We start from the raw sequence: 496,226 nt of genomic DNA on the forward strand, positions 1-496,226 counted from the left end.
CATTGTAGATGGAATTCCAATCAAATGGACTGCTTTTTTCTCGACGGCATTAAGCACCTTGAGTCTTGCTGGAACTGCACTCACCTAGACAAGTGGAGAGTACTCCATCATAACTCTGACCTGTGTCTTGTAGATGGTGAACAGGCTTTAAGCAGTCTGGAAGTGACTTCAGTCTCTTAGCTGCTCTATTTTTTGTGATTTGTCCAGTTCAGTTTCTGGTCAATGTTGATAATGGGGGATTCATTATTGGTAACATTATTATAGAGTCATAGAGATGTATAGCACGGAAACAGACCCTTCAGTCCGACTCATCCATGCCGACCAGATATCCTAAACTAATCTAGTCCCATTTGCCAACACTTAGTCCATATCACGCTAAACCCTTCCCACTCATACACCCATCCAGGTGCCTTTTAAATGCTGTAATTGTATCAGCCTCCACCACTCTCTCTGGCAGCTAATTCCATACACACACCACTCTCCGCATGAAAAAGTTAACCCTTAGGTGCCTTTTAAACTTTCCCCCTCTCACCCGAAACCTATGCCGTCCAGTTCTGGACTCCCCCACCCTAGGGAAAAGACTTTGTCTATGTACCCTATCCATGCCCCTCATGATTTTATGAACCTCCATAAGGTCACCCCTTAGCCTCTGACATTCCAGGGAAAACAGCCCCAGCCTATTCAGTCTCTCCCTATAGCTCAAACTCTCCAACCATGGCAACATCCTAATAAATCTTTTCTGAATCCTTTCAAGTTTCATAACATCCTTCCAATTGGAGGGAGACCAGAATTGCACACAATGTTCCAAAAGTGGCCTAACCACTGTCCTGCAACATTAGCTCCCAACTCCTATACTTGATGCTCTGACCAATAAAGCATACTAAACGCCTTCTTCACTATCCTATCTACCTGCGAGTCAACTTTCAGGGAATTATGAACCTGCACTCTAAGGTCTCTTTGTTCAGCAACACTCCACAGAACCTTACTATTAAGTGTGTAAGTCCTGCCCTGATTCGCCTTTCCAGAACGCAGCACCTCGAATGTCGAGAAACGATTGTTACATATTCTCTTGTGGGAGATGGTTTTTGCCTGAGCAATATAATGGGAATGTAATGATGATTAAGAATTACAGTAACAACTAATTTAAACTGATTAGCCAGTCCTGAAATGTGGCTTGCTTACACTTACTAAGAGCAATATACAGGATTGATCCTCTTCAGGAAAAAAGAAACACATCCAGACATTGCATCATTTGAAATAAACAAAAGCATGGAAGACAACCGTTCCCTTCTGCATTTGCAATGAAATTCCTCAAGTAATCAAGAGACTACTTGCCAACCAATCAGCACATGTTTCTCATGGAGTATAAACTATTATTCCCTTTGGAATGCGGCGTGCTTGTATCTCACCTAATGAGCAAATTATTAAAAGCTTTGATAGCAAGACTTTTTCTCAGCCATATTCAAATCTTGTTTTACCAATGAACTTCTTTGAGAAGGAGATCAAACAGGTGAATGAGGGTAAAGCAGTTAATGTGATGTATATAGATTTCAGTAAGGCAATTGATAAGATTCCCCACAGTAGGTTATTGTACAAAATACGGAGGCATGCGATTGAGGGTGATTTAGCGGTTTGGATCAGAAATTGGCTCACTGGAAGATGACAGAGGGTGGTGGTTGATGGGAAATATTCATTGTGGAGTTCAGTTACCAGTGGGGTACTGCAAGGATCTGTTTTGGGTGCACTATTGTTTGTCAATTTTATAAACGTCTTGGATGAGGGCATAGAAGGATGGGTTAATAAATTTGCGGATGACACTAACGTCGGTAGAATTGTGGATAGTGACAAAGGATGTTGTAGGTTACAGAGAGACATAGATAAGCTGCAGAGCTGGGTTGAGACATGGTAAATGGCATTTAATGTGGAAAAGTGTGAGGTGAATCACTTTGGAAGAAGTAATAGGACTGCAGAGTACTGGGTTAATGGTAAGATTCTTGGTAGTGTAGATGAACAGAGAGATCTTGGTGTCCAGGTACATAGATCCTTGAAAGTTGCCATCTAGGTTGATAGGGTTGTTAAGAAGGCATACGGTGTGTTAGCTTTTATTGGTAGAGGGATTGAGTTTTGGAACCATGAGATCATGCTGCAGCAGTACAAGACTCTGGTGTGGCCACATTTGGAGTATTGCACACAGTTCTGGTCACTGCTTTACAGGAAGGCTGTGGAAGCTTTGGAAAGGGATTAAAGGAGATTTACTAGGCTGATGTCTGGTATGGAGGGAAGGTCTTACGATGAAAGGCTGAGGGACTTGAGACTGTTTTCCTTAGAGAAAAGGTTGAGAGGTGACTTAATTGAGACATATAAAGATAATCAGAGGGTGAGATAGGTTGGACACTGAGAGCCTTTTCCCTCAGATGGCAATGGCTAGCACAAGGGGACATAGCTTGAAATTGAGGGGTGATAGATACAGGACCGATATCAGAGGTAGTTTCTTTACTCAGAGAGTAGTAGGGATGTGGAATGCACACCTGCAACAGTAGTAGACTCGCCAACTTTAAGGGCATTTAAATACGCAGATGGACGAGAATGGAATAGTGTGGGTTAGACAGGCTTCAGATTGGTTTCACAAGTCGGCGCAACATTGAGGGCCGAAGTGGACATTCGGTCCACTTACTGTGCTGAAAAAAACACTCCGGTTCAACTCCAGTTGAATAGGATGCAAAAAGTAGCAATGAAAATACACACCTGAAAATAAGGTCTCAACTCAGTGAAAATGAAACTGAAAATAATTGTTGCGTGGTGAAAAAGTAAGCATATGATAGAGAGAGCTAAGCGACACCACAATCAACTGATCAGACCTGTAATCCTTACACATTCAATGAAGAATAGTGGAGGTCAAATAAACAATTAATGGGAGGAACCTCCAAGAACATCCCACTCTTCAAAGATACTGGAGCTCAATTTTCAAGTCTGAAGCATTTCTGTAATTATCTTTATCCAAAGGTAATCAGTGCATGATCTTTTTAGTCTTTGTCCTAAGATCCACACCATCATAAATACTTGACTTCAACCAATTTGATTAATTCTATGTGACGTCAGGAAACAGCTGAGTCTATTGGACACAGGAAAGATTACAGACCCCTGTGAAATCCAGGTGATAGTTCTGTCACTGTTAATTATAATTGTAATATTGGAATTTACTCTGCAAAATTACCCAGATGTGTTCTGCTCAAATTGCACCTAAATTATGCCAATTGCTGTCCACTTACCCAATTCCAATCATCAGCAGTATCATGGAAGAAGTTATCAACACTCCCACTAAGCCCCACATAATATGAGTAATCTGCTCACTGGTACTCAGTTCAGAATCCACTGGAATTATTCGGCTCTGGTCCAGAAGTGTGATGAGAATAAGTACACCTAACATAAAGGTAACATTTGACCAAGTACAGTACTGCAAGCTTTGTTAAAATGAAGACAATGACATTTGGGGAGGAAATTCTCCAATGGCTGGTGTAAACCTGACATAGAGATATGGCTATGATCATTGGACGGGATCATCCCAGTCTTAGGGAATTGCTGCACTAACATTGCTGCACTAACATTGATTGGCTCCAAATCTGGACTGTTAACTCTACATGTTCAGGGGCAACTGGGATGGTCAACAAATCCAGGCTTTTTTTAGGGATATCTATGTTTCAGACTGAATAACAAGAGAGGAAGTAATATTCACAGAACACAAATTTCAGGCCTGTTGAAAGGCATGACCAGCTTCCTTCATTTTTCAATGGCAGTATCATTATTACGTCCCTTACATTAGTCCTCTGGGGGTCATCACTGATTAGAAATTAAATGTGACCTGTCATGTAAATGATGTTGCTACTCTAGCAAGGCTGAGGCTGAATATTCTGCTGCAACTAGCTTACCTCCTAACTCCTCAAAGCCTGGGGAGTTTACAAACACCAAGATAAATTTCCCTGGATAGGTGTTGCATTACACTACCTTGAACAATTGATTTTCACCCATCCAATGTCATAAACATCCAATCTTTTGGATAGAGCATTGTGATGTGTACTATTTACTGGATACACTGGTCTCCAAATCATGACAGACTGGACATACAACTGATGGTATATATCAGGATCCTAGGGAAGTTCGTAAAGGCAAACCTATGGGAGGACTAGCCAAGATAGAGTGATTGAAATGTACTGCATAGCAACTGACCATTTGGATCAACTTGTTCATGCCGCCGAGATATCCTAGATAAACCTAGTCCTATTTGCCAGCATTTGGCCCATATCCCTCTACACCCTACCTATTCGTATATCCATCCAGATGCCTTTTAAATGTTTAATTGTAGCAGCCTCTACCACTTCCTCTGGCAGTTCATTCTATACATTAACTACCCTTTGCACGAAAACCTTCCCACTTAGGTCCCTTTTAAATCTTTCCCCTCTCACCTTAAATCTATGCCCTCCAGTTTTTGACACCCCAACCCCGGGGAAAAGACCTTCTCTTTTTACCCTATTCATTCCCCTCATGATTTTCTAAACCTCTATAACGTCACTCAACAGCATCCGATGCTCCAAAGAAAATAGCCCCAGCCTCTCCTTATAGTGCAAACCCTGCAGTCCTGGCAACATCCTTGAAAATCTTCTCTGAACACTTTCAAATATTCACAACACCCTTCCGATATCAGGGAGATCAGAATTGCACACAGTATTTCAAAAATGGCCCAGCCAATGTCCTGTACAGCCGTAACATGACCTTCCAACTGCTATACTCAATGCACTGACCAATAAAGACAAGCATACCAAATGCCTTCTTCACTATCCTATCTACCTGTGACTCCACTTTCAAGAGACCATGAACCCTCACTCCAAGGTCTCTTTGCTCAGTAATACTCCCCAGGACTTTACCATTAAGTGTATAAGTCCTGCCCTGATTTGCCTTTCCAAAATGCAACACCTCACATCTATCTAAATTAAACTGCATCTGCCACTCCTCGGCCAAATGGCCCATCTGATCACGATCCCATTGAACTCTGAGGTAACCTTCTTCACTGTCCACTGTACCTTCAATTTTGGTGTCAGCTGCAAACTTACTAACCATACCTCCTATGTTCATATCCAAATCATTTATATAAATGATGAAAAGCAGTGGACCCAGCAGGATGGTTAAACTTTTCTTTTCACTCAATGATCTTTGGACGATGGACAATAAGATATCAGCCATGCCAGCTGTGTCCATGTACTGAGAATGAAATTAATAAAGAATTATTTTTCATTTAGGATTTAAGATTTAAATGGGGTATTCCTCTTTTTCACAAATGCTGAAAAGCAACACTCTTGTTGGGCTGCCCTCTGTGGAATATGAAATTGTTTAATTTTGTTTTTCTTTAAACCCTTGGGTTAATAAACCAAGGTATTATTCAGTAATTGAAGATAGAACAATTCAAAATCATGTCGACATTGGTTAGATGTTCTATTTTTTCTTCAGAATAAATAAGGTTCCTGAAATGTAAAGTTCAAATTTAAAAAACTTATCTCACTTAAAATATTACCCTGAATGACTCTGGGTAATGGTGATTAAAGAAATCAATACATTATATTGAACACACTGCATCAAAACTCTTTCCCATTACAACAGCTGTTACAGTTGTGTTACCTGCACAGTACAGCAGGTTGAGTCCGTGATTAAGAAAGCGAATGCAATGTTGTCACTTATCTCAAGAGGGTTGGAATATAAAAGCACCGTTGTGCTACTGAGACTTTATAAAGCTCTGGTTAGGCCCCATTTGGGGTACTGTGTCCAGTTTTGGTCCCCACACCTCAGGAAGGACATACTGGCACTGGAACGTGTCCAGCGGAGATTCACACGGATGATCCCTGGAATGGTAGGTCTAACATATGAGGAACGGCTGAGGATCCTGGGATTGTATTCATTGGAGTTTAGAAGATTAAGGGGAGACTTAATAGAGACGTACAAGATAATACATGGCTTGGAAAGGGTGGACGCTAGGAAATTGTTTCCGTTAGGTGAGGAGACTAGGACCCGTGGACATAGCCTTAGGATTAGAGGGGGTAAATTCAGAACAGAAATGTGGAGACATTTCTTCAGCCAGAGAGTGGTGAGCCTGTGGAATTCATTGCCGCAGAGTGCAGTGGAGGTCGGGACGCTAAATGTGTTCAAAGCAGAGATTGATAGATTCTTGTTGTCTCGAGGAATTAAGGGCTACGGGGAGAATGCGGGTAAGTGGAGTTGAAATGCCCATCAGCCGTGATTGAATGGCGGAGTGGACTTGATGGGCCGAATGGCCTTACTTCCACTCCTATGTCTTATGGTCTTATAGCAAGTACAACCTTATAACAAGTGGAAAACTTTTCAATTTTTCGAGTAACTGCTGGCATGTTACATGGCAACCATTTTGTTTCACAGTACCATCAAAACACTGAATGCTGATTCCAGTTTTCTAATGAAATGCCAAACAACAAATTGATTATACATAATACAATATGGGCACTGTACATGTCACAGATGCACCAGTGATGTCACCTATCTGTAAAAAGGCCAATCTGAAGGAAGAATATATGCATGCATAGTGAGGTCATCATCAGCACATGCACCACAAATGAGTAGGAGAAGTGAGGCAGAGGGTTAAACCCCAGTTGGAAAGGAACAACAATAGGATGGAGAGGATGGGAGGAAGCAATGAGCATCTGCCCTCTCCCAGCCCCTGTCACCACCCCAAGGCCACTTGGCAACAGAAGTCCTTATCTAGAGTCAGAAGTTGTATCAGGGAGCAGGGCAACTGCTGCACCTGCTCACCATCACACACCTCTGACCTCCCTCTGAACCCTTTTTTTCACATTAGACACTTCTGCAGCACTACTTCCTTCTGTCACTCCATGATGTCAGCTCATAACAAAGTATGTGGCCACTCTGCCTCAGTTGGCAGTGGTATTTGCAATAAATGTGGCCACCATACAAATGTGAATAAAAATCGCAATGCTCTGTTGAATTAACATTTTAGAGTGGTATATTTCAGCTACATTCTCTGGATTTTTAAAATAATCATATGTCAGACTGACTAATATCAAAGAGGGCACCTATTCAGATCTTAGGATGTCTCAAAATGATTTACAGCCACTGACTTATTGTCAACCGGTATGATGCAGAAAATGAAGCAAGCAATTTGCACATATCAATAGGATAAATATTGGACAATCCAACAGGCAGAACACCACAGCGAGCCTTTGAACTAGGGCTGTGGAATCCTTTAGATGCAACTGAGGAGTCAACAGGCCTCAGTTTAATAATGCACATAAAACTTAATTAATGAGGAATCTGGAAATCTATAGAAAAGGAAAATAAGAGGCCTTTGTTTGTGTTGATTTATAGGACAGCAGATAACAGAATTATTTCTGAGTCAGATTCACCCATATCTTAGGATCATTGTGTCATATAGATTATAGCTCAGAAATGTAAACTAGTCACGATGAGATCATGCTGCCAGAGTGGATCTTTGTTATAAAGGCATTGTATTAACAAAAGATTTGTAAGAAACTGGTGTTTTTAAAGGAACAGGTACGGTCTCAGATTTGGAATTAACCGAGGAAGACTGAGCTCAAAGACTGTCGTTTGAAAGATATTGGATTTTGCAGTCAATGGCAAGAAAGCAATGCTCACTTGCCCACAGTTTTTGAGGATTTCTCAGAAGAGATTCCTTTTGATCTAGCTTCTTTTTCAGCCCGTTCACACTACGGAGACGTGTCCTCTGTCAACAGGACAAAAAACAGTGAGGTTCTTCAACCAATCTGATTGAAGAATCTTTACTGAGAAATTGAACGCAAACCAAGAACGATAAAGTGGGAATCGATTTAAATGATATAAAACAGCAAAAGTGTGGGGAATGTGGGTGATATTAGGGAAGAAAAATCTCCAGTATGAAGTTTTGTCAGAGTTACAGGTCTTCCAGACTTGTAACAGTGTTTTCAAGGCTATGAAGTTTATTGATCGGTAATTATTACCTTCAACTTTTTATTTTCCCCATGTGTATACATATCCGAGTGAACTGACACACCCCTCTCGTGAGTTAATATCTTTTCCCATGGAGCAAGCCCAGGACGGTACATTTACTCCAGTCTTACATGGGTTCACTATTAAATTTCCATTTTGCATTGAATATCTCATTATCGTGGCACTTTAAGAGTTAAAATTATTTACTAAAAAATTGTGCGTTACATACAAAAATCCTGAGCACATAACTGCCAACTACCTGGCAACATGGCGCTCTCAAACCTAGGTCCGGTTACGACTGCAAAATTACCTCCCTTACCCCGGGGCCCTAAGTGCGCAGCGAGAAACTCGCATTCGCTCCAACATGGCAGCGGCAGCCGCGGTTGCTAGGGGCCAGGGCGGAACTGAATCGAGACGGCGGGCGGGTTTTTGGGAGAGGCCGCGACGCTCTGTTGCTGGCGCGGGGAGGAGGGCAGGAGTGGGGGTATGCAGCGCCCCCGCCAGGGTCGGGAGGACCGACTGGCGCCGCTGATTGTCCGCTCCGCATCATCGGCAGGGGCGAGCCAATCAACGCCGCCCTTACTGCGAGTTGCCCATTGCAGCGAAAGTGAGGCTGAGCGTTTTACCGGCATTTTGCCTGGTTCTGGTGAAGCCAAGTGAAGTGAAAGGCAGGTGGAGTGACTGCTGCTTATTGTTTCGTTTTCACCATTAGGAATTCAGTAACCGGGGGCAAGTTTACTTCTCGAGAGGCACACGGCAATGGCGGACAACGACAAACAGCGGCTGAAGAATTTCAAGAACAAAGGGCGGGATCTGGAGGTGAATTTGATTTTTTTTATTGTTCCTTTTAGTGTTTGTGGCGGTGCCGCCGCCGCAGTGACGTCTTTAGTAATTTGTGAGGGAGCCGAGCCAGGCCCTGTCTTGAGGCCTGAACTGAGCTTCCAGGCGTGAGTAAGGTAACCAGGCGGAGACGTTGGAAGTTAAAAGGGATACGTCAATGAAGAGGCTTTAAAGTTACTTCGTTCTGCAGCAGGGTTCGAGATTTCCCTGTTGACTAATAACTCACAAGCGACAATACTTGGCATTTTCATGCGTTTCATGAAAATGAACGGCTTCTGAAAGAAAAACGTGCCACTTGCCCTTTTTAAATGTTACGCAAGTTAGTGATTTGAAAGCAAACTGTCTGTTCCAAATTACGCCGCAGGTCAAACTTGAAGTTTATTTTTACATGACCAGCCCATTTTCATCTGTTAATAAGTACAATGGATCAAATCCTCCAGTAGGTTGTCTCGTTTCGCTATATAATGGTTTGTTAAACTGCTTTATGGATACTTAAAGTAAATAATGAAGCAATCATTCTAAGGAATATACATTCCCAATGAGCCAAAATTGTCCCATGAACCGTAGTGCCCGCTGTCTTGACATAATTTTCGGATCTCTCAAGTGTATTAGTACTTCCAGCTCGAGGAATGTTACTTCAGGGGAAAGTTTTGTTGAAATCTCAAGTATAATACAGAGGAATGACTACAGGGAATTGTGAAAGTTGCAACTAGCCTGTGTATGGCAGAAGTAATGCAGGTGAATCTTTTGGACTGAGAACAAGTTAAAGGCAAAATTAAATTTTACATCATTTAACTTAGTTGGGAAATACTTGACTATTGCCAACATACTCCTTGAGAAATTGTATTATTGATTATTAGGCAGTAGAGCTAAAATATATTTGTATTACAAAAGGAACCCATGACAATTGGTGTGATAAGGGCAACTGTTGTGACAGGAGTTCCCTCCCTATTTCACCTGAAGAGTTAATCATAATTATGTATATGTAATTGTTCCTGTTGTTCAGAGTAGTTTTTTCACTTCCAAAGTGATAAGCTACATCTAACTTATGTAAGAGTGAAATGAATGACACACATTGCAAGGACTGTAGCAATAATGCTTCATAAACTGGTTTAAACATGCATTACTGATAACATTGCAACAGACTGACTAATAACTTCATGCTTTTGTGTTGAATTAATGCAACTTGTGTTTAATCACATTAGGCTTGTGAATATTAATAGCTTAATTTTGCTTTGACAATTTAAAATCTGTATTCATGTTGGCCATTGCAAATTAAAACACAACCTGCTGTGGGCATAAAGAAAACCATTTATTAGAATCAGAAGTTTCACTGTCAAACATGCTGGTGGTGAACATAGAAATGGGCGGCACAGTAGTTAGCACTGCTGCCTCACAGCGTCAGAGACCCGGGTTCAATTCCCACCTCAAGCGACTGACTGCGTGGAGTTTGCACATTCTCCCTGTGTCTGTGTGGGTTTCCTCCGGCTGCTCCGGTTTCCTCCCACAGTCCAAAAATGTGCAGGTTAGGTGAATTGGCCATGCTAAATTGCCCATAGTGTTAGTTGAAGGGGTAAATGTAGGGGAATGGGTCTGGGTTGGTTGTGCTTCGGCAGGTCGGTGTGGACTTGTTGGGCTGAAGGGTCTATTTCCACACTAATCTAATCTTACACAGAACAGGCCCTTCAGCCCACGATGTTGTGCCGAGGATTATTCCTAATCAGAAATAACATAACCTAACCAACGCACCCCTCAATTCACTGCTGTCCATGTGCATGTCCAGCAGTCGCTTAAATGTCCCTAATGACACTGCTTCCAAGCAACTCTTCTGTGAATAACTTTAGTGGATTGTGTTTTTAAATTGCACAATTACTTTTGTAGTCAGTAAACTGTTGAAAAATACATTTGAACAGTAGAAAACATTAAATGATTTAGCTTCCTAGAGGAACCAAAGGCACCTTTCCAAGTAAAGGAACAAGTGTGTCGCTGATCAGTTTGTGGTCTTCTTGGTGAGTACTCAGATATTCTGCCATTTGAGCTAATGGTAACCCATGACACCAAAAAAGATTTGCTTTTATGTTTGGTTCTTAACAGGAAAAAGTCCAAATGTGTTTCACAAAATTGAAAGCAGGTTATAAGTTGGTACTTAATCCAAAAAGATGATATTAAGATAATGTGGCATGTGACCTCCAGTTTGGTCGTACAGATCGTTTCTTGAGGGGAGAGGTGGAATTGCCTCCCTCGTGGTATTGTGAGTGTACCTACAAAATATGGCCTGCAGTGGTCAAGAAGGCAGCTCACCACCACCTTCTCAAGGGCAGCTAGGGTTGGATGATGTCCCACGAATGAATTAAATGGGGAATTCCAGAGTGAAGGTCATAAACACCTGAAGACATGATAGCCATTTATGAAGTAAAGGGAGGAAGAGGTGTACAGAACCTATGGAAGAAGGCTAATTCTTTTAAGGATTATGAAGTTGAAGGTTAAAGATGGACATGGCAGAGACCATGGAGAGAAATGCATCCATTGATGAATATGATACATTTTAGGCATTGGTGGTCTAGGAACCAAAGTAACCCAGCACAAATGGGTCATTGATGGGCAGAATTTTAGTTGAGCTCAGATTTAATGAAAGATGGAGGTCTTAAATGAAAGTTAGGTAATGTTCTTTACTTTCTGAAGTTTTGAAAGTTTAAGTGGAAATTCTTGTGTATTTCAATCACAGTAAAAGCTTAACTTTTTTTACTGTCTTGAACATAATGTTTCTGTGGTATTGTATAACTTTCATTAGCAAAGAAAATGATGCTGATCCATATGAGGTGATATTTGGTCATATGACCTAAGTTTAGTTAGAAGTAAATTTTAAGGTGCGATTTAAAGGAAGGAACTGGTGTAATAAGCTGAGGGCATATAACAAGACCTTCCGGGCCTAGGGCCCAAACAAGTGAAGGTGCTAGAGCAATTAAAATTGGAGATTCTCAAGGCCAGAATTAGATGAGTGTGGATATCTTGGAAGGTTGTGGAGCTGGAAGAAATGATGTAAATAGGGTGAAGTCACCACAATTGAAAACAAGGTTTACAATTTTAATGTCCAGACATTGCAGAGGCGAAAGAAACACTACATCGGACAAACAGGCAGGAAACTTGCCACCAGGATACGTGAACACCAACTGGCCACCAAAAGACACCACCCACTATCACTAGTTTCTATACATATAGACAAAGAAGGATACCATTTTGACTGGGACAACACACACTTCCTAGGGCAGGCGAAACAAAGACACGCACAAGAATTCTTAGGGGTATGGCATTCTAACCAGAACTCCATCAATAAACACAATAATTTAGACCCTATCTACCTTCCCTTGAAAAAATGAACCAGAAATGACTTCACCCACCTCAAGAATCCAAGACCTATAAATAGAGAGGTGGTACATACCACCAGTGCTTCATCAGAGACACTCACTGTTATCTAGTATGGTGACAGAACATCTGAAAACAAACCTTCAAGCTCACTGAGCTAACTCACAAGCATTGCGTGTAGTTCAATTTTGAATTATGTCAAGTTTAGAGATGAAAATATGGAAGACAACCAGGATTGGATTGAAATATTCAAATCTAAAGCCAACCAAAGCATGAATGAGGCTTTTTCAGATGATGAGCTGGTACAGGAGTTGGGTGGTGTTATAGTTGTCTTGGGGATGACATGAATAAGAGCTTCCAATAGTTTCCATTGGAGTCAAATATAATATAATCCAACTCTAATACTAAATACTAGAGTGTATGTATATATGTTCAATTTTGCCCATTCACATGTCAACAAATTCGAATGTTTAAGATCAGAAAAATCATATTGTGATACGATGTGTCCACTGTGTATTGGAATATTTTCATCCAAAGCTGAACTACTGTAGTGAATTCTCAATCAGGGTGTTGACCTAGACTCTCTGGTTGTACTGTTGCCTCTCTTGCAAAAAGTTTGTTTGTTCTTGCATTATTCCAGAAACCTGAACTCATAATATAGACTGATTCTAGACTGCAACACTGTATGTTATATTGGGTGCGATGTTAAACCAAGTGCCCAGCCTGTCCTTAAATAAAATCTAAATGCTACAGAGGCTGAAACAAACAGAGCATGGTTTAGAAACTGAGCAGGTCTGGCAGCATCTATGGAGAGAGAAAGAGTTAACATTTCAAGTCCAGGATGACTCTTCAAAACAAGTGGTGACAGCCCAGCCTGTTTAGCTTATATTCTCTGGAGCTATGGAGGCTGAAGGGTGATCTTTTAGAGGTTTATAAAATTGAGGGGCATGGGTTGGGGAGCCTAAAACATGGATTAAGGGCAACTTTTTCACACAGGGTGGCTGTATGTATGGAATGAGCTGCCAGAGAAAGTGGTGGAGGCAGGTGCAATTATAACTTTTTAAAAGGCATCTGGATGAGTACATGAATAGGAAGGGTTTAGAGGGATATGGGCCAAATGTTTGCAAATGAGACAAGATTAATTTGTGATATCAGGTCAGTATGGACAAGTTGGACAAAAGTGTCTGTTTTGATGCTATACATCTGACTCCAGTCATACTGTACTTAAAATGTCAACTATTTCTGTCCCTGCAAATGCTACCAAACATGCTGAGTTTCTTCAGTGCTCTGTTTATCCCAGTCTGTTGGTCCTTGCGTTTCTCAGTAGTACCCAAATGAATGTCAAAAACTGAAGATATTTTATGGTATACAACTTAATCAAACACACTACTTTGATTTAAAGCATTGCTACATCTTCAATATTGGACACATTTAATGGAGACATCTACTATAATAAAACTAAATAATGACAGACCATGAAAACCTGAAATAAAAACACAGTGCTTAATACTTATCAGGTCTGACAGTGTCTATACAAACGGAAGCAAAAAGGTTTGGTGGAAAATCATTGACCTGAAACATTAACTCTCTCTTTTTGATGCTGTCAGTCCTGGTGAATAATTCCAGCATTTTCTGTTTCTATTTTGGAGTTCTAGCATCCAGTGTTTTGTTTTTCTGATTCAGGTTTATTATGTGTTGTTAATTAAGACTTTCAGATATTTTCTAATCACCCTGTTTGATGTTATTAAACACCCCTGGAGCAAGTGGGACTTGAACCCAGGCCTCCTTGTTCAGAGGTAGGGACACCACCATCATGCCCAAATAAAATAAAGCTTTTAGTTTACATGGAGGTAATGTGATCAGAACACTTTTTTTTTCCCCTTGCATCAGCCAATATCCTGAGCTATTGTACAGGTTTTCATAATGTAACACTTGGATAATCTATGCAGAAAAGTCTGATACTTTTGCAATGAAAACCAGTAATAGGTGGGCATTTTAAAAAGTCTTGGTCATGACTAAATTTCCATTGTATAAGTTTAAATTAATTTGTCAGTTTCTTAGTACATGTATTGAAATGTTTGAAGTATTGTACAAAGTTGATGAAAATGTAATGCTTTTCATGTTAAGTTAAACATGTGTACACCAATGAGGACGTTGTCTTGGATAACAGACACTTTATTCATTTCACCTGGAATAAATTAGCTGATGAACAATGATACAACCAAATTGTTGAAGTTAATGTTTGTCGGTCTTGTTTAAATATATTGCAATCCCTGGCATGTAAAGTGTCAAACTCAGAAGTGTTCTCATTCTGCTAGCTCTACCTTGAGGATTAGTTAGTGATGAGCAGTTCTTTTATTATGTAATATGCAGGTTTGAAATGACAAGTTTATATTTCAGATCCCTGTAATTGCTCAAAAGAATTGGTTCCTTTTCAGAAACGAACTTCCAAAAATAATGATATGGATTATATTAGGAAACAATCTCATTCAGGGTGATGGGCAGAGTAAAAACAGTTATTTCATGATTAACTTTGTATGTTCATGGTGACAGATTTCATGTTGGGGCATAGAATAAATTTCTGATTTGGAATACCGTGTTCACGTTTGTTAGTATTGTGTGTCTATTGTTAGGAGGAGGAGCACTTCAGTCCTCTTGAATTTCAGAGGAGCGCACCTAACTATCTCTCAATTTCACCACCCATTGTAGCCCTCGAGAAGAAACTATCAATACAATAGTTTTCTGTTGTGACCCTACCTTGAATTAGTTATATTAGGTTGCTCAAAGTTCAACGCATAGGATCCTTAAAACCAGTAGAATAGTTTCTTATCAGTCTGCACTAGATTTGACAGACATTGGGAAGACTGTTTTAAACCATTGAAAATTTACATCTCACTTGTTTCTTAACTTTGAGAATCAAAAATAAAATTGCATCATTGTTAATTAACTTGTGAATTTCAACTGGTACTGCACTTAAGAATCCTAACTTGAGAATATGCTTCGAGATTCTGTGACTTAATATCACTAAAGACTTAAGAAGCTGCAGATTTCAACTACTCAACTACTTGCCTACGCAGTAATTGCTTCCTATTTGGGATTGTTTCAATCACTTACTTTCTAATTTTCTTTTTACTTGGTCAGACGTGAGCACATGATTAGAATATTATAATTTTGGGAGTATTTTCTTTTGATTCTGAAAATTTTCTGTTGATTCACATGTTCCATTCTACATGAGTTAGTGCCATCAAATGAGTAGTGTGCTACGTTATATATATCATTTCTGATTGGGGTAGAAAGGAAGTGCTAATGCTTTAAACTAATAATTCATGTATAAATTAATTTAAAATACGTTGAGTGACACACTACATTTTATTATGAAATTGAAAAAATTTATTTACACTTACGAAGATCATGATTTTGAGCTTTGCCATGATGTTAGGATCAATAGTGAAAGTAAATACATGGAGAGATCAGTGCTATTTAGAAGGATAGATTAGCATATGCTCTGTCTTCAGAATCTTTACAGTCTACTGAGGAGCAGAATTTGAGATATGGGAATGGATAACTCCACGCCCTCAGACTACCTCTGGTGCATACATACAGATAAAATGGAGGAAATATTAGAGCATATTTGTTAGTAAATTACCCTACCTTTAGTTGTTTACGGGTGCTCACCAAAGTACAGATATAAATGTAAGGGAACAGAAATTATTTCCATTGGAGATCCCCTGCTATCAGGAAGACGTTAAGCAGCTAGTAAATAAGGCATTATTTTAGGTCAAACGAAGGCATGCTTTAGGTAATGCAGAAATATATCTGTTGAATCTCAATGCAGTTTCTGCTTTGCTTATTATCTGAATGTCGTGTATTGAGGTGTGTTAGTAATGAACATATTCCTGTTGGAAACAATCCAGGCTCATTTCAATTACCATCCTTATCATCAGTAGAGAGAATGAACTGTCATTGCTTTGGTCTGCACTTAATTCAAGGTAACATTCTGGAAACGTATCGGGTAACCTGTATTATCATCAGTATATCCCTCTGTCTCCTTTGGAGGAATGGTTCTGTTTAAATTTTGTGAACAAACTTTAAGTACATGTATTTACATGCATTGCTTCAGTTGGAAACATTTTATCAGTCCTTTTCCCTAAACTATGATATCTTGAGTTCTAATTTTCCCACTTAAGTTTGCATAATTTTGGAGGATGGTTGTGGAAAAGTTGATACTCTTAATGAAATGAAAGGAAACACTCAGCTACGATGTGGAATATGCTAAGGCCATGGAAGTGAGAGGGATTAGCGAAAGGCATATTTGGTTGAATGGGATTTGTTTGGTCAAGAGCAGGATTGTGATAGAAATACACATATAGAGAAAATAAGCCAGAAATAATTCTAAATGGTTGACAAAACATTTTCCAGTATGATACCTATTTGCCTGAGAATTTAGTTGATTGTTCCTTTTGCTATACTAATTAATAGTGACATTGTATTCCATGCTATAAAATAAATTGAGCAAAAGAAAGCAACTAGTTTACCTGTAACATTCCTGAGGAGTTGCACTGCTACTTTGTATTCATCTGTGGAATGATTATTCAGAGGAATACAGATAGGAAAGGGCGTTAATACAGACAGGCATTTGGAAAAAGTTTTGTGACTTGAAACCAATCCAGAATTATTAAATACATACATGAGGTGGTTGCGCACATTTTTGATATGGTTTTCAACAGCCTGTAAGTTTCACGTGTGAAAAGCATTGGTGAATGGTGTTACGCTGTTAAGTAAGTTGAGGGGGAGTTCTGAAGAAGGTCACTCAACTCAAGATATTAACGTTGATTTCTCTCCATTAATGCTGCCAGACCTGCTAAGCTTTTCCAACTTCTGTTTTGTTGGAGAAGTTGTTAGGGTTACACATACAATTGAATCATTCTTTTTTGGTTTTTGAAAGGAAAACTGTTGAGCATACGAGTGCTGGGGCCTGGGCAGAAGAATTATTCGTTTAAACAGCAGGGCAAGAGGACACATAATGTGGAGAAGAAAAGTATAATTTTGAATGAAAGATGAAAACATTGCTGCAATATGTGGCACCACTATGGTGGCAATTAATATTGAAATGCCAATATAGGTTCTGTTGATATCATCTTTCCTTTCAAAGAGTGCAAGTGCTGATTTAATATATAGCTATTAAGTGAACTTTTTGTTTTGCAGTTTTGCATACACTGGTTATTCCATATGATAGATATTTTTGCTTTGATAAGCTCTTAACAGCACATTTTCTGTTGAATGCATTCCTGTGACGTATTAGCATGTATAGGAATGCTAAGTAGGATTTTCACACTGAAAGTTTAAATTTTTTGCTTTGGTTTAAATTTTGTTTACAATTTTTCAGTTGGTAGCGTTGTGGAGTAGGTATCACTTTGTTTAGATGCTAAGTTTGTAAATAAATACTTCATCAAGATTTGTTGATCTCTGGCAACTGCTTCAGAATCCACATCACCTGGAGCATAATTTAATTTCAGTACAAGCTTATGTGGTCACGGTAGCCATTCTGCATATGTGAACATGGCCAGAATACATCAATTTGTCAATATTTGAACTTGAATGGCAATCGGCCTAATCCAGTTTCACAGTTTCCCATGAACCTCTGTCGTTTGTAGTTAAAAGCAAGAACTCTTGCTATCTCTCCCTTTCCAGCTACGGGATCAAACTGACAGCTATCCTGGTCTATTGTCCTTAACGCATCAAATATTGAGTAGGCCATCTGACTTCTCAAGCCTACTCTACTATTTATCTAGGTCAGTGCCATTTTTCTACACTGACCCTTGAGAGCTGTCGTATCAAGAAATCTTTTGATTAATTTCTTGGGTACATTGAAATAACTGAAACTTCTGGGATAGAATTGCTAAGACTTATCACTCTAGGTGAAAAATTCCTCCTTTGTCTCCAATCTAAAGGACTTAGCTCATATTCTGAGACCATCTCCACAGGTTCTAGAACCTTTAACCAAGGGAATCGTCCTTCCCAAATCTATTCTGTTCAGTCTTGTAAGCACCACATATATTGCATTATCACCAAAGTGGCTGAAATGGAGAATTGTTCAGATTTATTGTTAATGTCTCCTTGAGATTAAAGTTTAAATTTTATTATCATAATGCTGGAAGAATAGTTTTGAGCTTTTCGCACAAAATTTGAAGTAAGCTTTCTCTTTTCTTTTAGTCAATGAGAAGACAGCGCAATGAGGTGGTTGTAGAACTAAGAAAGGTAAGGATTTCTGTTGTAGCGGTACTGCTTTGGAAGGGAAATATAGATTCGCTTTCTAAGTACTCAGCTCTGCTGCTTAAGTAAAGAGGTCAAGATAAAAATTATACAATGTCACGTGAAAGCTTTTACGTTACAGTACTCAAGGTGCTTTGTAGAGTATTAGTTTTTCATGTTGAGGGGAAATTGTATGCACGTGAAAAGATTGGATGATTGTAGCAAAATATGTATGCAAGATTTCTGGATTACTTCAGTATTTAACATTGCAGTGCAAAAAGTGTTACTTCTCAGCTGAACACTAATATTTTTGTTCATAATTAGAATAAAAGGGATGAACATTTATTAAAACGAAGAAATGTACCTCAAGAGGATACTTGTGAAGACTCTGACCTTGATGGTGACATCAGAGTGGTAAATTCCTTTTACAGTTGCATAAATAAATACCCTATAGAACTTGGGGCTCAGATTTTGATGCTGACTTTAACTGATGAACACTGTGTGGGAAACTGGTCTCTACTTTATAACACCAGTTTTGATTGCATAATTGATTGGCAGTAGTCAATTTGTGAGAAATATTTTGTTTTTAAAAAAGTTAAATGAATTTAGCTCTTAACTTTTAAAATGTTTTGAAAACTAATATTTTGTTTTGTTCCCTTTCTGCAGCAAAATACATCATTAGAAGCCATCGTGCAGGTGACTAACTTTCATCTTCAAGTTGTACTTCTGTTGACTGCAGTGTAAATTTGAATATTTACTAACTGTAATAATTTTATCAAACAGAATGCTTCCAGTGACAACCAGGGTCTTCAGCTGAGTGCAGTGCAGGCGGCTAGGTGAGATTGTCATGCTTTGAGTTTTCTGACTTTTGATATATTTTTGAGATTCTAAGTAACTTCTTGAAATAAATGACATTCATTTTCTGTAGATTCTTTAGAGGCTGTTTGTTACAAAGAATATAATCCATGAATGAAATAAAATGGTATATGAGCATTGATGACAAGACACATATTCATTACCCATTGTACGTGCCCTTGAACCATTGGAATGATTGGACTCCCTCTATGCTCTTAGGGAGGAAATGCTGCGATTTTGAAAAATATGAAACAAACTGATTATAGCACGTGTTAGGCAGTAATTTACTGGCATGATTAATGATTGACTGACAAATAGAAAACAGTAGGAGGGAATGGGTCATTCTCAAATCGGCAGACTGTGGCTGATAGGGATACCACAAGGATCACTGCTTGGGCTTAGACTGTTTGTAACTTATATTGATGATTTGAAGTTTGGGACCACATTTGGATGATACAAAGCTAGATTGGAATGTGTTGTGAAGATGACAAAGCAGCTTCAACAAGATTTGGACATGGTTGTTGAAAAAAATAGCAGATGAAATTTAATGTCGAAAAATGGAAGGTATCCATTTTAGGAAGAGCAGATATGCAGATTCTTATTTACATGAAATGTAGATGTACAAAGAGACTGTGGTGTCCATGTTGATATGCTAAGACTAGCATGCAGTTCAACAAGCAACTGGAAATGTTAATGTAATGTTATCCTTTATTGCAAAAGGTTTTGAGTATGAGTAATGAATTAAGTATTGCTTTAATTGCATGGGAACTTAGTTTTTAACATATCTGGAGCAATGTGTGTTGTTTTGATCTCCTTGTCTCAAGAAAGACATTAGTGCCATAAAAGCAGTACAACAAGGATTCACCAGACTTGTTGCCATAATGGTAGGACTATCCTGTGAAGAGAGATTGTGAAAACTGGACCTGTAGTCTCTAGAGTTTTGAAGAATGAGAGGTGATCTCATTGAAACCTAAACAACACTGAAAGGAATAGACAGGTCGATGCAGGTAAGATATTTCCCCACTTGGGATGTCTAAAACCAGCAGCTATCACTTGGATTTGAAATGAGGAGGAAGTATTTTTCACTGAGTTGTGAAGCTTTGGAAATCTGTACCACAAGGGCTGTGGAAGTTCAGTGTGTGTGTGTGTGTGTTTATGGCAGCAGTTGATAGATTCCTGCTTATCAATGGTGTTTAGGATTATGCAGGTGGGTTGGGTAAAAGGCATTGAAGTGTTCAATCAACCACAATCTTATTGAATCGAAGGGCCGGTTCAGGCTGAATGGTCAACTCGCTCTTTTTATTTCCAAGTTAACTTGGGTGGGATATGGAGGAGAACTTGCAGATGTAGTGTTCCCATCTGCTTGCTGTTCTTGTTCTTTTGGGAGATGAAAGTTGTATGTTTAACTGATACTGTCAGTAGGACCTTTTTTGAGTGTCTGTCTTGTAAGCAGTACACATCACAGGCACAGTGCATCAGTGAATGTTTGAGATACATTCCTGATCTGGAGAATAGAATGCAAATCCTTCTAGGCTGTCAGGTAGCTTATTTGGCACGCAGTATTGAACATGTGGAAATTTCCTAATGCTAAATTCTGGGAAAATTGGGCTTGTTCTCTTCACTCATTGTCATAAATTGTGTGTTCTTTAACAATTCTACATGGCTGTAATTGCCTTGCCATTATTGGCAAAAGTGGCGTCCATTTCACCCTGATCTGAATATCCAACCATATATTCTCCATTATAAAGACCAATGAATTCCAACTCCATAAAGTTGCCTGTGTCCGTCTTGCCTCAGCTCATCTTTTGAAATTCTTGTCTGTCTTTTTGTTACTTGTGTTATGGTACAGCTTGACAAGCCACCAGTAAACTCTGGTTTAGATTATCATTGTTTATTCAAATGCTAGGAGATCTGAAGTTAGTTGATCTCTGGAAAAGCCACAAGTTCTCATCTCTTGTCTGTGCTCAGTTTTAATATGATCATCTTACAATCATAGTTTAAACAAATTTCCCGAGGGTTAGTTTGTTTATTTTACACAGTACATATATTAGGCATTATTTCACCCAGCGATCCTTATCTAACAGAATGGACAATCTAGGCTGCATCTTCGTTTCTAACACCACTCCTGGCCTGACTGTTTGCTTGCCCTAGTCTCATTCCTTATCCTTTCTAGAGTGCACTTGTCAATCTTGCTCTGCTTGTTTATTTTGCTAAAAATGCTTCTAACTAAACCTATTTAACTCTTTTTCTTTCTTAAACCTTTACATTTGTCTTTTCTAATGCTGTGTGAAATAATGTCCCACCTGGTTCCTTAAACCTCCACTCGTTCAAAATTGTGGCCAATTCTGAACTATCGATTCACTGTCAGGCCGATTGTTTTCTGCCATTTATTGATTCTAAGGCTGCATTTTTATAATTGTCATTTGTTTTCAAATCTATTCATGATCTTGATCATTCCTATCTCTCGCCACTTGCAGCTCTACAGCCTCTGCTCACTGCACTCAATCCATTTATTATCTCCTTAGTGCCCTGAACTTTTGAGGTGTGCCTTCAGCTGTCTCAACCCCAGTCTCTGGGGCTCCCTTCCTACATCTAACCATTCCACTACATCTCACCCATGTTTAAAATGCTGTTTTTAACCTCCTTCTTTAACCAGGCCTTTGGATAGCTACCTAATATCCCTTTCAAGCTCAGTTGTTACATTTTGTTTAATGTTCATGTGAAGCTGTGTGGAGTGCTTTGCAATGTTAAAGGTGATGCATACTTGCAACTAATTGAAGCAAAAACTTCTCAAGTTTTCAAGTAACATTTTGCTGTCTTTATTCCGTTCACCAGGAAGTTGTTGTCAAGTGATCGCAATCCACCAATAGATGATTTAATAAACTCTGGCATTTTACCAATTCTCGTACATTGTCTAGAACGAGATGACAAGTAAGTAGTGCATATGATATTTTTATTTAAAATAACCTGTTTTGATCTCAAATTGTTCTGAAATTTTAAATCTGTATAAAGAAAATGAGTTATTTGCTTTTGATATTTCATGATTAAATTGAAACTGTATATCCCAAAATTACCTGTGATTTTTGTAATTTGCATTAATCTGTTTTATAGTCCTTCGTTACAATTTGAAGCAGCTTGGGCTTTAACAAACATTGCCTCTGGCACTTCAGAGCAAACACAGGCTGTGGTTAAATCAAGTAAGTGCCTTTTTCTCTTGGGTTCTGAGATTTTGTTCCGTTATAAAAGTGATTCTTTAAATAATCCATCAAGAGCTTAGTTAAAGTTATGAGTGTTCCTGAAAATCTCAATTTTAAATTAAATATTTTCTTATTAAAACTAATGTAAAAGTTGTAAGTTAGTTTTGGAGGAACTTCCTCATCACTTAAAAAAAAAGTTAAAATTGAAATACTTTGCATTGCTAAATACCTATATTGTAAATTTAAATACTTTTCAAAATTAGCGAGTTTTGAGAAGATTTGTAGCTCAGTTCTGGATATAGATTTGTTCGCTGAGCTGCAAGGTTCATTTCCAGACGTTTCGTTACAAAGAGATGCACGAGAATTCCTAGAAGCATGGCATTCCAACCGGAACTATATCAACAAATACATCGAGTCCGACCCCATCTACCACCCACTGAGAAAAGGAACAGGAAGTGACTTCACCACAGGAAATGACATCACCAACCCAAAGAACCCCAAACATATAAATAGCAGGAATTTTCAGCATTGCTTCGCTTGAGGTCCACTGAAGATGTTACCTAGTAGGGCAACGAAACGTCTGGAAATGAACTGTGCAGCTCGGCGAGCAAACCTACATCCAAAACTTTTCAAAATAAAGCAACATGCTGGTCACTGCAGTCCCTTCCTGTCGGTGAACCTTCAACTTGAGGCCTCTCCATCACCCTCTCCCACCCTGTTGCTGCTGACTTTCCAACTAGCCCCACCAGTTCAGCAATTCAGTACCATCAGAACTTGTACTTTAACAACGTCAGTCCTCCAGCTTCGGATTAGATTTGGACTTATCATCTTCCTTGAATGGGAATGCAAGTTCAAATGCCAAAGCTGTCAAAATGCAGGCCGCAACAGTGCATAAGTACTGAGCTGAATATTACAATTGGTGTCCTCAACACAGTTACCCTTATCCATTCCCTAATCCAATCCCTTGCTCCTGACCTTCCAACCTGAAGCATCTCCTAGTTCCGGGCTTACCATCTTCCTGAACAACCTGCTGTCTGACTTGGCCAGTCTCTGCTTCGCTTTCCTGAATCCGCACTGAGTGAGGGAGCTCCAGCAGCATAATGATCTTGAAGCAGTGACTGTGTTGAGGACACCAATTGTAATATTGTAGTTTGATTTATTATAAAGGAAAATGTGTGTCTAACAAGAATAAAATTTCATCATTTTTTGAAATTGCATTTCTTTTCCTGTTAGATGCTGTTCCTCTTTTTTTAAGACTGCTGCACTCTCCACATCAGAATGTGTGTGAACAAGCGGTTTGGGCTTTAGGCAACATCATAGGTATGTTTGCTGTTTTGTCATTGTTTATTCTAAAACTAAAAAGATTAATTATATTTTATTTCTGCAGGTATCAGCATAGATTTTCAGCTTGCTGCTTGGGTATTAAACTGATGTGGATGGCCTTTAAATGAAAATTGGGCAATTTCTTTAATTGGAGGTGGGGGTTTACAGTACCATTTTAACAGCTGGTGGTAGATTAATCTAACCCAGAAAATGGGAATTGCATGTTATGTGGGGATGCAATAGAAAAGTTGTAATGTTTGAGGTTGAAATTTGACTTTAGGTTAGCTTTCTCATGTGCTGATAATGCCAACTTTATCTTTCTACCTGTTTCCTTCGCTACTCAACTGTCTACATATTGCTAAATTAAATACGACTTACTTGTAGCTCGTTATTGGACACTCTGAAACCATCAACTTAGACCTCTGACACAAGCAATGTGCTCCTACTAATTAATTTGATTGTCCATTCTCTCAAACTGAACAAAATTTTAAATGAATTTGTCTCTCCGTTTTAAGCATTGCTTGTAAGACTCCTGCCCTTTGGTACTTGATACCTGAAAACCTTGTAACAGCCTTTGTCAATTTCAGACTAGACCTCCTTCAGTGCCCACCTTATTGGCCTCATGTCCATTTTCTGCCCCATGAGCTATCCTTTGTCCAAAGTGCTTAGTTGTGTCCTCTCCCTTTCTCACTTACCTATTATTTTACCCTCCCCACTGGTTTATCATGTTTCATTATTAACTTTGTTTTTCACGCTTTTGTGCAAGGCCATTCACAACCTTGACTTGACCAACTCCTCCAGTCCTATAAAACGACTCCTGATCTTCTGTTCCTTTTAATCTTAGCTTTCTATTAATCTCCTACCGGATTATTGTTGCACATTGAGAACCTTTCATCTGCTTTAGGGAACTCTCCTCAGACTATTGGATCTCAACTTCTACCATGAAACCGACTTCTGCATCATTTGGCAACTATTTCTGTGAGGTGTCCTGATATTTATTTTTTGTAGGAGATTGTAAATTCAAATTATTTACTATTTTATAGGTGTCCCAAATTTTAAGATGTTTATCCACCTTAATGCATCGAAAGTGTTCTTAACAATATGTGGTATTTTAGTGTTGAATTTACTATTTTCGTTTTATTTTGCTGGCAAAGACATTAGTGTGCAGCAAGTGTCCAGATCACACTTGGTGTAAGTTATGGGTTTGACCAGAAGAATGACTGTAGTTTCTTTTACCTTGGTACTGAAGAATTTTCAATAATGCATGGGCTTACTGAAAACTAAGAGCCTATGTTTTTCAGCAGTATTTGCAAAGCAGGAAAGTACTTGCTTTGTTCTTGATTAATTTTCTATTATCAATTTTATAGTTTGGCAGATATTGGATATAAATATTTTGTTAGAAGAAATGGATGAAACAGAATACCTTGTATAACTGCTGTATTATGTTTTTAATTAGATATTTCTTTATAACATTTTACTTTGAGACATTGTGTAACTGAAGTCACAGCAAACTGTTTATCAACCAATACCTATGGGACACGGAGTGTGCGGTTGATAAAATATTCCAGTTGTTCAAGATGTCCGCATGTTAATGTAAGAATACATAGAAATGTAATATTGGGGTATGCAATCACTGTATACTTTGATTATAGTATAAATCATTAAATAATAACACAGCCTTACCTTAAATAAAGCTTAACGGCAGAGAGCCTTCTCAATCACACCCTCAACTGACTACTGAGATTGTGATAATACGCTAAACTTCCGGTATTTGATGTATATAATTTTTGCCACTTTATTGAAAGTCCTGGTTCATAATGTGCCAATTAAAACCATGTTTGCTGTATATAACCAACTAATATGTTGACAGATTGTTGTGGTAGATTCCAATTTTTTTTTTGCACTGGGAAATTTGCCTAAATATGATTCAGATGCCACCTTTGTTCATTTGCCATTCGGGTCTCCTGTTCAGAAGGTTGTATTCACAAATGTAATTTCAAGCACATTATCTGAACTGATACTTCAGTGCATTGCTTAGTGCTGTATTGTCAGATATACTGTTCTTAGATGAAATGTTAAACTAAGAGCTGGCAAAGTTGTTGCAGATCACTGCCATGTTTTAAGGAAAGGCAGACAGTTCTCCACTTGGCCAACATTTATCCCTCAACGAGAATGGTCATTTCATCCTGTGTGTTAGAGTTTGCTATGTTCTGTTGACTGCTGTTTGTTAACAAAAATAATTAAGAACAAAAAATACTGGGTTTACTGTGAAGTTCTGTGAGATGTCCTGTAGATGGGAAAGGTGTAGTCTGTCTTTTAGGTTTTAAATGATGTCACTTGCATGTGAATTGACATTTTGTGTATTGTGCTTTGTGTAATGAAACTGAATTATTTTTCTTAATTGTTTAAAATTAGGGGATGGCCCTCAATGCAGAGATTATGTAATTAGTCTGGGAGTTGTGAAGCCCCTACTTTCTTTCATTAGTCCATCTATACCTATTACCTTTCTTCGTAATGTCACATGGGTAATGGTTAATCTCTGCCGTCATAAAGACCCTCCCCCACCAATGGAAACAATTCAGGAGGTAAGTAAATTGAGGTTTGTCGATTTGTTTTGCAATTCTAAAAATAACTTACAGCTGAATTGTTGAAAACTTAAATTGACACTGACCATACTCTTTTTTTAAAAAAAATCTTTCCTAGATTCTTCCAGCGTTATGCGTGCTCATCCACCACACAGACGTTAATGTAAGTATTATGAAGTCGGCAAACATGTAGCATCTTAATAGTGGGAGTAGTTTGCTATATTTAGGAAGACAAAGTGCATTCCCTTTAGATCTCCATCAGTTCTCTAGCAGCATCTAGCTCCCGCTCTTGCGATCAAACTTCCTTTGTATCCCAACCCATGTTCATCTTTTGTGGCCATCTGCAGCTGCCTTGACATCACATTGGTACTTAAATCCTTCTACCATCTGACTTATCTCCTCGTGTTTACAGCCCTTGATAATAATATGCTTTTGTGTACTTCAGTCATCTGTCTTAATATTGAGTTAATTGATATTACTTTGTTTTGAAACAACTTTCCCATCAGTAAGTGCTTAAATAAAATTCAAATTGTTGTACAAATCAAAATTTTGAGAGATTCGTATAGTGTTTAAATAGTGCACTTATTGCTACTGGGTAACACATTGGATATATTCATGTAGTTCAAACTTTGATTTAAAATATCTTTGCATCTTGAACGATTATCTGCATTTTTTTCTCTGTTTTGTATATTGTACATACCAAATATTTAGAAGAAATCTTTTGACTAAGCAGATAATCTATTCTTTGCCGATTTATGTTCAACCAGCGGGCCACACTGTAGCATTTCTTAGTGAATTAAAGTACAAGTAAAGATTGTGAAGAAACTGAAATTTTAAAAAAAGTTATCTAGGTTCTCCGTTGATAGTAGTCAAACTTTTGCTTTTTTTTATTATAAAGATTTTTAAGGAATAATTGGATATTAAGGAAATGATTGCAAGTAATATGGATTTTGGATAGTAAGATGATGCTGAACAAACTTGATAGAGGTCTTTCACGTCATTAATAACTGTAGGAGATGGATGAAGTTTGGTGAATGTTGTTCACATGACTTCAGGAACCTTTCCAAACACCATACCTGAGATTATTGGAGAAAATGCATGGTTTTAAAACCAAAGGGAAGTGGGATTGCAAACTCATTTATAAAGGAAGAAATGGTTGGAAATCTGGAGTGATGTCCCTTTGGATTCTGTTTTAGAATCTTTCGTGATCAGTGTACATCAATGCTTTTAACATAGTAAAAGGGAGTTGGTGCCCTAATTTGTTGATAGGAATAATTTTTAGGACCAAAATAAGCTGTAAGCGAATATTAATGAGCTCTGTTAATGGGCAGCAAAGTGGCAGTTTAGGTGAATGTGTGCTATCTTTTGGCAGAAAAGATAAAGCAAATGTTTGGAGCAAGGATTAGTGCTGCAAAAGAGCAGGGGGTATTTTAAGAGACTAAATAAAAAAAACCCAAAAGAACTGTAAACACTGGAAATTAAAAGCAAAACCAGAAATTTTCGAGAAACACAGCAGATCTGGCAGCACCTGTGAGAAGAAAGCAGAATTAATGTTTTGGTCCATTGACACTTCAAACAATCTGAAGAGGGGTTACTGGACCTGAAACATTAATTTGCTTTCTTTTCACAGATGCAGCCACTCTTGCTGAGTTTTTCCAGCAGTTTATTTGTAATTCCAAGGTCTAGGATATCTACAACATTGAAAAGCATTACTGTAAGCATTCTATCTGCTCCTCAATTGCTTAAAATGAAAAGTATACACTTGCTGTATGTAGTGCACAACTTAAAAACCTGATGGTGTGACTTGTATAAAATGCTATCAAGACCAAAATTAAATGTTGAGTGCAAGTTGTGATGTTCACCCAAAAGATGGGAGCAAAACACATCGAAGACAATGCTGTTTAATTTAGCTGTGGCTTGGTGTGATAAAGGACTTGAGACGTTACTTTTTTCCTTTGGAAGAGAGTTAAGGAATAATTTTACTGAAGTGTTTAAAATGTTGAACAAATGAGGCAATTAATTGACCCAACTATAATGCTGAGATTAATTGTACATTTTACAGAAGTTTTTGAGAATTATTTATGAAATCCAATGAATACTGTACAGACCATGATGCATTTAATATGTTAGATGGATGATGTAAAGTGATTCAGGTTTTTAGGGTCTGGGTGAATGAATGTTGCTCACTTGAGCATTTAAGCATTGTTGTAAAACTAAATGGTCTATTTTGTAATTTTTATGAAAATTAATAAAAGCATTTTCATCACTAAATCAAATTTTCCAGATACAAATTTAAAGACCATAATAAATATTGGATATTTGGGGTGTACTTGAATTATTAATATTCAACTCGACAGTGTCCTATGATATGGCATGTACTATGTAAAAGTGAGGACTGCAGATGCTGAAGATCCAAGTCTAGATTAGAGTGGTGCTGGAAAAGCCGCAGGTCAGGCAACATCTGAGGAACAGGAAATCGACGTTTCGGGCAAAAGCCCTTCAGGAATGAAGGCCTTCATTTCTCTTACTTCCTGTGTCGCTTTATCATTACTCTTCTATTTCTTTATCTTTTTGGGTGGCAGATGTTGGTTTGTAAGAAGCAGGTGATTACATAGCTAGAAATTACCAAAATTTGCTATTGGATTGCTCTGTTCTCATCCCAATTGCTCATACTTGTTTTTCCCATCCATTATTCCCATTGCAATCTGTGTCCATTTGTCTCAGAATGATTTCCCTCCTATCACTTTGTTTGCATCAGGGAAGGTGATGACCTTAGATATAATTGCTAGATTATTAATCCAGAGAACCAGGTAATGTCCTCGTTCATGGTTTGAATTCTGCCACCGCAGCTGGTGGAATTTGAATTCAGTAAAAATCTGGAATTAGGAGTGTAGTAGTGAATATGAATTTATTCTCGATTGTTAGCAAACCTATCTGGTTCACGAAAGTCCTTCAGGAAGGAAACTCCCATTCTTGTCTGGTCTGGCCTACATGTGACTCCAGATCCACAACCAATGTGGTTGACTCCAACTAGGATTGGGCAATAGATACCCTCATTTTGTGAAGGAATTAAAAACAAAAATTCTCTTCAATAAACACACAACACTTGAATTGTTCTCACATTTTTCCTGCAGATACTTGCAGCACCCTTTTAACCTTTTCTAATTTATCGCCAAGTCTATCCTTCTGCCTGACACTGCTCTGATTAAGATAAGACATAGGAGTGGAAGTCAGGCCATTTGGCCCATCGAGTCCACTCTGCCATTTTCTTTGGGGGCAGTTTTCTTCATTTGTAGTCAAACGTAAGAAATATATTTTAGAAAAAAATCTATGCAGTATCAGGGAAGAAAAATGCATCCTTTGTTTTGACACCCTTCCCAAATTATGTGCTTGGCTTTATTCCCTGCTACTGTCTTCACTCTTATGATCTTTCTTGACCAGTATTAATCTTTTTTAACTCCATTTTATAAAATAAGGTAATATGGTTTCAAAATTTACTTGTTAAAATTGATTAGAGTTCAATTTTTCCATAAACATACTAATTTATAATTTGAAGATGAAATTGGAATTGAACTGTCACTAAACTATAACTGGGAACACGACTGGTGTAAACAATACTTTATAGATGGCTGCATTTTCTTTTGTAAATTGGTGAAGCATTTACCTAGTGTGCAGTGAATAAAACATTTCTTGTGCCTAAGGAATAATTTACTAGCCTCCTGTCATACTCCATTTTCCACATCCCACAGAACTTAAAAGTGAAGGATTCATAATGATTGTTTTCACAGTGCTTATACTAAATGTTTGTTGTTGTGAACTTCAGATTTTAGTGGACACTGTTTGGGCCCTGTCCTATCTAACAGATGCTGGAAATGAGCAGATTCAGATGGTTATCGATTCAGGGATCGTTCCTCATTTGGTGCCCCTACTCAGCCATCAGGAAGTTAAAGTCCAGGTAAGAATATAATTATCTGAGCTGTGAATTTTTTTCTCTCAGCATTTTATTTTAAATGAAATCTTAGATTTATATATTTGCAACGTTATTTATCAGAAGTTTAAAGATGAGCACCCAACCATGTGGAATAATAAGTCAATTTCAGTTTTTGATCATTATTTCTGTTATGCTTTGGAGAGGATGTGTGCGGTAAGTATTTGGAGTCCCACAGTTGAGTCTTGTGGTCTCATAGCCTGGAGTTTGCAGAAGATTTAGTTGCTACCTGGTCTCCCCCTCCCCTTCTCTGTTGTCACCCTCACCCTGCCTCCTCCCCTTCTTCATCGTCGCCCTCCAACTACCATCCATGTAACCCAACTCTCTAAGCAGAATTTTAACTCTGACCTCCATTTTGTCTTAAACTCAGGTATAGTACTCCAGCATCTGCAGTCCTCACTTTCTCCTATACTACAGAGCATATTAAAATCCCACCTTCTCCAGAGCTGTGTTGTAATGTCATTGAGCAAGTTGATTAGAAAATATCAATAAAACATGTTATCCAGTGTGTTTCAGACAACATTCTGAATAGAAAAGTCATTGACTGAGTTTAGTCTTGCCAAATATAATTGACATCAGTGTGACTGTCAAGATTCATGATTGTAAATCTGGGTCGCTGTTGACAATGGTGCAATGAAGCTAATTATTTACCTATAATTTTAAATGAAGATTCTATTTATCAAACATTGCAAAATGATGGACATTAGAATTAATTTAACATAATATTATTAGTTTCAGTGAATGTATGCTATTTTTGTGAATATATACGTTTGATTTAGCTTGCCCAGTAATAAGTATTTTGTAAATGCTCAGCTTTGGGCAATTTAAGAAGTTGGATAAAAGTAATTTCTATGTGCATTTGTGGTTTAACGAAATACTGATGTTTGCCCAGACTGCAGCTTTGCGAGCCGTGGGAAACATTGTAACTGGTACTGATGAGCAAACACAAGTAGTCCTGAACTGCGAAGCTCTTTCTCATTTCCCAGGATTGCTGACACATCCTAAAGAGAAGATCAATAAGGTAAGATACTTAAGGATTCTTTTCTGCTTGGCAAATCCCTTCTTCCTGTTTTGCACATCTACAGTTGCTTTGTTCCTAATGATTAAGAGTGGTAAACATTCACACTATTCCGTTGGAAATGATGAAATGGAGATTATTGGCTTTGTGTGTCTGGAAGAGTTGGGGTATTTTTAAGGTGGTTATTTGTCAATGGTAAGCAATATTTTAAAATCTGCAAAAAGTTAGAAATATTTAATGGTAACCAATATAAGAAGTAAGAATTTCCAGAGCTCAATGTCTTACAGTGGACGGAGGGGCTAGTGGGTCGGGGGAAGGTGGTGGGGCAGGGGGGGTGGGGAAGGTTGCGGGGTGTGTGTGTGTATAAGTATATATGTATGGCTGGCAATATGGATCTGATTTCATTCGTTAACATCAGTGCTGAAACTGAAGTGCATCTGATGGCAATCACAGTTAATTTTAAGGGGCCTATGTGTGATTTTGCTGATGATTAGAGCCTCACACAGTCCATTTTGCCAGCTTGGTTATGCCAGAATTCTCCAACAGGGTGGCATTTGTGTGACCCTGTCAGCTGATCCAACAAGAATTAGCATTTAAAAATATATATCCAAGTAGGATCTTGAACTTTTATAATCAACATTGCTTTGGAACATTGGTTCCGTAGCTCATACGTACTCTACAAAGATACTTTCAATAGTGAATCTGCTAATATTAGTAAATTAAGTGCCTGATTCTTACAGTCCATAAGCCTGAAAATGAGAACTCAAAGGCAAATGTTACTTGTAAATAGTCAATGCACTCGTGCTTTTTCTTGACCTCCTTTCTGTTTGTTAATTGTACAGGAGGCTGTGTGGTTCCTATCCAATATCACAGCTGGAAACCAACAGCAGGTGCAAGCAGTGATTGATGCAAACCTTGTTCCAATGATTATACACCTCTTGGATAAGGTGGGCAATTAAACTTGATTTTTTTTGCTTGTTGCAGCAAAATGTTTTAAAGTTTATTTTTGAATTTAAGTAAATATTAAATTCAACATAAAGGGAGAATGCCAGAATCTTTTCATATTTTAAATCATATTCAAAGTGGAAAATTCACAAAAGAAATGCAAAAACAAATTTCATGAGAAAAGTGCTGTGTTAAACATAGTAATCTGGACTTCTTGGAGTTTGTGTGGAAAAGAATATTCCTGGGTCCATACATGGTAAAACAGTCTCTCAAGATTCTTAAAAGTAAATCAGTTTTACTTTTTTGTGTTAAGCAAACCAAAACTGACTCAACGTTTTCTTCCTCCCTAGGGTGATTTTGGTACTCAGAAAGAAGCTGCTTGGGCAATAAGTAACCTAACCATTAGTGGCAGGAAAGAACAGGTACGCAAGAACTTGTACATTTAGGAAAAACAGCTGACATTTTCAAGCCACATCAAGTTGATTTAAACTGTTGGTAGAATAAAGTTTTTAAATTTGTAACTTTGGGTTCCAATTTGCGAATATTGTTTTGTATAAATGTTTTCTCGTTACTGTTTCATAAAAGGCAAAAACCATGTGGAACTGACAGTTACAAAATTTCTTTAGGTTGCATACCTGATCCAACAAAAAGTAGTCCCTCCATTCTGTAATCTGCTAACCGTGAAAGACTCTCAGGTTGTGCAAGTGGTATTGGACGGGTTAAGTAACATCCTCAAAATGGCAGATGATGAAGCAGAAACAATCGCTAGTCTGATTGAAGAATGTGGTGGTAAGAATGAAATTATCTTAATCCTCTATATTGCAGTACTTGTAGAGATTTTGACTCTTGACTAAACATTAAGTTCATGTTGCAGCTTTGATTAATACTTTATTTAGACTCCCCCTATGTAAAGTTTATTTTCAGTTACCCAAGTCTTTGGGATTGTGTGTGGAAAAAAACTGAGAATTTTGAGTAGGTGCACTCCTGGGTTGAAGAAGTTTGTCCATATATTTGGCCTTAGAGGCCAACTGACTTAACTGCAAAATTAATAATAATTTAGAAAAGCTTTGTACTTTTGTGTCTCTGCCCATCCTAGTTTTAATTTGAAAATAAATGAATAGTTGTTTGAGCATTGTACTGTGGTTATACTTAATTATAATGAGCATTTTATTCCTGCAATGGTGTTGTATTATTGATGGTGACTTACTCCTCAGTCTCTGACCAGCTGTGGCTATATTAACTGTCTTGGTTTTTTTTCAGGGGTTTAATCCTTCTCTAACTAAATAGTTTGTTGAATTTAGTGGTAAGGTCCTGGGGAGTGTTGCTGAGCAAAGAGAGCTTGGAGGGCAGGTTCATAGTTCTTTGAAAATGAAGTCGCAAGTAGGTAGGATAGTGAAAAAGGCATTTGGTAAGCTTGTCTTTATTGGTGACTGCATTGGGTATTAGAGTTAAGACCTATGTTGCAGCTGTATAAGATACTGGTTCAGCCACTGTTGGAATTCTGTGCGCAATTCTGGTCTTCCTGCTATAGGAAGGGTGTTGTGAGACTTGAAAGGGTTCAGAAAAAATTTATAAGAACACTACCAGAGTTGGAAGGTTTGAGCAATAGGGAAATGCTGGAGCTATTTTCCCTGGAATGTCAGAGAATGAGGCATGACCTGATAGGTTTATAAAATCATGAGGGGCATGGATGGAATAGCAGCCAAGGTCTTTTCCCCAGGTGCAGGGCGAGTCTAAAATTATAGGGCATAGGTTTAACATGAGAGCAAGATTTAAGAGATCTAAGGAACAACTTTGTCACACAGAGTGGTGTGTGCCTGCAATGAAGCTGCTTGAGCAATAAGTAACCTAACCATTAGTAGCAGGAAAGCGCAGGTACGTAAGAGCTTGTACATTTAGGAAAAACAGCTGACATTTTCAAGTTAATTTAAACTGTTGGTAGAATAAAGTTTTTTTTAATTTGTAACTTTGGGTTCCAATTTGTGAATATTGTTTTGTAGCAATGTTTTCTAATTACTGTTTTGTAAAAGGCAAAAATGATGTGGAACTGACAGTTACAAAATTTCTTTAGGTTACATACCTGATCCAACAAAAAGTAGTCCCTCCATTCTGTAATCTGCTAACCGTGAAAGACTCTCAGGTTGTGCAAGTAGTATTGGACGGGTTAAGTAACATCCTCAAAATGGTGGTGGCTGGTACAATTACACCATTTAAAAGACATCTGTATGGGTAAATGAATAGGAAGGGTTTAGAATGATATGGGCCACGTGCTGGCAAATGTTTCAATTCCCGCCTCAGGTTGACTGCCTGTGTGGAGTTTGCATGTTCTCCGTGTGTCTGCGTGGGTTTCCTCTGGGTGCTTCAGTTTCCTCCCACAGTCCAAAGATGTGCAGGTCAGGTGAATTGGCCATGCTAAATTGCCCGTAGTGTTAGGTAAGGGGTAAATGTAGGTGTATGGGTGGGTTACGCTTCGGCAGGTCGGTGTGGACTTGTTGGGCCGAAGGGCCTGTTTCCACACTGTAATGTAATCTAATTTAATCTAATTAGTTTAGGATATCTCTTCGGCTTGGTCGAGTTGGACCAAAGGGTTCGTTTCTGTGCTGATCAACTCTGATGCTATGACTATGCAGCAGCACCATGCATTGCTATCCATTAGCATTGCTCTTCACCTCTAGTCTTGTGATATGTAAATCAAGAGAGTGGTGCTGGAAGAGCACAGCAGGTCAAGCAACATCCGGGGATCAAGAAAATTGACGTTTCCGCCAAAAGCCCTTCATTAGGAATTCTGACGAAAACGTTTCTGATGAAGGGCTTTTGGCGGAAACGTTGATCTTCCTGCTTTTTGGATGCTGCCTGACCTGCTGTGCTTTTCCAGCACCACACTCTAGACTCTGATCTCCAGCATCTGTAGTCTTCACTTTCGCTTTATGATATATAAATGACAACTTTTTTGGTCTCGTTCCTGAAGCAAGTTCTAGCCAGTGTAGCTTTATTCATCCATTGTATCCTAGACATTGAGAGAGTGGGGGAGAGATTTGAGATTTGAGGTTTGAGGCCGAAGAGATCTGAGTAGTACTGATTAATGCTCACTTCGCTACCAGAATCTTCTGTTCATAAAGTACTGTGAAATTTTAATGTCCCCGAGAGGATGGGCAACTCCATCAGTTTAAATTCTTATCCCCAAAAAAAGTGAAGTATTGGAATGTTAAATGAAAATGTGCTTTTTTTTTCTCTGTATTGCGTGTTGAACTCACAGTTTGTGCCTGATTTAGTTAACTGTTGTCAAGCCTGATCCAATGACTTAGGACAGATTCTGGCATGGCAGCCACTCACTGTTGCATTTGCTGCAGATTAAGACCTTGGCTTGAGAAAATGCAGGACTGGTCCCCTTTTTTTTTTGCTGGGCCTTTTATTTTTTTTTGCCTCTTGCAATGCCTGTCCAGTAGTCAACTTCCAAAGATCTCCAGATATTGACAACTGTCTCTGTTGTCATGTGTCAATGTCTGTCATCTTTTGTAATATTATGCATAGGTGTCCCTGTGCCTCAATGGTTGGTTCAAAGCACAGGATTCTTTCAGGTATACTTTAGTCAACCATCTGAACTTGGCTGAGGCAGCACGCACATCATTGACTTACTAATGTGTGCGGTTTCTAGCCGAAGTACAGTGGGAAAAACCTGTGTGAAAGCACCCTGTGAACTATGGCTAGTAACAATTGTCAACTTGTAGTACTACATTTAATATACAAAGACAATCTTGCTTTTTGTTTTTCCTGAGTTACCTGTGATTTAATTATTTAGTCAAAATCGGTGCATTGTAAGAGATCATATAAGTGATATTTCAGGCGATACTAATGACCTCTGAATTAGAGTACAGCCTGTGATTATTCAGTGCAAGTTGCATGCCTCTGTTTATGAATACAAATTCTGAGTGTTGATCTTTACTGGGAGAGTGGATAGTTTAATTGATTCTGTTGTACAATACAAAATGCTTGACAATGTGTCAGAATTATCTGGTATAAATGTACAGCTAATATTGTCCAAATCCTCTTCAGGATTGGAAAAGATTGAACAGTTGCAACATCATGAAAACGAGGACATCTATAAATTGGCTTATGAGATCATTGACCAGTATTTCTCATCAGATGATGTAAGTATAAGGGGCACATGTACTCCACTGCCTTTTTCAAATGCAATTAGGGAAGGACAATAGACACTAGTCTAGCCACCAATCAAGGAATTTAAAATATTAAAATACAGAATATATGCTGCAGCTTGTCCACAAATCTTGCTGATGTTATTGAATGTTTTGATCATGTTTTTGGTCAGCATTTATAATGTTGAGCTTTATCATAATGTATACAGAAACACAGCATGTAAGCATTTTATAATTGAAAGCCCTATCTTCACAGACAGCAACAAAAAAAAACTTTTGAAATGTTAACCCAACAAATCATTTAAAAAGCTTTATTGACAATATCTCTCTTAAGATCCTGCATTAAGGTTATATTCCTTTAAAAAATGTCATCTGATTATGCATGCTATTTATGTGTGACACAGATGCACACAGCGATCTGCACAAGCAACTTTAAAAATACAATGTAATATTTACAGACATCTGCCAGTTCCCACAATGGGACTGCCCTATACCCAGAGTGATAACCATGCCATGCTCTGCTTTTGTTGTTACTGATAGGCAATAGCAATCCAAAAATGAGTCAACTCCCTCATTCCATGTTTGTATCAAATTACAGATTTTGTGTTTGTAAAATCTGTGAAATTCTAGGTATTTTCCTACAGTGAGATTAATTGAGAAGTCCCCCTCTCCATGCTGAAAAACCTTCAACATTGTCCTAGATTGTGCTAGGAAATATTGTTTGGATTTCAGCCCAACAGAGCTCAAGATTGCCTTTGTGCAGCTGACCCTGTCGTTTCCATTCCCTCGTGAAGTTATAGATGCATGGCAGATTTGTTTTATGTAGGGAAATGGTACATTTGATCAGAAGAAAGAGGTTTAGCAGTACAAACCAAATGATACAATATTAAGTGAGGTACAATAACATTGGGGATATGTAAATAAATCTTTGGTGACCAGACAGGTTGAGAAATCTGTTATAAAATCATATGGGACCTTTGGCTTATTAATAAAGGCAGTGCAACAGTTATGCTGATTTTCTACTGACTGGACAAAGTCAGTACGTCCAGCACTGATGGGTAAAAGATTAAAGGCAAAATGAGGGTTTTTTAAATATAGTGAATGGTTATAACTGTATTGCCAAAAATGATTGATGGACAGATTCAGTGGTAATTTGATATACTTCAAGGAAACAAAATTGTAGGATGGAGGGGTAGAGCAGGGACATGAAACTAATTGAATAGCTCTTTCAAACGGCTGGCAAAGGGGCCTTATTCTATGCTGAATCATTCACTTGCATTCTATAATAAAATGTACTCAAAATAATAGTCGATGCTTATGTTTCTGTTTTGTCACTTGGAATATGTATCTGCCATATTACATTGTTTATCATCTGCTGGGACCTCTCCATTATCTAGTGTTGTCTTCATAGTGTCAATTCCTCTTGAATCGTTTTGCAAGTGTCTCACCACTCTTAGATAATATTGTCTGGAAATGTGTAATGGAAACCCTTTTGCTGTATCAAAGACCTCTGTCCCTCCTTATTGTTTCCTCTATTTCTCATTTAATTTTACCTTAATTTTAGATAGGAGGAACATGATCTAACTATCCCAATGGCAACTTTGGTGTAGAATATTTATAGTTGAATTCTGTCATTTCAAACCTTTGCATTTTTGTGTTTGTCCCATCTTGTTTTATGATATTAACTGCTGACGTAATGTAAAAAATTGTGACTGCTAGGTTTGGCCTTGGTTGATAATTCCCTTTTTCTTTTAAGATTGATGAAGATCCTGCCTTGGTTCCAGAAGCAATTCAGGGTGGGACATTTGGGTTCAACTCATCCACCAATGTTCCAGCAGAGGGCTTCCAATTCTAGAAAGGCATAATTCCTGGAGCAAGTGAAATAATGCAGCACTAAAGGAAGGTTTGATCGATCATGCTTGGCTCATGTGGGATCCACTGCTGCATTAAATCGGAGAGCTGTTTTGCAGATTGCGTTTGGTGTCCGAGAAAAGCCCAAATGAAGTCAAGCTGGCGAGTGGGTGCGAGTGCGCGTGAGAGTGGTAAAATGTTAAAAAATTTCACAGTGAATGCAATTTCGGTTGTTTTAAAGAAAGGGGCTAAGAGTCAAAGAAAGGTCAATGTCCACGAAGTAACTAAACCAAGATCAAATTCAGTTATCTAGAATAATTAGAGGAATGAAGCAGTTAAGATAACTACAAAGCTTCATCAACCAAGAAAGAGACATCGACAAGTCAGAAGACCGAGTCAAGGCCTTGCTATGAAGCACTGTGTGAATGGACCCACTGTATGAATGTCTGGACTCAGTGCTGTTGGAGCCAGGTTCATTACTTGAAATCTTGGGCTCTGTATTCACTCATAAAAATAAACTCCTAGTCATGGAGTGATGTGTGGAAGAGAGTAGTGTATGGGCGTGATGTTGTATGTGAACGCATGCAAACTTGATTGCCTTCAAGTGGCTAATGAATAAATCCAGAAAAACACCAAAATGAGTTTGTTTTTATTAATAATTAACATACACTGGAGAATTTAACCAATTTAGCAGCAGTGCATTGTATAATTTATCTGTGGCAATTTAGGTTGAATCTTGCAGCTTATGCCATTTGCTTGTTTTACTTCCACCTTGGCCATTATAATTTTTTAATGTTTATACTACTTATGTACTTTATTTGTAGTTATGAATTGTTCCTCACTTAACAATTGCACCAGTTAAATCAGTAAGTGCTGTGAGTTGCTTTCCATATAAATCACGAATACAGGAAAGAAATTAAGAAATATGTAATGGTAGTAAGCTGCTCACATGCAAAAATTTTGCAGAGGGAGAAACAAACCTATACATGCTCTGCTGCTTATAAACATTGAAAGGTTGTCGTAATTTAAGTCCAGGGAATCTCAAACACCAACGGTGTTGTGGAGCTCATCAACTTGGATAAATAAGGTTGGCTAAGATAATCAAATCACATGCATCTATTAATTGATGGCTGCTTCTGATTTATTTTAGCTACGTTTTTAGTTAGTTCCTGTGTAGAATATAGCACCGTACCTCATGGGGTAAATGCTGTTAATAAACATATGTTTCCTATTTTCCTGTTATTTTTCCGGATTAAAAATATTTCAGTTGTGACTAATTTTGGTGTATACTTTCTGCTAAAGGGGAATGATAAAAGTATGTATAGAGGAAATAATCAAATGTGAAAGCACCCTTGATATGTTTCCTACTTTTAGGAAGGACTTTTTAAAAATTAGATACAAGTAGCCATGAACCATCTGAGCCACTTTAAAAAGAGTTTGATGTGTTTCAAGAAGCTTGCATGCAGACCATGCAAGTTCTTTTTAAAAAAGAAAAGAGCCTGGAAGATTGTTGGTTCTTTGAAGGTTTCGTACACTAAATTTGGCTGATTGATCAATTTTGTTTCGAGAAGGAAAAAATGCTTACCCTCTTGGTAAGGTGGCTCATTGTAGGAAATACTGTGCCTTCTCCCTTAGAGCACAAGTGTTGCATGAACAAGTGTTACTGTATTTAAAACCGAAGGTAATAGTCACTAAGGGGAAATGTGAAAATGATTACCTGATTCCTATTTTGTGTTTAAAAATTTTGGAATATTGTAGACTGGATTAACATGTAGTTGTGATTTCTTTTGTAAATTAGTTGGTTTTTCCCTTGAAGCATTCCTTGTCGTCATACACATGCTTTAAAAGCTAGACAAAAATTGAAACAAACATAAAATTAGCTTGCTTACACTGTTGTCCGTTAGAGTGCAGGCTAATCTGTTTTAGAGAAAAATAAACTTTGAAATTATTCTGTGTGGCCTGATGTTCCATTGTAGTATTAATGTGTTACATCAGGGGTTCTCAATTGGAGGGAGGTGGCTGTGAGAACTTTTCATGGGGTCTAATGAAAATAACCAATAGAAACTTGTTTCATGTCTCATCTCTGCACAACCCTTCTGTCCAGTAATCTAACTCTGTTTGGGTTAGATGTGGCACATCTGTTTGTTATTTTTGACACTTTGGACATTGACACTAAGTCAGGCAGTGCAGTAATTACAGGTGACATCAGACTATAGGTGGGTGAGCATTAATCTAATTCAGACATGCTGACATATGATCATCTACAACAAAACTGGCGCATTAAGGCATATTTTGAGGTTGTCACCAGCATTGAAAAATAATAGATTTCTTCAGTTAGGAGAAGTATCCAGTGAATTATAAATGATCAGTGATAACACTGGTTATTAAAGGAGAGCTTCCTCTTTACAGTCACTACTTTTTTTGACCCGTGCAAGCAATACTATGGATTAGGCAAAGTTCAAGTCACTTGCCTCAAAAATGGTGGAAAACTGTATCTACGATTCATTATAATTAAAGGCTACTATATATTGTACGTACATATCTTGGGTACTACAGTCAGAGATATACAGCATAAACAGACCTATCGGCCCAACTCGTCCACGCCGATCAGGTATCCTAAACTGATCTTGTCCCATTTGCCAGAATTGGCTCATATCCCTCTTAACCCATCTTGTTCATACCCATCCAGGTGCCTATTAAATGTTGTAGTAGTACCAGCCTCCACTTCTTGTGGCAGCTCATTCAACACCACACACTTTGTGAAAAGTTTGTCCCTTAGGTCCCTTTTAAATCTTTCCCCTCTCGTCCTAAACCTATGCCATCTAGTTGTGAGCCCCCCCCCCCAACAAAACACAAGCGCAGGGAAGAGGCCTTACCTATTTACCCTATCCATGCCCCTCATGTTTTTATAAACTTTACTAAGGTCACCCCTCAGCCTCTGACACTCCAGGGAAAACAGCCCAGCCTATTCAGCTTCTCCCTATTGCACAAACAGTTATGAGAAGGTTTAATGCATCATCTATAATGGGGGCAAGTGGGACCCCAGAGATACTGATTGAGCATATATGACAGGACAGGGTCATTTACTATACTTGGAAAAATTTAATAACGTGATTCAGCCGGCCAAGATGCATTTTTTTTAACTGTTCAAATTGTAAGTATAAAACTAATGGATACAATGTTTCTTCTTCTCGTGAATCACTTGAGGCGAGTAGGTTTCCTTTGGTGGTTTCCCTATTGCCTTTTTATTCATGTAAAATCAAAAGCTATATTTAACACTAAAGAGCCCCACCAAGCTTTTATAAGGGGTAGGCCGCCCCTTTCCATTGTGAGCAAAAGCAACCAACTCAATATTCAGAGCCAGCACTTCCAGTCTCTGCTCACAGGTTGTTCTTAGAGTAGACCTAAAATCTAATCCTTCTGGCTGAAATCAACCACTGAACCAGTAATCGCTATTCAGATGCTCACCTATCTTCTTGTTAACCTGGTACTTATACGACCTGCTGTAGTTTTCACAATTTGGAATTGGGTTAAAACGAATTCCACATTTAACTTGATGAGGACTGTATCATTAAACCACAGGCTCTTTGTTTGTCAACTACCGTTCTTTGCTTTTGTTGTATGTACCAATCAAGTAATATATTAAAAAGTTGCCAGTGTTATATTTGAAAGCTTTTGTGTTTACATAGAATGCCTACTATTTACCATAATCTTGTTATTTTCACACAACATTTTTGAGAGTTTACAAATAGGTTTTCTTAAACAAATCCTGTGTGTTTACAAAACAGAAGTGCTACTTTGTGGAAAAAATAAGAGAAAAACCTACAAGGTGGTTTCCAGGTACTACTAATAACGAAGGTAGTAAAAGACTAAGCATGATCAACTTTTTGAATAGCCAAATAGTGTGGACACCTGGGGAAGTAAAATTGTGGAAATGCAGATCTGGCATCTTTTCTGTGGAGAGAAGTTTCATGTTTCAAGTTCAGGATCATTTTGACAAGTTGTGTTCTGATAGGTTATTGACTTTGGAGAAGCCAAGAAAAAATTCACAGAGGCTGTCATACCTGCTTTATTATTTTAATCATTTCTTGTTTTGATAATATTTCGGTTATTGACTAGCTGATGATTTGAAAGATGCAGCCATATTGGAATTTTACTAGTATGTCTATAGATAAAAAAAAAAGTAAATTGAGTAATGTTTGTAACTTTTCCTTTAGGAAGTGCAATGTCATCCTATCCCATTAACACCTTTTGAAGCATTTTCTGTGGCCGAAAATAACTACATTTGGGATGGTAATGTACTGGCATTTTCAGTGGAAATTCTATTTTTAATCAAAAACAAATGCCATGGTCATGGTGAAAGAGGAGAATTCACAGTGGATAGTGGGCTAAAGAGTGCACTTAAAATTGCTAAATTATCAGGACCTGATCAGATAAATACGAAAAATACTTAGACTAGTAAGGATGGAAATTTCAGAACCAGTGACTGTAATATTCTACTCTTTACATACAGTGAAAAATCACAAATATTACTCTTGTTCAGAGTACAAGGACAATCTGGCAATTATGACTCAATTTAACTTTGATGGAAAAGCTTATAGAAATAATAACCTGGAGAAAAGTCTTTGGTTTTCCATAATTGCCAGTGATTATGCAATGTGGGTTGTTGAGAACATATGTTTCTTTAATAATAAGGCAAAGTATTGAGGATACTGACATCAGCTTAATACAGTATTAGTGGAGAGAGAAGCAGTTGTTTAAGTCCAATATGACATGTTTATAACTGAAAATAAATTGAAAAGTAATGGATTTTAAACTACTGAAAAGGGGGAAACTGCAAATGGATCAGAAAGGTGGCTCAGAGAAACATTAGATAATCAAGATTATAGAAGTGTCACAGAACAAAATGAGAAGGGAGTAGTGATAGTTTAATAGAAAAGACTTAGATTTGTCTGTAGGAATACATCCAGAGTAAGTGTTAATTGCAAAATATGGATCAACTCTGGCTAAAAGTGTACCACGAAAACAACTATGTAAAGGTGTAATATCAACATGGATGACAGTTGTAGTCTGAAGTTGTTGAATTCTAGTGTCATGTGGAAGGCTCTAAGCTGCCGAAGTAGAACATTCCTTGGATTTCCTTTGTTTCCTTGGATTGCGCTGAGGTTCACTGGAACATTGCAGCAGGTTTAAGGCAACAATGGTAACAAGATGGTGTATTGTAATTGAGCTCAGTTGATGTTAAATTGATTGTGACTGTTATTTGCACTCGGGAATATTCAGTACCTTCTGTCCAATCACTGTCACATCTCATGTTATGTACCATGTTCTGAGTTTTGCAAGCTGCCTGAGTATAGTTAGTACTCTGCCTGTTGCAAAGAGACAAAGGGGCATATTATTTGTGATCCACCAGTCGAGTTATATGGCCTGTCTAATTGGCAATGAAATTTGTGTACTGCACACACTTGCTGACCATTCCCAAGTGTGCTAAGAATTGCAATTTAAGATCACCAGTTGATCTTATGTGCGCTACACTCTGACTGGAATATTTGTTATGACACCGCCTCAGCAAGTCAAAGTAAATCAACCTCCCTGTCACTGGATTTGCAACATGTTGAAATTAAAATATCCAATGACCCTCAAAATTGATCAGTTGTTCCTAACTAGACTTTAAGAATATCAGCTATCAAACACCAAGTTTATAACTCAAACAAAAAATATAACATTAGCAGAACATGGACAAACAATAAGGTAACCTACTTAGGTCATAGATGCTAATATGAATCCTGAATTGGATTTAGAACCCCACACTCTCGCCAACAGAGACAAACGAAGTTAAGGGATAAATTGGAAGGGAAAAAAATTGTAACTTGCCAGTTCAATGATGTCACAATAGATCTTCAGAAATCCTTGGTTAATGGAGTTGTACTAAGGCAAGTAAACTGTAGGTCTTGTCTGTATTCCAATTCATGCAAACAGGTCCAGAAGCCTTCCACAACTGTTCACCTGCTTCTTTGTTCTGATAAGAAAATACCTCCCCAGTCAAAAGTTGACAGCTGCAGTGAAAACCAAAGTGAGTGAAACACAGCAGCATCAACCAGAAGTTTTTCAAAACCCCAGTCAGAACTGGTTCACTTCTTCCCCTCAAGCCAACATTCTTTGGAATTGACTGCACTGATCCATGCTTTACTGACTAATTGAATATGCAACCAGTTGCCAGTCCTGAGCCTAGAACATCTCCGTGCTGAAATCTGTAATAATAATATTAGGGTAATAATTACCATGCAGTTATCTTCCCAGGCCAGTTCCTATAATCAAATGGTGGTTTACTTGCTGTTTTATTTTTAAACAAGCTGCTGCTCAAAAGTATGATTCTGAACTCCAGCTGACAATTCCAAACCCATAATGAGAAAAATAAGCAACAGTTTTGGTCTCAATGTTACATTCAGTTCTCTCTTCCTTTCCCCGCCCTGAGCTCCTTATCAAATCTCAATAAGAATGGAGGAGCAACTGTTCCCGAGTGAATTCCTGTAGTAATGCCTCAGTGTTCAGTCAGCACTTGGTACAACAGTTTGTATTGCACCTTTGACAATTGCTTTCCTTGCATCTGTCCTGATGAGTGCAAGATCAAAGGCTTCAACAGTACATCTATTCAGTAATATTCAAACTAGAGTTCTGCATGCAATTGTGGTTGCCACATTCCTTTATTTAAAAAAATACAACAACAAAATAGGACTGCTGGACAGGTACAGTGAAGATTTACAAAAATACCACTAGAAGAGTGTACCTGTGTAAAAAAAAGATTTGACAGACTAGTTCTACATTGAATAAATGACGGCTGGTAAAATGTAGGTCCAAAGCATACATGCTGTTTTGATTTAATAGGCACAAAGAACATTTTCTCATGGGAAGAGAGAAGTACATTTGCAAATTTAAATGAAAGAAACTCTGAGTGAAAAGAGTGGCAATTGGTAGCAGAGTAATTTATGCATATAGTAGAGACACATTTAAGGAGAAACTATGAGGGGGATGGGTACAATGATAGAATTAGATGTTAAAACAAAAAACAAGAGGGGTCGTGACTGGAGTATGAACACTAAAATGGCCTGTTTGGGCCAAATGGTCTATTGGTACTCTATGATCAAATCTTTTTCAGCTGTCAAGGCAGGCTGAGAAAATGGTTCATGTCATTATTAAGGTATATGGGGTCTGGGTTTGTTAGTGGAGACATAGAGTATAAAATAAGTTGTGAACATTTAAAGAACATTGGTTGGGCTCATCTAGCATTTTGTCTGATTCTTGGCACCATACTTTAGGAAAGACGCAAAGGCTTTGGAGAAGTAGAAAAGATTTATGAGGAATGACTTTGGAGGAGGGACTTAAGGAATGTAAAACGATTATCATATCGGGGCTATTTAGAGAAAAAGAATGTTGAGATGTGATAGGGGTGTTCAAAATCATGAATGCTATGGACAGAGTAGATGAGAGAAATTTCTTGGCAGAGGGTTAATAATTAATTGGTGTTTAATTTTTGTTTTTGTTAAATACCTTAAATCGGAGATGATGTGACAAAGCTTTTCTGAGCTAGTGAGTGTTTAGGATTTGAAATATGCCTGAGTGTACTATGAAGGCATATTTGAATGTGACTTTCAAAAGAGAACTTGGTAGTTGTGCAAAGGAAAAATCCAGCACTTCAAGAAAAAGATAGCAAGTGAGATTAGCTGAGTAGTGAGCAGTACAGACTCATTGACACAATGGACTGAATTGCTGTCTTCTGTGTTCTTACATTTCTAATATTCTAATGTTAATTAATGTATATCAGAAGAAGCACTGAATATTTATGAAATCTTTGATCTTTCACGTGTGTGATTAGACTTTTGTCATACTGGTTAAGATTTTGTGAGCACAGGGCATCTAATAGGAGCTGTTCATGATTACAGTTATCCCTGCATTTTTCTACCCATAAAACCTTTGCCAATTATTGAAACTGTAAAAATGTTAACACAAAGGGACAAGGCACTACTGGGACTGGGTCAGCAGGACATAAAGTTCCTTAGCCTGTGGACCTAAATAGAGGGAAGACTGAGGAAGATGAGTTCAATACCAAATCAGGTACAAAAGATAAAATAAGGGTTGAGTTAAGAGAAAGGTTATTCTGAAAAAATCTTAAACTTTTCAAGCTAGATGTTTTTCTTAATTTTTACTGCCAGAGGTTGATTACCAGGAGCAATCACAATTAAAAGGATACACATATAGCTAATTATTAGCCTTATAGTTGGAGTAACTTCATGGCATTTAATACCTATAAGGGCCGAGGCAGAGCAAAGTTTTGTAGAATAGGACAACTTAAGGCTGTTGGCATTTAACCAAGCATTTACACCTTATTTCAAGTTTATGTACTGTTGGTAGTGTCCCTACCGTTGACCCAGGTTCAAGTCCCATCTACTCCAGATAGGGCTGTCAGCTGGTCTTGAGCATATCCAACATGGGAGAATCTAACTACCTCTCCTTGACTTTAACTAACTTTTACTGAGCCAGTTGATTTTTCTGCAAATGTTTTGTCTCCCGACTGGGTGACACCTTCAGTGCTATGGGGTCTCGAGATGAAATGCTATTGTTGTGACCTGCCCAGAATTTATACGGTTCCTGTCTGTCAAGACGGTGGTATTTCTGATTTTATGCTGTTCAAGGAGGAGGTCATCACTGCCTTCTCAAGAGCAATTACGGATGAACGAAAAAAACTAGCAAATTCCAAGAAACAATAAAATTAATTGAATTTTGCCTTGAGCTCCACTCATTTTCTTAAAATAAAAGTCGTTGCCATGAGAACCCATGTGGAATCTGGCAATGCCTGCCCTTCTGTTTTATGGTTAGTTTTTCCCAAGATTTACATCGGCTCCCTTCCTCACCTCTTTCCAGATCATTGATAATGGAGTTTGTTTTTTGCTCCCATCATGAACTGGATTTTTAAAAATCAACTTTACTGGCAAGCTGCGCCCTTGAATTATTCTCCTCCATTCCTTAACCTCTTAGTATCTATTTCAGGTGATGTGCTGTCAATAAATATTCACTAGAAGCTGACTGAACCTTACAGCTGCCTTTACATTTAATCCTTCACGATCTGCTTCCAATAAGGTCCATAATAAATTATTCCAGTTCCTCCAACACATTTGTTGTGATGATGTACCCTTGTGTATTAATATTTTTGACATCATCTGTCTTCATCTGAGGATTATCCCCATCATGGTCAGCATGGCACTGCACCATCATTATTTCTTTTCATGTATTTCTGCTCTCACACCCGCCCCTTAGTCCAAAAACCATGACAGAACACCTCCTCCTCACTGGCCTTCATATTCAATGAAACATCCCACACTACTCAATCTACCTCTAACGTGATGTTGTCAACAAATCTACCTTCCCCTGCTATTATGCACTCCAAAAAAATCCTTCTGTGGCACTAATTCACATTAGCTCAGGAGATTCATCATCTGCCCTTTTTATCTCCTTTCTCTCACCATCCAAGGCTACAAATGTTTCATCCAGGTGAAGCAGCCATTTACTTGCACACCTCTCAAACTAGTCGAGTGCATATGTTGTTCAGAATGTTGTTTCCTTTATATTGAAAAGATCAAATATAGACTGCTTTACAGAACTCCAACCTTCAGTTTGCAAATACTGCACTGAGCTCCTGTTGACCTGTCCTTTTAATAGTCTACCTCACTGCAGTGCAGACTTCTCCAATTGGCCTTCTGCAGCATTGCGATGGACCTCCATGATGGTTCAAGGAGCAGCACCTTATTCTTTAACTAGGGTAATTCAGATCTTCTGAACTCAATTTTGTTTTCAACAGTTTCAGACCATAATCTCTGCCCTATTTCTTTTTCATATGTGCTGATTTTCATTTTCTGCTATTTGATTCTGCCACTTACTTCTCTCTCCATACATTTTGATTTTTATTTTACTTGACTCTGCCACTTGAGCCTTCATGTGCCAATCTTTTTGCCACTGAACCTATCCATACACAAATGACACCAAAATTGGAGGTGTAGTGGACAATGAAGAGGTACAACAGGACCTTGATCATTTGGGCTGAGGAATGGCAAATGGAGTTTAATTTAGACAAATGTGAGGTGTGCATTTTAATAGGGCAAATCAGGGCAGGACTTATACGCTTAATAGTAAGTTCCTGGGGAGTGTAGGTTCATAGTTCCTTGGAAGTGGAGTCACAGGTAGACAGGGTAGTGAAGAAAGTGTTCTGTAAGCTTGCCTTTATTGGTCAGTGCATTCAGTATAGGAGTTGGAGGTCATGTGCAGATGTACAGGACCTGCTTGTGCCACTAATGGAATAGTACATGCAGTTTTGGTCTCCCTGGTATAGGAAGGATGTTGTGAAACATGAAAGGCTTTAGAAAAGATTTACAAGGATGTTGCCAGTATTGGAGGATTTGAGCTATAGGGAGAGGTTGAAAAGACTGGGGCTATTTTCCCTGGAGCATTGGAGGCTGAGGGATGACCATATAGAGGATTATAAAATCATGAGGGGCATGGATAGGGTTAACAGTAAAGATCATTTCCTTGGGGTAGGGGAGTCCAGAACTAGAGGGCATAGGTTTAATGTGAGAGGGGAAAGATTTAAAAGGGACCTAAGGGGCAACATTTTCATGCAGAGGGTGGTGTGTGTATGGAATGAACTGCAAGAGGAAGTGGTGGAGGCTGGTACAATTCCAAAAAGATACGTGTATTACGTGGAAGAGTTTAGCAGAATGTGGGCCGAATGCTCGCAAATGGGGCGAGATTAATTTAGGATATCTAGTCGGCATGGATGAGTTGGACTGAAGGATCTGTTTCCATGCTGTACACCTCTGACTCTAATTGTTCCAAATTCCAAAGTTCATGGACCTGAAATGTTCACCCTTTCTCTCTCTACAGTTACACTTCAGCTGCTGAATATTTCCAGTGTCTTTCTTTAAATTTCAGACTTCCAGCAAACACAAAATATCAGTTCACATTTGCTTTCCATTCAAGGGCATATCAAGAAATGATATCAAACCATCAGTTTCTTATTACATTGGAAAGCTTTTGTTCATCCTGCAGTTTTCTGATTCTAATGTTTTAAGCAATTAACCTTATGTGAGATCAAAAGCTGCACTTTGGAGGGTTTGATTGAGAGAAGACAATCAAAATTGTGACTTCTTTTGACAGGTACATCTTTATTATACCTGTCTGCTCAAGTTGAAGTTGCAGAGTTCATTAAGACTTAAAGTGGCCTAAATTCTCGAATGTAGACTTTGTTAGCCAATGAATAATGACGCATTTAATTTAAAAAGTTGTTTCTTCAATGGCATTGTCAACAAGCTGCAAAAAACACCTAGAGGTAGTCCATTCATTCCGTTCACCTTGCTCCTGATGCTGCTCATACATTTACTGTAGTTTACTGAACATCAACAAAGTCTGAAAATGGTGACGGATGTTCAGAACAACAGAGTACCTTTTATATGTTGAAGTGAGGAAAGCCAGCAAAGCTGAATTAAATGTAACGGTTAGCTTAACAGCCTTGCAAATAAAGGACAATTGTTTTGAATTCTGTCTCCATTCAATTATCAAGAAGATTTGAGAGTAGTTTATTTGTCCACAAAACCTGAGACCACTATGGATTAGGATAATTCACCTATATCCTTAAGATGAATGCAAAGGGTCAGTTGGTCTGATATGTGCAGAGCAGTAGATGTGATCTATATGGACTTCAGTAAGGCGTTCGACAAGGTTCCCCATGGGACACTGATTAGCAAGGTTAGGTCTCATGAAATCCAGGGAGAACTAGCCATTTGGATACAGAACTGGCTCAAAGGTAGAAGACAGAGGGTGGTAATGGAGGGTTGTTTTTCAGACTGGAGGCCTGTGACCAGTGGAGTGCCACAAAGATTGGTGCTGGGTCCTCTACTTTTTGTCATTTACATAAATGATTTGGATGCGAGCATAAGAGGTACAGTTAGCGAGTTTGCAGATGACACCAAAAGTGGTGGTGTAATGGATAGCGAAGAGGGTTACCTCAGATTACAATAGGATCTGGACCAGATGGGCCATTGGGCTGAGAAGTGGCAGATGGAGTTTAATTCAGATAAATGCGAGGTGCTGCATTTTGGGAAAGCAAATCTCAGCAGGACTTATACACTTAATGGTAAGGTCCTAGGGAGTGTTGCTGAACAAAGAGACCTTGGAGTGCAGATTCATAGCTCCTTGAAAGTGGAGTCACAGGTAGATAGGATAGTGAAGGTGGTGTTTGGTATGCTTTCCTTTATTGGTAAGAGTATTGAGTACAGGAGTTGGGAGGTCATGTGGCTGTACAGGACATTGGTTAGGCCACTGTTAGAATATTGGGTGCAATTCTGGTCTCCTTCCTATTGGAAAGATGTTGTGAAACTTGAGAGGGTTCAGAAAAGGTTTACAAGGATGTTGCCAGGGTTGGAGGATTTGAGCTACAGGGAGAGGCTGAACAGGCTGGGGCTGTTTTCCCTGGACCGTTAGAGACTGAGGGGTGACCTTACAGAGGTTTACAAAATTATGAGGGGCATGGAAAGGATAAATAGACACAGTCTTTTCCCTGGGGTCGGGGAGTCCAGAATTACAGGGCATAGGTTTAGGGTGAGAGGGGAAAGATATAAAAGAGACCTAAGGTGCAACATTTTCATGCAGAGGGTAGTACGTGTATGGAATGAGCTGCCAGAGGATGTGGTGGAGGCTGGTACAATTGCAACATTTAAGAGGCATTTGGATGGGTATATGAATAGGAAGGGTTTGGAGGGATATGGGCCGGGTGCTGGCAGGTGGGACTGGATTGGGTTGGGATATCTAGTTGGCATAAACAGATTGGACCGAAGGGTATGTTTCCATGCTGTACATCTCTATGACTCTATGTATTTGTTTTATGCGAGAAGTGTAGTAGGTAAGGTAGATGAACTTAGGGCTTGGATTAGTATCTGAGAGTATAATATTATTGCTATTACCGAGATTTGGTTGCGGGAAGGACAGGATTAGGAATTAAATATTCCAGGATAGAGATGCTTCAGGTAAAAGGGGTGGAGGCATTGCATTACTAGTCATAGACAATATCACAGCTGTGCTGAAGGAGGGCATGATGGAGGACTTGAGCAGGGAGGCAATATGGATAGAGCTCAGAAATAGGAGGGGTGCGGTAACAACGTTGGGGCTGTACGACAGGTCCCCTAACAGCGAGTGTGAGATAGATGTATAAATATATAGACAGACTATGGAAAGATGTAGGAGCAACTGGGTGGTGTTACTGGAATATTTTAATTTTCCAAACATTGACTGGGATTCACTTACGTCTAGATGGAGTTTGTAAGGGGCATCCAGGCGGGGTTTATAGAGCAGTATGTAAATAGTCCAACTTGGGAAGGGGCTACTGTCCTAGTGTTGGGGAATGAACCTGGTCAGGTGTTTGAAGTTTCAGTAGGGGATTACTTTGGAAATAGTGATCATAATTCTGTAAGTTTTAGAATACTCATGGATAAAGATGAGTGGTCCTAAAGGAAGAGTGCTAAATCAGGGTAGGCCAACTATAGCAAAGTTCGGCAGGAGCTGGGGAATGTGGATTAGGAGCAGCTGTTTGAGAGTAAATCCACATTTGATATGTGGGAGGCTTTTAAAGAGAGGTTGATTAGAGTGCAAGACATACGTCCTTGTGAAAATGAGGGGTAGAAATGGCAAGGTTAGGGAATCATGGATCACAGGTGAAATTGAGAGACTAGCTAAGAGGAAAAAGGAAGCATACATAAGGTCGAGGTGATGGAAAACAGACAAAGCTTTGGAAGAATATCAGGAAAGTAGGATTGATCTGAAATGATGAAGTAAGAGGGCTAAAAGGGATCATGAAATATCTTTCACAAACAGGGTTAAGGAAAATCCCAAAACCTTTTATTCATATATAAGGAGCAAGAGGGCAACTAGAAAAAGGGTTGGCCCAATCAAGGACAAAGGAGGAAAATTATGCATGGAGTCAGAGAAAATGAGATTCTTAGTGAGCACTTTGTGTCGGTATTCACTGAGGACTGGAACATGACGGATGTTGAGCTTAGGGATAGATGTTTGATTACTCTAGGTCAAGGCATAAGGAGAGAGAAAGTGTTGGATATTCTAAAAGGCATTAAGCTGGACCAGTCCCCAGGTCCGCATGAGATTTATCCCAGGTTACTCAGCATCTTTGAACACGGGTGAGGTCCCAGAGGACCGGAGAATTGTTAATATTGTCCCCTTGTTTATGAAGGATAACAGGAATAATCCAAATAAATGTAGACCAGTGAGCCTGGTGTCAGTGGTAGGGAAGCTGCTGGAGAAGATACTGAGGGATAGGATCTATTTATATTTGAAATAAATGGGCTTATCAGTGATAGGCAGAATAGTTTTGTGCAGGGAAGGTCATATCTTACCAGCTTAATAGAATTTTTTGAGGCAGTGACAAGGTTGATTGGTGAGGGAAGGGCTGTGGATGTCATTTACATGGACTCTAGTAAGGTGTTTTTTAAGGTTTCTCATGGTAGGCTGATGGGGAAAGTGAAGTTGCATGGGGTCCAGGGTGTACTAGCTAGATGGTTAGAAAATTGGCACGGTTATAGGAGACAGAGAGTAGTAGTGGAAGGGAATTTCATCAAATGGAGAACTGTGACCAGTGGTGGTCCACAGGGATCCATGTTGGGACCACTCATGTTTGTGATATACTTAAAGATGTGGAGGAAGGTATAGGTGGTCTGATTAACAAGTTTGCAGATGGTGGAGTAGCAGATAGTGAAGGGGACTGTCAGAGAATGATAGATTGGAGAGTTGGGTAGAGAAATGGCAGATGGAATTCAATCCAGGCAAATGCCAAGTGATGCATTTTGGAAGATCCAATTCTAGAGCAAACTATACAGTGAATGGAAATGGAAAAACCCTGGGGAAAATTGATGTGCAGAGAGATCTAGGTGTTCAGGTCCATTGTACCCTGAAGTTGGCAATGCAGGTCAAAGTGGTCAAGAAGGCATATGGCATGCTTATTTTCATTTGACAGGGTTTTGAGTACAAGAATTGGCAGGTCATGTTCCAGTTGTATAGGACTTTGGTTCAGCCACGTTTGGAATAATGTGTACAGTTCTGGTCACCACACTACCAGAAAGATGTGGATGCTTTGGAGAGGGTGCAGAGGAAGATCGTGGAGTCCCAAGAAACGTCTAAAAGTCAACTTACCTTTATTTTCAGCCATCCAGAGATGCCAAAGAAAGGAGGAAGAGCATCTGAGGCCGGGTCTGCAGCTCAGCCTGCAGCAGCCTCGGAGCCGATTACTCTGTAGGCCCTGGTGAACCAGTTCAGGAAGACTCGTGAGATGCTGGGGAAGCAGATTGAAGAAAAGCTGACTCCAGTTTCTCTCATGCTGCAGAAGCATGAGCAGTAGCTGGGAGACCTGGAGAAGAGAACAGATGAGGTGGAGCACAGGGTCACAGACAATAGGTGCAGGAGTAGGCCATTCTGCCCTTCGAGCCTGCATCACCATTCAATATGATCATGGCTGATCATCCTTAATCAGTATTCTGTTCCTGCCTTATCTCCATAACCCTTGATTCCACAATCCTTGAGAGCTCTATCCAACTCTTTCTTAAATGAATCCAGAGACTGGGCCTCCACTGCCCTCTGGGGCAGAGCATTCCACACAGCCACCACTCTCTGGTTGAAGAAGTTTCTCCTCATCTCTGTCCTAAATGGTCTACCCCGTATTTTTAAGCTGTGTCCTTTGGTTTGGCACTCACTCATCAGCAGAAACATGTTTCCTGCCTCCAGAGTGTCCAATCCTTTAATAACCTTATATGTCTCAATCAGATCCCCTCTCAGTCTTCTAAACCCAAGGGTATACAAGCCCAGTCGCTCCAGTCTTTCAGTATAAGGTAATCCCGCCAGTCCAGGAATTGACCTCGTGAACCTACGCTGTACTCCCTCAATAGCCAGAATGTCTTTCCTCAAATTTGGAGACCAGAACTGCACACAGTACTCCAGATATGGTCTCACGAGGGCCCTGTACAGCTGCAGAAGAACCTCTTTGCTTCTATACTCAATCCCTCTTGTTATGAAGGCCAGCATGCTATTAGCCTTCTTCACTACCTGCTTTGCCTGCATGCTTACCTGCATTGACTGGTGTACAAGAACACCCAGATCTCTCTTTACTGCCCCTTTACCTAAATTGATTCCATTTAGGTAGTAATCTGCCTTCCTGTTCTTGCCACCAAAGTAGATAACCATACATTTATCCACATTAAACTGCATCTGCCATGCATCTGACCACTCACCTAACTTGTCCAGGTCACCCTGTAATCTCCTAACATCCTCATCACATTTCATCCTGCCACCCAGCTTAGTATCATCAGCAAATTTGCTAATGTTATTACTAATACCATCTTCTATATCATTAACATATATTGTAAAAGGCTGCGGTCCCATTACTGATCCCTGCGGCACCCCACTGGTCACTGCCTGCCATTCCGAAATGGAGCTGTTTATCACTACTCTTTGTTTCCTATCAGCCAACCAACTTTCAATCCAAGTTAGTACTTTGCCCCCAATACCATGAGCCCTAAGTTTGCTCACTAACCTCCTATGTGACACCACACAGTGGTGGCAGTTGATGCCAGTTCATCCAAGGACGAGATCCAAGCCCTGAAGATGCAGGTCCATAATTTGCGTGACCAAGTGGATGCTCTTGAAAACAGAGGCAGGAGAAAAAACACTTCGGATCATTGGTCTGCCTGAGGGTAAGGAAGGTGAACAGCCTGCGGAATTTGTTGACGATTGGCTTCCAAAATTCCTTGACTTGGAGGCTGGCATGAGAGGATTAAAGGTAGAGAGGGCTCATCGGGTTGCAGCGCGGAGGTTGGGTCTGGGTCAACATCCTCATTCTCTCCTGGTGCGGTTCCATCATTCCCGGGATAAGGAGAGAGTCATGGAGGCTTCCAGAGTCCAGGGGAAGGATCCAAAAGCCTTAATCTATGAGGGCTCTAAGATCATGTTTTTTCAGGACTTTTCAGTGGTGGTGATCAAGAAACAAAAATCTTATGACGGTGTCAAGAGGAGACTGAGGGAGCTTGGGATTAAGTACTCCCTGAGATATCCGGCAGTGCTTTGGATCACCTTGGATGGATCCATGCATCTCTTTGACTCATCAGAGAAGGCAAGAGACTTTGTGGACAAACTAACCTAATTTGAACAATTTTAGTGTGTGTAATAGTGTTGTTTGGGTATGTATTTATCACTATAAAAGAAATGGAGAAAATCCGGTTGGAGCTTTATTTTTCCTTTTTTTTCCTCTATTGATAATAATTTGATTTAAACTATGTCTGGTGGTGGTTAAGATGTACATTTTCAATTTCTAAGTTAGGACAGACCAAGGGATGGGTGGGGTATTTATTTCCCCTTTTTTTTTAAATAAAGAAGAACTTTTTTTTAAATTCATATCGATATTCTATGGGGTGTTTATTCTTTTCATCTTGTGCTTGCAGTGTGGCTCTAGCTGGGAGAGTGAAGGTGGTTGAGATGGTTAGATGCCTATTTATGGGCAGTTCGGGATGGGTAGTTGCCCCCTCCTGGCAGGGGGTGAGTTCCCCTACTCAGCGCTGTTGCCACTTTATATGTTGGTCTGTCTTTTGGTTTTTGCTGTTTTTTATTTTTAATAATTTTGTTGGTTTGTTAAATCTAGTGGTTTTAGTTTATGTCGTTTTTATATTTGGTGAATCATGTGACGCTAAGGCTCAGCAGTTTGTGGTTCGGGTTCCTCCTCTCTGGAATTTAAATGTAGTTGCAGAAAATTATAGCCAATGATTTGATTAAATGGTGTACCTGGAATATTAAGGGAAATCACTCACCGATTAAGAGGAAGAAGGTACTCTTGAATCTTAGAAAGGAGAAGGTGGATATTGCTTTGTTACAGGAGACACATTTGGATGACAAGGACCATCTGAAATTACAGCAGAATGGCTTTGACCGAGTTTATTTTTCATCATTTAATACTAGAAGTAGGGGAGTGGCCATATTGGTTAGGAAAAATCTAACATTTAAATTATTGGAATGTGTTAAAGACACATAAGGGTGGTTTATCATTCTTAAGGCCTTGATAAAGAGGGAAGAATACAATGTTTTAGATGTTTATTGTCCCCCAGCTCATCCCCTTAAATTTTTGGTAGATGTTTTTTCTAAATTGATAAATCTCGAGTCCCGGCACATCATTATAGGGGGAGATTTTAACTGCCTCACGGATCCCACAGTAGACAGGTTGCCCAAAGGTCCCTCAATACCCTCTGTACAAACTAAACAGTTAGTGGGTCTGTGTGGGGAATTAGGGTTGGTGGACGTCTGGAGGCATCTCCACCCTACAGGTAGGGATTTCACGTTTTTCTCCAGTCCGCACAGATATCACACGAGGATTGATTTTTTTTCTGACCTCTGTGGTCTGGTGGCATCTTGTACGCTTGGTAATATTACCATCTGTGATCATGCTCCAGTGTACCTTATGATTAAGACTAAGGACGTTACAGCGGGTTCAAGGTACTGGCAAATGGATCCCTTTATCCTCATGGATAGTAGGTTTGTGGAGTATTTCTCTAGGGAATTTCGGGTATTCCTAGTCATTAATATAGGCTCGGTTGATAGCTCATCCGTTCTCTGGGAAACTGCTAAAGCCTATGCTAGGGGTTAGTTACTTCATATTCCACCAGTAGGAAGCGGCAGAAGGGTGAGTAGCAACGTCTCCTTGAAGCACAATTGAAGGCTGCCGAGAAGGCCTACTTTGACAGATCCTCGTTGGTCAAACTACAGAGGATTACGTCACTGCGGTCTGCATTAAATTCCGTGCTAACACAGACGGCAAAGAAGGAGCTGGCTTTTGCAAAACAAAGGTTATATGAGCATGGTGACAAGCCAGGCAAATACTTAGCATACCTTGCTAAGAGGAGTGCCCCACAACCATTACAGCGATTAGGGAGGGGTCTGGGAACCTAACATGTGATTCTAAAAAGATTAATGTGGCGTTTCAGAGATTCTACTCTAAGTTATACCAATCTGAGGATTGTGAGGAGGGGCAGGCCAAAATGGAATGCTTTTTTTAGAGATCTGAAGCTCCTGGGTGTGACTCCCGAACAACAGTCCTTTCTCAATGCCCCATTATCAGAGCAAGAAGTGCAGGAAACTGTGAGGCAGCTTCAGAGTGGAAAGGTGCCCTGTCCTGATGGACTTCCCAGTGAATTCTATAAGGAATTTACAAGTATACCGTCAGGCCCGATGCTGAATATGTTTAATGTTTCATACTGTCATGATTGTCTCCCACCATCTCTGAGAGAGGCCAATATTTCATCTATCCTTAAAAAAGGGAAGGACCTGGAAGACTGTGCTTCATACAGGCCCATCTCGCTCTTAAATGTGGACTTTAAAATCGCCTCTAAGGCTCTTGCATTAAGGCTGGAGATTGTGTTACCTTCTATTATTAAAGAAGATCAGATGGGCTTCATAAAGGGTCATAGATCCTCCAATAATGTTAAGAGGCTGCTTAACGTAACTCAAGCATGCCAACAGCAGTCAATACAGGGATTGGTGATTTCTTTAGATGCAGAGAAGGCATTTGACCAAGTTGAGTGGCCGTACCTTTTCTATACTCTAGAGTGGTTTGATTTAGGCGAAGTCTTCATAAGATGGGTGAAGATTCTCTACAGTGTACCTTCGTGGTGGTCATTACCAATGGGGTACGATCAAGCAACTTTAATATTTCTAGGGGCAGCCGGCAGGGCTGTCCCCTTTCACCATTACTTTTTACGTTGGTGATTGAACTGTTGGCAGAGGCCATTCATGGGGATCCCAATATATTAGCTCCAGAAGTGGGGTCAAAATTACATAAGATCTCATTGTATGCAGACAATGTCCTAATTTTTTTGACAAATCCGGCAGTTTCAGTGTCTTGCCTGATATAATGCATTCACACATTTGGCGCTTTTTCAGGGTATAAGATTAATTTTGCTAAATCAGAGGTTATGCCTATGGGTGGTCTTACGAAGGAGCTGGCTCTTGAGGGCGACTATAGATTCCCAGTTAGGTGGTCACAGGGAGGTTTTGGGTATTTGGGCATATTCATCACTCCAGTTCTGGACTGGCTGTTAAAAGCCAATTTTATTCAATTATTTGGAAACATTAAACAAGATCTTCAAAGATGGCAGGCACTTCCAGTCTTGTGGTTGGGTCAGATAGTGCTTATTAAGATGAATATTCTCCCTCATTTGCTATACCCTATACGGATGGTCCCCCTGATTTTCAATAAACAAACACTCAGGAGACTGAATGGCTGGTTCAGCTCCTTTATTTGGCATCGTAAGCAGCCAAACTAACTGAACTGCAGTTGCCTCACAGATTGGGGGGAGTACACCTTCCAGACTTTAAAAATTACCAACTAAGCTCACTTTTGACCTACGTGAGTGATTGGGTTTGTGGGGACCCTCTTTCAATCGAAGATATCTAGGTATCGAAGCCTCCCAGGCAAGATGTCCCCTTACCAGTTTGCTGCTTTTGGACAAGGTGAGGACAGTTAGGGAATATTGCCATAACCCAATAGTCATCAATACTGTTAAAGCATGGAGGGCAATTTGGCAGAGGGAAGGCAATATTGGCAAAACATCTTTGTTTACACCTTTAGTTTTCAACCGGGTATGATAGATTCAGGATTTAAACGTTGGGCAGCTAGGGGTGTGTCTTGCATGGGTGATTTATTTGAGGGAGACATAATGATGTCCTTCGATCAGTTAGTACGGAAGTACGAGTTATCTAATAGAGACCTCTTTCGTTTTTTTCAAGTTAGGGATTTTATTTAAAAAAGACCACAATTTTGACTGACCCCTACAAATCTGACATAGAGAGGGGGGGTGCTAAGGGCTAAGAGTACACTCTTTGTCAGTACTTTATATCATCAATTTGGGGGTGCCACCTCAGATGAGTCTGATCAACTCTGCAAGATGTGGGAAAGAGAGCTGGGTGTTGAAGTTTCCTCAGAGGATTGGGAGGATATTTGGGAGAATGCAAGGAAGATATCAATTTGCAATAGGTACCATGCTTTACAGTTGAAGATTCTCCACAGGGTCCACTTGACTCCAGACTGATTATCAAAATTTAAACTAGGGATATCTTCAGCATGTCTGAAGTGCAAGGTCACGGGCACTCTTACCCATGGTCTTTCGTCTTGCAATAGACTTCAAACATATTGGAGTGCTGTGGCAGGCGCAATGGAGCAGATTTTGGGTGTAAGGGTGGAGAAGGACCCTATTTCTTTCTTTTTGGGCCTATCCACTGTATTTCCTGCAGATGTACATAAGAAAAGACTTCTCGATATTCTCACATTCTGTGCAAGAAAGAATAGCTTGCTAGGTTGCATATCCGAAAACTTCCCAGGCCTGTTGGGTTGGCGGAAGATTGTTATGGAGCATATTCCCCTGGATTTTCTCACAAATATGGTACACCACAAAACTGAGAATTTTTACAAACATGACAATCCTTTTTGGAATACCTGGACACAGATTTATCTGCCACACTAACAAGGACTTTTATATAGCCGTAACGACTGTGTTTCATGAGTCCAATATCCAGGGAGGAGGAGCTGTGAATGTATGAGTGTTTTGTTTTGCTGGGCTGAGTTATTACTATTTATTTGTTTGTTGTTGGTTATTTATTTAGTTAGTTAAATAGCTAGTTTAGGTTTTTTAAAATTTTATATTTTTCTATATATGTTTATACATTTGTACAGGAGGGTGGGTTGGGGATTTTTTAAAATTGGGTTTATTTTTGAATTGTTTTGAATTGCATTGTTTTGTACTTTTTGTAATATTAAAAAAATCTATTTTTTCTCAATAAAAATATATTATTAAAAATTTTTTTAAAAAAGAAATGCACCAACCTTCAAGCTCCTGCATGTTAGAGAGCTGTAATCTGTATGATATTAAACTAGGAAGTGCTGGAGAACCTCACCAGGTGTGACAGTACCAGTGAAAAGAGAAACAGTTAAATTTCAAGTCCACTCTGACTCTCCTTCAATTGGCTACAAAACCCATTCTAACATTTTAAAGCTCAGGTTCCATTGGGAGATATACCTTTGATTATGATCAAAACTAAACACATGGGAAACATGAATTACCATCAGAGTGCAGCAGCAAGCACAATATTGCACAAACATAATATTTAAATATAAAATACTGCAGATGCTGGAAAACTGAAGTCAAAACAGAAAATGCTGGAAATGTTTTTTTTAATACAATGGAGGTAAGGTTTACTGCTCACATATGTCATTTCATACTTCTTGACCAACACACCTTTTGTAACCCACACTATTTTCTCTCTCATTCTAAAGGCGTACCATCACAAAATGATAAGATCTTCAGATATGGGAAAAAGTAGGCCATTTGGCTCCGACGAAGGGTCATCTAGATGCGAAACGTTAGCTTGCTCTCTCTCTAAGGATGCTGCTTGATGCACTGTGATTTCCAGCAGTTTTAAGTTTGCATTTTGGGGTTGGCACAATAGCTCAGTGGTTAGTACTGCTGCCTCAAAGCACCAGGGACCTGGTTCGATTCTAGCCTTGGGTGACTGTATGGAGTTTGCACGTTCTGTTTGTGTCTGTGTGGTTTCTTCCAGATGCTCTGGTTTTGCTCCCACAATCCAAAGATGTGTAGGTTAGGTGAACTGGCCATGCTAAACTGTCCATCGTGTTCAGGGATGTGTAGGTTAGATGTGGTAGTCTGGGGTAAATGTAGGGGAATGGCTCTGGGTGGGTTACTCTTTGGAGGGTCGGTGTGGACTTGTTGGGCCGAAGGGCCTGTTTCCACACCATAGGCATTCTAATTCATTTGGCCCATCATGTCCACTCTGCCATTCAATGGGATCATGGCTGATCCCCAGCTGTGCCTTCCTGCCTTTTCCCAACAAACCTTTGATTTCCTTAATTATTAGAAATCTGTCGATCTTAATCTTGAAAACACTTAATGACACAATTCAAGTAGGGTTTTGGAATTCTAGACTGTGGTGAAGAATTAGATTCAATTCCCTCCCAGAGGAACAAAAAATCATCCTATGACTCCTTACTCTGAGATTATGCCCTTTGGTCCTACAAGGGGAAACAACCTCTCTACATCTGGGTAAAAAGGCTTTTGCCCGAAACGTCGATTTTACTGCTCCTCAGATGCTGCCTGAACTGCTGTGCTTTTCCAGCACCAATAATCCAGAACCTCTCTACATCTACCCTATCAAGTCCCCTAAGAATCTTACATGTTTTGAAACAGTCTCCTCTCATTCTACTAAGCCCCAAGGGTGGAAGCTCAACATCACCTCATAAGGAAATCCCTCTACACCCAGCATCAGCCGCGTGAACCTTCTGTGAACTATCTCCAAGGTAAGTGTAACTTTCCTTAGATAAGGAGGCCAAAACTGTTCACAAAGATATGATCAGTGCCTTGTGTAGTTTTAGCAAAATCCCCTTACTCTTATACTTTGAAATAAAAGCCAATATTTCACGTCTTTCCTATTACCTGCTGGACTTGGACTTGTATTTTTCGTGATATTTGGGGGGGTAGGTTAGTGTCTTGCAGTAGGATTCCATCCCCATCCATCTGTGCTGCAGATAAATTTAGCTTCCATCTTCTTCTTGCCAACGTGCATAACCCCACATTTTCCCACATTTTCCCATATTACATACAATCTGCCTACTCACTCTGTCTATGTCCGTCTATAGAAACCGCGTTTCATCCGTTGTTGTTGCCATCCCACCCCGTTTCTGTGTCATCCGCAAATTTAGCGATAGTACATTTGACATCCTGCATCCAAGTCACCAACCTGTATTGTAATTTCAATGTCCTGAGTATTTGGGCAAAGGTCAGAAAATGTTATGATTTGGTTTGGAAATAAACTGACCTAACAGTTTCAGTCGCCCATTTAATAGACTCGCTGTCTATTAAAATAAAGAAAAAGGCAACACCGAATTGTCAAAAAAAAAGAACTGCGGATGCTGGAAATCTGAAACAAAAACAGAAATTTTGTAACTCTGTATGGTGTTGCACATTAAGGATCTGCTTCACTTTAAGGGGTTAAACTATTCCCGAAAGGAATGAGATCGCCATAACCTTTTTATTTAACGGGCTGTGATGTTGGGTGTGCCCGTGCAGTCCGCCCGAATTTACTGAAGACTGTTTGATGGTTTAATGCAATTTTGAAAGATTCAAATTGGAGCAGCTCCTTCAGCTATTCGCTGTTTTTTGAAGAAGGGAATTTGCAGACATGCGCGTTGTGAAGACTGAGCTGGAAGACTGTCAGGGTTAGCGAGGCTTAGAAGCTGAAACCTTGGACAGCCGTGCCTTGGTCGTGCCGCGTGTTCATTTTCGCCAGGTGAGTGGTCTCTCTATAGTCCCTTGTTTTCCTATAGAGGAAGGGCTGGCAGCAAAACAGCAGCGAGAGCCCCGAATCTAGAAAGCAGCCGTTTCACTGTTAGGCCCTTATCAAACCACATTTAGAACAGAGACCTCGCAGTTCGAATGCGCCTCCTAATTCACTGTGAATCCGGGGAGTGTGCATCATGGAGAAACAGTCACTTGTAATGACCGCTGGGGGGGGAAATGAACCGAAACAACGTGAACTCAGATAAATAACAAAGCAGACTGACTGTGGCTCCTTTTAGGTGAAATTGAGATTAAGAAATATATATACTATATATAATATATACATATATAATTTACTGAAAGTGGATCGAGTGTCTTTCCTTGTTCGTGGAATCCCAATTTGTGATCGAAACTTAGAAACCGAAAATGAATGGCCCAATTTCACGTCAAACCCATCCATTCTGAAAACAAATACTAAAAGTGGCGTGAAGGCTATTGATCTGCTGCCTGTTTCAGTGTCATTGTTTTAAAGAATAACGTATGCAACTCATGACCCCTACAGTAAATGTTGTATATAAACACTTGTGGGTACAATATTTAGCGTAAGATGTTAAAAGATCACTGTCTGCATTTGTTAGTTTTACCTCGAAATCGTTCATTCTTGCCTAAAATGAGTGAACTGTATATAACCAAGTTAGTACTTCATTGTGTTGCTCGATGTGATAGGGAGATTTGGGGTAAACAATGACATTGACGCCTGAACACTTTCCATTGTGGTATTTTTATTTATTTAATAATACATTACATAATTTATCCACTTCATCAAACCATGAATAAAATGAACAGTTGTGTGTGTAATCAGCTTAAAAAGATCAGTTATTGTAATGCCTGGTTAGGATATATGAGAGTCCATTGTGTAAAGCTGTTTTCTGTATGATTTGGAGGTGCCAGTGTTGGACTGGGGTGTACAAAGTTTAAAAAAGAATCACACAACACCAGGTTACAGTCCAGCAGGTTTATTTGGAAGCACAAGCTTTCAGAGCACTGCTCCTTCATCATGTGGTTGTGGTATTTAAGATCGCAAAACAGAATTTATGGCAAAAGTTTACATTGTGATGCAACTGAAATTATATATTGAAAAAGACCTGGATTATTTGTTAAGTCGCTCGTCCTTGGCTTCAGTTACAGAGTCATAGAGATGTACAGTACAGAAACAGACCCTTCGGTCCAACTCGTCCATGCTGACCAGATATCCCAACCTAATCTAGTCCCACCTGCCAGCACCCGGCCCATATCCCTCCAAACCCTTCCTATTCATATACCCATCCAAATGCCTCTTAAAATGTTGCAATTGTACCAGCCTCCACCACTTCCTCTGGCAGCTCATTCCATACATGTACCACCCTCTGCGTGAAAAAGTTGCCCCTTAGGTCCCTTTTATATCTTTCCCCTCTCACCCTAAACATATGCCCTGTAGTTCTGGACTCCCCGAGCCCAGAGAAAAGACTTTGTCTATTTATCCTATCCATGGCCCTCATAATTTTGTAAACCTCTATGAGGTCACCCCTCAGCTTCCGACACTCCAGGGAAAACAGCCCTAGCATATTCAACCTCTCCCTAAAGCTCAAATCCTCCAAACCTGGCAGCATCCTTGTAAATCTTTTCTGAACCTTTTCAAGTTTCACAGCATCTTTCCAATAGGATGGAAACCAGAATTGCACGCAATATTCCAAAAGTGACCTAACCAACATCCTGTACAGCCGCAACATGACCTCCCAACTCCTGTACTCAATACTCTTACCAATAAAGGAAAGCATACCAAACACCTCTTCATTATCCTATCTACGTGCGACTCTACTTTCAAGGAGCTGTGAACCTGCACTCTAAGGTCTCTTATTTTTAACAGCAACACTTCCTAGGACCTTACCATTAAGTATATAAGTCCTGCTTTCCCAAAATGCAGCACCTCATATTTATCTAAATTGAACTCCAGCTGCCACTTCTCAGCCCATTGACCCATCTGATCAAGATCTCGTTGTACTCTGAGGTAACCTTTTTCGCTGTCCACTACACCTCCAATTTTGGTGTCATCTGCAAATTTACTAACTATACCTCTTATGCTCACATCCAAATCATTCTATATAAATGATGAAAAGTAGTGGACCCAGTTTCTGGTGTTTTCTACTCCAACCAAACAATTTCTGAAGTTCTGTCCTCAAAACAATTCTTTCTTTATATCTGCCAGATACCTCAGACCATAAACTGCATTAGTCACGTGTTCTTTGGCTTTTTTTTTCCTTTTCACAGTACAGTGATCTTCACACAAAGGGAATGTTGAAATGAAAGCAAATCAATTCACTATTTTAAATAACTCCTCATAAACTAAAACAAGAAACAAAAGAAATACTGTTTTTAAAGAATTATTTTCATGTTATCAACATGGGCTTGTCACTTTTCATGAGGAAAATCATCTGGTGAATGGACATCACACAGGTCGCAGCAGATCAAAGTCACTACCACCACCTTGTTGAGGGTAATTAGGGATGCACAATAATCACTGATGTAGCAGCAATGCCCCCAGCGAGGGAAATAATAAAAAAGTCAAGGAAATATACTTAGTGACCACAAACAAAATGATGCCATGACATATTTTGATGTGAAATGGCATTGTAATGCAAAATTATCAATAGATGAAGCAAAGCTTAATACATTTACTTGAGTGACTCCATTTCTTCATGTATCAGATTTAAAACTGTCAACATTTGTAGGTTTCTCCTGTTCTTCGGTCATTGATAAAAAGCTGTTGTTTTGAGAACAGATCAAATGCATCAAACATATATATTTCTGATCAAAATTTGGATGTTTTATTTCCCTTATTTCCAAACTCTATAGCCTTACACCATGATAACTTTCCACTACTTTTCAGTGCTGTCATGTAATCTTGAAGGGGACACCTGAGTGCTTCTGCTGTTTACCCAAAATTTGGTATGTTAGAATATGAAACAGATTAGCACTTAATTATATTTGTAGTTTCATCTCCAGGCAGGCAATACTGGATAATATAAATGGTCCCTCAAGAAAAAGGAAGATATTTATTTGTCTTTATTGTTTCTATATGAAGCAGGTGTTAACTTCAATTTCTCAAACTCAGTCCCGTAAACCTATTCTTACTTGGTAAAATGAATAGCTAGATTCTAATAGTCTTGTTGAGCCACACACTTGTTAAAAATGGAGGTTGATGTTTTTTTTCTAAAATGACATGTATTGCACTTTCAAAATTAATGACTGAGAAAATGGTACTCGAATTTGTGAATCACTTACCAGTTATTGCTTTCGTCAACAATTTGCTTTTTAGCAATTGCAACTAAAACTATATTGCTGGAAATTCTCTTGGAGGTTCAGTAATTGACGGCAATGTAGACCAAACAAGTGATATATTTGATCACAAATCTGTGCTTTGTTGGTACTGTGGCTGTTGAGTCAAGGAAAGAAACATTGCCATGTTTTGTTGTGATGTGTAAAACACTAGGAGCATGACAAGAATTTGTTGCTGTGACCTCACATGCCAGATGTGCTCTCAGAACCCATGGGATGATTTGTTTTGTAATCCTGCATATGTTACAAAATATTTGTTGGGCAACAGTTTCTTTGTTATGCCTTTATTAGTTTATCCTACATATGATTTACCTGTAACAGTATAATTCCCATTAACTGCCTATTATTTATGTTTTTAACTTTCTAGATTAAAAAATAGTTGACCTGAAAAAGCTAAAATTCAGCATTTATTCCATATGTAGCGAAGGTCAGTAATTGAGAGAGATATGTTTTGTGACAGCAATTTTATGTAAGCTCATACTGATTTAGCCTATTGAACTTATTGTGACAAAGACACATTTTAAGTGATATTTAAAATCTAAATCTAAACAGGCCTTACAGTAATTAATGTCATTGTATGGTAACGTTTTTCAGAAGAATTTAGCTGATCCTATGAAAAAAAGCTTTACACACATGCATAAAATATACAGTATTGCATAACTAGAAAATCTGAAATAATCACAGAAAATGCAACAGTTTTAGAACTGATTGGTCTACACCTGATGGACATCGAGCAATGGTTTCCAAGCAATTTGGTTTGCTGAAGTACATGCACTCCTATAATGTCCCTTTCAGGAACAATTCTGCTTTGGGTACAATGAATGACTGGGATGCAAACTGTCAGAAATTACACTGGATGTTGAGAAGTTTTGTTTGTCTATCAATTTTCAGCTGAAATTTGTGTATCACCAGACCTGAAATCTGCCCTGTAATTGGGCACTGATCTAAAACAGTGAACCCTGGGGATTGGGTGATGAAGAAAAAAAAATTCAGTTACATGTAAGAGCACTTCTGGACATAAAGAGAGAAGAAAAGAAAAACAGAATGCACTTTGATTTTAAAAATATTCTTTGCTATTTAAAATGGAGACCTGGATTGTTGCTCCAGAGATTAAGTCAAACAACAGCTAGAGAATTTAAATTTGATTAATTAATAAATTTGGAATAAAATGTTGGTGTCATTAATGATGATCAGAAACTATTAGATTATGCTTTAAAAAAACTATCATGTTCACCTAAATCCTTCATGGGAGGAAATCATCTGCCCTTATCCAGCCTGTACATGATTATAAACCCACAGCTGGTGATTGACCTTTACCATGTGAAGTGGAATAGCAAGATATGCAGCTGTTATCAATCAGCTACAGACTGCACTGGGTGTGGCTACAGCAATGGCTCCTTTCAAGCAGAGAAAAGAGAAATTATATTCTGGAATGAGGAAAGGGCAGTGATATGGAATAAATATTTTGTGTTTTCACAACAGAAGACACAAGGTGTATATCAGAAATTGGGGGTAACCTCGGGATTAAAAAGAGAGAGTGGGAATTAAGATAATTAATATCAGAGAGAAATTACTTGAGATACTTGAGGAATTAAATCTGACATCCCATGGTCTTGATGGCTTACATCCTTGGATTCTAATAGACATAGTAGTAGAGGTAGTGGATAGATTAGCTGCGGCTTTTCAAAATTTCTAAGATTTGGGAATAGTCCCATCAGATTGGAAGCTGGCAACATAGCATTTTGAGCTGCACAGTGACTCAGTGGTTAGCACTGCTGCCTCACAGTGCCAGGAACCCGGGTTCAATTCCCACCTTGAGCAACTGTCTGTGTGGAGTTTGCACATTCTCCCTGTGTCTGTGTGGGTTTCCTCAGGGTGCTACGGTTTCCTCCCACAGTCCAAAGATGTGCAGGTTCGGTGAATTGGCCACGCTAAATTGCCCTTAATGTTAGGTGTATTAGTCATGGGTAAATATAGGGGGGTGGGTTTCTCTTCAGAGGGTCGATGTGGACTTGTTGGGTCGAAGAGCGTGTTTATACGCTGTAGGGAATCTAATCTAATCATTGCCTTTTAAGAAATGAAGGTGATACAAACCAGGAACTACAGGCTAGCTGGTCTCATGTCATTGGAAAATACTGAAATTTCTTGTTAAGAAAGTCTGAACAATAAGCTAAGAAAAACAAATTATGTTTTTTTACTGTCAAGATGAGAAATTTCTTATTTTGAGAGTTGTAAATCTGTGGAATTCTTTACCAAAGGGAGGTGTTCGGACTGGATCATTAAGTATATTCAAGGTTGAGACAGTCAGATTTTTAATCAGAAAAGGATTCAAGATTTGTGGAGAAAAGGCAGCAAAGTGACGTTGAGGATTATCAGATTAGCCACGATGCTATTGAATGGTGGAGCAGATTCAAGCATGCTAAATGGCCTGCTTCTATCTATGTCTTATGATTCTGCTGAAATTTATTTGTGTATTATGATGGATGTCATTTATATATATTTTTTAAGAGTTTGAAATTTAAACCAGTCGCGTAGGTTGTAGGTCTATTTTCACTAATGTGAGTGAAAATTTGTATGTATTGTGGGGGGTCATGGCAAGGGAGAGGACACGGTGAAAAATGTTAGCTTAGTTTTGAGTTTAAAATACTAAAAATTTTAAATCCGGAGATTTCAAAGCTTTTGGTCATTTGAAAGGTGACCTGGTTAGAGTCGAAAGCAACTGTAGTCTCACTTAGAAAAAAAGACATTGCTCAGAACAGTTATGGAAATAAGTTATCTCCATGAAAGAATATACTTTGTGAAAACTTTCAGACCAGGAGTGTTCAGTTAGAAATCTGCATTGCTTATTCAAAACTGAGAAAGCCTAAAATCTCAGTTATGTGAAGATTTGAGTACAGGGCTTGATAACTCATTGGACAAAAACTGAGAGAAATGCAATTAAGTCAAGCCTACAGATTGGACATAGAAGGAAAATTAATATGGATTTTGATTAACAATAAAGTGATGGTATTGGAGAGTAGGTGCTATTTTGTTTTGTGGTATGTTTTGAGATCTTTCAAACTGTAATTTATTTAGCCTGGTTTGTTTTATTTTTGTTTCCCTTCTATAATAAACCTTGGTCTTTTTTTAAAAACAAAATCTGCAGCCTGGTGTTCTTACGTTTCAGAGATTAGATTAGAACAAAACACAAACTAATATCTATTGAGCCAGATTTTGTTCAGGGATCTGATTTGTCCAGGAGTAACATGAGTTGGGATCATGACAATCTCAGCAAACATGATCATCCTCCATCATTGAACATAATTAAGGTTAGGATAGACAGATTATTTGGTCCCTCGGAATATAGGGAGCAGGTGGGAAGTGAAGGGGAAACTCAAGATCAGTCATGATCACATTGAACAGCATCAGGTCAGGCTCTGTGAGTTGTGTGATCTGCTCCTATTTCCTGTGTTCTCACTCCAAAAATTGGTGAAATCTTTGACTAGTGGTTCCATGAGTAAATGAGATTCTAACACCAAAATGTGAAAATTACCACAGAATAACTTAACTGCAAATGAAAAAGTAATTTTAAACAATTGTCATTATATTCCCTCACAAGTATGTTGTGTATATTGACCAAGTATTTTGTTGTTAATTCTTTGTTGCCATCCTTTATTGGTATCTATTCACCACCTTTTATTTTGCCTCCTGTACAATGAGTAGTAGTTAATCTTTCCTGTCATTTATTTATTGTTCCGCAGTCTGCACATCTCTGTTAGGGTTCTTTAGGCTAATTGAAGGTGCTTCTGTTGTTTTCCTGATCACAGATGCCACCGGTCTGTGGTGGATGCAGAAGCCAGTTTCCAGACATCTGCAGACTGACAGGCTCATGAAATGATCCTGGGCAAACATACAAGAGGTGAATGAAAAATAAATACTGGCTCACCAATTTTCTGGGCCACTGACTACTGCAGAGAAAAGGTAGGCCAGTACTGCCCATGTTTCTTTTTAAAATAGAAAATTACCAATTGTTAGTGCTGGTGAATGGATTCCATTTCAGGCATTTGCACTGAGTGTGAAGGTTTCCCAGATTAGGTAGAATAGAGTTCCTCTTGCTGTTCACCTTCCAACACAGACACACACACACAGTTACTCACTCTGTGGACAGAGAAAGAACTTTAATGTTTTGAGACTATTATGACTCATCTTCGGAACTGAAAGGAGTTGGAAAATTGTTTTATTTTTGCTGCAGACAGAGGGGGGTGGGGAGGAGAAGGAGGAGGAGCAAGTGTAATTGACTGTAAGGGTCTTTGAAGCCAAGAACAAAGCCCAATGGTGGTGAAGGGAAGGTAGAAAAGTAAAAAGGGTGTAAATTTAAAGTGTAAACAGAAGAAAGGTCCACACTGCTTGTGACCAAAGTCAAGAAGCAACAAATGTGTGTGTTGTGCTTCATTAGTAGGCCCATGTTGGAAATGTTTGCATGGGAGTGCTGTGGTTTATTGAAATGACAAGCACCTGGAACATCAGGGTCATTCGTAGGGATAAGGGGTTCTTCTGCAAAGCAGTCACCTAGTCTGGGCTTGGTCTCGCCAGTGTAATGGTGACCACATTGTGAACAGTGAGTGCAGTAGATTAATTTGAAAGAAAAACATGTAAAATGTTACTTCACCTAGAAAGTGTGTTTGAAGCCAGAGAGGAAAGAGGAAGTGAACGGTCAAGTACACCTGTGATTGCACAGGGGACTAGGAAGTGTTAGCAATGATACAGGAATGGATCATGGTGTTAAGGAGGGTACAGACATTGTGGAATGCTGATAGTGGAGGGCAGGGGAAGGTGTGTTTGGTGATAGCATCCTACTGGAGATGGTGGAAATGGTAGAGGATGATCCTTTGAATACAGAGACTGGTGAGTTGAAAAGTGAGTGCACAGTGAACCCTATAGTTGTTCTAGGAGGAAGGGGTGAGGATTGATCCATTTCACACACAACTGCCAGTCTGGTGAAGCTGAATTTGGTGGCTGTATTGTTTAACATTCTCTACCAACCTGTTTCTCTTGGGAAAGTAATCTTTTCGCGAAAAATAATTAGCTGGATTAAAGAGCAGAATGAGACTATTTCAAGGCACCATTTTGTATGCCCTGCTTAAGAAAAGACCTGTGGATTGGCAGCATGAACAAATTTGCTGACTCAACAAGAAAGTCAAGATGTATGCACTGACACAGCCAACTTTTGAAAAACAGTCCATGTGCAAACACTTAAAACGTATCATGGCATCACAGGGGTAGCAAGTATAGCACCTACTTTATAATTAGGTCTAAAGCTGTTTTTAATTTTTGGGATGAAAACTTGATGATAAAAGTCAGATTGCAGTCAGTATGCTTAGTTACTCTTTAAAAGATGCTTTACTTACTTTGTTCTTTTATCCTTATAGTCTTGGTCTTCGCAGAACTCTGAATCAGTCCCTTACACTTTCCTACAGTGGATGAATATAGTTATTTTGCTACTAATGTTTAATAAATGTGATGAGAGTCACATGATTACATTATTATGGGGAATGTGGATTCTACAGTGATAAAGCAGAGGCATCTCTTCTGGTGCACAGTTCCTCCTGTTACATACAGAAATGTTGAAGATTTGAGCATTGAACAAGCTCTACATCTCTGTGATGATTCTTCGTGCTCTTCATTAGGGAAGGAATAGACAGAGCCAAAGTATCGTTATTTGCTGTCTTGAATATTACTAACCAACAATCTCTGCAGATCCAATCAAATGTTTACTAGGCCTATCTGTTTGGAAGTAGATGCGTATATAATATCAGCAGGAGTTTGAAGAGGTGACAAATTAACTGCTGGACCTTGAGAAAAAACTCAAAAAATCTGAAATAGATTAGTGGAAGCCTTTACAACTCTGGCTATTGCCATCCAGTGGGTAAACAAGCAAAAGTTAGAGTGATGTCACTAACTAATAAGAATTCCACAGTTTTCCACAAAAGACAACCCATGAATCATACAGGGCTCTTCATCACATTTTTAAGTCCCTAGATGCCATTGATCCAGCCAAACCCCAGTGACTATTGTCAAATTATTCTAACACCCAAACAGTTTCCTGCTGATATCAAACTGACTACTCATCAGATGAAATGTTAAATCAAGGCCACTTGTGTTGACAGGTGGATGCAAAACATCTTATGGCACTGTTTGAACAATAATGGGTAGTACAAGAACAAACTTTAATCTATAAAACATAGCATGGAAAGTAGACAATTTACGTTGAAACAAGATAGAGTCAAAGGGACAGGTCAAGCCTGCAAACATAGACGGAGCTCCCAAAATACCCTGCTTGAATATTAAAATGTTCCCAAGAAAATAAAAAGTAACACATTTCCCCACCCTGTGGAGTTAACAGCTTCCATCATCTAAAAGTCGGTGAGTGAATAAGCAATTGTGTATTCATCACCAGAAATGTTCAACCTCCATTTTCTTCAGTTACCCAAGAAGAAAATGTTGTGTGTGAGAGTTCACATAATGGCAGCCGAGAGATGAGCACCCACACCAATTTAAAACTGCTGTTGGTGTAGAGAGAACAGGTCATGCAGCAGCAGATTGCTGGTACAAAGAAGCTGTATGCTGCAACTGTGGGTAAGAGAGGGCACATTGAACTAGTGTGTTTGAGGAAGTACAGCAAAAGTACAAAAAACGAAGAATGAGAAGAAAATCTACTGTGTACACGAATGGCATGAGAAAAGCCCAGACTCTGGACCCGAAGAGGCGCTGTTATTAAGCAGACTGGCTGTTGCTGATAGTGGTACCCGATACTGGTTTGCTACTTTTTGAATGGCAAACTTCTAAGAATGTAGGTGGATGCTGGAGTGGGGGTTTCTTTGAAATCTCAAAGTGTGTATCAGAACCAGCTAAATCATGTTGCACTGCAACCCTCAAAGATTCGACTAAGAAGATACGCAGGTGATGTGGTGCTTTTAAGGGGATATATCAATATAAAGGTTTTATTACGACTTCAATCTGAAGATTTGTCCTTGCATATTACCAAAGAAACTTTCCCAGCTTGGGAAATGTGGCTAGAGGAAAATCAAATTCAACTGGGATGAAGTAAGTCACTTGTTAGAATCTGAGACTGACTTATCACAGATTCTAAAGAAACATGCCATTGTTTTCAATGGGGATGTAGGAAACTTGGAAGAGATCTCTGTCAAATTGAAAGTTAAGGATGAGAATGAAACAAAATGTTGCAAGGCTAGATCAGTGCCTTATGTAAACAGATGAAAGGCTGAGGTAGAATTCGAGAGGCTGGTCAAGATAGGAGTCCGTAAATATGAATGATTGGGCAACTATTGTAGCAATGATGAAGAAAGACTGATAGATAAATATCTCAATGATTTTAAGGTGACTATTGATCCAATATTGCGGGGCTGAGCAGAAACCTTTGCTTTTAATTGATGACCTATTTGCTGGATTAGGTGGAGGTCAGCTTTTCAGTAAAAATGACCTGAGTCTGAGGAAGGTGACTGGTCCTGAAACATTAACTTTGATTTCTCTTCACAGATGCTGACAGACCTGCTAAGTTTTTCCAGCATCTTCTGCTTTTGTTTCTGACCTTGGTCAAGCCTATCTCCAGATGAACTGACATCTGAGTCACAGAAATACTTGACAACTGTAAACATAAAAGACTATTCAAATACAATAGACTTCCTTTTAGAATTACATCTGCACTTGCATTATTCCACTCTACCATGGGTCAGTTTTAAGTGGGTTGAAAGAAGTCCTGTATTACCGAAATAATACTTTAGTCACGGGAAGAAACAAGAAAAAACACCCTCTGTAATTTAGGTGTTACAGACATTTGAAGATTACTGCCTAAGAATGTGGATTTTTAAATCTTTCATTGAATATTTGGGCCATCGCACTGGAATTACATGTCACCTTCAAAAGTAAAGCCACAACTGGGGCACCAGCGCCTAAAAATGTAAACCAACTATGATTATTTTTGAGCTTGCTAAATTTCTATGGCAGGTTTGTCCTGAATCTTGAAATCATTCTCAAGCTGTTCCAAAATCTATAAGCCCAAAACAAGAATTGGAAATGGGAAGGTCAATGTGAAACAGCCTTTACACAAACCAAAGATGCTTTATTAAAGTCAAAAGTCTTGACCAATTTTGATCCAAAGTTACTGTTGCAACTGGCATGCAATGCATCACCCCAAGAAATGAATGCAATTGTTTCTCACATATTAACCAATAGCTTTTGCGCCAAGATCGTTTAACAATGTAGAAATGAACGATGCATAGGTAGGAAAGAAGTTCTCAGAATCAGTTTTGGCATTAGATGATTCCACCAATACCCGTAAAACCAGGAATTAACCCCATTGACAGTATGCAGACTATTAATCACAATATTTGGGTCTCATACAGGGATACTACTCTAGCAGCGAGCCATATGCAGAGATGGCCATTGTTTCTATCAGCTCACACTTATACAATTATATATCAGTAATCCAATTCACGTGGGTATACTGATGGGCTTTCTAGATTATCTTTGACAAATGAGTTGACTACAAACAGTGCTTATATAGACATTTTCTACTGCAAATGAAGAGAACACAGCAGAAATGTTGAAAGGTACATTAGAAATGATCTACAAATAACAGTTCCAAATAGGGATCTGGATATACCTGAGAACAGAACAGTAACTGGAGCATTTGAGCAAGCCAGTACCCTAGTAAAGAATACATTGTGTGAACCTTTGAACACTGAATCATCTCAGAAAAAGACAACAGATGATATTCCTAAAATACTAGAAGTTAAAGCCAGTTAGAAAAATAAACAGATGTCCGAGATGCACCAATGGCCATGCAGGAATCAAAGTCCTTTGATTCCAACATCCAAAAGACCAATGTCTTTTCCACTGACTGTATGATTGTAATGATATTTACAGTATGATTGTAAATATTGTGACTGTTTTCATTGCAGGAACCACTGATGTAAAGGGTGAGGGATGTTGTGTATTTGGTATTATGGTGGACTGTCACTTTTAAGAATCCAAACACGTGCCATCATGACGTTACCATTGGCCAATTTGGACAGGAACAGTTTAGTCTAACCTTGCTTACTACAGAGTGAATGCCTTCTTAATACAGACCCTGCTGTTGTTGAACACTTTGGCCTCCTGGTCTTTCTTGAAACATGACAGAAAACATCAGGCTTGCAGTGTTTCAAACTTCTGTCTTAAAAATCAAGTGGTTTTAGTCCTTTTAAACAACTAAGTGTGTCTACCTCTTTGCCTTATCAGAATGAATGAGTGCAATTGCAATTACAATTACATTTCAAGTATTGAGAAGTGAACATATACAGGTCATTCTGGTATAAAGCATCTTTCATTAACTCAAATTGGCTACAATGCGATTGACAAATTATGGTTTCTGTTTGGATAATGTGAACTTTCTACTCGATGGGTATCACAAATTTCTATAATGATCTTCTACAGTACGAGGCTGCAGAGGAATGCAACTGTCACATTGTATTCTTCCTTTTAGTTTAAACTTACGAAAAGCCTGCTTTCTGCCTTTTGCTGAGAGTTGCAGTGCTTAAGGAGTCAAAGCACATCTTGTAGTTTGTTGAGAGGTGGAAAAGGGGAGAATTATTAAAAGAACAGTTAAAAATAAGCATTTGGGCAATCTGAACAATTCTTTTTCAGAATTTAGTGGCTACTTGATCAAAGCGGTGTAATTTAATATGCTTGGAAGAGATCTTTATTATTTTTCAAATTGGGCATATGTATACATTTTAAATATTTTGTTCATTTCTCATCATTTCATGAAGAGGCTTGGCTTGTTTCCTTGTTTTACTGTTATATACCTCAATTAAATGCTCCTCCTCCTGTGTTCCAAACAGCATCCGCCTAACCAGTCAGGTGAGATTCTTCAAATCCTAAAATTTATTGTCTATTCTCTTTCTAGTTTGTCCTTACAAAATGCAACTATCTGGATTCAGTTCCATCTGCCACCTTGGCACACCTGGCAAGTTTTTTTTGTCTTTCTGTGAGATATTCATTGCCACTCCCTGTCGATGTTTGACTTTTCTCATCACCATTTATGACACTTTACATCCTGCTGCAGCAACAACATCCCATGTCCCTGTGTGTTCCAGACTTTTATCACATGAACAAGGGATATAATTTAAATAATGAATAACAAAGAGAATTTGGATAATAGGCTAGGGGATAGCTCAGTAGAAATAGTAAATAGTTTACGTATTTTTTCCATAATATTCAGAATTAATATTCCTGCCACATGAGGTCCAAGTCATATTTACAAAAGCAATTCCATACAGGGATGTAATTTTAAAGACCCAACATATGAATGTTTTCTGTACTCATTAATGACTATTTTTATGTTCTCCTGAGTTGTGTTCTGGCTTGCATACAACTTGACTCTTGAATAGACTCATGAATGGACACTATTCACAACCCAGGAACTGCCTGTAACAAAGAAAAAGTCTTGATTAAAGACCTACCATCCATGGTTAACTGAAGAAGTTAGGGAAAGCATCAAACCTAAGGAAAAAATCATATAAGTGTGCAAAGATGAGTGATAGGTCAGTGAGTTGTCAGAATATTAAGAGTGGCAGAAAATGATGGAAATGTTAATCCAGAGGAATCAAGAAAATTTTGGTCTTCTAGACGGAATGGGAAATTAATAGTAAGTAAAAAGGAAATAGCAGATTAAATTAGCGTAATTGCTTCTGCCTTCATTATAAGAGATACAAACACATTCTAGTAATGGCTGTGAATCAGAAGGTAGAAGGGAAAGAGGAATTTAGTGAAATTATAATCTTAATGAAAGCTTACTGAACACATTGATGGAACCTCAGGCTCACAAGTCTCTAGGTCTAAATGGCACTTCTTCCTTGAGTCTTAGTAGAGGTTGCTAATGAGGTAGTACATGTATTATTAATGTTCCAAAATTTGCTTAATTCCAGAAAAGTTCCATTGGATTGAAACATAGTTACATAACCCCTCCTATTTTAAAAGGGAATGAGGCAGAAAATAGGAACTACAGTTAGTTTGGTTGCTGTTGTGAGGATAGTGTTAGAGAATCGAGCATTAAAGAGATTATAGCTGTGCACTTAGAAAAACCTCAAAACAAACAGGAAGAGGCACTATGAACTCAACAAAGCGAAATCATGTTTAAGCAGTTTATTGGAGTTCTTTTGAGGGGATAAGTTGTGAATAAAAGAAAACCTGTAGACCTTTCAGGATTTTTGAAGACATTTAATGATAGGGCAGATAACAGAAACTCATGTTGTAATGGTTAACATATGAGCATGGTTAGAAGTTTGGCTGGTTGGCAGAAGGCAGAGTATCTGTGCTGGGACCTCAACCTTTTACAATTTTCATCAAAGACTTGGAAGTGGGAAGAGGGAAGCCAAGGTATGGTAGATAAATCTGCTGACAACACCCAAGACAGGTAAGAAAGTACATTGTGAAAAATATGCAAGGAGATGGAGGTGGATACAAAGAGGTTGAGTGAACAAAAATCTGACAGATGGGTATAATGTGGGAAAATGTGAAGTTGTTCATTTTGGCAGGAAGAATGAAGAAGCAGAACATTACTTAAATGAGGAACACTTGTGGTATTCTGGGGCACAGAAGGATTTAGGTTTCTAGAGTATGAGTCACAAAAATATTTTAGTACGCAGGTACAGCACAATCAAGAGGCCAGTGGGATGCTATTCTTTATTATGAGGGATATTGAACATAAAAGTAAGGAAATTATCCTTCAGTTGTACATGGCATTGGTGAGACCATATCTCAAATGAGTGTGTGGTTTTGGTCTCCTTATTTAAAGAAGAATGCAAATGAATTGGAGGTTGTTCAGAGGTGATTTTATAAATTGATAAGTGGAATGAGTAGGTTGTCTTCTGAGGAAAGATTACAAAGGCTGAGCTTGCTTCCAGTGAAATTTTAATAGAGTAAGGGATGACTTGAGTGAATAAATCCTGAACAATCTTAACATGGTGGACATAGAATAACTTTTCTTGCAGGTGTGCATCCAAAAATAGAGGACCCTGTTCGAAAATTTTGGGTTCACTTTTTTTGGACCGATGAAAATTTTTTTCAGAGGGTTGAGAGTATGGAGCTGTCTGCTTCAGAGGTGGTGAACGTGGGGTCTATTAACTATTTTCAAGGCAAAGGTGGCTAGATTCTTGTTAGGCATGTGATTCAGATACTATCAGGTTAGATAGGAGTGTGGAATTCAAAACACAAACAGATCAGATTGAATGTCAGAGCAAGCTTGAGGGCTGAATGGTTTGCTCCTGTTCCTATTTTGTGTGTTCATAAGTAATGCTTCCTTTTGCTGAATTAACATTCTAGTATCAATGCCAATCAAGTTACGTAAATATGCCCCAACTACCTTTTCACAAATTTCTCTTCTTGTAGTCAGTTGTTTTTTTAACCACATGGATCTATCAGCCACAGTCTGATTACTAGTCTGCTTCTTAGAATCTTGATGTCTTCCAATTTACTGATCCTACCCTGTAGTGCAAAGACGTTTGACCTGTTATACCCATGATAGATCTTGCAGCAATAGTGCTTAGCCTCACGTTTCACTTAATCCAGAATTTCCTTTCTCTCCAGTATCAGTTCAATTCCCTTTTAAAAAGATTTACAGAATTAACTTTTACATTTCTAATTCAGGTGGATTGATGTAGGTATTGAGTAAAAAAAAAATTCTAAATTGTTTGCCAGTATTTTTAACCCAAATAAGCAACATTCCTTCTAATTTTTCCAGCCGCTGTGCAAATCTCCAACGTCTGAGTGAGGTAGCATTTTCCACAAGGGGAAGCTATGCATCAGCACCTGAGATGGTATGTGTAGTGTTTCCTTGCAGCTACACAGCCATGCAACTTAGAGGAGATCTGTCTATGGCTCTGGTTATTGAATCTCCGCTATTCAAGAAAATAAAGTTTTTTTTTAATGCTGCACCTATTCTCTTCAAAGGAATATGGCTCATTTATGTCTGAACGCTCTCTCCTGGAAGGTGAGCAGTCTTTTTTTTTCACCTAGCTGTTGCTTTCCCCAAAGTACTCATGCTAGGATCACTAAAACTAGCTCTTCACCAGGTCACTATTTTTATTTTTGATATTACTTTTTGAAAAAGTAGATATAGAATAAAATTGTTACCTTTGGTCAAGGACCAGTCAACACAGATTTAAGATGAATAGCAAAAGAATCAAAAGCGATTTGAAGGATTTTAAAAAAAAGTAGTTAGTGGCTAGATTTGGAATGCACATTCTGAGGGGTTTGTAGAAGTAGATTCAATTATGTCTTTCAAAAAGATATTTAATAAATATGTTGGGGGAGAAAGAATATAGGCTCGAGAATGAGATTAATGGAATTGCTTTTGCAAAGAGCTAATGAGTCAAACTGCATCTTTGTTGTAATGTATGATTTTTAAAAATTTTCTGGTCTGTTTGCATAATTACTTGATACAGAATGATATTGTGGCCATGGTTAGCTAAATTATCTCCTACTGTAACAGATTCCATTCACCTTAGTTCATTTCCCAAAATTTAACACTGCTTCCTTCTTGTTGGACGAGACATATTAATTAAGATGTTTCCTATTGGTTTCTCCAATCTCAGCACTCCTATAACCTTCTAACCACAAATTCCATTTCCTTACTCACTTTTTGACTCAAAATACATCTGTTTAAACCATTTCCTTACTTACATCTGCAAAACTATAATTAGGGACTGATAATTGCTTTAGGAAGTTGCGGCTAAAGGATCCTATTGTATGCATGTATAAAATAAAAATGTAAAACTAATATATTCTCTCAACCAACAAGTTAGCTAAGGGAATTACATTGCTCTAATTAACAATTTTCATACAGCAGGTATTGAATCTTTTATCTATTATCAAGTTCTCCTGTATTAGTAAAAAAAATCCATAAATAACAAACTCAATAAAGTAGGAAGATGGCATCAGTGTCCAAGTGTTGGATGTGCTTGAGAAAATTTCTACAGGGAAAGGTGTTACCTAAAGTTTCTCATTGAGCTGATGAATACAAAGTAGCATCTTCGTATGCATACTTTATAACACTAAGCAAGTTCTGTGAATGAAGAATGGTTCCCATGGAGAGCATTGAAAACCCACACACTTATGGCTTTGTTGAGGCATTACAGGTGTAAATTTTCAGATCTCAAGGATTAATTAAAGGACTTGGAGTATACCTGGGGAGAAATAGAACTACTTCACTTCAGCATTCCTTGGCTTTGTCCCAAAGGGGCATACATTCTCTGAGGATGGCTTCACTACTTCTTGTTGTACTTCACTTTATCAATTTGTGTGGAAATATTTCTAGTCAGGATGCAATTTGAACATAATGTTTTGCCTACTTCAGTCACATCATTCGACCATGCCCTACCTTACACCCACCATTCTTGGTACTGTATCCAAAGTTTTCATCTCTGGACTTGATTCCTCAAATCTTTTTTTTGATGAACTCTTATCTGTTAACTTCTATTGCTGCAAATTGTCCAAAATACAGCTACCTGCACCAAGTCATTTTTCTATCACTCTCGTCATCCAACATATTTAAAATATTTGTCCTTTTTTTTAGCGTGGCCTCATCCTTTTGTCCAGGAGACCTCCTTCAAGCACTTTATCCTCTCACACGTTTTAATCCTGTTACTTGCATTGTCCTCCCCTCAACTAGCATTGGTATCAAAGCCTTGGCTTTAACTTCGGTAAATCACCTTAAAATCCTTATTCTTACGCTATCTTTCATTTCTAATGCTCCTTAAATGTTGTGCCTACTCCTTATTTTCTTTCTGTAAAAGTGTATTGATTTTTACATTGACTATATACATTCAAATTTGTGCATTTAAATTCTGAAATATTTTATTGAGGACAATTGAGATGTAGTTAAAATGCTTAATTATTTACTTGCAGACAAGAATGGATCATTTTGAGGAAGACCTGACATGTTCTGTATGCTACTCCATCTTTGAAGACCCTCGTGTATTGCCTTGTTCTCACACTTTTTGCCGAACCTGTTTGGAGAACATTGTTCATGAATCAACAAATTTTTCCATTTGGCGACATCTTCGAATCCCACTGAAATGTCCTACTTGTAGAAGTATTGTGGAACTTCCCCCCGTGGGCATAAGCTCGTTACCAATAAACTTTTCACTGATGGGAATTATTGAGAAATACCAGAAAGAAGAACACCCAAAGACTCCTACCTGTTCAGAGCACTTCAGGCAACCGTTAAACATGTTTTGTTTGTTTGACCGTAAATTGGTATGTGGTTATTGCTTGACAGTGGGCCATCATCAAGGCCATCCCATTGATGATCTCCAGCATGCTTATAATAAAGAAAAGGAAACATGTAGCAAACTTGTTGAACAACTGACTGAAAAACACTGGGCTAAAGTATCCATTTTCATTGAACAACTGGAGCACCAGAGATCACAAACGGAACAAACCATTCAACAAGATAAAGAAACCGTTATCCAATATTTTGAGAATCTGCAAAAAATTGTGGAAAGTAAAAAGCAAGCTTTTCTGGTTACTTTTGATGAGATCAATTTAAGGATTACCAGTGAGTATGTTCCATTAATTCAGAAAATGCAAGAACTGAAGGAACAACAACATGACCTTCTAACATTTAGTACATATTTAGAAGATGAAAAGGATCCTTTGGCTTTCCTTGAGAAAGTTCACCTTTACCGTCAGAGAGTAAATAATTTAATGAAAACTCAGCTTCCTTTTATTCGGCCACTGAATATACAACCACAAGCAGCACAATTTCTGACAGAGAAATGGTCAAAAGTCACAGTTGACCATATTAAAGATGCACCAGTCCTGGAAGTGAAACATTGCTTGGAAAACCACTGGAATAAAGATCTTAGTTTATGTATTAAACAAATCAAAGGATTATCTCAAAGATTGCCAGTTTTTACAATGCTATTCTTGCTAACTCTTATGTCATTGGGTTTTTTGATGAAAGATTGTTGTGTTAATTTGTTAAATACCACAGTTATTGATCTTCCACAGGTGAAACAGATGTGTGATCTAATATCAGACATTTGTGCTGGGTTTTATTCCTTAAAGGCTGTATTGGAACATTCAGTACAATCATTGGTTAATTTTTTTTGCCAGTTGATTGTTTCTTTTCCTTGCATTTATCAAATGTGTGGCTTTCAATTAAGTACTGTATTTCAGTATGCTTCAAGCAGTTTACAGAATTTAATTCCCTCAGAAAGTCATGAACAAGCTTAACTGAAATGTGATTTACTGCTCATTGTATTAATCATTCATTGACTGTTTAGAATTAATTTGCCATTTACACAATCAAGTAGTCAATGCTACGTATTTAAATATTTTCTAAATCAATGATTTTTAAGGTAGCATTATCCTCATTTGTTTTAGCTGAGGAATGATTGATGAGAGTAAATTTGACCACCTTCAACACACAATATTAATAAAGGGCACTTAAGGTTTAATATAGTTCAGATTGTGGCATAAGCATGTTAAAACCATACCCACTAAAAACCAGAATCATACTGTGCATCATTTGTGTAATTTCCATATTCCATTTAAAGTGATTACCCTAATTTCATATTGCTATTTTATGCAACCTAAACTCTCCTCCAGGTTAGATTTGCACAGCCAGATGCAGGTAGGTTTGCTGATCCTTCCAGACTGAATGAATCTCCTGCATTAAGAATATTTACTGTAATATCAGAACAAATTAGGAAAGTAGCTTTAATGTACAGGGAAATGGCACTTTGAAATGTTAGTGTGCAGGTAACTCAGTTTGAGGACATGGCATTTTTCATTGGGAAATTCACATTTTGGCTGCAGCTATACCCATCTCAGGTACAATTCTAATCAGACAGCAATCCTGCCCTCCTCTATTTTTATAATATTTTATGCAATACTAATATTCCAAAATTACACAAGAATGTTCTGGAATGGAAAGAGGATCTCCTGGGCAGTACTTCTAGGAAGCTGGATGACGTAGAGCTTTTAGGAGAAAATGAGGACTGCAGATGCTGGAGATCAGAGCTGAAAGTGTTTGCTGGAAAAGCGCAGCAGGTCAGGCAGCATCCAAGGATCAGGCGAATTGACGTTTTGGGCATGAGCCCATCTTCAGGAATGAGGAGAGTGCCAAGCAGGCTAAGATAAAAGGTAGGGAGGAGGGACTTGGGGGAGGGGCGTTGGAAATGCGATAGATGGGAGGTGGTTAAGGTGAGGGTGATAGGCCGGAGTGGGGGTGGAGAGGTCAGGAAGAAGATTGCAGGTTAGGAAGGTGGTGCTGAGTTCGAGGGTTGGGACTGAGACAAGGTAGGGGGAGGGGAAATGAGGAAACTGGAGAAATCTGAGTTCATTCCTTGTGGTTGGAGGGTTCCTAGGCAGAAGATGAGGCACTCTTCCTCCAGCTGTCATGTTGCTATGGTCTGGTGATGGAGGAGTCAAAGGACCTGCATGTCCTTGGTGGAGTGGGAGGGGGAGTTGGAGTGTTGAGCCACGGCGTGGTTGGGTTGGTTGGTCTGGGTGTCCCAGAGGTGTTCTCTGAAACGTTCCGCAAGTAGGCGGCCTGTCTCCCCAATATAGAGGAGGCCACATCGGGTGCCGTGGATGCAGTAAATGATGTGTGTGGAGGTGCAGGTGAACTTGTGGCAGATATGGAAGGATCCCTTGGGGCCTTGGAGGGAAGTTCCAAACGGACCCCACCACCAGGGATATATTTCCCTCCTCTCCCCTATCAGTGTTCCAAAAAGACCACTCCCTCCATGACTCCCTTGTCAGGTCCACACCCCCCCCCACCAACCCAACCTCCACTCCCGGCACCTTCCCCTGCAACCGCAAAAATGCAAAACTTGCGCCCACACCTCCCCCCTTACTTCCCTCCAAGGCCTCGAGGGATCCTTCCATATCCACCACAAATTTACCTGTACCTCCACACGCATCATTTACTGCATCCGCTGCACCCGATGTGGATGTGGCCTCCTCTATATGGGAGAGACAGGCCACCTACTTGCGGAACATTTCAGAGAACACCTCTGGGACACCCGGACCAACCATCCTGTGGCTTAACACTTCAACTCCCCCTCCCACTCCACCAAGGACATGCAGGTCCTTGGACTCCTTCATCGCCAGACCATAGCAACACGACGGCTAGAGGAAGAGCGCCTCATCTTCCGCCTAGGAACCCTCCAACCTCCAGGGACGAAATCGGATTTCTCCAGTTTCCTCATTTCCCCTCCCCCCACCTTGTCTCAGTCACAACCCTCGAATTCAGCACCACCTTCCTAACCTGCAATCTTCTTCCTGACCCTCACCTTAACCTCCTTCCACCTATCGCATTTCCAATGCCCCTCCCCCAAGTCCCTCCTTCTACCTTTTATCTTAGCCTGCTTGGCATACTCTCCTCATTCCTGAAGAAGGGCTCATGCCCGAAACGTCGATTCTCCTGCTTCTTGGATGCTGCCTGACCTGCTGTGCTTTTCCAGCAACACATTTTCAGCTCTGATGTAGAGCTTTGGTTAGTTTCCTTAACTTCCTCAACTTCTTGCTGCTAGTATAGAACTGCAAGATAATGAGTACCCAACCCACCAGAAAAATGCTGCATTTAGAGTCATAGAGATGTACAGCAAGGAAACAGACCCTTTAGTCCACTCGTCCATGCCAACTAGATACGCCAATCCAATCTAGTCCCACCGGCCAGCACCTGGCCCATATCCCTCCAAACCCTTCCTATTCATATACCTATCCAATGTCTTTTAAGTGGTGCAATTGTACTAGTCTCCACCACTTCCTCTGGCAGCTCATTCCATACATGTACCACCCTCTGCATGAAAACATTGTCCCTTAGGTCTCTTTTATATCTTTCCCCTCTCACCCTAAACATATGCCCTGTAGTTCTGGACTCCCCGACCCCAGGGAAAAGACCTTGTCTATTTATCCTATCTACATCCCTCATGATTTTATAAACCTCTATAACGTCAACCCCTCCACCTCTGACACTCTAGGGAAAATAGCCCTAGCCCAATCAAACTCTCCCTATAGCTCAAAATCCTCCAACCCCGACAATATCCTTGTAAACCTTTTTTAAACCCTTTCAATTTGCAAACTGCTAGGATGCATCACTGAATCATGTCATATAATCAAACATCTAGGGTTTATTTTCCCAAATATGTACGTTATTCATGAAATTTGTAAAGTAAAATCCAAACCTCTTAACTAAAAAAAATTCAGAAACTGCAAGAAAATTCAACTTACCTGCGCACAGCATGTGCCACTTTTAGATTGAGCCAGAGTTGTTAATTCTTCAAAAAATTGAAAGAAGAGTTCTGAAGGTAACTTAATTTCTGTCCACAGATGCTGCCAGACTTGCCAATTCATATTTTCCAGTATTTTATTTTTGATAATCCTACACGCAAAGTAAAATTTCAACTCTTTCAAATTTAGTCAAAGGTCCCTCCAAGCCAGTGTGGAATTCTTTGTATTGTCAACACCAAATATGGTAAGTGTACGTGTTGACATTTTTCTTCATATCTCTGAATTCTGACAATAGTTAGGAGCATCATGGTGGAACAAAGTGATTCTCTCCCTCTTAATATTTTTCATGCTATATATTCATCTGTATGGAAATATTGTACGAAAAACAAGTGTTTCACAAACAAGGAATTGGTAAAACAAGCAAATCCTGTGTCTTATTGAGGATGAAGGGAGAGAATTAACTTCAACACAATTATGTCATCTAATAATAATAATAATAATAATAATGTGTTGAGCATAAAGATCAGTTGGAAAGGAGTTTTTAAAAAATTCAACAAATGTGGATGTTATTGACAATGTCAGTTATTGCCCACAAGGTTGTTGGTAGTAACATTTGTGGGTTGAGATCATTTCAGAGGACAATGAAGAGGCAACCACATAGTTGTGGGTGGAGTCATATCAGATCAGATAAAGACTGCATGTTTCCTTCCGTAAAGGACACTATTGAACAAGGGGAGTTTTATGATACTAGCTTTGTATTCCAGATTTATTTAACAAACTAAATTTTAAGGCCCCAACTGAGAGAAGATACACATAATTGTCAAATTTGCAATGCATCACAGTGAAACTCTGTTGAAAATGCAGTTTAGCAGTTTTAGTTTCTGGCTGTGTTGTATTTTCCAAAATAAAACCAGGTTAAATGCCCCAAATTGCTGTCATTGTGTAACTAGGGTCAGATTTTGTGATAATGGGCTTTTCGATGTGAGAAAAAGTTTACAAAAAAAAAAGGATAGCAGAGTATTTGGTTTAATGTGATGGGCATCTCCTGAAATACGTTCTAGAACAATGAAATATTTTATAAATTTTTCTACATCAAAAATTTTATTACAACCAACTGTCTTGTATATAAAATCTATACTAGTTCCCACTATTTTAATGCTTAAAAAAAATTGCTGTTGGTTTCCACCTAAACAGAGAATGAAACCATTTCAGTTGTATGGATAAGTACTTCTACAATATAAGTGTAGTTTGGAACAGTGTGCTTAAAAGCAGGTCATCTTTTGCTCCACACTACCAAGGGAAAAACAGAATAAATTAGTGCTTTCCGGCATTTAATGGAGCAGATGTTTGTCTTAAAGTCAATTCTTTCCATAATCCAGCACTCAAAGAAAAATCAGTACAGGCTAGAACTACAGTAATACCAAACATGCTGAGATACAGATTAGGTACCTTTTGCAAAATTTTGTTTTACATTGAGTATAAAACAAATATTGCAATAGATTGACTACATATTTTTACAGCAATGTATTTCCAGATTCCTTTTGTACGAGTCTAAATAATTGACAAATGTTCAGTATTTCAGCATTGTAAGTTACATATCAGTTGCATGGGACATTTGTATTTTTGTCACAATAAGTAAATGTTATCAATGATACTAATCAGTTTTACTCATGCTTAAATGTAGAGCATTTTACAACACTAATAAAATTAATAGTTGGAAGTTAATAATATGAAGACAATGGTAATAGCATTTGAATGTCAGCATCCTGCAGTGCTTCATCCTTCTCCAGCTCTTCCTCCAAACAATCTCAGGTTTAGTTGTTTCCAAGACAAACTGGCTGAAGGCTTCAAATATATTCAAAAGATAGATATGATACGCATAAAGCACTCATAAAAAGGGTGTTCTTAATATTAAATTATCTGCTGCAACCACTGTTTTAGCAGCATTTAACCATTTTTTCAGTGACTGACACATTCTACTCACATCTCTTATCAGAGATGGCAGGTTAAAGATTAAGACTGGAAGCAATGCATCTTCCCTTTCTTTAACTGCCAGATATAAATCAATTGTGTTAAAGGTTAGCAGAACTACATTTTCTTCAATCAATTAACAAAATAGTCTGGGTCAAGCCATAGGTCCTTTCTCAATGAAACCATAACTTGCACCTGAAAAAGGAAAAAGTAGACCAGGAAATCAAATTCTGCAGATATGTAGAAGACATTCTCTACATTATCATAGAAAAAACAGGATATGCACAGATTGATTATACGTTTAAAAAATAGTTTGACATGACTTTCACCATTTTTACTTAGATGCTTCAGAACTACTGCTGGTCAGATTTTTGTCCAGCTGCATTATGTTTTAGATTCATTTAGATGTGCAAATGACAGGCTGGCCTATTTTCCCTTCCATAATTACCCTCAAGAAGTGGTAATGTGCTGCTTTTTGAACTGTCAGATTCCATGAGCTTTGGTATACCCAATGGTGTTAGGAAGACGGTTTTAAGATTTTGCCTCAGTGAACTTGAAAGAATGGCAATGCTGTTTCAAGTCAGGATGTAGAGTGGCAAGGAGGCAAACTTGCAGATGCTGATATCACCATTCTATTTGACAGAAATTGAGAGTTTGGAAGATGCTGAAGGAAACTTTGGTGAATTGCCACAGTATAGTTGTACATGGTATGCACTACTGCCACTAAGTCAGTAATGCAGTGTTGTGGAACAGATGAACCCTTTAAAACATATCAAGGAGATAGCATATATCCTAACATTTATCTTATTTAAAGGCAACTGTAAGGCTCTACATTCCAGCTGATTCGATTGGTTAAACTACTAGGCTTTAAACAAACACACATTTTCTTCTTGCACCAGTTAAATACAAACAAAGCAAGAATTGGCATAACTTTTAACTATCAAAACACAAAATAGTATGTTGAACTTCTACTCAACTGTTCCAATTTAGCAGCATCCCATAAACACACCTTCTGCAAGGGCAAATTCAGCAAAACAGATATCCTCCAACTGCTATCTCCACCAGTCCAGGTGAAGGAACACCAATAGAATGAATCTAGCAGCAGACAGTACGCAAGCTTTTGCGGCAGCAGCAAGCACTCTAGCAGCTTCAACTTTGACAAGTGAAAGCAAAAACGAAAAACCTCTGTGAGAGCCTGCTCCACTCACTCATTTTTTTTTGTTTTAAAATACTTCTTTTAAAAAAAACCCCAAAGCTACTTTGCCTTCCCTGAAGCAGACATCTCATCACCAGGTCTACAACTCTTCTCCAAGAGAACAGGACAAATCTCTTAAAAGCACATTTTGTCATATGAAGGAATAAATGAAGGTGGCAGATGGGTGACCTGGATGCTGTCAGGCTCAAGTGTTGTCGGAGCTAAACTAATCTAGCAAGCGAAGTGTATTCCATCACATTCCTGGTTTCTGCCTTATAGACCACAGACAGACTTGAAAGTCAGGAAGTAATTCGCCACTTCTACTTCCAATCTCAGACTTGCTCTAGTATTACATGTCAGTACCAGTTAAATTTCTGGTCAATGGTAATCATTCAAGATGTTGATAGTGGGGAAATTCAGCAATAGTAGTACCATTTATGTCAAGATATCTAGATTCTGTGATGGGAAATGATCATTACCTGGCACTTGTGTGGCACAAACCTTACTTGAAACAGATTCATCCAAGCCTAGCTGTATAAGGACAGAGTCTACTCCATCAGATTTCATCCATTTCTTTTGTGCACAGGATATATCGGAATGATTTTCTACATTACCAGGAAGATACAAGCTTTGTATCAGGGCATAGCTAATCCTAGAGCACAGGTTTTCTGTACTATCACCAAAATGTTGTCAGGGCTCACAGTCTTTACTATATCCAGTGTCTTTAAGCATTTCTTAGTGTGGTGTGGAGTGAGTCAAATTAGCTGAATGCTGCCAGTAAGACAGGATGTACCCAGGAATGACAATAGTGATGTCTGGAGAATACTTAAGATACAGTCTGACACTTACAAAATTGTAAAATAGCTCTCTGAATTTTGGTACTAGGCTCAAAATATTAAAAAGCATTTGGGGTCAACAGAACTGGATTGTCTTTTGTTGTATCTGATGCATAGATAGATGGCAGCTTTAATCTATTTTAAACTTTAAATTTGAAACAATTGAGTGACTTGCTAGATTATCTCAAAGGGTGGTTGACAGTCAATTACATTCCTGTTAGTCTGGAATATGTAGGTCAAGGATGGTGGATCTCCTCTTTGAAGGACATTCATGAAAAAAAATAGATATTTAGGAAAATGGTTCTATGGTCAAGTGAAGTCCAGATATATTCATTAAATTCAAATTCCACCAGTTAGCTACATGGTGGGGTTTTGAACCCACGCCTTCAGGGTCAGCTTGGGCCTCTGGATTATTAGTCTAGTGACATAATGCCACCATAATACATAGAGGATGAGGTTTGCTGTATAAATGGTTAGGTGAAGTGCTTTGGATGTTTTATTTCATTAAGAAGGTACTATACAAGTCCAAGGGAATTTTTAGAAGATGACTTAGTTGAAAACAATATGACATCACATATTTTGTAAGAGTCCAAATGCTATCCGATCAAATTACAGATACTTATGCTTCAATATATGCTGCATTTCCAATAATTTAGAGACACTACAAGTTGGCAGTGCTGTAAAATAGACATTGGGCATTTTAATTGGCTGATTAAAGCAGAAATTAGAATTTTCATGCAAGGTATTCAAATACGTACCCAAAGGGGAAAATCAAATAAAAATGATTAAATGTTATTGGGGATAAAATTTCAAAATAAGCTATGCCAGGCCAGCAAAAATGCATTTGTCAAGTGGTTGTGTTAACAACCCCCCCCCCAGCTTCGAGCAATATATCTCAGTGACCTCTGAACAACATTTCACAATTCAACCCAGATTCTACACACCAACCATATGAACAAATGGAATTCACTTCATGGAATCCCAGAAGCAGTTGCATTGAGCATTTAAACCCCATCTAAAAGCAAGTACCAGCCTTCAAACTCAGCCATTGAAGAACGAAATTCCCTGCCAAATCAAAACTCTATTAATTCACCACTGCCTACTTTTGGTATTCCAATCTCTTGATGAAACTGTCCAGTTTGCTGTACTATAGTTGTTCTACAGTGTGATGGTTGTGTTCTCGGTCCAACACTGCACTTTTGAAAAATCGCGCTTTAGAAACAGCGCTTAAAGTGTTGGCGATGTAATCATGTTACAGCCAACACATGTTTTAAAAGTTTGCGCTTTAGAAACCAGTCAGTTTGTCGGTTGTATTCCATTCAAATTGCCTTAATGAAACATGCGTTAAAGCAAAGTGACCTGTAGTGCCATTCCTGGTCACTTCACAGCTTATTTGGCAATATTACACCCCTATTCCAAAAGCTTTCTGAACTTAATTTAAGTAGGCAGATGACTGAAAGTTACCAAACAAGCTTAGAATAGTTATCATTTGTAGGTGAAAGTTGTCACGATATACAATCATGTTATGAAGTGCTTTTAACAGTTTTAATATAAAATGTAATCAGAATGTTAAAATACAGATTTATTCTGCACACATACAAAATATATACAGCATATCAGAATATAAAGAAAATCTATTGTACATAGGTTATGCATTAGGAGTAAAATCACAAGAATTTAGATTCTAAATTTGATGCTGATGGTGGAGGTTTTACACTAAACACAATGTTTGAATGAGTTCCATAAAGATAGTAGCATAAAAGAATGAGGACACTTAAGAGTTCTTAAAAAAAATGCTAGTCTATTTAAAAAAAAAACTGATGGTATTTCAACTCTACTCAAGCTGTATTAGTTACTTCAGAAAGTGCACGAAGACTAATAACTTTAGGGTTGGTTGCAACACTCTTTGTTGTATTGTGTGTCTTGTAGATTCCAACCAGCCTGTCAGCAATTTCGAACATATTGTTCCTCAAGGAAATAATGATGAACTGAGCATTTTTGGTCTGTTCCTAAGGAAAGAAACAACATATCATATTAAAACACCAAGATATTTATGAAAAGATCATTTAGCCAGGCATCTAACAAGCATGGAAGTCAAGATTCATCAAGTAGTTTTTTTGTTCTGCACGCAGTTTCCTATTAGGGATACACACGTTTTAACCAATTAAAGACAACTTGGATAGAAGTTCACAAAGACACTGCCAATTGCGTATAGTAGAATTGCAGAAGCACTTAACCTGTTTTTACATATGCAACCTCTTCCTAAAAAGAATTGATTTAGTCTTGCCTTTCTTGGTGGAAAACCTATTCCTGAATTAATTTACAGCTCTATAAAAGGTCTATAAATCTTTCAGGAATCACCAAGGCATGAGGATGGACAGATAATAACCTGAAATATGTAAATGAGGCAAAACATCCAATCCTATTGCAGTAAACTTAAAGATAAAAAGAACAGGTCAGTCCCCAATCAAGTGTATAACAGACAAGCTAGATTTAAAATTATTTCGACTCAACATTGTGCCAGTCAAAACCTCAGCAACCTCCTACCAAATACTGCACTTCCACTTTCCATAACTCTTAAATTGCATTTTTGACTTTTTAGTTCTTACTCATAATTAATACTTTTCACTATTATAATATGCATTTTGATACCCACTTCCACCATATACTTACATAGATATAATGAGCAACAATTGAAACATTTCTGAAATCCAGTGCTGCATCAATTTCATCCATGAAATACAAAGGAGTAGGCTTGTAATGGTGAAGTGCGAAAACCAGAGCCAGAGAACTAAGAGTCTTCTCTCCACCAGAAATATTGAAAATTTTTTTCCAGCTTTTCTTTGGCGGACGTACGCTAGAACAATAGTTTTCATTATATAGATTAAATTTTTAAATGATGAATAACATTTGTCATCAAATCCAAATTAGTTGAGCTTTAGCAAACATATTCATTTACACTCTATGCTTTGTTCCAATAAAAAACATGATTTGATATGGCTAAAATTGCTCAACGTGGTGAATATGTAGGTTGGTTTAAAACAATCCACCAACTGTTGCATCTCATGGGTGCAACATTCTTCCATCTTGGAAAAAAATGCTCGTCAGGGTGCCAGATTAAATAGGCACATTATCCCATGATTTTATTTAAAACATCATCTTGGTCAAAAGTGATGTGACAAACACCACAACTTACACTATTATTTCCTCACATTACTGGCATTTTAAATGTTAATCAACAGCTTGTTTTAAACTGAAGGAAACTGCCATGCAGCCACTTTAGCACATTCAGGTAGTATGCAGCTCTATCCTGGTCATCAGTACAGAAAGATCAGTGAGTAGAACACATGATTACTAATGGTATAATCAGCAGTTAACAGTTCATACTAGTTAGCTGAAGAACAAAATATGGATGAAGTTCTCTGTTGATTATTGCGCTTTAATTTGTTACAGCAAAACTAACATGACACCCCAGTGGGCAATTTGTTTTGGCCAGGGAAAGGTGAATGGAAGGAGGAGGAAAGTTGGTCGAAGAGAGGGGGATATTTCTTTTGAAGAATGTATCTTTTTCCTACCTGAACATAATTCCTTCAGAGAATGGATCTAGACTGTCCACCAACTCCAACTCAGCATCTCCACCAAGTGTAAGCATTTGGTAATTCTCCTTCAATTTGTTAGTGATTATATTAAAGCCAGCCATAAATTCATTAAGACGTTGCCTCCTCAGGTCTTCAAAGCCATGTCTAAACTTATCCCGTTCATTAGTAATTTCATCCAGCTCTGCCACACGGCGTAGATATAGCTCTTCCTGCAGACAGTGATCAGGTTATGTGTGACAATCTATAGGTCTCATAGAAGAATAATTCAAATCTAACCAATGAAGAAAAAGATCATTGCAATGCACTGAAATACTCAAACTTACTTTCTTCTTATACTCTTCAATAGAACCCAAGTTTGGCTTCATTTCTAGACATTTAGCCTCTAGTAGTGCAATCTGATTATTTATCACATCTGGATTTTTGATTCCCACAAGATCTTCCTCACTCAATTTTGGAAGTTTAGCTGCTGGTTTGTCAATAGGATGTAAAGAAAGTTTTGATACCTGGTATTAAAATTATATAAAGTATTAAAATACAAATAAATAAATTTTGTTTCCATTCAATTCTATACTTGCAGCAAAATCAAAAACGGTCAAAATGATTTCTGAACAGTTTTTTTTCACTTAATTGAATTCTATTTCAGTCAATTTAAAATAAACAAGCAACAGACAAGCAAAAGAATATCCTCTATCGGACATACTCAGAGTAATAACTCTTCTAGAAGTAGTTATAACTTTCTAGCAGACATTCAGGTCTGTTCGTAAGAAATTGTGTTTGAAAACAGATATTCTCCCCTCACTCATGGGTACATGTCTCTGAGTGCCGCAAAAGAAAAATTAATAGACAAAAGAATTGCAGTATCTTTGAGGGAAGGCTTGAATACATTTTCTTACCCCTGCAGAATCTCAGCAAAACATCATTTGGATTCTTACCAAATTGGACATTTTTCACAAGTGCACCTTGACAGACTTATCCCCAAAGAATATTTTAAAACTGAACCCTGATCAGACATTCCCCACCCATCATAAAAGAATGATTAAACATACGAGTAGGAATTTTAGCAACTTTCTTGAACTTACCCAAGGTGAACAGGGCAGCTGTAACACCTTGCCAGTCATCCTAGCTGAAAACACAGTTACCACAGACAATAAATGAAACCTGAAGTACCCCTAGTTTGTATGGCCCAGTTCTGCACTGAATGAACTTAGAAATGAGGGGAGTTTAACTAGTCTGAAAGAACTTCTATTTAAATTACCCATACCTCTCTCTGCCAGAATTTGATCTTTGATTGGTGCTCCGCAACATGTCCATCTATCTGTTCCAACTTCAGTCGTATATTGAGTGTTTCCTTTTGAAGCGCCTGTTGCTCTTCCTGAATTTCTCTTAGCTTTTGAAGTAAACAGTTATGTTCCTCAGTCACCGTTACTAATGATTCCTATGTAAAATAACAAAAAGTAACACTAAACATTAGACACAAAATGAATCTTTAGAAATCATATCAGTATTAAGCTTCTATGCTAATCACGCTCATCTACCTTTTAGCCAATTACTACATTCAACTTATGTTGAATTAAATGTTGCAATGAAATAACTGGAAACCTAACATTCATTACTTATAATGAAAAGCACATACACTGAACTAATACTAAGCAAAATATTAACTTTTGATCATGAAGTTACCTGACTACATGTGTAGACATGCATTTACAAAAGTTTATATTCATTAGTCAGGGCAAAACAAATAGAATTTGTGAAGTACAATGTTTCAGAGGATAAGGCCTGTGGAGCTCAAAAACTAACCAAATTAAAATACAAGATCAAATTTAAATAAACTTGTTCATTAGATGTGCGTGTCACTGACGAAGGCAACATTTATTCCTCATCCTTAACTACCCAGAAGACAATTAAGAATCCAAATTGCTATGGACCAGAGGGTCACCTGGCCAGACCAGGCAAGGATGGCAGCTTTCTTTCCCTAAGGGACATTAGTAAACTAGATTGGTTTTTACAACAATTAGTCGTGACTATACAAGACCATAACATAAATGAGTGGAATTAGGCCATTCAGTACATTGAGTATGCTCAGCCATTCAATTATAGCAATACATTTCTCCCATTCTCCTGTCTTTACCCTGCTACCTTTGATCCTCTTTCTAAGCAAGGATTTGTCTCTGTATTAAATACAGAACGATGTGACTTTCACAGCACTCTGCAGCAACAAACACCACAGATCAGCCACCCTCTAGAAATGAGATGATGAATTTCTTCAGCCAAAGGGTCATCCCTTCACCTGGAGGCTGTGCCCTTGACTGCTAGTCTCTCCTACTAGTGGAAACCTCTTTCCAACGTCCAGTCTATCCAGGTCTCCCGGTATTCTGCAAAATTCAATGAGACTCCCCCCATATCCTTCTAAACTCCATTGGAGTACAGATCCAGAGGCCTCGATTGCTCATGATATGACAAGCCTTCCATTCCCAGGATCAGTTTTTGGCAAACTTGAAACAAGTGTTAACCTTGCATTTGCCTTCCTAACTGCCAAATAATTTTGCATGTTAATCTTAAGAAAATTTTGAATTCGGACTAGTAAGACTCTTTCTGCTTCAGATTTCTGAAGCCTTTCCCCATTTAGAAAAGAGGCCATATTTCTATTTTTCCTACCCAAGAACATAACCTCAAACTTCCCCTCATTGAATTCCACATGCCACTTCTTTGCCTACACTCCTAGCCCACCCAAATTATTATGCATCCTCCTTCCCTCCCCAACATTACCAGTTCCTCAACTTACCTTTGTCCATCTGCAAACTTAGCAAAAAGATACACTCAGTTCATTTCTTAAAACTGTTAATATATAATATCATCAGTTATGGCCCCAACACTGACCTCCATAGAAATCCACTAGCTGCCATCCCTGAAAAGATTCCTTTACCCCCTTTCTCTGCCTTCTGACAGTCAGCCAATCCTCTATCCAGGCCAGTATCTTTCCCTAATTCAATTGAACTCTTACCTTATTTAGTAGTCTCCTGTGCAGCACCCTGTCAAAGACCCACTTGGGAAATCAGGCAGGGCAGGTGACTGATGTGTCAGTGGGGGAGCACTTTGGGGCCAGCAACCATAATTCTATTAGTTTTAAGATAGTGATGAAAAAGGATAGACCAGATCTAAAAGTTGATCTAAATTGGAGGATGGCTAATTTTGACGGTAGTAGGCAAGAACTTTCAAAAGCTGATTTGGGCAGATGTTTGCAGGTGAAGGGACTGCTGGAAAATGGGAAGCCTTCAAAAATGAGATAACGAGAGTCCAGAGACAGTATGTTCCTGTTAGAGTGAAAGGAGAGACTGGTGGGTGTAGGGAAAACTGAATGACTAGAGAAATTGAAGCTTTGGTTAAGAAAAAGAATGAAGCATATGTCAGGTATGGACAGGAGAGATCAAATGAATCCTTAGAAGAGTATAAAGGAGTATACTTAAGAAGGAAATCAGGAGGGCAAAAAGAGGATATGAGTAAGGGTTTGGCAAATAGGGTTAAGGAGAATCCAAAGGGATTTTATAAGTACATTATGGACAAAAAAGTAAGTAGGGAAAGAATCAGACCCCACAAAGATCAGCAAGGTAGCACATGTGTGGAGCTGCAGGAGATGGATATTTTGCATCACCATTCATTGTAGAGAAGGACATGGAAGATATAGAATGTGGGGGGGTGGTCTGTCTTGCAGGCACGACATGACAATCTAATCGCACTCTGTAAATGCTGCAGGTTCAGGAATAATCTAATCACACATTGTTTTGGGTGGCATGTGTCTATGGGAGAGTGGCAGGGGATTGTGTCTTGCATGCATGACTGACTGTTATGTACAACCCTGCAGAAAAGGGAGACAGTTCCCTTGTTCAGGGAGCATTGCTTGACACATTCTGCAAGCATTGTCGAGTATTAAGTCAGAGTCATAGAGATGTACAGCATGCCGACCAGATATCCCAACCCAATCTAGTCCCACCTGCCAGCACCCCGCCCATATCCCTCCAAACCCTTCCTATTCATATACCCATCCAAATGCCTCTTAAAATGTTGCAATTGTACCAGCCTCCACCACTTCCTCTGGCAGCTCATTCCATACACGTACCATCCTCTGTATGAAAAAGTTGCCCCTTAGGTCTCTTTTATATCTTTCGCCTCTCACCCTAAACCTATGCCCTCTAGTTCTGGACTCCCTGACCCCAGAGAAAAGACTTTGCCTATTCATCCTATCCATGCCCCTCAGTTTTGTAAAACTCCATAAGGTCACCCCTCAGCCTCTGACGCTTTAGGGAAAACAGCCCCAGTCTGTTCAGCCTCTCCCTGTAGCTCAGATCCTCCAACACTGGCAACATCTTTTCTGAACCCTTCGAAGTTTCACAACATCATTCTGATAGGAGGAAGACCAGAATTGCACACAATATTCCAACAGTGGCCTAACCAATTCCTGTACAGCCGCAACATGACTTCCCAACTCCTGTACTCAATACTCTGACCAATAAAGGAAAGCATACCAAACACCTTCTTCACTATCCTATCTACCTGCGACTCCACTTTCAAGGAGCTATGAACCCTGCACTCCAAGGTTTCTTTGTTCAGCAACACTCCCTAGGACCTTACCATTAAGTGTATAAATCCTGCTAAGATTTGCTTTCCCAAAATGCAGCACCTCGCATTTATCTGAATTAAACTCCATCTGCCACTTCTCAGCCCAATGGCCCATCTGGTCCAGATCCTGTTATAATCTGAAGTAATGTTCTTCGCTGTCCACTACACCTCCAATTTTGTGTCATCTACAAACTCACTAACTGTACCTCTTATGCTCGCATCCAAATCATTTATGGAAATGACAAAAAGTAGAGGACCCAGCACCGATCTTTGTGGCACTCCACTGGTCATAGGCTTCCAGTCTGAAAAACAACCCTGCACCACCACCCTCTGTCTTCTACCTTTGAGCCAGTTCTGTATCCAAACGGCTAGTTCTCCCTGTATTCCACAAGATCTAACCTTGCTAATCAGTCTTCCATGAGGAACCTTGTCGAACGCCTTACTGAAGTCCATATAGATCACATCTACTGCTCTGCCCTCATCAATCCTCTTTGTTACTTCATCAAAAAACTCAATCAGGTTTGTGAGACATTTCCCACGCACAAAGCCATGTTGACTATCCCGAATCAGTCCTTGCCTTTCCAAATACATGTACATCTTGTCCCTCAGGATTCCCTCCAATAACTTGCCCACCACCGAGGTCAGGCTCACTGGTCTATAGTTCCCTGGCTTGTCCTTACCACCCTTCTTAAACAGTGGCACCACGTTTGCTAACCTCCAGCCTTCCGGCACCTCACCTGTGACTATCGATGATACAAATATCTCAGCAAAAGGCCCAGAAGAAATCACTTCTCTAGCTTCCCACAGAGTTCTCGGGTACACCTGATCAGATCCTGGGGATTTATCCACCTTTAACCGTTTCAAGACATCCAGCACTTCCTCCTCTGTAATCCGGACATTTTGCAAGATGTCACCATCTATTTCCCTACAGTCTATATCTTCCATATCCTTTTCCACAGTAAATACTGATGCAAAATATTCATTTAGTAAGTGATCCTCCAAAAGCTTGTACTCACTGAAATAAATTGTGGCTGTTCACAGAAGTTGGCATACTGCAGTTACATCAAGCATGTAAGAATCTCAAGGGAACCTAACACTCTTGTTGAGATATTTGTATCATCGATAGTCACAGGTGAGGTTCCGAAGACTTGGAGGTTAGCTAACGTGGTGACACTATTTAAGGAAGGTAAGGAAAAGCCAGAGATCTACAGCCTGACATCAGTGGTGCAAGTTGGTGGAGGGAATCCTGAGGGACATAATGTACATGTATTTGGAAAGGCAAGGACTGATCAGGGATAGTCAACATGGCTTTGTGTGTGGGAAATCATGCCTCACAAACTTGATTGAGATTTTTGAAGAAGTAACAAAGAGGATTGATGAGGGCAGAGTGGTGGATGTGATCTGTATGGTCTTCAGTAACGCTTCAACAAGGTTCCTCACGGAACACTGGTTAGCAAGATTAGATTTCATGGAATACAGGGAAACCTAGCTACGTGGATAGAGAACTGGCTCGAAGATAGAAGACAGAGGGTGGTGGTGGGAGGGTTGCCTTTCAGACTGGAAGCCTGTGACCAGTAGTGTGCCACAAGGATCAGTTTTAATCATTTATATAGATGATGTGGATGTGAACATAGGAGGTATAATTAGTAAGTTTGCAGATGACACCTGTAATGGAAAATCACCCATTTACTGTGAAATTTGAAAGAGAATGCTTTTCTAAGGTCTGCAGTCAGCTTATCTCTGTTTGAATTCTGTAAACATTCAACTCGATCTTGCGATCGTCGAACTCAGCGAAAGCTGAAAAACTGTTATGTCTAAGACCAGGGAATGAGAGAATAACAACTTGAGTTCTCCCAGTCTCTGCCCTTGAGAGTGTGATAAGAAACAGTATAAGGCAAGCATCTGAACAATGCTCAGTACTCCTTACATTGAGGCATCTGGCTTAGTGTAATGGAGTGAATTCTGCAGGATTTTTAATAATGATCCTTTCTTTGCTCTTGCTAATAATTGAGTCAAGTCGATTTAATTTTCACAACAACACCAAAATTAAAAGTGTAATGGACAGCCAAGAGGTTACCTCACAATACAACGAGATCTTGATGAGATGAGCTGAGGAGTGGCAGATGGAGTTTAATTTAGATAAATATGAAGTGCTGCATTTTGGAAAAGCAAATCAAAGAAGAACTTATACATTTAATGGTAAGGTCCTTCGGAGTGTCGCTGAGCGGAGACCATGGAGTGCAGGTTCATAGCTCCTCGAATGTAGAGTCGCAGGTGGATAGGATAGTAAAGAAGGCGGCAGGTATGCTTTCCTTTATTGGTCAGAGTATTGAGTTGGGAGATCATGTTGCGGCTGTACAGGACATTGGTTAAGCCACTGTTGGAATATTGCATGCAATTCTGGTTTCGTTCCTATTGGAACGATGTTGTGAAACTTGAAAGGGTTTAGAAAAGATTTACATGAATGTTGCTGTAGTTGGAGGATTTGAGTTATAGGGAGAATAGGCTGGGACTGTTTTCCCTGGAGCGTCAGAGACTGAGGGGTGACCTTATCGAGGTTTTTCAAAATAGGATAGGATAAATAGACATAATCTTTTCCCTGGGGTGGGACAGTCCAGAACTAGAGGGCATAGGTTGAGGATGATAGGGGAAAGATATAAAAAGGGACCCAAGGAGCAATGTTTTCACGCAGTGGGTGGAATGAACTGCCAGAGGAAGTGGTGGAGTTGGTACAATTACAGCATTTAAAAGGCATCTGGATGGATATAAGGTTTAGGGGGATATGGGCTAAGTTCCGGTTAAATAGAACAAGATGAGGTTAGGATATCCGGTTGGCATGAGTTGAACCGAAGGGTTTGTTTCCATGCTGTGCATCTCTGTGACTCCATGACTTCCCTTTGAAACTGCAACGACTCTGCCCTATTTTACCATGCATTTCCAAGTGCTCTGCATCTCATTCTTAAAAATGGACTCTAAAATCTTACATCAATGACCAAGATCAGGCTAACTAACCTATAATTTTCTACTTCTGCCTCCCTCCATTCTTAAACAAGGGTGTTACATTATCCATTTTCCAGTATTTTGAGACCCCCGCCCCCGGCTCAAGTGATTCTGAAAGATCATCAGTGCCTCTACAATTTCCTTGGCCATCTCCTTCAGAACTCTGGGGCATAGTCCATCTGGTCCAGGTGATTTTATTCACCTTCTGACCTTTCAGCATCCCTAGCACCTTCTCCATCCCGATGGCCAATACACTCATCTCTCCCCCATCTCTCAAAAGTCTGGTATGTAACTGGTGTTTTCCACCGTGAGAACTGATGCAAAAGCACCTATTCAGATCCTCCACCATTTCTTTGTTCCCCATTACTACTTCTCCACTCTCATTTTCCAGTGGTCTAATGTCCACTCCTGCCTCTCTCTTATCTTTCAGATATCTTTAAAAAACTCTTGTAATCTTTTATGTTACCCTAGTTTACCCTCATTGTGTCCTATTTTTAGTTGTCCTCTGCCCCGGTTTTTAATCGCTTCCCAGTCCGCAGGCTTTACACTAATCTTCACCACATTGTATGCTTTTTCTTTTACTTTATGCTGTCCATGGCCTTCCTGGTTGGTCACACTTTCCTCATCCTTCTCTCAGTATGTTTCTTCTTTCTTAGGATGAATTTCTGCTGTGCCTTCCAAATTATCCGCAGAAACTCCTGTCATTATTCCTCCACCATGTTCCTTGCTTGGATACCCCTTCCAATCAACTCTGGCCAGCCCCTTGTTTATGTCTTTGCAGTTGCTTTTAATCAACTGTAGTGCTGTTAAATCTCCCATCACAAGCTGCTTCAAAAAAAAAAGTCAGACATTCCATAAATTCCTTGAGATTTTTCCAATTCTTCTATACATTGAAGCTCCCCATTATTGTAATAACATCTTTCTTACATGCCTTTTCTATCTATTGATTTATTTTCTATCCTAAATCCTGATTACTGCGAGAAGATCTGCACACAAGTCCCATCAGGGTCTTTTTTCCTGCGATTCCTCAACACTACCCATACAGATTCTATGCCTTCCAACCTTGTATCACTTCTTGCTATTGATTTAATTTCATTACTAACAAGGCAACCCCCACCCCTCTATTAATCTGCCTGGTCTTTTGATAGGATGTCTGTTCTTGGAAATTCAATTGCAAGCCCCGATTCCCTTTGCAGCCACATCGGTGATGCCCACAACATGATACCTGCCAATTTGAATCTGCACTATAAGCTCAATTATAGACAATAGATGCAGGAGTAGGCCATTCAGCCCTTCGAGCCTGCACCGCCATTCAATATGATCATGGCTGATCATTCCCAATCAGTATCCTGTTCCAGCCTTATCTCCATAACCCTTGACTCCACTATCTTTAAGAGCTCTATCCAATTCTTTCTTAAATGAATCCAGAGACTGGGCCTCCACTGCCCTCTGGGGCAGAGCATTCCACACAGCCACCACTCTCTGGGTGAAGTAGTTTCTCCTCATCTCTGTCCTAAATGGTCTACCCCGTATTTTTAAGTTGTGTCCTCTGGTTCGGCACTCCCCCATCAGCGGAAATATGTTTCCTCCTGCCAGAGTGTCCAATCCTTTCATAATCCTATACGTTTCAATCAGATCCCCTCTCAGTCTTCTAAACTCAAGGGTATACAAGCCCAGTCGCTTCAGTCTTTCCGTGTAAGGCAATCCTGCCATTCCAGGAATTGACCTCGTGAACCTACGCTGCACTCCCTCAATAGCCAGAATGTCTTTCCTCAAATTTGGAGACCAGAACTGTACACAGTACTCCAGGTGTGGTCTCACCAGGGCCCTGTACAGCTGCAGAAGCACCTCTTTGCTTCTATACTCAATCCCTCTTGTTATGAAGGCCAGCATGCTATTAGCCTTCTTCACGACCTGCTGTACCTGCATGCTTGCCTTCATTGACTGGTGGACAAGAACACCTAGATCTCTCTGAACAGCCCCTTTACCTAATTTGCTACCATTGAGGTAGTAATCTGCCTTCCTGTTCTTGCCACCAAAGTGGATAACCATACATTTATCCACATTAAACTGCATCTGCCATGCACCTGCCCACTCACCCAACTTGTCCAGGTCACCCTGTAATCTCCTAACATCCTCATCACATATCACCCTACCACCCAGCTTTGTATCATCAGCAAATTTGCTAATGTTATTGCTGATACCATCTTCTATATCATTTACATATATTGTAAAAAGCTGCGGTCCCAGCACGGATCCCTGCGGTACCCCACTGGTCACTGCCTGCCATTCCGAAATGGAGCCGTTAATCACTACCCTTTGTTTCCTATTAGCCAACCAATTCTCTATCCAATCTAGTACTTTGCCCCCAATACCGTGCGCCCTAATTTTACTCACTAACCTCTTGTGTGGGACTTTATCAAAAGCTTTCTGAAAGTCCAGGTACACTACATCCACTGGATCCCCCTCGTCCATCTTCCGAGTTACATCCTCAAAAAATTCAAGAAGATTAGTCAAGCATGATTTCCCCTTCATAAATCCATGCTGACTCTGTCCTATCCTGTTACTATTATCCAGATGTGCCGTAATTTCATCCTTTATAATAGACTCCAGCATCTTTCCCACCACTGAGGTCAGACTAACTGGTCTATAATATCCTGCTTTCTCCCGCCCACCCTTCTTAAAAAGTGGCACAACATTAGCCGCCCTCCAATCCTCAGGAACCGACCCCGATTCTATTGAAGTCTGGAAATTAATCACCAGCGCATCCACGATTTCCCAAGCCACCTCCTTCAGTACCCTGGGATGCAGGCCATCAGGTCCCGGAGACTTATAAACCTTCAGACCTAACAGTCTCTCCAACACCAAATCCTGGCAAATATAAATTCCCTTAAGTTCAGGTCCTTCAGCCACTGTTACCTCAGGGAGATTGCTTGTGTCTTCCCCAGTGAACACAGATCTGAAGTACCCATTTAATTCCTCTGCCATTTCTTTGTTCCCAGTAATATATTCCCCTGTTTCTGTCTTCAAGGGCCCAATTTTTGTCCTAACCATTTTTTTGCCTTGGACATACCTAAAAAAGCTTTTACTATCCTCCTTTATATTCTTGGCCAGTTTACCTTCGTACCTCATTTTTTCTCTGCGTATTTCCTTCTTACTAATCCTCTGTTGTTCTTTAAAAGCTTCCCAATCCTCAGTTTTCCCACTTATCTTCGCTAAGTTATACTTTTTCTCTTTTAACTTTATATGTTTCTTTACTTCCCTCGTCAGCCACGGCCGCCCATGTCTCCTCCTGGGATCTTTCTTCCTTTTAGGAATGAACTGATCCTGCAACTTCTGCATTATACACAGAAATATCCGCCATTGTTCCTCCACGGTCTTCCCTGTTAAGGTATTGCACCATTGAACTTTGGCCAGTTGCTCCCTCATAGCTCCATATTTCCCTTTATTCAACTGAAATATTGTCACTTCCGATTGTACCCATTCCCTCTCAAATTGCAGATTGAAGCTTATTGTATTATGGTCACTACTTCCCAATGGCTCCTTCACTTCGAGGTCACTGACCAATTCTGGCTCGTTACACAATACCAGATCCAGAATCGCCTTATCCCTGGTCGGCTCCAGCACCAGCTGCTCTAAAAATCCATCTCTGAGGCACTCCACAAAGTCTCTTTCTTGAGGCCCAATACCATCCTGATTCTCCCAGTCTACCTGCATGTTAAAATCCCCCATAACAACTGTAGTAACATCTTTGCGACAAGCCAATTTCAGCTCCTGATTTAACTTACATCCGACATCCAGACTACTGTTTGGGGGCCTGTAGATGACTCCCATGAGGGTCTTTTTACCCTTAGTGTTCCGAAGCTCTATCCACACTGACTCTACATCCCCTGACTCTAGGTCCCCCCGCGCAAGGGACTGAATATCCTCCCTTACCAACAAGGCCACCCCACCCCCTCTGCCCGTCAGTCTGTCCTTACGATAGCACGTGTAGCCTTGAATATTCATTTCCCAGGCCCTGTCCCCATGAAGCCACGTCTCAGTTATCCCCACAATATCGTATCTGCCAATTTCCAAAAGAGCCTCAAGCTCATCCACCTTGTGTCTAATGCTTCGTGCATTCATATATAGAATTTTTAATTTGTTACTGCTCTCACCCATCCCCTCAACCCTTACTTCACTCAACTTTACAGCATGATGCCTTTTCCAGTTTTCTGCCTCCTTGATACAGTTGTACACTTCACACATTTAAGTAAAACACCCTCGGTCCTGCATCGAGCACCCCCTTCTCATGTTTGTCTCCTAATCTGCTGTACCGGTGCACGGTAGCAATTAGATTAACTATTTTTATTTCAAATTTTCATTCTATTCCAACCCATGTCACTGACTATTAGCCCGAAGTTCTGAATTACTTGTTCAGTGACCTCATCACTTTGCCACCATCCTCCAATACAATATCCCATCTACACAATGAGTAAGTTCCAATGTCAATTAAACTTTGAACCCTGATAATGTAAAGCTGCTAATCTGTCATAGTTGTGTATGATCGCTGAACTGGGAAGTTGATTTACAGACATTTCATCCCCCCCCCACCCCGGTCTAGGTGACATCTTCAGTGCTTTAGAGCCTCCTTTGCAGCACTGCTGTACTGTCTCTTCTAAAATTTATTCCATTCCATTCCATTCCTGCTGCTTCTTATTGTTTGTTTGTTGTAGTAGCTAGTAGATTGGTTCTAGGTCTATGCGATTGTTGATGGGAGTCCATGGGTGAATGCTATGTTTCTAGAAATTAGAACATTGAACGGTGCAGCACAGAACAGGCTCTTTAGCCCACGATGTTGTGCCGACCATTGATCCTCACGTAAGGTAAACCTAATGTACGAATCCTCAAAGTTCTATGACAAATTCATGTCCAGCAGTCTCTTAAAATATCCACAATGACCTCGCTTCCACAACTGCTACTGGCGATGCATTCCATGCTCTCACAACTCTCTGAATAAAGCATCCCCTCTATACTTTCCACCAAACAGCTTAAAACTATGACCCCTCGTGTTAACAATTTCTGCCCTGGGAAAAAGTCTCTGGCTATCAACTCTATCTATGCCTCTCATTATCATGTACACCTCAATTAGGTCCCCTCTCTTCCTTCTTTTTTCCAATGAAAAAAGTCCGAGCTCAGTCAACCTCTCTTCGTAAGATAAGCCCTCCATTCCAGGCAGCATCCTGGTAAACCTCCTCTGAAACCTATCCAAAGCATCCATATCTTTCCCATAATAGGGCGACCAGAAGTGGACACAATATTCCAAGTGCGGTCTAACCAAAGTTTTATAGAGCTGCAACAAGATCTCAGGGTTCTTAAACTCAATCCCCTGTTAATGAAAGCCAAAACACCACATGCTTTCTTAACAACCCTGTCCACTTGGGTGGCAGTTTTAAGGGATCTATGTACCTGCACACATAGATCCCGCTGTTCCTCCACACTGCCAAGAATCTTGCCTTTAATCCTGTACTCGACTTTCAAGTTCGACCTTCCAAAATGCATCACTTCGCATTTATCCAGGTTGAACTCCATCTGCCACCTCTCAGCCCATCTCTGCATCCTGTCAATATCATGCTGCAGCCTACAACAGTCCTCTATACTGTCAACGACACCTCCAACCTTCGTTTTGTCTGCAAACTTGCTGACCCATCCTTCAATCCCCTCATCCAAGTCATTAATAAAAATTAAAAACAGGAGAGGCCCAAGAACAGAGCCCTGTGGAACACCACTCACCACTGACTTCCAGGCAGAATACTTTCCTTCCACGATCACTTACTGTCTTCTGACGACCAGCCAATTCTGTTCAGAAAGCTAAATTTCCTTGTATCCTATTCCTCCTGACCTTCTGAACGAGCCTACCTTATCAAATGCCTTGCTGAAGTCCATGTACACCACATCCACCGCTCGACTCTCATCAACCTGTCTAGTAACATCCCTCAAAAGAACTCAATAAGGTTTATGAGGCATGACCTGCCCCTCACAAAGCTGTGCTAATTGCATTTAATCAAGCCATGCTCTTCCAGATGGTCATAAATCCTATCCCTCAGAATCCTTTGTAACACCTTGCAGACGACAGGCGTGAGACTTACTGTTCTGGAAAATCCCCGGCAATTACCATTTCCTTTCTCGAAGGGAGGAATTACATTTGCTTCCCTCCAGTTCTCAGGTACGACTCCGGTGGAGAGCAAGGATGCAAAGATCTTCGCAAGTGGCGAAGCAATCACATTTCTTGGTTCCCAAAGCAGCCAAGGACAAATCTGGTCTGGCCCTGGCGACTTGTCGATCTTAATGTTTGTCAAAATTTTCAGCACATCAGCTTCCTCAATCTCTATCCCTTCCAGCATACCTACCTGCTCCTCAATGGTTTCATTCACTAAGGTCCTTTTCTTTAGCAAAGACAGAAGCAAAAAAAAAAACTCATTTAGGGCTTCCCCTACCTCCTCAGACTCTATACACCAGTTCCCTATGCTATCCCTGATCGGCCCTACTCTTTCTTTGATCATTCTCTTATTCCTCACATAAGTGTAAAATGCCTTTGAATTCTCCCTAATCCTTCCTGCCAAGCCTTTTTCGTGCCCCCTTCTAGCTCTCCTCAGACCATTTTTGAGCTCCTTCCTCGTCTGCCTGTAATCCTCGAGAACTGAGCAAGCTTGCTTCCTCTACCTTACGTAAGCTGCCTTCTTTCTTTTGACGAGAAACTCCTCCGCTCTCATCATCCAAGGTTCCTTTATCTTACCCTTCTTGCCTGTCTCAGAGGAACACATTTATGCATCACTTGCAACAACTGTTCCTTAAACAGTCTCCACATGTCTATAGTGCCCTTTCCATGGAATAATTGCTCCCAGTCCATGCTTCCCAACTCACATCGAATAGTTTCCTTTTCCCCAATTAAATATCCTCCCATTGTGCCTGCTTCTCTCCTTCTCCATAGCTGTGTAGAATGTGAGGCAGTTGTGGTCACTATCACCAAAATGCTCTCCCACCGCAAGATCTGACACTTGCCCCAGCTCATTGCTGAGCACCAAATCCAAAATGGCCTCTCCCCTGGTTGGCCTGTCAACGTACTGAGTTAGGAAACCCTCCTGAACACACCTTACAAAAACAGGTCCTTCCAAACCATCTGCTCGAAGGAGGTTCCAATCAATATTGGGAAAGTTAAAGTCACCCATTATGACAACCCTACTACATTCACACTTTTCCAAGATCTGCTGACCTATGCTATTCTCAGGCTGTCCTCTGTTTGGCTTGTCCTTTGATCATAGTGTTGTCCCAGTCGAATTTGTACTTCTTGTCTTGTCATGTGTGTCTGGCTACTAGGGATAGCTGGTTGTGGTGTTTAGTGGCTAGTTGTTGTTCATGGATGCAGATTGCAGTCCGCACTCACAAACACCCAACTAGCCATTAATCGTCACGACCAGCTGTCCTTAGTGTGCCACACACAAACACAAGTGACACATACCCACAACACAATTTTCATAACAAATAAACTTTTTGATTGTTCTAAAATTCAAATTACGCAACTTTATAGAACAAGATGTCACATATGCACACTTAAAAAGGTAAACCAAACTAATGAAATAGTTTCACTTTATAAAAATAGCTAATATAATACACGCAAAACAATTTCACTCCTGTCTAATCTTTAGAAAGATCAATATGGGATAATTTTGCTGTTGACTTTTATAGCAAATACATGTTTCTGTCTAGCTATTCTAGATACATACATCCTACTCCTACGTCCTGGTCTTTCAATATATTTCTCCAAACACCCAGGGATAGTAGGAAAAACAATTCTCGAACAGGATTCTTCAGTACCAGTACTAGCAAAACGATGCAATTTCATCAAAAAGTAAAGGATCTTTCCCTCTATGATTGACTGGGTAGCGCATTTTATTACGACTAACTGCTCATATATAAAAGGCAAATGAGATACAATCTAAAAATGTTTCTACCAAGACTTTTTTCCCCCTTAACTGAATTAAGTATGAGGAGCAGGTAAAGAAAATGGAATAAGCCATTAGATCAGCTGAAAAGATAGTAGGAAAAAAGAATTGTAGACAATTGTGGAAATAATAAAGAAAGCTTTATCAATTAAATGAAGAGCCAGAAAACCATACAGGCCAGTGGAGAACACTAAAACACAAAGTTACAAAGGGTGTGGCAGAAGGGTTGGAGGGATATGAGCCAGGTACTGGCAGGTGAGACTAGATTGGGTTGGGATATCTGGTCGGCATGGACAGGTTGGAGTGAAGGGTCTATTTCCATGCTGTACATCTCTATGACTCTAAGTACTTTGCATGTGATGAAACCAAGTAGACTAGACTAATGTATTATTTTAGATAGAATTTTTAAAAAAAGTTGAGATTTTATGGACAGCAAGGTGCTCAGTGGTTCACACTGGGGATCCAGGTTTGATTCAAACTTGTCTGTGTGCAGTCTGCATAGCTGCCATGCCTGTTTGGTTTTCTACCAGTTGCTCTGGTTTCCTCCCACAGTCCAAAGATGCGCAGGTTAGGTGGATTGACCATGACAAATTGCCCCAGACTGTCCAGGAATGAGCAGGCTAGGTGGGTTAGCAATAAGTAAATACAACATTATGGATAGGGTGGTTTGGTCTAGGTCTGGGTTGGATGTCTTTGGAGGTTCGGTGCAGGCTTGTTGGACTGAATAGCCTCTTTCCACAGGGATTGTGAAATTCTAGAGTGGCTAGGCTAGGTGCTCTCTATCAAGGATCCTCTTAGGTGGATCCGGTGCAAGACACAAACATGTTGCATGATGGAAGTTTAAATACATTGCAAATATAAAATACACATTGAAACCAAACTAAACCCCAAAAGCACTAAATTCTGACCAGATTAGCTGTTGTTAAACCAACTGCAGCCTCACTGTAAACTCCTTTTAGAATAAGCTAAAGATAATTTACGGAGTCCATTAAAAAAATCTGTATCCCAAGGCGATTTGTGCACTTTCGAGCCACATAAGTTTCTTACTAAGAAGACAACACATCAATTTTGACCTTGAAACAAGTAACTGACTCAGCATCAGCATCTTTTTTGGAAAAGATATTTTATAAAAATGCGCCTCTGATTTTATTCTTAATTGATATAACCCTAATTTTAATAATGTTTCCTCTTGTTTTGAATTCCTCAAAAGAAGAAAGTTTACTTGTACCTATCTGATCAACTTTATCATTTTATCCACCTTGATTAGAAATTCAATGTTCACATTCTCAGTCAACTTCAAATTTAAAGAACGTCTGTAAATTTGGGTTAATCAACTATATCCTTCCATCCAATTTGTTAATATATAGTAAAGAAAAATGTGCTAATCCCTCTTCCTTTATTCTCCAATGGCAACCTGTGTAATCCTCATGTTCTGGAATTTACTGCCTGAACCACACTACATCTCTTTCTTTTCCTTCAAGGGCCTCCTAAAAGAACTTTTCTGATCTAGTTTTTGGCAACACAAGTATTTTGTTATGACTAATATTCACTTTGGTCCACTGAAACATCTTGGGATAAGATTCTATATTAAAGGTATTATAAAGACTAATACCTGATAAGATTTTAACCATCCAAGCAACAACACTTGTGTGTTTCAGAAAGCAACCTTTCAGATTTAATTGAGGCCAATCAGAAAAGAACTGGCAGTGACTGGTGTGTTGACACCATCATGAAATAATAATCGTTCGTAAACTAAGATAGAGGAATTAAATTACTAGCTTTAGGAAGTTTAGTTAGGTTGAGCAGCCCATTGAACTATAGCTATTTTGTTGTACCTGAGCTTCACTGCATTCTTTCAGCACAACAGCACCCTTTTCCTCCACTTGCTTCAATTCTTCTGTTAGATCTTCAACCTCCTTTTGGTTCTCTTCAATTTCTCCTTTAGTTCGATTCACTGCTTCTTCTGCCTTTTTAAAGTTCCTAGAAAATAATGTTTGTAGTATGCTGCTTGAACACATCAACGAAAAGTCAATCACAATATAGCCGACAGAGCCCCTTCCTCATTTAAAAAAAAAGAGTGCAAATGTGAACACTGCCAATAAAAGTGCACAGGCAAACAGTAAATAAAACTTACCTTTCTGCTGTTTTAATTGCAACCCGAGCCTTTGTGATGGATGAGGCACAATCATCAATTTGTTTGTTAAGTTGGTCGAGTTTATCCTGTTGGGTTTTAAGCTTTTTACTGTTGATGTCAATAATAAGTGTGTGTAATCGTTTAACCTCTGTCTCAACTTTACCAGCCATTGCTGCAGCCTTTTCATACTCTGGAAAAATAGTGTTAGTTTCCATTTGTCAAAACATTGCAAACAAGATTCAGAGCTGTAAAGCTATTTAACTGCATGAATTACTTTTTATACAATAGACTAGGGAATTAAATTAAATTTTGAATTTCTTATAAAGTTACTCGGAATTGTTCCATTTCAAATAATTTATTTCATTAACGCTAATGTAGAATGCTTTGATAAACTAAATTCACAAAACAACAATTAATTTAAGATTTTATTTCAGATACATGATAACATTTGATAACATTGCTGAGTTATCATCAGTGTCAGTGTTAAACAAGGGGTATGCATATCCTCCAAATCATTTCCATGTATTTAGTAGATGAGGGTTAGTTGAATAGTCGATTTACCCTTGATCTTAAGGAATACCTAATTCCTTTTTATTCATAAAACTTCTGTTTTATCTGTCTGAAGTATATTCACTATTTGAATCTATAAATTATTAATGTTATCTATGAAACAACGTACATAACGAAGCTCACTGTAGAGGAGTGAGACAGGTGGGGTGGAACTAGGAGTTGGAGGGAAGGGATTGTGGACGAGGAGGACGAGGACATTACTCTAGGTCAGGTTCATAGACTTGGGTGGTCTCTCTCATACTCACAAACCCTTCCCCCACATCAACTTATTGGTTATTCTCCTCCCTTACACACATGCTCTTCTCCTTCCCTTCCTCTCATACTAGCAGTGATAGAAGACTGGCTGACTGACAGAAAACAGTTTGCACAAATGGGTCTTTTTCCAGATTGTCAAATGAGACAGGTTGGGTCCGACGTAGATCTGGGCTGGACCCTTAATGATTTACAATTCAGATAAGATCATGAGTTAAAGGAGCAGAATTCGACCAGTCAGCCCATCAAGTCTGCTTCATGATTCGATCATGGCTGGTATGTTTCTCAATGCCATTTTGCCAAAACCTTCGACCCCTTACTAATCAAGAACTGATCTGTGTTCCCCTCATCGAAGTCATTGAGTGTCTTGAAGACAACGGCATGGTGCCTAAAATTTGCAATGATTCAAAGATAGGTAAGTATATTATGAAGATGACATAACAAGGATAAAGACCAATATGGATTGATTAAGTGAGTGGACAAAAAAAACCTTACTGATGTGAAATATAACGTGAAATTGCTCATTTTGGCCAAGTGTTACTCAAACAGAGAACTGACTGCACAATTCAGACATGCAGAGATCTGAGAGGGTTCTCATTATGAGTCACAGAATAATAATATATACAACAAGTCATAAAGGCAGCTAATAGAATGTTCCCTTTTATTAAAAGAATTGAAGCCTAACATATGCCCTCTAATTCTGGACTCCCCGACTCCAGGGAAAAGACCTTGTCTATTTATCCTATCCATGCCCCTCAGTATAAGGTCACTCCTCAGCCTCTGACGCTCCAGGGAAAACAGCCCCAGCCTATTCAACCTCTCCCTATAGCTCAAATCCTCCAACCCTGGCAACATCCTTGTAAGTCTTCGTTGAACCCTTTCAAGTTTCACAACATCCTTCCGATAGGAAGGAGACTAGAATTGCATGCAATATTCCAACAGTGGCCTGACCAATGTCCTGTACAGTCGCAACATGACCTCCCAACTCCTGTACTCAATACTCTGACCAATAAAGGAAAGCATACCAAGCGCCTTCTTCACTATCCTATCTACCTGCGACTCCACCTTCAAGGAGCTATGAACCTGCACGCCAAGGTCTCTTTGTTCAGTAACATTCTAGACCTTACCATTAAGTGCATAAGTCCTGCTAAGATTTGCTTTCCCAAAATGCAGCACCTCACGTTTACCTAAATTAAACTCCACCTGCCACTTTTCAGCCCAATGGCCCATCTGATCAAGATCCTGTTGTAATCGGAGATAACCTTTTTCGCTGTCCACTACACCTCCAATTTTGGTGTCATCTGCAAACTTACTAACTATACTTCTTATGTTCACATCCAAATAATTTATATAAATGACAAAAAGTACAGGACCCAGCACCGATCCTTGTGGCATTCCACTGGTCACAGGCCTCTAGTCTGAAAAACAACCTTCCACCACCACCCTCTGTCTTCTACCTTTGAGCCAGCTCTGTATCCAAATGCCTAGTTCGCCCTGTATTCCATGAGATCTAACCTTGCTAACCAGTCTCCCATGGGGAACCTTGTTGAATGCCCCACGGAAGTCCCTAAAGATCACGTCCACCATTCTGCCCTCAATCCTCTTTGTTACTACTTCAAAAAACTCAAATCAAGTTTGAGAGACATGATTTCCCACACACAAAGCCATTTTAGTTGTCTTATGAAGCACAATAACATTGTCTCAGTTTTTTGTTTGATACACGGGAGAGAGTCATTGCTGGCTGGATGAGCACTTATGTCTCATTCCTAGTTGCTGTAAAAGCTGTAATGAGCTTCTTATTGAAGAAATGCAGTCTATTTGATGCAGGTACAGATGTGGACAGACTGTGTGGAATCAGGAAGAGTTATGCATTGCAGGATTCCTGGTGTTTGACACAGTCCTTGCATATTTATATGGCGAGCCCAGATCAGTTTCTACTCAATGATTACAGGGATTCCACAATGGTAATACCATTGAATGTAAAAAGGGGCGATGATTAGATTCTCTCTTGTTGAAGAGGATCACTGTCTGGCACTCTTTTAGCATAATTAATACTTGCTACTTTTTTAGCCCAAGCCTGGATGATGCACAGGTCTTGCTGCAGATAATGGACAGGAACAAAGAGTTGTGAAAGGTGCTGAACATTGTACAACCAGGGCACATCCCCACTTTTGACTTAATGATGGAGAGTAGGCCATTGATGAAACACTGAACATTGCTGGGCCTTGGGTACTCCTCTGATTAACATTCGCATTGGTGCCATGGGGCTCAGATGGCTGACATCTAATAACACAACCATCTCCTGTCTTGCTAGGTAGAACTCCAAGAAGCTGAGAATTTCCACCCATTGATTTGCAATGACTCTAGTTTTGGTAAGGCTCCTTGATGCTACATGCAGTCAAATGCAGCCCGGATGGCAACAACAGTCACTCTAATTTCACCTCTGCATTTCAGCTCTTTTGTTCATGTTTGAACCAAGATAGTTATGAGGTCAGGAGGTAAGTGGCTCTGGCAAAATCAAACTGATCATCAGCAAGCAGGTTATTCTTAGGATATGCTGCTTGATGGCAGTGTTGATGATTACTTCCATGACTTTATCGATGATCACGAATAGATTAGCCAGCATTCACCAGGCTGGATTTGTATTTTTTGTGTACAGAACATAATTGGTCAATTTGTTTTGTTGGATAGATGTCAGTGTTGTAGCTGTACTAGTATGGCAAGTTACACAGCATGTTCTAGAACACAAGCCTTCAGAACTGTTGCTGGAACTTTGTCAGGGCCCAGTCTTTAAAGTATCTCATGCCTTCAGCTCTTTCTTAATGTCATGTGGAGTAAATTGAATTGGCTGAAGACTGTGGCATCTGTAATGTTGCAGATGACACTGAAGCTGAAAAGAATGGGGTGTTACTTAATTGAAGTTTAAGATCTTGAATGATCTTGACAAGGTGGACACAAAGGACATTTCCTTTTGTGAGTGAGTCTGGAACGAAGAGATGCTATTTTAAAATTAGGGGTTGCACTTTTAGGACAGCTATAAGCAGAAATTCTCTGAGTACTGTGCAACTCTGTCTCAAAAAGTAGTCAAAGTGAGACAATTTAATACTTTCAAGGCAGCAGTAGATTGATCCCTTGTTGATAATTTATTGGGATTAGACGGTAATGTGAAGTTTGCAGCAAACATATTGAAAAGTGGAGTGGGCTTGACAGGCCTAATTAGTTGCGTCCACTCCAAAATTTGCTTATAGATATTATACTTAATTGATGTTAATTATGAATTGTTGATCATTATTCATCTCTTTAGAGTGGCTTTTCAAGTTTTCAAAACCCGAAATGAAAGGAAACAATATTTAGACATACAAAAAGAATGGATATGAAGGAGACTAACCTTTCTTAAAAGTTTCCAGTGTTGTCTGCAGCTCTTTCAGTTTGTTCTGATCAGGAACTGCCAATGCCACATTTGCTTCAAAGTTTTTTACTTGAATTGTCAAGTGAATTTGTTGCTCAGTGAGGCCCTAAATTAAACAGGAGCATTAAACAGAACAAAATTATTTGTAAAATTTTCCAAATGTCAATTGTTAGAAGCTGGAAATCAATAGAACTCCCTTCATATTGAGCAACAGTTTGCTTTGGATCAGAACTGTTGACTCTGAAGAGGCCAGTTCAGCTCAACCTTATAATGCTTTATGATCTCATATACAACTCTGTGCAATGTGGAGTCAGGTTGTACAGTATGGAAACAGATCCTTTGATCCAACTCGTCCATGCCAACGAGATATGCTAAAAACATTTTTAGTACCATTGCCAGCATTTGGCCAATATCCCTCTAAAACCTTTCTATGCATATACCCATCCAGATGCCTTTTTAAAATGTAGTAATTGCACCTGCCTCCACCACTTCCTCTGGTAGCTTGTTCCATACACACAACACCCTCTCCATGAAAAATCTGCCAGTTTACAATGCACCAGCTTATGTTAAATCAATTTTGTGGAATAGATGTGGTAACAAATGAACTTTATTGAATTAATTGGATTGGGGCTGTGGGATGTCCTGATGGCAAATTCCAAGTAGTAGCATCCTCTCATCAATATGCTTATAAGCTCTACTTCAGTGTTACATCTAGATCCTGGCAATTATCATGTTTTACTGCAGACAACCATTGCCCAACTCTTCCCACATCACTCCCGCCTCCCCTCAAATGTGAAGAGTGCATGGATTTCTGTGTGAAGGTAATTCAGACCACCCATTCAACTACTTCCAGCTCTTTCCTGTCTTTTACCTAGTCCAGTAAACTAAACATCCTCTAAAGACCTCCTGTACAAATAAGGAATAAAATAAGGCTACTCAGCCATTCAAGGCTGCATCACCATTCCCCAAGATCTTGACTGATCTGATTTAACTTCAACTCTACATTATCCCTGATAATCTTTCATCCCTATAATAATCACAAATCTATGCACCTCAGCATGTTTAAAGATTCAGCATCCAGTACTTTTTTTTAGGAAGTGAATTCTAAGGACTCTCAGCAATCAGAAAAAATGGTAGCTTCTTATTTTTGAAGGAAGACCCCTAATTCTAGATTCTCCCTCAAGAGGAAACATCCTTTTGACATTCACCTCTTCAAAATCTTACATGTTTCAGTTAAGATACCTCTGGCTCTTCTAAACTTCAGGTGATACAGGCCTAGCATGTTGAGCTTCTCCATACGAGGCAACCTATTTACCCCACAAACCAACAATTGTCAGCTCATCACATTCTGGTTAACTACTGACACATTTCTAATGCATTCCTCTCCAAAGTCCTTAAGCTCATTATTGCTCTCAAAATTTTCAGACAGATTACTTCAGATCTATCATGTTTCCACTTTAACATAGTAGTAAAATGGCTGTTAAACTCTCATGGGACCTTTAGTGCACCAGTTTATTATTGTCATAACTGCTTTTCATTCTTTTTGACACTGTTAATCACACCATCCTACACAAACACCTTTCCACTGTCATATAGTTGGGTACTTCACATGTCAAAGCACAATCACACTGAATGTGCCTTGGTCATATCGGAATTCATACCAGCTTTTTCAACGTATCAAATGCTTTGGAACATTTTTCCAACCAAAAAGATATTCAACAAATGCAAGTTGGCTTGGAAACCAATCTTATACAAAGACCTTGGCAACATTGTGCAACAGAATGTGAATTTGTAGAAATTATGGAACCTGCACTTAAAACACGAATTGCTGCACAAATGTGCTGTGTCAAAAGTCTAAAAAAAAATTTAATTCTAATTGCCAAAATGGAACAAGGCTTAAATGAGAAGAAGATATTCAGATTAAAAGGTAAATCACATGATTTCATCCCAATGTTTAAGATCAGCATATAATATTTCAAAGGGTACCATAGTTCACAATTATGCTAACAAAACACCAATTAGTTATATACCTGAATACTTGCTGTGTATTTTTCCAATGTATTTTTCATCTCGCGGATGTTCTGCCGTTCCTTAACTACCTTTTCTTCCAAATGACTTTTCTGTTCTTGGTATTTTTGTGCCACCGCTAAATCCTTCTGCAATTTAGCCTCCATCTTGTCCATCTATTAATAAAAAAAAACCTTCAATCTAAGAAACTCAAATACAAACATAGCAGCACAATAGCTCTTTGATGGACATCAGTTACTCTCCTCCATAGACTGACAGTAGTTCTGCTTGCAAGGTTTAATAACTGATGTAAAATGAGTAGCGTTAGAAATTTGACTCAAGTGTTTTAAATGCAACTTTGGTTCTTTTAAGAGGATCGCTACTGAACTTGGCTGATTGGCTGTAAAGACTTCAAATATCATTATGTCTTCACTTGATGGATCATTGCACTGTTGTAGAATTTCACATTGTTACGAATACAGATATTGAGACTGCAGCTGAAGACTGGAAATAACTTATTGCCCAAATTAGTATTCCCAGTTTAAAAAGGATTGCAGAAGGTCTTGTGGGGCAGTGATAACTGTCCAGGAGGCCCAGGTCTCACCTGTCTTAGGCACACAGAATGTCCAGGCAGATTGATTAAAATAACTGTCAAAGATTGCTGCAGTCATACTAGTCTGAAATAGCCTGATCTCATCTGAACTCAAAGTAAACAATTTCAGGCCTGCTTTGTGCTTGGATGGGAAACCACCTGGTAAACAAAGTGCATTACATTTTGTGGAAGTCTTGTGATAGTATCCCTATTTTAGGTCCAAAAGATTTGAGTTCAAGTCCTAACTGCTCTGGAAGTGTGTCATGACCATTTTATTTTTGCTTTGATTAAGCTACTAAAACAATTGCTACAAGGGGTCTTGAAGCCCAATGGTAACATCACTATCTCTAAGCCAGAATACCCAGGTTCAAGTCCCAAATACAATGCAGGTTGTCCAACATGTCAAAACAGATTGATTAAAAATATATTTTTTAAATTGTCTGCATCAAAGTGAGTGCGCACATGGAATAACTGTGAATGCATTTTTTGCTATTTTACTTCTTGCCACAAGATTTTACAGCCACAACAGGAGTTTAAACAATCCAGTCTCAACCATTACGTTATTTTAAAAAAAATGAATGGAAAATGTTTTCTGGCAAAGACAAGCACATATAATTCAAACATTCAGTTTGTCAAGAATCCATCGATTTATATTTTCTGAGTTAGTAAGCTATGACTGGTAACATGTCAATTTTGGAATCACTCATTCTCTACATGAACGGACTAGTTGAGGACAAAATTCAATATTTCATTGTTACCAGCAATTTAAAGAGCTTTAGTAACTGTAGGACAAAAATAGGAGAGAATAGATAGCTTATCAGAACAGAAAATGCAACTTATTGTCAAAGTTGAGCATAGCAGATACCTTCATATCCTCTCTGACACAGGTCAGGTTCCAGAGGACTGGAAATTATCCAATTTTGTTCCCTTGTTTAAGAAAAGAAACAGGGATAATCCAAGAAATTATAGGCTGGTGAGCTTGCATCCGTGGTGGGGAAGCTCTCAGAGAAGATACCAGCAAACAAGGTATCTGCACATTTGGAAGAAAATGGACTACTTAGTGACAGTCAGCTTGATTTTGTATGGGGAAGGTCATGTCTCATCGATCTGATTGAATTTTTTGAAGAGGTGACAAGGATTATTGATGAGGGAATGGCTGTGGATGTAGTGCACATGGACTTTAGTAAGACATTAGCCCCACAGGGTAGATTGGTACAAAAACTAAAATCACATGGGATTTGGGGTAGGCTGGCTAGATTGATACAAAACTGGCTTGGGTCATAGAAAACACAGGGTAGCAGTGGAAGGGTGTTTTTCAGAATGGAGACGGATGACTAATGGTGTTCCACAAGAATCAGTCTTAGGTCCTCTGTTGTTTGTAGCATATATAAATGATCTGGAGAAAAACGTGGGTGGTCCGATTAGTAAGTTTGCAGATGATACGAAGATTGGTGGAATTGCTGATAGCGCCGACGACTGTGAAAGGATACAACAGGCTATAAATAGATTGGTGACTTGTCAAAGTAGTAGCAGATGGAGTCCAAACCAGCTTAAATGTGAGGTGATGCATTTTGGAGGATCAAATTTAGGTATGAATTATACTGTAAATGGCAGAACCCTTAGGAACATTAACATACAGATGGATCTGGGCATGCAGGTCCATAGTTCCCTAAAAGTGGCAACACAGGTGATTAAAGTAGCATATAGCATGCTTGCCCTCATCGGCCAGGGCATGGAGTATAAGTGGTGGCAAGCTATGTTGCAGTTACATAAAACCCTTGTTAGACTGTATTTGAAATATTGTGTGCAGTTTTAGATTAGATTAGATTACTTAGTGTGGAAACAGGCCCTTCGGCCCAACAAGTCCACACCATCCCGCCGAAGCGCAACCCACCCATACCCCTACATTTACCCCTTACCTAACACTACGGACAATTTAGCATGGCCAATTCACCTGACCTGCACATCTTTGGACTGTGGGAGGAAACCGGAGCCCCCGGAGGAAACCCACGCAGACACAGGGAGAACGTGCAAACTCCACACAGTCAGTCGCCTGAGGCGGGAATTGAACCCAGGTCTCTGGCGCTGTGAGGCAACAGTGCTAACCACTGTGCCGCCCCACTAGCAGAAGGAGGTGGAAGCTTTGCAGAAAGTGCAGAGAAGGCTCACCAAGATGTTGCCTGGTCTCGAGGATACTGACTATGAGGAAAGATTAGATTAGATTGCAATCCCTACAGTGTGGATATAGGCTCTTTGGCCGAACAAGCCCACACCAACCCTCTGAAGAGTAACCCACCCAGACCCATTTCCCTACATTTACCCCTGACTAATGCACTTAACACTATGGGCAATTTAGCACGGCCAGTTCACCTGACCTGCACATCTTTTGGAATGTGGGAGGAAACCAGAGCACCCAGAGGACACCCATGCAGACACAGGGGGAATGCGCAAACTCCATACACAGCTGCCAGAGGCCAGGATCGAACTCACGCTCCTGGTGCTGTGAGGCAATAGTGCTAACCACTGAGTCACTGTGCCTCCCCGAATTAAAAAGACTAGGACAATTTTCCCTAGAATGACAGTAGCTGAGAAGAGACCTGACAGAGGCCTACAAAATTATGAGGCATAGATAGGGTGGATAGTCACAGGCTTTCTCCCAGGGTTGAGGGGCACAGGTTTTGTGTGAGAGTGTGAGAGTGTGAGAGTGTGAGAGTGTGAGAGTGTGAGTGTGTGAGTGTGTGAGTGTGTGAGTGTGTGAGTGTGTGAGTGTGTGAGTGTGTGAGTGTGTGAGTGTGTGAGTGTGTGAGTGTGTGAGAGTGTGAGAGTGTGAGAGAGTGAGTGAGAGAGTGAGAGAGTGAGAGAGTGAGAGAGTGAGTGAGAGAGTGAGAGAGTGAGAGAGAGACACTGACTGACGAGAGTGAGAACACACTTGAGAGATGTGTGAGGGAGAATTTTTTCACTTTTGTAAGTGACAGAGTGTGACCTAGAAGAGGTGGTAGAAGTAGGCACACTAACAAAATTTAACAGGCACCTGGATGGTTATATAAATAGGGAGGGAACACAGGGATAAGGACTGAACATAAAAGGCAGAAGGTTTGTTTTTTAGGTTAGTTAGGGCATGATGATCAGCACAGGCTTGGAGGGCCAAAGGACCTGTTCCTGTGCTGCGCTTTTTTGCTCTAGAATAGTAAAATTTACAATGGAATTGATAAACAAAGACTTACAAGTACAGGTTGTATGCTTAACAAAAGGTTTACAAGTGCAAGATATATGCTTAGCAGCAAGACTGTAGGTACTTGAACCAGCTTTGTCACCATTCTTAATCGTAAAATTACTGTAATGTACCACCTACCACATGAAGGCATAGCAATATCTAAAAACTAAATGCCTTTAGTTGGTTTTAAGACTAGTTCAGGTTTTACAAATGGCTGTTAAATGATAGTTAGATCTTCACAGTGCAATCAAAGCACACCATTTCACAACTGAACCTGCATCAATGTGCCTACTGATGAGACAAAGAGATGGCTACCACAAAGAATTTTTAATTCATTAGCCTGTGTTGCATAAAATTAGATTTTTTGAACAAACGGTACAAAGATTTGTAGTAATGCTGGTTTTCACAGTAAGGGCCTCTCTCAGAAAAAAGTTAATTTGTAAGTGACAGATGTACTCATAAGAAAAATGTACTCATGGGCTGTTGTTGACCATCACAAGGAATGCTCAAGCTCTTTGCCTCATCGGGCAATTCTGCCTTGCACTGGAGAACCTTTGGGTATTAACTTACCTCTTCTGGAGTAATTTCAACAACTAATGAAGATCCCATTCTACCCTTCATAACTCTTCCTCCACCACCAGTCATGGTACCTAAAGCAAGATGGAATTATAAGAAAACAGATCTACACTGGAATTGAATGCAATAACTTTCAAAATAACAAGCTCTCTTGTTTCTCATGCCAGACTACATCATTTTACTAATTTTTTTTTTTTTACAGCTTTATTTTAATAAAATTGCTTTAATCAGTTAGCATTGCAGGGCAAGTTGGACTGGAAGAGACATAGCCAAGTACTGATAGTATGAAGCCTTGGAGAAAAATATTAATGTTTATATAAGTCTAGCATGCATCAAACAGATTTTAACACATGCTGCATCGTTGTGAAGAATGAGTTAATTGAACATACTCAGGTAAGTTTCTGAAACTGGAGGATGCAATCTTTGAACTGGTAATGTACAAGGAAAAGGGATTAGTGATCATATAGTAGATCACAGCATGATATATCATGTTCCGAGCAAATGTGATCACTATACAATTATACATCACATTTTGTTTGTGGGTCAAAGGTTTGGGTCTGAAAATACTTAAAAGGCAATCATTTGGGCATAGAGGCAAGCGCCTGCTTCATTGAACTGGGAAAATAAGTTAAAACCACAGCAGTAAAGAATTAATTCTCAGTTAATTCTCAGCAGATATATTCCAGTAACATTTTAACTATCTGCCTTAAATAACTATTTTGATCTATGCTATGATCAAAAAATTCCAAGGTGTTCAAAGGTGCTTTCAGTCTACCCCTCCAAGGGAAGTCAATTTTATTCTTTCATGAATCTTTGTCTTTCATTGCTGGAAAGATCCTTGCTGAATGATACTTAAATATTTACCACATTTCTGAAAAAACCTTACAGTTAATTCTGGGTTGAAAAGAGCAGATGCACAAATGGTAGGGCTTATGCAGAAAGATCTGGAGAGCAAATATATAACTCACCCATTTTCTTTAAATGTCTTTATCAGGTCAAAAGATAGTAGACAAAAAAAAACTCAATTAAAAAAAAAAATCAAATTTGGGCGTTCAAACAAATTGAATGAGATGGTCACACCATGAATATAATAATGGCTTGAATAAAATATTGCATCCAATTTCTCCAGTATCTAAATCACCACACAAAACAGACAAACTCCTGGTAAATGATGATTGGTCCAATGCTCGCTTTAGCACCCACCACCTGGAATGAAACCAGATTGCCCAGAACAAAGGTCACCTCCAAAAGGACAATTAACTTTATTGTTTAAAAACCTGTTGACGTGGAATATGAAGCAGCAGCAGTGCTTCTTAGCTGCTGGCTTGTTTCTGGCCTACAACTTACATTGACCTCCATAAAATAGGTAAATATGCTGGCCAGTCATACACCATGAATTTCCAACCCCTTTATCTATGAAATTCCTTTATGGACATTCTTCACCCTCTAGAACTAGGCTACCATTCGTTCGCCTGAACTTGCTTGATTTAGCTGAGGATTTATGCAGTTGTTTTCTGGGCTAGGAATATATTTGCATCCTCTGAAAAACTGAGAAATTCAAGCTCTTTGTTTACATATTAAATCAAGCCCCCATATCTTTGTATATCCTTTACCAAAATGTTACACAAAATTATCCTAGCAATAATTCAACTCTGTGGGAAATCAAAATTGTTTGTAATGACAAGTGTAGCATATAATGCAAATTTATTCTGCCAAGATGCATTTGGGTTAAAGCTGTGCTTTCTCTAATAGGTCACAAATTCTGAACTACATAAGTAACAAATCAACAACCTGTCTGGTGTGAAAACATGCAAACTGAGTTTGTAAGTTTTTGAATGCAGCATGGAAACTTATTAAACCAATAGCAAATGTCTGTAATTGTCTTTTTAAATATGTCTCGAAATGCAGATGGCCAAACATGAACCAATCACACTAAAGGTCTTAAAAGAAAATCAGTTACAATTATGTCAAAGAATCTTGACTTTTGAAGACATTTATTTTTCCAGGTTAAAGTACTATAATTACCAGTTCATTGCTTAAATTAATAGACCATAAAAAAGGACAAAATGAAATTAAGTTTAACATGTACATCTGAAAACATAGATAACACATCATTCAAATGGTTAGGAAGAAATCATAATTAACTTTCTATACCTGATTGCTCTATTATCTGTCCTTCCATGGTGACTACTCTCCAGCGCTTGTCCTTTTGGAATGCAACACGTGTTGCCTGTTCTAGATCCTTAGCAACAAGTGTGTCCCGAAGTGCAAAGTAAAAAGCAGGACGAATAGCCTCATCGTTTATTTTGACCATATCAAAGAGACGGGGAACTTTTTCTGGAGTTTGGATCTTGCCCATGTTTCTCTCCCAAACTTTCATCTGAAGAGCATTTAAAAAGTCACCAGACTCCCAACAATGGCAAAGTTCAAATAATTGTTAAAATAATCAAAAAAGCATTATGACTGTAATTTATACTTAATTCAGCATACCTTATCTAAGCAAATAAAAGTTGCTACTCCAATATTTTGTTTCTTCAGAAATTTAACACATTCTTGAGCAGTATCAATTGTGTCCACAACAATGTTATCCAGGGCACCACAACTGGAGGAAATGGCAACATCATACTTTTCTTCAATAGCACCCAAATCACCCTAAAACAATACAAGCATTTCACACCACAAAAATCACACAAGTCATTCCCCCAAACAAGATTTGGTTCTTTTGTTTACATAAATTTGTATACACTTGAAACAAAATCTCCTTACTAGTCTTCCATAGATTCCAGCAATTTTACCAGTATTCTTCTGTTGCATGACTGCCTCCAAAACTCTACCCCAGCTGCGATTTACAGTGAGGGAACTCTTTGCTTCTTCAACTTTTTGTCGCAGTTCATAGACATTATTTCGGATTTGAACTTCAGAATGGAATATTTTTTCAAGTTCCTTTTCATCCTAGAAAGGATAGAAAGCATTGGTTAAAATTTTCAATTCAGAAAGGATCTATCCTCTAAGATCTGCAGTTTTACAGCTATTACTGCAAAAGAAAATTCCTCTTTGTGCCAAGAACTCTGGAACTTTTCAACTCACATTCTGCATGAAAAAGCGATTTAAAAAAAACCCATAGATGCTCCACACTATACTATTAAAATTGAATACTAAAATATTTAAGTACCTAAGTTCGCAGAGGACACCAAAATTGGTGGTGTAGTGGATATTGAAGCAGGTTATCCCAGAGGACAACGTAGCCTTGATCAGATGGGCTGAGAAATGGCAGATGGAGTTTAATTTAGATAAATGTGATGTTCCTCATTTTTGTTAAGGTAAAATCAGGGCAGGATTTCTACACTTAATGGTTGAGTCCTGGGCAAGTGTTGCCGAGCAGAGAGACCCTGGGATGCAAGTTCATGGTTCCTTGAAAGTGGAGTTACAGGTAGACCGCATAATGAAGACGGTGTTTGGTCAATGCATCAAGTATAGGAGTTGGGAGGTCATGTTGCAACTAGACAAGATATTAGTTACACTACCTTTAGAATACTGCATTCACTTCTGGTCTCCCTGCTATAGTAAAGATGTTGTGCAGAAAAGATTTACAAGAATGTTGCTGGGGTTGGAGGGTTTGTTCTGTCAAGAAAGACTGAATAGACTAGGGCAATTTCCCCTGGAATGTCAGAGACTGAGAGGCGACCTTACAGACGTCTGCAAAATCATGAGGGGGCGCAGATATGGCGAATAGCCACTGTGTTTTTCCGTGCGTAGGAGTGTCCAAAACTAGAGGGCTTAAGTTTAAGGTGAGAAGGGAAAGATATAAAAGGGACTGAAGGAGCAACTTTTTCCACAGAGGGTAGTGTCTGCAGGGAATAAGCTGCCCCAGGAAGTGGTGGAGGCAGGTCCAATTATATGTAAAAGGCACTTGGATGGGTACATGAATAGGAAAGGATATGGGCCAAATGCTGGCTATTGGGACCAGATTAATTTAGGATATCTGGCTGATGAATGGTCTGTTTCAGTGCTGTACAACTGTGATTCTATGAATCTATAAGTAATTGCACGCAGAACAGAGGGTCCTAGGGGTTCAGGTATATAATTCTTTGAAGTTTGTTTCCTATATAAGAGGGGTGATTAAAAAGACATTTGGAACGTTTGCCTTCATATCTTAGTCCTTCGAGTATGAGCTGGAAAGTCACGTTGACGTTGTATAAGATATTGGTGAGGCCTCTTCCGGTTCTGGTTGCCCAGTTTTAGGAAGGATATTGTTAAGCTAGAGAGGGTTAAGTAGAGATTTACCAGGATGTTGGGTATGGAAGGTTTGAGTTATAAAGAAAGGCTGGATAGGCTAGGACCTTTTTCACTGGAGCATAGGAGGTTGAGAGGTGACCTTATCGAAGTTCATAAAATATTGAAGGGTATAGATAGAGTTAATGATAATTTTATTTTCTCTAGATGAAGGATTTAAAGTCTAGGAGGCACATTTTTAAAGGTAAGAGGAGAAAGATTAAAAAAAAATGAGGGGCAATTTTTTTCTTCCCCCCACAGAGGATGATTCACGTTTCGAATGAACTTCCTGAGGAAGTGGTGGATGTGAGTACAATTACAACATTTAAAAGACATTTGGATAAATACATAAATGGGTAAGATTTGGAGGGAAATGGGCCAGGAATAGGCAAGTGGGACTAGTTTAGTTTGGGATTATATTCAGCACAGACTAGTTTCTGTGCTGCATGACTCTAACATAGGAATAAAATTGTCCATAAGTTAACACCATACCCATAAAACATACAAAGGAGGATGGTTTCACTTAATTTTGTGTTTGTCCTTATGGATTTTAAGACACTGGAACCCAAATATCTGAATCGCTGCTCAAGTATTAATAGAATACCTGTGGAAGGAGTATGCATAATTTAGGTTTTATCCATCAAAACACACAAGTGCTAAAAGCATTACTTTCCAACCATCTGGGGCCACAAAATGGAAGCAAACCAGTAATTTCTGTGTAACTACAAATACTTTATCTGCCATTTGAGAATTAAATTGCAATTATCCACAGGGGTGGGGGTGCACCTGGTTGGAGTTGGAAATCTGTTCCTCCAGTGACCAAATGAAACAAAGTAATCAGTTTCCCTAATCTGTATACTCTAGATTTACAAGTGCAAATCATTCATATGTGCACAAATTGGGTGTTTCCAGCAACTGGATTGTGCAATGAAATGAAAGAGTGCTGGAAAATTCAGCAGGACTGGAAGCATCTGTGGAGTGCACGTTAGAATGCAAGAAATAGGAGGCAGCTATTGAGCCCCTCAAGCCTACCCCATTCAAAAAAAAAAGAGGCTGAGCTGCCAGGTCTCAATTCTTTTAAGCCAGCTCCTCATAACCTTTAACTCCATGACACTGCAAAAAAAAAACCCTGCCCCCTATTTAAATACTTTCAGCATTCTACCGTTCAGAACTCCAGGGTAGTGCATTCCAGACATTTACTAGCTTCTGGAAGAAATGCCTTCATTCCTCACATATTAGCAAATTTAAAATAGTCTATTCCTGAGAAAATTCTACAACAGTGCTTTAAGAAACAACCACCATTACACCATACACAGATCTGTCTTCTTTTGGCCATCTAATTTGTCTAATCAATATACAGATTAAAATCACCCATAACAATTTTACAGCTGCCCTAAAGAGAGGCAACTCAAAGCCAAAACAACTCCCACCCATAGCTTCTTATCCTTGTGATTCCTTATTTTTACCTAAATAGATACCATATCATGATGTACTGTGCTATCACTGCACTAATATCTTCCTTCATTAACAAAGCTACCCCACCTCATTTTCATGCAGTCTTCCAGAATGTTGAATACCATTGAATAATGAGTTCCCAAACTAGGTTACCCTGCAGCCACATTTCTACAATAACTATCAAGTCACATTCGTTTGCATCTACTTCTGTCATCAACACATCTACCTTGTTATTAATGATTAATGATGTGTGTATTCAGATAGAACCCAACTTTAAGCATTGACTTTTTAGCATTACTATTTATTCTACTTCTAATTTCTAAATACATTCTTCTGCATGTATTTTTCACCTCCTCCTGTCTCACTGATTATCAGTGACATCTTCATTACCTTGCTCTCTTGTTTAAAGGAGCAAAATTAGGCCATTCTCCCTATTGAGGGCACTCTGCAATTCAATTATGGCGGATACATTTCTCGTTCCATATGAATCTCATTCCATACACACCACCCTTTGCATGAAAAAGTGTGCCCTTCAATCAGTTTTAAAACTTAAACGTATGATCTCTAGTCTTGGACTCTCCCAATCCTGGGGGAAGACCTTTGGCAACTCACCCTATCCATGCCCCTCATGACTTTATAAACCTCAATAAAAGGTCACTCCTTAACCTCTGACACTCCAGGGAAAATAGCCACAGCATATACAGCCTCTCCCTACAGCTCAAACCCTCCAATCCCAACAACATTCTGTACATCTTTTCTGCATCCTTTCAAGTTGCACAACATCTTCCCTATAGCAGGGAGACCAGAACTGAACAGAGTATTCCAGAAGTGGCCGAACCAATATCCTGTACTACCACAACATTCCTGAACTCAATGCACTGACGGATAAAGGCAAGAGTACTGATGACAATGTCCAACCAGTCACTGGACATTCGAACCAGTTTCTTCCACACCAATTTTTAAGCCACACAATTACCTATAACATATCATTCACAGTGAAGGTGGTTATCAGAAATTACAGCAGGATCTTGATCAGCTGGGGACATGGCTAAGAAATGGCAAATGGAGTTTAATATAGATAAGTGTAAAGTGTTGTATTTTGAAAAGTCAAATCAAGGTAGGAATTCCATGGTGAATGATAGGGTCTTAAGGCGTGTCGTGAAACCTTGGAATTCAGGTGCACGGTTCTCTGAAAGTCGAGTCACAAGTAAACAGACCAGTGAAGGATGCTTTTGGTACACTGGCCTTCAGTCAGCGCATTGACTACAGAAGTTAGGAAGTTATGTCACAGTTGTATAGGATGTTGGTGAGGCCACACTTGGAATACGTGTTCAATTTTGGTCATCTGATCAAGGAAGGATGTTCCTAAGCTGGAAAGAGTTCACAAGAAATTTACAAAGGTGTTGCCAGGACTCAAGGAACTGTGTTCTTGGGAGAGGTTGGACAAGCAGAACATTTTTCTTTCAAATGTAAGGGACTGAGGGATGGTCTTATAGAAGTTTATACAATCATGAGAGACATGGAAAGGGTGAATGCACTCAGTCTTTTTGGGAAATAGAGGACGAGAGGGCAACAGTTTAAGGTTAGAGGGGAAAGAATAAATGAAAATCAGAGAGGCAACTTTTTTTTAAAAACAGAGGACGGTACACACATAGAATGACCTGCCAGCAGAAGGGGTTGAGGTGAGTATATGAACATTTAAAAGGCATTTTGACAAATCCATGGATAGGAAAAGTTTTGAAGGAAATGAGGCAAGTGCAGGGAAATGGGGCTAGCATGGATAGACATTTTGGTCAGCACAGATCAGTTTGGGCCAAAGCAACTGTCTCTGTGCTGTAGGACTCTGACCACAATATTTTTGACGCTGCGCCAATTTGCTCATGACTCAGCTGCTAATTAGAAATCATTACTGTTTCAATTTAACCTCTAGCTGCTCATACACTCAGCAGAAGGAAGGGTAATGGCCTAGTGGTATCATAGGTGGATGTTTAATCCACATCCAGGTAATGTCCTGGGGACTCAGGTTAGAATTTCCACATGGCAGAAGGTGGAATTTGAATTCAATAAACATCTGGGAATAAGAGTCTAATCATGACCATGAATCCATTGTCAATGGTCAGAAAAACCCATCTGGTTGACTGTTGTCCTTACCTGGTCTGGTGTACATGTGACTCCAGACCCACAGCAATCTGGTTGACTCTTATCTGTCCACTGGGCAATTAGGAATGGGGAATGAATGCTGGCCTAGTCAGCAACATTCATACCATGAATGAATAACAAAGAAAACCTCTTGACTCTTTCTACCTGTATCATTGATACCTACATGGACTGCAACAGCTTTCCCTTCCCACTCCAAGTTCCTCGGCAGACCCAGATGAGATATTCTGAATCTGGCACCAGGCTGGCAACACAGCCTTTGGGACTTTCGATCTTGGCCACAGAGAACTAGTTTATCATTAGGAAACCAATAAAATGAAACTAAACAAAACGTTTTAAGATTGTATCTTTACTTTGATGGCTTCAAAAAAGACAGTGCAAATTTTAGGCAAAGATGAACATAATATCAACATTATCCATCTTCCATTCCTCGGACTATACTATTCACGATTACAAATACATTTCTCTTTTCTCCTCCATCTTGAATCGCTCCCTGTACCATGGTACTATTGTTAAGTTTGCTCGTCTTCCTTACAGTCCCCCACTCATCCACATTGGCATCAAGAATTTCAAACCTGTTTGACAAACTCAACGGCTGAGGCTCCTTAAGCTCTACCTCCTGGATTCCTTTGCTTTGCTCCTCATCACACTTCTGTCCCTGACCACTGACTGAATTTAAAGCAGTTAATCTAAGGGGTGTGACTGTCTCCTGAAACATTGCATCCAAGTAACTCTCCTGTCCCTGATGGGTCACTGTGTTCAAAGTTCGGATTCCAGCTCATCAACTCTAAAACAGGAGTTCCTCAAGCAAACAACACTGACTACAGATGTGGTCACTATAAATCACAGTGGGGTCCAGCAACTCCCACATCATAGCCTGGCATCTCTATTTTAATGACTTAGTTCTTAATTTGATTTTTAAAAAATTCTTACTGGTCTTTTAGTTTGTAGCCTGTAAAAGTTTTCACTATTTACCTTCAATCTGAAAGTAACGTATAATAGATTGTTAAATTAGCAGCTATTACCAAACGAACTTAGTTTACCTACAATTTCTGGGCCCCTGAACTTGGGCTTCAAATAACCAATTAAAATATCTGACAAATTATGAGCCAAAAATAAAGCAAGGAAAAAGCACCTCATCAAGGGCCCCCTCTTGTGGTACAAAGGTAATGTCCTTACTCCCGGACTGAGACCCCGGATTCAAGTCCCACTAGGTCTGCAGGTATGTAATAATATCTGAACAGATTAATTAACCTATTTTTCTAATCAAAAAAAGAACAAAAGCACCTCTTCCCCTCTGCATTGAAATCCTACACTGCCACCTATTCCCCAAACGATGTACTCATTTGGGTTGTGTCTCATTCTGGTTGGGATCTCTCCTTACTCTCAAGGCTTACTAATCCAGAAGGAAAAAGAAAATCTTTTCTTGAATCTTTTAATTTCCCTTCAATTGAAATGCCCAGTTAGAGTCCAGTATGACACTGCTTCAGAACACTGCATCTATGCAAACATTAATCCATACCATTAATAACTCAATAGAAGACATTTAATTTGCTAATACATACAATCAAAATGCAAACAAACCAACTCATCTCACCTTTTGCAGTTCTTGCTCACACTGTGGTATTTTTATTTCCATGTCTTTAATTGTTGCCTTTCTTTCTTTAAGTGTGTCAATATTAGTAGCCAGGGTTTCCTTAGCCTGGTTGAGTTGGTCTAAAGCAAATTTGTGCTGACTTAGGTAGATATCTAGTTCAGACTGAGCCACATCCATCTTTGATCTACTCTCATTTACTGCTTTACTCAACTCCATGAGTTCCTTCTCTTTTATCTATAAGATGGTCGAGAAAAAAAAAAAGAAAACACAAATATTAACAAGCAACCGACATAAGTTCACTTTTTCAAGTTTGTTTAATTTCAACATAGATTTGTTTCTAATTGAAAGATATTTGCAATCAGCCGAACATCTTGTTTTTGCACACAGGTCTGGTCTCCTCTACACTGGGGAGATAGGACACCTTCTTGTGGATTGTTTCGGAGAACATCTCTGGGACACCTGCACCCACAAACCCCACTACCCTATGGCTGAACACTTCAACTCCCCCTCCCACTCCGTCAAGGACACGCAGGTCCTGGGCCTCCTCCACTGCCAAACCATCACCACCTGATGCCTGGAAGAAGAACCCCTCATATTCCACCACAACTTAGGTCTCCAAGCCCTCCCTTTTTTGCTCTCACCGTCTCAAACGGTACCCTTCCACCAACACCCTCATCCACCTGGCTGAACTGGTCCTCACCCTCAACAACTCCTTCCAAAACAAAGGTGCATGGGACCCAGCAATGCCTGTCTGTTTGAAGGGTACATGGAACAGTCCATCTTCTGCAGTTACACGGGCACCAGCTTTCACCTGTTCCTCCACTGCATCAATTACTGTATTGGCACCACCTCACACTCCTACGAGGAGGTAGGATAGATCATCAACTTTACCAACACCTTCCACCCCAACCTCAAATTTACCAGGACCATCTTAAACATGTCCCTCCACTTCCTGGACCTCTCCATTACCACCTCTGATGACTGACTAACCACAGACATCTATTACAAGCCCACCAACCCCCACAGTTACCGAGGCTACACGTTCTCCCACCCTACCTCCTGTAAAAAAAGCCATCCCTTATTCCCAATTCCTCTGCCGCATCTGCTCCTAGGATGACCAATTCCACCTCAAAGTTTCAGATGGCCACCTCCTTTCAAGATCGCAACTTCTCTTCCCATATGGTTAACTATGTCCTCCAGCGCATCTCCTCTACTTCACACACGACTGCCCTTGAACCCTACCCCTCCCAACGCAACAAGGACAGAACCCCCTTGGTCCTCACCTTCCCTTCCACCAACCTCCGCATACATCGCATCATTCTCTGATACTTCCGCCACCTCCAAACGGACCCCAGCACCAAAAATATATTTCCCTCCCCACTCCTATCAGTGTTCTGGAGAGACCATCCCAATGCAACTTCCTAGTCAGGTCCACGCCCTCCACTAGCCCACATCCCACTCCTAGCACAGTTTCCTGCCACCGCAGGAAGTGCACAACCTGTATCCACACCACTCCCCTCACCTCCATCCAAGGTTTGAAGGGATCCTTCCACATCCATCAGAAATTTACCTGTACTTTTACCAATATCACTTACTGCATCCGTTGCACCCAATGTGGTCTCCTCTACATCAGGGAGATAGGATGCCATCTTATGGATTGTTTCAGAGAATATCACTGGGATACTCTTACCCACCAACCCTACCGCCCTGTGGCTGAATTTCAACTCCCCATCCCATTCCGGCAAGGACATGCAGGTGCTGGGCTTCCTCCACTGCCAAACCCTTACCACTCAACGCCTGGAGGAAGAACATCTCACCGTATTTGAATGCACGAAACATTCACAATGAAGGTGGACCAAATAACAAAAAACAGTGAGTGAGTGAGTAGAAAATGATTGTGATTACAAAGTATGGCCCTGAAGTGACCAAGACCGGGAACTAGCCTTCCAAAAAGTGTTCAATTTTTATGGTCAGGCGAAAAGGCAAAGGAGGTGGGGTGTTATTTGTAAAAGATAACTTCAATGCAAAAGTGAGGTAGGATACTGTCACAGAAAACGTTTATGCAGAATTAAGAAGCTAGGGAAGCATGTAGCCAAGAAGCAACCAGGAGTAGAAAACATGAATGGGAGAGGTTTGCAGGCCTTCAAATGGTAGCGCTAAGATAAGCAGGAAATTAGAGATGTATGTAGCACGGTTCTTATAATGATTATTTATGATATTGATCTAACATATACAATTGGCAAATCACAATTTTTATTTTTAAGACCTGTACATTTAGGAACCAAGAGAACAGACTAGCTTAGATTTGGTGCAATGAGTAGGAGTTAAATTAACAATCTTGCTTGAGAAGTTCTTTAGGGGGAAACTAATCTATAACATAATAAAATATTACAGCAAATGGCAGAACCCTTAAGAGTTTGATATGTAGGGGGATTGGAGTGTGCAGGTCCACAAATCACAGAAGGTAGCAGCGCAGGTAGATAAGGAGTTGAAAAGGCCTATGGCATGCTTATCTTCATGGAAGGGGCAGAGAGTATAAGACTGGTCAAGTTATGCTGCAGTTTTGGACATACAAACATGGAAAAAAAAAGGCGTAGGATTAGACCATTTGATCCTGCAACATCATTCAATATGACCATGGCTGATCATGCAATCTCAGTATTCCATTCCCACTTTCTCTTCATACATTCACTCCCTCTTGAATATGCATAATAAACTGGTCCCAACAGCTTCTACAGTTTCACAACTCAGTGAAGAAGCTCTTCCTACTCTCAGCCCTGAATGGCTTACCCGCTACTATGACCACTAGTTCTGTACATCCCCAACACCGGGAACATTCTTCCTGCATTGACGGGTCAGTGTGGCCATGATCTATATGGACTTCAGTAAGGCACTCAACAAGTGGACAGGATACTGATGAAGTCATTTAGTATGCTTTCCTTTTACTGATCAGAGCATTGAGTATAGGAGTTGAGAGGTCATGTTGCGGTCCCGGACATCGGTTGGGCCACTTCTGGAATATGCGTGCAATTCTGGTCTCCTTTCTGTCGGAAGTATGTTGTGAAACTTGAAAGGGTTCAAAAAAAAATTACAAGGATGTTGCCAGAATTGGAGGATTTGAGCTTTGGTAGAAGTTGAATAGGCTGGGGCTGTTTTCCCTGGAGTGTCGGAGGCTGAGGGATGACCTTATAAAGGTTTACAAAATCATATGGGGCACGGATAAGATAAATAGACAAGGTCTTTTCCCTGAGTTGGGGCATAGGTTTAGGGTGAGAGGGGAAAAATTTTAAAGGGACCAAAGGGGCAACCTTTTTCAGGCAGAGGGAGTTACATGTAAGGAATGAGTTGCTAGAGGAAGTAGTGGAGGCTAGTACGATTGCAACATTTAAAAGGCATCTGGATGGGTACATGAACAGGAAAGGTTTAGAGGGACTGGCAAGTGGGACTAGATTTGTTTAGGATATCTGGTTGGCATGGATGAGTTTGACCGAAGGGTCTGTTTACTTGCTGTACATCTGTGACTGTATAACTGGACAGGCTAGATGCAGGAAGAATGTTCCTGATGTTGGGGATCACAGGTCTATAGTGATCTAAGATCTAAGTTAAGGTTGCAGAGGCCAGGCCACTTAATATACTTAATCTAGGATACAGGTGTCAAAAAGATATTAGGAAGGTTTGGAAGTGTGGCACCAAGGTGGAGGATCAGCCATTCATGTTGCATGATAGGACCAGATAGACCAAAAACGTATATTTAAAATTTGCATATAAACATCCCCTATTGCAAAGATGCTAAAATTATAGCTAACCTCTTTATCTTCTTGCAAACCCTTAGTCTCCTGTTTGAGAGTGTCCATTACTTTTTTTAACTTCTCTTCTTCCTTTACTTTATTTTGTTCAAGCTGTTCTCTTTTAGCTGCGGCATCTCTGATGGTATTTTCACTATCACCCGGTATACTCTTCAACTCTTCCAACTTAAAAGAAAATTAACAACAGAAACAAAATGATACCAAAAATATTTAGTACCACAGCAGTGATTATTAATAAAAATACTTCACTTTAAAGGATCCATAAATTACAAAATGTTGGAACAATCAAAATTGAGTGACAATTTAGGCAATTACAAGATCATGTTTGAAACACAATTGCATTTGCCAGATATTACTTGTGGAAATTTCCCTGCTTTTTGACAAATTACATTTGAGTTAAAAAAAGTGTGGAAAGGTACAATGTCGCTTCAATGGGTGTAACAGTAGGAGTAATTCACTTGCATTTTCATCATTATTCAAGTAAAACAGACCATCTCCCCAACGTTCTTTATATTTTGAGGGATGGGGGGAAGCTTTATGCTTAGAAACTGATTATATTGAACCGAAAAACAGGCCTTACAATCCAACAAGTCCAGACTGATGTTTCAAGTCTTTTTTTGTTCTTTCTCATGTAACACGAATAGCACAACTATTTCCTTCTCCATTATATCCTGATCTATAAACTTACCTCAACCAGTTTCTATAGTAGAGTTCCACATTTTATCGGTCTTATCGAAATAAAGTACCTCACTATAGCATGGAAACAGGCCATTCGGCCCAACAAGTCCACACCAAAGAGTAACCCGCCCTGACCCATTTCCCGCTGACTATTGCATCACTATGGGCAATTTAGCACAGCCAATCACCTGACCTGCACATCTTTTGGATTGTGGGAGGAAACTGGAGTACCCGGAAGAAACCCACACTGACACAGGGAAAACGTGCAAACTCCACAGAGACAGACAGTCACCCGAGGCTGGAATCGAACCTGGGTTCTGGCGTTGTGAGGCAGTAGTGCTAACCACTGAGCTACCATGATTGATGAGTGTGGGTTTGCATGGTGCTGGATGAATGAATGATACGTACAGTAAAATAGTATTTTACAATAAGATTGAGGAATCTTCCCATGAGCAACTTAGTGGTACACAATAAGCTTTTCCAGATGGGCTAAAATTCTTCAGAAGTTAATCATGGTACGTGGGGGATAAAACAGGAAGACTAACAGTTTTTTAAAAATAATCCAGAGAAAGTATATTCCAATCCAGAGAAAGTATATTTCTGTAAGGGTGAAAGGAAAGGCTGGTAGGTATAGGGAATGCTGGATGACTAAAGACATTGAGGATTTGGTTAAGAAAAAGGAGGAAGCATATGTCAGGTATAGACAGGATAGATCGAGTGAATCCTTAGAAGAGTATAAAGGCAGTAGGAGTATACTTAAGAGGGAAATCAGGAGGGCAAAAAGAGGACATGAGATAGCTTTGGCAAATAGAATTAATGAGAATCCAAAGGGTTTTTACAAATAAGTTAAGGACAAAAGGGTAACTAGGGAGAGAATAAGAGCCCTCAAAGATCAGCAAGGCGGCCTTTGTGTGGAGCCACAGAAAATGGGGGAGATACGAAATGAATAATATAGGGTAAAGGTGGATAAATCTCCAACACCTGATCAGGTGCACCAGAGAACTTTGTGGAAAGCCAGAGAACTGATTGCTGGGCCTCTTGCTGATATTTTTGTATCATCGATAATCATAGGTAAGGTGCTGGAAGACTGGAGGCCGGCAAACATGGGGCCACTGTTCAAGAAGGGCAGTAAAGACAAGTCAGGGAACTATAGACCAGTGAGCCTGACCTCGGTGGTGGGCAAGTTGTTGGAGGGACACGATGTACATGTATTTGGAAAGGCAAGGACTGATTAGGGATAGTCAACGTAGCTTTGTGCGTGGGAAATAATGTCTCACAAACTTGATTGCGTTTTTTAAAGAAGTAACAAAGATGATTGATATGGGCAGACCAGTAGATGTGATCTATATGGACTTCAGTAAGGCGTTCCGACAAGGTTCCCCATGGGAGACTGATTAGCAAGGTTAGATCTCATGGAATACAGGGAGAACTAGCCATTTGGATACAGAACTGGCTCAAAGGTAGAAGACAGAGGGTGGTGGTGGAGGATTGTTTTTCAGACTGGAGGCCTGTGACCAGTGGGACTGCCACAAGGATCGATGCTGGGTCCTCTACTTTTTGTCATTTACGTAAATGATTTGGATGAGAGCATAAGAGGTACAGTTTGTAAGTTTGCAGATGACACCAAAATTGGAGGTATAGTGGACAGCAAAGAGGGTTACCTCAGATTACAACAGGATCTAGACCAGATGGGCCATTGGGCTGAGAAGTGGCAGATGGAGTTTAATTCAGATAAATGCGAGGTGCTGCGTTTTGGGAAAGCAAATCTTAGCATGACTTATACACTTAACGGTAAGGTCCTAGGGAGTATTGCTGAACAAAGAGACCTTGGAGTGCAGATTCATAGCTCCTTGAAAATGGAGTCACAGGTAGATAGGATAGTGAAGGTGGCATTTGGTATGTTTTCCTTTATTGGTCGGAGTATTGAGTACAGGAGTTGGGAGGTCATGTTGCAGATGTACAGGACATTGGTTAGGCCACTGTTGGAATATTGCGTGCAATTCTGGTATCCTTCCTATCGTAGGAATGTTGTGAAACCTGAAAGGGTTCAGAAAAGATTTACAAGGATGTTGCCAGGGTTGGAGGATTTGAGCTATAGGGAGAGGCTGAACAGGCTGGGGCTGTTTTCCTTGGAGCATCAGAGGCTGAGGGGTGACCTTATAGAGGTTTACAAAATTATGAGAGGCATGGATAGGATAAATAGACAAAGTCTTTTCCCTGGGGTCGGGGAGTCCAGAACTAGAGGGCATAGGTTTAGGGGGAAGAGGAGAAAGATACAAAAGAGACCTAAGGGGCAACGTTTTCATGCAGAGGGTGGTGCGTGTATGGAATGAGCTGCGAAAGTGGTGGATGCTGGTACAATTGCAACATTTAAGAGGCATTTGGATGGGTATATGAATAGGAAGGGTTTGGAGGGATATGGTCCGGGTGCTGGCAGGTGGGACATCTGATCGACATGCACGGGTTGGACCGAAAGGTCTGTTTCCATGCTGTACATCTCTATGACTCTATAAGGAAACTGTGCTAGTAATAACCACAAATAGATTATTAGATGATCTTTCCGTGGTCATAATACTTCAATACATTAATAGTTAAAACAACTCAAGAACTCAAAGCAAAATCATAAAGAAGTAGAGTTACTCATGCAAGATATCCAACTTCTGATGCAAATATGGCATTTTTCCATTTGGAAAAGGTTAGACAGATATGGCCAGCGTGACAGCATCATTCAACTTTAAATTACACAACTGATAAAATGTGGAGAAGACTGTTATTCACAAAACTAATACCACCCCAGTCTCAATTAGTATATTCAAATGAACTAAACTTTACCTTCTCTATATCTTTTTGTAGTTGCTTCTGCAGTTTTTTCTCTTTACTCTTTGAATGTTTGAGCTTTTCACGGACTTTGACATCTTGTAAATCAAATTGTGCAAACTCTTCCTTCTTCTCTTCAATGAACTTTGTAATTTTCCCTAGTTTTCTATAAAGAATGCATAGAAGAACTTTCAATTATTCAGTAGACAGATAATATATGAAGAAGGTAGCCTAACAGAGTGGGATTTAAGGGAGGTCGATTCACAATTGATAGGAACAATCACCCATTCGTGGATTTTAAATTTGCAGTTTAACATCTTGCAGGATTTCAAGCTGAACAAGACGGTGTCTTAAAATTTCCACGGTAATATAGAGCAATCTGTAGAAGGAACTATTTTCCTCTTCTTTATTCGGAATGAAGCCACTCAACGTAAGATTAGCTTTAAGTACATGCCAGAAATTGATTTTAGGTCTTATTTTACCTAACATGCCTCAGTAATGTAATCAAAGTAGCTTTGATTTCAAAAACAAATTTAAAATCTATAAATAATTAGCATCTATATAGTGTCCAAGATATGCAAGAAAACATAACCAGATAGTTTCTCAAGCTAGAAAATGGAGATACTAGATTAGAAAGATAAGATGAATGTTAAATATCTGTATAGCTTTAAAAGCAGCAGGGGAAGTCAGAATTCCAGATACTTGGCTTGGATTAAGTTACCAATGATAAGACAATAGGAGCAAGGAATGCACAAGAGTCCAAAGTTGGAGAAACTCAATTTGAGGGTTATAGGAAGATGTGAATAGGAGTCATGGCTCCTGGCTTTTTAGTACAAAATTTTCAATTTCTATTGACTTTTGTGCGGAGATAAATGTTTTGATTTCATTACCAAATGGACAAGACCCAATTTCAAGATTATACTCTTGTTCCAAATTCTTACTGAGATGCTAGTTCCTCTGCACCTACTGTATTAAAACTTGCTGTCACTTTAAACACTATTACATCATGTCAGAGGCCTGGAGACAATTACAGAGGTCAGAATTAGCAAGCCATCAAGCTACTCAAATAAAATAATTGAATGTTTCTATTGAGTCATCAGGGGATCAGAAGTTAACACAGGTTAGCAAACAAAAGTTTTGGGCAAATAGAATTGTGCAGAATAGTACTTTAGCATTTTGTTGAAAAGTATGGCACTGGAAAAGTATAGCAGGTCAGGCAGCATCCAAGCAGCAGGAGAATCATGAGGAATGACGAAGGGCTTGTGTCTGAGATGTCTTTTCTCCTGCTCCTCACACTTTTTGACTCTGATCTCCAGCATCTGCAGTCCACGCTTTGTCCATTAGAATTTTGGTTGAGCTAAAACTTTATATGAATGGTACAGCAATAATTGCTGGCAAATATTGAAGTAAGAGACTATGGTGGTGATAAAGAATGAAAACTGCACAAAAGGCTGCTGCAGAAGATAAAGATGCATGGTGTTACAGGCAATATATTAGCATGGATAGAAGTTTAACTAAGAGAAAGCAAAGAGTGGGGATAAATGAGTGCTTTTCTGGTTGGCAATCACTAGTGGTGTGCCTCAAGGATCAGAGTTGGGACTACAATTATTCACAATTTATGTCAAGGTTTGCAGATGACATTAAGATGAATGGTACAGCAAAGTGTGCTGAGGGACTGAGAGTCTTTGCAAAGGGACCTAGTTTAAGCAATTGGGCAAAGGTCAGGCAGATGGAGTACAGTGTTAATAAATGTGAAGTCATCTATTTTGGTATGAATAATAGTAAAAAGGACAATTTCTTGAATGGTAAAAGAAATTACAGCATGCTGCTGTGCAGAGGGGCCTGAATGTCCTCGTGCATGAATCACAGAAGGTTGGTCTCCAGGTGCAAAAGGTAATGAAGAAGGCAAATGGAATTTTGTCCTTTACTGCTGAAGGGATTGAGTTTAAAATCAGGGAAGTTATTTCACAGCTGTATAGGGTGCTGGTGAGGCCAAATCTGGAGTACTGAGTGCAGTTTTGGTGTCCTTCCTTGAGGAGGCACTAGTACTGGCACTAGAAGGGGTGCAGAGGAGGTTCACCAGGTTGTTTCCACAGTTGAGGGGGTGGCTTTAGATTAGATTACTTAGTGTGGAGACGGCCCTTCGGCCCAACAAGTCCACACCGACCCGCCAAAGCGCAACCCACCCAGACTCATTCCCTTACATTTACCCCTTTACCTAACACTATGGGCAATTTAGCGTGGCCAATTCACCTAACCTGCACATTTTTGGACTGTGGGAGGAAACCATAGCACCCGGAGGAAACCCATGCAGACATGGGGAGAATGTGCAAACTCCACACAGACAGTCGCCTGAGGCGGGAATTGAACCCAGGTCTCTGGCGCTGTGAGGCAGCAGTGCTAACCACTGTGCCACCCTTATGAGGAGAGACTGAGTAGACTCGGAATATATTCATTGGAATTTAGAAGAATGAGGGGAATCATATAGAAACGTATAAAATTATGAAGGGAATAGATAGGATAGAAGTAGAGAGGATGCTTTCACTGGTATACCCTCAAAATTAGGGGAAACAGATTTAGGATGGAATTGAGAAGGAACTTCTTCACCCAGAGGGTTGTGAATTTATCGAATTCCCTGCCCAGTGAAGTAGTTGAGGCCTCCTCAGTAAATGTTTTTAAAGCTAAATAGATAATTTTTTGAACAGCAAAAGAAATTAAGGGTTACGCTGAGTGTACAGGTAAGAGAAGCTGAGAACATAATCTTTTTGAATGGCAGAGTGGGCTCGAAGGGCCAGATGGCTGATTCCTGCTCCTAGTTCTTATGAAGAGAGCTATCAGTAGTAGAAGGGCCAAGGCAGGCCTCAGGTGGTGGTGTTTAATTGGAAGAAATAGTAGCTTATCCAAGACTAAATGTGAGGTAAGTAAACTTGATAGCTCGGGGCAGTGAATGGGAGACAGAGCTGAGAATAGTCATCATGTGGAGTCTGATATCATTCCTCTGGATGACGCTGCCGACAAGTTGAAGAGGAGGGAGAGTCCGGAGTTTATTGGATTGGGAGCATATTCTCTAGCCATGATAACATAAGAGTGGAAACAATGAGATTAGTTATAATGAGCTGATTGAGGAGGATTAGAGGAGGATTGTCAACTGCAGTCAAGACTGCATAAACCACAAAACGAGAAAACATTGTTGTCATAGCAGATAATACGTCTTTAATTCACACCATTTCAGAAGTTTGACTGGAAAGAGCCTGACATGAATGGAGGAAAAAATAAGAAGGAATTCAGAGGTTACAACGTGTTGAAGACCTTGGAGAAGCAGTGAGCAATTTAAAGTGGGCTGTGATTTTGCAAGACCAGAGGGAACAATGGACTTTTGTGGAGTTGGAAGGATTAAAAGGGGCAAAGAGAAAGGATGGTCGCTTGAAAGGTAGGTACAGGTTGAAAACAGAACCATTTAAAAATATTTGTTAGCATAGATGATAAGCAAAGATGCTTGATGGTCGATTCGTAAGTGATCACAATAGCACAAAACAGCTCTTGGATGAAAATAAACTTGTATAGGAAATAAACAGGGATAAGAAAAAGCTTGGTTTGACGGGGTGATGCAGAAGCAAGTTGGCTTAATCATCAAAGGGAAGAAGATCTGCAGAAGCTAATATAACAAACAATGGCATGTTGAAGTCAAGGCTACCACTTTCTACTACTGTTCTACAAAAATGTTAATAATTTTGATGTCTAAATTAATAAGTAAAAAAAAAAACTATAGATACCATGAGAAGTGACAATCTGAAATAAAGCTAGAATACCTAGTTGGCTTGGCAGCATCTGTGGAAAGAAAAGCAGTTGTTTAAGCTCAATGAGCCTTCTACACATACTATAAAAGTATATGCCTTACTTTTCAAGGTGTTTCAAATCATTATTTTTCATTTTTATGTCTTCCACAAGTTTGGCACTTTTGTCACGTGTATCTTGAGTATCTTCATGGATTTTTTGCTTTTGAGCTGCCAGATCAGCTATCCTTTTCTGCACATCATGACTGATGAGGGAAAGAAAAAAAAATCAAAACTTTAAAGCAGAGTCTAGCCTCAACCAAATATCCAACTTCTACACATTTTTAAGATCAGAAACAAAATTAATTGGAAAGATGAAATATTTTGGTAAGAATTTACGAAAAATTGTTTGAAAGTTCAAAAAAAGTAACATATTGAACTGGAGAATAAATGTATTCTTTAGAATTGAAAATTGAACATACATGTAATATTGCAAGACACAATTCCTGTTCTTTACAATCTCATTTTTCAAGAGCAGAAACTCAATTGCATGATTTTTTTCTCCTTCCAAAGCATCCTTTTCTTTTTCCACCATTTTAACTCTATTAAGCTAAAAGAAAAACATGTTTAACAATTCTGTACTTTACACATAGAAAGCAAACTGCCTTGTTGAATGCACGCCACTGTGTAATAAAGATTTTAAAGAAATTGTTAGTAAGTAATCGGTGGCATCAAGGAGTGAAGACAATTTTCTAAGATTACAAAAGGAGGTTGATCAATTGGGTCAAGGAGTGGCAGGTGGAGTTTAATTTAGATAAATATGAGGTGTTACATTTTGGTAAGACAAACCAGGCAGGACTGACAGTTAATGGTAGGGTCCTAGGATGTTATTGTTGAACAGAGAGAACCATGGGTACAGATATATAGTTCCTTGAAGGTGGTGTCACAGGTAGAGAGGGTGGTGAAGATGGTGTTTAGCACATTTGCTCAATTGGTCAGAGCATGGAGTGTGGACATTGGAACCTCATGTTGCAGCTGTGCAAGACACTAGTGAGGCCATTTCTGGAGTATTGCATACGATTCTGTTCACCCTTCTATAGGAAGGATATTATTAACCTGGAAAGGGTGCAAAAAAGATTCACAAGGACATTACCAAGACTGGAGGGTTTTACTTATAAGGAGGCTGGGAATTTATCCTCCTACAGTATAGAAGGCTTGACAGGTGACCTTACAGAGGTTTAATAAAATCATGAGGCATTGATAAGGTGAATAGCTATGGTCTTTTTCCTAGGGTGGGGGAGTTTAAAACTACAGGGCATGGGTTTAAAGGTAAGAGCAGAAAGATTTAAAAGGTACCTGAAAGGCAACCTTTTAACAGAGGGTAGTACGTGTCTGGAACAAACTTCCAGAGCAATTGGTTGAGGGGAGTACAATTACAACATTTAAACAGGGATAAGATTTGGACAGGTATAAGGATAGGAAAGGTTTAGAAGGGTATGGGCCAAATGCAGGCAAGTGGGACTAGTTCAGGTCAGGAAAGCTGGTTGGCAAGGACGAATATGACCAAATGATCTGTTTCTGTGCTGTATGACTATATTTGAATTGATCCAAAATAGTTAAACTAACATACTCCATAGAGGGTTAATGTTACCTGTGCTTTACAAGTATAGAAACAACATTAATCATAAACTATCATGCTAATATTCCATTTTCTAATTGTGAATGAAATATCAGGAAGTTCCCAGATATTGAAGAGTCACCCAAAATTTAAATTTCAGTATTATATCATCTTGAAAAGCACCTCATTAGCAACATTTAACATTGTAATAAGAATTAATTCTACTTTTGGGAATGTTACGTTTCATCATCTACAATTCAAACTGTTGAAGTTACCTTTTCACCTCTCTGTTCATTCAGAATCTCAACTCTGCGACAGAGAATCTGTATTGGTTCTTTCAACCGTCCTGACCCAATTAGGTCTTCTAGATATTCTAACATACCCTCACTGTGTTCATTTTGGCCTTTTGGCTTCATCATGGCAATTTGCTCCACTTCACCCTGAAGACAGAATAAACAGGTCATTACTAAACAGGTTACATATTTTGGAAATTCTAAATCAGTACAACTGAAAGAGGTATTTTGTAGATCATAATTCAGAAACTGCAAAATAATTATACTCAAAGTTCCACAGTGAACAATGTTAAAAGAGATGGTCCCAGCATAAGAACTATGGTTTTAGAAATCCAAATTAAAGTCTCAGGCTTGATGCTTAGTTGCAAATAAGCATTAAAATAAAAAGTTGACCCTCATGTAGGACAGAAATGTTACAGCACAGGAAGAGTCCATTCATCCCATTGTTTTTGCACCTGCTGAATAAACAAGTCACCCATTCTCAACCTTCTTACTAGCACCTCGTCCATTGACTTGCAGGTTACAGAGCTTCAGGCAAGGATCTAAGCTCGTTTTAAAAGGAATTTTGGGTTTCCACTTCCACCACCAAACTGAACAACAAATTACAAACATCCACGACTGATTGGTGAAAGATCTCCAGACCCATCTATTCCTTCTGCTGATCACTTTAAAATCAGTCCTGATTTGTTAACCTCTCTGCTGCCCAGTCCATCCAAGCCCATCATTAACTTTGTACATATCAATAGTTATCCCTCCACCTCCACTACTTTAAGAAAAACAACCCTAGCAATACCTAAACTTTCCTCAAAACTCAATTTTTATGCCCAGGCAATATTTTTTGTAAATCTTGTGTACTCTCTTCACAGTAATTCTGTCCTTTCTCTGATGTACTGACCAGAATTGTAGTCTGAACTTATTTGCCCACACAAATTAAAGTAGTGATAGCTGCCTTCTGCTGCACCCCCCCAAAAAAAATTCCAATAAAAACATGTTTTAATCAATTTCCCAGCCTTAAAAAGAAAAGTTTTCTTGGAAAATAAGTTCGACATTAAAACTGATCATCAGAAAACATGTGAACAAATGGCCAACTTTTGTCTATTTACCTCATTCTCAAGTGATCTGCAGTAATTTGTGCTAAGGGACTTGATATTTCTTTCAGCCAAGCTTTGCTCAAAACTCGACCCAAAAAGCAGCAACAGGCTCCAATAGTGCTAATGTTTAGCCAGAGTATTTGTTTGCGAGGCCCAAGAACCAAGTCCTGTAGTACCTCTTTCCTTGTAGGACTGGGCACATACTGCTATCACAATCACAGTCTTACTGTCTCATACCTTACCAATCACAGTCAACTTACAGGCCAATGAAGTCCCCCACTATAATTAGATTAGATTACCTACAGTGTGGAAACAGGCCCTTTGGCCCAACAAGTCCACACTGACCCTCCGAAGAGTAACCCACCCAGACCAATTTCCCGTTGACTAATGCACCTAACACTATGGGCAATTCACCTGACCTGCGCATCTTTGGACTGTGGGAGGAAACTGGAGCACCTGGAGGAACCCACACAGACACGGGGAGAATGTGCAAACTCCACACAGACAGCTGTCCGAAGCTGGAATCGAACCTGGGTGCTGTGAGGCAGCAGTGCTAACCACTGAGCCGCCCATTAATCTGTGATGTTTAGTGTCCTTCCAGATTCATTCTATTATATCCTTTCCTAGCTGGTGGCCTATACATTACAAGCAACATAACTGCATCCTTTGTATCCTTTAGTCATGCAAATGTTTTCACAATTAAAGAACTTATATCTGTGAACACTTCATTATTAATACTGCTCATTGAAATGACAACTAGAATTAGCTAAATATGCAAGAGGATCAACTTGTTGGATGAATGACTGATTACTTAAAAGGATGATTTCTTTGCAATAATAGACCATGCATACAAAAGTATTGTAGAATCCAAAATGTGCAAGCATCCAGGAAAGTATGACATGAATTATCGGAATTATTTTGAATCTGATTAAAATTAATAAATTCCTGTTGAGATTCGCTTTTAATAGTTTACCATTGACCTTCTAAAGGATACAGCATAAGTCATTTCTCCAATATCTGGGTAACACAAATGTATCATTTTAACTATGCAGTTAAGTTTTGAGGCAAATGTTTTTCATTCAATTTTTTTGGTCACCAGTTAGTTAAAAATCTTACATACAAGTCAACTTCGGTAGAATAATTGTAGCTGTTCTTGAAAATTGAATTCTCAAAAGGGTTATTTCACAAATGCTTTTTCTTAGCAAGGTCAGAAAGGAGTTAAAAAAAAGCACATACTTATTTTAGTTACCCAATTTGTATGTTCGCAACATATCCAACAGATTAAACTGATCAATTTCCATTGACAATCTCCCCAAAATGGCAATTACACTTCATAGGATACAAAGGAATGTCACAAACAAATAGGTATCTGCCCAATAAAAGGTTGAAATGAAGAAGAAAAAAATAACTAAAGCAACTTAACAAGCTTGAGTGAAGTTAAAATGAAGCCTAACTGAATCAGGTTTGACCAGTCACAAGTACACAAAACCCAGTAAAAACCTCAGGTGAAAATTTAATAGTATTCATGAAAATAAACAAAGCTAGGCATGAAGGTAGATGCCCAAACCATTGTCAGGTTCTTAAAAGAAATTTTGCTAATTCAACACAAATTCACAACTTAAAAATTTGCTTTTATTAATGGTTAAAATATGGGCCATCGCAGGCAAGGTCAGCATTTGTTGCTCATCACTGCTTACCCTTTAACTACATGGCCTACTAGGCTATTTCAGAGGACAGTTAGAATGAAGCTACATTTATGTGGGTCTGAAATCACATGAAGGTTAGAACAGGTAAAGCTAACAGATTGCTTTGCTTGAAGGGAATTAGTATTTCACATGGGATTTTAGCAAAATCAAAATTTCATGGTCACAATTACTGAGATTAGTTTTCAATTCCAGATATAAAAATAATTGAACTTAAGTTCCTACCAGCACCACGGTGCTATTACTATTCCACTGTCAGTAACTGTTTACCACCACTTCCCCCTATTGATTATATTATTTTGCATGTATTAATTCTAAAAGAGAGAGAAGTAACACGTTTGACATAAATAAGAGATATGTAAAATGTTATTGTAAATACTAAATAATGTAAGGCTCAATTTCAATTTGGCAGTATCTCTCTAATTTTGTTTGAATTCACAACTAACGCTGTACTCAGCTTCCAGCTCCATCTTGAAGGTGAAGAGGTATTATTCTCTGGATGCAAACAGGGTGCGTGGAAAATAAAATAGAACCAGGCCACTTACCAGTTGCTCCTCTTAATCAAAAGTAGCATTTCCCAGTTTTCATTAAACTGGTACAACATGGCTATACCTATGACTCAAGATTAGCTCTAAATGAATTTACTGCACTTTTATCATTTTTGTAAAAGGCAAAGTTAAAGGTGATTCTCAATTTATAACTAGGAATGACTCAACACACTCTGGGGAGATGTCAAGCTGAAGCATTCTCAGCATTGGGCAGTGTTTAAAAGCCCATTAAAACATGTCAAACAAACAACTCCACCTGCGACCACAGGAAGCTCTCAGTGAGGAGAAACAGAATGTGAGAAATCTTAGTCTTCATTTTCCTACCTAATCAATCACATTTAAGCTCTATTTCTTTTGGATAGAAGTCATTAAAATGTTCCCATTGCTCAAACCCTCTCAACCCCACAACTACAATTCATCCTAGCACTTCCTGCCATTCGCTGCAACATAATTGTTTCAGCCACCAGGACTTCCATCACTAGTTTCTCATTAAAATGCAAACCTTCAAGCTTAACAGCCGCAAAAGTAAAGGGCAGCATCATCACCTCAAAAGGTTCCCACCAAGCTATGCACCATCTTGATTAGGAACTGTATCATTACTGAGTTGAAATCTTCGGTCACCCTTCCAAATCAAACTGCGATTGCAAAATAGATGCAAACAGTTCAACAATTAAGCTCACTAACACCTTCTCAAAGGCAAAGGACATTATGCAATAAACACTAATCTAACCAGTGACATCCCATAAATAAAAAGTTAGAAAGGTTCCAAGACATGGAATCAGCATTGAACACCAGTGCCACCTCCATGTCCCCACCATTGTTTCATAGTAAATGACATGTGAGGGGGTGGAGCAGAGAAATATCAAAACACATTGTACTCATGGTACATGGTTCACAAGCCTTTACTAGTTCACTACAATAGCTTGAAATTCTCACTTTATCCTTTAATGGATGTGGATGGTTTCTTTGAAAATGTATCAAAATAAAATGCCAAAGCCATAAGCATATTCTAACTGGTTTAGAAAATATATTGTTAGTATTTTCCTTTTAACAGCAGAAAATTTTCAGCATATATTTTGCTACTTTATCACTACAGGAAAAGAAACAAAAGTATAAATAACTTTCAATTAGAAAGTTTAAGTGTGCCCTGTGTGTGTGAAAAAGCTCCCAAATCCTATTGCAACATGCAAACCTTTTACAAGGTGGGCATTCACACTTGGTTAGGTCTTCACTGAAATCAGCCATTCATTTCCACCACCAGTAGAAACAGGAATTGGATATAGCCCAAGAGATACTAAGTAGCAGAGACTAGCTTCACTTTTGAGCTGGACCATCAATGCTATTTCACAAGCAATTCATGGAAATATCAACAAGTGTTGATCTCTGTGCCCTTTATTAGAATGGCTTGTTTTAAGAACCAAAAAGTGTTTTTAAACATTCAACGGAATGCCTAACAACAAGTCTGGGTTCAAAATGGACAACCTTATGGTTCTGATCTAGCAGTGCTTTTTGAAGACAGCTTGTACAGCACAAAAAATACTTTTCAGGGGTACTTAACATTCAATCCTACCTTCATGTTCAGTTAAGAAAAAAAAATTGACACTTTGATAATGGAAAGAAAATTCACCTTTTAATACAGATTTTACTAGTAGTCACAGTCAGCACACACACTGGTTTCTATTAATTGCCATCCCTTTTGTCTTATTCTTGGAAAGTCAAAGTAACTGCAGTATACAATCAAAGTTAGTTCAGAATTGGCCAGAATTTTCTGAAATTGCACAGACTGAAGTCTATGCTGTTTTTGCAATCTAATTGAAGGGAGTAATAGCAACATACCAGTGGGAAAACCATGAACTGAAATATACCAAACTTAAAACAAACAAAAAGATTCCACTTCAACTTTAATCAGAACCAATGTAAATTGTGAATTTATCAAATTAACAGGCAAATGGTACTTCAGATACAAAAGGTAAATTTCACTTTAAATAGTTGATAGGCGATTATAAACAAGTATTCATCTCACTCCTTGCATATAGCTATACAATTCCACAACAATGTTCCTCATTCACACAGTGCAGATCAGAAGTCCCATACAACATCAACTTTAACCTTCACATTACATGGGTATGTATGATTATCATCTGCAATATACAAAAACAAATTAGGCCACTCAAACCTGCTCAGCCAATGAATAAGATCATGGTTGATCTCATCACTTCATATCCCTGCCTAACCTTGATAACTTTTCACCCACTTACTTATCAAGAATCTCCCCATCTCTGCCTTAAAAACATTCAAAGGCTCTGCTTCCACTATTTGAGGGGTCCAAACATTCATGAGAAAACTTAAAAGAGTTAAAGAAACCTATCATAAACGAGTGACCTTGATTTTTACAACAGTGATCCCAAGGTCTAGATCTCAGGATCTTGTAATTCTCAAATAATGTCTTTCACATTTCTAACCTCTTGACACTTAAGTATAGACTGTCCAATCCTCTTTCATTAGAGAAGTCACTCAACCCAGCATCTATGTACCTCCTTAAAAAGGGAGAGCAATTCTGTAAACAATACTGCAGACAGCGTGACCAACACACTTTATATATGATACACAAAACTTTCCTCTCTTTATATTCAATTCCCCATTATACGGTAGCAATCTTTAATTACATGCAGTACTTGCAATACTAACCTTTTGTAATTCATGCACTAGGATACCAAATGCCTTTGCAATTTCTCAATTAGACAATATTCTCTCCGTCCATTTTTGCAAGAATAAAAATACATTTTCCCATGATAACCCATTTGATCTTTCCCCATGCTTCTACATCCCTCTGACCTTCAGATCTCTATTCCTGAAATTTGTTTAAAAAAAAACGAACAATGCCCAGCAACCTCTGGGAAATAGCCACCTCTTTAGCATCAAGCTACTCACACAGCTTTCCAGGTTTTATATTTTTGTAGCCAGCATGCACAATATCTCCAAGAGCTCCTGTATCTTTCCTTTTGCCAATCAGAAACTGCGATTTGCTTCTTGTCCTCACATAAATGATGTTCCTCTTTGTTGTTTGCTTTTTCTTGTACCTGCATTTGTGGATAGGTCACATTCACTCACCAGCTTCTGCACTTGTAAGTAATACAGCTTCTATACTAGTTTCTTTTCCATTAATATTGCATCCAGTTTAAGAGTAGGCAGGTTATCACACAAAATCTTCCCACTGTGTAATTTCTGGGTCAAAGATTGTCACGATAGTATTCTGGTTTTGACCACAATTCTGAGAGGAATGGCTTAGATAACTAGCTGCTATATCAATTGCAACGGCAGAAAGATATGATAGCAGGTAGGCAAATATTTGCCAATATGTTACCTTTTGTAGTGAAATGAACAAAATGATTACTTGCACATTTTGACACATCACTAACTCTGTTGAAGATTTAGTAAAGTTAAAGGCATGACTCCAAAATATCAGACAGGGTCCCATTTACAAAGATTTTCACTTTCTCACTCCACTCTTCAGATCAACTTTCTGTATCTTTTTAATCATGTTATCTTCAAGGTTTACTTTTGTAAAAGCTGGTTATCCATTTCTAGTCTATCATATTCTTTGTGGAACATTTTTAATCTTTCACTGGACAAGCTTGTTGAGAGCAAGATCAGCATTTCATTCTGACTGAATTGTCCTCAACGTTCTTGTACCATTGCTCTCCCTCTGATTTAGTTAAGCACACAGTGCAGTAAGGTTTCTAAAAAGGTGCCACAGTTAAGAAACAGGAGTACAGCCCCAAGGTGGGATGATGTGTGACTTGGAAGGTAATTTCAGGTAGTGTTTCTATGCAGCTTTTACCCTTGTCATTTTAAATGGTACAGGCATTAATTTTAAAGTTGCTTTTATTGGGGGTTGTCACAGAAATTTCTGCCACACAACTGTGGCAAGGGAATTCAATATTCAAGATGGTGGACAGTATGCCAATCAAGCAGCACGTTTTGTCAATGGATGATATTGAGCTCAAGGACTGATGGAGTGTACACAATCAACCAGACAATATTCTGGTCATGCTCCTGCCTTGTGTCTTGAACTATTAACCCAGAGGCCACAGGTTTAGAAATGCTATCACAGCAATTATTAGATCACGAAAATGGTGTAACTGCTTACTATTGATCATATTGGTTAAATGGAGAGAGGGTCAAGAGGGAACATGATCAAGTAAACCATTTCACACTGACGTCTGTCTTTGCAGCATCACCCATCACATATCGATCTGAGTGTAGAAGCTGGGAAAGGTTGGAGTAGCAAATTCTTAATTTGTTTCAATGGTTAGGAAGTATGGAACAAATCAGCTTAAGTCAGGTTCCTGACATTGATCAGTTTACATATTCACAATATGTCTAAATCTGTTTGCAAGAATCTACTAAAATTCTAAAACAGGACCCAACCTGCACTCAAATCTGTTTGAAATGGAGCAGCAACATGCACTCCCTTTCCTCGATGTCCCAGTTAAAAAGGATCGGCCATATGTGCTCTCTTACCATCTATCTTGTTTGGTCAACATACAAATTGCGATTTCTGCAGCTCCACATGCCACAAGATCAGCCATATCAGCTGCCTTGTATGTTGTTCACCATGCAAATTTTGGGCTGAAATGGCACATCCAAAGAGTTTTGGAGGTAATGACTAAGTAAATAAATTTCTACTGTATTTTTCACAAACTTGGAAATGGGCAAAAGATTAATTATGTTTGGTCCTGAAAAACACCCAGCTTGGTCTTCTGTGGTAGTCTGGAGTAAGTTATCTCAAAAGTTTGAGCAATAGGTGAAGCTAGCATTTTCAGGCTGCTACTATGCAGTAGCAACACAAATGGCGCTTTCCACTAACAAGATGCTGCACTGAAGTTAAAATGATAGTCTGCTCATCATACAAATGAATAATGTGTTGTGTAAATTTTCACGTTGGCATGATGCTAGGTACGTAGGTGATATGCCCTAATGAGTACTGGATCATATCAAACATTATGTCCTTTCAGTTATTAGCAAAAAGCAAGGTACTGTCTGTACATAAACAGCACATACATGCAAAATTCAAAACAATACACATTAGATTTTAAGGTTTGCATAAAGATTCATAGCTAAGGTGTCGATTGCAGTTGTTGTGAGAATGTTTGTCGAGCTGGGAAGTTGGTTTGCAGATGTTTTGTCCCCTTTCTTAGTGACATCCTGTAGGCAGCCTACTGTGAAGCACTACTGTACTGTGTTGGCTGGAATTTATTTGATTTCATTACCGCTACTTCCGGTAGCTTGTTGCAGTGGTCTATATATCAGACAAGCTATATAGGACAAACATGCAGACAACTAGAGACCCACATTCGTAAATATCAACTAGGGACTAAACGCCACGAACAGTTGTCCATAGTAACTAGACATATACACACACACACACACACACACACACACACACACACACACACACTTGACTGGGACAACACGACAATAATAGGACAAGCCAAACAAAGGACGGTCTGAGAATTTTTAGAAGCATGGCACTCATCCACGGATTCTTCCTTCAAACACATTGACCTATATCCAATATACCGACCACTGCAACAAACAACCGGAACAGACAACCAAAGTAGCAGGAATTAAACCAAATAAATTCCAACTTGCACAGTACAGCAGCACTCCCCATGAGGCTCCACAGCACTGAGGATGTCACCTAGAGGAGACAAAAGGTCTGCAAACCAACTTCCCAGCTCAAATGAACATACCCACAACAATTAGGAGAAAGTGCAGACTGCAGATGCTGGAGATCAGAGTCAAGAGTGGGGTGCTGGAAAAGCACAGCAGGTCAAGCAGCATCCGAGGAGCAGGAGAATCAACAGCTCGGGCATAAGCCCTTCATCAGGGATGAAGGGGGGATAAAAAAAAGTATTTAACATGTTAAACGCAAATGAAATTCAGCATCTAAACGATTTTTCTGCTCTACTAATTTGAAATGATTTCCAAGAATTAGAAATGATTTCCAAAAATCAATACAACTGCATTGTAGCAAACCAATTAACCATCAAAAAGGGTAGTTTCAGTTAGGCGACTACCTTTATCCCACCTGTCTCATATATCCAAATTATTCCCTTGGTGCATTTCCAATAACCCTAGTTCCTAAATCTAGTTTGATCCTTAAAAGTTTCTGATAGAAATACAATTCTGCATTTACAACTTTTATTTGGCAATATTCCACTTCTTGTACATGCTCTAAATACAACAGAGAGGCTTACTTGGATACAATTTGTTCAATGATTCAAAATTTTGAACACTTCTACCACATCTATTCAATTCCTCTTTTTAAAAAGGAAAAATGCAAGGCAATGAATCTTTCAAGTCATTCCCTATGATTTCAGAAATCAGCATCCAAGATATTGTGCATCATTCAATAATAGAATACACCTTTTGAGATGAGCATACCAAAACTGCATAGTACACAACTGCAATCACATCAAGGTCAAACATAATTAGAAGATGCTCTTGAAATTTATGTTATACTTAATGCCATGCACCAAAGCTCATTATTATTAACTGTATGGGGCATAGTTCTGATGTCACGACCATTCACTAAAACCACCACGATCTGCCTGATTTTCTGTAAACAATGTCAAGTTTTCACAAGCTAAAATTGCTCCTCTGCCAAATGTCTAAACCTTGTGCTTTCTTGTTAAATCATATTTGCTATTTTCGCTCCACTATATTCAGATGCCACTACTCCAGATTTGGGTAGAATTGTTTTCTAAAATAATTTGTAACAACATGGGTTGCCAACAAGGTTAACCACCCATACACTATTATTAGGCATATGACAATAACCTGTTGACAATAAATTTTATTGGAAATGTGATTTGTGTAATACACTACATTGAATTAGTGTTGATTCTTTCATTAAAAAAATGTTGATAAGATCTATCACCTCTTCTCTACCTGCTAAATCTGCTTTACCCAAAGAAATCAAATAATTGGTCAAGTACAGCATTTCATTCCTAAAAGCACGTTGATAGGTTCACAACGCTCAAGATGCTGGCTTAGTTTTCTCCAACTACAAACAAGATTCCGTAATCACTTAAGGTTTGACTGGCTGGAAAAAAAAGCCTTCAAGAAAAAAAAGCGATCCCTGAAGTCTTTTGACAGGCGTTTAGTGATCCCTGCAAGTAATCCTTTTAAAACGGCTTTTGACATAAATCACATCTGCACTTGCTTTTTTCGTCTACTGTACAACTAAGTGAACCATCTCAAATGGAAGAATGAGTAGAATTAAATATTAACAAAATGGACTATGTAAGCTATTCAGATAATTTAGGGGCGACACGGTGGCTCAGTGGTTAGCACTGCGGCCTCACAGCGCCAGGGTCCCAGGTTAGATTCCAGCCTTGGGCGACTGTGTGTGGAGTTTGCACATTCTTCCTGTGTCTGCGTAGGTTTCCCCCGGGGTCCTCCGGTCACCTCCCACAGTCCAAAGATGTGCAAGCCAGGTGAATTGACCATGCTAAATTGCCCATTGTGCTAGGTGCATTAGTCAGAGGGAAATGGGTATGTTCTCGTCGGAGGGTCGGTGTGGACTGGTTGGGTCAAAAGGGCCTGTTTCCACACTGTAGGGAATCTAATCTAAAAGAAATCCCTCATTATGGAGAGATTAAGCCACGACTAAACATGAGAAACCAAAATCATAAATACATAGATATTGGCACTTACAAGATTGTTTGAAACTAAATTGTTGAGATTGGGAATTTCTCTGGTTTTACAATCCATTGGCTTTAATTGGCATTAAAGTCAGTTGAGTACAATACTGGGCAGGGTACAAATTTCAAGCTTGTGGGATCCCCACACAGCGTTAATCTAAAAAACTCAATTCTGTCATTTCCAATCAAAAAAAAAATCACAAATTATTTCCTACGAAAGTAAAAGGTGGGGGGTGGGAACAGAAAGAAAAAGGTAAACTAGCAGGATGAGAACACTAAAATAATTACAGCTTTGCTCTAACTAATATAGCACAGTTCTTTCTTTCCATGCTTAATTTCCATTCCCAATAAGAACAATTTTTTGGCACAGTTAAATCATTGTGTAATTATTTGGATATAAGCAGGTTAAAAAAAAGGCATTACCTCAAACCTGCAGGCTCATATGGCTTTGCAGCAATCTTGTAGATACTTTGTGGCCATTCAAAAGCTGGCCGGAAAGATACTACACACATGTAGTGTGCGCAAAGTTTTTTTGAAAATAAAAGGCACTTAAAATAATCTGGCTACACAAAGAAAATTTAGAGGGATTATTGCTTCCACTAGTATATTTTTCATCGAATAGGAAAACATTCTAAAATGGAAGAGCAAGAAAATGAAATGAGAACACAGTAGTTAAAACTTGAAAACACCCATAGTGCTAGGAAAATTCTAACTAGGGGTCTCAAAATTCAGAAGTGTGAAAAATTGTTTAAAATGCTACATTATTTAATTAATGTGAATTTTTTAAAAAGACAAAAAGAGAGGCTATATTCTCAATTACCAATCTTCATACATATTTTGTCGTTGTCATCTAAATCAAATTAAGAATCGGGACAGTACTTTCCTATTGAACACGACCCAGAAAACAATTTAGTGGTTCTTGTGGATGAGAACTGCTGGCACTGGTGTTTTTTAATACTTTTAACATTAATACATATGATGATAGGCTCATCCTAATCTTCACTTTTATGTCAATGTGTAATTATTAAAAAAAAGGCTTTTGATATTTTATATTTTTTTAGCAAATAGTTCGCAAGTAAACACAATTACTTAAGATAGTCTTTTGACAGTGATTTAAGCTGTTATTTTCTTCTGCAACATATACCAAAAAATTCACTAGCCAATCACTGATCCAATGGGCGATTAGACCATGTCACACTGCAGCAGCACAAGTAATATTGGCAATTATCACCACGCCAATATTTACGTGCTGCTAAAATGTAACTGGCATCTTCATTAATCTGTCCACTCATACGGCTCTTGATTAAGAGAGAAATGATAATAAACAAAACAATGAATTAAATAGGACAGTTTTCCTTCTGATTAGCCTTAAATCACTACAGCAGCAAATAATGGCTTGAGTAATGAAAGCAGCCCTGCAAACCATGATGTGCTGCTACAGCAATCTAAGAAAGCAGGAGAATCTTGGATTTATTTCTACAAGCATAGAGTTTCTTTCTCAAAAGAATATTTCAGTGAAGTTAAATATATTCATTACGATCTTGAGACATACCTGAAGAATCAAAAATCTGTTGTGATCCAGATCAATTCCATGGCTACGAAGCAACATTCCCACATCTTTAAATGTTGATTTCTTTCCATTAACATGGTATAGCGATGAATTGTCCTTGTAGGCTGTCCTTGAAACGTAGAAGTTGCTATTTGGAATAACTTCAAAATCATCACCCTCCTTTCATTAAAAGGATTTTTGAAAAGGTGTTTAATAAAGAAAAGCTACAGCAAATAGCTTATTTTACATAGTCACTCAAACAATTGTTTTCAAATGGCTTATCTCAAAAACAGAATTCTTTCTTTCAATGATATTTGTTAAAAGTTGTTTAGATTGACTTAAAAGAAACAAAGTTACACAGATTAGATCAATTCAATGATCTTGGCAATTAAAATTTGAGATGCACAAAAGGTGAGAGATTAAAACTTTTAGCTTTTTAAATTAAATTATAATACATACTCCATGTTTAAATTTCAGTATACCATAGGAAAATTGATTATAATTTAAAGTCAATAATCAGCATATACTTCAGTATTCAAAAATCATTGCAGACTTTTAATGAGCAAATGTGTATGTTGATACATAAACATCAAGCTTCCCCTCAACCTCTCCCAAAATGTAATTTCTTAATAGGGGTCTTAAAAAAAAAAGCCTGTATTACCATTTTCACTGCACTTGGTAGACAAGTGACATTTAAATATCCACATGCTGTCATATGAAAATCAAACTGTGCAGGCAGAAAATTAGATTGTTATATAAAAACCTCCTTTAAAAAAAAATTTTTTGGCAAGAACTTTTCCGCATTGTTTCAGTTTGTATTTTTTTCCAGCATGGCTTCTATTGAGTATATTTCATTAAAAAAAGTGGAACTGACTTGTTTATTTTTCATCACATCTCAGTACCCTTAAATTATATTGTAGGCATTTACTGTATGTAAATGAACACTAATAAAAGTAAGGATACATCAATATATTTTACCCACTGCATCGATACAAAACAGAAAAAGCAAAGCCAATTGGGTCTTCTGATTCAATACATTACTTACAAGCTAAAAAGCCAACACAATTACTTATTTACAATTTGTACTTCCTCACATTCAATACAAACAAAAGTAGCAGGAAGTAAAAAATACTCTAATCATAATCATTTTTAAAATTGTTTTGCCGGTCAAAATACTTGAAGTGCTTAAATAAGGTGAAATGTACTTTTTAAATAAATGATTTCACACATGCAGTATAATTACCTTATCAATGATTTTTTGAAAATGAACTTCCACAGTACAGCTCTGAATATCTTTATGCTCATCAGAATTGTGAATGAGTACAGACAATTTTTTGGAACGAATTTTTTGGGCCCGGTAGCCAAAAACAAATAGCATTGAGTCAATCACGTTTGATTTCCCACTCCCATTTGGTCCAATAATACAAGAAAACCTCTGTACAAAAGAAATAAATACAGAACAGCATAGATATTTTAAAAATATTTTTTCTGGCCATTATTAATGTTATGCACCGTATACTGAAGTTGTAGTCAGCATAAAGTGTGACGTCCAATACTCCCAGCTGTCCATTTACACCAACTCTAAACATTTTTAGCAGTTTTTTTTATTACTTCAGCCACTGCATTTTTGCAGCAGTAAAATGAGATTTATTTTAAAACAACATAAATACAGACATTAAATCTCAAATTTATGTCAATTTTATAATTAAGGGAACTGATAAAGCATTATTTCAGTTTCACATCTCCACCCAAAATGTTAAAAAAAATCTATTTTCTAATACTTTTGGCTGAGAATTTAAGTACAGCATTATATTTAAAGTGAATTTAGGTAACAGTATTTTTTTGTGAACTGTTACCTTGTGGAAAGGACCCAGGATTTGTTCTCCTGCATATGACTTAAAATTCTGGTTCACTATATGAGTTATCATGAGTCGAGGAGCTCCAGGTTCATTGGTCATTGCTGGGGGTGGAGGAGGAGATATGCCAGCTAAAATTTCTTCCAAGCTTCGATTATCTACTGGTTCAATTGGTGATTCTGAGACAACAGAGACAAAAAAATTAAACATGATCCTACCAAGGCAAAATGTTTAGCGTTGCATGTAACATCAGTTTTGTATACCTCAAATCTTTATAAGCCACTTCAGTTCATAATTTGATCTTTTTTCTTAAATGCATATTAGATATCATTTGGTGACACTGTTAATACATAAAAACATGTGCATAGGTATTCAAAAATTACCACAGCTATACAATTACAAAATTACATTCCACAAAAATTAAGACCAGAAACATTTTGTTTCCAGTCTTGTTTTAATAGATCAAAACAATTCCAGACAGATATTTATATCTTTCTTTAAATTATTCATGCTGCAGTCTTGTTGAAAAAAAAATCAATATTTACAATCATGGGCAACACATTTCAAAGAAGTGTACTACGTTTAATTTAATAAATTGAAGTCTATATTTAAAATCCAATGCTTTTGGGGAAGAATGTGCCACAGTAACATATTTTAAATTTACAATTTAAGGATGATATTGATGCTCTGTGACACATTGCCACAGATCACATTTCAGGAACTTAATTTGCATTCATGAAAAAAGTGATCAGAAAAGTACTGTACGGCAGTAATGGCTAGTAAGTAGTCAACTTGCACTAGTTTAATGCTGCTGTTGAAATTTGTACGCCTGCCAAATACTTGCTTTTAGAGTTGCTGCAGCAACAAAATGAAAAAAAAAACAAATTTTATTAAATTTCTAACGCACGTTTTTTGTGAAAAACGAAAATAATAAGATAAAAATTACTCGACTTATGAATTCACGGTTAAAATCTCTTACATCTTCAGCAGCTTCCGAACGCAGTTTTGTATTCCAGACTACAGAAACCCAACCCCTCCCCCCACAATTCACGTACTGTACAAAAACGCGCAAAGGAAAAAAGGGAACACAATGAAAAGAAAACTCAAACCCCATTGCGCTGCAGCGTAAGGGGCAAAAAAAAACTGTCAAAGAAAGAAGCAATCCATTACACGACTGGACATATTTCTTTCAGGGTAAACCCTAGTTATTACATATCTGTGCTGAAAACCGGTAAAAAAAATCTATAGGACAAACTTTCTAGGAACAAGTAATCCGTTGCAATTGTCAATGAAGTTTATGGAGTTCAAATACGATCTTGACAAGTTAAGTTAATGTTGGCTGCTTTCCTCCCACGACTGAATTGAACAACACCCGTTAACTCAAAGTAAAAACACATGAAGAGCATTTGCAAAACGATTACAAACAATTTCGGCGTATAGGCAATTGAATCGGCAACCTGTTTAGCTATACTTTACGCGGTTAAATCCAATTTCAAAACGAACTAAACGGCAGCGATGATCACAACTTCAATTTATTAAAAAGATACAAGAAATGAAATGCGCTAATTTTTAACAATAGAAGTCTTAAAAATACAAATAAAGTGAATCATACACGGACAAAAAGAACTACCTCTTGTAGTTTCATCTAAGTTTGATGCGGTTGCCTTTTGTTGGATATCCATTTCGTTGTCAAACTCATCCAGGGACTCAGATCCCCCCGGACCCAGTTTTGCGCTTTGTTTTGCTGTAGAAGACTTCGTTTTGGCAGGCATGGTTCTATCTAGATTAGGGATTATTATAACAAAAAAAAACTCAAGGCAAATTTAGGCATCCTTTCATTGCCATACAGTTCCTTTCATTCCCATAATGTCCACATCTTTAGACAAGCTTTGATATAAAAATCCAAGTTCGGCTTTTCAACACAAAAGCACCTATTTGGTAAAAAAAAACCATTAATTCCAAATTCATCGCAACCCTACCCAGATTAGGAAAAGTTACTGTACTTTACTGTAAACCAATGCCACATCATGACGTTACAAAAACTGGATCTAAAAAGTCAACCTTACAGATTACACAAAAGATAAACTCACTAGAAAGGACACATCGTTTACTCAAGATGGAACATTTTGATCAAAAGAAAAAAAAGCTATACATAACGACGTATATTTCAGGCAGTCTACGTCACTAAGCTTAAATAGGCGCATGAATAGTCTTTTAAAAAACAAAATTTAACAAGAATCGTGTCTAATATTGGTTTTATGACTTAAATGAAGTAGCTTGAATTTGCAAACTACACCAAAAATAATAAAATAATCAAAACCTCCAATGGGGGGGGGGGGGGGGAAAGAATCGGAAAAAAAAGTCACAAAATGAAAAATACTTAAAATTCCGGTTGAGGTACAAATCACAATTATTTCATGAAAGGGCCAGTTCATATTTGTAAAAAAGTTAAATTTAATACAACATATGGAACTGGGATTTTTTTTAAAAATGCAGTTAGCCACCACTTCCCTGAAACAACATGTTTACAAATTTGTCATGCATCTCATCCCGCTAAAAAAAGATTTCATTTCCACTACATCAATACCTTGGAAACCAATCCGAATCCCGATTTTCCGGCGCCGAATGATGGTGAGTTTTTTTTAAAAAATATTAGGAATATTTTGGGACCACTTTCGCACGGGGAAAATAAAAAATAAAGCAATAAATTCGACAAAAATTCAAGCGCTCACCTCGGACCCAGTCGAAAATGGCGCCGAAAACTAAACTTGACTGAAATTCGTTGAGGGACAAAGCATTGTGGGTAAGCCGGTTTGAAAAAATGGGGTTCATGCCAATTTTTAAAAAGTCAAAATAAAAAATTGATTTCGTCACACGACTGGTTATCTTGGAGGAAGGCCAATAGGGTGATGTGGATCAAGTTAAAAAGCATAAGGTATTTGTCTTTTTCGCCGCGGTTGCCGTGTTGGTTGCCAAGAAGCGGCGCGCGGCGGTCTCGCGAGGCGCCGCGAGACTCCAGTGGGTTTGGAGCCTAACTGATGTGGGAGTTGTGTCCGAGCGAGTTACTGAGGTCTGGTACTTTTTGTACGTTGTCAAGGTAAAAGTTAGCCTTTACTTGCCAACTGGTATTGTCCTTTTAAAAAGAACGTGTGCGACACGACGCTTTTATGTCCAAAAGGGTTACGTCGGGATCATACTTTAAAGATTGTGGGTTTGAGATGGAATGACATCCTGGCCCAATGCTGCTGCTGCCAGGACGAATAGTTGTTGTCGTGTCGTGTCGTATTGTGTTGTGTCAGGGGACCCATTTGGCCTGTTCGGCTCAATCCTGCCATACACCGGTGGGTACTTCAGAACTGTCAGGTAGTGTTTGTTTATGATCGCACGAAATGCCATGTTAAATGCGTGGAACTTATTTATATTTTCAACTGTCGAATGTATCAAGATGGTTTGCAAAGTTTCAACCAAAATGGGGGGTTGAACTCCCATATAGGTACAATCTGGCACCATTGATAACTTTGCCCTGTGGCTGGTTGTGTCCGGATTGTGGGATATAAACCAAGGAAATGCACCTTAGAAAGAGGGTATTCAGTTCTACCTGTCTGTTTTCTTACTGTTTGAATTTTGTAGGTATGAGGTTTTGGAAATGACTGATCTTGCCATGTTGCTTAATTTATGGACTAATATTAAATGAGAGCACCAAGATTTGTCATTGCAGCATACAGACTAATACAGACCTGATTTGTAAGATGTCAAAGAAATTTTATGATGTGCACAGGAGCAGCTTGCTAATTTAAAGTTTGATCATTCTGTCCAAATATTCCTTCAATAAATTATATTATTCCATGTCAAATTTATATCTTTGTTGTACTAAGAAAGTAGTCACATAATTATAATGCTAAGTATAAAACTTTTAATTTGTGGAAAAATGCATTAGCTTTCCAATGGTCATTCTTGACTGCTGGATAAAAAATAATTTGAAAATGTATTAATATTCAGCAATGATATGTAACTGATTACATTTTTATCAATCTGGCAGCCACCGAAAACATTGCAGTTAGTGGAATTGACCATTGCTACTGGAGTTGATTTAATCATTGTGTCTAACTCAATTTCTAAAGAATGAGGCTGAAGACATCGCTCTTGAAGGAACCAAAACATATCCTTTCAATTAATTCATCTTTGTGATTTTTGTAAGGGGCATTAAATTACAAACAAAAGAGAAAAAAATTGGAAGAATGTATAACTTCAGTTAATATTAGTAAATTTTGACTTTCATTTGAAATTTGAGATTACATACACTGTGTGTTTGTATGTGTGTTCCAGACGACTATCAATAGATTTATCATTTACATGTATGTTTTTTAAAGTTACCTTAACTAGAGACAGAATAGAACAATTTGTGTTGATTCTTTGTTTTCAATTTGATAATAAAATAAATAAAATGTCACAATTAATTCTCCATTTCAAATGTGTTATAGTCCTGTCTAAATGGTTTATAGAAGAGTGAGGCATTTTGTAGAGAACATTGCCAAGTATATATGAAGTTAAAACATGGGGATCTACTGCATAAAAGGTAATCTGATTAATGTAATTTTACTTTGTTCGTCACAAAATTAGTCATTTACTAGTCAACTTTGATATTCACTGGTCACCTTGTTAAACAGAATGTAGCTTGAACAAAACATTCATTCTGATAATTATTGTATGCGTTTTTCAGAATTAAGACACCATTAATCATTCTGTTAAAGTTGATGTCAAGCATGTTAACAGCTCCATGTTAGTTGTATCTAATTATATTTTGGATGCCCCAAATTGTTTTGAATTTTATGGTGAATTATTGCAGTTCTAAGTAAAACAAATAACTTATAGCTATCCTAAATTATTTTTAGTGATTTTCTATTTAGATCCAAGATCCTCTTACACCACACTGTAAGTTGTTTTTTAATTGTAAATCTCTGTGTCAATACTTATGTAGTAGGCTGTATATGTAAACATCTTACATTGTAATTGCACCCTACTGTCATTGTTGGAAATGTAACAATACGTGGATGAAGGAATAGATAGCTGTATATCCAAATTTGCTGACAGCATTAAGTTACGTGGCACAGCAAAATGTGAAATGGCATGGAAGGTTGCTAAGAAACATTAACAGATTTGGAAAATTATGGTATAGAGAACTGAGTCAATTGAGATCACGCAAGTTGGACTTTACATACAATACAATATCCTTCCTGCACATGCACCGGACTATTTTCAGAATAGCGAGAAGCTAAGAAATATGGATGAGTGGACAAATTTGGAAGTTCAAATACAGAAATAACTTTTAAAATCTGGGATGGATACAAATGTTAGTTACAAAGGCTAAAGAAATGTTAGCCTTTATTTCAAGAAGAAAGTTATGTTGCAGTTGTATAAAATTTTAGTTGGACCACATTTCAAGTACTGCATTCAGTTCTGGGCACACAACTCTGCATGAACATGTGACCCTGGAAGTAGTGTACCAAACATATACCACAATTGTACTGGGGCTAGTAAGGTTTAATAATGAGGATAGATTGCAGTTCAAGGTTTGCATTCCTTTTGAGTGAATAAGATTCAGGGATGATCTAACTCCGATTTTTAAATCGAAGAAATGATTTTATAGGAGAAACTATTTCCCCTGGCAGAAGTGTCCATAATAAAATAAAGTAGCATCAAAATTAGACCTAAACGTTTCAGGACTTGAAGGGAGATGGGCCATGCAAGCAAGTGGGACTAGGTTAGTTTGGGAAGCTTGGTCAGCATGGAGGAGTTGTATCAAAGGATCCAAATCCATTCTATATGACTGTATGATTCTATGACTGATCCCAGGAAGCACATGTTACACAAATTGTCATGGAAATCTAGATCTCACTCCAAAGCTTTTGAGGCCAGGTAAGCAGAAAATATCTGCCTCCAGATGGATAAATCTTTGTTAACAAAGTATATTAGACAGACAGAATGAAGGTCAGCAAGTCTATCCAGATTCAGAAGGGCATAGAGGAAACAAAAAGCTGTAATGGACAGTTGGATAGGGTACAGAGAGATTGTGTTTGTAAATTAGAATACCCATTGAAGTGGATAAGATCTTGTGTGTTCTCTATTATGATGTATGCAAACAGAAGTAGATCTATTGTATCGAATGATTTTGATTAATCTCGTATGTGTTTGCTTGCCTTAGAATAAAACTATGATGATTCAAATGATGCTGCTGTTCACCTCGTGATAATTTGGTCTGTCTTCATAGAGATTAAAGGAATATGCATGCAAAAGAAAGAAAAATTCAGTATTGTCTTTCATTGTTATATTTTTAGGTCTTGTTTGTGTGCTAATAGATTCAGCATAATGAAAGTCAATGTCCACAAGAAGTTTTTGACCAGACTGCTTACGGAACTACGGGGGCGGGGGGGTTGCATATTAATTGGTAGCCCTCCTCAATGTTTCATTTTCTGAATGCTTTTTTCCTTTCGTGTGATCTAGCTGTCACTGGCAAGGCCAATATTTGTTTCCTTTCCCTAACTGCCTTTGAGTTGAATAGCTTGATGGGTCATTTCAGGGATCAGTTAAAAGTGGATTACATTACTATGGATTTGGAGTTGCCATGTAGGCCAGACCAAGGAAGCATGGTAGATTTCCTTCCCTGATGGACATTAATAAGCTAAATTTTTTTATCACAATCAACAATAGCTTTCAATTTTGTTAATTGAATTTGAATTTCACCAGCTAGTATGGTGGGATTTAAGCCCTTGCCCCAGACCATTAGATTCTATGTCTGGATTACTGGTCCAGTGACATTATCACTGCCACTGTCTCTTTTTGTTTGTGTGAACAAAGCATTATAATTCTAGTATTTATTGTTCTAGTTATAGTTTCTATTTGCTCACACAACTGAATTACGTAAGATCTAAGGCATATAAATAGAGTTCTTTCCAACCAATCTGAGCTGGAGTTTATGTTCAATCTGAGCCCTCTTTCATCGTTCCTCGTTTAAATTTATCAGTATGACTGTCTATTCCTTCCTCCCTGATATACTGGTATAGGCTCCCCTTATATGCATCTGCACTATTCAACTAAACTATTCCTTGTTGTGCCTCACCACTCTTTTTGGAAGAAGAAGCCTCTTTCGAGTTCTGTATTGGATTTGTTAGTGACTTTTATATTATCCTCTCATATTGTCACCCTTTTTAAAAAAAGACAGATTCCGCACAGTAATCCTAACCCTAATCTGATAATCATGTTCCTTGCAATTCTGACTTGAGCTATATAGGTCTTTCCTGCATTTTTTTCAGTACCTATATGTTCTTTCTAAACAGTGGCAAAAATAATTGCATGCAGTACTGTATATATTTTTTATAAATCAGTCTGTTTGGATCTGTTATGATACCCCTACATGCTCATTGCAGCTTGAGGTGGGATTGAACCTGGAGCCTCTGGTTGAAAGTTAGGGAGACTAACTAGAGTTCCAACACCCCTTGAAAAACTCTACTTGTGAGGTGGTCTAACCAAAGTTCAAGGATTAGTTCAATTCCTGACTTTTCAATTCTATCTTTCCATAAGTAAAACAAAGTGCTTGATTTGCTTTGTTTGTGACTTCGATAATCTGTAATGTAACTTTATTGATCACTGTATTAGTACTGCGATCTCTTTGTTCTTCAACCCAATTCAGACTTGTATCTTCCACATAATAAATTATATTCCAATTTTAGTTACTAAAGTGTACCATCATGCATTAATAGGTTAATCATAATTTACAAATTATTTGCCCTCTCCAAGTTTATTAATGTTCTTCTGTAATTTTATTGCAGTTCTTCTCAATATTCCAAAAGTAAGGCCACTTATCCCCACTGCAGTATAGTGTCATATACAAGTTTAGAAATTCTGTTTTTGATTCTAGAATTTCAGTAAAAGTTGTAACAGTGGTGGGCTCAGCCCTGATCCTTGTGCAAATCCCCTTGCCCATTGTTTGCCATCAAGTCTACACTGGTTAAGGTTTATTCACCATGTCTGTTGTTTATAACCTGACTTTAATAGTCTCAAAAATCCAGGTGTGCGATACATCCTCAGCTTCTATTGTTCAGCAACTTTATAACCACCTCAGATAATTCAATAGTAATTCATTGTTGGTAAACAGGAAATCTATTTTCAAAAATCATGGAATTATTCCAGCAGAAAAGGAGGTTGCTTTGCCTGTCATGTCTGTGCTAGCTCAACTTACCTACTGCTACTTCCTTCCTTTCTCTCCATCGTCTGGCACATACTTCCTTTCCAGATAAAAATCCATTTCCCTCTTGAATGAATCAGCTTCCACCATAGTCTGTGGCCATTGCCTCTTTTGCCAGTTACTGTAAATCTGGGGGTTGTTTAACTCAGTCGGCTGGGTGGCTGGTTTGCAATGCAGAGTGATACCAACAGCACCAGTTCAATTCTTCAACTGGCTGCGGTTACCATGAAGTCCCACCTTATCCTCACCCTTCTTATCAGGTGTAGTGACCGTCCGATTAAGCCATACTATAATTGTCTCTTTTTAATGAGAGATTAGCCCTATAGGTGACTTTACCTATCTACCACTAATCTGGGTTTTCTTGTTCTGAATTATTTTTAAAACCCTATCTACTCTGTTCACCGCCTATGATTTTGAATAACTCTTTTAAATCTCCACTCAAACTTTCTTCAAGGATAGCAATTCCTACTTCAATCTAGCTAGTAACTGAAGTTCTTCTTATATGGGATGATTTTTGTAAGTCTTTTCTGCACTCTTCCGAATACCTTCACATCTTTTCTGGAATGTGATGCCCAGAACTACACACTCCTTGAGCTGAGGCTTGTGTTTAAAACAAATGTTTTATACAAGTTTAACATAACTTCCTTGCTTTTGTACATGTATACTTCATTTTAATAAAGCCTAGGCTGCTGCATGCTTTATTAACTGCTGTCTCCACTGACCCTGACACTGTCAATGATTTATACACATATATATCCAGGTCCTTCTGCTCTTGCACATCTTTTAGAAATATTCCCTTTGTTTTTTCATGTTCCTTCTCCCAAAATGCATTGCTTGCCACCTCTCTGCATTAAAGTTCGTTTTGTTCACCTTTCTGTCCATTCCACCAACCTGTCCATGTATATTTTGAAGTCCTACACTATTCTGCTCATACTGCTTTCAAGTTTTTAATTAAGTTTTAAAATTGTACTCTGTGCACCAATATTTGCATTAATATGTCAGGAGTGACAAAGGTCCCGCACCAACCTCTGAGGAACTCAACCATAACTCATCCTCCATTCTGCAAAATGAAATTTCATCACTATTCTCTGATTCCTATCAGTCAGCCAAATTCCTATTCATGCTGCTGTTATCCCTTGTATTCTATGAGCCCAAACTTTGCTTACTTTATTGAATGCCTTCTGGAAGTTCTTGCATACCACATGAATACAGTTACTCTCATCAGCCTTTTCTGTTATTTCATCAAAAATTGGAAAAAAAAAGCATAATTTCAAAGAAGATGGTGTTTTGGCAGTAATTTCACTGGTCAAGTAATCCAGAAATCTGGGTTGAGCCCTAGGGAAATGTAGTTGGTGGAATTTAAATTCAGTTAATGAATTTGAAGCTAAAAGCTAGTTAAACCATTGTTGTTTGTTTGGTTTACTAATATCCTTTTTAAGGAAGAAGCTGGGTCACCGAAATCCTTTTAAAACAAGAACCTATGACTCCAGACTCTCAGTAATGATTTTGACTCTTTAATACCCTTTGATATGGTGTAACAAGCCACTCTGTTGTGTCAAACTGCTCCAAGGTCTAAACCAGGCATTGACCAAGGCACCACAAATAACATCTGCGAATTGAGCCCTGTCAACCCTGTAAAAGATCTTACAAACATCTGGGGGCTTGTGCCAGAATTAAAAGCGTCATCCCACAGGTTAGCTGGACAATATCTTGATAATACATGTATGATATGATTCCTCTATTTTGAAAAGAAATTGGTGGAAGCACCAAGGGTGGCAGGGGCACAGCATGTACTCTGGGTGGGAGTCTTCCATGCCCATTACCAAGAGTGGCTCAGTAACACTACCAGTGGCTGACCTGCCTGACTCCTACAGAATATAGCATTTAGAGTAACTGTGCAGCAGTTACTGAAAGAACTAGATTAGATTACTTACAGTGTGGAAACAGGCCCTTCGGCCCAACAAGTCCACACCGCCCCGCCGAAGCGCAACCCACCCATACCCCTACATCTACCCCTTACCTAACACTACAGGCAATTTAGTATGGCCAATTCACCTGACCTGCACATCTTTGGACTGTGGGAGGGAACCGGAGCACCTGGAGGAAACCCACGCAGACACGGGGAGAATGTGCAAACTCCACACAGTCAGTCGCCTGAGTCGGGAATTGAACCCGGGTCTCAGGCGCTGTGAGGCAGCAGTGCGAACCACTGTGCCATCGTGCCGCCCATTGTGAGAGGGAAAATCTGCTTGACCACATCTTCAATGATCCACTTTCACTGATGCATCTGTCCATGTACACATAGAAGCAATTGCTGAATGATCATTATAAAGTTGAAGTCCTGTCTTCATATTGAGTTGCTGTAGGGTATCTTTAAAACTGGGCATTCATGGAGCATTGGGCATACCTACTTTAAGTGCACCATCTAGGAACAACTCCTCATACTTAAAAATGAGGTGTCGATCTAAGCAACAACATGAAACTATTTACATATTGAATCGTGGAAGCAGCATTCAGTATACAATTACATGATTCCACAGCTAACACATCAGATCTAAGCAGTCCTGTTTCATTAGCTGAGATCAGCTCCTGATCTCATTGCATCCTAGTCCAAACACTGGACAATGAACTGAATGCCAGATTGAGCTAAGAGTGACTGCCATTGCTATCAAGGCAGCATTTGACCTGGTCATGGAGTCAGACAGTACAGAAACTGACCTTTCAGTCCAACCAGTCCATGCCGACCATAATCCCAAATGTGGACATCACTGGTTCTGCCGATATTCCACAAACCAATTTTAAAATAATTAAACATGAACTGCTCTTAAAATAGTGCCACTCCCACATTAGAGATAGATAACTGTTAGTTTAACCTGAGGGTTACCATGCTTCAGGCAAGGGGAGTGATTGAGAAGGAGAGTCCTTCGCTGGTGCAGAAATTGAACCCACGCTGTTGGCACTGCTCACCAGCCAAGTGAGCTAACTGACCCCATATCAATCCATGCTGATTTTCCTTAGTTAAACAACATTTGTCCAAATGCCTGTGTCCGAATTTGTTATTTCGAGAAGCTTTCCCAACACAGAGCATAAATCTACGGCCTTGTGGCTGTGGGGCTTATCTTTGCACCCTATTTTGAACAAAGATTTAAGACTTGTGATTCTCCAGCCCACTGACAACACCCTGAGTCAAAGCAAGATGAGAAAACTTAGGTCAATGCCTCCAAAACATGTTCAGTATCCTTGGATGCTTCTCATCTGCTTCTGGGTCCTTATAAACTCTGCTCAGGCAGCATATCCAATATCACTTTGTTATCAATCTTAAACCCTTTAATTGTCTCAGTGATCAAACTATAACGATCTAATAATCCCTTTTCATTCAAGCTTATCTCTGGTAATCACTTCTGGAAACATGCCTATGGCTCAAGTTAAATTTATAAACTTACTAGTTTCCTGGTTTTAATTTCAGAGTATCACCTGCATAGATACAATTCTAGGGTAGATCTCTGTTTTGCTGAGTGAGGATGGCATTATGATCAGCCTTCCATTCAAGTAATATGTGGTAGACCTGGCTAATTGCATTGATAACTGCAGATTATTTTAAAATTGCATGTAGGTATAGTTTGCTTACAAAACATAGTGAACCAGGTTCAACAAAAGAAATTAATTTTCTTTGAAGTACTCTGGGACATCATAGTGTTGGGAGAGAATTATGTTTCTAGCCCAATCAGAAAGGAGGCACTGCCAGACCTGGTTCTTGAGAATGAGGTGGACCAAATGAATCACGTGTCAGCGGGAGAATATTTAGGCATTTGGGATCATTATTCCATAAAGTTTAGGATAGTAATGGAAAAGGAAAGGGAGCAGCAATTGCTGCAGAAGGCTGTGGAGGCCAAGTCATTGAGTATGTTTTAGACTGACATTGATAGGTTCTTATTTGGTAGGGAAATCAAAACTGTTAAAGAGAAGGCTGAAGAAACATCTTAGCCATGATTGAATGGGCTTGATGGGCCAAATGGCCTAAAACTGGCCCTGTATCTTATGGAAAGGTGCTATACTATATATATGCAAGTTCTTTAAATATCAGGAATTTTGTAACAAACTATACAATAACATAGGAATTCAAAAATTGTTGTTTACATCTATGGAATCTGGCTGAAACACAAATGTAACATTTCAAACATTGCACCTCTCCCTTCAAAAGGGGAGATACTTGTCTAACTTTTGTTATGACATAGGGTAAACCCCTCTGCTAATTTAAACCAGCAACACAGAAAAGATTCACCCCATGCTATCGTCTGTTAAAAGTAGAGAGGCAAAGACTTGTCCCAGAGTTCACTGAAGGAAAAATTAACAACTTTATTCTTTAAGTCCAACAGAGAATATTAACTAACAACTATTTACATGTCCTTTCTCTTAAACCTTTCTTTTACCTTCCACTCTACAATATTTGTCTGATTTTTAAAAAAAATCCAATTAAGATTTCCAAAAAAAAATCATGTTTTAAAACCAGTCAGCTTTGACGAGTTTCCTGTGTAGACTTTTCTCGGTAGATTCTCTCCAGATTGGTTTTGATGCTGTGTGGCACAGACTCCCCACAGAGAGCTCTTGAACTAGCTGCCTACATGTTGGTCTTTTGGCAGTTCTCTCTCAATTGTTCAAAAATGTCCAGTTTTATATCCCAAAACATCGAATCGTTTCATTGGTTTTAATATTATCAAAATATTAAATTCAAACTTGATTGGAATTTGGTATCTTGGGTATTAATTTAAACTGATTGACCGAATTTGAATTTGTTTTTGTCTTGAGACAACCGAGCTACTCTATTGGTGTTGACCATGTATTACATTGTTACCTTATTCAGAACACTTTGTGCTGTGTCAGGCAGCTTTGCTAGCTCTTCAACTCTCTTTTTTAAGGTACAGGAGCTCTACACCTTCATAATACATTCCATGCTTCCTATAATTTCTATCTGTTAGCCACTGCAATTCATAGAAACATAGAATCCTTATCAAGCAGAAAGAGGCCATTCAGCCTATCAAGTCTGCACTAAGCCTCTGAAGAACATCTTACCCAGACTCTCATGCCCACCCAATTCCCATAACCCTGCACTTACCATAGCTAATCTACTTAGCCTGCACATCCCTGAACATTATGGACAATTTTCGCACGGCCAATCTACCTAAATCCCATGTCTTTGGACTGTGGGAGGAAACTGGAGCACCTGTTCACACTGAGATGGAGAGAATGTGCAAACTCCAGACAGTCGCTCAAGGCTGAATTGAATCCACGTCCCTGGTGCTGTGAGGCTGCAGTGCTAACCAGTGAACCATTGTGCTGCCTTGGTCAAGGTGTGAGGTTGGGCAGTGTCGAAAGTTTCCCAACCAACCTGCTCAATGATATTACGTTGAACCTCTTGTGATGAGGCATCGCACCTGTGGTATCTTCTGACCAGTTGGGACTTGAATTTTGCCTACCTCGTCCAAAGATAGGGATGCTACAACTGCTCTATAGGAGCCCTTGAGTTCAGCAGTATATTGATAATTTATCCAAATGGGGAAGATGTCACAGCAAATGCTAATCCGATCGAACCAATCCTCATCCATCAAGAATGGGAACCATGGCCAGTTTTCTATTTTCTAACTTGGTGCAGTGACTCACTGTAGTGTCCCTGTTGCTGCTCACATTAAGATTGACAGCTTAAGTATTCAACAAGCAAGCATTACCTCCAGCAAAGAAAGGGATGAGAACAGACATCTCTCCTAACACCAAAGAAGGTGGAAGACAACCTAGACAGAGAACTTTTCCATTTTTGGTTTAATCCTACAGGAAATAGGAACCACCGGCAAAAGAGCTGAGCCAAAAGGCATTCCCCTGAGTGTAACAGTTAAGGCAGCAATAACAGATGATTGGCTCCAGAGTGGGCTGCCCATGATATGAACAAGTATGCACAAATACATTTTTTAACAATGACAAAACCAGATTTTTTTTTTAACCAGGTCACTCTTTAATGTTTAAGGATGAAACCTGTTACAGTTATGGAAAGCAAAGCAAGCAGTGTGTCACAGCCAGTTCGCTTCTAAGTTGTATGGCCACACCGATTCAGGCTGTCAAAATTGCTGGGATGATCTCCAACACTTTTATTTGAGATGTGAATCAGGAAAGTGGATGAAATGTATCAGTAAGACAATAGGAAGATTTTTCATCGTGACAGACGGTTGCTGTAAGTATCGCAGGATTGCTGGTCACGAGAGTGAAGCTGATGTACTTGCCTTCCTCTCTTAATGCCACAGGGAGAAAGTGAAGATCAGAGTCGAGAGTGTGGTGCTGGAAAAGCACAGCAGGTCAGGCAGCGTCCAAGGAGCAGGAGAATTGACATTTCGGATGTAACCCCTTCATCAAAAATGAAGGGCTTATGCCCAAAACGTTGACTCTCCAGCTCTTTGGATGCTGTCTGACCTGCTTTTCCAGCACCACGCTCTTGACTCTCTTAACACCACAACCAAGCTTGAGCCATCAGTTCAAGTATTAGACGTGTAATACCAACAGCAGTTGAAATGAGCAGGAAGCACTAGAGGGAGAGAAATACAGTTAATTTTTTGAGTACGGTGCAGCTTCTTCAGAACCAACAGAAGCTAATTTCTTGGTTTATTGAGACAATTGATAAGAAACCAAGCTGCAAACTAAGTGTTCTTAAAAAAGATGATGACAAAAGCCAACTGCTTTTGTCAGACAAAGTTCAAATGAGCAACGGCTATGCAAGACAGAAAGAAGAACAGGATGAGCCCAGTCAATATCATGATGAGAGTTTTTTCATTCAACATGGGAAATTGGGATAGAAACTTGCACACAGATAGATGACGCAGTAAAATGCACAATGGATCTGACAAATGTAACTGCTGGGGATGCAATATAACCTTTATTCAAAAAGGCTGATAACCTTGAGGAATTCCAGAAAAGTTGTTGGTTCATGAAGCTCATAGAGATGTACTGTAAGTTTATCCACAGCATCACCAGTGTTCAGTCAAACAAGTATAAATTTGGTTGAAAAGTTCTTTTGAGGAAGTGACCAACTTGATAGATGAAGGAAGGGTTGTAGATGTCATATACATGGACTTTAGGAAGGCGTTTGTTAAGGTTCTCCATTGTAAACTAATGCAGAAAGTGAAGTTACATGGTGTGCAGGATGTCCTAGCTCGGTGGATAAAGAACTGGTTGAGCAACAGGAGACAGTAGTGGTGTTCCACAAGGATCAGTGCTGGGGTCACAGTTGTTTGTAATGTACATAAGTGATCTGGAAGAGGGCATTGTTGGTCTGATCAGTAAGTTTGCAGATGATATGAAGATTGGTGGAGTAGCAGAAAGCATAAGGGACTGTCAAAGAATACATGAGAATATGGGTAGACTGGAGAATTGGCCGGAGAAGTGGCAGACGGAGTTCAAACCAGGCAAATGTAAGGTAATGCATTTTGGGAAGTCTAATTCTAGAGTGAACTATACTGTAAACAGAAGAGTCTTGGGAAAGGTTGAAGCAGAGAGATCTGGGAGTTCAGATCCATTGTACCTTGAAGGTTGCTGCACAGGTGGATAGAGGGTCAAGAATGCATATGGTATGCTTGCCTTCATCAGCCGAGGTATTGAGTGTAAGAGCTGGCAAGTCATGTTAAAATTGTACAAGACTTTGGTTCGGCCACATTTAGAATACTGTCTACAGTTCTGGTCGCCACATTACCAAAAGGATGTGGATGCTTTGGAGAGGGTGCAGAGAAGGTTTACGAGAATGGGCGGCACGGTGGCACAGTGGTTAGCGCTGCTGCCTCACAGTGCCAGAGACCCGGGTTCAATTCCCGACTCAGGCGACTGACTGTGTGGAGTTTGCACGTTCTCCCCGTGTCTGTGTGGGTTTCCTCCGGGTGCTCCGGTTTCCTCCCACAGTCCAAAGATGTGCAGGTCAGGTGAATTGGCCATGCTAAATTGCCTATAGTGTTAGGTAAAAGGGGTAAATGTAGGGGAATGGGTGGGTTGCGCTTCGGCGGGTCAGTGTGGACTTGTTGGGCCGAAGGGCCTGTTTCCACACTGTAAGTAATCTCATCTAAATGTTGCCAGGTATGGAAGGTGCTAGCTATGAAGAGAGGTTAAGTAGGTTAGGATTGTTTTCATTAGAAAAAAGGAGATTGAGGGAGGACCTGATTAAGGTCTACAAAACACTGAATGGGTGAATAGAAATCAGCTTTTTTGCAGAGTTAGAGATTCAGTAAAGAGAGGGCATGCGTTCAAGGTGAGAGGTGAAAAGTTTAAGGGGGATACATGCGGAATGTACTTTACACAGGGGGTGGTAGATGCCTGGAATGTTTAGCCAACAGAGGTGGAGGCAGGTACAGTAGATTCATTTAAGGTGCTCTGGACAGATGTGTGAGTAGGTGGGGAGCAGAGGAATGCAGATGCTTAGGAATTGGGCGATAGGTTTAGACAGTGGATTTGGATTGGCTCAGGCTTAGAGAGCCAAAGGGCCTGTTCTGGGCTGTAAATTTTCTTTGTTGTTGGTTCTCTTTGAAAAATGGGAAGGCATTGATGACTCAGCAGACGGTAAGCAGAAAAAAAGTTTTTGTACTATATAGTGGTTTGACCTAGGAGGCTTTGAAAAATGTCAGGATTAAACACCAGAGAAAAAAAGTTTTTTTTTCTGGTGTTTAATCCTGACATTTTTCAAAGCCTCCTAGGTCAGACCACTATATAGTACAATTTATTTTAACAATACAAATATTTTTCATAAGCAGTTTTATTTTTTGTTTTTTTTTTACATAGAGCACGTTTGTAGACAAATAGGGTTACAATGGGTCATCCTTGGAGATATTGAAAACACCCCCTTAACACTTCCTGTTTATGGGTCGATCCCTTTGGGATGTGACTCATTGGGATTTTTGTTGTAATTGCATTATAATATGAATATTTTCAAGCAAATTCATTTTGTTTGACTGCTCATTTGGAGCCACATTTTCAATTTCTATGAATTGCTTTGGAGCAATTTTCAAAATAATTTTCAACCAAAAATATGCAGAGAAAATATAAGTGAGCCGCTGAAGGTTTTAAATTGCAAGGTGATTAACGGTCTTTTAGTAGATGTGAAGGAACTTGACTAAATCAAGAGTAGACAAGTTATTTGCGCAGCTATTTTTATGCTATTAACAAGATGATTTCAGGTTTTTTATTTTTGATTAACATTGCTTTGAATAATGCTTTTGAATTACCATTTGAATTATGGAATGTTAGTTGCGATCAATATAGAACTTAAGCAAAGCATTCCCCTGCATTATGTAGCAATATACTCTAATGGTAATCTGTCAAAAATGATAGAGAAATATTGCCACATCTACAATATCATTGCCAATTGAAAAAATCTTTCAAATATGTGCAAAAGCCCAAACTTTGGGATATTACACGCAAATTTAAATTTGGCTCACCTTTACTTCAAATTGGCTCAAAATATTTTTACTGTAAATAAAGAAAAAGATGTTTCAATCTTTTTCATTGAAAGTCATGAGCAAAATTTCTGGGCTGAGAATGTTTTCTGGGTTATCAACTAGTGATTTTGAACTTCAAAGTTGATGAAAATTGAGGTAAAATATTGGTAGAGGTACATTTACTTTTCTTCCACCTTTTTTGTTTTCTTTGTTTTCCTTTTTCTGCTGCTTTACCAGTTTCTACCCCATTGATTCATTCATTTTATATTTATTTCTCATAATTAAGTTGGTTGACTATATAGATTTGAGAATGCTTTCATTGTTGCTTATCAGTCAACAGGCAAAAGCTCCTTACTACATTTTTAGCATTCGTCCGCCAATGGGAAAGCGGTTGATTGCTGATCTGCATATCTGGGGCAGATGTCTAAAGTTGTGGGAGTTACTTTATTTCATTGTCAGAGCCAGATAAATCTAGTTAAGAAGCAAAATAAATAAAATATTTTAATCATTTTTATTACTGTTCTAGTTACATTTTCATTGAAATATGGAGGTGAGGGACCAAGTACCCACTGTTCGTGCAGAAACCGGATAAACTTGCATCAATAGAGAATCTTTGACTTGTTTTTAACTTTTAAGTGTTTCACACCGCATATTAAAAAGAAATGAAGTTAAGCTGCAGCTGGAGTATTGCTATTACAAAGGATGAGCAAAAGTCTCATTAAAGATGTTGATTTTAAAAGAGTCAGTAGTTTCAGGAGAGAGTTTGAGAACATTGGGTCCAAGCTGCTGAGAGAATGATTGCCAATAATGAAGCAAAAGTGGGATGGAATACACACTCTGAAGAAGGGAGCATTCAGGAGTAGATCTTCATAAGTTGAAGATGCTTACAAGGGTATTGAAGGGCAAGTCTGTCAAGAGTTTAAATGCAATGATAAGTTTTAATTTTGAGGTGTCTGGTTTCAGGGTTTTTGCAGAGAGGAGTGAGATGACAGGAAGTTGGTGGACTGATTTAAGTCAGGATACAGCAATTGGGAGTATGTTCTGTTTACTTTTTAAACTCCTGATGATTGCAGGAGAAAGGAAAAAAAATTCAGAAGTAGAATTCAAAACAATTAATCTCTTCTTCAGCTTAGAGGAGGGAAAAAAAAGGTTACATTTTAACTCCAAATATGTAATTCAGTGTAAACCATTGTAGTATCTCTAAAATAGAATGAGACAGGGAAACTTTGATGGAGAAACTGAAAGGTGCATAGAGACAACCTTAAGTTATCCTCAAGGTAAAAAAGTGTACATCTTTAATTCATTCTTTAGGTGTGGGCATCATTGGCAAATTCTGTACTTAATGGCCTTCTCTGGTTGCTCTCTACCAAGATGGTATGGGAGGCGGGGTTGCCTTGAATTGTGCCAGGCTGTATGTTTTTGGTGCTCTACGGCATAGCGTTTCAGATTTTTAACTCAGCTGATGATGCAATGGAAATTATACATCTAAGATATGGAGAGACTTAGCAGAGAAAATTACAGGAAATTATGCTATATGTACCTGCTTCTCACATTTTTTCAAGTGGAGATTATAGACTTGAAGGTATTATTTGAAGAAGTAGTAATGAATTTCTGCAGTGTATCTATGGATAAAACATACTGAAGTCATGACCACAATGGATGTTTAGCTGAGTAAATTTTAATTTTTTAAAAAATTCACTCATAGAACATTGGCAATGCTGGCTGGCCAGCATGTGTGAGTTAATAAACAATTGACTATTTTCTAGATGGTGTCAATTTTCACCATTGTTATAGCTGAATCCATCTAGAAAATGAAAGGAATTCCATTACACTCCTACCTTGTAAATAGTGGAAATGTTTTTGGGAGTCATGAAGTGAGCTAATTGTTGCAGAATCCCAAGTTCTGACCTGGTCTTGCAGCCATGCCAGTAATGTGGCTAGTCCAGTAGGTTTTATAGATACATAGCTCATGGTGGACAAACATCTAGGGACGGGAGAAATGCATTCCACTCAGGATTCCTAGGTAGCAATCTCAGTTATATTAGAATGTTTTGAGTTCAACTTACAGTTTGAGATGTGGAATGCACTATTTAGGCTGTTACCTTAGTGTAGAACTGAGGGATTACTCTATTGTGAAAAGTACTGGGTCAAGAAACTTGAAAGGGTTCAGAAAAGATTTACAAGGATGTTGCCAGGGTTGGAGGATTTGAGCTATAGGGAGAGGCTGAACAGGCTGGGGCTGTTTTCCTTGGAGCTCCAGAGGCTGAGGGGTGACCTTATAGAGGTTTATAAAATCATGAAGGGCATGGATAGGATAAATAGACAAAGTTTTTTTCCCTGGGGTGGGGAGTTCCAGAACTAGAGAGCATAGGTCTAGGGTGAGGGGAAAGATTTAAAAGAGACCAAAGGGGCAACTTTTTCAAGCAGAGGGTGGTACGTGTATGGAATGAGCTGCCACAGGAAGTGGTAGAGGCTAGTACAATTGCACCATTTAAAAGGCATTTGGATGGGTATATGAATAGGAAGGGTTTGGAGGGATATGGACAGGTGCTGGCAGATGGGACCAGATTGGAGTGGGAGATCTGGTCGGCAAGAACGAGTTGGACCGAAGGATCTGTTTCCATGCTGTACATCTCTACGACTATGACTCTAAGCATTAAATTGAAACTGCTGTCTTGAGTCAATATAATAGATTCTGTGTCCCTATTTGAAGGAGAACCAAGTAGTTCACATGTCTCTCGACTGACACCACTGAAAAACAAATTATCAGTTTATTTAAATCAATACTGTTAGTAGGACCTTGTGTATCACCTGCCACCTCTGAGTACATAACAACAGTGATTGGATTTCAGAAGAACTACACTGGCTTTAAGCACCTGGGAATTTCTGGAAAATGTGATAAGTGCTGCAAAAATACGAGTAATTCTTTATATCTGCCAGATTTCAATGCATATTTGTTGAAGATCAACAAAGTTGTATCTTGATTAGAGGAGGGGACATAAAATCCACCAGATGGCGCTATATCTACGTAGGTCCCTGGAGAGGTTTATCCAGTAAACAATTGCAATTCGTTGAGTCAAATTAGTCCAGTTTTTAGACAACCAACAATATCAACTAAGGAAAATAAAGAAATGAGAAATCTCTGTTTTCTGAAGATGCAGATAAGTAATAAAGTCCATTTTTGTTCCAGAATTTATCCAGTATATATACATATCCTGCAATCTGTTTTCTATTAGACATGATTTGGATGAATTGCTGTAAATTCTGTCTTACAATTGTGTACTCCACAACCACCTGATGAAGGAGTGGCGCTCTGAAAGCTACCTGCTTCCAATTAAACCTGTTGGACTATAACCTGGTGTTGTGTGATTTGGAACTTCTATTAGACAGTTCTTCTACAATCCAAAGTGTAAACTAAAATACCACTTAGACTTCTGCTGTTTGAAAGTTCACCCTTTTGCTCCTGGAAGGATCTGTATATTGCAAAGTTTACCAGTCATCTGGTGGAAATGCTTCCAAAATGCAATTATACACAGTTTATCTTCAAGGATGGGGATATAAAATAACATGAGGAACTGGAAGCTTTTTTTTAAAAAAATGGTAATTTTTAAAAGAAAATTTGATAATTTGTAAGTGTTCACCCATTTTGAACCAAAAGTTGAATCTGGATTACTTCAAGACAATAGTTATACTGGAGAGTATTGACAGAAATAATGAAATGCATATGGCAACGAGGGCAGGGATTAAATATGGGCACATTGAAAATGTATGTCAGTTACAAATGGAGATTTCAGGAGGAGGGAAATATGAAGCTCAGAAATGGGGCCTAGATTTGTGTATAGCAATTTAGGAAATATTTAAGTTGGAAATAACATAGGAAAAGTTTATCAATTCTCAATTTGAAAGTAGTACCAAATTATCCAGTAATTCTAATAGGAGAAGCATAGACTTCCAAAGAACAGCCAGCAGGAATAGAACATATTGATATATTTCGCCAACTTAGTAATTCCTAGCTTTTATTCTTTGAATTGCTTAAGGAGGCACAGTTGATTTTACTAATAATAGAGAAGGAACGAAGAGTGTGTGCAGATGCAAATAGTTGCTATGCTTGTCTAGATTTGAATGTAAAAGGTAAAAGCGATTGTACTAAATATAAAGTATAGTAACCCCCTGTACCTGTGGTGGATACGTTCCAACAGCTACTGAAACCATTCAGATGGATAGGAGCAAATCCATTCATTTCAATGGGAAATTTGCCTTCCTGGCAACCTCCTGGACCCTGGTTCTAGAAGATTCCCAATAATACGTTCAGGCCGCAGTAAACTGTGGGTAACTGAAACTGAAACAATTCCACGGATATGGGGGTTGTCCTGTATTCAAAATGAACATGCAAGGTGAAGTCTATAAATATTCCTCCATGCACTTTTAGTTTCTAAATGGGAATCAAAAATGAACAATATTACAAATTAATGTGCACTTGTATCTTCATTATCAAAGTATGTCTAGTTGGTTTCCATAGTTAGTCATTGAGATAGACAGCACAGAAACATGCCCTTTGGTCCAACTTGTCCATGCCAAGCAGGCATCCTAAATTAATCTAGTTCAATTGGCCCATATCTCTGTAAACCCTCCCTATTCATGCACCCATCTAGATGCCTTTTAAATGTTGCAATTGTACCAACCTCCACCACTTCCTCTGGCAGTTCATTCCATACACGCACCACCCTCTGCGTGAAAAGGTTGCCTCTTGGGTCTCTTTTATATCTTTCCCCTCTCATCCTAAACCTGTGCCTTCTAGTTCTGGACTCCCCCACCCCAGGGAAAGACCTTGTCTATTTATCTTATCCATGCCCCTTGTGATTTTATAAACCTCTATAAGGTCACCTCAGCCTCCGACACTCGGGGAAAACAACCCCAGCCTATTCAGCCTCTCCGTATAGCTCAAACCCTCCAACTCTGGCAACATTCTTGTAAACCTTTTCTGAACCCTTTCAAGTTTCACAACATCCTTCTTATCGGAGGGAGACCTGAAGTACACACATTATTCCAAAAGTGGCCTAATCAATATTGTGTATTGCTGCAACATGATTTCCCAACTGCCATAGTCAATGCTGTGATCAATATCTGAGCGCATACCATACGCCTTCTTCACTATCCTGTTTTCCTGTGACTCCACTTTCAAGGAGCAATGAACCTGCACTTCAAGGTCCCTTTGTTCAGCAACACTCGCCAGGACCTTACCATTTAAGTGTATAAGTCCTGCTCTGATTTCCCTTTCCAAAATACAGCACCTCACATTCATCTAAATTAAACTGTTCTTTTTGATCTGTGAATCATTTCTAATTCTTTGAAAATCTGAATCCCAAAACTATATAATAATTCAAAAGTGATCACACTAATTTATAGAAGGCAAATCTCCTCCTTTTGCACTTTTTATAATTAGGTACTTATTTAGTTATGCCCACATTTGTGTTACAGAAATGATAATTGAATTGCATTAAGAAAGGTATGTGAAATGAAAAATCTTAACTTGCATTTTATCACTGTCAATCTTATTAATACTTTACACCTGACTAAATACTTTAATGGTTAGCAAAGTTATGTATGGCCCTTATTTATGAACCAATTAAGCAGTAAGGGTTACAGAAGAGATCTGTGAAATTGTATTAGTCTTTGCGAACAGCCAAAGAGACATGCTGTTTGATATGATTCACCAGTATTTGGAACATGCTGTCTACATAACTATCATCACACCAGCTCTGATATTTACCATATTAGTCATTTCTCTTTTTGGCTTGACAGCAGCATCCATTTAATGACAAAAAACACTCATGTTGCTGTTGCATAGTAGCAATGTGAAATAGCTGGCTTCACTTGCTCAAACTTTTGAGAAAACTTACCCTTTCAGGGTGATCTGAGTGGACTGGCACTTTCCAGTACAAAGAGTCATTGAGCCTTTCATGAGTTTGCACAAAATGTGGTGCAACTTGAAAAGCATTGACGAAATATGTCTTTTTTTTCAGCAATATTAAAGTTCTGTGCTTCCAACTGATTATTTGAACGTTAATCTTTCTTAGCATCATCCCAATTTCCACTTCCAGTAAGTATCTTAGTCACCTTATTCACTGGAGCTTATACTTTTGCTATAGTCCCTTAGAAGCTAATAAATTTGTCAAGAGAGAGGAACTTTCCAGTCACCTACAAAACCGATCATACAACAAGGTTTCCTAATTTAAGACTTTCACTGTAAGAAGCTAAAACCAAAATTGACTAAATATTATTTAGTAGGCAATTGATGCATCAAAATACAAAAAGGTATTTCTATTAACTTTTCAGATGACCAAAATCCTCAAGCCATGTCTATACATAATTTCATGCTCTCAACAGAAATGTAGTCTGGTAAATTGAAGAACAAATCTCTCAATTTAAAATGATTTTTTTCCCCCCAACTGGTTTGTTAAGTTCAGCCTTCCAGTGTCTTTTTAAAATCACATCACTTTCAATTAATATTCTGAACATACTAGAACATCCAGGCTGCATGATCGGCTTTTAATACTCATTGTTCTTAAGTCTCAGAGTCCTGCATACCTGTTATCTCTCTGAACAGAAAATAGACTCTTTAAAATCATCCTTCTTGCACAGCTGTAGCTTCTCAACTTTGTCCACCAGTGTCTCACAACTTCATACCATCCCCCATTGTCGGGTTTTCTCATTGAAACAAAATAATTTAAATCATAAGCCTTTTTTCAAATCTTGCAGTCGTAAGACTTTTTTTAAAAAATCCCCATCTTATTTACCTTTTCAATTGTGCTCTTCTAATTTTGCCATGCCTGTGTTAAATCTAGCAACATCTTCCCCTAAACATTCTCTATCTAGCTGTAATTTCCACTACTTGCTCTGCTTATGTTGTCATGGACAAAAATGCTCTAATTACCAAGCCCAACCTTGACCTCTTTCCGTATTACAGTTTAGTAATCTGCAATGCCATCTGATACCATTGGTAATATAGAAGTTGAAGTTACTTTGGCACATTTATTGCAAAGTAGCAATTAAAGTCCTCTATCCTTTATTGAATAGCTTCGAGTCACTTCAGAAGTACTTCAGTAGCTGTCAAATACATTGACACTGTCCTATCCCCCCTAGTCCAGGAACTTCCCACATACGTTCGAGACACCACCCATACCCTCCACTTCCTCCAAGACTTCCGTTTCCCCGGGCCCCAACGCCTCATCTTCACCATGATATCCAATCCCTCTCCATCTCCATCCACCATGACCTGGGCCTTCAAGCCCTCTGTTTCTTCCTCTCCCGACGTCCCCAACAGTACCCTTCCACCGACACACTCATTCGTTTGGCTGAACTGGTCCTCGCCCTTAACAATTTCTTCTTCGAATTCTTCCAGACCAAAGGGCCCCAACTATGTCTGTCTCTTTGTTCGCTACATAGAACAGTCCTATCTTTCGTAGTTATACCGGCACTACTCCCACCTCTTCCTCCATTACATTGATGACTGCATTGGCGCCACCTCGTGCTCCCGCGAGGAGGTTGAGCAATTCATCAACTTCACCAACACATTCCACCCTAACCTTAAATTCACCTGGACCATCACTGATACCTCCCTCCCCTTCCTGGACCCCTCCATCTCCATTAATGACGGCTGACTTGACATTGACATTTTTACAAACCCACCGATTCCCACAGCTACCTGGATTACACCTCTTCCCACCACCCTACCTCCTGCAAAAATGCCCATCCCATATTCCTAATTCCTCCGCCTCCGCTGTATCTGCTCCCCGGAAGACCAGTTCCACCACAGAACACACCAGTTGGCCTCCTTCTTTAGAGACCGCAATTTCCCTTCCCATGTGGTCAAAGATGCCCTCCAACACATCTTGTCCACATCCCGCCCCTCTGCCCTCAAACCCCACCCCTCCAACCGTAACAAGGACAGACTTCGCATAAACCACATCATCCAAAGACATTTCCATCACCTCCAAACGGACCCCACTACCAGGGGCATATTTCCCTCCCCACCCATTTACGCTTTCCACCAAGACCATTCCCTCCGTGACTACCTGGTCAGGTCCATGCCCCCCCTGCAAACAACCCACCCTCCCTTCCTGGCACCCTCCCCTGCCACTGCAGGAATTGCAAAACCTGAGCCCACACCTCCTCCCTCGCCTCCATCCAAGGCCCCAAAGGAGCCTTCCATATCCATCAAAGTTTTACCTGCACATCCGCCAATATAATTTATTGTATCTGTTGCTCCCAATGCGGTCTTCTCTCCATTGGGGAGACTGGACGCCTCCTAGCAGAGCGCTTTAGCGAACATCTCTGGGACATCCGCACCAATCAACTCCACCGCCCTGTGGCCCAATGTTTCAACTCCCCCTCCCACTCTGCTGAGGACATGCAGGTCCTGGGCCTCCTCCACCGCCACTCCCTCACCACTCAATGCCTCATCTTCCACCTCGGAACACTTCAACCCCATGGCACCAGTTTCCTAATTTTCCACCTCCCCCACCTCACCCCAGCTCCAACCTTCCAGCTCAGCACCGCCCTCATGACCTGATCTACCTGCCTATCTTCCTTTCCACCTATCCACTCCACCCTTCTCTCTGACCTATCACCTTCATCCCCACCCCATTCACCCATTGTAGTCTTTGCTACCTTCCCCCACCCTCCTCTCTGACCTATCACCTCCATCCCCACCCCCATTCACCTATTGTACTTTATGCTACTTTCTCCCCACCCCCACCCCCGTCTCATTTATCTCTCCACTCTGCAGGCACCCTGCCTCTATTCCAGATGAAGGGCTTTTGTCTGAAATGTCGATTTTCCTGCTTCTCAGATGCTGCCTGACCTGCTGTGCCTTTCCAGCACCACTCTAATCTAGACTCTGGTTTCCAGCATCTGCAGTCCTTGTTTTTACCCAGTGCTAAATCAGGGTTAATCATTCTTTTTGCATCAATAAAATAAAATATATAATTTTATAATTAATTAATAAAAGGCAGTAATTGCCTTTAAAAGAAATTTGCCTTTCGCTTCATGCAATTTTAATTACTTTAGTGATTCAGCACAGAACAGAAAATTCTTATTATTGTAGGTCAAATTGCAGTCATGTGCTAGAATAACTGTGACAACAGCAAAACAGAATTATATTTTGGCAAACGTGAAAATTCTTGTGCCAAAAAGACATTTAAAAATTATTATTTGAAATATTATCACAACTACTAGGTGCTTTTTTAAGAAAAGAAAGTTAGTATAACTCCCTTGGTGTTGATGAAGTTCAAACTTTTGATAGATTTACCTCCAGCCCAGTTTGTAAGGATGGTGGAAGCCGATTAAGTTTTCAAAAGGAAACTGAGTATGCACTTGATAAGGACAAATTTGCAGCACAATGAGAAAAGAATAATGGAGAAGGAAATAATATGACTGCTCCTTTGAAGTGTTGGCACAGACACTGTGTTGAATGACTTATGTCTGTGTTGTGCAAAATTCTACGCTTCTACTTTGTTCTGACCATATGCAAATTGTAGCTAATTAACTCAATTTCTATTTGATTTGGGCACTGTGAGGCATATAAGGGCTTCATACAAGGATACATACACTGCTTCTACAGAAGGATAAACTGATGCCATTTCTGGGGAATCTCAAAGCCAGCCGAACTCCTTTGCAGAAATAAATCAATGAATAGGGAATGTAATTTTCAGTAAAAGTGGTCAGAGTATTTTTAATACATTAGTGAAGCTATATCTTAATGCTACAAGATCATACTGTTAAAACATCTATATCTGTCCATGATATGTTTTAAAATTATACATTTGTGCAAACATAGATGTGCTTGATTTTATTTTAATCAAACCACATTAATTTATGTAGAGTTAAAATTGGACCCAGCCTACCATAAAATCTTTCTCCTAGTTGTCAATTTTTTTCATTACAATGTGTTAAAAATTGCCAATATGCCTTTAACAATATATTTGCAGTAGTTCACAAATGCAAATGCTGTATAATCTCAGTTGTGTACCATCCTGTTTCTCAGTTGCAGATAAGCTACTTTTCACCAACCAGCTCAGTTTCTGCATCCCATAAACAGCTGTAATTTTTTCGACTTCATTACAAGTCATAAAATTCCTTTTTTATTCAAAATAAACACAATATAGAATTTCATCAGAGACTGAATTATAACTACCTTTGATCCATTTCTTTTGCTATAACCTTATTTCAGTTGAAAGTATCTGCTCATAGTTGCCCCTGTTGTTATGATTTCTGCTGAGATTATTTCTAGACCTTTTGGCTATCATAGGAACAGAAGTAGCACATTCAACCCCTTGAGCCTGTTCCACCATTCAATGGGATGGTTGTTCTGTGGCCTTTCATATGCAAGCCTTTGGCCCATTGGTCTTAATACCATTGCTTCACAAAAATTCATCTCCGATTTAATTTTTAAAAAACCTAACAACTGAAAGAATATAAACGACTTGTATCCTAACTTCCAGAAGGGAACATTTCCCTTTATACTGAAAATATATCACACCTATGGAATTACAGTCTGTTCAACAATCAGTCCAGTTAGACCCAGCTTGCAATAGGCTCCAGTATTCCCTTTTTACTGAGTTGTAACTTTCCATAACTGCATCCAGATGTTTTCTTCACTTTTGTAAGAGTTCTTTAAACCTATTGTCGGCAGTAAAGCAAGTTCCGCTGACTATTCCTCCAGAAATCTTTAGTTTATTGCAGGATGTGCCTCTTTGACTATCATCAAATCACAGAGTTCTAATGATGCAGGAGACCATTTGGCCTAAGATGCCTGTACCAATTCCTCAGACAAGCATCATTTCCAAGTGCCACTCTCACCTTGTTTTTCATACCCTTGCACACCATTTCTGTACAAATAATCATTCAATTCCTTCTTTTTCCTCAATTGAACCTGTGTCCACAACATTTCCAGTCACTGCCTTCCATAGAAGAAAGTGAGGACTACAGATGCTGGAGGTCTGAGTCAAAAAGCTTGGTGCTGGATAAGCACAGCAGGTCAGGCAGCATCCAAGGAGCAGGAGAGTCGACGTTTCAGGCATAAGCCTTTCCATACCCTAATTGTTCACTTTGTGACAAAGATTTTTTCTCACATCGCCCTTGTTTCTTTTGCAAGTCACTTTCAAAATAAAGCAACAAGGGGGGGGGGGGGGGAAGATGAAATATGAGGGTAAGCTAGCTAATAATATAAAAGAAGATTGCAAGAATTTTTAGATATATAAAAAGTAAGAGATGAAGAGTACATTGGACAGCTGGAAAATGAGGCTGGAGAAGTAGTAATGGGGAACAAAGAAATGGCAGAGGAACTGAATAAATACTTTGTATCAGTCTTCATGGTGAAGACAACAAGGCAAATCAGAATTTCGAGAGAATTGGAGGCAGAGGGAGTGTAGTGGTATTGCTATCACTAAGGAAAAGGTGCTGGGGAAGCTGAAAGGTCTGAAGGTGGACAATTCACCTAGACTGGATGAAGCACACCACAGGGTTCTGAAGATTGCTGAGGAGACTGTGGAATCATTGGTGGTGATGTTTCAGGAATCATTGGAATTGAAGAGTTCCAGAAGACTGGAAAATGGCTAATGTTACACCTCTATTTATGAATGGAGGGAGGGAGGCAAATGGGAAATTTAAAGGCCAGAGGGTGGTGGATCTGTAGAATTCATTGCTGTAAAAGGCCGAGTCATTATGTGTATTTAAGACAAGATAAGTAGGTTCTTTGCTAGAAAGGGGATGAAGGGTTGAGAATGGTGTTGAAAAACATATCAGCCATGATTGAGTGGTGGAGCAGACTTGATGGGCTGAATGGCTGAATTCTGCTTCTATATTTTATGGTTTAAATGTATGCTTTTTTAATGTTCCTTTTACAAGCAGAAACCACTTCTCCCTATCTACTTTATCCAGCCCACTGGATAGAAAGTACCTATTTCTTAACACTAGCAGCTTTTTCTATTTTGACCACATAGAACTTCAGTCTGTCTGAAATATTAATTTTTAGGAAAGCCCATAACATGATATCAAAATAGATTCAAGAAATTACTTCTCTCAAAGAGTGTCAAATTTAAGGAAGAGATATGTTGAAGGGTTATGGAGTGTGGGCAGGAAAATGAAGTTGAGGTCGAGATGAGATCAGCCATGATCATATCAAATGGCATACCAGGCTCAAGGGACTGAATTGCCTACTTCTGCACCTAGTCCTTATGTTCTTTATATAGTCTAATTTGTTGGAAGTACAAAGATGGATAGGAAACAAGAGGTGAGAGTACTGATAACCCAAAAAGGCATATAAATAGACTGTTAGTTGGCAGAAATGTGACAGATGGAGTTTGATGTGAGAAAAGATGACGTTATCCATTTTGGCAGAAGAGCAGAAAAGCAGGATATTATTTAAATTGTGAGTGATTGTACAATGCAGCAATACAGAGTGTCTTAAGCATGAACCATAAAAAGTCAGCTTGCAGATTCAGTAAGTAATTAAGAAGGCAAACAATCTTTTATTGTAAGGGAGATGGAGGAAAGCTTTACTGGAACTTTGCAGTGCATTGGTGAGAGTATACTTAGATTTCTGTGTACAGTTTTGGTCAATTTTATTGAGGAGAGGAAGCAGATAGTTGTAAGAAAGCAGGTTGTGCCAGATTAATTTGGTTGGCTATTTTGGTGAAGTAACATGAAAGGTTGATGAAGGGGGAACAATGGAAAGGCTGTTTAACTCTTATTCCACAAGGCTCTAATTTATTAATGTCAGCGTCCATCAGTTGTATTTTCTCAAGGATAAAAATGTCAGTATGGTAAATCATTGCTTTTTTTTTGGACTAGAGGATAAATAAAGATGTTCCCCAAGCACAGTGTAAAGACCATTGCTTTTTTTTTGGAGGTTGGGGAGGAGTAGTTGGGGTGTGAAGGGTAAGTATGGGATCTGCTGAATAATTACTCAGGAGTTAGCCTGTGTATAATTGTCTGAAGTCTCTGATTTAAATTAAAACTTTCATAGGGTTCCAGGTGTCAAGGAATTATCCAGAGGAAGCTACAGTTTGCTCAGAAAATTGCTTCAGAGTCTGCTGCATTAGGGGTTCTACAGGTTTCCCATTTGCAACTCCCATTTATGCTGGAATAACTAATGTGCAAAGATCTGGGCCATTATGTATGAAAGGGTCCTTTCACACTTTGGATTTTGCCTTTGGATTTAAACATCCAAATGTGCAACAGAGAGAAATATCACCTTAGTGTTGTCATTCTACTCTGGAATACTGTCAACAACTGCAAGTAACACTAGAACTTTCTCAAATGCTGTGATTCTTTAATTAAAATTTGAAACATGAGATATTGTACAAAATAATGAAAACCAAGGAATGAGCTTAAGTTTTCAATTTAACCTGAGGGTTCGGATTACATTATAAAGCACTCAATCCATGGTTAACAGAGTCATCTGGTCATCTCACTTAAGTGACTGCTGGTCTTTAATTCTCCATATTTTCATTCATAATTTGAATCTCACTGTTAGGTCAATTTGCAGTGTAATTTGGTACACAGTCGAAATTAAACTTGTTCAGTATTATTAAAACATTTTAATTGAAAGCAGAAGTTTGACAATTTTGAATGCTGCATCCCAAAACAATTACAAATCTAACTTAGCATTTTGCTTGCAAGATCCGCAAGTGAATAAAACAAATCATCTAACAGAAGACAATTTATGGATAATGTGTATGATGTGTTCAGTTGATGCAATCAGTATGACTTCAGCAAGGGATGATCTTGTCTGAACAAACCATATTGAATTTTAAAGGGATGGAATCCTCAATAGGCTGCTGTGAACCTTATGGCTTGTGATCCAAGCTTTGAGCAAATTATTGGCAAAGTTCCTGTAAAGTTTGCAGCATAAACTTAAGACACTATGAATTTATCAAAAATGTTGAAAATGGATAAACAACTGGCTTAAGGCAATAAAGAGGCAACAGGTTTATGGTAAATAGTCAAATGTTGGAAATAAAATTTTAAAATGCAATAAGTTGCATTATAGTTTTGATTACATTGAACACATTATGGTAGTAAGGCTTTGGCTTAATGATAGTATTCTTGAGTCTTAAGGTGAAAGTTTCAACGTCTTGGCAAGTAGCTACTGGAGTTATAACTCTAAAGTTGTGGGGAGATTCTTGAGTCCATGAGATAAGGACATGTGAGAATTTTATTTCTCTAATGTAGATGTAGGGGTTTGTTTTATCATGCTCCTTGCTTTGTATGAATGTGACAACTTGTAAAAAGCTGCTGCCTTTATAGAGATAACCATTTCAATCATGCTATGTCATATGACCATTTAATTCACTGCATCTATTACCACAGAGGTCACCTTTCTTTTGAAATCTACTTCTTTCTCTATCTGTCCTTTTGCAGGGAGGCAGACTCTTGATTCACTTGAAATTAAAATTTCAAATTCCATGCTATGTTATCATGACCTACCTTTTGTCAGGTACTTCCATGGATTTATTCAATTGCATACATACCTTCACCTTTTTGCCTGCCTCCACTAAAACCCTTTATCCCACTCTGACCATTGTCACTCGTGTCGTCGCCTTGTTATGGACTAAGCCAGACCAGTCAAAACATTTTTAAGCAGGCAGCTCAGACCATAACTTTGCAATTTGTTTTGGTAAGTGTACAGTGAAAATTACATGGATTAAGTTAGGTTGACTGCTAGATTTTAAACAGACCAAACTTTATTCAAAAAATTACACAATGAAACACACAGAACAGAATAAAGAACACCTACAGAATTTAGCCTGTCCAACTAGAATTAATTATGCTGTTCCATATATACACAACAGTCCCAATAAGCAAACTCCCTTTAAAAAGCAGTATAAATGGGACACATGCTTACAGGTTGAAATTGAAGGGCAGAAAAGAGAGTGTTTCCACGCAGCTCCCTGTTGAACATCTCACCAGTTCAGGCTGAATGAAAACTGCTCAGCTCAGCTAGAGAGCTGGACACTCCCCTTTTATTATACAGGTCCTTTCTAAAACATGACCACTTTGGCCTGAAGTCTCATCTGTTTACATATAAACAAAAGGCCTCTCAAAGTCCTTTTCATCTCTGTACCAAACCAGACTGATCAGAGCCAGACCCGGTTTATTACCCCTCTGAAAAAAATCAAGGACAGAGTCTCCTTGAGCCAAGGAATAGCTATTGGAAAAAAAAATGGGACTAGCTCCCTTAAAAGGACACCTCCCCCTTTCAAAAAAAATTAACCATCAATACCAAAAGATGGCTTCATCTTTAACCCTTCAAAACACAGTTAGTAGTCTAAACACACACATACACTATATTAATTATAAACATGCAAACATTCACAACTACATGCAAATCCAGGCGACTGCACAACCACTACCGAACGCCTCCGTAATTCATTCAAGACTCAATAATGCATTGGCAATCATATTTTCACAATATGCCACATGCACAATTGTCAAATGATTGGCTGCAACAACAAGCTCCATCTAAACAGTCTAGCCTTTTCACAATTTTTCCACAAATGTCCATGGGTTGTGATCAGTGTATATGATTGTCTCAGATACATTGCTGGTAATATAAACACTGAAATGTTGTAATGCCAACAACCAAGCTTAAAGTATCTTTCTCCACAGTTGAATACTTTAGTTAATGAACGTTCAACTTCCTGGAAAATACTGATTGGTCTTTTTATTCCTTCGTCATCCTCCTGCAGGAGCACCGCACCGACACCCCATCACTGGCATCGATAGCCACTTTGAAAGGCTTCGTGTAGTCCGGTGTGGCAAATACTGGGGCAGTGGTTAACAGTTTTTAGGCTTTCAAATGCCTTTTGACTGTCTGCTGTCCAATAAACCTCTTGCCCTTATTTAATAATTCGGTGAGTGGAGCAGCTACACTGCTAAAGTTCAGCACAAACTTTTGGTGAAATCCACTCAATCCCGGGAACCATATACTGTTTTTTGATTTTTGACGGTGTGGGAAATTCCCCAATTATTTTCGTTTTCATATTCCGTGGGGCCATTTGTCCATGTCCAGGAACATAGCCCAGGAAGGTGACTTGGGGTTTGACAATTTCACTTTTAGCCAGGTTTACTACCAAGCCTGCCTTCCGAAGTCAATCGAACAAGTCCAATAAATGCTGTAAATGTTGCTTCCATGGGTGACTAAAAATCATCAGGTCATCAATGTGCATCACACAATTGGATAAACTGGCAATGAACTTATTAGTTAGTATCTGAAATGTGCCTGGAGCGTTTTTCATACCAAACGGCATGACTTTGAACTGATATAGTCCATTTGGCGTTATGAAAGTGGAAATTGCCTTTGCTCTCTCTGACAGAGGTACTTGCCAGTAGCCTCCGAGCAAGTCCAACTTAGAAGTGTAAGTTGCTTGTCCCACTTTTTCGACACAGTCCTCCAACTGTGGAATTGCATATGCATCAGTCTTTGTAATGGTGTCGACTTTGCGATTGTCCACACATAATCGTTGGGTACCATCTGACTTTGGCACCATGACTATGGGTGAGCTCCAGTCACTGTAAATCATTTTGATTATGCCATCTTGGACCATGCGCTCTATCTCCTGAACCTGTGCCAACTTTAAAGGGTTATTCCTGTAAGGATTAAGCAACATCAGAAAAACATCTCCGATATCTACATCATACCCAATTAGGTTAGTACTTCCCAGTTTATTTCCACATATCTCCCCATGTGATAGTAATAACTCTTGCAGGTCATTTTGATTTTCTTGTGGAAGGTAATTCAATATTTTTTCCCAATTTTTGATAATTTCCTTATTGTCCAATTTGATTTGAGGAATTTCTAATTGAGAATCCTCTGAACTTGGTTCTTCCTTCTGCGCTGTAATCATTCTCCTCTTGCTTTCCTTCCCTATCAAAATACCTTTTGAGCATATTCACATGACACACTCTGTGAAATTTCTTCCTGGCTGGAGTTCTTATCAAGTACTTCAAAATGTGTTGCTACCTGCTGCGCTTTTCCAGCAACACATTTTTAAACTCTGATTTCCAGCATCTGCAGTCCTCACTTTCTCCTAGTTCTTATCAAGTAGTTCACCTCACTCAATTTCTTCTTGATTTGATAAGGTCCACTAAACCTGGCTTTTAAAGACTCATCTGTTACTGGAAGTAACCCCGATACCATATCCCCTTTTGCAAAACTGCGAATTTGTGATTCTTTTTATCCACTTCCTGTTTCATTGTATGTTGTGATGCTTTTAAATGCTGTCTAGCCAACTCTCCAGCTCTATTTAATCATTCTCTAAAATTTGACACATAGTCCAAATGGTGGTCTCTGAATTCTGACTTATTAATTTCTCCTTTATCAACTTTAATGGACTTTTTACTTCATACCCAAAAATTAATTCAAATGGACTGAATTTGGTTGGTTCGTTCGGTGCATCTGTGATCGCAAAAACAACGTATGGAACACCTTTATCCCAATCATCTGGATAATCCTGACCATAAGCCCTCAACATGGTCTTTAGTGTTTGATGCCATCTCTCTAGCGCTCCCTGCGATTGCAGATGGTACACTGTAGATTTGAATTGCTTTATTCCCAAATTATCTATAACCTCCTTGAATAGTTTGGATGTGAAGTTTGATCCTTGATCTGACTGGATCTCTATTGGCAGTTCATATCTAATTTTAAAAAGAAGTAAGTAATTCTTCAACAACCCTTTTGTGTAATGAGATTGCCTCTGGAAATCTAGTCGTCACATCCATTATTGTTAATAAATACTTATTCCCACTTTTTGTTTGAGGTAGGGGACTTATGCAATCAATCAAGACTCTTGAGAAAGGTTCCTCAAAAGCTGGAATAGGTATTAAAGGTGCAGGTTTTATTACTGCATGTGGTTTTCCGATTAGCTGACATGTATGCCATGTCTGACAAAAGTCAACCACATCCTTGTGTAGTCAAGGCCAGTAAAAATGTCTTTGTATTTTACCCTGTGTTTTCCTCTCCCCTAAATGACCTTCAAGTGGTTGCTCATACGCCACTGGCAGCACTTCCTTTCTATACCCTACTGGCAAAACAATCTGATGAATCTCTGCCTATTTTCATTTGCTTGAATGTGTGATGGTCTCTATTTCCTCACTAAGACATCTTTTGTTAAGTAATAACACAAGAATGCATTCACTTTCTTTCTCAGTAAATGCCTTTTGATATAACTGTTTTAACTCCTCATCTTTCTGCTGTAATTCAATCAGCTTAGAGTAAAAAATACTTGCACGTTTACCTATTTGCTCCTTCTCTGTCCCATATCTGATCAAATACAGTTTCAGATAAGACTATGTCAGCTTCCTTATCTGTGCCTTTTGATCTCTCCTGCTTCAGCTTGTGCCTCTGTGATCTTGTGATCACACAATCGGAAAATTCCTGGATAAACATTCTTCATGTCTTCATTTGACTGCGTCTCTATTAGCCTTTCAACTAGAGTAGGCAGCATGCCTACCAGTGAATCAGCTATATCATTTGCCAGGACAAATTCTATTCCTGGAGCTGAGAGTTTGTGCAGTACTCCTACCACAAATTCTCCACTCTTCTCTAGCCTTATAATTGAGCACTTTTTATCTCACCATGAATTCCTGTTACCAGTACCTTTTTCTGGCAATTGTCCCTCAGGAGTGCATATCTCCTGATTCTTCAGCATTACAGACTGAGAGGATCCTGTGCCCCTTAATATTGCTACTCCTGGCCTATGCGAATAAAATTTACTCTTGCATTTTTTTAAAGCACATCTGGCACTTCCTCCTTCAATCTCTGATCATCTTGTACACTCTGAGGCAGTTGTCTAACTTCCCTTGTGCTTTTTGTTATTAGTCCAACAAAACTTCCAGGCTTGTCTGGTTTTCCTACATCTGGCTTTCTTCTAGCCAGCAACACTGACTTTGTGTGTCCCAATTTATTACAATGTAAACACCGGAGCTTTCTAACTTCTTTGTCCCCTCAAGGGTTTCTTTTTTACCCTGCGATAAGTTATCCTTATGATCTTAGCTGAGATCTACCTTGCCCTTTCCACGTGAGGATTTCTCTTTGCCCCAATTTCTATCCCTCATGGACTGAAATTGATTCTGGAAGCCAAACAGAGTTTTATGGACAAACTCATAATCATCAGCCACTTCAGCTGCTAACCTTGCTGTTTTAACTCTCTGCTCTTCCACATGAGTTCACACTACTTCTTCAGGCAGTGAGCTTTTTTGAATTCCAAAATAATTACCTCTCTAACGGCATCATAGGTTTGCTCGATTTTTAAAGCTCTTATCCATTTATTGAAATTACTCTGTTTGATCCTTTCAAACTCAAGATAGGCTTGACCTGGGTCCCTCCCTAGATTCCTGAAATGTTGTTTATAGGCTTCTGGTACAAGCTCATATACATTTAAAATGGTTTTTGTCACCACCTCACGTTCCACAGATACCTCCTCTGATAGGGATGCAAATACCTCACTAGTTCTACCTACAAGTTCCATTTGGATGAACAAAACCCACATTGCTACTTGCCACTGCACTTGTCTAGCCACCTTTTCAAATGAGGTGAAAAAGGCTTCAACATCTTTCTCATCAAATATAAGCAATGTTTGAACATACTTAAACAGTTTCTCACTAGACTTCTGACTACCAGGGCTTAAAAATGTGTTGCTGGAAAAGCGCAGCAGGTCAGGTAGCATCAAAGGAACAGGAGAATAGAGGGAGGAGGAGAGCTTCTTCAAGGAAGGCATCCTTGCAAGAGGATTTGCTCCTCCTCACTCCCTCACTAAGCCTATCCTCAGCTTTTATCTCCAGCATTTTAAGCTGACTTTCCTTTTTAAGTGTCAGTTTTTGATGTTTAAACACATTCCCTTTTCCTTTCTCTGCTCTCTTTCCCTCTTTTCTGCTTTTAATCATAACTCAGACTGTTTTATTTCTTTTGCCTTCTCCTTATCTCTTGCCTCTAACTTAAACTGCTTCATTTGCAATTGAACTTTTGTCATTTCTATAGATCCTGATGGTTTCTCCAGCAAGTTAAAAACTGCTGTAATTATCTCTCCCTTCCTCACAGAACCAGGAAGTTCCAATCCCAGTTTCTCTGCTAATTCTTGAAACTTGGTCTTATTAATTTTTTGCAAGACTTCCAAAGTCACCGCATCCACATCCCAAGCGTTGTCTACTCAACCAAACCAACAGACAAAATAAAGACACTCGCACCTACCACTCGCTACTTAAATCTTGCAAAGAGCCCCTAGTCTGTTACGGATAAGCCATACCGATCAAAACATTTTTAAGCAAGCAGCTCAGACCATAACTTTGCAATTTGTTTCGGTAGTTGTACATTGAAAATTACCCGGATTAGGTTTACTACGAGATTTTAAATCCAACCAAAATTTATTCACAAAATTACACAGTGAAACACAAAGAACAGAATATAGAATGCCTATAGAATTCAGCCTGTTCAACTAGACTTAGTTATGCTGTTCCAAATGTACACAACAGTCCCAATAAGTAAGCTCCCTTTAAAAACCAGTATAAATTGAACACATGCTTACAGGTTGAAGTTGAAGGGCAGAAAGAGAGAGAGAGAGAGAGAGAGAGAGACAGCTGCAATTCTGTACAATTTTACTTTATCACAGAAATTGGAATATCATGTTTTGTAATGTCTTTATGGAAAATTACATTAGAGGTCTTGTATTAGAAATGAGATACTGGAGATCTAAATTTTATATTTTAATTTCTTATGTACATATACGTCTTGCATTTTAACTATATTCTGCAACCATACACTTAATACTGTAAACATATTCACAAACTGCAAATAAAATAATGTTAAAAGTCAAATAATGTAATAAAACTAATGGCAGTGATTATTTGAATGTTGATTTCCCTTAATGAAGATGACACGGTTGCTATAGCTTATTATTTTTCGATTAAAATAAATCCTCTGTTCAATTCTGTAACTTGATTTTAGATTTGGATTGTTACATTCTCTTTATTTGCTTCTGGGCTTTGGGCATTGCTGGCTGGGCCAGCCTTTACTGCCTAACCAGAGTTGCCCTTGAGAAGGTGGTGGTGAGCTGCCTTTTTGAACTGCTGCAGTCCATGTGTTGCAGGTAGATCCACAATGCTGTTAGGGTGGGATTCTTGGATTTTGACCCAGCGACAGTGAAGGAACAGTAATATATTTCCAAGTCAGGATGGTGAGTGGTTTGGAGGGGATCTTACAGGTTGTTGCGTTACCTTGCAATGGATGCCTTGGTCCTTCTAGATGGGAGTGGTTGTAGTTTTGCATGCTGCTGCCTAAGGATCTTCGGTAAATTTCTGCAGTCATCTTGTAGATAGTGCACACTGCTGCTACTGAGCATCAGTAGTGGAGGGGGTGAATGTGATTCTAATCAGGTGGGCTGCTTTGTCCTGGATTGTGTAAAGTTTCTTGTATGTTATTAGAGCTGCATTCATCCAGGCAAGTGGTAGTGTTTCATCACCCTCTTGACTTGTGCCTTGTAGGTTATGGACAGGTTTTTGGGGAGTCAGGAGGTGAGTCTCTTGCTGTAGTATTCCTAGTGTCTGGGATGCTCATATAAGAACTGTTTGTTTATGTGGTGAGTCCAGATGAGTTTTTGGTCAATGATAACACCCCAGATGTTGTTAGTGGAGAATTCAGTAATGGTAATACCATTGAATATCATGGGGCAGTGGTTAAATTGTCTCTTATTGGAGGTGGTCATTGAATGGCATTTGTGTGACACAAATGTCGTTTTCCACTCACCAGCTCAAGCCTGGATATTGGCCAGGCCTTTTTGCATTTGGACATGGACTACATCATCATCCAAGGAGTTGTGATAATCGACAAATATCCCCTGTGACTTCTGACCCTGTGCTGGAGGAAAGGTTATTGATGAAGCAGCTGAAGATAGTTGGGCCTACGACATAACCCTGAGGAGCTCCACCTAAATGACTACCCTCCATCAACCACAGCCATCATCTTATGTGCCAAGTATGACCAGCAGAGTTTGCCTCTTATTTCCCATTGATTCTAGTTCTCTAGGGCTCCTTGATGCAGCACTCAATTAAGTGTGACCTTGATGGCTGAAGGCTGTCACACTCGCCTCCCCTCTGGAATTCAGCTCTTATGGTGGTTTGAACCAAGGCTGTATCCAACCCTCTAACTCGGCACCGACCTCTTGAACTGTCCTACCTGTCCATCTTCTTTCCCACCTATCCACTCCAACCTATCACCTTCATCTACCTATCGCATTCCAAGCTACCTTCCCCCAGCCCCACCCTCCTCCCATTTGTGTCTCAGCCCCCTTGGGCCTCCCCCACATTCCAGATGAAGAGCTTATGCTCGAAACGTCAACTCTCCTGCTCCTCAAATGCTGCATAACTGGCTATGCTTTTCCAGCACCACATATTTTGACCTGAATGACCCGAGTGAAACCCAAATTGGGCATAACTGAGCAGATTATTGCTGAGCACTGTTGAAGACTCCTTCCTTCATTTTACTGATGATTGAGAGTAAACTGGGGCAGTAATTGGCCAAGTTGGGTTTGTGTGTACAGGACATACCTGGGCAATCTTTTTGCATTGTTGGGTAGATGCCAATGTTGCATCTGTACTGGAACAGTTTGGCTGATGGTAAGGCAAGTCCTGGTTCACCAGTCTTCAGTACTATTGCCGGAAAGGTTTCAGGGCCCATAGTCTTTGCAGTATTAAGTATCCAACCATTTTGTGATATCACATGGAGTGAATAGAATTGGTTGAAGACTGGTATCTGTGATGCTGGGGACCACTACAACAAGCTGAGATGGATCATCCACGTGGCACTTTTGGCTGAAAGTTGGTGCAAATTCTTGTGCCTTAACTTGTGCACTGATGTGCTGGGCTCTTCCATCACTGATAATTGGGATATCCTCCAGTCAGTTTAATTGTCTACCACCACTCACGACTGGATGTGATAGGACTGCAGAGCTTAGATTTGATCTATTTGTTGTGGGATTGCTTTGCTCTGTCTGTTAATTGCTGTTTATACCATTTGGCACTAATAGTCCTGTTTGGTAGTTTCACCAGGTTGACCACTCATTTTTGGGTATGCTTGGTTCTGCTTATGGTATGTCCGCCTGTACTCTCCATTGAATTAAGACTGATCCCAGGCTAAATCATAATGGTTGAGTGGGGGATATGCAGGCCATCAGGTTGCATATTCTATTGGAGTATGATTCTGCTGCTATTGATGCCCAACAGAACCTCATGGATGCCCAGTCTTGAGTTGCTAGGTCTGTTTAAAGTCTGTCCCATTTAGCATGACATTGCCTGACAACACAATGGAAGCTATTCTCAATGTGAAGGCAGGACCTCACCTCCACATGCTCTTTATGGTGGCCATTCCAACTGATACAGTCATGGTAGACTAGTGAGGATGATGTCAAATATATTTTGCTCTCTTGTTGGTACCATGACCACCTGCAGCAGACCCAGTCTAGCAGCTTTGTCTTTCCAGACCCACCCAGTTTGAACAATAGTTCTACTGCTGAGCCACGGTTGGTGGTGGACATTGAATACGTTTTGCCATCCTCTGTGCTTCCTCCAAAAGTTATTCAGTGTGAAGGAGTATGGATTCATTAGCCAAGGGAGGATGTTTCCTTGCCAATGTTTAACATGATGCCATGTAAACTCATGGGGTTGAGAGTCAATATTGAGGACTCCCAGGGCAACTCCCTGTTGACTATAAATCACTGAGCCACCACCTCTGCTGTGTCTGTATTACATTTGGGCATTCTTCATTTTCATCAAGCTGAGTGTAAAATTCTAATGGTTGCTGTCACATCTTATCTTGAGGACAGAAAATGGTCTAGTAAAGCAGGATGCTAAATTACCTAAGATGTCATAAATCTTAATTCAAGTTCAATGGTAAAATTGTTTCTTCTCCCTTGACATTCAATAGCATTTCCATCACAAAGTCCCTCATTATCAACATCCAGTACGTTACCATCTACCAGAAACTGAATAAGCTTGATCATATGAATACAATGCTGCAAGAATAACTCCCCTCCTGTCTTCCCAGTACCTATCTACAATCTACAAAGCAGAAGTGCAGATTATGATTGCGTATTCTTTAGTTGCCTGGATGAGTGCAGCTCCAATACTCAAGTAGCTTAACATCATGCAGGACAAACCAACCACTTAATTGGCACACCATGTATCATCTTTCGTGTTTGCTTCCAGTGGCATGTAGGTTTTGGTCTCTGTCTGCAGGGTCTAAAGACTAATTTGTAAATATTTCTGGGTCATGGTGATTTCTTTTAAGAAGAGTACTAGAGGGAGAGCTACCGAAGATGTTTTTATTATCGAAGGCTATTTTTAACCAACGATTAAGAAAAACAGTTGTACATTTGGATTTTTCAGTTAAAATGTCAGAGATTGATTTTTTTTTGTTTCTTCGATTAGCAGAAACACCTATAATTTTGAAGGTGGGGTTTCAATATGGCAGATTTGAAAAAATCGTGGCTGAAAACGTTGCTGTTTTGGAAAAGATTTAACTTCGAACTGTTCATAAATAGGTTCTGAGTAGGTAAGACATTTAATTTATAAGTTCCAGATCAAGTGTTTGGTTCAAACCCTGAAGGGGTTATGTGAAGCTTTGAAAGTCTAAGTTCAGTAGTATGAAATATCAAGGAAGTGACTAGCGGTTTCTGAAGACTAGAGATTAAAGCCACAGCTAACTCAAACCCTGGCATATTAGGGAGTGAAAATCTGTCTGGTATTTGTATAATAAAGATTTACTGTTGGGATTAATGAGATTGTATTTTACTACATATTTTGAAAATTTTAAACAGATGTTACATGTAAATATTTCAGTTCATTTTATCTTCATTCCTTTGTATAATAAACTCAAGATTTATTGTTAAAACCAAATCTGCAGCACTGAGTCCTTATGTTTGAGCGAGAGACTGCCTTGTTAAAACCCGAGAAAAGTATGATCTATCAAGCAAGGTTTCAGTCAGCATTCTGAGTTGTCCAGTAATAACATCAGCTGGGATGATACCATCACCCAGACTCCTTTGACAAGATCTGTGAAAGCAGTGTACTCTACCACCGAGAAGGATAAGCGTAGCAGATGCACAGGAACACCACCACCTATAATTTACCTTCCAAACCATACACCATCCTCACCTGGAACTGTGTGACCCTTCCTTCAATGTCACGGTCAAAATCTTGGAAATTCCCTCTAAATGGCATTGTCGGCATACCTATATGCAATGGACTGCAACAGTTTGAGAAGATAGCTTGGTATCACTTTCTCCAGGCCAATTAAGGGTGGATAATAAATGCCCAGCTGATGGTCCTGTGAACTAAAAAAATAAAACTAGGTTTCCTGAATCACTTGGTCATTGATGGAACTGGGAGTGTAATTTGTTTATCCTTTCTACATAGCGTAAGAGTTTCACCTTTATGGTTTCATGTGTACATTTTTTAAAAATGGTGTATGCTAGATTTATTCTGTAGGATGCTATATTCTAAGTACATGTACTACACCTTTTTTCTTCCAAAGAAAAGTCCAAATTACCAAGATATTTTACATTTTGTTTCTTCTTCGTTAAATGCCTTTAGTTTATGTTTTAGACTCTATCTAAACTGGCATACTGGTAAAAGGTTTCTAGTTCTTTAGTAGTCAATGAAACTCCTTAATACGAGATGGTGTTGATATTTTAATTACCTTGAATTTTCCCAAGTGACTCAGCTGTGTGAAGTAATTTCTTGTATTGAAACTCCCTGAAAAAGTTGCACTAACATTTTTATATTTTGTAGAGAAATAAAAGCTGATATAGTTCCACATAAAGACTAATTTTCATCACTTTGAAATTCTAAGAACAAATAACTGGGGAAATAGCACAGTTGCTTGAATATAGTGAAACTACAGGAAAGGTAAAGCTGTAGAATTGATATTACAAAAAAAAGAAAAGTTTACAGAGGCTATACAGCAACATTTAAATAGTAATGAAATTTCATAAGATCCTCCACAGAAGCATTATCAACCAAAATATACATAGATTCAAATAAAGGTATATTGGGCACAATAATATGCAAATAAGAGTAGGCCACTCAGCCCTTCTAGCCTATTCCACTGTTCAATGAAGTGTTGGCTCGTATGATTTTAACCTCAAATCTACATTTCTGCATGAGCCTGATAATCTTTGATCTGCTTGGTAATCAAGAATATATCTACCTCTGCCTTCAAATATTCTTCTGCATCCACTGCCTTTCGAAGAAGGGAATTCCAGACTCTCAACCCTCTGAGAGAAAAAAAATGCTTCTTCACGTCTGTCTTAAATGGGGACTACTTATTTTTATCTTAAGTGGGGGATCCCTTGTTTGTAACCTAGACTACTAGATGTAAGTTCTCAATCAAGAAATATCCTGTCAACATACAATATTCTTTCTACATGCAGCCGGTCAGGTCCCCTCAGGATCTTACAAGTTTCAATTAAGTCACCTGTGACTCTTCTAAAATTCAAAAAATTGAGGCTTAGCTGTCTAGCCCTTTCTCTTAAGATAATCCACTGATTCTAGTCCAGTGAATCTGAATTGCTTCTAACCCATTAACATCCATCTATGAATATGGTGACTAGTAATGAACATAGTACTCCAGATGTGATTTAACCATTGCTCTGTATCACTGAGGTATAACTTCCCTACTCTTGTATTCAATTCCCCTCACCATAAGTCACAACATTCTAATAGCTTTCCTTATTACATACTAACCTCCTGTGATTCATGATCAAAAACTTGGTAGAAGAGCTAGGTTTTGGGAAACATCATAATGGAAGGAAGAGAAGTGGAGATGTTTAGGAAGTGCATTCTATTTAAGGCATTAAGAACTGAATGTAAGGATATATTTAAGCGGAAGATGAACTGAGGCAGGGACAGAAATGGTTGAAAATATGTGATTGTGAAGGATAGGTGGTCAGGAGCTTCTTAGGGTCATGTTTAAAAATGTCACTGTGTGACATGGCATTACTGGCTGAGCCAGCATTTATTGTCTAACCCTAGTTGCTCTTTGGGAGGTGGTGGTGAGCTGCCTTTTTGAACTGCTGCAGTCCATCTGCTGTAGGTAGATGTACAATGCCATTAGGGAGAGAATACCTGATTTTTGACTCAGTGAGACTGAAGGAGCAGTAGTATAATTCCAAATCAGGATGGTGGGGGCTTGAAGGGGAATTTGTAGGTAATTGTGGCATTCCCAAATATCTGTTGCCCTTGTCCTTCAAGATCATAGTGGCTGTTGACTTGGAAGGTGTTGTCTAAGAATCTTTGAATTTCTGCAGTGCATCTTATTGATGGCACACACTGCTGTTGCTGAGCATCAGTAATGGATGTTTATGGATGTGGTGCCAATCGGAGGACTGCTTTGCTCTGGGTGTTGTCGAACATTTTAAGTGTTGTTGGAGCTGTATTCATTTAGGCAAATGGTGAGTATTCCATCTCACTCCTGGCTTGTGCCTTGTATAGGTTGTCCGGCCTTTAGGAAGGCAGGAGGTGATTTACATGCTGTAATATTTTTAGTCTCTGGTGTGCTCTTGTAGCCACTGTATTTATATGGCAATTCCAGTTGAGTTTCTGAACATCCCCGAGGATGTTGATAGTAAGGGATTTATATGCGACATTAAAGTTGCAAGTGGTCTGGCTCAGTTTCGAGGAGAAATGTAGTGCTTGATTAGGTAAAAGAGTTTGCAGCTTGGACAGAAGATATTGGTCTTCCTGCTGCTTAGTTGGAGAAAGTTTCTGCTCATCCAGCATTATATGATTGGAAAGTAGTATGACAGTTTAGAGATAAGAGGAGTCTGCTGTTATTAGACTGTTGAATGGACCTCTCTAACTTCGAATAATGTTGATTTTGCTTATGTTGATCTTGCTTTGTGGCACCTCTGGTGCATCTGTAACCTTGTATGCCTCGATCTGTCTAAGTACTCTGTGATCGCTATGTCCTTGTTTACTATGATCTGCCTGTACTGCTCGCAAAACAAAACTTTTCACTGTACTTAGGCACGTGTAACTACAATAAATCAAATCATGAGAGATGGTGATGAGGTAGAAGTGGGTTTTTTCAATAGAAACTAATGTTATATTTTCAGATGAATTGGTAGCATGTAGATGAGAAATGGCAAGGGCATGCCACAAGATCAGTGCTGGTGGTTTTACTATTTATATTTTATATTAATGGTTTTGATGAAGGGATAGAGAGTAACGTATCACCATATGCTGACAATACAAAGCTGGTTGTATTCACTTTGGTTAGAAGAGTAATGAGGCATCGGATAAAGAACTGATCATTTAGAACTGAGTTAAGGAGAAGTCTGTAAAACCATGGAAATTTTAACTTTGAAAGATTGTCGGTGTTTTACTATTGATTATATTTGAGGCTGACGGACAGACTTTTGTTATCTCATAAAGTCAAGCAATCTGATTAGTGGGTCGAAAAGTGGAGTTCGAGTTGAAATGAGTTAAAGATCGTATTGAATGGTGGAGTAGATTTGATAAGATGTATAATCTATCCCTGTTTTAGTTCTTACATTCTTCTGAATTCTTACAAAGATAATGGTGCTAATAAGAATTAAGTGGAAAAATAATCAAAATAAAACTAAGTTAAAAGTAGTTGTGATTGTATATCTGCTAGTCTTTTATGCATTGACTGGTTCAACAAATGTTACATATAATGAATTGCTAAACCATGCAAGCCAGACAACTGTCAGGTTTAATTCATGATATGTGCTGAATTATTTGCTTAAGGTTGTAGCAGATTTGCTTAAAATTAACTGTGGCACTCATAAATGAAAGAGCTCAGACTCTGATCAATAGCTAGAAATTGGAGTGTCAATTACCTGATGAAGACAATAACCCTTAGTTGTGATCTTTCATTCAACCTAATAACTTGTTGATCTCACTTGTCAGTGGTGTACTGTAATTGAATACTTGGGTGCCTGTTGAATATCTGATCCCAAACAATGGAACTGTGGTCAATAAAAAGTCTTCCAGAGGAAAGGGAGAAATTTAGTAAGTTAAAGAAAAAAAGTCCTTTTTTTGTTTTCTCTTTCTTTAGGTCCCTGTGCATTTTATTCAATTTTAGATGTTGTAGCAGATTGGCAACTTGCTCTAAAGACTGCACAAATCTAAAGTCCGTCAGCCTTGAGCGAGCCACTAGGTGGCGTATGGGAGCAGATATAATTACTTTTTAAAGCCACTGCTTTAGTTATCTCCTTTGATGAATGGCATCATATGGGAGGTTGAAGTTTTGAATCCACATGATGTTGTGACTTTATGAAAACATATTGAAGCACTGACAAGTTCACCGTGATGCTTCATAATGGAATTAATTTCTTTCAGTGTCTCCCATACTGCGTTAGCATTTTCTTTAATTTTACTGCACATAAAGAACTGGTCAGTTGCGTGGGTTGGACAACAGCAGATGAGTTATATTCATCCGGTGATGATCATCAAATACTGAAGTGGAATTTATTAACAAATGAAACAATACAGGTTGTAAGACTTGCTGAAGAAATCTATCCCATAGACCTACACTGGTTTCCAAAGACCACCGGGGGTAAGAAGCAGATCCAGGCAGAAATATTTGTGCTCACCAGTACTGATGGTAAGTGCTGTTTACATGATAATGCTTTTATAATATGCTTGTTGTGTGAAAACTAAAGTTAATTTTGAGATTTTATTCTTGCAGTGAAATATCCTAATCTGCTTGATTTATCCCGTAGACCTGTGGGCGGCACGGTGGCACAGTGGTTAGCGCTGCTGCCTCACAGCACCAGAGACCCGGGTTCAATTCCCGCCTCAGGCGACTGATTGTGTGGAGTTTGCACATTCTCCCCGTGTCTGTGTGGGTTTCCTCCGGGTGCTCCGGTTTCCTCCCACAGTCCAAAGATGTGCAGGTCAGGTGAATTGGCCATGCTAAATTGCCTGTAGTGTTAGGTAAGGGGTAAATGTAGGGTATGGGTGGGTTGCGCTTCGGCGGGTTGGTGTAATCTAATCTAATCTTATGACAACTCATTATGTGTCTTACATAAAGAGATTGCCAAAAAAAAAAGTATTTCTTACTGTCCAGCTTTTAGTTGTTTAATCCTTCACCTGGTAAGAGATATTGATGAGGAGGAATAAAACCTCATTTTCTCTGCCTAGTATTGCCTTTAAGCATGGAATGACTAGGTGCAGGTTACAAATTTGTCTAATTCTGTGTGCAAGTCTCACAGTTAGCCTCCAAATGGCAGCTAATTAAATCAGTACCAACACTGTTTTCTAGTTCCTACATAACCACTATATGGTTTCTATGGTTAGGTTTGTCAGTTGGTGCAAATGTTTTAAGGTGGGTTCAATGGCTGGATTGAGACCATTAAACTTAGATTGTAAAATATTTGTGACCAGGAGATCTTATAACTTTGTCTTATAAGTTTGGACTTGACTCAATACGATGCAAGTTCCTAATTTTTATGTTCTCATGATATGTTCAAGATATGCCTCATTTTTTGCAGGTTGACTATTGAAAAAGTGTTTGAGTGTTTTCCCATAGAATCATTTTGACAGTTTACTGCTTATTATTCATTGTGCAATCTTGATATTACTAAATATATTAGAATATGGCAAATTGAAAGTAAGGTAACAAGAATTCATTGTAGATACCACCAGGATCAGCCAAGATCAGTAATTTGAAGCATTTATAAGGTGAAGATAATGGATTATGTTTTATTTTACTGAGTGCAAACAGTTGAAATGATTGACTTTTGAGGGACACATTTTTAATGAGTTGAGATTTTTTGCACTGTATCCACTGTACAATTCAGAAGATAAAATTTAAAACTTTTCACATTGAAAAAGTCATATGACTTTGATAAATACAAAGTCCTATTGGTAATGGTGAATTTTGTTGAGAAAATATGACAAGATCGAAAACTGAGATTCTGTAAGTTGAGAGGTGAAAGAATATCGAATTTTATACTCCGGTTTAAGCAGTGAAATTTGAATTTAACTAGTGTGAAGAAGTAAGAAAGAGGATTAATGAGGGCAGAACAGTAGACATGATCTATTTGGACTTTCGTAAGGCGTTCAGCAAGGTTCCCTATGGGACACTGGTTAGCAAGATTAGATCTCATGGAGTACAGAGAGAACTAACCATTTGGATACAGAACTGGCTCAAAGATAGAAGACAGAGGGTGGTGGTGGAGAGTTGTTTTTCAGACTGGAGGCTTGTGACAAGTGGAGTGCCACAAGGATCGGTGCTGGGTTCACTATTTTTTGTCATTTTATATAAATGATTTGGATGTGAACATGGGGGTTAGTTAGTAAGTTTGCAGATGACACCAAAATTGAAGCTGTAGTGACAGCAAAGAAGATTACTTCAGATTACAACGGGATTTGATCAGACAAGCCAATGGACTGAGAAGTGGCAGATGGAGTTTAATTTAGATAAATCTGCATTTTGGAAAAGCAGGACCTATACACTTAATGGTAAGGTTCTAGGAACTGTTGCTGAACAAAGAGACCTTGGAGTGCAAGTTCACAGCTCTTTGAAAGTAGAGTCGCAGGTGGACATGATATTGAAGAAGGTGTTTGGTATGCTTTCCTTTATTGGTCAGAGTATTGGGTACAGGAGTTGGGAAGTCATGTTGAGACTGTATAAGATATTGATTAGGCCACTTTTGGAATATTGTGTGCAATTCTGGTCTCCTTCCTATTGGAAGGTTGTTGTGAAACTTGATCGGGTTCAGAAAAGATGTACAAGGATGTTGCCAGAGTTGGAGAATTTGAGCTACAGGGAGAGGTTGAATAGGCTAGGGCTGTTTTCCCTGCAGCATCAGAGGCTGTGGGGTGACCTTATAGAGGTATTATAAAATCATGAGGGGCATGGATAGGGTAAATTGACAAGGTCTTTTTCCTGGTTCGGGGGAATCAGACGTAGAGGACATAGGTTTAGAGTGAGAGGGGAAAGATATATAAAAGACACCTAAGGGGCAACTTTTTCACACATTGGGTGGTGTGTATTTGGAATGAACTGCCAGAGGAAGTGGTGGAGGCTAGGACAATTGCAACAATTAAAAGGCATCTGGATGGGCATATGAATAGGAAGGGTTTGGAGGGATATGGGCCGGGTGCTGGTAGGTGGGATTAGATTGGGGTGTGATATCTGGTCGGCATGGACGGGTTGGACCTAAGGTTCTGATTCCGTGCTGTACTCGATGAGTAGCTTATTTATGTATAAACATTTCATTATTACCCAAACTTATTTCATTCATATGCAATTCGCTATTCTCCCATAGTCAAGGGATCTGTTCTCAATTGGGGGTGTCGCCACGGTGTCAGTGCCACTATCTGCGCTCAGTCCAGGAGCTTTGACATGGTCAGTTGGTTGTTTGACGCATATTGGTACAGTTTAGAAGTGGGTCATTATCAGTTCTGCATGTTCAATGCAACAGTTCGGTATTACGCATTTGTCAGAGAGCTGCACCGAAAACAGTCAGAGATCTGTGTCATGTATTTAAGTACATATGGGTGGATTGTCACTGTTGGAGTTCAAACATGTGACATATTGATATCACTGGACTCTTAACATACTGTCATTTGATTTGCTGAACCCCCCCAATGACAAAAGACATTGTTGACAGGAAACAACAGAAGTTTTTCTTTTGAGGGAACAAAGCCAAGTGCCACATTTTTCAAAAGGTCAAAATGTGTTGGCAGAGAAATGTAACACTGGCAATAAGTGGGCACAAGCCATAATTGTATGTCTTGATGTCTCCTGCAACGTACAGATGAGAGTCGATGTAGTAGTATGGGAAGACATCCGGTTACCTCTTGCGACCAGTACTTTTCTTCAGTATTTACAAACGAGAGGGACCGTATTGTTGAAGAGGAGAGTATGAAACGGACTGGTAAGCTAGAGGAGATACTTGTTAGGAAGGAAGATGTGTTGGGCATTTTGAAAAACTTGAGGATAGACAAGTCCCCCGGGCCTGACGCGATATATCCTAGGATTATGTGGGAAGCAAGAGAGGAAATTGCAGAGCCGTTGGCAATGATCTTTTCGTCTTCACTGTCAACGGGGCTGGTACCAGGCGACTGGAAAGTGGCGAATGTTGTGCCCCTGTTCAAAAAAGGGAATAGGGATAACCCCGGGAATTACAGGCCAGTTGTCTTACTTCGGTGGTAGGCAAAGTAATGGAAAGGGTACTGAGGGATAGGATTTGCTAGTATCTGGAAAGACACTGCTTGATTAGGGACAGCCAGCATGGATTTGTGAAGGGTAGGTCTTGCCTTACAAATCTTATTGAATTCTTTTGAGGAGGTGACCAAGCATGTGGATGAGGGTAGAGCAGTGGATGTAGTGTACATGGATTTTAGTAAGGCATTTGATAAGGATCCCCATGGTAGGCTTATGCGGAAAGTCAGGAGGCATGGGGTAGTGGGAAATTTGGCCAGTTGGATAGAGAACTGGCTAACCGGTCGAAGTCAGAGAGTGGTGGTAGATGGTAAATATTCAGCTTGGAGCCCAGTTACAAGTGGAGTTCCACAGGGATCAGTTCTGGGTCCTCTGCTATTTGTAATTTTTATTAATGACTTGGAAGAGGGAGTCGAAGAGTGGGTCAGTAAATTTGCAGACGATACGAAGGTTGGTGGAGTTGTGGATAGTGAGGAGGGCTGTTGTCGGCTGCAAAGCTGGGCTGATGAGTGGCAGATGGAGTTCAACCCTGTCAAATGTGAGGTTGTCCATTTTGGAAGGACAAATAAGAATGCGGAATACAGGGTTAACGGTAGGGTTCTTAGTAAGGTGGAGGAGCAGAGGGATCTTTGGGTCTATGTTCATAGCTATTTGAAAGTTGCCACTCAGGTGGATAGAGCTTGTAAGAAGGCCTATGGTGTATTAGCGTTCATTAGCAGAAGGATTGAATTAAAGAGTCTTGAGGTGATGTTGCAGCTCAACAGGACCTTGGTAAGGCCACATTTGGAGTACGGTGTGCAGTTCTGGTCACCTCACTTTAGGAAAGATGTGGAAGCTTTGGAGAGGGTGCAGAGGAGATTTACCAGGATGTTGCCTGGAATGGAGAATAGGTCGTACAAGGATAGGTTGAAAGTGCTAGACCTTTTCTCATTGGAACGGCGAAGGATGAAGGGTGACTTGATAGAGGTTTATAAGATGATCAGGGGAATAGATAAAGTAGACAGTCAGACACTTTTTCCCCGGGTACAGCAGAGTGTTACAAGGGGTCATAAATTTAAGGTGAAGGGTGGAAGGTATAGGGGGGATGTCAGGGGTAGGTTCTTTACCCAGAGAGTGGTGGGGGCATAGAATGCGCTGACTGTGGGAGTGGCAGAGTCAGAATCATTGGTGACCTTTAAGCGGCAATTGGATAGGTACATGGATAGGTGCTTAAGCTAGGACAAATGTTCGGCACAACATCGTGGGCCGAAGGCCCTGTTCTGTGCTGTATTGTTCTATGTTCTATTAATAGTGGATGACGATACTCTATTTGGAGGACACAGGATACTTTAGAAGAGATGGGGGGAGTGGAGTTGACACTGAAGTTTATCACCACCCTGACCTCAACAGGGGGACAGTGCAACGCATTCATTGGCTTGGCAAAGTTGTAGACTGGAGGCTCAGGACGCAATGTTGGAAGGTAAAGATGTAAATGAAACAGTTGAGTGGTAATGTGTAGAAACTGTGAACTGATGGGAGAGTGATTGTAAGGAGAACAGCCAGGTGGACCTCATAGAATTTCAGTTCCCTGATTGACGCTGTTAACCTGGTTCAATCAGGGATCCCTGGCTGACAGATATAAATAGGACTGTTAAAGATTTGTGCACCTTGTGTCTCTCACTGTGTCTCACACCTGCACACACACGCCATGGGTGCTGGGGGAAAAAACTGCGGTAGTGTGGGAAAAAAAAGTTTTTAAAAATAAACTGGAGTGTTCACACTGACAGCTGGCTCTGAGCTAAAAAAAATAAATAAATAGGACTGTAGATCAGTGAGTGAAGAAAATAAACAGGTGTATCAGACATCCTGTTCACTCTGAGAGCTGGCTCTGAGGGAGCTGGATCAGTATCCAGTATAATGCACATGTTAATAATAAGAAAAAAAAGAACAGGAGTGTCACATATCCTTAAAACAAAAGAGTGTCTACACTTGCGCACACACCACAAGGGTGCTGGGGAAGAATAAGCACTACCATTGTTAGATGGTAGTGTGGGGGAAAATAGAAAAAAAAGAAAAAGAAAATCAATAGCACTGTCAAAGATTCCATTCACTTTGAGAGTTTGCTCTGAGGAAACTGGATCAGTGTCAAGGACTCTTCCCACATGTAAACAAACTTGGTGACGGAATTCCAGCCTGTGTGGAGTCACTTCAGTTGGGTTGACAAGGAATGTAAGAAATAAAAGCATATCAGGTTTAGCGGTCATTTAGATTATAGGGCTGAGCCTATGACTCATTCTGGACCAGTGTTGCCCTTCAATTTGCATCCAAATCACAAGTGCGTATCAGAAATGAAAAATAGCTGCCATCGTGCCTAGAGTGGGCAAAGTAAGTGTTTCTTTTTGTCTGTGAATGTCTGTCTCTGCTTATGAGTGATGTGAGGAATTTCAAGGGGCAATTGCATTCATCCGGTACATGCATGGTGCGAGTTAAAGACCTCTGTCATCATTAAAATCCTGTATCTGAAACGCCAGCTGTGATCAATTATGTGGGACACAAATAAAAGCAAAATACTTTGGATGTTGGAAATCTGAAATATAAATGGAAAATGCTGAAGAAACCCAGAACATCTGGCAGCATCATTGGAGAAAGAAACAAAGTTTGCATTTAAAATCCATTATGACCTTTCTTCAGAATGGGATTCACATCTTGACCACAAGCAATCTTGATCATATCAATGCTCTTTAAAAATTGATCTCTGAAGTAGGAATAAGCTGGGGCGGCACGGTGGCACAGTGGTAAGCACTGCTGCCTCACAGCGCTAGAGACCCGGGTTCAATTCCCGCCTCAGGCAACTGTCTGTGTGGAGTTTGCACATTCTCCCTGTGTCTGCGTGGGTTTCCTCCGGGTACTCCGGTTTCCTCCCACAGTCCAAAAATGTGCAGGTTAGGTGAACTGGCCATGCTAAATTGCCCGTAGTGTTATGTGTCGGGGAATGGGTCTGGATGGGTTGTTCTTCGGAGAGTCGGTGTGCACTTGTTGGGCCGAAGGACCTGTTTCCACACTGTAGGTAATCTAATCTAATCTAATCATCGGTGATCTTAAAAGTGTTACTTGTGATTAATCACAAAAACACCAAGGTCTTGTCGGTTGCTCATGGGTAAGCAGCTGATTTCCTCCCAATGTTAACTGTATTTGCTAACGTGCCCTTAAATGCAATGCTGCCCCCTTTATTGAATACTTAACAGGATGACTCTTTATATGCTAAACACTTGCATGGAATGTGAATGCTGACTGCTCAAGTCACAGAGAATTGATCTGTTTCTAGTATTACCAAAACTGATTTCGTTGGAACTTTGACCAATGGATCTGGCAATGGATAATCCGTTGCTGTGGCTGTAACACAACAAAGGCTCAGAGAAATTGAGGTGGACAAAATTCATTTGCAAACCCAGGGCCACTCCAGAGCAGCAAATGGCATCTACATGAAGTTACAACTGAAAGACTCTGGACCTATTGAGGGTCCTATCAGCCTCAATGCCATCTCCCCAAGATGTGTAAAGTACATCAATGCTACATACCGTGGGTGCCCTGGGACACAATCACAAAACTATGCCGTCTGCTGAAGTGAGACATCGGCCTCAGAGTGGGTGGCCATTATATCCCTGTGGTCATCAAGGTGGCAGCTATGTTATGTTATGCTATTGGCTGCTTCTAATGGTCCACTGAGGACCTATGCATTGAGGTTTTCAATGAAGCAATTTGTGCCAGATCGCATCACTTCATCTGTTTTCTCATAAGAAGACCAGTATTATAACCCAGGCTTTGCAATCAAAGCTGGCACAATGGATTGTGCACATGTTGTATTGAGAGCTCAACAAGCTTGCTTTCATCAACAGAAAAGGGTTTGATTCTATCAATGTGCAAATATTCTCTAATCATTGGTAGTCATCTTTTGAAGTCTTTGCCAAGTATCCTGGAAGCTGCCATGATGCCTTTATCCTTGAGAATGCAAATTTTCCTCTCACTTCAAGGGTCATATGCCTTACAAAGCTTGTTTCCCAGTAACCATCCTACTTGTGGTAGTAGTGATTGACCTTGTGGCCAACTAGGCATTAAATGTAATACTGGCAGCAGAAATCAGGCATGGTCCTAGCAATGCCGAATGTGTCTGCCACAGGTGAACACATGATAGTGTGAGTACAGCCCCTAGAGGCCTAATGCATATATAACAAGGTAAGAACTTGGGAGAACTCATGGAAATAAAGGCCCCACGAAACTCCCCAGGACTGACACTTAGTCAACTTTTGGGAATACTTAGTGTTACAAGTACACCAAAAAATAGCTGACTCTGTTGCTAAAGTCAAACTAATGTACAGAGGCCATGACTTCATAACAATTATTATGCCATTGTCAGTGAACTGGTTGAATTTTTAAAATGATTAATCCCATTTGTTCTGTTTATATTTTACTTGACAATGCCAAATTTTGGGAAGATTTTTGTGAGACCATGTCGATGAATCTCTTTTAGCTCATTTGTCCATGTGGTAAAATTGGGAGAAAGTGAGGACTGCAGGTGCAGATCAGAGTCGAGAGTGTGGTGTTGGAAAAGCACAGCAGGTCAGGCAGCATCCGAAGAGCAGGAGAATCAACGTTTCGGCCATAAGCGCTTCCTTCATCAGGAATGAGGCTTGAGAGCTGTGGTCTGAGAGATCAAAGGGAGGGGAGGTGGGGCTGGGAGGGAAGGTAGCTGAGAGTGCGAAAGGTAGATAATGGCTGGGGTGATGGTGATAGGTCAGAGAGGATAGGTGGGAAGGAAGATGAACAGGTAGGATAGGTCATGAGGGCAGTCCAGATCTGGGGTAAGGTGGGGGGAGGGGAAATGAGGAAACTGGTGAAATCCTATGTGGTTTGAGGGTCTCAAGCAGAAGATGAGGCGTTCTCAATCCAGGCATCTGGTGGTTAGGGTTTGGCAATGGAGGAGGCCAACACCCGAATGCCCTTGGTGGAGTGGGAGGGGGAAGTTAAAGTGTTGGGCCACAGGGTGATGGGGTTGCTTCGTGCATGTCCCGGAGATGTACTCTGAAGTGTTATGCATGTAAGCGTCCTGTCTCCCCAATGTAGAGACCACAGCAGGAGCAATAGATACTGTAAATGACATGTGGAAGTGCAGGTAAACCGATGATGGATGTGGAAGGCTCCTTTTCGGCCTTGGATGGAGGTGAGGGGGGAGGTGTGGGCACAGCTTTTGCAATTCTTGTGGTGGCAGGGGAAGGTGCCAGAATGGGAGGGTGGTTTGGTGGTGGGGGGGTGGTTTGGGTGGGGAGTGAGGACCTGACAAGAGAGTCTCTGAGGGAATGGTCTTTATGGAATGCAGATAGGGATGGGGAGGGAAATATATCTCTGGTGCGGTCCGTTTGTAAACAGTGGAAATAGTCGAGGATGATATTATGTATCCGGGGGTTGGTGGGATGGAAGGTGAGGACTGGGGGTTTCTGTCCTTGTTGCAGTTGAAGGGGTGGGGTTCAAGGTGGAAGTGTGGGAAGTAGATGAGATGCTCTGTCCAAAGGTGTTTTACAGTTATGAAAAACAGTTAGCAAGAAATTGCATGAGGGTTATGTGATATAACTTAAAGTATGGATGAATTGGTAAGTTTTGAGGAAGCTTTAATTTGAGTGAGCAAGGTAGCATGCTGGATGGATTTGGAGGAAAAGTAGCAGAGCTAAGATAAGGTAACTGGAAGTTACAGCAGGGAATTGCAAAACTGTGGATGATATGTCCACCTATCAAGATCACGTTTGCTTTAAATACATTGAGTTTGGATGCAACTGATGTATAACCAATTATTAATAATTTTTTTATAGAAGTAATGCATTAATTTTGTAATGTATTTAATTTGCAAAAAGTTGACGAGTAACATTATATATGTTAAAGGCAAATTTCATCTGATTTCAAAAACTGGGCGAGTGGAAAAAAGTGTAGAAGCCCATCGTGGAGCTGTGCTGGCAGGAAGGTGGAATTATGAGGGAACTGCTTTGGTAACAGGTGAGTGAAGTATTATAACAAACAAATTTAACCTATTTGGAATACTGTATCCTTGGGGAAAATGCATAACTGAAAGTATAATTCTTCATTCTGTATCTCCATCCACCATAGAAGTCTATATTTGCTCAAAGGTTTCATGCATTCTGGGGAAACTGGTGCTAAGGATGTAGAAAAACATATTCCTTTTGGGCTCAAATGCTCCACATGCTCCCTGAGCCAGCAATATTTTCCTCATTCTTTTTTTTTCTATAACCAATTTATTTTTTGTTGTTGAAATACAAAGCAAAAGTGCTGGAAAGACTGGACAATTTGGGAGAGAAAAACTGTTAATGGCATTGATACTATTGGTAGTAATTACCCACCCCAGGATAGACAAGAGAGAGTTAGTGGCAGGGGAAGTAAAGGATCATGAAAAATGAATGAAAGAGGCAACATGTCAATTCCAGTAATTCTGGCACAGAAACACTGTTACCAGCACCTATTCTTTGAGATAAATTGAGGATCAGGGTTAAATTTGAAATAGGGTGTTGTCCTGCTACTGCTGAGCTTTTGAGGAGGCCAAGCACTGAGAGGTCAGAGTGGATTGAACTCCAAAGATTCACCAGATGCTGAGTGAAGAAGTTCCTTCTCATCTCAGGGCTTGTTGGGAAGTTGGTGTATGTAAAATTGTAAAATGGAAGAAGGCATTGCGTAGTCTCTTTAAAAGATGGTGTTTTTTTTTCCAGTGCTTAGAGTTAGAATGGATTTCTGAACAGCAGCTTAAAGTGCAGGTGCACAGAAAGCACCCAAATTGAAACATTTTGTGTTGATCAGCCAAGCAGCATTTTTACTAAGCCAACAAATCTTTTCAAATTTAGCCGATCAGTTTAAACCAAGCACTTAGCTACCAAGAACTTATGAAGTTTAAATCTGATGGTTTTGACGACCTAGAAACAATACGATTGTAAGAATTTAATAGGTCATCAAGCTATAAAAGACAAGGGCGTTTGGAGAATCCATGAGAGCCAACTGCCATCTACCAAGCGATAACAACTTTCAACTCTCAGAGAAAGCATCATCTCATTAATAAAGGTACTGCAGCACCCTTTGCTAATATTCCAGACAGTAGAATTCACAGAGACAACATTCCTGACAGAAGAATTGACACAAGAATTCGACAGAGGAATTTTTGATGCAAGAATTGGACGGAGGTGTTTCTGAAGAAGATCAACGAAGAGGGTGCAGAGCATTCCAGTAGATGTATCCTAGCTGTAATTTGGTGAAACTAAATTCTATTGTTTTAGTCTATGTGTGACCATTAGGATTTTATTTTATTCGGGAATACATAATAATTCGAGGGGAACTGTTCACTTTGTTAGTGGTTCTGTTAATCTGTTCACTGTTGGTTAGATAAATAAATTGTTAGTTGTTGATTATAGAGTGAGTGAAGGATTGTATTTCATTTAACCACTCCTTTATAACGGATTCGGGGGGAGAGAGGTAGGTTATACCACTTCTCACACTTCTTTTAGCAGATTGTAAGGCAAGAAGAGCCTCTGTGACTGTTTTTTGATTTTAGTTATCAGGGGGGAGGGGGGTTGACCTCCACTTCATAACAGTGCTAAAAGACCTATACCTCATTTTGACAATAGCCAGGTTTTAGATCCCACAGCCAAGGGGAATGTCTTTGCTGTTGATCTCTAAAAATTTAATGTTTGAATGAGATCACCATTCATTCTTCTAAACTCCAGAGAATGTATGCTCAGTCCGGTTAATCTTTCCATCTTTCTTTGGCAAGTACTTTCCTTTGGTAAGTAGACCAAAATTATACACAATTATCCAGTATGATCTCACCAAGGCACTGTATATTTGCAGTGTCATCTTTAGTCTCAAATTCTGTTGTTAAATGCTAAGATGACACACTTGCAGACAGAACAGAGATGTTAGGTAAAGTGACTACTCATTGTATTTGCTGTCTCCAGTGTTTAAAAAGTCCATTTTGTGGGCTGTAAATGCTGTGTACAGAGTTGGATGAAGTGTAAATAGATCTCTGTTTTATTTGCAAAAGGTACATTAGTCCTGGATGGCAGGGAGACAGCACTGAAAGGGCAGGTGTTACAACTCCTTGTATGGAAATTGCCATAGGATGCAATGGGTGTTGAGCCAAAGTTTTATGGAGGAAATGGCCTTTTAGGAAAGAGCCTGGAAGGAAAGGGGAAGTAAGGATGTCTTTTGCTCAGGGAATCATGCCTGAGGAGATTGAAATGGCAGAGAATGATTCGTATAGACGGGAGTGTGCGAAATGGGATAAATGCTGTCAAGCCTCAGTCTTTAATGGTGGAGAGGAATCCTTGCAGAAACAAAGAAGTAGGTTTCAGAAATAAAAGCAAAAGAAAATCTTTCAGCATCAATGGTAATCTGCTTTTTGAGTTCAAGCTCTTGTTTTAATGGTAGGAAATTTGAATATATTTAACAGATGAGGAATGGAGGTGAGTTGTCCTAGAAAGTAGTGTGAAGAGTACTGAAATTGGGGCAGCTATGGGAGCCAGTGGCTTGTTCCTTGCAACAGATGTTTTGTCAGAAAAAAAAATGATATTGCCCTCTCGCCTTTCGAAGGCAGCAGCTTTCTTATGCCATTCCATTTGCACAGCCCGAGACTTAACTCATGCAGAACTGTGGGACTCCACTGCTCCTATATAAAAATTGGTTGTTCCTTTGCACCCAAGAAGATATTTCGAACAAAAAATCTGGAAGTTGTAACAGTTAGGAGCAAATTACTGCAAATGCTAGAGTCTGTACTGAAAATAAAATATGCTTAAAATCACCAAGTCAGGCAGCATCTATGGAGAGAGAGAGAGAGAGCAGGCTAATGTTTCAAGTCTGGATGACTCTTCTTCAGAGGTCTGCCAGATGCTGCCTGACCTGCTGTGATTCCTCCAGCACTTTTTTTTTTTGTTTTCAGTTGTAACAGTTAGTCTGCCTTCACACTTGTTTACAAGAACAACTGTGAAATCCAGTAAAAGATTATTTGACAATTTTCAGTCTTGTTATAGTACCGTTTTTATAGTTCCCAATGCATGACTGTTTTATGAAAATACTTCAGTTTAGTTTGTTTATGCAGTAATCCCTAAAAGACTCTCCTTCCCTAGCCATTGCAAACCGACCAACTTCGAATTTGATCATCATACAATGGCTACAGGATGACAGTGCTCTTCAATGTTACTTGTTATTACCTTGCTCTACAGTCAGTAATGATTACTGATATATACCTGAGAGTGACTTTGAGTAACTAGAAATATTACATGGTGCGTTAATTAATTGAAACTAAAGGGCTCAGTGGTTAGCACTGTTGTCTCACAGCACCAACGACCCGGGTTCGATTCCTGCCTCGGGTGACTGTCTGCCTGTGTGAAGTTCGCACATTCTCCCCGTGTCTGCGTGGGTTTCCTCTGGGTGCTCTGGCTTCTTCCCACAATCCAAAGATGTGTAGGTTAGGGTGAATTGGCCATACTAAATTGCCCATAGTGTTAGGTGCATTAGTGAGAGGGAAATGGGTCTGGGTGGGTTTCTGTTTGGAGGGCTTGTTGGGCCGAAGGGCCTGTTTCCACACTGTAGGGAATCTAGTCTAAGCCTAAGAACACTTTTAAATCATACAGAAATTCACTTGCAAGTAGAAAATCAATCTGTTTTCTTTTACTTTTGCATCTAATGGAATATTATTTGTACTCCAAAGTTGGTGAAGATGGTCAAATTAAGATTTGGTCCAAAACTGGAATGCTGCGATCCACAATGGTACAACAAGGTAGGTTTTGAATTACAAGATTCTTCTGGATATGTAATTGGCTTTTAGCAGTAGTTCAGCAATGGCAAGGTAACGCTAAATTAAGTGCTACATTTTAAAAATCCAGCACAGGACAGTAGAGTGGTGCTGGAAATGGACAGCAGGTCAGGCAGCATCTGAGGAACCGGAAAATTGACATTTCAGGCAGGAGCCCTTCATCAGGAATCCTGCCCGAAACGTCCATATTCCTGTTCCTCGGATGCTGCCTGATCTGCTGTGCATTTCCAGCACCACTCTAATCTTGACTCTAATCTTGACTCTAATCTCCAGCATCTGCAGTCCTCCTTTCACCTAGTATATTCATGCATTTCAGTATTTAAGCTCTAATTTACTGAAAAATAAAGCACAATTTCCCTGTTCCTACACTTGGGTCAACATTTTTAAAATTTCAAATATATGCTGTATTCATTAATTATCTATAAGTAAAAGCAAAAAGTACTAATACAGTGGAATTGTTACATTCCTCATTACAGCTTTAATTCACTTGCAACAAAAAAGGCATTTTCTAAAAATGAAAGGAATCCACTTACATTCCCATTAAGGCTACAATTGTATCTCAAAACATAACAGACCCTAATTATGTTTTAGCAGAAAGACTTGGGTGGTCTTTTCCTGCAGTGACCATTTTAGTGCATCCCCCAGCGCTTACACCTAGACGTTAGAATTGGTTGAGGTCAATTTTTTGCACTGGAAGACCACCAGGATTCAGGCAGACCAAAGAATGTCTTTCATCGAGTTGATGATCCTCCAGACTCAGGAGATGTTTGTCTTAATGTTTATCTTGGGCAATAGCTCATAGAGCAGAGCCCTGCATCATGAAGGCGTTTGAAGGAGATGTGTGACAGTCTCTTCACCACTGCAATCATCTTGAGGACATTGTGTAGTTGTGCAGAGTCCAAGCATGCATGAAGGATCTGATGAGTAGAGTCCTGTTCACCACCAGCCAAGCTACATCTTTGTGTTTGTTAGAAAGTTTTGGTGATGAGGCGTTCTGCCAAATGACTTTGACAGTGCTTAAGGAACCACCCAATAGGAACCACTTTCTAATTTCCCCACAGGTGACATTGTGTGCTGACTACTGCCTGACAGACTTATGGTCAAAGCCAGGTGATACAGGATTATCCAACTACTTTGTCAAGACTATCCTTTGTAACACTGGAATAGATAGATAGTCAGTTACACTTGATGTTTGTGTACCAAGGATCTACACACAGCTCAGTGCAGCCGCACACAAAGGTAACCATCAGGATGAGGGTGCTGTAGGTACGTTCTTACTGTCCCGCCCCCATCCAGACCTTGTACATGATGTCTTTGCAGACATGGTTCATCTTTAACCTCTAGATGAAGTGAAAGATGGTCTGGGTGATCGCTGCAGCACAGGCTCAGTGATAATTCATCAAGCTCAATTGGTGTGACCTGATGAAGGAGACAATAACTTTGCCACGTAACGAGAAGTATAGTTGGAGGCTGATTCTTCTTGATACGTCTTCCACAGTGCCAATTTGGTATTGGGAGCAGATTGTTTACAAAGCCACTTCTTTTTTTTCTCTTGGATGGTGGACAGTAAGGAAAACAGCGAAAAACATGAATATGTACCCATCCAGATGCATTTTAAATGTTGTAATTGTACCAGCCTCCATCACTTTCTCTGGCAGCTTGTTCCATACATGCACCACCCTCTGCATGAAAAAACTGCCCATAGATCCCTTTTAAATCTTTCCCCTCTCAACATCTTGGAGGTGAACATTTAAACAAAAAAGAATTGGACCAGCTGTATGAATACTGCATCTCCAAGAGCAGGGCAGAGACTGGGAAGTCTGTGGCAAGTAACTCACTGCCTTACTTCCTGAAAACCATGTGCCATCTACAAGTCACATGAAGAACGTGATTGAATACTCCCCACTTGCTTGGACTAATGCAGCTCCAAGAATACTTAAGATGTTTGACGCCATCCAGGACAAAGTAGACCATATGACTGGCACAGAATGCCGCACTTTGCCGATGAAGCCTTAAGGGTATCTTGGAGTATTGCCTCTGTCTACCTGAGGCTCGCCTGCCATTTTGAAACTGGCAGTAGAGTGCCTTCTTGGGGAGTCTTGTGTTGGTCATGTGGACAATGTGCCAATCCTATCGAAGCTAATCAGGAGTGGTCAGTGCTTTGATGATGGGGATGTTGGCATTATCTATGATGCTGGTGTTGGTATATCTGTCTTCCCACAGATTTGCAGGATTTTGCGCAGGCAGCATTGGTGGTGGTATTATAGTGCCTTGAAGTGTCTACTGTAGACAGCCCACTTCTCAGAACCATATTGGAGGGTGGGAACAACTAAGGCACAGTGTTCCACATACTGCATACACATGACTAGCATGGATTTGCCCATAGAAGTTGACTTTCATGTTGAACATAACAAGCATTTATTTAGGAGCTTTAGATGATTTTGACCTATTTGTGAGAATCATAACTCTGTAGTATGTCATAGTGGAGTACATGATGGTGATATATGTAGTAATTTCAATGATTCTACACAACTTCTGTAAGTGATTTCTTATTTTAATCACGGAGCAGAAATTAACTCAAAACATACTTAAGTCTCCTTCTGCTTCTGTCTCAACAGAACTGTTGAATTCCAGTCAGTATTTAAAGCCTTCTGTTATACATTAGCATTCCAAAGTGACAATGTGTTAATTTTTGCATGCTTTTGACATGTGGTTTCATTGAATATGTATTGCTTGCTACTGGCCATAAATTATGTAATAAGAATTATTTGGAGTCTATCATCTTGGGACTTGTCTCTCTCGTTTCTGGTTATGAACCCACAGTATCCACACTGAAACCAGATGTTAAAGGTTTGCCATTGGAATGAACATTGTTTAGTATTTAGAGTGTAATCAGTATAAGGAGGGAAATAAATTGTGCCCCAACAATTTAAACTGTAGTCAGAAAGTATATTAATTTATTCTGTATTCTACTATTGGACTGCTGAAAAATGACATGTTTTGTTGAAGCTTTTCAGCTTCATCAGGATAATCTGCAAGAAATTCCAAATTACAAGTAAGAAACATTTGTACAGTGATGGAAAAATGCAGATTGGGTGGCATGTAGAGTTTTGTCAAGGTGTTGCTCTAAAGAATTCACCAGTTACTTATGACTGACAGTTGACTGCCAAGCTTTGATTAAACAATGCAGGTCAAATCTGATTGCCCTGAGAAATTAACCAATGCTTCTATTAATTAGAGTCCACTTGTCAACCAGTCAGTACTGTCATCCTTTACCCTTCTACGTTGATATTTCTTACAAATGAAAATGTCTTATAAATGCAACATGAAAAATGTTGACAAAAAAGTCTTTTTTTTAGCAAAACTCAGATTCTATACTACCAAATGACTAGTTCTTATAATAGTTGGCTGTAGATATATTTAGCATACGAATGACAATCTTGCAGAAACTGGTTAAAATGTAATTAGTAAACAGGAAATCATCAACTGTCTGGTGGAGGGGGCTTGCCAGCGAAACCCATATCCAGTGCATGAATAAAAGTACTCACAGGTACCTGTGTAAATTGGAGAAAAAATATCATTCTATTACTTAAATTCTATTACATAAATTCATATATTGCAAACTGCTTTATTGAAAAAAAATATTGTTTATTGAGAAGGGAGGGAATATTTCTTGAGCTCAGAGTAACACTTCTGGATATGTAGCTGCTGATGTTCCTGAGGGCTTTCATATCACAGAAGAGAATGTTGGGCTGGATATATAAGCATTTATTTGCTTTTCCACGTTTACCACCTTCATCGAGAAGAGCAGTGCCAGCAATGATTAAACAATCTAGTACTGGAAAAGGACACTTATACAAAGAAATGTCAACTCACTGAGTATCCAGTTTCAACAACATTCAAGAAGTTCTTTTCCATCCAAGATAAAACAGTCAGTTGATTGGCTCTTCATCCAGCTCCTTTCTGCATTGATGCACAGTGACAGCATTATGTACATTCTACAAACTGTACTGCAACAACTCATCAAAGCTCCTTCAAAAGCACCTTTCAAACCCACAACCTTGACCAAGTAAAACTGAGGATAAAGTTGCCATAGTCTTAGATGACCACTTGACTGTCGGTCTCATTAGAGAGAGACGATTGATAGTGAATTTAACCTGAGGTCACCATGCCTCAGGTGAGGGTTGAGGCTGAGAAGGTATGACCTTCATGGTAACTTCAGCCAGTGCCAAATAGAAGGACAACGGTAGCAAACAAATGAGAACACCTACCCACCTGCAAGTTTACCTCCAAGCCAATTAGAACTATGTTACTATTCCTTCACTGTTGTCAAAATTCTGGAACTTCCTTCCTACTTGTGGCTGTCCCAACACACCAAGGACTGCAACAGTTCAAATAGGCATATCACTACAACTCTATGGCAAATAGGGATCCAGAACACATGCTAGCCTTGCCAGCGAAACCCATATCCAGTGCATGAATAAAAGTACTCACAGGTGCCTGTGTGAATTGGAGAAAAAATATCATTCTATTACTTAAATTCTATTACATAAATTCATATATTGCAAACTGTTTTATTGAAAAAAAATATTGTTTATAATTTTTATTTATTCTGATCAACACTTGGAAAGTTCCAAAGGTTTTATGCACCATTTACGCCCAATTCTCACCACAGTTAACTATCCTGAAGCAATGTTCCCTATAGTTTTTTCTTGCTGCTCTGCAGATGTCTGAAGTCCATGCACAGTTGTGCCCAAAGGCACATTGATCATCATGTATGGAGACTTCCAGCAGATGTGCAGGTTTGAGGGTATGTTGTCCTAAAGGGCATCCCTAATGTGTCCTGATCCATAACTGCAGGGTTACTTCAGCTCTCCAAGGGGTTACCTCGGCTATCAAAGAAGTGCAGTAAGAATTGACCTGCTCTTTGCAGGGCTAATATGCACACTGGATTTCAGAGCCCAATTCTGTGGAGGCAGCTGATAATTTAAATGGGACCCGCATGTGTGAACTTTAGCCGGACCCCAATTTAACCCTCATGAAAATAAAAGAGGCTGGTTTGGGGATGAGTGTTGTGATTCTGGACAAATCCAAGTACTTTGCCAGAGCTGTGATGCTATCTGTTCTGGAGAAAATCATAAAACTACTTATAGCAAATTATCTTTGGCTTTGTTAGTTTTATTTTAATTAATGGCTAGAAGGAATGTCTGAGACCATTTAGCCTGTTGCATCCACCCAAACTCTTCACTTGAGTAATCCAAAACAAATTACATTGGCTTGCTGTCTGCAAAATCCTGTATCTACTTCAGTTTTGAATGTTGGCTTTCATTTCCTTTAGTCTGCAATCACTGTGTTAACTTGCATCAAGGAAATCCAATCTGTAACTAATTGTTCAGGTTGAAGAGTGTAGACTTTGATTCACAGACGTGAAGTAGGCTCATAGGTAGCTGATATACTATATGTGGGGTGAGACTACTCTGGCCACAGCCAGAACTCTCAAACATATGCCTTTGTTCTGCTTTATTGGGGTAGCTTGCTGGAAATTAAACTCCACTATTCTCAGTCCTAAAAGAAGTTTAAAGTCAAAAATGTTAAAATACACCAAGTCCCCAATTTACCTGTTTGATGGACTCTGGTAAACTGAAAGCATAGATTAGGTTTCTGTACTTAAAGAATAACTATCTAATACCAATAAACAGTTTCTAAACATAGGTAAATAACGATGAACTGTCAATTTGTAACTCTACTGAATAAAACTCTGACCCTTTTCTAAAACCCTGTCCAGACATGCATACAGTACAGATGCACAAAAAAGGGTGTTATAAATGAAAGGAAAAAAGTACTGAAGAAATAGTTTCATAGCACCAATCCTTAGGATGTGCTAGGGTGTTCTTTAGTTTCCCAAGTCTTTCAGTTTCTTTCACTTCTTCACAGGAGAGACAGAGTGACTGGTTCACAAAAATAAAGTCTCCAGTTTTTTTAAAAATTAAAAACAACAGTGAACAGAAAGCAGCTCGCTTGCTTTAGCGAAGGTATTTTCACTAGAGGGAGAGAGGCATGTTTTTCCAGAGGTGCGGAATGTTGACACCCACAAGCTGTTCAACTACCTAAGAACCAACCAGTTGTCATCAGGCTGATGACCTTTACATCCACAACTGGTTACAATTCTCAAAACAATCAGGAGCCTGTTGGCCGCTGAACTTCACTTTGTGTATTATACACTTATGCTGTCCCATCATGTCCCATCATTGACACCTTCCTCATGCTGCTTGCAAGGCAACAGTGTAAACATAATTTACAATGAGTTTTAGTAGCTTTTTAAAACCATGATGTGGTAGTGCTGGTGTTGGACTGGTGTGGACAAAGTCAAAACTCACATGACACCAGACTATAGTCCAACAATTTATTTGAAACCACAAATAAATGTCATGTGATTTTTGACTTTTAAAACTATAGCAACTCCTTTTCTCAGTCCACAATTAAAAGTCAAGTAAAATAAGAAAGATGCCTTTTACATTTTGTAGATGTTGAACAGGCATTGGGAAATGGGAATTTAGTTACTCACTGCAGAATTCCTAGCCTCTGACCTGCTTTCATATCTGTATAGTTAGTTAACTGGTCCAGTTCAATTTCTGATCACTGGTATCTCCCAGGATGATGTTAGTGAAGGACTGAGCAATAGTACTGCCATTGAACTTTAAGGAATGGTGGTTAGATTCTCTTCTGTTGGAGTTGGTCATTGTCCAGCACTTAATTGATGCAGATGATACTGTCCACTTATCAAACCAAGCCTGGATGTTGGCCAGGTCTTGCTATATGTAGACACAGATTGCCTCAAGATCTGAGGTGTTACAGATGGTAGTAATTTGCGCAGTCATCAGCAACCATTCCCACCTGACCATATGATGGAAGGAAAGTCTTTAACAGTAGCTGAACATGTTTACATCTAGGGCATTACTCTGGAGAACTGTTGTGGTGATGTCCAGAGGCTGAGGTAACACCACAGCCATCTTCCTTTGCGCTAGATATGAATCCAAACAGAGAGGTACCTTTTTCCCACCAAGATTCCAATTACGATGAGTTTTGCTATGTCACCATGACGCACACATTCTGCCTTGATGTCAAGGGCAATCACTGTTACCTCAGTTCTGGAATTGCATTCTTTTGTTCATAATTAGTCCAAGCTGTAATGAGGTCAGGAGCCTTAAAGCCCAAGCAGAATCCAAACTATTTGGCATGCAAATAGTCCTCTGTTTTAGCTCCACCAGATTGTATCCAATCTTAGGTATGCCTGCTTCTGATTCTGTCACACCCTCCTGCATTCCTAACTGAACCATGCTTGATCTCCTAATTTGATGGTAATAATAGATTGAAGCATGTTCCAATAAGGCTTCAGGATTTGGTTGAATCCAATTCTGCTGCTGCAAAGGGCCCACAACATCACATACATGCCCAGCTTTGAGTTGCTAGAATTGATCAAAGTGTGCCCATTTAACACAGTGGAAGGGCATCCTGAATATGAAGCCATGACTTGGTCTCCGCAAGCACAGTCACACCAGTGACCAATGTGAAGAGGAAAAACTCAAGCAAATTTTCCCTCCTGTTGGTTCTCTTGCTGCAGGGCCTGTCCAACAGCTCTGTACTGAAGGTCTCAGCCAATTAGTTCTGTTGTATTTCTACCAAGTCACTTTTGGTGCTGGACATTGCAGGTGGCACCCTCTGTGTTTTTCTTTCAGATCTCCCTCAACATAATGTACTACTGATTCATCAGCCAAGGGTGTTGTGGTAGGTGGTTACCAGGAGGGACTTTTCTTACCTGTGTTTGATCTTTGACTTCAGACCCCATGAAGTCTATGTTGAGGACCCCAGGAGAACTCCTTCCCAGCTATACTACATGGTGTCCCCATATATCTGCAGCCCTTGTCCTTCTAGATGAAAGTGGTCATGTGTTTGGAAGGTGCTGACTAAGGAGATTTGGTGAATTTCTGCAGTTCATGTTGTAGATGACAAACACTGCCTCTACTGAGTGTTCGTGATGGAGGGGGAGTGAATATTTGAGGATGTGGTCCCAATCAAGTGGGCTGCTTTTTCCTGGATTATGTCAAGCCTCTTGAGTGTTGTTGAAGCTGCACCCATCAAGGCAAGTGCGGAGTATTCCATCACACTCATGACTTCTGCCTTGTTGCTGGTGGATAGGCTTTCGGCAGACAGAGGATGAGTTACTTGTAGCAGGATTCCTATCCTCTGTCTTGCTTTTGTAGCCATTGTTTTTATATGGCAAGTCTAGTGCAGTTTCTGGTCAATGGTAATCCCCACAATGTTGTTAGCAGGTATTCTGAGATGGTAATGACTTTGAATATTAAGAGACGATGGTTAGATTCTCTCTTGTTGGAGACATCAACTGGTATCTGTGTGGTTTGAATGTTACTGCAACTATTTATTCCAAGCATGGATATTGTCCAGGTCTTGCTTCATTTGGACATGTAGTGCTTCAGTGTCTGAAGAGTTGCAAATGGTGCAGAACATTTTATAATCATTACCAAACATCCCTAACTCTGACTTTATAAAGAAAGGAAGGTCATTGATGAAGCAGCTGGAGAAGGTTGGACATGGGACACTACCCTGAGTACTCCTGCAGAGATGTCTTGGAACTAAGATAGCTGACCTCTAACAACCACAACCATCCATCTTTGCCAGGTATGACTTAAACCAGTGGAGAGTCTGCTTTGTCCAAGGAAGAGGATATATCCAGGGATGGTGATGGGGGTCGGTCTAGAATATTGTCTGTAACACATGACTTTGTCAGGCGCTTGTTTGTCTCATGAGAGAATGTGAAAAATTTTGGCATAATCATCCAGATATTGGTAAAGAGGACTTTGCAGGATCAACAGGGCTATGTTTCTTGTGATGAGGCAGATGCTAGGAAATTTATTTGGTTTCATTTCTTTTCAACACTTTTTTTTTTCCGTAGTGTATTCCAAACAAGTAGCTTGATTAGCCATTTCAGAAGCAATTAAGATGTAATCACATTGCTGAAGCTCAGGAGACACATGTAGGCCAGGCAAGGTAAGCATCGTTAGACACAAGAAGACTGCAGATGCTGGAATCCAAGATAAACAAGCAGGAGACTGGAAGAACACAACAAGCCAGGTAGCATCAGGAGATGGAGAAGTCAATGTTTCGGGTGTAACTCTTCTTCAGGACTGAGGTTGGGTGTGAGAAGATCTGCAGATAAAAGGGGTGGTAGGGGCAGGGTGGTGAAGAGGGAATAGGTGAAGTCAGGCAGATAGTACGACCTGGTTGGTTAATGGGTGGAATGAATCCGGTAGGCGACTGGAATGAGAGGAAGGGAGGGGGAAAGGTTTGGAAGGGACATTCTTCAATTTTCAAATAACCTCCCTTCCCTTCCCCTGACTCCCTTTCCACCCCCTCCCCCTCCCTTTCACTGCTCCCAGCCTCCTACCAGATTCATTCCTCTCATTTGACCAATCAGGTCATGCCCACTGCCTGTCTTCACCTATTCCCACTTCACCACCCTACCCCTGCCACCCCCTTTATCTGCAGCTCCCCTCACACCCACCCTCCGTCCTGAAGAAGAGTTACACCCAAAACATTGACTTCTTCACCACCTGATGCTGCCTGGCTTGCTGTGTTCTTCCAGTCTCCTGCTTGTCTATCTAAGCATGACCGATTTCCTTGTCAAAAGGACATTAGTGAACCATTTAGATTTACTGACACTGGTTATCTGATCCTGATAAGGCTAGCTGTAATTCCATATTTTATTGAATTGAGACTCCACCAGCTACTACAGTTGATTTTGACTGCATTATTAATACAATGACTTCACCATCCCCCACCTCCCCGGCCATTTGGGGTATGCCAGAAAGCATTGTTTCCTGCAAGATGAATTTACATTTAGGCAAGGTGTTCCAGAGTATCTAATGATTGTGGTCCTATACCCATATAATACTTCAAGACAGCAGGAAAAAAGAATAAAACGTAAATATTCCATAATGTTCTGAGCCTGCTACATTTTGTGCAAAAAATGATATAATTCTGCTGGTAAACATAACTAAAAATACTATAAAACTTTAAAGAAAATATATTGTTTTTGTACCTTAAGATCTATTATTTTTAGGATGTTTTTTGTACAGAGGTACTTTATACAAGTGTTGTCTACAGCAGGTTGTGGTGCTACTTTACTTTCATATATTCCATATATGAAAAGATATTTTAAAAATGTAATCAAGCCACACAAATTAAATCAAGAAGTAGTTACTGTATATATTATATTTATATTTTCTTAGGAACTCCAGTATATTCAGTAGCATGGGGTCCAGATTCTGACAAGATTCTTTACACCTTGGGAAAACAACTGATCATTAAGCCTCTTCAACCAAATGCCAAAGTCCTTCAGGTTTGTACATTTTAGGTTTACAAGATGTTCAAGCTCTCAGTAATATGTAAATAATTCAAATACAATATTAATTAAATGTTCTCTTTGTCTTTGCCTATAATGATTCTGTCTGTTGAACTTCTGGATCAGACATTTCGGATTACAGATTTTTTTTTCATCTTGACAATGAAATTACAATATACTTTGTTAGAACCCTTCCAAAAACTAGACTTTGAAGTTTGCGTCTTTATAAGGGACTATAAAACAGGTCACTATGCAAAAACTGTTCACATTTTAAAGAAAAAACCCTAATTGGAGTGGCAGTCAATATTTACTTTTATCACAAATTAAATAAATGGCTATAAACTTGAACAATGTTTCAACACCAGTTACTGTGGTGCAAAATAACTTTGGCCGCAAGTGCTGTGCACTTCAGCTTGCCTGCTTTGAAATATGACCAATTCTATCTTAATTAATGTGTCAACGAGCAGAAAATAGTCAATTGTTTTGCGAGTGAAATTTAAAAATTCCTAGAAAATGTGCTTGCTTGGAAATGTGTAAAAGTATTTCTACTTTTTTTTTTAAGTGCAAATGGGCAATGTGTACTGAAATATCATAGCACTGATTAAATATTGACATGATTTCACATTAAGCTTTTAACATAAATACTGCCATTGTGTAGCATTTCACAGTGGTTGAATTTTCTTAGTCTCTGAACAAAGTGGGAAATCAAGAGAAAATAAGATGTAATCGAAATTGTTTTTTCTTCAATGCAAGAATTTCAATGTTCAGTTTTGCATTATTATTCCAGTTTGAGCAGGGAATTGAGAACCTTGCCAATGAGTGGTGAGAAGTCAATTTGCATGCATTAATGTCTCATTAATCTGTTTCTCATCTCATTTGTACACTGCTATTTTCCCACGTGGCTGAGTGAGACAGCAATAATTCCTACATGAAAGTCAAAGCAGCTACCGGGCGGTTCCAATTTATCACGTGATTTTTTGGGTATCCACCTTGCCCAACAAACCCCACCAACTCAAGGCAAGGCCTCTGAATTGCAACCATCTATACACATCCATCCACAGGGTTTGACATCTGTCACACATTGGCTTCACTACTTCATCACAACACCTTTCTGACTCATTTAGAATATATCTGTCAACTTCAGTGCTGCACTTCAGAATAAGTCCAAAGTCACCCGATGCCTGATTATAGTTGAACGCGTTTATTTAAAATCACAAGCTTTCGAAGCGCTGCTTCTTCGTCAGTTCACCTGATGAAGGAGCATTGCTCCAAAAGCTTGTAATTGTAAATAAACATTTGGACTATAACCTGGTGTTGTGTGACTTCTGACTTTGACCACCCCAATCAAACACCAGCATCTCCACATCATGGCACTTTGGAATGCATCTGTACTTTTCTTTGTCATGCTGCTGTGGGGCCACTTTGCACCCAGGGTGGGACTGGAGCACATGTCATGTGGTCCATCTCAGGACTCTTTGCTTGCTTTGCTAGCATTCACACACTGTGTTTATTTAGAGCACAGCATCTTCATCTTACCTTGCGTTTTTGTGTTTTGTTGCTCAATTTATGGAGTCAATGTAGTTCTATTTGCCTTGAGTTTAGTGCAGTTACAAAGCCAGGTAGCTTGTTATCTGTGGTGCCACTGATGACAGCATCTCTGAGCTGACAGAGGACTACTCTCTTTAGGCTTTGAGACATATCCATTTAATTGAAACGCATTCAGTATTTTCCACAAAAACTACTGACACATTGCTGTAGATGCAACATTGATGTAGCACAGTGCCATTCAGCAGCTTGTCCTGCACTGCGCTGTTGGAGGTTCTGTCTTTTCTGTGAGAGGTTAACTTCAGGCTCCATTTGCCTGGTTCAGTGAATCTAATAAATCCTACTGTACATTTTTAAGGAAAAAACAGGTGAATTATCTTTGGTGTCTTGGCCAATCTTTATCCCTTCATCATCACAGAAGAAAGATTATCTGGTTGTTATCATGTTGCTGATTGTGGGAGATTGCTTTGCATAAATTAGTTGCTTTTTGCATTTCAAGAGTGACTACGCTTCAAAAAATACTTCATTTGTAGAAGTACTTTAAGATGTTCAGTAACAAATGGTGCAATGTAAATGCCAATATTTCTCCTGATCATTGACCACCGAGTGTGACTGGGTGCAGGCAGATCAGGAGCTTTCCTCATCCACCTTAGCCTAACCAAGGTGCCTATCAACATGTGCAGGGAGCAGGTGTTTTTGGAGATAACTCATCCCCAACTGTTTACCTGTCTTCTGCTCTGCCTACCCCAGGAGATGGTGCCTCTACCAGTATATCCTTTTCTTAAATACAGGACCAAAACATTATGCAGTGCCCCAAGTGCAGCCTTGTCAGCACTTTGTGCAGTTGTAACAAGACCTCCTTGTAATTAAACTCCCAACATCCTAGCAATAAAGTCGATAATTGCATTTGTCTTTCTAATTACTTGTTAGCTTTCTATGTTTCATGCACAAGAACATCTCAATCCTCTGAACTGTACTTTTTTGGGGAGGCTGCACCTGGGACACCACATAGAGTTTTGGTCCTGTATTTAAGAAGAGGATATACTGACAGAGGCACCACCTCCTGAGGTAGGCAGAGCAGAAGATAGGTAAACAGTTGGGCTGAATTAAATAATAATCTGTCTTTTGATTCTGCAAACTAAAGTGCATAAGCTCACACTTTCCTTATATTAAACTCCAACTGTCCAGTTTTTGCCAAAAAATTTGTATTGCTTTTATATGAAATTATTTTTCTGTCTTAGACTTTAACCATTTCAAATGCATGAACTAAATTCAAAGGTCTAAGAAAATCACAAAACCACAATTAATTAAGGAAGAACTTGAAAAAGCAGTTAAAATCCACAAGACCTTTTGTTATCTGAGGGTAGACTATCTTCATGATCTGTTGAATTTGTTACAATATGGCAGTGAACCAATAGGATATTTTGAGGCCCAAATATGATGGCATACTGCATTGCCTGGTAATTCCCAAGTTCACAGAACTGAGCTGATAATGATGTAATCAGACAAATGGGACATCTCCGAAACCAGTGAGATTTGAAAATTGAAAATTAATTAGGAAAGAGTGACAAGGCAGCGTAATTTAAAATTCACAAATTCAATGTGAAATCAGGTACAGAAAGAAAGGTAGGCAGACAAAAAGAAGAAATAGATTAATCACAAGAGTTTTTTAAAAGGGCAAAAAAAAGAAGTAACCATCAAAAATTTGAATAAATCTCCTAAAACGATCTGTGTATTAAAGGATTGAGAGTCTACTTCATAAAAAGTTTGGTTGAAGTCATTAACAATCATCACATTGTCAAAAGTGTACTTACTTTGCTAATTGCTATGCCTAATTTTCTATGGCAAGTTTAGTGTGTAATTAATATGCAAAACCATAACTTGTAAATATCACAGTTTTGCCATTGATGAGGTATTTTTTTCTTTGCTACAAGCAGCCTGCAGAGTTGCACACTAATAACAACATGCACCTTCAGATACCATTTTCAGCAAAACTCGGCCCTTGATTTCTGAGAACAGCAAAGGAATAAGTATGGGATTACCAACACAAATGTTAGTTATTGGAAATAACTGAAACTGCATTAGTATGTTGACATTATTTTAAGCAATGCAGTTTTAACTTACTGTCTCCAGTAGATGGAGTATATAATAACTTGTGTATCTAATGATACTCATTGTCTATAGAAAGCTACCTCAAAGTGACAAGCAAATTATAAATTACTGATGTAGAGAAAGAAAGGTAGGAAGTTGAAGGATTGCAAACGTAGTTGAAGGAAGGATTTTTACCAAGTGTTCAAAAGCTAGGAGAGTGTGCAAAAGTATAGGGATCCAGTGAAGGCAATCCAGAAGGCTTTTGTTTGGTGAGTGAATATGCAATCCCCTGTGGGGAAATTGAAGAATGAAAAGCAACAGGTTTGAAACCAAAATGTACGTTTAGATGATATAAGTGATGTCATGTGAGTTGTTCAGTATAAAGATTTGAAAGCAAGCGCCAAGATCTCAAAGTGAACTAATTAGACCTTGGAGCCACTGGAGCTTGGGCAAAGACAGGATACGGGGATCTACATGAGTCAGTGGGCCGAATCTTTTGAGGCAATCGCGATGAATTGCCACCCTGCTTCATTTTACTTATATTTCCCTGGAGGTACACGTTTCAAGTCTGAAATTTAAATTTAAGAAATTAAGAAATGTGGAATCTACCTGTTCAGGAAGCCTTCCAGTGCAGGGCCAATTCAATAATATAATCAGCCAGAAGTAAAAGCAGGTTTTAGGATCTCCCTCTAACTTTTCCAGGGTATCAATTAAAGTAAGTTGAAGAAAGTAAAATTAAAGTAAACTAACTCAGAGTTGACAACTTGTCCGAAGGGTTCCAAAGCTATTGGAAACTGAAATCTTGTGAACAATTACTGCACATTCAGTGTGTTGGAACCTCCAAGGCATCCCATAATCTGACTTGTCAGGGTCTCTGGCTATCTGAAACTGGAAGATCTCGGCAAGTGTCTTTTAAATGAGTCCTATTGTGAAGGATAGAACTATAGTTAAAGTATTTTGCTGAGGAAAGAAGATATGGGTAGTGATAAATAATATTTTAAAGATGAAAGAAAATGGTCATGATATTGGGTTATATAATGGAAAAGAAACTCACCTTCATAACATAACAGGAGTATCGAGCATGCTCCACCATTCAATGTAATCATGGCAGACTCCATCTCAGTGCCACTTCATCCTGAAAGCCCTTGATGCATCTAATGTCAAGAAATCTTTCTTGGATGTATTCAATGTTTTCACCTCCACAAACTTGTGTGGTAAAGAATGCTGCAAGTTCATCATCTTCCTTGCTGACGCAATTTTTCCTTACTTTCATCTGAAATAGCCTTCCCATATTGACAGACAATGATCCCTGATCTAAATCCTCCCAGATAAGAGAAATCATCCCTGCATCCAATCTGTCAAGTCCTGAGAATATATGTTTTGATGAGATCCCTTCTCATTCTTCTAAACTCCAGTGAATACAAGCCTAGTCAACCTAACCTCTGACAATTCTGACATCCCAAAAATCAAACTGGTGAAACCTTTGCCCACTCCCTTTGTGGCAAGTATATCCTTTTCTTTGGTCAGGAGAACAAAATAGCACATAATACTGCAAATGTGATCTCAAGACCTTATAAAGCTGCAGTAAGACATCCTTGCTTCTGAACTTAAATCCTCTTACAATAAAGGCCAATGTACTGTTTGACTTCCAACCTTACTGCTGCACTTGAATGCATGCTTACAGTGGTTGATTCACAAGGCAACCTAGGCCACTTGTTAATGTACATTAGCATTTCCTAATCTAAAGCCATTTAGCTAATACAAGAACAGAAATAACTGGAGAAACTCAACTGGTCAGACGGTGGGTGGGGATGGATGGGGGAGTAGGGTTGGGGGCAGGCAAGAGAGGGCGGGGTTTGGGGCAGGTGGGGGGCGTGTTGGGAGCAGGCGGGGTTTGCGGTGGGTGGGGGAGGCAGAGTGGGAGCAGACTGGGTTGGGGATGGGCGGGCAGGTGGATGGAGCAGGGTCTCACGCGCAATGTGCCTTTATAGTCTCCTGAACGGGGTGCAGCCTGCACAGAAAACTCCAAGCCCCAAAGGAAACCAATTATCCAAATGAAATAGTGCCCGCCCATCACGTTCGGATAATCGAGGTTCCTATATATATGCTAAAGACTGGAGTGTGGGAAGGGAAAAGAATAACAGATAGGTGGAGATAGAGCTCAGAGAGAGAGAGAGAGAGAGAGAGAGAGAGAGAGAACAATCGTTGGACAAATGAAGGAATGGATAATTGTGAGCAGAGAACAAGAAGCTGGTAATGGAGACCATTAGTGTATAAAAGTAGTTTGGTTGAAATGAAAGTAGACAATGTGGCGACAAAGCCTGGTGTATGGTGATAGGAGAAGGACTTGGAAGAAGGTTCTTAATAAACTTAGTATTGAGTCCTGAGGCTGCAGAGACTGGATGACTGCTTTGTGAAATATCTATGTCCTATTCCAAAAGGAACCCTGCCACTTCAACACAACTCTACTCCCTGACCAAAATCTCAAAAGAGCCTGCTGCAGTACTCCAGCAAAGCTCAGCACCAGCTAGAGGAGCACCATCTCATTTATCGCTTTGGCATCCTGTAGCCTTCAGCATTCAATTTCAAATTCAATAATTTTAGGGCCTGAGCACTTACTTTTATGTCTTTCCTCCACCCCAAACACCAGGCCTCAACATCACATGGGCTGCTTTCACCAGAGCCAACTCACATTTACTTACTAAGGGTCCCCATTAGCTGCTTTCCTTTCTCCCTGGTTCACCATTATCCGATCCTTTGTCTGTCCAGCTGCTGTTCTTGTTCTCTGGACTAAATCTCCATAAATCATTTATTCCTTCCCCTCTCCCTGCTCCATCTTTAGTTCAGGTACCAACATTTTTGTAGTTCCAATCAATCCTAAAGAAGGATCCCTGGGCTTGAAATGTTGACCCTGCTTTCTCTTCACCGACTGTTTGAGTTTGTCCCATTCTTTCTGTTTTTGTTTTCGATTTCCAGCACCTGGAGTTCTTTGTATTTTGTTTAGCATTTAATGATTACCCTACCATTTTGATTTTTCCAACTGAAGTAGTTAACTTCACACTCGCCCATGTTGTACCACCTCTACATTTAACCACTCACTCAACTTGTTTCAATTGCCTTGAAGCCTCTTTACAACCTCTGTACCACTCAAAATTTCACTTAAACTGTTTTGTCAGCAAGTGTGGAATTATTATATTGGATTCCCTCATCTTAATTGTTGATGTACATCTTAAGTAGCTGGGGCCCAAGCTCTGACTGATGCATAATCCCACTACCCACTGACTTCCACCCCAAAGAGAGGCCCATTTATTTCTACTCTATTTGCTATCTGCTAACCAAACCTCAATCTATGCCAATGTATTACTCCCAATCCCATATGCATCCAGCAATTCATCCAACATTTTTATGGCTACCTTTACTATCTCCTTTAATACTCTAGGATGAGGTTTATGAGGTTATGGGAATTTATGAGCTTTCAGTTCCATCAATTTCTCTGGCACTATTTATTTACTCATACTAACTTCGGTCAATTATTATTTCTCATTAGAACCTTGGTTCCCAAGCATTTATGGAAAGTATTTTCTTCTCTGAAGACAGAACAAAAATAATTGTTTGATTGTTTTGCCATTCTCCTTGTTCTCCCTTATCAGTTCTCCTAAATTAAGGGGACCTAAATTCATACATTTGCCTTCACTAGTATTTTTCTTTTTGAATACTTATAGAAGCTTTTACAGTCTGCCTTTATTCTCCTTGCAAGTTTACTCCAATACTCAATTTCTCCCTCTTTACCTCTTGGTTCTCTTTTACTGATTTTTAAACTGGCTCCCATTCATTACATTCACTGCTTTTTCTTACAACTTTATATGAGTCCTCTTTGGATATTAATTTCTTCTGTTAACTCTAGTTGAGCCACCTTTCTGTCATGTTGTTGGTCCAGAAAGGAATGCATAACTGTTGCGATCCATACCTTCATTCCAAAAAGTTTTGCCATTGCCTATCCACTGTCATACCTTTTAATGACAGTGTCTAATTCATCATAGCCAACCCACCTCTCACTTTTAGTTCCAAACAGCACCTAAAGTTCTAAATATATGGACATTTTTTTGACTTGCCAGCTAAGGAGGTTGACATAGTTCAGGCAGGTTCAAGTAAAAGCCAGAAGATTCTGCTTTTCCAACATTTAACTAGAGGTAATTATGATTCATCCAGATTTTAATATTAGATCAGCAGTTATATATTATTGCAGCAGCCTTTGAAACCGTTAAAGGAAGCATGAACATATGTATATCGGAAATGGTAATTCAAGGATAAGGTAATGGTGATGAAGAGAGAAAGATGAAAATTGGAGTAATAGCCACAAAAGTAAAGACTTCATTACAGTTGGTATGAGAAAAACCAGTACACAGCAGTGCTGTAAAAATGGGCAGTGAAGAAGTAATTTCAGTACAGAATAAAATTGATGCACATGGTTGATGATGAAACTGAGAAGTCTGGACTTGTCCTGGGTTCATGGATGACCTTAGGCTAAGATATATATCTGCCATGAAAAGACAATAATAGTACAAATTACAGTGAATAAGTTAGATTGGTAGAGGGCATCCAGGACTTTGTGCACCATTTTCATTCAGGTTTATGGTCTGTGGTTTTGAGATCAAAAGGGTTGTATGAGGGAAGATAGCAATAATAGCATATTGATAGATCTGCTTTGGATAAGGTTGCTAAAGATGGATATGAAATAGTTGTAAATTAATAAAAGTGGCAATGTCATATAGCTTGTAAGTCAAAGGAGTTGCACTTGATATTTTTAATATAGTTAATATAGTTGACTGAATATTGATAAGTGTAATTAAAATCAATTTAAAAATACTGGTTTTAGTTTTTAAAAAGATGTCAGCTGCCTAAATGAGTATGTTGTAAGGCGTCATTTGTTACAATGTGACCAGCTAAATGTTTTTTCTTTTTCTGATCAGGAAAGATCAGTCAATGACTTATCGTTGGCTGACATTTGCATTCAAATCTGGACACAGCAGTCAGTTTATATGTTTGATTAAATCAAAAGGCTATGTTATTTTAGTACACGGATTTATTTTTGAATATCAAAAGTTGTAATGAGTTTGTTTTATTTGAATAATCAAAAATGGCTATCCACCAGATTCTCTGATCTGGATAATCACAAATTTTCAAGAATTGTCTCAATGACAGAAGTATATTTAAAGATTTTTTTTCTCAAAAGTCTCAAGAATATGATTTCCGCCCATTCTTTCTTCATCTTGTATTCCTGATCATAGTGGAAAGCACATGACGGAGTCATTCTGAAGGTTGATTGGAATACGGTGAATGATCTCATCCTTTCCGGTGGCGAGGATTGTAAATACAAGGTTTGTATTCATGTGATTTGTTGCTTTTGAAGCTCAAGTGGAATAACATAGCTATTGAATGTGTGAGGGAATTATTCACAGTTGATAGAATGTTTTCCAAATGGCCTCTCCTACCCTTACCTCTGTACCCTCCCCAATCCTACAAGCGTCTGAGATATCTGTGCACCACAATTTCCACTCTATTGCACATTTCTGATTTTAATTGCTCTGCCATTGATTGTGTCAACAGCTGCTCTTGCTAAAATTCTCTTTGCCTTAACCTCTGTTTCTTACACTAAGTTTATGTCATCTGCTGTAATATCTTGTTATTTCCAGAAGGCATATGAAGAAGTGCCACATCAAAGATAATAGGGGTACCATGTTGGCATGAATAGAAGATTACCTGCTGAACAGGAACCAGGTTAGGCATGAATGGACACATTAGCAAGATGAAATGAGCAATGTGTCTCACAAGAATTGATGCTAGAATCTCAACTATTCACAACTTATATAAATGATTTGGATCAAGGGATGGAAGATATATTTTCTGATGACACAAAGATAGGTGGCACAGTAATTTGTGAAAAGGACATTAAAAAGACTACATAAAGATGTTAATGGGTTAAGTGAGAAGGCAAAGATCTGGCAAGTGGAGTGTAACGTGGGAAAATGTGACATTATCCACTTTGGCAGGAAGAATGAAAAGTAAGCATTTTATTTAATTGTTAAGGAATGGGTGAAAGGTTATCAGAAATGTGGATTTAAGGTTACAGTCTGATGAGCCATGATTTTATTGAATGGTGGAGCAGACTCAAGGGCTGAATGGCTGACTCTTGTTTCTTGCTTTTATATTTGCAAATGGTTTAATGTCAAAATTTGTTTGGTGATGCTGCTATAATGTTGCTTTAGACATTCAGCAGTACAGATGCTATATAAGTGGGGGTTGTTCTGGGTCAGAGAAAATTAAAGGAGCAGAGGTAGCTCAATTTTTCTTTTTAATCAATATATCAAAAATAATTCGGGAGTTTCTCACACACACTGGAAAGTAAGAAGAAAAATCATTCACGCCAATGAACTAATTTGGTAATTTCAAAGTTCATTTTCAATTATGTTACCCTGTCAGCTAAGGTAATTTGTGGTGCAGTGATAGCATCCCTATCTCTGGCTCAGAAGACCTGGGTTCAATCCTACCTTCTCCAGAGGTATATCATTAACATATTTGAAAAATTTAGTTAAAAATATCCACCCTCTTAGGAGAATTCTTAAGTGGACCGTTTTTGGCAGAAGTGAGCAAACTTCTAAATATATTGATGGACTGAATCACAACTAACAATAGATTATGAATAGTTTGCAAGTTGTGCACCATGTTTGCGTCACTTGAAAGTAAGGAAGTTAATCTAAGGATATATAAAAAGGTGCAGCAAAGACAAGAAATCATTAAAGAGGTGGCTGCAACCATATGGTAAGTGAGATGTTCAGCGCAAGAGTTTCATGGTGCAGTTGGGTATGGCTTATTAAATGACAGTCATATATATTTTCATGAGTGAAATGAACAAAGCAGAAAGAGTTGCTGGGGTTAGCATGGCTTTATCCAAGGCCATTCAAACTTAGAAAAGTGGCAGAATAGAAGGAAAAGTGGAAAGTTTATGGATTGCAATAGGAATTGTAATAGGGTTAGGATACCAAAGAGGCGCAAAATGGAAGTTGGTATGGGTGGTGGAAGGAAAGTGTTGTAAGCCAGCAGCCTGAAAAGAGACAGAAAAAGATCAGAAAGAAACGTTAGCTCAAGCTGAGAGTGTCAGCCATGGTCTAGTTGGTAACACTCTATTGCTTTAAAAGATTTTGCTGGTGTAAGTCACACACCCAAGGCCGTGAGCACAAAACCAAAGGCTGATACCCACGCAGGGTTGACTGATTCCTGTATTATCAGATGAGACGTCAAATCACAGAATCTCTGAATTGTTACAGTGCAGGGCAGACTATTTAGCCCACCTTGTCTGCACTGGCTGTCTGAATGTACATCATGATTTATACCATCTTCTTGTCCTTTCCCTGTTAACCTTTCCATTATTTCTATTTAAGTGGCCATTTAGCGCCCTCGTGAAGACTTTGATTGTACCTGCCACCACAATGTCTCCAGGCAGTGCATTCCAGACTCTAACTTCCAAAAAGTTGTTTTTCTCCTTTCGTATTTATTTCTTTTGCAAATGACTTTAAATCTGTGTCTTCTTGTTCTTGACTTGATTACAAGTGCGAACAGTTTCTCTCTGCCTACTTTGTCCAGACCTCTCCTGATTTTGAAAACTTCAATCAAATCTCTTTACCTTCTCCTTTTCAGGGAAAACAATCCTAACTCTCCCATCTATCTTTATAGCTGAAGTTTCTCATCCCTTGAACTATTTTTCTGTGTGTTGTCCAACTTGATTGCATCCTTCCTAAAGCGTGGTACCTAGAACTGTACGCAATAACCTGGAAAAGATTTAACTAGTGGCTTATGCAGGTTCAACATAACCTTCTAACTTTTATATTTTATGCTGCTATTAATAAACCCGAGGATGCTGTATGTTTTATTAACCTCTCTGTACTTGTCCTGCCAAATGTAATGACCTATGCACATATACACCAGGGTTTTTCTGCCCCCACACGCACACTTTATTTTTTACTATTTCTCTATGTACTTTCTATGTACTATGTTTCAGTGTATTGCCTCATACTTCTCCACTCACTCCACCAAATTATCGATGTTCTTTTGATATTCTTCACGCTCTTCCTCTTAGTTTACAATTGTTTCTAAGTTTACCACAAAGTTTGAAGTTATCTCCTGCATCCAATATCTGGATCTTTAATATAAAGAGGAACAACAAGGATCCTATTAATGTTCCAAGAAGGATCAGAAGGCTGAAGTGTTAAAACAGCGGGAGCTTTATTAAGGAGATGTTCACTTTGTAGGCAGCAAGGTTAAAGAGAGGTGTTTATTCTGCCCAAAATGTTTGTTGACATGATCAAACTGTTAAAAGGACAGCCCACTTATTTACATAACTATGCAGCTCCTTTACGTCAGAGGTTCCTGAAATGAAAAAATTCACAATATTTACAATCATATATACAACAGCCAGGAGACAAGACGTTCCGGAGGGCGTCAATTCCTGTGTGGCTATTGGCGCACCTTGGGTATCTGATTATTTTTCTTATTGGCTTTAATCTCTGGTATTTTAGGTACATTAGGAATATTATCTCTTATTGTCTTTTCCTGAGGTAACTGAACATTCGGAGATTTGCACAGTGTTGTGGTACTCTCCACTGGGGTACCCTGCTGCCCCCCACATCCCAGATGCTCCAGTTATTGCTCTATCATCACAAATATCCAGATCTCTATTTGGCACAGGTATTTGTAAATCTTCAATTTATGTTGTCTCAAGCACACTTGTTTTAGTTGCCAAAAATTGATCTGCATGTCTTCTCCAAACAATAACATCTCTCGTCTGTAGAGTATAGGAGACCTGTCCAGTCTGTTCTGCGATGATGGCTGGTACCCACTTCTCACCGGTATTATAATTCCTTACTAACACTTGTCAACCTTTTTGGAAGACGCTGCATTTTGCTTTGTTTTCCTGTTGGGCAGCCTGATTTTGATGTTTAATCCTTGATTTTCAATTTTACTGAGATCTTCTCCATGCTTCCCAGATCCCCATTGAAAACAATGGCATATTTCTTTAGCATTTATGATAGATCAGTCTCAAAATCCAACAGATAATTTACCTCATCCAAATTGAGTTTGATTTTCTCCAACCATTCTTCCCAATAAAGCTAGAAAATTTCCTTTGAGAATTAACAAGGGCAAATCTTAATTCTGACCATATGAACTTGTCATTCACTTTTGTACAACCTGTTAAAGGCTCTGCTTCACCTATATACATTCTTTGTGCAGTTTTTGAGAGTTTGGCATAATATGTCTAAGCTGCTTCTGATAAAAGCAAAGGCGCCATAGCCATAGAGTCATAATGATGTACAGCACAGAAACAGACCCCTCAGTCAAACTCGTCCATGCTGACCAGATATCCCAACCTAATCTAATCCCATTTTCCAGCACTTGGCCCATATCCCTCCAAACCCTTCCTATTCAGATATCCATCCAGATGCCTTTTAAATGCTGTAATTGTACCAACCTCCACCACTTCCTCTGGCAGCTCACATACCACCCTCTGCGTGGAAATATTGCCCCTTAGGTGCTTTGTTAAATTTCTCCCTCTCACCCTAAGTCTATGCCCTCTGGTTCTGGCCTCCCCCACCCCAGAGAAAAGACCTTGTGTATTTATCCAATCTATGCCCCTTATGATCATAAACCACACCATAAGGCTGCTCCCTCAATAGAGAGGTGACTAGTGGCAATTTAACCTGAGGCTCCGGTTAAGTTGGGGAGAAAGGTTATAAAGCAGAGTCCTTCATGGTAACCTCAGCCAATGTAGAAATTGAACCCACACTATTGACATGAGTATGAATCACAAACCAGCCATCCACCTAACTGACCACCTCTCCCTTATGAGAGAGCAGCCCTGCTTCTGATGCACAGGTCAATTAAACCACCACTCCAGTATCCATCTCCATTCTTGCTGGTTTGGCATTCAGTAAAGGAGTGACACAGTATTGGTTGGTGCCACCAGCAATGACCAGTGTATTTAAAAACAGCTCCTCTTGCGAGTATGAGTCTGAGTTTTTGTTGTGTCCTTTTTTTTCGTACCATGTGAATTTTTTCCTTTCTCCTTCCGTTTCTATATTTTTGCTATACTTTCATGTTTCTTCCTTAAACACAGCCTTTCAATGTGCTCTTATATCTGCAGTTTCAGTATACTGTGTTTTTACACCAACAATTTGATGCTACGTGCCATGTTTTTCCAGTTTTGAATCTCCATTGGTGCTTGTTTTTCAACTGCCATTTTGTGATCTCTCTTGCTGGAGCTTAGGTTTTCAGTTCCCTTGGCTGCTAGTTGTATCAAGGCAACTATTTCAAGTGCTATCTTTAAGTCTAGGTTCCTTTTCATCAGTAATTTCTTGTGGTTTGCTTCATATCTTTAAACCATACCAGTCTGTCTCTGATAGCATTATTTAAGTTGGCTCTGAATTCACAGACTTCTGCTAATTTCCTTAAAATTACTATGAATTGGTAGATGGTTTCAAATTTAACTATCAAATTTAAACTGACTGATCTGTTAAACTTGTAAGGCCCTAATATGATATGTCAATATTTCAAAGAAGAGCATGGAAGCTACCCTGTTTGTCCTATGAAATATTCAGTGACCAATATTTATTCATCAATCAAAATCATGAAACTGATTACATCATCATTACCGCATTACTATTTGTGGAAATTGACTTCCATAGTTCTTCTGATGTCTAGTCACCAATGGATTTTACTGGTTGTATTTGTGAATTCTAAACTTTCACCAAACTCGAGTCGTTTTGGTGAAAAATGGTTCTGTAACACTCGAACTATTTCTTCTTAAGCTTTAGAACCTGGTTTCTCTGGCTGTACCAGCCCATTCAAAAAGTTAAAAATTTTCTCCCATAATACTTGGGAATGCAAGGTTAATTATATTTACTTCGTTGCTCCGAAAGCTAGTGTGCTTCCAATTAAACCTGTTGGACTATAACCTGGTGTTGTGATTTTTATCTATATTTGCTTCAGTTTTGTAGCTTCAACAAAATAATGGACTCTCCCTGTGTAATAGTTCCAGCTCTCTCTATCTTCATTTTACGGTCTTAACAGCGCTACAGTTTCCAGCCTTTTTTAAGTGGTTTGGATAAGGCTGACGATAACTGGAACTACTAAGAGGCTTAGACAGCTGTTATGTGATTGGAATTACGCTGAGTCATTCCAGCCTGTTAAAAGCTAAGATCACAGGAAATCAGTAACTGCTGTCTATACCAAATAAGACCAAAACATTCAGGATTGGTCACATGTGTGGATTATTCCAAATAAGGCATACATTTGGCACTTTCTCTAAAGCAGCCCAGAAAATCGTTGATTTTTAGCAAGACTTCGAAGAATAACTCTGCAGGAGGTACCCTACATCAGGAGGCATGGTGAAGACATCAAGCAGAGTTCCAGCCTGGCCAGCTGCCAACTTTTCCAGATAATAATATTTGGAGTTATTTACAGAACCCATGGCAGTGATTGAGATATCTCTAGTAGTTAAAAGCATGTGTTGTTCATTTAATTATTTCAAAAATTAATTGTTATATACAGCTGTAAAGGTCTCCACTGTATATTCATCTATGTATGAACTGTTGCCTCTCCGAGTTGGGCATCAGTGGTAAGACCTGCATAGCATGATGTACCATGAAAACCTTCGTGCTGCCTCACTTCTTCACATTTAGAAAAAAAGGGTTTCTGACACTGCCTATTTCTTCCCAACCACCCCACCTCAAGATATTTCCTTCCATGTAGGGAACTCAGTGTTCCTTCAGGGTAGAGCACTTGGTGAGTTTCTTCTACACTGTTCATCTCTTCTCTGGGGTGAATTCTTATTGTCTTCCCCTTGCCAACTGTGACTGCTTTGGTGTAGCAATGGCATATTTTATTTTCTTCTTAGTACCGACCTGGAGGATCTAAAGACCATTTTTATCCTCATCACCAGTTTTCTACTTGTGATATGTTACAAGAAGTACCTGGAGTCTGAAATGTCAGGAAACGTTAGCAAGGAGGGTTCATTCTACAGCTTAAACTGCTATTTCACCCCCAAGATGGCTGATAACATTACCATGACATAAAATGATCGGACTCTTAAAGTGACAGTACACCATAATTACAGCCACCAAACTCTGACTTCATTACAAACATGCCTCCAGCCTCTATTCCCTGTTATTTAGACAACCTTGTAGCAACATGGAAATTCCATATTTTTTCCGTGAGCTACATCTTTTGTCACAAAGTTGTTGGGAAACAGTGTACCAAATGTCTTTTGGAAGTCCATCTACACTGCATCAACAGCATTATTCACATCAACCTGTTACCTTTCAAAGAACTCCAGCAAGTCAGCTAAACATGGTTTTTCCATAAGAGTTATCCCATGTTTGTCCACGTGTCAGTTGATTCAATCCTGAATTCTAGATGTTGCCGCACTATCAAATTTAAACTGACTGATCTGTTAAACTTGTAAGGCCCTAATATGATATGTCAATATTTCAAAGAAGAGCATGGAAGCTACCCTGTTTGTCCTGTGAAATATTCAGTGACCAATATTTATTCATCAATCAAAATCATGAAACTGATTGCATCATCATTACCGCATTACTATTTGTGGAAATTGACTTCCATATTTCTTTCTTCTGATGTCTAGTCACCAATGGATTTTACTGGCTGTAAAAGATTGAGAGATTCTGAGCTTGCAAAAGGTGCTATAAAAATACAATTCTTTGTTTTTGTGAAATGCACAGTGAAAATTACAAACAGTATAAATAGATCTGACGGAGATTTGTTAAGGTGTATGATCACTTAGAAGCCACCTTGCTAATTACTGTCACTTTGGGGAAGACAATATAAAACACTCCCAAGTTTGAGGGCTGAGTATTAAGTAAACATGCACACAGCTGGATTAAACACTCTGCTCCCAGGCTTCAGCTCAGCCTAACACATGCCTGCCTGAAAATCTGTGATGAGACGTGAAATCAATGGGGAAAGTATAAGGAACTCCGTTTAGGTATACTCATTAGAGATTAATCACGGACATTGACAAGGAGCTTCCTATGCTACCGATTTTATTCCAGACTCGAAGAAAGGTAGAAAGAAAATAAACAAGAAAATGGTTCTGTGACAACCTGAGTTTTATGCCAAAATTAAAATTGTATGTGCATTTTTAAAAAAGGAGTGATTTTTCAACTTGGTTTTTAAATGCTCTGGAATAGCAATTAATACATTGCAGTGACAAATATTGATATCAACAAACAGTATTTATTGCAGGTAATTAGTGTTTTGCCCTCCACTGAAGGACCAGTGAACGTCCCATTCATTTTCCTTCAGAAGTTCTGCCACTTACATGGACAACAACTCCCTTATCTGAGATCAAATGTTGTGGGTGCAGAAACATTATTTGCCCAGGGAAGGGCCTTAATAGCTATTTGCTTTGAGTGCCCCTGTGCCTCTAGACTTGGCCAATGGCATTTGTGAATCAAAGGTTCCCATCTAATGTATTTTGTTAAAATTGAACCTTACCTCCATTGAAATATAATGTGGCAAAAATTGTATTTTGTGTGTATATATCATTTTAAGAGTTTGGATTTCAAAATGTAAATGGGTGTTGATTATTTTTGCAAAGATTTACTTTAAAGAAAAGGTCAGAGTGTCCTTCCAGAACAGTGACCTAATCCAGTATTTGGCTGAAAGTAGGTGACTACAATTCCTTATGGTGTTAATGGAACATTGGCTCTACTGTTAGGTTTAGCACCAAAAAAAAAAATTCAAAGCTTTGTTTACAGTACAGAAGACATTCAGCTAGGCAAGGTTTTTTTCAACTTAGAAGTGAGTTTTACAATTTAGATTAGACGAGACGACTGTTTGTTAGTTTTAGAAGCCAATTTAATTTCTCTCCTAGAATAAAGACTCAGAATGCTACAAGAAATAGGTTACCACCATGGTAATTTGGTGAAATTTCCAAACTAGCAGAGTTTGGTTAGAAATCTACCAATTACCGAAGAGGAAAAGTTAAAGTTCAGGAATAATGCATGTTGGCATATTTGGAAAGGACCCCCCAAATTGTCTATATAGACACTGGGGAAAAAAAGGTGAAAGGAATCTGTTAAGTAGAACACCATAGAACTGAAAAAAGGAATATAATCTTTCTGGACTTGAATCTCTGAAACAGATAGTTGGCAAACCAATTGAAGCTATGTCTTACTAAGATTTTTTGAGATTATTCTAACTGTTGTATATAGTCAGCTTGATTTTCTTTTGATATTTATATTTTTGTTTTAATACACTTCTGTTCTGCTGTAAAAGAAACTTTGCATTCTTATGCAAATATGTCTCCGGGACTAACCATCACATTAATTAACTAAACGTGAAAAACATATGCTCTATTAAGCCAGTTCCATTTTGTGATCTAATTTGTCCAATGGTGCCATCAGCTGTGACTGTAACATGATCAAAAAGATATACTAAATCATTTACTTTGTTTCAGAAATGTTTTCAGAAAACAATGTTTTTTGTCTATTTTTAGGTATGGGATAGTTATGGACGTCTGTTGTATTGCTCTCAGGCACATGACTATCCTATAACATCTGTGGCTTGGGCATCTGATGGACAACTATTTGCTGTTGGATCATTCAACACTCTTCGTCTATGTGATAAAACTGGGGTAGGTAATCTTCTTGTCTCTAAATATGAATAAACTAATAGACAATTGCCATTGGTGTTGTGCAACCATAATTATTAAAGTGTTTAAAAACTTGTAGACCTTAATTCATTTTTTTTCCCAATAATTTTCTTTTTTGCCTTTTTCTCATCAAAGTGTTTACTCTATCCTATGATGCCATTGCATAGATTTTGCTTCATCTGCAATTCATTTTTTGTATCAGAGCTTTGGCAGTATCCATATGTGGCCCCACAATTGGTTCAGTGGTAATGATAAAAATGGGGAGACTAGGCAGATTTTTGTCTTTCTCTTCTGAGGCTAACTAAAGTGATTCATTGAAGAGACAGACCATAAGGGTAATGTTATTTTACTCTATCCTTCCTGATTACATATTGTTTTAAAGCAAGTGGGGTATGCATTCTACCAGTGGTCAGAAACTGCTATCTCTGAAGTAAAGTCTGTAGCAAGCTTGTACACATCTACATATATTGATTTCCCATGCAACATTTTTAAATATCAATAGTATTGCCTCTTTAACATCAAGAATATTCCACAGCAAGTTTAAAGTATTTCAAAAAATTCCAACAAACCAGAAACTGCATCTTTATTGACATTTGTGATGTAACATGCATGGTTTAAATATGTTTTAATCCCATTCATTTTTGGATTTTATTTTGAATTTTTCAGCAGGGGACCTATGGGTTTTCTGTGTGTGTGAAGGTATTTCATGATTAACGTTTCAGTATTTCTGTAGCCTTGGTGACTTCTTTCAAAAAAAGAATATTAGACGGAATCTTCCTACTTCCCATACTTTCTTCTGTAGATTAATGTGAATTTATTTACATTGAAAGATTAATCACGAGTGGGCAAAGTAAACAGCTGTGTGTTAGGCTTTCAGTGTAGAAGGTATTGTTTTATTTTTACTTGGGGAAGCACCCACAACTTGAGAAAAGGTTTTGGATTTCAGTTTGGCAGTTTCGCAGAGACCTTCACGAAGATTGCATATGTTATTAGAACCCTCACACAATTTCCACTTTTTGTTATCACTTTTGGTTTGGTGCTATGAACTGTGAGCTGAGAGTGACCTTTTGGATTTTGAGCAGCAGCTTGTTGCTTAAAAAAAGACAAACAAGCAAACTGATATTTGCTTATGAGGTCAAGCCTGATAAATAATTGCAGGTTGATTCTTGTTCCAAGAATGCTGTAGATGTTTTGGTTTCAGATATACATTGTTCTCAAACAGATGGCAGGTGTTTGAAAGTTAATAGGGGTCCAGTAGGAAGACAACAAGCCTAACAAAGGAAAACCAAAGTTTGAACCGTGTTGGTCAGAAGGATTGTGGCTACAAAAGCTATAGGATGGAGGTTTGATTGTTCCCTGGTTATCTTCTCATTATCAACTTACTGAAAATTTTGAGAATAGAATCTCTGTTACAAGTATTAAATGACTAGTCCTCAGAGCTTAGTGGAAGCCATTTGCATGCATTGGTGTCTTCAGAAACCAAATCCATTGTGCCTGTGATGTTATGAATCTGGAATCTGCTTAAGTGAACAGGCCAATAACATCTCATTTATTTTTTTCTTTTGGTTTATCTCTTAATTATGTCTGTTTGATAGTTTTCTTTGATTCTAGCCCCCATTCACACAAATACAAACTAAGCTTAGATCATAAATCACGAAGGGCATGGATAGGAGAAATAGACAAAGTCTTTTCCCTGAGGTGGGGGATTCCAGAACTAGAGGGCATAGGTTTCAGGTGAGAGGGGAAAGATATAAAAGGGACCTAAGGGGCAACTTTTTCACATAGAGGGTGGTGCATGTATGGAATGAGCTACCAGAGGAGTTGTGGAGGCTGGTACAATTGCAACATATATACCCATCCAGATGCTGTTTATGAACAGGAAAGGTTTGGAGGGATATGGGCCAGGTGCTGGCAAATGGGACTAGATTAAGTTGGGATATTTGGTCGGTATGGACGAGTTGGACCGAAGGGTCTGTTTCCGTACTATACATCTCTGACTCTCTCTATAGACATTGATTAGATTATCACGTTGTTTAACTTTGCTCAGCTAAAACTACTGTATAATTAATAAATTATTAATTTTGTTTAAGCTATAAACCTGGTGTCTGGTACTGGTTATTCAAAAAGCCTGAATAGAAACCATTGGGACCAATTTTGAGAGTCATTGAATGTTTTGATTTTACTATATTGCAAATACAGGGAATGGGGAACTACTTTGAGCTAGTTGGCAGTCTTCATGTCATAAGAGTATAAACAGTTGTTCCTAAAGAAGGGATTTAGGATTAAATTGAGAAATAGGTTACCTGAATGAAAGGAATTTAGTTTAAAATTCCAGACCAGAAGTGCTTGGTTAAAAATTTAAGGGGCTTATTTGAAGATGTGAAGGTCTTTATTCAATTATATGAAGGCTCAAGGAAGAGGATATCAGATTCTCAAGATTGTGAACTGAAGCTAATACTGAGTTAATCCCCATAAGAATGAGAGACAGTGGAATTCTCCTTGATATGAGAACTGTAAAGGTGTGTTTTGGGATTAATGGAGTTGTATTTTACCCGGTGTTTCTAAATCTTTAAACATGTGTTGTATATCTAAAGAGTTTGATTTGTTCTATTTTATTTTCATTTATTTTTCATAATAAACTTCTGTATCATTGTAACAGTATTAAAACCAAATCTGCAATATTGCGTGTTTGTGTTTCAGTGAAAGTCCAGCTTGTTAAAGCCAAAAAAAAGCTATGATCTGTCAAGCCAGATTTCAGTCTGGCTTGTTCAGAATTAACAATAGCTTGAATCATAACAGCTCTTACCAAATGATTATAAATTTCTACGCTGCAAATAATTCTCTGTAATGCTGACTTAGTGGTTGATTCTTTGAGTATTGTTAAAGGGGTGGATGGCCTGTCCTTCACTTCTGAAATTATGGAACAGAAGTGTTCTTCTTAGCTGTCAAAGATGTTTGTATATTGTTCCAAAAGCTAATAGACAACAGTAATGCTTTATGCATGTTTCACACATGAAATCTCCTTCCATTGACTCGGTTACAGCTGGTTGTTATTTTTGTTGTTTCTGTTCTTGACAGTTTTCTGTTGTTTGCTGAATCTGTTGCTTAAATGTCTTTGAAGCCAGTTCTTCAACTTCGTGCAGTCAGTCACCAGTTGTTCATCCATCCATGTTAATGGAAAATGTTTTGTTTCAGGACAGTATTGTAATATCTCATTTGATATCCTGAGCTTTGCAGAATTGTATTTATTTTGTTTAATCTTTGAAGTGAGCAGTACTGGCAAAGCAGTATTTACGGCTTAGAGTCAAACATGTAGTGTCAGACAGGTGTCACAGGTAGATTTAACCAAGTGACAGTACCCAATTCCCTTGTAGGTCATTTGTGATCTAATATGGTTTTTCTAACTAAGTATACAAATGATCAGATTTATTCGTAATACTGAATCATGACTACTAACCTACTGTACCATTCCATTAGATATGTGATGTCTCATCAGCAGAAACTGCATATAATTATCTGAAAGTATCTACTCCTTGAACCCAGACTTCCTTGAGTAAAGTCAATGAAATATTCTGACACTTCCCATCAGTTTTTTGTGTTCCCAGTTCCCATCATATGGTTAATATATGATTATTATAAGAGTCTGGGAAACCAAAATTTCCCAATAACTACCACAATTCTGGATAGTTTATAATTTAAAATGCTTATGTGTGGTCAAGAAAACCAGCCTCCAATTTGATTTGTCCTCTCTAGTTTGTTACACAATTATCACATCAATAGTGCTTCTTCATAATTATTGAAATAACTCCACAGAGGCCAGTATACCATCACCAAGACACCCTACATTTAGATATGAGTAGTCCTTGACTATGGTACTGCCTCATTACAGAGTCAGGCACAAGAGTGTCGGTATCTCCTGATACTTGACAACCCACCAGATTAACATTAAAAATCACACAACACCAGGATATTTTCCAACAGGGTTAATCGGAAGCACACTAGCTTTCGGAGCACCGCTCCTTCATCAGTTAATTAACTTTGTACACCCCAGTCCAACACCGGCATCTCCAAATCATCAGCTGATTAACAGTCTATTCTATGACCTCATTACAGTCACTACAAGTAGAATCTGCACTGTGTCCTCAAAAAGAATCTGATCAATGACATACACTCGTAACATAGGCATGCACTATTAAATTATACAATAGTACATAAATTCCATTTGGGAACTGTCACATGTTTAAACATATAACATAGTTATATGTATTGTCAGGTTACACCCATCAGTTCTAAATAAATAAGGTAATCATTTCTGGTCTTGCAGTTTTGACATGAGAATATTGACAGGCATTGTCTTGGCTGTTTCATTGCCACAGTTGAAAGTTGGATTGTGTTGTTTTGTTTGACTTGCAGTTTCTACCTGATAGTATTAGCATTGGTTATCATTTTCTGTTGAATAGTATGGCACAGAATCAGAGAATTGTTACAGACAAAAGGAAGCCATTCAGCTTACTGCATCCATGTTGGCTCTGCATGGGAGCAATTTACCTAATGTTTAATGTTTCTTGCTTGCCTTCTCCCTGTAGCCCTGCACATTCTTCCTTCTCAGACAAAATACAATTTTCTATGGAATATCTGAAATGAACTTGCACCCACCACGTTGTCACCAGTGTTTTCCAGATCCCAACCACTGACCCTTCATCTGCTAATGCTATAAATATGTGCTCTCTTGCTCTTGATCCTTTCCACAACAAGATCATTTTCCCTTTCTGCTCTTTTCCAGTTCCTCCTGATTTTGAATACCTCTGTCAATCTTCTTTGCACCTTTTCTTCTTTAAGGAGAATAGACCCAATTTCTCCTTCTCCCAACTTCTACAACCTATCCATATAACTGAAACTGTTCATTCCTAGAATTATTCTTCTGAATGTTTTCTGCAGTCTTTTTTAATGTCTTCACATGTTCAAAAAAAAGCTCAGAAATGGATATAATACTCCATTAAGGCCAAAGCAATGTTCTAAATAGTCTTAACATAGCTTCCTTGCTTTTAATTCTCTGCTCCCATTAATAACTGTTGGACGCTGTCTGCTTCATAAACCATTCTGTTAACCTGTCCTACCACCTGTAATAATTTATGCACGTATGCACCATTGTCCCTCGCCTCCTCCACTCCACTTAGAATGAGACAATTATGTGTTATTGTCTTTTCACATCCTTCATGCCCAATGATTTCATGTTCTGTACATTAATTTCATCAATTACTGGACTATCCATTTTTTCCAACTGTCTATTTTCTTTTGAAGTTCGACACCATTCTGCTCACAGTTCTGAATGTTTCAAAGTCATGCATCATCCACAAATTTTAAAATTGTGCTTTATATACCATGGTCTAGGTCATTAATAGGGAAGAACACTCGTTCCTAGGAATTCCACTTCCTCCAGTCTGAAATACAAGCTCTAACCAGTACTCTGTTTCCTGTCATTCAGCCAATTTGTATTCATGTTGCTACTGTCTTTTTATTCCATGAGCTGTAACTTTGGTAATAAGTCTTTTATACAGCACTTAATCAATTATCTTCTAGAAATCTCCATGTACCAGATAAACAGCACCAGCCTCATCAGCCTTCTCAGCCTTCTCAGTTACCTCATCAAAAAACTTCAAGCTTGTTGAACACACTTTGCACTTAACACTTTGCTGGCTTTCCTTAATTAAGTTGCATTTGTCCAATTCCCAAATTAATGTTTGGAGAAGCTACCACACCAAAAAAGTTTAAATATGGTCTGTAAGTTGCTGGGCTTCTCTTCACAACTTGCTTTGAACAAGGATATAGCATTTAAAATTCTGGTAAATGCCTTACCTGCCTCAACTCCTTCAATATTCTTAGATCCCAATTGGATGCCATCCTATCTGGTATTTATTAGATAGCCCTCTAGATCAAAATTAAATCTATGATTTGGATTAGCTTTTCTTTCACCATGACCTGCTGAGCACCACGTTTCTTAGTAAAGACAGATGCAAAATATTCATTTCATACCTCAGCTCTGGTTCCTGCCTCTCTGTAGAAATCCCCTTTTTGGACCCAATTTGATTCTAACTCCTCCTTTTACAATTTACATATTTACAGAGGTTTAGATCCCATTTTATATTAGCTGCTAATTTATTTTCTGCTTATCTGTATTTTTTTCAGTAAAAGCTTTTTTAATTCTGGAATACTGTACAGTTCTGGTCGCCCAGTTATGGGAAGGATATTATTAAGTTGGAGAGGGTTCAGAAGAGATTTGCTTGGATGTTGCTGGAATGGAGGGTTTGAGTTTTATAAATAGAGGCTGGATAGGCTGGGACCTTTTAAACTGGAAAGTAAGAGGTTGAGAAGCAACCTTATAGAAGTTTATAAAAATAATGAGGGCTATAGATAGAATTAATGGTAGTTGTTTTTTTCCCTTGAATGGGGGATTTCAAGACTAGGGGCGCGTTCTTAAGGTGACAGGAGAGAGATGTAAAAAAAAATGAGTGGCAAATTTTTTACACTGAAGGTGATTAGCATGTGGAATGAACTTCCTGAGGAAGTGGTGGATGTGGGTACAATTACAACATTTAAAAGACATTTTGATAAGTATATGAATAGGAAGGGTTTGCAGTGATATGGGCCAGGGGCAGGCAGGTGGGACTAGTTTAGTTTGGGTATATGTTCGGCATGAACTGGTTGGATCAGAAGGTCTGTTTCTATGCTGCGTGACTCGATGTTTGTATGTCTACTCTGAACCTTCTGTATTCTTCCTGCTTCTTGTTATTAATTGTCTGCTTAATATCTGTCAGAAGCATGTACTTTCTCTTTCATCATAATATTTATTTCTTGTCATGCAGGGAGCCTAGAATTTGGTTGTCCTGCTTTTCTACTTTGTGGTAAAATACTTTGTCTTTGTCTGAAGTGTCTCTTCTCTCAAGGCAGTTACTGTTTTGTCTTCTGGTTTGGGCTGGGACAAACTGGAATCATTTTCACCTCATTCAACTTAGCTTTCTTTGATTAGTTATTCTAACTCTGAATTGTTCCTTGTCCTGTTCAACTCCCCAGTAACCTGGAAGCCTGACTTTCCCCATGTTTCAAACCATGCATTCTTCATCATCATCTTCCTAACACTACTCTTGTGGGTGGCACGAGGTTTAATCCAGAGATTGCCAGCTTACTTCAAGTAGAACTTCCTGAGTGAGCATCATCACTCCCAGGAGTATTGCAATGCTGAGTACTTGCTTGACTGTGTGACAAATAACCTGAAGACCCTATAATTCCCACTATCTATGGGATGGTCACCTTATGAGACATACAATTGAGGAAACACTTATCCTGTACCATGCTCTGTAGTGACTTGAGGTGCCAGCAAGCTCAAAAATCCCAAGCCTTGAGTCAAGCACGTGGAGACTCATTCTGTACATGTACTCATCAAAGACAAACAAAATGATCTGAAATTCCTGTATGGCACAGGAATTGCAAGCAACAGGTCATAGGTGCCCATCCATGATATAGAAACACCCTTTTCTCTAGTTAACAATCTCAGTATTGCCATGGTTTAAGCTATGAATTTGAATCCATTCCTCGGACCTTATTAATCCACTTAATATGTTGGCAGCCTGACTAAAATTCTTAGTTTTCTAACTCATGAATTGTAATGCATACCTGAGTGATAATGGTCGACAGAAGTATTGACCAACCATTCACTTATTTGGTTTCATGTGATGTCAGACTTTAATTTTCTTTTGGAGATCTCCTGTTAGTCTCAGTGATATTTCCTCCTCCATTTCTTTTATCCTCACTGTGCATTCCTACTTGTCATGACTTTATTGAGGACAGCATGCCAGTAATTGTGCCTCACTGTTCCACAAGCCATCATAAAATGTATAAAAGCCCGATTAGACCACCAAGATGACTAATATGCCTCACTTACTACTATTCCGGACAAAGGCAATTCACACCAGGTTTTGGTATTAGTAGAAATTAATCCTATTAATTGTAACACATTTAATTTCAACAAATGTCAGAAAAAAATAGATTATTTACTACCATGCAACTTAAGCTATACGCCTTTAAAAGCAACAAATGCACACACATTCAATTGAGATAGACAAAAGACAGATTCTTTGGCACAGATTTTGTGGTGGGGAAAATGTAGACAAGGATCAGAAGTAGAGATCTCCAAGGATAGATTAAATTGTCTCATAGTTCCTTTACATTTCAGCAATGATGACACACTTGTCTGTAGCTGTTCATCACCTCAATCATTAATTTGGTGGACCTAGGTCATTTCTTGTTAGAATTCTTTCTTTTCAGATTTTTAGGTTTTTGTTTGTCTTTCCAGTGTCATCAGGAGAACAGGAGAAAAAATGTTTTTAATTTTCTGTCTCTGGTTGCTCTGCAGCTACAGATTACATGAAACTACAGCTCAGGCAGACTTTTATTCATTCAAAGACTCTTTGCTGCCACTGTGTCTCAGTGTATACCCCCTCATTACTCTGAAAGGCAACATTTTCTAAGTTGCAAAATTCCCCTGCTAATTCAGCTATATAGCAGTTCAATGTCCATTCCAGCTTATGGTCCAAAAAGGGGAAAACAAATCATCCTTTATGTACTGATTTTCTATGATACTCTCTTACATCTCTTTTTTTTATCCCCACTGTGATCTTGACCCTCTTACAGATCTCATAGTGATGTTCTCACCATCGTTGTTATTTCGCTGTGCTCTCACCTCTCCTACTGGTCCCACAGTGACTCTGTCATTTCTCCACTGAGCCCTATTCACTCTCGCTTGTTATTTTTATTCCTACTGGTCTCAAAGTGATACTCTCTCACCTCTTATATAATGCCCACTATGCTCTCACCTATCACACTGGACTCACAATGACTCTTTCACATCACCCTTTGTCTTCATTGTGGACTTAGCTTTCCCACTGGTCTCACAGATACTCTTACAGTCACTGTTGTCCCCTTTGCCTCTTTGTGCACTCAGAGAGACTCTCATTTTTTCCCTCAATCCTTCTTTTATCCACATTGTGCTCTTTTCTCTCCTGCTTAGGGCACCATTCAACAAAATCTTTTTTTTAAACTGTACTATCCACCAGGGTCATTCCATTGGCCTTGCCCTGGTTGTTTCCAATATAAGGAGAGAGATATTAATGTAGAGGGAAGAAAACCAAATCAGTTTGTATCTCGGAAATGTAAAACCTAATAGCCAGTGAATCGATGGCATACCGACTTGAACCTTTCTTGGGAGGCCTACCTTCACCTTCTGTATTTCACAGTGGTAGACTGTGACCTAGCTATTTTGCCAACAGAAGTCTGACCTAAAAATGAAATGTTATGCACGAAGTCTTGCCTACAACTGTGAAAATTGCCACGTCATCAAGTTGTGATATGCTCGATTCTTTCAAACAACCATTTAATGACTTTTTCCAAGTGAGGCAAAACTTTGTTCATTAATGTATCAGACGGTCTTAAATACTTGCTTTCCTGGAGTACCTTTGGTGCTTAACTTTTAGAATGAAAATGACAATGTGATACAGTGCAGAAGTTTTGTTCTTCCTAAAATATAAAGTCTCATCGGCACAGGATTAATTATTAAGGTTTATAACAATTTCTTCATAAAATGTGAAAAAGGAAGGTTTTCATTCGTTCAGCATACATCTGACAAGAGTACTGCACAATCATCCTGTTTCAAGATAAAGATAGAGAAGAAGGCTATTAGTACAGATTCTGGCCTCTTTGCGCAAGGAAGCCCAAAGTTTAAAGATAGTACAAAATGTTTACGGCTCCATGCAAGTTCTAATGGAATTTACAATTTACACTGTTGAAATAACAATCTGTTAGATCAGGAAGAGTAGTTCTCCACAGCCTGTAGTAGAGAATATGTCTCTACTTTTTCTCTGCAGCCCTTGAGAAAATGCTGTAATTGATCAGTGTCTCCTGTACCCTTTACAAATGTTTAGGTTTCCCTTAACGGTGCTATTATCAACTGAAATGTAGCAAGGTATAGAAATTATACACTTAGCACTAACTCCTTCAGTTTAAGTTTTTCCATGCTTTTTACAGCTCAAAATACCATGGAAGTACTTTTGGACAGCACCTGCAACAAGTTTTACTTTAAGATTATTGTGTTAAAGATAAAAAAAAAATTCTGCATTCTGCTCTTCCATGGTGGATGCTTATTGCATGCTGTCATGAGCTGCATACATTATTACTGAGGAACAATGGCAAGAAAGAAAATATGATATAATATAGTCACTGGAAAGCACTTTCAGAATCTGTTTAAAAATTGCAGTAAGAAGATGGATGGCCAGAGTTTTTAGATGGAATTATTGTCCCAGGTTTCTACATTTTATTTGTTCCTAAGCCTCTAAATGCAATGTTTGTGGTTTTCATCCAGTGAACGTTCTGATTTAAATGGATTTTTTTGAACTTACCTGTTTCTGATCAATCATCTCTGGAACTAAGAAACAATTTTTTAAAAAATTAATTATGTTGCAGTTCAGTTGAATGTAATTTTCCTTTGTAAACTACCCTAACAATTTTATTCTACATAGATTATTATAAACTCTGGAAATAAATAATTCAACGTTGAAAGATAATGAACCTTATACCATACCTTAATTATTAACTCAGGAGACAAAGACCACACTCTCTCAAAACTGTGCAGTTGGCTTAGGGAAGATTTCTGAGGCTTGTTTTACATTTATAAATTTTGTTTTGAAAATCTTGATGTAATATGGTGTCAACTAGTTTGGAAACAACTGTGCAGTAATGTTTGTACCTTTGTACAATATTAGAGACATGGTTTCATAATATTTTATTTACAATTAGCATGGAGAATACTAATGTCTGATCTACATACTGATACTTTTGCATGAATATTGAAGTTTCATGTTATTTGATACCAACAAGTCTTAGACTTTTATTTAAAGCAATTTAATGTGTTCAGTTAACTGTAGTAATATTAGTAACTGGTGGGATAAGAATTTGCCAGTTATACCAGTGAAGATTCGACAAAGAACAAAATTTTGTAGAAACAGCAGACGTGGGGGAGAGGAGGTGAGGAGTTGTTGGACAGCTTTGAAATGAAACAAAGAGATGCCTGAGTCAGCAGTGGCAGCAAATGTTCTCCCCAGACAGTAGTGCAGTATGTGAGCTCCACGGGTTGAAAGTTAGATTTAAAACTTTTGCAAGATTGTAAATATGATTTCTACTGACTTAACAATATTGTTGTCTGTTTACTGTAAAATGAGTATCCAGCTAGTTTTATTTTTCCTTGCTGCCAGGGCAACCGTTTTACTGTAAATGTTTCTTGAACTACTTTACTGGAAGGATTTAAATTCACATTCTACAATTAGGAATTTTTCTTGCATGTATTAATAATGTTTAGAATTTTAACAGAAATGGTAATATTGACATTTTTCTGGTAATATTTAATAATATACAAAAAAATTGAAATTTATTGGAAAGTACCTATCTTTTTACAATGATGTTGCATGTATGAACTCCACCACAAGTTGCTGGAGTTCAGAAAAATGACAACAGTCTTCTGTTTTAATGAACTTTTATGTTTCGAAATAGCCAGGGTGGAACCTTTCCAGTTTGAGAAACTGTGGTTTCCCTCCTCCAGTACTCCCATTACAACCCACTCCCCACCATCACCCCCACCCCCACCCCCAACCTCTATCATATTCCCCAGCCACCTCAGACATGGAGAATAGATAAATGACAGTTTCAGACACAATGGGGCCCAGCGAGGCCCTCTGGCAGAGTCATTAGTTTCTAAACCATTAAATCATTACCTTTACAGACAAGGCAAACATGCGTCTGAGAGTGCAACCTATCATCCATGCCAGATTCTTTGTCTGACAGTAGATGTTTTGCCTGAAAATGCCAACCATGTGTAACCCATGGAAATACTGCCAGACTATTAACTCTTAAAATACTTTACTATCATTATACAGGAACAGACAATTCTTGGAAATATACTTACTTATTTATTGTATTGACAGACAATAAAGTTTTGAGAGTTCCGTTCTGCAGTAATCAAAATATTCTGAGAAACACCATTTAAAAAGTCTTTGTTGCAATCCTCTTAGTCTTTTGGGGTTCAAGATTATAACATCAAAAATGCAGGTTTACTATTATTTCATATAGTGATGATATTAATTCCCTATTATTTAACATTTTTATATGCAGTCCATGTTTACCTTATTACGGTGTTTATGGATAACTTTGGGAAATAAAGCATTGTTCCTATTTACTTTCAATGATGTCATTAATCATCTGAAGAAAAGTGTAAACATGGGTAAATTAGCTGCTGTATGTAACCTACAGTGCCCCAACACATCTGTGTTTGCTGGATTTGCTACTTTCCAAGGCTTTATTTTACAGAATTTTTCCAGCAAGTAATGAGACATGCAGCCCATTGTGTCTGTGCTGACTTGCCAAAGAGTAATTCATCTAGCACTGTTCCCCCATCTTATTCCCTGTAGCATTGAACATTCTTTCTTTTCAAATAATGATCCAATTTTGTCTTGAATGCCTTGATTGAATCCACCTCCACTGCACTGAGAAACAACATACTCCAGATGATAACCTGCATAAAAATATTTCCTCAAGTTGCTATTGATTCTTTTGCTAAGCACCTTAAATTTGTGACCTCCAGTTCTTGATCCTTCCATCAAATGGAACAGTTTATCATCATATCTTATGTCCACACCCCTCATGGTTTTGAATATCTCTATTAAATAGCTTTCAACTTTGTCTTCAAACAATCCTGATTGAATCAATCAATTTACCTAACCAGAGTTCCTCAACCATGAACATATTCTTGGGAGGATTGTTTCTGACTCAGTCTTCACAAATATACTACTTTAAACCCATCCTGAATAGTAGTAGAATCCAGTACATTGGAGCACAAAATAAGGTCAAAGCATTTGCAACAGCCTTCGGCCAGATTTGTTGAGTGGATGATCCATCTGTGCCTCCTCAACAGGTCTCCATCAATGCTGATACCAGTCTCTATCCAATTCAATTCAGTCCATGTGATATCAAGAAAGAACTAGAGGCCCTGAATGGTACGAAAGCCATGATAATATTCTGGCAGAAGCACGGAAGACTTAGGTTCATAGAGAGATGTACAGAATGGAAACAGGCCCTTTGGTCCAATACTGACCACGCATTCCAACCCAATTTAGTCCCACCTACCAGCACCCAGCCCATATCCCTCCAAACCCTTCCTATTCATATACTCATCCAAATGTCTTCTAAATGTTGCAATTGTACCAGCCTCCTCCACTTCCTCTGGCAACTCATTCCATACACGTACCAACCTCTGAATGAAAAAGTTGCCCCTTAGGTCTCTTTTATATCTTTCCCCTCTTACCCTAAACCTATGCCCTCTAGTTCTGGACTCCCCCCAGCCCAGGGAAAAGACTTTGTCTATTTATCCTATCCATGCCCCTCATAATTTTGTAAACATCTATAAGGTCACACCTCCACCTCCGACGCTTCATGGAAAACAGCCCCAGCGTGTTCAGCCTCTCCCTGTAGCTCAAATCCTCCAACCCTGGCAACATCCTTGTAAATCTTCTTTGAACCCTTTCAAGTTTCACAACATCCTTCCGATAGGAAAGAGATCAGAATTGCACGTAATATTCCAACACTGGCCGAACCAATGTCCTGTACAGCCGCAACATGACCTCCCAACTCCTATACTCAATACTCTGACCAATAAAGGAAAGCATACCAAACGCAGCCTTCACTATCCTAACTATCTGCGACTCCACTTTCAAGGAGCTATGAACCTACACTCCAAGGTCTCTTTGTTCAGCAACACTCCATAGGACCTTACTATTAAGTGTATAAGTCCTGCCCTGATTTGCTTTCCCAAAATGCAGCACCTCACATTTATCTGAATTAAACTCCATCTGCCACTTCTCGGCCCATTGACCCATCTGGTCAAGATTCTCTTATAATCCGAGGTAACCTTCTTCGCTGTTCACTACACCTCCAATTTTGGTGTCATCTGCAAACTTACTAATTATACCTCTTATGCTTGCATCTAAATCATTTATATAAATGATGAAAAGTAGTGGACCCAGCACCCAATCTTTGTGGCACTCCACTGGTCACAGGCCTCCAGTCTGAAAAACAACCGTCCACCACCACCCTCTGTCTTCTACCTTTGAGCCAGTTCTGTATCCAAATGGCTAGTTCTCCCTGTATTCCATGAGATCTAACCTTGCTAATCAGTCTCCCATGGAGAACCTTGTCGAACGCCTTACTGAAGTCCATATAGATCATATCTACTGCTCTGCCCTCATCAATCTTCCTTGTTACTTCTTCAAAAAACTCAATCAAGTTTGTGAGACACGATTTTCCACGCACAAAGCCATGTTGACTATCCCTAATCAGTCTTTGCCTTTCCACATACATGTACATCCTGTCCCTCAGGACTCCCTCCAACAACTTGCTCACCACCGACGTCAGGTTCACTGGTCTATAATTCCCTGGCTTGTCCTGACCACCCTTCTTAAACAGTGGCACGATGCTAGCCAACTTCCAGTCTTCTGGCACCTCACCTGTGACTATCGATGATACAAACATCTCAACAAGAGGCCCAGCAATCACTTCTCGAGCTTCCCACAGAGTTCTAGGGTACACCTAATCAGGTCCTGGGTATTTAGCCACCTTTATGCGTTTCAAGACATCCAGCACTTCCTCTTCTGTAATATGGATATTTTTCAAGATGTTTCCATCTATTTCCTATACTCTATATCTTCCATGTCCTTTTCCAAAGTAAATACTGATGCAAAATACTCGTTTAATATCTCCCCCATTTTCTGCGGCTCAACAAAAAGGCTGCCTTGCTGATCTTTGAGGTGTCTTATTCTCTCCCTCCGTTACCCTTTTGTCCTTAATGTATTTGTAAAAACCCTTTGGATTCTCCTTAATGCTATTTGCAAACGCTATCTCGTGTCCCTTTTTTTGCCTTCCTGATTTCTCTCTTAAATATACTCCTGCTGCCTTTATACTCTTCTAAGGATTCACTCGATGTATTCTGTTTATACCTGACATATGCTTCCTTCTTTTTCTTAACCAAACCCTCAATTTCTTTAGTTATCCAGCATTTCCTTTACCTACCTCCCTTTCCTTTCACCCTAACAGGAATATACTTTCTCTGGACTCTCGTTATCTATCTCATTTCTGAAGGCTTCCCATTTTTCAGCCGTCCCTTTACCTGTGAACATCTGCACCCAATCAGCTTTTGAAAGTTCTTGCCTAATACTGTCAAAATTGGCCGTTCTCCAATTTAAAACTTCACCTTTTAGATCTGGTCTATCTAATAGAATTATGGTCGCTGGCCCCAAAATGCTCTCCCACTGATACTTCACTCACCTGCCTTGCCTTATTCCCCCAAGAGTAGGTCATGTTTTAGACCTTCTCTCGTAGGTAATCCACATACTGAATCAGAAAATTTTCTTGTACACACTTAACAAATTCCTCTCCATCTAAGCCCTTAACACTATAGCAGTCCCAGTCTTACAGATAGCTGAGATCTCCTTACAAGTTTATTTCTCAATTTCCCTTTGACTATTAGGGGGTCTATAATACAATCCCAATAAGATGATCATGCCTTTCTTATTTCTCAGTTCCGCCCAAATAACTTCCCTGGATGTATTTCTGGGAATATCCTCCCTCAGCAAGTCGTAATGCTATCTCTTATCAGAAATGCCACCCCCAACCTCCTCTCTTGCTTCCCTTTCTATCCTTCCTGTAGCATTTGTATCGTGGAACATTAAGCTGCCAGTCTTGCCCATCCCTGAGCCATATTTCTGTAATTGCTATGATATCCCAGTCCCATGTTCCTAACCATGCCCTGAGTTCATCTACCTTCCCTGTTAGGCCTCTTGCATAGAAATAAATGTAGTTTAATTTATTCGTCCTACCTTGTCCCTGCTTGCCCAGACTCTTTGACTCGCTTCTGTTCTCAACTGTACTAGTCTCAGATTGATCTCTTTCCTCACGATCTCCCTGGGTCCCAGACCCCCACCTTACTAGTTTAAATCCTCCCGAGCAGCTCTAGCAAATCTCCTTGCCTGTATATCAGTCCCCTTCCAATTTAGGTGCAATTTGTCCTTCTTGTACAGGTCACTTTTACCCCAAAACTTGTGCCCCAATTAAGCTGTTCCAGTACTGCTACAATATTGGCATGTACTCAATAATTTGAAAAATTGTACAGGTATCTCTTGTCTCGAAAGCAACACAATTCAACCCAGTCAATTAATATCCCATCAATCTACTGTCAATCATCAAAAAGTGATGGAAGGTATAATCATCCGTGCTAGCAAGCAGCACTTGCTTAATAATAACTTGCTCACTGATGTTCATTTTGGGTTCTGCCAGGGCTATTCATCTCCTCACCACATTCCAGCCTTGGATTAAACATGTACAAAAGATCTGAATTCTACAGGGAATGAGAGAGTGACTGTCCTTGACATCAAGGCACAGTTTGACTCCATATGGCATCAAGAAGCCATCCCTCCTTGAATTTGTTAACAAATAATCAAAAACCGCCAAATAACAAATAACCAAAAATAATCATGAAGGTATCAGATTGTCACGAAAAACCACCCAGTTTATCTTAAATGTGACTCCAATCCTACAGCAAAGTGATTAACTCAAGTGCCCCTGTAATTCGCTCTTGAAGATTTATCTTGGTAGTTGTAACAATTAAGTAAAAAGTGAGAATTGGCAATAATGGTGTTAATAATTTATGAATTTTGCCACTGCAAGGAATCCTAGTCAGAAAGTTGCGGCTAGAAAAGGGTCAAGTGGAGAAATAAAACTAAGATTGGAAATCTGAAACAAAAACAGAAATTACTTGAGAAACTCAGCAGGACTGGCAGCATCTGTGGAGAGAAAACAAAGTAAGCTGAAGAAGAGTCATTAGATGAAAAATGTTAGCTCTGCCTTTTCTCAACAGATGCTGCTAGTCGTACTGAGTTTCTCCAGTTTTCTTGTTTCAAATAGAGAAATCATGAGCCCTGTTTGGCTCGAGCCATTTATATCTCCATCCCCTCATATTGTTTGAATATGGTTCTCAATTTGAAAGACACAAAGTAAGATCAAACTGTTTCATATAGATTTTACAAAATCTCTTTATTCCTTTATTTATAAAGTCCAGCAAAGGTTTGGGTTTAGTATGATGCATTTTATGACCATGGCTTTGTCAGACAGGCTTCCATAATTTAATCAATCATTTTGTCACCATCTCCTTAATTTTAATCCCAGCTTCAGGCAAAATACAATTAGAAACATTCAAAAGACTCAGGCTTTTTTAACAGGAAAATTTACACTTTGCATTAAGTGTTTTAAAAAATATTTTTAAACTGAAATCAACCACACTTGCAAATGTCCATGAGACACTTAACAGAAAATAAAATACTGCTGTTGCTGCAGATCTGAAATATAAACAGCAAACACTGGAAGTAGTCAGGAAATAAACAGCATCTGTAGAGAGAGAGTCAACTTTTCAGGGCCACAGTCTGCACAAGTTCTGACATATTGAATTGATAAAATTAATAAAAAATAAAATGATATTTCATTTAAGTAGCAGAACTGGAGAGAAACAGACTGAATCCCTAATCACTGGAAAGGAAAGGGCGGGAACAAGGTGAACTCAGGAGTTAGGTTTAACTATTACTGACCTTAAGTTTGCCTCTGGTGATGCACAGTACAAAGAGGGAGTAGGAAGTCGGAATGCCATTCATCTTGGAGTTCTCTCCTGTCCCAGCCGATGTGAGGATTATTTGTTTTTTGCACGTTGGCAGGGGTGGAGGTATGTGTACATGCAAGGCTCACTCACATTCTCAGGTTGCACACATGTTCACTCCTCACATGTAACTCTCTCAGTCTTTCTCATGTAAGTTGTCACATAAGCACTCTCACTCCTCACCATACAGGTGACAGAAACTCAAGTTGGGAAAGACCAGTTCAGGCCCTAATACCATCATTTAAATTTACTTTCAATTTTGATTCTGTTTTAATGTTCATACGGCCATTTCAAATAAACAAGGTAGTGGAACTGGAGATATTGTTACAAAGAGCATCACTTACATAACAAAGGTGTTTGATTTTACTTGTTAGTATAGATTTTAAAAATGGCGAGACCAGGAGTGAAAAGAAACAGTAATAGTCCAAAGTAATGGCCCACTTGTTATTTGCAAGCCATCATGTGTGAATAAAAGTGGAATGACATGAAAACCATTGTAATAAATCAGGGAAAAATGTACAAGGTGAAAATATGAAACTCAAAAATTCATAAGATTTGCCTCCATCTTCAATCCATGCTCAGGTGAAGACATTTCAGTTCTCAATGGGGGAGAACAGGCTCTAAAAACAGCATGTGAGTGCTATTGGTGGGCCAGTGACTGCACAGAATGGTACTGTGCAACCAATGATGGACACAGACTACATCAAGTGGAATATACCATACCTGCCAAAAATATGGCAAAATGCTGAAGTAAAAGCTAAATACTGTGGATGCTGGAAATCTGAAATCAAACAGAAAATGCTGGTGAAACTCAGCGGATCTGACAGAATCTATGGAGCATGAAAAACGGAGTTAACGTTTTGTTACTGGACTCAAAATGTTAACTCTTTGTGTCTCCACACTCTCTCTCTACATTTCTCCAGCATTTTCTGTTTTTAAAGCAAACGGTCACTCAGAATTGGGCTGTCACCCCAGGAAAATTGGAACTAAAGCGTTGGAACTATGTCCCGCAACGTAGCACCTCCTGCATGTGTTTGTGAACACAGTGAAATCTGTAGCTGCCACTTGAGATAGGGCCGATCCTGTCCAAGCCTGGTTGTGTGAAGGTATGGGCTCCAGTAATTAGCAGCACATGCTGCCTCCTCCCCCACGATCTGTGTACAGTTCTTACTGTATTCAACCTTCTGACTTATATTGGTGCAATTCATAATATTGAGTTGAAGCCAATTTTTACTTATTTTGCAGAATTCAAGCAAACTGATTTGATTTATCGGTCATCTACCTGTCCAGGCTTAACTTGCACCCACGTACAGGGATAAATGAAAAGTTTATTTTTGGCAAGAATATTGCCAAATACCTTTTTTTAAAAACATTGTCAACTGCAAGAACCACTGAAAAGTTCTGAGTACTGCACGCTCAATGAGATGACCAATTTGTAAAAGAAGGCCTTAAATAGGCTTTAGATACCTAATTTACATATCAAAGGACCTAATGCCTATTTTCAATGTCTGTCTGAAATGAGTTTAAAAAATAAGCACAACAAATTTGAAAGTGGGACGACTGTTTTCAGAGATTGGGTGCAGATCATTGTGCTGCTATACTGATATGTTTGTACTTGTCTTATGCTTGAAAATGAGCAGAGAAACAATAGTTTTTGATGCAGACAGTTGCATGTTCACATTTATGGACAACACAAAATTGGGAAGTAAGTTGTATTAATGACAAGTTACAAATGAATGTAGATACACTAAGTAGGCAAAACAATTATGTCAGATCTGTTTAAAGTCCTTTCAGATCCCTAAATGATAAATCAGAATATAACCTTATTGGTGGTAGATGATGGAAAGGTGCATATCCATGTTGTTATTATACCTGTAAAGAGTATAATATTTAAATGGAAATTCAAAATCCCAGCTTTTTTAGATTAAATTCCCTACAGTGTGGAAACAAGCCCTTCGGCTCAACCAGTCCACACCGACCCTCCAAAGAGTAACCCACCCAGACCCTTTCCCATCTGACTAATGCACCTAACTCTACAGAAAATTGAACTTGTCCAATTCACGTGGCCTGCACATCTTTGGACTGTGGAGGAAACCCACACAGACTCTGAGAGAATGTGCAAACTCCATGCAGACAGTCAACCAAGGCTGGAATCAAACCTGGGACCGTGGTGCTGTGAGGCAGCAGTACTAACCACTTAGCCACCGTGCTCCTTACTAAAACAATGAAGCCACAGGATCCCATAGTTTAAAACAAATGAAATTTTCTATACAGGAATCAAGTACAGCAAGCAATTACTTATACTGCACATTGGAAAGCACAGGCTAAAAGCTTCAACTGAACATTCCCTTCTCAATTTTGACTCCCACATGAAAGTCTTGGTTACTTATTAGGTTCCTGAAGATTATCTATATTCTTGGTCCCAACTCTCAACTTATCCAGAACTGCTTTGTAATATCTGGGACTTGACTAGTCCTGTTCTGGATTACGGCACTCTTTTTTTATTTTGGTCACCAAACCTCAGGCAAGAAATATTAGCTTTATCAGGTGTGTCATTCAAGCTCACCAGAATGATACCAAGGCTAAAAAGGTTAAATTGTGAGGACAGATTGCGTGGTTTGTCTGTATTTTCTTGAATTTAGAAAGTTGAGTGATAATCTACAAGAGGAAGCAGGTAGCCAGACCCAGACAAAGCGGAGGTTAAATCACTGATGGGTGGATGATGCTGTTGTCAGAGGGTCATCAAGAGATCACCCTGTGCACCAATCATCTACCCTAGTGACTCAACTGGCTTCTAGGCAGGTCATTTGCCAACTTTTCTACTAGTAGAATGAAATGGCAGTGAGAATGTGACAAGCATGCTATCCACCACACCATTTGAACAGCCTTCCCATTTCCAATCCCATCGTCAAAGAACCACATGAGATTTAGGACATCATTATCTTTAGCTGGTGTAGTATTCTATTCTATTCTCTTTAGCCAGTGTAGTATTAATGGGGCATTTTAATTTAAACATACATTAGGAGAGACAGACAAGCACCTGTCAGAAAGGTAGTGAATTTCTGAAGTGTGTCTAGAATAGTTTCCTACAGCAATATGTCTTGGATGCACCAGGATAAGCATTTTTAGATTTAGTAATGGGTAATGAGGCAGATTTAATTAGTAACCTAATTGTGTGTGAACATTTACCAATTGAGATCATGGTATGACCAAGTTTAATGTAGCATTTGAAAGTGAAAAGCATGAATCAGTTACTAGAGTTTTAGTTATAGGTAAGGCGGGCTTTAATGTGAATAGACACACTCTTCACAGTAAACTAGAAAAATCTGCAAGTGGATAAAACAAATGAAGAACAGTGGAGAATGATTAATGAAACACTTAACACAATACAAAATCAGTTTATACCTCTGAGAGGGAAAAGCTCCAATTCACAGAAAAAAACACAGCCATGGACAACATAAGAGACAAGGGACAGCATAAAACTAAAAGTAAGGGCTTCAAAAATGCAAAGAGTGACTGAAATCATGCTGAATGGGAAAGCTGCAAAGACCAGCAAAGGGTCAAAAAATAGCTTATAAGAGCTACTAAAAGGATAATGAAATGAAACTTGCCAGTAACATCAAAGTCAATAAGAAGAAATGTTATAGTTACAGAAAGGGAAAGTAGGTAGTCAGAAGAAACGTTGGCCCACTAACAACTGAAGTTGGGGATATTGCCAGTCACTGCAGGAAAATGGCAGACATGTCAAATAATTACTCTGCCTCAATATTACAATACAACTAGAGCATAGCTTGCTGGAAGTCCCAATAAAAGTTAATAGTGGATCAGGAATAGAGACTGAACAAAATTTACGTAAGTAGAAAATTGGTGATGAGGAAATTAATGGAATTAAAGAATGGCAGATTTGACAATTTCCATCTGATGGTGTTAAAGGACGTAGGAAAGCACATTGTAGAGCCCTAACTTTGATCTTCCAGAATTCCTGACATATAGGAGTGGACCCTGTGAATTGGATAATTGCACATGTCTGTCCACTTTTTAAGAAGGATGAAAGATGAAAACCAGGGAATCATGAACCGGTTAGCTTAACATCGGTGGTTGGGAAATGGTTGGAGTCTGTAACCAAGGATGGAATAAACGAACACCTCTATAATTTTCAGTTAATCAGGGAGAGCCTGAATGGATTCATGACAGGTGGGTCATGCCTGACAAACCTCATTGAATTTTTTGAAAAAGTGACTAAGATAGTGCACAGGGAAATGTCTATGGATGTTTTTTATGTGTGCTTCCAGAAGTCATTTGATAAAGTCCCATCTAACAGACTGTTAACTAAGGTAGAAGCCTATGGAATTGTGGGCAAATTACTGACATGGCTGGGAAGTTAGTTGAGTGGCAGGTGCAAAACGTAGGGATAATGTGTAGGTATTCAAGTTGACAGGATGTGACCAGTAGTGTCCCACAAGGATCTTAGGGCTTCAGTTGTTTATATTATTTATTATTGACCTGGATAATGTCATATAAAGTCATATCAAAATTTGCTGATGACATAAAGTTAGGTAGCAGTGTAGGTAGTGTAGATGAGAGCATTAAATTACGAAGACTAAGTGAATGGGCGAAACTGTGGCAGATAGAGTTCAATGTAAGCAAGTGTGAGGTTATCCATTTTGGACCAGGAAAGGATAAATCAGGCTATTTCTAGATGATATGATGTTAAATACAATGGGTGTCCCAAGAGACTTAGGGTTCAGGTGCATATACCTTTAAAATGTCATGAATAGCTGCAAAAAAAAATCAAAATAATCTAATGGAATGCTGACCTTTATATCTAAAAGACTGGAGGATTCAGAAATTATGCTGCAGTTATTCAAAATCAGACGCCACTTGGGGCACTATGAACAGATCTGGGTAGCACATTTTAGTGAGGATATCTCCATCCTAAATGGTTTACCTTGAATCCTCAGATTGGGACCCCCTGGACATACCCACCATCGGTAACATCCTCCCTGCATCTACCCTGTCAGAATTTTATAAGTCTCCTTAAGATCCCAACTCATTTGCCTGAACTTTAGTGAAAACAATCCTAACTTAGTCAATCTCTCCTCATATGTCAGTCCCACCATCCCCAGAATCAGCCTGGTAAATCTTCGCTGCATTCCCTCAAGAGAAAGAGCATCCTTCCTCAGAAAAGGAGACCAAAACTGCACACAGTATTTGAGGTGTGGCCTCACCAAGGCCCTATGTAACTGCAACAACACATCCCTGGTCCTATACTCGAAACCTCTCACAATGAAGGCCAACATACCATTTGCCTTCTTTACCTCTTGCTGCACCTGCATGCTTACTGTTAGCAACTGGTGCACAAGGACACCCAGATCCTGTTTCACATTCTCCTCTCCCAATTTACAGCCATTCAGGTAGTAATTTGCCCTCTTGTTTTTGCTTCCAAAGTGAATAACGTCACATTTATCCAAATTATACTGCATCTGCTACTGATTTGCCCACTCACTTACCAGATGATGGTGAAGGATCTCTGCTTCCTCATCACAATTCACCCTTCCACTCAATTTGGTATCATCTGCAAATTTTGAAATGTTACAGTTTGTTCCCTCATTCAAATCATTAATATATATTGCGAATAGCTGGGGTCCCAGCACCAATCCCCATGGCACCCCACTAGTTACTGCCTGCCAATTTGAAACGGATCCATTAATTCCTACTTTTTGTTTCCTTTCTGCCAGCCAGTTTTCTATCCATCTCAATATGCTCAATCCCATGCACTTTAATCCTGCACAATTATTTCTTCAGTGGGACTTTGTCAAACACTCTGCAAGTCCAAACAGACCACATTGACTGGCTCCCCCTTGTCAACTACTAGCACCATCTTCATAGAATTTCAACAGATTTGTCAAGTATGATTACCCCTTCATAAATCCATGCTGACTCTGCCTGATCCTGCCACTGCTTTCTAAATGCTCCACTATCAAGTCCTTGATAATGGATTTGAGAATTTTTCCCAATACCAATGTTTGGTGAATTTCTGCCGTGCATCTTGTAGCTAGTACACACTGGTGCTACTGAACAGTGGTGGTGGAAGGAGTGGATGCTTATGGATGTAGTATCAATCAAGCCACTCCTTTTTCCTGAATGGTGTCATGCTTCTTGAGTTTTATTGGCTCATACTCATCCAGGCAAGTGGGGAGTATTCCATCACAATCCTGACTTGTGTCTTGTAGATGGTGGACAGGCTTTGGGGTGTCAGGAGGTGAGTTACTCGCTGCAATATTCCTAGTGTCTGACCTGCTTTTGTAGCCGCTGTGTTTATATGGTGATTCTAGTTGAGATTTTGGTCAATGATAACTCCCAGGATATTGATATCCTGATGGGGGTATTCAGTGATGGTAGCACCATTGAATCTCAAGGGGACATGGTTAGATTGTCTCACTGGTGATGGCCGTAGCCTGGCATTTGTGTGGTACGAATGTTACTTATCACTGCACTTTAATGGGAGATTGGGAGACAGATCAATAATACTTTGTATGTCATTCCTAATAAACATGATTATTATTAAACAAGGGAAATCAGTGGTGCTGTGATAGTGTCACCGGACTAATGGTCTAACACCCCAATCTAATGATCTGGGCCCATGGATATGTGGTGATATTTGAATCCAGTACAAAGCCAGCCTAATAGCAACAATTGTTGATTGTTGTAAAAAACCCGTCTGGTTCACTAATGTCCTTCAGAGAAGGAAATTTGCCATCTGGACCCAGTCTGGCCTACATGTGACTCTAGGTCACCAGCAATGTAGTTGACTTGGAATAAAACTCTGAAATGGCCAAGCAAGTCAATCAATTCAAGGACAATTAGGGAGGAAACAAATGCTGTCCTATCTACCACATCCCATGATGTGACAATGTTTTTAAAAATTAAGCTGCTTTCAAGTTCCTGGAGTCTACCCTGTAGATTCATCCACCTCACAATGATTCTCTGCCTGCCTTAAAATATAAATTAATTGGAGAGATGGCACCTCAAAATGAAATGCCCTTTCCTGCATACTTCCCTTTGCAACCAGCTACAGCTTCCAAACTGAAGGTTCTGATTGTCTGTCCAGCTTTGTGAACTCCCTCACCTTAACTGAACAACAAGCTCACCTTCTGGCCACTTCGGAAAAGTTACATTGAATGACCATTTCCACACACTTTATGCTTGTAAATCCTATTAGGCCCTGATGACAAGAAAAATCCTGACCATAATCTTTATCATGCTGAGTGTAATAAATAGTGAGAACAGAAACAGGTGATCTTATTTGAGTTATGAGCATTGTTGAAAATGTTTAGAATTAACACTTCCTTAAAAGGGCTTAAGATCAGCTTTACTTCCATCCTGAAGAGCAGTGAAATAGAGTCCCAATTAAATCTACTTTGGTTGATACTTAAAACAAAAACCTGGTTGAATAGCTGGATTTGTTGCCATTTGTTCTATAGAAATATAAAAAAGGTCAGTAGATTAGATTAGATTACGTACAGTGTGGAAACAGGCCCTTCGGCCCAACAAGTCCACACCGCCCCGCCGAAGCGTAACCCACCCATACCCCTACATCTACATTTACCCCTTACCTAACACTATGGGCAATTTAGCATGGCCAATTCACCTGGCCTGCACATCTTTGGACTGTGGGAGGAAACCGGAGCACCCGGAGGAAACCCACACAGACACGGGGAGAACGTGCAAACTCCACACAGTCAGTCGCCTGAGGCGGGAATTGAACCCGGGTGTCAGGCGCTGTGAGACAGCAGTGCTAACCACTGTGCCACCGCGCCGCCCACAAATCTAATCTAATCTAATCTAATCTAATCTAGATATTGTGGGGAATGTATTAGCTTTTGAGTTGCTGGTGTTATGGACTGAAAAAGCTTAGCGAAACAAATAGTGAAAAATAAAGCATTTGTAACTTTAGATTGCTATCCCGCAGCCTTATAGGACTTGTTCTAGGAATCCTCTGCCATTGCATTGAGACACTGAAGTTTCATGACACCTGGTCAAACATGGGGAAGGAAACCTCCTGCTGAATTCTACCACTATACCCCTTCGTAGGTGAAATTTGAATTCAATAAAAATCTGTAATAAAATGCTGAGCCTAATGGAGACCATGTTATATAGATATACAGCATGGAAACAGACCCTTCAGTCCAATTTGTCCAGGTCAACCAGATATCCTAAATAAATCTAGTCCCATTTGCCAGCACTTGGCCCATATCCCTCTGAACCCTTCCTATTTATAGACCCATACAGATGCCATTTAAATGTTGTAATTGTGCCAGCCTCATCCACTTCCTCTGGCACTTCATTCCATGTACGCACCACACTCTTCCCCTTAGGTCACTTTTAAATCTTTCATCTCTCACCTTAAACGTATTCCCTCTAGTTTTGGACTCTCTCAACCCAGGAAAAGGCCTTGTCTATTTACCTTATCTTTGCCCCTCATGATTTTGTAAATCTCTATAAGGTCACCTGTCAGCTGCTGATGCTCCAGGGAAAAAAGCCCCAGTCTATTCAGCCTCTCCCTAAAGCTCAAACCCTCCAACTCTGGCAACATCCTTGTGTATCTTTTCTGAACCATTTCAAGTTTCACAACATCCTTTCTATAATGGGAAGGCCAGAATTGCATACAGTATTCCAATACCAGCCTAACCAATGTCTGCCACAGCTGCAACATGACCTCACAGCTCCGATACTCAGTGCATTGACCAATAAAGGCAAGCATGCCAAATGTCTTCTTTACTATCCTACCTACCTGCAACTCCACTTTCAAGTAATTATGAACCTGCAGTCCAAGGTCTCTTTGTACAGCCCAGGACTTTCCAAAATGTAGCACCTCACATTTAGTAAAATTAAACTCCATCTGCCACTCCTTGGCCCTTAATCCATCTAATCAAGATCCTGCTGTACTCTGAGGTAACCTTCACTGTCCACTACACCTCCAATTTTGGTGTCATCTGTAAACTTAGTCAACATACCTCCTATGTTTACATCCAAATCACTACTGGTTACAAGCCTCCAATCTGAAAAGCAACCCAGCACCATCACCTTCTTTCTTCTACCTTTGAGCCAGTTCTGTATCCAAATAGTTAGTTCTCCCTCTATTCCATGTGATCTAACCTTTCTAACCAGTCTACCATGAAGGAACCGTGTCAAACGCCTTACTGAAGTCCAAACAGATTACATTCACCACTCTTTCCTCATGAATCCTCTTTGTTACTCCTTCATAAAACTCAATCAAATTAGTGAGACACCATTTCCCACACACAAAGCCATGTTGACTATCCCTAAACAGTCTTTACCTTTCCAAATACATGTAAATCCTGTCCCTCAGGATTCCTTCCAACAACTTCCTATTGGAAGGATGTTGTGAAACTTGAAATGGTTCAGCAAAGATTTACAAGGATGTTGCAAGGGTGGAAGATTTGGGCAATAGGGAGAGGCTGAATAACCTGGGGCTGTTTTCTCTGGAGCGTTGGAGACTGAGGGGTGATCTTATAAAGGTTTAAATATCATGAAGGGCATTGATAGGGTAAATAGTCAAGGTCTTTTCCTTAGGTTGGGGGAGTCCAGAACTAGAGGGCATAGGTTTAGGGTGAGAGGGGAAATCTTTAAAAGGGACCTTAGGGGCAACTTTTTCAGGATGAGGGTGGTGCGTGTATGGAATGAGCTGCCGGAGAAAGTGGTGGAGGCTAGTACAATTACAGCATTTAAAAGGCATCTGCATGGGTATATGAATAGGAAGGGTTTCGAGGGATATGGGCCAAGTGCTGACAAATGGGACTAGATTAGGTTAGGATATCGGGTCGGTATGGACAGGTTGGACAGAAGGGTCTGTTTCTGTGCTGTACTTCTCTATGACTCTAACTATGATGTCAGGCTCACTGGTCTATAATTCCCTGACTTTCCTTACCACCTTTCTTAAATAAAGGCACCATGTTAGCCAACCTCCAGTCATCTGGCACCTCGCCTGTGGCGATTGATGATACAAATAGTTCAGCAAGGGGCCCTGCAATCAGTTCCCTAGCTTCGCACAGAGTCCCAGGATGTTCAGTATTTAGGAAGGACAGGCAAAAATGACAAGGTGGTGGAGTGACATTGCTGGTTAAAGAGGAAATTTACATAATAGTGAGACAGGATATTAGCTCTGACAGTGTGGAGTCTGTATGGGTAAAGTTGAGAAATACCAAGTGTCAAAAACATTAGTGGGTGTCATACATAAACCCCCAAAATGCAATGGTGATGTTGGGACTGGCATTAAACAGGAAATTCGAGATGCATAAGGTAAGGGAATTTGGGTGATTTTAGTCTGGACATAGATTAGGCAAACTAAATTAACCACAATGCCATAGAGGAGGAATTCCTGGGGTGTATACGGATGGTTTTCTTGACCAGTATGTGGAGGGAACAACGAGCGAGCAGGCCATCTTAGACTGTGTACTGTGTAATGAAAAGGTAATCATTGCTAGTCTAGCTGTGCGAGACCCCTTGGGGATGAGCACCCATAACATGATAGAAATTTTTATCAAGATGGAGAATGAGGTCACTGCTTCAGAGACAAGGGTGCTGAATCTTAATAAAGTAAACTATGAAGATATGAGATGTGAGTTTGCCTTGGTGGATTAGGGAGAGTTACTTAAAGGGAAGACAGTGGATAGGCAAAGGCAAACATTCATGGACTGCTTGGGGGAACTGCAGCAACTGTTTATTCCTGTCCGGCACAAATGCAAAATGGGTAAGAGGGCCAATCCATAACTTACAAAAGGAAATTAGAGATAATATCCAATCCATGGCAGAAGCATACAGATTGGCCAAGAAACATAATAGGTCTGAGGATTGGGAGCAGTTTAGAATTCATCGAAGTAGGACCAAGGGATTGATTTAAGAAGGAGAAAATACAGTCCAAAAGTACGCTTGCTGGGAACATAAGGATTGACACTACGAGTTTCTATAAGGTATGTGAAGCGAAAGAGAAAGAGATTGGTGAAGACAAATAAAGGTTCCCTACAGGCAGAAACAGGAGAATGTACAATAGGGGACAACGAAATGGCAGAGCAACTAAATACACTCGGTTCTGATATAACGTTTGTTTCTTCAGTGCAATTTGGATAAAATGGGATTGAAGAATTTCGACCATTAATTGTCAAACACCATCTTTCCTTACCTGTATTGGCTACAATGCGATCCTGGCCCCATTAGTTTAAATCTACTATGTGATTTTCTTGTACCACAGGATCACAGGGGAACGGAACTGTTGCATTATATCAAAATGGACTGTACATACTTTGGTTCTGCCTTCACAAAAGTGGACACAAATTAGATGCTAGAAGTGTTGGAGAATGCAAGATTTAGTGAGAGGGAAGAAGTGAAGGAAATAAATATTGGTACAGAAATGGTGCTGGGAAAATTGATGGGATTCAAGGCAGATAAATCACCAGCTGAAAATGTGTTGCTGGAAAAGCGCAGCAGGTCAGGCAGCATCCAAGGAACAGGAGAATCGATGTTTTGGGCATAAGCCCTTCTTCAGGAATGAGGAAAGTACGTCCAGCAGGCTAAGATAAAAGTTAGGAAGGAGGGCCTTGGGGGAGGGGTGTTGGAAATGCGATAGGTGGAAGGAGGTCAAGGTGAGGGTGATAGGCCGGAGTGGGGTGGGGGCGGAGAGGTCAGGAAGAAGATTGCAGGTTAGGAAGGCGGTGCTGAGTTTGAGGGATTTGACTGAGACAAGGTGGGGGGAGGGGAAATGAGGAAACTGGAGAAATCTGAGTTCATCCCTTGTGGTTGGAGGGTTCCTAGGCGGAAGATGAGGCACTCTTCCTCCAACCGTCGTGTTGCTATGGTCTGGCGATGGAGGAGTCCAAGGACCTGCATGTCCTTGGTGGAGTGGGAGGGGGGGTTGAAGTGTTGAGCTACGGGGTAGTTGGGTTGGTTAGTCCGGGTGTCCCAGAGGTGTTCTCTAAAACGTTCCGCAAGTAGGCGGCCTGTCTCCCCAATATAGAGGAGGCCACATCGGGTGCAGCGGATGCAATAGATGATGTGTGTGGAGGTGCAGGTGAATTTGTGGCGGATATGGAAATATCCCTTGGGGCCTTGGAGGGAAGTAAGGGGGGAGGTGTGGGCGCAAGTTTTGCACTTCTTGCGGTTGCAGGGGAAGGTGCCGGAAGTGGAGGTTGGGTTGGTGGGGGGTGTGGATCTGATGAGGGAGTCACGGAGGGAGTGGTCTTTTCGGAACGCAGATAGGGGAGGGGAGGGAAATATATCCCTGGTGGTGGGGTCCGTTTGGAGGTGGCGGAAATGACGGCGGATGATACGCTGTACATGGAGGTTGGTGGGGTGGTAGGTGAGGACCAGTGAGGTTCTGTCCTGGTGGCGGTTAGAGGGGCGGGACTCAAGGGCGGAGGAGCAGGAAGTGGAAGAGATGCGGTGGAGGGCATCGTCGACCATGTCCGGGGGGGAAATTGCAGTCCTTGATGAAGGAGGCCATCTGGGTTGTATGGTTTTGGAACTGATCCCCCTGGGAGCAGATGCGGCGGAGATGAAGGAATTGGGAATATGGGATGGCGTTTTTACAGGGGGCAGGGTGGAAGGAGGTGTAGTCTAGGTAGCTGTGTGAGTTGGTCGGTTTATAGTAAATTTCCCCCCAGACGTGGTCGATGATGCCCTCCAGGTACACCTGTTCAGGTCCTGGGAATTTACTCACCTTTGTGTGTTTTAAGATGTCCAGCACCTCTCCCTCTGTAATATGGGCATCTTTCAAGATGTCGCTATTCATTTCCTCACATTTGGTATCTTCCATATTCTTCTCCATAGTAAACAGTCATGCAAAATACTAATTTAGTATCTCTCCTGCGATTCCACACATAGGTGTCCCTGCTAATCGTTAAGGGGCCTTATTCTCTCCCTAATTTCCCTTTGTCCTTCATGTATTTGAAGAATCCCTTTGGATTCTCCTTAACGCTAGTTGTCAATGCTATATCACGTCTCCTTTTTGCCTTCCTGATTTCCCTCTTAAGTCCTCCTACTGCCTTTTTACTCTTCAAGGGAACCATTCAATTTCTGCTGTGTGGACCTGACAAATGCTTACTTCTTATTTTTGAATAAAACCTCAATTTCTATCGTCATCCAACATTCCCTGTCAGCCTTGCCCTTCATCCTAACAGGAACAAACTATCCCTGGAGTCTCATGATCTAATTTTTGAAGGCTTCCCATTTTCCAGCCATCCCTTTACCTGTGAACATCGCGCCCCCCCCCCCCACCCCATCAACTTTTGAAAGTTTGTGCCCATTACCATCAAAAATGGTCTTCCTCCAATTTATATCTTTAACTCTTGAGATATAGTCTATCCTTTTTCATAACCCTGTTGATTGATATAAAATCCCATCTGGTTCAATCGTGCTCTTTCAGGAAGGTTATCTGCCATTTTTACCTGGTATGGTCTGCAGGTGAATCTAAACCTGCAACAATTTCGCAGACTCCTTACTACCCCCTAGGCAAATAGGAATGGGCAGTAAATGTCTACAGCAATTTCTACATTCCATGAGCAAATTTTAAAGTATCAGAACTTTTTCATGTTGAGGTAGCACCACAGTGGCATGGGAAAATCTAGAAACTCAAATCTGGGCCATCAACAGCAGCAGACTTATATTGAACCACAGTCTGTAACCTCCCATATCTCCCACTCTTTAGCTACCGTCAGACCAGGCTATCAACTCTTCTTCAATGATAAATATAAATATAGGAGGGCATGTCAGGAGCAGTAGCAGGCGTAACACAAAAGAATATGCCAACCTGATGAAGCTATAACATAGGGCTACTTGCAAGTAGAAGCAGCATTAAGCAATAGAAGTGGAAGCAACATTCAATATTTATAGGGTTAAAGACTCTCGCAAACAACAAAAACAGATGTATTTATTTAGCCTATTTTTCTAATCAACCCATTCAGAGATGTTATTACACAGCACTGGAGCAGGTGGGACTTGAACCTGGGCTTCCTAGTCGAAGGATAGGGACAATACCATTGTACCACAAGAGAGTTGACAGAAACAGGTTAAAACTCTACAGTCTTACCAGGTCCAGATATGAATGCTTGTGGGCAATTAAACGATTAACAAAAGGAGGAGGCTGCACAAATATCCCCATCCACAACAATGGGGAGGCCAGCATATCAGTGCAAACGATGCATTCACATCCATTAGCCAGAGGAGCATAATGGATAATTCATCACCCAGCATAGCAGATACCGATCTTCAACTAATTTAATTAGTTTCATGTGATATCACAAAGCCACTGAAGCATTAGATACTGCATAGGTTATGGGTTATGACAATATTATGGCAATAGTACTGAAGATTTATGCCGAAATCTAGCTGCACCCTTCTAACAAAGCTACTTCAGTATATCTACAACATTGGCATCTACCCAACAATGTGGAAAATTGCAATGGTATGTCTTGGCCACAAAATGTAGAGCAAATCTAACTAGGCAAATTACTGCCCTATCAGTCTACCATAAATCATAAACAGAATGATGGAAGGGTTCATCGACAGTGGTGTCAAGCAACACTTACAAAGGAATAATGTTCAATGCCACTCTGCTCCTGACTTCATGGTTCAATCGTGGATAAAAGACGTGAACTAAGGTAACAATGACTGATCAGAAAAACAATGACAACAGAACACAGGAGCACAAGAATCTGCAAGTTCCCCTTCAGGTTACACACTACCTGCTTTGGAATTACGTCATCATCACTGTTGCTGAATCAAATTCCTGGAACTTAATTCCTCACAGAAGAGAGACATGCACCCAAAAGACTTAGGTAGCTCATCACCACTTTCTTTTCCAGGGCATAAGGAATTGGTAGTAAATGCTGGCCTAGCCAACAATACCCACACCCTATGAACAAATGAAAAACAAAATTAGCTGGAAACTATTTATGACAGAACTGATTCTGCAAAGTTTATGGATGGAATAGTCAATGAATATGATGGATCAAATGGTTATTTTATCTTCAGTTTATTACAAAGAACAAACAGAAGTACAGTACCGGAACAGGCCCTTTGACTCTCCAAGCTTGTGCCAATCATTATGCCCTAACTAAACTAAATAACAAACCTTCTGTTCTTATTCAGTCCATATCTCTCTATTCCCTCCCTATTCATGTAACCATCCAGATATCTCTTAAATGTCAACAACCTGCCTACTTCTATCACTTTTTCTGGTAGTGCATTCCAGGTATCTACCACTTTCTGTGTGAAAAACATCCCTCCTACATCTCCCTTAAACATCCCCCCCTTCACCTTGAACCTGTGCCCCCTTATAAATGAAACTTCAACCCTGGAAAGCTCATATATAATTAAATAAAGGTAGTATTGTATGTCCAGTGGACCTACCTGGACTCAGATCCAAAACAGATGTCTGGTGGGAGGTCCAAATAATAGGCCTTGCAGTTTTAAATGCAAGACACATAATGAAACTGATTCAGATTGTATATTGGATAATGCTAAAATATATTTGGAGTTACTTGGTTTCACTAGATCTCCACCAACACGATACAAGGCTATTGGAATAAATTGCTTATGAGATTTGGAGGTTTGGACCACCCTCAATATTGATAAATCAGTCTCCATGGAAATATTATTTGGCATATCACCAATGTTTTTATAAATTTCACACTGAAGAAAATTATCAGAGCTCTGTCCTTCACCAAGTCTTACTTCAAGCTACACTCGTGGCGAACACCAATTATCAGGAGTAATTAATTATACTTCAGCTCACAGCTGGATAAGTTTAGTTGTGTATCTGAGATAATGGAGAACGTTTTATTTTGTGATGTTCTGGCTGCAGGTCATTTCCTGTTGTTGCACAGGATTCTCCTACAACCTTGAAGTTAAGAACAGCCAGAAACAAATGCTTCACTTTATTTTATGCTGTCTCCCAACTCCTTTCCTACCTTCTATTCATAAAATAAATTTTATTTATCAACTATTGGATAACCCTGTGACCAATTTACTTTGAGAATGTGTATGTAACATAAACATTCATACCTAATATATATTACAGTAAATGTTAAACTTGTTAAATTGTAAATGGAAAATAATATATGTTTGGCAATCTCCAGACTAATTGGTATTTTAGTATTTGTTTTGATGTCATTTTTTTGTTACCGGCTGTGGAAATATTTGCAGTTAATATTTTGAAACTTTCAAAAAGAAGAACAATAATTCTACTTTTGGGTAAAGATATAAATTGAATATTATTGAATTAGGTGCCAATTCTACATCACAGCTGATTTTATTTTCAATGTTAATAGAAGGGATTATTGGACAGCAGTATAATAGTCAGCCAATTCAGTATGACTCATTTTACACTACTATCCAAAGTTAAAGTAATTCCAATAAAGATTTCTAAAGACTTTTTTTAAATGAGCAAATTGATAAAAGTATAACTGAGTCGAACTTGAAGAATTTACATGTTTATTCTAAAATGTCGCCAACCATATACATAGCTGAATCAATCGTACAGAACGTATGTGTTTGAATTGTGTGTTTGGGTGTGAACTGTGTGTCTTGGCTCTTGCATGAAGAAAACTACTCAGTGACAACTGCTAAATTGTTGTACTATTGTATAGAGTTGGATTGTGTGGTGATTTCTGAGAATGCAGCTGGATTTCAACCATTTAACCATTTCAAGTGTTTCATAACCACCATGCACAGAGAGATTATGGAAGAATGGCTTCCGTTTAAGTTGTTTGTTTTAAGCCATGTGCATTCATGCAAGGCAAAGAATAAGGGATAGATAGTGAAGGTGCTTTTGTGAACTTGTTTAGGTGTCATTTTTTGGTCTGTTTAAAATAGCAAGGAATTCTTCATTGTCTCAGAAATGGAAAACTTCACAACAATTATGAAGGCAATTCTTTGATCCCTTTCAATCAGTGAACAGAAGTAGATAAAATTGAGACACAAAAAGACCTAGCAAAAGCCAGGGCTAAGAGATTAGAAAGTTGGGAGACAGTTTCATGACAATTCATTGTGGCTTATTCTTTGTTTTGAGTTTTAAGATGCAATGATTCAATTAGTAGAGATGAATCATAAGTATTAATTATATTTGCATAATTATTAGCTTGTATTTTGTTTGTTTCATTTAGTGTTTATTTGGTCTGCCTTCAATGACATCAAAGAAGCAATTTTTGTGAAGATTTGCAGCTCAGGTTGTGGTTCAGGTTGTAAGTTTGCTCGCTGAGCTGGAAGATTTGTTCTTAGAAATTTTGTTACCATTCTAGGTAACATCATCAGTGAGCCTTTGTTGAAGTGCGGGTGTACTGTCTTGCTTGCTATTTATGTCTTGGTCTGTTGTGGTAGGTGACATCACTTCAGGTTCTTTTTCTGAGGTCGGTAAATGGGTTGGATGCCAGACCTCTAGGAATTCCAGTGTGTATCCTTTGTTTAGCCTGTCTGAGGATAAATGTACTGTCCCAGTCGAAGTGGTGTCCCTCATTGTCTGTGTGTAAGGATACTAGTGATAGTTGGTCGTGTCTTTTAGTGGCTAGTTGGTTCTGTGTATCCTGGTGGTTAATTTCCTGCCAGTCTGTCCGATGTAATATTTGTTGCAGTCCTTGTAGGATATTTTGTATATGTCATTCCTGTAGAAGGAAAACGACACACACAGACTAGATACTGAACTACAGGAGCAATCATCCAACACCCACAAATAAAGAGACCTAAGGGGCAACTTTTTCACGCAGAGGGTGGTACGTGTATGGAATGAGCTACCAAAGGATTTGATGGAGGCTGGTACAATTGCAACATTTAAAAGGCACTTGGATGGGTATATGAATAGGAAGGTTTGGGGGGATATGGGCCGGGCGCTGGCAGGTGGGACTAGATTGGGTTGGGATATCTGGTCGACATAGACGGGTTGGACCGAAGGGTCTGTTTCCATGCTGTACATCTCTATGACTCTAAATGGAACTGCATCAGGATATTATTTAAACAGGTCACAACATACTGCAGCACCCAGGAACTATGAGATGCCAAAGAAAAAAACATATACAACGTATTCAGGAACAATAGTTACCTGATAAGCACTGTCAGCCGATTCTAATGCAACAAACCTAAACAAGAAGATACAACACACCCAGAAACTTGAGCCACATTCCATACATTAAAGACATATCAGAGATGATGACCAGACTATTCAGGGCACTACCAACACACTGAAACAGCTCTTGATGAATCTAAAGTACCCTGTACCAACAAGCAGCAGAACAAACGTAATTTACCCTGCAAGGACTGCAACAAACAATATGTCGGACAGACTGACAGGAAATTAGCCACCAGGATACACAAGATCCAACTAGCAACCAAAAAACATGACCAACTGTCACTAGACAATGAGAGACACCAGTTCGACTGGGACAATACATCTATCCTTGGACAAGCTAAACAAAGGATTGCACAGGAATTCCTAGAGGCCTGGCATTCAAACCGGAACTCCATCAACAAACACGTCAATTTGGATGCAATTTACCGACCTCTCAGAAAAAGAACCGGAAGTGATGCCACCCACGACAATAGACCAAGACATAAATAACCAGCGAGACAGTACACCAGCACTTCAACGAAGGCTCACTGATGATGTTACCTAGCATAGTGATGAAACATCTGAGAACAAATCTTGCAGCTCAGCAAGCAAACTTACAACCTGAACAACATTAAAGAAGCATACATATTTTGAAGATGGGAATATGTAGTTCAACTGCAACATGGTACTATTATTACACCTCCGGGATGTACTATTGCAGAATTAATGCAAGATGAAATTATTCATAAAATAATTATGGAAATGTGTTAACCGAGGAAGTTATACATGATATACTCAGATCCATAACACCCTTTCACTATCATGACTGAAGTGACTCGTTCCTTCAGTAAATGATCTCAGGGAATTAGATCTGTGTAGATTAGATGTCGTGGTATACACTTGTGATGCTGAGTTATTATTTGACTGCATGCCAAACAGTAACTAGAATTTGGAGGTGTCTTTCAAAGAATCTATAACCTACATCCATACAATATGTCTTGGCCATTTACCCAAGCTGCAAACCCGCATGGAGGGAGGGCATGTTCTCAGCAGATTGCTGCACAGAGGAATGTGCTTGCTGAGGTCATAAGCATGTGGATTTCATCACAAATCCACTGGTTAGAGTGATCACCCACTGGAGTGATCAGCTTCAATCTACAGCAATCTGTTACTTTCTGAATTTATCATATTTCAGAGTCAGACCTAGGTAGTCATTGCAGATTTTAAAATTGTTATTGCTGCTCAACAATCTACTTGCATGTGAATCTCTAGACATTCAAGGAAATGCTGAACTGCAAGAAAATGGAGATGCTGACCTGAATATTTTAGCAATCCCTAAAATGAATTCAAGTTGCAGGGTCAAAATCAAAAACTGCTGGAAAAGGTCGGCAGGTGTGGCATCTGTGGAGACAAATTAGTGGTAACATTTTGAGTCCAGTGACCCTTTCTTGGTTCTTCCTTCAGGTCACTGGACCCGAAACATTAAATCTGATTTCTCTCCACAAATGCTGCCAGACCCACTGAGCTTTTCCAGCAATTTCTCTTTTTGTTTCTGATTTCAAGCATCTGCAGTTCTTTTGGTTTTTATGAAGTTATAAGGCTGATTGGGTTACTTCCATCATTACTGGCACCCAGGAAGTTTTTAGCTCACTTCTTTCTTCCAATGGCAAAATGTTCAAAAAGCATGTGGTAAGAAACAGAAAACATTTATATTACAGTATTATGAAAAGGCAACAACAGGGTAAACAAATTTGAACATGGCTGTGCCTCATTTTGTTAGAATAAGGATAGAAGTGAGGAGACATAGCACTGTAATAATGTGTTGTGGGCTTTCACCTGAAGCAGAGCAATATTGGATGGTTGGAAAGAACTGAATCGTGAGTCCTCATGCAAGAAGTTGGTTTGTGAGAATAACAAGTCACTTGTGCTGATGACTAGTTCATTGGTTAATTCAGGCACAAATAAATGCATGGTCAGTTGAAGTTTAAGCAGTTGGTTGAAGATTTTCAAATCAGCCTTGTATCCTGTTGTCTACCTGTGATAGCAACATTTTTCAAAGAAACATTGCTTAAGACAGTACTAATTTTGGCCACATTATACAATAGATTCACCTAGATTAGTCCTGACGTAAACCTTTGGTTAAACAACAGACTGTTGTAAAAGTCAGACAAGTAGCAGCATATGTCATTATGTTTCTTCAGCTGTTGTGCTTTAGTACCTCATGGAACAAAAGAACTGTGTCACCATTGGATGTCTGCAAATTACAGCAGTTATTTATTCAGTGTACTAGTCCCTTGATCTAACAATGGTGCTATGGAATGGCATTAAATCATAAATAATTACTAACAAACACAATTCTGAATCTCTGTATCCATGGAGTGGAATCCAGTTGATTCATGAAAGGATGACATTGTAGAAGGCATCATGATCATTTATTTGCCATTTAGAGTGTCCTGTGGTTTGAGGAATCCAAGCAGATGGTAAAAGGGTTGGCATTTTGAATTGTTACCATGGGAAAATTGATGAAATCATTGGTTCATGGAAACCAGGCAGCTATTACTTGCATGAAAGAGCGGCTTCAGATTAGGAAATGATGACATATACTTAGAACTGGGAAAGACATAATGGAGGATACTTACAGAATCACCCCAAGCTTTGAAAATTGTTGTATCTGCATTCTAATTTAATTTAACCATATTCAGGTTAGATTATTATGCTAATATAAATAGCATGAATATGAAACAGACAAGATTGTTTTCTTCTATACGTTCCACTTCCTCCATATGCTTAAAATACATAAAAAGAATGATCACTTCTATATGGAAAGCACACAGTAAAATGGATACAGCTGTCAGACTGGGTGTAGTTATAACAACCTAGGAATAAGTTCAGATTTAGCAACACAATACATCCACAGATAATCACTGATCTTGCACTCAATTGAAAATGCAGTCAGTCAAGTAACTACTCATGAATATTTTTAGAAAAGGAATTCACAGCAGTCCTATGGATGACAAATATTAATGATTTCATGAATATTAAAGGTCAAAGGAAAGTGATAAAGGACATAAGAAGAACAAACAACTTGAGTATTGCTTTAAAAAAGCATATTTGTAGAAGCTTTTTGTCTTGCATTAATCAGGACATTTTGCAAGAATACCAATAAAGAAAACTAACATGTATACTGCATGAGGGAAGACTGCTGATTGCTTAACAATTGGACTCTGATGGTAGATCTGTTCCTAAGGAAAATAGAGCAGATAATGATGATTGACAGTTGATTGCCAGGCTATGTTTAGATTTTGAACTCGGAGGGTTGACCAGGACAAAGTCCAGAGGAATTAATTAGTGAATAGATGTCATTTATTTTGAGGAATTGCAACAAACACAGTATGTAATTTTTTTTTATCTGTCTACAAAGAACAAACCTCTGTATATTGATATATGTAGCTTCTAGTACACTTAAGTGTGCCACATTGCAACCTTGACTGACAATGTCAAACTGATTCTGGATCATTGGTGCTGAAAGAGCACAGCAGTTCAGGCAGCATCCAAGGAGCAGCGAAATCGATGTTTCGGGCAAAAGCCCTTCATCAGGAATAAAGGCAGTGAGCCTGAAGCGTGGAGAGATAAGCTAGAGGAGGGTGGGGTTGGGGAAAAAGTAGCATAGAGTACAATGGGTGAGTGGGGGAGGGGATGAAGGTGATAGGTCAGGGAGGAGAGGGTGGAGTGGATAGGTGGAAAAAGAGATGGGCAAGTAGGACAAGTCCGGACAAATCATGGGGATAGTGCTGAGCTGGAAGTTTGGAGCTAGGGCGAGGTGGGAGAAGGGGAAATGAGGAAACTGTTGAAGTCCACATTGATGCCCTGGGGTTGAATGGCAGTTGCAGTACAGTGTCAATAAATATGAGGCTATCAACTTTGAGAACAAAGATAGGAATATTTGAATGGCTGTAAATTGAGAGAGGGGAATGTGTCCTGGTACACCAGTTGCTGAGGGTAAGCATGTAGGTGCAGCAGGTTGTGAAGAAGGCAATTGGTATGTTGACCTTCATAGTGACAGGATTTAAGTTCAGGTGGAGGGATATCTTGCTACATCTTATAGAGGTTCATGGTAAGACCATCCCTGAAATATTGCGTGCAAATTTGGTTGCCTTGTCTGCGGAAGGATGTTCTTGCTATTAAAAGAGTGCAGCAAAGTTTACCAGGCTAGGATGGCAGAACTGAAATGTGAGGAGGTGTTGAATTGATTAGGATTCTATTTGTTGGAGTTTAGAAGAGTGAGGGGAGGATCTCATAGAATGCATAAAATTCTAACAGGATTAGGCAGAGAATATACAGTAACAAAGTTCCTGATAACATGGGAATCAAGACCAGGGGTCACAGACTAAGTATATGGGGTAAACCATTTAGGATTGAGATGAGGAGAGACTTCTTCATCCAGAGAATGATGGCCCAGTGAAATTTGCTAACACAGAAAGTAGTCGATTTTAAGGAGGAGTTATGTATAGTACTTGGGGCTAAAGGGATCAAAGGATATAGGGAAAAACATGACCCGACTATTGAGTTGGATGATCATAATGAAATGTGAAGCAGACTCAAAACACTGAATGGCCTACTCCTGCTCCTATTTTCTATGTAAAATTCAGTCCTCACTCTTACCGGAAGTGTCCTGGATTGTCATTGTCTGGAATAAAAACAGAAATTGCTGGAGAAACTCAGGAAGTCTGGCAGCATTTGTACAGACTGACAAACAGAGTTAACATTTTGAGTTCCATTAGACGACTCTATTTCTTGCTGCACAGATACTGCCAGACCTGCTGAGTTTCTCCAGCATTTTCTATTTTTATTTTAGGCTTCCATCAACTGCAGTATTTTACTTCTTTCAAATGGTGTCCTACAGATTGTTTTGTAATTGTAAAAAGACATTGAAAGATATCATTAGCTAAATATCAATAAGATGTTTGTTCACCAGCTCTAATAGATGTTCTGTCTGACTGCTGTTCATTTTTTTAAAGTTTCTATTGATGCCACTCTAACGATATTGTATTAAATGGTAGGGTAATTTGTTATGATGGATTTTGTGCAGAAGGTGATGTGATAGTATCATTCTTTTCACAATGAAAGACAGCAATGTCTCAATTTTTGGAATTTCTCTTTTTTATTTGAGGTGTTGAGTCAACTGTAAGGAGGACAGATGTTACATGGAATTGATTATGATTGTTACCAAAATATATGAAATACTCATGGGAAGAGAAATTATACTGGACTGGCAGTAAAAAAATTGAAACACTCTGTGACCCAGTGCTTGTTCCAGAGCTCCAATTAAGTATAAGACAATTAAGCATTTAGTGTTTTATGAATACTGATAACAGAGAATCTTTAGAATGTTACTTGATTTTCCATTTTGCTTTAATTTTTCAACATGAAATGCCATGCTCCTCAAATTTCTTGCAATAATTTGTGAAAAGCTCTCATAGGGTTTTATTTATCATGCTGTCATTTCTCACTGGAATATATATTCAATACAGTTCATATTGTTTTGTTATGATTTACCATCAAATCTTTTCTTTCCTCTCATGTCACTTTCATTTATGATTTGATGTTCCCATTTTTAACAGGATTTTGGCTTGATGCTCTGAATTTAAAATATCATCAGATCTTTTCCACAGAAAGCACAATTCTCTCATGCATGCACAGAATTTTTCATTATTGATATACATTATACTTAAGTTGAATTAGTTACTTATTAAATATAATACATTGCCATTTGAGGTCACTCGTAAAATGTTAATTTCCTGTCATACATACAAATGCAAATAAAATTATACCATCTTATGATTCCAAAATCAAATCTTATTTTCTGTAACCATTGATCAGTATTATGCTTTGAATTTGTTTGCGATATTTAAATCTTCCATCGCTTGAAAATATGCTGTGCAATACTGCACTACCGCTGAAACACTTACAAATTCCTATTATCTTCAATAGACCAGCAGATAGATGATTTTGATACCCAAGCAATAAACATTTGAATGATAATATCACATGGTATAACAAGTGCTAAAATAATCGCAGGTTGAAGTAAGAAGCCAAAAGTATGACTAGAGAATTACTGTGAAACTGTTTAATCTTGCAATAATGAAAGAGTATTCATCATTTGGACTGGTGAAAATTTGGCTACTGATACCTGAAACTGTGTCAGCAGTCTCTGTTCTCAATATTAGAAGTCTGTGTCAGCACTCTATGCAATCAGTCTTATGGTGCTAAGGATTTACACGGAATTTGGTTTTCAAGCTGCCAAGCAGTTCAGACAGCTATGAGGAGCTAACTAGATCCAGCTGGAGTCCATTGTATAACTGCCTGAAGCACTGATTTATAACCTTACTATCCAAGATCATCATTTCATCCTGCAAACCTCCACTATCAACACTCCCTTCTGACACAGTATGTAAACAGTGGCTAGAGAAATGGGCACATTAGGAAATGGGGGAGGGGTTTCTGCTGAGCTAGAGAGCGTCACATGCCACTGAAGTAATTACTGCCTGAAGAGTTCCAGATCTGACTTGTTCTGCAAAATTGTGTACATTTTTTTCTTCAAATATGTTTCAGGTAAAGGAGCTGAATCGGCAGAATATTGCTGAGAAGGCCATTGGTCTATATGTCAGTAACTCTTCCATAACCTAAAAGATAACTGCAGGACCTGAAATACATAAGCTTTGTTTTTGTTTCATTAAACTCTTGTTCTTTTTATAATGAAGACGCTATATCACAGTATCTAACCATTTTCATTAAAGAAAATAATTTATATTGCACTTAAAATAGTTTATTTGTTGTTTTGTGCCAGAGTTCTTTCATTTATCTGCTGTTGGACAGTTTAACATTTTTTCAATTAACTTATTTAGTACACTTACTTAAAATCGGTGTTCACATATTATAATGCTTCTTCAGTTTTTGCTTGTTATAAAGTGTAGGTTTTTTTTATAAAGAAGAATCTTCGTTGCAACATCAAATATACTCCAAAGTTTTCATGAATATACTTTTTTTCTTTTGAATGTTAATGAAAGGTTGAAAAGAAAGCATCCACGTTTAAAATTTAAGGATTTTTTTTTCCATATGAAACTTCATGATACAAAGAAGGGAGGAATGATGTGTACACTTGTGTTCCGACATTCATAGCTGTTACTATGATATTCTTTTCATCTAATTTTGAAAAAGCAGCAATGATTTAAATCCAGAAACTACATTATGGAAATCTGTGCAGCAAAAGATTTAGCAAGCGATCCCAGTGATCAACATCGTCAACTTAAAACTAGGTTTTCAGAGTTGGTGGAGTTGATTTCCTTTTGCTCAATCCTCCTCTGAGTGCAATTCAGATGGAGCGCTTCCAAAATGCACTCACTAATAATTTTGACTTTGGGTGATATGTGTGTTGTGGCCACGAACCAGGCACATTTAGCACCTGGGACTGGATACACATCCAGTTGGAGGAGGGAATTTGTTTGCTGCTAAGCCCTGTAATAATTTAAAGTAGAAACTATTGATAAGCATTATTTCTGCACAGTTTATTTAAAACGTGCCCACAAACAGTCTAGAGAGAAATTGAACTTGCTATATGAAGAAAAAGTGTTAAATTTATTGGTGTCGCAAATACAGTTCAATAGAGATCTGCTGTGACAAACAGAAAATGTGGAGAAAAAGAGCAGATCAGGTAGCATCAGTGGAGAGAGAAATAGTTAATGTCTCAAGTCCAATATGACTGTTGTTCATGTCTCTCTGCAAGATAGGCATTGGGCAAATAGGAAGGGTATTACTAAACTGGAGAGGGTTCAGAAAAGATTTACCAGGATGATGTCAGGAATAGAGGGTTTGAGATTTTTAGAAAATTGGTCTGGAAAGATTGGGATCTTTTTCACTGGAGCATAGGAAGTTGAGGGGTGACCTTATTGAGATTTATAAAATCATGAGGCGCGTAGATAAGGTTAATGACAAAGGTCTTTTCCCCTTGGTGGGAGAGTTCAAAACTTGGGGGCATAATTCTAAGGTGAGGGGAGAAAGATTTAAAAAGGACATGAGGGACAATTTTTTATAAAGAGTGTGGTTCGTATGTAGAATGAACTGCCAGAAAAAGTGGTGGATTCATGTACAGTTACAACATTTAAAAGATATTTGCATAAGTTCAGGAATAGGAAAGGTTTGGCGGGATCTGGGCAATTGCAGGCAGGTTAGGACTAGTTTAGTTTGGGAACATGGTTTGAGTTGCACTGAAGGGTCTGTTTCCATGCTATATGACTCTGTGTGATATAGAGAATTTTGGAAAGTGTCACAGATCCAGTAATCTCAGCATTGTTGCTTGCTATATTACAAGAAATCCAATTACCTCATTAGAATGAATTACCTTAAAACCAAACTATTATCTGAGATATACACTGTACAATCTAATGCCAAGGTGATCCATACAGGACAGCTCTCTGCCAATTCCTTATTATAAATACCTACATGCTGCATATTTCTGTTAAAACAATTACCAAAGAAGGGTATCCTTAATTACAGATGTAGGTAGCATTAACTCTACCATCACCAGTTAGGTACATTTTGGCTCTGTTTTAGTACGACAGATTAATGTGTAAAAATCAGCACATGATGGATCCTGAAGGTGGACTGTCTACTTTATATCTTTTAAACTCTTTTGAGGCAAAGGTCTTTAAACTCTAGCAAAAGTTTTTTTTTAATAGAGAAGCAGAAGATTTAGGGCAGGTGCAGGGTTTATATGAAATTACTGTTTCCATATGTAGCTCTGATGAAAGGTGACTGATCTAAAACACAGTTGCTTTCTCCACAGAAGTTGCCTCACCTGCTGAGTAGTACCAGTATTTTCTTTGCTTTATTCAGGGTGTTATCACACACAACTGAGCAATTTCCTACCACCGAAATCACCATCCCTTTTCCGATGTTTTCCAATAACTACCACCAGTAATCAAACCCATGTAACAAATCAAATATTTACAAGAAAAGCCCATTATGGGGCAATGCAAGTTCCAGCAAATCTAGTTTTTGATTTAAGTTTCTATCTGTAGTAAATTGCTTTTGTGTTAATGCTTAGTCCACTGCCACTTTTCCAGGACTGTCCACCTTCTGATGTTCTCTCTGATGGTTTTTCTATTTATCTTTCTTACCTGTTTGGTTTTGTTATTTGCTGATCTTCACATGTTTGATCAGGTATTCACCAAAACTTGCTTTGACAGCCACATCTCCTTCTTCTGCAAATGCCTTTGGTTTCTCATGAATTTCAAATGAAACTCCAATCTTTGTGTTTCTGATTGCCCACAGTTACAGGTATCTACCGGGTATTCAGCATGCATTGACCCACCTTCCTGCTGCATCTTGAGATCCACGTGAACCTGTACATGTGCATTTTTGACCTGTTCAGTAGCAAAGACTTATTCTATCTTAAAGCAATCCTGTTTTAAAAATTAATTTTCTCCTATCATGCAATGCTTTAGCCAAAAGCTTCCTGCTATAAATATCTAATTAATGATTCATGTGTTTTAGGAATATAACTTTAAGTTTTGGGAATTGAATCTTTTAATAAAAAGTAAATGGAAAACGTGAGTTTGAGGAACTTTGACAAGGTTCCTCATGGTAAACTAATTAGTAAAGTTAGATCTGATGGGACTCAGGGTGAGCTTGCCAATTGGATGCAAAATTGGCTTGATGGTAGGAAACAGAGGGAGGTGATGGAGAGGTGTTTTTCAGATTGAAGGCCTGTGACCAGCAGTGTTCCACACAGATTGGTACTGGGTCCACTTTTGTTTGTCACTCATATAAACAATTTGGATAAGAATTTAGGAGGCATGGTTAGTAAATTTGCAGATGACGTTCCACAAAGATGGTGTGGTGGACTGTGAAGAAGATGATCCAAAATTACAAAGAGATCTTGGTCAATTAGGTCAGTGGGCTGATGAGTCACGGATGGAGTTTAATTTGGGTAAGTGCAAGATATTACATTTTGTTAAAATAAACAAGGGCAGGACTTATACAATTAATGGTAGGTCCCTGGATAGTGTTGTAGAACAGAGACCTCGGGGTTCAGGTACATAATTCTTTGAAATGTACGTCACAGACAGACTGGGTGGTTAAGAAGGTGTTTAGCGTACTTGCCTTCATTGCTCAGTATTGGAGTTCGGATATCATGTTGAGGTTGTATAAGACATTGATGGGGCTTCTTCTGGAGTAATGTGTGCAGTTCTGCAGAGGGTTCAGAAAGATTTACCAAGATGTTGCTGGGGATTTATTCATTTTCTTTATTCATTTCACAGGATGAGGGCATCACTAGCTAGGCAGCATTTATTGCCCATTCCTAATTGCCCAGAAGGCAGTTAAGAGTCAACCATATTGCTGTGGGTCTGGAGTCACATGTAGGCTAGACCAGGTAAGGATGGCAGCTTCCTTTCCTGAAGGACATTAGCAATCCAGATGGGTTTTTCCAACAATCAACATTGAATTCATGGTCATCATTAGATTCCTAGTTTCAGATTTTTATTGAATTCAAATTTCACTCTCTGCCATTGGCAGGATTCGAACCTGGGTCACCAGAACATTATCGAGGTCTCTGGATTAACAGTTCCGTGATAATACCATTAGGCCTTTTAAAAAGGATAATGAGGGGCAACTTTTTTACACAGAGAGTGGTTCATGTGTTGAGTGGAGGGTTTGAGTTATTAAAAAAAAGGCTGAGACATTTTTCACTGGAGGGTAGGAGTTTGAGGGGTGACCTTAGACAGGTTGATAAAATCATGAGGGACATGGATACGGTGAATAGCAAAGGCCTTTACCCTTGAGTGGGGGAGTTCAAAACAAGGGTGTGTATTTTTAAGGTGAGAGGGGAAAGCTCTAAAAATGATATGAAGGGCAACCTTTTTACACAGAGAATGGTTCATGTTTTGAATGAACTGCAGAGGAAGTGATGGATGCAGGTATAGTTACAACATTTAAAAGACATGAGGATAAGTACATGAAATGGAAAGGTTTAGAGGGTTGTAGGCCAAATGCAGGCAATTGGGACTAGTTTAGTTTGGGAACATGGTTGGCATGGACTAGTCGGACTGAAGGGTCTGTTTCCATACTGTATGACTCAAGAACTGATTCACGGCCCTAAGATAATTACCAATCAAATGATTGTTCATGTTTACTTAAACAAATTAGTGTTAGAGGTATGAAAACAATAAACAACAGGTAGTCCCTTCTTACTTTAACAATGGAGCCAGTGAGTCCGATCAGATTGAGATTGTTCCGATTAGATCTATCAATTATTCACGTGAATTTCAGAATCAAAGGGTACTTTTGACGGTAAAATTAATTAGTTTAAGTCTCTGTCTCAGAACTCGCCGACAGCTCCCAGACATGCTGCCAAATTATGGGAATAGATTGCAGGGAGATTTTGTTTGCATTTAGGTCTTTTTTTTTGTGTGATTTCCCACACACAAAATTGATTGAAATTAGCTTCGGAATAGTTTTGAGACCAGCAGAGAAAGAACCTGCTAGGATCTATGAAACTTTTAAGACCAATGGCAAAGGACTAACTCAAACCAAAGGTTTTTGTAGTTTGGAGTCATTAAGCAAGAACACACTGATGTCCATGCTTGAACTAGGAAGCTTACATTGTGAGATGTTGTAGGACAGATGTTAGTGGAAGGACCCTCAAGAAAGCTCATACCTCACAGAGTAGCGGGAATATTGAGTAGAATCAGGGAACATGGCACACCTTCGTTTGGTCCCAGGGAAAGTGAAGAAACCTTCAGGATCTTGTAAGTACGGGAGAACTCGTGTAAATCAAAAGCAGAATGAGAAGTCATTTATTGATATTTTAAAACTTAAAGTATATGTTTATGAAATATAGTACCAAATTATTTTGCATTTTGTTTAACACCTGTATGGAAAATATTTTTATTTTAAACAAGAATTCTTGAGGTTTGATGCTTTCTGGGAATTTGAAATTCCTTGTAAAGTTATAGGTCTCTACTAAGACTGTGACACTTACATTCAGATGTGAAGGATTGTAAACTTCAACAACTGAAAGTTATCAATGTAACTGTTGATTTTTCTTACCCGTCACTGCCAGTTGTCCACATCATTTTATCTAAATTCACCGCATGGCATATATTCACAATTCCATTCAATCTTCCCTTCTCTGACTCAGAATGTGTTATCATCAAAGGCTTCAGCTTCATCTTCTTACACTCCCACCTCAATGAATATTGAGTGTGCCATTTTTACTTTAGCTTCTGTTCCAATGCGTTCTCTTCCATGACACATTCCTATAATTCTCCCTGTTCCTGGACTCCTCCTTCTACCATCTTACCTTCTTTGGATTTTTTTCATTGAGAACTGCCTGCATGGTATTGGCTGTCTCAATTCCTCTTCTCCTCTTGCCTCTCTAACCTATCTACCTATGAATTTGCTGCACTCCCTTCTCTTATATCCAGTTCTAACATTGTCATTGTGAAGCTTTTGTTGCCTGGCAAACAAACCCGTATCTTGCAAATGAACAAATGCTGATGACCCAACATTTCCTCCTACTTTCCTGTATTATGATCCATTAACAAACATTAAACCTTTCAGTTCTGATGGAAGGACCACAGAAACTCTGATTCTCTCTCCAGAGATATTGCCTGACCTTTTGAGCATTTTTTAGCACTATTGGTCTTGATTTAGATTTTGAGTATTGTCTTTGTAGCTCTTTTCAGTATTCTGTTCTGTTCAATAACACAGTGATCGGTGCAAAGGTTTGCCTAGGTGATGAACTCTATACTTGACTTTCGCAAAGCATTTTTAGCAACAGGTTGGCATGAAGAAAGATTGTTAGTACTTTGGGTTTATTTTGTATTTATAAATGTGAAAAAGAAGCTGTTATAAAGCGCTCAAGTTGTCTCCCAGCAACTCTTGTGACATTACATCACTCACAATTAATCTGCAAATTTTCTCAGATCAAACCAACCAAAAGAGTTTAGTTTACTGCTTAGGTGATTTGCAGAATACAACTTTGCAGAAGTGATCAATTCATAAGAAATAAGAAATAATTGGCCAGAGGATAAGGTCACTTATACAGTAAAACAGATGATGGGTCCTGATATCATTGGTCAGATGAAGAGCAGATGCATGCAAAGAACTCCTAACATCATTTAAATACCTGATGTAGATACTCATCTGATAGCCAGCCATATTGACTGCCTGAGTGACGGTGGGAGCACGCAAAAATCAGCAGAAGACTTCAGCCAGAACAGTGTTCAATGTTCCTACCAGTTAGTATGTGTCAGATTGCAGTTGGGAGATATTGGGGGTGTTTGGCATGATTGAGCTGGTGAAAAGTATTTTGCTGTGACTGGGGATAGTAATAGTGGGAGGGGGAGAGGAGGATGGAGATTGAGTTGCCACAATTATAAGGGGAAGACGTATGAGGTCTTGCCCCAATTGGGGGCTTTAATGGGAGGTATTTTGTAAAAATTGGGAGGCTGTCGCTGGGTTGTCTTCAGATTGTTGTGATGTGAGAGATATCTTGTCAAGAGTGGGAGAGCCAAGGCATTGCTTGATGAAATTGGGCAGTGATTGTCTAGATCTAAGGCTTGCCCTTCTCTGAACTTACCACAAACAGTGGTCCAAGGGAGGCACAAAGTTCCCTTTTCAGACACAGAGATGACTCTCTTGGATCATGAGGAAACAAGAACAACTTGTATGAATTCAGTATAGCACTTGAAAGGTCATAATCCATCTCATGGTGTTTCTGAAGAGAATTTTCAACTTAAATATGAAAAAATATGTTTGGAACTTACTTCTGTTGTCCTATGGATCTGCTCCATAATCATCTTACCTGACAGGGGAGTCAACATTGTCTGTTTCCTTCAACCCACTTAAACCTCAGCTTGAAATTGCAAATCGCGTCCTGATTGCATCATCAGACACAATGAGCATACTTAAAACAGGACCAGCTTCCTTCATATGAATGTCATGCACTTATCACGGGATGACTACCAGAATCTTTTTAATTTCATTCTCAGTGCACTTCATGATTATTGGGGACAGTTAAAATCTCAGCCTGTTCTGTGAAGTTAGTTTTACTCTCATTCTTTTCCACTTCTGTCACAAAACTTGAGTCAACTTCATGCGTGGAAGCAACTGTATTGTGATTCTTGTCAGGTTTAAAAGTGGAAGGGGAACCTTGACTTTCATCTTGCAGCACATTATATTTAAAACAAATATATTTAAAACATTATATTTAAATATATTTAAATATGTAGAAGCATTGGAGGCCAACCTTCTAAGCACATTAAAAAGTAGTTAAACTCATTTCCTTTAATCCAGGGCATAGAAATCAGACACTACTAGCACTATTGCTTTAAAATGGCTAAACAAAAAAGTATCCATTTCCTTCTTAGTCTTAGTTTTCATCAAAATATTGTGTCACACAGTTTATTTTTTTCTTCACCTCACTTTTCTTTGCCTTAACTGCAAATAACTGTTGTTAATTTAAACAATTTCATCTGGAAGGCCCTTGAGATTTTTTCTTTCTCCAGCACAAAATAAATTTGATAATGCATATTGCTTTTTATTCATTTAATCAAGCGTTTTGTAAATTTGAGCTATTCCAGTACCACTATGAATAAATGTGCTTCCTCATGTATAGCGAGTGGCAAGGTCCCACGATAGTTCTCCAGTTTTGCTGAGTGAGCTGATCTCACAGGATGTTATAATTGGCCATGAGATCCCTCAGCTACAAAATGGTAAAAAAAGTTAGAATTTCTTCTGATTGTCCAGTAATCTGTGTTGGAAATTATGTGTATGATTGTTTGGTCAGAATAAAATTAGACTGAGCTCTGCTGTCCTTTCCCAGTGGTCAGGCAGCTCGATGGCACTCACTGTCAGGACTCATTCACAAAGAATAATCATTTCCCTGAGGTAATGAATTCCAATACCAATTAAACCATGTGCCAACATGAACCCATTGTATCAGCAGAGGTTGGCAGAAGATTGAAACCTATTTATCTACAATAGATGTTTAGTAACCCTCATGTTGGTTTTAATTAATTTGATTCTTCTCAGTCGGTGATATATTTGGGAAATTTTGATCCAGTTGAAAGTGGTGAAAGTTCATGTTTTTCTTACTGTCCTTTCAGAACTTGTTGAGACAGTTATACTAAAAAGCTGTTTATAGGCAGCTGTACGAATTCCATTGTGATTTTGACATTATCATAATAGCATGGAATTGGCTTGAAGTCAGATATCCACGATGTTAGTCTCTTTAATGGCTGAATTCTGACTTTTTTTTACTTTTCTGCCAAGTACTTAAAGAGCTAGGCTGTTTCCTGTTTCCTGTCTACTGTAAAAGAAATTAAGTTAAGCAATAATCCAACAGTAGGGTAACGTTCCTTACTCAGAGACCGTTTATTTTTGTTTACATTGTTTTGATACGGAGCAGATGTTTTTCTTCTTGCATCTTTTTTACAACTGCATTTTTAAAGTATATTTTAGTATATTTTAAAGTTAAAAAACTTTAAAATATGTATTTGCAATGTCATGCATTCAGATAACAGATACAGGCAGTGCTTGGGTTGAAAATGGGTTTTGTTCCTGAGACCATTCACAAGTCAATTTATATGCAAGCTGGAACACAATGCAGGACAATATAAAGCAGATTCGTAAGTACAGGAGATGGTCATCTGTCAGTTCTTTAAAGCAATGTGTAGGATCCCATTTATAACTATAAACACTCTTAAGGTAGATGTTTGTAAATTGGGGACTCATTGTATAGGATATTCATTCAAAAGACAATGTCTGCAATTAATTTGAATTTGACAAGAATGTGCACTCATAGAGCAGAATCTTATATGAGCCTGAATGATTTGGGCTATTGCAAGAGAAATGCGGCAGAATCCCACATGAACTCTTGTATCTTGACATTGTGAACAACTTGCTACATCTTTTAACTAAGTTATAGTTACCAAACCAAGATGCTCAGCACTGCTGAATTCCCTATTAACGAGGAGCATTCCTTGTTAACAACCTTATTAACTGCAAATCTCACATCACGAATATGCAACCTCTGATCTTACGACCGACCATGAGCAAACTGGATGCTGAGAATTCTCGGCGTAGAAGTCAGAGCGGATATCTAGCGCCTTCAAATTGCCAATGGCTGAGAAGAATCTCCATGTTAGTCACCATGCGACAATTTCTCAGGGCATGATTCGTGGCCACCTGCTGTGCACAACCCTCATCTAGAGACATTGGTGTCTGACAATTGCCAACTTTTCAGGATCATCATTGTGCCTCCCTGATCCACTTTCAAGTGATGAAGATATATAGACCTGCAATGCAAGGTGCATCGGTAGCTAACATTGAAAGGCTGCTGCAAGGACACTTTGTATGCAGGCATGCACCTCTCATGGATTGAATGAAGCTCCATCTCAGTGCTGCTCACTCACTTAGCACCTATCTAGATGCTCACAACATCCTGCCTTCTATTGCCTTTAAGCGCAGTCACACAACCAGGCAGCTTGCTGGTCAGCGGTGCTCAGTTAAAGGGGTATACATTATGCGGTACATTAAACTCATACCTGCACTGTGCCAGCAGCTTATGTGGCAGACATATTGTATGTGCAGCAAGCAAGCAGCCGTGCCTTAAAGTTTTAGGAGAGTTGTCTACACTGAAGTCTATAAAGACACCAGGGGGTTCTGTCATAGTAAGTCAAAGAAAGCCACTGATTCCAGTCTAGAGGATTGGCTATGTTCAATGGTTTGGTTAGGGCGATCTCGTTCAGGATTTCCATGACTCTGCAGTTTAGGAAGTAGGTTACAATAAGTTCTAATTTTCCAAAACCAGTTTGGTGTTCTCGGGCTAATGTAGTCAGATTCACAGGCTTCAGTCAGGAGTCTAGGCACTTCTCATATGGGGCTGTCCAGTTAGGTTGCTCATGGAGGTGGGCCCAGTCAGTCTGTCACATCTGTCCAGACAAAAGGGAGATGAGACACAAGAATGGTCATTGCTGTGGGAAGGTGACTCAAGAACCTATTCATGGGCATCAGGGGCTGGGGAGTGTGATGGGGACTGACAGGTGTGAAGGATGGGCAATTATGTTTGCAAAGGAGTGAGATATAATATGGATGGGAATGGAGTATTGCAGGAGGAGTTTTGTCCACTGTCAGGGGCAGCCTGGCTTCAGTGGCAGGGGAGAAAGTGTATGACCACACCTGGCATGTTTGTCTCATATGCCAGGGGCTGAAAGGAAGAAAACTGAGGAGTCGCATTTAGATGGATTACATGGAGGCTCAATGAGATGTGAAACCTAAGTGTTTCGTGGGAAAGGGTATCAGGAAGTAGACCTGGATGTCCGGGGCCTCACTATCAAGTAAAGTCAGAGGCTGTAACCTCCTGCCCCAAGTGAGCTCACTGTTGCCTTCCATTTTGCTGGAAATTGAAATTGTGCAATGGGCAATGAAAATGGCAGTGACTCCAACCTGAGTGGGAAGATGATTTTAAGAATATGATATTATTTGGCAGATGTTTGTTGGAACTTTTTATTTTGTTTTGTGAAGTTTTTTAACATACTGAGATATATGTTTTGTAATATATCCAACAGATTTTAAGAAGATGGCATCATTTTGCGGATGATTGCTAGAAATATTGATTTTGTTGCACAAATGTGCTTATCTAACCGAGTGCTGCATTTTAGTATAAAATACAACAAATTTTAAGAATGCATCAGCATTTTGGAGATGTTTGTTCGTGGGTGGCACGGTGGCACAGTGGTTAGCACTGCTGCCTCACAGCGCCAGAGACCCGGGTTCAATTCCCGCCTCAGGCGACTGACTGTGGAGTTTGCACATTCTCCCCGTGTCTGCGTGGGTTTCCTCCGGGTGCTCCGGTTTCCTCCCACAGTCCAAAGATGTGTAGGTCAGGTGAATTGGCCATGCTAAATTGCCTGTAGTGTTAGGTAAGGGGTAAATGTAGGGGTATGGGTGGGTTGTGCTTCGGCGGGTCGATCTGGACTTGTTGGGCTGAAGGGCCTGTTTCCACACTGTAAGTAATCTAATCATTTGATTTTCGTCTACAAAATTGCTAATCTAACTAATTTATGCATTTTAGTAACATATACTAAAGATTTTAAAAACAAGCCAGCATTTTGAAGGTTGTTAGAAATGTTGATCATATTGTGCAAACCTGCTTATCTCACCAAGGTATGCATTTCAGTAAAAAAACTACTGATTTAAGATAATGCCAGCTTTTTGGAGGAGGTTGCAAGGAAGGTTGATTTTAATGTGCAAACGTGTTCCTTCTCTGTGGATGTATATGGGGTCTCTATTGATTCCTCCTCATCTGAACTGTCTTTGTCTCCTGCGTTTGGTGTTACCCGCTGATAACTGCTTCTCTAGACTCTCTGTCCTTTAGCGGCACTTTGTGTGTTTCTCAGTTGTAACAGTTTTGATTTTTTCTGTATTACAGTTGTTTAGCACTCTTACTGCTGCCTGCAGTTCTTTACATTGCTGTTCTAGCCTATCAATATACCAGCATTTTGGAGAAGACTGCAAGGAAGATTGATTTTGATGTGCAAACTTGCTTATCTCGCCAAGATATCAATTTAATATCATATAGAATGAATTTTAAGAACATGCCAGCAATTTGGAGATTTTTGCTGAACTGTATGATTTTGTGATGCTATGTTGCTTATCAGTTGAGTTGTGTTTTAATAACACAAGCAGCAGATTTTAATATCATGTCCAGACTGGAGATCTGTGACCAACCTTGTGTGATAAGAATTGGTGCTGGGTCTACTATTTTTTTCATTCATATAAATTTGGATTTGGATAAGAATATTGGAGATATGATGAAAAAGTTTGTGGATGACACCAAAATTAGTATAGTGGACAGTGAAGAAGGTGACCTAAGAGTACAACAGTCTCTTGATCAACTGGCCAGTGGTCCTAGGAATGGCAAATGGAGTTTAATTTAGATAAATGTGAGGTATTGCATTTCAGTAAGACAAACCAGATCAGGACTTATACAGTTAATGGCAGGGTTCTAGGGAGTGTTGTCAAATAGCCAGACCTAGAAGTGCAGTAATGTAGTTCGTTGAAAGTGGCATCACAGGTAGACAGAATGATGAAGAAGGCATTTGTAATGCTTGCCTTTATCAATCAGAGCATTGAGTGCAGGAGTTGGGACATAATGTTATGGCTGTACAAAACATTGGTAAGGCCACATAAGGAGTACAGTGTACAATTCCGGTGGCCCTGCTATAGGAAGGAAGTTATTAAACTGGAAAGGGTGCAAAATAGAATTACCAGGATGTTACCGGGACTGGAAGGTTTGAGTTATAAAGAGAGGCTAGATAGGTTGGGACGTTTTTTTCCTGGATCGTAGGACACTGAGAGGTGACCTTATATGGGGGAATAGATAAGGTGAATAGTCAAGGTCTTTTTCCCACGTTAGAGAAGTCCAAACCTAAAGGGTATAGTTTCAAGGTGAGAATGGCAAGATTTGAAAGGGATCTGAGGGGCAACTTTTTCATAGAGGGTGCTTCGTATGTTGAGCAATCTGTCAGACGTAATGGTAGAGGCGAGTACAATTGCAATATTTAAAATATATTTGGACAGGTACATGGACAGGAAAGGTTTAGAAGGATATGGGCCAAACACAGGCAAATGGGACTAGTTCAGTTTAGTAAACCTGGTCGACATTGACAAGTTGGGCCGTAGGGTCTGTTTCTGTGTTGTGTGACTGTATAACTATGACTATAATTCCGTGAAGCATCTCGACCTGTGAAGGATGTGGCTGCAAGTTTCACCATAGAAAGGCCTTTTTGTGTTACGAGCATTGTACACAAACCCATCCATTATACAATACACAGATATATAGGCTCTGTAATCCCTGGTAATTCTAATGCATTGATTCCTGGCCCTGACACTGCTGACCACTTAATTGGCAACAACACTTTTCACACAAAGGCCAGGGAAAGATTAGGGATGCTTAACCAAGCGAGGCATTGGTACCAGTGGAACCCACTGCTCTGTTGTACACCTTGTTCCTTTTGCTTCCACTTGCTGGAGCATGCTCTTAACATAGACATCAATCCATGGTACATTCTGTACAGACATGAAGTTAGGTATCATAATGCCATGGTTATATTTGGGACTAGACAGAGACTTAAGAAAACAGATTTATTGCAAAACTGTTAAAATATATGAGCATGTGAGACTTTATATACAGTGCACTGCCACCCAGACCACCAATGTGTCCTCGCAAAATTTTATTTTCTTTCCCTCCCATGACAGCTTAGTGTTGTTCCAGATTCCACGCAGGGGGCAGTCTGCTCAGCAATGAAGTCCAGTACCCTTGGATGTTTAGTTGGACAATTCTAGGGGAGTTTGTGTCATAAATACTCCTAGGTGGAATATTTGCTAGTGCAGTTGGGAAGGGTTTAAACTAAAATGGCAGGGGAATGGGAAACAGAAGAGAGAAAAACAAAAGACAGAATGGGAAATAAGAAAAGTGATAGGCAGTGAATTCAAGGGCAACAATCAAACCTGGCCAGAGTGCTAAATAATGCAAACAGAAATAAAAATGTTAAAAAGACAAGCCTTAAGGACTTATGCCTTAATGCTTGGAGTATTCACAATAAAGTGGATGATTATGAATGAATGATTTTATTGTCAGGTGTATTTTACAGTAAGAATACAATAAAATACAGTGAAAAGCTTTCATTTGTCACCACAATTTGACACCATTTTGAATAATTTAAGTATAATGGGAAATAAATAGCTTAAAGAGACTCCTTCAGTCCTGATTCAGCTTATCACCACCAACAACACTTGCCCCACCATCCTTCCTTCACTGCTTTGACGCCATCCACTCTGTATGCTTTCAATGTTAAAACCGCTGATCCTCAGGTGCAATCTTCTGTCGCTGAGCCAGATACTCCTCTGCCACCGCCTCACCGCCAGAGTCATGTCCTTTGCTGCTGAGCCCATCTCGTCAATGTCACTGTGATGCCCTTCCTCCACTGCTTCACTGCTGCCAGCGCTGTACACAACTAACAACTAAGTTGCTGATCCTCAAGTGCCATCTTTCACTGCTGGGTCTACCTCACAGACGTTGCCTCCACCAATGTAGCAGCCACTGATTTCAATTTCAGGTCCTGTGCTTTCCCCAGAAATGTAAGTAAGGGCTCACTTGAGATCCAACCTGGGCCCACTCTCCTCCCCGTTGGGCTTCATCGAGGTCTGCGCTGGACAAGTTCGAGGTCAGTGCCCTGGGGCAATAAACATCCGCAGTGGGCTCACTCGAGGTCTGCAGTGGGCATACTCAAGATCCGCAGTGGGGTTGCTCGAAGTCCGCAGTGGACTCTCGCCACTGTCAATGCCATCCGAGTTCAGGATAGAAGTAAGAAAACAAAGAAAGAAAGAGAAAGAAAACAAGAAAAGATTAAAAAAAGGTAGATCAGCCCTGTTCTGACGCCATCTTGTTTAGTGGAATTGGTCACGCAAATAGATATAAACGCATAAGATATAGTTGGGATTACAGATGTGGTTTCAAGGTGACCAGGAATGGAAAATTAATGTTCAGGGTATTCAATTTTTGGGAACAACAGACAAAAAGGTGATGAGGTGGCATTGTTGGTTAAAGATTGAATTAACACAATAGTGAGGAAGGATATTACTCCAGTGAAGTGAAATCTGTAGGGGCGGAGCTTAAGAACATAAAGAGGAAGAAAACCGTTGTGGGGGTTGTATACAACCAGAAGTGGTAACGTTGGAGAAAGCATTAGACAGGAAATTAGAGATTCTTACAATAAAGATATAGCTGTAATTATGGGTAACTTTAATTTTTGTATTGATTCGGGCAAATTATATAAGGGTCCTCAACCTAAATAAATTAAACTACAGTGATATGAGGTGTAAGCGAGCTATGGTAAATTGGGAAACATTATTTACAGGGATGACAATGGATAGGCAAAGGCAAACATTGAATGAGTGTATGGAGGAACTGCAACAATCATTAATTTCTGTCTGGCACAAAAATAAAATGGGAAATCTGGCCTGACCATTGGAAATTAAAGATAGTATTAAATTCGAGGAAGGTGTGTACAAATTAGCCAAAGTAAGGCAGCAGACCTAAGGATTGGGAGAAGTTTAGATTTCAGCAAAGGAGGACAAAGAGATTATTAAGAGGGGGAGAACAGATACAAAAATAATCTTGTGGGAAACATACAAACTGATTGTAAAAACTTCTAAACATGATTAAAGAGGAAAAGATTAGTGAAGACAAATGTAGGTCCCTTGCCATCAGAGACAGGGGTAATTGTAAGGGACAACAAAGAGATGGCAGACAATTAGATACATATTTTGGTGCTGTCTTCACATAAGAGGCCACACATAATGTCCCAAAAATGTTGGCGAACATGGTCCAGAGAAGGGAGGAACTGAGGGAAGTCAGTAGTAGTAGAGGAATGGTACTGGAGGTATTGATGTGATTAAAGGCCAATAAATTCCCAGGGCCCAATAATCTCAGTGTATTTAAGGAAGTGATCTTAGAAATAGTGATGCATTGATGGTCATCATTCAATATTCTATAGAATCTGGAACAGTTCCTGTGGATCGGAGGGTTGCGAATGTAACACACAATTTAAAAATGGAGGCAGAGAGAAAACAGAGTTATAGACCAGTTAGTCTGACTTTGGTGGTGAGAAAATGCAACAGTCCATTTTTAACAAGCTGAGAGCAGGATACTTGGAAAACATTGACAAAATCAGACAAAGTCAACATGAATTTAGAAAGGGAAGATATGCTTGACAAATCGACTAGAAACCTTCAAGGATGTAACTAGTATAATTGATAAGTAGGGGTCAGGAGATGTGATTTATTAGGACTTTCAGAAGGCTTGATAAGGTCCCACATATGAGATTAGTGTGTAAAATTAAACTGATGGGATTAGGGGTACTATACTGAATGTGTAGAGAATTGTTTGGCAGACAGGAACAAATGGTTCTTTTTCTGAATGACAGCCAGACTAGTGGGCTACCATAGAGATCAGTGCTTGGACCACAGCTATTTACAATATATATTAATGATTTAGATGAGGGAACTAAATTTAATATCTCCAAGCTTGTAGAGGACACAAAACTGAATGGGAGGATGAACTGTGAGGAGGATGCAGAGATGCTTCAGGTCAGTGAACAGGCAAGGTGAGTGAGTGGGCAAATGATTGACACATAAAGTATAATGTGGTTGAATGTGAGGTTATCCAATATGATAGTAAAAGCAAAAAGGCAGATTATTGCCTGAATAGCAGTGAATGGGAAAAAGGGTGATGCAAGGATTTGGCAGAATGCCTCATCGCCAGAACTTTCCAACAAGCACCAAGACGTGGCTTGGCTGGTGGTGAGAAGGGCTCTGCCTGTGAGATCCTTTATGCACGCCCGGACTCTCTGCCGCACCGCACGCTGCCCTCGAAGTGGCTGCGGGGGGGACGAGACTGTCACACACCTCCTTCTGGAATGTGCCTATGCAGAGGAAGTCTGGAGAGGAATGCAGTGGTGCTTGTCGAGGTTCGTCCCGAGCAGCGCCGTGACGCGGGACTCCGTGCTCTACGGCCTGTTCCCCGGGACTCACACCGAGACGAACATTAACTGCGCCTGGAGGATCATCAACTCGGTGAAGGACGCTCTCTGGGCGGTCCGAAACCTGTTGATCTTCCAGCTGAAGGAGTTGACCCCGACCGAGTGTTGCAGACTGGCACATTCCAAGGTCCAAGACTACGTGTTGAGGGACGCGCTGAAGCTTGGGGCAGCTGCCGCCAAGGCGCGGTGGGGAAAGACCACTGTGTAAGATCGGCCTGCCGAAAGAAGAACAGGGGGCCCATACAGACGTTTTTTTGGGCTCTGCTGATGCCTCAGCCAAATATATGTATATATACAAGATTGAAAAAATGCACAGGATTGTAAAGGACAAGAATAAAGTCGAATCTGTGTTTGTAAATATGGACATATGTATGGCATGATCCAATGTACAGACCATCAAATCATTTATGAATAAAGTATATTTTTGAAATAAAAAAAAAAAGATGCAAGGAGACTAGAGTGTCCTTGTACACCAGTTGCTGAAACTAAGCATGCAGTTGCAGCAGCTGATGAAGCAACTGGTACATTAGCCTTCATAGTGAGAGAATTCAAGTACAGGAGCAGGGGTGTCTGTGCAACTGTACAGTGGCTTTGGTAAGACTATTCCAAGAGTATTGTGTGCAATTTTGATTTCCTTATCTGAGGAAAGATGCTCTGGCTGTTAAGGGGTGCACTAAATATTTACCAGACTGATTCCTGGGATGTCAGGACTGACATTCAAACATTGAATATCTTCAGGGAGAAGTTAGATCTAGTTCTTCGGGTTAAAAGTATCGAAGGTAATGGGGTGAAAGCAGATACAGGTTACTGAGTTTGATAATCAGCCATGATAATAATACAGTATAACACAATACAACGCAACACAAGAACAGGCCCTTCCGCCCATCAATCTTCACTGATTCCTCGTCCTTATTTAGACATGCTACTTTTTGCCCATATGTGGCTTCTATCTCCCCTTTCACCTCCCATTCATGTGTCTATCAAGACATACCATAAACATTGCTAATGTGCCTGCTTCCACCAATTCCACTGGCGACGTGTTCCAGGCACCTACCATGCTCTGTGAAAAGTTTTCCCTGCATTTCTCCCCTAAACTTTCCCTGTATTACCTTGAACCTATGCCCTCTTGTATTTGACTTTTCCATCCTGGGAATAAGCCTCTGACTATCCACCCTATTTATATTTCATAATTTTGTAGACCTCTATCAGGTCACCCCTCAGCCTCCATCTTTCCAATGAAAACAATCCAAGTTTGAATGATGAATGGCCAATCAGGTTCGAAGGGTCAACTGACCTGCTTCTGATCCGAACTTTTAAAATTTTGCTGCGCTGAAGAAATAATTTAATCTTTATTTATTACCCATATATCATGAGCATGAAAACTGCAAGCCAAGGATAATCCTTCTACTTTTTTTATGCTATAGTGGTTTGTCAAACCTCTATATCCATGCAGGTATGTATCGTAATGCTTTGTTCTTTGTTGCTTTTAACATAAGGTTAGTTTGTATGGTGAATATGACATTTATTTCTCATGGCGCTCCATTTGTTGTTCGACTAGTGAGTTTAAAATCCGCAATATTTGTTTCTTGTATTACAAAGCTTTTGTAAATAAGGGAGTAGTTGAAACTCCAGGTAAATCAGGCTCCCTGTTCTTCCAGCTTTCATCCCAAAGACCTAATGAACTTAGTTCAAGTTATTATGAGTTCTTCTGGAACTATTTTCCTGGACCTTGAATCAAATTCCAAAGGATTGAAAAGTATTAAATAGGATCATATCGATACCCAGCATGAGCAAAACCAATGTAGTGTACAAAATCCCATGTAAGGACTGTGCAAAACACTACATAGGACAAACAGGAAGACAGCTACCGATCTGCATCCATGAACACCAACTAGCCACGAAATGACATGACCAGCTATCCTTAGTAGCCACACACTCAGATGACAAGCAACATGAATTCGACTGGGACAACACTACTATTATAGGACAAGCCAAACAGAGAACAGCCAGGGAATTCCTAGAGGCATGGCACTCATCCACAGATTTAATCAATAAGCACATCAATCTGGACCCAATATACCGACAACTGCAACTGACAGCTGGAACTGACAACCGGAAGCGGCAGATTCAAACCACTACAAATGCCGGAGGAAAGATCACAGAAGCGCTTCACAGGAGGCTCCCAAGCACTGAGGATATCACCTAGACAGGGGACGAAACGTCGGCGAACAGAACCACAACAACATAGGATCATATCTTCAAAAAAAAGTAAGGCTGAACTATCGAATTATAGACCTGTGAGACTTAGTTCCACTGATGCCAAAATATTTGAAGTGTTATAATGAATAATACAAGTGAGAATATTACAAGGTATGAGCCAATTTGAGACAGCCAACATGTTTCAAAAGTGAGAAGTCTTGTTTGAATAATTTATCAGATTCCTCTGAGCGATTGGCAGATACGACAACATGAGTGGTGGGACAACAAACCTGATTGATGTCTGGGAGGAATAGACAAGTTCTGGTTAGCAAATCTAATCCTGGGTTATTAGAGATTTATTAATATAATACTGTGGATAATAGTGAAGATAGTGTTATGGACCAGACCAAAGTCCCTCAGAGTATATTAAGATAGCCTAGACCCTAACTTATTCTTATTTTAAAGGTTAGTGTAAGGCATTGCATTCCAAATGCAATTCGATTGATCAAACTACTTGACTCTAAGCAAAACACATTTTACTTTTACACTGCAGTTAAAATATAGACAAAATAAAAAGAAAAGAAAAGAATTTCAGCAAGGCATTCGATAAGGTTCCCCACAGTAGGCTTTTGTATGAAATGCGGAGGAATGGGATTGTGAGAGATGTAGCAGTTTGGATCAATAATTTGCTTGCTGAAAGAAGACAGAGGGTGGTGGTTGATGGAATGTTCATCTTGGAGTCCAGTTACTAGTGGTGTACCTCAAGGGTCGGTGTTGGGTCCACTGCTGTTCGTCATTTTTATAAACAACCTGGATGAGGGCATAGAAGGGTGGGTTAGTAAATTTGCAGACAACACTAAGGTCGGTGGAGTTGTGGATAGTGACGAAGGATGTTGTAGGTTACAGAGAGTCACAGATAAGCTGCAGAGCTGGGCTGAGAGGTGGCAAATGGAGTTTAATGCGGACAAATGTGAGGTGATTCACTTTGGTCGGAGTAACCGGAATGCAAAGTACTGGGCTAATGGTAAAATTCTAGGTAGTGTAGATGAGCAGAAAGATCTCAGTGGCCATGTACACAGATCCTTGAAAGTTGCCACCCATGTTGACAGGGTTGTTAAGAAGGCATACAGTGTTTTAGCTTTCATTAATAGAGGGATCGAGTTCCAGAACCATGAGGTTATGCTGCAGCTGTACAAAACTCTGGTGCGACCTCACTTGGAGTATTGTGTACAGTTCTGGTCACCGCATTATTAGAAGGATGTGGAAGCTTTGGAAAGGGTGCAGAGGAGATTTGCTAGGATGTTGTCTGGTAGGGAGGGAAGGTCTTATGAGGAAAGGCTGAGGGACTTGAGGTTGTTTTCGTTGGAGAGAAGAAGGTTGAGAGCTGACTTAATAGAGATATATAATATAATCAGAGGGGTAGGTAGGGTGGACAGGGAGAGCCTTTTTCCAAGCATGGTGACAGCAAGCATGAGGGGGCATAGCTGTAAATTGAGGGGTGATAGATATAGGACAGATGTCAGAGGTAGTTTCTTTGCTCAGAGAGTAGTAAGGGTATGGAATGCTTTGCCTGCAACGATAGTAGATTCGCCAACTTTAAGTACATTTAAGTCGTCATTGGACAAGCATATGGACGTACATGGAATAGTGTAGGTTAGATGGGGTTCAGATTGGTATGACAGGTCGGCGCAACATCAAGGGCCGAAGGGCCTGTACTGCGCTGTAATGTTCTATGTTCTATGTAACTGTACTCTATCGAAATGCTTAACAAAATAATATATATTAACTACTACTAATTAACTGTTCCAAGATAGTAAAATCCTATTAACACACCCTTGGCAAAAGCAAATTCAGTAAAATTGATTGTCTCACATACAATTTGAGCAACCGGCAGAGAATCCCAGCTTTTAACTGTGACACAGAGAGGAATAAGAGCTTCCAATGCACCTTCAAGACCTCAGCAACTGCAGAAAGCTAAAATTAAAATTCCTGGTTCTGTGCGAGCTCGAACCCACCCATGCAGGCTGCTTCTGCTGTTTTGTTAAAATAAAACCCCAAGGCCTCACAAGCTGTTAATTTTATTGGCTTTGAGCAGACTGCTCTCCAATTCTGTCTCAACCTTTCTGCATAAAATAAAACAGAGCAAAATACATCTCTCAAAGCCATAGTATTATCACACTAGGAAGAATTTGATCTATTACCTGCAATTATTGCTATGAGCAGAAGGTTCCCCTCCCTGAACAGTGTGGGCAATGGTAAGAAAGATGGAAAAATACTGCATGAATGAAATAAATCAGAATATCAATGTGATAAGTACTTTTCCACTTTCCCCTTAAACTTGAAATGGCAACTTCAAAATTTCACTATAGAATGAAAACTATCTTATTTCCATGCATATGCACTTCATTAATAACCTAACTTGGCTTATTTGTGAGCCACTTCCAACACTCCTGTCCTTCAGTGAGAAACTAAATGGCACAATTTCCTGACATGTAAATTTGAGTGGGTACCTGATAGTTGCAGTTCATTGATTCCTTCTCTGAGCTATATAATCCAACTGTGTCTTTAGACTGCCCCCGCATGTTCCATAGCCATCACCATCCTCAATAATTTGTCTCTGCATGTTGGCATTGGCAAACCACTGCCTCACCACATTATCTTACCACCTCTCAGACCAATTCGCATATCACTTCTGTTTTCAACACTTTACCTTGGAACTGAGGGACACCTACGACTTGGATGTTTCTGCTAGGTTACTTTGTGCACAGGGATACAATGCATCTCATGCATCTACAAAGGATGTGACGTATGGCTTTTAGCTTGCCTTCTCCATGCTCATTCACTTTTTGCTTACATGGAGTCTGTCAGCCTCCGTGTCTTGTATTCCTTTTTAGCACACAGGGTCTTCAATGCTCAGTTATAAGCTACCAACCTCTGTGGCTTGCATTGCTTTTTTAATGCAGAAAGAAAGACAGGCATCTTGTCATGGTGGGAAGCACTGAACAGTCAAGGGTGTGAATATAGATCTGTATAACACTGGGCTATATCAGCATCACACTTGCAGCAAACACCTTCAGCTTACACGGCAAGCACACTCTTGTGCTTCAACCAAATGGCCATGTTTGAAAGTTAAAGGGAATTGTTTTTTTTTCCATTTCTGGCTTCCTCTGATAAGTGATATTGTTTCTTTAGTCTCCAAACCTCCTCCTGCCTATGCTACTTCAGCTTCCTTGCTAAGTCACTATTAAAATAAAATTGAAGTCCTACTGTCATGATATTCACCCAATTTAAATAAATGTATGAGGCTTTTGCTTATTTTATATTCTTTTATCAACCTATTCAGAAATGTTATTACACACCTCTGGTGCATGTGGGACTTGTGGTGCATTTTGTATTTGCCAACTTCTGTTGGTTCAAATCAGAACTGACCAGTGTGATATTTGTGGGTAGAAGAATGCTGCCACCACATCTCTTTCCTTGAGTGTATCAAAGGATCTAGTTAATTACGAGTCTTAACAGGAAGAGGATCTTGTTTTAACAAAATGTGTTTATTGCATGATAATAACTAGGCACAAGTTACATTAGTTCGTTAGACATGATTACAAGACTGAGGTGACATGTAGATAAAGGTTATCATTCCATCAGATCATAAGACGTTCTGCCTTATCCTCATTCAAGACAATCATTGTCAGATTGGCTGGAGCTTAATGCAGTCTCTACCATTAACCTTGTCAGAATCATAATCTTACACAACAACCAGAGTCTGATAAGTAACCTGCTAGTTTATAACTCCCAACCTGTTAAATTTCATAAAGTGGAAAAACTTAAAATTGAACTATTGGTTACTCATGTCAATAAGATCTCCCAGATCATTTACTCACAAGCAAAAACAGGATAAAAAACCCAAAACTCATTTTTTCACTCTGTAAAACTTTTTTTTCTTGCAGTTAAAATCCAACCTTGTTGCTTGTAATGATGTACATCCTTATCTAATGGAAACAATGCTAGTTTTAGATAAATTAAACAGGTCTAACTTTAGGTTATTGTCTATGATATAGATGCATTCAGAGAAAGTAACATGTTATATTTGTTCTTAGCAGAACAATCAAAAAGCATTGTAGAGTAAATTATAGTATAGGTATTCTTCTATAACACACTGGTTATGTCCTTGTGCAACTCCATGTTACAGAAAAATAGCACTTTAGAAACAGCGCTTAAAGTGTTGGGGATGTAATCGCATTGCAGCCAACACACGTTTTAAACATTTGTGCTTTAGAAACAGTATCCCCAATTTGTCAGTCGCATTGCAGCAAATTCGTGTGAATGAAACACACATTATAACAGAACGACCTGTACAGAATTATTTTACTTGATCATAAACTATAGTTCTTAAAATGCTGTTCAAGAAACACACTGCAGAGTAAACATATCTAATGGACATCTGCTAAAGTACTTTTCATTGAAAAAACCATATCCATTTGAATAGTCTGCTGAGCAACCACAGTTATTATAAGGATTCCACAATTAGTGATGCTTTTGAAATCAGTCTTGGTTCACTTATTTATTAAGGATGTTATTTTGGAAGCTTTTTCCTGTCCAGAACAATGTTACTTTGACAATATAAATAGTCTGTGGCAGAGAAAGAGTTAAGTTTAAAATCTCCCAGAAGCTTAGTAGCTGCCATCTACCTACATGTGCACAATGCTGATTCCCTTAGTCAAAGGTCATCAGATAAATGTCAGCTGTATTTGTGGTGCAAGAATACGTGGAGGCATAGAGAAATGTAAACAAAAGAAAGCTACTGTTTCATTCCCTCAGACAAGCTTTTAAGAGGGCCTAAAGGAATTCAATTTGTTCAAAAAGTTCCAGAAAAGTTCAGATGCCTCATTAATGAAAATGAAAGATCATAACTGTTGATTGTACAGTAACACTTCACAGCACGGTGTTCTTTTTGTGGGAGAGTGCAAAAGTACATTAGATTCTGAGTTTGGTAATTATTTTGGTGAAGTTATTGACTAAATTATATGCAAAGATTGAAATTATAGCAGGAGATGACACATCAACATTACACATTGCACATGATTATTCCACCGACACTCTCATTCATCTGGCTGAACTGGTCCTCACCCTTAATTTCTCCTTCGAATCCTCCCACTTCCTCCAGACCAAAGGGATAGCCATATGGGGCCCAACTATGCCTGTCTCTTTGTTGGCTACGTAGAATAGTCCATCTTCCGCAGTTACACCGTCACCACTCCCCACCTTTTCCTCCGCTACATTGATGACTCCATTGGCGACACTTCATGCTCCCGCGAGGAGGTTGAGCAGATCATCAACTTCACCAACACATTCCACCTCGACCTTAAATTCACCTGGACCACGTCAGACACCTCCTTCCCCTTCTTGGACCTCTCCATCTCCATTAATGATGCCCGACTTGACACTGACATTTTTTACAAACCCATCGACAGCTACCTGGATTACACCTCTTCCCACCCTACCTCCTGCAAAAATGTCATCCCGTATTCCCAAATCCTTTGCCTCTGCCGTATCTGCTCCCAGGATGACCAGTTCCACCACAGAACACACTAGATAGCCTCTTTCTTTAGAGACCGCAATTTCCCTTCCCACATGGTTAAAGATGCCCTCCAATGCATCTCGTCCATATCCCGCCCCTCCGCCCTCAAACCCCACCCCTCCAACCGTAACAAGGACAGAACCCCCCTGGTGCTCACCTTCCACCCTACCAATCTTTGCATAAACCACATCATCCAACGACATTTCCACCACCTCCAAACGGACCCCACCACCATGGGATATATTTCCCTCCCCACCCATTTCCACTTTCCGCAAAGACAGTTCCCTCCGTGACTACCTGGTCAGGTCCTAGCACCTTTCTGGCACCCTCCCCTGCCACTGCGGAATTGCAAAACCTGCGCCCACACCTCCTCCCTCACCTCCATCCAAGCTCTCAAAGGAGCCTTCCACATCCATCAAAGTTTTATGTGCACATCCACCAATATCATTTATTGTATCCGTTGCTCCTGATATGGTCTCCTCTACATTGGGGAGACTGGACGCCTCCTAGAAGAGCGCTTTAGGGAACATCTCTGGGACACCCGCACCAATCAACCCCACCGCCCTGTGGCCCAACGTTTCAACTTCCCCTCCCACTCTGCCAAGGACATGCAGGTCCTGAGCCTCCTCCACTGCTGCTCCCTCACCACCCGATGCCTGGAGGAAGAACGCCTCATCTTCCGCCTCGGAACACTTCAACCCCATGGCATCAATGTGAATTTTACCAGTTTTGTCATTTCCCCTTCCCCACCTCACCCCAGCTCCAGCCTTCCAGCTCAGCACCGCCCTCATGACCTGATCTATCTGCCTGTCTTCCTTTCCACCTATCCACTCCACCCTCCTCTCTAACCTATCACCTTCATCCCCACCCCCATTCACTCATTGTACTCTTTGCAACCTTTCCCCACCCTCCTCTCTGACCTATCACCTCCATCCCCACACCAATTCACCTATTATACTCTTACGTTACTTACTCCCCACCCCCCACCCTCCTCTCATTTATCCCTCCACTCTGCAGGCACCCTTGCCTCTATGCCTGATGAAGGGCTTTTGCCTGAAACGTCGATTTTCCTGCTCCTCGGATGCTGCCTGATCGGCTGTGCTTTTCCAGCACCACTCTAATCTAGACTCTGGGTTCCAGCATCTGCAGTCCTTGTTTTTACCTACATGATTATTCATGTCTTCCGATGGGAAGATAGCCATTGTAGCACCGTCACATTGGGACCATGCAGATGTCCCAATGTAGTTGACCCCCTGGGAAGTTGAATCTTCCAATGATCAATTATCAGTATCTGGAAGCCTCCAATAAAGTGCCCAATAAAGTCAGAATCAGATGCTTTGGCGTTGTTCCAACTTTCCAACTGTCTTAGTTAGGTCATCCAAAGAAGGTTAGAGGGATTGAATCCTTCTTTGACTCCTGGGTAGGTATTAAACTGACTACCCCAATGCACAATATCCTCTCTCTGATCCACCCACCAGTATCTCACTGCCAACACCACCATCCCCCATCCTGCTGATACTCCCAAAAAGATGCTTGTAGTTTCAACACCATGCCACATCACTGCTAGCTGGTTAGATCCTGGTCTGGACTGCAATGCCTCAGCTGGATAAGCTTCCTAGCCTGGAAGATCATATAGTTCTATAGAGAGCTCCTTCAAAGATAAGAATTTTTTTTGTCTTAGCTGGTCAGAAAAAGGGTTTCTGATCCTCATCAGTAGATCTGAGTTAATAATAGTTACTATATTATTCCACTTCTGTACGTATAATATTGGCTTCTATCACTGCTACTCATCAACCTGATATTCCAAATATCTTTCAACTAAAAATAAATGCATTTGAACTATATAAAAATAAAAAGTGTTTGGAGAAATTCAGCAGCTCTTGCAGCATCTGTGGAGAGAGAAGCAGAGTTAGTGTTTCAAGTCTTTGAATATCAAGGAGATGAAAGATTGTCGGGGATATGCAGGAATGTGGAGTTGAAGTTAAAATCAGATCAACCTGATCTTACTGAATGGTGGAGCAGGCTCGAAAGTCTGAGTGGCCAACTTTTGTTACTTATTTGTATTTTCACACATCTAATATGGCTCTCTTCAGAACAGGACTCAAAAGGTTAACTGTTACTTTCTCCACAGATGCTGCCAGATATGCTGAGTCCCTCCAAAGTTTTCTGCTTTTATTTCAGATTTCCAGCATCCACAGTATTTTTTAGTCTATTAAAAGCATACTTGGATTTAAGAAGATGATTTAAATGAAATAGGTTGGGCTGTTTTCCCTGGAACGTCAGTGGCTGAGGGGTGACCTTATAGAGATTTATAAAATCATGAGAGACATGGATAGGATCAATAGACAAAGGCTTTTCCCAGGGGTGGAGAAGTCCAGAACTAGAGGGCATAGCTCTTTAGGGTGAGAGAGGAAAGGTATAAAAAGAGACCTAAGGGGCAACATTTTCACGCAGAGGGTGGTATGGAATGAGCTGCCAAAGGAAGTGGTGGAGGCTAGTACAATTGCAACACTTAAAAGGCATCTAGATGGGTATATGAATATGAAGGGTTTGGAGGGATATAGGCTGAGTGCTGGCAAGTGGGATTGGGTAGGGATATCTGGTCAACATGCATGAGTTGGACCGAAGGGTCTGCTTCCAAGCTGTACATCTTTATGACTCTGTGATTGCCTATTTCTAACAATTGCACTGTTTAACGTAACATCAAATCTGGTAAATTAACAATTACCAGAAATGTTTACAAATGTAAGAATAGAATGTGGTTGTAAGATTGTACACTGAGGAAGGGAGTAACCTTATTTATGCTACACTTAACAGAGTGAACTTGTTTAGAAAATCTGTGGTTTGAGGAATATGCATTAATAGGCTCACCTAAACAAGCACTTAATCTTTGCTGAAAGAATAAGCATACTGTCAATTTTTTTTGCTTTGCACTCATCAGGACAGAAGCAAGAATACCAGATTTCAAAGGCAACAAGAAGTTGTATGAGGAAAGGAATTGTCTGTCTTGATGATAATGATGATGAGTGCAAGATAAAAAGCTTCGACAGCATGCGTCTTTTTAAAGCAATATTCAAGTTCTGTACCAATTGACTGTATGCATACTAAGTCGTTAATAAGTGTTTTCAATGTAAAAACCAATGTAGATACCATGTAAAAACAGAAAAGAATTTTATGTGATAAAAGGAAACTGCTCGCAATGTTAGCTGGCATGGGGGCTAGCTAGGGAACTTGAATGCTCAGTCATGTGATAGAAACAAAGTCAATGGAGCAGGACATCAGTTTCCCAACAGGAGTTTAGAGACCATGACAGAGAAGAGAAGTTAGGGCGAGTCACAGGCTGAGAGCATCCTGTTGATGATTCGTGCCATAGTACATTGCGAGTAGATATCATCTAGAACCTTGATCAAGTGGATGGCACTGTCCCGAATGGTGCTGAGCTTCCTGAATGTTGTTGGGGTTGCAACCATCCAGGTAAATGGAGACTACCCTTGACTTTAGTCTGTTATCTTGTTAGGCCTAAAGTGACAAGATGTGAACCACCCATTGGTCAGCATCCAAGCTCTAACTTAGTCTTGTTGCCACAATATTGGTATGGCTGGTTCAATTAAGCTTCTAGGCAGCTCTGATCCCTGAGGTGTAGATTTTTGGACGACCGTTCTCTTCAAGATCCTGTAAAGATAGTTGAGCCTTGTCTTGCTCATTATAGTTATAATGTCACTCTTACTTGACTCTATTTGTGGCACTTTTTACAGATATACAATCCTTTATCCGAAATCATCGGGGCCAGATGTTTTTAGGAATTTAGCATTTTTCGGATTTTGTAACAAATATAGCGCCCCCTGTAGGATCCAGGGCAGCACCCCGTAATCAAGCATCAATACAGCAGCAAATACTCACACTAAGTGGGATAAATAAAGATTAGAAATACTACTACAGTTTATTTATAGAGTGATATGGTGATAAATGAAATACATAGACCATAAATACTCAACATTCCAAGAAAAACATTCGGTAAAACTTAAACATACACAGCTTCAGCACTATGGCAGATAGCATTTTTCAAGACTTCTTCAAGTGTCATCTGTCTCATTAACATAGGTTCCTGTCTAAATAATCTCTCTTTACTTGAGTGAATTGTCATAATCTCTTGCTCACTGATAAATGAACGTCGTTCAAGGCCAGCAATTCACTGATCACACACTTTCACCATATCGGGGATTTTTTCAATTGTGTTCAGAAAGTCATCATCACCATCACTACTATCCTCAGGCTTATCTGTATTTAACACTATTTCAGCAATTTTCCCATCACTCAAGGAATGCAAGACAGATGCATCATTGTCAATGTTCAGCATTTCTTCAATGTCAGCTTCCTGTAATTTATTCACACTTTCGTCCGATAAACTTTGTGCATAAGTTACAAGGTTTGCTATCATCCTTTTGTCATCAGTGACACAAAATCCTTCAAAGTCTTCATCTGTAGGTTAATTTACATCAAACGTGGACACAGTCTGTACCAATCATTTGTTAATGTTGATTTATCAATATCCTTCCAAGCATCAGCAACTGCGTAAATAGCATCCTTAACACTAAACTCTTTCAGGAAGTCTTGGATTCCTACCCCTCTGTTTACTGCAGCAACATACAGTATAAAAATAGTCTTTATACTTGCTCTTCATGGAGTGTAAAGTTCCTTGGTCGCAAGGCTGTAATACAGATGTCACATTAGGGAGCAAGTAAATGCTGAAAGCATTACTTTTCCCAAGAAGTTCGGCACAGGAATGTGCAGAGGAGTTGTCCGGAAACAGTAAAATTTTACAGTTTTCTTCCAGTCCAGCATGCTTGCAATGAGCCCATGCCACTGGTACGAAGTGGTTACTGAACCAGTTGGAAAAAAATTTCTTGGGTTACCTACGCTTTCTTGTTTACATAATAAAGCACAGGTAAATTGTGTACACCTTTCAGACATCTCGGATGTTTGCTTTTTCCAATCACTGCCAACTTCACCTTGTGTATGCCTACAGTGTTGGCGCACCCAAGAATAGTTCACCTGTCCTTAATGTCCTTAAAACCTGTTCGTGCTCTCTCATCAGCCATTGTTAATGTTTTTCTAGGGACATAGTGCCAGTAGAGAGCTGTTTCATCAGCATTGTAAATTTGTTCAGGACAAAGGCTTTCGTTAGATATTATCTTGACAAATTCGTCAATATAATTTTCAGCTGTTTCATGGTCAGTAGAAGCCTTTTCACCACAGATTTTCAGATATTTTACACCATTACACTTCTTAAATTTCTGCAGTCAACCTTCTGAATATTGACATTCGCCTTCAATGGTCAGTTCTTTATGATATTTTCTAGCTTGCTTCATGACCAACAAGCCAGTTAGTGGCATCCATTCACTTCTTCGTTGTCGAATCCCACCATCAACAAAAAAATTTGCCCTATGCAGTGTTTTCCTATTTTTCATTAGTTATGGTCAACACTGTTACCATAAAACATCAGTAACTTGTCTTTCTGTTTTTTTAAATCATATGCAGTGGTAGTTCCGACACCATAATCTTCAGTAAGACACCTCACAGACACACCACAAACAATCTTCTGCAATAAGTCCACTTTCTGCATTATTGACAATGCCAAATGCCTCCTTTTATTTTCATTATTGTTACACATAGGTGTATCTGCAGTTCTTTTTGGCATTTTCACCGTGAAATTAAACACAATTAAAGACAGTGAAAAAATACACAATTGACACTTGCCAGTGCTGCACCATGCTGCCATGTGGGTCGAGTGGGTGTGAACTTTGCATGCAAAACAAACCTTGTTATGCAGACACGACTGACTCTCTACAGTCCACAAAAAAACCTGCATTAACATATTGTTACCTTTTTTGTAAATGAAATATCAATTAGATACCTAAGCAATTGATTTTCCCTGAAACATTTTAAATAAAATGTAATATTGTCTTATTGTTACAGTGGTCTTATGCACTTGAAAAGCCAAATACAGGAAGTGTATTCAACATTGCTTGGTCCGTTGATGGCACTCAAATAGCTGGAGCTTGTGGTAATGGCCATGTGATCTTTGCCCATATCATAGAACAGCATTGGGAATGGAAGAACTTTGAAATTACATTGACCAAACGAAGATCAATGCAGGTATAGTCCTTTAAAAATCAAATCTAAATAATAAAAGGGAGTTCTTTTTGACTTTTAGAGAAATGAATGAATATGTACTTAAGGAAAAAGCTTGATTTCATTGGCAGCATTGTAGGGGCAATCTTTTGCACTTCAAAAGCTTTGCATTAAAAAGGTCCAAATAAATGTGTGGATATTGTGATCCTTGTTTTCCGAATGTTTATTCTATCAAGCACCATATTTCTGTTCTGGATATTTGTTTTAGAGATTTTTTTTAATAATGATGTAAAATTGTTTTGCATGCATTTCATGATAATTTTTATGTAATAGGAATAGAAAAATTACAAAGTAAAAATCATTTTCATAAGTTTTGCACACAATAACTTTGAAATGAACAGAGGGTGAGTTTAGTTATATAGCTGTATCAAAGAAATGCTATCAGGACTGGCATGACAAAACCAAATGCTCTCCTTCTGTGGTGTACGCAAGGCCCGGATTCCAATCATTAATTTTTAAATCTGCAGAGCTCAGGTTTAATTTCAGTTACATAGCCATAATTTATATATGGGTTTGATGAAGTGAGGTGAGAGGAGGCTCAAATGGAGCATAAACACCAGCATAGGGGCTATAGGCATAGACCTCTGTTGCAGAATTTGTGTCCTTCTTCCTATCATTCCATGATTTAATAAAATGTGAAAAGAAATTAACACCATATAACAATAGATTTGGGGTGGCATGGTGGCTCAGCGGTTAGCATGGCTGCCTCGCATTGCCAGGGACCCGGGGTTCAATTCCACCCTCAGTCGATTGTCTATTCTCCCCATGTCTGCGTGGGTTTCCTCTGGGTGCTATAGTTTCCTCATACCTTCCAAAGATGTGCAGTTTGGGTGGATCGGCCATGCTGAATTGCCTATAATGTCTAAGGATGTGCTGGCTAGGTAATTAGCCATGGAAAATGTAGAGTTACAGGGATAGGGTAGTTGGGGGGATCTAGGTGAGTTGCTCTTTGGAGGGTCAGTGTGGCTTGAGTGGCCTGTTTCCACACTGTAGGGATTCTATGATTCTATAACAGCGCTTCATGCCACTTGGGATACTAATCAAAATATGAACAGGCTTATCCAAGGATTTTCTCTTGAGATTCAAAAGGAGTTAAAATACATCTATTGGCTAGGTACTATGTCATTCTCTCTGACAGATTGCAGTCCAGCAATTTTGGCTGCCACAGAAATAAAGGAGCTAATCAGAAATGCAGCACAATTTGTATTTCTGGCTATTCCCTGCAACTGATTTCTCTTGAGTAGTTTGCTTAGAAAGATATCCACTGAAAAATGCATCCCCCTGAAGAGAGAAAGCCATATGTATGGCCTGGAATTGTCAATGGGACAGAATCTGTGATATAAATGTTCAAAATATAAAATATTTTTGAATTTAATAGTTACTCTATAGATATAGATAAATTGCTCTTCAGAGATTTGCCTCCGCAGTTAACTAAAGTGACCACAAAAGTGTCTATTCTACAGATAATTTAAAGTAGTGGAAAAGCCAACAAAAAGGAAATATTTTTTGTGTGGTCATGCTACATCCAGCAGTCAATCTAAGCACATTCACCCTGATTTTAAAAAAGTCACAATTTACCAAGTATATGCATTTAACAAAATCAAATAAAAACGTTGATCAGTTACAAATTGACTGTATAGTGCTTAATGCAGTTGAAATTGACCACAGCTTCTACTGAGTCACAGACTCCTCCCAACTCTATTTTAATCTTGTGACATTATGCTCTGACAACACTAGTTGTAAGTCATTCAAACAATTCAGTGATTTCTAATTTGATTTTGGTTTTGTCAGAAACACATGTGAAACAAAGAATGAATTTACTGAAATGTAGGAAAAAGAGTAGGCCTTATGTATTTCAATTTCACTGTGGCTCTCTGTCAATTTTAAGCGTTATGGAAAGAGTCATTATTTTAGTTATTGGAGACACATCCCTTGAAGAACAATACTTTGTAAATAAAGAGTAGGAAAATATGTTTTAAAGTAATTAATTTTAATTATGTTTTCTAACAGGTGCGAAATGTGTTGAATGATGCACTTGATGTTTTAGAATTCCGTGACCGGGTAATAAAGGCGTCATTATCCCATGAGCATTTAGTGGTTGTGACCTCACTGCAGTGTTATGTGTATAGGTTAGTAAAATCTTTTCTTTGAAAATATGCAGCATCCTTTGCCAAGTGGATTTTGGATATCTTGTCAATTTCATTTACAGCAAATTTATACCTTTGTAGTTTTATTATATGATAATAATGCAAAGAAGATGTGTAATAATCTACTTTAATAGAATCAGAGTTATTTTTGGCTCCATTCCTCTTAAAAAAAACACATTAAGCCAAATCTTTTAAAGTGAGTTTAACTTTAGTTGGATAAATGTTATCTATCAAATGAGTTACATACGCTGGTTTCTTTACTAATCGTAACCTTGTATATGTATAAATGTATATAGTGTGCATTCCCTGTTTATTGTGTTTTGTTTCAGTACAAAAAATTGGAATACTCCACTGGTGTTTGACTTAAAAGAAGGTACTGTTAGTTTAGTTCTACAGGCAGAGAGGTAAGAGATTAGCATTTATTTATTTATATATACATATTCTAAATTAAATATAACTTTCACATACATAAGCAGGATTTTTATTTGTAGTTTGAATCTCAGTCAATTATGTGAAATGACTTTAGAATGTAGAAAAATGCAATTACTATAATGCAAGCAATTAGCTAAACATTGATACGTTATCTTACCAATAAAGACTTAAATATTATGTAAATTATTTTTGAAAGATTTTAATCTTAAAATGATTGGATAGAGTCTTACATTTATGTTATCCCTTAACATTTGATTTATGATTCAAGAAAATGTTATTTGGTGTTTCATTTTCTCAGAATATTCATAAAGTAACTGGTTGCTGCAGTTTGAATCACAGACAGTGCATTTCTTAGTTCAAAATAACTTTGGGAAAGGACTACAAACATAATCGTTAGACTATGCTCCTACTCAAGAAAATATGCTTGCCACTGAGATAAAGGGTTAACTTTTCTCATTTACAGTTGAATTGTATGGCAAATTAGTTTCTCAACATCACCTCTACCATGGTGCAAGACAAGTCATCTTGCATGATATTCTTCTTTTCAGCTTACAAGTTATGCCAGCGAGATTTTCGATGCTTTACTTGTTAAATCTTGTGATGAGTGAGGTGAAAGTGCTTGCTGCTGCTGGCACCTTTTGGCTTTCACACCTCTGTCACCACATCTAAAGCCCAGCTGTGCACCAATTCAGATGCTGCAATCTAGGAATGGCCTCTCTCACTACTGCTTATGCCTAAACTTTGAAAATATGGCATAAAAGTAAAACAAGATTGCTCCCTAATTCCTGGAGAATGATGCTGTCTCAATGTTGTAGGGAGGAACTTCCAGGATTTTGATCCAATGACACTGAAAAATTGGTGATATCTTTTCAAGACTGAATGATGATTAGCTTGTAGGGAAACTTCCAGATGGTGGTGTTCCATGAGAAATTGAAGTTCCCTGCACTCATTACATTCTCTATCATAGCCACTTTGAATGCTTCTGTCAAGTGGTGTTCAACATGTAGGAATACTGATTCCTTAGCTAAGGGTGGGGATGGTACATAATAATTAGCAAGAGATTTCCTTCCCCATGTTTGACCTGATGCCATGAGACTAAATGAGGTTGGGAGTCAATTTGAGGAGTTCAAGGCACTCACTTCTTGTCTGTATACCTCTGGTGGACCTGTCATATTGGTGGGATATCATGCACCCTGGAATGGTAACAGTGTTGTCTAAGGCATGGTGTGTGAGGTATGATGCCATGAGTATGACTATACCAGGCTGTTATGTGACTAACCTGAAAGACAACTTTCTCAATTATTGCACTGCCTCCCAGATGTTGGTCAGGAGAACTTTGCAGGATGAACAGGGCTGAGTTTACCATTGCCATTTTCAGTGCCTAGTTCAATGCTAGGTGGTCCATCCATTGTCATTCCTTTATCTGAAGTTTTTTTAGCAGTTTGTTACAACTGAGTGGCTTGCTACACCAATTCAGAGGACATTTAAGTGTCAGCTATGTTGTTGTTGGTCTTGAGTCACATGCAGGCCAAATCGGGTGAGGGCTGCAGAATTCCTTCCCTAAAGGCATTTGTGAACCAGGTGGTCTTTATGTCAACCATAGTCATTAGATGTTTAATTCCAGATGTCAGAGAATTCCAATTTCATCACCTATCATGGTAGGATTAAAACCCAGGTACCTGGAACATTTCCTTGATCTTTAGAGTGCCAACTTAGCGACAGTAAGAATACATCATTACCTCCGTCCTTCATATTCCTTTTTGTATTACTGTCCAGGAGCCCTAATGATCTTTTAGTCTCACCAGTTTTGGTTGAGCCCCTGAACATAACAATCAATATACCCCCTTTACCTCCAGAGCTCAAAACTCTGGAGATTCCTACTCCCTTGTTAGCCCTAAACCATCCCCATGAGAGTTCAGAGTAACCACAACCTGCTTCAAACCCAACTTTGAGAACTCTCAGAACCCTCCCATTCATTGTGAGCTCCCATTCTGGCAACTTGCATGGGCCCCTAACACAGTGCCCATTCCCTCAGTGACAAGTACAAAATAACCCATCTAGGCTTGGGAATTCCTTGTTCAAAATTCCATGGACTGCTAACTGATTATTATTGAGCAACACGGATCCACATATTCTGGTAGAGCATTGTTTGTGACCAACCTCTGGACTGTAATCAGACAATCCCCTTGACTTCCCCCTAAGCACTCTTCTCATATGACTCTCACACTCAAGTGTAGCACATGCAATGTGTTTGGCAAGTGAGCTGCTGGCACCTGCTGCAGCTAGGATGTTGATATTGCACTGTGGCATACACGGAAATGTCCACCTCTTGAATGACTGACACATTTGCTCATCTATGCACCCCCTCCTTTCTCTTCTACACTGGTTAGCACTGCTGCCTCACAGCGCCAGAGACCCGGGTTCAATTCCTGCCTCAGGCAACTGACTGTGTGGAGTTTGCACATTCTCCCCGTGTCTGCGTGGGTTTCCTCCGGGTGCTCCGGTTTCCTCCCACAGTCCAAAGATGTGCAGGGCAGGTGAATTGGCCATGCTAAATTATCCGTAGCGTTAGGTAAGGGGTAGATGTAGAGGTATGGGTGGGTTGCGCTTCAGCGGGGCGGTGTGGACTTGTTGGGCCGAAGGGCCTGTTTCCACACTGTAAGTAATCTAATCTAATCTAAAACACCCTAAATGGCAACCTGAAACTCAGCACACAAGAACTTGTGTGATTGAGAAAAAAGCCACATCACCCACAAATGCTAAATGCCTCCAAGTAAGACTCAAAGTCAATTTGCACTGAAAAGCAAGTGAAAACTCATAAAACGCCTATCTCCATGTCAGCACAAAACCATCCTGTCTGGATCCATGAGCTGCCTGGCTGACCCCAAGCACAAAATGACTTGACAAAAAAACCTCCAAAAACTGAGAACAAGCTTGATCCTGTTATGAGGCTAGTACTTTACTGGTACTGAGTTGCGTGGATGAAGGATTGAGGAGAACAGTAGCCATACATTATGCATGGACCTTGTGCTGAAGAAGCTGTTCCATGTAAAGAGAAGATAGAAGTCCAGCACAGGCATTCCACGAGATGCAATGGACAATGAGAGACCAGTCACCAGTTATCTACTCTGATTTACCTGCTAAGTTTTAGCACTGTTAAGGTTCACGTGGAAGATAGGAAAATTGGAAATGCAACATTAAGATGGTGAATTGAGGCACTAATAGGATGCAAATGCATGTAAGTAATTCTGTCATTAAAGGGTAGGATTCTAAGCTTTGCATTTAAGGCTTGAAGGGAAGATTGAACAAGTTGTTTTTGTTGTCAAGAATAAGTTTTTCTTTCATTCTCACCCTATTTAGTCACTTTCCTAGCCATGACTCTCACTGCATCAGATTGTGGAAATTTCTACCCAGAGAATCTAATGAGAAAGCAGCTTACAAAATAGTAGAATTAATAAAACATCTTTAAAAACTTAATTGTGGCATGTTGTAACTCATTAGCCCGAATTTATAGTTTGGCTGAAAACATCAATTAGATGTTACTTTTCAAAATGCCCAAAACTTCTGTAACTTTATTTATCACATTCAATTCAGAGATGTGAAAATGATAATATAAAATGAAAATTATTCTATATTTTCATATATTTAATGTTAAAAAATTTCAAATAATTCTGATTGTTTTCACTAACCTCTTCACTGTGCATTTATTTGTTCAGACATTTTCTGCTGCTTGACGGAGCAGGGATTTATTTGTATTCGTATGAGGGTCGCCTTATTTCTTCTCCAAAGTTTCCAGGGATGAGAACTGACATACTGAGCTCACAGACCATCTCACTGAGCAATGATACAATTGCAGTGAGAGATAAGACTGATGATAAAGGTATTATGGAGAAGTTCCTATTTTGGCAAAGAAATGCCAACTTACTTGATTCCATTATTGTTTTGTACAAACAAAATGCATTATACAGCGTTAGTCTTTTATGTAGCATGTGTACATGCAAAATGTCGTCCCATCCCCAATACACATACCATAAATTATACAATCCTAAGGAATCTAAATATTCTGCAGTTACTATAGTCAAAATAGATTTTTATGCAAAGTCAAAGCTTTACAACTGATGAATATTGTAGAAAATGGAAATTTTTCTTTCCCCTTTGAAACTATCTGTGCTGTTAGGTGGCACGGTGGCTCAATGGTTAGCACTGCTGCTTCACTATTCCAGGGACTAAGGTTTGATTTTATCCTTGGGTGACTGTCTGTGTGGAGTTTGTACATTCTCCCCGTATTTCCTCCCACAGTCCAGTGATGTGCACGTTATGTGGATTGGCTCTGCTAAATTGCACATAGTGTCCTGGGATGTGCAGGATAAGTGGATTAGCCAAGGTAACTGTGGGGTTATAGGGATAGGGTGGGTCTGGGAGGAATGTTCTTTGAAGGATCATTGTGGACTCAATGGGTTGAATGGCCTGCTTCTACACTTTGGGGGATTCTGTGAGCTAGGAGGAAGTGAGGACTGCGGATGCTGAAGAGTCAGAGTTCAAAAGTGTGGAGCTGGAAAAAGCACACCAGGTCAGACAGTGTTCAAGGAGCAGGAGACTCAACGTTTTGGCATAGGCCTTTCATTAGGAATGTGGAAGAGTGAAGGGGGCTGAGAGATAAATAGGGGGGTGAGGGTGGAGCTGTAGGGAAGGTAGCTGGGATGGCAGTAGGTGGATCCAGGTGGGGGAGGGGTGATTGTGATAGGTTGATGGGGAAGGTGGTGTGGATAGGTGGGAAAGAAGATGGACAGGTAGGTCAGGTCAAGAGGGCGGTGGCTAGTTGGAGAGTTGGATCTGGGATGAGGTGGGGGAGATAGGTGGGGGATGAGATTTGAAAACTGTTGAGGTCAGTGTTGATGCTTAGTTTTGGCTTAGGGTCTTCCTCCACCGCCAAGTCAAAGACACCTGCCAACTGAAGGAAGAACATCTCATCTTCTGCCTCAACAGCATCAACATTGACCTCACCAGTTTCCAAATCTCCCCAACCCTGCCACCTCATCCCAGATCCAACCCTCCAACTCGGAACGCCCTCTTGACCTGACCTACCTGCCCATCTTCCTTCACACCTATCCACTCCAATTTCCCCACCAACCAATCACAATTACCCCCCCCACCTGCATTCACCTATTGCCATCCCACTTAACTTCCCCACAGCCCCACTGCCAGCCTCCTATTTATCTCTCATACCCTTTCCCTTCCACATTCTATGAGTTAGAATAATGTCTTTACCTCCTTTGTTTGTATGATTTTAAGCCTTATTATAATCAACCCAGTTAAATTGGGTGTCTCTTTAATCACTATGCATTTAATATTTTTCTTATCACTGGGGTTTCAGCTTGCATGATTCATATTCTGCAATTACTCTTCCTTCCTTCATTTTAGCAACTATTTTAGAGAGTGGAACTATGCCCAGAAATATCCTTTTCTTCACTAAGATTATAAATATATAAGAATATTCTCCTTTATAAGTCAGGGGAACAAATCAATCAGTTAAGATGCATAACTAGGCATCTACACTGGCAAAGTATACTACAGAGTGAAGATACGGCAGCAACACCTATGATTCTAGCATTTCATCATAATTTGGGAATATAATAAGTTAAAATAGAAAATTTACAGCCATGACAATGAACATACTATGTGACCATAAATTTGAGTAGGGTTATAATGTTAAATAGTGAAAGATTTTTGCTAGTGATGAATGAATCAGGAACAAAATGTGTGATTAGATTTAGTACTAAAAGCCTAAAGGAAGACGGTAGAACATAAGAAAGTAAGAAATAGCAGCAGGAGTTGGCCAGTTTGTTCCTTGAGCCCGTTGTGCCATTCAGTAAGATAATTGCTGGTCTGATCTTGGCCTTAAATCCATTTTCCTATCTTTGCCACATTAATCTTCACTCTGTAATTCAAAGACAGACTACCTAATTAGGCCTTGAATGTATGTAATATTTGAGTGTACAATGCTTCTTAAAGTTGAGAATTCCAAAAATTCATGAAGAAAATATTCCTCCGTATCTGTTCCAAGTGTTGTTCACTGTCTGACCCAGGGATCTCACCTCCAATCTTTGAAACATAAAGGTCATGTCCCCACCCTGTCCCTCCCACTCAAACATTCCTGGGATTAGGACAGCACTGGATTAAGTCCAGAGCAAAGGTTTCCTTATAAAATAGAAAAGTAAAAGTTTTCCCGACTTGAACTAAATTGAAAATCCGGTGACTCTGGAAATTCCAAACAACAAATGAACAAACAATAATGGCATTTCTTGACTCTGCCCCTATCAGCTACTCTTGACGCTGGATACCAAGGGGTCAAAATGTGGAATAAATATTTCTTGAAAAAATAAAAGCACCTATGGCTCTTCCAGGAGGTCAAAAATTCAAACAAAGGTAAAATAAGACAGCCCTGTTCTTGGGGCACCAACCCGAAACAAACACAACTCAAAGGCAAAATAGAAACAAAAAGATTTACTAAATCAAAATGTTATTGTTCAGGTTTATGGTGCCCCCAGTCCCCATGGCACCCATTGGTCACGAAAGGCCTTGACTGTACCGGTGAGCACCATGTGCACCCACTCCAGGGACCCGAATACAGCAGGGACCTCTCCTCATCCACTTCTCTAGTTGATGTATACTTTCTTTCTCACAAGCCACCTCTCCACTGCTCTTCTAGGTACTGTTGACTGCTTGGATCAGAGTTCACCTCTCAACATTGTCTAATTTTCTCTTAAATGAAGCAATCCTCACTGCCTTGATCACTTTGATAATAACTGACTATGTAAAGAAATGTCCTTTAACCTCTATACTCGGTCTCAGTCACAATTTTCCTTTGATGATCCTTCATCCCATGCAAAAGAAATCAGCCTAAACAATCTATTTTCGACCTTTTTAAAATGCCATTAAATCTTCATAATGATAGGCCTACAAGCCAGGGAGGAACATGTCCCAATTTGCAATTTATTTATGAAAACTAGTTTTATTTTCCAATAGAAATGTTTATGAAATTTTGAATTGATCAAATAAATGTTACCAATTTTCCTTTGGAGGAAAATCTGGTTTGCGTTATTAAACAAAGTTTCACCTTACTAGGTTATTATTCAACACTATTTACAGGGTTTACTGGATAAGATATATGGGTAAATTTTACTTTGGCAACCTGTGACTAGTGGAGTACCACAAGGATCAGTGCAAATGCTTGGCAACTTAAACTCAAGATTAATCACTGCTAAAAAGAGACTGCATGTAATGTATCTAAGTTTACCAATGATGCAAAGCCTGGTGGGAGTATGAGCTGTGAAGAGGACATAAAATAGGCTGCAAACAGAAATGTATTGATTAAGTGAATTATTAAAAAGACACTTTATATGGACTTAAGCTGGAGGACTTAAGTTTTAAAGGATTGTGGAAATAGCTTTTTATCAAATTTTGTGGAAGTATCTGGAATGGTGTGATTAGTGGCTTGACTGTTCATGCCAGAGCAAAAGACTCCAGAACATTCTAAGCTTTATCTTTTTGCCTTCAGTAACCCTATGACCAAAATGCTTTTTTTTCAGGAAGCAAATGAATCTATTTTTTCACCTTTAAGTCATCTATGTATGTTAAACATGTATAGCATCTTTATTGAATAAATTTGCTTTGTATGGTAACCATTAATTGTGTTTAATAAGGAACCTGGTTGATAGATCTTGTTGTAGATAAGATATAGATAATACTTATTTGACCATCTTGGTAACAGAAAAAATATTTTTCTGTTTTATGTTGACCCATGGGGTAATGAAACTGGAACAACAGTGTACTTCTCTAGCCTTGGTTATAACATAAAAGTGTAGGCTCACAGTGACATATCCAATCAGCACTAATAATTATAAAGAATTAAAGGAAATAAAAGGTTCATTGTGCATTATTAAATCAAAGTGATTTCGCCAGTCTCTAAGACTACTCTGGCAAAGGAAGATTTATCCTCAAATAATTTTTAAAGAATAACTGAGGTTAGGCGAATTAAATTGACTTAGAAGTTAGGGTTAGAGTTAAAAGTACAGCCTAAGAAAGCACATATAATTGAAGTAATAGCACAACATTGGACATTGAAAGATCAACAATGCAAAGCAGATGGTGAGACTATTGAGTTAGCAAGCATTCAATTACAGATGGAGCAGCTTGAAATAGAAAAGGAAGTGGAAATTTTTAAAAATCTTGAACTTGAGAGAAAAGAAGGCGAATGAGTATTTCGGAACTTGGAAAAAGTAAGTGAAAGAGCATTTCAGATAAAGGCCTCTTACTCTGGGGAATATTCTTACAATGGATGATATAAGTTTAATACAACACCCAGTAGGATGCAGTTTAAATTTGTGGAAAATCTATGAAAGGAGCACTGAGGCATTTTTCTATTTTTATTGAAAAGATCGCTAAAATGATGATATGGCCGAAAGAAAACTAGTCATTGCTCATGCAAAAGAGGCTGATTGGAAGAGTGCATAAAGTTTTGTGCCATGCTTTCTGAGCAAGGTTCTGTAGATTATCAGGTGTCAACAAAGCTTATTCTTGGTGCATTGAGTATTTTGTTCCTGATACTCATAGGTAGAAGTTTTGGAAATCTGTAAGCAAGCTGTACAAACTTGTAAAGAGTTTGAGAGGGTAAAACAACTTGGAGTGTTAGATGTGGGCATTAAAATAGAGGCTAATTATGCGACCCTTTGGGAAGTAACCTCTTGGAAGAAATTAAAAATTCACTCCATCCATTCGGAGCAAACTCACGTAGAAAACCTGAAGGTTGTGACATCAAGATAGGCTGCTGAGCTGGTTGACAATTAAAATCTGATCCACAAATCCAAACCTTTTTTCTATCCAAACCCCTGAAAGATAGAAGGTAAAACAAAGGTAAGTAGACACGGTTGGGAAGAGACAGATTTCCTCCTCACGCCAAAACGGAAAGTGCTGCAAATGAACATGATATCCGATGGCCCACATTTTTCCATTGTCACAATATGGGACACCTTTATGCAGATTGCTGGAAGCTGCGGAGCAGATCTGGGGAAAGTACTGAAAGTCAGTTACCCAGTTGGCTAGAGGGCAAGTTTGTAATGCAGAGTGATGCCAACAGCTTGTGTTCAGTTCCCACACTGGTTAAGGTTACAATGAAGGACTCTTATTCTCAGCCTGAGGCATGGTGACCCTCAGGTTAAACTACCACCAGTCATCTGTCTCAAATGAGACAACAGCCCTATGGTCTGGTAAGACTATGGTGACTGTATTTTGCCTTTACTCACAGGGAATAATTTTTCAGGATTGAAGGTTGCAGCTTCTACAGTAATAACAGAAAGACCAAATGAAGCAAAGTGAAGGAAACAGAGACTTTTCAGGAAAGGGCTCCTGGGATTTTTTCTTCATGCACAGTGATGCAAGCAGAAGCTAAATAAATCCTATCATTAGAGATCAGATTGTTTCCAAAGTCAGATATTTGGTTATCTGGTGCTTTATTTGAGGATTTGGATAATCCAAAGGAAAAGCATAATAAGGCTTCTTCGACAAGGTTCAGCAAGCAGTCCAGAATTATATAAGGTATCCCAATTGACTCAAACTGAAGTTGAAACTGAAAACATTCGAGAATGCTGCAACATGAGAAATGGGACTTTGATGAGAAAGTGGAGATCTCCTCACAAACCAGTGATAAAGAGTAAATGGTGGTTTAACTGATCATCCACATATCACCAAGAAATATTAAAATATGTTATGTTCACTGGAAGCTACAGTGCAAATCAGGGTACAGAAGGCTATAGCAGAGAAAAAAGCCTTGATGGAAAGCACAACAAAGCAGTTTGTAGCTCTGAAATTCTGATGGGTGGAATGTGGGAGCATGGAGCATATTTTTACTGGCCATGTCTTTACAAAAGCTTGCTGCAGTTTTATAAAATGTGCCACAACTGTCAGATGATGGGAAAAACATGTCAAACAGCCCAATTGACCCCTTTAATTCCCATACTAGTTTTTGAGGAACAATTTAATAGGGCATTGGTGGATTTTGTTGGACCCCTACAAAAAACAAAATTAGTACGTCATTATATCTTTGCTATCACGGATATGGCTGTTCAATTCCCAGAGGCCATACTCTTAAGAACAATCACTGCTGAAGTGGTGCCATGGAAGTTAGCCCAGTTTTTTACTCTGTAGATTGAATGGAAATCTGGTGAGATCAAGACTTCGATATCATGTCTATTTTTCAAGAGATTATGTGTAGTCTGGATACAACACAGTTTAAGTCTTCAACATACTGCTCACAGATGCAAGGTGATAAACAGGGCATAAATATTCCCATTATATGAATACTTGAAGTTATTTTGTTTGCCACTCAGGATTTACCTAATGAGTCATTTTAGAGCCATAGAGTCACAGAGATGTACAGCATGGAAACAGACCCTTCGGTCCAACCCGTCCATGCCAACCAGATATGCCACCCAATCTAGTCCCACCTGCCAGCACCCAGCCCATATCCCTCCAAACCTTTCCTATTCATATACCCATCCAAATGTCTCTTAAATTGGGTGGCACAGTGGTTAGCACTGCTGCATCACAGCGCCAGAGACCTGGGTTCAATTCCTGCCTCAGGCAACTGTCTGTGTGGAGTTTGCACATTCTCCCCGTGTCTGCGTGGGTTTCCACCGGGTGCTCTGGTTTCCTCCCACAGTCCAAAAATGTGCAAGTTAGGTGAATTGGCCATGCTAAATTGCCCGTAGTGTTAGGTGAAGGGGTAAATGTAGGAGAATGGGTCTGGGTGGGTTGCTCTTCAGAGGGTCGGTGTGGACTTGTTTCCACACTGTAAGTAATCTAATCTAATCTAAAAAAAAAGTTTCAATTGTACCAGCCTCTACCACTTCCTCTGGCAGCTCATTCCATACCCCTACCACCCTCTGTGTGAAAAAGTTACCCCATAAGTCTCTTTTATATCTTTCCTCTCTCACCCTAAACCTATGCCCTCTAGTTCTGGACTCCCCGACACCAGAAAAAAGATTTTGCCTATTTACCCTATCCATGCCCCTCATAATTTTGTAAACCTCTATAAGGTCACCCCTCAGCCTTCGACGCTCCAGGGAAAACAGCCCCAGCCTGTTCAGCCTCTCCCTATAGTTCAAATCCTCCAAACCTGGCAACATTCTTGTAAATCTTTTCTGAACCCTTTCAAGTTTCACAACATCTTTCCGATAGGAAGGAGACCAGAATTGAATGCAGTATTCCAACAGTGGCCTAACCAATGTCTTGTACACTTGTACAGCCGCAACATGACTTCCCAACTCCTGCCCTCAGTATTCTGACCAATAAAGGAAAGCATACCAAACACCTTCTTCGCTATCCTACCTGCCTGCAACTCCACTTTCAAGGAGCTATGAACTTCCACTTCAAGTTCTCTTTGTTCAGCAACACTCCCTAGGAATTTACCATTAAGTGTATACGTCCTGCTAAGATTGGCTTTCCCAAAATGCAGCACCTCACATTTATCTAAATTAAACTCCATCTGCCACTTCTCAGCCCATTGGCCCATCTGATCATGATCCCATTGTAACCTTTGCTGTCCACTACACCTCCAATTTTGGTGTCATCTGCAAACTTACTAACTATACCTCTTATGCTCACATCCAAATCATTTATATAAATGACAAAAAGAAGTGGGCTCAGCACCGATCTTTATGGCACCCCACTGGTCACAGGCCTCCAGTCTGAAAAACAACCCTCCACCATCACCCTCTGTCTTCTACTTTTGACCCAATTCTGTATTCAAATGGCTAGTTCTCCCTGTATTCCATGAGATCTAACCTTGCTAACCAGTCTCCAATGGGGAAACTTGTCGAACGCCTTATTGAAATTCATATAGATCACATCTACCACTCTGCCCTCATCAATCCTCTTTGTTACTTCTTCAAAAAACTCAATCAAGTTTGTGAGACATGACTTCCCATGCACAAAACTATGTTGACTATTCATAATCAGTCCTTGCCTTTCCAAATACATGTACATCCTGTCCCTCAGGATTCCTTCCAACAACTTGCCCACCACCGACGTCAGATTCACTGGTCTGTAGTTCCTGGCTTGTCCTTACCACCTCTCTTAAACAGTGGCAGCACGTTTGCCAACCTCCAGTCCTCAGACACTTCACCTGTGACTATCGATAATACAAATATCTCAGCGAGAGGCCCAGCAATCACTTCCCTAGCTTCCCACAAAGTTCGAGGGTACACCTGATCAGGTCCTGGGGATTTATCCACTTTTATGCATTTCAAGACATCCACCACTTCCTCCTCTGAAATATGGACATTTTTCAAGGTGTCACCATCTATTTCCCTACATTCTATATCTTCCATGTCCTTTTCCACAGTAAATACTGATGCAAAATACACGTTTAGTATCTCCCTCATTTCCTACGGCTCCACACAAAGGCCGCCTTGCTGATCTTTGAGGGGCCCTATTCTCTCCCTAGTTACCTCTTTGTCCTTAATGTATTTGTCAAAACCCTTTGGATTCTCCTTAATTCTATTTCCCAAAGCTACCTCATGTCCCCTTCTTGCCCTCCTGATTTCTCTCTTAAGTATATTCCTACTGCCTTTATAACCTTCAAAGGATTTACTCAATCTACCGTGTCTATACCCGACATATGCTTCCTTCTTTTGCTTAACCAATGCCTCAATTTTTTTAGTCATCCAGCATTCCCGATACCTACCAGCCTTTCCTTTCACTCTAACAGGAATATACTGTCTCTGGACTGTCATTATCTCATTTCTGAAGGCTTCCTATTTTCCAGTCGTCCCTTTACCTGCAAATATCTGCCCCCAATCAGCTTTTGAAAGTTCTTGTCTCATACCGTCAAATTTGGCCTTTCTCCAATTTAGAACATTAACTTTTACATCTTGTCTATCCTGTTCCATCACTATCTTAAAACTAATAGAATTATGGTCACTGGCCCCAAAGTGCTCTCTCACTGACACCTCAATGACCTGCCCTGCCTTATTTCCCAAGTGTAGGTCAGGTTTGCATCTTGTTGGTGCATCCACATATTGAATCAGAAAATTTTCTTGTACACACTTAACAAATTCCTCTCCATCTAAACCCTTAACACTATGGCAGTCCCAGTCTATGTTTGGAAAGTTAAAATCCCATTCTATAACCACCCTATTATTCTTATAGATAACTGAGATCTTACAAATCTGTTTCTCAATTTCCCTCTGTCTATTAGGGAGTCTATAATACAATTCCAGTAACTTATTTCTCAGTTCCCAGATAACTTCCCTGGATGTATTTCTGGGAATATCCTCCCTCAGTACAGCGTTAATGCTATCTTATCAAAAACATCACTCCCTCTTCTCTCTTGCCTCCCTTTCTGACCTTCCTGTAGCATTTGTATCCTGGAACATTAAGCTACCAGTCCTGTCCATCCCTGAGCCATGTTTCTGTAATTGCTATGATATCCCAGTCCCATGTTCCTAACCAAACCCTGAGTTCATCTGCCTTCCCTGCTCCCCCACCCCCCTTTCATTGAAATAAATGCAGTTTAATTTATCACTCCTACCTTGTTGTCTGCTTTGCCCCTGTCTGCCCTGACTGTTTGACCCGCTTCTGTTCTCAACTGTGCCAGTCTTAGATTGATCTCTTTCCTCGCTATCTCCCTGGGTCCTACCCCCACCACACACACACACACCCCCCACCCCCTACCCACCTAACTATTTTAAATCCTAGCAAATCCTAGCTTTAGCAAATTTCCATACCAGTATATATTTTCTCCTTCCATTTTAGGTGCAAACAGTCCTTCTGGTACAGGTCACTTCTACCCCAAAAGAGCTTCTAATGATCCAAAAATGTGAATCCTTCTCAAATACACCAGCTCCTCAGCCATGCATTCATCTGCTCTATCCTCCTATCCCTACCCTCACTAGCTCATAGTGCCGGGAGTAATCCAGATGTTACTACTCTTGAGGACCTCTGTTTTAAATTCCTGTCTAACTCTCTGTAATCTCCCTTCAGAATCTCAACCTTTTCCCTTCCTATGTTGTTGGTTCCAATGTGTACAATAACCACCTGCTGGGCCCTCTCCCCCTTGAGAACATTCTCACCCGCTCTGAGACATCCTTGATCCTGGCACCAGGGAAGCAAAACACCATTCTGATTTTTCACTCCTGGCCACAGAAACATCTGTCTGTACCTTGGACTAGAGAGTCCCTTAACACAATCGACCTCTTGGAACCCGACGCACCCCTCATTGTATTACAGCCAGTATCAATACCAGAAACTTGACTGTTCGTGCTACATTCCCCTCAGAATCCATCACCTCCTACATTTTCCAAAACAGCATACTTGTTTGAAATTGGGATAGCCACAGAAGACTCATGCACTACCTACCTACCTCTCTTCCCTTTCCTGGAGTTAACCCATCTATGTGACTGTGTCTGCGACTTTTCCCATTCCCATAACTGCCATCCATCACAATCCTTTGCTCTTGTAAATTTCTCTTTGCCTCCGTGTCTCCAACCGATCCATTCCATCTGATAGGATTCGCAACCAACAGCATTTATAGCAGATATAATCCTCAGTAACCTGTAAACTCTCCCTAAACTCCGACATCTAACAAGAAGAGCATATCACTCTACCAAAGGCCATTTTTGCTCCTTCACAATCTACAGACCCAGAAAATAGCACCATCTTATTCCTCTACAAAACACTGCTCCACATTAAGTTAATAGTTATGGCTTATATTTTAAGTTTATTCAAGAGACATATCTCAGTAAAACATATTATAAAGAAAAAAACTCACTCTAAGGCCACACTTAAATATTCACTTATCTGTTTCTGTGCTGTGACTTCTCCCAAACAGCTTCCTCCAAGATTAGTTGTGAATTTCAATGCTTGTTAATTTTCCCAGATGCACTCTGATAGCGATACATGAATTCAAACAGCTAAGGCAGTAACTGTGCAGGTTCACTGCTGTGTCAGTTTCTTTCTCTCTCTCTCTCTCTCTCTGTCTCTCCTGCACTGACCTCACCATGTGCTTCCTTTGTCTGTTCCTCTCCCTTTATTTGCAAAGGAAAGTTTCTTCCTTTATTATCTTGTAATATATTTATGGTATATAATGTATAATATATTTATCCTTGCAAGTACATTAATTAATTCATCACCATATATTTTGTGATCTTGTTTCAGTAATCTATCTTATTGATGCAATCTCTGGAAAGCCCCTTGGTGATGGAAAACCTCTTGTTCACAAGGTATTTTGTTGTGATAAATAGAAATAGCTCACCCAGGCTTTATTATTGTATTGTTCTATTTTGTTCACATAAAAATGATATTATACCAAGTAACACTGTTCAACAAATAAAGGTCAAGAGGTTAGTGAGGAACAAAGTATCATTGATGTATACAGTGGTGTAACTTTACAGAATATATCTGCAATGAAACAAAGGACACAGGAACAGAAGCCATTCGGCTTGTGAAGACTGGTCCGTCATTCAATGAAATCATGATTGATCTGGTTGTACTATCAAATCCATTTTCTGGTTTCCCATCTTTAAACCTTGACTCCCTTTGTCGATCAAAAATCTCTCAAATTCTGCTTTGAATAAATTCAATAACTCCGCCTGTATTGCTTTTAGTGAAGAGCTTTGAGAGAAAAAAATGTTTTCATCTTCATCTTAAAAGGGTGATCTCTTCTTCATAAATTGCATCCCCTAGTTTTAGTTGAAAAGGGTGGCATTGGCAAAGCACAGCAGGTCAGGCAGCATCCAAAGAGCAGATGAGTCAATGTTTCGGGCATAAGTCCTTCATCCCTCGTGGTCTTCCAAAGGAAAATACATGTCAGGATTTTCCATTTTCGATAAAGATTTCCCTCACGCTGGAAAGTTGGTGAGACATCTGACATGTCATTTCAGAGTAATGCCCTCCATAGCTTCCTCCAATCAGGTAGTTTGTAGGGCGCCAGCAGGTCTTTCTCTGAAATGAAGTCTCTGGAAGTTGAAATGCTGCCCACTGTCAGCTGTTGGCCAGTGAAAAGCCAGCAGCTCTTGCACTCAGCAGCACCACCATGAAGGCCATGGCTACTACGAGGGGAGATCTGCCGACACGGGGACCAAAGGGCCAACTAAATGCTTTTTGGTAGAATGGGAAGAGGTTTTGAGGATTGCGGAACATGGGGAGAAATGGGCCAGAACAGTCAGATGCAAGTGCAAGGGAGTAGCATTCAACAACAACCGATTAGGTCTATGTTTAATCCTTCAATCATGCACAGATCAGTGCAGATCGATGGACCTCCTATTAACCACCTCCAAGCTTGTGTCCTATTAATGATAGCAGGCTGGCTATTTTTTCTGCTGGCCCAATTAGTTGATAGCTATAATGCCTCAGTGTAATTACAGCCAGAGTGCTGTTAGGGCTGGAGTTCCATGATTTTGACCTAGTTTGAATGAAGGAAGAGTGATATATTTCCCAGTCAGGATAATGTATCATTTGGAGGTAGATGTGCAGGTTGTTGTGTTCCCATGTTTTTCTATCGTGTCCAGCTAGATGGTAAGGTTGTGAATTTGGTTGTTGTTCTCTAAAGAGTTTGAGTAATTAAAGCAGTGTATTTTATAGATGATACACAGTGCTGCTATTTTACAACAGTAGTGGTGGGGACTAAATGTTGAAAGTGGTAATGGGGTGTCAATTAAGTGGGATGCTTTGTCCTAAATATTGCCAAGCTTCTTGAGTAGATTTAAAGCTGCACTCATCCAAGCAGATGGAACATATTCCATCACATTCTTAACTTTTAACTGTCTTCTATTGAAACTATGAGTGGCATTAAATTTGCACCTGTAAAACCAATCTGCCTTTTTAAGCAACTTCCAAGACATTTTGGTCTAAATTTTCCCTTTAAAGTCAATAACAATGCATCAGGAAAATTACCAGCTCTGCAAACAAGAAAGTGGCCTAGTTGGTTAAATTTTCTTTCTGGTAGGATGGGGGTGTTTTATTGGAATTAGACTGGAAGAATTCAGAGACAACCACTGAGGCAATTGGTTGTGGAGATGGCCTGTGGGAAAGAACATTTTGGTGATCTAATTGTGAAATTAAACCATCCACCACAAATCCTATCAGACAATCTTCAGGCCTATAGAGTCATGGAGATATACAGCATGAAACAGACCCTTCAGTTCATGCCATTAGATATCCTAAATTAATCTCGTCCCATTTGCCAGCATTTGGCCCATATCTATGAAAACTCTTATGCACACATTTAAATGTTATAATTGTACTAGCCTCCACCACTTCCTCTGCAGCTCATTCTATAAACGCACTACCCTCTGCATGAATAAGTTGCATCTTAGGTCCCTATTAAATCTTTCCCCTCTCACCTTAAACCTATGCAGTCTAGTTTTGGACTTGCCCACCTTGGGGAAAAGATCTTGTCTATTACCCTATCCATGCCCTTCATGATTTTATAAATCTCCATAAGATCACCCCTCAGCCTCCAACAGTGAAAATTTTCTGAACCCTTTCAAGGTTCATAACATCCTTCCTATAGCAGGGAGACCAGAATTGCACACAATATTCCAAAAGTAACCAATTCCTGTAGGGCCGCAACATGACTTCCCAACTCCTATACTCAATGCACTGACCAATAAAGGCAAGCATACCAAATGCCTTCTTCTCTATCCTATCTACCTGCGACTACACTTTCAAGGAACTATGAACCTGCACTCTAAGCTCTCTGTTCAGCAACACACCTCTGGATCTTTCTATTAAGTATATAAGTCCTGCTCTGGTTTGCCTTTCCAAACTGCAGCGCCTCACGTTTTCTGAAATTAAATTCTGTCTGCCACTCCTTAGCCCATGTGACCATCTCATCAAGATCCCATTGTAATCTGAGGTAACCTCCTTTGCTATCCACTATAGCTCCAATTTTGGCATCATCTGCAAACTTACTAACCATTCCTCCTACAATTTATATAAAATGATGAGAAGCAGTGGACCCAGCACCGATCTTATGGCACACCACTGGGCACAAGCCTCCAGTCTGAAAAGCGAGCTCCACCACTATCCTCTGTCTTCTACCTTCAAGCCAGTGCTGTATCCAAATGGCTAGTTCTCCCTGTATTCCGTGTGATTTAACCTTACTAACCAGTCTACCAGAAGGAACCTTGTCGAACGCCTTACTGAAGTCCATATAGATCACATCCATCACTCTGTCATCATCAATCCTCTTTCTTGCTTCTTCAAAAAACTCAGTCAAGTTTGTGAGACATGATTTCCCACGTACAAAGCCATGTTGACTACCCCTATTCAATCCTTGCCTTTCCAAATACATGTACATCCTGTCCCTCAGGATTCCTTCCAACGACTTGCCCACCACCAATGTCAGGCCCACTGTTCTATAGTTCCCTGACTTTGCTTTACAACCTTCCTTAAATAAGGCACATCAGCCAACCTCCAGTCTTCCGGCACCTCTCCTGTGGCTATCAATGATACAAATATCTCAGCAAGAGGCCCAGCAATCACTTCCCTAGCTTCCCAGAGAATTCGAGGGTACACCTCATCAGGTCCTGGGAATTTATCCACCTTTATGTGTTTTAAGATATCCAGCACCTCCTCCTCTGTAATATGGGCATTTTTCTAAGATGTCACCATCTATTTCCTCACATTTGTATCTTTCATGTCCTTCTCCACAGTAAACACTGATGCAAAATACTCGTTTAGTATCTGCCCCATTTTATGCGGTTCCACACATAGGATGCCTTGCTGATCTTTGAGAGGTCCTATTCTCTCCCGAGTTACCCTTTTCTATTGAATGTATTTATAAAATCCCTTTGGATTCCCCTTCACCCTATTTGCCAAAGCCCCCTTTTTGCCCTCCTGATTTCTCTCTTATGTAGACTCCTACTGCCTTTATACTCTAAGAATTCACTTGATCTCTGCTGTCTATACCTGACCTATGCTTCCTTCTTTTTCTGAACCAAAACCTCAATTTGTTTAGTCATCCAGCATTCCCTACACTTACCAGCCTTGTTTTTCACCATAACAGGAACATACTTTCTCTGGACTCCCCTTATCTCATTTCTGAAGGTTTCCCATTTTCAAGCTATCCCTCTACCTACAAACAATCACCCCAACCAAAGTTTAGATTAGATTCCCTCCAGTGTGGAAACAAACCCTTTGGCCCACCAAGTGCACACTGACCTTCCGAAAACTAATCCACTCTGATCCATTCCCCTACTCCCTACTAATGCACCTATCACTATGGGCAATTTAGCATGGCCAATTCACCTGGCCTGCATACCTTTGGACTGTGGGAAGAAACCGGAGCACCCAGAGGAAATCCACGCAGACACAAGGAGAATGTGCAAACTCCACACAGACAGTTGCCCAAGGTAGGAATTGAACCCGGGTCCCAGGCACTGTGAGGCAGCAGTGCTTAACCACTGAGCCACTATGCCGCCCCGTCAAAATAATTCTTGCCTAATAGCATCAAAATTGACCTTCCTCCAATTTAGAACTTTAACTTTTAGATCCTGTCTATCCTTTGCCATCACTATTTTAGAATTATGGTCGCTGGCCCCAAAGTGCTCCTCCACTGACACCTCAGTCACTTGCCTTGCCTTATTTGCCATGGGTAGGTCAAGTTTTGCACCTTCTCTAGTAGGTACATCCACATACTGAATCAGAAAGTTTTCTTGGACATACTTAACAAATTCCTCTCTATCTATCTAAACTCTCTATCTATGGCAATCCCAGTCTATGTTTGGAAAGTTAAAATCCCCTACCATTACTACCCTATTATTCTTATAAATAACTGAGATCTCCTACAAATTTGTTTCTCAATTTTCCACTGACTACTGAGGTGTAGTACAATCCCAATAAGGTGATCATCTCTTTCTTATTTCTCAGTTCCACCCAAATAACTTCCCTGGATGTATTCCCAGCAAGTACAGTTGTAATGTTATCCCTTATCAAAATGCCACTTTCCCTCGTCTCTTACCCTTCCTTTCTATCCTTCCTGTAGCAATTATAAACTGGAACATTAAGCTGCCAGTCCTGTCCATCCCTGAGCCATGTCTCTGTATTTGCTATGATAACACAGTCCCATGTTCCTAACCATGCCCTGAGTTCATCTGCCTTCCCTGTTAGGCCTCTTGCATTGAAATAAATGCAATTTAATTTATCAGTCCTAACTCGTTCTCTGCCTTGTTCCTGCCTGACCTGACTGTTTGACTTACTCCTTTTCTCAACTGTACCAGTCTCAGTTTGATCTCTTTTCTCACTATTTTCCTGAGTCCCACGCCCCCACCTTACTAGTTTAAATCATCCTGAGCAGTTCCAGCAAATCTCCCTGCCAGTTTATTAGTCCCCTCCAATTCAGGTGTAACCTGTCCTTTTTATACAGGTCACTTCTATCCTAAAAGAGATTCCAATGATCCAAAACTATGAACCCTTCTCCCCTGCACCAGCTCCTCAGGCACTTATTCATCTGCTCTATCCTCCTATTCCTACCCTCACTAGCTCGGAGCACCGAATGTAATTCAGATATTACTACCCTCAATGTAATTCAGATATTACTACCTCTTTTTAAATTCATGCCTAACCTCCTGTATTCTCTCTTCAGGATCTCATTCATTTTCCTTCCTTTGTCATTAGTTTCAATGCGTACAACAACCTCCTGCTGGCCCCGCTCTTCTTTGAGAGTAATGTGCTCTCTCTCTGAGATATCTTTGATCCTGGCACTTGGAGGCAACACACCATTCTGATTTCTCACTGTTGGCTGCAGAAACTTCTGCCTGTGCCTCTTGGCTAAAGAGTCCCTATCACAATTGAATGCTTGGAACCTGACGTAACTCTCGTTACATTACCCAGTTTCAGTACCAGAAACTAGGCTCTTTAATGTATTTATAACATCCCTTTGGATTTTCCTGAACTCTTTTCACCAAAGCTATTTCGTATCCCCTTTTTGACCTCCTGATTTCCCTCTTATATCCACTCCTAAAGCCTTTATACTCTAAGGATTCACTCGATCTCTGCTGTTTATACCTGACATATGTTTCCTTCATTTTCTTAACCAAAACCTCAATTTCTCTAGTCATCCAGCATTCCCGAAACCTACCAGCCTTGCCTTTCACCATAACAGGAACATACTGTCTCTGGACTCTGGTTATCTCATTTTTGACAGCTTCCCATTTTCCAGCTATTCCTTTACCTGTGAACATCCATCCCTAGTCAACTTTTTAAAATTCCTGCCTAACACTATAAAGAAAAGGCCTTTCTCCAATTTAATTTTAGATCCTGTCTATCCATTTCCATCATTATTTTAAAACTAATAGAATTATGGTCGCTGAACCCAAAGTGCTGCCCCCACTGACACCTCAGTCACCTGCCCTCCTTATTTTTCAAATTTCGGTCAAGTTTTGCACCTTCTCTAGTAGGTACAACCACATACTGAATCTGAAAAGTTTCTTGTTCACACTTAACAAATTCCTGTAGATCTAAACCCTTAACACTATGGCAGTCCCAGTCTAAGTTTGGAAAGTTAAAATTCCCTACCATAACCACCCGATTATTTTTAAAGGTAACTGATCTCCTTGCAAATTTGTTTCTCAATTTTCTGCTGATTATTGGGGATCTATAGTACAATCCTAATAAGGTGATCAAACCTTTCCTATTTCTCAGTTCCACCCCAAATACCTTCCCTGGACATATTCTCAGGAATAACCTCCGTAAGTACAGTCATGATGTTATCCCTAATCAAAAATGCCAACACACCCCTCCCTCCCCCGAACAAAATTCTCTCCTTCCTTTAGCATTTGTATCCTGGAACATTTAGCTGTCAGTCCTGTCCAACCATGAGCCATGTCTCTGTAATTGCAATGATATCCTAGTCACGTGTCCACAACCATGCCCTGAGTTCATCTGCCTTCCCTGTTCAGCCTCTTATATTGAAATAAATGCAGTTTAATTTATCAGTTCTACCTCATTGTCTGCTTTGTTCCTGCCTGCCCTAACTGTTTGACGTGCTCCTTTTCCCAACTGTACTAGTCTCAGACTGATCTTTTTCCTCAGTATCTGTCTGGGTCCCCACCCACCCCTGCATCTTACTGGTTTAAATCCTCCTGAGTGGCTCTACCTAGTCTGTCGCCAGTATGTTAGTTCCCTTCCAATTCAGGTGCAATGCATCCTTCTTATACAGATCACTTCTACCCCAGAAGAGACTCCAATGATCCAAAAGTGTGAATCCTTCTTCCCTGCACCAGCTCCTCAGCCACACATTCACCTGCTGTATCCTCTCATTCCTACCCTTACTACCTCATGGCACTATGAGTAATCCAGATATTACTACTTTCAAGGATCTCCTCTTTAAATTCCTGCCTAACTTCCTATATTCTCTGCTCAGAATCTCATCCTTTTCTCTTCCTATGTTGTTAGTTTCAATATGTACAACAACCTCCTGCTGGTCCTTCTCCCCTTTGAGAATATTCTTCACCCTCTCTGAGATATCCTTGATCCTGGCACTAGGGAGGCAACACACCATTCTGATTTCTCGCTGTCAGCTGCAGAAACGTCTGTCTGGACTTCTGACTAGAGAGTCCCCTATCACAAACTATCGTTTGGAACTTGGCATGCCCCTCATTACATTAGAGCCAGTCTTGGTAGCAGAAACCTGGTTGTCCATGCTACTTTCCTGAGAGTCCATCACCCCCTCCATTTTCCAAAACAGCATACTTGTCTGAGATGGGTATAGCCACAGAATACTCCTGCATGACCTGCTTCCCTCTTCTACCTTTCCTGGAGGTGGCCCATCGACCATCTATCTGCAGTTTTTCTTCCTTCCTACAACTGCTATCCATCACACCCCCTAACTTCTGTAATTTCTTCATTGCCTCTAACGGGCTCTCCAACCAATGCTATAAGATTCGCAATCAAACACACTTCCTGCAGAAATAATCGTCATAATATGGAAACTCTCCCTAATCTCCCACATCCGACAGGAAGAGCCCATCACTCTACCAAAGGCCATCTTTGCACCTTAGTAATTTGCAGACCCAGAAAATAGCACAGTCTTACTGCTCTAAAAACCGTTGCTCTAGGCTAACTTAGTACCTATGTTTTAGATTTTTAAAATTTAATCAAAAGACATATCTCAATAAAACATATAAACAAAAAAACATTCTACTCAGTATTGGAGATTTACAAAAAAAATGATGAGGTCACAATTAAAACTGTCCACTTAGCTGCTGCCCTGCTCTGAGCTCTCCCACATTGGTTTCTTCAAGATCAGCTTTCGTATCAACTAACTGAATTTCGCGGTTTGTTAATTTTTCTTAGATGAACTCTGATGTCCAGAGGTACTTGAAATCAAACAGCAGAGGGAGTGGCTGTGCAGATTCACTGCTGGGTCTGATAGCAGTGTAGGTTTCTTTCTCCGTTTGAATCACTTCCCATGTGGTCACTGCTTTTGCCTCTCTTCCTCCTTAAGCTGCCGTTGTTTTGATCATTTTTTTCCCAAAGTTCCAAAACAATGCAACAGCTTTTAAAACAGTAATTACTGCTGCTAGAATTCAAGGAAATCAGCTTCAATACTGAAAATATCTCAAAAAAGGAGCAGCTCTTATAGCCACAATGTTTTCCCGTCCTCCATCTTGGATGACCCAGAATCCATATGTCTACAGGCAGATGAAATGGAAAGTTTTTTTTTGTTTTATCGCTACAGGGAGTTGTTCCAAAAAAAACCTAACAAATTCAAATGCCTTGAAAGCTTTAGAGTTCCCTTGAGACATTAATAGTTCCAATGTGCTTGATAATTGTAGTGAGTTCATCTAGGTTTTAAGCATTCCAGCATACAAATTAGGAGGAGGTACGAACCACTTGGCTCCTCAGCTTGCTCCACCATAACATCATGGCCAATCTGATCACACTACATTCTCAATAGCCTTTCACTGTCTTACTTATCAAGAATCAATATATCTCTGCCTTAAACCTATTCAAAGATTCTGCTTCCACCACTTTTTGAGGAAGAGAGTTCCAAAGACTCATGGTACTGTGTGAGAAAAAGAACAATTCTCATCATCTTTGTCTTAAATGAACATTCCCTTAGTTTTAAACAGTCACTGTTAATTCTAGATTTTCCCAAAAAGAGACATTTGCCCTAACAGGACCCCTAATGATCTTTTTTGTTTCAATCAAGTTAACTCTTACACTCTACCAGGTACAAGTCTGATCTTCTTCTCACAAGATATAAGTTTAGTAAACCTTTCAATGTATTTTCATCCCTCTTTAAATAGGGAGACCAATACACTGCACAGTACTGTAAATGTAGTCTCACCAATTCTCTATATAATTGAAGCATGACCCACCCTATTTTCGTATTCAATTCCAGTCATTTTAGACATTAACTTTCTGTTGGGTTTCCTGATTTGCTTTGTATACCTGCATACTAACCTTTTGCGATTTATGCATTAGCATACCCAGATACTTTTGGATGTCACAGCTCTGCAATCTCTCATCATTTAAACATGCTTTTACTTGTTCTTCCTGCTGAAATGGATAATTTCAGCTGCTCCCACATTATACTGCATTTGACAGACCTCTGCCTATTCACTCAATCTGGCAATATTCTTTTGTATCTTCCTTCGGTCCTCATCACAAGTTACTTTCTCAACTATATTTGCGTCATCCATAAATTTAACATCCATACTGTAGGTTCCCTCATCAATATCATTTGTAAAAATTGCAAACAGTGAGGCCATAGTACTGATCTTGATGGCACACCACACATTACATCTGTAATAAAACAAAGAACTGCAGATGCTGGAAATCTGAAAGATAAACAAAATGCTGGCAAAGCTCAGCAGTCTGCCAGCACTTGTGGGGAGAAAGCAAAGTTAACATTTCGAGTCTGGTGATTCTTTGCTCACATCTTGCTGAGCAGAAGCTGATACATTTATGTTATTCTGTCTCTTGTAACAAGGTGTTCTTCTACCTATGTTACCCCTACACCATGAGCATTTATTTTCCGCAATAATCTTTGTTGTGGGACTTTGTCAATGCACATTTATCTCTAACTTTCACCATCCCAGAGGGCTTCTAACCTCTCAAAAAGGCTACCCTACTTTTCAAAATAAGTGGCAGCATTAAATTATCTCTTGAAATGTTTAAAAACCACATCATGATTTGGATATCTCAGCAGTGAAAATTGGGTCTGTTTGAAGGCGGATACATTTTACCATGTATAGCTGTCTGTGTAGACCACGGTTGAGCAAAGTATGACCTGCCACGCCCCAATCACTGGTTAAAAACGGTAGGTGACGCACTTTTAGGGTTTTGTGGGGGTGGGAGGTGGGGGTGTTGGTGCAGGCAGGACTACTGCAGTCAAGGCTCTGGCACTATGTTGACTTAGCTGTCTTTCTCTTTGTGAAAATTCAGGTCATTCTCTCTGTCTATCTAGAAATCACAAATAGAAGTCATCTGATTTTCTGAAATCCATTTTGATTGGGCACTGTGCCCATTATTCTATACTGCTTTATACATAAAATGTACAGTATCAACTAACTAAGTATCTTTATAGTGTTATGTAACCATTATTCTTAAACAATGGGAAACTGGCATGCCAATTGCAATATTCAGCTGCAGGTACGGCTCCTTTGTTCTGTCAACTGCTCTAAAGTGTTCAATCCCAGCCCAGGATCTGGCCTCATTATTTATATCTGGTTTGACATTACCATGAGATGAAAATTCCAAAGCGAGTTCCACATTTCTAGGCATAGTTGCCAGCACCCCTAATTTTCCAATCCTGTTGGCCTTACTGGATTCTCTGCTTCCTTTGTTGCTGACTCCTGCCTCAGGCTGACGTATGATGGCTACCCTCTGCTTTACTTTCATACCTTCCCTTTCTAGTCATCTTGAGTGTCCTACATTAGCCACAGAGCACATCACCCCCATATCACCATTTGCCCCCCTTCCCTGGTAACAGTGTCCCAGTGCCACCTTGGCCATTGATACTCTTCTATCTTATTGATTGTTTTTCACTCACCGGTTAGGGCAGGTTACTGAAAAGGGAACTGCCTCACTCTCAGCTTTTCCTTTATGCTTCTTTCTTCCTTTTCCCAATACTGATTGGAACACCTAGTTTGGAGGTGCCGGTGTTGAACTGGGGTGTACAAAGTTAAAAATCACACAACAGATCCAACAGGTTTATTTGAAAGCACTGGTTTCAGAGTGCTGCTGCTTCATCAGGTGATTGTGTAGTATAAGATCATAAGACAGTTTTTTAAAATTAATTTCTGGACCAGGTTTCACCATTAGCAAGTTATTTAGTTACTGGCATGTTTTTTCAGTACTTGATAAGACTGGTTTTGATCTGTTGCATATTTCACTGCCCCAATTTAACTTATTTCACCCAATTGACTTGATTCACTTTAATGCGTCTGTTACATAATGGCATACAAAGCCTCTTGTACCACACAACAAGATAATTCCTTAGAATGGTGCATGAGCTAAGAATTTGTCTGCACGTCTGCAACTTGCCTTTTCATTTGCAAGTGACTCAATTTAAAAATAACCAGCAGCTAGCTTTAACTTAGGTAAAAAAAACAGATGGCATACAATGTTTAAATGCAGATAAAGATAAAGGATACTGTAAAGATGAAATTCAGTTCAATCCTTTGAGATGGCATTGCAGGCCCATCAGTTTGTAGTTGAAGTGCTAATCGTCTGGAATGAAGAGTTGAAGTTGAAGATTGTATTCAGAATCTGCCATGGATTCTATGTTGAACAATCAAGTGAGTCATAGTTGGAGCATCTTAAGGGAATGGGTGAGGGTTGTTTTTACTTAACTGGTTCTGCCAGCACACCATGTTCATAAAACCGCATTGTGATAAAAGAGGAAGCAGAACTTCTTCAAAAAAGTATTTTAACCTAATTATATTTGAATGCTGTAGCCCTAAATTTTGCAACCATCTTTAATGCAAGGGTAGTAGGAAATCTCCTTAAGTTCAGAGCATTGGTGATTTCAATGCCATCTCTATTAGCAAACACTGTAATGTGGAGGAATGACAAAACATCTTTGGATACCAATTTACAACTTTTTGCCTGAAGTTACAGTCTGATTTACCCTATAATAACAGTGATTGCTATTAACTTCACTGTTATTATGACAGCCAAAATGTCTACAACAGTAAATGTGTCTGTTCACAATCATTTTTTTATTTGCTTGCTTAAGTATATATTGCTGTCAGAGGTTTTGATTGAACACAGAGTATAGACAGTGTTACAGCCTAAGGGAAAGTTGCAACAATCCTAAAGATCTATGGCAGTGAACTGGGACAAATTGCAAACAAGAAAAGGGTGCACAGTATGTTGAAACTCTGGTGTTAATTGTATGAGTTATTGTTTTCCTGAGATATATATCCTAAACACTATGAAATGTACAACTTCAACAATAATGTAAGAAATGTTATTTAAACGGCTGAAGTACTGCTCGTAACATTTAAGTTTCAAGTGTCTGCAGTGCTTGCTTATTCATTAAACTAATGTTTTAGAAAGATTGGATATTGCAATACTAATTCAGTTTTCACGTTGCTAATTAAAATAAGCCAGTAGAACTGTGCCAAATGTGCATAAGTTCATTGTTTGTTTAGTGACATAGGAGATAGTGATTTTGCTTTGGTTTGATTTCACAAAGCCAAATTTGAAGTTTATTGTTAAAAGGTTGATTTAGCAGCAAAATGACAGGAAAGAACCAGTAGAAGAGTCAGCTAGAAGGCAGTGGCAGTGTATTTAATTGTGTATTAAATCCACAAAAAGTAAGAGCTCCTCTCTTTGTTACCTTTCAAAATTCTGTTGAGATATTGATTTATTTCAGATCTTATATATTTTTGACATAGGTACCACAGTTTGGTAAATGAATTTGACAGCTCATTTGCACTCTTCGACCTAACCTTTGATAGCTAAGTCTTTAAATTGGTAAACCCAGAGAAATTAGTTCCACATTCTCAGTGGGGAGAAGAGAATAAGAACACATGCTTGTGTCATGTGTGGGGGTGGATGAGATTGAGTGAGGGGATATTTTGCATGCAATAATGAGAGTATTAGAACATAAGCCTTGGTTGAAGTGGTGCAGTAAAACAGGCAGAGTGAGTGTAAGGTTGTAGTAAGTGGTTAGTACTGTTGCCTCACAATGCCAGGGGCCCAGTTCGATTCCAGCTTTGGATGACTCTGTGTGGAGTTTCCACAATCTCCCTGTGTTTGCATGGGTTTCCTCTTGGTGTTGCAGTTTCCTCCCATAGTCCAATGATATGGAGGTTAGGTGGATTAGTCATGCTAAATTGTCCTGTGTCGTCGAGGCATGTGGATTAGATATGGTAAATATGAAATTACCAGGCTCGGGGTCTGGCTGGGATGCTGTAGAGTGTGCCAGTGTGGACTCGATGGGCCAAATGGCCTCTTTCCATACTGTAGGGATTCTGTGTTTCTCAAATAGTGGCTGTTATCCCAGAAAAGGTCATTAACTTCATTCCTACACAGTTGTAGATGGCTAAGATTGCAGTGACCCAGCCCAGCTGAATCTATACTGTGGCCTGTACTGCCAGTCCTGGGGAAGTGGGGAGCCTTCTCTGTATCATCCTATCGACCTTGACTTCCAGGTCCCTGTCCACAAAGCAAGATGGCAAATTCCCCTATCCTCTTTCCCTTCCATCTTTCAAATGTCAGTCACCATACAAGGTAGTTTTGGACAGTCAGCACTTATTTGGGTGCACAATGACTTTTTAAAGATGGCGTGGGCTCCAGGGATATTGGTCTATTCCAGGGTATCACAGGAATGGCAAATTCTTCCAGATGTGGTGAGTGGTTAGGATCAATCAAGCATCAAATGAGCATACTGTCATAGGGACATACTTAATGAGGTAAGTTTGTGATGGTATGGTGAGAAATATCGCTGGGCCTTGAAGAGTAAAACCATTGTGAAACTTGACAAAATTGACACACGGTCAAAATGTGATAAGATTCAGCCCCTAGTCTGATTAATTGTGTTTTCTCTGTTTTTATTTATTCAACAGTGGTTAGTAGCATTAAGAGAATTGACATGACAATACAATCCCACCAGGGTGAGCTGAATTCACAAATTAAAGGCTAAAATGACACATTACTGAAGCATTCTGGACTAATGGGCTTATCCATTCTATTGGTAGTTCAGCTGCTTTGTACTATGAACTCAGCAACTCCTTGAGATTACTTCTGCTTGTCATCAGCTCTCATTGTTTTAAAAAAAGGACAAAAGTAGACAGAAAAAATTTTGAAAGTTAATCATAATTCTTTACAACACTTAATTTTTAACTTTGCATCTTGGAGGTGGATCCCATTGGCTGGAGATCAAATTTGAAGGCCAATTTATCAGACCTTTGAGGCCAATGTATATAAGGATTGGCAAAGATAAACATATTACACATTTCATTGTCAAGCTAAACGTTTGACAACGTTTAGCGACAAATTATTTCATTATGTAACAAGTAACTCAATCTCTTAAAACAAGATAACATAACTGCTGCACTCTAGTGGTTCAATTCAAATAAGTTTAAAAACTTCTCTTTCCATCATCACTTTCTCATTAAAATAAACCCAAAAGAACTGCGGGTGTTGGAAATCAGAAACTAAAACAGAAATTGCTGGAAAAACTCAGTAGGTATGGCAGCATCAGTGGAGAGAAATCAGAGTTAATGTTTCGGCTCCAGTGACTCTTCTTCAGAACTGATGATGGCTGGGAAACTGTTTGTTTTTATGCAGAAGATAAGGTGGTGGGAGGAGGTTAGGAGTGATAGGTGAGGTAAGATAGGTGAGTATAGAGTCCAAAGAGAGAGAAGAACAGTGGACAGACAAAGGGGTGGAGAACAGTCAGCCTGGGAGAATGAATAGCTTTTAATGGGGACAATTAATAGCTAACAATGGATTATGTGTAATAGCAGACCACATGATAACAAGGACTTGTATGTGTGGTTTGGGATAAAGATATTGGAGAAGGTACCTCTGGCACTAAAGTTATTGAACTCAATATTGAGTCCAGAAAGCAGTAGAGATACCAAATGGAAAATGAGGTGCTGGTCTTCCAGCTTGTGCTGAGCTTCACTGAAACAGTGCTGCAACTCTGAGGCGGAGATGCTAGCCAGGGAACACAGTGATGTGTTAAAGTGGTAAACCTGGAAGCTCAGGGTCTTTTTTGCGGACAGAATGTAAGTGTTCTGCAAAGCAGTCACCCAGTCTATGCTTCATTTCACCAATATAGAGGATACCATATTGAGAGCAGCGAATGCAGTAGATTGGATTGAGTGAAGTGCAGAAAAAATGCTGCTTAACGTGAAAGGTACATTTGGGCCCTTGGATACTGAAGAAGGAGAAAGTAAATGGGTAGATCTTATACCTTCTGCAGTTATAGGGAAAGTGCGGTGGCCCTGTGGGGGGTTGTTGAGTGTGAAAGAGGAGTGGACTAGAGTGTTCTTGAGGGAGTGGTCCCTGCAGAAGGCTGATAAGAGAAGGGAGGGGAATATGTGTCTGGTGGTGGCACCCCACTGGAGGTGATGGAAATGGTGACTAATGATCCTCTGGATGTGGATGCTGGTGGGATGGTAGATGAAGATAAGGGGGACTCTATTGTGGTTGTGGGAGGGAAGAGAGGAATGAGGGCTGAAGTGCAAGAGATGGATTGAAACTAGCTGAGGGCCCTGTCAACTATGAAGCTGGGGAATCCTCGGTTGAGGAAGAAGGTGATCCCCTCATTGAAGTTGGCATCATCAAAACAGATGCATCGGAGATGGAGGAACTGGGAGAATGGAATAGAGTCTTTACAGGAAGGTGGGTGTGAGGATGTATAGTCAAGTTAACTGTGGGACTAGGTCAATTTGTCAATAACAACTCATTATTAGCCAGTAATACTTCCCATTATCATGTATTCATTCTCCCAGGCTGACCATTATCCAGTCCTTTGTCCAACTGTTCTTCTCTCTCGGGTTCTATCTCCACCTATCGTTTACTCCTTACCACCTCCCCTCATCCACACTCCGCATAAAAACAACAATTTCCTAGCTATAATCAGGTTTGAAGAAGGGTGTCTGGACCAGAAATGTTAACTCTGATTTCTCTCCACAGATGCTGCCAGACCTGCTGAGTTTTTCCAGCAATTTCTGTTTTTATCACTTTCTCATTTTCTTTTAAGTTGTATTTTATTTGACTTTTCTTGTTATTCAAGTTTAATATTTCTGAGCAATATCCCCTTCCACTAAATTTGAACTTATCATAGGTTTTCACATGATTCAGATGGTTCATTTAGTTTGGATTACAACCTAGTAACATATGGGTATTAATCTAATTTTATGAAGGGGTTTTAAAATTAATTAGGCCAGTCTTTCTGGAACCATAGCTTTAAAATTTGTATATGTCAGACGAGCAGGTGGCTATAATGAGCCATGAAGTGTAAATGGAGGTTTGTTTGTACTGTGTGGGTTTACAATATGTTAGAGAAAACATTAAGCCATTAACTGTCGCAGAACCGGGGATGAGCAGGTTGTTTTTAAAAGCTGATTAGATTCGATTCCCTACAGTGTGGAAACAAATCTACACCAATTTTCCGAAGAGTAAGCCATCCTGCTCTGACTAATGTACCTAACACTATGGACAATTTAGCATGGCCAATTCACCTGGCCTGCACATTTTTGGAATGTAGGAGGAAACTGGAGCACGCGGAGGAAACCCACCTAAAAAGTTTTTAGGTTCACCTCAAAGGAGAGCTTGCTGAGTTCAAATGCAGGTTTAGTTTCTCCCGTAAAGGAGGTGGTTTAGTACAGTAAAAGGAATAAGTTACCTCAGTAAAAGATTTTCGTTTGTGAAACTTTCAGACTAGTTGTTGTTTGGTGAGAACCTAATTTGGTTGTTCAAAACTAAGCAAATCTAAGCTCTCAGTTATGCATGCATTCATGGAAAAGGTTCAAAGCCCACAGAACAGGAACTGAGAAGAAGCTATGATGTACAGATTATACAGGGAAGGAAATTTTCTCTGGATTTTGATTAACTGTGATTTAGGGAGTACATGGGAGTTTATTTTTCCATGCATTGTGGCATCTTTTAAACAGTTTAGTTTAAATGTAATTTAGTTTTACTTGTTTTGAGTTTTTTGATAAATGTAATCTGTAGCCTTTTGGTCTTGTTTCCATGAAAGACCATGATGTCTTTAAAAAACATCAGTCGTTCTGGAATCTGACTTATCCAGTAGTAATATCAGCTGGAATTGTAACAGGGTTCACCTCTTGTATCTGCTGTGTAATTAACAGTTAGTTACCTGCATTGCTTGTTACAGATAGAAGTGATGGAGGTTGCACTAGATCAATTTGGCTCACAAAATGAAAGAAAAGTTGCCATCATTGATAAAAATCGAGATCTGTACATTGCTTCAGTGCGTAGATTTGGGAAAGAACAAAAAATCATCAAAATTGGTAGGTATTATTTTCAATTGAAATTGGTCTAACCTTAAAATTGCATCTTTCTGTAGTTCCTCTCCTTTCTCCTATCATGTATTCCCAAGCTAATCTTGCTGTTAAGACTCTCCTCCTGTTCTCGCAACTATATTCCCATTAAATTATTGGCAATCAACTTCTCTTCCTCTCTTCTTTATTAGCTAATATAATGATCAGTTTTCTCTCTTCAGATATTGTTCTTTAAATCTGCCTCCATTACTCTCCTTGAAAAAAGTCAAGCTTTAACCTCTCTGACCTTGCAAGTTACCCACCCTCAACCTCCTGTTACTCTCCAAAGTCGATAAATGTGTTGTTACCTAAATCCATCTGCTTCTTTCATGAAAACGTTATGTCTGAATTCTTCCAGACAAGTTTCTACTCTCACTGCTGCACTAAAACATTTTTAATCAAAGTCACAAATGGTATCTAGGTTATCCTTCTCAACTTGTCTGACATGTTTGACAAAGGGATTTTGCTCCAACACCTCTCCACCTCATCTGGTTTGGTGGTGAACTAAAGTTTAATCTGCTTGAAAGTGCTGTCCATGGCCCAGGAGACGCATCACTGGGGCACAATGTGTAATACTTTTGTTCATTGGTTGTAAAATTACAGGAGCTCGGAAAGTCAGTGTTGGCAACCCTGTATGAGATAGCTTGTGCAGACTAACATACATACTTGAATCAAGATAAACATGCTAAAATTGAAATAAATACTGGTTATTGAAAAAGAAACAAACAAAGTTTTAACTAAGGTATTTTTATTTTATTTCAGGTACAATGGTGCATTCTATAGCTTGGAATGATAAGATCAATATATTATGTGGGATGCAGAATACGCATTTTGTAGTTTGGTATTATCCTAACACAATCTATGTGGACAAAGAACTACTGTCCAAAACTGTTTTTGAAAAAGATGCAAGGTAGAACTATTCTCTGTTAAATTCAAAGGATAATTTTTTTCTCTGTATTTTAAACGGAAATTGCAAGTGTTATGTTAATCCATGCCAATCTTAACTCACAAATTTACCAAGAGAAATTTAAGAAGTGATATTATTTATGAAGTAATATACTTAGGAAGTTTTGAGCTAAAAGTTTCTGCAATATAGAGAATTTTCTAATGTGTTTGTTTGGAATTTACATGACATTTTGCTGTCTGTTATTCAAGTATACATTGTTATGATCCTCATGGAGGTCAATAGTTTTTAAAAAGACAGTGACTGACTAGAAAAATCATGTAATGAGATTTTAAGTTTTAAGATGTTACTATAACAATCTAATAGCAACATTGACCAAACACTATTTCCTTTGGGCAACTTGTGTTCTAAACTGTAGAAAAGTTCACTATTTCACTTTTAAAATGACCAAACATTCCACTCAATGGTTACACATTTCTCTGCCACTTAAGTGGGCAATACTAAAGCTATACTCAACTCTCAAAGTCATGTTTCTTTTTACCATTTTCCCCAAGGTGACCTTGGGTATCCCTCCCTCTTGCTAAAGTAGGCAAATATTCCAGCCTTATTTAAATCCTCATGCTCTTCTACATTTTGCATGGTGAACATTAAATTGACTGCCTTGATCTCTGCCTGGTCTTAGCTGTCTGTCCATTTCTCTCTTTCTCACAGACTCACTGACTGTTGCACTCATAAGATACAAGAGCAGAAATAGGCCATTCAGACCATCAAATGTGCTCCACCATTAAATCATGGCTGATATATTTCTCAATCCCATTTTCCTGCCTTCTTTCTGTAACCCCTGATCCCCATACTAATCAAGAACTTGCCTATTTCTGTCTTAAAGATATTCAGTGACTTGGCCTCCACAGCCCCCTGTGGCAATGGATTCCACAAATTCACCACCCTCTGAAGCAATTCCTCCTCATCTCAGTTCTAAAGGTTTGTCCCTTCACTCTGAAGCTGTGCCCTCAGATCCTGGTCTCTTCTTCAAGTGAAAACACACTCTCCACATCCACTCTATCCGTTCCTCTGACCATTCTGCGGTGCTGGAAAGGCACAGCAGGTCAGGCAACATTCGAGGAGCAGGAGAATCGACATTTCGTCTGAGCTGTGCTGACTCTCAGGATAAACCACTACCAGTTATGGTTGTGTGTGTGTCTCTCTCTCTCTCTCTCTCTCTCAAATGAGTGAACAGTAGGACTATGATGAATTTTATTCAAAGCCAAACATTCAATTGTCAATCTATGCTTTCCGTCCAGTTTCAGGACTGGCCAAATGGGCAAATTATTGTAAAAATTGTCCTGCACAAAATCTCTCTTTTCCAAAAGTTCTTTAATTATTTCCTCATTGGCTGCATTTGCTCCTGGTTTAGTAATGTACAACTAGTGATGATAATTGTTTTTGGCAGGAATTACCATGAAATCTATTTCAATCTGTTTATGTTTCCTTACCATGATGTAAACATCAGCCATTGACTAGTCTGGAGAGATGTATTTTACAGCTGCTATTGAGATTGTGTGTGTAAGCAAGTGTCCCTGGAAAGCATCCTTTCTCTTCCCTTATAGTTAGCTAATGATAAGTTTCGTTGAGAGGTCAACAACATCTAACATCTAACTTAAAATATTAGTTCCTAAAATTGTTACTTCATTGTTTGGATATACCCAAAAACATACAGAGACCATCACATTTCCTATCTTCAATAATTGGGCTTCACTCTGTCTATCTCTACTTGACGTCTTCACCTGCATGTACATTATGTACACAAGTTCTCTTGTGGTGGCTAGTGTTTTTCTTCTATTCATTTGTGGGATGTGGGCATCACTGTCTGGCCAGCATTTATTGCCTGGTCCTAGTTGCCCTTGTGAAGGTGCTGCCTTCTTGAACCGCTGCAGTCCACCTGCTGTGAGTTGACCCACAATGCCATCAGGGAGGGAATTCCAGGATTTTGACCCATGACAATGAAGAAATGGCGATATATTTCCAAGTCAGGATGGTGTCTGGCTTGGAAGGGAACTTGAAAGTGGTGGTGTTTCCACATTGCTGCCCTTGTCCTTCTAGATGGAAGTGATCGTGAGTGTGGAACGTCCTACCTGAGAATTTTTGGTGAATTTCTGCAGTGCCAATTAGCATTCGCTGATGGAGACTGTGGCTAACAACTTACACCTATCTGTCTTTCCAATACTTTGTTTACTTCTCCAGATGGAGACCAGACTTCCTTACTTATTTTACCCAAAACCTTTCTATTCTTATTTATCAAGAATTTGATAAGTAATACTTTGGTTTCCCCACTCTCTTTTTCTAGTATGTCATGACTGAAGTTTAATTCAATTTGACAGTTCTATCCTTCCCCCCTCATCTCCATCCAAGGCCCCAAAGGAGCCTTCCACATCCATCAAATGTTCACCTGCACTTCCACAAATGTCATTTATTGTATCTGTTCCTCCCGATGCGGTCTCCTTTACATTGGAGAGACTAGACACCTTCTCGCAGGGCGTTTTAGGGAGCATCTCCGGGACACCCGCATCAATCAACCTCACCGCCCCAAGGCCAAAAATTTCAACTTCCTCTCCCACTTTGCTGAGGAGGTGCAGGTCCTGGGCCTCCTTCACCTCCACTCTATCACCGCCTGGCGCCTGGAGGAAGAACGCTTCATCTTCCAACTCAGAACACTTCAACCCCAGGGCATCAATGTGGACTTCACCAGTTTCCTCATCCCCCCCCCCCCCCCCCCCCACACCTTATCCCAGTTCCAACCTGCCAGCTCAGCACCATCCTCGTGACCTGTCTTACCTGCCAATCTTCCTTCCCACCTATCTGCTCCACCCTCCTCTCCAACCTATCCCTTTCATCCTCACCTCCATCCACCTATTGCACTTTTAGCTACCTTCTCCCCAGCCTCACCCCCCTCCCATTTATCTCTCCACCCCAAAGGCTCCCAGCCTCATTCCTGATGAAGGGTTCCTCACTGAAACGTTAATTTTCCTGCTCCTCGGATGCTGTCTGACCTGCTGTGCTTTTCCAGCACCACTCTGATCTCCAGCAGCTGCAGTCCTCACTTTTGCCGATCTTACAGGAAACCTACCTCTCCCAACTTTGCCTGCTAATCATTCTTAATTCCTGTGGGAAAGCTATGGCCATTCATTATTTCGCCTAGTTTATCCTGAGAACAATACTAACCTTGATAACCAAAGAATCATGATCCTGGCACTGCACAGACTTCAGTTACTTCACCTCCAGACTTAGTAATTGGTTTGGATCCTTAAATCAGCCTGCCAGACCCCAGTCCTAAATGCCAACCTCTCTATCTTATGGATAGTAAAGTAAACGTACTCACCTGTCATCTGATATGAAAATTCAAACAAATTATTGTGCCTCAAGGGTTCTCCTGATTACATTTATTTTTGCTTTAAAAAAAGGACCTCTGTCAAGCTTGGATGAGTCAAGGAATCAAAGCTTTTCTCTGAGCAGAAGCAAGTTAGAGGATATTAGTTATCCAAAGAACTTGTCAATAATGCAGCACAGGCGCATACTTACAGTTTCCAGTTTCATACAGGTTCATATTATCTCAACCTTCAGCTTTGGATCTGCCAGTTTCCATGGTGACTCAACTATCTTATCTGGCCTTCAGTTTTCCAGCTCTCTTTTCTCAGTGTAGCAATAAATAATACAATTATTTATTGTAGCAATAAATATTAATACAACTGCTGCATAACATTCCAAAAACCACCCTTGATCAGGTATTCTGTCATACAGGAAGAAATCAAGTATATCGAGAGCACTCATTTCAAGACTATCGTGCATTTCAGCACATTGGAAGATCATTGTGATTGTTAGAGATCGGCCATCTCAGCTCAAGGATATGTCTGTGGGTGTTCCCCAGCATAGTGTCCTAGGCCCAACCATCTTCAGCTGTTTCATCAATGACCCTCCCACCATTATAAGGTCAGAAGTTGGCTGATGATTGCACAATGTTCAGCACCATTTGTGATTCCTCAGACACTGAAGCAGTCCATGTTCTAATGGCACAAGATCTGGACAATATCTAAGCTTTGGCTGACAAGTAGCAAGTAACATTCACACCACACAAACCCTAACACTAACCCATCACAGGAAATGACCATCTCCAATAAGAGACATTCTGACCATCACCCCTTGATATTCAATGGTGTTGCCATCAATGATTTTCCACTATCAATATCCTTGAGGTTACCGTTGACCAGAAACTTAACTGTACTCGCCAAGTAAACACAGTGGCTACAAGAGCACGTCAGAGCCGTGAGCAACTCCCCTCCAGAGTCCCCAGAGCCTGTGCACCATTTACAAAGCATAAGTCAGGAGTGTGATGGAATTCTCCCCATTTGGCTGGATGAGAGCAGTTCCATTCAAAAAGCTTGCCATCATCCAGGACAAAGCAGCCCACTGTGGGCGGCATGGTGGCACAGTGGTTAGCACTGCTGCCTCACAGCGCCAGAGACCCGGGTTCAATTCCCGCCTCAGGCGACTGACTGTGTGGAGTTTGCACGTTCTCCCCGTGTCTGCGTGGGTTTCCTCCGGGTGCTCCGGTTTCCTCCCACAGTCCAAAGATGTGCAGGTCAGGTGAATTGGCCATGCTAAATTGCCCGTAGTGTTAGGTAAGGGGTAGATGTAGGGGTATGGGTGGGTTGCGCTTCGGCGGGGCGGTGTGGACTTGTTGGGCCGAAGGGCCTGTTTCCACACTGTAAGTAATCTAATCTAATCTTGACTGGCACCACATCCACAAACATCTACTCCATCCACCACCCTTGGTCAGAAGCAACAATATATGCTAACTACAAATGCACTGCAGAACTTCACCAAACATCCTGAGACAGCTTCTTCCAAACCAACTACCGCTTTCATTAAGCAGGACAAAGTCAGCAGTTATAAGACATAGGAGCAGAAATTAGGTCATGCAGCCCATCGAGTCTGATGGCTGTTAAGTTTCTCAACCCCATTCTCCCACTTTCTCCCCATAACCCTTGATCCCCTTGATACTGAAGAACCTATCTATCTCAGTCATGTATATACTCATTGACCTGGCCTCCACAACCTTCTGTGGCAATGAATCCATGAGAACACCACCATCTGCAAGTTCCCATTCAAGTTACTCACCATCTGACTTGCTTCAAGAAGGCAGCTTACTGCCACTTTCCAAAGGGCAACTAAGGACAGGCAATAAATGTTGGCCAGCCAGTGATTCCTAAGTCCCACAAGTGAATTTTTTTAAAAAACTAATAATATTAACCACTTTGTCCCTACTTCAGATATGGATATCATGTATCTTTTTTCCAGCAAAACAACCTGGCATCTTTCACAATCAATTGATCCAGCTTTTTGTCAGGTGGAACTTACAACAGTTTGCATGACCCTCAATGCTCCATTTTACCCTAATTTAAAATCCCAAAACATAACAATATTGCCAACTTAATATTTGTATGATGTTTGTATACTAAAACACAGCATACTACATTATGTCTTTAAGTATTTAAATCTATAGGGGATTTGTTTTGTTTCACAGTGAATTTGGTAAAAGTCCGCAGATTGTGAACTATGTGGGAAACCAGGTTACAGTCAGAAGAGCTAATGGCTCACTGATATATACAAGCATATCACCATATCCTGCTATTCTGCATGAATATGTCAGTGCCTCACGATGGGATGATGCTGTTCGCCTGTGTCGTTTTGTTAAGGTACTTTTAAAAATGTTTTGATGTAAGCTAATTTGTGAAACAGTTATTCATTGTAGGAAATAAATACTTATGTTCAGTTTATCCTAAAGTAACATTTTATTCACAGGGGGATGCTTATTGCAAATAATGTTAAAATATAAACCGTAGTAATCAAAGTCCACTTAAAAAGCAAATGGTGTATGGAAAAAATGAATATCTTATTGTTTTTCTTCAAAATCTTTGTTAATACATGGTATGTAAATCATAACTCTCAATTCTCAGTTAAAGGCACATCCACCAAAATATTACTGTTGCAGTTTATAATTAGTAAGAATATAGAAACTCCACAAAATGTCATATAGTAAAAGTAACTTCTGACTTTGACAGCTAGTGGTAGCGGATCAGCTGTCTGATACATACCGACACAAGTTTCTTTCCATTGAAATCTGACACATGCCTAATTGGATTTTTTTTCAGTTTCCTGCCCACACCCAAATTGAAACTTACCCCCAGTGTTTACTAATGCATCTGTGTATCTATTATTGTATCTGTTCTTCTTGTAATGCAACCTGTTAATCACATCCTGATTGTATTGGACATACTTTCTCACCACTGTGTAGGATACATTGGATATATGGCTTGAACGTTCCAATCTGGTTTGAAGTCCCTGTTTCTGATGAGAAAAGAAGTTACTCACTTATCTATGGTTGAGTTTCCTAAGTGAACCTCCAGGGCACCTGAAGCAATGAATTTCAGTCCAGGAATCTACATAAACAGAGGCAGCAGAGTGGATTAGCACTGAAACCATATCTCTCTTTTATAGTGCTAGCTGCCATATTCCATGGTGTAAAGGTCTTAAAATCACTACATCACTTCCTGAGAGAGGATAAGTGTGTAAAGTAAATGGATGTGTAAGATAGCAAGTGAGGGGGGTGGTAGGCTGCCAACTGGGCGGAGGAAGCAGTTAGATTATCTAATGCATGAATAGGTACAGGCGGCAAATGAGCAAGGACTGTAGGGTGCCAGATGGATAGAGTCACATGTGGGTGAAACTTATAATTGCTAAGTGGGTGAATGGGATTGGCTATCTGAAGGGTTTGAATGGTAGATGGTAGTTAAGTGGTTAAGGACTTGATGTGGGTCAGGATGCTGTTGGGTCTACCTATGGGCTCATATTCAAGGCAAGTCAGGAATTGAGTTGGGGGTTAATGAGGAGTTGATATTGTTTCCTTGGGATGTTGAGGTGGGAAGGAATCAGGAGATAGGTGGCAGTTTGGGGTTGAAATTGAGTATCTGTTAGGTGTTAGAGGGGGATCTTTGTGGGGAGGGGGGTTGTGTTCGCTGTCGAGTTGGGGGAAAAGTGCTATTTTGTCGCTGGCCAGAAGTTAAATCAGAATTTAACCCATCTTGCCCTTCATGGCTAAATATTAAGATAAGAGAGTCAGATTGCTGTGTTGTGTGGTGTGCAAAAACAACTTTCAGAAAGAAATCTGTAGAATGACAAAAAATCAAAAAATGCTGCATCAGACAATAGGAGGAAATAAGAAATTAATCATTTAGAGACTGCATAGAAGCCATTACATCAGCAGGATTCAAACTGAATGTATATTTTGTATGAAAATGTATTATATTCTTTTTATCTTGTGAACTTGGATTTTAAGTTTGAGGTTTTTGGTTTTCAGGGCTTCCAAGGTCTGATTTTGAAAAGAGAAGGGTGAAGGAAAAATAATTTGAAACAACGAGCTAAAGACAACTATTCTGAGACTTCATGTAACTTAAGTTAAATGATTTAGCAAGCCACCTGGTGTTGTGGTAATTGCTGCTCTTTATGATCTACAGCATTACAGATAAGACAACAGACTATATACCCACACCAGCAGAAGCACAGTTTTAGTTTGGAAATCTTCAGGTTACCAAAGGGGAAAGAAATCTTGAGCTGCTTTAACAATCTCAAAGTAGCCAGGTTCAGAGAAAAGACAATGTGTTAGCCTGTCTATATATCTTGGAAAGAGTCAAAAAAATCACATCTGGTGAAAGTACACAAGTCACAGAAAGGAAATGCTTACAGTTTCATCAGTTGAATAAGAATTTTAAAGTGAAGATGAGAGTGATGTTTCACTGAGGTTTATCTGTAAGGGTATTAAGTGAAAGTGAGGACTGCAGATGCTGGAAACCAGAGTTTAGATCAGAGTGGTGCCTGAAAAGCACAGCAGGTCAGGCAGCATCTGAGGAGCAGGAAAATCGATGTTTCAGGCAAAAGCCCTTCATCAGGAATTCCTAATGAAGGGCTTTTGCCCGAAAGGTTGATTTTCCTGCTCCTCAGATGCTGCCTGTAAAGGATATTGCCTAGTAAAAAGGTTTAATCATTATTTTTGCTGTTTCTGATAAGATCTTTCCAAATTGTCTGTTTGACCTATACTCGAGCTTATTTTCTTTCACATAATAAATTTACTTTCTTTTGTTAAAAGTACATTGACAACCTCATGTAAGTATGTTCAGTGACTGAACCACCACAGTAACCAAATTGCAAAACTAAAACTAATGGTTTACCAAGCTAGATTTCACTCTGGAATCTGACTTCTCCAGTATTATCACCATTGGAATCATAACAATTCATGCATTTAACAAATTATATGTCCATTAATATATTCAGTTTAAATTAGGATATTTAGTTATTAATTGAAAGACTCTGAAATTCTAAAACCATGCAAAAGTGGAACATGGATGGATCACCAGTAAGGGATGCAAATTTAAGGGATACATTGTTGCTCGGGATTCTATCCTGAACAGTGTGTCCAATAAATTGCAAGAGATTCATCAGTTAATCTACATTAATTAAGGAGGTATACCTGGGGGAGTTCACAGTTTACTACAGGAATTCTGCTCAGTACAAATCATAAGGCCTCATCTGACCTTGCAGCTCAGGTTCCACTGGGGCTCAGGACCTGAGAAAAAGAACAGAATTTGGCTAAAGAATATTGAGCCTGCTTTGCTATTCAGTTAGATTACAACTGGATGTCTACATCAATTTAACTTTTGCATCCTATTCTCACATTTCTTCAATTCCTTTAAAAGCCCAAAAGTCTTATCAACCTTATGAATGCACTCATTAAATTACAATCTACATTCCATTGAGAAAGAGAATCACCTTAAATTCACAATTCTCAAGAGTGATGAAAGTTCTCCACAGCTCATATCTAAATGGAGGATTTCTCCTCCCTCAGGATCAGTAAAGCAACACAATTTTTCTTCAGTAATACCTTCAGCAATGATTAGATATCTGTGCCCTTCACCTGGGATAGCACAAAGAGGCAACCCAAAATCTGTTGTTGGATCAGTGCAACAGCAGTGAAACACTATTTTTGGTGGACATGCACATGATCTTATCTGTGAGATTCGAAATAGGGTCTGTAGCCTTTGCTTTTGACAGATAGAAGTAACACTGTACAGATAGAGTTGCATCATAACATTTCAGGCTCTAAAACATAAACAAAGTTAAAGATTTGTTACAGAAGAAGTAATAGTAATGAATACATTGCTTAAATGTAGAACCAAAGCTTGCCTAGAAATAAAGCAAGGTGATAAATTAGATGATAAATTTTGTCCTGGGCAACAGAAACATAGACGTGAGAACTTACATGGAGAAGGTTGGCACAAATGTATGTGATTTTTAAATATATTTTGCAAATATACAGACATGAAGAAGGAATGACAGTTTTTTGTTCCACCCTAATATACTTTTATTTAAGTTGCATTTTGAAAGTAAACAAAAATGTTAGTGATACTTGCATCTTCTCATTTTTTTGTTATTTGGTTGAAGTATTATTCAGTGTTGAAACTTGAATTTATATATTCTTAATCATTTATTTTAAAATGATTTATTAATTGACGGTATGTAGGTATCAGTGGAAAGGCCAATTTTTATTGCCTGTTCCAAATTGCCCTTGAAAGGATGATGCCATTTATATATTGAAAATATCCCACAGAACCATTAGGTTGGGAGTTCTCAGATTTTGATCAAGTAATGATAAAGGAATAGCAATATATTTCCAAATCAGGTGTGAAACTCAAAGGGGAGCATGGAACCATGTTGGAGAAAGCGTGCATGTTGCTTCCATGCACTTTGAAGGTGATAATTAACCTGAAATTGTCAACATCCTGTAACATTCTTGTAAGTCCTTTTATTATTTTGAGATTGCTAAAACACAAACTCAGCTGTTCTCAATTATAGTTGCAATAACAATATGTAAATTATCCTAAATTCTCCCGAATTAGTACTGGGAGTTCACGGGCAGCTGCTGTGGGAAGTGGAAGAATGTGATTTAAGCAATACCCTTTTCATTTAGGACAACAACATACTGTGACATAAATCCCTAATTTAGTGTCCACTACCATAACAATTTACCACATGTAAAGTATTATAGCATAAATCTAATCATGACAATTGTTTGACCTGTTTTAATTCTATTCATAAGCATATCTTTGTTCCATATTAATGTAGTTGGATTTCAAATATCTACAATTCAAAGCTATCTATAACAGAATAAGTAAAATAAAAGAACAACAGCATGAACAGATTATTTGGCTGTTTCTTATTAGCAACAGGACAATATTGGTATTATCCTACCCATGATGCTGTTGACATTTAAAAAAAATGTCAAGATGTGCAAGGAAAAACTACTGAAGAACAATGCTAATTACAATATTGCATGTGTCTATGTTATCCCTTACCTAATTGCTTTATATGCTGCATCAGTTGTTCAGTGTGTAAATTTTTTCCTAATCTACAGTTTTTTCAGAGCTCTCTCAATATAACTTGTATATCTGATTTATTTGTTTACTGTTGTTGCAACTTTCTTTCATTAAATTACCTCTTTCAATTTTGCTCTTCTTTCTGCCATTTAGACAACTACACCTGATGAGGTGAGTTTGCTTATGTCTGAAAGTAGATTTACTTTGCCTAGATTTACTAGTTATTTCATGACTATGCTGCATTGTGATATTTGTTTTCTTTTTATTTTCTTTCATTTATATCAAAGCAGTTTTTCAAATGATGCAACTTTCCAGTTTTCTAGAATAATTATTAAAGTGCTCCTTTACAGACATCAGACTCTACAAGATTCAGAATTAGCTTTTATATATTAATTTTATATCGTAGCTTTGAAACTACATGCATGGTTTACAAGTTAGAAGTTAAATTACTCTATGGTACATTATGCATAACATTAGTCAAGTAAAGTGCTTTGGAAGCTTGCAGAAGCACTGCTTCAACATTGTGTTTCTTTGGAGTTCTCTCCATTCCCACCCTCCGAATATCTCCAAACTATATTCTGAACAATAATTATTTGGGAGGGTAATATAAATTGTAAACTATTAATTGAATTCAGGTAGTCTTAATTACTGCTGTATGTATCAGTGCATTCTCCATTAAAGAATCCTAAACATCTCCTAAAGAAACAATGTTTTAAATCCCTGAAGGAGCAGTAGGTAATGGATATAACTGTTGGCTAAAGTGAAATTAGTCAAACTATGGGAAATTAGGCATTGTTTTAAATAATACCAGAGAATGTTCAACATATTTCCACACAATTCCAAGCAACATAGTTAAAGCTTGATACCCACATAACACCAAGAAAAATATAACTTTCCTTCTCTAAATGATAGAAAGCTGTTGACTATCTGAAATATTCAGCAATATTAGTGTTTACATGATTTTGGTAAGATATTGGTATGAAATGAAAATTGAACCTGGTTACCATGCACCTGGAAGTAATTACAAGGCAGTAATCTAATTTAGTTGTCATAATGAAACCATAAGCCATGAGAGAATGTTGGGAAATCATCTGAAACTCAACATTAGTTTTGTAGCTTTAAAGTCATTCCCAGATATCAATATATTTTAAAATGTCTATTTGTTATGATGTATGGTCTTTTTGATTCATTTTCTGCTGGCAATATCAATATGAATGATTAGAATCAAAGCATTAAGAATTATTGCAAATTTATCAGGGAATTAGCTGCTGTTGATGATTGTTGTGTCTTGACGTTCTTTCACTGAATATTAGCAAAAGACTACAGAGGTTCCTAAAAACTTATGAGTTACATTTTCCTCTCAGCTCTCTTGTATGGGTGCAAATAATTTTGGGTGATGAAACAATGCAGAAAATAACAAATGCACAACTTACTTTACACTTTGATTTCTTGTGAGTTGACTTTAATGAGAAAGAGGATCAAACTGCTGAGAATTCATTCACCTTCATTTTACATTAGAACATAGAACATAGAACATAGAACATAGAACAATACAGCACAAAACAGGCCCTTCGGCCCACGATGTTGTGCCGAACTTCTATCCTAGATTAAGCACCCATCCATGTACCTATCCAAATGCCGCTTAAAGGTCGCCAATGAATCTGACTCTACCACTCCCTCGGGCAGCGCATTCCATGCCCCCACCACTCTCTGGGTAAAGAACCCACCCCTGACATCTCCCCTATACCTTCCACCCTTCACCTTAAATTTATGTCCCCTTGTAACACTCTGTTGTACCCGGGGAAAAAGTTTCTGACTGTCTACTCTATATATTTCTCTGATCATCTTATAAACCTCTATCAAGTCACCCCTCATCCTTCGCCGTTCCAACGAGAAAAGGCCGAGATCTCTCAACCTATCCTCGTACGACCTACTCTCCATTCCAGGCAACATTCTGGTAAATCTTCTCTGCACCCTCTCCAAAGCTTCCACATCTTTCCTAAAGTGAGGCGACCAGAACTGCACACAGTACTCCAAATGTGGCCTAACCAAAGTCCTGTACAGCTGCAACATCACCTCACGACTCTTGAATTCAATCCCTCTGCTAATGAACGATAATACTCCATAGGCCTTCTTACAAACTCTATCCACCTGAGTGGCAACCTTCAAAGATCTATGTACATAGACCCCAAGATCCCTCTGTTCCTCCACCTGACCAAGAACCCTACCATTAACCCTGTATTCCGCATTCTTATTTGTTCTTCCAAAATGGACAACCTCACACTTGGCAGGGTTGAACTCCATCTGCCACTCCTCAGCCCAGCTCTGCATCATATCTAAGTCCCTCTGCAGCCGACAACAGCCCTCCTCACTGTCCACAACTCCACCTATCTTTGTATCATCTGCAAATTTACTGACCCACCCTTCGACTCCCTCATCTAAGTCATTAATAAAAATTACAAACAGCAGAGGACCCAGAACTGATCCCTGCGGAATTCTCTCCTAAGATATATTTCAAATCCACTGACTTTATTTTAGGGGTGTCTTTCTATAACTTTTCCAAAGGTTCATCTTTATTTTCATCAATTATTTTACCCTGTCAAATCCAAATGCTTACATTTTTAATGTGGACTTCTTGGTATGTTGGTCACCTTGGCACACTTACCCTACTGTATTTCGATAGCACTGGGCCTGTTTGTTATCAGGTGATTCAGTGGTCATCCTTGTCAGCAAGCAAGTAGGGCCTGCTAAATTACTGTAAATTTACCTTTACAGATCCCCTTTACTGTACAGTAAAATTGTATACCACAATGATCTCCTCAGACTGCCCATTAAAATTATAGCCGTGATCTTGTGTATATCTTAGGAGTTCACTTTACATTTCAAAACTACAACCTGAGACAGCCTGATTCTCTTGATGCCTTGCAGAAGCCCCCATGAATTTGGCAACGGTTGGTGCACCACATAAGGAAGCACTGAGCCAGTGCTTCAGTCCACTACCACCCCCTATATGTCAGACAGCTAGTTAAAAACACATACCTCCTACCCTCCCCAAGAAAGTTTATCTACTTTTTGTAAGACTGTGAAACCATTGCAATGATAATTGAACAGGATTTACTGAGGGCATGTGCTACACCTAATTGGATAACCTCACAAGTGACGAAGAAGAATGTCTTCCACTGCCTATTTAATTGGTATTAAATGTTGACTTTTAAGTTCAGCTTTTTCTTATTACACTAAATGTGTATGCTGAACTAGCTGATTATGTTCCTGTGAAGTCATGCACTAGGAAGACAACAACTGAACAAATGTATTTTGGTTTGTTTACATTCTACACAATGTAAGTAACTTACAAATACTGCAATCCTTTTATGGTCTTCTCTTCACTCAAATAAAATCTGATGATAGATAATAAGGGGAAATACATAAACTGTTAGCATAATTTTACTTTTTGTAACATTTTTGGAGTTCTATCCACTCTAAAATTGGACACTAATAATTTCAAACTATAGAATGCAGACAGAATAATAGACCCCCATCTGACAGAGACGCCAGCATAATGAGTTTTATATCCCTGTTAATTATGTTTTTTTTTGGTTTGTTTATTTGACCAAAATGTCAGCGTCAACTATATTTCTTGGATGTAGCTAATAGATCTGTAGTAAAACTAGATTATTTTTAATGGAGATAGGATCAGTGGTTATTGAGAAAATTAGTCAACTGACAGAATAACTCCAGTAATCATTAGCTAGTCTTTAGAGCTGTTGAAAGCTTAATGTAGCTGGTTTTCTGAGAGTAGCTTTGTGCATTGACTCCTTTGTAATGTTGCAAAATAGTAATTTTTAAAAAAATGTTTGCTAAGAAATATTTTGCTGAAAATCTGCCACACTTCACAACAGTAATATTTAACAACTGAAGCAATGACTGCACAGAGGGTTTTAAAGGGAATTTAATTTAAATTATGAGGTCAAGTAAGGTACCTGTGACACAAATCAAGTTAATTTAGCTCCACATTGGGCCTATTTATTTAGAGATTCAAACGGTGGATTGAATTTTTAACATTTGAGAGATGTATAATGACGATAGTCAAAATAAGATCATATAGCCATTTTTTTAACATCCGATTTCCCCTAATCTTGAGTGCAGATAGAATACACTGGTCGGTTAAAAGAGTCTGTTGAATTTAGCTAGCAGCCCACCTCCATTTCCCAAACAGGAATGGGGAAAGTAAGTGGAACTCCAAACTGAAATAGCCTGCATCTTTTTTTTTACATGCAAAAGGAAACAGGGACGAATGCTGCTTCATCTGGTGGCTGACATATGCCAAATCCCCACAATACTGGGGAAACTTGTCACAGGCAGACCTTCAGGTCGAAAGTCTTTTAAATAATCTACAGACATTAAAGATAGATGTCTTGAGATCTTTTCTAGTCACTTGGTTGTAATTTATCTGTAGTCTGTAGCCATTTATGCTTTTGGAAATATTTTATGCTAGTAGTTGCCAGTTTGAACTATAGAATCATAAAAGTAACGCAGCACAGAAGGGAACTATTTGGTGCATCTTGTCCATGCTGATCCAAAGACTCCCAAATGTTCTTTCTAATCCCATCTTCTTGCACACAGCCCATAGCTTTGCAACTTACACTACTTAAGGTGCAAATCCCAGCACTTTTTTAAAGAGTTTAGGGTCTCTGTTTTCAGTACCAATTCAGGTGAATTCAAGACACCCACACCTTCTGCATAAAATAGTTTTTCCTCACATCTCCTCCAATCTTTCTGCCACTTAGCTTGAATCTATAACCCCTGGTTTTTTTGAACTGTCCGCTAAAGAAAACAGGTTCCTCCTGTCTACTCTATCTCTCCTCCTTACAGTTCCACAAACTGCAATCATGCCACCCCTCAGCCTCCTCTGTTCCAACAAAAACAACCCCAACCTCTCCAATCTGTCCTCATAGCTACAATTCTCCAGCCCTGGCAACATTCTAGTAAATCTTCTTGATCTCTGTCCAGAGCAATTACATCCTTCCTGTAATGTGGTGACCAGAACTACACACAGCATTTGAGTTGTGGCCTCATCAATGCCTTATATAATTTTATCATTATATCTTACTTTATTCTGTACCTCTGTTAATGAAGGAGAACACTCCATATGCCACCCTTACAACCTTATTTATCTGTACTGTTCCCTTAGGGACCTGTGCACTTGTATGCAAAGTCCTCTCACTTCATCTACCCCTCTCAGTATATTTCCATTTATTGTGTAAGCCCTTTTACTGATTGACCTCCCTAAATATATGACCTTACACTTATCAGAGTTGAACTCCATCTGCCACTTACCTGCTCACTCCTCCAACCCATCTATAACATTTTGGAGCTTACAGTTATCTTTTACACTATCCACTACATGGCCCATTTTTGTGTCGTCTGCAAATTTCACAAAGGTGCCCTCATATTTGAGTCCACATCATTAATGTATGAAAGAAACGGCACGGGTCCCAACACCAGTCTTGTGGAAAACTGCTTGAAACAGTTTTCCATTTGAAAGGGCAACCATCAATCATTGCCTTTTGTTTGCTGTTATTAAGCTAACTTTGGATCCAATTTGACACATTATCCTGTATCCCATGGGCTTTTATGTTTTTGACCAGTCTGCCACATGGGACCTTGTCAAAATGCCCTAATAAAATCAATATCGACCACGATCATTGTACAACTCTCATTAATCCTCCTTGTCACTTCCTGAAAGAATTCAATCAAATTTGTAAGGCATGGCCTTCCTTTATCCCCATTACCAAAGTAAGACTAACTAACCTGTAATTGATTTGGATTTGCTTTTGATTCCTTTTTAAACAGCAAACCACTTTTGTTTTCCTCCAGTCCTCTGACACTGCATCTGCTCTTTCCTCCCTATCCTCTTTCAACATCCTTGGGAACAATCCATCCGGCCTGTCGACTTATCCATGTTCAAGAATTCTAACTCCTCTAACACTTCCTCTCGTGTTACGATTATTTTGAATATTTCACACTGCTCCTCGTGGATTACTATATCCATATTATCCCTCTTCTTTGTGAATATAGAGACAAAAAGTTCATTTAAAATTCTTCTCAGACCCTCCACAGGTTCTCACACAAGTTCCCACTTTCATTTCTGATAATACCCACTTTTACCTTTACTATCCTTTCGCTCTTTATATACTGGTAAAACATCTTTTGGTTTTATTGTGTCTTGCTTGCTAATATATTTTCATGTCTTCTCTTTGAGTTCCTTTTTTCTTTTTTTATTTGATCCCTGCACTTTTATGCTCTTGGCTATCTGCAATGTTGAGTTTTTTATGATTATCATAAGCTTCCTTTTCTGTTTAATCTTCCCCTATACTTTCTAGTCAACTATAGGGGAGTCTTGATTTGGCAGTACCATTCTTATGTTTGGAGGGGCATGTCTTCTTTGTGCCTGAAGGATCTCACGTTTTAGTGCCTCCCACTGATTTATCCTTTAGCAGTCCTGTTTAGTCCACCTTTGCCAAATCACTTCTTGGTTTTGTAAAATTTTCCTTCCCTCGGTTAAAACTTTTACTCCTGATTTATCTGTGTCCTTTTCCATAATAACACTAAATCTAACTGAAATGAGATCACTATCTCTGATATGGTCGCCCCAACATCACTTCACCCACTGGCCCATCTTTATTTCTCAAACTAAATCCAGAATTGTATCTCCTGTCATTGGGCTTGTCATTTATTGTCTTTTTAAAAATTTCTGGATGCAGTATATGAACCTTTCACCCTCAATCGCCCTTATATTGTTTAGAACTCAGTTTATATTGGGACAGTTAAAGCCTTCTACTGTTATTGCCCTCTTATTCCTACAGGCAGACATCTGTCTACATATATGATTTTCTATCTCCCTCTCACAATTTGGGGTTTTGTGGTATACTGCTAGTGGTGTGACTGCCTCTTTTTTATTCCTAAACTCAACTCATAATGCCTCATTTGTTAACCTGTTTAGTATATCATTCCTTCTTACAACTGCAATGGGTTCTTTAACCAATACTGTTACCCTGCCTCTTTTATACAGTTACAATGTTTAAAAGACATTTAGATAAGTGCATGAATAAGAAATGTTTGGTGGGATATGGGCCAAGTGCAGGCAGGTGGGACTAGTTTAGTTTGGAATTATGGTCAGTGTGGACTGGTTGGACCAAAGGATTTGTATCCATGCTGTATGACACTCCAACAAAGCTAGCAAAAAACTGCGAGGATATTTGTCCCAGCTCTGTCCAAGTGCAACCCGTCAGGCTTGTACAGGTCCCACTTTCCTCAGAAACGTCATAATATAGACCTCTCTGGTACACCATTTCTCCAGCCATGCAATCATCTGATCTGTCTGCTTATTACTGCACTCGACAGCAGTTATTTTCATACACCGAATTGATATTTGGAAGAAGAAGACACAGTGAAACATGACGAGTAAATCAAACTACTTAGACATGTTCCATGCCCCCTTGCTGGCATTATCACTCCAGCATCTGCAAATTAAGATGAAATTTTCTTGTTTTACTAGTTGACCTAATGAAGACTCCTCAGAGGAGGCAGCATTATTATCCTCTGTGTGATAGCTGCAAGTTTGTTTACTGGGGTAGAAAATCCTACAAAAATACTCTGTACATTACATGCTGTACATGGTATTGTGTGAAAGAAAACATACTAGATTAAAAGCCCACAGTACCACAATAGTGGCACCCTAAAACGTCTACCTGTGGGGTCTTGTGTTCTCCAATTCTGAGTCAACAGAAAAAGAATTTAGGGCCTTGCTACCACATAGCTGCAACAACCAGAGGTTTGCACAAGTAGGGCTTGAATGGTCAGTAATAGCTTGAAACCTAGGTGCTGCTTCTTGCAGACATACTGTAAAATTCACCTGTGGAATGGTGCCATGGAATGGCACAAGGTCAGCCCTCCTCTCATACACCTCATACAACACTTAATTCAACCATTTAAACCACTGGGAACTGTATACAGAATTCTGTCTTTCTCGTGGCTTATCTACGTGAAGATTTGAAAATCTTATTTCCTTTTATGTTTAATGGTTATTTGTATAATTCGATATAATTCCAGTTGCGAAACTGAAACCTGCTTGAATTTTGAGCAAGTGGGGATTATTAAAGAGCCATTTCAGTTAAGATTTCAATGATTGATGTATGCTGGTAAAGTGAATATATAGGCACTGCCATGCTTACATAGAGAGAAAGTGGTGGCACTATCACCAGGATTGTTACATTATTGTTCCAAATAATTTTTCTTCGGTAAGCATTTCTTCTGTGGACTAAATGTAGCAAATTATCAACTGTTCTTTATAAATACTAGTTGACCTATTGGACCATTAGACCAAAGTTGTGGTGTTGATTTTTACTTTGAATGGGAGCTGTTAGTACCGTTGATCATATGGCTATCAGAGATTGCTTTCTGAGATTATCATTTAGCATAATTAGTATCCAGTGATGCTGCGCTGAAAACATTTCTTATGAAGGGCACAGTGAAGTACAAGCCACTTAAAAAAATGCCAGATGATCCACACATAACAGGAAGATCAGGTTGTTGCAGCAGAAGCAGCAGTAGTGCTGTACAGTCCCAGATTGTTGCCATAGATATTCCTACACCTTCTAGAACTTTCCCCATGGGCCATTTGGAAGAAGACTTCAAGTATGCCCGTGTTTCTTGAAATGTTAATGGAAAGGAGCCCTCAATTGGGAGAAGCAAATTGTGCACTCCTTTCCCAGCCTTCTACGCTTATTATAATTTCCGAATTGTTGTAACTCTTCTCCCCTAAATCATTATTGCATTTGGCACTGTTCCAATTTCAGTATAGAAGTAGCTAATGCAGTGCTAAGAAATTGACACAAACAAAGTTCTTTTCAATCAAGGGATTTTGGTAGCTAAATTTTCATTGGTCTAATCAATGTAGGAACTTGTGGAAATCGGTTTGGTGTATCACACCCATCGGAAAGCACCAATAAAGCCCTGTACTATTGTACCAAAATGGGCTTTGCAGTCCTTTTACTTGAAGGATTATGGTAGCTGAATTTTAATAAGCCTAATAAACTCAAGAGGTCATGACAATCATTTTGATATATCACACTCCATATCAGAAACCTCTAGTAGAACTCCCAAAAAAATGTGTCTCACACATACATACAACTCATCTATTTATAGCAGATGTTTAAGAATTTGCTCCAACGTCTGCTGAAGCAGGAATATGATATAGCATTGCTGCAGTGTAGTTATCAAATCAGCTTGTCTCCGACCTATAACCATGCAGGATTTCCTGAAGCAATCAGTATTATCCAACAGTAGAAGGAAGACAAAATTAGTGCTCAGATCAACCACAAAATAAGATTATATTAGTCTTAAGGGTAATTATGTTGGTGTGAATTTATTATATGCATGGTTATAGGTAATTAATTTTAGAATAAGAAGTTGAACTCCATAAATGTATTTCTGTGATGGAAAATGTTATGTCCATTACTTGCTTTTTCAGGATGTGAAGGTGCCAGTGTTGGACTGGGGTGGACAAAGTGAAAAATCACACAACACCAGGTTATAATCCAACAGGTTTATTTGGAAGTACAAGCTTTCAGAGCGCTGCTCCTTTTTCAGTTGGACTAACAACCTGACGAAGGAGCAGCTCTCCGAAACCTCTAAATAAATCTGTTTGATTATAATCTGGTGTTGTGTTATTTTTAACTTGGCTTTTTCAGATTCATTTGTGGATATGGGTATTCTGGCTAGAAGAGCATTTATTACCCTTGCCTAGTTGCCCTTGAGAAGGTGGTGGTGAACTGCCTTCTTTAACCACTATAGACCATGTACAATAGGTAGATCTGCGATGTTGGTAGGGATTAAATTCCAGGATTTTGACCCAACAACAGTCAAGGAACAGTGATATATTTCCAGGCAGGATGGTGAGAGGTTTGGAGGAGAACTTGCAGGTGGTGGTGTTCCAATCTATCTACTGCCCTTGTCCTTCTAGGTGGAAGTGATCATGGGTTTGGAAGGTGCTTTCTCAGGGTCTTTGGCAAATTTCTTCAATGCATCTTATGAATGGTACATACTGCTGCTGCAGAGCATCAGTGGTGGAGGGACTGAATGTTTGTAGGTGTGGTACCAATCAAGTGGGATGGTGTCAAGGTTATGGAGCTGCACTCAACCAGGTAAGTGAGGAGTAATCCTTTACACTTCTGACTTGTGCCTTATAGATGGTGGACAGACTTTGGGGAGTCAGGAGATTAGTTACATACTGCAGTATTCCTAGCCTCTGGTCCGCCGTTGTAGCCACTTTATTTTTACAGCAAGTCTAGTTCAGTTTCTGGTCAATGATATCCCCCCAGGATGTTGGTGGTGGGAAATATTATAGGGCAGTGGGTGGATTGTCTCTTATTGGAGATGCTCATTGCATGGCATTTGTATGGTGCAAATGTTACTTGTCACTTTTCAGCCCAAACCTGGATATTGTCAGGTCTTGTAACATTTTGGACATGGACTACTTCAGTATCTGAGGAGTTGTGATTGGGTGCTGAATAGCAGTGTAGCTTTCCCAATAACTCAACAAAATTATCCACTGTACGGATGAGCCAACAGACCAGCAAATATGTAACCAATAGTAAATAGTGCTGAATTACTCAAAGATAATCAGTGGAGTGAAAAGGATCCCACAGTTGATACTTGAATGCCAAGGTGGAAAACATATGCTGGGGTTCAGACTCCTGACTACTTACCAGTCATCCATGCTGCAACCCATATTTCATGGGTATAACTTTAAATAGTTAATGTTCCTATTGTAGAACACTTGTTGCTATTCACAAGTAAAGTACAATCTACTTAATTGTGGAACAAACTTTAATTTGCTATAAGGTGTCAGTATCATAGAGGGGTTTGGAGGAAGGAGAGGAGAAAAATATTGGTGAGATATAAAATCATTTTAATAAATGCTTTACTATTATGCTTCAACTTCAATTGTTATGACCAGATGAAAAGGGATTGAATATTTTACTCTTGTTCCATTCCCCATTTGATTGCAGCATATGTTTTGATTTGTTAAGAAGGATGCTGGATTGTCCTGACTTTATGTTCACTAAAATAATTAATCCCAAACAGCTCTTATGTTAGTTTCATTGCTAAAGCTACACAGGTAAAAACATTTAGAACGTTTCTTTAAAAAACTACAAATATATTCTGCTTCCCACTATTGCATACAAGCATGTAAAAAGAGATACAACTTTACACAATATTGAATGTTAAATTTGGGTAAGGTGCAGATCAAATAAATATATAGGCAAAAACAGATTCACTGATTGCATTCAGATGATTTAGTTCTTACAGATGCAATTGTTTTTTTAACTGGAGCTAATATATATTCCCTTTGCTCCTAGAACCATTGTTGTAGAAAATCCACCACCTTTTTATTGGAAATTCTCTGTCTGCTATAGGTATATAGACACTTTCTTGCCACAAAACAATGATCAGAATTTGGATGTAAAATGGAAGTGAGAGAGAGAGAGACAACACAGCCACCATGTTGCAGCAATATCAATCTCTGTCTGTAATTCCAAATCCAGCATTAATATTGACAAAGAGATAGGAAATAAAATCTCTCTCCACCTTAATCAATAACAATTCAAATAAATCATGTGTGAATCCCAATAGAAAGCTGTTAATCAGTGTCTGAGGCTTATATTTGGCATTGTTGTAGGCTTTAAGTCTTGAATGATTCATCTCTTGGTAAGATTGGAAGAAGCTGTTTATACCTCCATGGATGCCATTGTGCGTATTGGCATCTCCGTAGACTTTGCATCTCTGTGGGGTAGAATAGGGTTTCACAGTTGCGAATTAGTTTTAGCCACTTACATTTCAATCAATGGTCTGTTTTCAGGTTAAAAACTGCCTTTTAAAAATCCAGCATATGAGAACAATTAACGCCAAATTTTCATTTTACAGTGAGAAAGTTAAGACTCTATGGGTACCAATTAGTTTGAAAATATATAAAGGGCATAGACATTTGTGGTGAATCTGCATGATCATTATGAAGACCTGTGTGAATAATAATCATGAACAAAAACATAGAAGCACAATATAATCCTATGAAAAAAGTTGTTAATCTAGTTCAAAATTACAACCCAAAATATTTTCAATGTGTGTGAACTAAGCCTAATGCTATTTTTCTTTCCACAAACAGGAACAAGCAATGTGGTCATGCCTTGCTGCCATGGCAATTGCACACAAAGATCTAATGACAGCGGAGGTTGCTTATGCAGCAATTGGCGAGGTATTTAATTAATTGTTTTTTTCTTTTTAAATCACATCTTTGTGATTAATCCTTCCAGTGTAATACAGGTTTGCATTTTTATGTTCATAGAATCAAAAGTAGATTTTCCGTGCCTTTCAAAGATTGTGGTTAGGTACCAGGAAGCTGTTGCCACAATTTAGATTAGATTAGATTACTTACAGTGTGGAAACAGGCCCTTCGGCCCAACAAGTCCACTCCGCCCCGCCAAAGCGTAACCCACCCATACCCCTACATCTACATCTACCCCTTACCTAACACTACGGGCAATTTAGCATGGCCAATTCACCTGACCTGCACATCTTTGGACTGTGGGAGGAAACCGGAGCACCCGGAGGAAACCCACGCAGACACAGGGAGAACGTGCAAACTCCACACAGTCAGTCGCCTGAGGCAGGAATTGAACCCGGGTCTCCGGCGCTGTGAGGCAGCAGTGCTAACCACTGTGCCACCGTGCCGCCCACTTAATTCAAGTTTCACCAGCAACCATGGTGAGGTTTGAACCGGTGTCCCCAAAGCGTAAGCCTCATTAAGCTAGTGTCATTACCACCTCACCATCTCCCCCTAATTAATGACAATTCTACCAGTTGACTCCTCCATATTGTGGCAATTGTTTCAAAATCCCTGAAGACTCATGAAAACCTCTTTTCATAAAAATAGCATCAAAAATGTTATTACAATATGGGGGATACTTAATTTTGAAAATGATACAACTGGTTGAAAAACTGGTTAAAAAAATTCTGATATAAATGCAACTCTGGCAATTATTTAATGATATTTTCTGGATTATTCTTAAAATCAGATAATCTGATTATTTGCTTTCAGCTCATTACCTTTTGGCTAGAGAAGTCATGTGCCTTCTGGAAGCCACGTTGTAAGACAGAATAACCTTCTTTATTAAATATATAATAACAATACATTTAAGATAACAGGCAAACCTGAAATCACCCACTTTTCACCTAAAATGGATAGAACAGAGTACATTCTAAACAGAAAGGTAGGAGCAGTGGAGGTCCAAAGAAACACATCATTAATTAAATCGACAGATACAAGAATAATCAAAAGAGCTGATGGAATGCTGACTTTTATACAAGTCATGCTCAACACAACAAAGTTAGACTGCTCCTGGAATACTTTTAGCATTTCTGAACAGTACATGTGAGGAAAGATAGAATGATTGCGAGATGATACCTAGACTCCAAGTGTTATCTCAAGGAGAGATTGCATTAGCATTGTGCTTTGCAGAAGATTAAAGTGTGATTTGATTGAACGTTTTAAGATGTCAAGGGGAACACGGATTTCAGAGTCAACAGTTAGGAGGAATGTCTAAAAATTCTAAGACCTTTGAGGAGTAACATTAAGAAAGATGTTGAAACACAAATGATGGCAGTGGTTTGGAGTTCGACAAATGGTAATTGATGCTGTATCAATTGAAATTTTTAAGTCTTGGATCAAAAAGATTTTTGTTTATTTTTATTGCAAAAATATACTTCATTCTTCCAAAATTAACTTTATGTACATACACAGGTACTAATGAAGTTCTGTACAGCCTTTGTATATAAAGAAAACAAAATGTAACATTCCCTGCAGTTGCAAAAACATTTTGAGGCCAAGAAAAGGTCTGATAACTGAATTGGCCATTATTTAACTTTGGCAGAAAGATGTGCCTTGGTGGCAGCTGCCTCAAACTTTGTTGCGCCCCTCAGTGCATAGTCCTGGACCTTGGAATGGGCCAATCTGCAACATTTGATCAGGGTCGACATTTACACTGGAAGACCAACAGGTTTCAAGCAGACTAATGAGCATCTTTCATTGATTTGATGGTCCTTCAGGCGCAGTCAATGTTTGTCTCGGTGTGCATTCCAGGAACAGCCTGTGTAGCACGGAGTCCTGTGTCACAGACTCTTTAGGCCTTCTTGACAAAGGCACTTTCTGGAAGGAGATGAGTGACAGTCCCTTCACCAGCACAGTTGCTTTGAGGACAGTGTGCAGTGGCACACAGAGACCAGACATACATGAAGGATCTACCAGCCAAGCTACATTTTGGTGCTTGTTGGAAGCTTCTGGCATTGAGGTCTGCTCAAGGAATCATGTGACAGGATCCATGTTGTCCTTTTCCCACAGGGTCTTGAGGACACTACGTACTGACCATTTCCTAATGATTATGTAGTTAAAGATGTTTTCTTTACAAACTTTTCCATTAAGGACAGGTGATTCAGAGGCCAGACCCATCCTTTGTAACACCGGAGACAAGTACAACCTCAGTACGTAGTAACACTTGGTGTTTCCATATTGACAGCCTACACACAGCTTGATGCAGCCACACACAAAGATGGCCATCAGATGACAGCGATGTAGGTACATCTTGCCATCCTTCTCCAAAGCTTTGTACATAATGTCCCTGTGGGCATAGTCCATTTTTGACCTCCTGTTGAAATGGAATATAAATTGGATGACTGTAAAGGCGCAGGTTCAGGGAATGGGCCAGATCTGAGCCACATGCAGAAACATTGACAGTACCCCATAATGGAGAAGGAGTATTGCCCAGTTCCTATCTCACCTTGGCAAAATGCTTCTCCCAAATTTTTGCGCATGCCCAGTCCCCTCTGAACTATATTTCCAGCACCTTCAAATATTCTGCCTGGTGGTGAGGAAGATAAAGGATCTGTTAACCCAGTTCCCAAAGATCATGGTCTTGGCCTAGCCCCGATTTACCTTGGCTGCAGAGGCCAGTTCAGACTGATAGCAGATGCTCATGAGTCTGCAATCAGGGCTAGGCCACGACCACGTTGTTTGGAAACTGGGTTAACCCATCCTTTATCTTCTCACCATCAGGACAGATTACCTGAAGGTGCTGGGAATATGGTTGAGAGGGGACAGGGCATGCACAAAAATTTGGGAGGAGCATATCACCAAGGTGAGAAAGGAACTGGGCATGATTCCTTCTCCCTTGCAGGATCTAAGCAGAAAGTAGCAATGTCATCCATGTGCAGATTTTAAGGAATATGAACAAACCTTTGAATAATGGAATAGAGTTGAGAGGCTAAATGACTTACTCCAGTGTTTCTAAGGTTGTTTTGTAGAAATAAACTTTGTAAATGCATGTAAATGAAAAATGAAGTTCAAAATCTTCCATTAAACAAAACAAAAAATAAATACATTGCAGAGATGTTTTGAGGCAACCTTACCACTTGGCCGGAATCTCTGGTTTCCTTCCTCACCACAGATTAAATGGCCTTAGAAGATGCATTATAGCCCAGCCAAAAAGGATGATTATCAATCTTTAAGACCTTTCAATATGTCTATGGCTGGTGATAAGAACAGGAAAGTTTCCTAGTCAGCCAGAAATCCATATTGTAGCTGCAGCACAATAGCCTTCTCATATAAAAAAATATCTTGTGTACATTGTTGGTATGAGCAAGTGCCATAGTCATTCTGTGGGACTGCCATACAAAATGAATGGTGTAGTGATTGGGACCAGGTGGACCTAACTGACTCTGAGGTCCTTAATTGGGGTTGCTAACCTAGGCCAATGAGGGAAGCCTTGGCTGATCAATATAAACAGGAGATTTAGAATCCCCTCAGTTCTGGGGACTGACTCACCACAGAAAATGTATTGTGCATAAGTAAATAAAGAGTGACTTGGTGATGGGATACTGTCCTCTGTGCAATTATTTCAAATGGTAATTAGCTCAAATTGAAAAAAATTATTTTGTTTTAAATTCATAGATTGATAAAGTGCAGTACATCAACTTTATCAAGGATTTACCCTCAAAAGAGTCACGCATGGCACACCTGCTGCTACTTACTGGAAATGTGCAGGATGCCGAGGGAATTTTAATCCAGGCGGGCCTTATTTACCAAGCTATCCAAGTAAATATTAATCTCTTCAATTGGGATAGGTAAGCAAATCAAACATGTTCTGCACCAGTTAAAAGTGCAGTGTGTAACTGCTTACTACATAGATAGAAGAGAACACTAGAGGTCAGTGTTGCTAAATGTTCATTATTATACTATCATTGCTCTAAAATAATTTCTTTGTTTATTTACCAAAATCATGTGATAATCAAGTCAGAACAAAATATTTGTCCAATGATATCTGCCAGTCTTATTTGTTCACTGTACTGTCTCTTTGTAAGTAATAGTTTGTTCTAAATTGAGGATGGAATTGCCAAACCAATGATTCATCTATTTTTATTTATTAATGGTTTAAAACATTTAATGAGTTATAACACACCATTTTTAAGGCAAATTCACTGTGTCTCTCCATCTCGTGCAGTATCTCTGAAGCGAGAACAGGCTGTCCACTGATGTCTTTCATTGCTTTTCTGTGATTAGCTCTCAAGAAATGGTCTATTTTGGCCCAAATACTTGTCCTTTGATTTGTCTTCAGACAAACCATTTGGCTTTAACTCAGCGCCATCTCATGTAACATAACTGAATCATGTGGATAGTTTTAACAGTATGATGTTTTATTGAGGCACCATTAAGTCAGCTAATATTTGCAATCCATAACAATGTTTTATGTCTAAAATTGTTCATTTTTAAGAGGCATAGAGTGGAATCTTTTAAGGGCCATGTGGGCAATGGTGAAAAATGTGACCTATTGACAGAAAGTCCAGCTATTCCTATCTTGACATCGGGAGCAAGTGTCTCCATCTTTTAAATAGGTTCTCACTCAGGTGAGATTCTCACAAGGCAGCAACATGTTGTTGATTGAGTGAGGATTATTGCTCGTTAACTACAGATCTTGCTTTGTTAATACGTTGTTTTCTAACATATCTATTACCATGAAAAAATTGGATGCTAAGAATTCTTGACATTGAAGTCAGTCATTGTCGCATCGAACATGTGCCAGCATGTAAGAATCCTCATGGTACAACTCCAATTCACTTAGCAGAAACTGCTGAACTTCAGTGCTGCATCTTGGGCCACAGTGGCAACTATCATTATAATGCTGCAACAAGGACATTTTGCGCTAAGGGACACAAACCCAGTTCATGAACTGAAACAGGCTGCATCTCCAGCCTGTTCAGTTGCTTTCATAGTGCTCAATCACTTTAACCTTATCTGTGTGCTTAAGCATCTCTGCCATACCTTGCCCTTCAGCTACAGCTACCTGGCTAACAGTACTGCTGGATTGCTGTGCCACTTATTGGAAGCTTGTTATGATTGCCAGCAGTACTCAGTCACATCAGGGGATATAGTCTTCAGTCAGGGAGCTCAGCGTTCTAAGTCAAAAGCAGCCTGTAATGCCCCAGTCAAGAGGCTTGGACACAGTCAGTCAGCTGCTCAGAGCAACTCGAGTGAGGATGCAGGAACATAAGATGTAGAAGTAAAAATCTGCTCTACCATTCAATTGTACCATGTCCGATCTAATAATCCTTAACTCCGTTTTCCTGCCTTCTCCCCATCACACCTATACAGTGTATTCAACTTTGAGTATACTGAGCAATGCAGCCTCAACAGTCCTCAATGATAAAGAATTCTAGAGTCATGTCACAAGTGCCAGGCAATGGCAAGACAAAATCTAACCATTGCCCTTTGACATTGAATGGCATTAACCTCGCTGATTCTCTGACTATCAACATCCTGGACATTGCCATTGACCAGAAACTGAACCAGGTTAGCCACATAAATATTGTGGCTACTAGAGCAAGTCAGAGGCTAGGAATCCTGTAATGTGTAATTCACCTCCTCACTCCCTGAAGCCTTGCCACCAACTTCAAGGCACAAGCCAGGAGTGTGATGGAATATCCCTCTGTACTCCTCACAATACTCAAGAAGCTTACCACCATTCAAGACAAAGCAGCCTGGTAAATTGGAACTACATCAACAAACATCCAGTCCCTCCACCACCAACATTCAGTGGTATCAATGTTTACCAGCCACGAATGCACTGCAGAAATCCACCAAGGAGCCAGTGACAGCATCTTCCAAATTCACAACCACTATCATATAGAAGAACAGGGCATCATCTGAAAGTTCCTCTCCCAAACCACTGACAATTCAGACGTGGAAACATATAATCATTCCTTCAGTATTACTGAGTCAAAGTTTTGGAATTCCCTTCCTAACAACATTGCAGGTGTACTTACATCAAATGGACTACAGAGACTCAAGAAAACAGGTCATCCGTACCTTCTCAAGGACAACTTAGAAAGGGCAATGAATGCAGGCTCAACAAGGGAAATCCAAGTACCACGAGTGAATAAACAACTCCAGTGTTACCCCAAAGGGTTTGTAGAAAAATAAGTAGAATCTTGATCAACACGTTCTTCACTTGTTACAAGAGCTCACAGTGATAGATCTTACCAACTAGTTATTCTGTAATTGTCATAAAATTTTAATAATGCTTTTAATTTTTAATTAATGAAACATATTTTCATTTCTTAGCAATATCAGTTATCTCTAATAGTTTATTTCACACAGAAGCATTGTATGACATACAACTTCTTCCATATAAAATGAAATTTATAAGTTTCAAATAATGCCATAATTGCTGAGAAATCTGATCCATATAATCCTCACGGGGTCTCTTCACAAGATAACATCAGTATTTCCTAATTAGTCAGTTTATGCAATTTCATTCCTACATCCTATTTAACTGACAAAATCTTTGGCTGCAAATCAGCATTCTCAACAAGTAATATTGTAGAATGTTGTCATTAATTCAAATTAAAGCATGGCAAGAAATGACTTTGTCCAATCATCATGAGCTCTGTAAGTCAGTTCTGATATAATGTGATAGTCTGTTCTCGTAAGATCTCGCGTTATAAGAAAATGACACAAGAGTGGCACCATTTAAACAATGGGACCGGTATCACATCATAGCCAATACAGGTGAGGAAAATTCATGTTCTGCAAACAATGGTCTAAATTCTTAAATTGCATTAAAGCCAATTTGTGTTGAGGAAATGTGTGTTATAGCACAACCAACTGTATCCTAACCTGATCACCACCTAAAGAATAATTAACAAACACAACATATGAATCAGATACCAACTTTATTTAAACTATAAATCATTGGTTATCATTTATTTTGCTTTAACTCATGTTTCTTAAGATATTTAGAAAATATTCTTTACTTTTGATTGGCACGGTGGCTCAGTGGTTAGCACTGCTGCCTCACAGCACCAGGTCCCAGGTTCGATTCCAGCCTCGGGTCTGTTTGGAGTTTGCACATTCTCCCAGTGTTTGCGTGAGCTTCCTCCGGGTGCTTCCGTTTCCTCCCACAGTCCAAAGATGTGAAGGTCAGGTGAATTGGCCATGCTAAATTGCCCATAGTGTTAGGTGCATTAGTCAATGGTGGGTTACTGTTCGGAGGGTCGTTATGGACCTGTTGGGCCGAAGGGCCTGTTTCCATACTGTAGGGAATCTAATCTAAACAAAAATTTTCTACAAATAACTATTGTAGGTATAGACCAATTTTCAGTCCTGAGAAAGGAATTTGAAAAAGAAGATAGAAAAATAATTCTTACGTATATCTATTTGTACTTGGTTTTATCAGTACAATGTGCCATATACCTGTACTGGTCATCTGTATTCAAGTTTTTCATTCCTTTCCAAAAATAGAGCGCTGGAGCTGGCTGTAAAATATAAGACCCACGTTGATACTGTCCTAGCTTACAGGAAGAAATTTTTGAAGGATTTCCAAAAAGAAGAAACCAGCAAGAGATTTTTACAGTATGCAGAAGGGGTATGTAACTAGAAAAACAAATGTTGTCAAGTGTATTCTTCTAGGACAGGGGAGCCTGAGGTGCAATGGTAGTGCTCCCACCTCTGATCCAGACACATTTTTAAGTCCCATCTGCCCCACAAATGTATTATAACATCTCTGAACAAATTGATTAGAAAATATCCATTCTTCCAGATGAGAGCTGATCAACTCAAATTGGAACATAAGGGCAGATTTATAGATCCCATCTAAATGGGTCTGGCATATATAGTTGTCATGATCTGTTCTCATTCAACTTCTTAGAACAATTAATTTGAACACTTGCAAACCAGTAATTTACCTATAAATCAAGGAAAATGTAATTCGTAACTTAAATCTAATTTGCCAGTCGGTTGCTAATTTTGTATTAGAGGTTACACCATTGATAGTGGAGGAAGGAGTGCATATCCCTTGCAAAATAATTCAGAAATAGATTCAAGTCTGTGCATTTAGGTTGTAATATTAGCATTAGCACTAAATAAATTCTGTTTCTCTTTAGAACTTGATTAGTGAGTGCTTAAGAAGAAAATGTAATAGTTGATTTTCTTTGTCCCTTCTGTTTTTCTCTCAGTCCTATTTCTTCCCCAATACCTCAATAAGTTTTTGTACATACTTAAACATAACATGTTCTTCCTGAGTTATATTTTTGACCTAGACTGTTCAGTCAGACTGTTTGCTTGCCTGACCCATAGGAGAGCCTGCAACTATTGATTTACTCCACATTTCAGCTATCATGGATCAGAAGCCCAGTACAATTAAGAGTCTGTGGCCAACCAGAGAGATGTTCATTAGTGCAATTTGGTCACTCAATGAGAGGTGTGGGAAATAGGGTGTTGGGGTTTGATCAATCAAGGGCAAGGTCAGCTGACTCAGGAAAGGAAAGTTAAGAGGCCTCTGGGTATCAAGATCTGTGGGTGTTGGGCTATGGGGTTGGAAATTGCAGCTTAGGTGAGGAGGAATGATCAGCTTCAGACATTGATTTTTTTGGAGGAAGGTCACGGGGTAGTGATTAAATGCAGAAATTCTGGCCTTGCACCTGAAATGAAAGAAATTACAATGAACACTTTTGCATCCTGAATTTGCAAGCCCTTATCCTGCGAGATCCATACTAAGGGAAACCAGCCAGAAGAAATTAATGTCTAGAACTTGGATGCCATTATTCTGTTTGAGGTTGCACCAACCTCCTTGGATTGGATTAGTCACCCATTCACCTATTAGCTTCAATTAATGATGAAAATATATGGATTTGGGTCAGGAAACAGTTTCTGAAATTTTAGATATTTTCTAATCAACCTGTTCAGGGATTCTGTTAGATATCTCTGAAACAAGTGACACTTGAAATCAGACCTTCTGGCTCAGAGATAGGGACATCACCACTGCAATCCCTGCAACCAAACCAAACTCACCCTGTTTAAATTTCCATCCTGTGTCTCAGTGAGGACTCTTTGATGTGATTCACTTGCCTTGCTTACACATGCTGCAGGTTACTTGTATAGTTCAAGTCAACTCAAAGACCATGAAATCTCCAGGGGCAACTGTCAAACAATGAAGGCTGAGTACCCTACCCTGAGTTACAGTAGATACAATGTAAATGCACTCTGATAACTTGCCCAGGCCTGTGAATAAATGTCATTTTATTTGTTGAAAGTAATTAGCGCTTCTTTGTGGCATGGTGGCTCAGTGGTTAGCACTGCTGCCTCACAGTGCCAGGGACCCAGCCTCAGATGACTGTGGAGTTTGTACATTCTCCCTGTGTCTGCATGGGTTTCCTTCAGGTATTCAAATTTCCCCACATTCCAGAGATATGCTGGTTAGGTGAATTGACCAAGCTAAATTGCCCATAGTGTTCAGGGATGTGTAGGTTATGTGTGTTAGTTAGGGATAAGATGTAGAATAATAGGATATGGAATGGATCTGAATGGGTTACTCTTTGGAGAGTCAGTGTGGACATGTTGGGCCAAAAGGCCTGTTTCCACACTGTAAGGATTCTTAAGTTCTTGTCAGATAGGGAAGTAGCTTGTTATTTCCCATTTGTTTAGTATGTTGCACAGGTGTGGGAAATAGCCCAGGGTTTTGGTGTGAGGCCAAGAAGCATTCAGACTTTTGCCAGCACTGTAAAATAAGAAAAGTTCTAATTTTTTTTTAAGAGGCCCTCCGGTGTCCCTTTTTGGACTCCTGATTATGTCACTGCCACCAGGAATTAGCATTGGTGAGAATTTGCATAGAATATCAAATTTAATTGAAATCCTTGACTTATACTGTTTTCTATCTTTATTACCTTATACAGGTAGAAGTTAATTGGGAGAAAATTCAAGCCAAAATTGAAATGGAAATTTCAAAGGAACGAGAGCGTGCAGCCACCAATACAAATTTAAATTCAACTGGATCCAGAAATACACATGTAAACCGGTAATTTAAGGCTCAGGATTGACAACTTTAGATGGACTATACATGGACTTTACATAACAGACCGTTAATGTTAAAGATTTTCTACCTTTTGTTTATGGCTGAAGGAAACATTTGGAAGATTTTGGGATTGAAAGTTAAAATAAAGTTCAGTAAATTTATTTTTTATCACAGTACAATAAACAAATATTTTTCAAGTAATGTCATTTATTTGCTATTGAAAGTATATTTAACGTACTTTTCAAACAATTGTGGTTTTTTCTTCTGTATTAAATACAATGTAGAATTAATTTAGTTTGAAATAATCAATTTCAAAGGTTTGTGTTATAGTTCCAATCCCCTTAATAAATGTTCTTAATTTATGTTAATTGTAATAAATAACAATTAAATAATGTAATTTGTAGATGTTTTTCATTGTGCACGATGTTGGAAACAGGATGACAGAGGAACCTTGATTATCCAAAGGATACGGGTGGGGAGTTTTTTTGTTCAGTTAATTGAATTCGGAATAATCAAATGCCAATAACATAGTTTAGCCAAGCATCGGGATCTTGCTGGATAATCCGATATTCGGATAATTGAATGCCGGATAATCGAGGTCCTAGATTCTAGAGTAAGAAAATCCTTGTCTGGGTTTATTGGTCAACAAATATTTATACTTAACATTCCATTGGTCAAGTATGGCATGTTACACAAGTTCAACACATGTGCATTGTCCTTCCAAGGATCCTGGAACTTCTTGGCTCCTTGAACCTCTTCTCTTGACTCACAATGTATCTCAAGGTTTTAACTAACTTAATTTAATTCTAAATATCTGCAAAATTCCTTGGCAACTTTAAGAACTTCAACTCTAATTTCCCACCTTAATTTATTTGCTATAGTAATAGCTACTTGTTCAATGATTCTTTGTCTCTCTACAATTGTTGCCAAGTGCTCATTGCTAAAAGCAGCTTCATAACAAAGGCTGTTTAGTTTTATTTTATCTTAAAGCAGTTTAATTAGTCTAATATCTATGCTTGAATTTCTTATGGTAAATCTCAAGATATACCTAGATTTCCTTCAGCAAATAACTTAGCTGACCTATATCTGGATTTTTTTTAATACCAAATCCTTAACCTATGACAGTTAGCCATCTATTGATAATGCACATGGTAAATGCCACTACTAATTCCTAACTTCTTACTACTAGCAAGAGTCCCATAAATGCCTTGTTGAATAGTGCTATTCCCTGGCTAATGTTTTATTTTTTATACACATTTTTGCATTCTTTTTATGTCCCCTTGGGCGCATACTTTCCTGCATATCTTTTTGTCATTTGCAAATCTAAATAATCATTCTGTATTTTCAGAAATATCACCTTAATTGTCTCGCATTACTTCTTGATATATTCCCTCGCCATGTATTCTAGTTCACTTCAGCTAGCTCAACTTGCATAACCACATATTGGTCCTTATTAAATTTTAGAATACTAGTTTTGGATCGACTCTTGTCCCTTTCAAACTGAATATAAAATTCGATCATTGTGTGGTTGCTCTAATTTAGTGGTGCCTTTACTTTGAGGTCATTAATCTTGTTACATTAAACATTATCAGGTAGAGTATAATGTTAGTATATTTCAAGTCTAATATCGCTGGTCTGTTCCAAAATGTACTCATCTAAGAACCCATTGAAAGCGTTCTATGAATACCTCATCCAGATTATCATTACCAATTGTATTTTTCCAGATTATATTTTGAAATCATCCATGACTAGTTCAGTTTCTAACACCAGCACCCAATATTTATTCTCTATCTCATATCACATTGTGTATACAATTAGGGAAGCTGCCGATCATCTCTACTAGTAATTTCTATCCCATACTATTCCTCATCTCCACCCAAACTGATTCTACGTTCTGATCTGACTGACTGCCACCTGATTACAATTCTATCAGTGGCCCACTACACCTAATTGATAACCAATTTTTAGTTGCTATATCTGTTTGAAATGTATCCCATTTAGCACAGTGGTGTTACACAAGAGGGTGGAGAGGATGTCATCAGTAATGCAAAGATATCATCAGTGAAATTAGCAAATGCATTGACTATGAGAGCACAATTAAAATCGACATTCAGAAAAAGATAAAGTCCATGGGAGACTTGTTTTGATAACTGGAGGGAACCATTGCTTTTCTTAATTTAGTATCTTTATGCAACTATCGCAGGTTATCTTTTTCTGTAATATTTATTGTTAATGTCACACTGTTTTCACAAAATTAAGAGATGTGAAGTGTTATTTGTATTTCAATAGTATGTTTATTAACACTTTTATGGGATTGTAGAGTAGTACTTTTCAAAAGATTTGTGAATGGGGATTTCTTTTCTTAGCGGTTTCATTCGTTCTGTACCATTCAGCCCTTTAAGCATGGTCTGCCATTCAATATGATCATGGTTGATCATTCAACTCAATACCCTGTTCCTGCTTTCTCGCTTGATCCTTTAGTCCTAAGGAGTATATCGAAAGCCTTCTTGAAATCATTCAAAACCTTGCTGTTTATGGGTCTTGCAGTAGCTGCCACATTTCTCTTCATTTGCAACAATTGCAACACTTCACATTGGCTCAACAATGTTTGAGACTTCCTGTAATCATAAAAGATGCTCTGAAAATTCAGGATATGGAGATGCCAGTGTTGGACTGGGGTGTACAATGTTAAAAATCACACAACACCATGTTATAGTCCAACAGGTTTAATTGGAAGCACTAGCTTTCAGAGCTCTGTTCCTCCATCAGGTGGTTGACAACCCCCTGGTGAAGGAGCAGCGCTCCAAAAGCTAGTGCTTCCAATTAAACCTGTTGGACTATAACCTGGTGTTGTGTGATTTTTAACTGAAAATTCAGGTCTTTTTCTGCCACCCGCAATGATATGATTAATGATTGAGCGAGTATAAACTAAGTTCTTGTTGCATGCTTTTCTTTATTTTAGAATGCATGCATTCGTCCACTTATGCACTAACATTTTCATCAGATTGAAGAAAACCTAAAAATTCTCAGATTATTTAAACTCAATAAGACAACACCTATTTTCAAAAAAATTAATTGAGACAGACTCTTAAATGTATGTCAGATGCAGTATTGATCTGCTGACTACGTTAATCAACTCGCCACTTGTTTGTTGCCAAAATAATGTCACAGCAAATGCTTTTAAAGATTTTTCCCTGTACTTTTAAATTAGATTAGGTGTCTTGCATGATGATGACAGTAATGTAGAATTGAATGTTTTTCCAATTATTGCATAATGTGTCCGTATCATTCACTGATGTTCTAAGCATAAGCACAGATGTTCACGGAATTGTTACAGTTCAGAAGAAGGTAGTTAAGCCCTTTTTTTTCATTTGTTCATTGGATATGGCTCAAATCTAATTGCCCTGGAAGAAATGATGATGAACTGCCTTCTTGAAGTGCTGTCGTCCTTGGAGGGTATGGGCAGTACTGTTAGAAAGCGAGATCCAGGATTTTGATCTGGTGACAGAGAAGGAATGGTCCCAAGGCAGAATGATGTGAAGCCTAAAGGGGAATTTGCAGATGGTAGTGTTCCCATGCAGCTGCTGCACTTGTCTTTCTAAATGTTAGAGTTTGTTGGTTTGGAAGGTGCTGTCAAAGGAGCCTTGTCAAATTCCTGCATTATATCTTGTCGATGGAACACACTGCAGCCACCATGCCTTAGTGTTGAGGTGATGTTGGAAGTGATGGATGGCATGCTAATCAAGTGGGTTGCTTTGTTCTGGATGTTTTCAACCTACTTGAACCTTGCTGGAAGTGTATTGATTCAGGAAGGTGGAGAGCTTTCCATCATATTCTGGATTTATACATATTGGAGAGTCAATAGGCATTGTGGAAACAGGGTGAATTACTCAGTGCTGAATTCTAAGCCTCTGACTTGCTCTTACAATCACGGTATTTCTATGGCTAGTCAGTTCAGTTTCTGGCCATTGTAATCCCCAGGATGTTGATCGTGGGGAACTCAGCAATTGCAAGGACATTGAACAGATTCTCTAGTCAGAAATTATCATTGCTTCAGACCTATGTTGTGCAAATGTTACTTGCCTCTTAACAGCCCAAAGCTAAAGTGAGGACTGCAGATGCTGGAGATCAAGAGTAGAGAGTGTGGTCTGGAAAAGCACAGCTTGTTAGGCAGCATCAGAGATGCTGGAAATGCTTTTCCAGCACCACACTCTCAACTCTTATTAGCCCAAGCCCGGAGTTGTCCAGGTCTTGTTGTTTGTGGACAAGAACACCTTCAGTATCTGGGGATTCACCAATGGTACTGAATGCTGTTCTGTCATCAGTGAATATCCCCAATTCTGACATTATAATGGAAACATTATTGATCAAGCAGATGAGGATGTTTGAGCTTAAAAGTCTAATGTTGAGAAACTCCTACAGATATGCCCTGGGACTCAGATGAACAACTTCCAACAGCTACTTATAACATCTTTTGTGTTAGCATGATTCCAACCAGTGGAGAACATTCCCCTGATTTCCATGGACTCCAGTTTCATGATGGCTCCTTCATGCCATACTCAACCAAATGCTGCCTTGCTGTCAAGGTCAGTCACTTTTGTCCATATTTGGACCAAGGCTTTTCTGGAGTTTAGTAATCCTAATGGAACACAAACTGAGTGTCAGTGAGCAGTTTATTCTTTTCCAGATGTAACTTAATCACACTGACAACCCTTTGCATCATTTCACTGATGAATTAATATAGACCGATGGCTTAGTAATTGGTCAGGTTGGATTTGTCCTGCTTTTTGTGCACAGGTTGTAACTGAAGTTTTCCACATTGTTGGGTAGATGCTAGTGCTGTAGCTGTATTAGAGTTTGACTAGGAGCACAGCTAATTCTGTAACCCAAATCTTTAGTACTATTGGAAGAATGCTGTAAGGACCCACAGCCTTTGCAGTATCCATTACCTCCACCTGTTTTTTGATATCATGTGAAGTGAATCAGATTGGTTGAAGACTGAATTCTGTTATGCTAGAAACTTCAGATGGAGGCTGAAATGGATCAATTCTCTCAGCACTCCTGACTGAAGATAGATGCAGTCTTGACATTTGTACTAATGGTGGCAAGTTACCCATCATTGAGGATGGTGTGATTCATGGAGCTTTCTTCTCCAGTTTTTTTTGTCCAACACTGTTCACAACTGGATGTGACAGGACTGCAAAGCTCATATCTGCCGCACTGGTTATGGAATTGCTTACCTTTCTCTATCCCGTACTGTTTATGCTGCTCTCGTCATGCTGTATTCTTTGTTTGAACCAGGGTTGGTCTACTAGCCTAATGATAATGATAGAGTGGCAGATAAAAGAGACATGCACAAAAGAGCTGAACTGAAGAGGTAAAAAATGAGAATGTGTTTGACACCGGAAGGTATTTGTAATCAAGGAGTGCAAGCAAAACTGAAGTCAATCTGAATCAGACAGAAAGCTCTCCATTAGTTGGAGCCACATCTAGCACAAAGGAAGATGGTTGTGATTTTGGGTATCAGAGGACAGTAATCGCAGCCCTGGAGCAACCCTGCAAGAGTTCCTCAGGTAGTGTGCCAGCCCAAGCTCTGACAGTTGCTTCAATGATCTTTCCTTAAACATGAGATAAGCAGTGCGGATCTTCACTTTGATTGCAGTATTCAGTATCATTTGTGATTCCTCAGATGCTGAAGCAGTCCACGTCCATGTGCAGCAGGACCTGGACAGCATTCAGGCTTGAGAAAGGAAAAAAATGTCATATTTATATCACACAAGTGCTAGTTAAGGACTATCTTCCACATGCAGACGCTATTTTCTCTTCACTTTCAATAGCATTATCGTCACTAAATCCCTCACTGTCAACGTCCTGAGGGTTACATTGTTTGGAAGTGTCTCATCAGTGACACTCACAGCCAAGAATAGATATGAAAATTAATGTTGACCTCACTAGGAACAATCATGTGATGCTAGGATTAGGTTTGGCTATGATATGGCTATGATATGTTGTATTGCATATCAACAATTGCAAAGCACCTTGCTCCTCTAATCACTCTTAATTTTATATTTCCCACAAGACATCTCTATGATCTCGCTGAAGGATGAGGTAAATTATTTGCCATTAATTTGTGATGAACTATAAGCAGTCTCCCATGACTACTCCAGTAAATGTGCCAATGGAAGAATTAAAATGGTGCAGTGATAGATGACACCTGATACCAATAAGCTACACACGGGATCAAAGGTTGAACATTACTCCGTTCCACACTTGTGGAAATAAAAGAGGAACTAACTGGATGTAAAGCTGGAGTTGTTGAACAGCTGCCATTCATAGAAACTTTTCAAATTTTAACAGGTCTGAAAATCTGGTAATTTATATAAATTTGTTTTGTACAGAACATCAATTTGCAAATATTGACCTTGATATTTTCAATCCCGTATCTCAGTCATGATGTGCTATACATAGAGATACATGAAATAGTGTTTAGCTTCATACTGTGATGAAGTAGATCACCTGATCATTGTAAAACCCAATCTGTTATTAAATTTTGTTTTATAGCAGTCCTGTGCAGCACCTTGACATGTCTTACACTGTTAGCGGTGCTATATAAATACAAGGTTTCGATTGCATTCTACCTGTTTACCATCAAGCAGCCAGTTGAAACATTATGGGAATATGTTATCTCTGGTTGGCAAAGTGATGAATAAAAAATTATATATAGTTATTATTTTTCACTGTATGGCATTTAGAAAAAATGGTATGAGAGACTTCAGATTAAGTCTTTCAGCCATTGAGACTACAGCCTGGGGAGAGATCTTTAAAGTTGGATATAAAAGTGAGAGAAATAAATTTTATTTTTTTATTAAGAGAAATGGCAGTGTCTGAATCCTCATTGGACAACATGTCTTCTTTAAAGATGAGAGTGATTTGATTACATGTAGCTTGAGAAATTATATAAAAATGCACAAACAATAGCCACTGTAACCTTTTCTATCATTCAACTTTCAACTATTGCATGTGTTAGGACTCTTGACCTTCCCTTTGAAAGAAGCCACAATTATATTGATTGAAGCCATGGAAGCATTTTGCATTCACCTGAGGACTAAATGATTGTTGCAAAAATCATTATTTTGGAGCTGAGAATTTAAGCATTTATATTGTGAAGTATTAGCTCTCAGAATTATTCACAATAAATATTTTTTAAATTTCCAAAAATTTTTGAGAAACTGTAGACTTTCTGCTTTGCTGCATGTGACGATGCTGTCACTTTAAGAAGGTTATTTTGTCCTTGGTTTTTTTTGTAGAAGAGAGGTCGTAAAAGCAGAGGTGCTGAAGAGTCTAGTTTAACAATGGAAGGGGAGTGGCCAATTCTCCCAGTTCAGGTTTTTTCTAGTATTTTTGCTATAGCAGTTACAAGATGTGAGGGTCTAGGGGGGTCGCAAGTTTCAGTAAAGAATTCCTCTGACTTTCTTCTGAGATCCCTCTCTGGAAGTTGTTCCTTCCTACCTATAAGAACCTTTGTTTGAGTTTACATTTTTTTTGCCAATGGGTATGTTTATGAGATGTTACTATACTGGAACAGTTAATTAGTAATAGTTACTGTATTGGGACGGTTAAGTATTCCAACAGTAAAGTTACTCAAAATTCTGCTTTCTTTTGTTCCTGTTTCAACTGTAGTGTTTAAATAAATTATTTTGCTTAAAGTTGAGTGGTTTGACCATTTTAATCCTTACCAGCTTTCTTAAATATTGGCACCACGTTAGCCAACTTCCAATCTTCCGGCAACTCACCAGTGACTATCGATGATAAAAATATTTCAGCATGTGGCCCAGTAATTACTTCTCTAGCTTCCCACAGTTGCATCTGGAATACCCACTTCATATCTGCCTTTAAAATAAGAAAATGTTAGGGTCTAGGCTACCTTCTTAAAATATTTTGAGGGGGACTGGCCTGGTCCATAAAACACATGCAGATATATATTTTGTATTATTAACTGTATATGCCAACAAAAACAAACACTTTACCAAAATATACTTAGGTAATTGCCTTCAGTTGTGAATATTGTCAATTTTGTCACACTTCCAACTACTTTTTGTACCACTCAGCATATTTACAGCAAGTAAATGGAAGAATGTGAATATGAATAATTTTAAATCCATCGCTTAAACTTATTTTACTGACATTCTTGAAATATCCAAGCATTTGTTTGACAGTTTATGGGTCATGAGACTACATTCAAATTATTTGTTATCCTTTACCCTTATATGACTTCTACATTGTAAAATTTGACATGTACAGCATGAGTAGTCTCCAAAACTAGCGATATTTCACAATGACACAAGTCGATGTGACATCTACTGTGCACCTGCTATGGTAAAAGGTGCCACATTATGAAATTAAACTTTTATCCCTTGACAGTAATCAATAGTAGATCAAAACATACTTAATTGTTCTTCATTCGATGAGCTCAATTTATGATAGCTGCAAACGCAAATTTTCCCATTGGAGAGAATCAAGAAAAGAAACATCCTTGTGCGTTCAGAGAATAGTTATTGCACAGAAGAAAGCCATTTAGCCAATCGTGCCTGCACCAGTTATATTACCTAGTGCCAAACTCCTGTAATGTGAATCCAAAGGAATTTTATAATTACATTAAGGACAAAAAGGTAACTAGAGAGAGCATAGGGCCCCTCAAAGATCAGCAAGGCAGCCTATGTGTGGAACTGTAGGAGATGATGGAGATACCAAACAAGTATTTTGCATCAGTGTTTCCTGTGGAAAAGGACATGGAAGATAAAAATGTGAGAAAATAGATGGTGACATCTTGAAAAATGTCCATATGACAGAGGAGGTGGTGCTGGAAATCTTAAAACACAAAGGTGGATAAATCCCCACGACCTGATCAGGTGTACCCAAGAACTCTGTGGGAAGCTAGAGAAGTAATTACTGGGCCACATGCTGAAATATTTTTATCATCGATAGTCACTGGTGAGCTGCTGGAAGATTGGAGGTTGGCTAACATAGTGCCAATATTCAAGAAAGCTGGTAAGGAAAAGCCAAAGAACTATAGACTGGTGTGAGTCTGACGTTGGTGGTGGGCAAGTTGTTGGAGGGAATCTTGAAGGATAGGATTTACATGCATTTGGAAAGTCAAAGACTGATTAGGGATAGTCAGTCAACACGGCTTTGTGCATGGGAAATCATGTCTCACAAACTTGATTGAGAGTTTTTTGAAGAAGTAACAAATGAGGGCAGAGAGGTGGACATGATCTTTATGGACTTCAGCAAGACATTCAACAAGGTTCATCACGGTAGACTGATTAGCAAGGTTAGATCACATGGAATACAGGGAGAACTAGCCATTTGGATACAGAACTGGCTCAAAGGTAGAAGGTCGTGGTGGAGAGTTGCTTTTCAGACTGGAGGCCTGTGACCAACGGTGTTGCACAAGGATTATGCTGGGTCCAGTGTGTTTTGTTAATGATTTGGATGTGAACATAGGAGGTATAGTTAGTAAATTTGCAGATGACACCAAAATTGGAAGAGTGGTGGATAACGAAGAAGGTTATCTCAGAGTACAATGGGATCTTGATCAGATGGGTCAATGGGACAAGAAGTGGCAGATAAAGTTTAGTTTAGATAAATGATAGGTGTTGCATTTTGGAAAGGCAAATCAGGACAGGACTCATACACTTAATGGTAAGGTCCTGGGGAGTGTTGCTGAACACAGACCTTGGAGTGCAGGTTTATAGTTCCTTGAAAGTGGGCTAGCAGATGGATAGGATTGTGAAGAAGGCATTTGATCTGCTTTCCTTTATTGGTCAGAGCATTGAGAATGGAGTTGGGAGATTATGTTGCAGCTGTGCAGGGCATTGGTTAGTCCACTTTTGGGAAATTGTGTACATTTCTGGTCTCCCTCCTATAGGAAGGATGTTGTGAAACTTGAAAGGGTTCAGAAAAGGTTTACAAGTATGTTGGAGGATTTGAGCTAGAGGGAGAGGCTGAATAGGCTGGGGCTGTTTTCCCTGAAGCATCAGAGGCTGAGGGGTGACCTTACAGAGGTTTATGAAATCATGAAGGGCATGGGTAGAGTAAATAGATAAGGTTTTTTCCCTGGGGTGGAGGAGTCCAGAACTAGAGGACATAGAGTCATAGAGAAATACAGCATGGAAACAGACCCTTCGGTCCAACTGGTCTATACCGAACAAATATCCTAACCTAAACTAGTCCCATTTGCCAGCACTTGGCTCATTCCTCTATACTCATCCTATTCATATACCCTTCCAAATGCCTTTTAAAATGCTGCAATTTGTACCAGGTTCCACCACTTCCTCTGACAGCTCATTCCATACATGCGCCACCCTCTGCATGAAAAGTTGCCAACTTTGGTCCATTTTATATCTTTCACCGCTCATCCTAAACCTATGCCTTCTAGTTCTGGACCCCACCACTCCAGGGAAAAGACTTTGTCTATTTACCCTAGCCATGCCCCTCATGATTTTATAAACCTCTATAAAAGGTGGCCCCCTCAGCTTCTCCATATAGCTCAATTCCTCCAACCCTGGCAACATCCTTGTAAATCTTTTCTGAACCCTTTCAAGATTCACAACATCCTTCCAATGGAAAGAAGACCAGAATTGCACACAATATTCCAAAAAATGATCTAATCGATGTCCTGTACAGCCGCAACATGACTTCCCAACTCATATACTCAATGCTCCGACCATTAAAGGAAAGCATACCAAACATCATCTTCACTATCCTATCGACCTACAAGGTTTAGGGTGAGCAAGGAAAGATACAAATGGGACCTAAGAGGCAACTTCTTCACGCAGAGTGTGACACGTGTGTGGAATGAGCTACCAGAGGTGGTGGTGGTGGAGGCTGGTACAATTACAGCATTTTAAAGGCATCTGGGTGCATATGAATAAGAAGGGTTTAGAGAGTTATGGGCAAAGTGCTGGTAAATGGGAGTAGATTAATTTAGGATATCTGGACGGCATGGGACAAGTTGGACCGAGAGGTCCATTTCTGTGCTGCACATCTCTATGACTCTATGGCTGTATTTCCCCATTTTCCTGGATATTTGTGGATCATGTGACATAATTCTGATACTTTCTGGTAATACTAAATAATAATTATTTCTCTACTGAAAGAAAATTCATTCTTCTTGACATGTGATAATAGCCCCTCCATCTTGTTAACCCAGCCCTTGAAACTTACTCATGGAACATTTTTGCTGTGTACTTCTTATATTGGATTTTATCCTGTTAATGCTTTATACACTTGTGTAATAAATAAATTAAACACTATTTATTTACTTAAGTTATTATTGAAGCAGAACATGGATTAATATTTTCCAGTATCCTTATTTTTTCGTAGTTTTCAACAAAGAGTAACACATTTCCATAAATAAATAAATTGAAGATAATGCACCTAGGGCCTGAACATTAAATATTAAAGGAACATTCTAACTGTACTTAGATCATTTTAAAGATGGTAAGTGGAGCTCACTATCATTTGAAACACCAGATGCATAAAACTATAACAATTTAAAGTATAGGACTTAATTTGAATGTCAATCACAATGATTAAATGAACCAATGAAGCAAGAGTTTACTTTTCTTTGTAAACATACTAAAGCTGAATCTATTTGAGAACGAAAAAAGTTATTCATTCACTCAAGTAATCAAAAATACATGCATAGATCTTCATTTTCTGTATCATATACTGTAAAGAAATGCAATTAATTGTCCATTTAGGTGTTAAACTTTGTTTGAGGGACTCAGTGACTGACTAGATTAAAATTATAGCTTTTCAACTAAATCCAGCCCAGACAGTGGAGATAAATGTTTCCTTTCTGTGATTACATTTATACCTGGAAATAATTTAGACATTCTCAAATTGTTTCTTGTAAGTTAAACCTGCAGTTTTGAATTGCATAATTCAGCACAAATTGACACTATCTTCCAGAAAAACCGTAGGGATGGTGGCTGTTGCAAATCAAAAGTGTGTTACAAATGGATTTGTGAAATATATCACACTCAGCTAATGCTGGGTTAAAGGCACAACAGTAAGGAGTAAGGAGAAAGCTATATTCTGCATTTGGCCTATGGTTCTACCTGAGCTAGGTTGTTTAATCCTGGCACAAGTCCCAACTCTAGAGCACTTAATTTCTTAGTCCTCCCAGAAACCCTAAATGAAATCAGACGTCTCTTTCCTCAGTAGTCAGCACTAGACATAGCTGGCTATCGCCGTTCACTTCCAGTAGGATGATTCAGAGCCCTTTAGTTTCCCAATAGTTCATCACTCATCTTAAAGAGCGCAACTGTCTTATAATTTATATCTATATGCTCTTTAAAATGTTATATTGAGTCATTGCAAAAAACTTGACAAACACTTTTGTTGTGAAATTGAAGATGAATTTTCATTTACTTTAAAAAATAAAGACATCACTGGAAAAAATTAATATTTTATAGTTACAGGATGCCCACTTATTGTTGCAAAGTAAACATGGGGCGTCTGACAGTGATAATTCAAAATTTGTTGGTCCAAATGTTGGTGGACACTTTCATTTCTTAGATCATAAAGTGTTTTCTTTAGTGCTTAGACTTCAATAAACAAGCACCCAAATTAATTCAAAACCTGAAATAACTCAAATTCACACATTGCGTATGTACCATGGCTTGAAATATTTTTACTTGTTTTGTCCTTCACTGACTTTACAGAAAGCACGTTCAAGTATTTGTCTTTACCTGATGATGAATATTTTGTTACATTACCAGGATAAGTTATATTTGGTTTAACTGTATATATGGTATATTGTGTATCAAAATAATTTGCTCTACAGTTTGATAGATTTTAACATGTTGACGCCAAGGTTCATAGACAGCCTAGACAAAACTTGTACTTGGAATGAGACATCTCTAGCTAATATTATTTACTTCAAAAGAAATGTTATTGAATTATTCTGTGAGAGATCTGCACTCTGGTACCAAGATGAAATATTTCAGAAGGCTTCAACCCAAGTTTCAAGTACTTTCGGCAACAGGAAATTGGGGTTTGAGATTCTGTCTCTTTTTAAGACTATTACAACTGGATTTGCCTGTTTTATACTGCTGGTCTAAACACTACTTAGACTCCGAAAGCTAGGATGAACAAAGTTTTCATTTGCTGGTTTTAAGCTGCAAACTCATTGATCATTCAAAGAATAGGCACCTGTTTATTACTATGGAGTGAACAGAGTTGAGACCACCTGATCCGAACACATTGTCCAATATTGGATGTAACATAGACTAATATTTACTGTTTATTCTGGACTGGGTCTAAAGCCAATTATTAAGCCAGTTTATAAAATCAAAACATGACTGTGACATTAACTCCATCTCAAAATTCTGAAGGAACAGATATCCTTTTGAATAGTTTTCATAATCGCCATAATTATTAATTTTCATTCAAGAAATTGTTATTGTGTATTTAATAAGATCATCAGTCTTGATCCAGTTAGTTTCTATTGTCTGTATTTCTAGCATTTTCCTATCTGAACAGGTATTCTGATGTTATTATGGACGGCACGGTGGCACAGTGGTTAGCACTGTTGCTTCACAGTACCAGAGACCCGGGTTCAATGCCTGCCTCAGATGACTGACTGTGTGGAGTTTGCACGTTCTCCCTGTGTCTGCGTGGGTTTCCTCTGGGTGCTCTGGTTTCCTCCCACAGTCCAAAGATATGCAGGTCAGGTGAATTGGCCATGTTAAATTGCCCCTCGTGTTAAGTAAGGGGTAAATGTCGGGTTGTGCTTCGGCGAGTCGGTGTGGACTTGTTGGGCCAAAGGGCCTGTTTCCACACCGTAATGTAATCTAATCTAATTTCTTTGTTGCAAAGCATATACACCAAAGTGTAAAGGTATAAATACTTTTCTGTGAAGTTTTCAGAAAAAATATGAAGTGTGTTCATTTATATTTTGCTTATATATACTTGCAATATTAAAAAAGAAACCGTATTGAAATAAGTATTTTTTGTAATTCCTTGTAGTTGAAAAGATGCCAATTATTTTTGTAAGCAAACCAAGAGGGAAAGTCATTAGTTTGTAACAAATATATTAACATTTATTGTTTTTATTCTTCAGTGACATGGAAATGAATATCACCAACATCCATAGGTATTTAATATGCTTAATACCATAAATTAAGTGATAGCTTTCTCACCTCTGTCAAAAGGTTCAATTTCCATTCCAGACATTTAAGCACATAGTCCAGATTAATACTTCTGTGCAGTACTGAGGAAGAGTTGTACTCATGAAGGTGCATTCTTTCTCATGAGGTGTTGAATTAAGGTCCTGTATGTCTCTCAGGTGGATAAAACTGAGCCCATACCATGATTCAAAGGAGTAGTGGGCAGCTCTAACTGTGCCCAAACTTTATCCCTCAACCAAAACCCATACTGTTTATCCCTCACCCAGTATCACAAAGAGAGCTTAACTAGTCACTATTGCATTGTTATTTATGGAATTTTAATATGAGCAAATTAGGTGCTATGTTTTCCTATGTGATGTCAGTGACTACATTCCAAATGCTTCTTATTGCCTATAAAGCACTTTGAGACCTCCTGAACACAGGAGCCCAAAGCAATAGAAGTTATTCTAACATTCACTGGAATGAAGTGACAGATGGAATGAAATGAGGCATGAACTAATTTCTAAACAGGGAAAGGAAGCAAAGAAGGATTCAGGAGTCCTAATTCAGGATTCTCATAAAGTAAACATGGAGGTTTAGTTGGCAGTTAGAAGGGCAAATGCAAGGTTAGCACTCATTTCAAAAGGTACTAGAATACAAGAGCAGAGATGTATAAGGCTCTGGTCAGACCACATTTGAAATATTGTGAACAGTTTTGGGCCCCATATCTAAGGAAGGATATGCTGGCTTTGAAGCAGGTGCAAGTGGAGGTTCGCAAAAATGATCCTGGGGATGAAGGGCTTGTCGTATGAGGAGTTGTTGAAGACTCCAGGTTTGTACTTGAAGTTCAGAAGGATGAGGGGGATCTAATTGAAACTTAAAAGAATACTGAGAGGCTTGAACAGAGTAGATGTGAAGAAGACATTTTTGCGACTAGGAGAGACTAGGACATAGTCATTTTGCTCTGAGGCTATCCTTAGGAACTGAGATGAGGAGGAATTTCTTTAGGTATAGTGTAGTTAATCTGTGGGTGGAACGTGTTGCTGCAGAGGTCTGTGGAGGCCAAGTTACTGAGTGCATTTAAGTCAGACATAGCTAGATTCTTAATTGGCAATGGGATCAAGGGTAAGGGGAGAAAACAGGAAAATTAGATTGAGAAACATATTGGTCATGACCAAATGATGGAGCAGATATGATGGGCAGAATGGCCTAATGCTATTCATATAATTTATGGTCTTAATATGTTTTAGGTAACATTTTTGTTGTTTTATTTTAAATATGCTCAGGATTTTAAAAGCTTTTTCTCTTTTAAAGTGATTTTTTTTGTGCAGAATGCCTGAGAGGAAAAAAATGTTTTCCATCAGATTATTTCTATAGAAATGGTCTTCTAAAAATACAAGTGTATGCAAAATTTAGTTCCCAAAGATTTAAACCTAAAGCTTACATAATATTGGTGAAAGGATTTTATGCTGATTTATGAATTGATTTGTAACAGGGACCAGTTGTAAATCAAGTTACATTATCAATTAAAGAGAGAGATTCAAAAGGAGTAATTCAACATTCATTTCATTTGAGAAATATTTTGATTTTCTATTTTCTATTTACAGTTATAATTCCAGGTTTTCAGACAAGATGTCTAATGTTTAATAGTTTTATATCTGTTACCAAAAGTATTATTGGTGATAATGTTGATTTAATACCATCCATAGAACCTCAAATACTGATCTTAATGTGCTATAATGAAGAATATCCAAATAGTGCAGTCATATTGTATCAGTTCAATTAGACTGGATTAGATTCCCTCCAGTGTGGAAACTGGCCCTTCGGCCCAACAAATCCACACCGACCCTCCGAAGAGTAACCCTTTGAAAAATTTAACATAAAAGTAAATTCAGTTGACTCGATGGATTATTGCTCATGTAAAATAAGGTCAAGGAGGCCAATTAGATTTTAGTGACACCACCTATTGTAAAGCAAGTAAATTTTGCAGTTACTATTTGGAGAGATTGTACGCACTCTGCAAGTTACATCAGGTGGAAACATGACAACAAGCCTTGCCCACCTGCAGCATTGCAGAACAATCATGTGTTGCATTTACATTGTTCCTTATTAATCAGGTCGAAGCTTCTTGAGAAATATATCTACCAGTTCACGAGCAACCATTTCCCAAGAATCAGGTGCGATATAGTTCGGGAATTTTCAATGATCAAAACGCAAAGAAACCGCGAGATCAGAAAAGCTTGCTTTCTACTAGCCCAACAGTCATTTAATACAATAATAATTGCATTGTTTTGGGGTAATTCCAACAATGCTTTTTTCTTGCAAAATGTTCGTGAGCACCGTAAATTCTCTTACCCGAACCTTCCAAATCTTAATTTGCACCAATAAAGCCAAATGTGGTAAATATTTTTACATTACAAGATATCTTTTGGCAGTTGACCTCCTTGCATAGCGCTAATTGATAGTCACTTTATAGCCCTGATTCACCCTAGACATGTGAACGTTATTAGTCTAACTCCATTGGTGATATGAACATTTAGCTGACAAAAAGACACTGTAATAGTGTTTAATAGTATATTTTGATACAATTTGCCCAGACTACTTTTAAAAGTAGAGCAGATGTAAAATGATAAACGCTCCCAATAGTTTACACGATAGTCTCAGCGCCACCTCAAAACAATTTTTGTTGTTAAAACTTTGATCCATCTCAGACTTCCCTGATCACCAGTAAGCAGGAAAAAAAAACATATAATATATCGGTTTTAAAACGGATAAGTCCCCCAAACGGTCAGGAATAATATTCCGCAGGTTTCAACAGACTCCAACGATATACTTTCATAAGCCTCTGAATCTGGAAGAAACACGCATCATTGTTGGGCTGGAGACTGCGTGTGAATTTCACAATTTGACCTTGCGTCCGTTTCCGAGAGCGATGACCTGCGATCAGCTGAAACTGGAGTGCCTGTGCTTTCTATACTGTCCCTGCTGTGCATGAACTCTTCATAGCTTGGCAAATCTTTTACTTCTTCGTATGATGGTGGTGACCGAGGCGTAGTGCAGGCATGTGGAGAAATCACATGTAATTCCTGATCAGTAAGTCGGTCCAGCAAAGAGTTGTCCGAGGCATAATTCAGGTTCTCGCTGAACAAAGAAGATGATGTGTCTGTTCGGTAGCGCCGAGGTTGCGGACAGATGATGCGTTGTAGGAAATATCCGATGACAAACAGTACACACAATATAAAAATCCCCGAAAGTTTTCTTAAGATCCAGCTTATGCTATCAAGAAAAGAGTGAATGGGAAGCTTGCAGCAGCGAATATACTGATGTGTGTCGTTTCCAAAGAGACAACATCCCTCGTGTAGTCCGCATAATAAATCCCCGCATTTGCCGCTTCCTTGACTGAAACTCAAAACAATTAATAGTAATAATAGATTTTGTATATATGACTGAAAAAACATCACTTGGATCCTTAAGTTCTTGATCTGGTACCAAATACCTAGCAGTTACTCTCGAAGAGCATAGAGGATCTCAATTCTTAACATCAGACTTCTGTCTATCGTGCTGTCAAAACATGATAAAATGCGGGTCAGTGGGACCAATGAAGAAATTTGTTATATACATATATTAAAGTAGGTGGAAAAAAAACAGGGCAGTTGATTTCCAAAACAGAAAATAATTTCACATATTTCTGAAATCAAACCTTTTACGCAGATTATTTTCTGTATCTTTTATTCATTCCTCCAAATCTTCCCTGTTCCTCGTTGCTCTGTCTCCGTATGTCACTGACCGTTCCATCACGTTCTCCAGCAGCTTTGCTGACATTTACTGATCCAGAATCTCAGCGGCGATTTCCCACGCCTTTATCTGTTTTCCATGAGTGTTAATAATGCAAGTTCCTCAGTCACCTTGACTACCCTTAAATGTTCGTTTTACTCAGAAGTCTGCAATAGTTCTCAATTCTAATTAAAATTTCATGAGAAAACTCAATTTAATGGCAGTCTTAATGCAACTCATCTTCCATTAGGACCTTGGATCAGTATTGGATATTGACATAGCATTTCCAACCACATTTTTGGCTGAGTTCCATTTCAGTATAAGTCAGGTAATTCGTCCAATCTCCATCATTTATGTTGCATTGATTCGGATTCTTTGCTTTAATGAGTATCAGTCTTAAATATTAAAAAAGCTTAACTTTAACTTTAGCAACCTGAACTGCATTTTTTAAAACATTTTGAGCCTTCTTAGTAAGCAGAAACTGAATAGATCTTTGTAACCTGTCCAAGAAATTGGTCTCTAAAAATATTGGAAATGACTTTTTGCCAAATGTACAATTGAGCAGATCATACATAATTGAAAATTGCAACTAAATATATGTTATACATACTTTTCAGAAACAGGATTTGCACAGCTTTCCAAAACGATGGAAACTATTTTAAAAAAACAAGTGCAGTCATTTCCTGTAGAAAATTTAAATAATGTGAATTTTGCAAACAGTGAAATGGATTAGAATATCCTGAGCAACTATTTCGCTGAAATAATGGTGTCTACAACTTTTAAACGATTCTGTTTAAAATTATTAATGGCACAGGATATACATAGTTAAGTGTCATTGGGGGTGCGTGTATGGAATGAGCTGCCAGAGGAAGTGGAGGAGGCTGGTATAATTACAACATTTAAAAGGCATCTGGAGGAGTATATGAATACGAAGTGTTTAGAGGGATATGGGCCAAATGTTGGCAGTTGGGATTAGATTAATTTAGGGTATCTGGTCGGACCGAAGGGTCTGTTTACGCGCTGTACATCTCTATGACTCTATCAGGCAAGTTTCTAAGTATAATTTGTAAAATTAACAGATCACTAGAACAAAAAATACTGACTGAGATCAGAGAATCCTGTGAATGAACGGCCACTGGCCTTGAAACTGGCTGCCAGACTTGCTGAGTGCCTTCAGCACGTTCTGTTTTTGTTTCGGATTTCCAGCATCCGCAGGTTTTTGCATTTTTAAAAAAAAACAGATCAACTGAACCTCGCAATGTATTTCCATATCTACTTTTAAATGGCTAAATGGTTTTGTCAATTAAACTTTATAAATGTCAAGATAAATGTTCATTTACAATGGTAAGATAATGCCATGAAAATTGTAAAACAAAACTATAATAATGGGGAAATCCAAATAATCACCAGGAACCAAAGGAAATTACGTATGTTTCACATAAGCTTTATGCAGCAAAACAAAGTATTGTTTTCACTGATTGCACTCAAAGCAGTTCTATAATGTCGCCGCACATTTAGTGTTTGGTGGTTAGAAGTTTTACAGCAAGCAAGCAGTAGCATGATGTAATTGCAAATTAAGTAACTGCTATAACTTGGATTTTGAAGGTATTTTTTAAACGTCCCCTGGAACCGCACCTGATATTTAATTATTCCAAAGCTGTAGCTTTTGATCAACCCTCTGTCCTTGCAATTATCTCTGAATTAAAAATTGTCGAAATTGACATAGACTTGTTTGCATACCTCACTCAAATCTCTTCAAAATGTTACATTTATCGTACAACCCACAAGCAGACTAAATCGACTAATACATAAAATGAATACTTTATTGGAAACTAATAATATATTAAGATCCACTAGCATAGGGCCAGGGGTGGAAATTGTGCGGATGCAGATCACAGGTGAGCCAGGATCCCAACGCTGGCCTGGTACAAGTGTACAAGTCACATCATGGTCCAAAAGGTGTTGGGATTACTGCTGGGTAACTTGTTGGGAGAAATAAATATTCATGCCTCTCTTTGCCCACAGGCATTGCTATGAAGCCTTTACATCCTGGATTCAGCCCGTCTCCCTGTCTATAAACTATTGACTTTCTGAGGCCTTAGAACCGCAGCTGTGTGTTTACAAATACTATGATGGGTAAAATGAAGGCATAGGTTTCTTACAGTACATATATATTCGATGGTCCGAATTGCCTGCTTTCACACTGTCGGGATTCTATGATTTAAAATAATCTCAGTGACGTTCAATTCTTTGAAAAGTAGTGATATCACAAATTTAGTCTCATTGTTGCATGGTTGCCTTACATTGCATCAATAAAACATACTGATCTTTTTTTGTTTATACTATGTGTCGGCAACATAATGCAACTAGATTAGAGTGGTGCTGGAAAAGCACAGCAGATCCGACACAGAGGAGCAGGAAAATCGACGTTTCGAGCCAAAGCCCTCCATCAGGAAAGGTTTTACCCAAAACGTCGATTTTCCTGCTCCTCGGATGCTGCCTAACCTGCTGTGCATTTCCAGCACCACTCTAAACTAGACTCTGATCTCCAGCATCTGCAGTCCTCACTTTCGCCTGACATAATGCGCATCTGTTCACAACTTTATTGTTCTTATTCAGAATAATTCCACTTACCAGGAAGCTTCTCTGTTCTAGATATTCAATAATATTGACTGGGGTCATGTACTTCAGTCTTGCACCATGTTGAAGTTTTTATATTGATATTTTAAATTGATAAAAAGGCCAGTGGAATTCAGAAGAAATCAGGATGGCATCATTTTGATACTTCATTGGAATTTCTTCAACGTTGCTCATTGACTTTGAGAACAGCATGGAGTTAAATAGTCCAAATTGTGGACTAGGACTTGACATATTTATTACACATTGTAATATTTCTACTTATGTTGTTCAAGCAGATTGAAGTACCTAATGCTTGTACAGCATTGGAAGTGTCAAAGACTGTGTCATATTTGGGAGACTTACAGCTACAATATTTCCTTTGCATTACTACATCATTATAATTCTGCCCAGTTCTTCATTTCTTACCATCTTCCCAAAAAATACTTCCAGTCTTTCTATCTGCCCAACTACTGTGATCTATGCCACTCCCTTCCTTGCTCTTCCTTTCCCATCATGAAACTGGAAAATATTATAACTGCTAATTTATTCCTTGTTTGGATCCTTCTCAGTCTTCTTTGCTCCATGGTCTAATCTAATTCTTACAATGTTCCTTTTATCATTGATATTTTATGACTAAAAGGAAATGTATCAGTGTTCCTTCAGTGTCAACCTGGAATTCCCTCAAGGGCATTGTAGGTCTACCTTTAGAAGATGGACAGCAGTGGTTCAAGGAGAGCAAGTAGGAATGGGCAACAAATGCTGGTCTAGCTAGCAACGCTCATGAATGTTCTTTTTAAAAATTGCAATATTGTATATATGGCAAAATTAACCATTTCTCAGCAAGAATATGTAAAGATAATTTCTGTGGTCATTAATTGTAAGGCTCCCCTATTAAGATGAAACAACAGTCTACAAGTTAAACATGGTGTATAAATATCTTAGTTTGTGAATGCATGATTTTGTCTATATGTTAATTACTCAGCTTGTTTGTATTCCCAATTTCTCCGCCTCCGCCGTATCTGCTCCCAGGAGGACCAGTTCCACCATAGAACACACCAGATGGCCTCCTTCTTTAGAGACTGCAATTTCCCTTCCCACATGGTTAAAGATGCCCTCCAACGCATCTCGTCTACATCCCGCACCTCCGCCCTCAGACCCCACCCCTCCAACCGTAACAAGGACAGAACGCCACTGGTGCTCACCTTCCACCCTACCAACCTTCGCATAAACCAAATCATCCACTGACATTTCCACCACCTCCAAAAAGACCCCACTACCAGGGATATATTTCCCTCCCCACCCCTTTCCGCCTTCCGCAAAGACCATTCCCTCCGTGACTACCTGGTCAGGTCCACACCCCCCCTACGACCCACCCTCCCATTCTGGCACTTTCCCCTGCCACCACAGGAACTGTAAAACCTGTGCCCACACCTCCTCCCTCACCTCTATCCAAAGCCCTAAAGGAGCCTTCCACATCCATCAAAGTTCCACCTGCATATCCACTAATATCATTTATTGTATCCGTTGCTCCCGATGTGGTCTCCTCTACATTGGGGAGACTGGGTGCCTCCTAGCAGAGCGCTTTAGGGAACATCTCCGAGACACTCGCACCAATCAACCAAACCGCCCCGTGGCCCAACATTTCAACTCCCCCTCCCACTCTGCCGAGGACATGGAGGTCCTGGGCCTCCTTCACCGCCGCTCCCTCACCACCAGACGCCTGGAGGAAGAACGCCTCATCTTCCGCCTCGGAACACTTCAACCCCAGGGCATCAATGTGGACTTCAACAGCTTCCTCATTTCCCCTTCCCCCACCTCATCCTAGTTTCAAACTTCCAGCTCAGTAACTGTCTCCTTGACTTGTCCGGACTTGTCCGACCTGCCTATCTTCTTTTCCACCTATCCACTCCACCCTCTCCTCCTTGACCTATCACCTTCATCTCCTCCCCCACTCACCCATTGTACTCTATGCTACTCTCTCCCCACCCCCACCCTCCTCTAGCTTATCTCTCCACGCTTCAGGCTCACTGCCTTTATTCCTGATGAAGGGCTTTTGCCCGAAACGTCGATTTCGCTGCTCATTGGATGCTGCCTGAACTGCTGTGCTCTTCCAGCACCACTAATCCAGTAGTTGTTTGTAGAGATGTTTATTAAAGCTCATTAATGACCCAGTTACAACATTCATGATTACTAGTAAACTTTTTCTGAGACCCTAAATTCTCAATTTACATCTTTGCTACAATAATGTGGTTCTGAATATTACTGGCAACTAAAAGGAAATTGAATTGAACTATTCTGCAAGCTATTTACTAATTTTCCTCTGCAGCATCACACATAAGATACACTATGGATCTCATTTTGAGTTACACAAAGTTCATCTTCTGAATTCTGAAATATATTTAGGGAGTTTGTTAGAATTATTTTAAAAATGAACACAATTCATTTATTCTAACTGCTTCACTATATCAAATGCTGCAAACTTAATTTGAAAATATACTAATTGTTTGATTTATGTGAACTTAACATTAATTCTGGAATTGTTTCACAATTAAATGTTTGTTGGAAAATGCATTTACTATTTGAGGACTAAATCAAATAAATATTATTGATTACAATGAGGCAGAAATCACATTGAAGTGCATACACTGTACACCAAGCCACCACTCAATTGCTGCATTTTCAACAATGCTATAAAAAGATAGCTCTAATTCAAAGTAGATGCCCAGTCGTCGAATCACAGATTTTAACTCAAACTGGGAAACAGTACGTCTAATATTGCTTTTTGCATGCAGTTTTGAAAGTGTAATTAAGAGAAATAGTCAACAGGCATCCATGCAAAGAATGAACGATTTATAGTCGGAGGTATCCGTCCTGCATCGATCGATAAAGTGCTTTTGATCGCTTTTTGTAGTTAAACAAAGGGAGATTAGCATTAATACTACCTATGGATTGCTCCTTTGGATATTTATAGTATGTCAGTCCCAGAAGAGCAGTTTAGAGCTAATAGTATAGCCCAGCATTAGCGCAAATTAATTCATTGCCAAGAAGTGGTCTTTCCTAAGTTTCGCTACCATACAAAGGCGAAAGCTTTGAAAATCTTGAATTAAATCTCACTTTTTAAAACCCTGGCCTTAAAGTGAGTTAACAGTTGAAAGAGAGTTTGGGATGCTGAATTAGAAGAACCTCAGAAATCACAATCTGTTGGACTGTAATTTAAGTGTGCAGGGATAGAATTTGGTCCTAACCTACTTTCCACGAGTAGGTTAAAAAAGGAAGGGGAAGTAATGTGCTGTTCACTGCTCCATGGAGTTAGATGGATAAAACGTCGTCATTGAATCAAAATAAAACTGGGTTATGAAATAATAAAACGGAAGAGAACAATGTGACAGATTCGGTCATGTGGAATACTTTACAAAAGCAATTTAAAAGACGATGTAGAGTTAATTTAAATTCTATGGTAAACTGGCTGCATATCCAATTTGTTTACCAGATCACGGAGCATTGCAATCTTCTCTCTCTGGTCTGTCTTTGCGCCTTCTTTCATAGCTCACTCTGTTGCCGATGTAACTATTCAGGCAGCGAGACCAAGGGAATTTTGTTGAACTCAAGACACTAGAGAACAAGTGAAATAAAATGTTCTACACACCGAGCAGCCTACAATATCCCTGAAGAGTGTTTCAAAATAATTCACATGCAATGTCATTATGTTAAAGTACAGTGGCTGTGGTTTTTCGGCTAAAAGTCCACTCATTTTTGCAAGATCACAAACAGAAATGCCGTGAATAGCCAGCTAATCAGCTTTTGATGGTATTGTTTGAGAGGGGAATGTTGAGCAAATTACTGCGAGACCTCCTGGTTTAATTTCAAATAATGGGATCCTTAACATCCAATTAAAAACTTTTCATACAGGTTTACCATCTCCTTCAAAGGATGACACCTCCAACAGCAAAAACATTCCTTTCTCGTTGCACGGAATATCAGCATTGATTAATAATTAAAGATAATTAAACTGGCGATGACATAAATTAGAAAGAAATTACTATATTTAATATGCAAAATTAGTGATCTGGCTTTATTAGATTCGATTCCCTACAGTATGGAAACAGGCCCTTCGGCCCAATAAGTCCGTAACCGAAGAGTAACCCACACAGAACCAAACCCCTACCTATATTTACCCCCGACTAATGCACCGAACCTACACGTCCCGGCCACACAATTAAAGTATGGTCAGTTCACCTGACTTGCTGAATCTTTGAACTGGGAGAGGAAACCGGAGCAAACTCCACACAGACACCGGGAGTGTGTGCAAACTCCACACAGACAGTCGCTCGAGGCGGGAATCAAACTCAGGTTCCTAGCGCTGTGAGGCAGTAGTGCTAATCACTGAACCACCGTGCCGTCCAAATAAAGAGAATGTTACCAAGATAACCTTTTGCTGTGTGATGAATTACTTAATTGTCGAAAGACATCTGTAATATTCCATTGGTAGCAAGTGGACAGGACAAGAATACTTTTTTCAATATATCTAACCCGGGTAATTAAAGCTGAGTTCTGTCGTAATTGTATCAGTGAAGAGCCGCCCAGTTTGTCCCCTTATTGTACACTGTCAATTACATTGCAATGTGCTATGGATCGTTAATTATTCAACCCCAAATTGTAGCAACACACAGGCACGCCAAAGCTTTTATAAAAAACAAAACTTCGGTTTTAAATTGGGACAGAAGTAGATAACCACGTCTCCGGTTAATCTGATTATTTATCCGAGCTCGTAAACAGTTAATTTCTTGTATTAAACATACATGAAGAGCCAGAGCAAAAGGCGAATTCCAGATGACACACAGCTGTTTAACATGTTTGAGCTGGCCATTGATGGTGCGCTGAAATAACTCAGTAAAGTCTGGATCCATAAAAACTGATTCATTGGTAACCTATAAGTGATGAAAAACATCACCGAACACCAATTGCCAGACAATTAATTCGCCTATAGAGTGTAGCAATCTTTCGAACTGGTGGGCATAGTCAAGATAATGCATCTTTCGCACAGTAGATACGAAAGCTGTTTGTACAGCAGCCCCACTTTGTTAAAGTCTAGTAATATGTTTAGAGTTTTTAATATATATGAAATGCATTTCAACTGGAATACACTGGAAATCTGTTTTAATTTTTTTCCCTCAGAGGGATTCCACTGAGAATAGGAAGAATTCTACTTTGAACCGAATAAAAAAAAGAAAAATAACCTTACACATTCAGCTGCTATGTTTTTACAATATTATCTCAATTTGGTTTTAAAAAAAGACGAAGCATTGAGTTATCCGCGATTTTACCTCTTCTCTTTCCCCTCCGCTTTTAAGATTCCTGCACACAACAGGGAAATCAAACGTGGGGGCGTGACAGCGCTGAGAATCATCCTTTAGAAGGGAATCACGTGAAATTGATCAATCAGTGTAGGATCCAGCTCCTTGCTGTGGGATGACAGGACCTTATCTGTGCTGACAGTGAACATGTGTCGAATTGCTAGCACCAATTAAAATTCCATTCTTTCGAAGGAACCTGCACATAAATCAATTGCATTTACAATCAAAACGATGGTGCAAATCCATGCGTCATTGGTGTTCGAAGATTATGGAAGGGATTTTGTGATATGGCAGGTGTCACAACTCATTGGGCGGTGCGCTGCTATTCCGGCGGTGATAACAGTGTAAAGAAAAAGTACACAATTCACCCAAAAGATAGATCCAGTCTAACAGAAAAAAACAGCAGCAAGTTTTTCTACTTGACAAAAACTACCAGCTATTTCAAATAAATAGATTCTGACCACAGGTAAATTAAGAACAGTTGACAAATAATTGCATGGTTAACTCCTCCTGATCTCCCAACTACTGTACTCAATACTCTGACCAATAAAGGAAAGCATACCAACTGCCTTCTTCACTATCCTATCTACATGTGACTCCACTTCCATGGAGCTATGAACCTGTACTCCACGGTCTCTTTGTCAGCAACACTCCCTAGGACCTTACCATTAAATGTATAAGTCCCGCTAAGATTTACTTTCCCAAAATGCAGCACTTCACATTTATCTGAATTAAACTCCAAATGCCACTTCTCAGCCCATGGGCCCATCTGGTCCAGATACTGTTGTAATCTGAAGTAACTCTCTTCGCTGTCCACTACACCTCCAATTTTGGTGTCATCTGCAAACTTACTAACTGTAGCTCTTATGCTAGCATCCAAGTCATTTATGTAAATGAGAAAAAGTAGAAGACTCAACATCAATCCTTGTGGCACTCCACTGGTCACAGGCCTCCAGTCTGAAAAACAACCCTCTACTACCACCCTCTGTCTTCTACCTTTGAGCCAGTTCGGGTATCCAAATGGCGAGTTCTCCCTGTATTCCATGAGATCTAACCTTGCTAATCAGTCTCACATGGGGAATCTTGTCGAACACCTTACTGAAGTCCATATAGATCACATCTACTGCTCTGCCCTCATCAATCTTCTTTTTTACTTCTTCAAAAAACTCAATCATGTTTGTGAGACATGATTTCCCACACACAAAGCCATGTTGACTATCCCGAATCAGTCCTTGCCTTTCCAAATACATGTACATCCTGTCCCTCAAGATTCCCTCCAACAACTTGCCCACCACCGAGGTCAGGCTCACTGGTCTATAGTTCCCTGGCTTGTCTTTACTGCCCTTCTTAAACAGTGGCACCACATTTGCTAACCTCCAGTCTTCCGGCACCTCACCTGTGACTATCGATGTTATAAATATCTCAGCAAGAAGCCCAGCAATCACTTTTCTAGCCTCACACATAGTTCTCGGGTACACCTGATCAGGTCCTGGGGATTTATCCACTTTTAACCGTTTCAAGACATCCAGCACTTCCTCCTCTGTAATCTGGACATTTTGCAAGATGCCACCGTCTATTTCCCTACAGTCTATATCTTCCATATCCTTTTCCACAGTAAATACTGATGCAAAATATTCATTTAGTACCTCCCCCATTTTTTGTGGCTCCAAAAAAAGCCCGCCTTGCTGATCTTTGAGGGACCCTATTCTCTCCCTAGTTACCCTTTTGTCCTTAATATATTTGTAAAACCCCTTTGGATCCTCCTTAATTCTATTTGCCAAAGCTACCTCATGTCCCCATTTTGCCCTCCTCATTTCCCTGAGAATCCATCACCTCCTACATTTTCCAAAACAGAGTACTTGTTTGAAATGCAGATAGCCACAGAAGATTCCTGCACTGCCTGCCTACCTCTCCTACCTTTCCTGGAATTAACCCATCTATGTGACTGTATCTGTGACTCTTCTCCCTTTTTATAACTGCCATCTATCACACCCCCTTGCTCTTTTAAATTTCTCATTGCCTCCAACTGTCACTCCAACTGATCCATTTGATCTGACAGGATTCGCAACCAACAGCATGTATTGCAGATATAATCCTCAGTAACACGTAAACTCTCCCTAAACTCCCACGTCTGATAAGAAGAGCATACCACTCTATTGAGGGCTATTTTTGCTTCGTTCAATCTGCAGACCCAGAAAATATCACCATCTTGTTCCTCTACAAAACATTGCTCCAGGTTAACTTATATTTTTAAGTTTAATCAAGAGACATAGCTCAACAAAACAAATAATCAAGAAAGAACCCACTCTAATCACTACTGCAGACTTACTGTAAGGCCATGCTTAAATATTCACTTATCTGCTTCTGTGCTGTGACCTCTCCCAAACAGGTTCCTTCAAGATCAGTTGTGCATTTCACTGTTTTTAAAAATTTTCCTAGATGCACTCTTATCCAGCGATACATGAATTCAACAGCAAAGGCAGTAACTGCTCAGGTTCACTTCTCCATCAGTTAGCAGTTTGGGTTTCCTTCTCTCTCTCTCTCTCTCTCTCTCTCTCTCTCTCTCTCCCCCTCTCTCCTGCACTGACCTGAACATGTATTGCCTTTATCTGCCCCTCTCCCCTTTAAAAGTGTCATTGTTTGATCTTTTTTTTCTCCAAAGTTCCAGCATATAAAACAGTAATTGCTGCTCCTGGAATTCGAGAAAAACACCTCCAACACCTAAAATACCTCAAAAAAGGAGCTGCCTGTTACAGCCAGAAATTGTTCCTGTCCTCCATCTTGAATTATCCAGAATCCTTGTCCTCTGGTGAATGTTTCAGCATTTGCCACTATTTGGATCATAAAACCTGGCCCATCATTAAATTCAAAAACAGAAAGATGATGGTGCATCAGGTCTATCTTTATGCTGCTTCAATTGTTATTCCAATAACTTGTTGCTTCTCAAGTTACTCATCCACTTTTGTCATGAACAATTCAAGCTATTAACTTCTAATATTCTCAGGTGAATTATTCCAATAATTTGCAACCATCTCAGTAAATCAATGACCACTATATCCCATTGGAATGTACCTATTTAGTTTAAAGCATGTTCATTCTCTTGTCCAACTATCTGTTGGCTAATACTAATAGCTCTTTTAATCCTGTGCAACTCTAGATATCTTAACTAGTTCTCTTCGCCTTCTTATTCAAGCTTCCATTTATCCCAGTTTTCATGGCTTTCCCTGTGAACTTACTTATCTTACTAACTCTTTTACCCACAAATCCATGTTGAGTTAGAATTATTCTGTAGTGTCAGTTCTAGAGAAAGTCAATACATTGATGGGAAAGGGCAGTGAGTTCTGACCAATGTTTGAATACTCTAGCGCACTATTCCCTCTCACCATCGTTCTTCTAACTATTCCATTGTATGTGGGATAGCTTACAAATACTGACTTGATGGCTTGTGGAAAGCTATTGTGAGACTGAATTCCCTTCCCAAATCTGTTTTGTGCAGTATTTTCCCCATTAATCGTGTTGTTTTTCTCCCTTTTTGTTGTTTTGACAGAAACAGTACTTATTTATCCACTTCCAAATGCAAAATAAGACATTTGTTAAAGGATGGACTATTAATCTTGGTTTCTCTGAAATTCTTACTGATCCCAAAAGCACTACTTCTTCTGTTGCCATTGACTTTGCAATTAGACCTTTTACATTTACATACAATCTTTTCCACATCCTTATTTCTGCCCTTTTCCTGTTTGAATTCTTCTTATGCTGCTTTGTCCTTGTCTTCCAATCTTTCCTGCACAACACCATGTTTTTTATAATTTATTCTCCCATTTAACTTTGTCTGCCTATCCTGTCCCTTGGCATCCCATTGTCCTAACTTAAAGATAATTCCACCATTTTTTTGTACATTGGTCCCTTTTAGAGGCCCATGCAGTCAGTACAAACCATCCTTTTCCAAGATAACTTAACTCTTGCTCCCTCTACCATATTTTCAGTGAAACAGATTGTTGTCATATTAGGCTGCTTCTCCCTACATCAACTGGCATCTGCAGACTATTTCAGAGAAGACAATTTTTCCTTACATTCTTCTATTACTGCAGAATCTCCAGAATACATCTTGCCATGTTGTGGCTTTCAATATAGATCACAGTAAACGTTACCTCTCCACACTCCATCAAGAACTATCCTCATGAAGATGAAGAAAATCCTACTCTTTTTTGTGATCAGATAATGTTTCCCATCACTACTTGTCAACATTACTCAAAAAACTATCTTCAGTATGTCTGAGAAACTGAACATTGGCAGTAAACCATCAAGATTTGTTATGGTGAATCGAGCTTTTCTTTATGGAATACCTAACAAACTTGCATCGCAACTGGAAGTTAAATATAGCACGGTGTATGAAACACAGAAGATATTCTACTAATTGACTTATGTTTTCTGTACTATAAAAGGCATTGAATTATAAGTTCTAATCCACACTGTTCCTTCCTCAGTTAATTGCAACCTCATTCATGGCAACTCACAGCTTAATTGAAAGATTTAAATTTGAGGAGTACATAAATAGAACAACTCAACACCAGTCCTCATGCCTCAAAGCAGGAGAAATAATTCTTTACCCAGCCCAGTCAGTGACCTTCTTCCCTTTGCACTTAAATTAAGGTGTTGTATTCAATCTCAGAAAAGAAGAATCAAATCATACAAATACTTCAATCTGTTTAAACTATTTTATCCAGAAGAAACTATTTTCTGTTTCAAAACAAAAACAGGCTCCTCTCAGTTCCAATCACACACAACTTGGCTTCATAAAAAACGAAATTTGGTCAATCATTTGAACTTGCCAATTAGCATCACATTTTTGGTTCATTTATTGCTTCTACTCAGCATAAGCCATAAAATGTCTCAGAAATATAAGCCAGCAGTCATGTTCACTTCCATCTAAAACTTTTACTGCAACCATTTATCATATCCCAATGAGCATAATGCCCCATCACATCTCTATCCTCTTTCAGTTCTGAGGAAGAATGCTATTTAACCTGAAAGGTTTACTCTGTTTTTCTCTACACCAGTATTGTATTGCCTGATCCAGTGAGAATTTCCAACACTGTGTGTTTTTATTTAAACTGTTCATTCTCCTACTTTAAGGAGAATTATCTGCGAAGCGTTCTATTATGTTAGCTATTCATTATTATTTAACATAGTCTCAATTACAAATGTGAAACTTTGTTTAAAGCTTTCTGAAAGGCTAAGTCTATTTTTATAAATTAGCAATTCATGTACATACACAACTAATAATATATTTAATAAAAACCCTTTTTACTGAGCTTATATTTACTGTACTTTCTAATTTTATTAGATTGACATATTTCAGTTATAGGTGCTGTGTTTTGCAGGTGTTAACAAGATGACGTTTTGTAAATTGTTCCAAGCTGTTCAAATCCGAATCTTGAATTTCATCAACATGCAATGTTAAACATAAATTAGTTTTTGTTGCAGTTGTGTTAAAATTGTTGAACAGGAAATTCTTGAAGGCTTGAAATTTTATTTCCCAGTGTCCATATTGTTCCCTTAAAAACATTTGGTAAATATAAGCAGCACCCATCAAGACAGATTTTTGCTTTGATTCTCAATTTTGTTCAGATAAAAGAGCTTTGTGCATAAATGGCTCATGCATTTTCATGAAAATCTCTACCTGAAATAAATGGGTTTAAGATGAAATGTTAAAATTGAAAAATGCAAAGCCTAGACTATCATGATTTGTTGTCCCACTAGTAATGATCATTTGATTTGTAACTGATAGTTAAAAGGATCAAGAAAACTTTGATGAAGTGTAAATTTTATCTTCCACTTGTCACATTCATGAGCATTGGTTTAGTTTCCTGTATTTTAAAACCAGAGGATCTGGTAAAGAAATTTGATTAGTTCCTTTAGTTTGAAAATCTAATATCTCTGTGCAATGTTTCATTTATCAAAAGTGAATGTTAGAACTTGCGGTTCTGCTTGATGCAGTAACCATGTGGTAATTTGGATACTTTTTCAGATTTTTTTTGTGTTTTCTGTAAGCATAGAAAGTGAGTTGATGCCAACTTCTGATTGCAAGAAGTGCAGAGTTCCTTGTGAAGCTATTGCTAGGCTTGTTCAATGAGAACATTCTATTATATTCACACAAATAATAATCATAGAAGCAATTCAGTTTACAATAAATGGATTCAGTTGTTAATATCTTTATACTTAACTATGACAAGAAAATCTACTCATTATTTGATTTGTAGAAGAGAATTTTTTTTAAAATGACTGGATTAGAAAGAATAGGAAGGATGTCTGACATTAATGTTCCTATATATCACTTAATCGCTGGGTAAAATTGAAGTGTACTGATTATCACTTAATACAAACCTTCTGCTGGTTATGTATCAATGATTATAATTCTAATGCAATGCCAGAACAATTTCTGCCATTTTCAGTAGATGCAAACATAATTTTAAAATGTTTCTCTAGTGTAAACAGTTAAAAAGTGTGAATATTCTATTTCATTTGTTGGCTCTCAGGGTGGTGGTGATGGTGTGTGTGTGTGTGTGTGTGTGTGTAGAGTTGGGCTGGGGGGGTGGGGTCATTAATGGGTTGGGAGTGAGGTGGTGGCAAGATGGGATATTGATGGTGTCAGGAAAGTACAGTTTGCCATAAATGCTATAAATCTTTCAGCATTAAATTACAATCTTTCTTAAGTGTAGGAATAATTGCATCTCATTGTTACCAAACAATATTTTATTCATAAGATATGGGTTGTTTTATAATTATATAATTTAGTTTTATTTGTCAAATGTTTCTTCACATGGTCTTTAGTACTTTCTACTTCGTCATGTTTTTGAAAAGCACCCCTTAAGTTAAGTCAGAGGACAATGCTTCGGTGACATTGACAAGTCACATTGGACATGTAGGAAAAGTCTTAAACACATTGGCCATTTTGGGCTTGTATATTAATTTATTTCAAGAGTGTACCAAAAATCCAGTTTCTTTGCTGTTGTTTTAAAGATGACTTGAAAGAAAGACAAACATATTACATTAATTGAACTTTTGCATTCAATTATATTTGAAATAAATTTAATTATTTACTCTAATCAATAAATCTAATTACACCACTTTAGCTGTGTAAATCAGTCCCAAATCATAATAGCACTATAAAAGAATATTTATACATCCAGAAAAGCTGAGGTCTGGATCTGCAATTATTGAATGGACTGCTCCACAGGGAAACACTGTTGCTGCCTGGCTGACGTGGCAACTGTGAAAATATAATTATCATTTCAACAGTTGCCAGATTACATGAATGATAAAATCATTTTATATGCAACATGAGTGCATTTTTACTGTAGCTGTCAGCTCTCAGTGTCAGCCATGGCTCAGTACATAGCACTTTCCTCTTCCTCTGAGTCAGAATTTTGAGGATTCAAGTCCCACTCCAGAGACCTGAATGGAAAGAAACTAGACTCACAGCTAAATCCAGTATTAAGAAAATGTTACATTGTTGAATATGCTATCCTTTGGAAGAAATGTGAAGTTGAGGCCACCCTTTCAGGTGTGTATAATAAGATCCCATAGCACTGTTTTGAAGAAGAGGAGTTCCAGTTAATATTTGTCCTTTGACCAACATTGCTAAAACAGAATTTGCTCACAGCCACATTGCTGTTTGTAGGAGCTTGCTCTTGGCAACTTGGCAGTCAATTTATCTCCTTTAAAAAAGTACTTAATTGGCTGCAAAGCAATTTGGAACATTCTGAGGTTCTGAAAGATGTTAATGACAGATAAATACACATATTTTCTTTCCAACTGCATTTAAATTTCCAAGTAAGGATTATAATAGATTTTGTTGTTAACTAATATGAATGAGTAATGAGACTTGTTGATGATACAACAATGTTGCTTTGTGATACCACACTGGATAATAATAGTAAACTTGCCATCTGTAAGTTTGTCGCATGTTAAAATGTTACATCAGTGAAGATTTTTATTAAGCATGGTAAAATTTTTATATTTATCACAGCAGAATTTCACAGGACTATGCAGTATTGGAATGCAATACAAATTGCCCTCTCATGCATGAATATTGTTATGAAGATGTGGGTGTACTGTACCTTTAAGAAAGTTAAAAGCTAATAGAACTACCTGACAGCACCAAGTGTTTTGAATAAGATACAATGTAACATATGGTTCAGCTGCTGGGGTAGCAAGGATTGCTGGTTGCCTGGAGACAAAAATAGATTCAATTTAGGCCAATCAGTTTAAATTATACCCCAAAAATACCAAATTCCAATTAAGTTTGAATTAACTATATTTACAATCTTAAAAGGCAATGACACAATCCCATGCTTTGGGGTATATAACCGAGGAAAATTGAACAGTTGTTAGGAGAACTGCCAAGCCACCAGCATGTAGAGACTGTCCAAAAATAGCTCTCTTAAAGATACCTTGGGGGATCCAAGATGGCGGCGATCTGAGATCACACTGCAGAGCTTCGCATTGCAGCAGGAGCAGGATGGTCCTTTAACCCACCCAACCCAGGTCATCAGGATTTCTTGGGGCATTAGAAAGATTGTGGAGCCCCAAGAAATGTTTAAAAATTGACTTACCTGTATTTTCAGCTGTCCAGAAATGCCTAAAAAGGGAGGAGGAGCATCCGAGGCTGGGTCTGCAGCTCAGCCTGCAGCAGCCTCAGAGCCAATTACTCTCCAGGACCTGTGAACCAGCTCTCGAAATCTCGTGAGATGCTGGGGAAACAGATTGAAGAGAAGCTGGCTCCAGTCTCTCTCATGCTGCAGAAGGATGAGCAGCAGCTGGGAGACCTGGAGAAGAGGATGGATGAGGTGGAGCACAGGGTCACAGTGGTGGAAGGTGATGCTCATTCATTCAAGGATGAGATCCAAGCCCTGAAGACGCAGGTTCATAATTTGCATGACCAAGTGGATGATCTTGAAAACAGGGGCAGGAGAAAAAACATTCGGATCATCGGTCTGCCTGAGGGTAAGGAAAGTGAGCGGCCTGCGGAATTTGTTGAAGATTGGCTTCCGAAATTCCTTGACTTGGAGACTGGCATGAGAGCATTGAAGATAGAGAGGGCTCACCGGGTTGCAGTGTGGAGGTCAGGTCTGGGTCAACGCCCTCGTCCTTTCCTGGTGCGGTTCCATCATTACCGGGATAAGGAAAGAGTCATGGAGGCTTCCAGACTCCAGGGGAAGGATCCAAAGGCGCTAATTTATGAGGGGTCTAAGATCATGTTTTTTCAGGACTTCTCAGCGGCGGTGATCCAGAAACGAAAAACATATGATGGTGTCAAGAGAAGACTGAAGGAGCTTGGGATTCAGTACTCCCTGAGATATCCGGCAGTGCTTCGGATCACCTTAGATGGATCCATGCATCTCTTTGACACATCGGAGAAGGCAAGAGACTTTGTGGACAAACTAACCTAATTTAAACAATTGTAGTATGTATAAATATCGTTGTTTGGGTATGCATTTATCATTCTGTAAAAGAAATGGAGGAAATCCAGTTGGAGCTTTGTTTTTCCCCTTTTATTTCCTCTATTGATAATAATTTGGTTCAAACTATATCTGGCGGTGGTTAAGATGTACATTTTAAATTTCTAAGATAGGACATACCAAAGGATGGGTGGGGTATTTATTCCCCCCTTTTTTTAAATAAAAGAATGTTTTTTTATTCATATTGATATTCGATGGGGTGTTTATTCTTTTTAGCTTGTGCTTGCGATGCGGCTCTAGCTGGGAGAAGTGAAGGTGGTTGAGATGGTTAGATGCCTATTTATGGGCAGTTCGGGATGGGTAGTTGCCCCCTCCAGGCAGGGGGTGAGTTCCCCTACTCAGCGCTATTGGCGCTTTATATGTTGGTTTGTTTTCTGGTTTTCTGGTTTTTATTTTTAATAATTTTGTATGTTTGTTAAATGTAGTGGTTTTAGTTTATGTAGTTTTTATATTTGGGCTAAGGCTCAGCAATTTGTGATTCGGGTTCCTCCTGTCTGGAATTTAAATGTGATTGCAGAAGATTATGGCTAATGATTTGATTAAATGGTGTACCTGGACTATCAAGGGAAGTCACTCACCAATTAAGAGGAAGAAGGTACTCTTGAGTCTTAGAAAGGAGAAGGTGGATATTGCTTTGTTATAGTAGACACATTTGGATGACAAGGAGCATCTGAAATTACAGCAGAATGGCTTTGACCGAGTTTATTTTTCATCATTTAATACCAGAAGTAGGGGAGTAGCTATATTGGTTCAGAAAAATCTCTCATTTAAATTGTTGGAATGTGTTAAAGACACATACGGGAGGTTTGTAATTCTTAAAGCCTTGATAAATGGGGAAGAATATGGTATTTTAAATGTTTATTGTCTTCAAGCTCATCCTCTTAAATTCTTGGTAGATGCTTTTTCTAAACTGATAAGTCTCAAGTCTCGGCACATCATTATAGGGTGAGATTTTAACTGCCTCATGGACCCCACAGTAGACAGGTTGCCTAAAGGTCCCTCGATACCCACTACACAAACCAAACAGTTATTGGGTTTGTGTGGGGAATTAGGGTTGGTGGACGTCTGGAGGTGTCTCCACCCTACAGGTAGGGATTTCATGTTTTTCTCCAATCTGCACAGACAGATGTCACAGGAGGATTGATTTTTTTCTGACCCCTATGGTAACCCTGGATCTGGTGGCATCCTGTACAATTGGTAATATTACCATCTCTGATCATGCTCCAGTATACCTTATGATTAAGACTAAGGACGTTACAGCGGGTTCAAGGTACTGGCGAATGGACCCCTTTATTCTCATGGACAGTAAGTTTGTGGAGTATTTCTCTAGGGAATTTTGGGCATTCCTAGACATCAACATAGGCTCAGTTGATAACTCATCTGTTCTCTGGGAAACTGCCAAAGCTTATGCCAGGGGGTTAGTTATTTCATATTCCACCAGTAGGAAGCGGCAGAAGGGTGAGCAGCAATGTCTCCTTGAAGCACAGTTGAACGCAGCCGAGAAGGCCTGCTTTGACAGACCCTCGTTGGTCAAACTAAAGAGAATTACTGCACTGTGGTCTGCATTAAATTCCGTGCTAACGCAGATGGCAAAGAAGGAGCTGGCTTTTGCAAAGCAAAGGTTATACGAGCATGGTGACAAGCCAGGCAAATACTTAGCATACCTTGCCAGAAATAGAAGTGCCCCACAAACCATTACAGCGATTAGGGAAGGGTCTGGGAACCTAACATGTGAGTCTAAAAAGATTAATGTGGCATTCCAGAGATTCTACTCTAAGTTATTTCAGTCTGAGGATTGTGAATAGGGGCAGGCCAAAATGGAATCCTTTTTTAGAGATCTGACGCTCCCGGGTGTGACTCCCAAACAACAGTCCTTTCTCAATACCCCATTATCAGAGCAAGAAGTGCAGGAAGCTGTGAGGCAGCTTCAGAGTGGAAAGGTACCTGGTCCTGATGGACTTCCCAGTGAATTCTATAAGGAATTTATAAGTATATGGTTAGGCCCGATGCTGAATATGTTTAATGATTCATACTGTCATGATTGTCTCCCACCATCTCTGAGAGAGGCCAATATTTCACTTATCCTTAAAAAAGGGAAGGATTCAGAAGACTGTGCTTCATACAGGCCCATCTCGCTCTTAAATGTGGACTTTAAGATCCTCTCTAAGGCTCTCGTGTTAAGACTGGAGACTGTGTTACCCTCTATTATTAAAGAGGATCAGATGGGCTTCATAAAGGGTTGCAGATCCTCCAATAACGTTAGGAGGCTGCTTAACGTAACTCAAGCATGCCAACAGCAGTCAATACAGGGATTGGTGATTTCTTTAGATGCAGAGAAGGCATTTAACCAAGTTGAGTGGCCGTACCTTTTCTATACTCTAGACCGGTTTGGTCTGGGCGAAGTTTTCATAAGATGGGTAAAGATTCTCTACAGTGTACCTTCGCGGTGGTCATTACCAATGGGGTACGATCAAGCAACTTTAATATTTCTAGGGACAGCCGGCAGGGCTGTCCCCTTTCACCATTACTTTTTACGTTGGTGATTGAACCGTTGGCAGAGGCCATTCGTGGGGATCTCAATATATTAGCTCCAGAAGTGGGGTCAAAATTACATAAGATCTCGCTGTATGCAGATGATGTTCTAATTTTCTTGACAAATCTAGCAGTTTCAGTGCCTTGCCTGATACAATGCATTCATGCGTTTGGTGCTTTTTTGGAGTATAAGATTAATTTTGCTAAATCAGAGGTTATGCCTATGAGTGGTCTTACGAAAGAGTTGGCTCTTGAGAGTGACTATAGATTCCCATTTAGGTGGTCACAGGGAGGTTTGTGTATTTGGGCATATTCATTACTCCAGTTCTGGACTGGCTGTTCAAAGCCAATTATTTGAAAAAGTTAAACAAGATCTCTAAAGATGGGAGGCACTTCCAGTCTCGTGGTTGGGTCAGATAGTGCTTATTAAGATGAATATTCTCCCTCGTTTGCTATACCCTAGACGGATGCTCCCCCTGATTTTCAATAAACAAACACTCAGGAGACTGAACAGTTGGTTCAGCTCCTTTATCTGGCACTGTAAACGGCCCCTTATTAAATTAGCCAAACTGCAGTTGCCTCACAGAATGGGGGGAGTAGACCTTTCGGACATTAAAAATTACCAATTAAGCTCGCTTTTGACCCACGTAAGTGATTGGGTTTGTGGGGACCCTCTTTCAATCGAAGATATCCAGATATCGAAGCCTCCCAGGCAAGATGCCCCCTTACCAGTTTGCTGTTTTTGGACAAGGTGAGGACAGTTAGGGAATATTGCCATAACCCAATAGTCATCAACACTGTTAAAGCATGGAGGGCAATTCGGCAGAGGGAAGGTAATATTGGCAAAACATCTTTGTTTACACCTTTAGTGGGTATTCTGGGTTTTCAACCGGGTATGATAGATTCAGGATTTAAACGTTGGGCAGCTAGGGGTATATCTTGCATGGGTGATTTATTTGAGGGAGATGGTAATGGTGTCCTTCGATCAGTTAGTACGGAAGTACGAGTTACCTAATAGAGACCTCCTCCGTTTTTTTCAAGTTAGGGATTATATTTAAAAAAAACACACTTTTGACTGATCCCTACAAATCTGACATAGAAAGAGGGGTACTAAGGGCTTAGAGTACACTCTCTGTCAGTACTCTATATCACCAATTGGGAGGTGCCACCTCAGATGAGTCTGATCAACTCTGCAAGATGTGGGAAAGAGAGCTGGGTGTTGAAGTTTCCTCAGAGGATTGGGAGGATATTTGGGAGAATGCAAGGAAGATATCAATTTGCAATAGGACCCATGCTTTACAGTTGAAGATTCTCCACAGGGTCCACTTAGCCCCAGACCATTTGTCAAAATTTAAACCAGGGGTATCTTCAGCATGCCCCAAGTGCAAGGTCTGTACGGGTACTCTTACCCATTGTCTTTGGTCTTGTGACAGATTTCAAACATATTGGAGTGCTGTGGTGGGTGCAATGGAGAGGATTTTAGGTATAGGAGAAGGACCCTATTTCTCTCCTTTTGGGCTGACCCATTGTATTTCCTGCAGACGCACATAAGAAAAAACTTTTCAATATTCTTACGTTCCATGCAAGGAAGAAGATCTTTCTAGGTTGGATATCTGAAAACCCCCCAGGCATGTTGGGTTGGCGGAAGATTGTTATGGGGCATATTCCCCTGGATTTTCTTACAAATATGGTACACCAGAAAACTGAGAATTTTTACAAGACATGACAACCCTTTTTGAAATACCTGGACACAGATTTATCTGCCACACTAACAAGGGCTTTTATATAGCCGTAACGATTGTGTTTCATGAGTCCAATATCCAGGGAGGAGGAACTGTGAATGTATGAGTGTTTTGTTTGGCTGGGCTGAGTTATTACTATTTATTTATTTGTTGTTAGGTATTTATTTACTTAGTTAAATAGCTAGTTTTGTTTTTTTAAATTTTATACTTCTCTATATATGTTTATACATTCATATAGGAGGGTGAGTTGGGGAACTTTTTTTATTATTTGGTTTAGTTTTGTACTATTTTTGTACTGTTTTGAATTGCATTGTTTTGTATTTGTTGTAATATTTAAACATCTATTTTTTCTTAATAAAAATAAATTTAAAAACAAAACCTTAAACAATTAGTGATCTGTGAAAGAAGAAGAAAAGAAGACTGAAGAAAAGAAGTTTTGACATCTGGCTGGTTTTGAATATTGAATTTTTGGTCAACCTTAATCGGGGGGTTTTATTGGACTCGTATTATAGAAGGTGAAGGTAAAAGATACGTTAGAGGAAGGAGCTGTAAATAGTTGTTGATTAATTGTTCTCTGTCATACTTTAAGAAATAAGGCTATTAATCTTTACTTTAAATAGTTCTTGGCCTCTCAAATTTTCACAGAATACTGCATGGGATAAATCTTTTCTGTGTTGCTGGTTTAAATTAAGCCAGAGGGTTTACCCCAAGTTGTAACAATATAAATTACACAATTATACACAAAAATTGAGGTTTACTTGATACAAAAATTCCACTGATTTGCAGGAAACAAATTAGCTTGACACAAATTAGGAAGTGAGTCTAGAGAATTAAAATGGGAAATAGGGTGATGGCAGATGAATCGTGCAGGTATTTTGCATTGAACTTTATGAAAGAGGATACAAGTAGCATCCCAGAAACAGCTAAAAAGTAGGAAATGGGATGGAGGGAGGAACTCAAGACAATTGCAATCACAGTCATACTAAAATTACAGTTTAGTATAGTTGTCGATGCAGTGAGACATGGAATACTCTGACAAGGAGAGCACTAGAATGCATATGCATAAATATTTGGCATGTTGGAACTTATACCAATGAATGCAGCACAGTCCATGCCGCACAAATATCACAGGAGATTATAAAACTGTAGGATTATGAAACCGTTGTCTCCCCATCTCCCATTGTCTACCAAGAAAGGCATTGTTGCATGTAAAAGCCTGTTGGCAAATAGCTAAATGCATTGTGGAGGAAATCCGTACCTTTGTGCAGCCTGGATTGTCTTTGTGAGCAGTAGCCTGCAGATAACATGTTCAAAGTTACCTGTGATTACTTCTGCTTCACAAAGTTAACTAATTTCAATCTGTAATGACCAATGATATAGTGAAGATAGTTTGTGGCCAGCATTTGTATACCTCACAGTTAGTTATTGCATGCATTTCACATGTCGGTACAATGATTACAGATGTCTTTAACTTGTACTCTGTAATTGCCTGATTAATGCATTTCCCTTGAAGGGCCTTGCATTGCTCAAAAGTACATTCTCAAGCAGAAATCACTTATTCTGCTGGTTCTGTGTGTCGTCACAGTCATTTTCCATTTCCATTGGACACATGAAGATGGAAAGCAATGCAGGTCACACTTGGAAAACTCTCAGGCTCAGCCTAATACAAAAGAACAAAGAGAAATACAGCACAGGAACAGGCCCTTCAGCCCTCCAAGCCTGAGCTGATCATCATGCTAACTAAACTGAAAGAAAACCTTCTGCCCTTATTCAGTCCATATCCCTGTTTATCCTTCCCTATTCATTTAACCATCCAAATGTCTCTTAAATGTCACCAATGTCCCTGCTTCCACCACCTCTTCTGGCAGTGTGTTTCAGGCTCCTACCACTGTCTGTGTGAAAAACATCCTTCGCACATCTCCCTTAAACTTTCCCCCTCTCACTTTGAACCTGTCACTCCTTGTAATTGAAACTTCAACCATGGGAAAAAGCCTCTGACTATCCACCCTAGTCTGCCTCTCATAATTTTGTAGACTGCTATCAGGTCTCTTCTCAGCCACCATCTTTCCAGTGAAAATTGTCCTAGTCTTTTTAACCTTTCCTCATAGTCAATGCCCTCAAGACCAGGCAACATCTTGGTGAACCTTCTCTGCACTCTCTCCAAAGACTTTCATGTCCTACTGGTAGTGCTGTGACCAAAACTGTGCACAATATTTCAAATACAGTCTAACAAGGGTGAATAATTCGTGGTAGGTGAGAATGCAGAGAAGTCAGATCATCTTTGGTCTATTGATTAGAAAAGCATGCTTAATTGCATGACTGGTCTAGCTTTGTTCCTAATTTGTATGTTTGTAAAAGTATGGAACCTACTGTTCAATGACCATTGTTTTAATTCCATTTCTTTTTCATCGTGAGTGGCTACCACATATTTCAGAATCTAAAGTGTCACAATTGAAGTATAATGCATATGTATTTGAGCCAGTACTAACAAAGGATATGACATCTATCTAGTAAGATATCAGTATCTTCTTTATTTCTCTACAGTTGAGGTTCTGGTTTGGTATGTCAAAAGAAAAAGGCAAAGTCAAAAAGGAGTCACCATAGTCCCAAAGGGCAGCTGGTGTTGAGTTTAAACTTAGGGTTACCATACCTCAGGCAAGAGGGGAGGTCAAGAAGGTGGGACCTTCACGGTGACCTCAACTGGTGCAGGAATTGAACCCATGCTATTAGTTCAGTTGCTGGACAGTTGGTTTCATGTATATAGCAAAATACAAGTAAAAATGTGCGTCTAATCTATAAAAGTGAAAGTATACAATCAAAGTGTTCACTAAATATGATAAAATGACTGTTTTATCAAAAAATTGAAACAGGAATGCTTTCAGTACAAGAATACTATTGCAGTTTGAGTTAAAATGTGAGCACTTTCTACCTGAATGCATTATGAGGTATCTTCCCCTCAAAGACCATAGTTACTCAAGAAGGTAGCTCCCTCCCACCCTTAAAAAGAAGAACTTGGAAAGGACAATAAATGTTTCCTCACAATTTCTACATTGCAAGGAAATATTTCTAAAGGTGCAAGTTTATCCAACCAATGTCTCCACAGCTTTGCCTCCTCTGCCATTGAAACCCCAATCACTCAGTCCTTATTTCTTACGTTATGGTGTGCCTTGCATGAATTTTGGGGGCTCCAATGGTTGGATGAAGTTGTTTTTGTGCTGTTGCTTTATTGATGGATACATCCTAATTCAGTACATCAAAACTTAGTGACTCGATGTTTTTACAAGATATGAACATGGATTTAATCTTTGTGCATGGCTCCAAAACAGCATAATATACAACCATTAGGGCAACAAAGTAAAAAGCTTGTCCATACTCCTCTGCTCCCATTAACCTAATTGAAAGGCACTGATTAATTCATCAGTAGCTCAGAACCAATGATGGATCACTCCTTTTTTGAATTTAACCTTTGTGTTTTTTTCCCTTGTTTCACAGAATATGAACATTGCTATTCATCCCTTAAGTAGATGTCAGCAAACCGCTACAGTCAATCCTGTAATTCCAATGCTGTTTTCAAGATTTTGGCCCAGCAATTGTGAAAGAACATTACAAATAATGGATGGTTCAGAAATAAGATTGGGTTTCACAGTAGAGTTAGAGTATGCTTACTATTTACATTGAGATTGCTATTTCATTTCAATTTTGTATAGCCAATGATATACTAACAATTCATTAACAAACTTGAATTTTGTTCAGCAACGTGGGAGGACCAGTAATAACCGGTTCTCTAATATTTGATATAATTTTCTAGAAAGTCTATTTGTTCAACATGATTGCTTAAGTAGCATGATTATTGTGTAAATTATATATTCACATCATTAAGAGTAGGGTTAGGTTCTCCTGTAGATCTTGACTTTAGCATATCTGCTATTTGTTGTGTTTTGCATTTATATCCATTACTGTGTAGCTACTTATTGATATGTTATTTGTTTATCCATCAACATGAGACAGATGCTAAACATCTAATGATTTTTGTTCTTATTTTGATAAATATTGCCTGGTCATGAATTTTAAAGCATTAAAGGTTGGATGCAGTCAGTCTATATTAAAAAGTTAGACTTATCTATATTTATTATTTGCTTCTGATCCGTGATATTTAGTAAAATGAAGAGCAAAATGCAAAAAGAACTTGAACTTTTGCTATGCTCAGAAACAAAAATATTCTGTTTTTAAAAACATATTAATTTGAGAGACAGCAAACTGCCCTGAGGTATTGAGCACTTTTTCAACATGAATTATTCCTAGGACAAGCTTAGGATTAGTTGAAGCGCAGAAGCAAATTACTGAAGATTCTGGAATCTGTACTGAAAACAACAAATGCTGTAAATCAGATGATCAGACAGCATCCAGGAGAGAGAGCAAGCTAACGTTTCACGTTTAGATGACTCTTCATCAGAGCTGAAGTGAAGTGCGGAGGGGTCAGCATTAATGCTATAGTTGGAGGGTGGAGGGTGGTGGCAGTGGTGGGGTGTAGGATGCTTGTGGAGAAAAGATGTTGATAGTTCATATTAAGAAATCGGAAAGTGGGAATGGCAGAACATCGGTGTGACTAACAGCCAATCAGGAAAGAACAGATAGCCTTATTTGAGTGGAGGTGGGGGGGGGGGGGGGGGGGGGGGGGGGGCAGGGTGGGGAGAGTGTGGAGGGTAGATAGGACATGATGACAGAGAATGTAACAGGTAAAGCTAAAATAAAGGGAAGGAATGGAAGTGGTTTCACAGTTTGAAAGTGTTGAACTCAATATTAAGTCCAGAAGGCTGTAAAGTGCCTAGTCTGAGGATGAAATGTTGTTCTTCCTGTTTGCGCTGTGATTCACTGGAACACTGCAACGTATCGAGTTCAGACAAGTGGGAATGTGAGCAGGACACTGTTTTGAAATGACCAGTTACAGAAAGATCGGGGTCATGCTTCTGCACAGACTGGAGCTGTTCTGCAAAGCAGTCTCCCAGTTTCCATTTGGTTTCTCCAACATAGAGTAGGTCACATGGATGCAGCAAATATAATCCACAAGATTGGAGGAGGTACAGGTGAAATGCTGCCTCACCTGAAAAGACCGTTTAGGCCCTTGGATTGTGAGCAAGGTGGAGGTAAAGGGGCAGGTGCTGCACCTTCTGCGGTCGTTCTCTCCATTCCACGACCTGCTTCCTGCAGCACATTCCCGTGTAACCACCCCAGTCCACTCCACAACCACCAATACTGCCATTCTTGGTTACATGGGAAAGTGCCGTGGGAAGGGCGGGTGGTGATGTTGGTGGTTGTGTGTCGGATTAGGTTGGTTACATGGGAAATAAATCAAAATACTGTTAGGAAGACAGCTGCTATGAAATTATGTTATCTGAAACAGAAAACAAAATAGTAAAATATTTTATGGGAATGGCATTAAACAAAGGAAGGGATAGGACTATTACAGATTAGACAGAGTAATGCATTAAATAATGATGGTGTGATGGCAGAAACATTAAATAATCATTTATCTTCAATATTTAGCAGAGAGACACTATAGGTGGACATGACTTTGAATGGTGAAATAAGTAAGAAGTGTTTTTAATTTTGTTTTAAATTGATATATTAAATAAACTAGTAAAACTCATGGGCATCATTGACAAAAGAGAGTAAAGTTCCTGGTCCAGGTGGATTATATCCATACATTTTAAATCAACCTCAGATGAGATAATACAGGCACCACCACACATACATAATAATCTTTCTGGGAAAGGTAGCATACAAAAAAAAATGTAAAGAAGAAATGAAAACGATTATCATGAATATTCAGCATGGAGTTTTATGGGAAAACTTGCTTGACCAACCTTATTGACTTTTTTGAGGGGTATAGACAATGCGGATGCAGTGGATTTAAGTTATCTGGATTTTCAATGGGTCTTCAGTAAGGTGCCCCATAATAGACTAATGGAAAAGATTTCCAAATTGATAGCTGGAGGATAATGGTTTTAGGAGAATACTTTTACAGAATGAGCAAATAAATGACAAATGAAGTTCAATGCAGATAAAAGTGAGTCGGAACATTTTTGCAGGTAGAATAAGGAGGGAATTTGGTCCTTGGAAAATGTAAATCTATCTGGGGAAAAGGAACATGGGGCATGAAAGGCCATGTGGATGGGATTGAGCAAATTAGGTTGTCTGGTTTAGCATGGTTGGAGTTTGGGGAATGTATGAATGGGAGGGGATTGAATCAAAATTAAAGAGAGAAAACATTTTGTTTATAGTTACAGGAATCTAAATCAATTAAATGATAGAGCAGACCAATATTCAGAAAAGTAGAATGCTTTTATGAATGTTTACATTGCACATAATCATATAAAAATAAACATTTCGCAGATGTCCCTTTGCTACTGACCAAGAGAAATCCATAAGGGATCTACTAAGATGTTAGTGTGCCATTGATTTGAATGCAGCATTAAAATTCAAATGTAATAGGATATAATGGAAGTTTCAAATTGTACCAAACAATTGGCAACTTGGTGCTTTTGATCCACTTTGTGTTTATACATAATTAATTCCATTTAAAAGTCATTAGACTTCTACATGATCAGTCTAGCCATAATTGTGATTCCAGAGTGAATATGTGGATGAACTTGTCAGGGGGCTGAAGTGATGCATTGGAGATATTGATTAATGTAAAGTTACTGATTAACCTGGATTTTCTGACTCTGATTGAAACTTTTACTGGGGTCCCCTTCTATACTGGGCGAAAGTGAGGACTGCAGATGCTGGAACATTAGAGTCAAGATTAGGGTGGTGCTGGAAATACACAGCAGGTCAGGCAACATCCGAGGAGCAGGAAAATTGACATTTCGAGCAGGAGCCTTTCATCCTGATGAAGGGCTCCTGCCCAAAACATGGATTTTCCTGTTCCATTAATGCTGCCTGACCTGCTGTGCATTTCCAGCACCACTCTAATCTTGACTCCCCTCCTATACTATCAGCCTCAGTAGTTCTTTCAGTATTTTTACCAGTATTTTTGCATTTAAGCATTTTTTTCTGACAATCAATAGAGCCAACATAAAAATATATTAAGGATGGACGTGATTGTTTGTCAAAATGTAACCTTCTAAACAAGAATTGAGTCTGGATGTAGCCAATCATTGGGAGATGAAATACATTACTGAATACCCAAATTCAGCTACAGTACTCTAAGCTTGCATTTGACTCCTTTAGGACAGGTCTCATGCCAGTGAGAAAAATGAGATAATAAAGTGCTCATAGCATTGTTCTTATCCACAATGAGGTGGCTGGTGATGAGTTAAATTGTCAGTGGTCTGGAAGAAGAAGTAAAACTCTAACTTGGCAAATAGTGAGAAGTAGGAACATATCTTCAAAAGAGTATTTGAGTTTCTGAAATTAGAATCACCCAGGTACAAATATTGAGATGACCTTAATTTATTCTTTTACATTGAATTTGTTTCTTTGACAATAGTAAACCAATAATAACAATGTCACTACTTTCATGCCTTTTTCTAGTCTGCATTATTCCAGTGTAGTTGGTAGGTTATTGATTCAATGATACACCAGACTGGAGGTTTGATGCTTTGTTTTGCTGAATTATTTGTGGATTCTATTGCTAATGGAAGGGGTGAACTGGCTCACTCTTGTTATCGCTCCATTAATACATATGATGATCTGGCACTTACATTGTGATTGTGGTCAGCTAAGTAGTGTGGCACTCTTTTTGGAGCTGGGCTTACTTTGTTTACAACCAAGGAAGTCAACAGGGATCAAAAATAGAAATTGCTGAAGAAACTCAACTTGTCTGGCAGCATCTGTGGAGAAAAAGCAGAGCCAGGTTTCGGGTCCAGTGATCCTTCATTTGAATTAAGTCACTGGGGATTCTAGTATTTTATGTAAGTTACAGTCAGGAAATATGATACTTACATTTCAGTTGTTGAAGGCCCAAACTCTGGAATTCCCTCACTACATCTCTCTGCCTCTCTAGCTCACTTTTCTTTTTGAAGTTATTTCTTAAAATCTACTTCTCTGACCAAGCTCATCTGATCTAATATCTCTTTTAAGGCTCAGTGTTATATATACGATAGAAAGCATTCTATCTGGATGCATCATGGCTTGGGTACAGCAACTGCTCTGCCCAGGACTGTAAGAAATTCCAGACAGTCCAGAGCATCACGCAAGCCAACCTCCCATCCATGGGCTCCATGTACACTTTTCACTGCCATGGAAAGGCAGCCAACATCAAAGACCCCTCCCCCCCTAGCTTTACTCTCTTCCAACCTCTTCTGTCAGGCAGAAGCCACAAAAACATAAACACATGTACCAACCGTTCAAGAATAGCCTCTTCCCTGCTGTTATTAGACTTTTGAATGAACCTCTCAAATTTCAAATCCAATGTTGATATTGTTTTTTTGTGCACCTTCTGAACAACTATAACTTTGTATGCCTTGCTCTGTTCAACCACCCAATGATCTGTCTATCCTTGTATGTTATGATCTGCATGTACTGCACACAAAACAAAACTTGTCACTGTACTTAGGTACATGTGACAATAATAAATCAAATCAAATACTGCTGTTGCAAAGTAGACTAGAACATTTCAGTGTGTTAAAGATGCTATATAAATATAAATTGTTGTTTTAAATCTAGAATTCCTTGAAAATGGCAACACTTCCATTGTGACGTAAATATTGCATCCACCTATGGCTTCTAGAGGGAGATACACAAAAGTTTTTTGGACCTGCTTATTTGTGTATTAATGAATATAAGTGTGAAATGTATGTAGCTAAAATGTCTAGAAAGTTCTGTGATGGGGTCACAATGCTAGTGTCCCTACCTCTGATCCAGGAGGCCTGGATTCAAGTCCTACCTGCTCCAAACATGTGTCATGTAATCTCTGAACGGCTAGTTGAGAAATATCTAGAAAGTTTTCTGCCATCTTTAAAATTTTTCAACTGTAATTCCTCTGCTGCAAACTGGAGGACCAACACATAAATGAACAATAATTCCTGATTATTTCCTGTTGATTTCTAATAACTTTACAGCATTAATAAGCCATGTATTTATTTGAATAGGATCAAACAGAACAATCAGATCCCAGAAACCAGCAAAGGACCTGGCACTAAGCCAGAGAGAAACAAGATTCCATTCAGAATTCTAACCCCTCCAGGATGGAATTCAATATGTGAGATATAGGCATGAACAGAGTGTGGCTTTTGCCTGAAACGTCAATTTTCCTGCTCCTCGGATGCTGCCTCACCTGCTGTGCTTTTCCAGCACCGCTCTAATCTAAATTCTGCAGTCCTCACTTTTGCCTACAGGGTGTATAATACCAAGTTACTGAGAATTTCTGTGGGGATGTGACACTGGCACTTTCATCTGTCTTCCTCACCTCCAGAGCTGAAAAGCAGTGTCAGCAAGAGTTCCACATCCTGAACATGACAGGTAAGGTATTGCACTAAAAACTAATCCCTATTTAACACTCTCAGATCTAAGCATCCTTTGTGTGCTTGAGACAACACTACTGCAAGTTCATATTACTGCAGATTAATGGGACATTCAAGCTCAGCATCTTGCACAATGTCTACCCCAATTGTCTTACAGAAAAACACTAAACACCTTCCCTAAGTTTCAATAACCTCACACCTGCACATATTTTGCTTTACTTTTCCTGCTCAGCACACACTTCGTCACTTTTCCAGTCTTATCTTTATTTTGCTGTCACCTTCAGTACAATTGGCAGACAATGTCTTCTGTAAGCAGGGCGTTGCCAAAATGAAGTCCCTCATACTGGTATCTTAGTGAGGCGCCACATTAACAACCATCCACTCCCTCCTCTGTCTTCTTAATCTCAAGGGGGTGTTGCAAACCACTCATAGCTTCCAGCTTTTCTTTCTGTAGAATTACCACTCCAGCAGAACAGAGCGTAACCAAGCTGCTGAGGAGCAAGCAGCTGCCAGATGAGGACATGAACAGTTAACCATCTCTTGCAATCCCTTTCTTGGATTACAACTAAGAAAAGCATGAAAGTTGATGCTTAGGAAGTGCTAGACTTACTTCCAAGGAACCCTGACACTAGTAGGGGCTGCAAGTTGGGTTAGGGCATGCATTAAAAACAAACATAAAATTAAGAAGCAGTCAGGAAAGAACAAGAGGCCAAGATTAGAGGAGCAATGTAGAAAGATTGTAAGGTGCAGATATAGGGAGAGGTGAGTCCAAGAATTCTTCTGAAGGTTGGAATCAATATCTACTATTGGGACTGCATTGTTTCTGGATTGTACTGGGTTTAAGTGTCAGGCCTGGCTCTGCAGTAAAGCTCTCAGCTCTGAGTCAAGAGGTTATTGGATCATGTCCCACTACAGTGAGTTGAGCATGGTATCTAGAGTGGTTACAGATGCTGCCACTTTCTGAGCTGGGTGAATGTAGAAGAGCTAATGAAATAAAACGGAGAGCTTTTTCCTTGTGTACCATCCTATAATTTTCCCTGAACTTAAAGTGTTGTCTGGTTATCATCATATTGCCATTTGTGCAGCTTTCGTGTATCCAAATTAGCTGCCATGTTTCCAATATTACAAAAGTGACAATTCTTTCCTTTGTTGTGAAGCTTTGGGACATCCCAATATTATGAAAGTTGCCATCTAGATGAATACAAGTTCCTTAATTTTTTTTGATTCAATTGCTGAATGTTCTGTCTCCCTTCCTGAAGCTTCATTGCTGATGTACTGAATGGTTAAAAAGACCCAAATCAATGAACTGGAACGACAGCCGACATACTTCAATATGTCGCTTTTCAGAATGAGAAAAGATTTATATCTGATAAGGATAATTAAGAACTGAGTAACATGAGAACTGTTATCATACACCAAGAAATGTGATGCTGCCCTTTAAAATTGGAGGCCAGACCTGTAATATTAAAAACATTTACAATACAAATGCTAGTTCCCCCATTTAGTGTAATGTCAGTACAGAAAGCTGTTCTCTATTAGAGCCAGACAGCAACATGATATTCTAGGAAAGCTCCAACAGAATATTAGATAAAGTAATGAAAGCATGCCGAGAAACAAAACACGATAATGATTTTTAAAAATATAAATAAGTAATGAGAAATGCCACAGACTGGCTCGATCTATCCCAGCTTGGGTTCCTTTACCATCACCTACCCCCATTCAAGTCAGTCTGATTCTCTCAGTTCTTCAGGTACTGATTTAGCCTGGTCAATGATTTCATAGTTCCAATAGCCCTCCAATCAAATCGTTAAGTGAGGGGCAAAACAATCTTAGCAGATCTAATGTGATGGATCCACCTGATCCAGAACTTGATCCAGTTCGCACTGAATATGCATCTGTCCCGAATCTGCAGCAGTCGTCATGCAGACAGCAGCAAAATCCACAGGGAATTTTATTTTCATGCCTGTCCCGAACTTACTAGTACACTCGCATCAACGAAGTGTCCCATGTCTGCTCCAACTCTGCAAATTATTGTGTCATGCAGGACCTTTCTATGGCCTGGTAGCATATCAGATAGTGCATTTTCCACTTTTTATATTACTGGTTAACCTGCTTTGGTATTTCTGAAATGAAATATACCTTGACTGTTAGTAAATAGATTATGGGTGGGAGAGAGACTTGTAATTCTATCCAGAACTTCCATCTTGTAACCATTTTGTGTTATGATTTAATGAAATAAATCACAGACTTTACTTAAGAATTCTCTGGCGTTAAAAATGGTATTTGTATTTTTAAAAAATTGTCAAAGGCAGCAAACACAACTTCAAAATTAAGGTCAGGTATGCTCCAAGCAGAGGTGCCATAGGTTGGGTAAATGCTCACCAACATCTGAAAATAAACACGATGCACCCAGAGAAATGTCAGGCCTTTGTAGAGAATCATCTTTATTCTAAGTTTAAGTTGACCTGAAGTTTTTAGAGAGGGTGGAGGAAAGGTTTATTAAAATGGTTCCAGCAAAGTGGGACTTGTCAGTATAATTCTGAGAAAATGGGAGTGTTCTTTTCAGAGAAGAGATGACTTTTAATGAGTTGCTGAGAGATCATTTGGTGTGTAGGATGAATGATGAAACTATGCAAAAACGCCCATTAGCTGAAGCCCAACTGGACCTCAAAGAGGCACTACAACTGACTTTGTCCTTAGATGTTTCTCCCAGGTGGGCTTAAGCCAAAAAAGAGAAAATATACGTTTTAGGCACCCCAAGTGATCTACTTGGACCACAAAGTCAACAGGTTACACCTGTTGGAGGATGAAGTGAAGGCGATTAGAGGTGGCCTGACTGTCATGTTTGTACTGGAATTTGGGCTTTTCCTTGGGCTGGTGAACTACTACAGAAAGTTTATACATAACTTGACCTCCATCCTGACAACTTTGCACAGGGTCAACATTGGAAATGGTCGCATAGCCAAACTATAGCTTTCAGAGAAGTGAAGAAACAGCTGTCATCTCCAAGGTTTTGGCACAGTATGATCCCAGAAAGATCTGGTATTGACATGCAATGTCTCCTCATACAGCATTGGGTAGCTCATTGGTGGCTCAATGGAGAGGAACACCTATTAGCGTATGCATCCAGGACTTTGGCTAATGCAAAGGGTAAATATGCCCAGATAGAGAAGGAAGGTTTGGTGATCATATCCGGAGCTGAAAAGGTGTTGCTGGAAAAGCGCAGCAGGTCAGGCAGCATCCAAGGAGCAGGAGAATCAACGTTTCGGCATGAGCCCGTCTTCAAGAATGAGGAAAGTGTGCCAAGCAGGCTAAGATAAAAGGTAGGGAGGAGGGACTTGTGGGAGGGGCGTAGGAAATGCGATAGGTGGAAGGAGGTTAAGGTGAGGGTGATAAGGTGAGGGTGATAGGCTGGAGTGGGGGGTGGAGGCGGAGAGGTCAGGAAGAAGATTGCAGGTTAGTAAGGTGGTGCTGAGTTCGAGAGTTGGGACTGAGACAAGGTGGGGGGAGGGGAAATGAGGAAACTGGAGAAATCTGAGTTCATCCCTTGTGGTTGGAGGGTTCCTAGGCAGAAGATAAGGCGCTCTTCCTCCAGCCATCGTGTTGTTATGGTCTGGCGATGGAGGAGTCCAAGGACCTGCATGTCCTTGGTGGAGTGGGAGGGGGAGTTGGAGTGTTGAGCCATGGGGTGGTTGGATTGGTTGGTCCGAGTGTCCTAGAAATGTTCTCTGAAACGTTCCGAAAGTAGGCTGCCGACCTGATCATATCTGGAGTCAGGAAATCCCATCATTACATTTACAACTTAAAAATACGGGGTAGACCATTTAGGACAGAGATGAGGAGAAACTACTTCACCCAGAGAGTGGTGGCTGTGTGGAATGCTCTGCCCCAGAGGGCAGTGGAGGCCCAGTCTCTGGATTCATTTAAGAAAGAATTGGATAGAGCTCTTAAAGATAGTGGAGTCAAGGTTTATGGAGATAAGGCTGGAAAAGGATACTGATTGGGAATGATCAGCCATGATCATATTGAATGGCGGTGCAGGCTCGAAGGGCTGAATGGCCTACTCCTGCATCTATTGTCTATTGTCTATTGTCTATTGTCAGACATAAACTACAGATGTAAATGTATTGTAATAATGGACCACAAACCCTTGCTATGTCTAACTAAAGAGGACAAGGCAGTGCCACCCATAGCTTCAGGCTGAATTCAGTGGTGGACTGTAATACTCAGTGTACACAATTACAAGTTGGAACACCATTCAGGAGGAGACTTCTATCACCCTCACCCTCACCTCCTTCCACCTATTGTATTTCCAGCGCCCCTCCTCCAAATTCCCTCCCCCCTACCCTTTATCTCAGCCTGCTTGGCACACCAGCCTCATTCCTGTAGAAGGGCTTATGCCCGAAACGTCAATTCTCCTGCTCCTCGGATGCTGCCTAGCCTGCTGTGTTTTTCCAGCACTACATTTTCAACACAGGAGGCCAAGTAGCAAATGTGGATGCTTTGAGCCATCTCCCACTGACAGTTACACTGCTGGTGTACTGCCATTGGAACAGACTGTAATGGTTTTAAATTTTCTGGACGCACTTCCAGTCATAGCTGACAATATCACATCTTGGATGTAGAAAGATCTGGTCCTGGCAAGACTGAAACATGATGGTGGTAAATGGGGGAAACTGAAGTGCCATCATAAACAGAATTGAAACCTTTTTGGACCCGGAGAGACCAGATCGCAGTAGAGGGTGGCATATTATTATGGGGAGCGAGAGTGATTGCCCCGAGCAAAGGTCACCACCAGATACTGGCTGAGTTCCACCAGGAACATCCAGGGGTTTCCAAAATGAAGATGTTGGTGAGACATTATGTCAGGTGGCCAGGATTGGATCAGACATAGCTGCATTGGTGGGCAGTGCCCAGAGCGCCAACAAGGACAGATATCACCATCAACAGCTCCCCCACATTTGTGGAAATGGCTGGGTAAACCCTGGAATCGGTTACACATTGACTTTGCAGGTCCTTTCATAAGCTCAATGTTCTTAGTTACTGTGGACTCCCACTCAAGATGGCTGGACAGACATAGAGTCTAGTCATCAAACACGGGATAATAATAACAAAACTGCATGCACCTTTTGTAATACACAGACTCCCAGAAGTGTTGATCCCATTTACCAGCAGGGAGCTTGATTATTTCATGAAGTCAAATGGTATTTGACATGTAAGGACTGTTCCATACCATCCATCGCCTAATGGCCTGGCAGAAAGACCCATCCAAACTTTGAAGGCAGGCTTAAAGAAACAGCCTACAGCTTCACTAGTTACCAAACTGTCCCAGCTCCTATTTGATTATAGGATCACTCCTCACGCAACTCCAGCAGAGTTGATAATCAGAAGAAGACTCTGCATCAAGTCAAAGTTGATCCTCCCTGATCTGCAGGTGAAACAACACCAGGAACACCAGGACACTAGACTCCATAGATGAGAGAGACAGTTTACTTCAGGGGATGAAGTTTAATGTAGGAACCACAGGAATGGCCCTGTGTGAATAAGAGGCATAGAGGCTTAGAGTATAGAGCTGTACAGCATGGAAACAGACCCTTCAGTCCAACCCGTTCATACCAACCAGATATCCTAACTTAATCATGGTCGACATGAAGTCAAGTCCGATGATGTATAAAGTTCAGGTAGGTGCAATGGCCCTGAACAAGCACATGGATCAGATGAAGGACACAAACTTGCAAACAGTGTGAGAGTAAAACATGTCTGGCTCCTCGACAGCCTTTCTGACTGTTCTGAAACCCCTGGGTTCTCCCACTACATCAAACATTGCAGACACCTCGGAATGTGAGATGGACCTTGCTGATGTTAACGCATCGCACCTTTGCTGCCTGAAGAGGTGAATGAATTTCTTTTAAGATGCTCTGTGCAGAAGAGGCAAGCTCCTGTGCATTACATGCCCTCCCCCCGTATCAAAGATAGAGTTGGCAGAACCTGACCTGGGGCTAAAATGCCCCAAGAGGAGCTGCAAAAAAAAAGAGGAACTGGCCTATGTTCTCAGACTCAGGGGGGCAGGGACGTAGTGACTGTAATGAGTTCAGCTCTGTGGACTCATTGTATATGAGTTCCCTGACTGGGGCTGTTAATCTGGTCCAATCAAGGAGCCCTGGCTGACAGATAAGAACAGGAGTGTCAGAGCTGGTTCTGAAGGAGCTGGGTCAGAGTCAAGGGTTCTCCATGTCTAAATAGAGGGTGACTTGGTGTCAGAATACTGGCCTCAATAAGTTATTTCGGGTTCAGTGTAGGCTCTCAGGGCAATTTTCAGTGACATAATATTGGGTTATACTCGCAGTCAATTGACAATACACAGATTAAAATTTATTGTGTTTAATGATAAACTTGTTTTCAGCAGTATAAATCAAACAGTGCTGAATTACCACTGCTAAATACTTCCAGGAATATTTTAATACAAAAAAAGATGTTTTTTTTCAAGGAATTTGAATACTGATAGTAACACCAGCATTTGTTGCTCATGGCAAATAAAACATCTGACTAACTATGCCAGTTTATGGATGATTTTAAGTTTGCAATTATGTCAATGAGTTTGAGTAGAAGTTGAGCAAAGCAAGTTCAATTCTGAGTCATAATAAACTCAGAAAAGGGAGAGACAGCAGCCAGCACTTAAAGAGGATTACATTTTAAGGATGACTTCTTACCCGAGTTATTTGCCTGAACCCCTCCAAACAAACTTAATTTTCAGCATATCATCTCTTTGGGTGGTAACCTGTTTGAATATATGACATTTTCATGCATGCTGTATATCCTTTAAATGTAACATTCAGAATGGGTAAACCTTCTTATTAGCTCTAAATTTCTACTTGAGTTCCTATTAATTCAAATTTATAATTCTTAAGAATGCTAAGGGGTGTCCGAGAATAGGCAAGAACAATTGATTTACATTCTACCTTTTATGTTATGCTTTTGTTCTGCCTTTTTAATGTTGATGCAAATCAAACAAACCTTCCAATTTTCAGTATTCACAATGCGGAATCTATGAATCTCGTGAGTGAAACATTGTTGAACTACTTAGGTTATCAACATTGTTAATTAAATTCTGGTGGATGTAGCCAGTAAGGAGGTACTGGGCTGGAAAATATTGAAAAGCGCTGTTAAAAATAACTTTAATGGAACTGAAACAGAAGTCTCCCAGGGGTTAGGTGGAAGTATGCTATGCAACTTAATGGCTCTCTGTTTCCAACCCTCTGATAATAAACTACATCTGTGATCAAATAGGTCTGCCATTTCCACAGCAACCTCAGTTTCTCTGCATAAAGAATTGTCTAAGTTACTTAATAGTTCAAGTGATCTAATTTTCAAAATCATTTGTTCTTTATGATTTCTTGTTTTAAATGGAAATATCTTGTGATTATTTTTTAAAGTATTTGTAGAGATAAGTATCCAGATATTAGTAATGTTTTGTCAGTTGCCTGCTAATGTTTAGATACAGCAATACTAGCTGCAACCAAATTGGTTATTAAAGATAGTGATTTCCAGGTTCTTAGGCTTTTTTAAGGGAGGTTTTCTCAAGGTACTGCAGACAGCAATTGAAGCACATCTGATTAATGGTAATCACACAGCAGTTCCCAAATACTGGAGTGGCCTGCACATATGTTGGTTATTAATCAAACATAGAGCTGACATAAATGGGTTTCACAATTCAGTAAGCCCAGCAAGCTGATAGTGCAAGCCATCATTTCAAGGGGATAAATTATATGAAGGCTATGAGAGTTGGCCTCAATAATCCAACATAATCAGGATGAGGTTAGGGGCTAATTCAGTTGCAAATATCCACCCACCAATATGCATTAGAATTCTGCAGAAGTGGAAAACACTGGCTAACAAATTCAAAGTTATGTCTGTTTTATCCTAACTTCTTTTAGGTATTTTGTAACTTGATGTGTTCAGTAATAATGTGTTCATTTTACAATCTAAAGCAAATTTTAAATGTTTTTTAAGGCACATATGTCGGCAAATGTGTGCGATTGAGTTTTATGCTGATAAATTGTGGTTTGCCACTCTAAAGAACAAAGAAATCAATTCTCTGTAGAATAACTCTGAAACTTTGATCTTCAACTACAGCACCGAGTGTAGAGAAACACAAAGACCTTTGGTGCATGTCCATAGATCCCTAATGATAGTTGCACAGGTAGATAAGATGGTCAAGAAGACATATAAGAAACTCGCCTTTACCAGCTGAGGCATAGAGAAAAGAAGTTGAAGATTATGCTGAAATATTTTAAGATGCTAAATAAGTCACAACTGAAGTATTGCATGCAGTTATAGTCATCATATTACAGGAAAAATATGATTACCTAGCGTGGTAGAGAAGAGATTTGTACATTTGTTGCTTCGGCTGGAGAATGTTAGTCAGGAAGAAAAAAAATGATAGAGTCAGTTTTTTTGGGATACTTAATTCAACAGTATCAAAATTATGAAGGGAACGGTGACTAGATAGGAAAATCATAGTTCCCTTGGTCAAGGGGTCCATAACCAGGCACAACGATTGGGCTTTATTAATCAAGCATAAAGTACAACAGCGAGGAGAATTGTTGAACTTCTGTAGGTTAAGACTTTAACATAAGCTGAAATAATGCACCCAGTTCTGGGCACCACACTTTAGGAAGGATGTAAAGGCACTGGAGATATTGTAGAATAAGATTCAGGACAATGACGCCAGGATGAGGAATTTTGGTTATGAAAACATTTTAGAGGCAGTAGGACTTTTTTTTTGGAGATAAAAAGGCTGAAAGGTGATTTGATGTAGGTGTGCAAAATCATGAGAAGTCTGGACTGAGTAGATAGGGAAAACTGTTACTATGTGTGAAAGGACTGAGAACATGAGGGCACAGCTTTAAATTAATTGGTTAAAAAAAGCAAAAGCATCATGAAGAAAACATTTTTCATGCAGTGAGTGATGAAGATTTGGAATACATTACTGGAGAATGTGGACGAGGCAGGTTCAAGTGAAGTTTTCAAAAGGGCATTAGCCTATTAACTAAAAAGGAAGGCTGCACAAGGAGATGTCAGCAGAATGGCACTAAATAAGTTGCTCATTCGGAGGGTTGGAGCAGACACAATGGGCCATATGGCCTCATTCTGATCTCTACCAATTCTACGATTCTGTAACATTGATGCTGACAACTGGGAGAAAGTCACCAACAGTTATGATCTCTGGATGCTCTGTTTAGAGGGGAAAGGAATGAGGTAAGCAGAGACTGAAAGCCTAACTGACTGAGAAAACGTTCAAGGAAAAACAGAGGCTGATTGGTGACTCCTTCATTATCTCAATTCACTCTCTGCTTTGCCAGAAAGTGCGTCAGAGACTGCCTGAGTGCAGCAGCAGTCTTAGATTGCTCTGTAGAAACAATGAAGAAACCATGGTGAGACCTGAAATTTCCATCTAACATAGTTGTTTTTATCAATACTAATTTGTAATATTCAACTCTATTCATAGATTTTATAAAATGTAATGATATAGGATATATCATTAAATGTCTTTTTAATACATGAGTAGAGTTAAATATTACAAATTAGCATTGATTGAGAAAACTGGAGTCCACTCCATTCCAGTTCAACACCGACACCCCCACATCATGTCTGTGCACTGTTCAATGAGACACAACACAGCTGAATTAAGTCCATCAATATCTAAGTTGGTTTTAATCTGTTCAAAATAAGCTATCACTGCAATTTAATAGTGTTTTAAAGGTAATGACTAACCTTTTCTTCATATAAAACGCTAAACTGTATTTCATGTGATTTATAAGTCTCCACAAAGAATGTTGTCTATTTTATGCATTTTCTTTATTTTCCTGTTTGTTCTAACTTCTTACATCACACAGAATTCCATTGAATTCTAAGATTAATGATTTGTTCATTCCAGAGGTCATTTTAGTGAACGGTAATATACACTGTAAGGTATTTGAAGCACAGCATTCTGAGATAAACATGCCCCAGATATACAATATTGTAATACATTAATACTAATTTATTTTTGCTTGGCATTAAGTGTAGGAGGATTGTTCTTCTTAGCTGATTTGCACTGTGAACATTTTCTATTATATCACATTTTTGTTTGGTATTTTTTACACAGAGAAAAACACAATGCAACAGTCAAACATTTGAGCTGAGCTCAAGCGCAGATATCATCAATTATTGCTTACTTTAGTCAAAATATATTGCATCATTGTGTAAGTCAGCACTTTCCATGTGTGTCTTGTCTATAATAGCACTGTAGTTATGCACTACTGATTAACAGCATTGCAGAATATGATACCGACCCAGCAAAGCGAAGTAAAACCAACAAATCTCAGATTAGTGTGGAGTCAGCAAAACAGTTCAGTATCGTGACAGTGAGACATAGTACAGAGGTCGGGTCCCAACATTTCACTTTAAGTAGGGTGATAACCTTTTCAAATGACAATCCAAGTGTACTCCTCTCAACAGGCACTCTGACGTTCCCTGTTCTGCTCTCCAATTTTCCTGGGCTACCAATTAATGGAGAGATCGCCTTATAAACAGAAGAATCTTGTCATGTAGCTTTATCTTAATTCTGGCTAATAATTTACAAATGGTCCTTTTGACTTTGGTAGTAGGGAATAGGTGTTAATTAATATTGGTCACCTGGAAGAGTCCATAATTGATTCTTAAATGTAGACACCCTTCCTGATCTGTGGGGTCAGACCGCGTATATATTTGTATATTTGCAAGATTAAATATGCAAGACTGAGTTTTTTGCTGACAAAATATGAAATTGAATATGAAATCAGAAAAGAAAATATTTTGTTTATAAATTTTAACTTTGGAGTATGGCTGTGGAGAGACTTAAACTGGATGGTATAGGGAGAGAACTGAGAAAATCTGATTTTATTAGCTGTGGTAGAGATTTTTCTCCTGTCATTTTGCAGAAAGAATGAAACCTGAATTCTATCAAAACTATTTACATTGATAAATTATAAAACTATAACATTGAATGGCATGATGTTCACCTTTGAATATTTTCAGTTCCCTAATGCACTGACCAAGTGACAGTTTTGTGTCAGTGGTTTCAAGCATACCAAAAATTGATTTTTCACACATTCAACTACCTTCCAAATAAATTAGACAAAAGACCAAATCTGTGTCTTAGAACCTGTTATCCAAAACAGCTAAAGTAGGCAATGAAAACCTTCTTATTGAGGTGTAGACCAGCAGAGAGGTAGATGCAGAGTGTGTCATCTGTTGCAAAGATATGCAGCTTCTATGCAACATTTGGTTGTCACATGCACAGAAGATAGTGGCTAGTTGTAAGACTACAATGCTGATCAATGGGTAAGATATTATGCAATTGCAACTGTCCATGCAGACCTCCTGTGAATGGTACCAAAGATTCAGCAGATATCAAACAATGGAATGGGTGCTTGTTAGCCCCAACAATATCTTAGAATTAGAATCCCTACAGTGTGGAAACAGGCCCTTCGGCCCAACAAGTCCACACCGACCTTCCAAAGAGTATCCCACCCAGACCCATTCCCCTGCACTTACCCCTGACTATGCACCCAACTTACACATCCCTGAACACTATGGGCAATTCACCTGACCTGCACATCTTTGGATTGTGGGAGGAAACCGGAGCACCTCGAGGAAACCCACGCAGACACGAGGAGCATGTGCAAACTCTACATAGTCGCCCGAGGCCAGAAAAAAACTTGGGTCCCTCTGCTATAAGGCAGCAGTGCTGCCCAAAAAAAACCTTTATCCCAATTCGCTGTTTCCTGCCCATAAGCCAATTCTCTCTCCATTGCATATAACATGGGCTCATATCATATGACTTAACCTTTGTGAGGTACCTTGTTGAATGCCTTCTGCAAATGCAACTACAACACACCTGTTGGTTCCCCTCTATCCACTCTGGTTGCGATTTCATCAAAAAATTCAAATAGATTAGTCAGACACAATTTCATTTCAGGAAGCCGTGCGGACACAGGTTGATCACATTATGATTTTCCAAATGTTCTGCTATTGCTTCTTTAATAATTGATTGCAATAGTTTTCGAACAATAGATGTTAGCCAAATTAGCCTGTAGTTACCCACTTTTCACCTTCCTTCCTTTTTGAATAGGGGTGCCATGTTAGCAGTTTTCCAAATTCTCTGTTACTTCCCCAGAATCCAAGGTCTTCTGGAAAATTGCAACCAGTGCTTCCACTATCCCGATTGCTACCTCTTTTAGGATCCTAGGATGCAAGCCATCAGGGCCAGCTGATGGAGTTGCCTTTAGTCCCATTAGTGTGTCTAATATTACGTCTTTAGTAGCGACAACGGTACTCAATTCACCTCCCATATTCTTTACAATTAAATGGGATGTTTGAAGTATCTTCCATTCTAAAACCCGGATGTAAAGTGTCATTTAATTCCTCTGCCATTTTCTTGCTCCCCATAACTATCTCTCCAGATTCATTTTCTAAGCAGCTTATCTCTTCTTTTTTATATATCTAAAGAAGCTGCTATTGTCAGTTTTCTATATTCCTTGCTAGTTTGCCCTCGTATTTTAATTTTCTCTATCTTTTTAGTCCTCTTCTACAGGATTCTGAATTCATCCCAATCTTTGGGCCTATCACTGACTTTGGCCTCCTTAAATGCTTTTCTCCATCACCAACCACTCTCCCCGCCCCACCCCCCGCCCCCAAACTTAATACTTAACTTCCTTGGTTAACCATGGTTGGTTTATCCCTCTCAGAATCTTTCCTTCTTAATGGAGTATTTTTGCTGATGATTTACCCCCTTTAAAATGTCTGACACTGCATGCTTATAGTCATTCCTGCAAATCTATCTACCCAGTTCACTTTGGCTAAATTTATCATCATTTTTTCATTGTAATTCACTTTTAAGTTAAACACAATTGTTTCTGATTCAAGTTTTTCATTCTTGAACTGAGTATTATATTCTATCATGCTATGATCACTAACTCTTAGGGGATTTTTTAATCTGAAGTCATCTATTAAACCTACCTCATAACCAGTTACCAGATTCAAGGCAGCTTGCTCTCTGGTTGGCTCCATAATAGATTCCTAGAACAATATGTCTCTAATATGGTCTATATAGGTTGCATTCATATTTGCTATTTCACAACATATTTCAGCCGACTGCATTTGGTCCATAACTGAAATTTATCCCACTTTAACTGCCTTTAATTGTTGCATTTCACATCACTCCTTCAATGTGTGTATGTCGGCAAAGTAATTGAGTTTGTCAACTTATATTTGGTCAAATTGATCAAGTCCATAAGAACTAGTAAATTTGTCAACACGTGATCTCCTGCAAGAAAAACTGGGCTCTAAGAATGGAATGCCTTGAAACTGCACAAGCCACAGAATGAGGAAATCACAGAATAATGGAAGAAAGAACTAGCTGTGGAAACATCTGAAGGAATAGGCGACAGAAGCATGTGGGGACATGTTCACCTTATCATCTGACATCAGGGGCTGATCTTAGAAACTGACATTTTGGCTGGTGGTTAAATCCTATAGCTGGAGAGAAAGCCTAGGACCAACACTCATAGAAGCAGCTATGGGTCAGGGACCCAGTGACAGAACACAATGTCTGCAATCCATCCTGATCCTGGGATTACCTTATTCTTCATTGTTGCTTGCCATTTTTCAATTGATCCCATTTTAAACCTTGCAAAAAAACTATTGATGGATTCAATTGTCTTTTGAAAGTTTGCAAAGGTTTTATAACTGTTGATCTAGTGACTCAGCCACACTCCTTTAATTGTAGCTATTGTATCTATTCATTTGATTTTCACTAATACCATTACTAGAGGCCTACCAGGTGTCTGAATTTGCAGCTACTGCTGTGAATATACAAATGAGCAAAATCTGATTAAAACTGGCTTAGACTGTAGTAAACAGAACATTCTGTTTGGGATGTTAACTGACCGTTTTGATGAAGTAATTTGTGAAATAGCCTCATCTCAAAGTCACTGTGAAGCATGTTGGAGCATCTCTAGCTTAATAAAATCTCCATTTAATGCAGGGATTGTTGTTATCTGGCTGGAAAATAGTTGGGAAATTATTCATATTGCATTCATCTAGAATATGCAGCAACCAAACGTTTTGCAGGATAGAATGTCTTAAAATGCACCATAGTTAAGTTAGTAACTTTATGTTCTCACAGAAAATGCTATTCAGTGCTATATGGCTTTCTGTTGTCACTGGTAATTGCTTTGCAATATGTTTAAACATGTTTTATTTTCAAGTCTCCTTTTCTAAAATGACTGTAATTACTGCCTTCATAGTTTGACTATGATTGTAACATCATCGAATTACCCTTGAAAGTAGATATGAAAAACAAAGTAAGAGCAGGAGTAGGCCATTCAGCCCTTCAAGCTTGCACTGTTACAGAATCATAGATTCATAGAGATGTACAGCATGGAAACAGACCCTTCAGTCCAACTTGTCCACGCCAACTAGATATCCTAAATTAATCTAGATCCATTTGCCAGCATTTGGCCCATTTCCCTCTAACCCTTCCTATTCACATACCCATCCAGATGTCTTTTAAATATTGTAATTGTACCAGCCTCCAACACTTCCTCTGGCAGCTCATTCCATACATGCACCACCCTCTGTGTGAGAATGTTACCTCTTAGATCACTTTTATATCTTTCTCCTCTTACCTTAAACCGATGCCCTCAAGTTCTGGACGCCCCCACCACAGGGGAAAGGCCCTATTCACCCTATCCATGCCCCTCATGATTTTATAAACCTCTATGAGGTCACCTCTCAGCCTCCGACTCTCCTGGGAAAAGCATCCCAGCCTATTCAGCCTCTCCCTGTAGCTGAAATCCTCTAACCCTGGCAACACCATCTAAATCTTTTCGGAACCATTCCAAGTTTCACAACATCCTTCCCATAGGAAGGAAACAAGAATTGCACACAATATTTCAAAAGTGGCCTAACCAATGTCCTGTACAGCCACAACATGACCTCCCAACTTCTTTACTCAATGCACTGACCAATAAAGGCAAGCATACCAAATGCCTTCTTCACTATCCTATCTGACTGACTTTACTTTCAAGGAACTATGAACCTGCCCTCCAAAGTCTCTTTGTTCAGCAACACTCCCCAGGACTTGACCATTAAGTGACTCCTGCCCTGATATGCCATTCCAAATTGCAGAACCTCACAAATTAAACTCTGTCTGCCACTCGCCCATCTGATCAAGATCCCGTTGTACTCTGAGGTAACCTTTTTTGCTGTCCAATAAACCTCCAATTATGGTCTGCAAACTTACTAACTATACCTCCTATGTTCACATCCAAATCATTTATATAAATGACAAAAAGCAGTGGACCCAGCACCAATCCTTGTGGCACACCGCTGGTCACAGGCCTCCAGTCTGAAAAACAACCCTCCCTCCACCACCACCCTTTGTCCTCTACCTTCAAGCCAGTTCTGTATCCAAATGGCTAGTTCTATTTGTATTCCATGTACTCTTACCTTGCTAACCAGCCTAATGAGAAACCTTGTTGAATGCCTTTCTGAATTTGATTTAGATCCCATCCATCACTCATTTCATTTAATCAGATTGTGGCTGATCTGATTGCTCCACATTCCTGCCTTTCTTACCACAGATTCATCTTTGACTTAAAGAGATTTAAGGGCTCTGTGTGCACTGCATTTCAAGGAAGTAGATTCCAAAGGCTCTGCTGCTGTCTATGAGAAAAAAACATACTCTTGAACTCTTTAATTGGCAAACAGTGACTCTTAATTCTAGATTCACCCACAAGAGAAACATCCTTTCCACACATACACACCCTGTCAAGACCCCTCTAGGTCTTATAAGTTTCATCCAAACGTCCAAATGAAACAAGAAGACTATAAGCAGCATTTGTATCAATGCCAAAATGTGTACTGCAAATGAGTCTGCATTAGCAGATTGTTTGTAGCTTGACCTTTCCTTGCATGGGTACATAGTGTTTTCCTGGAGTTCACTTTGAAACTTATATGTTTGTATATTCTGCTGCAGGCATTTTGGAGTTCATTGGATTAAAAAGAGTATAAAAAGTATAAATCCCATCTTCAAAACTACAAATGAGGGATAAGCCGTCCAGTTCTGGACCTGAAACCTTTGCTTTCCATGGGTGAAAGTATAATAAGTGATAAATAAGCCACGAATCAATCCAAAATTGTCAACATAGATGTAGGGTTGGCAAGTATGCTTCACTTATTCTTTCAACAATATGGTGCGATTAAAAAATAAGGGGTAGACAAGTCCCTTCATCACCTCATCCTTCCCTAACAACGTAGGTTTTCACAGTCTTAAATTCCTCTGAGATACTTGTACCTCTCCAGTTCCTGCCTCTGCATATTCCCTAATTTAATGTGACACCACCGTTAGTGGTACCTTGTTTTCAGTTGCTTAAGCCCAAGGTAAAGGATTCCCACTCTAAGTCTGTTTGCCTCTCTACCTGACTTATCTTTTAAGATATTATATAGAACCTACCTCTTAAACCTGCCTTAAAACCCAATGGCAATGTCCTAAATATTGTATGGGAATGCTCCTATGAAGTATATTGATGTGATTCACTATATTTAAGGTACTAAATCAATGCAAGTTGTTCTCTACCAAAATGTCAGGACAGCATTCAACACTATATCAACTAACAGTTTAGTATAAGAGCTCCATGCACAACATACATAGTGTAGGTACAGATGCTGAACATTCAACTCCTCAAGCCTACTCCACCACTTGGTAAGATCAGGGCTGATCTGTTTTTGTTTCAAATTCTCCATTCCCATCTATTGCTGATAACTATCAGTCGCCCTGCCTATCAAGAGTCTGTCTCCCTTAAAATGATAGATGGGAGTGTATGTAAATGGATGTCTCAAATGGTTGGTTGGTAGGCCATGTAGTGTTACAGCTGGCAATCACTAATTTTTCCAATTTATATTTTCATCTCATTTCTGTTCTGCTTTTGTGTTTTATGTTAGAAAAGCTATTTTGAATTCTCGCTCTGTGAGCATTAATTTAAACTTAAAAATGATTCAATTAAGTCAAAATTAATCAATTACATAATCATATGTTATTAACTATAGTCCTGGGCCCTGTTCCCAAGAACTTTTTCTTGTGTGCATTGTATCCACAGCTGTTGCTGTTGGACTGAACTTTGTACTTAATTTGATGTTCAGCTGCAAACAATATTTGTTTTCTATTGTTTAAAAGAAGAGAAAGTGGCCTGGCTGTATTTACCATGATGATCATCAGATTACATACCAGGCCAATAAATAACCTTGCGCAAAAACTGCTTAATGAGATGGAGTTTGATTGATGGCATATGAAGGATGCTTCAAGGATGTGTAAACAGCCTGACTTCTGTAAAATTTTCAGCATTTGCAAAGGTTATGAAAGAAGTTTATAAACATTCATGGTTGTTCGGGCTTTCCCAAAATAAAAGCCTCAATAGATTGAAAGGGAGCCAGAAATTTGACTGATAAAGAACATCATTCCAACATACACCACCGCAGCTGGCTGGTCCAGAGTCAACCAATGAAGACTTTGGCGGAAGTGGCATCAACAATGTGACGTACTGGAGAGTCCAGCCTCATGAAAGGATATTGAGAGACTTGGTGTTGTTTGTGCCAAGATTTGTTTTACTGTTTTAAGGATTTGGCCTGGTCAGATTAATTTGGAGTTACTTTACCATTTTGGATTGTGGATAAACCAATTTGGGGTGACTGTTTCTGCTATAATAAAGTTACATTTCTCCATATAAATATATACAAAGTTCTTTCTCTGCTTTCAAGAAAGTTATCTTTCCTTCTTCCTTCCTTTTATGTTGTACTATCACTTATGACATAATTGTTTTTTGTAATCATTATATTATTATCATTATATTCAACAAAGCTGTTGTCTTAATATATAATTGGGTATTGTCACCCAATCTTGAAACATCCTGAACACAATATTAAACCTATGTGAGACTCCACAGGGACTCTCACACTACAGAGGTAACAACGAGTAATAATGCATAGACAAGTGTCTAGTTGGCACTTAGTTATCAGTGGAATACCACATGGTTAATAGTTGGAGGCATTACTTAAGGTTTTTACAAATGATTTAAAGGAAAATATTATTAAAAATTGTGGGATAATACTAATGAATATACATTTAAGAGGATTTTAAGATCTTTCAGTGTATTGAAAAATGATAAATAAGCTTCAATACAGGACAAATTAAAATGAGGAGATTTGTCAGGGGGCAGGTTGATGCAAATTATGCACTGAATGAAAATGTATTTGAGGAGATGGATCTTGAAGTGGACAGGCCACTAAAACCATTATCACAATGTTCACCAACTGTTAAAAAGTAAAGAGAATGCTGGAATATATAGGAAGTACAAATCTGGCAAGGTCACTTGGCTGTGATAAGACCACATCTGGAGTACTGCACACAGTTTTGGTCTCCCTATGTCAAAAAAATATCAGTTATTGGAAGTGGTCCAGAGAACAGCTGTACAGCTGATTAAGGGGATGAGATTTGCAGAAAGATTAAATACCTTGTCCTTTCTCTTTTGAAAGGGAGAACTGTGATGAAGTATTACTAAAATGTTTAATATTATGAAAGGCTATTTAAAGTTAGATCCAAGTAAGCTTTTCTGCCATTTGCAGGATTTAACTGTAAGGGATCATATTTACTTTTGAATAAATAATGTGGATAGGCAGACTATTTCATTTGAAGATCTTCTCATGCTGAAACGGTTAGTCTGGCATTGGTTTGGAATAATGAAGAAAGCTGAAGGTGGAAAGATCAAAGTGGGAATGGGAGAGCAAGTTAAATTGGTAAGCCACAAGGAGATCCAAATCACATTTATGGACAGAAACGTCTAAGCCAAGAGAGAAATGCCACAACCTACATTTGCTCCTCCTAAGGTAAAGAAGACAACATTATTAATGGTGAAATTGACATACTGGATTAGAGGACATACATGTAGGTTGCTTTCTTATAAGGAAGAAGTCTTTGCAGACCTGGGTAATGCTATGGAAATTGGTGATAATCAGATGTTTCTTTTTTATTTTTATGCAAAGTCATGGTGGTCAGTGGATAAGCAAAGTAATTTTGCAAGCAGTAACCAAGTCAGACAAAGGGGACAGCAGATAGAGTTGGTGGTTGAAATCATATACACGGTGATAGAAAAGGCAATTAAAGATGTGATTTCTAGCAATTAGGATGAAAAATGAGTACCAAGTGGATATTATGAGAACACAATGTGTTGGTGAAAACAGAATCCTGCACTTTTATTTACTATCAAGAAAATATGTTGACAGAAGGCAAGGGATACTTTGGAAGCTCTGTGCAGAAAATTGGTGCATCATTTAATGAGTAGGTAGCAATATGAAAATTCAAGTTTATAACAAATTGAGTGGATAGCAATGTCATTCAAGTGATAATGGCTTTGGAATTAGTATGTGCAGCATTCATTATAAGGAGTAGGAGATCTAGTGAGGAGACGCTTGGTCTAAACTTGATTTGGCTTTTGTGATCTCTGCTACTTTCTTGCCCATATTCCCTACTTGGCTTCCAATTTCACCGCAAGGAGTCATCTGTGAGCAACATTTTTTCACCAACCTCAGTATTTATTTTCATTCTCTGTGGTCTTTTAGTGCCTTTTCATTTCCTTGTTGAGCTGATCTTTATTTTCATTTCTTTAAAAGGTTTTCATAAAATCTGTTTGTGGCAATAAAATCCATTAACTGTATCCTTGTGATAGAAGTCAGCAGTCCTGAATCCACCGTTGCCTGCTGTTCTTGTTCCCAGGCCTATAAGAAGGGTTTGCTTAACTTCCAGTTTCCAGTCTGACCAAAACAAAGAACCTTTCTTTTCTCTTTTTAGAAGCTGAGGATTGACTTGCTCTGCATTTATGGCATTTTCAGTTTCAATATGTTGTATGTGTATCTGGGAGTTGATTAGCTCAATTGGCCAAATGGCTAGCGTGTGGTTCAAAATAGCTCCAACAACAGGGGTTCAAGTCCTGCTCTAGCTGAGGTAGGCTTGGGAACCTACCTCCTTGTCCCGTCCTTGAGAATAGAATTCAATGAAAGTCTGCCATAAAGGACAGTTCTCAATAAAACATCAGTGGATAATGAGATGATGAAACTACCTTTTGATCGAAGATAAATAGAATGGTTAATTAAAGCTCCATGTTTTTCCATTCAGAAATGTTGCTATCCACCAAATGGCATTATCTAAATGTAAATTCAGATAAGGCTTTGCAAGGCAAAGAGCACAGAGCTAAGAATCAGTGCTATATTATTGTTGTCCTACCCCTAGTTGTGCTGCCATCTTGCAAAGTACAGTGCAGAGTTTGTTAAACTATACAACACAGAATTTCTCATGAAATATAAATTGGCGTGCGTTTTCAAGCAATTGCTTCACAAATATGCAGAATTCACTGGGGATAAAAGTGAGATAAATAAATCTTTTTCCATATTTTCTTCAGCCAATTATTCATGGAAAAATATAAGAGGCTTATCTTCCATTAAAAATCAAACACCTGTCCCCTGTGAAGAATATGTTTGAACCTCAGGGATGGAATTTCATTCATTTGTGTCAATTATCTCAGTGTGATCTGAATGAAGTGAACTAAACCAGCACAAAAGATCAGGGAATTACACCAAAAGTCACCAACGCGGATTTCACATGAGCTTTTAAGCTAGTTCAAGATTCAACTTGACTAAATCAGGCCAATGACAAAACTGACCACAACTCCAAACCAAAGTTGGGTGATTCTCCCGGTTCGATCATGCTGTTCGAGTTGTTGCTAAATGCCTTAAGGGCACTATTATGTATGTAGTTGGAGATGCTGCCCCTTTTACAGAGCTAGTCAGGTAGCCTGGAGGGATCAGAGTTTGTGACCAGTCTAGACTCACCTGTGGGGGTGTAAGCACCATCAGCAAAATGTTCCCACATTTACCATGTGCATAATTCCTGGTTGCAAAGGAAACACCAACCAAACAACTGACGACAAGAATGGGATTTGGGCCACAAACTGCGTGAAAACGATGTTTTGCCTGTTGTCGGGAGGAAGTGTCACCCAGACTCTGGAAATGGCATGGGATCAAGGAGGTAATGTCAAGGGAAGAGGTCGCGGACCACCTGGTCACCACATCTCACCAACAGGAGAGATCCTTCAGAATACCGAGCTGGTCCAGATGGGTGCAGTTGTGTCGGCGAAGTCAGGTGTCTCTGAGCCAGATTTGGCCATACCCAGGAGGAGACAACATGGCAACAATAGCCAATCAGAAAGGGACATACCTGCAGAACAACAGGTGCTTTCTGAAGTCCACGAAACTACACTGAACAAGAATACAGTCTTCTAGGCGTCAAGATTAAAGTGATGCTGGAAAAGCACAGCAGGTCGGACAGCATCGGAGGAGCAGGAAAATCAGCATTCCTGATAAAGGGAATTATAAAGTTATTTTCAGTGATTTTAAATAAAGTTGCCTATAGTTCAATGACTGGGCATGAGTGTATGGTAATTTTTGGAAGTAAAACCATTTCTTGCTGTGTTCATAAGACCATACCAGTTTGTCACTCTTAAATATTTGAAGAAATGTTTCAAATTTAACCATTATACTGCATTCCATTGCACAACTGCACTGGTGTATTGAAGATTATATGTGTGTGCTTATTTACTTAATTGTAGTGAAAACTTGAGCTATCATCAGAATAGTACACTTTTTGTGAGTGCACTTTGGGCAATTTCCTGATGGTGCACAAAGTGGAAACCCTACTTGGTAGAGCTGATGACACTAACTTGTTACAACTGGTTGTGTAGTTGTTGCACCACAAAAGGTTGTTACATTTGTTAAAAGATTATTTCAACGAGCCAACACGCACTGCAGCACAGAGGAACTGCGCAGAGTAGAGGAAAATCACCTATTCCGTGTATTCAAAAAGAATGGGTACCCAATGAACACAGTCCACTAATTTCTCAGCAGCAAATCCAAGCAAGCAGACAAAACACATCCAGAAACCCTAGCCACTCTCCCCTACATCAAAGACATCTCGGAAATGACTGCCAGATTACTCAGACCCCTTGGCATCATGGTAGCCCACAAACCCACCAACACACTAAAACAGCAGCTAATGAACTTGAAAGATCTTATACAGATAATGAGCAAAACTAACGTCATTTACAAAATACTGTGCAAGGACTGTAACAAACTCTGTTTGGACAAACCAGCAGAAAATTAGCCACCAGGATACATGAACACCAACTAGCCACAAAAAGACATGACCCTCTCTCACTAGTATCCTCACATACGGATGAGGAAGGACACCACTTCAACTGGGACAACACATCCATCCTAGGACCTGCCAAACGAAGACATGCACAAGAATTCCTAGAATCTTGGCACTTCAACCAGAACTGTATCAACAAACACATCGAGTTAGGCCCCATCTACCACCCCCTGACAAAAGGAACAGGAAGTGACTTCACCACAGGAAGTAACATCACCACAGGAAATGGCATCACCAACCCAAAGAAACCCAAACATATAAATAGAAAGCAGGAATTTTCAGCATTGCCTTGCATGAGGTCCACTGAAGCTGTTACCTAGTAAGGTAATGGAACATCTGGAAATGTGCCTTTCAGCTCAGTGAGCAAAACCTCAACCTGAGCTACAAACTCGCTAGTTCTTTAAATGTCTGGAAGACAAGGTCATCGGTGTTATATGGTCACAGGAAGTTAGCCACAGGTGCTCCTCCAACTGAACTTGCTTCCTGGCTGATTAGAGATCATGAGTTAATCTCTAAAACAATATCCTGATAGATCTGTAATATCAGCCAAATATCCATTCTAAATAGTAATTCCTCTAGGTTACAATTTTCCACTGTCATTGCCAATGGATTAAAGAAATCCCCTTTTATTCTTTTTTGTACTTATGTTTGAACTGTGATATAAGTTATATGAAGAATGGCACACAGGGAAATGTACTTATGTTTCGAGGTGAGAAAGGTCATGGTTGCAGTTATTGCAGTCAGTTCTATACGCCACTCAACATTTGGGTGACATTAACAATATTAAAGGCCTTGGAGCAGATCTAACTGTGTCTTTGGTCATAGCAACTGGAGAGACCCAGGAAAATGGGGGCGTAAACTTGAAAAAAGTTCATACTCTCAAATATATTTGATGGAATGTTTGCTGCAGGTCAAGGATTCACAGCAAGCAGTAATTGTAGATAATTCTCATAAAATGCATGAAAAGATGATCATGATATAATTCAATTTACATCCAACTCAAAGGTCAACTTTTTATTCTGTTTACTGCCAATTATTTCTGGAAACTATTAGAGTCTCACTCTTTTTCTCAGGAATCTTTTAAGTGCCACTGATGGCAAATTAATGAATCATCTTCCAAGATGGATGCTTCCTGATGGACCCTGCTGAAAATTGGCTCAGCCAACAGGGAGTACTGAGGCTGAGCAATAAACTCATGCTTTTTGGAAGTCAGTTAATCTGTGTTAAAATATGAAACAGAATATTTTTATGGGAAAAGGAACATCTGTTTTTGCACTTAGTAATTCACCAGCTTGATCTGATATTATGAGAGTAATTAAGACAAAAAGAATTGAGGCAAAGGTGAGGATTTATTGACCTATTTAGATGAACTTTTAAACAGCACAATAGGGAAAGTGCCCCACTGTGTTGGTAATGTTGTTAACATAATTCTAAACTTCCTATAATTATTACTTTTCATATAATTATAAATGTACTTGTTCAATATGCACCTCCAAATATACTAAATGTAACAACCAGAAGATATTCATCAAATCTATTTCAGATATTGGTAATGTTTAAAGAATCAGACAAATCTTCCAGTTTACTGAATATAAATAGAAGAGATTCAGATCTAATAGAGCTGTCAAAACTAATTATCAATTTTATACATACTTTATACATTAGCCACACGGGTCTTCATTTAACAAGAAAAAACATCTCGTCTCACAGATCACAACAATTAACTGTCATTCAAACAAAGGCAATCTACGCAGGTAGAATAGTCATCTCCCAACAGTGGGATTTGACTTGCCTCCATATCCCACTCCAAATGGGATAGACTATTGGTAACTTGAACAGAAAGGCTAAGGCATTTTCAATGTCCTGATTTCCCAATCTGACCCTTCCTCCCCAACTGTGTCCATTAAACCCATAGTCACCATTAAATCCTGGTTGAGCCACCAGTGGGCAGGAGTCCTGTGTCTGGCTGTTACTACCACTCACTATGTTAGCAACAGTTTTCCTGACATCAGGAATCAGATGTGGGTACTGTTACCCAATTCTCCCAGTCCCCTGTCATCATGCCCATTCTTGCAAGCCCCATTAACCTCCACTCATTTATGCAAATACCTGACAATTAAGAATGAACACTAGATTCCAGCCTATTTTCCTATTGTGCCTCATTACTCTTACCAAGGGCACTTGCTAGTTGTTCCTAGGTTAATGGTGAGAAATGCTTTGAAACCTTTAGATAGATGAAGAGAACTGAATAAAACCTACAATACAGCAGTAGGAACCCATTTTCTTGACGAATGAAATATTTAAGCACTCAAAGTCATTTAATATAAGCAAATTGTTCTACTGTGACCCTGAGGAGATATATTGAATGTCTTGCCTCCAATCATACAACATTCATGAAGCTTTCCCAATGTAACTCTTGATTAATCTGTGGCTGGTAATGTAATTAATACATCATTTCAAATTCTATCAAGTGCACCATTTAACCATCCAAAAATCATTATGAAAGCTATTCTGTAAGTTTACATTTTTACAGATATGCTATTGGGCATTTAGATTATTTCCAATTGAAGATGTTATGCAGTAAGGTACGCAGTGACTAATGTTGGGAAAATAAAGTGATATATTTTCTCCCAATGCACCTGAACACAGGGTCACTGCCTCAGGATTAGGGGTTAATCATTTTAGAATCATAGAGTCATAGAGATGTATAACACAGAAACAGACCGTTCAGTCCAACTTGTCCATGCTGACCAGATATCTCAACCCAATCTAATCCCACCTGCCAGCACCTGGCCCATATTCCTCCAAACCCTTCCTATTCATATACCCATCCAGATGCTTTTTAAATATTGCAGTTGTACTAGTCTCTATCATTTCCTCTGGCAGCCCATTCCACACACGCATCACCCTCTGCGTGAAAAAGTTGCCCCTTTGGTCTCTTTTATATCTTTCCCCTCTCACCCTAAACCTATGCCCTCTAGACTCTGGGCTCCCCCACCCCAGGGCAAATACTTTGTCTATTTATCCTATTCATGCCCCCTATGATATTATAAACCTCTATATTTTGGATTGACAAGAAGAAAAATTTCTTCACTTAGATGGTTGTTAATCTTTGAAATTATCTACCCAATGTATTTTGGCTGCTTCATTGATGAGTATATTTAAGACTCTTCCTTAAGAGAATATTTAGGACAGATTCTATTTTCTCTTAGGCAATAAAAGATGCAGGGAAAAAACTATATAGAAAATACTCAGTAGGTTTGACAGCATTTGTCAAAGGGGGAGATGAATGGAGTTAATGTTTTGAGTTGAATATGACTTTTCCTCAGAGCCTTGAAGGGATGTGGAGAGTGTAAGAAAGTGGACTAGATTTAATACACTTGTGGATGCTAAGGACAGTGATGGAGAAATTCAAGAAGTACTGACCACAATATCCCAATCCTCCTTAGATCCTGGAAAAGCGTCAGATAATGGGAGAATTATTACATTCTTATTCCATGGTAGATCTAGAGAAGAAAATCAGATTGGAGGAAGGGTCAAACTTTTAAAGACACCAATTTAAAATGATTTGGCAATCAGACTGGAAGAGACATGAGGATTTTCTTTTCTATGCATGAGTAGCTAGGATTTAGAATGCACTACCTGAGTGGGCGGCACAGTGGCATAGTGGTTAGCACTACTGCCTCACAGCGCCAGAGACCTGGGTTCAATTCCTGCCTCAGGCAACTCTCTGTGTGGAGTTTGCACATTCTCCCTGTGTCTGCGTGGGTTTCCTCCGGGTACTCCAGTTTCCTCCCACAATCCAAAAATGTGTAAGTTAGGTGAATTGGCCATGCTAAAATGTCTGTAGTGAAGGGGTAAATGTAAGGGAATGGGTCTGGGTGGTTTGCGCTTCGGTGTGGACTTGTTGGGCCAAAGGGCCTGTTTCCACACTAAATAATCTAATCTAACCTGAGATTGTAGGATGCCAGTGCGGTGAAGTCTGAGCAGACAGAGCAAAGCAGGAAATGTGCAGCAAGACAGTCACTCAGAGACAGTGACAGCTTCATGTAGCTCTGTCTTCCTTGACAGACACAAGTTACTGGCAATAACTGAACCTGAAGGAAGTTACATGTGACTAATTTTTGCACTGTTATTTTTAAGTATTATTAATGTATTTGCAGCAAATGTAATAGAGGCAAATTCAATCAGGGCTTTCGAAAGAGAATTGGATAAGCACTCAAAGAGAAAAAAAATTGAGGTCTACAGAAAAAGGGCAACAAAGCAGCACTAGCTGAGTTACTATGGTAGAGAACTAGCATAGAGTTTAGGGACCAAATGGCAGTACTGCAGCCATTCTAAGATTCTAGTTCTTTCAAACAACAGCATCACTAATTCAATTGAAAAAGAAAGCTGGCATCCTGCAAAGTCCAATGTAAAGAATATAGGTAATGTCTGAAAGTCAGTTAAACTAAAATTGTACAAACTTACCTGTTAAGTAATACAAGCACAGGAAGCAGACCAACTATTTCTGCAATTAAGTGCAACCTTTAATGATCTAAACTCATTCTGGGATTAAACTAATGAAGCTTAGACTATTGTAGTTCATAATGTTCAAGAATAACATCAGACAAAATAACATTAAAGTTTTTTCATCAATGGTAACCTGGTGACATTAAGTTGCCCATGTTATTTGATTAAGTTGCCAAGTGCACTTCTACTCTGTGATGTAATTTACTTCTTGCAATTTTAATGGTATCGATTAAATTGTTTCGCTTAAAATAAATGACAAAGAGCCTTTTATGATGTAGCACCACCACCACAAAGCTGAAATTATTTAATATACCAAACGTAGCAATTGGAGAGTTTGTTGTAGGTACTTAAATTTATAAATGTTATATGTTAAGGGAAAGAATGCGCATTGTTATATCATAGAATAATGGAAATCTGTATTAAAAATCCAATTTATAGTAGTCCAATAAATTATTAAAGACAATAACCCAAAGAATGGAAGCAGTTTGAAAATAGAAGTTAGGAAATGGGTGAACTGAGCCCTGTGATGCTAGAGAAACTATTCTAGCAGAGGGGATGGTCATCACAAACCACAGTAACAGTTGAATCTGAATGAGCTTCATTGTCTTATGTACTCACGTGAGTACAGTGAAAAGTTTACAAGTCACCACTTACAGCACCATCTTAGGGAAAAAGGTAGCAGATTCTTGAGTATAAATACTTAGGGAAAAAACAGAAAAGTAAATAAATTAAAAGTCCAAAATTACAGACATTCAAAAGTACAAAATCATAGAAATAAATTTGAAAATTAAAGAAATAAAAAGTCCAGAATAACAGTCCTTCCACGATAGCATGCACCCAATATAAAATAGTTCATATTTTTACAGTTATCATTTGTACTGCATTGTCTGTTTTGAAAGTGTTGGACGGCTGGAACCAAAATTTTATCTCTATTCTCTCAAAAGTATGTGATGTCAAATGAGCTTTCAAAAGAAATCCTGAAAGAATGGCACACTGCTGCCCCCTACAGTTCACTGGTTACAAAGGAGCAACTTTCTGCTAGCTTATGTATGTCTTATTAAATCAAGTTTTCCATTTTTTGAGATTTGAAAGAAGGAAAAGTTAGTTTGCATTTATATTTCATGCATTTGTAGCTACCATGTAAATGACTAGGTTGCCCAAAAGTTGCACCTCAATCTCGACCTCGATCCGAGGACATCTCTGCAGGAGTTCCAGAGTTCCTCTGGTTGATTGTTGACTTTGTTGGAGATGATCCAACACATTTGTGATGCACATGTAAATGACAGCTTATTAGCCTAAGCCTGAATGTTGACTCTTGCTGCATATGCACATGTACAGGGCACAGCTTCAGTAACTGAGAAGTGTCAGATTGTACTGAGCACTGTGTATTCATCATTTAAAAATAGTTGGGTTTGGGACATCAACCAGAGAAACTGTGGAACTCCTGCAGAGATGTCCTCAGATCGAGATTGGAAACCTTTATCCCCGAGGCAGTATCTGTTAGTTATAATCAAACTGGGCCTAAAATCCTTCAATCCCAGGCTTTTCAGAGCCTGGGTCCTTTACAACCTGTCTGAAAAAAAAGCCAAGGACAGCATAACCTTGTTAAAGGATGAGCATTGTCACAGAGTGAAGTGATGGCCCTTTAGAACAGAAATGCGAAGGAGTTTCTTCAGCGGGAAGATGGTGACTCTGTGGAACTCATTGCTGCAGAAGGCTGTGGGGAACAAGTCATTGAGTATACTTAAGACCGAGATAGAGGCTCTTGATTAGTAAGGGAATCAAGGGAGATGGGTGAAGGCAGGAGAATGATGTTGAGAAATATATCAACCATGATTGAATGATGGAATGGATTTGATGTGCTCAATGGCCTAAGTCTGCTCCTGTATCTTATGGTAAAAACAATGACTGCAGATGCTGAAAACCAAATACTGGATTAGTGGTGCTGGAAGAGCACAGCAGTTCAGGTAGCATCCAACGAGCAGCGAAATCAACATTTCGGGCAAAAGCACATTCCTGATGAAGGGCTTTTGCCCGAAACGTTGATTTCGCTGCTCGTTGGATGCTGCCTGAACTGTTGTGCTCTTCCAGCACCACTAATCCAGTATCCTGTCTCTTATGGCCCTATGGGCTCTGTGATTTTCATGGTACTGAAGAACATGTTTAACTATGTGCAGGACTAGAGTTTGGACATGTGATTCATCAGCATGGATCAGAATGCCTTTATTGCACACCTACATGGTGAATTCACAAAACAGAGTCAAACCTTTGAGTCCATTGACCAATAAGACAGAAGATGCCAGGCCTGTTGAGTTTCTCCATCATTTTCTGCTTTTGTTGTAGAAGCCAAATACTTGCTAGGAATCTTTGCATTGGTCATGGTATATCTTTGACATGAAGACACTTGATAAATGGGACTCTTGCTGTGAGACAAAGTTAAGAGGTAGCAATGGGCACTTGCCAGCATACTATCAGTCAATGGATAGTTGTCATAGGTTCATGATTTGCTGTAAGAAATCCAAGTTCAGTATTAGACTATCCACAATTAAGGTTAAGAGAAAAAGTGAAGGTAAAAGGTTTTTGTAGGAAGCCTCTTTTATTGTATAGTATTCTATAGTAGCTAGAGAGAAAGCAAGGAGAAACGTTCAGGAAGTAGCTTTGGGAATGCATTAAAGGTAAACTGGGAATTCACTTCTTCACACTGCAATGAATTTTTGCAAGTATATTAGAGTTATGTTGACTAAATTAGAACCTTGAAGTACATCATAAGTCAAGACATCAGGTTCAAAACATCAAAGTAAAAAAACAGAATTCTTGAGATCCACTGATTGACAAACTGAAATGCATTGAACTTGTGTATTGTGCCATGTTTCAGCTAGTGGAATCTTAAATGTTATTCTTTTTTATTCAATAAATCCTGTTAGTTTACATTCTAAATAAATTATTGTCCTTTCTGTCACTGAAACTATTGCTCACAAGAATTTTCTTACTTTAGCGTTTAGTATAAGATCCAAAGCCCAACCACAGTCAGTATGAACAGACCACATAATACAAATCTCAATACATATGGTTAATAATATATGCAGCCATAATTATCTGCAGCTTTCCATTTTTTACAACCCTAATCCTTTGTAAAATCTCTCCATAGGCTTCACAGAACTCTCATTTATGCATTCTACTATGAATATTACAGCATCAACATATTTCAATCTTGAAAAATGTCAATACACGTTAGGTTATTTTTGATTAAATTCTAGTTTATGAACTGAAAAGGAATGGCATTTCAATAGTCACTGCCCACAGAAATGACTTTGCAGCAACAGTTTGTTTTGACATCACAGTCACTCTGGCAGCACACCAAAAAAAAAATCAGAGATGCTTTTAATGACCATTAGCTTTAAAATTCAAAATGCATTTGTTCAATATTTTTAAACACCGTTCCTCTATTCCTGAACTCCAAACACAATTTAAAATCTCAGGCTCATTAACTACTTTCTTCATCACAATTTAAATCATTCTATTGTGCTTAGTGCATGTTTCTTTCATGAACTAGTTCATAAATTATGCTCCATTATTTTAACCTTCCACTTTAAAAGTATTTGTCCCATACACACATCAGAGAAAAAGGCAGGAGTAGACAATCAATGTGATCATGCTATTCTTTTGCCTCAGAGCCACTTTCCCATCTTCACGATAAAGATCAAAACTCTGTTCTGCCCGAACCTTGAATATACTCAGTAGTCAGTTGACCACAAGATTCACAAAGGTCATAAGTGAAGAAATTTCTCAGCTCAGTTGCAAATGATCGAGTTATTCTGAAACTGTGCTCCTGTGTTCTAGATTCCCTAACTAGAATTAAAACCATCAGCTTCTATCCTGTCAAGCCTCTTCAGGATTTTGTATAGGAGATATTATATAATAACATTGTATACTAAATTGGAGATTAGAACTGCTCACAATATTTCAGATGTAGTTTAATCAAAACCATTTAGAATTGTAAACAAAAAAACAGAAGAATTGCAGATGCTAAAAATTAGAAACAAAAACAAAATCAGAAATTGCTGTCAAACCTCAGCAGGTCTGGCAGCATCTGTGGAGAGAAATCAGAGTTAACATTTAGTGTCCAGTGACCCTTCTACAGAACAGTTCTGTTTTTGTTTATTTCCTTTAGAATTGTACCATTTTTGAGTGAGTAGCAATTGTCAGATATTTTTACATGTCAATGAATATTGAATTGAATTAAATTGGCTTCATTGTCATGAATATTACCACTGTCTACCAAATTACTCTATTTCCAACTTGCATTTGGCTTCTTAGCTTATTAGCAATATGGTTGAAACCCAAGAAACAAATGAATTAAAAAATTGCCAAGTGAAAATGTGACCTGTATTTACAGCTAATGCCTTTTGTTGGGAGTGTTTTGACCCAGCAACGCTGAAGGAATAGCTTCAAGTCAGGATGGCATGCAGCCTGGAGTGGAACTTGAAGGTGGTGTTCCCAGACAACTGCTGCCTCTGTCCTTCTAGCTAGTGGGAGTTACAGGTTTGGAAGGTGCTGTAGAAGCAGGCTTGTGAGTATGTGCCCTGCATCTTGCACATGGTGTGCGTGTCTGCCACTGTGTGCTGGTGGTAAATTGAGGGAGCATTTAAGATGTTGCAATCAAAAGCGCCACTTAGTCCTGGACGGTGTTTAACTTCTTCGACTGCACTAATCCAGGCTAGCAGAGAATGTTTTTTTTGTGTGTCATGACATACCTGGGTAATTTCCATATTATTGGTAAGATGCCAGCATTGTAACTGAACTGAAACAACTTAGATAGGCATGTGGCAAATTCTGGAGCACGTGTTTTGTTTTTATTGCTGGAATATTATTAAAGTTCATAGTCTGCAGTATTCAGTGCCTTCAACCATTTTCTGAGATCAGCTGGATGAATCAAATTGATTGAACACTGGTATCTGTGATGTGGGTACTTCAAGATGAGGCACTGGCATAATGCTAATGTCACTGGACTAACAACTCAGAACTCCAATTTAATGCTCTGGGGACATGGGGTTCAAATTCCACCATGGAAGATGGTGAAATTTGAATTCAGTATAAATCTGGAATGAAAAACAGAGCTGGCCTAATGACTACCATGAATCCATTATTGATTGGCATAAATCACATCTCATTTACTAATGTCCTTCAGGGAGGGAAAACTGCCATCCTTACTTGGTCTAGATGATATGTGACTCTTAACTGGGAGTTGGGAAAGATGAGTAGTGCTGGCCCAGTCAGTGATTCCCACATTCTGAGAATAAATTAAAGAAATGATATATATAAATCCTTTGGAAAAGGACACTGAGTGTAATGTTTCTAAGTTAGCTGATGACACTAAATTGAGTGGAAAGATAATCTGTGCAGAGGATATGGAGGATCTGCAGAGAGATTTAGATAGGTTATGTAAGTGGCAAGGGTCTGGCAGATGGAGTACAATGCTGGTAAATGTGAGGTTATCCACTTTGGAACTAAAAATAATAGGTCAGAATATTACTTAAATGCTGTTGTGCAGACGGACTTAGGTGTGCTCGTACATGAATTGTTAAAAGTTGATTCGAGGATGCAACAGGTTATCAGGAAGGCAAACAGAATATTGACTTTCATTACTAGAAGGATTGAATTAAGAAGAGGGAGGTTTTGCTGCTGTTGTATAAGGTGTTGGTGAGGTTGCATCTGGAGTATTGTGCTCACTTTTTGTCTCCTTACTTGAGGAAGGATATACTGGCTTTGGAGGCAATGCAGAGGAGGTTCACCAGGTTGATTCTGGAGATGAGGGGGTTACCCTATGAGAAGAGGTTGAGCTGCCTGGGACTGTACTCGCTGGAATTTAAAAGAATGGGAGGGGATCTTATACAAGTGTGTAAAAGTATGAAAGGGTTAAAGATAGAGACGGGCAAGTTGTTTTTGTTGGTGGGTGAGACTAAGCTGGGGACATTGCTTCTAGATTAGGGGGAGTAGATTTAGCACAGAGATGAGGAGACACTGCTTCTCCCAGAGAGTAGTGAATCTATGGAATTCCCTGCCAAGGAAGCAAGAGAAGCAGCTTCATTAAATATATTCAAGACACAGTTGGATGGGTTTTTTGCATGTTAGGGGAATTAAGGGTTATGGGGATAATGCAGGTAGGAGGAGCTGAGACAATGGATAGATCAGCCATGATCTTAATGAATGGCGGAGCAGGCTCGACGGGCCAAATGGCCTACTCCTGCTTCTATTACTATGAAACTATGAAATAATATATCAACCGCTCAGCACTGCTGGCTGAAGATCATTACAAATCTTCAGACATCACTGAGGATAGAGATATGTGGAGCCTGCTCCTCCTATTGGTTTTTTAATTTTCCAAAATCATTCCTAACTGGATATAGTAGTATTATGGAGTCCTTGAAATGCTCCATTGGTTGTGGGATTGTTTAGCTCTGTCTGCCACATGCTGCTATTCTTGTTTGGCGTGCAAGTAATCCTGTGTTGAAGCTTTGCGAGATTTTTAGATATGCCTAACACTGGTCTTTGCATGCTCTCCAACATTCTTCATCGAATCAGGAGTTTGATGATTTCAGTCGAGTGGGGAATATGCAGGACCTTCAGGTTACAGTTTGTGATTGAACTCAATGCTTTTGTACCTGGTGGCACATAATGCCTCATGAAGACCAATTTTGAGTTACCAGATCTCTGCAAACTGAATGCCATTTGACACTGTGATAGTGCCACACAACATAGAGTCATTGAGTCATTGACATATACAGCATGGAAACAGACCCTTCGGTCCAACTCGTCCATGCCAACCAGATGTCTCAACACAATCTAGTCCTGTTTGTCAGCACTTGGCCCAAATCTCTCTAAATCCCTCCTATTCATTTACCCATCCAGATGCATTTTGATGAGACTCCCTACTCAAATGATTAGACTCCCTACAGTGTGGAAACAGGCCCTTCGGCCCAACCAGTCCACACTCACCCAGTGTAACCCACCCAGACCCATTTCCCTCTGACTAATGCATCTAATATGGGCAATTTAGTGTGGCCAATTCACTTGATCTGCACATCTTTGGACTGTGGGAGGAAACCGGAGCACCCGGAGGAAACCCACACAGACACGGGGAGAACGTGCAAACTCCACATAGAGGCTGGAATCGAACCTGGGACTCTGTTGCTGTGAGGCAGCAGTGCAAATGACTGAGCCACCGTGCCGCCCCTAAATGTTGTGATTGTACAAGCCTCCACCACTTCCTCTGGCAGCTCATTCCATACACGTACCACCCTCTGCGTGAAACAGTTGCCCCTTAGGGCCCTTTTGTATCTTTCCCCTCTCACCCTAAATCTATGTTCTCTAGTTCTGGACTCCCCCACCCCAGGGAAAAGACTATGTCTATTTACCCTGTCCATTCCCCATATGATTTTATAAAACTCTAAAAGGTCACCCCTCAGCCACTGATGCTCCAGGGAAAGCAGCTCCAGCCTATTCAGCCTCTCCTGATAGCTCAAATCCTCCCACCCTGGCAACATCCTTGTAACCCTTTTGAACCCTTTTAAGCTTCACAACATCCTTCCGATGGGAAGGAGACCAATATTCCAAAAGTGGCCTAACAAATATCCTGTACAGTCGCAACACAACTTCCCAATTCCTACAATCAGTGCTCTGACCAATAAAGGAAAGCATACCAAACACCTTCTTCATGATCTTATCTGCCTACAACTCTACTTTCAAGGAGTTATGAACCTGCACTTCAAGGGACTCAGCAACACTCCCTAGGAGTTTTCCATTAAATGTATAACTCCTGCTAAGATTTGCTTTCCCAAAGTGCAGCACCTCGTATTTACCGAAATTAGACCTGCCACTCCTCAGCGAATCTGATCAAAATCCTGTTGTAATCTGAGCTAACTTTCTTTGCTGTCCACTACACCTCCAATTTTGGTGTCATCTACAAACTTACTAACCATACCTCCTATTTTCACATCTTAATCATTTATATAAATGATGAAAAGTAGTGGACCCAGCTCCGATCCTTGTGGCTCTCAACTGGTCACAGGCCTCCAGTCTGAAAAACAACCCTCCACTACCACCCTCTGTCTTCTACCTTCGAGTTAGTTCTGTATACAAATGGCTAGTTCTCCCTGTATTCCATGAGATCTAACCACGCTAATCAGTCTCCCATAGGGAACCTTGCCTAATGCCTTCCTGAAGTCCATATAGATCACGTCCACCGCTCTGCCTTCATCAATACTTTTTGTAACTATTTCAAAAAACTCAACCAAGTTCACAAGACATGATTTCCCACAAAAAGCCATGTTGACTATCCCTAATCAGTCCTTGCCTTTCTAAATATGTGTAAATCCTGTCCCTCAGGATTGCCTCCAACAACTTGCCCACTAATGATGTCAGGCTCACCAGTCTGTAGTTCCCTGGTTTATCCTTACCACCTTTCTTAAATAGTGATACCACATTTGCCAATCTCCAACTTCTGGCATCTCACCCGTGATACAAATAGCTCAGCAAGGGGCCCAGCAATTACTTCCCTGGCTTCCCACAGAGTTCTAGGGTACGCCTGATCACATCCTGGGGATTTATCCACCTTTATGCTTTTCAATACATTCAGCACTTTCTCCTCTGTAATATGGACAATTTTCAAGATGTCACCATCTATTTCCCTACATTCTATATTTTCCATGTCCTTCTCCATAGTAAACACTGATGTAAGGTACTCATTTAGTATCTCCTCCATCTCCTGCGGTTCAAAACAAAGGCTGCCTTGTTGATCTTTGAGGGGCTCTCCCTAGTTTCCCCTTTGTCCTTAATGTATTTGTAAAATCCCTTTGGATTCTCCTGAACCCTATTGGCTGAAGCTATCTCATGTCCATTTTTTGTCCACCAGGTTTCCATTTTAAGAATACTCCGACTGCCTTTATGCTCTTCTAAATATTCACTTGATCTATTCTGTCTATACCTGACATATGCTTCCTTCTTTTTCTTAACCAAGCCCTCGATTTCTGTCGTCAATCCAGCATTCCCTATACCTACCAGCCTTTCCTTTCACCCTAACAGGAACATACTGTCTCTGGACTCTCGTTATCTCATTTCTGAAGGCTTCCCATTTTCCAGCCATTCATTTACCTGCGAACATCCGCACTCAATCAGCTTGATCTGGTCTATCCTTTTCCATCACTATTTTAAAACTAATAGAATTTTGGTCTCTGGCCTCAAAGTGCTCCCCCACTGACACCTCACTCACCTGCCCTGCCTTATTTCCCAAGAGTAGGTCAGGTTTTGCACCTTCTATAGTAGGTACATCCACATACTGACTCAGAAAATTTTCTTGTACATATCTAACAAATTCCTCTCCATCTTAACCCTTAATACTATGGCAGTCCCAGTCTATGTTTGGAAAGTTAAAATCCCTTACCATAACCATCCTATTATTCTTACAGATAACTGAAATCTCCTTACAAATTTGTTTCTCAATTTCCCGCTGATGATTAGGGAGGCTATATAACAATCTCAATAACGTGATCATCCCTTTCTTATTTCTCAGTTCCACCAAAATAACTTTCCTGAATGAATACTTGGGAATATCCTCCCTCAGCACAGCTGTAATGCTATCCCTTATCAAAAATGCCACACCCCCTCCTCTCTTGCCTCCCCCCCCTTTCTATTCTTCCTGTAGCATTTGTATCCTGGAACATTAAGATGCCAGTCCTATCCATCCCTGAGCCATGTTTCTGTAATTGCTATGATATCCCAGTCCGATGTTCCTAATGATGCCCTGAGTTCATCTGCCTTCCCTGTTCGGCCTCTTGTATTGAAATAAATACAGTTTAACTCATCACTCATGCCTTGTTCTCTGCTTTGTCCCTGCCTGCCCTGGCTTTTGACTCACTTCTTTTCTCAACTGTACCAGTCTCAGATCGATCTCTTTCCTCAGTATCTCTCTGGGTCCCACTCCCTCACCTTACTAGTTTAAATTCTCCCAAGCAGCTCTAGTAAATCTCCCTGCCAGTATATTAGTCCCTTTCCAATTTAGGTGCAATCATTCTTCTTGTACAGGTCACTTCTACCCCAGAAGAGATTCCAATGATCCAAAAATGTGAATCCTTCTCCCATACACCAGCTCCTTAGCCATGCATTCATCTGCACTATACTCCTAATCCTATCCTCATTAGCTTGTAGCACAGGGAGTAATCCAAATATTACTATCCTTGAGGACCTCCTTTTTAAACTCCTGCCTAACTCTCTATAATCTTTCTCCAGAATCTCATCATTTTCCCTTCCTATGTTGTTTTTACCAATGTGTACAATGTCCTCCTGCTGGTCCCTCTCTCACCTTTGAGAACATTCTGCACCCTCTCTGAGACGTTCTTGATCCTGTTACCAGGGAGGCAACACACCATTCTGATGTTTTGTTACTGCTTGCACAACCGTCTATCTGTGTCTCTGACTAGACAGTCCCCTAATACAATCAATCACTTGGAAACCAATGTACCCCTCATTACATTACAGCCTGTCTTGATACCAGAAACTTGGCTGTTCATGAATCCCCTGAGAATTCATAACCCCGACATTTTCCGAAACAGCATTCTTGTTTGAAATGGGGATAGCCACAGAAAATTCCTGTACTACCGGCCTACCTCTCCTACCTTTCCCGGAGTTAACGCATCTCTGTGACTGTCTCTGCAGTTTTTCTCCCTTCCGATAACTGCTGTCCATCATACCCCCTTGCTCTCGTAAATTCAAAATTGCCTCTAACTTTCACTCCAACTAATCCATTTGATCTGATAGGATTTGCAACACAGAGAGTCATAGAGATGTATAGCATGGAAACAGACCCTTTAGTCCAACCCGTCCATGCTGACCATATACCCCAACCCAATCTAGTCCCACCTGCCAGCACCCGGCCCATATCCCTCCAAACCCTTCCTATTCATATACCCATCCAAATGCCTTTTAAATGTTGCAATTGTACCAGCCTCCACCACTTCCTCTGGCAGCTCATTCCATACACGTACCACCCTCTGCGTGAAAGAGTTGCCCCTTAGGTCTCTCCTATAGCTTTTCCCTCTCACCCTAAACCTATGCCCTCTAGTTCTGGACTCCCCGACCCCAGGAAAAAGACTTTGCCTATTTATCCTATCCATGGCCCTCATAATTTTGTAAATCTCTATAAGGTCACCCCTCAGCCTCCAACGCCCCAGAGAAAACAGCCCCAGCCTGTTAAGCCTCTCCCGATAGCTCAAATCCTCCAACCTGGCAACATCCTTGTAAATCTTTTCTGAACCCTTTCAAGTTTCACAACATCTTTCCGATAGGAAGGAGACCAGAATTGCACGCAATATTCCAACAATGGCCTAACCAATGTCCTGTACAGCTACAACATGACCTCCAACTCCTGTACTCAATACTCTGACCAATAAAGGAAAGCATACCAAACACCATCTTCACTATCCTATCTACCTGTGACTCCACTTTCATGGACAACTAATGACATTTGTTGCAGACATAATCCTCAGTAACACGTAAACTCTCTTGAAACTCCCACATCTGACATAAAGTGAATATCCATTTTTGCTCCTTCCAATCTACAGACCCAGAAAATGGCACCACCTCATTGCTCTACAAAACACTGCTCCAAGCTAACTTAATACTTATGGCTTATATTTTAAAAATTTAATCAAGAGACAGATCTCAATAAAACATATAATTAAGAAATAATCCACTCTACTCACTATTGTAGATTTACAGCATGTTGGAGGATATCCTCAATGTGAAGGTTTCTTTGTCCATTTTGGACCTGATAACATGAGAATTCATAGGAATATCAGTTAGATTTAAGGACTCTCGAAGGTATTCTCTCCTGATTGTATGCCACAGTGCTACTACCTCTGGTGGGCCTGTCCTGTTGCTGAGTATGACAATGTCAGGCTGTTGCTTCACAGGTCTGTGGGACAGCTCTTTCAATTTTGACACAAGCCCCAAACTTGTGTCAAAAGCCCTGGTAAGCAGGGTTATGTGTGCCATAGTTGTTTTTGGTACTCAAGCGAGGGTCCCAGGTTCGATTCCAGCCTTGGGCAACTGTCTGTGTGGAGTTTGCACATTCTCCCTGTGTCCGCGTGGGTTTCCTCCCACAGTCCAAAGATCTGCAGGTCAGGTGGAGTGGCCATGTTAAATTACTCATAGTGTTAGGTGCATTAATCAGAGGGAAATGGATCTGGGTGGGTTACTCTTCGGATGGTCAGTGTGGACGTGTTGGGCTGAAGGGTCTGTTTCGACACAGTAGGGAATCTAATCTACTCTGGTTAAATTCCTTATTGACTTTTTCAAAGTGGTGTGATATAACTAAATTGATCGCTAAACTATTTCAAGAGGATTTTAAAGAGTTTGTTATGACCACTTGAAACAGACTGATTGACTTCTCTCCTTTTAGATCTCTCACAGTTGGTTGCAAGCAATATTTTCATTTCTGGGTTATCGCACTTCAATTAAAATATAACTAACCTGATTAAGATGAAGATACCAGATTACAAGATTCTCTTGACTGAGAATAAAAGGAATTTTATTCCCTACTGTTGTTGAGAAAAAATATTCACCAAAACATGATATCAAAATTACAGGTAATAAACTTAAAAAGAGAAAGGGCTCATGAGGGTGCCCATAAACATGGGAGGATGAAGACTGTTCAATTTAAAGTTTAAGAGTCCTTCAAATGTGAGAGTGAAACCTGAGCCCCTACCATTTAGCTGCTGTCTTCTATTCTCATCAGTGGCAAACCTTGGAGATAACGTGATCTCTCTGTGCACAGTGGTTTTTCCAAGTTGCCTTCTCACCAGTGCTAGTTTATAAGATTCAGAGAGAGAAGGGGGGATGTGAAATAACTCCACAGAGGTGGTATCCCGTCACCAAAGCATCCTTTATTTACATGTGCATAGTACTTGACACTGGTCTGGCTTCGCAAAATTGAGGATTGCAGATGCTGGAGATCAGTGTCAAAATTAGAGTGGTGCTGGAAAAGCACAACAGGCAGGATCTGAGGAGCAGGAAAATCAACATTTCGGGCAGGAGCCCTTCATCAAGAATCTTCCCTGATGAAGGCTCTTGCCTGAAATGTCGATTTTCCTGCATCTCAGATGCTGCCTGACCTGCTGTGCTTTTCCAGCACCACTCTAATCCTGACACTGGTCCAGCTTCTTCAGAGCCAGCTTTCAGAGTGAACAGAATCTCTGACAGTCCTGTTTATATACATAAGCTTGGGCTCGCAGGCTGAACCAGATTAACAGCCACAAGCATATTCTATGAGGTCCACCTGGCTGACCTCATTACAGGAATGTGCTGGCAGACAACAAGCTGGTTTGAAGTGTGTTTACTTCAACGCCAGAAGTATCCGAAATAAGGTAGGTGAGCTTGCAGCATGGATAGGTACCTGGGACTTTGATGTTGTGGCCATTTCGCAGTCATGGATCAAGCAGGGTGAGGAATGGATGTTGCAGGTTCCAGGGGTTAGATCTTCCATTAAGAACAGGCAAGGCAATAAAAGCAGGGAGGCCTTGTTAGTCAAGGACAATATAACAGTGGCTGGAAGAACTTTAGACGAGGACCCGTCTACTAAGGTAGTGTTGGCTGAGGTTAGAAACAGGAGAGGAGAGGTCACACTGCTTGGAGTTTTTTAGAGGCCTCCGCAGAGTTCCAGGGAGGTGAAAGAGAGGATTGGCAAAATTATTCTGGGTAGGAGTGAAAAGAATAGGGTGGTCATTATAGGGGACTTTAACTTCCCCAACATTGACTGGAAATGCTATAACTCTAGTACATCAGATGGATCAGTTTTTGTCCAATGTGTACAGAAGGGTTTCCTGACACAGTATGTGAAAGGGCTGACCAGAATGGAGGTCACACTGGATCTGGTGCTTGGTAATGAACCAGGCCAGGTGTTTGATTTAGTTGTAGGTGAACACTTTGGAGAGAGTGACCATAATTCAGTTACGTTTAGTTTAGCGATGGAAAGGGATGCCACAGGTCAAGAGTTATTGATGGGGCAAAGACACTTATAATGCGATTAGGCAAGAATTAGGATGCATAGAATGGGGTAGCAAAATGCAGGCGATGCAGAAATGTGAAGCTGGTTTAAGGAACTGTTATTGTGTGCCCTTAATAGGTATGTCCCTGCCAGGCAGGGAGGAAGTGATAAGGTAAGGGAACCGTGATTTACTACAGAAATTGCATCTCTTGTTAAGCAGAAGACGGAGGCTTATGTGTTGATGAGGCAAGATGGTTCAGATGAGGTGTTGGAGAGTTTCGGATCAGCTGGGAAGGATTTAAAAAGAGAGTTAAGAAGAGCAAAGAGAGGACATGAGCAGTTTTTAGCAAATAAAATAAAGGAGAACCCTAAAGCTTTCTATAGGTATGTGAGGAATAAAAGGAGAACTAGGGTAGGAATAGGGCCAGTCAAAGACATAAATGGGAAGTTGAAGCTGGACCCTGTGGAGATCGGAGAGGTGCTAAATGAACATTTCTTATCAGTTTTCACTCAGGAAAAGGAGAATATTGTAGAGGAGAAGAATGAGGTTTGAGATATTAGACTAGAAAGGATCAAGGTTAGTTCCGAACAGGTGTTATCAATTCTAGAAGGAGTGAAAGTAGACAAGTCCCCTGGGCCAGATAGGATTTATCTGAGGATTCTCTGAGAAGCTCGGGAGGAGATAGCAGAGCCATTGACTTTGATATTTGAGTCATCATTGTATACAGGTTTAGTACAGAGGACTAAGGATTGCAAAAATGTTATGCCCTTGTTCAAGAAGGGCAGTAGAGATGATCTAGATAATTATAGACCGGTGAGCCTTACTTCTGTTATAGGAAAGGTTTTGGAAAGGATTATAAGAGATAGGATTTATAATCATCCAGCAAGCAACACTTTGATTTCAGAGAGTCAACATGGTTTCGTCAAGGGCAGGTCATGTCTTACAAACCTCATTGGGTTTTTTGAGAAGGTGACCAAGCATGTCGATGAGGGTAGGGCAGTTGACGTGGTATACATGGACTTCAGTAAAGCTTTTGACAAGGTTCCACATGGTAGGCTGTTAGAGAAAATGTAGAGGCATGGGATTGAGGATGACTTAGCAGTTTTGATTAGAAACTAACTTTCTGATAGAAGGCAGCGAGTGGTGGTTGATGGAAAGTATTCAGCCTGAAGTCCGGTTACTAGTGGTGTGCCACAAGGGTCTGTTATGGGACCACTGCTTTTGTCATTTTTATAAATGACTTAGACACAGGTATAGGTGGATGGATTAGTAAATTTGCAGATGACACTAAAGTCGGTGGAGTAGTGGACAGTTTGGAAGAAGGTTGCAGGGGGACTTGGATAAACTACAGAATTGGGCTGAGAGGTGGCAAATGGAGTTCAATGCAGCTAAATGTGAGGTGGTGCATTTTGGAAAGAATAACAAGAAGGCAGAGCACTGGATCAATGGAAAGATTCTTGGTAGTGTGGATGTGCAGAGGGATCTTGGAGTCCATGTACATAGATCCCTGAAAGTTGCCACCCAGTTTGATAGTGCTGTTAAGAAGGCATACAGTGTGTTAGATTTCATTAGTAGAGGGATTGAGTTCCAAAACCGGGAATATTAGGCTGCAACTATACAAAATGCTAGTGCGGCCACACTTTGAATATTGTGTACAGCTCTGGTCACCATATTTTGGGAAGGATGTAGAAGCATTGGAAAATGTGCAGGGGAGATTTACCAGGATGTTGCCTGGTCTGGAGGGAAGTTCTTATTCGGAAAGGCTGAGAGGCTTGGGTCTGTTCTCATTGGAAAGAAGAAAGCTAAGCGAGGATTTGTTAGAGATATACAAGATGATCAGAGGATTAGATAGGGTAGACAGTGAAAGTCTTTTTCCTAGGATAATGATGTCAGCTTGAATGAGGGGGCATAACTACAAATTGAGGGGTGATAGATTTAAGACAGATGTCAGAGGCAGGTTCTTTACTCAGAGAGTGGTAAGGGTGTGGAATGCCCTGCCTGCCAATGTAGTTAACTCAGTCACATTAGGGAGATTTAAACAATCCTTGGATAAGCACATGGATGATGGATAGTGAAGGGGGGGCCAACTGAGCATAGTTCACAGGTCGGTGCAACATCGAGGGCCGAAGGGCCTGTTCTGTGCTGTATTGTTCTATGTTCTATTACAATCACTACAGGGGGAGATTTCAGTGTCCTTGCTGTTATCAATCTATGAGAAAGTGAAGTCTGCAGAGGCTGGAGATCAGAGTTTAAAAGTATGGCGCTGGAAAAGCACAGCAGGCCAGGCAGCAGCCAAGGAGCAGGAGAATTAATGTTTCGATCATTGTTATTAATCTATGTTGTGCTTTTTTCCTGCTGTTGATACATCGTCCCTTTGTAGATTCTTGTGTCTGTGTCATCATTTCATTCCAAGTTAGATCGCTGTAGCTACCTTTATTCTCTTAATTTATCTTCCAAGTGTGATTAAGACAAGAGATACAAATTTCTTGTTGACTCAATAACTTTCAGTTACTCGTGATTAAAATGGTAACATGAAATTCATTGATTATGTATCTTCCATTTGGAATACCTAGGCTTATCGATTGATCATAACAGCCACTTTAGGTCAGTATTGTACTTTTAAAACTTTTTTTTAGTTTATAAAAGTCTCAGACATTGAAGAGAAATTGTGAATGTGGAGTCGCAGGTGGACAGGTTAGTGAAGAAGGGGTTTGGTATGCTTGCCTTTATTGGTCAGTGCATTGAATATAGGAGTTGGGAGGTCATGTTACAGCTCTACAAGATGTTAGTTCGGCCACTTTTGGAATATTGCATTCTGTTCTGATGTCTTTGCTTTAGGAAGGATGTAGTGAAACTTGAAAGAGTTCAGAAAAGATTTACAAAGATGTTGCCAGGGTTGGTGGGTTTAACTATAGGGACAAGCTGCATAGGCTGGAGCTATTTTCCCTGGAGTGGTGAAGGCTGAGGGTTGACCTTATAGAGGATTGTAAAATCTTGACGAGTATAGATAAGGTAGGGGAGTCCAAAACTAGAGGGTATAGGTTAAAGGTGGGAGGGGAAAGACTTAAAAGGAGTCTAAGGGCCAGAGGGTGGTACGTGTATGGAATGAGCTGCCAGAGGAAATGGTGGAGGCTGGTACAACTCCAATATTTAAAAGCCATCAGGATGGGTATATAAATAGGAAGGGTTTAGAAAGATATGGGCCAAATGCTGGCGAATGGGACCAGCTTTAACTAGGATATCTGTGCAGCAAGGACGAGAGGGACAGAAGGGTCTATTTCTGTGCTGTACATCATCTCTATAACTCAATGAGTTAAGCTTGTTTCCCCAGATTGCCAGACCAATGACATTATCACATTACCACTTACTCCCAAAATTAATACATGAAATGAAAACATTAAATGAAATTATATTGACTATGAATTATTTTGTTTTATACTAATTGATAGGACAGTCCATTTGTTTAATTCATCTTTTTTATGTTGAAATTGCTCAGATTTTAATGGTTGATAACTATTATCAACAACCTTTTGTAAAAATACTTGCCTTAAATTACAATGGGCAAAATCAAAACAAAAAGTCCTAGGGAGTGTTGCTGAACAAAGAGACCTTGGAGTGCAAGTTCATGGCTCCTTGAAAGTGGATTTGCAGGTAGATAGGATAGTGAAGAAGGTGTTTGGTATGCTTTCCTTTATCGGTCAGAGTATTGAGTACAGGAGTTGGGAGGTCATGTTGCAGCTGTACAGGATATTGGTTAGGCCACTGTTGAAATATTGTGTGCAATTCTGGTCGCCTTCCTATCGGAAAGATGTTGTAAAACTTGAAAGGGTTCAGAAAAGATTTATAAGGATGTTGCCAGGGTTGGAGGTTTTGAGCTCAAGGGAGAGGTTGAATCAGCTGGGGCTGTTTTCCCTGGAGCATCGGAGGCTGAGGGGGTGACCTGATAGAGGTTTATAAAATCGTGAGGGACATAGATAGGATAAGTAGACTGGTGAGGGAATAGAGGGCATAGAGGACAAAGATTTAGAGTGAAAGGGGAAATATATAAAATGAACCAAGGATGGTGCATGTATGGAATGAGCTGCCAGAGGAAGTTGTGGATGCTAATACAATTGCAACATTTAAAAGGCATCTGTGTGGGTGTATGAATAGGAAGGGTTCAGAGTGATATGCGCCAAGGGCTGACAAATGGGACTAATTAGGTTGGGATATCTGGTCGGCATGAATAAGTTGGACTAAAGAGTCTGTTTCCATGCTGTACATTTCTATGACTCTATAAACCAAAATCAATTAAAATCACACAAGATTTTATTATATTTATGAAGGTAATAATACTGTTTATCTAAAATACAGAGAAAACATACTATGACATCTGGTAATGTTGATTTCAGCTTAGTAGTACCTAAATTGTTGGGTGAAATTTACTGCCATTTAGAACATAAATAAATCCACAAATTTGCATTCTTTCGTCTTTTGTGTGTACAGACAGAGTTATGTTAATTTTGCAAGCTTGGTGGAAATAACTCGGGAGCTGTGAGAATACTTATTGCAGGTAATGAGGTATAAATGTAAAACATGCATTTACATTTTAATGGAGATAACATTTCAAAAGTACTTAACTCGCTGTAAAACATTTGAGATGTCCAGAACCTACGGAAGGCGCTATTTAAAAAACAATTTTTCTTATTTTAAGACATGTAACTGCAGAACACAATTCTATGCCATTTCTGTACCAACAATTATATGGACCTTTATAATTTAGGGAGAACATGAAATTTTGGAAGAATATATTCATCCTTCATCACATTTGAAGCTTAAAGTTTTCCCCTTAGTTAACTATGTCTATACTTATTAAAATCCTTTTCAAATTCAGACATTTATCCAATTGCCTTTTCAAGAAGTTAATCATCAACTTTATATTTTCAGGGACTGTTATTTTACAGATCTACTATTCAATGGATCACAAAAACTGTTTTGAGGCATTCTCAGCAGAGATGACATCAGTTATTAAATCAAACATGAAACCATGAAACCAATAGCCAGAACACTGTGTGACCTGAAAATAGCCACAAAGCTAATTCAAAAGTGTGATAGGTAGTTGATCTTATTGAATGGCTGAGTGGCTCAAGAGGCCAAATAGCTCAATAATTTTCATCTTTGATTTGTAACACCTTACAGAAGGATGAAACCATAAACGTAATCTCCCATTGTGCCAAACATATCATCAAATATATGCATTTTTTTCTGTCTTGGGTATCTCCACAGGATAGGAGATGGACACATTCCCAAGTATATTCTGTATGACAAGGTAGGTGGAACCAAAAGAACAGTACAGTGACCAAAGTATCTCTTCAAAAATGCTTGAAGGGGTAACAATGAAGAACCTAAATATTGATTTGTTTTACACATGGAGATACTCGCCAACTATAGAGGAAAATGGCAACATTGTTTGTGGAGAAAGTGAGGACCGCAGATGCTAGAGATCAGAGTCGAGAGTGTGGTGCTGGAAAATCACAGCAGGTCAGGCTGTATCTGAGAAGCAGGAGAATTGACGTGTTGGGCATTAGCCCTTCATCAGGAATGAGGCTGGGGGCCTGAGAGATAAATGGGAGGGGGGGTGGGGCTGGGGGAAGGATAGCTGAGAATGCAATAGGTTTTTGCTCCCAGATGAATGAGTTTGATACACGTTGTAACATTGAACATTTCTTCCGCTGCCTCCGCCTCCGGGCCCACTTTTTCAATCAAGACTCAGACCCACCCACTGAGGGACCTTCTCTCTCCTCCAATACACCTCACCCAGCTGACACTCCGTATTGGCCTTCTACCCACCCTTGACCTCTTCATTTCTAACTGTTGCTGTGACATAGACCGCCTCAACCTGTCCACTCTCTTCACTCACTCCAACCTCTCACTTTCGTAACATGTAGCCTTCCACCCCATCCGCTCCAACTCCACCATCACCATCAAACCAGCAGACAAGGCAGGGTGCTGTGATAGTTTGGCACACCTACCTCTATACAGCTGAAGCCAGGCACCAACTCGCAGACACCTACTGCCCCCTCAACCACGACCTCACTTCCCATCACCAAACCATCTTCTCCCAGACCATCCATAACCTCATCACCTCAGGGGATCTCCCATCTACAGCCTCCAAACTCATAATCCAGCAACCCCACACTACCCGATTCTACTTCCGACCGAAGATTCACAAACCTGACTTCCCTGGTTGACCCATTGTCTCAGCCAGCTTCTGTCCCACTGAACTCATCTCTGCATACCTTGGCACCATCCTGTTCCCCTTAGTCCAGGAACTCCCCGCCTACGTTCGGGAGACCACCCATGCCATTCACTTCCTCCAAGACTTTAGTTTCCCCAGCCCCCTATGCTTGATCTTCACCATGGAAACCAGCCCCTGTAAATATCTATCCACATGATGAAGGCCTCCAAGCCCTTCCTTTCTTCCTCTCACATCGTTCCAACCAGTACCCTTCCACTGACACCCTCATCCTCCTGGCTGAACTGGTCCTCACCCTTAGCAACTTCTCCTTCCAATTCTCCAAATTCCTCCAAACCAAAGGGGTAGCCATGGGCACCCTCATGGTCCATGCCTCTTCGTCAGGTATGTGGAACAGTCTATGTTCTGCAGCTACACAGGCACCATCCCTCACCTTTTCCTCCGCTACATTGATGACTGTATTGGCGCTACCTCGTGCTCCCACGAGGAGGTTGAAAAGTTCATCCACTTCACGAATACCTTCCAACCTGACCTCAAATTCACCTGGATCATCTCAAACACCTCTCTCCCCATCCTGGACCTCTACATCTCCATCTCGGACGACTGACTAATCACGGATATCTACTACAAACCCATGGACTCTGACAACTACATGGACTACACCTCCTCCCATCCTGCCTCCTGTAAAAACGTCATCCCTTATTCCCAATTCCTCTGCCTCTGCTTCATCTGCTCCCAGGGCGACCAGTTCCACCAAAGAACATCCCAGATGGCCTCCTTCTTCAGGGACCGCAATTTCCCCTCCCACATGGTCGACGATGCTCTCTAGCACATCTCCTCCACTTCCTGTACCTCTGCTCTCAAACCCCACCCCTCCTAATACAACAAAGACAGAAAACCCCTGGTCCTCACCTTCCACCCCACCAATCACTGTATCATCCTCTGCCACTTCTGTCACCTACAAACAGACCCCACCACTAGGGATATATTTCCCTCCTCACCCCTATCAGCATTCTGAAGAGACCATTCCCTTCCTGACTCTCTTTTCAGATCCACTTCCCCCACCAGCCCTCATGCCACTCCCAGCACCGTCCCTGCCACTGCAGGAAGTGCAAAACCCGTACCCACACCTCCCCCCCTCACCTCCATCTGAAATTTATCTGTACCTCCACTAATGTCATCTACTGTATCCGTTGCACCTGATGTGGTCTCCTCTACGTTGGGGAGACAGGATGCCAACTTGCGGATCATTCCAGAGAACATCTCTGGGACACCTGCACCAACCAACCCCACCGCCCCATGGCTGATCACCTCAACTCCCGTCCCATTCCACCAGGGACATGCAAGTACTGGGCCTCCTCCATCGCCAAAACCTTATCACCTGACCCCTGGAGGAAGAATCCCTCATCTTCCACCTTGGGACCGTGTAACCACACGGGATTAATGCAGATTTCACCATTTCCTCATTTCCTCTCCCCCGCCTTATACCAGTCCCAAGCCTCCAAATCAGCTCTGCCCTCTTGACCTGTCCATTGTCTTTCCCATCTCCGACTTATCACCTTCTCCCCCACCTTCATCTATTGCAATCTCAGCTACCTTACCCCTGGCCCCACCCCCTCCCATTTATCTCTCAGCCTCCTGGTCTACAAGCTTCATTCCTGATAAAGGGCTTATGCCCAAATTGTCGACTCTCCTGCTCCTGGGATGCTACCTGACCTGCTGTGCTTTCCCAGCACCACACTCCCAACATTTTCTGTGCGTTTGGCAACACGTGTCCTTACAGTAAATAGTAAGTCACAATGAAACTGGATAACTACTTCACAAGCAGAAGTCATGTCAGGACCTCCCTTTTGTGGACTTGTGTCTTCAGCCATCAGCAAAAGTGTAGTGTGTGAAACCAACTTCTTGCTCATGGATTTGCTGAATCTTCATCATTTTGTGTAAATGGAAAGATCCCAATGACAATGTCTGTGGGGAAATAATTACTTTGCAATCTTAATTTTGTAAGTTGGGCTCCTTTGGAGGGGAGTGGTGGGGGGAGTGATGCGATATGTTGGTGGAATGGAGACTAGAAAGTCAGCTGTTTGTCCGATATCATCATGATTATGTTATACTGCACTAGTAAGCCAGGAGCCTAGACTCCTGACCTAGAAATGTAACCCCACCATGCAGCTGAGAAATTTAAATTCACTAGTTAGCCTGTTGGTCCATTGGATCAAAACTCCGGTTAATTGACAAATGGTGCACTCTTTTTCAGCTTTTTGCACATCAATCATGTCAAAATGGTCAATTTTCCCTTCCTTAAACCATTCCTGCATTTGACATTGTCCCAAGTGCTGTACCTTTATTCAGAGGTTTATGCTAGCTGAATTTAAATTAGCCTAATCAACTCAGGGAGTCATGATGACCATTTTGGTGTGTCACATTTTACATCAGAAAGCTCCACAAAAAACATGCCTCATACATACACAGACATCCAACCCATCCATTTATAGTAAATTAAGGAAATGAACCTGAAATCAAAGGTAATTATCAGTCGAGGTGACCATGCTACTACCAGACTGGGTTAAAAACAAATAACCAATTTCTTTACTAATTTCTTTCAGGAAAAGAAAACTATTATCCTTACCTAATCTTCTATTGATAACTCCAAAACCTTAGCAATGTGATTGCCTGTGAACTGCCCTCTAAAATTGCCTACCAACTCACTCATTTTTTTTCAAGAACATAACTTACCCCAACCTTGTCAAAATGAATGATGTGAACTGTAAATTAATGGAAACAAACAAGCTCTGCTCTGAAATTTCTTATTAATTGTGGAAAGGAATATGGGTGAGATGCCCAATAGGTGGACAAACTATAATTGCCTGTTTAGTGACACCAACAAACTTGAATTTTACCCCTTTTATAAGCATTAATCAGGCACATCAGGAACCTACCTCAATCATGCAGAATGTAAGTAGTAATTTAGGAGAAGTAACCATGCTGACATTTACAGTATGAATTAGATTATACAATCTGCTGCACATTTTCCTGTTTTAGTATATTTATGCAAAATTTCTCTCATAAACATCCCCTGAGTGATGCTGATACAAATAACAGATTTCCCCTCATGTGACCTGTGGCAACTTAGGCTTACAATATTTTTAGTAATCACTATATCTTCATTTTATTTTTAGTTATGTATTTTAACTTCAACTTTCTAGTGGGCATGAAATATCACTTCTGTTTTTCTGCATTATTTATTAGACTATCCAGTTTTGCAGGATTATCATCAAGTCCTTTAAGATCAATTTATTTTAACTTGCTTGGTTTTGGTTTTGTTTGATACTAGCATCCCTCAATAACCATCACTTTGAAGAAAATAAACAGGATAAGGGTGCAGACCGTTAGCTCCTTTATAATGTCAAAGATCTATTCTTGGCCTGCTCCTGTTCATTATTTACATTTTGCTCTTCAGCAACATCCTGTGAAGGTACAGTGTTATGCTTCACTGAGGGTAACATGTTCAAACTCAAGTCCACTACTCTTGGAGTCATCATTGAAGGTAAAGATTTTATCAAGGTATACAAAATGCAGCTCAAAGGTCCCTGTCCGCAGGGTTCTTTTCACCTGGAGCTCGCTGTTCTCTGATTTCTTTTCTCCAGACACTTTTGCTTCTTGCAGGAGGCATTGACTGACCTGTTCACAAATTACAATGTCTCCTACTTTTGATTAAAAGCCACAGCTTATGGCAACAGGTGAGGGAAAATAAGATTTAATCTATTTAGGTTTTTCTTACTGCAGCGACAGAGTGTGTGTGTGTGTGAGAGAGAGAGAGAGAGACCACTTCACTTTGTGAAGGTCCGAAAGTCTCTCATAGTTGTTGTTGGCAGGCACAAGACCTTTGTAATCAACAATTGGTCACCAATCCAAAGATCAGTTGGCTACTTGTTGCCAGCAGTTACACATTGTACCCACCCCTAGCTGTCAGCATTCTGCAGGATGAACAAGCAAGTGTTAGTTGCTAAAAGAACTCCGGATCAGAATTGATGATCTGGAACCTGAGCTTCAAACTCTGCAGCTCATCTGGGGGAGGGGGGTGGGGGGGGGGGGGGGGGGGGTGGGGGGGGCAGAGTTACCTGGACACTTTGTTTCAGGGGGCAGTCACACAAGTAGATTAAATAATTCAAATTCAGTAAGTGTTCAGGGACAACAGGGTGTGAGTGCAAGTGAAACAGGAAGGGGGATTCTGAGTTCAGGAGTGCAGGAGCCTCAGCCCTTGATCTTGTCCAACAGGTATGAGATTCTTGTTCCCTGTATGGATGAGGGAAAGGGCTGTGGACAGGCTAAGCCAGCTGACCATGGCATAATGGTGCAGAAGGCCATTCAAGAGGGGGAAGCAAAAAGACAAGTAGTTGTTATAGGGGATTCAATACTTAGGGGGACAGATAGTATCCTTTGCGAGCCGGATCGGGAGTCCCCCATGGTGTCTTGCCCGCCCAGAGCCAGGATGCAGAATATCTCCGACTGGCTTGAAAGGATATTGGAGTGGGAGGGAGAGGATCCAGTCGTTGTGGTCCACGTTGGAACTAACAACATAGGCAAAGCTAGGGTGGAGGACCTGTTTGGGGATTATCAAGTACTAGGGAGGAAATTGAAGTACAGGTCCTCAAGGGTCATAATCTCCAGATTACTGCCCAAGCCACGTACCAATTGGCATAAGGATAAGAACACTAGGGAAGTAAACATGTGGCTAGGGATTCGTGTGGGAAAGAGGGATTCCATTTCATGGGGCATTGTCATCAGTTTTGGAACCGGGGGGATCTGTACTGATGGGACAGTCTCCACCTGAACCGATCTGGAACCAATGTTCTAGTGAAAAGGATAAATAGGGTGGTCAGTAGGACTTTAAACTTCTGAGCTGGGGGGGAAGGGAAAGTGAAAGCGACAACAAGTATGGAGTTAAATGGAAAGATAAACAGGAGGATAGCATGTGTGCAGGTGGGTTTAAGCTCAAGGCAGACTAGGAATGCAGCAAAAAGGAAGGATAACTTAGGACACCTTACAATTTCCAATATCTCTAATAATGATAAGAAAGTTAACATTAAGGCACTTTACCTGAATGCTCATAGTATTCGTAACAAAGTAAATGAATTAACAGCACAAATCAATGATTATGATGTGGTAGGCATCACAGAGGCGTGATTGCAGGGGGTTCAGGACTGGTGGTTAAACATCCAAGGATTTACAACTTATCAAAAAGACAGGGAGGTGGGCAGAGGGGGTGGGATTGCCTTGTTAGCTAAGAATGAAATTAAATCCTGAATGACATAGGGTCAGATGATGTGTAGTCTGTGTGGGTGGAGTTGAGGAACTACATAGACTAACAAACCATAACAGGAATTATGTACAGACCTTCCAGCAGTGGTCAGGACCAGGGTCGAAAAATGTACCAGGAAATAGATAGGCATGTGAGAAAGGCAAGGTCATGGTGATCATGGGGGACTTCAATATGCAGGTGGACTGGGTGAATAATGTTGGTGGTGGATCCAAAGAAAGGGAATTCATGGAATTCTTACAGGATGGCTTTTTGGAACATCTTGTGATGGAGCCCACCAGGCTATTCTGGACTTAGAGAAGAAAGTGAGGACTGCAGATGCTGGAGATCAGAGCTGAAAATGTGTTGCTGGAAAAGCGCAGCAGGTCAGGCAGCATCCAAGGAGCAGGAGAATCGACGTTTCGGGCATCAGCCCTTCTTCAGGACTTAGTGTGATGTAATGAGCCAGGCTTTATAATAGATCTTAAGGTAAGGAACACCTAAGAGGCAGTGATCATAATATGATAAAGTTCAGTCTGCAGTTTGAAAGAGAGAAGGCAAAATTAGACGTAATGGTGTTACAGTTAAATAAAGGTAATTACAGGGGCATGAGAGAGGAACTGATGAAAATTGACTGGAAGCAGAGCCTAGTGGGGAAGACAGTAGAGTTTCTGGATGTAATTGAGGACACAGTACAGAGGTTCATCCCAAAGAAAAGAAAGATTATCTGGTGGGGGGGGGGGAGAGGGGGAGGAGGGGGGAGGGGGGATTAGACAGCCATGGCTGACAAAGGAAGTTAGGAAATGTATCAAAGAAAAACAGGGAGCCTATAAAGTGGCCTAGAGCACTGGGAAATCTGAAGACTGGGAAGGCTACAAAAACAAACAGAGGATAACAAAGAGAGAAGTAAGGAAGGAGAGGATCAAATATGAAGGTAAGCTAGCCCGTAATATTAGAAATGATAGCAAAAATTTATTTCAATATATAAGAAACAAACAAGAGGCAAAAGTAGAGATTTGGCCGTGCCAAATTGATGCTGAAAGGCTAGTGATGACAGATAAGCTGAAGAACTTAATAAGTACTTTGTGTCAGTCTTCACAGTGGAAGACATGAGTAATATCCCAACAACTAAGGAGAGTCAGGGGCAGAGTTGAGTATGGTAGCCATTACAAAAGAGAAAGTGCTTTAAAAGCTAAGAGGTCTAAAAATCGATAAAGCTCCTGGCCCCAACGGGCTACATTTTAGAGTTCTGAGGGACATGGCTGACACCTGAGGAGGCCTGGTTGTGATCTTTCAAAAATCACTAGAGTCAGAGAAAGTCCTAGATAATTGGAAAATTGTTGTTGTTCAAGAAAGGATCAAGACAATAGATGGAAAATTATAAGCTGATTAGCCTAACCTCAATTATTGGTAAAATTCTAGAATCCATCGTTATGGATGAGATTTCTAAATTCTTGGAAGTGCAGGGTGGGATTAGAACAAGTCAGCATGGATTTAGTAAAGTGAGGTTGTGCCTGACAAACCTGTTAGAATTCTTTGAAGATGTAGCAAGTAGGTTAGACCAGGATACCCAGTGGATGTTATCTACCTAGACTTCCACAAGGCCTTTGATAAGGTGCCTCACGGGAGGCTGCTGAGTAAAGTGGGGGTCCATGGTGTTTGAGGTGAGCTACTGGCATGGATTGAGGATTGGCTGTCTGACAGAAGCCAGAGAGTTGGGATAAAAGATTCTTTCTCGGAATGTCAGCCGGTAACAAGTGGTATCCCACAGGGTTCAATGTTGGGGCTGCAGCTGTTCACTTTATATATTAATGATCTGGATGAAGGGACTGGGGACATTCTGGTGAAGTTCGCCGATGATATGAAGTTAGGTGGATGGGCAGGTAGTACTGAGGAGATGGGGAGGCTGCAGAAAGATTTAGACAGTTTATAAGAGTGGTCCAGGAAATGGTTAATGAATTTCAATGTGAGCAAATGCGAGGTCTTGCACTTTGGAAAAAAGAATACAGGCGTGGACTATTTTCTAAATGATGAGAAATTTCATAAAGCCTAGGTACAAAGGTGTCTGGGAGCGCTAGTCCAGGATTCTCTAAAGGTTAACTTGCAAGTTGTGTCCGTGATTAAGAAAGTGAATGTATTGTTGTCATTTATCTCAAGAGGGTTGGAATATAAAAGCAGCGATGTGCTTCTGAGACTTTATAAAGCTCTATTTAGGCCCTATTTGGAATACTGTGTCCAATTTTGGGCCCCACACCTTAGGAAGACATACTTGCACTGGACTGTGTCCAATGGAGATTCACCCAGATGATCCCTGGAATGGTAGGCCTCACATACGATGAACAGCTAAGGATCCTGGGATGTTAGTCATTAGAGTTTAGAAGGTCGAGGGGAGATCTAATAAAAACTTATAAGATAATGGCTTAGAAAGGGTGGATGCTGGGAAAGTTGTTTCCATTAGGCGGGGAGACTAGCACCCATGGGCACAGCCTTAGAATTAGAGGGGGTCAATTTAGAATGGAAATGTGGAAACATTTCTTCAGCCAGAGAGTGGTGGGCCTGTAGAATTCATTGCCATGGAGCGTAGTGTAGGCCGGGATGTTAAATATCTTCAAGGCAGAGGTTGATAAGTTCTTGATCTCACAAGGAATTAAGGGCTACAGGGAGAGTGTGGGCAAGTGGAATTGAAATGTCCATCAACCATGATTAAATGGCGGAATGGACTCGATGGGCTGAGTGGCCTTACTTCCACTCCTATGTCTTATGGTCTATGGACTCCATATTAGTGACATCTCTATTGCAGTCTGCTTCCACCATAAAAGACAGTCCCCCATTTCAGCTCATTTTCTGCTGAAATCCTCAGTTATGCCTTCATACTAGATTCAGCTACACCAAAGCAGCCTCGTCTCCCTTATTCCTCCTTCTGTCTCCTTGAGGTCATCCAAAACTCTGGCTTCAAAGCTCTTTGGAATGTAGTTTTGGCGTGGCATGATATTAGCCATTGAACTGGATAATATCCATGCCGACAGTTGTTATACTTGTGAACTTTATGATTGCCTTGCATACCTTATGCAATTTTCTTTGATTCATTTGGCAATTTTCACTGTTGTCTCAGACTTTATACTTTTATGGAAATAGTGTAACAATGTGTGGTGCTGAACTTTCCAATCATTTTTGATGAAGCTGAATTTTTAATTCATGAATTGAGGACTATTGCCATTTGTCACAATGTCTAGAATGCTGTAATGACTAATGTGCAAGACTTATACACTTAATGGTAAGTTTCTAGGGAGCATTGCTGAACAAAGAGACCTTGGAGCACAGGTTCAGAGCTCCTTGAAAGTAGAGTCACAGGTAGGTAGGATGGTGAAGAAGGTGTTTGGTACGCTTTCCTTTATTGGTCAGAGTATTGAGTACAGGAGTTGAGAGGTCACGTTGCGGCTGTACAGGACATTGGTTAGGCCACTGTTGGAATATTGCGTGCAATACTTATCTCCTTCCTATCGAAGGATGTTGTGAAACTTGAACAGGTTCAGAAAAGATTTACAAGGATGTTGCCAGGGTTCGAGGATTTGAGCTGTTGGGAGAAGTTGAATAGGCTGGGGCTGTTTTCCCTGGAGCATCGGAGGCTGAGGAGTAAACTTATAAAGGTTTATAAAATCATGAGGGGCATGGATAAGATAAATAGACAAAGTCTTGTCCCTAGGGTGGGCAAGTCCAGAACTAGAGGGCATAGGTTTAGGGTGAGAGGGGAAAGATATAAAACAGATCTAAGGAGCAACTGTTTCAAGCAGAGGGTGGTGCATGTGTGGAATGGGCTGCCAGAGGAAGTGGTGGAGGCTGGTACAACATTTAAAAGGCATCTGAATGAGTATATAAATAGGAATGGTTTGGAGGCATATGGGCCGGGTGTTGGCAGGTGGGACTAGATTGGGTTGGGATATCTGGTTGGCATGGATACATTGGACTGAAGGGTCTGTTTCTGTGCTGTACACCTCTTTGACTCTGCGTTCTGTCAGGCATTCTATAATCTCATTGGTAGTCAGCTGCCTTAACTTCCAGGAGTTAGAATAGTAGTTGTTGGCAATGAGATAACTAGTTCCTGTGAGAATGAAAGGATTACTTCAAGCTTCATCCATGGCTTGTTTGAGATGTCACATTTCGAAAGCAGGTCTTTAGCTCGCTT

At 39.4% G+C, this 496,226-nt stretch overlaps 4 protein-coding genes across 16 annotated transcripts; 3 read left to right on the forward strand and 1 right to left on the reverse strand.

Moving 5' to 3' along the window:
- Nucleotides 1-8,607: 8,607 nt before the first annotated feature.
- Nucleotides 8,608-39,028, forward strand: kpna4 (karyopherin alpha 4 (importin alpha 3)). Its single transcript, XM_072572712.1, has 17 exons — nt 8,608-8,838; nt 18,436-18,480; nt 18,799-18,888; nt 19,141-19,170; nt 19,258-19,310; nt 22,165-22,260; nt 22,441-22,526; nt 23,760-23,846; nt 26,265-26,434; nt 26,553-26,597; nt 30,258-30,389; nt 31,315-31,443; nt 32,283-32,387; nt 32,736-32,807; nt 33,012-33,174; nt 36,439-36,533; nt 38,296-39,028. The coding sequence occupies exons 1-17, from the start codon at nt 8,779-8,781 to the stop codon at nt 38,392-38,394; spliced, it is 1,557 nt and encodes a 518-aa protein (XP_072428813.1). The 5' UTR covers nt 8,608-8,778; the 3' UTR covers nt 38,395-39,028.
- A 22,585-nt stretch (nt 39,029-61,613) lies between these two features.
- Nucleotides 61,614-83,373, forward strand: trim59 (tripartite motif containing 59). 4 transcript variants are annotated; one of them, XM_072572716.1, is made up of 3 exons: nt 62,572-62,831; nt 70,003-70,156; nt 81,143-83,373. In XM_072572716.1, the coding sequence occupies exon 3, from the start codon at nt 81,149-81,151 to the stop codon at nt 82,472-82,474; it is 1,326 nt and encodes a 441-aa protein (XP_072428817.1). In that variant the 5' UTR covers nt 62,572-62,831; nt 70,003-70,156; nt 81,143-81,148; the 3' UTR covers nt 82,475-83,373. The 4 variants fall into 4 exon arrangements, with proteins under 4 accessions (XP_072428818.1, XP_072428817.1, XP_072428816.1 ...); XM_072572717.1 differs by lacking the exons at nt 62,572-62,831; nt 70,003-70,156 and adding an exon at nt 61,614-61,842; XM_072572715.1 differs by lacking the exon at nt 70,003-70,156 and having other exon boundaries at nt 62,573-62,831; nt 81,143-83,372.
- Nucleotides 83,374-91,051: 7,678 nt separating this feature from the next.
- Nucleotides 91,052-161,206, reverse strand: smc4 (structural maintenance of chromosomes 4). Of its 3 annotated transcripts, none has more exons than XM_072572718.1 (24): nt 161,092-161,206; nt 159,990-160,139; nt 158,360-158,538; nt 157,747-157,938; nt 156,507-156,683; nt 143,883-144,047; nt 142,472-142,599; nt 142,115-142,255; nt 138,232-138,382; nt 134,722-134,886; nt 130,916-131,149; nt 124,201-124,386; nt 123,925-124,086; nt 123,589-123,814; nt 121,429-121,508; nt 117,076-117,228; nt 115,025-115,151; nt 110,815-111,004; nt 110,516-110,660; nt 94,343-94,516; nt 93,405-93,584; nt 93,058-93,290; nt 92,156-92,339; nt 91,052-91,491 (listed from the first exon to the last, which is right to left on the reverse strand). In XM_072572718.1, the coding sequence occupies exons 1-24, from the start codon at nt 161,189-161,191 to the stop codon at nt 91,321-91,323; spliced, it is 3,993 nt and encodes a 1,330-aa protein (XP_072428819.1). In that variant the 5' UTR covers nt 161,192-161,206; the 3' UTR covers nt 91,052-91,320. The 3 variants fall into 3 exon arrangements, with proteins under 3 accessions (XP_072428819.1, XP_072428820.1, XP_072428821.1); XM_072572719.1 differs by having other exon boundaries at nt 160,947-161,127; XM_072572720.1 differs by lacking the exon at nt 123,925-124,086.
- Nucleotides 161,207-161,366: 160 nt separating this feature from the next.
- ift80 (intraflagellar transport 80 homolog (Chlamydomonas)) lies at nt 161,367-390,759 on the forward strand. 8 transcript variants are annotated; one of them, XM_072572721.1, is made up of 21 exons: nt 161,367-161,456; nt 162,399-162,516; nt 205,516-205,739; nt 215,220-215,330; nt 219,043-219,111; nt 229,455-229,564; nt 238,492-238,581; nt 247,773-247,910; nt 321,260-321,439; nt 323,486-323,604; nt 323,952-324,026; nt 327,771-327,934; nt 339,268-339,332; nt 356,423-356,558; nt 357,351-357,498; nt 363,071-363,242; nt 368,127-368,144; nt 380,200-380,289; nt 384,037-384,209; nt 387,883-388,006; nt 390,312-390,758. In XM_072572721.1, the coding sequence occupies exons 2-21, from the start codon at nt 162,482-162,484 to the stop codon at nt 390,435-390,437; spliced, it is 2,367 nt and encodes a 788-aa protein (XP_072428822.1). In that variant the 5' UTR covers nt 161,367-161,456; nt 162,399-162,481; the 3' UTR covers nt 390,438-390,758. The 8 variants fall into 8 exon arrangements, with proteins under 8 accessions (XP_072428822.1, XP_072428824.1, XP_072428827.1 ...); XM_072572723.1 differs by having other exon boundaries at nt 161,367-161,429; XM_072572722.1 differs by having other exon boundaries at nt 161,379-161,700.
- The last annotated feature ends 105,467 nt before the right edge of the window (nt 390,760-496,226 follow it).

This window comes from Chiloscyllium punctatum, chromosome 6 (genome assembly GCF_047496795.1).
Source record: "Chiloscyllium punctatum isolate Juve2018m chromosome 6, sChiPun1.3, whole genome shotgun sequence".
Classification (NCBI taxonomy): Eukaryota; Metazoa; Chordata; class Chondrichthyes; order Orectolobiformes; family Hemiscylliidae; genus Chiloscyllium; species Chiloscyllium punctatum.

Coding starts and splice junctions, on each gene's coding strand:
- ift80 (XM_072572721.1), top strand. CDS start 162,482: ATGAGGCTGAAGACATCGCTCTTGAAGGAACCAAA. Junction 219,112..229,454: donor ATCCACAATGGTACAACAAG/GTAGGTTTTGAA, acceptor ATATTTTCTTAG/GAACTCCAGTATATTCAGTA. Junction 380,290..384,036: donor CTTATGCAGCAATTGGCGAG/GTATTTAATTAA, acceptor TTAAATTCATAG/ATTGATAAAGTGCAGTACAT.
- kpna4 (XM_072572712.1), top strand. CDS start 8,779: ATGGCGGACAACGACAAACAGCGGCTGAAGAATTTCAAGAACAAAGGG. Junction 18,889..19,140: donor TTGATGGTGACATCAGAGTG/GTAAATTCCTTT, acceptor CCCTTTCTGCAG/CAAAATACATCATTAGAAGC. Junction 36,534..38,295: donor AGTATTTCTCATCAGATGAT/GTAAGTATAAGG, acceptor TTTTCTTTTAAG/ATTGATGAAGATCCTGCCTT.
- trim59 (XM_072572713.1), top strand. CDS start 79,191: ATGGCTCATTTATGTCTGAACGCTCTCTCCTGGAAG. Junction 79,227..81,142: donor TGAACGCTCTCTCCTGGAAG/GTGAGCAGTCTT, acceptor ATTTACTTGCAG/ACAAGAATGGATCATTTTGA.
- smc4 (XM_072572718.1), bottom strand. CDS start 161,191: ATGAACCCCATTTTTTCAAACCGGCTTACCCACAATGCTTTGTCCCTC. Junction 160,140..161,091: donor CATTTTCGACTGGGTCCGAG/GTGAGCGCTTGA, acceptor TCCCTAATCTAG/ATAGAACCATGCCTGCCAAA. Junction 124,087..124,200: donor CTGGAATCTATGGAAGACTA/GTAAGGAGATTT, acceptor GTATTGTTTTAG/GGTGATTTGGGTGCTATTGA.